This window comes from Mytilus galloprovincialis, chromosome 1, assembly GCF_965363235.1.
Source record: "Mytilus galloprovincialis chromosome 1, xbMytGall1.hap1.1, whole genome shotgun sequence".
NCBI classification, from domain to species: Eukaryota; Metazoa; Mollusca; class Bivalvia; order Mytilida; family Mytilidae; genus Mytilus; species Mytilus galloprovincialis.
Genome location: NC_134838.1, coordinates 106,256,602 through 106,833,317, shown reverse-complemented (window position 1 = coordinate 106,833,317; position 576,716 = coordinate 106,256,602). Strand labels below are relative to the sequence as shown.

The 576,716-nt window shown below is 32.1% G+C and overlaps 19 protein-coding genes and 9 long non-coding RNA genes across 42 annotated transcripts in view; 14 read left to right on the top strand and 14 right to left on the bottom strand.

Moving 5' to 3' along the window:
* The first annotated feature begins 3,730 nt into the window (after positions 1 to 3,730).
* LOC143064517 (uncharacterized) lies at positions 3,731 to 5,318 on the top strand. The gene is made up of 2 exons (XM_076237431.1): positions 3,731 to 3,752; positions 4,181 to 5,318. Exons 1-2 carry the CDS (start codon positions 3,731 to 3,733, stop codon positions 5,224 to 5,226), a joined length of 1,068 nt encoding a protein of 355 aa, XP_076093546.1. The 3' UTR covers positions 5,227 to 5,318.
* Positions 5,230 to 8,592, top strand: LOC143064441 (uncharacterized; the record flags this gene model as incomplete). The annotated part of the gene is made up of 1 exon (XM_076237305.1): positions 5,230 to 8,592. A coding segment is annotated over one exon (1,995 nt), but the record flags the coding sequence as incomplete, so codon positions are not given.
* Positions 8,593 to 23,802: 15,210 nt separating this feature from the next.
* LOC143049472 (uncharacterized) lies at positions 23,803 to 43,145 on the top strand. Its single transcript, XM_076223092.1, has 14 exons — positions 23,803 to 23,963; positions 24,428 to 24,647; positions 25,144 to 25,223; positions 25,720 to 25,824; positions 28,987 to 29,202; positions 29,462 to 29,577; positions 30,453 to 30,573; positions 32,674 to 32,899; positions 34,337 to 34,401; positions 37,085 to 37,213; positions 38,225 to 38,470; positions 39,042 to 39,148; positions 39,453 to 39,591; positions 40,111 to 43,145. The coding sequence occupies exons 1-14, from the start codon at positions 23,897 to 23,899 to the stop codon at positions 40,254 to 40,256; spliced, it is 1,983 nt and encodes a 660-aa protein (XP_076079207.1). The 5' UTR covers positions 23,803 to 23,896; the 3' UTR covers positions 40,257 to 43,145.
* A 5,105-nt stretch (positions 43,146 to 48,250) lies between these two features.
* On the bottom strand, positions 48,251 to 90,195 carry LOC143049430 (CAP-Gly domain-containing linker protein 3-like). Of its 3 annotated transcripts, none has more exons than XM_076223076.1 (13): positions 90,085 to 90,195; positions 71,624 to 71,894; positions 71,083 to 71,338; positions 70,041 to 70,184; positions 69,201 to 69,400; positions 66,778 to 66,913; positions 62,569 to 62,712; positions 55,691 to 55,813; positions 54,857 to 54,980; positions 54,127 to 54,209; positions 53,236 to 53,275; positions 52,411 to 52,505; positions 48,251 to 52,133 (listed from the first exon to the last, which is right to left on the bottom strand). In XM_076223076.1, the coding sequence occupies exons 2-13, from the start codon at positions 71,891 to 71,893 to the stop codon at positions 51,883 to 51,885; spliced, it is 1,866 nt and encodes a 621-aa protein (XP_076079191.1). In that variant the 5' UTR covers position 71,894; positions 90,085 to 90,195; the 3' UTR covers positions 48,251 to 51,882. The 3 variants fall into 3 exon arrangements, with proteins under 3 accessions (XP_076079191.1, XP_076079195.1, XP_076079186.1); XM_076223080.1 differs by lacking the exon at positions 90,085 to 90,195 and adding an exon at positions 76,540 to 76,657; XM_076223071.1 differs by lacking the exon at positions 90,085 to 90,195 and adding an exon at positions 72,534 to 73,075.
* A 244-nt stretch (positions 90,196 to 90,439) lies between these two features.
* Positions 90,440 to 101,349, top strand: LOC143049460 (R3H domain-containing protein 4-like). Its single transcript, XM_076223084.1, has 7 exons — positions 90,440 to 90,597; positions 96,025 to 96,179; positions 97,036 to 97,157; positions 97,768 to 97,921; positions 98,734 to 98,819; positions 99,458 to 99,599; positions 100,037 to 101,349. The coding sequence occupies exons 1-7, from the start codon at positions 90,536 to 90,538 to the stop codon at positions 100,141 to 100,143; spliced, it is 828 nt and encodes a 275-aa protein (XP_076079199.1). The 5' UTR covers positions 90,440 to 90,535; the 3' UTR covers positions 100,144 to 101,349.
* Positions 101,350 to 106,794: 5,445 nt separating this feature from the next.
* On the bottom strand, positions 106,795 to 118,938 carry LOC143049417 (transcription elongation factor A N-terminal and central domain-containing protein 2-like). The gene is made up of 4 exons (XM_076223066.1): positions 118,778 to 118,938; positions 117,350 to 117,491; positions 108,503 to 108,696; positions 106,795 to 107,444 (listed from the first exon to the last, which is right to left on the bottom strand). Exons 1-4 carry the CDS (start codon positions 118,877 to 118,879, stop codon positions 107,253 to 107,255), a joined length of 630 nt encoding a protein of 209 aa, XP_076079181.1. The 5' UTR covers positions 118,880 to 118,938; the 3' UTR covers positions 106,795 to 107,252.
* Positions 118,939 to 120,272: 1,334 nt separating this feature from the next.
* Positions 120,273 to 125,827, top strand: LOC143049402 (uncharacterized). Of its 2 annotated transcripts, none has more exons than XM_076223057.1 (6): positions 120,273 to 120,641; positions 121,608 to 121,740; positions 122,207 to 122,334; positions 123,394 to 123,550; positions 124,277 to 124,413; positions 125,683 to 125,827. In XM_076223057.1, the coding sequence occupies exons 1-6, from the start codon at positions 120,596 to 120,598 to the stop codon at positions 125,811 to 125,813; spliced, it is 732 nt and encodes a 243-aa protein (XP_076079172.1). In that variant the 5' UTR covers positions 120,273 to 120,595; the 3' UTR covers positions 125,814 to 125,827. The 2 variants fall into 2 exon arrangements, 1 of the variants encoding a protein (XP_076079172.1); XR_012970227.1 differs by having other exon boundaries at positions 120,277 to 120,641; positions 125,687 to 125,827.
* Positions 125,828 to 131,791: 5,964 nt separating this feature from the next.
* Positions 131,792 to 146,655, bottom strand: LOC143049282 (ceramide kinase-like). The gene is made up of 12 exons (XM_076222973.1): positions 146,476 to 146,655; positions 143,249 to 143,533; positions 142,473 to 142,601; positions 141,471 to 141,534; positions 141,105 to 141,247; positions 140,493 to 140,567; positions 138,518 to 138,670; positions 137,871 to 137,976; positions 137,394 to 137,455; positions 135,691 to 135,896; positions 134,152 to 134,345; positions 131,792 to 132,041 (listed from the first exon to the last, which is right to left on the bottom strand). Exons 1-12 carry the CDS (start codon positions 146,621 to 146,623, stop codon positions 131,930 to 131,932), a joined length of 1,677 nt encoding a protein of 558 aa, XP_076079088.1. The 5' UTR covers positions 146,624 to 146,655; the 3' UTR covers positions 131,792 to 131,929.
* A 3,002-nt stretch (positions 146,656 to 149,657) lies between these two features.
* LOC143053230 (uncharacterized) lies at positions 149,658 to 156,958 on the top strand. 2 transcript variants are annotated; one of them, XM_076226184.1, is made up of 4 exons: positions 149,658 to 149,774; positions 151,662 to 151,712; positions 155,460 to 155,535; positions 156,005 to 156,958. In XM_076226184.1, the coding sequence occupies exons 2-4, from the start codon at positions 151,664 to 151,666 to the stop codon at positions 156,585 to 156,587; spliced, it is 708 nt and encodes a 235-aa protein (XP_076082299.1). In that variant the 5' UTR covers positions 149,658 to 149,774; positions 151,662 to 151,663; the 3' UTR covers positions 156,588 to 156,958. The 2 variants fall into 2 exon arrangements, with proteins under 2 accessions (XP_076082299.1, XP_076082289.1); XM_076226174.1 differs by lacking the exon at positions 149,658 to 149,774 and adding an exon at positions 150,732 to 150,762.
* A 3,593-nt stretch (positions 156,959 to 160,551) lies between these two features.
* On the top strand, positions 160,552 to 168,856 carry LOC143049385 (uncharacterized). 2 transcript variants are annotated; one of them, XM_076223048.1, is made up of 6 exons: positions 160,552 to 161,541; positions 163,615 to 163,715; positions 164,201 to 164,406; positions 164,721 to 164,879; positions 167,505 to 167,580; positions 168,073 to 168,856. In XM_076223048.1, the coding sequence occupies exons 1-6, from the start codon at positions 160,802 to 160,804 to the stop codon at positions 168,324 to 168,326; spliced, it is 1,536 nt and encodes a 511-aa protein (XP_076079163.1). In that variant the 5' UTR covers positions 160,552 to 160,801; the 3' UTR covers positions 168,327 to 168,856. The 2 variants fall into 2 exon arrangements, with proteins under 2 accessions (XP_076079163.1, XP_076079159.1); XM_076223044.1 differs by having other exon boundaries at positions 160,553 to 161,541; positions 168,070 to 168,856.
* Positions 168,857 to 169,704: 848 nt separating this feature from the next.
* LOC143049373 (uncharacterized) lies at positions 169,705 to 175,848 on the bottom strand. Its single transcript, XM_076223036.1, has 4 exons — positions 175,453 to 175,848; positions 173,718 to 173,779; positions 172,425 to 172,550; positions 169,705 to 170,914 (listed from the first exon to the last, which is right to left on the bottom strand). Exons 1-4 carry the CDS (start codon positions 175,700 to 175,702, stop codon positions 169,805 to 169,807), a joined length of 1,548 nt encoding a protein of 515 aa, XP_076079151.1. The 5' UTR covers positions 175,703 to 175,848; the 3' UTR covers positions 169,705 to 169,804.
* A 2,363-nt stretch (positions 175,849 to 178,211) lies between these two features.
* LOC143049326 (beta-1,4-galactosyltransferase 4-like) lies at positions 178,212 to 440,222 on the top strand. Of its 5 annotated transcripts, none has more exons than XM_076223008.1 (9): positions 178,212 to 178,268; positions 422,512 to 422,553; positions 424,049 to 424,346; positions 425,679 to 425,908; positions 428,740 to 428,927; positions 430,244 to 430,366; positions 430,777 to 430,872; positions 436,604 to 436,742; positions 437,588 to 440,222. In XM_076223008.1, the coding sequence occupies exons 1-9, from the start codon at positions 178,227 to 178,229 to the stop codon at positions 437,621 to 437,623; spliced, it is 1,194 nt and encodes a 397-aa protein (XP_076079123.1). In that variant the 5' UTR covers positions 178,212 to 178,226; the 3' UTR covers positions 437,624 to 440,222. The 5 variants fall into 5 exon arrangements, with proteins under 5 accessions (XP_076079123.1, XP_076079116.1, XP_076079135.1 ...); XM_076223001.1 differs by lacking the exon at positions 178,212 to 178,268 and adding an exon at positions 405,126 to 405,182; XM_076223020.1 differs by lacking the exon at positions 178,212 to 178,268 and adding an exon at positions 411,459 to 411,565.
* On the bottom strand, positions 195,737 to 206,453 carry LOC143049262 (deoxyribonuclease-1-like). 2 transcript variants are annotated; one of them, XM_076222961.1, is made up of 9 exons: positions 206,327 to 206,453; positions 203,467 to 203,657; positions 202,602 to 202,690; positions 202,073 to 202,150; positions 200,228 to 200,346; positions 198,576 to 198,685; positions 197,156 to 197,316; positions 196,618 to 196,714; positions 195,737 to 195,840 (listed from the first exon to the last, which is right to left on the bottom strand). In XM_076222961.1, exons 2-9 carry the CDS (start codon positions 203,647 to 203,649, stop codon positions 195,790 to 195,792), a joined length of 888 nt encoding a protein of 295 aa, XP_076079076.1. In that variant the 5' UTR covers positions 203,650 to 203,657; positions 206,327 to 206,453; the 3' UTR covers positions 195,737 to 195,789. The 2 variants fall into 2 exon arrangements, with proteins under 2 accessions (XP_076079076.1, XP_076079083.1); XM_076222968.1 differs by having other exon boundaries at positions 206,351 to 206,414.
* On the bottom strand, positions 218,340 to 229,867 carry LOC143053070 (deoxyribonuclease-1-like). Its single transcript, XM_076226162.1, has 9 exons — positions 229,759 to 229,867; positions 227,152 to 227,355; positions 225,858 to 225,946; positions 225,189 to 225,266; positions 223,648 to 223,757; positions 223,072 to 223,181; positions 222,079 to 222,239; positions 218,856 to 218,952; positions 218,340 to 218,397 (listed from the first exon to the last, which is right to left on the bottom strand). The coding sequence occupies exons 1-9, from the start codon at positions 229,762 to 229,764 to the stop codon at positions 218,344 to 218,346; spliced, it is 909 nt and encodes a 302-aa protein (XP_076082277.1). The 5' UTR covers positions 229,765 to 229,867; the 3' UTR covers positions 218,340 to 218,343.
* On the bottom strand, positions 231,337 to 255,627 carry LOC143049295 (protein DD3-3-like). Its single transcript, XM_076222981.1, has 14 exons — positions 255,339 to 255,627; positions 250,837 to 250,890; positions 250,281 to 250,367; positions 247,779 to 247,874; positions 246,575 to 246,713; positions 244,516 to 244,638; positions 243,995 to 244,150; positions 243,292 to 243,497; positions 241,962 to 242,189; positions 241,043 to 241,213; positions 239,916 to 240,151; positions 239,174 to 239,390; positions 238,365 to 238,482; positions 231,337 to 234,671 (listed from the first exon to the last, which is right to left on the bottom strand). The coding sequence occupies exons 1-14, from the start codon at positions 255,428 to 255,430 to the stop codon at positions 234,279 to 234,281; spliced, it is 2,316 nt and encodes a 771-aa protein (XP_076079096.1). The 5' UTR covers positions 255,431 to 255,627; the 3' UTR covers positions 231,337 to 234,278.
* On the top strand, positions 255,835 to 275,388 carry LOC143049307 (protein DD3-3-like). 2 transcript variants are annotated; one of them, XM_076222992.1, is made up of 14 exons: positions 255,835 to 256,010; positions 257,618 to 257,643; positions 258,746 to 258,897; positions 259,567 to 259,644; positions 262,918 to 263,095; positions 263,870 to 264,052; positions 264,538 to 264,730; positions 268,080 to 268,246; positions 268,809 to 268,956; positions 269,193 to 269,297; positions 270,014 to 270,076; positions 270,877 to 271,172; positions 272,225 to 272,296; positions 273,911 to 275,388. In XM_076222992.1, the coding sequence occupies exons 3-14, from the start codon at positions 258,751 to 258,753 to the stop codon at positions 274,252 to 274,254; spliced, it is 1,974 nt and encodes a 657-aa protein (XP_076079107.1). In that variant the 5' UTR covers positions 255,835 to 256,010; positions 257,618 to 257,643; positions 258,746 to 258,750; the 3' UTR covers positions 274,255 to 275,388. The 2 variants fall into 2 exon arrangements, with proteins under 2 accessions (XP_076079107.1, XP_076079100.1); XM_076222985.1 differs by lacking the exon at positions 257,618 to 257,643.
* On the bottom strand, positions 277,191 to 303,091 carry LOC143049250 (acylamino-acid-releasing enzyme-like). Its single transcript, XM_076222953.1, has 23 exons — positions 303,043 to 303,091; positions 299,181 to 299,407; positions 298,541 to 298,631; positions 298,138 to 298,216; positions 296,212 to 296,351; positions 295,030 to 295,167; positions 294,130 to 294,221; positions 293,662 to 293,702; positions 292,510 to 292,631; positions 292,139 to 292,196; positions 291,655 to 291,755; positions 289,445 to 289,496; positions 287,318 to 287,403; positions 286,380 to 286,515; positions 285,261 to 285,338; positions 283,987 to 284,067; positions 283,012 to 283,100; positions 282,516 to 282,626; positions 281,765 to 281,813; positions 280,090 to 280,120; positions 279,631 to 279,733; positions 279,015 to 279,121; positions 277,191 to 277,685 (listed from the first exon to the last, which is right to left on the bottom strand). Exons 1-23 carry the CDS (start codon positions 303,052 to 303,054, stop codon positions 277,583 to 277,585), a joined length of 2,127 nt encoding a protein of 708 aa, XP_076079068.1. The 5' UTR covers positions 303,055 to 303,091; the 3' UTR covers positions 277,191 to 277,582.
* On the top strand, positions 307,367 to 314,858 carry LOC143049238 (large ribosomal subunit protein mL42-like). Its single transcript, XM_076222948.1, has 6 exons — positions 307,367 to 307,480; positions 309,922 to 309,976; positions 311,268 to 311,352; positions 311,677 to 311,709; positions 312,621 to 312,742; positions 314,747 to 314,858. Exons 1-6 carry the CDS (start codon positions 307,408 to 307,410, stop codon positions 314,799 to 314,801), a joined length of 423 nt encoding a protein of 140 aa, XP_076079063.1. The 5' UTR covers positions 307,367 to 307,407; the 3' UTR covers positions 314,802 to 314,858.
* Positions 318,534 to 338,842, bottom strand: LOC143049214 (RNA-binding protein 5-like). 3 transcript variants are annotated; one of them, XM_076222928.1, is made up of 20 exons: positions 338,712 to 338,842; positions 337,349 to 337,686; positions 337,047 to 337,193; positions 336,345 to 336,411; positions 334,750 to 334,823; positions 333,235 to 333,339; positions 332,049 to 332,109; positions 331,260 to 331,319; positions 327,822 to 328,117; positions 327,079 to 327,235; positions 326,519 to 326,601; positions 324,781 to 324,859; positions 323,979 to 324,070; positions 323,557 to 323,721; positions 322,979 to 323,131; positions 321,821 to 321,874; positions 321,329 to 321,565; positions 320,786 to 320,946; positions 320,008 to 320,134; positions 318,534 to 319,273 (listed from the first exon to the last, which is right to left on the bottom strand). In XM_076222928.1, the coding sequence occupies exons 2-20, from the start codon at positions 337,682 to 337,684 to the stop codon at positions 319,148 to 319,150; spliced, it is 2,580 nt and encodes an 859-aa protein (XP_076079043.1). In that variant the 5' UTR covers positions 337,685 to 337,686; positions 338,712 to 338,842; the 3' UTR covers positions 318,534 to 319,147. The 3 variants fall into 3 exon arrangements, with proteins under 3 accessions (XP_076079043.1, XP_076079053.1, XP_076079049.1); XM_076222938.1 differs by having other exon boundaries at positions 326,519 to 326,598; XM_076222934.1 differs by having other exon boundaries at positions 327,079 to 327,232.
* Positions 378,406 to 384,985, bottom strand: LOC143049206 (uncharacterized). Its single transcript, XR_012970125.1, has 2 exons — positions 381,968 to 384,985; positions 378,406 to 380,051 (listed from the first exon to the last, which is right to left on the bottom strand). It is a non-coding gene; the product is annotated as an uncharacterized LOC143049206 (long non-coding RNA).
* LOC143049365 (uncharacterized) lies at positions 390,875 to 394,408 on the bottom strand. Its single transcript, XR_012970202.1, has 2 exons — positions 394,277 to 394,408; positions 390,875 to 392,525 (listed from the first exon to the last, which is right to left on the bottom strand). It is a non-coding gene; the product is annotated as an uncharacterized LOC143049365 (long non-coding RNA).
* Positions 440,223 to 458,902: 18,680 nt separating the features above from the next.
* On the bottom strand, positions 458,903 to 481,196 carry LOC143049196 (uncharacterized). The gene is made up of 3 exons (XR_012970119.1): positions 481,088 to 481,196; positions 465,690 to 465,779; positions 458,903 to 459,599 (listed from the first exon to the last, which is right to left on the bottom strand). It is a non-coding gene; the product is annotated as an uncharacterized LOC143049196 (long non-coding RNA).
* Positions 460,330 to 464,999, bottom strand: LOC143049187 (uncharacterized). The gene is made up of 4 exons (XR_012970111.1): positions 464,425 to 464,999; positions 463,612 to 463,690; positions 463,194 to 463,243; positions 460,330 to 460,851 (listed from the first exon to the last, which is right to left on the bottom strand). It is a non-coding gene; the product is annotated as an uncharacterized LOC143049187 (long non-coding RNA).
* A 3,564-nt stretch (positions 481,197 to 484,760) lies between the features above and the next one.
* LOC143049180 (uncharacterized) lies at positions 484,761 to 490,968 on the top strand. The gene is made up of 2 exons (XR_012970107.1): positions 484,761 to 485,935; positions 490,457 to 490,968. It is a non-coding gene; the product is annotated as an uncharacterized LOC143049180 (long non-coding RNA).
* Positions 490,969 to 499,478: 8,510 nt separating this feature from the next.
* On the bottom strand, positions 499,479 to 519,983 carry LOC143049172 (uncharacterized). The gene is made up of 4 exons (XR_012970106.1): positions 519,906 to 519,983; positions 512,954 to 513,066; positions 500,975 to 501,064; positions 499,479 to 499,609 (listed from the first exon to the last, which is right to left on the bottom strand). It is a non-coding gene; the product is annotated as an uncharacterized LOC143049172 (long non-coding RNA).
* Positions 505,993 to 520,405, top strand: LOC143049161 (uncharacterized). Of its 2 annotated transcripts, XR_012970100.1 has the most exons (4): positions 505,993 to 506,107; positions 511,642 to 511,749; positions 513,998 to 514,037; positions 519,873 to 520,405. It is a non-coding gene; the product is annotated as an uncharacterized LOC143049161 (long non-coding RNA). The 2 variants fall into 2 exon arrangements; XR_012970099.1 differs by lacking the exons at positions 513,998 to 514,037; positions 519,873 to 520,405 and having other exon boundaries at positions 511,642 to 512,011.
* Positions 520,406 to 549,866: 29,461 nt separating this feature from the next.
* Positions 549,867 to 568,252, top strand: LOC143049152 (uncharacterized). The gene is made up of 2 exons (XR_012970090.1): positions 549,867 to 550,081; positions 566,781 to 568,252. It is a non-coding gene; the product is annotated as an uncharacterized LOC143049152 (long non-coding RNA).
* Positions 568,253 to 572,008: 3,756 nt separating this feature from the next.
* Positions 572,009 to 576,716, top strand: part of LOC143049144 (uncharacterized) — a 4,811-nt gene continuing 103 nt past the window's right edge. Inside the window, exons 1-4 of the long non-coding RNA XR_012970088.1 lie at positions 572,009 to 572,121; positions 572,826 to 572,947; positions 574,710 to 574,921; positions 575,733 to 576,716. The exon at positions 575,733 to 576,716 is cut by the window's right edge and continues 103 nt beyond it. This is a non-coding gene — a long non-coding RNA (uncharacterized LOC143049144). The remainder of the gene's footprint in view (positions 572,122 to 572,825; positions 572,948 to 574,709; positions 574,922 to 575,732) is intronic.

Here is a 576,716-nt window from a genome sequence, read left to right as displayed (position 1 = left end):
ATTTCTTTCTCTAATTATACGCTTTGAGAAAGATGTTATATTACCTACAAAAATGTTAAATAAACAGAAATTACCTTTCTCTTTCCAATCTTTTACTACCTCAGCCCCCCCAAATGTCTTTTTATCTACTGTATTAATTTTTAAGATACGTCCATCTAAATGAAGTCTGATGGTTCTCAAGCTACACCCCCCCCCCCCCCCCCTGTTTTTGATCCTCATTAAATTCGATCCAAAAATAGTCGCTTTATAGGAATAGATAATCAAAAAGTCGTTAAAAATTCCATTGAGTCTAAAACTAATCCAAATCAGATTTCTTTTATTCGGATATTTGAGATACATTTCTTTTTTGGCAGAAATTACAAAAGAAATGTTTAAACAATCTTTCGGACTTAAAACACTGATTTAAGATTTATGTTGTACACAAAATATAATAAAATATGTCCCAGCTTAGATAAAAAAAAAAAGGAATGAGAAACCTTTTTTTTTTCCTATTTTGAAACTACGATATTTGTACAAAGTTCAACTTTGTTGTTATTTCAAGTCAGACGGCGGATTCGGGGGTAGGGACGACTTGGACCCTGTTCACACTAGCATTTTTTTTTATCGATCTAATTTGAATCGATCTAAATAAAACCAGTTAGCGTTCACATTATCTTTAATCATATCGATCTCTATCGGTCTAATATGAACCACTGCGTTCACACTACAATTAAAAACGCAATCGATCTAACCTTTTTGCCCGTAAAACTGTAAACACTGTGTATAAATAGAACTGATTTATCAAATTCATGTGCTGATACACTGATACACACACTTGGAAAAAAATGGATAAAATTATTGTTTCTCTTGAATCACAATTTAAAATTTTGATACTGGTGTTATTGCAGTTTTCTTTAATTTTGAAAAAAATAACTGTAGCAACGAAGTTACAACACGACGCCGGAAATACTGCGGTTCCTGCAAAGAAAAAAAATCAACATAAGAAAAGAAGACACCGATTTCGCAAATCTATGTTATGGCGAAGACAACATGTTTACAGTTTGTTTTAAAGGTCTTTTAACAGAGAAATATGGGTTAAACAACGAACCTCTGAGATAGTTTTGCCGCTATACATGCGCATACGTTATTTTCGATTCAATCGTACTAGTTTAAACCGATCTCTGCGTTCACATCTAAAGTAAGATCGGTTTACTTTAGATCGATTCAAACAAAACTACCTCTTTTGGTGTTTTAGTTTAGACCGATTGAAGATCGATTCAATGCGTTCACATTAGCCCTTAAAGCGATCTAAAGTGAACCGGTCCAGTTTAAATCGATAAAATGTCCTAGTGTATACACATGGCATGGGTAAAATCCCTTTGTTCTTACTGTGCTATAATCTGGATAATGCACAGCAAAGGTGTGCATTAACTACCTCAGATATACTGCACAGTTCAAATCTATGTTTACCTTTAGGGGCGGTACCTGGATTTTGAGGGGCGTTATTCAATAAAATTAAAATAATATCACCGAGTGTAGCGAGACTAAAAACAATATTGACAATTTTATGCTAAAACACGATATCTTGTCTAATCCTAGGGTGAACAGATTATAGCACAGTAAGAACAAAGGGATTTTACCCATGCCATGTGTTAAAGACATTTAATGTAAATTCTAGTTCAGAATCTGTGAAAAAATTGCCTAATTTTCCAAACGCGGAACAAATCCGAACAAAAAAAATATGTCTGTCAAAATGGTTTAACTTCCTCAACATAACTGTGAAATAAGATTAAGAAAATATGCAGTACTTGGAAAAAAAAAAGGCGCAATGCATGTCTATGAAATTAATTACAAATAACACGCTTGTTGTACCTATAATGGTCATATTTCAGTTTATCATGATATATTTGAAATTTAATCTTTGGTGTATCTGATAGTACAGTGAAGTTAAAGTATGTTCTTCCCTTAAAAGCATTAATTTGTATATGAAAACCTTGAATTTGTTGAATTTTCATCAAACTTGATCGTGAAAGATCAGACAACGCATTATTTTGATCGTGAAAGATAATGCGTGACCAGACTTAATACTAGTAATCAGAAATCAGTAATTCTTTTACCATTTGATCTCTACAAATATCCCGTACACCAAATAAATGTGTTCCGATCCTTACAGTGCCTTAGAAACTGACAAATGTAAAAGTTATGCTTGGCCCATTAATTCGGAACATAAGGTCAAAAGTATATGAACCCTGACCGACAGCCAGACACAGACATCTTATCATTCATATCAAATACAATTGAACTCATAATGGTCATATATGAAACATGCAGACAGACATGTACGCCACACACGAAATACCTTGGCGCTATAGCATACAGGTATATATCCAAAAGGCTAAACATTGCCGAATAATCTGGATAATGAGTTCGATGTTATTTGAAACCTTGCAGAAGTCGAAAATGTACACCTTACAATCATAACAACAGACAGTTATCCTAAAGCTTAACGAATCCGCGATACGGACTTGACCACAAAAATGAACCTTCATCCATGAAACTAGGCAAATTCGGGGTCAGGTGAATCCGGTCTGACGGACATATAGTTTATATGATCCAATATACAAAATGTGGGTATCCTATAACTCCTGATAAGTGAGTACTTCACATGACAATAAAAAGCTTCATCCTACAATTATCCAACTATTTTACATTTCATTTTCTGAAAATAAATACTTTGACATTAAAACCTTTACTAAATTTTCCATAGATATAAAAATTTGGTTTTGAAGTTTGGTGGTACCTGTAGAAAACTTATTTCAAACGGGATAGCACATCCTCATTTTTACGGAAATGTTGTTAACCGTGCCCGGAAATTTAGAAATGATCCATGTAAACTTGTCGCTCCTTTAAATAAACTTATTCTATAAGGTTACCTATTCAACACTGTAATAAGATCTTTGAATATTGTTTTTATTGGTAAAAATATGTACTTCTAAAACTGGATATTCTCACATACTGATCGTAATGTTGAACCATTTTGACAGACAGTTTTATTTTGTCGTAAATTTGTCTGTGTAATTAATTAAATCAGAATATTTATTAACCTTTCATATGTCTTATCGATTAAATGTCTTTCACGATCGTCTCTCAATACTTGGCCGCCGTTAGATATTCCTTCAAGATCATTTCTCTCGTTAAACCGAATGACACCCGTGTACATGGAAACTTCAAAAGATAAAAATAAAAGATCTGACGGGTAATCTGTGTAATTGACTACAACAATGAAATGAATAGTCAGTTCTAATATATTATATATTAATTAACATCTACACAAAAAGTTTAAGAAAATATGGATTTGAAAGAAATTCTCCTTCGAGGTCAAACACACTAATAAGACAACTCATTGTATTTTATTTAAAATTGTGTCTATACATTGTTTTTTACTTATACAGTATTAACGAACATTTTCTTAAATGTAGGTTGTTTCAGTATGCGATTCTTGGAACACTGGAAAAGTGATTTGGATTTTGACATCTATGTCCAAAAACTGAATAATGAAAGCTCTATAGAAAGGCACTGGCTAAAGGATATAGTTCATGAACAATTACTCGAGGCAAACGGAATCTTATTGACAGCAAACATGGGTTATGGGAAATCGTCCATTATATCAAATATAGTGTGTGCAAATAGTTCATCTGCATGGTATGTCTTGCGGAAACAAATGTTAGCTTACCATTTTTGTAGATATGATATGGCCATGTCCGTCAGTGCAGGTACATTCATTCGAAATCTTGCAAGTGCAATCGTTAAACTTGTTCCTGAAATGGGAAATGCCATCCTAGCTGATGTCGTCGCTTCTGACTTTTTATACGGAACTCAATGCAATAAAGATCCAATATCCTGTTTTGAAATGTCTATTTTAAATCCATTGCGAGATCATTGGATCAATCGGAAGTTTATAATCCTTATTGATGCTTTAGATGAATGTGACAATGGCGATGGGAATACTTTATTTCATTTTCTTTTGACACAGATCCAAAAATTTCCCTCTAATTTCAAATTCATTTTCACTTCAAGAAACATTGAAAATGTACATAAAAAAATTCAGTTCCTAGTTGAAAAGATAACGCATATTTACTTAAATACATCTGATTCACTGAATTTAAATGATGTTGAAAATTACGTCCGCAAAACCAATCAGCTTACCGAACCTCAGACTTATTCAACTTATTCAACGATTTCCTGCCTGTATTTGAAGTATTATGCACTATTCAAAATCCTATAGGTATTGATCAGCTTTTAGAAGTATCACAAATTCATGATAACAGAAAAAAGAGAAAATTTGAAACGTTACTTGGGAATGAATTGGGACATTTTCTTAAATTTGAGGATGGGAAAATGTCGTTTTTACACAAATCAATTATTGACTTTTTAACAGACGAAAGGAGAAACAAATTGCAATTTTTTGTTCATAAAGAAAATGGACACAAGTTGTTCGCAGAATATTTGCTTGAAAAATTAAAAATGAACTCGATTTCAAAACATAATTTGATAGAACTAATTCATCATGTTGCAATGAACAAAAATGTCAAATACGAAAATATGCTATCCGGTTATATTAAAGATTTGATGAAAAAGGATAAACGTTTAAAGCTAGAGCTACTTTATCAGGTAGTTTGGAAATATAATCATTACCATACAACGGAACTGTTACTTAAATACATTGGTGTTGCTGCAATCAATACATCAAACGCAATGAATCAGTCTCCAGCGTTTATAGCAGCTAGCCAAGGAAATGAGAAGACTTTAAAATGTTTATTAAACAATGGGGCTTATGCTTCAGTATCCGTCGATTACGCATACTCGTCGATACAAAGTACATTTTATGTAAGAGACAAAAATATGCAGTTCTACTCAAACGTTAGCACTAATCATGATATAATCAAGTTATGCAAATATATTTATTTTTGCGGTTATAATGTCTTTCATATTGCTGCCCAAAACGGACATAAACATGTTACTGAAATGTTGCTACGGCAATTCAAAAATCTTGTCTATTCAGAAAATGATATGCACTTGAATGCTTTCCATCTTGCGGCAGAACATGGCCATTTGGGTATAGTACATATTTTACTAAACTACGACAAGAGTTTTGCAGACATGCATTCTTTATATAAGGCGAGCGAGAAAGGTCATAGACAGATTGTGAAACTATTGATTGATAATGGACTTAAAGATGAATGTTAACCATGTAATGGTACGCTTTACTGGCTACCATTGCTATCCAACAGACAACAACAAACAATTAAATTGGATAAGACTAGAGCAGAATTTTCATTCAATCATTATGTTTATTTGAAAACATTCTTTTATGATGATTGGCGATTAATTGCGTGTGAAACGGCTCTCAATATTGCTATACGGCATGGACATCTTGAAATTGTTAAGTTACTTTTAAACGAAACATTCAGTTCCGTTAACTGTAAAACTTATGATGGAAAAACGCCACTTATGACAGCTGTGAGGTACAACCGCACAGAGTTTTTTTATCATTTGTATCTTAGGGGTGCCAATTTAACAACAAAATGTGTTCATGCCTTTGATATTAATTCACTTAGATCCAAATTAGATTTATTAGAATTAACGTTGCTGACTACTGAACAATGTCCCGCTGGAGCATCTATTGTTCATTTTATAGCAATGTATGGTAATTTTGAGATGATGAAATTCATGTATAAAAATGGATTTGTAGATTGGGAACAACGGGACGCCGATGAAGCTACTCCGTTGCACTTTGCGTTTTGCAATTATAACTATATTTTCATAGTTTTCAATTATTTGAAGAAGTTGAATTTAAATTTTTCTGCTGTCACTGTAAACGGTTCCAGTATTTATCACTCTGCAGCAACATGCCGGTCACTTATATTGTATCTCTTTTATAGACACGACCGATATCAATTTAATATTCCTGATTGTTTGGATTATAAGAATAGAAGTATTTTACATTATAGCATGTTACTTCCAATGAGGCAAACTGATGATGATCTGTATATCGAGGATAAAGAGAGTGGGCTCATATTGGCAATGTTTACGGTTTGTCTCAATGCTAAGCATAACTTTCTCCATATTGATAATAAAGGAAAGAATTTTCTGCACTACGCTGCTAAAAACGGAAATTACTTTGGATTTATTAATGTATTTCGTAGTTTGTCTGACCATGATATTATGAGTCTTTTGACCCAAAAGGACCAATGTGAAAATACGCCTGTTGACGAAATATTTCAGACAATGGAAAAACGTTCGTTCTTTGATCCTATACTCATCCCTTCAGGATGTGAGATCAAAGATGTTTTCTACACAAAATGCCAAACAAAATTTGAATATATATTGACGAATCATGAGATGTGTTTACTGAAAACACTGTGGTATCTTCATCAAAAGGACGGATTTTCAAAATTCAATGCAACTAAGTTGCTATCAATAGCAATCCGGAAATCTAGGATTTATCCGATTTTGATGCTAAAGGTCTACGCTGAAGAACAATTTCAACATATTGTCCAGAACAACCCGCCTTTTCTACACTTCATTACAGAATATGATGGGCCAGATATTGCAGAATTCTTTTTAACGAGGGATAATTCCCTGAAATGTGACGGCAGCTTCAGCCCTCTTCATGAGATTGTTATGAACGAGAGAAATACCCATTCAATGCATTATAATCATAAGTTTCTAACCCAATACTTGAAAGATTATTCTTGCAAAATACTGGACAAGTGTTTTGATAAGGATGGATATAATTTGCTTCATAGAGCCGTCATGGGGGGAAACTTGCTGGGAACACAATTCTTGGTGAAAAAGGGAATGAATGTTATACATGTGTCTCGTCATGAAAAATCGGCTTTAGAGATTTCAATAATCAAAGCTCCCTTTCTAGAGAATGATGCCGTACCTTTGCGATATAGTAAAAGCTTTCCATTTCAAGTACTGCAGTACATATCGGAAAACAGAACTGACAAAACGATAATTGATTTTGATATAACTTTGCAATATGACCAAACAGCGATATTTTTACTAGAAAATGTATATACATCTAGGCCATCGAGACGACAAAAAATCGCAAAACTTTTGTGTAAACCTAATAAAAGTCATCTAAGTCTGGTTCACTTGGCAGCAGCCAAAGGTTTTATTGGTTTTCTGAAAAAAATGCACTCTGCTGTTTGGGGCAGATATTTTGAACTGCTGTGATTTTAACAAAATAACACCTTTTTATTTGGCAAAAATTTACCAACAGGAAAGTGTAATAAAATGGATGACCAGCATTCGAGTTCCCGGAACTAAACCAAAATTAGAAGTTGAAAGTTTGTTGATGTCTAATAGGTTTTTCAATTACAACAGACACTATTTATTTGATTGGACATGCCGCCTTCATTATAGTTATAAACATTATGGTCTCATACAAACGCAAGTCTCGAAATGTAGACATGGAGGTAAAGACCAAGACAACTTTATAATATACAAAAACTTCTATAGGAACGCATATATACAAGGATTTCAGTTAATTTTAAATTTCATGACGAACTTTAAGATTGAACCGGTTATAGGTTTTTGTAAATATGATGACATGATTCATATTTGTTCCGCTGTAGTTGGCATGAACAATTTAATTGTTCGTCACTTAAAATCACTACAAAAACAAGCTTATACTCATTTAAGAAAATTGATGAAATTTGACGATTATGATCATATGTTTTTGTATCAAAGTGCATTACGTCATTTATTCAATGAAACGGAACGGAAATATTTGAAAGGGTTATCATGTAATTCCATTGTCAGTCCTCGTTTCCGATATTTACAGCAACTTCAACAAAAACAGTTCCTTCATGTTCAATGGTTAGCATATTTCTCGAAAGACCTGGAAGACAAACATAAAATAAGTTCAAATGAATACTCAAAGTTTGAGTATAATCTAGTTTCTTGATTTTCAAATATATCTTCGCATGGAATTCAACCTCAATTTGATGAAAAACGTAAACATTATGAATCGATGTTAGAAGTCTATGAAAAACACATAAACGAGGATTGCCTCCAGTGTGAAAATGATCGAAAATTTCCCTGAGATATGTAGTGTTATGAATGTTTTTTTGTTAGAAATGGATTGTTTCGAAGAAATGATATATACGAATAACAATAACATTATGCAAATGTCTACTGCAGAGATTCAAATGAACATATATAATTTTATTGTCTATTTAGAAAAGGAAGCCAAGAAAAATCCGTATTTGAAGCAAAGGTCAAATTTTTCCAAAAAAATATGTCCATGTTATTGTATTTCATGCAGTTTATACCAACTTACAGAAAATCTTCTCTGTGCATGAGATTTATTATATGACAAGCTGAATATACTGAGAAAATGGATTTGTAATCAATGAAATAGTAGGATAAAATACTTTCAAAATTATAAGATACCGAAATATTTAGTTATCATATCATAGCTTTATTTAATTAGTACTAACGCTAATTTAGTATAAATATCTTCATGTTAAAACGGAAAATGTGCTATCTGTTTTATCTAAATAATAGTTGTTATCTAATAGTTCGTTTCTATGTTTGTTGCATTTTCGTTTGGTTTTTGTTGCTTTTCAGTGTTTTTGTTGTTTTGTTGTTTTCCTGTTATAGTTTATGTGTTTCCCTCGGTTTTAGTTTTTTACCCGGATGTTTTTCTCTCAATCGATTAATGCCTTTTGAACAGCGGTATACTACCTTTATTAATAATTATTTTGAAAACTGATGATAGCTTTCTTTTTTATGTCATATAAATCCTTACTATAAATTGAAGAACCGCATTTATTCCAAAAACAAATTCACCATGATATCATCGATTGCTAAAGTCACAGAACCAAAATTGCACCTATTCAACAGAAATAGCTGCGGAAAAGTTTTCTTTGAGACTAACCAATTTGTATTTTCATGATTTTACACAATACACGTCTTTCACAGGTCGGGACCACTACCTTATATGGAAATGCATAAATTAGCATACTTATGTTCTCGCACATGTAATTGTTTATTTACATGTGACGCAATTTATTTTTACCTAGGTTTTTGACCAATCCACTAAATGAGTCACAATGCATGATGGACTACTACGTGTTTACAATCAACCAAGAACACGTGTTATTTACTGAAATACAACACATTTTTTCGTGCAATGCGGGATTCACAATTTCGCTTAGTTTTTCATTTTGTGTATCCTCATTTATAGTTCGTGATATAAAGTATTACTTCCATGCTCAGATTAACGAAGAGTTGTTTCTATGCGAAGAAAAAGGGGTTTGAATTACCCGATGTATAGCCATTAACATGTTTGATGATGGCACAGAGATTTCATGTATTTGTCCACCAGAAGCAACGAAACAACAGCGAAAAAACACAATTACCCATGAGACAAACATGACAAACTTCCTGGTGTAAAGTAAGCCGTCGATAACAGCCGGTGCTGATATTCAAGAGTACAGCAATGTTCGTATAGATAATTAAAGGCAAATGTGGGATCCTTGAATTTTGTGTTCGTAAAAAAGGCGAAGAAATATTTACATACATGGCAGTGTTAACAAAATCTATAAGTATTTTTGTTGGTCACATTTCAGTATATGGGACTTCCAAACTGTTCCCTTTTTTTGAAGGTAGTGAAGTCAGCAACTGTAGTTTCAGTTTGTTCTTTTTTTAACGGGCTCGGACATTTGCCAAACTGAATAAAATCATTACAGCTGATTTCTTAAACCTGCAAAGTAAAACTTTGGTTGGCTTGCTTGCTTTGTTTGTATAGTTGTTTATACAAGCTTTGAAAATAAGATTGACATCTTTAAACAATATATATATATATATATATATATATATATATATATATATATATATATATATATATATATATATATATATATATATATAGGCATAGTTTAACTTGTATATTTTATATTTTGTACAATTATACAAACAAAGCAAGCAAGCTAACCAAAGTTTTACTCCACATGCATTAGGAAATAAGCTGTAATGATTTTATCCATATGTATGTGCGACAAGGTGGAAAACTTGACATGTTTTGTGAAAATTGCAGCGTTGGATCTATAATAAAAAAGAAGATGTGGTATGATTGCCAATGAGACAGCTGTCCACAAGAGACCAAAATGACACAGAAATTAACATTTATAGATCACCGTACGGCCTTCAACAATGAGCAAAGCCCATACCGCATAGTCAGCTATAAAAGTCCCCGATATGACAATGTAAAACAATTCAAACGAGAAAACTAACGGCCTTAATTATATAAAAAAAAATGAACGAAAAACAAATATGTAACACATAAACAAACGACAACCACTGAAATACAGGCTCCTATACAATATATTTTTTTTTTATGGGATAGATTTCTTGTCCTTTTATATATTTAATTGGGCCGTTTTTTTTTGGTTATTTTTGTTTGGATTGTTTTACACAAGTAATTTTTGGGTCATTAATAGCTTACTTTTCAGCATTGGACCTATGACTGCTTACTTTACTAAATTATGTCTTTGTTGGAAAGATGTCTCATTTGGCACTCATACCTCATCTTCTTATTTCTATATACAAAGCACATTTTAGAAAAAAAATAATAGGTAATATGGCACCCACTATGATCCAGAGACTTTGAATATTGGAGATATTTTACATATGTCAACAGGACAGCAGCCGAACGATAAAAAAACCTCTAAGGTATATTTTGTGATAAAATTAGCAACAAACGAATATTATCGATGGATGAAACTATAAAAAATGTATTGAGCTATATACCGTACCCGCTCATTGGCGGATTCAGGGGGCGGGGGTTCCGGGGGATGGACCCCTTTTTTGGACGATCAGTGCATTTGGATGGGGACATGTAGTTGGAACCCTATCCCCTTTTGTCCAGGGTTAGGACCCCCCCCCCTTTTAAAATGGCTGGACCCGGCCCTGCCGCTTTCATAACACTTCTTTTTAGCATACTGAATATTATGATGTTCTTACTATAAGTTCAGGTCCTGATAAAAAAAAATACACATTCAGTACAGAAAGAAGTGTTTCAATGAAAGTTTCGTGTTTTTCTAGGCAGAAATGATTTTGTAATGAGATTATACAGGTTTAAAAGAGCTCAAATGATTTTCTTACTGGACAGTGGTCACTTCATTGGATATTTCACTGTGTCATGTCGTGAAATCAATGCAGGTTCAATTCATAACAATGCACAAAACCGGTTCAACTACTTTTGCAAGGCGAAAAAGAAAGTCGAATCGTGAAGCCAATAAACAATATTTTTTTAATCTGAGCATGCAAATTGAAGATTACGTTATATATTTTACATTAAATATATTTGCAGAATAAAAACTTTGGTAATGAGAGTCCCAGACAATATATTAATTGATTGTTTTCCCACTAATTCCACGTGTTTTAAGTAGTAGTTTACTCGTAGTAGCCCACAATGCATTGTAGTTCATTGAGTCGATTGGTCAGTTTTTCAAGGCCATATTGGCCTTGTGTTTTGGAAATTACTATGCAAATATATTCTGACGTCAAAAAATCTAGAGTTCTCGACCTGTTTCAACATAGCTGAATATATTTAAATATGTAAATATCAACCGATGAAGACTTAACTTTAAACGGTAAATCTAAAAGTCATCTTTTGAAAATGAGAAAATGAAATATGTTACAAGAATCCATTTCTTAAAACATTAATAATAAACATGGACTTGTGTCAAGTTGTTCTACACATTTTAAGAAACGGAACAAATATCCGTTATTCATTTTTAAAGGATGTGAATTTTAGCATGGATGCAATTTTGATACTCCTCATTACGGAATCCTAGATCGTTTGGAGGTCGGTTCAAACCCATTTTTTATGATTCAATATGGATTCAAAATTGAATTGGTGTGACTATATAGTAAATAAGGACACATCTTCAAAGTCAACACATAATGGAAGCTTTTGTCAGAAACAGACGTTGGCGAAAAACTGTCAAATCAGGTACAATTTGGGTACCCTCAAGTTAAACTTCTTGATCGACAATATATATAAGTTAAGTGGGTTGATATTTCAGCAGACAGTCGGTATTCTCCCGGATGTTTAATGTATGCCTACTGGCCGACTTGATTTTATGTCGAGCCTTCGACTTTATCGAAAAAGCGAGACATGGCAATCCTACATTCCGTCAGTGTCATCGTCGGCGGCGTCCACAAGTATTCACTCTGTGGTTAAAGTTTTTGAAATTTAATTACTTTCTTAAACTACACTGCATTTTTACCAAACTTGAACAGAAGCTTGTTTATCATCATAAGATAGTATCCAGCAGTAAATTTTGTAAAAATAAAATTTCATTTTTTCCCGTAGTTTACTTATGAATGGACTGAGTTTTTCTGCGGGGAAACATAACATTCACTCTGTGGTTAAAGTTTTTAAAATTTTAATAACTTTTTTAAACTATCCTGGGTTTGTACCAAACTTTGACAGCAGCTTGTTTATGATCATAAGTTAGTATCCTGAAGTAAATTTTGTAAAAAAATAAATCCATTTTTTCGGTATTTTACTTTTAAATGGACTTAGATTTTCTGCCAGGAAACAAAACATTCATTCTGTGGTTAAAGATTTTAAAATTTTAATAACTTTCTTATACTTTTTTTAGTTTGTACTAAACTTGAAAAGAAGCTTGTTTATGATCAAAAGCTAGTATCTAGAAGGAAATCTTGTTAAAATTTTGTACCTGTGCATCTGTATTTTACTTATAATGGAGTTTTAACATTACATAAGTCTGCAGTTTAAGATTTTAAAACATTTAATAGATTCATAAACTATCCTGCATTATTACCAAACTTGGACAGAAGCTTCTTACAATCAAAAGATGATATCAAGAGGAATATTTTTATTGATTTGGTTCCTCATTTTTGTTGAGCCTGCGATTCACAGCAAATGTAGGCGAGACACTGCTTTCCGCGGAACCCCTACAAATATTGTACTAATATGTCGTGGTCAATAATATCAAAGAGTTGATGGTCAATACTTAATCAGTTTAATGATCTTTTATCTTCATTAATGCGAGTTTATACGGTACATTGGATGCAACTGATCTTTCATCTTGTTTAATGCGACAGTGTATACGGTACATGGGATGCAAAGAAGGGGTGGCAATAACATTGATAAGTTTGAACATATTCACTATAAGATAAAGTAAAAGTAAAAGTTGTATGCACGAATGCTTATTGGAAATTATTATGGTGAACCTTAATGTATATTATACATGTACTGTTATATGGAGATCTATAAACATGAAACATGTTAACTAACATTATATATACTTAGTAAAAGACCGTCGTGAGCTGGTTCCCTATGGTGGAAAAAATATCAAAATTTGCTCTCATAAATTTTACCATCCCCTTTTCATTGCTTTCTTGCATTATTAAGCTTACTAATTGTGTCCTATATGTGCATATGTATGTAATCCCGAATCTTCCATAGATTTTATATCGAGTATATAAAATGGTAAAATATAGTTTCTTTTGGGTGTATCCATGGCAACAATCTGCATTTATTTGCTATAAAATATTGCAAAAAGGGGGAAAAAGATGTCACATATTTCCCCAAAATTTGGCTAAAAGTAAAATTTCAATCGCATGAAGTAATACCTTTTCTGAAGCTGTTTACATATATCTTTCAGTTATTCCAATGAAAATCATATATCTCTCGTCTCATTTTGTTGAAAAATTGCTTCCAAAACTTCATGTAGAAAAAAAGTGTTTGTAAACATTACATTAATTTCTAGAACAATGGCTGGTCTAGCTATGAAAATACGGAGAGTTCAACAGAAAATAGCCGATAAAACATGTGAAATATAATCTTGATGACCTTATAAACCATCTTCGGAGGCTAAATTAGTACTCAGCTGCCTAAAATGAATTTTATTACACAATAACTTTCATATTTGAAAATCCACCGGGGCCGAAATGCGAAACGAAACTCCCAACTGTGTATTGCTACCTATGTTAACGGGCAAATCAAATTTAGAATGGAAATGGGGAATGTGCCAAAGAGACAACAACCCGACCAAAGAGCAGACAACAGCCGAAGGCCACCAATGGGTCTTCAACCAAAGTTATGATGTGCATGAAACGTAGACCAAATGGCATTGCGTGTGATGAAAGTAAAAACAAATTTAGCATCCATTCAAGAAAAACTAGCATAGCAATTGAGCGCAATTGAAGCGAGAGATTGAATTAAGACAACTATGTTTACTGCATAACTTAAGGGCATACGATACAGTTACAGGGGAGGTTATGACGTTGCTAACGTCAAATGTTATTTTCACGGTTATATGGTGCAGAAGTATGGGGTTTTGAAAATTGTAATATTATAGAAAACTTGCATATGCAATTTTGTAAAATAATTTTGAAGGTTAAAAAAAATACTGCTCATTGTATGATTTATGGAGAATTGGGTAGAATACTATTACATATTCTTATTAAAGCTAGAATGGTAGGTTTCTGGCAACGTATCATATGTGGTAAAAGAGAAAAAAATCCATATACACTGTATTCTATATTGTATCAGCTTAGTAAAAGGGGTATCTATCACTCTAAATGGTTGTTAGAAATATAAAATACTTTATATGAATGTGGATTTAATTTGATGTGGGATGATCAAATAATTGCTAAATCTGATAATATTAGTAAGAATGTCAAGAAATGTTTAAGTGATAAATTTATGTTGAACTGGAGTAATAATGTTATGAATTCTGCAAAATGTCTTAATTACAGAATATACAAATCTGATTTTTGTTTTGAGAAATATTTATCGGTGTTACCATCTGATCTAAGAATGTATTTATGTAAATGCCGTTGCCTTAGTAATAAATCGCCCATTGAAACGGGCAGATTTTTTAATATTGATAGAACTGAAAGACATTGTAATCTTTGTAATGCTAATGAACTTGGTGATGAGTTTCATTACTTATTCAAATGTACCTTTTTCAACAATGTAAGAGCTAAATTTTTACCTTTAGATATATGTAATTACCCAAATGTTTTCAAATTTAAAGAATTGATGAATACATCAGATTTATTTACACTTACTGGAATAGCAAAATTTTGCAAAAGTGTTATTAAAACCTTTTAATACATGTGCTTAATCATGTTACTATAATTTGTACATGTACTTCCTGTCAAATATCTGCATTAATTATATATACTATTATTGCACCTTTGTTAACCATGTTGTTCTAATGTAAATATGTTCACACTTTTATTGTTTGTTAAAAATGTTATACTAACATACCCCATGTGAGGGCTTTAGTGAAATAAAATGTCTTATGTCTTATGTCTTTATGTCTTATGCGACTTCAAACTGTGACATATCGGGAAAAGAGGCATTTTTCGACTAATTTTTATCATTTAACTTGAAAACGAGTTCATGGACCCCTCTTTTTTAAAAGGATATTTGGTTTGATTACGTATGAAGATTATTTGTACCAATTTTCATAAAAACGTAAATAGTGCAATTTTTAAAAATTAGATAAATGTACAGGAAAAATTGACGTTTTTTCTAAATTCATGAACATTTGATAAATATGAGTTATTTGTAATAATAAAATGCATAAATTTATAGGCCATTTATACGAAACAGAAATTACAAATAATTTAGAAAAAACCAGCTTCTGTTTATCTTTTAAAAAAAAAAAGTTATGTATTTCTGTCGAAAGGAAAATTACTTCAACAAATCCTAATTTTGAGTAAATACCTCATTTTACTCAAAAATTGCAGTAAACATGAATATTATCTTTTGTGTTGGTGACATTGCATATACACCGTGTAGAACGCCACATGCGGGGTGTCGGCTATGTTTGACATGGGGTGGCAATTTTGAAGCGACGAAAAAGTAAGAAGGTAAGTTCAAACATCAAAATTTCTTATTTCTAGAACTCTCAGTACCATATTATGTATTGCACGGAAGGAACCGCAACATAATCTATTTCCTGAAAGCAGAAGCAGTCGTTTTCAGTGCTCAGTTTTCTCAAACACCTCGCTCTAGTTTTCCGTGTTGCAGATTTTGAGGCTTTATATGCAAATTTCGGTATAAAAAACTACTTTACACAGCCATCCCCCGTATAATTTATATAGAATTGTATTCCTCTCATTGACTTATACCAAATACCAGTTTCTTAGTTAAAATTAATTGGTTTTAAAACTGTTATTCATCAAAATATAAAGTGTCGCTCGGGGTGTCAGATTTTGCGTCGCAATCAACTAGAGCCGTTGGAATTGAATGAATTGAACCGGACCTTGACCCCGACCAAGTTCCCAAAAAATGAACCTGTTGACAATGTTATCAAAAATCACAAAGATGATGACAGTTTTCTCAATAGAAAATAATTAGAAAGAAGAAAGCTAGAAATAATTGGACTCACGTACGGAATCATATGGTTATGATTTGATGCAGCTCAAAATTTTCGAGTTGATTTTAAGGACTTGTCCCCAGAATGCCAGGAAAATGTTAAAGAAACGCATAACAAAATCCTTTTTAAATATCTTTTTCATAGTGCAACAGATTCAATAATTTTGATTTTTGTAAATAATTTCTAAGTAATCATTTTTATTCATTTAGTAATTATTATGCACAGGTTTAATTTTATATTATGTGCTAATTTTTTTGTTGCATTTGTTTGTTTTTTTGTTTTTTTTTTTGTATTACAGCTTTCACATGTTTTATAAAGCTAGTTTAAATCTCGTCATTAAGAGAGTGAGTGTGTTGTGTGTAGTTAAGAACAAGGATTTCTTATACTATTATGAATTTACATGGGAGAGACCTTTAAGATAATTGACAGTGTTGGTTATTCTAATGTGATAAAATCACATCGAAGTAATAATTTCAAGCAATGCAATGCTGATTTACTTGGTAAATTGAGTATTAATTTGATTGCACAGAGAAAGTGATAAGTTGATTATAATTGACGCTTTTATGAATGAGGTTGTTACATTTGATATATGCCTTTTTATGCATCTTTGTTAATTATTTATTGGTATTAAGATACTTGTACTTGCACATTTTTCCATTATTGTTTATGATATTCTCGTATTCTTGTCTTTTATTTTGCTAATGTGCTTTGTCTAAATGCCTTTTGGTGTTACTTCGAAAACTTGTTTGTTGCACGTCTTTTATTTTTGCTATGAGCTTTGTCTATATATGGCTTTTTTGTAATTCTTTGTTACATATATCACGTGGCTCTGTACTTATACATTCCGTCATTGTGTTATTGAACTGTGGTAAATTTGTATATTCTTGTCTTTAATTTTTACTAATATGCTTGGACTGTATGCCATTTTTGTGCTTTTTTGTTACATGTTTGTATGTTTTATGTCAATTACATTAAAGAGTTTATGGTCAATACTTAATCAGTTTAATAATCTTTAATCTTGATTAAAACGATAGTTTATCCGGTACATGGGTTGTTCGGAAGTGTTACAATAACATTGATAAGTTTAAGAAAATATTCTCAGACTATTAAGCAATGTTAAGTCTAAATTAAGAACATATAAATGTGAAAGCGATCTTGTGAGAAACTTTATGTTGTCAGTAAGAGCTACAAGTAACATGTTGTATGCACGAATGTTAAGTGGAAATTATAATTGTGAAACTTTATATTTATTATACATGTACCGTTATATGAAGATCTTTAAACATTAACCATGTGAACAGTAAATGTACTAAGTTATAGACCTTAGTGAGCTTACGTAGAAACATTACCGATTCCCGATACCAATGGGCAACACATGGAGTAACCAAACCCGGATACACAGATTTGAAAGATGAACAGTTACACAAAAGACACAGAATAAAACCCCGTTAAATTCATATGAAGCTGTATTCATACAACACCTTTTCAAAGACAGAAGGAAAAAACATATTGTAAAGCTCTTCAATTTCACTTTCATACATATTGACAATACCCTGTCAATCAATAACCCACATTTCAGTGGTTGCATTCATTTCTATTCTCAATTCTCAATTCAATTATGTTGCATTTTTCTCGATATCGACACAAATTGACGACTTCTAACTAGAATCAATGATAAATTTCCAGTTGTCAAATTCTAGTTTTTCAGTTGTAACATACCCTTTGCTCCATCTTACAACATAGACATATCTCATTTCATACATCACGCTTATGCATGTTTTTGATATACGGTTTCACTAGCAGTGGTATATTTCAAACACAAAAAGTGCTCCAATAGAGTTATTAGACAGAACTACTAAAATCAAAACTACAAAAAAAGGTTAACTGTCGTCGTCACGTATCAAAAAGCAAAAATCACAAAAATGCTGAACTCAGGAGGCAAATCAAGTCGGAAAGTTCCTAATCACATGGCAAAATTAAATGACAAAACACATCAAAAACGAATGGACAAGAACTGTCATATACATGACTTGGTACAGGCATTTTCAAATACCGAAACGATATCTATCAGTGTCTCAACTCGCTTGTCTACATGTTTTAATAGTCTTGCTTCTTATGGTACCAGAATATTCTTCAAACTTATTGTTATAAATTATATCATATTCCAGATAGTGACATTTTGACTGAGTGTGGATTCGTATGGTGGATGGAAAATGTATAGCAGGAGACGCTTTCCAAGTCAGGAATATCACAGTTGTTATCCATTCGTTTGATGTGTTTTAGCTTTAGATTTTTTGCAGTGCATATTAAAAACAAGAATAGGTTAATGGCCTAATTATGTACCAGACACACGTTGTTTTCTTTTTCCTTTTTCGATATTCAAATTTTGAAAAATATTACAAGTCCAAACTGAATTTTTTTTTCTCCTCAAAATTTTTTTTCACAAAATTTTTTTTTCAAATTTTTTTTCACAAAATTTTTTTCCTCAAAATTTTTTTTTTTGCTCAAATTTTTTTTTCCTCAAAAATATTTTCCTCAAATTTTTTTTTCCTCATTTTTTTCGTTTCCTGATTAGTTTTCTATTTCCTTTTCGATTTTCATTTCCTTATTCGGTTTCTATTTCTTTTTTCGATTTTAATTTCCTTATTCGTTTTCTATTTCCTTTTTCGATTTTCATTTCCTTATTCGTTTTCTTTTTCCTTTTTCGATTTTCATTTCCTTATTCGGTTTCTTTTTCCTTATTCGGTTTCTATTTCCTTTTTCGATTTTCATTTCCTTATTTGGTTTCTATTTCCTTTTTCGATTTTCATTTCCTTATTCGGTTTCGGTCTCCTATATTTGGTGTATGGAAAAAGTAAAATCACAAAAATACTGAACACCGAGGTTAATTAAAAACGGAAAGTCCCGAATCAAATGGCGAAAACAAAATCTCAAAGACATTAAACGAATGGATAACAACTGTCAAATCCCTGACTTGGTACAGGCATTTTCGTATGTAGAAAACGGTGGATTGAACCTGGTTTTATAGCTAGCTAAACCTCTCACTTGTGTGACAGTTGCATCAAATTACATTATATTGACAACGATGCGTGAACAAAACAAACATACATAATATGTACAATTGTCAATAATACAGCAGTCAACATTGTGCTATAATCTTAATCACTAAAGAGAACATACAATATAAAAAAGAAGATGTGGTATGATTGCCAATGAGACAACTATCCACAAAAGACCAAAATGACACAGACATTAACAACTATAGGTCATCGTACGGCCTTCAACAATGAGCAAAGCCCATACCACATAGTCAGCTATAATAGGCCCCGATAAGACAATGTAAAACAATTCAAACGAGAAATTATGTGGCGGGGTTAAACATGTTAGCGGGATCCCAACCCTCCCCTAACCTGGGACAGTGGTATAACAGAACAACATAAGAACAAACTATAAAAATCAGTTGAAAAAGGCTTAACTCATCAGATGGACAAAAATACAAGTAGACGTGGCCGGGTACTTATACATCCCGACACTAAAAGTCGCAATGAACAGATCTTAGAGTACTCGCAGTTATCTGACAGCCAGTTCAAAGCCACTAACAACTAATAAAAAAAAATCATGCATCTAAGACTAAACTATCAATCCGTACACATCCAATATCCAATGGATTTAGCAATGTTTAGTGTAAAGACGTCATACCATGCTCGGAATGCATGTAAGGTGTATATGTCTGTCTAAGGTGTATATAACTGTCTGGCAAGTATCATCTGAACATGACCTCATTTTCAGGGTTTATTGGTTAAACTTATGTTTCCTAGTTAATATAAAAAAAGATGTGGTATGATTGCCAATGAGACAACTATCCACAAAGGACCAAAATGACACAGACATTAGCAAATATAGGTCACCGTACGGCCTTCAACAATGAGCAAAGCCCATACCGCATAGTCAGCTAAGTTTATTTCTTAAGCCCCAGTCCCACTAGACCACGATCGCACCACGCTCACCGCGATCTAAAATAAATTCAGATCCTGATGAGGTCGCGGTATGAGCGGCATGAAAATGTAAATTCCCGTTGCTTTCACGATGCTACTACGTCCTCATTACGCTTCTACAACGATCCCGCTACGATTAACCACGTTCTCACCGCGCTTATTCTGCGACCTCACTACGCTTATCAAGATCTTTCTACGCTCATCACGTTCTCACTACGACCATACCATGAGTTATCCGATTCTAACACGATCTTACCACGCTACTACTGCGATTATATCACGTTCTTACCACGATTATACTACGCTCATAGCGCGATCTTACTACGTTCTCAGCAATAACTTCAACATTGTGTTCCATATCAAAACAGTTCTATTCCTTCTATTTCTGATCAATACGTAGATTTAGCGCAAACAATACAGTCATGCCACCAAAATCTACAAAAACACGTAAGCGTGGTGGTAGGGGTTGGTGTAGAGGCAGTGGGAGCTCTGATAGTAACGAATCCTGATCAAGCAGAGATGTCGGACCGACCAATCCAGCCTAAGTTACAACCTATTGCTGGTCCATAAAGCTCAAATGATGATATTTTAGTGAACGATAGTAGAGATGACACAGCTGTGTCCATAGATATAGGAATATGTGGTAGGAGTGCCAATGAGACAACTCTCCATCCAAGTCACAAATTATAAAAGTAAACCATTATAGGTCAAGGTACGGCCTGCAACACGGAAAATGGATAAGAAGTCCTAATTACATACAGACAAACAAATTCTGGAGAGATTTAATATATTTTATGTGAAAATCACAATGAGAATGATGGTCGTAGTATGAACTTAGTCAGGTCGTAAGAAGAGCGTGATGAGGACGGCAAGGGCATGCTAGAATCGGACTATGGTCTTGAACAACGTGGTGTAAACGTGGTATAGTCGTAGTGGAAGCGTAGTTGGGTCGCGGTGAGAACGTGATGGTCGTAGTGAGGTCGTAATAACGTCGCTGTGAGATCGTAGTACACTCTCTCCGAATAGAATCACGCTCTCGCTACGATCATACGGCGCCCTTCGCGATCTTACTACGACCTTAGTGCGCTCTCACTACGCTTCTACTACGACCTGATTTCGCCACGACCGCACCACGATTGTTTTGAACATGTTCAAAGTTGGCCACGCTCATCACGATCTTGAAGACCTCACCACGACCGTGATACGACCTTACTACGATGTACACGATCGTACTACGATCATCAAATTTTTTTCACAGATCGTAGTTAGATCGTGACCTAGTGGGACTGCGGTATTAAATACTATATGTAAAAGGCCAATTATATTTAAAATATGTAATGATTTTAAGGTGTACATCTCTGACTGATAGCGTTTATCTGATTCTATGGTAAATGTGTGTTCTTCCTATTTCATTATAGTATTCCTTTAGGTATGACCAGTATTCAATTTTATGTGTAAAGACCTCATCTACAGTACTGTACCAATGCAGGGTTTTGTGATTTGATTAAATAAAGCTTGTAAGCGCCATAAAAAATTATGCTTTTTACCGCCGCTCACTAGTCTATTTTGCAGGTAAAAAGAAAACCGACTGTGTAATTCTTTTTTCCAGTATAAAGTCTCTGAACTATATGAGTCTTCTGCAATGCCTCCTGGTGATTACACATGGTAACTAGGGTCCAGCATCTTAGGCATATTTGTAGAAGATCTCGGAGCAGTAAGGGACCCAGAGATGCAGTGTGCAGGCCCATTGTCATGTGGACATTCCCATGCACTCATCAACCTTGCCCCAGCTGTTGGTAATGGTTGATCAGTAAGATCACAACTCTCATTAAGCAGTTCATCTAAAAATAAGACAACTGTCTAGAGAATTAATGACTAAATAGGAGTGGTAAGCTTTGGATAGCAGCTCAGCTAGAGGAAGGAAACCTTTATAAGCAAATTCCCCGTGCTCCTGATACGGAGTTCAGCGCCAGACTTATCACATTGCCCAGTAAATAATAGCTGATTTCCAAAGCTAATACAATAGTTTAAAATGTTAGCCCTTCTATGGATGAATAATAAGGCAACAGTGAATCAGAAATTGTTCAAATCTGACTAATGACCACTAAGCGAGGCAGACAATGAGGTGTAGCAAACCGATACCTCTGTTTTCGCCCAAAAAAGTCTCAAAAGTCACAATACAATGTACGCACCATGTATGAATGCGAAAAAATATGCTTAGATAGCAAAGAAGATGAGTAACTATGACGTCAACACACTTGGCCTAAAGGAAGCAAGATGGAACCAAAGGGGTGTTTTAACACTTGTAAACAGGTGAGAAAATTCTACACTCAGGGAAATGCCAATGAAAATGTTTATCACACCAAAAGGAGTGGTAGTAATGCTTTCTAAAATATCAAAGAAAAACCTGCTTGAATGGGAACCAACAAATGACAGAATAATGTGAAGGAGACATTATCTTCCAAACGGAGACACCAAAACAGTAATAGGTCACTTTATGTGATATAAATGTGAAAATTGGAAAAGAAAACAAGGACAGGCAGCGAACGATAGCGGAAAACATGGTCTTGGAAAAATCAAAAAGAATGAAAAACTGGAATTTTGCTAGATGAACGAGCTATAGTGATAGGAGACATTCTGTTTCCACATACGATTGTTATATATTAGATCATATTAAGGTATATAAAGGAAAGAAGTTTTTCGGACAAGTGCCTGTGTTATATAAAGGTATATTGGTATATTGGTTTTTTTTCTGAGTGACAAGTGCCTGTGGTTAAAAGGAATATTCGCAGCAAATCATGCAGATTGAAACATTTGAAACCTTTCAATTATAATCAGAAAATAGGGGGGTCATGCAATTGTTTTTATGTAGTGGAAAGATGGGTATTGTTTTAACACATATTAAAATAATATATAAACATGTATAATAATTCAAGAAAATATAGATATGTTTTTAAAAATAAAAAGTTTTCTCATTCATAGAAAAATAATCCAAAACTGAATTGTGACTTTACTGTGACATCCTGACTATCAGGCCTGTCTGTGACTTTCTGTCTTGTGACTTTCTGTACCGGTTGCCTTCTGATTCATTACCATGCAGCACACAAATCAACTTTGTCGTTGGTTGATATCTCATATTATTATTTTTTTCGTTTATTAAAGCAATAAACGAAAACCAAATATGACGGATATCAAGATATAAATAAGGCAATCTGATTAAAAAAAACTTAGATCTATCGCTACTCGTGCGCTCCTTTGTCATATTATGAGGATCACGAAATCAAAGATATATTTATTTCACGTAGTCTGCCAAGGTATATGTCCGAAAAGGCTCGAAAGCGGCCACTGTCATCATTCGCACCTGGATGACGACTGGTTTACTATTTTCTTATCGTCGGCCTAGCATCTATCTTTTATTGGATAGGAACCAGTTTTCTGATTTACCTGTGCCGCCATAGTTGGAATCAAAACAGAATGGCGATCAAAATGATCCCATTTTCTGTTTGTATCTTGTGCTTATCGTTGAATTTTAGACTTGCAGGTATGAACAAAATATTGACAAACAAAGATAAGACTTATATTATATGTAAATGGAAACATTATGTTTATGACACCATAGTGTTGATTCAACACCTGATTCATTTCCGGATTGGTATAATAATTTGTTTACCTTTAAATATCTTTACACAAAAAACAATCACAGAGAATGATATTCCCTTCTTTTAGATATTTAATGAAACGACATGCTTGTAATGTAGTGTTAAGTGTAGATTAATTATAGGTAATATTACAAAATCATAATATATATAGTTTGTGTTCATAAAAGTGTTGTATAACTATAAACAAGGATTTGTATAGAAGACATAAATACATGTATGTGATGTTTTAGAAGGTAGGCCTATTCAATATCTTTATTTATAGATGGTTCAATGAACTGGGTAACTTTCTAACTCTTTAAAAAGGATATATGCCATATATTTCATATTTCTTAAACTTTATTTCTAGTGGCCGTCTGTAACATACCAAGCATATATCATGGAGATTGGTATTCACAAGAAGCTGGGGTTGATGTAAAGACAAATGTTGCCTTCGACAAATGGAGACGTGATTCTGTGCCACAGGAACAATTAGAATGCATATCAATATATACCCACCCACAACAAAGCTCGATCATTGGCGGGATGAATAGTTCCATGGTTAACACTACAATGCTCATGGGTATATTGTATGTATCTACATTCATCATTGTATATAGGAAAATAAGATATGGTTGCATTGCCAATGAGAAAAATATTCACCTACAAAACTAGGATGTGAACATACAAATGTATACAGGTCATGGTACGCTGCCTTCAATGATGAGCAAAACCCATGATATTTTTAAGACAAGCACAACATAAATGAAACTTTTTAACATATGAAAATATAAATGCTTTGCAAAACTGTTTATGTTAAGTTGTGCAATCTCAAAATTAGTTGATAATTGACCTTTTAGTGTACTCTATTAAAAAAAAACACCACAATAATAATTTTTATGTTTGTTTGTTTTTAACTAATAAAGTAATTTGTGTACCAGTCATACATGTAACTTGTTAAGTGTTCAACCACTTATAGAAACACTTCTCCAGTGTAATTGTATTGACATGCAATCAATGTACACACAAAAAACTTTGAGATACTAATAATAGAAAGCTGACAATAATTTTTATTTAACATTTCAGTGGGGAAACTGATGTAAACAAATGTTATTACTGTATAGATGTACTGTACAGGACCCCAAACATTATACAGTACAAAAGACGTAAGTAAAAAGTCATTTAACCACCATAATGAAAAATAAACAGCTACAGACTGAACATATTAAATATTCAAAAAGGATGGAATAGAAGCATGCATTTTCTTGGGGATGAAGATAAACCCTTTAGTTAAGGTTTAAACTTACAGATTTATTTAAGATATTAGACGAGATAGTTTTGTTGTACACAAAACACCTCTTTTTGGTGCAGGTCTGATTGGAGAAATATTTAAATGGATCAAATTCAGTCAAGTAGATAGTGGGGGTTAGCTGTAGTCATAACTGGAACAAAATATTTAACTTTTATTTATTGTATTAACTTTATGCATGTGATATTATTTTATTAAAAATATTAGAAAAGATATCTAGAGTCAAATATGTTGTCTTTATCATTTAAGATAGGTATCTATAATTTTTTCACATTAATAGAGCCAAGGAAATCATCTGCATTTGTTTTCATTTAAAACATATTGAATTTGTTATTTAATTTTTCAATTTTCAGAGGATTGTATTAGATTAAATTCAGGAAAACCTATAACTATTGATAAATCATGCAGGGGTATAACAGAGGGCTTACCTACTATGGACAATGCTATCACTATGTTTCGTAAGTACTTGTGTATCTTAGACAAACTTCAGATTGATTTATTTCATTTATGTTGTTCACACCACCTTTTAAGTAAATACATGAAATATGGGAGTTTTGTAAAATTATGAGGAAAGAATGCTGTTTTTACAAATACAGTTAATATTTTCATTAATTCAAAAATTTCTTACAGTCATGAAACTTCAAATTGAAAAAAAAAGATGCATGTTTTTTTTATTACTGAATGGCTAGTTTTTATTATAAAGCTTATGTACACATACTTTTTTCTCAAGAAAATTCTATAGTTTGTTCAAAGTTAGAAGAAATTAACTTTTTTTAAATTATTTGCTTCCAGTAAACAATTCGCGGATATGCAGTGAACACGTGCATCAGCGTGACCTTTCTCAGAAAAACTCGGTGATGGCAATATGCGTGGATCTGTCATTAGAATAAACTGTTATCTTATTGTACATGTTGTACACATGCTCAATATCCATGCTTCTTTGTTGATTGTTTACATAAGGTATTCAAATAAAGCATTTATTATTTTTTATTATTATTTTTATAAGGTGACAATTGGTAAACTAAGGCTTCAAAACACAACAATTAATTAGCTACCATATTTTCACATCATAACAGACAGAGAGAATATTTATTTTGACGATTATACAATATGAATGCGTAAAAATTATGAAATCGTGCATAGAAGACTAAGTTAATGATATATACATTTTTACATGCATTGGTTTAAAAATTGTATAAACATTATTTTTCACCAGTCACTCGTTATAAATTTTTGCGGTCGTATATTGGTATCACGTCGTCCGGAGACGGATGGTTTCCGGATAATAACTTTAGTATAATTAAATAGAAATCAATAAAATTTTAACACAATGTTTATAACCACAAAAGGAAGCTTGGGATTGATTTTAGGGGTTTTGGTCCCTAAGATATAGGAGTTAGGGCCCAAAACAAGCATTTATCTAGTGTCAGTACAAAAAGTTGTGTATAAGTATTTCAATTGTTCTGAAATTGTACCACAATGTTTAATACCCTAAGTAGAAGGTTGGGATATATTTTGTGGGTTATGGGGCAAACAGTCAAGGAATAAAGGGCCAAAATGGGGCCAAAAACAAGCATTTTTGTAGTTTCAAGACAGTAAGTTGGAGTTATCTTTCTTTGTCTAGAATGGTTGTTGAATCACCTAAAACCAATGCTTCATGAAATTTTCTTTGAAAATTTGAGTTATCTTTCTTTGTCCAGAATAGTAGTTGAATCAACTTAAATCAATGCTATATACAATATACAATGCAATATTCACTTTACTAACAACTGATAAATTAAAGCAGTCTTTACCATTCAGTGATTACAAGCACTTTGATTACCATTCTAGGGTTATGCCCCTTTACAAATGGAAAAATTGAAGAATTTTTTAGTATCTGTTCTCTTAACTTAAGTTTGTCTCAACTAAATTTAATGAAATGTGTATATAATGATTATAACCTCTAAACTCAGTTTAAGTTCAATTTTTGGCAGCTTCACCTTTACAGTTCTTGAGTAATGTCCCTTTATTACGTTATATGCTAGCGGGGGCATCATCTGTGTCCCTTTGGACACATTCCCCATTTATTTTTTTAGAAGTTAATATTAAAGTCCTATGAAACGAGTGAGTGGTGAAAAATAATGTTTATCAAATTCTTGAACCAATGCATGTATATATTATAAACTTAGTCCTCTGTGCATGAATTTATCATTTTTTACGGCAATACATCGTTTAATCGTCAATTTTTTTTTCTCTCTGTCTTTTATGATTTAACAAATATGGCTGCTCATTAAATGCCATGTTTTGAAGCTGAGTTTACCGATTGTCACCTTATAGTGAACAAATAACAAAAAGCATGGGTATTGAGCACGTGTTTAACATGTACAATCAGATAATTGTTTATTTTAATGACAGATCCATGCGTATTGCGATCACCGGATTTTTATGAGGAGGGTTACGCTCAGGTCACTATGCATACGGAAATTATGTTGGCGAATTGCTTCCTGGAAGGAAGCAATTAAAAATAAGTAAACTTCTTATAAATGTGGACAAATTAAAGAATGTTCCTCAGAAAAAAGTATATGTACATAAGTTGTATAATGAAAACTATCTATTTAGTTATAAAAAACATATGCATATTTTTTTTTAATTTGAGGTTTCTTATGACTTTAATTAATACAAATGTATTAATTTTAACCCTGACTGTATGACATTTTATATTTTAATATTTTTTGATGTATTTAAATGAGTAATTATTGTTGCATTAGAAAATTTGAATTGAGATCATTTTTGGAATAAGGGAAAAGGGGAGGTGACAACAAATTTTTTTGGGGGGGGGGGTAATTTTTCACATTTTCGATTTCAAAAAATAAAAAGAAAATTTCTTCAAATATTTTTTTTTTAAGAGGATTAATATTCAACAGCATAGTGAATTGCTCAAAAACAATTTTTTTTTTTAAATTCACTAGACCACATTTATTCTGTGTCAGAAACATATGCTGTGTCAACTATTTAATCACAATCCAAATTCAGAGCTGTATCCAGCTTGAATGTTGTGTCTATACTAGCCCCAACCATTCAGGGTTTGACTTCTGTGGTCATATAAAGCTGCGCCCTGCGGAGCATCTGGTTTCATATGACTTTAAACTTTCCTTTTTAACAAGAGATAACTCAGATAATTCTTTTTTGAATAGGAATGTACAGTAAAATGTTGTACTTTATATTATATTAATACCAATATAGGGTAGCCCAACCTTTTCTTTTCATTTTCTTGAAGCATTGCATATTTAAAAGAGCCATTGTCTTAAATTTTATTTCCAATTTCATTCATTTAGTTTTCTTTCTAAATATTAACTGCTTTACAAAATGTGTCAATTTTTCATAACCTGTATATATTGAAACATGCTTGGTGACTATATATTTGCATTTGTATGATTTTTTTTTTTACCCAAAAATTCCTTAGATAACAAGATTCGGTACTATAATTTTAGATATGAACTAACCTTTAACCATTTTCATGTTGTATCAAACAACAAAACACACTTTAATAAGGGAAACAACTTAACAAAAAAGTTTTTCAAATTATTGTTATGTGCCAATTGACCTGAAGTGATATGTCATATATATTTCTCCTCTTCCAGGGCGATCTGTAGTCAAATTAAACTGTATTACCACAATAGAAGGTGTATATCAATTTTCCTATGAGGTCGGAGGACCAACTTCACTGGGTGGTATTTGTAATGAGCCACGAAGTAGGATTGAAGCTTGTCAAGATCCTGGTTCTGCTTATGTTGATAACAGAATGTTTCTGATGAATTATGCTAAATGCCGTGATGTATCAACTTCTGTAGATCAGCGTATGTATTTATTTTTAGGAGAAAAACAATTTTAATGGATGCAGATTCTCATATACAGTAGTTAAGTTTGCATGCTAAAAGTTTAAAGTGCAGGTGTTAGGTACAGAATTTTAATGTATTTATTTCCTGTAAATTTAAAAAAAAAAAAATAGAAATGACAAAATTTTGAACCATTAAATGTACTACTTATTGAATTTTTCATTAAATCATTTATTATATATAATGATTACCCTGGTTTGATTTAATAAATATTTGACAGAGATCAGATACCAGTGTATGGGGGCTTGGTATGCTGTAAAGAATAATGTTGGGTATACCTTTGCTGCTGTTGCTGATACTGTAGAGGCAGATGAAAGAGAAAGGTTCAAATGTATGGTAAGTGTCTATAGAAAAAAATAGTAATTAGTCTAGTTACAATCCAGAATCCTGTACTAAAATCCTAGAAAAGATATGTGTAAGTTTTGAATTATCATTCTTATACAAAGATAGACTCTATATTATACAGATATGGCCAATTGATCTTTTTATTATAAAATTGACAGTTTTAGTGCTGACAAATTTCATGATCATCTGACCCAGAAGATACATTAACATAAAACTCTATTAGAAAAGTACTTAAAAATGATTATTTTGAAAAATTGTTATATAGGTAGAAAAAGATATGGTATGAGTGCCAATGAGACAACTCCCAATCATAGTAAAAATTTATAAAAGTAAACCATTATAGGTCAAGGTATGGCCTTCGACACGGGGCCTTGGCTCACACTGAACAGCAAGCTGTAAAGGGCTCCAAAAATTGCTAGTGTAAAATCATTCAAACAGGAAAGCCAACGGTCTAATCTATATGAAAACGAGAAACAAGAAACACTTATGAACCACATAAACAGACCACAACCAATGAACATCTGATTCCTGACTTAGGACGGGTGCAAACAATTGCAGCAGGATTAAACATTTAATGGTATCAATAGTTTAGAATCACAACATAGAAAGACACACTATGAAATATCAATTGGAAGGCTTAACTCAATAAAAAAACATAGTAACACAAATTAACACATAATGAACGAATATATTTGATCTTTGATACAATGCAAGTACATGTACATAGTTAATAAAAATATGGGATGAATAATTAAGGTAAAAAGTAAATAAATAGGTTTAAACTAAGGTAAAAGTATAAAACCCCTGTGAAATGTTAAACAATTATATACATGTACTTCAAATTTATTGTCGATGTTGTTTTTCAGATGACATTAAAAGATCAGAAGGATCCTAATAACCAGGTCCGTTGGGTGATGAGTCGTTTCCCTTCATGTACAAGTCTAAACAGTATTTATGATGGGGATAGAAAACTTGTGTTAACAAGAGGTAAGAACAATTCCCTACATGAACAAGTCTAAACAGTATTGATGATCGGGATAGAAAACTTGTGTTAACAAGAGGTAGGAACAATTTCCTACATGAACAAGTCTAAACAGTATGATCGGGATAGAAAACTAGTGTTACCAAGAGGTAAGAACAATTCCTTACATGTACAATTCTAAACAGTATTGATGGTGGGGATAGAAAACTTGTGTTAACAAGAGGTAAGAACAATTCCCTACATGTACAAGTCTAAACAGTATTTCTGATGGGGATAGAAAACTAGTGTTACCAAGAGGTAAGAACAATTCCTTATATTTACAATTCTAAACAGTATTTATGATGGGGATAGAAAACTTGTGTTAACAAGAGGTAAGAACAATTCCTTACATGTACAAGTCTAAGCAGTATTTATGATAGGGAAAGAAAACTTGTTAACAAGAGGTAAGAACAATTCCCTACATGTACAAGTCTAAAAATTATTTATGATGGGGACAGAAAACTTATGTAACCAAGAGGTAAGAACAATTCCCTTCTTGTACAAGTCTAAACAGTATTTATGATGGGGATAGAAAACTTGTGTTAACAAGAGGTAAGAACAATTCCTTACTTGTACAAGTCTTTACAGTATTTATGATGGGGACAGAAAACATGTGTTACCGAGAGGTAAGAACAATCCCCTACATGTACAAGTCTAAACAGTATTTATGATGGGAACAGAAAACTTGTGTTAACAAGAGGTAAAAACAATTCCCTACATGTACAAGTCTAAATAGTATTTATGATGGGGACAGAAAACTAGTGTTAACAAGAGGTAAGAACAATTCCCTACAGGTACAAGTCTAAACAGTATTTATGATGGGGATAGAAAACTTGTGTTACCAAGAGGTAAGAACAATTCCCTATATGTACAAGTCTAAACAGTATTTATGATGGGGACAGAAAACTTGTGTTAACAAGAGGTAAGAACAATTCCCTACATGTACAAGTCTAAACAGTATTTATGATGGGGAAAGAAAACTTGTGTTACCAAGAGGTAAGAACAATTCCCTATATGTACAAGTCTAAACAGTATTTATGATGGGGACAGAAAACTTGTGTTAACAAGAGGTAAGAACAATTCCCTACATGTACAAGTCTAAACAGTATTTATGATGGGGATAGAAAACTTGTGTTACCAAGAGGTAAGAACAATTCCCTATATGTACAAGTCTAAACAGTATTTATGATGGGGACAGAAAACTTGTGTTAACAAGAGGTAACAACAATTCCCTACATGTACAAGTCTAAACAGTATTTATGATGGGGATAGAAAACTTTTGTTAACAAAGTGTAAAAACAATTCCTTACATGTACAAGTCTAAACAGTATTTATGATGGGGACAGAAAACTTGTGTTAACAAGAGTTAAGAACAATTCCCTACATGTACAAGTCTAAACCGTATATATAGTTTTTTCCTTGTATTTTCACTAACAATTATGTTATATGTTCACAGGAGACATTTGTTTATTTTGTATTTGTTCTCAATTATTTTTTTTCATGTATGTGAAATTCTTTGAATTCGTGCATGCATCTTGTCAGTCTATTCATTCTTTCATCCCTTGGTACATCAAATATTTCTGTCACACTTTTCTCAGGTACTACAGAACAAAATGTCTTCATCTTTGGTGAGCAGCTTGACACTTATGATTTGTAACATGTGAGCACTTTTCAGATGTTCACTAGTCTGACACCTACTTCCTATTTATAAATCTTTTGGAATTGATCTTAAATAATTTGTCACACTTTAATCAAGTGCTACAAAACAGACAGACTTGATCTTTGGTCAGCATTGATGAAATGCAATATGTTATCACTTATTAGATGTGTCAGACACCAACCATCAATCTTTTAAATTAATCAATATGTTGAATGAACTTAAAATTTTTCTTCACTCATTCCTCCAGTACTACAAAACCACAGACTTTGACAGAGATGAGTTGTAAAATGTGAACAATTTTCCGATCTGTCAGACATCTTTGTTTTAAAGATATGGTAAATTACAAATTGAGATTGGCTTAGCATGATATCACATTTTGTAATTGAACTTGATTTTCTCTTTGCAGTTATTCCAACTACAAACTACTTACCACCACAATGTGTACTGCCAAGGAATATGTCTGGCACATGGTTTACACAAGGTCAACAGTTCAAGTCGGATGTTTTTATAAATGAAACACATATTGCATATAAGACAAAGATAAACGAGTTTGAGCTGCTGGAGACATATTATTCTTGTCAACAGACCCAAGGAACGAGATACATGATGACTAGAGTTACAGCCGGAAGATGGTAATAGATCAGATTAATATGTCATAATCATTTATTTGTACAGAGTATTCTTGTTTGAATTTTTTTATAGGACCGCAAAAAATGCTGTCGTATATTGGTATGACGTCGGCGTCGTCGTCATCCAAAGACACATTGGTTTTCGCACTATAACTTTAGTTTAAGTAAATAGAAATCTATGAAATTTAAACACAAGGTTTATGACCACAAAAGGAAGGTTGGAATTGATTTTGGGAGTTTTGGTCCCAACAGTTTAGGAATTAGGGGCCAAAAAAGGGCCCAAATAAGCATTTTTCTTGGTTTTCGCACAATTACTTAAGTATAAGTAAAAAGAAATCTATGAAATTTAAACACAAGTTTTATGACCTTAAAAGGAAGGTTGGGATTGATTTTGGGAGTTTTGGTCCTAACAATTTAGGAAATAGGGGCCCAAAGGGTCCAAAACTAAACTTTGTTTGATTTCATCAAAAATTGACTAATTGGGGTTCTTTGATATGCCGAATCAAACTTTGTAGGTAGATTGTTAATTTTTGGTCCCGTTTACAAATTGGTCTACAATAAAGTTAGTTTGATTTTAACAAAAATTGAAAACTTGGGGTTCTTTGATATGCTGAATCTAAACATGTACTTAGATTTTTGATTATGGGCCCAGTTTTCAAGTTGGTCCAAATCGGGGTCCAAAATTAAACTTTGTATGATTTCAACAAAAATTGAATCCTTGGGGTTCTTTGATATGCTGAATCTAAAAATGTATTTAGATTTTTGATTATAGGCCCAGTTTTCAAGTTGGTCCAAATCAGGGTCCAAAGTTAAACTTTGTTTGATTTCAACAAAAATTGAATATATGGGGTTCTTTGATATATGCTGAATCTAACCATGTATTTAGATTTTGGGTATTGGACCATAATAGGTAAATGTCCAATTAAAATTTTTAAGTTTTTTTAAGTTCTTAGACCACATTCATTCTGTGTCAGAAACCTATGTTGTGTCAACTATTTAATCACAATCCAAATTCAGAGCTGTATCAAGCTTGAATGTTGTGTCCATACTTGGCCCAACTGTTCAGGGTTCGAACTCTGCGGTTGTATAAAGCTGCGCCCTGTGGAGCATCTGGTTTTAAATGTTACAAAAGTTTCTGTATGCATTTTGTCCTTTATTCTTGACCTCATTTTCATGGTTTAGTGATTGCTTAAAAATATTTACCAATTGTGTATATATTTTTTTTCATGTGAATTTCTCACTTATTACCTAATTTACATGGAGCAGTGATAATGTTAATTTTATGTAAATACAATTTTTGTGTATAACCTTTTTCTATAAGATTCACACATAAATTTAACGATGATCAGTAAAGCAGGCATTTCTTCAAATCAAATTAAAGTAAATATATATATTTTTTTAATCGAATTGTATTAAATAGTCATTGTGTTTAATTTTCAGTGAAGTGGATTTTGTATGTTTTGATTTAATGCCAAGACATCACAGTGTTATCAGATACAGAGTTGGTATGTACATGTATAGACATCTAGTTTATCATAAAATATACTTTGAAATACCAGCTGCTCATATTGTATTGAGGGTTGTAATATTGCAAAAATGGTGAAAAGATACCAATGAGACAATCAAAAACCATAAGTGAAATCAGACATCATGCCAAAATAGAACTTGGCAAAATAGCAGTCTACAAAACACTACTACAGTGAGTTGCTTGTAGGTGTTATGGTAAAATTTTACCTATAGCTCAACCTGTTTTTAAAATTGTCAACACAATAGGGACATTTAAATTGACCAGTTGGTATTGTTAGATTTAAATCTACCTTGATGCTACCTGTAAAAAAATTTATTCACATAACCAAAAGTTTCAGCATGCTTTTTTCCTGAACTTTTTTTTACCTAGGATTATTCTATTGAGAAATTTTTATTTTACTGTCATTCAAAATCTTATGAGTGATCAAGCCAAACAAGAATGACTATATCATATATTTTATTTTCTTGCAGTTACATGTAATTTAAAATTGCATGACCTAAAATGCACTACATTTCATCTAAATGTTTGCATAGCCACTACTAGCAGTGTTTAATACCCTAAATAATCCAGTCGTAATATTTCACTCACTTTAATGAAACCTCAAAATCATATTTGAATAAACAATTTCATTAATTTATTTACACTAATATTTGACATCTCATCCAGAATTCCAATGATTTTAAATAATTCCCAATTTTATTCATTTTTCACTACTTCACTAGATTTTTTTCTAAATCCATAGTATAAATTCTGATTAACTTCCAATTATATACATCCTAATTTAACAGGTGCAGAATCTATACATAATTCAGAATCATTTCCATTACTATATTCCAAATAGTTATCCTCACTTATATTTTGTAATATTTTATTTATATTTTTACTATATATCACCTGATTTTAATATATCCACAGTAAACATTTTATTTCATTTCCTATAATAAATTTCCAAATCAAACAATATTAGATTCAGAATTTTATAATGACTATTTCCAATTTCACATTCACTTAAAACATTTCCTCATGTTAGGAATATTTTAGAATACTTTACTTTCATTTTTCACTTTATCACTAGATTAGACTATATCCACTGCATTACTTCAACATTTTATTTCATTTCCTATAATAATTTCCAAATCAAACAATATTTGATTCAGAATTTTATAATGACTATTTCCAATTTCACATTCACTTTTAAAAAACATTTCCTCGCGTTAGGAATATTTTAGAATATTTTACTTTTATTTTTCACTTTATCACTAGATTAGACTATATCCACTGCATTACTTTAACATTTTATTTCATTTCCAAGATCCCATTTAAATAGGGAATCATCTTAAATTTGTAATAGATCCCAAAATTAATAATGAATATTTCAAAAATCACATTTAAAGCCACAGAAACATGTTGGATGAACTCACACTATATCTCCTACTTGAATTCCAGTTTTGAAATCTTTAAATCTTTGACATAACTAAATCCCATCGTATGAAAAATTGAATTCCTTTAGTGAACACAGCATTTTATGCACAAAAGTCCAACTAATATTATAATAGATTTCAAAGAAAAAGCACAGCAAGGTATACTCCAAAATTATTTCGAATTTTATATGTACAACATCATATGTAAGCCCCACAAAACGGTTTGAATGAATTATTTCCTCCTTGATGTCCTTCATGAGAATAAAATCTTGAAAGAAACACATCACATTTTAAGAAGCAAAATTGCTATAAAAAGTCTGAGTAGTGAATTCAAATAAAATAAATCCAATATTGTATGCACAATGACACCAAAAGATTTAAAACATTGCAAATAATAATCCAAAATGAGAATCTTGAAGGGTCATGTGAAGAAAAAAACAACATATCCCTCTGAAAATTTAAACTGTAAACACCCTGAACAGCTATTTCTTGTTTCACTGGCAGCTGGACAATACTATGTATAAGGGTTCGAATTTTAAAGAAGCATTTTGGTGTAAAAACAGTTTAAATTTTCAAACATAGTAATACATATTTATTTTAATCTTTTACTGATTTAGAATTTTAGGTAAAAAATAGATAAATCAAATATATCAGGGATTTAAAACAATGAAAACCAAATTATTTTCTTCCCTATCAATTTTTAATAGAATAATCCTAGGTAAGAAAATCTTCAGGAAAAAAGCATGCTGAAACTTTGGGTTAGGTGAATAAAAATCTGTACAGGTAGAATCAAGGTATATTTAAATCTAACAATACCAACTGGTCAATTTAAATGTCCCTATTGTGTTGACAATTTTAAAAACAGGTTGAGCTATAGGTAAAATTTTACCATATCACCTACAAGCAACTCACTGTAAGAAAGCTAAAGATTAAGCAATATGAATCCCACTAAAAATAAATTTGGTGAACTCAGTTTCTCAGTAAGGAAAGGCAGTTCCTGCTCCACAATTGGCACCTGTAGTGTTGCAAAGATGTCGTTAATCTTCAATTATTTAAACAATGTTTTTTCAATGAAATTACCATATGTAAGAAACTTATAATTTTGAAAAGTTAACCTTATTATTTGAAAAAAGTTGTAAATTACAATTTAATCTCGTTTTCACAAAAACTTTTCCTTTATATGTGTGAAATGTTTGCCTCTGGATTTAGGTGTTTATAATAATTTTACTTTATATTCAGGTAAACCCAGTAGACTGTCTGATGAAGACACAGGAAATTTCATGGTGAAGAAATTCAGAGAAACCTGTAGTTGGATGTCTTTTACCTACAACAGAGATGAAACAGACTGGAAATATGAAGTTCTTATTTGTAAGTTTTCAATTGCATACTGCAAACCAACTTAATTTCAAGAGCAATTTATTTTTAGAGATTTTCGCGAGTAGTAAAATAACGTGAAATTAAATTGTCACAAATATGTAAAACTTAGATCTCTCCTTATCTAACTTCATCAAGTTACTTTTTTATTAGTCTTTTAGGGGTTACTGTCGTGTCATAAACTGACTAGTTTCTTTAATTCTTATTATAATCTGCATTTTATGTCTTTGCTTTTGCAGGTTGAAATTTAAGAATAAGTCTGTTTGGTTTAAAGGACCACTGTATTTAGGGAACAAAGTGACATTTAGAATGTAACTCGTGTATGATTTTTAACCGGTTTTTTTTTTTAGGAAAATGTCATTGATTTGAGGTTGAACTGCAGGCGGGTGTCAGTGCGGGGGGCAGCCAAATGTTGTCTGTGCATTTATTCATCAACTGTTCGACTAAAGCTTTTAAAATTTTAATATGTTGTTACTGACAACAAAATGGAGGTCAAGTTCAATAATGACGATTTTGACTTTTACCCTTGCGGAGTTATGGTTCTTGAAAGTTTGAAAAATGGTGTTTCCAGTCGTGTCCGTGTATTTACTCATGAACCGTTCAGTCTAAGCTTTTCAAATTTAAATATGTTGTTACTGATGACAAAATTGAGGTCAATTTCAATAATCGCAATTTTCACTTTTTCTATTCAGGAGTTATGGTTCTTGAAAGATTGAAAAAAATGTGTTTCCAGTAATATTGTTGCATTTACTCATAAACCATTCAACCAAAGCTTTTCAAATTTTAATAGCTTGTTACTGATGACAAAATGGAGGTCAAATTTGATATTGACGATTTTCACTTTCACCATTCAGCAGTTATGCATGGTTCTTGTGATATTGAAAAATGCCAGGACACAAATAAATGTTAATAAATCCGGTTTGCTGTCACTCTGACAGCTCTTGTATAAAGTATTTTTAACTGTAAAATGTCTTGTTCATGAAAAACAATGTTTGTTTATTTCAGTGAACCCACCTACTCCAGTGCCTTGTCCAATAGCAGGACGATTTAACTTTGAGCAGTGGCCTGTCAGAGATAGTGAGAAGATTGCTACCAGGATCAGAGGTGTTACACCAAGACCACGTATACAGGTTGATTGCAGGATCATTGTTTCTGAAATAAAGTCGTGTCCTGTTGATATGAACAGAATATCTATAGATGCAGAGTACTGTGAAACTGTTGATTACAGGGGACGTCCCATTGGAGAATATGGTGTGTAAAAACTGTTTTACCTATTTATTTTTGTAAAATGTTGTTTTTGAATCCTCAGTATGTACAATGAGGTAAAATGGATAATTTTAGAGGTTGATATTCAAATTTATTACGGATTTCATAGTAACAACAAGACATCCTTTGTGTTAAAATATTATTTTATCATTTTATAATGGATGATGATCAGTCTGTCAATATGTTAATGGAGACGGGTGGTAATCAATTTCTGATTCTAATGCAACATCCTTTGTAACGTTCATTTTGATTGGATAACGTCAACAATTTTTGTTTAGATGTATGATTTAACGTTGTTTCCTGTCGGTTTCATTAGAATGGAGGTAACAATATTGTATTTTAAGCTCCCACAGCACCAATTGGTTATCTCCTAATTTAAGATATGTGTAAATCCCGATTTCCAGCAAAAATAACACCCCAATTCCGATATCTGGAAAATTGTCCTTCTGCTCCTTATGTTTATGTTTTCTAAAATTCTAGCATATCATCTGTTGAATTGATTTAACCTGTGTATTTGTATTTTATAAAATCTGTTAAACTTAACCTTCTATTTCAGATGTATCGGATTATGATTTGACCTGTGTAGGGTTTTGGATGGAAGATTATAAATCTTACCTAATCACATGGGATGAGGAAGATGCCATTTCTAATTTTAGATGTTGGGTAAGTTCTATACTAATCTAATAATAACTATCAGTAGCAATTTTGTTTTAATTTTAGTTATTTTGTCTCTTCAAGGAAAATTCTGAACTGTCATTTTTTTATAGAGAAATTTTAGATTTAAAGCAAATCTAATGGAAATTTTAAGATGATAATAAACCTGTTTTAATTTTTTCTTGGAAATATTGCTACTTGTACCATAGATTATCTTATTTCACTGTTACAACATCTCATTTAAAGTGTCAGCAATGTTAGCTGTATTGAAAATTATTTTTAGTGTCATTTTCATATTAAATATTTTATATAGGTTTATGAACGACTTAGCTGGACTGATGTTATGATGTCAAGGTCTCAGAACGCACGATGTGTGCCAGATCAGAGGGCAGATTCATTTCAAATACCTGGAACAGGACTGGCTTTGAAACTGACAGAAAGTGAAAGACTATGTAAGTTGTAATTTAAAATGGTGTGAACTGTTTGTAAATAGGTTTGGAATTTTGTGGAGCAAAATGACAGTTTGAATACACTTCACAAATCATTTATCATATAAAGAAGAATCCAAGATGATAAATTGTTCTATTATACTGTTTATGTCAATTAAAGATTTGAAGTATAAAAATCTCAAAATCAGATACAAGATTATTTTCAATAAAATTACAACATTTTTCATTTAAAACTTCATACCATAGAACAATTTCAGTATTTATGTACTGATATGAGATACATTTGCTAGAAAGAAATGGACTAAATAATTGACTTTAAATGAAAATAACATGTGATTGCGTTACGAATGTTTGAATGTTAATAAATCAATTTTAGATAACCTCAATAACAAAAAAATGCTGTTACATCTCTTATCAATATTTACTTTAACCAATACAGTTTTTATTATCATTAATTTTATCATACAAGTACCATAGCCAATACTGATGCCAGATTTCTGATTATTTTGTTTTGTTTTGCAGTTGATGATTGCCCACAGAGATTTGATCCTGGGTTAGATCCATACAGAAAGCCAACAATAATTTACATATTAAACAAAAGTGCAGCTGTTACACCGTCCATCATCATCATATCAATACTATCATTATTATTGACATTTATACACTGATCATTGAACCTTGATCACTGAAAGCCTGTGCCATTATACACATTAACCACAGAATGGAAGAGTCAAGCAATGGTTTTGACTTTCTAATGTTAGATATATTGTGATATATAACAGATTCTGAATGCCCCATGCATTTTGTATGGTGTAAAGATGACAATGTTATCATGAAATTATATCTTATGTTTATACATGTTATACTGCATCATGCTGCCAGGTTTACATTACATATAATTCAACATTGATTTTCAATCAAGAATTTACATGATTTGAGTAAGGGCTGTTCCAGAAAATACTATGTCCCCCCCAGGGAAGGCAATTTTTTTAAATATTATGTGGGTGGTTGTATTTGAAATACCAAAATGCAAAGGGAGTGCTGTTCTAATTAAATTTTATTTCTGTGGGTGGTGGGGATTAAAAAAAAGTGCCGTCCCTGGGGGGGACATAGTATTTTCTGGAACAGCCCTAAATTATATATTGTTTATTTTTTATATATAGATCTGATATGTTTGAATATATGAACATTTTCATGTATATCTATTTATATACCATAGACACACCAGCTTGTTTTATGAATGAAAATACTGTCTGATATACACTTTCTCTAATTTTTTTTATTTAGGAAGTCACAGAAGATATTATATCATTATTTGCATAATTACATTAATCTGTTAAAATTATACTCGGCAAACATTTACTCATTCCTCAAAGAATCTCACTTTACATTAACATTGGATTATTATTTGAAGTTAGGATCTGATAGATGAGCTTTTATTGAAAATCTTTACAAAAAATAGTTATAGGTTTATTGATGTGTTTTGGTGAACTGGTCGTTGTCTAGACTAACTGTTTAAAGGGATACGGGTGTAAACGAAAAATCTATCTTATGTTTACTACGTTTATACATAAAAGTGATATTTTGTTATTATAATTTAACCTCTACAATCTGAAAACACATACAAAAATTAGACTGTTTTCAGTTTATCAGTCTTACCAGCATATTTTTGTTCTGCATATTTTGCACTATTTGAGATTTTAAAACTGTCAGATATATGTTGTACTTATATTTTAATTCATGCAATAGTTAATGTGTTGGTGCCTTTTTCAGATTTTTATAAAAATGTTTTGTGACCTTAATTTATGAGATTCTTGCAATTGTAAAGGGCATCTTTTTCAGTGTTGTGTTTTTTTTAAGAGATTATATATTACGGTACATATTGTAGCTAGAATTCACTACATTGTTATCAATACTCCTTTTACTTTGACTCATTTGATTCTTAACTTATTCAGCTTTTGGATTTGGATTTTTGAGATTATGATTAAGCATAATATGATAAATTCCTGTGTTGTAAAAAAATTGATGTTAAAAGTGCTTCCAAAATTTGAGATTTCTATATTATATTTTTCCTCTTATGAGATTACTTATCATATTGCTTAAAGCTTTACAGAGATTATTTTGAGGTGAAGAAAAGAAAGATTTGCTTTCAAATGTGTTTATGAGATTATTTTGGATAATGAAAATCTGCATTTGATTAGAAATTTTTTAATGTAGTTAAAGAAGTGCTAAAGCATCAAATTTGTATTTGAGATTATTTTTGGATAGTTAAAAGAGAGCTAAAACAGTAAAATCTGTATGAGAGATTATTTTAAGTACTGTATGTTTAAAAAGATCTATGTTAAGGATTACTTTTGGATGATGAAAACAAAGAGGCCCAGTAGTGGTAGTTAGCCAGGACTATAGTATATTAAATTTCCAATAATGAGGAAAATGTAATAAAAAATAAATTAAATTACCTTTTTAACTACTTAAAATTTATGTATTTGCGGCTCCTGCAATCACTGATTGAAATGATATTGTAAGTCAACAAATCTTCAGTACCTATATTAAAATAGTACTTTGGTGTTTCAACATAGTTGGCCGTGCTGTGTACCGCTTTAGCTTACAATCATATTAATCATTTTTCTAATGTATTTTTATTAAGAAATACATGTCTATGATGTAGATCTGATAAACCTACTTGAAACATCAAAATGTATTGGCATTTTTTAGGGGGAGGGGGGTGTCATCAATATGCATTTATTGGTGATACTGGTAAGTTTTATATTTTATAATCAAAGTGCTTTTTGTAAATAGTATATTTCTTGATACTTGATTATAAATAAGATTTCTAATGTATGTTTAAAGTGTATATTGTACATATTTATAACAGAAAAAAAAATTGTTATACCATTTACAGCCAAGAGTGAATACACATGTACATTAAACCATATACCTGTATTTCTTTCTAGTATTATTGATTACTAGAAATTATGAACAAATTATCTTGAAATTTGATCGCAGATAAAATATATAGATTTAATGTCGCTTGGCTACAAATATTTTGAGTTTGAGCATACCTGATGAAGGTAAATCAAGAAAAAAAACTTTTGTCACACCAAATTTATAAAATAGTATGTTCATATTTGAATGAAAACAAAAATAAGTAATAGTCAACAAATAAACTAACAAAAAGATTTACCAATAGTTGAAATTTATATATTTTACATATTTACTATTTTGAACTCTGCAGCTAATAGCTGAAATAATAATGCTTGACAAATTTTAATATGGTGTCCAAGTTGTCTAGTGAATTGTGGCTCAGTTATACATTTGGAATCTGAAACTTTACATTTTTCTTTTAAATAATTGCAATAATGTGTTGTTTTAATATAATAGGTCGTCAGTCCACATATCAGATACATATGCATGTCAAGTATCATATGTTAACTTCATACATATCATTTTATTATGTACATTCCACTTTGTATATTTTTTCTTTTATCAAATCATTGTAATTATCTTTTATATGGTTAATTTTTAATGATGTTATTTCCAATAAATATAAATCAAGATTTTGTCTTTTTGTTACATTGCAATCAGACATCTAAGATGTGTTGTTACATTGCCACCAAACATCTAAAATATGTTGTTATATTTGATGTGTTGTTATATTCCAATGAAGACAACTACGATGTGTTGTTACATTGCCACCAGACATATAAGATGTGTTTTTATATTGCCTATAAGACAACTAAGATATGTTGCAATGCAACATTGCCAATAAACACTTAAGATATGTTGCCACATTGCCATAAAACATCGTAGATGTATTGTTACATTCCCTCCAGACAATTTAAATGTTTTGTTGCATTGACACCAGACAACTTAAATGTGTTGTTTCATTATCACTAAGCAGGGTTTTCGCTGGTGGTCGCTATTTTTCGCATTTTGCGAACAAATAATAGTTGTGGCGATTAAAATTCATCATTTGTGAAAGAATTTGTTGCAAGAAATATACTTAACAATTTAATTGCATCCATCTTGTTTAATTTTTTTTCGGATTTATCAGACTTTACCTGATCAGACAATACTCTGGATTTACCTTAAACTCGTTAAGATTTTTTAAACAGAAAATCAATTATCAGCTGATTGCATTTTATAGCTGTCGTTAACAAAGGACTAATTAATAAAGGTGTTGCTTATATTGTTTGACAAAATAATATGGTTAAATGGCATCTGCACATGTCACACAAAGGATTTATTAACCACTGTGTACGTGTTTGAAGCAAACGTTTGTCATCTCTTTCTTTTATCGATAGTCTGGAAAAGAAAACTGTCGTTATGACGAAATATGTTCAAAAGCAAGAAAAATTTCCGACTTAAAACTTTATCCATTGACTATATAGATAATTGATTTATGAGGGTATGTTTGAGTCAAATCAGCGACGCACGTGTTTCAAGCATTGTTTTACGTCTCAACTTTTTCATCTACGTAAATTACTATGGTCCAGAAAAGAAAACTGTCGTTATAAAGAAATATAATCAAAAGGTTGGCAACAACCACTCAAAGGAGGGTAACCGTTCAATGTATGACTACCCCTTAATGAAATAACAATTTCAAACCACTTCTTTTTCCATGTATTATACATCTATCTGGTAATATATGGTCAAAATGTGTCCAAAAATTTTGCTATGTACCTGAACTTATCTCTTCTTTATTATTAAAAGTAAGTGGACCCCTCTTTTAGAAAAGTTGTTCCAAATATAATGAATTTTCCCCCTTGTAAGTTAAAAACAAATTTTGCTTTTAAAAAGAAAATGTTTAGTGTTTATTTATTATACAATGTAGACTATAAGAGAAGTTTGAGAGAATAATCATAGACAACAATTAGAAAATAATCATCTTATATCTTTTTTTTTGGAGGGGGAGAAAGAAGGGGAAAAAAATTAATAAAGTGCGAAAAATATATTCTTTTTGGGAAAGAGGTGGCAAAAAATAATTGACCCAGGGGAAACCCTGACAAAGCATCTAAGAAAGGTTGCAACATTGCCAATAAACATTTAAGATGTGTTGTTTCATTGTCACCAGACAACCAAGATGTGTTGTTTCATTGTCACCAGACAACCAAGATGTGTTGTTTCATTGTCACCAGACAACCAAGATGTGTTGTTTCATTGCCACCAGACTTCTTATATGTGTTGTTACATTACCAACAGACAACTAGGATGTGTTGTGACATTGCCAACGGTTTAAGATGTGTTGTTATATTGCCATTAAGACAACTACATGTGTTGTTAAATGAAGAAATAATTCTATCCTGCCATGCTCTATGCTCATTTTAACATGGGTAGGCATTATATTTGGTTAATATCTTAATACCGAGCGTTAGTGAGGTATTAAATGTTTAAAATATAATGCCTGCCCATGTTAAAATGAGCATAGAGCATGGCAAGATAGAATTATTTCGATTCTAATGGGAATATTTGTCACCATTTTGATTTCATGAACCAAAAAAGTTATAGAAAATCAGCAGTTTATCAATAAAAAAAGAACAGAAACATTTAAACTTACTTTTAGAATGTTTTTATTTAATTTCATAGCGAGTAACACCAACGAAAATGTCCATTTTGATCTCTGGCGTTGTTCAAAATTCACATTTCAATTGCGGCGTCAATCATGTGCAGCCCATGTTCTATTTGAATTAGAACATGGCTTTGTACCCAAAGCTTAAGAAGAACGTCATATTAGAATTGCCATTAGACAACTAATATGTGTTGTAACATTGCCTCCAAAAACTACGATGTGTTGTTACATTGTCATTAAAAATCTAAGATATGTTGCTACATTGCCACACAACACTTAAGATGTGTTGTTACATTGTCACTATACATCAAATGTGTTGTACTTTGCCACAATAAGTCTCAAATGTGTGGGTGCATTGCAAACAGAAAACTTAAATGTGTTGTTACATTGCCACCAGATATCTAAGATGTGTTTTCACATTGCAACCAGACATAAGATGTGTTGTATCTTTGCAGCAATAAATCTAAAATGTGTTGTTTCATTGCAATCATACATCTAAGATATGCTGTGTTATTGCCACTAGTAAATATGATGTGTTGTGGCATTACCACAATAATCTAACACATCTAAGATGTGTTGTCAATTCTTGTTATATTATCTGGGAACAAAGTTCATTCATCTGTCTTTGCAAGTAATATCCAATTCAAACATTTTGAATGCCTTGATATATATAGCCGATATTCATCTTTGTTGTAACAGCAGAGTGAATGTCATCAATAATGTTGGATTATATGTCTGCAAAGTCAATGTCACCATCATAGTTCAACTAATTATTCCCACAAAATACAAAGTTGAGTCTTGTTCTTGTTGCACACAACATAAGAGTGTGATACATATAAAGATGGAATGTCTGTAAGGTCAACCATCATAATTTGTATATTAAGATGAATACAAGGGCTGGGGTACCATTTTATGAGCTTTGTTGTAAGAACATGTAGTTCAACCTTTCAGAATTACTTGTATCTAAATTTTGTTTGCTTCTGAATACAGAAAGCGAGACATAGGTGTTTCTTTCCTGGATGCTTTGACTTCAACATATATTCTGTTTTCTGCTTAGATCAGTTTGATAGGAACTACTTGTGATAGATTAATGATATTATCAATAAAGATGCATAACTATCAGTACATATCAGTTTGAAGACTATTTTAAGGCCTTACCCCTTACATTGTTATCCAGTGACTTTCAATTGATAAGCAATTTTCCATGTTAAGTTTTCATATGAACTAATTGTGATAGATCAATAATATTTTCTATAAAGTTGCATTAGCATCAGTACACAGAACTATTTCTAGGCCCTTCTCCCTCTATCATATAGTGACTAATTAACCATAAAAATGAGGCCAAGGTCAGACGAATCCTGCCAGACTAACGTACGCAGATAACGATTTAGATAAATTAATTAAAACTTAAGAAGATGAAAGTAAAATTTTGATAAACTGGTTCTCAATAAATAAAATGAAAGCAAATCCAGAAAAATTTCAAGCAATAGCTGTAGGTAAAAAAACTAAAGACAAAAACCTAAAATTTAAATTAGAAGGTAATGAAATAGAGTGTGAAGATAACGTTAAACTTCTAGGTGTAACAATAGATCTTAAACTAAATTTCAATGAACATGTCTCTATAATATGTAAAAAAGCATCCAAACAATTAAATGTATTAAAAAGAATAGGTAAACACCTGACTAAACTCGGAAAATTAACAATTTATTATTCTTTCATAATGTCCAACTTTAACTACTGCCCACTAGTTTGGCACTTTTGTGGGGAGGTAAATGCAAAAAAGATAGAGAAAATTCAAGAGAGAGCACTAAGGTTCATCTATGAAGACCATTCAGCAAGTTATGAAGACCTACTCTGCAAATCAAAATTACCATCTTTAAAAATAAGAAGAATGCGATCTTTGGCGATTGAAGTTTTCAAAATTATAAATAAAGATTGTCCCGTATATCTCCATGATATGATTCACTTAAAGGAAAACACTTACTCTTTCAGATACCAGAATACAGCAGATCTACCACATGTAAGAACAACTGCATATGGCCTACAATCCTTCAGGTATGCGGGTGCTAGGCTTTGGAATGAGCTGCCAGATGAGCTTCGAAAGCAATCATCTTTAAATCAATTCAAGAACTTGATAAATTCTTGGTCTGGCAGCTCATGCCAATGCTTTGCCTGCAAAACCACTTAATCTATGTTCATTATTTTTTTGGTTTGTTGCTTTATTTTCAGCATGGCAAATTTATTTTATTTTCTTTACTATAGTGCTTCTGCTGCTTTGTGCTAATTTTAGAAACTTTATGTGCTTTTAATGTGCTTTCTATGTGCAAACCATTTTATTTGTGCTTTTGTTTTTATCTCATAATTGCATGTATCAGTATGTGTTTAACTTATATGATGCTTCAAGAACTTTTGTGCTGCATGGTTATATACTGATATGAACTCTTGCTTTATATGTTTAATGTTGTGTGCATGACTCGATATGTATGTTTTGTTTTACTTGTTGTTATGTCGGTTTTAAAAGCTCTTCAGAGCTTATGTTTGTAATTGCTTGCTTATACCGACTCTAAATAAAGCTTTATGTCTTATGTCTTATGTCTTATGTCAGACAGACATGTACACCTTACACTCATTCCACACAACAAATATAGACAACCTTTTGCTTATTGTGTATGATTAACAGACTTAACCTTGATCACTTATACGTGAAGAGGTCAGGTGAACCCTGTCTGACAAAAATGTACCCTTGCAAGGATCCTTTATATAAAAAATGATTATCCTATTAAACATAATAATAGAATATTTCAAGCAGTTGCAGAACCGAGAAAATGAGGTCAATGACAATTGGCATATGACACACAGAAACTTTGAACCATTTGCATACAAGGTCTAAAGCATCCAGGTTTTCTACCTTCTGAAATATTAAGCTTTATACAAATAGTTCATTCCAGTCAGATAGTAATCCCTATGTCTAGCATTCTGTTGTTTGTCAAAGGAAAGACAAAAACCTATGTGTTCCCCTGTAATAACCTGATAAGTATACTTCTCATTAATTGAAATAAAGAACTAAAGGCTATAAATAAAAACAGATTGTCCTTTTATGATTTTTATAGAATTTCTTTTTTTATTTTTCCTTTCTCATGCATTTAACAAACTGTGTATACAATTTCATACAAATATATCAAGCAAAACAAATCAATTTTATATCAAGTTCTTTTCATTTGTATTTGAATTCTGCTGAATCAATGTATTAAAAGTATAAATCATTGTGTGGTTTGGCAAATATAACTACATTTAAACCATCAGCAATAATTGACATACTGAAAAAGGATTGATGTGTCCTATATTTCTAGTACATGTATGGAAACGTAGGTCAATCATTTTCTTGGTTTCAACTTAAAAGCCACAAGGCCAATCTGAAATAATGTGCCAACTCGGTTAACTGCTTGTTACACACATACCCTTTTAAACCAAATAAACTGGTAAAGTATAAAATGTAGGTCATGATGACACAGTTGAACAAAAACTGTTTAAGCATATAATAAATATATATTGAAATTATTTCTAAAAATCAAGGGAGACAACTAAAGATAAATTTTATCTCAACAAAGTTTGACTATTTTTTCTCACAAATGCATGATATAAGCACCAAAAATTGTAGACGTATAAATAAATGTGGATGGTATGTGAGGCAGTAACAAAGCTACAAAGCTGAGTTTCACAAAAAATGTAAGGTCTTAAATTGATCACAAGTATACTGAATTGTTCATGACTTTTGTTGTAAGAATTTGTTGTGAAATGAAGGCCAGGAAATCCAATGAGAAGGACAAGCAGTTGTATGTATAAATCAGTTATTGTGCCATAAACAATAATTGTGTTACTCATTTTTTTGGGTTCCTTTTCCAGAATATTTTACAACACTGATGATTTAAACAATAATTGCAGCACCAGCTGCTATAAAAGCATTTACAAAAAAGGAATGTATGTGCAAGCTCTTCTGCAAATAAAAAGAAAAAGCTGGTCAAAAGTTGTATAACTAATTAAACATCAATGATGAAGGCACCTTGGTCCCATGTTGGTACTCAAAGAACAAATACGAAACTTGCAAATTCAATTCATTATATTAAACTTATCTCAAAAATATCTTAGAAGCATATATCAATACCAAAGTGTACTATGTGTAAGCTGTTGGAAATAACAATGTTTGCCATTTAATGGAGAAAACAATATTGTCAAATAAGGTTGATGATGATTAATTTATTAAAGTTTATTATTATATTATAAAATAAATATATATGAAATAGGTTTTCCTAATCAACCTGTCCTCTGAAATCTACCAAGTGTATAATTATATCACTATTCTGATAATTTACGATCAACATAAAATGTCAGAATTGTGTCTTTATAGTGAAATTCTAGCTCAGTCTGTATCAGATAATCATTAATTCCTAAAAGAATTAACACAAAGAAACTTGTGCTAGCAGATATTATCCAAAGATTAAACATTTTCTTGTTACTTATTCTACATGAAGAACTTTGTAACATTATGAAGATAGCTGCCATCAAACTCTGTCTAACGGCCAATAGTACAAATGCCTAAGAAGACAAATGATTGGACAAAGCCAAGTTGAATTCATCAAACAGACAATCATTTCCGTTTAACACAGTTGTTGGATAAGGTTGGTACTGATATCAGTATATCAATGATATGTCAAAATTAGGCAACATTAACAGAAATTTCTGATCTCTCTTCAACTCTGGATCAAGAGTTAAAATTACATTATGACTTCCAATAGATTAAACTTATTGAATATTAAATTTGTGTAATAATCAGAAAAGACTAAAATGAATCATGATTTGATATACACTCTGCACTGTGGGAATACACAAAGTGACATACTATAAAGTTGTCATTTGGTACCTTCATCTTTTAACTCTGATCATAAAGTTCAACCAAACAATAATAATATATACAGCCTTTAAATACGCTTGACAACATAGCATTCTGTTATGATTTTGAATAATGATATCTTTTGAAATTTTTCATATGACTGGAATGACTTTATAATGATTGATGAGAAAATAAATAAATTAAGCAAAAAATGAAATAAAAGAAAATATATCAATCATTAAACCACAGAAATTCAGCAACATGTAATTGAGTTATATATTGACATGCAAAGGGCATGATTTATTTCTCTCACAAAGTTGACAGCAGTTTTTTCAGAGAATTCTTGGTAGAAGGATGGCATAACCATTTGTATTATATATATGTACTAAAGTGCTCTTATAGATAACTCATAACAAAAAAGTCAAATTTGTAGAAGTCTTTGGACAACATTATTTAACAAAACAGTAAAGTCCATTCAATTAAAAAAACAACTTTTTTAAATATCATCTTAAAATCATAAGCAAACAATTTGAGTTCTTATTCTATGAATCAAATATCGTAAAAAGATATAACAAGTTGTAAACTTTATAAAACATCTCACCAGATGTATGTATATGTACAGTATAAAAATGTATATAAATCTTAAGTCATTAATAACTGTAATTCCTCTTTGTATCATAAACTTCAAATTAAGTAAATAATTTAGTGAATAGTCCAGTCCTTTAATACATGGTAACTGATTTCCGAAAACGAAAACTGAAATCAAAAGCTACATGTAAATTTTATAAAAACAAAACTTAAAGGGCAAAAAACTTCATAAAAATGGACTTACAAAAAAAATTCATATCAATGAAGACTAACATTAGGGCTGCTCCAGATTTAAATGCATAGGAGAATGTGAGGCACTTTTTTAAGACCCAGACACCCTTAAAATTCATTTTTTTCTAATAATTCTTACAAAATTCTAAAGAAAATGCAACCACCAATATTTAATTAATTTGAATGCTTCCCATCCTCACAACATGATTAATTTAGGAACAGCTCTTAAATAATTACATGACAACATAATTTGTGCAAAAATATAACATTTTCTTAAATTGATTATTTAAAGCAGTATGAAAGCAGATTCTTATGTAAAATTTCCCTATCATTGAAGTAATGTAGAAAATGTTGAGACTTCTTATTCCATCATATCAGAGACTACCACAAGTCACTTCTATTACAGTCTTCTTGAAATACGTACCAGAACATAGGCACTTAAATATCAAATAATGATTCAAGTATGCAAAGGTTTATTTTATTTTAACCCTAAATAACAATGTACTGTAAATTCAGAAATTATTGAGATGTTATTCTTATTGCGAAAAATGCGACAAGGTTATTATCGCAATAATTTAATCTAGCATTTTGAAATATTTGTTATGAATTTAACAGTATTTATTTCATGTCGCAAAAGTTAACATCGCATTATACATGTAGTCCAAAATGACAAAATCGCAATAATAAATGCATACAATTTCTAAACTTACAGTATAATAAACCGAATGTTGTCATTAATAATTATAAATTCAACTGGTAACAAACAATTTTGTACTCCTTAACTCTAAAATTCTCAACAACAACAAAAAATATCTGAACTTTTACCCCAGAACATAAATAATGATACTATATAGATAAAAATAAATATCTAGATTCAAGTGAAACCTAACTCCATTATTCTAAAAAAAAAAAAGAAAAGGAAAATGAAATGAGACATTTTTAATTATACAATTCATAAATATTGAAGGTAGAAATGTATTTGATTGCAATTCGAAGACTTCCAATATCACATGACTAATTATCTTCCATCAGTCCGAACATCTTCAGGCGTTCCTTCCTTGGACCCAAAGTAATCTCCTAGTAATTTGGCACCATTGATTCCACGAACAGTTATTTTATTTGGTCGTACAAGTAGTCCATGATCTGGTTTACATGTAAAGTAACGTCTTTCTTGAACACTTCCATCATTTTTACCTTTAGGAGTTCTTAATTCCACACCAACCCAAAGCCCTTCTCCAAATTCTGCAGGGCCAATGTACCTAACAATACCTGAAATATTTTAAAAGATAATCATAATGTGAATCTGTACTAGCTCAAAAGGAAATTATTGTCTTAATTATAATGCATTGCGAAAACGTAGTGTGTCCTTAATGAAAGCATTGATATTACTGATAGATTTCTTTTTTTTAGTTTTTAAAGTTAACATATTTTACATTTTTCAACAGGAGAAACTATTATAATGTCAATTTTAATGTATATCTGTTGGTGTTAATGTCATTTCATATTAACAAGAAAATACATTTCCTGTCTTTATATTATAACCTACCTAATTCATTATTGCAAAACACACTCATGCCTACTTCTAATTTAAACTCTGAACTAGATCCAGGAGTCCTTGATATGCTGTGGCCACTTTTTGGTCTGTAAAAACAATATTTTCTGTTTTATTGTCATGGTAATGTCCACAATTTTAACTTATACATACATATGCAAAATTTTCATATTCTAATCATACAGCTCATCTACCCGTATTTGACTTGATGAAAATATATTTTGTTCCTTTGTAAGTCTTCTAAGAGAGTGTTTAACAACTGACAAGTAATAAAGCTCCACTCCATGGTCCTTTGAAAATTGAATATTACATCAGTTTTCTGAAGGGAGCAAAGTATCATTATGGGCCAATCAAATCATAAGATTTGTGGAAAAGGGGTCAGTTTGTTAAGGTAATAAAGAATCCATGTCCACCTGAATAAGTAAGCTCTCAGTACACAATGGGCATCCAATTTTAAAAAGATTTAAATCCTATACCCTCAGATTGGGGGCATATAATTATTTTCTGCTGTCTCTTTTTATATGGATGCAGAATGGGCTATCGAAATTTCTATTTTCCATGTACTAAAATGTATATGAGGATGAAACATTCATAAAGACTATAAACTTTTGGACAGCTTTGTATAATGTCGTCTAATATATACTTTAAGGCCATACAGTGACCTATAGTTGTTAATTTCTATGTCATTTTGGTCTCTTGTGGAGAGTGTCTCATTGGCAATCATATCACATCTTCTTTTATATATCAACAAATAACTGTTCTAAATATTTAATTTACTGTTCTATTTAAAAGAAATCTTATCAATCAATTAACATGTACCTTTTAATTGGAGTTCTTGATCTGCCAGTAAATGAACCACCTGAAAAATAATCAAATATTATTTATAAAATGTGGAACTACTAAACTGTGAAGAGGAAATGCTTATAGGCTGTCAAAGAAACTAATATATGGAGGTATACAAACAGCTTTTTCAATTCTTTAGATCTTTTATTCATCTTTTTAATTTATCATATTAATAAAATACCTACCAAGCAAACATACTATCATTTATATAATCATTAAGTTCATCTAAACACATTATCTTTCACTAAACTTTATAGCCAAAATCTGGTCCTTTTTAACATATTATGACTTATCACCAACATGTTGCTTTGCAAGAGCAAACTGACAGGTGCAGCTAGCAGAGCAGAATCTGATTACCCATTCAAGAACACCTGAGTTCACTCTAGTATTTTGATAAAGTTTGTGTTGTTGGTCAGTTTAAAGTTTTCTGTGTAGTTTCTTATGCTATGCTGCTTTGGTTTTTGGGCAAACTTTGTTTGGTTTTTTTCTGTTGGTGTTTAACACCATTCTCAGTAAATATGGCTATCTTGTAGTAACAAGTTTTTATTGGTGAAAGAAGTCAGTGTAACAGGAGTGAGCTCACAACTTTTTTCAGGAAAGCAGACAATCCTTGTCAGTTAAGATGTCATAGTTAGGGTTGTAACTGTCAATCTCAATTGTGACAGACTTTTACTCACTTTAATGGTAAGAACATTTGATGCCCTTTTAAGGCCCCTGGAATTTCTATGACTTTATAAGTTATTTATCCATTTGGTATCTTCTGTGTGTTTTTATCATATAAATTCATTCTTACAAATTTCTTAAACATAGTTGACAATGTTAACTTGACATTCCTTTGATTAAAGGAAAATAATACAAAATACTAACTCCTTCTGTCCACCTTCTCTGATACAGCTCCCCAACTTATTGCATCTAATGATTCACTTGAACTAAATCTTCTGTCCCCTAACCTGAAATAGTAACAATCCTAGGTGAAATTTATCTAATCAACTGGTTTCAGAAATAACTGGCATTAACTGACAAAGTTAACCACTGGACCTATCCAGATGACATAAAATCAGCTCTTTACAAATAGCCAAATCTTTAGATAATCAAATCTAAATTATTTAAAAAAAAAACAACTGGGCTCATGTTTTATTCAGAAAAATTCTGTTGTATTAAAAAGTTAAATGACTTATTTTATTATTTCAGATTAGCAAATTATCATTAAAATAAAAATTTAAGATTCCAGGTTTAAAGCATTCATTGAGAATTTTGTTCATGAAGTTATTTCTACCAACGTAATAGCAATGCAAATAACAAATCAAAATTATTGTGTGGCTCATGATCCCTTTAAGTTGTTTTCACTGTACTCAGTGTACTGTTAATTGCATTAAACATTTAAAAGAAAATCGACCATTGTTCTTTATAATTCAATTTTGTTTTAAGGTAAAAATAAACTCTGCACAAATAAAGATGGCATCATCTTGAAAGAACAAGCTGTTGCTCTCAAATTATTAAGGTTTGTACTTCGTTTGAACTACATCTTAAATGTATCCTTAATAGTTATTTGGGGTACATTAACTTCTGTCAATTACAGAAAGGAGTTACAACCTACTTCTGTATTCTGGAGAGAGGTGCAAATACACCATGTTTAGTTTTACACTGAAAATATCGCTCCCCATTCACAGATCCATCATTTTTCCCAACAGGACGGTCCAATTCAATACCATACCATATACCTGTTAGAAACAAAAAGATATGTGACCAGTCATGCCTAACATGTACAGAATAAGTTGCATGATCTTACACAAACTTCATACAGATAAAATGTAAAAATAAAATACAACCTTAGAATGATTCTGTTCCAATTGCTCTACTTGAAGGATTTATTGGTTATCATATAAACACGATTAATTCAAGTTATATTCTTTATAGATGACTTGACAATAAATTACATAGGTCAGCTGGTCTAAAACAGTGAGGGAGGGTGCAATAAAGATATCTTTAATATATCAAGTTGAAGAATTTTTTTCTTCATATTAGACAATGTCATTCTCAGTCATACTATTTTCTAACTTTTACATCACCAGCTTTGTTGGATTTTACAAAAATTTCGCTTATATGAGAAAGGCAACTTCTAATTCAATGTTTATTGTATGTTTGTTAATTGTTAAGCTCACAAATATCTTCTAGTTCAGTGTTAATTTTATGTTTGTTTATTGTTGATAACACAAATAACTTCATCTTTTGATGTCCCATTTCATTTTTGTGTACAAATGTCTTAATAATAAAATCACTTTAAAGAGATAAAATTCAGAGGGAAATCAAGACTGACTTTTAATATATAGCAACTGTGTGCAAAGACAATACCAACCAGAAAGGTTTTAATTATAATATGTCAGCTAAAATAGAATGTATATCAATATTTCATAACAATTTCTTTACTAACCTGGTGCAAATTTTGATTCACCAACATATTTGACAGTTCCTTTACGTTGTCCAGCAACTATAACTCTGTCACCATATTCTATATCACCAAGATCTGTTATTGATGGTGCTCTACCCTTTAATCCTGCAATATAGGAAGTTTATATGTGTAGTTTTATATATATATAATTCCCCTGCTAGTAGTTTTCCAGTCAATAAAGGGACAGAACTCCAGAACAGGGAAACTGATGCCACCAAAATTCACTTGATCTGGGTTTGCTGGTAATAACTATTGTGTTCAAGTTTATTAACATGAACAGAAGTTAATGCACAGTAAAGTTAGCATGCTGAAAACAGCAAATTCAGCAATTTTTACATTCATAAACTGGTTATAAAATAAGCAGTTAAATACAGAAAAATGCTACAAAGAATGAAAACTTATAGAACTAGAGGCTCTAAAGAGCCTGTGTCGCTCACCTTGGTCTATGTGAATATTAAACAAAGGACGCAGATGGATTCATGACAAAATTGTGTTTTGGTGATGGTGATGTGTTTGTACATCTTACTATCTTACTTTACTGAACATTCTTGCTGCTTACAATTATCTCTATCTATAATGAACTTGGTCCAGTAGTTTCAGAGGAGAAGATTTTTTGTAAAAGATAACTAAGATTTACGAAAATTGGTTAAAAATTGAGTATAAAGGGCAATAACTCCTAAGGGGTCAACTGACCATTTCGGTCATGTTGACTTATTTGTAGATCTTACTTTGCCGACATTTATTGCTTTTTACAGTTTATCTCTATCTATAATAATATTCAAGATAATAACAAAAAAACAGCAAAATTTCCTTAAAACTACCAATTCAGGGGCACCAACCCAACAACAGGTTGTCCGATTCATCTGAAAATTTCAGGGCAGATAGATCTTGACCTGATAAACAATTTTACTTCATGTCAGATTTACTTTAAATGCTTTGGTTTTTGAGTTATAAGCCAAAAACTGAATTTTACCCCTATGTTCTATTTTTAGCCATGGCGGCCATCTTGGTTGGTTGGCCGGGTCACGCCACAAATTTTTTAAACTAGATACCCCAATGATTATTGTGGCCAAGTTTGGTTTAATTTGACCCAGTAGTTTCAGAGAAGATTTTTGTAAAAGATTACTAAGATTTACGAAAAATAATTAAAAATTGACTATAAAGGGCAATAACTCCTAAAGGGGTCAACTGACCATTTCAGTCATGTTGACTTATTTGTAAATCTTACTTTGATGGACATTATTGCTTTTTACAGTTTATCTCTATCTATAATAATATTCAAGATAATAACCAAAAACAGCAAAATTTCCTTAAAATTACCAATTCAGGGGCAGCAACCCAACAACAGATTGTCCGATTCATCTGAAAATTTCAGGGCAGATAGATCTTGACCTGATAATCAATTTTACTTCGTCAGATTTGCTCTAAATGCTTTGGTTTTTGAGTTATAAGCCAAAAACTGAATTTTACCCCTATGTTCTATTTTTAGCTGTGGCGGCCATCTTGGTTGGTTGGCCGAGTCACGCCACACATTTTTTAAACTAGATACCCCAATGATGACTGTGGCCAAGTTTGGTTTAATTTGGCCCAGTAGTTTCAGAGGAGAAGATTTTTGTAAAAGATTACTAAGATTTACGAAAAATGGTTAAAAATTGACTATAAAGGGCAATAACTCCTAAAGGGGTCACCTGACCATTTCGGTCATGTTGACTTATTTGTAAATCTTACTTTGCTGAACATTATTGCTGTTTACAGTATATCTCTATCTATAATAATATTCAAGATAATAACCAAAAACAGCAAAATTTCCTTAAAATTACCAATTCAGGGGCAGCAACCCAACAACGGGTTGTCCGATTCCTCTGAAAATTTCAGGGCAGATAGATCTTGACCTGATAAACAATTTTACCCCATGTCAGATTTGCTCTAAATGCTTTGGTTTTTGAGTTATAACTGGATTTTACCCCTATGTTCTATTTTTAGCCATGGCATCCATCTTGGTTGGTTGGCCGGGTCACCGGACATATTTTTTACACTAGATACCCCAATGATGATTGTGGCCAAGTTTGGTAAAATTTGGCCCAGTAGTTTCAGAGGAGAAGATTTTTGTAAAAGTTAACGACGACAGACGCAGGACGACGACGGACGCTGGACGCCAAGTGATGAGAAAAGCTCACTTGGTCCTTTGGGCCAGGTGAGCTAAAAAGACTGGTCATACGTAGAAGATGAAAAACCATTCTACCAAGCAGGGCTTTGGAATTCCCATTTCCCAAGGAAAGTAAAAAAAATCATTGTGTAAGTGTAGACAGAGGTACCAGTTTCCCATCAGGTAAGTAAATCATCTTTACATGGTACTTTTTCGGTGTTGTATTCATGTTTGACAAAGTCTGTTATTGGACACATTTTAGTTTAGAAACTGGTTCCCTGAAGTAATCACTTGTTTCCTTGCGTTTACAGCGGTAGTTTGTTATCGTTAACAGTAATGGAGGTCATGAAGCAAAGAGTTTGCATAAATATTTTATCCCCGCTGATTCATCAATGAAGTGGAAATTATGAGACTTAAACAGTAATGAAATCAACTGTGGTACAATTTGTATGTTTACATATAAAGTTGTTTATGTTTTTTAACTGTTCAAATATCAAACTTATTTCGGACTTCCAAGTAAAAAAATTATGAATGCAGTGTTCTCCTCAGATATTTCATTTAGCGTCATGGTAAACAGGGGAAATTGAAATACCACCTTGTTTCTAAAAATTATAGCATCACATCCATAACATAATCTATAAAAAAAAACACTTCAGATAGCATCACATTACCATAAAGGCAAAGCAAGAACACTGGTAAAGGGGAAAGTGAAAACTGATGCGGGAAAGTAAAATTGTAAGATAACTTTTCCAAGGATTAGTGCCTTTTCAAGAAAATTCCAAAGCCCTGACAAGTATGAAGGCTTTCTGGCAAATGAGTGTGTAGGCAAACCGACATATATGGAATATTTTTTTTTATAAAAGCCAAGGATTAGTATAGTAGGTAAGTATGTCTTACTATACAAATCCCCGTAAATTGTCATATATATATATACACTCCTCAGCAAGCGGGACTAATTTATGTGCAGACCAAACTGTCACACAACAGCCGAAAGGAACCTGTGACGTACCCATCCATATTACAGATGTGGGAAATACAAATTGATGCAATGTTTTCAAGTGCAGGACTAATTCATAATTTTAACTTTGAAATACTTTTAATGTAAACTTCATTATGTCTATTTCAAACTTCTCTGTTAAGTGGACAAGTTAGCTGTGTGTGCTCAAATTTTGGAAGGAATGATGTAAAGAAGCTTAAAGCTCTAGTGATTATATAGGGACTTATACATGTATATATCTTATTTCAGGCTAAACAATTCTAGACTCTTTTTGAAATATGTGTTTGGCTCTTAAAAGAGCCTTTATAAGTAAGGAGTCTCCAGATGGTCTGTTCAGCTGACTTCCATTTCGTCTATTTCATCTTCATCGTCATTATCCTCAGAATCTTCTTGTGACGAATCTTCATCGTCGTCCAATACGGCTGACCAGGAGTATCCACGAGAGCTGAAATCATCTTCATCGTCCGACATCTCTACGTTGACTTGAAATCGAAGCTCTGAAATCTCATCTGCTTTCTTGGTAGCATATTCGTAAAACATGTTTCGAACACCTTCGACAACTGCAATCTGCAACCTGAGGTTGTAACGGTACGATCGCCTGTTTTCTCGTCTGGCCATGTCGTATCGTTTTGAAAGGTCTTCGATCCTTCTGTTCAGCGATAGGATCTCGTCACACGCTCTCTTAAAACACCTCTCGGCTTCCATCAACTTTGTTGGAGTGTTTGATAATATGCTACTCATCTTTGATCTTGTTCATTTAACTGTTGAACTGCTTAATTTATAAACTTGATTTTACCGCTTTGACAAAGCGGAAGTACTTTAACGTTTGATTGTTGAGTAAAAGCCCGAGAGGTTCCGCAAAATTACACCACGTGACGAACAGGTGGATATAGAGGTTCAAAAAAGGGTTTTACAATAAAAATAGTGTCAGCAATACTAAGTACAAATGAAATAGGTATAAAATAATGACCAATTAGATGATACAACTAAACTATTCATCAATTTTATTTGAGACAAAAATAATGAGCTATCTAAAAAAAAATATATCACAAAAAACTTGAAGTAAAAAATAGGCTTTTCATCACACTTACAAAATTCATTATTTTTAAATAAGTATAATCTGAGGCATTTGATACATGTGAAAGAGGACATATTCCATAAAACATATTTCTCTCAATACTGATTTTTTTTTTTTGGAAAATTAATACTGTAGAAAAAATGTACAACATTTTGATCACCAAAATTATTTTTCATTTTACAATTTACGAAGGGTAGCAAATAATTTAATTACTAATGAAAATATAAAAAAAATCACTATAATTTAAAAACCATCCATAATTTTGGGATAACTGTCATCATTGGCTTAATGACTGAGGAATTGGCAATAAAAACCTCTTTGACATATATTCCCCATTTCCATTATCAATTTTAAGTATCTTAACTGCTGTTTTTACCACAATTTTAGTTTAAACATATTCATTCATAGTGGATTGGGAAACAAGTTTAGCAACTTATATTAATCCCTTTCCACTTTGCGGTGCAAGTACTGCCTTGTAGTGGCATTAGCCTGCTCTTTTTCAAAATCTACAAGGGTGTCTTTTACGTGCAAGAGATTGGCTCTCTCTTAACACTGGTCAGCCATTTATTGTCTCCTTCCGATGGACTATCATCGTTTCCTCAAGACAATACTCGCAAACGGTGTCAAGGGATAGCCGAAAATTTAGTACCACAATTTACTTAGCATAACAGATGTTTAAGTAGTAGATCCAGTCAACATAAACTGTTGTTGGCTCTGCTAAATTTTGCTAGTACAACATAAACTAGACAAATTGTGCAATTGATCCAAAGGCTAATAACTTCTTTTCCAATTCTCAATTACAAAATGTAATGAACAGGGGATTAAAAATGTAACATTTGATTATTTTGGGGCAATTTTTCGATATATCCAATTATCGCTTTTTTGTGCATTTTTCCTTTGATCTTTTTTTGTGATAATTTTTCATATCATGCTACTCGCTTGAGATGGAAAATGATCGCTAGAAACTAAAGAGGTACGTGGCGTTGCTAATGAAATTGGTCACATCGTCATAGGTAAAATAGCGATAAAAAGATTATCATTGGTCATCTCAACTCGATTTCATTTCTCGCTACTGGCTCAAGCGAGAAAATCAACCTCGTTGAGATGATCAACGATAATCTATAATTCTTTTTATATATCCTCCTACAATCCTTGTACTTAAACCTTATATCATAAAATCAGATGTCATAATATTTATAATATAGAGCCAAATTATTAAGTGTTTAAATTACAAAATAATGAGTTGCATGTAAAATCTGTGAGATCATGAGAAAAATATATAATCCTGCAAAATGAGCAGTGAGCTTTATGCTCCCTACATGTCACCATTAAATAGAGTATCTCTGAATAACACAGCTAATTTTCATGTGACCTAATTACATCTCAGATGTCTAAAAGACATGTCTACTAGCACTATTATAATATAATTTCAAAATTGTGTTTTTTGTTACCTGTATCTACTCTTGCTTTCACATTGGACACATCTACTGGTACTGTTTTGTTACCTGTATCTACTCTTGCTTTCACATTGGACACATCTACTGGTACTGTTTTGTTACCTGTATCTACTCTTGCTTTCACATTGGACACAACTACTGGTAATGTTTTGTTACCTGTATCAACTCTTGCTTTCACATTACACACATCTACTGGTACTGTTTTGTTACCTGTATCTACTCTTGCTTTCACATTGGACACATCTACTGGTACTGTTTTGTTACCTGTATCTACTCTTGCTTTCACATTGGACACATCTACTGGTACTGTTTTGTTACCTGTATCTACTCTTGCTTTCACATTACACACATCTACTGGTACTGTTTTGTTACCTGTATCTACTCTTGCTTTCACATTACACACATCTACTGGTACTGTTTTGTTACCTGTATCTATTCTTGCTTACACATTACACACATCTACTGGTACTGTTTTGTTACCTGTATCTACTCTTGCTTTCACATTACACACATCTACTGATACTGTTTTGTTACCTGTATCTACTCTTGCTTTCACATTGGACACATCTACTGGTACTGTTTTGTTACCTGTATCTACTCTTGCTTACACATTACACACATCTACTGGTACTGTTTTGTTACCTGTATCTACTCTTGCTTTCACATTTGACACATCTACTGGTACTGTTTTGTTAACTGTATCTACTCTTGCTTACACATTACACACATCTACTGGTACTGTTTTGTCACCTGTATCTATTCTTGCATTCACATTAGACACATCTACTGGTACTGTTTTGTTACCTGTATCTACTCTTGCTTACACATTACACACATCTACTGGTACTGTTTTGTTACCTGTATCTACTCTTGCTTTCACATTGGACACATCTACTGGTACTGTTTTGTTACCTGTATCTACTCTTGCTTTCACATTGGACACATCTACTGGTACTGTTTTGTTACCTGTATCTATTCTTGCTTACACATTACACACATCTACTGGTACTGTTTTGTTACCTGTATCTTCTCTTGCTTTCATATTGGACACATCTACTGGTACTGTTTTGTTACCTATATCTACTCTTGCTTTCACATTGGACACATCTACTGGTACTGTTTTGTTACCTATATCTACTCTTGCTTTCACATTGGACACATCTACTGGTACTGTTTTGTTACCTGTATCTACTCTTGCTTTCACATTAGACACATCTACTGGTACTGTTTTGCTAGGTGATGACTTAGAAGGTGATGATGCAGACGATGGACGAGGTGCTGGTGTACTTCCTGGCTTAGCTATTTTACTTACTGGAGCAAAGATACCTTAAAATATAAGTTCTCAAATTATTTTTATACTACTGATTTCCAAGATAATTTGAAGCAATTTCATCAATTGATATATTTTCTTACAATTATAGAAGACAAAACATGTGCTTAACAAGAATGTGTCCATAGTACATGGATGCCCCACTCACACTATCATTTTCCATGTTCAGTGGACCATGAACTTGGGATCAAAACTTTAATTTTGCATTAAAATTAGACAGATCATATCATAGGGGACATGTGTACTAATTTTCAAGTTGATTGGACTTCAATTTCATAAAAAACTACCTTGACCAAAAACTTTAACCTGAACTTCGCACTATCATTTTCTAAGTTTAGTGGACTGTAAAATTGGGGTCAAAACTTTAATTTGGCAATAAAATCAGAAAGATAATATCATGGGGAACATTGTACTAAGTTTAAAGTTGATTGGACTTCAACTTTGTCTTCATCAAAAACCATCTTGACCAAAAACTTTAACCTGAAGCGGGACGAACTGAATAACGGACGAACGGACGGACAAACACACATACCAGAAAACATAATGCCCCTCTACTACCATAGGTGGGACATTAAAATACTTATTACCAAAAGTATTGGAAAGTACAAAATAGAACAAGGAAACTGTACTAGAAAGTGCTTCATTTTCAATAAAAGATTAGGGAATATGAACTTTAATTAAAAATCAAAGAGCTGAAGAGCTCTGAGGGAAAAGACGGCCATTGTTTCAATTTTTAGGGGGGTATCTTTTGATAGTCTACATTCAAAGAATGAGCAAAAGAACAGCTAGAACATATAGAAAGGCTAACAATAATGAAACTAATTGTTGTTTATTGTTATTTCATTTCCTTAGTCAAGAATTCATCATAGAGACAATTTGGACCAATGAGATCTGCACCTACTAAATCAAAACATTTGATTAAAGTTGGGAGTTAATTATCTAAAATTCAATTGAATTTAACAACTACTACAACATATTTTAGAATTTTAATTATGTACAACTGAACGGCAAGCTAAGACCATTCTCAATTTTTTTGTGACAGTATTCTCAAGAAAGTGAGGACTGAAAAATCTATTCAGTTTTAATTTTTCATTGATAAAGTTCCCAGTTACAACTCTCATCACAGGGATACATGTACTTATAAAATCAAATATGATTGATATAAGCTGTGTGAAGTTTGTTTCCAGATCCCACATTTTGATATATCTGTAAAATTCATGAATAAATAGCTTTAAACTACAAAAAGCAATATTTAAAAAAAAAATGAAAAAAAAAATGACCACTACAATAATTATGTTGGTACGCAAAATTATTTTTAAATTGATGACTACTTATCATATATATACTTAATGTGACATTTTTAGTGTTCAGATACATTAACTTTCATTTTAGTGGGCCATTACTCATCAATTGAGGTGCTCCTTAATTGGATAAAGATTCTAAAAACATAACTTTACAGAAAGAATGAAAACTGCAGTTGCTCTCCCCAATCTCAATAGGTATAAACTACAAAAAGCAACATTTAATTTCTTATATTTTTTTTTTAACCATTTCAATAATTATGTCTTTATATAGAAGACTACTTATCATATACTAAATGTCACATTTTAAGTGTTCAGAAACATTTACTTTGATTTTAGTGTCTAATTACTCATCAATGGAGGTGCTCCTGAATTGGAGGAAGATTCTAAAAACAGAACTTTACAGAAACAATGAGACAGTATGACATTTTGAGGGGGTTTCCAAACTATCAAAACAAAATGATTGACGTGAGGGAATGATACTCTGGCCAACCCCATTAGGGAATTGACGGCTTGAAGCCGTCTTTCCCCAAAAAACCAGATGCTCCGCAGGGCGTAGCTTTATACGACCGCAGAGGTTGAACCCTGAACGGTTGGGGCAAGTATGGACACAACATTCAAGCTGGATTCAGCTCTAAATTTGGATTGTGATTAAATAGTTGACACAGCATAGGTTTCGGACACAGAATGAATGTGGTCTAATGAACTTAAAATATTTTTTTTGCCTTTGAGCAATTCACTATGCTGTTGAATATTAATCCTCTCAAAATAATGTTTGAAGAAATTTTCATTTTATTCATGAAATCTGAAATGAGAATAATTTACCCCCCCCCCCCCCCCCCCATTTTTTTTTCACATCCCCCTTTCACTTTTTCCAAAACTGATCTCAATTCAAATTTATAAAGGAGTTTGCAACAATAACTACTCATTTAAACACATCATAAAATATTAAAATGTAACAAAAGGTGCTTGTTATCACTGAATGGTAAAGATTGTTTTAATTTATCAGTTGGTAGTAAAAGTGAATATACATTGTATATTGTATAAAACAATGATTTAAGTTGATTCAACTACTATTCCGGACAAAGAAAGATAACTCCAATCAATTGAAAATTTCTTGCTAATGCACAATATTGTGCAATTAGATATTTCTTGCTATTGCGCAATACTGTGCAATTGAAAATATTTGCTATTGCACAATACTGTGCAATTGAAGATTTCTTGCTATTGTGCAATACTGAGCAATTGAAAATTTCTTGCTATTGCACAATACTGTGCAATTGAAGATTTCTTGCTATTGCTGAATACTGTGCAATTGAAAATTTCTTGCTATTGCACAATACTTAATATAATAATTTTGGATCCTGATTTGAACCAACTTGAAAACTGGGCCCATAATCAAAAATCTAAGTACATGTTTAGATTCAGCATATCAAAAAAGCCCAAGAATTCAATTTTTGTTAAAATCAAACTTAGTTTAATTTTGGACCCTTTGGACTTTAATGTAGACCAATTAAAAACGGGACCAAAAATTAAGAATCTACATACACAGTTAGATTTGGCATATCAAAGCACCCCAATTATTCAATTTTTGATGAAATCAAACAAAGTTTAATTTTGGACCCCGATTTGGACCAACTTGAAAACTGGGCCAATAATCAAAAATCTAAGTACATTTTTAGATTCAGCATATCAAAGAACCCCAAGGATTCAATTTTTGTTAAAATCAAACTAAGTTTAATTTTGGACCCTTTGGACCTTAATGTAGACCAATTTGAAAACGGGACCAAAAATTAAGAATCTACATACACAGTTAGATTCGGCATATCAAAGAACCCCAATTATTCAATTTTTGATGAAATCAAACAAAGTTCAATTTTGGACCCTTTGGGCCCCTTATTCCTAAACTGTTGGGACCAAAACTCCCAAAATCAAACCCAACCTTCCTTTAGTGGTCATGAACCTTGTGTTTAAATTTCATAGATTTCTATTTACTTATACTAAAGTTATGGTGCGAAAACCAAGAATAATGTTTACTTAGGCCCCTTTTTGGCCCATAATTCCTAAACTGTTTGAACTAAAACTCCCAAAATAAATCCCAACCTTCCTTTTGTGGTCATAAACCTTGTGTAAAAATTTCATAGATTTCTATTTACTAAAACTAAAGTTATAGTGCGAAAACCAAGAAAATGCTTATTTGGGCCCTTTTTGGCCCCTAATTCCTAAAATGTAAGAACCAAAACTCCCAAAATCAATACCAACCTTCCTTTTGTGCTCCTAAACCTTGTGTTAAAATTTCATAGATTTCTATTCACTTTTACTAAAGTTAGAGTGCGAAAACTAAAAGTATTCGGACGACAACGCAGACGACGACGCCAACGTCATACCAATATACGACCAAAAAATTTTCAATTTTTGCGGTTGTATAAAAATGAGACATATATCCTAGTATGAATACATATGTAAAATAGTTTATTTATTTGATAGTATTTATACATATTGATGTATAGAAAATTTCATTTATTTGATTTACCATGTTTCTGACAGTCTGTGGTCTTTAAATTTGACAAACCGTGATTTTTTAATTCTGTGGTCAAAACTCTAATTTTGACAAAATTCTGTGGTCAGCCGCTATTTTCACATAAATTGCTTATGAGTAAAAATACTTGTAAGTCATTAACATTTAAGTATAAATTACTAACAATTTTAATCATAAGATATTTTTGAGAAAAGAATCACTGGTCTTTATATTTGACTAACCATGATTTTGAGGACACTGGAAGTAAGATATTCCACCAATGCTACCATCATTCTTGCCACCGGGATCATCTAGTTCTATTCCTGCCCAGATACCATTGGCAAACTCTGTTGGTCCACAATATCGTAATGTTCCAGTCTAGGAAATATAATGTAACTGTTAAAGCAAAACCTTAGATTTATTTCTATTTTAAATATCATGGGGTCTGCTCTAAACATTTAAATAGGTTCAGGTAACTAGTCATTTGCAAGATGGAAAAAAATATTGCATTATTTATACTAAAGAACAATGCAATGCACTTCTCCCAACCATTATGGAACTTTAACGCATCTTCAAAAGTTGTAATCATTATGCCAAAATAAAAATAAACCAGATGCTCCGCAGGGCGTAGCTTTATACGACCGCAGAGGTTGAACCCTGAACGGTTGGGGCAAGTATGGACACAACATTCAAGCTGGATTCAGCTCTAAATTTGGATTGTGATTAAATAGTTGACACAGCATAGGTTTCGGACACAGAATGAATGTGTTCTAATGAACTTAAAATTTTTGTTATCTCTTAGAGCAATTCCCTATGCTGTTGAATATTAATCCTCTCAAAAAAATGTTTGAAGATTTTCTTTTTTATTTATGAAATTTCAAATGAGAAAAATTGAACCCAATTTTTTTAATCACATCCCCCTTTCCCTTATTCCAAAACTAATCTCAATTAAAATTTCTAATGGAGTTTGCAACAATAACTACTCATTTAAATACATCATAAAATATTAAGATGTAAAAAAACTGCTTGTTATCACTGAATGGTAAAGATTATTTTAATTAATCAGTTGGTAGTAAAAAGTGAATATACATTGTATATTGTATATAACAAAGATTTAAGTTGATTCTGGACAAAGAAAGATAACTCCAAATAAAAAAAAATCTTGCTATTGCACAATATTTTGCAATTAGATATTTCTTGCTTACTATTCTGGACAAAGAAAGATAACTCTAATTAAAAAAAAAATTGCTATTTCACAATATTGTGCAATTAGATATTTCTTGCCATTGCGCAATACTGTGCAATTGAAAAGACTTGCTATTGCACAATACTTAATATAATAATTTTAGATCCTGATTTGGACCAACTTGAAAACTGGGCCCATAATAAAAAATCTAAGTACATTTTTGGATTCAGCATATCAAAGAACCCCAAGATTTCAATTTTTGTTAAAATCAGACTAAGTTTAATTTTGGACCCTTTGGACTTTAGTGTAGACCAATTTGAAAACAGGACCAAAAATGAAGAATCTACATACACAGTTAGATTTGGTATATCAAAGAACCCCATTTATTCAATTTTTGATGAAATCAAACAAAGTTTAATTTTGGACCCCGATTTGGACCAACTTGAAAACTGGGCCAATAATCAAGAATCTAAGTACATTTTTAGATTCAGCATATCAAAGAACCTAAATGATTCATTTTTTGTCAAAATCAAACTAAGTTTAATTTTGGACCCTTTGGACCTTAATGTAGACCAATTTGAAAACGGGACCAAAAGTTAAGAATCTACATACACAGTCATGACAGTTAGATTCGGCATATCAAAGAGCCCCAATTATTCAATTTTGATGAAATCAAACAAAGTTTAATTTTGGACCCTTTGGGCCCCTTATTCTGTTGGGACCAAAACTCCCAAAATCAATACCAACCTTCCTTTTATGGTCATAAACCTTGTGTTTAAATTTCATTGATTTCTATTTACTTAAACTAAAGTTATTGTGCGAAAACCAAGAATAATGCTTATTTGGGCCCTTTTTTGGCCCCTAATTTCTAAACTGTTGAAACCAAAACTCCCAAAATCAATCCCAACCGTTCTTTTGTGGTCATAAACCTTGTGTCAAAATTTCATAGATTTCTATTAACTTAAACTAAAGTTATAGTGCGAAAACCAAGAAAATGCTTATTTGGGCCCTTTTTGGCCCCTAATTCCTAAAATGTTGGGACCAAAACTCCCAAAATCAATACCAACCTTCCTTTTGTGGTCATAAACCTTGTGTTAAAATTTCATAGATTTCCATTCACTTTTACTAAAGTTAGACTGCAAAAACTAAAAGTATTCGGACGACGACGCAGACGACGACGCCAACGTGATAGCAATATACGACGAAAAATTTTTCAAATTTTGCGGTCGTATAAAAATCTTTGCCCAATTTCCACAAAATCCAGGGGATAACTCAAGAAAAACAATGTGAAATATGTTGACTTAATCTGTGTCTAATATTTTTTTGCTAAATTCCTAAATATAAATTATTTTTTAAATACTTCACCAAGTTATTGAAGCTTTTAACTGAATGACCACCTCATATTTAGATATTTGTGAATAATTATAAAAAGACCAAATTATTCAGAGACATAACTGAAAAAATATGTTGAGGACTTACCTTTAATCCTCCTACCACGACTTTATCACCTAAGTCCAGTCCTAATGACTGGAGAGTTACTTTACTTTGGACTAGATCATAATTCGGTGGAGGTAATTTAGGTGCTGGTTGACTAGCTTCTTGTAAAACTTTCTTTAATTTGATGACTAGTTTTCCCATATCTGGGTCTGAATCTAAATCACTGGGATCTGGAATGCATTCTGTAAAGAAAAACTAATGTTAACATGGTACATATAATATTGGTACACTTCTCCCAGTTTCAAGTTATATAACCATATAAGTGCCCGAGATGCAGGCTTTTGTCTGGTTTGAAAAAGACTTCCTAAATATTGATTGCTTAAGTTGATATTGAGGACTACACTGATTTTTATCAAATGGCACTTCTACACACTAACTTTGAAAGAGCTTCTGATACTTGTACAATTTACCCAATTAATTTCCTATTCACTTATTAGTGAGTACAAATCATCTACATGTACCTAGTATAAAAAATTAAAGTTTGAAACAATCCAGACACCATCTTATGTTTGTTTCTGAGGAATAAATTCCAATTTCTTTTACAAAATCAATGGTCCTTGGTAATATTCTTACAGGTTATTAGTTTAATGCTTTAGTTTTAGTTATTCAAATCTTGTACATATAGTTGTTGGTTAATGTCTTGTACAATACGGGGACTACTGTTTGTCATATTCCAACTTGACCAATACTGTAAAAAACTTGACAAAAAAATCAATTTCACCTCCTCACAACTTTATTTATTAATTCGAAAAACAGTTCATCCATCAGTCTTTCACGGCACCTACCACTTCAGTGGCATAAAAATTTCTTCATAAAACATACCTATTGGTGTTCGTCCTTTATCATCTTTCAATGAAGGATTAGCACCATTCTGTAGTAACACCTTTATAGCTTCATATGCTAAATTAGATGCTGCGATATGTAAGACACCACCATTGTCAAATTCTGAACAGATACTATCTACATCTGTAAACAATAAAGTCACACTGTGAAAATGATATCAAGTGACTTAACATACTGAGTAATCTGCCCACATTCTTTTCATCTAATAAACAATTACGTTAGTAACCAGATAACTGATCCTATGTGAATATCTGATTTGATAATAGCAATTTAGAATTGTAAATAAATAAAAAAAAAATCATTATGAACATGTTTTAAAATAGGCTTGGTTAACATATTTTTTTATAAACTTCTCCAAAGTTGAAGATGGTACGACTATCTCTTAACGACTTTTATTTGTTTTGTTTTTTTATCAGGTTGTAGTCTCATTGATATAAACTTAACATAATCCTTTAATCAATTGTAAAGAAGTTTTGAACTTAAAATCTGTATTGAAGTCTGGTAATTGTCACATAGATGGGAAAATTCTGTACCCTACCTAGGGTATATTGCAATTCTCAATACACTATATAAAATAATAATCTGTTAATAAAGTAAAGGTCAACTTTATCTAAATGTGGACTTTTATTATAAATGATTGATTAATTGATTGGCTCAAAAGCTACTTTTGTAATAATTCGTGGTTGTCAGTTTTTATTGCTGGAGGAATCCGGTGTGCCAAAAGAAAACAACAACCTGTGGTAGGAAAATTAATAATGCTAGTCAACTAAAAATGGTGTTGAAAGCAGGAGTTGATTACAAAAACTGCCAAACTGTCCATCATACTATAAGCAAGTTTTGTGTTTTTTGCAACCTGGCATAAACCCAAAATAGGTTGTCAATGATAATTAAAAAGCCCATCAAAAAAGTTGTTGCATCAATCTAATATGGAATGACTTTTGCCCCATACGGCAAAAAGTTAAAACCTTAAAATTAATATAACAACTACTTAAATCATTATAAAAAACCTAAAATCTCATACCTAAAGCTTTAGTTGCCTTCAAAAGGACTTTTATCACAGGTACCACATCAAAATATGCAGCATAATGTAGGGCAGTCATGTTAGTCCATCTACACCTTATATTTACATCTGCTCCTTTTGATATTAACATGGATGAAACCCTAGCTGCAATGTCTGAATCACCTATCCCAGCAGCTCCTGATTTGCTGGAATAATGTAGTAATGTCATGTCTGTAAGGCCATCTCGATCATTGATATGTGCTCCACGTTTCAAAATCTGAAATATCAATTTAATAAAAGTCGTAAAATAAATGTCTAAGGCATGGTAGTAGCAAAGAATTAATGCATTTGAAAAACAACTGTCATAATTGATGTGGATATGTCTACCAGTACATGATTAATGCAAAATGTAAAGGAATTCACAATACAAATGTATTTTATTCTTGAAAGAAAGAAAGAAAGAAAGAAGGAAAGGGAATCTATGAATTACTTTTGATGGCCTAATTTATTGAAGGAATATTTCAGGAATAGTTGAGGAAGTGAATATTAATTTTCAAAATACCTCATTAACAAGTAATTCTAAATTTTGTTGTGTCTGAGGTGTCCATTGTCGTAATACTGCAAAAATTTCAGGGACGGTGGTGTTTGGATTTTCTAGTATCTCCTTGCATCCTGGACATCCAGGATCAAAGAAAGATAACTCTAGTCTCTGACAACTCTCACAAACAGGAGGATCCACACAAGGATGAATCATTGGTTTTTCTCTGTCTGGATGGTAGTTATTGTTGTCTTCTATTCTACAATGATTTTCATCATCCTCTTCAAGAGTCATTCTAAAAATAAATAAAACTTAGTTATCATTATGGTTTATCAATATACAATAACCAGAGGATATAATATATATTAAAAGTCACTTTAGGTTTCAATAATTGCCACAATGCAAACAAGTAAGATGTAATAAGAACATTCAAAGGCATATGATAAATAAGAAACTACCATATGACACAATTTAATAATAAGAGAAATATTTCGATTAAGAGTTTATTAAGAATTCTAAAAAATGGAAAGGTTTAGACCATGGGATGTAACTCTAGTGTTGTCATTAGTTTTCTTCTAAAAAAAAGGCTTTCTGCTGGCCCCATATTTTTTAGTGACCATGTATGTATGGTTCACCCCTGTGATCATGCATGTATGGTCACAATACTGTTACAATATTTTATCATATTCATGAAGTTAAAAAGAAAGTTGAATTATTTTCATTTTGACCAACCTGACTTAAAGTAAATTAAAAACATGTAACAAAATCTTTCAGGCAGCTCTCTCTTATTCAGCAACTAAAATTCAAATGGCCGCAACAATAATAACAATTAGTTGAAACTTGTATATTATGTATACAATGTTTACAATACAAAAACCAGCTTTAATGAGGAAAACGAATAATAATGTAATCTCTAGTATTCACAATTATATACCTGCACTTTGTACAAAGTAAGTATTTGATGGGTGTCTGACATCCAACTGTTCCACATTGTACAGAGCAATTTAAAGTCTGACAACCAACTGATCCCGATTTAACTTTCATCTTTATTCGTTTGTGTGGCATTCCATTTATACAGTCACTAAAACCTCCTTATTTAATGTTAACTATCAAAATTTGTTAGTGACTCTCTGTAATATCCATTGACAAATTCACTGAAACTCAGACACCTTAAGAGTAGACTCTATCTGCAGCTCTACAATTTTTTAAATTATCTGATCCAGACTTTGCACTTATCTTTTCTGATATCACTTCCTTCCAAATTCATTTAATTATTTTAGCTAGAATAGTTCCAATGTATTTTAAACTAGTATCAGCATATACTACACATTAAATTGTATCAATCGAACTATAGTAGTATTAAATTCCTTATTTGTTAAAGCTTAATCTCATCTGATATCTGTATAATTCTCAATAGATACTCTTTGAAGAAATGCAAATATCTAGCATTTTATAAATGTTTCCACACATTGTATCTTGGCAAACATTGAAGATAATTATATGTACAAAGGTGTCAATAACGCTGCCGTCAATTTAAATATTCACCCGATTTTCAGTGTATAACAATAGTTTAATGACTGTCTTTGTTTAGAGAAATAAATCTGATTTTGACGCATGTTACAAACTGAATTTAACTTTGAGAACCAGATTTAAATGATTCAGTGCCCCTAATCCAGCATTTAATTATTATATGTGTATTTAGACATTTAAATTATGAAGCTTATAGTATTGTTATATTAAATTGTAAGATTGATAATAATAAATGATGATCTAACTATGAGTCATAGAATTTTAGATTTGTTTTTTCAATGCATAAAGGGTTAGGAGTATTTATAGATTTAAAAATTACTAAAATAAATGTCTATAAGAAAGATTTTGCTAAATTCAAAGTTTTCCAAATTGTATTTCTTTTCTCAAAAAATCCTGTAAAAGAAATCATTTCTACTACACAGTATTTACTGTCTGAATATTGTTTTCTGTCACAACAATTCTCCTGACATTAGTAACTGGTTTTGAGAATCCTAATTAAATGATAAAACGCATTAAAATTAAATTACACGTTTTTAATGTGGGTTTTTTTTTTTATAAGTTTTCATAGTTACCTTCATTAACTCCTTATAAAAGTAAAACCAACATTAACTCCTTATAACAGTAAAACCTACATTAACTCCTTAATAATACTGCATACAATTTCATTGTTTTAAAAATAAAGTTGATATTTTTTTTTTGTTCTGATTTTCATCTTTTTAATGAAAAATTAAAACATGTCATTTTGCTACTTATAAGTATCCATACAAATCATTATACTGTACAGAAAATGGTACTAACTGCTTTGGTTCCCTATAACATGAATAGTTTGCATTTAATTGCCAATTACCTGTAACCTATTAAATATTGACTCACTTAAGTTATATGACTTTCTTTCAAGTGGTTTAATTTAATTCTGGCATTTAATTGATTTATATTGGAATCAGTTTTCAAATGATCAATAAAAAGATGAAACAGTTTATTAGAAAGTTCTTTGTCATCTACCATGCTCCAGCAAAAGGGAATCCCAAGCACAGCATTAAGTGTACCATATATAATTAAAAAAACCCTATAGTGTGCATTAAGTGTACCATATATATAATTAAAAACCTTATAAAGTTATTGATTATTTGCTTAACATCCAGTTTAAAGTTATTGAGGCAATAGTTACTATCATGGAATAAAGTTATCTGCTCATTTGTATGTCAGTAATAACACTTTCAAGATAACTTTCCTTACAGACGATTTAAATTAATGTACCTTTAATAAAAGAAACACAATAATTATGATATTATGCACATTTGGTATTAACAAGATTATTTCTCAGTGATCAAAATTCACCAGTAAGTTAGCATAGGGAATTTTTACAGGGATAATACACCAGATATTTTCTTAACAGCATTATGCACTGGACCGTAAAGACAAACCAGCAGCAGGTAGTTTATATTGATCCATATGTTCAATAAACTGTTGGCACATAGATTTGTCTTGCAGAAAATTTAGAAAAAAGACATCTGATGGACAGAAAAATTAATAATTAATTCAAAGGGGCTGGACCATAACATAGAGAGCAGTTCGTCAATGATTGTCAAACTGAGATGTACTATAAATACTAATGTAACTTTATAGAAAATTCAATCATAATTAGTTCCTATCAAACTATAAACCTAACCAGAAAACTTAACATTGAAAATTTGGAATAAATTGAAAGTTACATGACCTATGGGATCAGGGCATTGAAATTAAGGAATAACAGTACTGTAGTTGAAGAGTTGCCACCGTCAATTGTAGATTTGACGGTCGCAAATGCAGTTTTACTGGCGACGCATAGTGGAGATTTGCGACTGTCAAATCAAAATTGACAGGGGCAACTCTTCAACTACAGTGCTGTTATTCCGATTCTAATGCAATACAAAAAGAAAAAATATGATAAAACTTGAAAACATGTCTAAATTTGTCAAATAAAAAAAAATCTGCGAAAACTTAATGAATGATTTTGGCACAAAGACGTCATGGCTAAAGGTAACGTCATACAAATGAAAACTTACAAACTGGAGGTTATTACGTTACCTGTACGCTTCAAATTCGGATAAAATTACATTAAAATGGTGAATTCAAGGTAGGTGTTGTTTTATTTTCGATTATATAGTAGTAATCGAACATTTGTTGATTCATCAATTCAAAATGGCGGGTCCCTCCTTAGTTATGCCTGGTCAACTGTGGATTTGACGGCAACTTTTAGCCAATGAAAAAAATTGTTACATCCAAATTGCATTAGAATAGTAATTAAACTGATATTAACTGATAATACTAATGCAACTTAAGTTTAATGAAAATATCATTGATCTATCACAAGTAGTTCCTATCAAACTTAATTAAGCAGAAAACTTAACATTAAAAATTGCTCATAGTCAAAGGCACTAGACTATGATTTAGGGGTGTGTGGGTCAAAACTCTACTTTAGACTTTACTATTAATTAAAGATAACATAATAATGAACATGTTTAGTAAGATTCAAATTGATGCCACTACAACATCTTGGTGAATTACCTCAAACCAAAACATAAACCTGATACAAAACAGACAAACAAATGGACTATCAGATGGATTTACAGACAAAAAACAAAACACCCCCTTTACTATCATATGCAGACCATAAAAAAGGATTCTTGGACTGGAGTATTGCAGATGTACTCATGATGTTTCAAGTGTTTCCAAGATAATACATATGATACATTATACCCCCTAAAGACTAGGAAAAGGAATACAGTCATTCTAATGTCTTTCCCTTTTTTTATTTATTTTTGGGATTTAACAGAGGCATAAAATATATAACTTTTACAATAGGCACATATGCAGGACATAATCCACTGGCACAAAGCTTTATACCTTACACTTCCCAGTAACAATGTAGTGGTATACATTTTTAAATGGGAAATGAAAATTACCCAATCAATGGGTTTTTGGTTTTTAAATTGTTTCATTAGAAAAATAAAGGAACATTGCCCTCTTCTCTCTATGTTGTACTCAAATGAGACATTTTGTTACACATAAATAATTAAGTAAAGAAATCAAAATGAAACTTCAAAATATTAATGAAATAATGAGAATATACAAAAAGCTCAAATAGAAAGTCAGTCTTGAATAAAAGGAGATGTAAGTACAAATCAATGAGACAGCAGCCAAATCATAGACACAAATAACCAATAGACAAACACGTACATAAATAATAAACATTGTGAGACTTCAAATGTAAATGTACATGATGCACCTTCTTTAAAAAACAAATTAACATGTATGGAGTGCCGGCATATCAAAATACACTTATACACATGTTATATGTACGTTTCTGCTTCTAAATTGTTTTTGTGTGTTCAAAATATGGAAAATAAAATAGTAAAACATTTACAAACCACAACAAATGCCTTCTTCATCTCCAGATATCGTCTTGTGACACAATACAAGTACATGTATAAGATTACAGAGATTAAATTTATCTTGTTTATTTCGAGAGTGAAAGGGAAGTCATCATTGAACCAGACAGGAAATAAAACAATGTTGTCAATATCAAGAACATTTCTTGTCAACAAATGATTCATATTTCTTCCTTAAACTAGAGCAAATTTAATCTTTTTCTCTTTAACTTACAAAAGTTCCCAGTAAAACAATTACAGAACAATGTACATGGCATAATTTTTTAACTATGAGAAGGAAAATAAAAAAGCATTTTATTTTTACCTTAATGTAACTGTTGTTAATTTTTTAACTATTATATTTCAAATATAATCAAATATAATATGAACAATAAATTTGTTTTACTGATACTTATATAAATAAAGAACAAAGACCAAAAGATGCTAAAGTAGTCATGATTGTAACTTTATCAACTAACAACTAGAGGCTCTAAAGAGCCTGTGTCGCTCACCTTGGTCTATGTGCATATTAAACAAAGGACACAAATGGATTCATGACAAAATTGTATTTTGGTGATGGTGATGTGTTTGAAGTTCTTACTTTACTGAACATTCTTGCTTCTTACAATTATATCTATAATGAACTTTGCCCATTAGTAACAGAGAAAAATATTTGGTAAAAATTTACATAAATTTACCAAATTAATGAAAATTGTTAAAAATTGACTATAAAGGGCAATAACTCCTTAAGGGGTCAATTGACCATTTAGGTCATGAGACTTATTTGTAGATCTTACTTTGATGAACATTATCGCTGTTTACAGTTTATCGCTATCTATAATAGTATTCAAGATAATAACCAAAAACAGCAAAATTTCTTTAAAAATTACCAATTGGAGGGCAGCAACCCAACAACCGGTTGTCCAATTCATTTGAATATTTCAGGGCAGATATATATTGACTTGCTTAACAATTTAACTCCTTGTCAGATTTCCTCTAAATGATTTGGTTTCAGAGTTATAAGCAAAAAACTACATTTTACCCCTGTTCTATTTTTAGCCGTGGTGGCCATCTTGGTTGGATGGCCAGGTCACGCCACACATTTTTCAAACAAGGTACCTCAAAGATGATTGTGATTAAGTTTGAATTAATTTGGCCCAGTAGTTTCAGAGGAGAAGATTTTTGTAAAAGATAACTAAGATTTACGAAAAATGGTTAAAAATTGACTATAAAGGGCAATAACTCCTAAAGGGGTCAACTGACCATTTCGGTCATGTTGACTTATTTGTAAATCTTACTTTGATGAACATTATTGCTGTTTACAGTTTATCTCTATCTATAATAATATTCAAGATAATAACCAAAAACAGCAAAATTTCCTCAAAATGACCAATTCAGGGGCAGCAACCCAACAACGGGTTGACCGATTCATCTGAAAATTTCAGGGCAGATAGATCTTGACCTGATAAACATATTTACCCCATGTCAGATTTCCTCTAAATGCTTTGGTTTTTGAGTTATAAGCCAAAAACTGCATTTTACCCCTATGTTCTATTTTTAGCCGTGGCGGCCATCTTGGTTAGTTGACCGGGTCACGCCACACATTTTTTAAACTAGATACCCCAAAGATGATTGTGGCCAACTTTGGATTAATTTGGCCCATTAGTTTCAGAGGAGAAGATTTTTGTAAAAGATTACTTAGATTTATGAAAAATGGTTAAAAATTGACTATAAAGGGCAATAACTCCTTAAGGGGTCAACTGACCATTTCGGTCATGTTGACTTATTTGTAAATCTTACTTTGCTGAACATTATTGCTGTTTACAGTTTATCTCTATCTATAATAATATTCAAGATAATAACCAAAAACAGCAAAATTTCTTTAAAATTACCAATTCAGGGGCAGTAACCCAACAACAGGTTGTCTGATTCATCTGAAAATTTCAGGGCAGATAGATCTTGACCTGATAAACAATATTATCCCATGTCAGATTTGCTCTAAATGCTTTGGTTTTTGAGTTATAAGCCAAAAACTGCATTTGACCCCTATGTTCTATTTTTAGCAATGGCGACATTGTTTGTTGATAGATCATAACTTCGGATAAAATTTACAAACTAGATACCCTAAGGAACATTCAATTAAAGTTTGGAAGTATTTGGCCCAGTAGTTTCAGAGGAGAAGATTTTTGTAAAAGATTACTAAGATTTACGAAAAATGGTTAAAAATTGACTATAAAGGGCAATAACTCCTAAAGGGGTCAACTGACCATTTCCGTCATGTTGACTTATTTGTAAATCTTACTTTGCTGAACATTATTCCTGTTTACAGTTTATCTCTATCTATAATAATATTCAAGATAATAACCAAAAACAGCAAAATTTCCTTAAAATTACCAATTCAGGGGCAGCAACCCAACAACGGGTTGTCTGATTCATCTGAAAATTTCAGGGCAGATAGATCTTGACCTGATAAACAATATTACCCCCATGTCAGATTTGCTCTAAATGCTTTGGTTTTTGAGTTATAAGCCAAAAACTGCATTTGACCCCTATGTTCTATTTTTAGCAATGGCGACCATGTTTGTTGATAGATCAAAACTTCGGATACAATTTATAAATTAGATACCCTAAGGAACATTCAGTTAAAGTTTGAAAGTATTTGGCCCAGTAGTTTCAGAGGAGAAGATTCTTGAAATAGTTTATGACGACGACAGACGACGGACGACAGACGACAGACGACGACGGACGCCAAGTGATGGCATAAGCTCACTTGTCCCTTCGGGACAGGTGAGCTAAAAAAAGACCAAAACTCAAAAACTTATCTTTGACCACTGAACCATGAAAATGAGGTCAAGGTCAGATGACATCTGCCAGCTTGACATGTACACCTTACAATCATTCCATACAACAAATATAGTAGACCTATTGCATACAGTATAAGAAAAACAGACCAAAACACAAAAACTTAACTATAACCACTGAACCATGAAAATCAGGTCAAGGTCAGATGACACCTGCCAGTTGGACATGTACACCTTACAGTCCTTCCATACAGCAAATATACTAGACCTATTGCTTATAGTATATGAGATATGGAGTTTACCACCAAAACTTAACCTTGTTCACTGATCCATGAAATGAGGTCGAGGTCAAGTGAAAATTGTCTAACGGGGCATGAGGACCTTGCAAGGTATGCACATACCAAATATAGTTATCCTATCACTTATATTAAGAGAGAATTTAACATTACAAAATCTTAAATTTTTTTTCAAGTAGTTACTGAACCATGAAAATGAGGTCAAGGACATTGGACATGCGTCAGACAGAAAATTTGTAACATGGGGCATCCATATACAAAGTATGAAGCATCCATGTCTTCCACCTTCTAAAACATAAAGCTTTTAAGAAGTTAGCTAATAACGCGACGCCGCCAGATCACTATCCCTATGTAGAGCTTTTTGCGACAAAAGTTGCAGGCTCGACAAAAATTAAGAATCACTACTCAAGTTAATAGATAGGAACAGAACTAGTTGATTGACACCATTCTATTTGTGGAATGAACAATTTTATCAAATTAAATAAGGTCTGCAGTAACATTCACTTTGTATTATATCATGGAAAATTTGATTATATAATTCCCAAACCTCTCAGTATATGTTTTCCAAAAATACAAAGTACCTGGATAATCCCTTTGATAAAAATAAATAAATCTGGAATGTGTCCATAGGGACACATATGATACCCCTGCTAGCATATAACAGAATAAAGGGACTTTAAAAGTAATGCTTCCGAAAAGATTATAAAGGGACAAAACTAAAGAACAGTAATCAAAGTGCTTGTAAGCCCAATGGGTAAAGATTGTTTTATTTTTTTCAGTGAACATTGCATTGTATGAGCATGGGTTGTAGTTGATGTAATTATTAAAATCCCTCTTAAAAATTGGAGTTATCTTCCTTTGTCCATAATTGTAGTTGCATAAAAAGCATAAAGCATAAAAGATTTATTTAAAGTCGGTTATACATATAACAATACAACATAAGCTCTGTAGAGCTTTTATCCGACATACATAATTGTGTCAATAAGTGTAGTTGAAATTTCTACAATTGTGGAAAAAGGAAGATAACTCCAATTTTTTAAATCAATTTTAACAATTATACCATTGACATTTTTAGAAGAAATTTGATTCCCTTTTTTCTCATTTATGAAGGAGCATAAATCTAGAACGGTTGAAGTGACACCACCAAAATACAAAATTGATCTGTATTTTGTAGTAACAAGTATTGTGTATAAGTTTAATAACATTTGGTTAAAACTCTGGCGGGGGCATAAAAATCTTTGATATTTTAAAGCATTCTGGGTGGACAAATTAGAATTTTACCATATGATTTATGACAAATATTAAGAAACAAATATGTGTCCATAGTACACGGATACCCAACTCGCTCTTTCAATTTTTTTATGTTCATTGAACTGTTAAATTATCTTTGGCATTCAAATTAGAAAGATCATATCATAGGGAACATGTGTACTAAGTTTCAAGTTGATTGGACTTCAACTTCAGCAAAAACTACCATGACAAAAAACTTTAGACAAACAGAGGAAAGTATCATAGGCGGATACAGAAGGCCCAGACCCCCCTTTAGGTGGGCAAAATCTGGTTGATTATAGAATGAATCACTGAAGAAGCAGTACAAGAGCACACCCCCCCCCCTTTTTTTTAGGTCAGTCAGTGGGCCCCCCTTATGCAAGTTGTGAATCTGCCACTGTGGATGCAAAGGAGACATTCAAAGGATAGCCATGGCAAACAAGTGTGGCATAGTGTGCACACAATTAAATATCTCAACTGTTTTACTTAACTTATCATTGAATTCATGTTGAAAGTTTGTCATATGAACATGATGAAGGTTATACTACAACATGTACATCCACACAAACTTAACATTATTATTGTTCAATGAGAATAAAGTCATGGTCAGATGAACCATTCCTGACAGACATGTAAAACCTATGTTTTACATACTGTGACTTTCAATGCAAGTTGAGACAAAAAGGAAAAATGCAAGTACAAATCCTCTGATAAGCCTCATAAAATGATGTCACAAAAGAGGAAACAGGACAGGACTGTGATTACCACAAACTAGTACATATCCGTGGTCATATGTGATGCTGATATCTGATATATAATTGTTGACACATTAAAAATGGCTTCTGTAAAGCTTCCAAAAAGATCATTTTAACTTAAACACTTGTAAATAACATCAACTCTTGGTTGAAAAAATAGTACAAATTTAATTAGATTGCCTCAGTGGAGTCATCAGTGTTAGTTACATCTTTTAAAACTAGATGCAGTATTTTTTTGGTAAACTGATGATGTAGGGTATTTCCACAAATGTACATCTATTACAAGATTTGTTGTATTGTCATAAAAAAAATGTAATCATATTGCTTGATAGCTCTAACGGAAAATTGTTTCCCTTGATATCACCATTTAATACAATTATGTTTTTTATACGTCTCTGGTATCAGTATTCTCTCCAGAAAAGACTTGAACTGGATAACCACTAACCATTATAGAAATAATACATTGCTTTGCTGAGCACAGCCTGACATGACAGCAGAGGTTGAACCCTAAACAGTTGGGGTAAATTTGGACTCAATATTCAAGGTTGGTACTGTCTGAATTTGGACTGTGATCAAATTTCTAACATAATATAGGTTTCTGATGTTGAGTTGTACAAAACAAAGGTGGTCAAAGATCTTACAAATCAATTGTGCAATACTGTGCAATTGAAGGTTTCTTCTTTCTTCTTGAAACTTTTCAAAAATTTGAAAATATGAACCCCTTAAAAAATTGGAACCCCCCAAAAAAAAAATTTTGAATCCCTCCTTGGGGCAATTACCCCCAAACACAATTCAAGCCTTTGTAGTATGGAGCCTTGTAGTACAATTTCAAAGAGAACTATTCTGTTAAACACAAGTTATTGTCTTGAAACTAGAAAACTGCTTGTTTGTGGCCCTTTTTGGCCCCCTATTCCTGCATGTTTGGGGCAATTACCCCAAAATTCAATCCCAGACTTCCCTTTGTTATATGGAACAATGGGGTACAATGGCAGAGAGATTCATACACTCACACACAAGTAATTGTCCAGAAACTACAGAAATGCTTCTTTTTGGCCCCTTTTTGGCCCTAAATTCCTAAACTGAATCAAGACCTTCTATATGTACCTTTGGTATTAAACACTGTGGTATGATTTCAGAGCAATCAAAATACTGATACACAATGTCAAGTTATTATCCTAAAACTAGAAAAATGCTTGTTTTGAGCCCCTTTTGGACCCCTAATTCCTAAACGGTTAGGACCATCATCCCCAAAATCACTACCAACATTCCTTTTGTGGTATTGAACCTTCTTAACAAATTTCATAGAGATGCAGTCACTTAAACTAAAGTTATTATCCGGAAACAAAATGTGTCTTCGGGCAATGCAGACGACGATGCAGACGATGACATCATACCATTATAGGATCTTAAAAAAAATAGTCCACATTTATTTTGTACATTATCCCTGAATATATAGTGTTAAAAAAAAACTGAAAAAAATCTATCTGCAAATAAACAGCTAGACCAACATACTGAGCAGGATTTTTGTAGGGCTAAATCACAGTGAGCCATAATTTATTGGGGACATGGCAATTTATTATTCTTTTGCCCTCCTCCCCCTTTTTTCTTAAATCTGGGGTTAAGGTCAGATAAACCATGAGTCCATGACTGACCAACATGTGAATTTTGCAAGGATCCTATATAATATACCAAATGGAGTTATCTGATTACTAATAAGTGAGAAATTCACCTGACAAAACATCAAACTATGCAGTTTATCCTACAAAGGATGAAACATGAAAATGAGGTTGAGGACAATAGACATATGACAGGAAGAGCAAGCATAAGGTATCTGTATACAAGGTTTGAAGGCGATTGGAGAGGAAAAATTAAACAGACCCCTCCCCCCCTAAAAAAAATAAAAATATATAAAAGTAACATCTTCCTCAAATATGCTTACATTACAGTGTGGATTTTATAATTGATCGTAATAAGCCACATCACAGTTAGTTCAGCAATATCAAATAGGGGGCAAAAAGAGGTGGAAATAGTATGATTAAATGGAACAAAAGTGCACACGCTGAAATTTCTCGCCTTCTTTACTAATCATTGATAGTTTTAATATGTTGATAGTCCTAAATAAAAGCTTTACTACAAATATCACATAAACTTATCATGATCCAGGAAAATGAGGTCAAGGTCATATAAACCAAACAAGAAAAACATGTACATCTTACAATCATTCAATACACTAAATATAGTTGACCATTTGCTTATAGTTTCTAAGAAATAGCTTAACCAAGAAAACTAAACATTGACCTATGAACCATGAAAATTAGGGCAAGGTCACTGTCAGATGAACCATGCCAGGCAGACATGCATAGCCTACAATTCTTCCATACAACAAATATAGTTGACCTATTTCTTATAGTTTAAGAAAAACAGACCAAAACACAAACACTTAACACTGAACCATGAACTGTTAAAATGGGGTCAAGGTCAAATAAAACCTATGGGACTGACTGTGACATGTACATCATAAAATATTTCCATACACCAAATATAGTTGAACTATTGCATATAGTATTAGAAAATAAGACCAAAACTCAAAAACTTAACTTTGACCACTGAACCATGAAAATGAGGTCAAGGTCAGATGACACCTGTCAGCTAAACATGTACACCTTACAATCATTCTATACACCACACACAATGTGTAGTAGAACTATTACATGCAGTACAATGTATAAGAGAAACAGACCAAAAAACAAAAACTTAACTTTGACCACTGAACCTTGAAAATGAGGTCAAGGTCAGATGACACCTGCCAGTTGGACATGTACACCTTACAGTACATTGTACTATCATAGACCCAATATACTAGACTTATTGCTAACAGTATCTGAGATATGGACTTGACCACCAAAACTTAACCTTGTTCACTGATCCATGATGTTGAGGTCAAGTGAAAACTGGCTGACAGACATGAGGACCCTGCAAGGAATTCACATACCAAATATGGTTATCCTATTACACATAGTAAGAGAGAAATTAACATTACAAAAAACATTATCTGTTTTTTCAAGTAGTCACTGAACCATGAAAATGAGGTCAAGGACATTGGACATGTGACAGACGAAAACTTCGTAACATGTGGCATCTATATACAAAGTATGAAGCATCCAGGTCTTCCGGTTCTTAAATATAAAGCTTTTGAAAAGTTAGCTAACGCTGCCAGATCCCTATGTCCAGCTTTCTTCGACTTAAGTCGCACGCTCGACAAAAATCTAATGCATTATTTCCAAGCAACTGCTCTGTGTTAATGATGTTTTCCTGTATTTTTCAGACCATTTTTACCTCATTATGCAAATCTGCCTATTCAATATGGCCAAACTAACCATGATGGGGTCTATTTTTATTTGAAAAGGTATAGTGATAGTGATACAGGAGAATGACATGTCTACTAGAACAGCTTGGGAACATCCCCCAAATGAGGGGTATTCCTTAAATGAGGGACTGTCATTTTACTGTTGTAGAAAAGTTAAATGAAAAATTTAGATTTTTTAACTCAAAAGTGGGAACATCCATGATTCATTATATCTGGAACAATTTTCTAAAAGAGGGGTCCAATTACTTATTATAATAAAGAAGATATAAGTCCAGGAATATTACAAAAATTCTTGGACATGTTTTGACCATATATTATAACATGTAAAATGTAGATTTATACTTCTTTGGGAAAAGTATCTTCAATTAATATGGGGACGAAGTCCCCAATTAAAGTAGAAAAATTATTAAAAAAAAAAACATTCTACTACATGTACATATGAACTTAAAATAGTTAACTATTTATTTTCTAACCTTTTGATTTCCCTTATTTGACCAGAAACATCTTTTTTTCTTCCAGTCTTGTTTGACATGAGACTTTGAGTTATATATATATCAGTCGAGTAAAATATAGGAAGGAGCACATTTACAATTTCGTTTTAATTATTGTCATGATTGTTTGATCATCTTCGCTAGCCAAGGGTTACAATCCCTCCTCTCCACCCTTGGCGGACTGAGATAGAATTTCATAGACACAAGGTAAGGATTTTTATTGGTTGCAGTCGAAACGCACTGCATCCAATCAAAAAGCGCCTATAACATGATCATGTGTAAATGTAGAAAGTGTATGTAAACAATTGCCACCTGCTTATTGTGCAACATTGAATAAGTCTTTAATATTTACATTCCTAAACATACGACTATATTTAGTGACAATTTGAATGTTTTTAATCAATTAATAAAAGTTCCTGTGAATGTTTCTTGCACAAATGCATGAATGTCAATGTATATTTTCGTTTACTGCTTTACCAAGTGTGTAGAATCTAGACGCTACCATGTTTTTACCTCCAAATTGAAGAGTTCAAGTGCTACTATTGGTCAAGAAAAATGTATTCAGAATGGGCATGACTTTAAATTACCGATAGATGGCGCAACATTGTTATCACAAATGTTGGATTAATTTGCCAAGGGTGGAGAGGTAGGAAGTGCATCGTAACCCTTGGCTAGCAAAGATGTTGTTTGATATGCAAAAAAAAAAAAAGTTACTTAATTATAGTGTTTCTTTGTTTAAATTGAAAATGATGTCACAAATTAAATCTGTAATAACAAGACCAATATCGGAAAAATTATGATATTTCCGTTTCTTTTTTAACATTAAACATGTTAAAATATGTTTGAATGAAAAAAATAGTTGATACTTTACAGGTAATGCCTGCCTCATATAATGAATACTTGCTTATTTGTTCTAAAAAGTGGGGTTTTTTTAACAATTTTCTATCACTTGAAATGTACCCCTCATAAAAGGGATAGTCATTACATTAAGGGGTTACCCCTCATTTTGGGGGTTGTTCCCAACCTGTATAATCATGATAATGCCCATTGAAAGCAGTATGGTGGGTACAAGACAACTCCTACTTTCGGCAACTCGTACTCAACCAACTCGTACCCTGTTTTTACCAACTCGTACCCATGCATTATTTGATATTATTTAAATGCATAGATGTTGGAACTTTCTTTAAATATATTGAACATTTATTGGACATGTAAACATTTTGAGATGAACAGTTATCAAATGAAACTTGATTCAGATAAATCAAATGATTTAATGTATGTTATTCTTATCTGTTATTGATTATAGTATCTAATAAAAAATATAAAAATCTTATCTTTATGGTTTCAAAAGGATTAGAAATATATTCATTATATATATAAAATATACGAAATAAGACATATAAAAAAGATGTGGTATGATTGCCATTGAGACAACTCTCCTCAAGAGACCAAAATGACACAGAAATTAATAACTATAGGCAATCATACAGTCTTCAACAATGAGCAAAGCCCATACCGCATAGTCAGCTATAAAAGGTCCCAAAATGACAATGTAAAACAATTCAAACGAGAAAACTAACTGCCATATTTATATAAAAAATGAATGAAAAACAAATATGTAACACATCTACAAACAACGTGTCCATCGCAATATTCAGTAAAAAATATATTTTTCAAATATTCTATGGATCAAGCACACTTTGACACTTGAGGATTTTTTAAGATATAAATCCTATCAGTAAATCAACTAGAACCTTTTTTCAATGTTTGTTACAGTGACTTGACTGTAAGTGTTGCTATCCACCAATTGCAACTTATTCAAAATTATGACCAAATTGCAATTTGTTTTATACATGTTATAAAATCACAGTCAAGTAGTGAAAGTGCAAGGTGATAAAATAAAACATACTTACAATCCTGTAAGACTTTAACTCCACTTTAATGATGTTGTGACACAATCAGTTTATCAGTTTGTATAGATATATTATAGTCATTTCCATGCTGAAGGAACTGTTATTATTTTGAATTGCTATAAAAATGTCAAAACTAAGTTTTCATATAGTTTTTCTTTCTAAAAGTATTCTATATTCATAAGAATCAGACATTATGTGAATTAAAACATTTCATATTCAGTAAAATATGTGTAAAATTGCAATATGTTTGTAGGAAGTGTCCACGGGGAGATAATATTTTTTTCTTTCAAAAAGTCTTTATTCAAAAGAATAATATTTTAGGTTATCTCCCCATGGACACTTATCAAGAGCATATTGTTATTTCACACATATTTTACTGAATAAATGATGTTTTTTTTAAAATGATATCTGATTTTTATGCATATAGAATACTTTTAGAAAGAAAAACTATATGAAAGCTTAGTTCGGACATTTTTATAGCAATTCAAAATAATGACAGTTCCTTCACCATGGAAATGACTATATGAATATACCTATACAAACTGAAAGACTAATTTTTTTTCACCGACCGTGCAAGGGCTGTATAGCCAGTCAAGGTCGTTAAAAACTTCCATTTGTTGTCATTTTTTCACAACATCATTAAAGTGGAGTTAAAGTCTTATAGGATTGTAAGTATGTTTTATTTCATCACCTTGCACTTTCACATTTTGGCTGAACAATTTGATCAATATTTTGACCAGTAAAACCATTTGGTTTAATAAAACAAATTGCAATTTGGTCAAAATTTTGAATGAGTTGCAACTGCTGAATAGCAACACTAACAGTCAAGTCACTGTAATAGCTTTGATATAAATGTGTATTGAAATAGTTAAATAATTTTGTGCTATCTAAAAATTTTAGTCGATGTAATTAATTTGACAGATCAATTGTCCAATATATTGATTGCTAATTATGAATTAAAAAACATAAAGCGAATTAGAACTTAGACAATTTGTCTATCAGCTCGGGGCAAGATCTTAAGGAAACATAAATAGTATACATGTTGTTTTTAAACCGTTAAGATTTAAATCAATAATCCGATTAAACTTTACATTTTACTTTTTTTTTTATCTAATTTTACGTTGACCTATATCTGAATTTGCAACCTCCATCGTGCAAGGCTTTGTTATACTTTAAATGAAATGCCAACTAAAAAAATATGTAAATTGCAAATGAACGTGAATGTAATTAATTTATACTTGATAGTTTGGGTAACAAACGTAATCATTTTGAATTGAAACACTACATTATTTTCTGAGACATCAAGAGAAAATGAAAGAATCATCAGTTTTACACATTTTCAATTTGACAAGACTAAGATTTTTTTTTTTTGATTTTATTAATATGAAGTTAGTTCAAATTAAACGCCATAATTGATACAGTTATTGGATAATCAAAAGTCAAACTTCACCAGGAATCCTCAAAGACAGGCCTTATAACACATAACACAAAGCATTATAATTCATATTGCATGTCATGGATTAATGACTGATTGCTTCAGATCACAAAAGTTCACTCTAAAAAAAGAGTTACGCGCCCTTGAATTTTGCGCCTTAAAAAAATCCTGGGGAGAACACTGAATGCCAAAGGACAAACTTCAATTCATCGTATAATAAAAAAAACGTACATGTGTAGGGTACTATAGATAAGGCCTTCAAACATAAACTTAAACAACCGATTAACCGGTTAATTGGTTGAATGATTATCCGAGTAACCGGTTAGAAAAACTGTATGATTTGACAACACTAATATCTACGGATATGAACGAAGATAACTTATATGGGGACGAAGTCCCCAATGACGGTAGAAAAATCAATAAAAAAAAAAAAAAAAAAAAAAAATCGGGAAAATTTTCCCGAATTTTTCATTCTACTAATGAACTCAAAATCGTTAACTTTTTTTTCAGATCTACTTCCTGTTCCGGTCTTGTTGCTTCCTGTTCCGGTCTTGTTGGCATGAGACTTTGAATAAAATGTATATTTATCAACATATCAACAAATATAGGAAGGAATTCAACACCCAATCATTTTTAATAATTGTTTGATATGAAAAAAACGTTACCTGATAACAGCGTTTCTTTGTTTACATTGAATATGACGTCATAACGTAAATAACGTCACAATTAAATCCCTAACAACAGAACCAATATCGGAAACGTTACGGTATTTCCGTTTATCAACATGTTTGAATAAAAAAAAAATTAATACAGACTTCGTCCCCATTCACAGGTAATGCCTGCCTCATATTATTATAATGTTAAAAAAATATTGGGTACGACTTAGTAGAAGTACGAGTTGGTAGAAGTAAGAGTTGGTAAAAATAGGGTACAAGTTGGTTGAGTACGAGTTGCAGAAAGTACGAGTTGACATGTATCCAGTATGGTAATCAGTAGTTGATAGCATTCTTATCAAGTGGTCGTTTTGGTAGTTGTATCATAAGCAATCATTTAACATCTACTAATTTTTCAAATACTGATAATCTTGTGTTGTGCTTGTACAGGTTATGAAGTGGTAAATCAGCAAGTGTTTTACCTTTTCATTTTCACTATTCACTGTATGCTTTGGATTACATGTTTTGTTTTTATTATATTTCAAAATAATCCAATTATGATTACCTGCTGTTTTCTACTAACGACTCCAGCTGGATTATTTTTCTGGCTAACAAAAGGAATATTTTTCTCCTTTTTATGTTCGATGTATTTTAGAATCATTTTATTGCACTGTGTTTACAGGTACACTCAAACGTTTTATTGATTGTGAGTCATTGAATAGGGTATATTGGGGGATTTAATAATTCAACAATATCATTCATGAATAACATATTCAACAGATTTCTACAGATGATAACCAAAAATATAAATAGCAATGAGTAATTGATGTAAGGTTCTATATTTTGAGTTATCCCTATAAATGGTTAACAAGTCCGTAAAAACCCCTAAGAAACCTTAATTTACATTCGGACAGTCTCTGGACTTTCCCCTACCTTAATGTCAAATTTGACGTTTCATCACCAACGGAAATCCTTCACTTGTGATTGTCAGAAGTAAACCATACAAACTAGCAAATATGGGAGTTACAAGAGATGGAAAAGATGTATTCTTTTATGGATATATTGAAGATGAACTAGAGTAAGTTTATATCGAAATATGCTTGTGTCTCACATGCATTAACATTGTTTGCAAAATACATGTATCATCTCTGTATCAGTCTGGTATAGTGTAGGCTGTAGCCTTGGAAAAGTTTACACTGTCAAGTTCAACTCATCAAATTATGTCCTATATAAATTACCCCATCTGCCTCCTCTTACAGATGATTTGCATTGTTGTCGTGTACACGTATGAGGACCTTAATTGACCTTAATGACAAATCCGGTCTAATTTTTTCAATAACAGAGTATTCCAAACTCAGATTTTTCAGTTATAAATGAGGATGGTAATGGGGGTACCTTCATGACGAATAACGATAAAAATTCTTGCCAAATGACGTGAACAGTAATTTTTGGTGCATGACGATAAAATGTACACTTTCTCTTAGACTAAAAAAAAAAATGGACTGATTTTAACGAGTCATGTTAATTTTTTTTTATTTAAATAGCGTTATTGATAAATATTTGAGACTTCTGACAAATCATGATAAGGATATTTTGACAAATCATGGTAAAATTTCAATTAATTTCATGCTAATGGTAGCCGAAAATAACTGTTTGATGTCTGACAGTAAAGAGCCTTACTACCCTCATGTACATGTATATCCAGCAATATATAATGTAAGGTAAAAACTAATCATTTATTATAATATAATTAGGGTACATTTGCCATTGTACCCAATTATAGTTTTTCCTGCAGGAGGTTTTGGCATGGTATAGTGCCCTGCTCTATTTAGGGAAACAAAATTGGCGCCGTGGCCCTTTTCTGTCTTTTTTTTTGGGAGCTCGGCCAAAATTTTATATCAGTTCTGCAATTCATCTTGAAGCAAGACCATATCAAGTACGTAATTCCCTCTGAACAAAATCCAAATTTTATTAGTCAGCATTAATTGAATTTCATAAATTGTATTAAACGGTTTTAAAGCAACAGATTCCAAATACAATTCATGGTTGAATCTCATTGGGACAACAACAATTACCCTGACATATTTAGAATGTAGACAATTTGAATAGGACCCAGGCTATCTTTTGAGATATAAATATAATTTTACAATGCATGGGATGAACAATACCACTGATTACATAAACATTTAGCTATTCTTTATATTTTCTGTAAATTCCTTAAACAGTTGGTGGGGGTGTCAGATTGGATGTGAATTTACGATGGCTATCAAACTGTTAAATTTAATAGTAAAGAAGATAGTCTTTTAGTTATTTTGTACAGTTATGAGCAAAGGTATCTTTGGTTGTAATAAACATTTAAGAGTCTAAAAGGTACAAATGTGTTTGGCATTAATTTTTTGATACAGCTAAAATGCAATGCAATATTGCATAAATCTTGGTCATGCAAAGTCCATCATTAGACAATCAATTACTACAAATGTAAAGTGTATAAATGCATCATGACAAGTTACAGATCAAGTTCAAATTTTGTTCCAATCTGATGATTTTGACCAGATTTATGGTCCTTGTACGTAGAAAATTAACTTAAGGAGGCTCGCGGGTCTAAATCAAATTTTTTATTTACTATAGGATTTCTCTATATTTTTCTATAAATGAACTTTATCTTATACTTAATAGAAAAATGAATTAAAAAAATGGGGTACCGTTCATTTACGCTCACAATCTGCCTTCAAAAGAAGCACACATTTTTGTTAAAGTCCTTTTTTTTGTTGAATTAATAGGAGAAATAGCGGTAATATCGAAATAAAAAAAGAACTAAATTACAGAAATCGCTTAAAGGAGTAGGTCCAATAAGGACCGATTTTGGCCTCAAATTTCAGGTTTATCTTACGAAAGATTTTGACCACTTTTTAAACACTTAAGTGTCAATTTCATTTGAATCAATTAGTTATGTTAAAGATTGTAAACTAACTGATTTAGTCATTAAAAACAACCCGATTTAAGCTCAAATATGAAAAAAATACCAAATATGCTGAAAAATGTCACTTTTCAGATGTTTTTTGTCAAAAATGAAAGTGGCCGCATCCGTGTTCATCCTCAACCTTTATATATGTTATGTACTATCATAAAATACAACTTACATTTCAATATTAAGGATGAACACGAATGCGGCCACTTTCGTTTCACACGAAAGCTGTCTAAAATTTAACTAAAATGTTAGAATTGTGAAGATTTCAGTAATTTAGCATGACTTAATGGTGCTAATACCCGATCTATGTGCATTGCATTGTCAAAAACAGCCCATATTTATGTAGCAGAAGTATTCTACTGTCCAATAAATAACTAAAAGTTTACATTTTAACAATTTTGTAAAACCTCTATATTTTGGGGCCGAAAAGGGGTCTTACTGGACCTACTCCTTTTACAATTATTTAGTTTATGTACAGCTTATTCGAAAACAACAATAGAAAATATAGGTCGCCTATGAGTTTAAAAAGATATTTCAATTTGAATGCAAAAAAATTGCATTTTTGCACCAAAGGGAGATAATTTGGAGCTTTTTCAGTGATAGCTACATTTTAAAGTCACCTGGGACCAACACATATTGATTTTTTGGAATGATTTTTGTACCATATGATAAAGTAACAACTACTAAAGGTAATAAATAAAATTTGTAATAAAAAAAATAAATGTTAAATTTTTTCTGAAAATCTTATACCCGTCATCTTAGCTAGCCAAGGGTTACAATCCACTCCCGTTCTCTTCACCCTTAGCAGATTAAACCAACATTTGTGATAACTATGTTGTGCCATCTATCGGAAGACTAAAGTCATGCCCATTCCGAATACATTATTCCTGACCAATGGTAGCACTTAAACTCTTCAATTTGGAGGTAAAAACACGGTAGCGTCTAGATTCTACACACATGGTAAAGCCGGAAATGAAAATACACGTCAACATTCATGCATTTGTGCAAGAAACATTCACAGGAACTTTATTTCATTGATTAAAAACATTCCAATTGTCAGTCAGAGCTCAGACATAAATAAGTCTGAATCTGCTTTTGACTCATAGAGGTCTAAATTTGTAAGTTTTGGGATTTGTCTCCCTTTAATGCAAGACAAAATACGACTTTAATAAGTCTAATATTGTTTAGCAAGAAATAATTTACCAGAATCAAAAAGTTGCAAATATTGACTCCTATAGGTCGATAAGTTACCAAAATTGGTTAACTTCAAGACCCAGGCATATTTATAAAAAGGTCATGGATCTAAATCAAATAATGACAACATTGAAAGACAATGCTTTGTCCTCTAAAGAAAAATATGAATGAGAAAAAATCGGCGATAATGTTAATTAACCTTTTAATGCAACCACCTGGTCTGGAACCACACTTAATGAGATAAAACATCTGTGTTAAGTAAGGATGTTCAATAAGATAATTAAATATAGATAGCTCAGGTCCTTGTGAACTCTCAGACAGGTTTTGCTGTCATAGGTGGGGTACTGTCAGGGGTTTCATTATCTTTCATTTTGACTGGTACTTTCCACGTTTCTAGGTGGTACTTTTCAATTTATTCCATGAATATCTTATATAAAAATTCCTACATTTAGGTGGTACTTGTCAGTAGCATAGGAGGGTAAAAGTACCGGGTACCGCCTCCTAATGAATGGCCTGGGTACTTTGGCCCCAAGTAAAATTAAGTTTTTTCCTCAACAAAAATAGACCTTAACAAGTCTGTCATTTTCTGACTTAGATAAGTCTAAAATGAAAACACATTTTTATAATAAATACATGTTTTGACTTCTTTAAGTCAAAAACAGAAATCAGTGGCGGATCCAGGAGGGGGGTTCCGGGGGTGCGCACCCCCCCTTTATTTTTGCCGATCAATGCATTTGTATCGGGACATGTTTTGCACCCCCCCCCCCTTTGCCCTGGGTGCCCTGGGTTAGCACCCCCCCTTTCGAAAATTCCTGCATCCGCCCCTGGAAATCGACTTGTTTATGTCTGAGCTCTGACTGATTGTCACTAAATGTAGTCGTATGTTTAGGAATGTAAAGACTTGTTGCACAATAAACACGTGGCAATTGTTTACAAACACTTTCTACATTTACACGTGATCATGTTATAGGTGTTTTTTGATTGGATGCAGCGAGTTTCGACTGCAACCAATAAAAATCCTTACCTTGTGTCTCTGAAATTTTATCTCAATCTGCCAAGGGTGAAGAGAACGGGAGTGGATCGTAACCCTTGGCTAGCGAAGATGATACCCGTGAGCCTCCTTAAATAATCAGTTTTCAACACTTTTGTTGTCATGCATGTAGATATTGACTGAAATCCCTTTTGTGGGGAAATTTGATTGATTATATAGGGAATCACTGAAGCATGACAGCAGCAGTCCCCTCTTAGGTCAGTCAGTGGGCCCTACTTTATGAAAAGTTCCAGATCCGCCCCTGCTGAACTAATTCTATTCTGAGTCTTTTTAAAAAAAATGAATTTTGGGGTTTTCATTGATATGCTGATTCTTAAGGGGCACTAGCTGTCAAATTCATGGTCACCGATTTGACTCAAATTCTCATCTGTATTTGATTTATAACAATGTAAAACATTAATCCAAACTATCAAAAGTCTTAAATAACAGTTTACAGAGCATGGGGTAGATAATATAGGTTCGTTTCGTGTGTATTTTAGTCCAGACGCCATCTCATTAACTATCGATTTGACCTCAGATGACCATATAAGCGATGTAAACATAAATAAAGATATGAATAGATTAAACCAACACGTGCAATTGGAGTTTTATAGGTCTGTTTGATTTTATTTTATATATTAAAAATAGATGTTTCTCATTGTTTTTAACCGTATAAGAATGATTTTATGTGCATCAAATTAGTAATCAAATGATTTACCGTAGTTTCACTTTCATTGTTGACATTCTTTTTCTTTAAATAACCAGTACACGTATAATGCATGTGTTGTCTATCTCTAGCTAGGGGTTAAATTGAAGTTCACATGAATACGGATTTAAAGAGGTCGACTCATTCACTTGCAAGTGAATAACAAATTATCAATGTTTCTTAGCGTAATTTGACAAAATTGAACCTTTTTGGCTGCAAAAAGCGAATTGTTATTTCATTGTTTCACTTTCATTATTGATTGAACAAAAAAATCAAACTTTAGATTTTTTATATATCTCGTAGCTAGTGCCCCTTTACAATGTACTTAGATTTTTTATATTGGACTAAAATAAGTAATAATATAAATGTCTAATTTCAAATTTTTCAGTTCTTTTGACCACATTCATTTTTTGTCACAAACCTATGATGTGTCAAACATTCGATCATAATCCAAATTCAGAGTTTTTGAAGCTTAACTGTTATATGTCCATACTTGCTCAACTGTTCAGGTTCCTACCTCTACTGGAAAATCTGGTTTGCTGTGACTACGACAGCCTCTTGTTTTTATTTGATTTTTTTATTAATAATAAGGCTATTTTTGTTTCAGGGAATTGCAGCATGATATAAAAGAGGAAGTCGGATCAGAATCTAAGAAAAGACGTGTGAATAGAAACCGCATATTTGCAAATACATATGATAACAACATCAACTATGTATGCAGGAAGAAGACAGGAGCCAAACAGGCTAGGAGAGTTGAAAACAGTAATTATTTGCACTTGTAGTAAAAGATTAATTAATGAAAGCCATGCAGCCATTTTATTTCCCCATTGCAGACAAAAGCTCTTTAAAATATAGTCATCATTATTATTATTTATAAATGCACATGAGAAATTCTGAATTTGCAACTACTCAAAACTTCAAGATATATTTTTAATACCTACAACTTTGACTTTAGTTTTATCTAAAACAAATAGAATTAGACTTACACAAATTGATTGATTCCACCAATCACATTCTAATTATGGTGATGTCACTTTTACCTTTCAAGAGTTATGTTCCTTTATCAATGGAAAAATTGTTGAATTTGCTGGTACATGTGGTAGTCATTTTGCTTTAGAATATTCTTACAAGTATTAAATCAGTTTCCCCCTTTTTTTGTCATGCTGTATGAAGAAATTGTTTTGCTATTTGTTATAAAGTTTAACCATGACAAGTTATAGATCAAGTTATAATTTTGTTGGGTTGTATTTTATCAGGAGATATTGTTTTGGATAGAAAATATTACAAATTACTGATTAAGCTAGATTTTTCTTCTAGTACAATGAATTTTTAGCCAGTAGGGGACTATGTATTGCCATGCAATACTCCAAGAATGCTTGTTAATTGACAGGTAGCTTATATTAAGTGAGGCAATATTTGTACTATGCTGTTTCAACAAAATTTATCAAAAGAATATCCATGGTTAGCTGGTTTCATTAGAATGCAGCTGGTTTTACTGGTTTTATGCTATTTGTCATACTTATTTTGATTTAATGTGATGTATATAAATTAATGCAATAGCATTTACATGCCAAGAGAATCACAAGCTTCAGAATAATCATGTATACTTATATTGCAGTGAAGTACCTGCTTAATTTGAATGAAAAGGATGATGGCACTTCAATTGATATTGAGACTGATTTGTTTGAACCATCAGTATCTCACTTTGCAGAATTGTTCATGGAACAAGAGAAGATGCAGGTTTGTTCTCATTTGTTCTTTATTCAGACAAGAGAAGATGCAGGTTTGTTCTCATTTGTTCTGTATTCAGACAAGAGAAGATGCAGGTTTGTTCTCATGTGTTCTGTATTCAGACAAGAGTACAATGTAGATCAAATTGTACAGCATCAATACACTTAAGTGTGTATAAAAAAACCCAATGAAGTTAGTAAAGTTTGTTAATAGGACTATAAAATAACTATAACTTTAGTTTATTATCTAGTTAAAGGTTATCAATACATTTCTTACTATGCAGTATCCAATCATATCATTGAATTGATTGTTGACTTCATGTTGACTTAAAAACCTCTTCCACCATTTTTTTTTATAATTTTACAAACAATTACTAATGAAATATTCATGATTTACTCGACAAACAAACAAACTACTTTTATGTTATAATTATACACGCTGAGAGTTAGGCTGAAATAAAATCAAACAGTTGGCACTATGCATAGTATAGAATTATATTTGTCATTGTTCAAACATTTGTAGACATTAAATGTCTCATTCAGGTAATAGCTTAGATAGGCAACACATATCTTTTATGATAGACATACATCTAAATGGTTTCTATTATCACTATATATAGATTTGGAATGATTTCATCAACTCATCAGAAGATGAGCAGCAGCAGTTTTTGACAAGAGCGGAAATGAAAGATTCAAGGAAGAAAAATGACGAAGGGAACAACACTGACAGCAGTGATCTTGATGAAACATGGGAAAAGGTGGACATGAGATCATGTACGGGTTATAACTTATCTGTCTGTCCTGTAATGTAGGGTTTGTCTACAGCAATATACAGGTTACCTGAACATGTATGATGAAAATGTCTATGTATGTAGTTCTCTTCTACATATATAACATATATTGTCTACCAGATATAGACAACTTCTTCATTTGTCCCTGAGGTAAAATGTTTTGAACTTTAAAGAGCATGTTGTTACTTTTAATATGTATTTGAATGTTTTACTAAAATAAACCACAATTTTGAGATGTTGAGTCCTGCACCAGTTATATATATTGTTGAGGTTAGTTATCTCAAACAAAGATAAATGAAACATAAAAAAAAATGTTTTGGGATTTTGTACAGTTTTATAACTGGTTTGGAAAAACTTTGAAGTAGGGTAATGGAGTTTATATGGTAATAATCAGTTTTGATGTTATTTTAACTTTTGTCATGATTTTAGACTTTTTTTTCAGAATATGCACATGCTCTGCACATTAATTGTGTTATTTTATACAGTGCCATACTATTCTTCTTCATTTTTAAGGTCACATTTGTATAAATGTAGTTGGCATGTCTAAGCTTTCAGTTTTCAATACAATAAGAAATCAAGTGTTGAAAATAGAGATAAATTATTTATATTGTGTTTAACACAGGCAGTTTAAAATCTTTAAAAACTGAGTATTATTTACTGTGATAAAATGACACTTATCTTTTAATATGTTATCCTTCCATCTGTAATAAAAAAAATGTAATTATTATTCAAAGTTTCTTTTGCTTGAAGTTAGGAATAATTATCTACAATACAATATTATTTTTTACTTTGTAGCTCATCCAAGCTTTAGTGCCAAAGAATGCTTCCAGAAAATTGATAAGAATATCAAATCATTCTTGAAGAGAAGACATGTTCCAATGGTTTGTATACCTTTAGTATAACTTTCAGCTCTCTTCTACTAAATAAAAGTTTGACTTAATCAACCTTCATGTTTGTCATCATCTATAAATGTATCTTTTAAAATGTCTTTGCTAAAGGAACATGCACACTTAAGACTATACATTGTTAGCCATCTATCTTGAAAGCTTTCCAACTTGTAAGAAATCATGAAAGCAATCTGAATTGTGCACTTGGGTAGTACAAAAAAAAACGTATAAAAAGCTATTATGATATTCTCTTAGATCTACTTATTCTAAACTAATCAAACATGGTTGTCAGGGGGAATAACTGATTCTGATTGGTCTATTTTCATATTTCTTTTTCACTTACATCCGAATCTATTCAAACATTATTGGCATTATAAGGTAAGGACACATTTAGAGAGATTCTTCATTTTGTGTTTAAACATCAAAGACTTTTTAAACAGAAATCATATATTTACATGAAGATGTAGAAGAAAATGAGACACATCACCCAGTAACACAAAAACCACTATGAAATGAAGAAAGTCAACATACAGTATTCAATAATAGAAAAGTTGGGGCTATATCAGAGTTATTGTATTGAATCAATGTTATTGTATCTTAAACATGATAACATCTTATGACCTTTCTTTTAGGGTGTATTAGAGAGCTTGGAAAGAGATCTGTTATCCTTCTTCACAGAGTGGCCTTCATCAGTCTATCTATCAGACTATAAAAGCAGTTTTGAGAGAATGATGTTGCATGCATTATGTCAGTATCTGGATCTCATTTCATCAAGTAAGTGTTAAACAATCAAATCCTAAGTCAAGAATGGGTAAAAAGAAGATCTGTTATTCACTGCTTAAAATTTATTTTTTTTAAATATAAAAAAATAATTTGTACAGTATAACTAAGTTTCATACTAATCAGTAAGCTTCCTTACATGTACAACTAGAATATGAGACGATTTGTGAGTGTCCATGGCAGAAGGTTTTTAAGAACAAAATTTTCTATAATTTTCTATAAATGGAACAGTATTTTACTGATAGATAGACCTCCTTTTTGCAGCTCACATTTACAGACAAAGCCATAGAGCTTACCTACATGCATTTATATCACCATCATTTTACTAATGTGCATATATAAACAAGAGACAAATTTATGAACAGAATGATGATACAAATGCTAGATTTTATTGATAATTAATTTAGTAAATTTTATTGTTTTTTTTCCAGGTTATGATGATAATGGAAATCGTCGAACACAGGTAGAAAACAAACATCAGCATTTCTTACCACCATCACCACTGCTTACCCAGTACCTTCTACAGCAGCGGACATAAAATAGGATTTTCTCGTTTCTTTTGTTCTCAATGTTATAATGTTTTTGTCCAATGTTCTTACATGCATGTATTTAAATGATAAGTTAAGTTTTATGTACCAGTAATAATCCATCAAGGGTTTATAAAATTGCTGACTTATATTTACTGATAGGCAGGTTTTTATCCTGTTAAATAAGTTTTTAATTATTTTAATTTTTCTTGCAAAGTAGATCCAACATTTATATATGTTATTAATTTCAGACTCATAAGGAGCAGTATCTGTTATTGGTTGGTGTCTGTACACTTGTTTTAATTATTAACCCCTTTGAAACTGTTTTACTGCTACAAGATTATTTCCTTGCCAGCATTATTAATTCACATTTGTCTCATGCCTCACATTTATCCATGTGCAGATTATTTAAGGGACGAAAAGGAAATGATGCCCAAAATAGTTCCTTTCTAATCAAGTTGAAATGTGGAATGGATTTTTCTAGTTTATTTTTCTTGGATGTTTTTAGTTTATTTTTCTTAAGGGGGGGGGGGGGGGTGGTGGAGGGGCATCAGAAAAACAGTTTTGTTTCTTTGGTGCTGTTCCAACAGATTGGTGTGATCAGCATATGTCTATGTTATTTTTTTTGTTTCACTCTTACCGAAGATTTCACATACTGGTTACACATTCAATTTATACCTAACGTGTTAAAATATTTCATATATAATGTCTTTTATTGATCTCGATATCCCAAACCATTATTGGCAGTTACTGATATACTTTTCAATGTGTAACATCTGGCTCAAAAATTGAAGGTATTGGAATTATTCTCAACTACAGATTGTTACTAACACCTGCAAATATTTGACTTGCCTACTTTTTTCTAGTAAAAAGCAGAGTATATCCAGAAAACATACTGATTATGTTATTAAATTGTTGTTGGATGTTATCTATCTGACAGTCAATCTAGAGTTGTGGGAAAAAATAAAACCATCAATACATTTCTTGTGTTTTAATTTACTGATATGTATTATGTGTACATAGTAATTTTGTAATATTGTTGACCAATACATGACAATTTTTTCATTTTTTTTCTTTCAATATTTGGATTTGATAGGCAGTATGATGTACAATAAAATGGACTATTACTAGCTTAGAAATACATGCTTTATCTTATATGTTATGAATGTATTGTTGTTAATGGCATTGTGTACTAAATAAAGTTATTAACATATTTAGTTAGTGATTTCTTACTTATTTTCAACAACAGCTGTGATGTTATGTCTCTGTTAAAAATAATAAAGTAGTAAAAGAACTTAAGTTTATTACTAAGAAATATGTCAACTGTTATTGGTATGTAATATCATGGTAAATATGTTCATACCAAGGGTCCGGAAACGGTCATATATGCCAGTCTTGACCTAAACTGAAAGTAGTTTGTCCTAAATGAGTAATTGGGATTTAGGACAAATTTTATTTTTTTACAGAAATAATTTCGGTCATTCAATGTCATTTCGTTGAGATCGAGTTTCTAACATTGTCTAAATCGCCATTTTGAACTTATTTTTTGTTGTTATCCTTTTCCTGTAATAAAACTGCCACTCCAGTAAAGTGTTATAATCCTGAGGGCCCTCCTAATAACTATAGTAATGCCTCCGGGAAATATTGGCTAATGATCGCTAATCTCTTTACCTGTGTTTTTAATTAAATTTTTTTATTGATCACGAGCTCAGAACTAATATTTTAAAGAAATAAAAAGTTCATAACAACTGTCTGCATTATTTAATTACTTTTCTCAGCTTAGACAATTGTCAATTCTGATTTAAAATTAAATTAAAATTAAATTAATTTACGTAGAACAAAATATTGTTTCACTACAAACACACGTGCTTTGTTTACTAATACGCATGCTTGAAATTCTCTTCCGCAAATTAGACACTAAATCGTAAATTAAAAATGATTTCATGCTAAATTAAACAAGTCCAACTATTATAATTAATATTCAAACACTATTAAAGGTAAAACAGTTAAAAAGCCGACGATTTCCTGTGAATTTGATAAACAAAACTAATCCCGGAAATGAGTCCGGAATTGGTCGTTTTACTATTGTCGTAAAACATCCGGTTATAATTTTGTCTTGAAAATCGAAAGAAACGTAAGCGAAGTTTGAGAAATTTATCGTTTTGAGTCATTAAAATCATTTCATTTTTAAACTGGTGCCTTCCTTTTATTGCTCAAGATCGATTTTAAGGAACATGGTAGGGAAATTTCTGAAGTAAATGCGATGCAACAGTTAAACAAGTTCGTTGATGCTACGAGTATGACTGTATGAGCATACACACAATCTTTCAACTTCAAATCTTTGTTTAAAAAGGGCACCAACTTTTAAGTTATCCCAAAATGACCGAAATTAGCTGAAAAAATTTCCGGATCCTTGGTTCATACCTGTCATTTTCATGGCTCAATGGTCATTGTAAAGGTTTAGTGCTTTTGTCATTTTCATGGCTCAATGATCATTGTAAAGATTTAGTGCTTTTGTCATTTTCATGGCTCAATGATCATTGTAAAGGTTTAGTGTTTTTGTCATTTTTATGGCTCAATGATCATTGTAAAGGTTTGTCATTTTCATGGCTCAATGATCATTGTAAAGGTTTAGTGCTTTTGTCATTTTCTCAGTCACTTTTTTTTTAATAGATTGTTTATGGGGTATACATATAAACAGTAATATGTATATAGATTAAAGTTTTGTGTGACAGCAACTAGTAGTCAACATATGGTAGTGTTTGTATTGATTAGCACAAAAATCATGATAATATGGGAGAAATAGGACTTACAATCCAATGGCTATGATGGCAAGAACTTTTTATGGCTTTATATTTCAGAAGCTTAGAAGAAGCTAGAACACCTAGATGTTTCATACCTGGTATGCTGAAGCCTTATTTTATGAAATTTCTGTCTGTCATATGTCCATTGTCCTTGACTTCATTTTCATTGTTCAGCAACTGCTTGAAAAAGAATTGTTTTAACTGTCATATGAATTTCTCACTTAATATAAGTACATGCAATAGGACAACAATATTTGGTATATAGGTTCCTTGTTAGGTATCTATGTCCATCAGAAAGTGTTCATCTGACCTCAACCTCAGGATCAGGGATCAAGATTAAGTTTATGTGGTAAAATCTAATATATACTCGGATACTATAACCATTTGGTCAACTATATTTGGTGTATGGAATAATTGTAAGGTATACATATCTGACTGGCATATTTCATATGACCTTGACCTCAATCTCATGGTCAATTGGTCAATGTTAGTTTTTTCTTATTTTGTCTTCGTTAAGATACTATAAGCAATAGGTCAATCAATATGTGGGTTTGGTAAGATTCATCTGACCTCTACCTCATTTTCATGGTTCATAAGTCTCACAAGATTTCATGGTTTTGTTTGTTTTTCAGGTATTATAAGCAATAGATCAAAACGTATTTTGTGTATGGATTAGTTATGATGAACACACTGTCTGGCATGGTTCATCTGAACTTGACCTCATTTTCATGGTTCGTTGGTCAAGGTTCAATTTTCGTACTTAGATCTGTTTCTTGGATACTATAAATATTATGTTAACTATACATGTATGGTGTATGGTTTACACGTTTATCTGACTTGCTTCATCTGACCTTGATCATTGATAATGTTAATGTTATTTGAAACTTAATTTAATTATGTCAAGTAAAGCAGAGGAAACATTTCAGCATGTGCATTCTTGTTAAGTATAGGCAAAAGGTCTATTAATTCTTACACAGTCTAGATAACCCATTAGAAAAGTGGTGAATACATTTAACAGAGAGATTGGCCATTTTGATAAAATTTGATAACATTTCATGTAAGTGTTCAGTTACTGTGCATAACTATCTTGTTTGTAGAAACAACCTGTACATAATGATTAAGAGATCACCTGACATGACCTCATTCCATAAAAAAACCCAAGGGTTTACTAGTTTGAAATATAGCCAACAGGACATTACTCAGTTTGACAGTCCCTTGCTTAAGTTGTACCTCTGTTTGGCTCTGCATCAATGTAGGGTTTCGAATGGAAATGTTAAAAATCTTATCCCTCTTGTAGAAAGTGCCATTTCCTCTGTATAATAATGAAACCTTGCAACAACTCTGAAGGGCCCTTTCTTGCTTTTTCAATGGCGTAATTTCTGTCTTCTATCCATTCGTCTTCATATGTTCAGTTCCAGCCATTGCTCCTGTTCTGCCTAACTTGCAGAACCTTTTTGTATTTTTTTTATATGACTGCAAAAAAAATTTTGGGATCGTATAATGGTAAGATGTCGTCGTCTGCCTTGTCGTCCAAAGACACTTTTGGTTTGCAGACAATAACTTTTAGTTCAAGAGAATGGATCTTTATGCAATTTAAGTTCTAAAGTTCTTACTGCCATACTCACTGCAGTCAAAGAAGGACTTCAGAAATATTCCGAAACGTCATATTCAAGAAGTGGTTTGAATCAGATGTGGATACTGAAAAATTCAAAGAAGTTATTGGTGAATTTACAATCTCAATCATTAAAACATTGTACCAACATTAAAACCTTTGATTTTTCAACTCTTTTTCAAAGCTCGACTGAAAGAACTCGTCAGCTTATGTTTCTTAAACAAAAAGGACACTAGACGTTTTAAATATCTTAGTTTTGGGCAAAAATTCAGCTTACTTTGTAAAAAATCATACAGAGTCAAGGAAAAAATACACTGAAGAAGATATCACTGCCATGCTGGACTTTTTAATTAACAACATATTTGTTGAATTTGGAGGTTTGGTCTTCCTACAGACTATTGGAATCCCAATGGGTACCAATTGCGCTCCTCTACTTGCAGATTTTTTTTTGTATTCCTATGAAGCAGAATTTATCCAAGGGCTTGTACAGAAAGAAGAAAAGAAATTAGACCAGTCTTTTAATTTCACCTTTCTTTATATTGATGATGTACTGTCTCTTTATAATAATAGATTCAGTGATCACTCACATTTAATATATCCAAGTGAACTTGAAATTAAAGATAAAAGCGACACAGATAAATCTGCTTCATATTTAGACCTTTTTCTCGAAATGACTACTGATGGTAGGTTGAATACCAAAATTTATGACAAATGCAATGATTTTAATTCTCCTATAGTCAACTTTCCATTTCTGTGTAGCAACATCCCAGCGGCACCAGCATATGGAGTATATGTGTCTCAATTGATACGTTTCTCTAGAGCTAACTCAAAGTACGTTGATTTAGTTGGACAAGGAATACTGCTTTCTCAAAAGTTGCTAAGACAGGGCTATGAATCAATCAAATTAAGGTCATAACTCAAATTTCTGAAATTGTACCACAATGTTTAATGTTTATGGTGCCAACAGTATAGGAATTACTGGCCAAAAACAAGCATTTTTGTAGTTACTGGACAATAACTTGTGTGTAAGTGCATGGATCTCTCTGATATTGTACCATAAGGTTCCATATCACAAAAGGAAGGCTGGGATTGACTTTGAGGTAATTGCCCCATTCATGCAGGAATTAGGGGTCAAAAACAAGCATTTTTCTAGTTTCCAGACAATAACTTGTGTTTAAGTGTAAGGATCTCTCTGAAATTGTACTACAAGGTTCCATACTACAAAGGAAAGGCTGGGATTGAGTATGGGGGTAATTGCTCCAATAGGGGATTCAAAAAGTTTGAGGGGTTTAAGTATTTTTTAAATTTCAAACTTTTGAAAAGTTTCAAGAAGAAATCTTTAATTGCCCAGTATTGCACAATAGATTTGTAAGATCTAGACATTTTTGTGTCAGAAACCTATACTATGTCAAAAATCTGATCACAATCCAAATTCAGACAGTATCAAGCTTTAATATTGTGTCCAAATTTGCCTCAACTGTTCAGGGTTCAACCTCTGCGGTCGTATCAGGCTGTGCTCAGCAAAGCATTTTATTCAATTTGTTCTTGCCCTGAATGTGTACAAATTAAGCATCCATCACTTTCATTGTTTATTTGTTGATGTTGTGTTTTCTGAACTATGAACTTTACTTAATAGACTACTGTAAAAGCAGAATTTTCGTGGAGGATTTAATTTCGTTTTTTTTTTGTGGAAAGAATATATCCACGTAATTTAAACTCCTACCAATATTTAACCTACACATTATATCACTGCCATTTAATTGAAACCATGAAATTAAATCACCATGAAACCTTATCAAGAGACAAAACCATGAAATTTTAACCCCAGGAAAATTAATGTTTTAACAGTAATTAGGTCGTTAGTTTTCTCGTTTGAATTGCTTTACATTGTCATTTCGGAGCCTTTTATAGTTGACTATGCTGTATTGGCTTTGCTCATTGTTGAACTGATTTTCTTTTCAAAGTGCCCAGATCATACCGTCCTGTCCATTACTGGGTAATCATTAGAAGAACAATGATTATAAAAGACTTCAATAATTCTACTCTTTTTTTCATTCAATTTAGATTTTAGAGGCTCCTATCATACATCCATTACAATCCCCTGATAAAACAATGAAACCACATAGGTCCTCTTGAAATTGTTTCAACCTAAGTCCTTGGACCAACTATCATAGCAAATATTCCAATAAACTAGACCCATCTTGTTTTTTAAATTTCTACCTTCATATTCAGAGACTAAGTCAATATTATGCAAAAATGCCAATTTATTGAGACAACATGAATAAGTAAAAACATAAAAAAAATATCAAAATTAATTACAGATACATAAAACAGTTAACATATTACTGGTTATCAAAATAATGTAAATGTGAAACCAGTGTTCCCAAAGTTAATAAGAATCACACAACAGTAAATTTTTTATATAACTCATGCAATTGTATTAAATCTCAATTAGTTTATTTAAATTGGCATTGAAATTTAAAACGAGTTAGCACTTTACATAAATTCATTTTGCTTAACTTTTAAAGAATATATTCTGTTTGCTTAATTTCTTCATCAAGAAACACATTCATAGCTTGGCATATCTTGATGTGATCAATGATTGCCACCAGACCCCTGAAGACAACATTCTTCTATCCTTAAATGCCATGTACAACAGGTATAGGTGTATTTTTATCACAGATTTTGAGGAACTCAATACTAATTAACATTTTTTGTATGTTTGTACAAATTCTGGTACTTTAAGTTCTCCAGTTATAACTTTCTTTCGAATGTCCTCATTATTTTTCAGTGTAAATACAAGAGTTCTCATAGTTCTACGATAATCATAATTGATTAATCTTTTATGGTGGTAAAATGCTTCTCTCTCTATAGCATCAGGTAGATTGTGACTCTCCTACAAAACAGATCATTTATCACAATTTAAATCATATTTTAAACATGTGTTGATATTAAAGATTATAGCAAGACATTATCCTCATTACCAGTAATTTAAAGTTCATGAAATACAAGTAAGTTGATAACAATATAAATTTACTTCCAATTATCAACTGTCTGGACCTTGAGGTTAAGAGACTTTATGAAAGATATTTTCTCTCAATCTGATTTCATACCAAATCTCTCTGACACCTTTAAAGCAAATCTCAATTGTAATGCACTATCAATATTTTAAATGATTAAATAATATTGTACTTTTGACATATAATATATCATAACTATCTACAATAAGGATTTGATACCTTTGTTAAAAAATCATGTTGCATTGTATCAATATATCAACATTTTCATATATGTCTCCAGCAATGTAATTCATGTGTGCTGACCAGGTACTATCAATCAAGGTCTTTTCAAGATATTTGCCTCTAAATTATGTTAACATTATATCAAGTCTTTGTTTTTCTTAAAGATTTCTTATTATTCATTTTTATGAGCCTGTACACCAGCAGTTCAATCATGAAGGTGATATTTCACATTTCACATTGTACCAGTAAAACCATTCTTGAATAAAATACAAAGTTTGTACTGAATATAAGCAAATCTAAAAAGAATTACATGTACTTTGAATTTTTAGACCACCATTTTTACATTTAATTTCAATTTTCTAATCAATATTATTGTATATGGTTTTACTGTGTTGTTGTGTTCCTGTCTCATTGATGTATATCCCACATCTTCTTTTATTTAATGCTAGATTCATTACAAATTGTTTCTTACATGAGAGAGTACTCAATTGTTGGCATGTCTAAATATATACAGATACACTAAACAAACAAAAAATATTTTGTTTTCATATTTTAATTTTCATGCTATCAAAACTTTATAAATTGTTAGGGTGGTTCACCACAGAATGAAAATCAAGAAGGGGTGGGGGTCATCAAATCAGAGATGGTGTTTGCATTGTCCAATCGTTCCTTCAAAAAATTTATCGGTATCGTAATACACTATAATAATTACCTCTAATTCTAATGATCCAGCCAATAGTTTCTTGCCAGATGTTCTCATTTTATCTGTTTTAGTATCACACATGACTTCAATAACTGGTCGTTCAGCATGACTGACGAAATGTTCCTTCCACTTAACATAGACACGTCTAGCTGCTTTTCTTATGTCACTATCTTCATGTTTTCTTAACTTATTGACCAGTTTGCCTATAAAATGAATACCAAATACATGAACACATTAAAAAATATATGACAATGAACAAAGTATTAAAAAGTTATCCTCCCTGGAACTTATTTACAGGAAAAAAATATTTTAGTCACCCTAATTTTCAGTCTAAAATTCTTTGAACAGACAGCTTATAAGCTGGTGAAAAAAATGATATAAAAGTAGATTTAGATTATGAATATTGACCTTAAAAAAAAACAATGAAAAAATGTATACATTACTTTTTTTATTTATATGAATGATTCATAAATGTACTGTAGCCCTATGAAGCTATGCTTCCAAGCATACCTTTAAAAATGAATTTACATTTCTAGTTAAGTTGTGTTGCTTGTGATTTTGGAGTCCCAATCAGAATAAGGTTTTGTTTTGCATAAATAAGTATAATCTAGAAAATATGGTAGTTCATCAAACTTTGTTTTATTAACCAGATTTTTGTGACAAAAATGTCGGTTATTGATTTTGGAATGTACGGTGGGCGGGCCGTCGGTTGGGTGGCCGGTCGGCAGCCAAATGTTGTCCATGCATTTACTCATATACTGTTCAACCAAAGCTTTTAAAATTTTAATATGTTGTTACTGACAACAAAATGGAGGTCAAATTCAATAATGACGATTTTGACTTAAATCGTTCAGGAGTTATGGTTCTTGAAAGATTGAAAGATGGTGTTTCCAGTCCTGTCCGCGTATTTACTCATGAACTGTTCAACCACAGCTTTTTAAATTTTAATATGTTGTTACTGATGACAAAATGGAGGTCAAGTTCAATAATGACGATTTTGACTTTTACCATTCAAGAGTTATGGTTCTTGAAAGATTGAAAAATGCTGTTTCCAGTCTTGTCCATGTATTTACTCATGAACTGTTCAACCAAAGCTTTTAAAATTTTAATATGTTATTACTGATGACAAAATGGAAGTCAAGTTTAATAATAACGATTTTGACTTTTACCATTCAGGAGTTATGGTTCTTGAAAGATTAAAATTGTGTTTCCAGTCATGTCCGTGTATTTGCTCATAAACCGTTCTACAAAAGCTTTTCAAATTTAAATATGTTGCGGCTGATGACAAAATTGAGGTCAAGTTCAATATTGGCCATATTCTCTTTTTCTGTTCAGGAGTTATGGTTCTTGAGAGATTGAAAAATTGTGTTTCCAGTCATGTTGTTGCATTCACTCATGAACCATTCAACCAAAGCTTTTCAAATTTTTATATTTGTTACTGATAACAAAATGGAGGTCAAATTTGATATTGACGATAGTACATTCACCGTTCATCGGTTATGGATCTTGTGATATTAAAAATGCCAGGACACAAATAAATGTTAATAAATACGGTTTGCTGTCGCTCTGACAGCCTCTTGTTGAAGTAAATGTTTCAGACTGATCTAATTACACCAAGTAAAAACTTCTGGTTTATTTAAATGTGATCTTGTTTATGTTTATATAATAACATTAGATGTATATTTCATTATTATATGTTATTTTGTTTGGCTGACAGCAATCTCGCGTCATTCTTTATTGCAAAATGAATTGTGAATGAATTGAAACATACATCATGACACACGTTTCCAAAATAAAGTGCACTGGTAAATAAAAGAAAAATTTGATAGCCATCATGTTTTCATGATCATAGCGCAAAATGTAATTATAAGTATTGAATGTTTCTGTGAGTAATTCAATAATTTCATAGGGTTGTAAAAATGTTGACCGTGCACACATTTTTAGAATGAAGCTCTTCTGTGCTTCATACAAAATGTATTTCACCAATCAGTCAAGGCTTTACAACCCAATGAATTGACAAATAGAAGTATTCAATTCTTAAATAAAAGATAGACTGTACCTTACAATGAACACCTATTTTCAAATTTAGTTAATTAAAAAAAGTTGCCCAACAAAAACATCCAGATTTTTTTGGCTTTCACCGGAGAACCAAACTCTCCTGGTTAAGTTATACTTATCAGGGAAGCAGCAAATATCAATTTTAAAGTTGATAGTTTGTCTAGAATAGGATGAAAACCTGCTTTTATTTTCTTTGGTTACATCTTCTGACATCAGACTCGGACTTCTCTTGAACTGAATTTTAAAGTGCGTATTGTTATGCGTTTACTTTTCTGCATTGGCTAGAGGTATAGGGGGAGGGTTGAGATCTCACAAACATGTTTAACCCCGCCCCATTTTTGCGCCTGTCCCAAGTCAGGAGCCTCTGGCCTTTGTTAGTCTTGTATTATTTTAACTTTTAGTTTCTTGTGTACAATTTGGAGTTTAGTATGGTGTTCATTATGACTGAACCAGTATATATTTGTTTAGGGGCCAGCTGAAGGACGCCTCCGGGTGCGAGAATTTCTCGTTGCATTGAAGACCTGTTGGTGACCTTCTGCTGTTGTCTGCTCTATGGTGGGGTTGTTGTCTCTTTGGCACATTCCCCATTTCCATTCTCAATTTTATTCTATTTGAACTCCAGGCATACATGCTACCACTACACCAGCAAAGCTGTTTAAGCTATAATATGCATCAATGCATAATGTTGTTGAAATAAGGCATGATCAAATCATGAGCACATACTCGTTTTCTAGAAGTTTTATATGGCTATGCACATTATTATTTTGTGCAAGCAACTTAGTGTATTGTGAAAAAATGGACAACATATTCCTTTCACCCCCTAATGAACAAGGAAATGTTACAAGTGTGCCAAGGGTGAAGGGTCTCCTTTTTGCACTACACTGAACAAATGATTAAAGAGTCTCTAAACTACATTGTAACAGAGACATATGCACATAGCTAATGTGCACTGCAGACATCACAGAAAAGAATAAATCTAACATTCTGAAAACTCAGCAGTGTTCGACTATCTAATCCAGTGTTCTCCCCAGGATTTTTGGATAGCGCTGTGGTAAGCGCGTGATTTTCGACAATTCTCAGTAACTTTGTCGCGGCGTGCGGTTGGTTTGTAATTGATTTGTTATGTGTTTTTCTTATATAATGCTATTGATGTTTTCTCTTGTAATGATGTCCTCATCATGCTCATGGAAGTTACCCCTTTGTTTGCTAATGTTATTGTCTGGATATAGACATGATAGAAGAAAAGTCTTTTTGTCTCCATTGTAAATACATATAATCCTCATATTGTCTGTCTATAAAACCCAAGGAGAAGTCTTTTCCATGGTGGGTCTATACCAGACTGCCTAGATGTGAAGATTTCTTATCACTAACAGGTGATGTTGCAGAACATGTAGGACCAACAATAAAGTCATTGTCAGCTTCTGTGAGAAAGTTTTCAATGACAAGATTGGTATTTTTTACATTTACTTTTATTATCTTATCAAAGACTTACTTAAAAAAAAGGCTAAAATATTCCAATTAGGGAGCTACCATTTGATTTTTATGGGGGGGCTAGGATGAAATTTGAAAAAAATAGGCAGGACAGGAATTTTGAGTAAAAAAAAAGGCAGGATGGGACACTTGCAAAAAAAAAAAGTCAGGATGACAATTAAGGTAAAAAAAAGTCAGGATAAACTAAAAAAAAAAAAAAGGCAGGACCGAATAGAGTGAAAAATAAAAAGGCAGGACAGAGATTACAACTAAAAAAAAATGCAGGACAACATTTTTCATCCTAGCCCCCCCATAAAAATCAAATGGTAGCTCCCTTATGAATATGAAAGAAATCCTTTAAAAATATTTTAAAGAGATTTTTTTATTTCAAAGGTGAATTACCAATCAAATACATTATGTATGCCAATTGAAACAACTACCACCTTTAAAGGTTTTGTTTGATAATTTTATAAACATTTGAATACATGCCACCAGATAAGTTTGTCAAGATTTGACAATACTTCTTTTAGGTCTTCCCTCCCAAATTATCTCCCTTACTGGCTGACATAACTTCCTGTTTACACCTGTGTCTTTTTTTTTTTAGCATTAAATACTATTCCTTATCCAAGCCATCCTCTGTTTACATTAAATTTAAACCAATATTTAATTAAGATATATTGATGATTGGTTGACAAATATCGATATTTTATATATATTTACACAAAATTTTCGTTCTGTTTTATTCCCTTATCCATTTGAAAAAGAGCCATGTATGGTCAAGTAATCGTAAAATACGGGCTTATAATGAATCCCTTGATAACAGGGATGCTTCTTTCAAGCAATACAGGTTCGACAGTTCGGTTGTAAACGCAGAAAAAGTAATGATATAATCGTAGATGGTTCAAAAAATGGTCGAGACAACGTTGTCAGAGAAGGGGGTAAAACTTCCCTTATATAATTTAGAAATGAACTTTTCAGCACCCGAGACATGTATTATATGTCTCTGTTAGCACTGTCCATTCCTTTCATACGTTTCGGCATCTTTATAAAGCGAAAAAATGTAGCAGTGTTCTGTTAACCTTACGACGTTTAACTTGGCTTCACCCAAGCTGGACATCGAGAAAGTGAATTTCTCAAGTCTAGTATCAGCTTGGGGTTTGTTTTTCTAATCATATCCTCTTAATTGTTTTCAAAGGGTAAAATTCATTACTGTAGAATTGCTGATTAAACAGGTATTAGTTCGATTGGGTGATAATTAATACTTCAAAGACTAGCTCATTGAAGCCAATTTGATCGTTGTTAAAATCAGTGTTTGTTCAAAGTTCGTTAAAGGGAAATTCCGCGATTTTTTACTTATCATCTAATTATGTTCATCTTAACATAAAAAACACATTTGCAAAGTTTTAAATTTATATTCCTTCTAATAACGGAGAAAATCAAGTATTTGTAACGTTTTTGGTTGAATTCTCGAGTGGGTCGTGACGTATTAGCCCGATTTATTGAATTCTGGGAAAAAATAAAATCTGTTTAACTCTTATAGCTTATCGACAATATACGTAATTAAAAGCGCACAGCTGACGAATGGTCGTAGTTATTAACCACAATATAATAATGAACGAAAATGAATATGCATATACCGTTTTGTATTCATTGAATTAAACTCCTATAAAATTATATGTCTCTGTCTCTAGTAAATGTTTTTGAATAAATTTAATTAATTATTGTTGAGATTTTATTCATAAAATATTTATTGAACATTTTTACTATTTACTTGTCTATTTACCGTTATTGTTTTGATAATCATTTCAATGCAACTAATGTGTGAGCAGAGTGTGTATCTTATTTTGTAAAGGTCACTGTATATTTCTCGGCTTGAGGTCAATTCGTTTACCTTGTAGCTATTTAGCCGCAGGTGTGAGTTCAAGCGTACACAGGTATAAATGTTGTTATTTGGAAAGGATATCCAGAAAGGATTAGAAAGAGTATGATGTCACGATGTTAATACACTAAGATTTAATACACGATGAGAATAAAGATTCAATAAATAAATTGTGTAAATTAATTGAAAATAAAATTCAGATTCGTAAATCCGAAAATGTATAAAAATAAAAGGAAACAATTTTTGATTACTTTCTTAGCGGCAAATTGGCGTAAAGATTCAAATATGAAGTAAAAAATAGTAGTTTTAATCTTTAATAAAAACTAAATGCAATATTACCCAATTTGATATACCATTGTGCATCTGTTTGATATCATTGACTTTACCGGAATTTCTTAACTTGTATTCAAATCTGGCTGTGTTTAAATGCTAATAAAACTATTGCAATTTTAAAGTTTTTAATTGACAAAAAAATACAACATACATGATTTTTTTTTAGTTTCTTTTTAACATTTTATTCTTACATAATTAAATTCATTTGACAATCATTTACACGAACTTTTTGTGAAAAAATACCAATTATCTAAGCTAAGGCATTAATTTTTTTTAAGGATTTTTGAGGATTTTTTTTTTAATTCTATGATAATAGTTGTGCAATGTTGAACATGATAGCCGTCATTAATCCAAATAAGTAATACAGTAGTTGTAATAAAAGTTATTTTTAGTCATGCATAACAGATATTGACGAATTTAGAATAGTTCGTCCATACATCGTTGTTCTTGAAACAATCATTATTAGTATACATGTAAGTTTCCTGACGTATAAGAGCCATTGAGGATGAGGTCCAGAGAAAGCAGACTAGTAGCGTTTCGTTCGTTTGTTTGTTGGGAAAGGAGATGAAATGCAACCGCTTGTACAGCTAAACAACAGAATTACCATACAAGCATTTATAGTCAACACAATCAGAAACAGTTCCCATCGTTAGACGGGGAATATGAAGGCTTTCAAGAATGAACAAGTGACATGTCTAACTCGAACAGTTAGAAAACGGACTATCGACATTGACCGCTTGTTCTTAATATTTGAAATTGTATGCATATATACGTATACGTTTATGATAGTGATGAGTTCTTGAGTCTGACAAAAACTAAATTCCTTCATGGTTATATCTTGCCATACGTTTATATTGGTTTGAAAGGTGATTACTCAAAATCGTTATTTGAAAATCCTGTTTGTGAGATGTATATTCATTTCAATACAGAAATTTCGTCTATATATTTCACAAGTGTATAACACGGAGAAGCTCTGAAGGTCCATTACTCCCCTTTTGTTTGGGTGTGAACCATCGATGTTGACAGCAATATCAAAGAATAAGATGATGATGGTAGAAAGAACTATGGGCGTCATGTGGCAAATATTACATGCATATCGGACAATGAGTTGTCAATCTGTATGAAAAGATTTCCAATACAACCATATTATTGAGAAGGAATGTTTACATGCTATACTCTCGTACTAGTATTACAGGGTTCTTGTGGCGTTCACCTTAGACACACATCTTTTTAACGATGTTTAAAAAAAAGACAGAACCAATTTAATGTCATATTTCCCTATTTTTTTTTTAAATATAACTAAAAGTCTTTCATCTGACAAGATTACCCCTATTTAGCGGACAAGTTATTTATTCTTTTTTCTGTTATTGAATACCAAGAAAAAAAATAAATCCCGAAATTAATTTGAAACTTTGATACTCAAAAGTTTCCCAGCAAAATATTCACATCTCTTCGGGATAATTAGTGTTCGTCCAGTGGCATATATAACAATTGTGATGACGAATTCCTTCCTTTGTTCGAGAACAATCTTATTGAAATATAAATCTGTGATTTTACTATGTCCACAACTTCAATGAACCAAAGCAAAAGTTATACATCGACCTGTATTTAAATCAAATTGGTTCTCTTCTTCTTCTGGTATACAATAGTCTATCGACATTCGATGATTACATACTGTTGGCATACGTGGACTAGTCTATTTACAACACTTTTACCCCTATTTATTCAAAATATATGTTTTTTTCTTATGTTCAATGTATACATGTATATATTTTAAATTGCGCTATAGTTCCGTAACTTTCTATCCAGTCGTATAAACGAATCGTCGGCAAGTGCGTACATTTTTTTAAATCAATATTTCTGGTATGTTCCAATCTGTCCTTCACTTTTGACAATGAGTATATATTACATTTTCCCAAATTCACCCTTGGAAAAAATATTTAAATAGATTTTAATTTCATCAAATCTTATTTTTTGGGTATTATTTATATTTTTATGAATAATATTCTTTACACCAGAAATGTTATTTATAAACAAGCGTATGAGTTTGGTAATGACAAGTAAGACAGAGTTGTATATTATACATCTGATAGTTCAAAATGGAAAGTTAAATGTTATCAGCCGTGTACACTGATCAATACCTGCAGAAGTGAAACGATGCGTGAACTTGCAAGCCCGACAGGAAATCGCTTGAATACCTGGACGTGTCACCTCACACCCCTCACAATACCTTTGGAAGTAATACCTTTAGCCATGCTGGTGATCAGAAGAGGGAAGATCAAAATTTATTTGAAAACAGTTTATTACTTTAAAGAATTATGAACAAATTAGATTTTCGAAAACAATTTTCACGGAACACTTATTTATGATTTCAACTTTGACTTTTCACCTAATTCCAATATCAAGTTTAAAAACAACAGACCATGGTTAGTTGGATAAAACAACCGTACGATTGACAAGATATCGACACGCAATTACGACTACATCGGTTACTGTAGTTTTGTTTCTTTGTGGTTTATAGACATATCGTTTCATTAATCGGGAAAGAAGGACAAAATGGCGGAACGCAGATAATTAATACTCTAAATTTAAAATCGATGGTGATCTCTTATCTAGCGGAATAAAACTTTAATATCTATGAATTTGAGCATTTTTATACAGAATGAACATAATATCAATTTTTGATTTTTTTGCGAAGTTTCCCTTTAAACAAGTTTGTGAATGTCGTTTGGAAATGCGGTCAATTTATTTCTTCTCATTTCATTCATATATGCCTCTATATATTCATTAAATAGATGTCAATGTTGAAATCTTTGTTTATTTTGATCTCTCAACGACGCCATTTTGTAAAATTTATTAGACTGGTCCCGCGGAGTTACTTTAATACAACGGAAATAATTCTTTCAAAAATCTTAACCAGTCAATCACGTGATCCGAAAAGAAAAATAAGCGGGAAATTTTTAAAAATACGAAAAAAAAATATAGCGACGCGGTTGAACGGGATAGCGACGCGGTCAGTGCAATAGGACAGCGGGAAATTGAAATAGCGCTGAAAATCGCGGCGCTAAAACGGCCTGGGGAGAACACTGTAATCTTCAATGATATAAAGTTGATACCTATTTTTGTATCTAACATGACATGTCTCGGAGGAATCTTTTGTCCAAGTTTGTTCAGGCTGTCAACCATTTCTTCTTTTGAAGTACTTTCTAACTGCAGTTTGGATTTAAGCCTTCTTATTTCTTCGACCACAACAACACCCTTCAAAAATATATAGGTTCATATATAAAACATGTAAAAAATAATGTGCTACAGTGTATATGTACAGTATGTCATAGTGCTTACAATAATTATGCTATCCTTGTACAAATGTATATACGTGCTACAATAACATGTACTGTGGATTCATTTATTTTCATGTGCACCATATTTTACATGGAATGAGGAAATTATTCATGTTCATTGATATTTAATTTTGTGGTTTTGATTAGATTTTTTTTTTTGCATTGTTGTCTAGTTGCAGTATGTTAAAGTTCATGTTTCATTCCCGATCAGATGGCATTTTATTATAAAACTGTTATCACAGAGATACATTGCATTTTTGTATGTCTCGCTTTTTTGTAATTTCGATAATGCAAATGTTGTAATAAAAGTTTTAGTTTTGCAAATATTCAAAGTCAATAAACCATGCATGAAGGTACATGGCTAAACAATCTCCATAGACATGAGATGTGCCTATGCTTATGCAACTGCAAAACAAATACCATTGACTTAAATAAGTTACATTAACATAAGTAGTTCCCTTTAAACAAATCAAAGCACAAACTAATACATGTAAACCATGTAAACTAAGCAAAATCTCAAAGTCAATAAACCATAACTGAGGGAGCAGGTTCAAATAATCTCCATGGTAATGAGAAGTGCAATGCTAATACAACTGCATACCAAATATTATTGACCTTCTACGAGTGGTTCCCCTATGGCCAATCTAATCTCAAACTAATACATGAAGACTAAGCAAAATTTTCAAAGTCAATAGACTCATAATGCCTAAGGGGGCGAGGCCAAATAATCTCCATGGAAATGGATATGCCAATGCTTATACAACTGCATACCAAATATCTTTGACTTACCACTGGTGGTTCACCATAAACTAGACCTAAATCACAAACTAATACATTGTTGACGCCAACAGTGCTGCAGACGCTAGAAACAGCATACTAGTCTTGCTTTTCAACCCTGTCAAGCGAGACAATAAAACCGGATACAGGTATATATGTGTAGCCTACAAATACCAATTTGACTACTCATCCCTGCATACGAGTGTTCGTGTAGACACTGCTTACTGCTCATGTCGACTCTTTGCCTTGGCTATCAGACCATGGCCTAGTTTCACATCTAAAACTTACTCTGGGCACAAACAAGTCTGTATATCGTGAAAATTGTTAAGACATAGATATACCGGTATAAATCAAATCATGACAAATGTGTACATCATGTTTTAAAAAAAACAAGAACCATAACTATATATCTTATATGTGTTAGACCTGAAGAGATTCTATGGTAGACTGTTTCATCTGCTTCCTGCACCCTTTTTTACTTGAATCTTGTTTAGTTTCTTTTGGTTTCTTAATCAAATATTTATCCATTTTTATTCGTTAACTTTTTTTGCTTGTTTTCTTTTTTTTTTACCGGAAGTATCAAAGTAAAACACGGACTCAAATCCAAATAAAGCATGATTTGGATTCGTGTTTGTAGAAATCGTGTACCACAGAATTTATACCAATACGCTTGCAACTCACACTAAGATAGACTGGTCCGCCGTTCTATCTATAGCTTCGCAGTGTAGCGATAAGTGAACACAACAGGGGTCCAGTTTAACACTAGGCGTCAATATTCAATAAACCAAGGATTTGTATAGCAAGATCTTGCTATACAAATCCTGGATAAAACTATACAAATACTATACAAATCCTTGAATAAACTTCATAAACACATGCCGGAGTCTAGTGAGCTTTAATTTTGATTTTACATTTTTTTTTATATAAAAATGACTCGAACAAGGGTGATTACTTTCAGTGCAAAATAGGTCAGTCAGAATTCCCGAAGGCAAATTTCAGTCTAAAGCAATTTTCAAAACGCCTGCCATTCTTGTAAAAAATTTCACACCATTACAGTTCTTTTTGTGTTCTTTGCCGGTTGTTCTTTTAAAATTATGGAATGCCTCATGATAGTTTAAATGTTTTTTAACTGCCGACAAATACAATATTGAATATTTATAAGAAATCGGAATAAGTGAAAAGAACACTATATATATTTATTTTTTTTTTATGTCGGAACTGAAAGGATGTTATTCAGTGAACATTTTACGAAAACATGACTCTACTAGCTTTGCAAAGAGAAAGTAAAAACATTAAATTTTGACTGATGAACTAAACTATTTTCTCGTATCTGTTAAATATGTAATTTTATTTGGACCCTTCAGTCTATTGAAACTCCAATAGTCGGTAGACAGTACTTATCTAAAGAAAATTGTATTACAAAATTATTAATACATAAATTATGTCAATCATACTCTGTGAAAAATGCATGTCTTTATAGTAATGTTTTTTTGTTTTGATAATTTTTGGAATCATTGTACAATCTGAAGATTATTTGAAGGGAATTAAAAAATAAATGTTAAATAATGAAGCCAATTGTCCTTCTCATAAAAATGCGGAAAGAATAACATCTTAATAATGTAGCAGCACGTCAATCCCCGTTAGTTCGATACTCCAATCACGTGACATGGGTTTACCGATTTTTTTTTAACAAAAAAATGTGTTAAAACAGTAAACACCAAAATTGTAAAATGAACAAACAAAGATTTATTCAGGTTGCACTTGTACATGGAAATCCAGCGGGGGAAACACTGCATGGAAACAATTGAAAATTTAACAAGGTGGAAATAATCACCAGAGTGGCCGGGTACTTTGAAGAGACGACAACCCGGTAAACATTCCTAAATTTCACTTAAAAAAAACCGTAAAAAAAACCTTTCAAAGCATACAAAAAAAAAAAGATAATAGCAAAGGCTAGTGTAACCATCTCAGGCGTGTAAGCAAACGACATATGAATTTCCCAAAACATATCATGACTAAACATATCAATACATTAATGTACTACATCTAAATCAATTAATACCAATAAAAATAAGAAACAAAATATGACTTGGACTGTAAAGTTGTGTTAAACATAAAGTTTGTTTTCATGTAAGAAGGAAAAAACATTGAACCACGAACATTAGATTGCACTTAGTGTGTGAATTTTAGAATATATCGTGTAAGAATTGGGTGAGAGAACAAACGATATTTCTGTCAGTCAAAATGCAGTCACTCAGGAAAATTATTGGTTGGATATTTCCGTCTGCAAGTATGTACATTTTCCATAATGATAATAGAAATAACATATAGATTTTCAACTTTGATGATAAAGAAAAATATATAGTCTAAATTGTATATTATTGATAAAGGCATGCCGCATAACAAATACGCGAGTATACAAAACAAATTAGAAAACAAAATAAGTCATCGTAGCCTTTGCCACAAAAAGACAATAAAATACTTTAGAAACGTTTTTAAAGTCAAAAACAATATCCATACACTTTTAATGATATATCCACAGTTTGTTATTGTGTGGAATATTTTACTGAGTTGTGGAGCGAATTCCTCATACAATACGAATCTTCCGACTTTTCCTAATCAAATGATGTAAAGGAAGCCGCATTATTTCCATAGATTTTCCAGCATATTCTGGATATTCAATAGATTAAGAGCAAACACAGAAGTCTCTTGTCAGTTTCCTGTTATATATTAAACAATGAAGTATTAAATAATGAAAACAACACGTTATAAATTTTATTCGTCGAAGTGACTATGACTTTACCTTCATCAGGAGCGCTCAAAACCGAATATTTGAAAGTATAAAGAATGTGTGAGATTCGAAACAGTTTTAATAGGAGCTTCATGACGAAAAAGGCATAAAAAATAGACAAATCCACCTACTGCCCAATTTGCCTGAGGGAGTTGAAACTTTAGTGTCTTAAGACTTTATTGTTTAAAAATTTATAAACGGGCCATCTAAGAAAGGTTTGTTATAAATCATGTCAGTACCGAACTACTGACTATACTGAGTTGCGCATACCCATTGGGACTGGTAGTCAACCAGCAAAGGTATCGACCCAGTGCTGTAACAAAAAATGAAAACAACATGTTATATATATATATATCTTTAATCTCAATAAACCATAACATTTTACATAAGTATAGAGAACAAATAAATGTTGCCGAAAGAGTTCTCGGGTAACACATAACTTTGATTGACAACTTTTCTTTTCAGTTGTCTTGAGTACAGTAAATGGATGCGATTTTGTTGGACTTAATCTGTGTACTTGGAAACTGTCACAGAATGTATCTGAATCGAAAGAATTTACTGTTTTACCTCATAAAAGACAGATAGAAAGTCTTTGTTCGTAAGTATGTATAACCGGATAACCTTGCTTGCCAGGCCATTTACGAGATTTAGGGATACGGCGGGTCATTTCCTCGAGGTCATTTCATGCCGGATTTGGGATAGTTCCACATTAAAAAAAAAAAAGATCAAAAACTCTACGAATAAGACAAACAATATTTTTTTTTTTTCGGTTAAACGGTTTACGTTTACCAGGCAATTTCCTCAGAATATTCTTTGCTACTCTTTTTCATTACTTCAGACAGACAACCTATACATTATAACTATTTCTTTATTTAAAACTCCCTCTTAGGTATATTGAATTTGGATTTGTTTGGACCAGCTTTTCTTATAGATGCTTTCATTCAAGGTGCACCAAACCAAAGTATATAGATATATTAAGAAAGCTATTTTACTATGCATATACTAGCATGTAACAGTATAGCGCAATGCACGTAGAAATCTTATGATATTACTTCAATTTGCAGATACAGAGAAGAATTCAAGAACTGTTACACGCCCAAGTTATCAAAATGTTCAGATGACTTGATGTATGCATCTACTTTTGCGACGACACTGAAAACAGTCAACTTTATATGCACATCTGGGTTTTCAGGTATACAATCAGTATGAAAGTTAAATAAATCAAATAAACAACGACTGATACATTACTTTTTTTTACATGTTATGCTATGAGACAACAATTATAAACTCATACCGTATAGTAGTTGTGAAATATAAAGTCCTCCTGTCGAAAATTTACAAAGACAAGACACAGAAATACATCCAGTTTGAGCAACATATAGTTAGGAGAAACCCGACAATAAAGGCGTAAAGAGGTACGAATTATCATGTGTATTGCCTTCTAGCAATAAACAAGAATAAATTCTATAACAAAACCACAAAAAAGGGTATATAGGAACAAAAATTCTGAGACGAGTGCCTGTGAACAAAACGAAAATAAAAACATAAGCTCCAGTCGTACAGGAAATCATGAATACCTACTACATTTACTAACTATTACAGTCACCTACAAAAGATTGTAGGATACGGTCTTTCTTCGTAAACACGGCCAAGGATCGCAACAAACTACCTCTGGATATTGCCATAGCAAAGTCACTGGATGTATATTTAAGCTTCAAGTGAACAAAACCACTAAATACCCAAATACATACGGTATATTAGATTATTGACATTCGTTATTAACCTAATTCAATAAATTTTAGTCATATGCAAATTAAAAATAATGCCAAATATATAAACTAATGTTATTGTATAACGATATGGATTGCAGCGATAACACATTGAATAAGTGAAAATAAGTTTGAATAGGAATAGCACAATTAAAACACAACAAGATGCATAGAAAGCGGGATCCATTCCCAAAACTCATGCGTATTTTTAGTTTTGTATTTTTATTACAGAAACACAGTTTAAAGCAGAGTTATCAAACCAATGTTAATCAATTTATTTTTCATTTTTGTTTTGTATTTCCTGTCTGTTTGTAATTATTATTAACGTATTTATGACGTTAGCATAGCATATTTTTTCATTGTTTTCTAGCTAAGTGCAGTATACTTTTCATACTCGTAAACTGATGATAGAATTTTTAATCTTCTGACCGAGTCCCTGCGTTTTAAATGACACAAAATGTTCTCAAAAAGTTTGTTTTTAGATATGGTTTTACATGATGATTGTTGGAGAAAACCAGATGTACAAAATAGATCTAATGCTTGTTACAAGGACCATGTACAAAATGTCAAGAGCCAACTGGAACAAATATCTATGTTAGAGGATGCTTATACAGATCAAGTTAAACAAGAATGGTGCAAGTAAGAGTGTATAAATAATTTGCAGAGCTTTAACACGATACTTTGCTGCAAACAATCCTTACCAGACACTTTTACATTTGTAGTTTTGCCCCTTTCTTAGAGAACCTAACGAATGGAAAGAAACAACAGTCCTTTTTGAAAGATATATTTATGATAGTGATTCCATGATTATGTAGCTTAATAGAACTTATTTAAGTTTAGTAAAAATAAAATAAATTGCAGTGTCGGCTAAGTAATTGAACTAACATTTGTCCTTGGATTGGGTAAGATGAAAAGAGAGGACATTCTAAAATATTCTAATATTTGGATTACAGCAAACAACCAATCCAATCCATCAGGAATTCATGCAATATTGAAGAACAGTTAAACAAATGTTGTTTCTTAATTTACACATGGACATTTGTGGTATCATTTATTTGTATTATAAATTTATGATAATTAGGTATAGGAAGATGTGGTGTGAGTGCCAATGAGACAACTCTCCATCCAAATAACACTTTAAAAAAAGTAAACCATTATAGGTCAATGTATGGCCTTCAACACGGAGCCTTGGCTCACACCGAACAACAAGCTATAAAGGACCCCAAAATTACTAGTGTAAAACCATTCAAACGGGAAAACCAACGGTCTTATCTATATAAAATTAAAAAACGAGAAACGAGAAACATGTATAAATTACGTTTGATAGTTATTCAACGATGTAATATTGTGATCTGACTGTTTCAGAATACTTCTTGGTTCTTACCAGTGTATGCAGAAGTCTGTAAGTGACTCGTGTGGACAGTCATCTGTAGATGTTGTGACGGATATGATGAACACGGTCTTTGAACAGATGAACTCCATAATGACATGTCAAGAACACGGTATGGGTTATGTTTGTTTAAAAAAAAATGAAAAAAACGCACACACACCCAAACAAACACTTCTAGTCTAATAGAAAATGTGAAGGAATACTAACCAAATCACAATGGTACCATAAACCGTTTATTTATATCTATAGTCAGAGAACTTAATATTTGAAAAAAATGTATACAGAACCATTTTAAAGTAAATGAACAAGGGAGCATGGGAACAGACTGGAAGGATAAATGCTTATTCAAAAGATAATCGAATACAAGTGGCCTTGTATAAGGTTCTTTTGTATAAACTCGCAAAAGAAACTTAACATTTCTATTAAAGCATACTGTCCAAAATCAAAGAAGTAAGACTGAGAGTTTCACGTTGTAAATGAAACCGTACTGAAAACAATTCTTTTGCAGAGGCATACCAAGTATCAATGGTCTTGCATAAGTCGCTGTTTTTAAACATGCCTAATAGAAAACAAAATAAGTATTCTAAATTCACTACAATATATACAGCTGGATTAGAGTAGTCTCATATTCTCCTTGAGTCTGAGGTACACTAATTCTAATGCATAACCATAGCATGTATCAACTGTATGTAACTGAAACATCTTCCACACAAATTTTCATCCAGAAATATTAGCCACTGGACATTAAAAAAAAACAACAGCCAATCCTCATAAATATATGCAATCAGTAAATTCACCATTTAAAGTCACTGGAACATAACCAAACTACATGCAGTTGAAGTGCACAGATACTGAGAATTTAAAAGGAAAATGTATTGGAGACAACAACCTGAAAGCAGAAAACAAACATTCTCTATATTAAATACAAAAGATGTATCATGGGCATAAATTCTGAATAATTCATAAATGTTTCTGTTGACAAACAAAACAGCACAATGGACAATTAAAGACATCTGGTTGTCAACATATATTCTTAAACAAGACAATAATTTATATCACATTAGTATGGAATTCTTTGGTCATTTAAAATACATGCAAAGATTAAAAAGACTTCAAGTTACCTAGTTCAAACATTAACACCCATTTTTAAACCATGTATAGCAGTTATGAAAAATACTTTAATAAAGTATCTGAATGTGTCTATAATAACATCTAAAAATCATCAGAGTTAACAGGGAGGAAGTGAAAAACCATAAAGTATTTTACCACAAGAGCAAGCTTTTAAAGGCAACACCGGAATATAAATCATGATAAACACTCATACACCTAAAAAATCTTGAACAAAATCATGAAGAACAAACTAATTCTTGTCTCTCTTCAGATAGATCTACATCTCAAAAAGAATTTATCAGTTTCTGGGAATCCCTCATAGAAAATGGAGCAATGAATACTTTTCAGGACTGGTCAATGGTTACGGTCATAATATCATTATTTGTAATATTATATCAATAAAAATAAGAAGCTTACTAGGAATTTGATTTTCCATAGAGTCAACAGTCAAATAGTGAATTATTTATATGTTAAAGTATATTTTTCATTGCCACAAGTTAGTATGGCAAACTTAGACATGCATCTCCTATAAAGCTACAGGCTAGAAAATAGGGTAAGCAAGAACAATTTTCACCAGTCTTTCATCTATCTTGTATTCTTTAACTGTTGTAACTGGTTCAATCTTCAAATATCAGCTTTTCAGACTTCATCTTAACTAACAATGACTGTTCTTATTTAATTCACAAAGAAATCAATCATGAGAAAGAAGGAGTGACTAAATTGAAGCCATCTTAGTTAAAGAATTAAACATAATCTCAAAAGTGTCATTTTAATATGAACCTGCTTTGTTCTAAGACACACTAAATATTACACCACCAAAATTCAAACTTGATCTGTATTTTGTGGCAATAAGCAATTTGTTTAAGTTTCATTACATTTGGATGAGGCAAACTAAAGTTAGAGAACGGAAACCAACTTTGGGATGGACAGACGTACAGACAGACAAGGGTAAAACTGAATGCCCCCTCCACTACAGCAGGGCAGAAAAATACCACCTGATACTACCACTTAGATAATCAGATAGTCAGTCAATATTTGAAATCTTAAATTCTGGGTTAAGTTCAAACCTCTTGAGGTTATACTCAAAAGTACTATGCCTTCAATATGGTATTCTTATGTGAAAATGTATAATTAAGGAGGTAAACAGGTAGTAACAACAGAACTCTGTTCAAAACATAATGAAGGGATTCTTCTGGTCAAATTGAATAGTCATTACAATAACAATATATGGCAGAAGTGATAGCACTAGTATTTTTTGTGAGTGGTTTTTCCAATAAAAACACATCTTAATTTTGTATTTGTTTTATTCAGCTCTTTGCAACTGTAACAACATACACCAACAATAAACATCAAGACACAAAAAAAAAAAAACAACATAAGAAACAAAAGATATGTAAAGCGCACCCAAATCAAGCTTGTAAATGAAGGTTTATGATACTGTGTAAGCAAGAAAAATTCATATAAATGCTTCAGCTTTATGCATTACTACATTTAATTTGTTATTTTCTGTGCATAATCTTAAGTTTTCCAAATGGACTGTTTCTAACAGTATGCAGGCACACTCATGGAATTATCCTAATCATGCTTGTATATAATATAGGCAGGTCTATTGCATTCATTGACATTCCATAAAATATTTAGACCAAAAAAAGGAAAAACCTTAATGTCAATCTGTAACCTGCAACCATATAAACACAAAATTTAATTTCAATACCCAAAGCTGTTGCTTTTTAAAAACAGTTGAAAATTTCCATTGCAGTTTTGTCCAAAAATATATTACTAAAATAATCTTTGTCCACAATCTGCATTCTTGTTACATAATACAGCACACAATTTACAAAGCAATATACTTTGTTAGGCCATTGAAATATCTATAGTAGTTAGTACAAAACATTTGCATTGGTCTTATATTATATGTTATTTTTACATTGGTTGCAATGAATTACATTGATTTCCCAGTTAGATAAAAACCGATAATTTCACATGTGAAATGGACGTGGTTATTTCACTCTCTGACGTCATACAACAATAGGCGTTGTCAAGACGTCGATAACGTCGGATCAAAACAAATTGTCAATGCGTAGGAAAAAGATATAGTTCCTTACATTTTCTACATTAATTTCATAAAAAAAGCCATTTGCCAATGTAATAAAAAGAATAACTAATCGCCGTATTTGAATATCAAAAATAAGACAACGTGTGACCGAACGCCGCTATGGATTAAACTCGTGCTGCGCACTCGTTTAATCCATGGGTCGTTCGGTCACACGTTGTTTTATTTTTGATATTCAAATACGGCGATTAGTTATACTATAATTAACTGTGTCATTACGTGCTATTAGACGACATATTGCATTGATTAGTACATATTTTTTTCTATTCTATGGAGCAAGCTATGTATGGTATTTAAAGTCCTCATTGGATTTTGCATTGTCTGTTAATAACTGCATTAAATAAAATCATGTCTTATTAAAACACTAATAGTATTTGCATTGTCTGTTAATAATTGCATTGAAAAAAATCATGTCTTATTAAAACACTAATAGTATTTGCATTGTCTGTTAATAACTGCATTGAATAAAATCATGTCTTATTTAAACACTAATAGTATTTGCATTGTCTGTTAATAATTGCATTGAAAAAAATCATGTCGTATTAAAACACTAATAGTATTTGCATTGTTTGTTAATAATTGCATTGAAAAATTTGATTCCTAAATCTACATAAAGAATTGATGGCAAAAAATACATGATAAACCAGTACTGTGATGTTATAACTCACAGGAATGTATTACCTAAACATAGCTTAGCAAATAAATTACAAAAATAACCAATTACAAAAATAATTACATAAAATACAATGTAATAAAAAAAGAACAAGGACATACAATGTCACTAAATTGCATTGTTACCTATCAAGAAATAATTCCTTGATTAATATCCTGATAAAAGCAGAATAAATAAGCATCCTATAAAAAATGTCACACATTAAATACATAGATATCTAAATTACTCTCCTTGGTCTATAACTAAAACCTGTAGTTAGGTACACACAGAATGAAAATATTTGACATATTTAAAAAACAATTCATAAATTTACACTTGCAAGATATCGGTCACATCTTAAAAAATATTTTTATTACATAAAAATTCAGGAATTTAAATTAATTTGAATGAAACAACTTATAGTTTTCAACTTTTTCAATTTCCACTCAAAGATCAGTTAATATAATTGAGAATGGAAATGGAGAATATGCCAAAGTGACAACCACCCACCCGAAGATCAGATAACAGCCAACAGCCACCTATGGGACTTCAACCCAGAGAAAATCTGCACCTGCAGCATTTTTCTCAATAACTGTTATCAGTAAAATAGATAACTAATTAAGGGTAATTTCATTATGCGTTGGCTTTCAGTTACTTTCCATGCTATGAAATTACAAATATTTGGACACAAACAACATGATGTCAATAAAGAATACTAAACAGATGGAATTAACTGCAAGTTTGGACGAACAGACGCACAGACTGAAAGACCTACAAGGGGCATTATAAAAATACTTATATTTTCAGCGTTTTAACTTTTTTGGGGGTATTTATATATGAAGCAGTATTAGAGATCCCTCTCAATTTTTCTGGTACACTATACATGATTGAAACTTAGTATTGACTACAAAGGGGGGAAAAGATAGATATGATTAATTGATAATTGTTTGCAGAGCATCCATCAGAAAATATTTTATACTTATTCCGATTAAAAATTTCAAATCATAATAAGAGTTACATTTTTTTAATCTTTTCTGCCTCTTGCTGGAATTAGATTGGACTAAGTTGACATTTTAAAACATTCTTAGGTTGGAAAAGATCAGTTTCTATTATTAGTTCACTTATAATATTAACTTACATTGGTTGACAAGAATAAAACTTACTTCATAAAAATCATTATCATTGCAGACTGCTTATATACTGCCAAAAAATCCTCACTTAAACAATTTTTAAGCTTACTGAGTAAAGTGGTAGAATCTTTAAGTATCCTATTAATGGATTGTAATGAAAGAAAGTTCATAGAGTTAGAAATCTTTTTCAAATTATTGTAAATGTGAAATTTAAGACGTGAACCCCTATTTCTAAATTTTCGGAATCAGCCTGTATCTGACAAACTTCTCAGCTTACAATTTTGGAAACTATTTTTAATCAGCCAGACGGAAAGTAATTTTATCAAACTTTTATCAGAATTGATTGGAAAATACCAAAGGGAAAACAATCATAAGGAAAATCGAAATATAAATATGAAATTGAAGAAGTTAATTTTTTTTTTAACATGTCAACATATATTGACTATTCATTATGGTACAAACAGAATAAATAAATATATGTAGAAATAATAAGCAGTAAATTAAAATTACATGGTCATTTATGAAAATTGATAACTGTGAAAATGAATGAATCCACAGGATATGACAGGAAAAAAACAGCAAAATGAATTTTGACATCAGATAAAATGAAATAAAGTGAAATAAATAGCGTTTTTGAGCACACAAACACCATAAGTAATTACATAGGCAATGTCATAAAGGGGTAACGACATAAGAGCTCTATAAACACATTAGCTTTCGTTAGTAGAAGCCACATTAATTATGTGTATCAGCAGGGGGAAAATGTGAAAGCATAAAAAAATAGTACATGCCAATACATACCATAAGTAATTACAGTACGTAAATTTCAATTAACTTACCCTGGTTAATTCTACAAATTTTTCTCATTCTAACCTTTTTTTTTAAATTTTAATTATGGTGAAAATGAACCCCGCATATGATTTATGATAATCATATAAAAGTGAAAGGGTTTCTTCATAGTTAACTTTTGCTTTCATTTGAAAACGATTTGTTTCAGATAGATGGGGATTGAGGCAGCAGCTTTGTTCTCCAGTAGGCATTTTCATGGGACATCAGCATAAGGTTCAACTCACAGCTTATCACAAAAATTGTAATAATATTAAATACTGAGACATTATTTACATGGATATTAAAAAAAATCTGTATACAGTCTGAACATAAAAAAATATCACAGCCTTTTCTCTATGAGATAACATACTATTTGATACGAGATCCACACATTTCAACGACAACAAATATATATATATATGTCTAATAACAAACTTGTACATCTGTATTCTGATGTAATCAGAATAATAGGAAAACTGTTATTTACAAAATAATTAATGAAAAATATGCAACAGGTTTATCCCTAATAAAGATCTTACTCACATATGGATTTTTGTTGCAACTACCAACAAATAACTGTGCAAGAATTGAATTCATTAATCTTACATTTCAATTAAATTTTCCTATTATTAAATTTCAAACATTCAGTATAACAAAATATAATATATAAACAAGCATACAACATATGCTTTGGCATATCTACGGATTATTTGAAACAACAAATTATGAGTTGGGATCTAAAAATGACATTTACAGGTACAATTCTCACCTGATAATAATACCTGTCCATATTACTGTGATTTTCAACAACTTTTCAAAGTGCAAAGCCCGTTATTTCGGCAAACATTAGTGGAGCGGAACGAAACTTGATCTGTAACTTATGGTTAACTCACATACCAAAAATCAGCCCAATATCTGAAGGCGTTTAGAAAAAAAACTCCATATAATGGTTTGTTGCGGAATGACAGAATGATGGAATTTCGGAATTTCGGACAAGGGTAAAACTATATGGCACCGACAACTTTGTTGCGGGGCCATAAAAAGGGTCAGTACAGAATATGCTACCGGTATTCAAAATTAGTATTTAATGATATGGGAAATTGTAGTTAAAAGGTTGAATGGATTATTAAAACTTTCATGTATTATCTACCTTCTCTACACTTCCAAAAGGCTAACTATGTTCTCACTATAAATGCAAGTATTTGGTTTTTGCAGTTGATTTTGGTGGTTTCTTCATACTTAAATAGAACACAATACAATTTATATTGTGACAAATAGTCCAAAAGAAATTATAAGTCCATTTATTTGTTAGAACTGTTGAAAGTAAATTAATGGTGGCTCTTTTTGAGAAACTTCAAAGTAATTATGTATGCACATTACTGTGGAAATTTTCATCCATTTTAAAGTAAAATCTGTTAAGAATTAATTGAAAGAAAGAACTCATAATGACCTCCAATAATAACATGAAAAGTTTGAAAGCATAAAGTTTAATGAATTTGCTAAAATAAAACCTTTACTCTGAATACATATTTTCATCCTTTTATGAATTGGATTTTGTTATTTATAAACAAAGATAACAGCATTTTCTTTTTTTAAATTAATTTCTGGATTAACATAATTACTACCTAAGAATTAATCAACTTAATTTTTCCCAAAACTATGTCCTAAAAACATCCAAAGTTGTATTTTAAAAGTTTTTTTGGGACTTAATATGTCCTGCATATCACAGAGGATTTTTAACTGTATTTGCATGGTGTAAACCATGTTTATCTTCTTCTGTAAAGGTTGTAATATATCATGGAGTATCTGGTGGTAGTTCTCCTAGTGAACAACAACAATTACACATATGTTTTGATTCTATTTCTTCTATACCTCTTCCAAATAACTTTACAAGCTGGCAATGAACTCTGAAAAAAATGATCAAAATATTATGTCAATTTCTTTTAGGCCCACAACATCTGCAAATATCACTCAACCCGAATTAGACTCAACATAGTGCAGTTACTTCATAAAATATGACTATAACACTAATATTATTTAAAGACCTTGATATAGGCATTATAGAACAAGCATGTATCCATAGGACACCATGGCAGCCAAACTTACACCAGCACATTTGCACATGTTTAGTGAACAGTGAAACAGTGATTTTGCTAGCGCTCGTCACTTTCGTATTTTACGAAAGGGTTTTCTCATTGACGAAAGTATTTCAAATCAATTTCGTCACTTTAATTTTGAAAGTGTAAAAAAAATTTCGCAATAAAAACTATAAGTCTACCCGTCTTCATGTTTTTGACAAGTTTATGACCTCCAGGTAATTAACATTTTCAACAGGTGTTACAAGTTGTGATTACAACTAATCCGCTTATCGCCATCGGATGGGTCACTAATCCGTTAATTATTAATACACCCCATAATTGAATGACCATCATAATTATTTCCCCAGGAAGATCAGTCAGTCGGCATTTCAACAACCAGGAGTATAGTTTCGTCATTAATAAAAAATGTAACAACCCGGACAGTTCACATTTGTCAGAATTTCAATATTTCTCAAACGATCACAATCTGAAGTTCGTTGTCGTAGATTCGTCATTCGAAGGCATTTTCGTCATATTTGATTTAAATTTTCGGCAATTTCCATTCAAAATAAAGAACTTTAATGTGTTTATTCAAAACTTTCACAGTTAAACAGGTGCTTCCTGTATTGTGTTCTACACATGCGTGAAAGTATTCCTTTGACTATTTTTAAATAGACATTAAAAACGTAAAATATGAAATCATTTAGAACCAATTAAACGAGAGACAAACATATATTTCTTACTAAAGGAATTTAAATCTAAAAATGATAATTTTCTAATGAATCCGGACTCGTTTTGAATTTATTATCCACGTGTCACTTCCCGTTCTCGTTTCATTTTAAAACCGAAAGTAGTAAATGTGATCTATTGTTGATTTGTTTACAACCTCCTTTCAGTCATTATAATAGTTCCAAAAAGGATTTTGCACATTTCCAACTATCGATTTAGACCTTTTATTAGGATAATGATTATGGAGTGAAATAATCATTGTATGTTAATTTCAGTTTAAAAAAAATAAAACTTTTCCAACTTTTGTTGATAAGGAATGACCCCTGGAACAAACTGAAGAGAAATTGTGAACTAAATTTCTGGATTCCATGTCAGAATCTTTCATAATAATGGCCAATACAGTCAAATCATACAATAACTGCCAATCATTGTCAATAAATCATGCTGGTGCCTCAATCCCTTAAAATCTGACAAAGTCAAAAGATGAAGCTAGTAATATACATCATTGGTCCCTTGCTTTTACACAAAATAAGGTTGATTTTAATAGCGTGCAAAAGTGACTAAAGCCCTCAAAATCCTAGCTTAAACCCTGAGTGAAAGATGGGTCTGAAATCTAATTTGGCATATATTCTTTAAAAATAACATTGTAGACCACATGATTATTGAGTTTTAAATAGATGAGACCATAATGTCACTTTAAATGTCCTTAAATAAACCATTAATTTTACCAGATACAGGACTGACAAATAAGCATTCTAATGAATGCAGAGATTTGAAAACATAATCCCAGCTACTATTGTAGGGATGGCAAAAAACAAGGTGCAGTAACTGATATTGTCAATGTCCAAGGGCCATATACAGTAAGCTTCCATATAAATCTTCAACCAGAAACATAAGTAAATCTTGATCTGTAAGTTTTAATGACTTGACTATATTCCAAATAGTAATCAACTGATTCAGACACTCAAAAGGAATGTTGGTATAAAACAAATATTTTTCTTGCAATTCTTTGTTCAAGAGCCATAAATTCAGCATAAACCTCTAAATTTGAACAAGAAAATAAATAATGTAACTTACTATGCTGTAACTTATATAATGCCAAAATACTAACCAATTGATTCAGAAATCCCATTAAAAGGTAGAAAATTGATATTTATGTCTACAAATTATGAGAAAATGAATTCTTATAGTTGTTTGATTATAATCTAACCTGACTTGTAATGAAGGGTGTGGTATAACTTCCCCATCACAATTCCATACACTTGTCTTCATTCTAGACGATGGAAGTTTGGAATGTTTTATTCCTCCTGATGCAGTATCCTCCTTTTGTTCTTCCTCATGTTCAGGAAATGGACGAAAACTAAATTCTTTCACTCGGTATATTTTAATGAAGTCAAAATCAAACTGTAATGATAAAACATGATAAAATTTAATAAATGCATAATGTAAAGGGGTTTTAATGCATATACTATTTTAGGAAAGATACACATTTCAGTATGGGACTATAAAGTTGACCTCAACTACAGGATAATATAGTCTATAGATTTATTTCTATAGAAGTACTGAATAGTTATCCACAGAATTATCTCCCTCTGATAAAATAAAACAAGAATGTGTCCATAGTACTCAGATGGCCCACTCATACTATCATTTTCTATGTTCATTTGAATGTGAAATTGGGGTCAAAACTCTAATTTGGTATTAAAATTGGAAAGATCATATCATAGGGAACATGTCTACAAAGTTTCAAATTCATTGGACTTCAACCGCATCAAAAACCCCCTTGACCAAAACTTTAAACTTAAGTTGGACAAATGGACGGACGGACAGACAATATTTGAATACCGTAAATTGGGAAATTTTGGCAGAGGAAATCTTGGCGGTTTTCTCTCAAAAGGCACGTGTTTTATTTTGGTGTTTCGTCCAATTGATATGATTAATTTTGGAACAACAGCCTTGAGCAAGCTCATTCATATTTGCCTTTATTTACCCGATAATTGACAATTCTCAAATGAGAAACACGACAAGGTTAACCTAATGAACGAATCGGATACGGATGGAATTGCAAATAACTCGATCGTATATCGTGCTGAAAGAAGTTATGAAATAAAATCTTCAACGACAAAATCACTTTTTAAATAGATTACTTATTTTTGACACTATCATATGAAATAAATTTGAATCATCTTTATTTCAGTACTTGTAAATCTATTGACAATCAAGGATTTAAATTTTAATCCATGTGCCTCTGGCAGTACATGTTAATCAATTAATTTAAGATAAAGAATTACAAGGAGTTTTGATATTCTTATTACCAATAACGGTGTCTAATTAGCAATAGCCTGGCATATTTATGACATGTGTGAATAAAAATTAATGCTGCGTTTTCTTAACAATTTTCGAAAATTGACAATTAAGTAAAAATTATACAGTGTTGTTGTCAAATTATACCAGGTATTTATTTGCAGATTTGGCTATGTATAGAATGATAGGAAATATATGGAAGATATATTAACATCAAATATTTTCCAACAAAAATGAGTATTACGATCTTGTCCTACACAATTTTGGCGTTTCAATTTGTAGTGTTTGCTTTATCTTCGTATGTTTAATTTCGGCACTTTCATTGGAGGCAACAAAGATACCAAAATAACCCAATTCACGGTAGATGCATAGACCAAAAAAAAAGGTCCCTAGGTGAGGAGGTGGGACATAAAAAGACTGTTTTTATCATTTATCTATTATTTACCTGATCAGCTGTTCTGTCAGCCACCCTCATTAAATGTTTCAAAAATTTAAACCTTGAGCATTCCTGTACCAGCATGAGATCAGTTGTTCCGTCACCTAAATGACAGTAAGGTGAAGCACCTGCAGGAGTCAGTGCACAAACACAAGACATCGTAAAACTACAAATGGCCATAAATTTACCCTTGAACTTGTGTACACCATCAGATTCTGAAACAAATACTTAAAATTGAGAATGGAAATGGGGAATGTGTCAAAGAGACATCAACCCGACCAAATAAAAAACAACAGCAGAGGGTCACCAACAGGTCTTCAATGTAGCGAGAAATTCCCGCACCCGGAGGCGTCCTTCAGCTGGCCCCTAAACAAATATATACTGGTCCAGTGATAATGAACGCCATACTAATTTCCAAATTGTACACAAGAAACTAAAATTAAAATAATACAAGACTAATATTTACAACTTTGTCAACTTTGCACTCAATTCATGTATAAGAATTTCATTAATCTAATCAAGAACCCATAAAGGGCATCATTTTACAACACTAGTATGCACAATTTGTATAAATATACCATACATTTTCATAGTTCTTAAAATATTTCTATATCATTGTATTTTTGAATTTTTAACTTACTTTTATTGGTAATTTTAGAATTTTTTTAGCAAATATTTTTGAAGTTTTAACTTACTTTACAGTTTCAACATCTCCTTAATTTTACCATGCCCATTTTATAGAAATTGGTCCGAGACCACAATTATTTCGTAGTGCATTTCTTTTAGTACATAAATAAAAATCAAAAAAATCTCACCTGCGCTTTCTCAATGAAATTTTTACAGTGTGTTGTACTACTTTTAGGACAAATTATATCAAAATTATAGAAAACTTCATCGGCTCTTACTCAAAATATGGACAATTTTATGTTTAGGGCATCTTGAAATCTTTTGACAGCTTCCAAAGTGCTTATTTTTAACCTTTTTCAGCTGGACCAAATCACTACTTTCCTTTAAAATTCTGGACCCAAATTTTTTTACAGTGTAATTTTACCCCCCTACTTGCAATTTGAGGCATTAAACATGGAGAAATAAATTTGGAAGGGGTATAAAATTTAAAGGCAAGTAACCCACTGTCAAAACTAGGGACTATATTCGTGGACAATGAAAATCATTTTATATGTAATATTTTTAAAATCTGTTTGTCTTAGGATTTTATAATATGGGCTTTCATATTTTGTTGTTAATACTTATATATATGAATCGATATATGTCGTAAGGCGCTTAGGGTAATTTTAATATTATATAATGTGCAATATAAATACAGTATTAAATTATAAAATAAGGAGATTTGGTAGGAGTGCCAATGAGACAACCATAAGTGTTAAAAAAAATCTGGCAGGAATTGTACTAGGTAAAGTTCATACAAAGGAATTTTCAATATATTAATATTTCCATGGGGGATTACTCTTTTACAAAATAATTCATCATCACTTATTTTTGAACTGTTTCAAGACATTGTTGATATAAACTTATGATACAAGTTTTAAAAAATTTGGCAAGAATTGTACAATTAATATTCCTACAAGACTAGACATTCGACACCCAGTATTTCTATGTCCCCATAGTATGTTGAAACTCAAAAATTATCATATAACCAAAAACCCTTATAGTCACTAAATTACAAATGATCTTATTTCTATAAAATAGTTTACCATCATTCATCTTAGAGTGCTTATCAACTGCCCTGGAACCAGCCAGACAACAAGTATTACACCTACAAAAAAAATTTGTATTCATGTAAAAAACAGTCTATAAAATATCAAGACATGTGGCTGAAGGAGTTTTAAGGAGCAAACAGATACTAACAAGAAGAATATCAGAGTACTGGTCAGCAAGCTATATATAGGTTTATCTTTGATCAAGTCCTGAGCATGATCTTTTGTCAAAGGCTTATCACAACTTAAGTTGATGATCACGTCTTTCTTGTCTTAAAATTTATGCATACACTAGATTTCAAAATTATAACGGAAAGAATTGAGTGGAAAAGAGCAAAGAATTTTCAATATGACATGTCTTTTTTCAACTGTTTTGTCTTTCAGTATTGATGAGAGAATAATATAAGGATCTCTATTCATGTACATTTATTTGTAATTTACCCTTTACTCAACAATGTATTTATTATATCTTACTCATTTAAACATTTCTTTTTATCTCTTGGATTACTATCTGAGTCTGAAGACAATCTAAATGTGACTTCTCCATGGTATGCTTTGTTTCCAAGGAATTTTTTGGCACCTGCAACAATCAAAAAGCATTCAATCTATTTTCAAACTGCCATGAAAAAAATGAAGTTTCAAAAATGAATAGGATTTGTCATTGCCATCTTTGGATGATCTTCCAAAGACAGACAGAACTCTTAAATGGATTAAACTACATTTCTTTTTAAACAATAACAGAAAGTTCTAAGGAGTATTTAACCCTCATACTAGTAACAGATTTTTTTTTAAAGAATCTTTAGTTTTCTGTGTGGAATTTAGTTATTGTTGTTTGTCTTCTCCCAAAATTTCTTGATTTTTTTTGCCATGGTGTTTTTATTCGTCTTTATTGATTGCTTGGTATCCCCTCTCTTTTTATATCTATAGAGTGTGTGAAGCTTCCCTAATGGTTGTATATAAGAAGGCTGTGAAGCTGTTTAATCAAGTCAGATGCATGGTCCAGATTCAATCCAAAATTATATAAAAAAAAAGGTCAGATGTAATGCAAGTCAAAATGACAGTAAAACTACTGATAGGTGTCCACAGAGCTTTAAATACAATACAGTTATCTCTTAATTTACCTGCAACATGATATCTCTTTGGTCCCATCCATCGATTTTTTTCACTATCTAACAAAATATCACCATAGTAACCATATGCTAACATTGAGACACTGTAACGTTGAAATTTACCATTTGAGTATATAGAACATACATCTAAACCTACATTGTCACCTGAAAGTATAGTTAACAACACATGTTACTTGTTACACTGATACATTATCACCTGAAAGTTTAGATAACAACATATGTTTTCATTACATTAAGGTGGTACCTAACACTACAGGGAGATAACTCTGTAAAATCAGCTAAACGTTTTAATTTTGTTGTGTTGTTAAGGCAATATTAAGCTTTTCAATGATTAAAATAAGTGTTTGTCAAACTGCTATATAACCAGTGTAATTTTTCTGATAAAACGTTGGTTCAAATTTTTTGAAATTTTTATATTTTTGTAAAAGGATCAAAGTAAATACTTTGTCAAAATTTTAAGAAAATTAAACGAGCCAAATTAATTTTAGTTAACGTGTTGGGTACCACCTTAAAAGCATATTGATCCCCTGAAAAAACTTCACCAATCTATCAATACTAAAACTGTTGACTAATAAGCTAACCACTACTGGTATGAATCATTGACAATACAGACTTTTTAAAATCAGGGTGTAAACATAAATCATTAAACAAGAACAAAATAAAATTGTTTTTGCTATAAATCTTGTCAATTTCTATTTTTTACAGGACTTAACACCAGAAGAAATCAAAGAATAACAAGAGCTGTCAAAATGACAGTAAACCGGATTCTTTAACATTTTTTTGTGTTCTGGCATTTATCAATATTACAAGGACCAAAACTCCTAATAGGTAAAATTTATGATTATCAATATCAAACTTGACTTCCATGTTGTCAACAATAACAACATATAAACTAGATAGAAAATGACCCTCTAGCAGGACAAACTGTGTGCCCTTAATGCATAAAGTAAGAAAAAATTACTAAGTCCACCTACCTAGGATTTTGAAAATATCTAAAAAAAATGAATGAATTTTGAACTTGACCTCCATTTTGTTGTCAGTAACAACATATTAAAATTTTAAAAGGTTTGGTTGAACGGTTCATGAGTAAATGCACGGACACAACATTTTTTAAACTTTCAAGAACCGTAACTCCTGAACGGTAAAAGTCAAAATCATCATTATTGAACTTGACGTCCATTTTGTTGTCAGTAACAACATATTAAAATTTTAAAAGGTTGGGTTGAACGGTTCATGAGTAAATGCACAGACAACATTTGGTTGTTGCCGGCCGCCCACCGTACTTCCCCAAATCAATAACCGACATTTTTGACACAAAAATCCGATTAAAAACAATTCCGCTTTAGGTGTAAATCTGAAATTAGTGTACACTTAGTTTTCCAGATATGACCGTATATTGAGGTACAACAATTGTGTTTTGCTTCACCTGTTTCCAACTGACATCACAAAGATATAACCTGAACTGATTACTGTACACTTAGTTTTCCAGATATGACCGTATATTGAGGTACAACAATTGTGTTTTGCTTCACCTGTTTCCAACTGACATCACAAAGATATAACCTGAACTTATTACTGTACACTTCGTTTTCCAGATATGACCGTATATTGAGGTACAACAATTGTGTTTTGCTTCACCTGTTTCCAACTGACATCACAAAGATATAACCTGAACTAATTACAATGCTTGTATCAAAAAGTCCATGGCTTTCAAGAAGTGAATATTTAGTGAAAGGGTCTCCATAGTCCATAACCATGGGTCACATGGTAATAATTGTAAGAAGGATGACATACAGACATTCAGTACAAATATATGGTACACACACAATATGAATTTGCCAAACACATTAGCTGTGAGATTGACTTCCAAAAAATGTCTTCAGGTCAAGATTATCACAATTACCAGTCATAGTAAAACTGTGAAGATGGATACCTTTACATTCATTTTGTGATGACAATAACTTACCAAGTATAATATGTAATGCTGAAGTAACTGGATCATTTGTTCCTGCGGTGGTATAAACTATACAGTCTGTTGAACCTGTTTAAAGTAAAACATGAAATATTTTAAGACCCAAAACACAACATCAGAAATAATTAACAACTTCTTCAGTCTTCACACTGATTTATATAGTAACATGGATGATCTTCAAACAGTTAAGAGGTTGGCATAGTAATCTGATGAAATCTGTTATGTAAAATCTTGTGTTAGTCTAATGTAGTTTTTAAACTGTAAGAGATATGGGGACTTTTGTTGTATAACTTGTCGAACTCATCAAGAGAAGGATATTTTTTTAATCCAAATTTGAAAAGACATTAAAAGAAGAACTTATCCACTAATTTTGAGACACAGGTAAAGGGGGGTCTAGAATTTAATATATTGAACAGATCTTTTGTTAATTGTCATTTTTGCTTTTGTGTTTCAAGGTTGCTGTCTCAACAATGTTCAGTCACTATCACTCAACATTTCTTTTTATTCATAGAAGTAAAGTCTAAAACATCACTAGAAATTGTAATTTTTATTAATTTCATTCATTTCTTGCTAGTTTTGACAGAAAATTTGTGTCTGCATTCTTACCTGCTGGTATGATTCCTATTCTTATATCAGGTGGTATAGGATTTTGTTCTTGTGTTTGTTCAAGGTCTGCCTCTTTTAATTTTCGTTCACACAGACCATTAAGTAACTCTGAGAACATACCGTCACCTCCTACACATACAACCCTGTAATCAATCATTTCTACTTTATCAACACTTTAATCTTTCCAAAAAATCATCAAATTATTAATTTTTTGTCTGAAATATTACATTTTTAATGAAGCTCAATGCAGATAAAATATTGTAAATCTGATTCTTGAAAACAAATAGATTTTAAGTTAAATTGATGCAGCTTAAATTTTGGTAGTGTTTTTTCTGTATTAAATGATGCTTTTATTGATTTACATACCCATCCACTTTCTGAAGGTCATGTTCCAGTAAAGTGTCCCTGGCATGGTTTGCTCTCTGTGTGGCTGGAAAAAGAATTAGGTTTCAGTATACATATCAAGTTCAGCAAATGGTATAATTAGGTACAGCTCTTTATGAGAATCAAGTGTCAACCAAAGGTCACTAAAACATGTGTTTAATGGTCATTTGAGCTGGTCAGTAAATTTCAACGTCACAAGTTACAATTCTTCACAAAAGTGTCCAAAATTACTGTAAACCAACTTATTTTCGGGAGCAATTTAATTTTTTCACGACTTTCGCGAATAGAAAAATAACGTGAATATTTATCTTTGCGAATATGTTATACATGGATCTTTCCTTATTGAACTTCAGAAAATCGCGAAATTAAATAGCCACGAATTGGTGTAAAAAGGGTAAAACGCGAAATTAAGTATCCGCGAAAATAAGTTGGTTTACAGTATATCCTATTAATTAATCAATCAAATAAGAATACATGAATGAATTGAATGGCCTAAATAATTTTACTATTTTTGGCAGTATAATGGTCTAGACAAGGACTCTTATCATTTCCCTCCCTGTTATGTTAAGATTCTGTTGTAGGAAGATCTACCTAAACACCAAAAAAAAATATATTTATTCTGTTTCTTTTTTTTAAGAAACTAGATCCCAATTAATAGAAAAATTAAATCATGTGTATTTTGGTAAGCATTTGGCACACATTTTTAAACTGTAATTCTCCAAATTAACACCAATTGCTGTTACATGTACTAAAATTGATTTGCTAACTTATCATACTGGGTTCAAGATTTTCTACCTAATATTCAAATTAGGTGGAAATAAATTGTTGTATTATTCTGTCAGGGTAGTTCTTTTAATGATGCTAAACATTTAGATGCGCATATACATATTGCTGTATACAGTGCAAGCTATAATTACATAGATGTATAATATAACTCTTGTTATTAACAGTTGAACTGTCATTTTGGTCAAGTGTTGTACTTACTTATAACTTCAGTTTTGATGCCAGCCATCTCAAACAATGGAGCTACTTTTTCTTTATATAAACTTGGTCCCTGTCGTTTACCTCCATATGGATTTACGAATATCAGTAGATGTTTTGGTCGTTTAAAATCTAAAATACAACAGTTAATATCTTAAATTTATTGAACAGAAATGCTTATAAGTTGTATGTCAAAATGAGCATCCTTCGATAAAATATCCATGACAAAAATCTTTTTTTTTGTTGTTGATCTTGTTTTGCTGAACATTTTTCTGTTTACCTTTTTGACTCTTTCTTCTTTAGGTTTTTCCCAAAGCATAAAAGCGGATCAAAACAACCATCATTTATAAGGACAATCACTCTGTCTACTGACTATGTTGAAAAAATCAAAATCAGTAATTATGCAAAGCCTAGTACATGTAGCATTAACCCACATTCATGATTTAATTTTAACTTTTCTTGTCTGTGAAAATTTCTCTTTTTTTCTTAGCAATTGTCACTTGCCTTCAACAGCAAGATAAGTGTCACAAACATGTACCTTGTAAGTATGTAATACATGTAATTTCTTTACAATACATGATTTTTATAATTTTGTTATGTCCCTTTGATATTTTCTGCTTCAAATATGTAGAATTTTTTGTAGTTGCAAATATTGGTTTAAATATTCTGCCTTAATAATTTAAAAACACAAATAAAAGGAGACATTAAAAGAAAATGTGTAGGTTTCTCAAATACAATTTTATTTCAAAAAATAAAACATTTATTTTAAAGGTTCTGACCTGGATTATCAAGCGCATCATTGATATTTCTGACCCACTGACTGCATAAGTGAGAATCCTGACAGACAAAGGATAACTTTTTGTACTTCCATTTATGTTTTGATCCTCTGCTCAATATATTAACAATGAAAGATGGACATTGTAACTCTATGTATAGATGTGTTGTGTCTTTAGCCTTTACGCCTTGACTTTTGTTCACTGATGGCAGACTTGGATTCTGTTTATCCTTTTCATGTGTAGCAATTATTACTTCTCTCAGTGGCACTGTGTTTGCATTTCTATGACCTGGAAGGAGAAAATGATTGAATAAGGGACGAATCATGTATTTTGATGTAAAATGCAGCAGTGTACAGATGTGAAAAAGATAGATTCTAACCAAGAGGACTTTTTAGGAAATTTTTCACTAAATACGCAAATTTCTCAGATTTCCAGTAGATATTCTGACTTTCATAGATTAAAGCGTCAGGAAGTTAAAAAAATTTGTCAGGTAATGTGGCATGTCCTAATGTAAACTGTGTGAACTAGACTGTTGAAACACCTGCCCAGCATGACAGCACAAAGTTTGATATTAAATTGTTAAAGAGCCATCTAATTATTAGATAGTGCTTTTTTCTTCTAACCCAGACAATAATCTACATATAAATGGCATTGATTGAAAGAAAACCGAACAGAACTACATGTAGTCCTGTCTGCATTTTGATCATGCACACAGAGACCAGATGAGAATTAAACTTGGAAAATATCAATACACCAAATAAAATTACGTTTGCTTTTAGAATCTGAGACTGATAAACAGACAAAACCTTTAACTTTATCATTAACCAATGATGAACCATGAAAATGAGGTCAAGGTCATATGAACTAGACAGACATGACTCAGCTATGAGGACAGTCGGTTGGCGAGGTTTAGATTTTCCACAAGTTGGTGATTTAATTCAATAATTATCCCCTGCATATGTGTTGTTGTTTAACCTTGAAGTATAAATTGAGGGACACGACCTAGCAGTTTAATCCTTTGGTTGACGCTTCACACAAGCTGACAATGAGTCCCAGTTTACCACCTGCCCTGAACGGAAGGTGACATCCCATTAGTCCGACAACCATTATTCCGACAGCCCATTACTCCGACAGTCCATTATTCCGACAGCCCATTACTCCGACAGCCAACTATTCCGAAAACCCATTACTCTGACAGCCCATTATTCCGACAATGCATCTGTCTTGTGTGTATGGGTTATTTTTCTCTAAAAAGACAAACTCGGTTCTCTTTAATATTTGGGGTTGTGCGTTTTGATTCCAATTATTCTTTCCATGCTGGATATTTGTCTCATTATATTGGATTTGATACACATCATGCTAATTGCAACTGCTCAGTCCAAACCTTCGTCCCTCTATCGTTTTACGTGTCTGGGTATTTTATTTGTCTTTATATTTCGTCGTTTGTTTGTCCACTGTCAGTCTGTGATGTTTTATTTCACTTTTTTTTTTTGTGTGTCTTGATCTACATTTGTACCTTCTTTCACTAGATCTTCGGTTTCTACCGTAATTAAATATTCATGAGGAAAAGGGATATCGGGCAGGGGCGGATCCAGTCATTTTAGAAAGGGTTTCCTAACTCAGGACAAAAGGGGGGGGGGTTTCAACTACTGTCCCTATTCAAATGCATTGATCGTCCAAGAAAAAGGGGGGATCCAACGCCCGGACCCCTCCCCCTCCCCTGGATTCACGCCTGTCGGGTCAGACTGTACCCCGGTATATGACATAGAAATATACAGTCAACGCAATTTGACTGCTTAAATAGAACGAGTGCAGTATAAAACCCAACAACAACTTGTAAAAAATCTAAGACAATGTGTGACATTCTTGTCCCACTTGTGTCTTTGTCAAATTATCTAATTGTAAAAACTTAGTACATTATTACTTCACACTTACTTTTCATTCAAATATTGTTTCAAGAAGAAAAATATTTAGATATCATTAATTTTAAGAAAGGAAGTTCATATGTTAATTAAGAAATGGTGCTCACCCATTACATTAGGAATTGAAAATGCCAGACCCTAAAAAAAACGTATTGTACAGTTGATAAAGTTGAGGATGAGCGTCATTTTTCAATTGAATGCTCTCTTCATAATAATTTGAGGGATGAACTCTTTCAGCCCATTTCTAGCACTTGTCAGAACTTTAAAAAAAAAAATAGATAAACATGATTAATATAAAGATAACTATAACATATTAGTATTGTAATGTCTTAATGTTGACCCAATCATTATACCGCCGCTTCGAAAAAGTGGGGAATACTTTTTTACCTCTGTCAGTCCATCCGTCAGTTTGTCCGTCCGTCCCATGAATATATTCGTGGAATCTTTTTCATGAACATCATAACAAGGATTTCTGAAATTTGGTTTCAAGGTTTATATAAGTCAGTTATACTGTGGGATGCTTTTTCAGATTCACAACTCAACAACTTTCTGTTTACCGAAATATTTTGGCGGGGGTATCACCAGTAGCTCGCATCATCACTGGTTGGTCTTGATTTATATGGTCTTTATATAGACCCTGTAATTTGGAAAATGAGATATTTTTTTATGTTCTATTCTATACATACAGATTTCGAATTGAGTATATAGAAAGTATTGGAACTACCTTGGTCTTTAAATGTAATACATGTATATATACAGAGTTATTTCTTAAAATATGTTATTATATAAACGTAATAATACAGACAGACAATTTTTATTTTACCCTTGACTTGAGAAGCGTCAGACTTATGGGTTGTCAGAGTATTGGACTGTTGGAGCAATGGGTTGTCAGACTAATGGGTTGTTGGACCAATGGACTGTCGGAATAATGGGGTGTCGGAAGAATGGGGTGCAACCGGACGGAATACCTCTTTTATATTTCCCTGTCTTTCATGATGTCATAATTATTTAGAGTCATACGAGTACTAGAGACTAGAGTTGTGGAGAGAGGAGGCTACTCATTACTGCTTGAATGAAAATTTTAATTTAATCCCTGTTTATCACTAGCAGACTTTTTTTTTTATCTTTCTAAATCCAGTAGTGAAGGAAACACATATTTTCATTTCTTTTCGAAATTGCAAAAGAGCATTAAACGAGGGCCGAGGATTGGAGGAGGAAAAAAAGTTTTCCAAGAAATTAAAAAAAAAGGGTAAAATTTATGAACAGATGAACGAAGACAAAGGGAAGAACATTTTTAAATCTACATACAAAACAGTGGCTCAGAAGACGGACTGTCAAGTGGTCCACCTTTCGATGCTTGTTCCCAAATAAGATGACTAGAAGTTAATGCCACTTGGTGTGCTATTTTTTGTATGTGTAGAGTGGACTGAAAAATTGGATCTCCATAGTCTGCCATCGTATTGTTTACTTCCGTTTTGAATAACAGACAGACGGCACAATTTTTTTCTATTAGTTGATCAGGCGGGAAATTCAAATTTTGTTTTTTGTTGTAGTTGAGGAGCTATATATCCATTTATAATTTAGTATTAAAAATAAAACAAATGCTATCTGATGATATATGAGTAGTAGTCAGCCGAGATGCAGCTTAATATTACTGAGCACTCTTATAAGTTAAAGCTAAAACCTTTTTCCGGCAATGTTTTTTTTCTGTTATTATATAGTACACAGAAACAAAATGACATTAATTCATAGCTTTAACAAAAAAAAAAATGCTCGTAGATCTATCACATGCGTATAAAAAAACAACAAAAGACTAGGCCTAAAAAAAAAAAAAAAAAAAAAAGAATAATGATGTCACGGTTCATGAGATAACTGAGACTACTCTAACGTACCATAGTTCAGTGTACAACATACACATTTGCAAGCATTTCCATTCAAAACAAACAGACCTTTAAATTTATTATAGTTTATTTCCTTTCTGAAGATTTCGTAAAAATGAGTTCGGAACTTCCATTATATAGGCCGGTACAGCGGTATTTCGGAATGACCCCCTCCCCCAGCATTTATAAGTAAATTATATGTAAATTGTATTTCCCTTGTTGCTGAAAATAAACCTCAGTGATCTCGACTGATTTTGATTACGTAACATATATTATATTTATTACAGAAATGCCATAAAAGTGTCCAAAAATTTCAATTGGAGGTTTAAAGAAGAAAAATAGCCTTAATTTATTTACTTTATAATTACTAATTTAGTTTTGATGACTATTAAATTAATATTTTTCAGTTTTTAATTATTGAGATGCATTCTTGCATAATTTTTGGACAGTAATTTAAGTTGAAGTTTATAAATATTGTTAAAAAAAAATGACATCGTCACATGAAAGTGATACATTCCAGTGAGCATTGAAAACAGGATATAAACTAAAGGTTTTCTCATCTAGCAATGACCTGATCGTTGCCAGGGTTTGCTTGTATTTTATTTACTTTAAGCTAACTTAAACGTATTTGTAAGTGATTGTGACATTCGATTCTTGAAACCAGTTTACTTGTGAATAAATGAAAAAATGGGATATATGCGTCATTGATGATTTATGATCTTGAAAACACAGGTACTACCAAACCACAGGTTTTCTGGAAATCTTATATTAGTGTACTATAGCGCATTACCTGATAGACAACTCATAGACAAGTGAATTTTGACTCAAAATGGTCTAAATATATTTCCTTTCACCAAAAGTTTCATTTCTGCACATTTGTTGGTTAGTTTAAGTAAACAATGACATCAAAAGCACTATTTTGTGTCAGAGTACAGGGGCGAATCCAGGATTTTGGAAAGGGTGGGCGAAGTAAATTGAATTTCGCAAAGCGGAGAGAGGCGAAATTTTTTTTTGGACCTTTTTAGGCCAAAAAACATAAAATAAGTGTACAATGAACTTTTTACACGGTTCCTGAAGTTGGGCATGCATATTTTATAGTTGTTGTAAAGTGTAAGGGTCGGACATTTTTGATGCCGTATTCTCCCATTATAAAACAATTGGATAGATCGAAAGCTATATGTACTAATATAATTGATGTGGGAGTTGGCAGTAAAAAATGGACATGGAAATTTCTCGTTTGTTTATTTAGTAAAACCTCACAATTATGTGTTGTAAACAAGATAGACGCCGGGCTATCGATGAAATTTACAATAGACCGACACGAGATAAGAAACAAACAAACAATTTTATCCAAATGTTTGGTTGAAATGTATTAACCAAAGTCTACGAATGAGTCTGAAAGGACAACGAATTTATGAATGACGGTCGACAAATGGAGACATAATGGCCACACGAAACAGGCAGGTTGCAATCGAGCCTTGAAAAAAGTATTCAATATATCAGTTCGGCGAAACAAATATTCCGGTCAGATATGGGATTTACATGCAAATCCCGGCAACAAAAAAATAACACCCGTTTATTATTCATCATGTTCATTTTATGCTAAATAATTATGTTTGAAATTTTTGTTTCTAATAGAAAATAAGTGGACAAAATTAATGTTTTCAATCCAGATATATACGACCAGAATTTTTGATTTAGACAAAAATCAGGGTAAGATTTTTTCTCTCAAACTTCTCAGATCATTTCCCCCTCAAATGAAATAGTCCATACTTTTAAAAGACATAAAATCTATCTACAGCTTACTGACTGGGGATCATTATTCAGATTTGTTATCTATAGGCTCGGGCCTTTGGGATTAAACATGTTATAGTGCTATAGTTTAAGACATCCAAGCCAATTTCAGCAAAAGAAAGTCAAAACATCCTTTGAAAAAATGCTCTGCACGCGCAAATATATAAACAAATAAAATAACACAACATTCAAACGGGATTGTGATGGTTCTTACCATATTTTGTTTGGGTTCCCTTATGTCACATAATTGGATAAAACCGTGACGATTTTGAAATTTATGAAATTTTTGTGTTAACTTTAAATATATTCGTGCATTATTGAAATTTTGAAAGCTCTAATTAATGTTGCATTTGACTTATTTTTGCATAATTGTGTAGTATATGTCGTTTTGAACGTCATCGCGGATATCATTGATTGTGTTTTAATTGATTATCTGATGTTTAACCTTATTCTATCCAGATATGTATATTTATCTGTTGTATTGACGTTTATGTCTTATCTCATGTTATTCATGAAGTGTCTACAATAACAAAAATTATGGAAACACCATTTGAAATATTGGACATTCATAAGTTAATATTCACCACAGTAACAAATTCAGTGTGTACTTTAAAATTAAGAATACAAGTTCTATATCTCCAAATAATCAAAATAAAACGTAGAAATCATATGTAATATTTAGAAGCCTGCAATCATGTATGCGTAGTTTTAATTCATTGTTGACAAAGTTAAGATTAAACCCTTGGTATGGAAAACAAATATGGTATTTCGGAAGCATTTATCACTTTCTTCTTGACTTAAAAACGACTTTTTGATAACTGTTCAAACGTTGAAATCAATAGTAAATCAAATAAATAACCATAACTTTGCCAATGATATTTGTTACACCATAACAAAGGCTTTCATTATTTGTGGAATATTTTCAACCAAAAGGTACGTTTATATAGTTTGCTTGAATTTTCTTCTTGTTTTTATATTATCTAAACAATGATATTCACAGCTTTGTACACTAAGTGCAGTTAATTTTCCATGAACTGTCCCAATAAATGAATTGCTTTACGACAAAATGACACATATATACCTCCATGTGAAAAAAAAAAAAATAAATATATGGGCAACTGATTAAAACTGTACAATTTGTATTTGTTTAAAACATTTATTTTAAGATTTTTAGATTTTCTGCTTTTTTAAGACATATGTGTTTGATATTTTCTCTATAGAATGCAATATAATCAAGGGATATATACTATTGTCAAATCAATAATGTGCCTATAAACGTATGGCAATATTTCTAGTAGAGAAGGTCTTCGAAGTTCACAACTATTTTCTTCCTATTTTTCACCCATTCTGAGCTGTCCAATTACAAATGCAAATTAACTTCTGAAATGAAAGCCAAAAACTGTTCCACTTTCAAAGCTATGTTTTCGAAGTACTGGAAAATCAGTGACAAGGTAAGATATCTTAAAAAACAAAACAAAAACAAACAAACAAACCTACATGATTACATTCAGAAAAATAGTGTGAAAAACATAAAAGAAAATCAAATATTAGACTTTGAAAACCATACGATTAATATGTCAATCGTATTTATGTTTGGATATAGATGGAATCAAAGTGAATAATTCTTTTCTATCTTCCATTTTTTTTACCTTTCAAATTTGGTTCTATTTTTTTAATCTACCAGACGAGTTTTGTTAGCAACTGAATATTTATATATACTCTTGAACAACCATTGAGATAAGTCTACAGTAATAAATCTATTGGCAATCAAGTGCCATTATTGTGTTGATTTTTAAACGTCAAGTTGTTTTGTGTAATGCAATTTACATCCATATAAACTTATTTTCATGTCGTTAGATTTATGAACTGTAAATTTTAAATTAAAAAACAAAGAAATATGCTATAATGTCTAGAATACGAAGTAAGTAACTTGTAATTACGTTTTGTTTGCCATATTTTTGTTTTGTTTTGAATTACTGCAGAGGGAAATGGTGGGATATATGAATGAGACAACACTTGCATGAAATATCGAACATTCGGAAAATTTGGGAGTAGAAAGGCTTTTATTAATGTATTCCGACTTAACGAGTGTTGAAGTATTTAAGGACGAGCTAACACCTTACAGCAAGATCTAGTGACGCTCTCTGGCTTCGACATAAGAGAAAAAAAGAGACGCTTATAATCATTCGCAACTTTTTTGCTCTCTACAAATGTTTATATTTATGAAAATACAAAGAATATAAGTCAGAATGGTACAAACCCATTTATATATATATATATATATATATATATATATATATATATATATATATATATATATATATATATATATATATGCCACTCTCACAGACAGGGATTACGATCGATATACCTTCTATACCAAAGCTACAAACCTTCACGGAATAGGCGGACATTACTTTTTTTTTTTGATTAAACGAAAAACACACACACTGACTTAAAAGACGATTAATGAACCCAATAAAACTTTACAATACTACATTTTTATTGATACATCTGCTCTACCCTTTTTTGTTTTTGAATGAATTTTGCGTGAGAATAAAAAAAAACCCTTATATAATACATAATAATGTATGTATTCAAGATTTTAAATTCAATGTTCCCTGTGAAGCCTTTCACGGTATGTGTCGCCTTATATTTATTTATCTTTAGATTAGAGGGAAGTCTATAACCGTGCGTCCAGAATAAAATGGATTATAGTTGCAAGCTACCATACTTCGACCTTTTAAACTAGAAATTTAACCTATTTTTTTAGGCTTACAGATAACTGGTTCATGTTTGTCTTTTGTTCTATATTGACAGAAATGGCAGCGTGTAATTCAGATGACGATACAATGAGTAATGGAACTTCTCGTAAGTTGTTTTTATATAAAAAAAATGTTTGCACCTATCTTTCTTAATTTACTATTATTGCAGGTTTTGGGACAATATTTACCGGCACTTTTGAACCTTTCATAAGTAGCTACATGTATATATAAGGTGAGATTCTGACTTTAAATGAAAAACACAAACACACGATCCGAACAGAAATAATGGGTGCTGAATAAATATTTTGAATAGCATAATATCAACCTTAGTGTAAGATTATGTTACTATTAAACACTGCAGTTATAAAAAAAAATGTCAGATATTCTCACGTATTAAACACATTTTTACAAAGAAATATTATATTGCTCTTTATGTAAGTTGAATATCTTCATAACTTGGTTGACTGTTGTGGAATGTGTGCAGTGTTACAATGACAACGGATATGTTGTAAAAGAAGTTACTTCAATACATATGAGCAACACGACGGGTGCCACATGTTAATCAGGAACTGTTTTGTACACCCAACATTCATGTATTTACTTTTGATCTTTCTGTTATGGTTTCAGTTGGATAAATCATTAACGAGTTATTTCTTGTCGTTTGTAGTCCAAATAATTATAAAAGTTGCATATACCATCATTGCCATATTCCCGAATATGACTGTCATACCGAGTGTGAATTGCCATTGCTATACCACGTGGTCGGAATTTTGTACGTCCAACATTTATATAAATTTTTTTATGTTCCTGTTATGGTTTCATTTGGATAATGTTATGTCTTATCTTTTGTAGTCTAAATGATTATAAAATTTCTTTTTCAAAACATCATTGTCATGAACATTGTTTGGACGAGTATTGTGAAAATAATTGTATAAAATTTGAGATTATTTGTTAGTTTTTAAAATACATCAGCGCGTCAATGTTATATCCTGCGGAATCTATCGTTGATGAAATATGTTCGTCGTTGTTCTGCGGTTTGTATGTTGGTTCAACTATTACATTATTTGTTTGTACGTTTCTCTGTGATGAATGTTCTTGCGAGTGTTTTTGCATTATTTCTGTCACGTAGTATTGTTATTTTAGCGATATTTTTAACATTGCCATAAAGCGGGAGGTTTGGGTAGCCATTAAACAAGGTCCAATCCACCATTTTTTTTCTTATATTGTGCTGTGCCAAGTCAGGAACATATCAGTTGTTATCAAATAGTTCGTTTCTATTTTTATATGTTGGCGTTTGTTTTTGTTGCAATTCAGTGTGCATGTTGTTTGTTTGTTTACCTCTTATAGTTGATGTGTTTCCCTCGGTTTTAGTTTGTTACCTGGATTTGTTTTCTCTCAATCGATTTATGACTTTTGAACACCATTATACTACTGTTGCCTTTATTAACCATTCAAGAGAACCTGAGTTTATCCCCTTTTTTTTGGTGGGATTTGTTTTGCTTAGTCATTAGCTTGTCATGTGTTTTGTGGACTTTTTCGTCGTTTTTCTTATCGCCACATAGAAATCTAAACACTGAGGAAAAGGAAGTCCCCTAAGAAATAGGATTATATCAGATGCCGATGGGTAGTACATATTCGGTGACAAGTCTTATTCGGTGATGTCAAAATCGAAAAATTACGACAGTTTGGACATATCCGCGGTCATCTGTGAGATATATATTTAATAATGACCAAACCAACTGGTCATTTTGTAATAAAATATCAAGTTAGAAACAATGACTTCAACTTTATCACTTGGAACTCGGGGTTATCCCTTCCTGTCATTCTCATCAAATCGTATTTTCAACAGTGCATTATATAATATGAACACTAGTCTGAGCGCTTAAGAACAAATCATATCAATTCAGATTAACAAGTATTTTCAATACAATATGACAGCCCATGATAAAAAAAAATAGCGAATGAAAAACGATCACTAATAATTTTTAAAAAGATTAAAAAGGGATATTAATATTCATTTAAATCTTATTTGAAATATCTTGCATATAAAACTGTACTATTAGATTTACTGTAAAAAGACATAATGCTAATACTTGGCATGTTAAAATAAAAAGACAATACAACTGTACAAATAAAAAGAAGTCAGACATTTAAACCTTGATAGCAACAACCCTGTATCAAGAAAATTTTGATAGGAAAATAAAACGTTAGAATAAGACAATTTGTATCATATAAAAATTCTTCATATAAAGACGCAACTGGAATGCTGATACCTAGAAGTACAAAGTTTACAATTGGGAAACTGAATTCATCCCGTTTGTAGTAAAGCTTTGTTGTCGACGTATCTTCATTGTTAATTTCTAGATCGTGTCAAGATATTGAGCAGACTCATATGTATCTGTGGTATTTTTTGTCACGTTTAGTTGAATAGTTGCGCTCAAAATTAGTCAATAAACATTGAATTATTTAGTGATAGTACATCATCTACATAGCGGAACGTGAAGGATAATGCAAGCTTCTTTGAGAAGCTATGTATGAAAGCTTCCTCACACGCTTATGAGAATAACTCCATAAGAAGATGATGTCAGTTTATATAATTTATCCCTTCTTATAAAACCAGAAAAGTGTATATTTACGTTTGCTATATTTTTATTGAACGAAAATTGAACTATTTTATAATCTGTCTTTAAGTTTAGATTGGGAAATATTAGCGTAAATGGTAAAAGAAGTCTTTTATTTAATATTGTAAGAAGAAAGGGTTTTATAACGTTGTATGTAATAACAGTTACACGTATGTAATTATGGTACCCGGTACAGTGAAGGAAATTCCAATTCTTCATTTTGTTGAAATCGAAAAGGAACGTAGAACAGTCATTTTATTGTTCGTGATTTCCTCTTTTGCAAGTATCATGAAAGTATTGGTGAGTTTCCAAGTAAACATTGTCAATAATTAATTCCTTATCCAAGCAGTTAATGTAATGTTATTATGATAATAACATACACAAACATGTTTTTCGGGATTTGTAGATGCTCCAAGTATCTCTCGTTTTGGATTTCCTGTGATTCCCTCAGTTATTGTTAGGTACCTTGATTTGTTTTCTAATCGATTTATGATATAAGAAAATCGTTAAACTACTATTGCTCTAATTTATCGTTTAGAAAACAATATATTTTCATGGAGATATCACAGGTGGTTGATAAGGGACTTCCCGTTTTGAATTTTTCCTTGGAGTTCTGTAATTTTGTTATTTTACTTTTAACTATCTTTTGTTTCCTTGCAAATAGATTAAGCACGAGTGCTCATGGAACCATTCAGAAATATTATCTACGTCTTGTTTTTTTCGCGTTTATTTCATTACCTGGTATAATCCTCGTTTTATTTCATAAGTTGTGAGTCCAATTAATGAATATAGGTATTTCGATTTATAAACACATCCCACAGAGATGCGTTGTTGACTTGTTGACTTGTTGACAATATTCATGTAAGGAGATTTGGACTTGTCAATATTGTCGTCCTGCAGCATGTCTCGTAAAATTTCTCACGAAATCTCTTGCAAAACTAAGGTTGTGTAACCATGTACTCACTTAAGTCTGGTCATTTCTTTTGGTGGGGTGGAAAGGGAAGGACGCAATGATACTCGCTCTTCTTGAATACAAATTGTCTATAGAATTAGAAATAACATGAACATAAACGCATATTTGGTCTCATCGTAATTGATACATAAAAAAATCTAAATCAATGGCACCCTGGGAAAGTTATTTCTTTGAAATGCCCAGGACATTTATACAGCCAGCTCCTATTCACTGCAATCTAAAATTAATATATCAATTGAAATATATTTTTATGTTTTAGATCATGTTACTCATGCTCTTGAATTTATGACAGAAGAAGAAGGCAAAGAGTTTCAGGAATTCAGAAGAAGTATCGGGTATGTCCACTCATTCCGCAATTTGATATTGGTTTGCTTTTATCCGAGTCTCTTATTCCTACCTAACACATTGCATGTTGGTCGACCACATAAGGAAATGTAACCAATTTAAAATAAAGAGATGAGAGATATGTGTCTTTTTTCTGTTTCACTTTTTCCCATTAGAATGTATAATCTCTACTCTTGAATCTCAAAGAGTTTTTGTTGATGTTTCAAAATCGCGTTAAGTCTCGAAGCATTTGGACCTAACACAATTCTTAAAGAAAACTCCTTGATGACGTTAGTAATAAAAGATCATCAACAGTTTTTACTGAATGAACAACATGTCAGACAGGGTTTTAATAGTTAGATACATTTAATAATAATATTCGAGTACGTGATACGTGCTGTTACAAATAATCAAATGTTTTTAATGAAAAAAAAGACCAAAATTTATTTGACCATTTACACATATTGATGTGTTTTACAGAATTGTTGGAACGTTTACAAAACAGATGGTCAAGATGGCGATTGCGCAGTTAAAACCTGAATTCGAAAACATGGCAGTAAAAGCAGCAGAACAAGCATTTGACAACAAAATGACAAAGGTTAGAGAACTGAATGAGGAATTGAACAAGAGAGAACGGGAACTAAAACAACTCCGTCTTGAAAAGAAAATTCTACAAGCCAAACTAGATAAAGAACGAGTTGTCAAAAGTAGACCGGATTCTGTTGAAACAAAAGAAAAAGAACTTAAAAGAATGGAAGCTGATATCAGTAATTTGAAAATGAAATTAAGAAAAACGACAGATGATTTAAAACACGAGCGAGACCGTTTGTCTGAAGAAGAGAAAAAACGACTAGAGCTGGAGAGTACACTACAAGCTGATGTAGAGAGACTTCGAAAAGAACTTGACAGGGTAAAAGGCCAATTGGGTCAACTGAGGTCAGCTAAAAATGTTGGAGATGATGAAACCAGAAAACTAAGAGAAAGAGAGCGACAGCTTTTGGATGAAATGGAGATGATTCGAAAGCAACAACCTCGTCTTCATAAAAGAAAACTGTTTGCTTAAAGTTTAGGAAACACAGAAAGAAATTCGTCCATTTATGATCAAAATTATATGTGACATCATATGTACTATCTAATTGCGCAAAACACGATACATTCACTGAGTAGTAATAATTGTTATAACTATTTACAAGTAATTTGTCATGTGTTATTATCAACATATTTATAATAAAACTCATTTGTTTACACTTTAATATGCTAAATGCAGATTATTTCTGGTACATATTTTAACAGCACTGAATCAATTATTTGTAGATATACTCATAAATCTCAACCAATTTATACATAATAATCTAAGAGAAGTATGCATAGTTTTGACATGTTTCTTTTAAAAAAAAAATATTTTAGAATAGTTCAATAAAGTTTTGTTTGGTAGTATGTATTATTGTTTTTTTTTCTTCATGTTTCTCTTTTAAACTCGTTAGATACGATTTGATTGAAAAGAAAGGATAATTAAAGCAATTTAATTTGATAAACGGTGGGATTTTCTCAGAATATTTATGTCCAAAGGGTACAACTGTTGAAGAAAACTATGCAGCAATGAAGTGAACTGACTTTTCAAAAAGAAGATCTGATCGGTGGTGCATGTTTTTTTTATAACTTTATTTTATAGTCTTTTGTTTTAAAAATGTTATTCCACCCCCAAACACCTACTCCCAACCTTGGGTTGAGTGTTTCTCCTGTCTACAGTTTTCAGTATTATATTTGTAGGACTCTAAAGTGCGATGGTACTCTAAAGTGCGATGGTCACGCTAAAGTGCGATGGTCTACGCTAAAGTACGATGGTGTATCACGCTAAAGTGCGATGGCTGTTTGTTCGCTAAAGTACGTTGGTTTATCACGCTAAAGTGCGATGGACTAAACGGGTAATGTTAAAGGGCTTAAAGTATTAAAGAACACGAATTTAAAAATAGTCTTCTTGCGAAAGCTAGTACAAGGTTTTATGACATATTTGATAGGCTTTATAATTACCGGTAGTCTTAAGTGATCATTGTTTTAAATTAAGAAGAACGACCACGTAATTCTTGCTAAAATGGTAATTAAGGTGTGACAAAATCTATATATCCTGTACATGTTTTTTTCTAATTCAGGCTGGTATCACATATTTGGATAATTGGTGTAGCTTGCCGTTCACACAGTCTATCACTAATGTGAACATCTCTGCTCAAAGTCGTCATTGTAAATTACAAATACAAAATTCGTTCTAATTTTTTAGCAGACAATTTATGATTTACGCATGGAAACATGACGTACCTTTATTTTACCGACTTTACTTTTCATTAAAATCAATATTTGAACGGGAACGGCAAAGTAAACTGCAACATAAACAATGATTTCAATGTATCCGTTTGCTTCAAATAGAAACAGGATAAAGGATATTTATAAATAAATGCGTATACTTTTGTATCTGTATAGTAAGATGGTCGACTGCAGGACAAAAGTCTAGCACCGAAAAAGCCCACATTTGCTTCAGCCGACAAAACAGTTATCATGTTTAAATTGAGTAAGTCATTGACATTCGCTTTAAAGTTGTTAATCAAATATTCTACATTTATCTTTCGGCATGTTCATTTTTTGTTTGTATAAAAGTTTGTTCACGTCATAATCCATAGTATGTTTATTACATCTATACTTTCGCGGACCATCGCACTTTAGCGTGTGTAGGCATCGTACTTTAGCGTAGACCATCGCATTTTAGCGTGACCATCGTACTTTAGCATCCCCATCGCACGTTAGAGTCCTACATATTTTTTTAACTTGTTGCTTTTCTTTTGCCAGCGTATTGTCTGCATGTGTGTCGATGTATAACTCTTGGTTTATTCATATTGCAATAAGATTGTTAGTTTCATACGCATTTATTTACTGAGCTTCTGCAGCTTTGTAAGGTTAAAACTTCTGTTTTTCGTACATTTTGAAGAAAACGTGTTCATTAATTTCATTCCAACAAATCAACCTACGGTCGCCGTACGGCCTTCAACAATTTACAAGCAAAACTACCCTACATATCATGCTAAAATGTGACAAATGTGAAACAATAAAAAAATGATAAAAACTAACTACCTGATTTAAAAATAAAATAAAACATTAAACGAAAATCAAATGTGTTATTCACCAAAAATGACTACCACTAATTTGTAGGCTCCTTGCGGTGTAGTCATTTGCAGAATATGACAGTGTTAAAATGTTTGCGGACTCCAAACCCTCTCTTGTGATGGGATGGGACAGTGGTGTAACAGTATAACATAAAAAAATGAACTGAAAACGGCATGGCTAAAAATTAAAAACGATTTAAAGTCAAACAGAATACAAAACACAACATAGAAAACCAAAGACTAAGCTAAAAGAGGGGCGAAAGACATCAGAGGGACAGTCAAACTCATAGATTGAAAATAAACTGACCACACCATGGCTAAAAAATAAAAAGACAAACAGACAAATAATAGTACAGAAGACACAACATAGAAAACTGAAGACTAATCAACACGAACCAATTGGGACCTAAACGATCCCTACAAAAACGCTGTGATATCAGATGTACAGGTTGGGTAAGAGATCCTGCATCACATATATCAACCCTCGTGTTGCTCATGTATGTACGAACCCTGTGATAAATCTATTACGGTATGTTGCAATCGAAGAAAAAAAGTGTACAGGATTTTCCATCGTCATCTGTGAAGCATATATTCCATATAACGATCAATCAACTCTTGGTGGCGTCTGTTAAATTTTCGAAGGAATTATTTCTACTTCACCACTTGGAACGTTTGGTTTAATTACTTCCTTGTACGTAGCAACCAACTATGAGGTAAATCATGATAGGAAAAGCAAGTACTGGGAAATCACATCAAATGGGAGATATAAACTTCGTTAGATTGTTGCTACATAGAAATGTAAAGGTTACAATTATAGGAAGCTCGAAACATCTTTTTTGTCGTAAAGTTTTGTTCTCAAAAAATACTCATTGTCAATTTCAAGATGTTAGTCAAGACACGATACAGACGTAACTTTATCTATTGTGTCATTTGTTGCAAGTTCGATGGGATAGATGCGTTCAACGTAGCCATCAAACCGTGAATTAATTTTTCAGAGGATACCATTTATGGTGCAGAACACTAAAGGATAATGCTACCTTCTTTTCATTCTTCATAAGATGCTCCTGTATGAAGTTAACATCATATGAATAAAGGAAAAAGTCGACAAGAAGCGGAGCACAATCGGTCCCCATGGGTATGCCAATTTTGTTTTTTAAAAGTACGTACTCTAAACGTAAAAGATATATTGTCAATCAAGAAATCAAGAATCTTGATACTAGTAATGTCAGTTTTAGAGAATTTTATGTTTCGAATCAGTGTGTGTCTGTATTACAAAGTATCATTTGTCCCTCCCCAATACAAGATACCTGTATCTACATTGGACTGTTTTTAAACGAAAGAAAGCAGGACTCTCAAATTCCATTTGTTTTTTGGTTTAATGAAATAATTAATTAAAGGGTTTAAAGCAGACAAAGCGAACGAGCTACAACATTTAAACACTGTAATTATTAGATACGTAAATGAGGGCATTAGAACGACTGGGTGTATCTTATTTACACGAAGATATTATGGTTAATGCAAAACCATTTATTCAATTTTAGCAATTTTGATCTTATTTTATGGTAAAGCAAGATAAATCAGGTTATCCAATTTCATTGGATGACGTCTTGCTTCAAATTATAAAAAAAACCCAACATCATACATTTTTTTTAATATCTTCTTAATCAAGCCAAACATATTGGAAAATGCTTACACATACACATCTGCATCAACTCAATTTAATTATCAAACTGCAAGTAGTGAACATTTTATAGAAACTTTTTAAAAATGATTTTTAAAAATGTTTAACAGCAACATGTTCTCCGATATATTCAAGGAAAGAATTAGTTGTTGCATATCTAATTAATCCGATGTCTTATCTTAGGATCGGTATGGGGTTCCGCTTAGATTGTATCAGGTTTCACATCTTTTATTCCGACCTTGTTGGCACGTGCCTTATGATAGATTCGACTTAAAAAAAAAAGATAAAAAAGATGATTTCTGTAACCACAGGATGCGACTTATATATTTATACAACTAGATAACATCGTATAGAACTAACTTATTCATCAAAGTGTATTTCCGTCTCTTAATTACAAGGAGTTATGTTGAAATGTTTCATTCACCTTGCAATATTTAAAATGGTATGAAAAAGTCAACAATGGATCAAAAACCACCACGGCCGCAAACTTTAAGGATTGGATCTCCAAACAATAAGAGAACACAACGAACATCTAGACATAGACGAACGCCATTAAAGCGAAATCCGTTAGAACTCCAGCTCCTGGCAGAAGATATTAAAGGTATCATTGAAGATATTTCTTTCGAAACTGCAGAAGAAGAACACAATGAAGACGGATTAAGGAGATCTTATGTAGGAATTCACCGACGCTCGACTGTTGATCGATCACAACGACGACCACCTCGAGACGTCATTTCGGCATTTTATCGAGAAAGGCAATCAAAACGAAATGAAATTGCTATTTCAGACCAACCAGGAAGTTTCGAATCAGAAAAGAGACAACCCGAGTATAACAAGCGGGTCTCTTGTCCATGGGATTTACCATATTTTAACCAGAGTCATGAAGGGACACCATTGGAAATTTTAGCTCAGGAATTGAAATATGCTCGGGATGTACGAGAAAAGGAGGTTCGAAGTCTCTTACATTATAACACTAAACTGCAAAATGATTTGTTGGAAAATGATAGAGAAATGTGCAGTTTGGAAGAAAAGAATATCATCTTAGATAAGAAATATGATGAGATGCTTAAAGTTTACGAACGAATACGTGAAAATTTGAAAAGATGTTTGACAAAAGTTAAAGATTTAGAATGTATCGGTCGATTATCGTCTGCAAACAACTCTGACGATGAATCTATACACAGGTAAGACAGTCTTATAGGTTTTTTTTCAACATGAAATGAAATAGTATTTCTGCCATCATATATCATTTTTATGATTCGTTTATAACTGATGTTTCTTTATGTTGTGTCTGCCATATAGTTTACTTCTATTAGCACTACGAATTCAATTAACAAAATTAATTTACAGTTTTAAACATTCTTGCATTTATATTCTCACTCAAGAAAGTGTGAAACATGTTAATGAAATGAAGGATAAATGACCAACTAATAAGATGGGATTCTTGGGTGTATAAATATGGTGGTAAGAGATAGGTAGTTGACATATAGCACGACAGAGTGTTTGCCTCTAAATGGAAGTTGTCTTTTTCCAGTGGTAGTCCAAATTATCGGTCCCTAGCCTCGCCTTTAAACATACTTAACAAAGCCGTAATTGTTGAATTGTTGTTTATCTAACTGTTCTTATTGCAGGAAATATTTGCTACTGATCGTTAAGTACCAAACAATCAATCAATGAAAACAAAAAAATCGTTTAAAACAGGACTGATTATACATTGCATTTGTTTTTTATATTTAACTTAAATCAAATCGTCTTACAGTTTATCTCAAAATGAATAAATCTGAAATGTTATTACGTAGAAGTATACTCTTTGATTGGAATCTATTTTTACATGCAGAACAAATTATTAAGTTGAATCATTACATTAGCGATGATCCCAAGTGATTGAAAGATAAGAATTCCAGAAGATAGATTGTGCTTTTGATCATTCTAAAACATAAATATGATACCATCTCCACGTGTTGCATGCTAAGATACTTCGTGGTGATTCATGTTTTTATCTTGTTTACTAACTGTTAGTATCATTTCATGGGTTAAGTTCTTATGCTATTATACTGTACCTCATTTCATGCATTTTGCAATTCCTTATATTTTTTCACTACTGAATACGATCCTTTCTTTTTATTTTTGATAACAATCAAAAATTGTACACAACTAATCCATTGAATAAGTCTTTATTATTCTAAATTAATGCCAATATTTCGTTGGTCAAAAGGAATTCAGAATCACACTTTCTAAGTTTATTGCATTTCTAGATAAGTTTTCATGCAGAAAGCTTGGAGACCAAAGTTAGAAAATAAAAAGTACAACAATTATAACAACAAGCGCACGCAAAATAATGTAAATTCTATGATGTAGACTTTTTCAGGAGTGAATTTAAACTTGGCTTTTAACAACAAATTATGTTACTGTAGCATAAAAAAATTAATGTTATTCTCACCAAAACGTGCTATCTGTTGGTATAATTGCTAGATAGTTTTATACTTGTCTTTAGCCTGTTACATTAAGAAGCTCTAGTGTCCACGCTATTCCCAAGATTCTTTGGCATACTGGCACCTTTTGTATTAAATAGGGGATGGCAATAACTACAGAGACACATGTCATGTGCACTGAAAATGATTGTTTGTTGTTTGAGTGATGTCCAGTGGCGAATATTTAGTACGAGAACAAAATTACAATGATCCCACAATAGGTTTTAGAAATTGAGTCACCGTTTTGAAGAGCGGAACATTTGGACTGCCAATAGAAAAGAGGATGTGTTGGACAAGGGCAGACATTTTGCCTTGCAATAGAATACCAACGCATTCCTTGTAACAATAAAAAAAAAAAAACGTTATGACTGTTCCCATATGCAGAGTTGTGACACGGGGTCCAAATGGATATTTCTCTTAAAGATCCATATTTCTATACAGCCGAGTCAATGTTTTGTACTGCAATTTGATTCCATACTTTTATCTAACATATATTTCCAGAATGATTCGGTAGAAGTTGTTTTTCTTTTATATAATTCATCTAAGTAGATTTGAAAAAAATAGTATTCAGACACTTTTAAGTTTTAAAAACAAAAAATAAAATATAGTGTATATTATTTTTCAAACCTCAATTTCAAACCTAGTTTTTTTTATGTGAACTTAAAATTACTGCAGAGTACATTTCTATGAGAAACCCATAACTACGGTATCTGTTTTTATTACTATAAAACAATGCATGGTTTCATATTGTCTAAAGATGAATATATCTTTGTCATTTACATTTAGAGTGGAAACCTTCCAAGCTGTTGCTGATAGTCTTTCGTCAGGTATAAACACTTGGATGTCAGATGCCTCATCTATTTCAACTTCAGTCAACGGTTACGATGGCAAGTATTTTTTCAGTATTATATCAATGATTTAATACGTCGATCATTGTTCACCGGCAAAAAGGATTTGCATGTTCATTGCACACTAACTACGAAACGCTGCATCTGATTACCAACGTAGTAGCTCAAAGGCAAACTGTCCGTATACAGACATATTTCAAACACTACAGGGAAACAGTAATTAGACTCAAGGTCGATCATGCTTTTTAGTATTTCATAAATGTGGCGTGCTCATGGATGAAATAAAAAAAAAAGGAACAAAACAAAAGGAAACAACCACAGGCGCTCACTTATACTCTCATTATTTGAGTTCCAATGTTTTGTTTTCTAACATGTCTTTCACTTTCTTTTTAAATGTCAAAGAATTTCAAGATATAGCCATACGTCACCGCAACTGAATAATGATGCATGAATGTTTAAAATTGTACAGCAATATTACTATATATATATATATATATGATCCAACAATCTGATTGATATAATAGGTGACGGGGAAGCATCATTGCATACCTCCACGTACAATAAAAACCAAGAGTCAGAAAACAAGCCAAATGAATACCAAGAATGTGGGCCAGGTCGAGATGATCCAAATGGCACAATGTCACCAACACCAATGGCTGATCGACAGTTACTAATGAGGTTACAGGCAGATGTAAATTCTCTATCATTAGTTAATTCGGAACAATCTCAGGTATGTAGGTTTGCAAAACTTATATTTTTATACCATAATTTTTATAAACTTTGAAAATAACATTGTAAACATTTTCATTCAATGAAGCCACTATATATTTTATTTCGTAGTTTAAATAATACATTGACAGAATCTAAATTTTACTTTAAACACATTTTTATTTTTTCATTAATTTATATTAAAATGCATCTCAATTCGTGTTTGCTGTACAGCACATGCTCTTTTTATTAGAAAAGCCTCCATATGATACAATATATTAAATATATATACCTTATAATCATGTGCTTCAATTTTTTTTTTTTAATCTTTTAAAGGAAATTGAACGACTTCGGAGTGACCTTTCGTCGTGCAGAAAACACATGTCTAGTACCCAGTTCCAGTTAGAGGCTGTTGAAATAGAATGTAGTCGGCTGTTGTCAATGGAAGATCAACTTATTTCGATTGTTAATTTGCTGAAATGGGCGAAGGAAAAGGTAATGACGTAATAATATATGCAAACTAGAACACACCCGTATATCGAGGGTCCGTGACTGAATTAAAGTATATAACTATGTACAAGCCTTATTTTAGTATTAGTATTGTCATCTGATAAAGTCATACTGATTATAAGATACACAGTTTTCTCTGCTTTCAAATCTTTCTGTTTGAACCCGTCGAACTGGAACTTATCAATTATTGATAATATTAATTATTTGGAAAACAAAAGGTCCTGGAATGGAGTATTTTTTAATCAACAGCATTGTCCTATATTTGTTATAAATATTGAATTCTTTGATTCGCTGTTTTACGTCATGCCCGCTAACAAATTGAAAACTGTACCTATACGCCTTATTTTAGTCCAGATTTTTAGTATTCGTATTGTTATCTTAGAAAGTCTAACTGATTAAAATACTACAATAGGTAACAATTTGACAATTAAGTAGTGTCAACCCTGTGATTATGACCCGTGTAATACTATATAGCATATTAATCCTGAATACACCATTTGTTGGTGCGCCTGTCAGATGCGGAACGTACAGATAAGGTAATCGGTAACAGGTGAATATACTATTGGTATCGGTATCGGACTCGACCCGGAACTTCTTAATTATTGGCAATATTAATTACGTGGAAAACAAAAGGGCCTGGAGTGGTGTAATTTTTAATCTACACCTTTGTACTATATTAGTTATATATATAAAGTTGAATTTTTTGATTCGTCGTTTTTACGTGATGACGGCGGACAAATTGGACCTCGTAATTTAAGTATTATAGATATATATGAAACAACAACAATGTTTCATTTCTGTAACTGGATAACCTTTAACAATGATCATGTGTCTGTGTGTAGTGTGATAAAGCGCGGTTTGTGGCTTCTACCTAACATTAAAAGTAAAAAAAAAGAGTATTTTTTTTTAGTGTTTCATAACACATTTCTTAAAATAAGGAGAAGTGGTATCATTGCCAATGAATTAACTTCTCGGTCAGAAAAAATTGGTCAGAAAACTGTCTTCAAGTATTTAGCCAAACCCATACCATAGATAGCTAGGAAAGGTCAATGTTTGACTGACAAAATGTGAAACAATCAGAAAAGTAAAACACACACCGAATTTGAATCCAAACCCATTATTATAGTTCAATAGGGACATCTAAACATTGTGAGGAAATTTTTGTTTAAAAAAATCGGAAATGATAATTTACTATTCTTTTTATTAAACATCTGTCTAGAACACCAGTTTATACACCTGTGACATATTTTAAAGTAATTGTATATGCCTTGGAATAATTTTCAATGTATTAAGTGTCTGGTAGTTCTTTGTAAACATTTGAACTCGATGTAATTTTGTATTTTGATAGAAGATTTTATTATTTTTTTATGTTTTAAAAGTTTTCGTACAGTTTAAGGGCGATATAAAACTCTTGTACCAGACAACTGACGCACATGGATATGTACCAAGTATACAAATGTACACACCGACATCGCCTTGATCAGTCAGTTTAGCTTTTTTTTTATTCAACGAGCTATAGAACATCGCTAAAACATAATTGGCTTGCAAGTCAATTATTCAAAACTCATGCGAATTTCAGTTTGCCTCTTGACCGGAAACAGGTCACGCATGTCAATATGTATGTTCAGCTTTTAAAAAGAAAAGGATGTAAAGTTTGAAAAGCGAAACAATGGAGCCACCTTGGATAATCATTCCGTTTACTGGATTTTGAAAATAAAGATAAATTGTCATTAGCCTAATAGAATCGTATTCAAAACAGTGTGGCTGTGGCCATTGATTGACGATCTAAATTATCCCATTGACTGGGGCAGATTATGTGAACGTTTGTCTGTAACGACCACTGTTCACTATGTACTTGTTAAAGACACTTAAACTGTGGGGTCACCAAAGGTTCTCAACACCTAAATAAAGTAATTCGAAAAATTAATCAGGATTAAAACGATGTTTTGATTTATATCAATAATATAAATCAAAACATAAAGGTTATTCCTGATTAGTTTTTCGATTTATTTTATTATTAAAGGCGTTAAGAACCTTTGGTGACCCCACAGTTTAAATTCTATAATAAGTAAGTAGTGAGCAGTGGTCGTTACAGACAAACGTTCACATAATCTGTCCCAGTCAATGGGATAATTTAGGTCGTCAATCAATGGCCACAGCCACACTGTTTTGAATATGATTCTAATACTGTTATTATTAAATCCAATCGTATTAAAATATAAATCTCTGATTTCGATATGTATTCCCCAAGCGCCTGACTTTCTGAAGTCAGCAAGTCTGCACTGTCTTTAGCGCACTAATCAACTGGACCAACTAGGCATATCCATAATTGCCTCGTAATAATGATGCCCTGTTGACTGTAAATTGCAATGTTTCGATTCTAGTTCAACCCTGTCATTTAAGGAATAATTAACTTAAATGTATTTAAAAATAATATTATACATCCTCGGTCAGTAATAATGGCATTGAATCATAATATGTCATTCTGAAATGCCTTTACGGATACCCTCATTTCGTTATTATCAGAGCGTATGCATATAATAGGACGTCTTTAAAAACGACCATTATCAAAATACTCAAATATAATTCATAATGTTTTCTTCCTTTCAGCACGTTCACAGACAAATACTCGGGGATCATATTTATGCTGCCGTAGATGCTGCAAAGCGTGGAGACTACACATCTGGTAATTCACGTTTAAATATTAAAAAAAAACGGCGGTTAACAAAAATACCTACCCGTTTCTATCCCTATGGAAATGTACAGATAAAATAAATTAAAAAAAAAAAAAAAAAAAAAAAACGTAAAACATTTAATTTCATTAAAGATTCTCTATTACAAACATTTTCAATACGGTACGGTAACCTTAACAACTGCTATTGATTCAAACAAGCTGTTGTAGTATCATTTTCAAATGTACTGATGCGTATACACATTTCTACTGAATAAAAAAAAATAACCGTCACCTATTCACCTATTTAGATATACAACAATCCTGTCATATTTTGTTATTTAATATTAATTTAAACACCAAGTTCATTTTCCAAGAAATAATAAATCAATCAATCAATCAAATCAACAAATCAACAAATCAACAAATCAATCAATCATCAATTAATCAACCAATCAACAAATCAATTAATCAATCAATCAATCAATCAACATTTTATTTTAGCAGGGTTACCGGCTGATCTATTTCTGAGAGAACTACAAGACCAACTATCAGCCAATCCAATACTATCTGTCGATGGAAAGATGGAAGAACAACCTGCACGACCACATTCTAAAAGCAGCGACAAAAGAAAGGGCATGCACTTTGATAATAGAATAATGGATCAAATTAAGTTTGCGGATGACGAGGACGAACCATTCAGCGACACAGATTCTTTTCATAGTCTAGGTAAACATTTGAACGACACAGAAGAACTCTAACAAGTTATTCAAGACACTGAATTTCTTGTCAATGCAAGTTGTCATTTAGAAATTAGCTTTATTGTAAAATCGTAAACGAAACTGCTGTTGCTATGAATTGTTATAAAATAAGTACAGTATAAAAGCGCATTTTTTAACATTCAATTAAACTTTTAAAACATGTAAATGCGCGGTGCGAGTTTTCAAAGAGAGTAAAATGAGCTATTTAGTCAACAAATTATAACATACTTCACAGTTGCGATTAGGGAAAGTCATAGCACACATCCAGCTTTTAGTTTTAGCTTTGATATATACATTTATTTAATAAATAAATTGTAGTTTTATAACTATTTATATTATAATGCATTAAGTGTTCACTATTACCTCACATCAGAAGGAATTTTCTATGAAGGGCACAATTTTTTTTATATTGATGTATATATTTCTTTACTTTAATTATTTTTACCATTATTTACTTAGATTTGATATTTAATGTTTATTATTGTTACTATTTATTTTGTGTATTTAGTGTTTTCTTAGTATAAAAGGTATAATGCATTTTCGTTGTTATTTGTTCTAATGAAAGACAACGTCATGGCCTCTTTTTTTTCAAAAGACGGAACGACACACAACATGATGTGCCCAAAACACTAACTAGAAAACTAAAAATTGGGCAACAGGAATTCGACCAATAGCAGGGATGAATTCTTGTGCTCTGGATTTGGCAACAGTCATGTTTGCTTTGTTTCAGTTCCATTTTACATCATTCCTATTTTAATGTTAATTAGTTCTGGTCATGTTGGTCGAGACCACTACCTAAAGCTACATGGTTTGGTCATCCTAAATGTTAACCAGACAAGTATGTTTTGAGTATGCCTAGCAAACTCCTTTGTTTGTCTTGCACTATCCTTATTGGCTATATTATTAGTAAAATTATCTTGCATTATGGAAAAATAAAAATGGTAAATCATTCAACCAATTTAAGTTAACTAACCAATGTCCTTTTTCGTCAGTTTTACTTTGGATCTAGTCTTAAGGGGGTTAAGAAAAAAGATAGGAACTAAAACAACAAAAACAGCTATCAATTTACATTTTTTATAAGAAAACCCTTATAATTTTTGAAGGTATCATGCCTCAATCCGAATAATGGTTTACGACTATAGCATTTGACTCAGATTTTTAATCAAGAAAAAAGCATTGTTCCTGAGCTTGAATAATGAAGTATTTTGTTTCGTGCTAAAACATTTAAAGAATTCACAATGTCATTTTCTATTTGACGGAAATGGTGTCTAGGGTATATCCATCTCTAACCTATCGACAAATTGTCGTAATTGGTAAAGTGGACGGTTTTAATCTTTCTAATATGTCACTAATCGAGAAAAAAAAACAGTGTAACTTCTTGTTGTTAAATTTCATTTATTTCATTATAACTTCCGTATAACATTTTACGCCGAACATGCAAATTTGTTTCTCGTTAATTTTTCAAGAAAATCTAACATTTATTCAACGTGTTTTTCATGCCTTCCGTGCCAACCCTGTCTCCCTCCTAGTAACCATGGGTCGTAATGAAGTATTTTGTTTCGTTCTAAAACATATAAAGAATTCACAACGTCATTTTCTATTTGACGGAAATGGTGTCTAGGGGTATATCCATCTCTAACTGATCGACAAATTGTCGTTATTGGTAAAGTGGACGGTTTTAATCTTTCTAATATTTCTTTCAAAATTTTGGTCCGATAACTGATTTCAGTTGAATTGGTGGGATGATCAAACACTGCAGAAGAACCAGGAACGTTGCTGCCATGACAAATTCCGAATGTCGATTCCCAAAATGTAGTCTTAGAAGGCATCATTGTATACAAACAAAATCCAATATTTTGCAATATTGATAACTGAGAATTCGTAAAAAGTGAAATCTTACTTATGAGCTTTCTAATTAGAATTAATGATTTGTTTCCGCTGTGGGGACAATCTAGCTTTAACGCTTGGATCTGATCTTTTAAATAGTCCACTGCCGTTTGGCGACGAGCAACGCCTTTACATAAAGAATACTTTGCAAATTGTTTACAAGCTTCCTCAGATTTTAAAATCTCCAAAACATTAAATAACATTTTATCGGCCTTCATATCATGATCTGAAGTTTTAGGACAAACAATGCTAGCTAAAATTTCGTTGAGTTTCTCCGTTTCGGACATTGTGATTCCAACGTCAACCAAAGTTTGAGCAGGAAGGATGCATCCGTAAAAGTCTTCGTCAATGTCAAGCACAATATTTTCATTTCCCAAGTTGTCTGCAAGTGAATTGGCTGCTACTCTTTCTTCTAAAAGAATGACTTCAAATTCTATATGAATATCACATGAAGTAACGGGAAGTTGAACCATATTTGCTCGATCTCCATTCACTGGCGTATAAACACACATGTTCTTTGATGTCGTAAAGTTGGTGAAACACATGCAAAACGTTCTCCCATATTCTTCCAAATCGTCGAACTCAAGAGTTGTTAAACCTACTTTAAAATCTGTAGTAGCTTCATTTGCTTCTTGGTTAGATTCATCCCATTGAGGCCAAACCCATACAATCTTCTTAAAAAGACCGGACATGGCGGCACCCTTTCAATATAAAGAAGAAGACAACATAGATGATATAGATAAATCTAAAACGTTTTCACATCCAAACTTGCACAGAGGTTTCCTTCAAATTCAAATTGAACATAATTAATAGCTAAATAAATATTCATAGTTGGTTATTGTACTGGCCAGTTGAATCACATTTATTCATGCGACGTACACTTTACCAGAAACCGACACAAGAACCAACTGATAATGCTTGCCTTCAATTACGTTTCGTACGTTATTGTGTCAAAATGCTGCGAAAACGTCCACACGAGATCATCTCTATATATTAATTTAGCAAAAAAAATCTAAAAATCTATGTGACTGTATCTCACTTTTAATAAATAGTTCACAAAAAGTAATTAATAAAAAAGTCACGTCTAAAATGTGCGTGTCAGACGTAACAAACTATATTTATGATACTTTTAAAATCGTATTGGTGCTCAGTTTGGGCAAGTGTATAATTTGCGAAAATTTACACGAATGATCTTTGTAAATTATTTTATGTATGATGTCCTTATTGAATTTACGCTAGTTCAACGGGTGAAACTGTTTTGTTGTATAAAGTATGAATAGTTTCACCACGGTCAGATATTAAATTCTATGGATTCTAGCTACAGCTGTTGAGACATAGCTTGACATATTGTTTTGAAGTTTAACATTTTTCCATGAAATCAATACCCTATTAATTTCTACTTGAATTTACTTGTTCCTGTTGATGGCATTTGATACAAAATCAAAAGTTTTTGTCCAATTTTCTTAGCATGACTTCTTTAACCAAAGGAAATACATGTGCATCCTACAAGGAGAATACTTTAGCTTTTCTTCCAACAAAATTTTAATTGTGGTTAACACTATCTTTGTTACGCAATTTTTGGACAAATACTGAATAAAATCAAGGGATATTATCCCCATCACTTTGGTTTAAATATTCCCTACAGTCTCAGATGACTAGCTGTTAGTAACTGCGAGTACTCTCAGATCATTGTTGTTGTTGGGATGTATAAGTTCCCGGCTTCGTCCACTCTATTTTTGTTAGACATTTTTATGATGAGTTGAGCATTTTCAACTGATTTTTATGGTTCTTTTTATGTTTTACTATTACATCATTGTCCCAGGTAAGGGGAGGCTTGGGATCCCGCTTTCATGTTTGACCCCGCCACATTCTCAGTGTATATATGTGCCTGTCCGAAGTCAGGAGTCTGTAATTTAGTGGTTGTCGTTTGTTTCTGTGCAACATATTTGTTTTTCATAAATTTGTTTTCTACATAAATAAGGCCGTTAGTTTTCTCGTTTGAATTGTCTACATATACCATTACAGGTTCTTTTAGAGTTGATTTTGCGGTACAGGCTTTGTTCATTGTTGAAGGCCGTACGGGGACATATAGCTGTTTATTTCTGTGTTATTTTGGTCTCTCGTCAAGAGATGTCTAATTGGCAATCACACCAAATCTTCTTTTTTATATAAACAAAGCTTACGATTTATATACAAATGTATACAACTTACCATTATAAAAACATCGTTACTTTGCATCATAGCCTCTATATCACGCAGTGTCTGTGGTCTACGGAAGGTCGGAAAGAATGCTGTATTGAAAGGCATAGCTAGGTCCGAATGACCGTCAATGTGTACCTAATAAAAACAAATATGATGATAAGAGGCTGTGTTGATTAATTTTGTTTGTACATCGCCATTTTGGGGGAATAAGCTTCAGTGTATCCGAACGACACATTACAAGTGGATCTAATATCAATATATACGAGTTGACAACCGGTTGAATAACGGTCTGCCATAACACATATTTCAGATTAACGAAAGATAAGATTATAGGAAATTTAAAACTCAAAAGTCGAAATACTGACAACGCTATAGCTAGAAAAAGACAAAAACTGAGCAACACGAACCCATCCAAAACTGGTGGTGATATCAGGAGCTCCTGTAAACAGATATTGCTCTGCATGTGACTCAAGGTGTGTTCCTCATGTGAGTACGGCAACTCAGTGATAAGTCAACAATGTCACAAGGAGTATCATTTAGATCTGATTCCGAAGTTATACCTCTTGAGATAAGAAGTTTGACATCATATTTTAATTAACATCGGAATAAGTTCTAGCAAAAATGAATGTCAGAATGTACAAGTGCGCATACAAATTTATTACTTTTTGTTTTGCGCCAGAAAATGACTTGCTGGCATGAAATGTCATTTCTCTCATATTCTGAAAAAGCGTATTAAGGATGTACTAAGGCGAGGTTTTGGAATTTGTGTCAAATGTTCGGACTCCTTAGTGTTTTTCCATACAATACAATGTAAAATAATTTGCCCCATAACACCCATTTATTTTTTCATACAAAAAGGTCATTTGCCAAAATTTTAGAAGATTCTTGATTTTTGTTTCCTTATTTTTGAGACCCAAATAATACCAATGCAAATACATGTATAAGTTAAAAGTCCGAGTCAGCCTTTTCCCGCCATATTTTAAATTTCAAATATCTCGAAAAGGAGGTCCATGACCTATCAATATTTTTAGCTTATCTTTATCCTTAATTGATGCTCTACCAGCTTATAGTATCAATTTTAATTTCTTAATTTCTTAATTTTTACCAAACCTCACCTAAGTACATCCTTAAAGTACCAGGACATACAAAAACTACAAAAAGTGTATGTTTCAACGTTTGTTTGATATTATATTATATTCATTGCAATTCTGGCAATGCACATTATAGATAAATAAATAAAATATAACCTCTGGGATAGTATTTCAAATTTTGTGAATAAAACATCCCTTTGATGGAACTTACCAATATGTTACCCTCTGTAGGCAACATTCCTTTATCGACAGCATCAAACCAGTATTTCAATACTGAAAATAAAAGTAATACAATTATAACCAGTGCAATAGACAAGTGGTTTAAATCAAAATTCGGTCGACTTTGCATAAACGTTTATGTAAGGCAGTTTGTTCTTAAAATCATATGCCGTAAAACGTTGTTGATAATATAAACTTTCCATGTGTTTATATGTGTATTATTTTATTAAAGCAAGCGGAAACATACAAGTGGTAAGCCAGGAAATTAAATGTTCCTTCTTCCGAACTGAGATTTATGATGTAAGAAATATCTTTTTAATTTTTATTTTGAAACAGAGCTATCCTATTGCCTATATTTATATATATAACATGTGAAATACAAACCTAAACATGAAAGCTTAGAGTTAGTCAATGACATAAATAAAAATGAGGTCAAGGTCAGTTTAACCCGGCCTGCAAGACGGACATGCACACAATACGATCACTCCTTACAGAAAACCTGGTTAAATTATTATATTGAGTATAGTATATAAGAAACAGATTGAACCATGAAAACTTAACAATGAACAATGAACCATGAGAATGAAGTTATGATCACATTAACACTACCAGACAGACATATATACATCATAAAACTTTTCCGTACACTAAAAATAGTTTAACCGAATTGCTTATAGTATCTGAGAAACGAACCAAATCACCAGAAATTAGCATGGACCAATGCATCATACAAATAAGGTCAATATAGATGATATCTTACAGACAAACATGTACTCTTTACAATAACTCCATAATCAAACATAGTTGACATGTTGCTTATAGTATATGTGAAACAGACCAGGTCAAATACTAAGTAAACATTGACGAGGGCCCTCATGGGGTTTTTGATTATGTGTTTACTTGGCCGTTTTTTTAATGATTATTTGATTATTAAGCCAAATATTTCATGATTATTTGATTACCTAGGACTGTATTTTTAGTTTATGATTATTTGATTACTAAAGATAAGCAAATATTTAATGATTATGTGATTATATTGGCAAAAAAATGGTGATTATGTGATTACTAGGACCCCCCCATGAGGGGCCTCATTGACCATAAGATCATGCCTTCTTCCTTCTTAAAAAAGAGGACTTTAACAAATAGTAAACGCAGCCGCCGTCGGATAAAATAACTTTTTTTTCTCACATTCTGCAATTTTTGTCGAAGACCAGACGAAAACAACAAAAGCAAAGGAAAAGGAAAGGCGCTTTAATGCTGTTCTTCATTTCAAAGCACAGCTAGGCATTCAACATGAAAGACACACGTTCACCTCGTTGTAAGTTCAAGACGGTCTGGTACCGTTTACAATGGAATCATTCCCTACGTGTCAATCATGCTACATCTGTGCATTAGAGAACATAGCGGCTCGGTAATGTCAACCGCTTAAAAATGATATATGACAATGAAACCTAATGAATTTAATACGGCCATGTATTGCACGACATTCTTACTATAAAAAGCAGAAACAGTAAAAATATTAAGACAACAATGGGTATGAAGATATATATAGACGAGTTGTATATATATATATATATATATATACATATATTATATATATATATTAAATAACGTTGGACATGTATTTCGAGTGGACTGCATATATAACAATATCGTGTTTTACTGATGAAGAAAATTTGAAATGGACCCTACAATGATCAAAGGATAAAACATAAAGATATACATACCAGCGTGATGCTCTTCCACGACATACACATGTAAATCCTTATTTATTTGACTAGCTCCGCTGCTATATACTAACTTTTTTGGATTAACGATATTAGTACCATGTTTACTCCAAGTTTTGTGTTGCCTAAATTGAACACTTGTATTTTCCTTAGTTATCAATATTGAATATTGATAGTTGATAAATATTATAATGGTTACAAAAATTAAACCTATAAGTAAATTGACTACATTTCTACATCCACGTCTCATTCTGTCCGAAAATTGGACTGAACTGTGACAATTGATTTTACATTAAAACGACAAATGATACTGATAACGAGTAACCATCCGTTACCGGGAAAATTCATTTTCATTAACATTACGTTTTTCAGGACGGTTGAATAAATGTAAATAAAATTTTGAAACGTAAAATTATAGCAAAAAGATACAATGTTTTGAACAAACAATTTTCAGACGATTTAACATATACTGACAATAAAAGGATTTTATTTATACGATCTGTCCCTCTATACAATACAAGGTTTTTATTTGTTTGTGACTTAGGCGAACATTGATTGATTGAAATGTGTTTATACAGTCAAGTACTTTAAAATTAGAATAGTTTAGTAGGGAATCTCAAGCCAAGTAATATTCTATAAAAATCTGATTAAAACAGGATCACTCAATCTCTGCCTTTGTGTTTCGGATGTCTCGCCATGTAGGATATAAAGAAAATATAACGGAATAGTGAGATATCAGTCTTACACAAGATTGCAATTTATAAAAATATATATACTTTAACTATACTTCAATTCTCGTCGAGTCTGATGATGATGATAAAAACGTCTCTTAAAAGTTTTGCTCTGACGAGTTATACTGACCCAAAGAGTTAGATGTTATTATTTTCATCACTTTGCGTCCATCGTCGTTTGACACCGATATTATTTAACGAGCAGTTTTCTAAAAATAGGACATACAGTAAAAGTCAAGTTTTGTTTATTATAACTCCCAAAAAATGTAGATACAGATTTGATCTGAAAAGGCAAAAATGTTAAAATGTTCAAAACCTCGTTGTAAGTTCAAGACGGCCCTCTGTTCTTCATCTCAAAGCACAGCTAGGCATTCAACATGAAAGACACACGTTCACCTCGTTGTAAGTTCAAGACGGTCTGGTACCGTTTACAATGGAATCATTCCCTACGTGTCAATCATGCTACATCTGTGCATTGAAGAACATAGCGGCTCGGTAATGTCAACCGATTAAAAATGATATAATGCAATGAAACCTAATGAATTTAATACGGTAATTTATTAACCAACTAAGTGCATTATTGCCAAAAGTGACTGTTTATTAAAAATTACATATTTTCTGTAATGGCCCTGTTTTTCTGTAATGGCCCTGTTTTTTTTCTGTAATGGCCCTGTTTTTCTGTAATGGCCCTGTTTTTTCTGTAATGGCCCTGTTTTTCTGTAATGGCCCTGTATTAATGCCCAGTTTGTCTGTATTAAGCCCTGTTAGGGTTTTTAATGAAGTTAATAAAACTAAGTTGTAAAGAGTATAATACCTTTTTGTATTTTATTTAATTTAGTAACCAGCAACCAACATTAAATAACCATATAAAGGGATCACTGTTCATCCTGTTTTTAACACATATCTCTTTCAACTTAATATCTTGATATTTGGTATATTTAAAGCTTTATAATGGTGAAGTACAAATTATTTTGTTCAAACTAAACTGTCATTAAAAGAGTAAGACAGTACATCAAGTTAGCAGCAACACATACACTTTTGTTCAGTTGGTTAATAAATGTATTAAGAAATGGGTGTTTTTATAATGGCCCTGTTACATGTCCTCGGTCAGTAATAATGGCCTCGGATGTCTGTAATAGCGCTCGGCGTTGCCTCGGGCCATTACAGACTTCCTCGACCAATATTACAGACCTTGGACATATAACAGGGCCATTATAAAAACACCGATTCATTAATACTATAGTATTGCCCGACATTCTTACTATACAATGCAGAAACAGTAAAAATATTAAGACAACCACGGGTATGAAGATATATATATATATTAAATAACTTTGGACATGTATTTCGAGTGGACTGCATATATAACAATATAACGGAAGCCGATAAGGGCCATCCAAAAAAATAAAAAAAAATATGTACGGTAATTACGACATCACTTTGTCGTAATAACGACATTGCTATATATATAAAATAATATGTATTATGATTGCCAAGAGACTAAATGACCAGGGGCGGATCCAGAAATTTGCAAAGGGGGGGGGGGGCGAAGTTTTTTTTAAATTCGTCGAGCGGAGCGAGCCGAAAAATTTTTTGGGACTTTTTTTTGCTAAAAAAACATAAAATAAGTGTAAAATGCACTTTTTAAACGGTTCCTGACGTGGGGCATGTATATTTTATAGTTGCTGTTAAGTATAAGGGTTGGACATTTTTGATGTTGTATTCTCCCCATAAATTGTCTATCATAAAATGATATTATGGGTCAAAAGCTATGAACTGATATATTTGATGTGGGACTTTTCAGTTAAAAATAGAAATGGAAAAATCTCGCTTGTTGTATGTTAAGTTAGCATAAACTCACAGATTTCCTGTTGTAAACACGATACACGCCACTTTTCGATGAATTTTACAATACGAGCTACACGAGTTAAAAAAGACAAACAAACAATTTTTATACAAATGTTTGGTTGATATGTTTTACCCAACACAATTGAAAATTAACCAAAGGCTACGAATGAGTCTGAAATGACAACGAATTTATGAATGACGGTTGACAAATGGAGTCATAAAGGCCACACCCAGCAGGTAGATTGCAGTCTGATCTTGATAAAAAGTATTCAATATAACAGTTCATGCAAACCCACGTCCCCAAAAAAATACGTCCGTTTTTTATTCATTATGTTCATTTAATGCTATATTATTCTGTTGGAAATTTTCGTTTCTATTAGCCAAAAAGTGGACAAGATTATTGTTTTCAATCCAAATACGGCCAGAATTTTTGTTTAAGGCAAAAAGTAAAGTAAGATGTGTTCTCTCAAATATCTCAGACTGCCTCCTCAAACAAATGGTTCCTACCTTGCACTTTAAATCTATCCAGAGCTTATACTGATTGGGGATAGTTATTCAGCTATGTTATTTTAAGATAGGTGCGGGCGTTTGGGGTTAAACATAATTTCGTAGGTAAATAATATTAATGTGGAACTTTTTTTTCATGAGAGTATAATAGAGTATAACTTTCTGTTTGGTTGAATTGTGAAATAGAAGTCAATAAGTTCTTGCTTACTCGTTTGTCGCTTTGAAGGTGTCATGATTTTTCATGCTCAGAATTGCAAATGTGTTCCTGTAATTTGATTTTCAAAATGACTGAGTGACGTTTTTTCGACGAACTGGTCAACTCAACCATACCGAATCACTCTACTGTGATGCGACTGTCATATAAGTGAGAGGTTTAGCGCTATAAAACCAGGTTCAATCCATCATTTTCTACATTTGAAAATGCCTGTACCAAGTCAGGAATATTACAGCTGTTGTAAAATTCTTTTGATGTGTTTCATCATTTGAATTTGCCATTTGATTAGAGACTTTTCGTCATTGAATTTTCATCGGAGTTCAGTATTTTGTCATTTTACTTTTGACATAATCAGTAAATACTGGCGAAAAATAGATCTTTATGTGTAAAGAATTGTCGCATAAAAATTAAATACACGAGAAATGGCAAAGTTCACGAAGTCTAGTCTTATTAACCCTTTTACAAAAAAAAAGTCCAAGCAAAAGGGGGCGTACGCCCTCTACGCCCCCACTGGATCCGCCACTGTACGCAGTTACTGACAGCTTGTTTAAAGCCAATAACAACTAATAAAAAAATCAAGCATCTAAGACTAAATTCTTACCAAGATTTCTGTAAATCAGTGTTGATTGAGACCCACTGGAAAGAAATGCACCACTATTATTCTCTGTAACAGATTGTCATTGTTGCGTCAACCAGATTGATTTCTTGTTTTACTTCATTTGAATTTTAAAAGTGTAAGAAAAATTGATTTCTTGTCCAAAAATACCGTGTGTTTCACTTATAAACATTTTTCCTGTTTTTTAAAACATGATAAATGTTTATAATTACATGATTGTGTAAATATACATTCAACTGAACATTAGATGAATTGCATTTATTACAAACGTGCCAGAAAACATGGACATATTAGAATAAGCTGACAAGAATTCAACTGAAACAGGGATGGGAATATACAAAGTACAGGAAAAGAAAAGTTAGAGTATCTATTCTAATAAACGAGAAGACTTCATTTTGTGTGTCGCTTCTCTTCCTTCTACAATAAATTAATCGCCATGCCTCTGTGTTTTATATAGGTTTAGTCGCATTTTTCATCTTTTCCTATGATTATTCAGTTTGGCTTTTGTATCAACTTTTTGCATGCCAATTTTCAACCGATGTTTAAAGTCTTATATGAAATTTCTGATCTTAAAAACACAGGTACTACCAAACTACCGGTTTTCTGGAAATCTTAAATTAGTGTACTATGTAGCGCATTAATCCTGATTTTTTAACGCAAACTCATAGACAAGTGAATTTTGACTCAAAATGGTCTAAATATATTTCCTGTCACCAAAAGTTTCATTTCTGCATATTTGTTATTTAGTTTAAGTAAACAATGACATCAAAAGCACTATTTTGTGTCAGAGTACAGGGGCGAATCCAGGATTTTGGAAAGGGTGGGCGAAGTAAATTGAATTTCGCAAAGCGGAGCGAGGCGAAATTGTTTTTGGACCTTTTTAGGCTAAAAAACATAAAATAAGTGTAAAATGAACTTTTTACACGGTTCTTGAAGTTGGGCATGCATATTTCATAGTTCAATGCTGTAAAGTGTAAAGGTCGGACATTTTTGATGCCGTATTCTCCCATTATAAAACGATTGGATAGATCGAAAGCTATGTACTAATATAATTGATGTTGGAGTTGGCAGTAAAAAATGGACATGGAAATTTCTCGTTTGTTTATTAAGTAAAACCTCACAATTATTTGTTGTAAACAAGATATAGCAAATTTACCTGACGATATCGGGATATAGGTATTTAGTCGGATCTTAACACGTACTTGTGATTTGTTTAAAACCGGTTTTGTTAAAAATAGACGAAGAAATGTCGAAATTTTCAGAACCTAATCAAATCTGTATTTGGGTAAGCTAGTGTAAGCATACGAGTTTTATTGCGTCTTACACTTTGAGAAGCGAATAATATTTAGCTACTTTATTTAAATATTGTGTAAAAACGTTAATTATGAGCTATGAAAGTCAAGTGGCTTGAGCATTTTTCTAAGGAAGTTTTAAAAAATTGCAAAGAAATATTTTTACAGTGGGTTAGATTTCATTAGTCTTCACTATCTTTAAACTAACAACTTTTGGTTATATTTATAATTTAGAATAATCATTAAAGGAGGAGCACGATTGCACAGTTAATTAATTATATTGATGTGACATTTTTATGCAAGTGACATTCCGTTGTATTATGTGCCAATTCGAAAAAGTTATGCGAGTATTGTCTCCCTTTAACAGGTTCATTTTTTATAATTAAGTTTAGGTTTCTGATATAATTTTGAATAATTACAAAATGTATCAATTCAATATATTTCAGTTTTTGTTATTGGTGTATCAAAAAACATTGATGTACGAATATAATTTCATGCTTGTCACCTTCATCATAAGCAAGTGTTACTGTAATCTGAATTTCAAAATGACTGAATGACGGTTTTTTTTTTTTTTGACGCACTGGTTAACACCGCCGTAGCGAATCACATGACGTTGACATAACCAATAATATATTACAGTATATACGAGCAATAGTTATCGTTATAAGTTATGCCCGCGTCACACTGTCCCGATTTTTACGCCGATGGCAACACGATTATGGAAATTTTCAAAATCGGGACTGATCGTATCCTGATCGGGCTATTTGTAGTGCCATCTTTAACCATCTTTAACCATCGGCCACTTTTTTTAGCCTTCGGGGACAACTTCGGGAAGGGTTCTAAATTTTTTAACATGTTAAAAATCCCCGAAGGTGCGTCCGATGTTTAGGGTTCGTATTGAGTTCGTATCACCAGCCTCACCATCGTAATGTCACCGGGAATGCATCTTTGAACATCGTATTGCATTCGTGTTTCAATCGTTTCCATCGGGCAGTTTTGACATTACGATGTCTACACGAATGAATCACGAAGCTAACCGAAGGTCTTACGATGGCAACACGACTTCGTGAAGACCTCGTAATCCCGTCGTGATGCCATCGAATAAAAGTACGAAGGTGACAAGATGGAACTACGACGGCAATAAATCCAGCTAAATGTAAGTTAATTTTCGCGCTTAAATACATTTAAAGTGCCATGCGCGATATGCACTGGTCAGTCTAATACGACAGTTAAGAAAGACGTTCACAAAACATGGACCTCATATCATATGATTCTATAAGAACAAGAAAGGCGACAGCGTTGTTTCTATTAATTCAAATAGAACAAGAAGAGCAGGTATTACAGGATCAGGATTTACTTTTACAAATAAAATATTATTTTTTGTCAATTTTTCATATCAAATAACATAATAAAAATCATAAACGCGCCTCGTATACCAACACTGCAGGTACACGTATATAGGGAAACCAACTTTTTCTTCATTATTCTGATTTTTTATGTATCGTCTGAGTTGTTGTCACACGAATGTTTACTCCATAACATTTTGTTTTCTATATGTCATATTTTGCCGCATTTGTTGCTTTTCCCACATCCTTCCTTTAGTCTATATTATTATGATATTCCACTGGAAAGAGCTCTTTTTGAATAAAAGGGATCAACGAACCCATTACCTTACCTTTAAGATAGATCAGTAAACATGGGCATAATTATGGGTGATTATTCAGACTAGTGCACACATTTTACAGTTCAAACAAGGCAATGCCGAGCGTGGCATCCCCTCGTATGTAACATATTGGGGACAAATATGGACACTATATTTGTATATGACACATACAGAAAATGGTAGATTGAATACGCATATTTGATACATAAACTATTTTTTTTTACAAATCAACCAAATTATTCAGTAACTGGAAATACCCACGGTCTTCCGTCTTATGATTAAACCAAAAATTAAATGTACAATATGATATATATTCAATATTGATCAAACAATTTAAAACGCGTGATGCCTTCGGCATATAATTTAAATGCATCGTAAGCTGTACACGACGTCTTTTTACACATGGTATGGTCATCGCGCCATCATCGTAATCCATCGTGTAGCCTTCGTGATCCATCTTGTAGGCTTCGGCTGAGATATGAAGCTTAAATACCGTCTTTGGTTAACCTTCGTATGTCCATCATTTGCTATCGTATATACTTTCGGCATCCTCGTATAGACTTCGTTATTCATCGTACTTGCTTCGGTCACTTTTGGGTATTTTAACGAGATCGGACCCAACTTCATACGCCCTCTACATCACCCTCTGGATCCGCCACTGATGACACAGAAATGAACAAGTATAGGTCATCATAATGCCCCCAATAATTAGAAAAAGACCGTGCATAGTCAGCTATAAAAGAGGGACGAAAGATACCAGAGGGAGAGTCCCCGAAATGCTGTGTGGCAGACAGTGTTATCAATTAATTATTAGCTCCCTTGGTAAAACTCCAAATTTCATATTTAATGTATTTCATTGTTAAATAATTTACATGAAGCCTAATAAGTATATATTTGTTCATTGCATAGCTTTTGCTATTTAAATTCATTGGTTAAAGATATTTATTTATATTGTAAAGTTTAATATTTGTATTGTCGCAAAATCTTTGGTTACCTTCTTTAGTTACCCTCTACGAGAAACTTATATATTTTAAAAATCACATCCTAACTTCCATTTGTTTGTATATTTACTAAGTTCCCGGCGATGGAAGATAAAAAAAAAAAGTTCCCGTCGATGGAAGGGCTAAATAGCCTTCCAAGGTCCATATTATGGAAGGACAGTGTTGAATTACATGAGGACTGACATTCAGTCCTACCAAGGCAAGCCAAGCTATCTACCTCCCTTTCAAAAAGCGCAAAGTACATGCCATCTTATAATAAAGGGTGTATTGAAGTATTGATTGCTCTATTTCTACTTTCAAACGTTGGGCACGATGTTCCTACAACCCCAAGGATTTAAACAGAATCTTCGAAATTTCATCCTCAAAACAATATGAAAATGTTAGAAAACACGAACCAATATTAAAACAAATTCAATATATGTTTTAAATTATGTTTTTACAGCTCTTGATCATATACTAAGTAATATCTAGTATATTTGAGGATTAGAATAACAAAGCTATGTGAAAACGTCCAACGTTACATTTATGAAAAACTGTTTTAACTCTTATGTATAGTGATCCTACTACTTCTTATTCTCTGATCTTCTTGATTCTTGGCAGGAACAACGACATGTGTCGGTTCTTTGTGGCATTAAAGCCGTCATTCTGCCAAATTTCATTTGAAAACGCTTCCACACATTACAAAATGGTAGCCAATTTGTCCAAACGTCTGAAAACGTCTAATTAGTTATCAAAGGTACCAGGATCCTAACCTAGTACGCCAGACGCGCGCCTCGTCCACACAAGACCCATCAGCGACGCCCACATCAAAATATTTATAAAGCCAAACAAGCACAAAGTCGAAGAGCACTGAGGATCCAAAATTCCAAAAAGTTGTGCCAAATACAGCTTAGGTTATCTATCTATGCCTGGGATAAGAACATCCTTCGTTTTTCGAAAAATTCAAAGTTTTGTTAACAGGAAATTTTTAAAAATGACCACATTATTGATATTCATGTCAACACCGAAGTGTTGACTACTGGGCTGGTAATACCCTCGGGGACGAAACGTCCACCAGCAGTGGCATCGACCTAGTGGTGTAAATAGTTATCAAAGGTATCAGGATCCTAACCTAGTACGCCAGACGCGCGCCTCGTCCACACAAGACCCATCAGCGACGCCCACATCCGAAAGACGCTAATTTTCGACGTTACATGTGCTAAAGTTTCAATTAAATGTTCCTGATAATTAAAACAAATCGTGTGGTGAAATTTGGAAAAAGAGGTTGATGATTGCTGCCGAAAAAAGAAGAATAACATGATGCTATAGACTCCGCCCGGGGACATAGGTTCGACACAGGTTAAATTTTGCAATTTTTACCAATAGTTTATAGCTTTTAACGATTAATTTAAAAGAATGGTGAAACGTGGAAAAATCTCCTTACATGACCTTCGTCCAACTTTTGCAAAGATAAATTGGAGACACCAAGACAGTCCTCTAAATGTAAAATGCGAATTGAAATTTATGTTGCGGAAGTACTCCGAAATAGATCACTTAAAGTCGTCACTGCAGTAAAATGCTTTCACCAATATTAAAAGACAAACCAGTTCACGGAATGTTTTACTTTGCGATTTATCCTGCTATTCATGTTATAACTGTCGTGATGAAAGTAATTCTTGTACTAGCGAATTCGAAGCCGGAACTTTTCGTCAATATAAACTTGTGCATGAAATTGAGGTAATTGAAAGACGAATCTCAAACAGCGACGAAAACCGTTTCATCGAATTAATTAAAACCCGGGATTATATTAGCCGTTTTCGCGGACGATCCAGGAGTAGATTACTATATTTTGAAATGTATATCAGAAGTAAAGCAATATAGGTGACTTTGGAAATAATTCTCAAGCCAAGGTTCAAGTATTTGAAGGGGTGTATTTCGACAACTTACAATGTATGTGCCAGGGAAAATACTATTCTATTCAAATCTAATCAAGGATAAAAATGTTCGATTTACTTACAGAGTATCAGATATATTTGTATTGGGGTTGAATTAAGATATAGAAATTTTACGATGACAGATGATATGCACCTTGAAAGTTAAACATCCTATGATACAAGTTTTGTTCAATTTTAATGGAAAACCGTATACATGTACTTCCGTCCCATCTTTCCTTCCTACATTACTTGCGACAGTACTGCATTTTTAGTTGAGATAAATTAAAGGGTAAACATTAAATCGATTTCAACAACTTGAGGTTTGTATTTATGATAAAATGACATCACAAAACGAACAGAATCAACCGACATTTAAAAGAACGATTAAAACTTGCCAAAATTAATCCATTTTTTAATTTATAATCATATAATTGTTCCACCAATTTGACGTTTATATATCGACTTTGAATGGCCTTACAGCCCTTCCACGGTCGTGAACTTGTCAAACTTATTTAGGATCTAAATAATATATAAGTTTCTCACAGGAGGTAACCAAAGGAGGTAACCAAAGATTTTGCGACGATGCAAATATTAAACTTTACAATATGAATAAATATCTTTAACTAATGAATTCAAATAGCAAAAGCTATGCAATTAAAAAATATATAATTATTAAGCTTCATGTAAATTATTTAACAATGAAATACATTATTTATTATTATTACTTTAACTGTTAAGTCTGTTTTTGTTACATCTATTTTACGTGACTGTAGTTATGTATCCTGTCATACTTTGAACGACAAAATTATTTCATGTCTACCTGTGTGAATTTCAAACGCGCAATTTTACACCAGTACTTAAAACCCTCCATCTTTTATGGGTGAATTTTACATAGATAAATTAAATCGTATAATATAAACAAAATGAGGATGTTAAATTTGATGTATGCTTTTTTGTGCTTCTTCGTTACATTTGTTGTTTTTATAGTGATTTAGATGATAGCACAATGTTAACTGCTGTACCCCTATTTTTTACCTTTTTACCCTTTGTGTCTGTTTGTTTTGTTCAAGCATCGGTGACAATATAATGGAATTTGATGCGACTGTCATACAAGTGAGAGGTTTAGCTAGCTATAAAACCAGGTTTAATCCACCATTTTCTACATTTGAAAATGCCTGTACCAAGTCAGGAATATACGGAAGCCGATAAGGGCCATTAAAAAAAAATTATGTCGTAATTACATATCATGTCGTAATAACGACATCACTATGTCGTTACAACGACACAGCTATGTCGTAATAACGACATAGCTATGTCGTAATAATGACATCGCTATATATAAAAGAATATGTATTATGATTGCCAAGAGACTAAATGACAGAAATTAACAAGTATAGGTCATCATAATGCCCCCAATAATTAGAAAAGCCATCGCATAGTCAACTATAAAAGAGGGAGGAAAGATACCAGAGGGAGAGTCCCCGAAATGCTGTGTGGCAGACAGTGTTATTAATTAATTATTAGCTCCCTTGGTAAAACACCAAATTTCATATTTAATGTATTTCATTGTTAAATAATTTACATGAAGCTTGATAAGTATATATTTGTTAATTGCATAGCTTTTGCTATTTAAATTCATTGGTTAACGATTTTTATTTATATTGTAAAGTTTAATATTTGCATCGTCACAAAATCTTTGGTTACCTTCTTTGGATACCTTCAGTGAGAAACTTATATATTTTATAGACCCAAACTATGTTTTAAAGTTAACGGCCGTAGAAGAGCTCTACAGCCAGACAATTAGGATTATAAATAAAAGCTGTACAGGCAGACAAGATTGAAATAAACTTCTATATGATATACTGTTGGAAGAACAATATGTGAATTATCTGAGGACTGACAATCAGTTCTACCAAGGCATGCAAGCTTTTCATCTCCCTATAAATAAGCGCAAACTACATGGCTTCTTGTAATAAAGGTGCATTGAAGTATTGATTGCTCTATTTCTACTTTCAAACGTTGGGCACGATGTTCCTACAACATCTAGGATATAAAACAGAATCTTCGAAATTTCATCCGCAAAACAAAATAAAAATGTTAGAAAACACGAACCAATATTAAAACAAATTCAATATATGTTTTAAATTATGTTTTTACAGCTCTTGCTAATATACTAAGTAATATCTAGTATATTTGAGGATTAAAATAAGAAAGCTATGTGAGAAAAAAAAAAACGGATGTCCATCGTTACATTTATGAAAAACTGTTTTAACTCTTATGTATAGTGATCCTATTTCTTATTCTCTGATCTTCTTGATTCTTGGCAGGAACAACTACATGTGTCGGTTCTTTGTGGCGTTAAAGCCGTTATTTTGTCAAATTTCATTTGACTCGGTGGCTGCATATTAAGCTTGAATAAGAAAAATGTCCAACGACGTTTTTCGTTAACTCAACGACTGAAAGTGAATTTTTTAAAGTAGATATAGCAGAAAATGAATAAAAAGAGTAAGACAATAATAATAACTAAACAAAAGTACAAATATTTGCCTCATGTGAGTTCAAATATTGCTAATTCAATAAAATCTTCTCTACACAGTCGTTTTTCAAACGGTAGCCATTTTGTCCAAGTTGAGATTTCATTTTTCAAAGCAGTTAACGCGTATTTTTTATAATTGATCAAAACAAAAGTTAGATACACGAGGAGTAAAAAATGCCAAGATTCTTTTCTTATTAACTACATATTTGGGTCTTAAAGGAATAAAATGCTTCCACACATTACAAAACGGTAGCCAATTTCACGGCCGACACTCGGCTAACCGAGAGATTGGTCGGCCAAGTTAATCTATATTGAGTATGCGGCTATATGGGCGATTGGTCTGTTAATCGGGCTGGTTATACGTCTGTTAAGAGTAAAACGCTTAATTTAATGTTAAACTCTATTAAATATACAGATTTTTGGCATGTTATAAGAACCAAATCAAAAAAAGAAAAGTGTCTGACAAAATGATAACTATCATAGAACATTTTGCACTTGTAAACACATTTCTTAGTCTGCGCAGTTTTAAGTAAAACTAAAAGGCGTCGCGCAAGTATGTAGTATTTATGCTTATACGCATAGCAATTTTTTTAATAAAAGGCGAAACAAACAAATTTAAATATCATTTAAAGGACAAAAAATAGTACTGTGGTTCTAAAAAATAAATTGACATTAGTAAATATTTCATAATTGTAAATTAACGTGAATAATACCTCTTTTTTCGTGAAAGTTATGGGAATAAAGTCTGTTAATGGGTTGGACAATTGAAATTGTGTCAGTTAAGAGTTATTTAGCCACGACAATAATTTTGCTACCTTTATATTTTCCCCTTGAAAAATTTAAGAATGAGATGTTCCTGAGTAAACAAAAATGACAATACGGTGCAACAGTATCCTAGAAAGAGCATTTTCATTTAGACTTTCTTTGCATTTTATTGAAGGGTGTGTCACTTCAATATAGCGTGATATGGATTGGCCTCTGGAATATACATGATTTTTTTATTGACGTTTTCAATCAGCCTTAATTTTTGTGTCTGTTCGAAGTAGCACGTTCTCAATTCCGACTGAAAGTGTCTTTCTAATACAACACAGAGTACATATAACGTGTTCTCTTTCACATATGAACATGATATTTGTCACTGGACGTTAAACCCTAATTCGTCAGCATCATCCAATTGGTTCTTTTTTTCTATTACTTAATCATATGTTGTTTACAAATCCACTCTAAAGAAGTAAACGGAAAAGAGCGAATGCAGCTACATTTGGTTATTTTAAGTTTCAATTCATTTTATTCCGTTTAGTTCCTTTCTACATAAGTGCAGAGGAGAACTACAGTTGTATATGGTGGCCGGTGAAGTCCATTTCGCGTTTTCGCGATTTCGCCTTTCATATTCTATAGGGCGAAAAGGCGAAATCGCAAAGTCGAAAAAGCGAAAACGCGAAGTCGAAAACGAGAAATCGGTTTCGCGTTTTCGCGTTTTCGACTTGGCAATTTCGCGTTTTCACCGTATAGAATATGTAAGGCGAAAACGCTAAAGCGCTAAAACGCAAAATGGCATTAACCTGCCACCATAGTTGTCCGCATGTAAACTTCTAGAATTTGTCACCAATATAAGTACATCGCAATCCGTTACTGTTTCAACAGCCATCAGTGTTTCATGTGTGTATTCTTAAGCAAGTATTATTTTTCTCTCGTTTTTAGCAATGTATCACTCTCTACTGTCCTTATATATTATTCTATATTCTGCGTTTCCATCCAGATTCTCGTGTATACCAAGAGGGTCCGGATTGGGGGTATTGTTTATTTCTGTATTCTTTAAATTGTTATGTCATTTTTTTCTACATTTTATTTGTCTTGCTCATTATTCTTTCTTTATCTTTCATATTTTGTCATCCCAATATATTTTACTTACTGATGTTTAGTTACATTACGACGTTTATCTCTGATTTATATACTGGTTACCAATATAGATAACAAATTTGTGTCATTCATGACAATTAAACAGAATCAACATGATATATGCGATCATTCTTGGATGAAATTAATATTACTTTAATATTACACTTTTATCAATTTTCAATTTCATGTGTTGTTTCCGTATATGTTATGTTTCATTGCTCATGTGTTGTTTTCGTATATTTTAGCCGCTCGTATTGAGCCTATTCATTTGATCCGGTAACACCCCATATAGCAATAAAATTATACTTTTATTGCCATTCATAACTCTTAACAGACCAATTAACAGACCGGGTTTTATACATCCGACCCATTAACAGACCAGGTTTTAAATAAAGATTGATTGATGTCACCAAAATACAGATTTTCGTGTAGATTTTTCACACAATGATATCAATCTGGTTAACACACATAATGCCTTTCTTTTTTCGATGTTCAAAATATTGAATGCAAGTAAATTTTACCAATGTGTCATTTTGTGTACATTTTATGTGTGTAAAATGTGTATAAATTTATTGATGAGTAACCAGCCTTTTCATTTTATAGATCGTACATCGAAGCTAGAAAAATAATAATTACACCACTGAATTCAGTACATTGAATTGTTTTGTTAGATATGAATACTTTTTATGATGAAAATATATTTAGAAAGTTATACAATGAAACATGCTGAACTTTCAATGATTTTCTCGATAACACCTGATTAACAGACTTTAGCCAACCCGATTAACAGACCAACCACCGATATAGCCGCATACTCAATATAGATTAACCGACCAATCTCTCGGTTAGCCGAGTGTCGGCCGTGAATTTAATCAAACGTCTAAAAACGTCTAAAATCCTAAAGACGCTAATTTCCGACGTTGCATGTGCTAAAGATTCAATTAAATGTTCATGATAATTAAAACAAATCGTGTTATAAAATTTTGAAAATGAGGTTGATGATTGCTGCCGAAAAAAAAGAATAGTGCATGTTGCTATAGACTCCGCCCGGTGACATAGGTTCGACACAGGTTAAATTTTGAAATTTTTATTAATCGTTTATAGCTTTTAACGATTTATTTAAAAGAATTGGGAAATGGGGAAAAAAATCCCATTACATGAACTTCGTTTAACTTTTGCAAAGACAAATTGGAGACACCAAGACAGTCCTCTAAATGTAAAATGCGAATTGAAATTTATGTTACGGAAGTACTCCGAAATAAATCATTTAAAGTCGTCACTTCAGTAAGGTGCAATCACCAATATTTAAAGACTTAATACCAGTTCACGGAATGTTTTACCTCGCGATTTTTCCTGGTATTCATGTTATAACTGTCGTGATGAAAGTAATTCCTGTACTAGCGAAGCCGGAACTTTTCGTCAATATAAACTTGTGCATGAAATGGAGGTAATTGAAAGACGAATCCCAAACAGCGACGAAAACCGTTTCACCGAATTAATAAAAACCCGGGATTATATTTCCCGTTTTCGCGGACGATCCAGGAGTAGATTACCATATTTTAAACTGTATATCAGAAGTTAAACACTATAGATGACTTGGGAAATAATTCTCAAGCCAAGGTTCAAGTAATTGAAGGGGTGTATTTCGACAACTTATGTGCCAGGGAAAATACAATTCTATTCAAATTTAACCAAGGGTAAAAATGTTCGATTTACTTGCAGAGTGTCAGATATATTTGTATTGGGGTTGAATTAAGATATAGAAATTTTACAATGACAGATGACATGCCAAGAAATTGCCTCCGTTGAAATTCTGCAAATATCCCATAGAGCAAATTATGTAATGGAATTTGATGCGACTGTCATACAAGTGAGAGGTTTAGCTAGCTATAAAACCAGGTTCAATCCACCATTTTCTACATTAGAAAATGCCTGTACCAAGTCAGGAATATGACAGTTGTTATCCATTCGTTTGATGTGTTTGGACTTTTGATTTTGCCTTTTGATTTTTGATTTTCCTTTTTGAATTTTCCTCGGAGTTCAATATTTTTGTGTTTTTACTTTTTACATGGATGATTAATATTGACCATTTGGTATATGGCCGTGTTCTTAGCGCAGACGTACATAAAGGTCATAAATTAATTTGTTGAATGAAATTAAATCTGTATCTACTAATGGGTGCCGTAGGAGGTCCACCGGAATTTTTAGCTAGGATTTCTTGGCATGTATGCACCTTGAAAGTTAAACATCCTATGATAAAAAAAATTATGGAAAACCGTATACATGTACTTCCGTCCCATCTTTCCTTCCTACATTACTTGCGACAGTACTGCATTTTTAGTTGAAACAACTTAATTGGTAAACATTATCTAATCGATTTCCACAACTCGAGGTATTTTTTGATAAAATGACATCACAAAACGAACAGAACCAGAATCAACCAACAACATAAAAAACCGAATAATACTTGCAAAAATTAATCGAAGTCAAAAACCCTTTTCGACGCCGCATTTTAAGTGTAACGTCGTGTTGTAGGAACATCGTGCCCAACGTTTGAAAGTAGAAATAGAGCAATCAATACTTCAATTCACCCTTATTACAAGAAGCCATGTAGTTTGCGATTATTTAAAGGGAGATGGAATGCTTGGCTTGCAATGTCAGTCGTCATATAATTCCACATTTTATTCTTCCAACACTTAGAAGTTTTAATCAACCTTGTCTAGCTATACAGCCCTTCCACGGCCGTTAACTTATTAACCTGAGATGTGATCTATAAAATATATTAGTTTCTCACTGAAGGTATCCAAAGAAGGTAACCAAAGATTTTGCGACGATGCAAATATTAAACTTTACAATATAAATAAAAATCTTTAACCAATGAATTCAAATAGCAAAAGCTATGCAATTAACACATATATACTTATTAAGCTTCATGTAAATTATTTAACAAAGAAATACATTAAATATGAAATTTGGAGTTTTACCAAGGGAGCTAATAATTAATTAAAAACACTGTCTGCCCCACAGCATTTAGGGGACTCTCCCTCTGGTATCTTTCCTCTCTCTTTTATAGTTGACTATGCGGGGGCTTTTCTAATTATTGGGGGCATTATGATGACCTATAGTTGTTACGTTCTGTGTCATTTAGTCTCTTAGCAATCATAATACATATTCTTTTATATATAGCGATGTCGTTATTACGACATAGCTATGTCGTTATAACGATATAATGATGTCGTTATTACGACATAGCGATGTCGTTATAACGACATGTTATGTCGAAATTACGACATAGCGATGTCGTAATAACGACATAGCGATGTCGTAATAACGACATGTTATGTCGAAATTACGACATGCTATGTCGTAATTACGACATAAAATATTTTTTTTGAATGGCCCTTATCGGCTTCCGTAGTAATATGACAGTTCTTGTCCATTCGTTTTTGGTGCGTTTTGTTATTTGATTTTGCCATATGATTATAGACTTTCCGAATTAATTTTCCTCTGAGTTCAGTATTTTTGTGATTTTACTTCATACATTAAATATCAAATTTGGAGTCTTACCAAGGGAGCTATTAATTAATTAATAATACTGCCTGCCAATCAGCATTTCGGGACTCTCCCTCTGGTATCTTTCGTCCCTCTTTTAAAACTAACTATGCGGGGTTTTTCTAATTATTGGGGACATTATGATGACCTATAGTTGTTCATTTCCGTGTCATTTAGTCTCTTGGCAATCATAATACATATTCTTTTAAATATATAGCGATGTCGTTATTATTGAGACCCAAATAGTACCAATGCAAATATAAGGTAGGAGTCCTTCGAAAAAACGACGATGGACGCAAAGTAATAATACAAAAATAATACATTTGATTATTTTGGTCAGGTGAGCTTAAGATAAATCAACAATATACGATGTCGAAATTACGACATGCTAAGCCTATTACGACATAATTTTTTTTTGAATGGCCCTTATCGGCTTATCGGCTTCCGTACAATATCGTGTTTTACTGATGAAGAAATGGACCCTACAATGATCAGATGATAAAACATAAAGATATACATACCAGCGTGATGCTCTTCCACGACATACACATGTAAATCCTTATTTATTTGACTAGCTCCGCTGTTATATACTAACTTCTTTGGATTAACGATATTAGTACCATGTTTACTCCAAGTTTTGTGTTGCCTAAATTGACCACTTGTATTTTCCTTAGTTATCAATATTGAGTATTGATAGTTGATAAATATTATAATGGTTACAAAAATTAAACCTATAAGTAAATTGACCACATTTCTACATCCACGTCTCATTCTGTCCGAAAATTGGATTGAACTGTGACAATTGATTTTACATTAAAACGACAAATGATACTGATAACGAGTAACCATCCGTTACCGGGAAAATTCCTTTTCATTAACATTACGTTTTTCAGGACGGTTGAATAAATGTAAATAAAATTTTGAAACGTAAAATTATAGTAAAAAGATACAACGTTTTGAACAAATAATCTTCAGACGATTTAACATATTTTCACAATAAAAGGATTTTTTTTTATAAGATCTGTCCTTCTATACAATATCATGTTTTTATTTGTTTGTGACTTAGGCCAACATTGATTGATTGAAATGTGTTTATACAGTCAAGTACTTTAAAATTGTTAAGTATGAAATCTCAAGCCAAGCAATATTCTATAAAAATGTTATTAAAAACGGGATCACTTCTCATCTCTGCTTGGTTTGTTTTGGATGTCTCAATATGTAAGAGACAAAGAATAAAAATTAAAAAAATATAACGGAACAGTGAGAGATCAGGTTTTAGTTTGTTACCCCGATTTTGTTTTTTGTCCATGGATTTATGAGTTTTGAACAGCGGTATACTACTGTTGCCTTTACTTTTCATCAGATTGTAATTTATAAACTTTGTCTACATTTTAATTTTCGTCGTCGCCTGATGATGATGCATATAATCTCTCGAAAGTTTTTACTTTTGTTGATTTATCTTAAGCTCACCTGACCAAAATAATCAAATGTATTATTTTTGTATTATTACTTTGCGTCCATCGTCGTTTTTTCGAAGGACTCCTACCTTATAATTGCATTGGTACTATTTGGGTCTCAAATCAAAAGAAAATGAATCTATAATCTGTTTATATTTTAGTAAATGATCTTAAATCAGGTTCATAACCTTTGATAACACTTCGTGTTGACATGCATATCAATAATGTGGTCATTTTTATAAAAATTTCCCTTTTTACAAAACTTTGAATGTTTTGAAAAACTAAGGATTTTTTTATCCCAGGCATAGTTTATCTTCGACGTATTTGGCACAACTTTTTGGAATTTTGGATCCTCAATGCCCTACAACCTTGTACTCGTTTGGCTTTATGAATATTTTGATATGAGAGTAACTGATGAGTGTAGACGAAACTCGCATCTGACGTACTAAATGATAATCCTGGTACCTTTGATTTATTACTATTTAATCTGTAAGTTGTTTACGGATTCCACATTCACATATGTAGTCATTTTTTTGTAACTGTGGCTCTGTAATATGAGCTTTCTAGTGTTTTGATTGTGTAGTGTATTTTTTGGTAGAGTGAATTAACTTTTATTTGCACTTTTAGCTGTATATTCCAATTGAAGAGCGTTGCGGAATCAATTACACAGAGGGTTAACTTCTGCCATCAAGTGTCTTCGTCCGCATTTAACTTTGTCATTCCATAAATTCTCAACAGAATGCCACTGCACTGAATCCAGATGAAATTATTTACCTGCTAATTTTTTATCTGACTAGAAGCAACACCAAAGCATGGACTTTGACATTTTGGATTTTCCTATTGCACTATATGTGCCACGAGTCTGCTTTAAAGACTTGCACATTTCTTTTGAATAAATACTCATAATTGGCAAAATTGATAAACTAATAGTTTTAGTCATCTTTAAATATAAATGATTATTTAACTTGGCTCATTTTGTTGCAATGTCTGAGGATGGATGTGATATTGTGAATTTAAATATAACACAAAGATGGTAAATAATTTCCCCTCAAGAATTGTTTTGTATTATTTTATTGAAATACGAAGCCTTTTCAATTTCTCGGGTTTCTTACACGATAAGTTGCACTTCAACAGGATAGTGGTCACTAACGTCCAACATCTGAAACATAAAACTGCATATTAAATATATTTATTTATGATACAATTCAAATTAAAGGATATACACAATTTGGCATGAATATTTTCATACAATTTGATAATTATTAGGATCCAGAACAGACTGTTAACCTTTTTAATCAAAATACAAATAAAACATTTTATTGGTGTTATATTCAAGAAGTAGAATGTAACTTAATGGAAATCAACCAACACTGTATTTTAATGGTGTGAACACCAGCAGAAAAAGAGGAAACATCGGATATATCAGAAGGACAATTAACGAAAATAGAGGCATACATAGATAAAATATAATAATGGTGTGAACACTAGAATAAGATTAACGAGAAAACATCGGATATATAAGAAGGACAATGAATGGAAAGCCAGCAGAAAAAATGTTTTAATGGTATGAACACCAGAAGAAGAAGAGAAAACACCGGATATATTAGAGGGACAATAGGGAAATGCATGTTTCTGAAAGAATACGTTCAACATTGTGGCCAAATTTTATTTTCTTTTGTAATGATTCAAATACATGTTTCAGTTATCCAATAGCTATCTACTAATCCATAAATGCAGTACATGTTTATATTTGGAGTACCGTAAATACCTTTTTAACTTACTCTGAGGCTTCTTTTATGCAGATATTCTCGTTATCATAGTACCGAAACAACACTAACATGCAACTGTTACTGTTAGATAACGTTTCTTCAACATGAGGACTTCTAATAATGTCAACACCATATTGTACCATCACAACATATATTTCGAAACCTACCCTTTCGTAATTTAATCCAAGTGTGTTCTCGAACTGATACACGTTAGCTGAACCTGGTTTTACTGCCTGCTGAAGCTTGGTTCCAGAGACTACGATTCTATCGTAGAACAAAAACTGATATTATTACACAGTCACACGCCTATTTAGTATTTTTTTTGTATCTTTTTTTCTATAGGTTTTTATTTAGTTATAATATTAGTTTCTATTAACCTATTTATAAACTAATAGTTTTAAAATAATGAAAAATGCTGTTCTAGTTTCATTCAAATATTTGTAGAACGAGACAAAAAGAAAGAGATAAAACAAGAGAAAAAAAAAGAGAAAGACATACTATATTTTTTTCAACCTCACACCCGTTTAAACCCGAAATTGTACAATATAACTCCGAGATTTCTGTTTTTATTGGTTGAGGGTTCGTAAAAAAGATATGTGCTTGTATTTTGCACTAAAAATAATAATCATATTAAGAGAATGACAGAGCTTTGAATATTTAGAAATCGCTATTATATCTAGATAACTATGTATTCATTCATCATACCTATCATAAGCACAGTTAGTATTTTGAGATGTGGTAGTATCAGCATCCCAATCAAGCAGCCAATGGAAGTCAACATTGTCATAATAAAATTGCTTTGAAGCCAACTCTTCAACCTTGGCATAGGAACAGTCTGCATTGAAATCTCCGAACGTCATTATATTCTTATGGATAAAAAGACAACATTTATCAGTTTTGTTATATCAACGACACAATTAGATTAAATCATTCCATATATGTGTAGGCGACTTATCACTGTGTTGTATTATGTCAAAAGAAAGGCAACTGTGGAAAATTATAATAGTATGAGCAATTTCTTTGAACCCGATTTTTAAATGATCAACATGCTTTTGAATGCATCAAATCAATGTTGAAGAGGTATTAGGAAATCTGTTGATTTATTTCCTTGATTAGGTCTTACGCGAAAGTTGATAAATATTTTTTTATGTGTTTTAATATTTATGAAGGAACAGGTTCTATCAAAATTAATGAAAAGCAGCAGAGTACTAATTCAATATAAATATCTTTTGTAAAAAGTCCAAACCTGGTTGCGGAATGTCTTTAAGTGTTAAAGACCAATTGGTCACGGAGCCTGTTTTCGGCTCTTATTTCGTTTTGTTTTCTCAAGAAAACATTTCACATTTCCATTCGCAATTTTATTAAATGATTTTCAAGATTTTTCAATAAAGGCTTGACTATTTGATGAAATAAATTATTTTTAAATTTCGCGCCCGAAGAGCGAATTTATGTTATCGAGCACGATCAAATCTAAACATAATAAAGCCAGGGATTTATACGTTGCAAGATTAGGCCCTATATGACTTAAACATAATAGCCACATTTACATTGTCTGAGGGAGTTTGAATAACCTTCTTAATAATTTCTTAATTTATAAACGGGGACCTTTAAAGTTCTTTTTGATGACAAAATAAAATGAGTACAACTATGTTTAATGTGCCATTCAAAATAAGATCGATAAAAACAAAATACAATCACTGATTCATTCTACCTTTGTATTTTATTATTCTCTGCACTTATATAAGCTTTTGAAAGACAACTTCCTCATCGGTAGACATATATTGGTTTATGAGTATGTCATTGGTCTAGAGGTCGGGTGACTAACCTTTTTAATATTGTCTTATATTAATATGTTCAACAAGTAATCTGCAAGCAGTATACCAGCTATTGCTATTTGATTTGATTAATTTTGTATTATTTCTTTTTGCTACAAACCTTTTATAGTGTTTAATGGAATCAAAATATTGAATTAGATTAATTACTGAATTATTAGTTTTTTAAAACATTTTTTTTTTACTTTTATTCTCATGAAAAGGCTCAGAATATGAACTGGAAACAGTAAAAAATCAGGAGAGAAAAAAACCCATCGACACATACAAACACAAACATATAAATGTTAGCTCACCGTTATTCCCCACTTGTTCACTGTGTCTTGGTACACATTATACAAATAACCAATTTCTGCGACAGCATCGTCTGGTTTTGCATGTATACCAGTCACAACAAATCTTGTTTCTGAAAATGAACATTGACTTTCTAACTTTAATAACAGCAGGCGAAATTTTGTATGATACAAAAACATCAACTATAAACCAGTATCAGAGATCTTGAGAACACCTTAACTAACTAGCATATCTTCCAGCATGACCATTCTTTAATCTTAAACAAAGATATAGCCTTCTATATTAATCCCGGTATCTATAATGAATTTATATTATATTATATTATATTATATTATACTAGGCACAGTAAGTTTTTAAAATTATATCAACTAACTAACAAAAAACATCACCAAAGATACCAGGATAAAGAATTAGTACGCGAATCAAAAAAGAGAAAAGGCCAACAAAAATACGAAGTTAAAGGGCATTATAAGGACCCTTTATCCCAAAAGGTTTTGCCAAATAAAGCTAAGGTTATCTATTCTTTAAGCACAAATGCATAGTATTTCAAACAGTTCAAAGTTTTGAAGCAGCTACTTTATAAACATGACCTTACAAAGGCATGATATGTCAAAACAGAATAGCTGACTACTGGGGTGGTTTAATACCATCAAGAATGAAACCTCCACGAGCAGTGGGATCGATTCTGTGGTTGTAAAAAAACTCATGAAAAAAATTACAGGTTTTAGCTTGTACGCAAACCGCAAGTTTAGTCTCAAAAGACTCCGTATGGATTCCATAATACAACTATTCAAAAGGCAAAATGAAGTTCGAAGTTAAGGAGCACTTGGTTTCCTAAATTCAGAAAGATGTTGTCAAATACAGCTATGATAATATATTTATAGAATATCCTTATACTATTTCGAACAATCACAAGGTTTGTACACATTTAATTTATAAATTTTACCTTATCAATTAAAAACAGACTTTCTGACTTCTGAGCTAATAACATGTGAGAGGAAACCTAATCCAGCAGTGACATCGACTTAGTGATATTTACTAAGCATAACATATCTTTAACTGAAATATGTTTATATCAGAAAGTGTTGGCCACCGATACCGAACGCGCCAAACACTGTGAAAGGGTAATAAATAAATCGGACTAAAACACCAAAGATATTCTAAAATAAAAGAAGCCATTCACCAGTAACTTATTTTTGTTAACATCAAATCTTGTTAATTTTACAGCAACGGGTTACACATAGAATATAGGATATAGGTTATAGTCGAATTCTAAACGAGAAGCTCAAAATATTGCCGTCAATAGTTAAACTAGATATAAATAGGAAAAATGAAGGTAATATGAACGTTAAACATACACACTGAAAACTCAAAGTCCTGAGGTAATATAGCAAAATGGTCTGAATATTTATATCCGATGACATTACATCAACTGACTAACATTTATACCAGCCAGATAAATTATGTTTCTGAAAGGAAAAAAAACCATCAACATGACTTACATGTGGCAACGACAAATATCGTATCTGCAACTAACAGCAACTGGTTGACTAACATAAGTGATATAATAACTAACACACATTCGACCTCTTAATAGTACCAACTTAAAGTCATTCTTACTCGTGTATTTGAAAAAAGAAATGCGTTAAAATACCTGTTCCCCCATGTACAGGTTGGAAGAGAGCACTGTATGGTTCTCTTTCAAACCAGTCAGTATAATCATCAGGGCCGTCATCATACTGGTGAACATCTATTAATTTCAAAGTACGTACTCTGTAAAACAAACACACTGGCGTTATTAATATTCTACAATGCAGGTTGTTTAATCATGATACAACTTCCGATTGATATCCACTTTTATGAATATTAATTTTTCGTTGTCATTTTCATCATTCCTATGCCTGTAGTACTTTATTTATACTGGATAGGAATCTCAAATCGTACTACTACGAGTGTCTTGTAAAAGAATAAGGAATAAATAGGCACTCAGGTAATCCCACATATAGAAACATATCTTTTAATATTTGCGAATCATAAGTCCTTCATGGCTTCAATTAACATTACATAAAACAGCAAATCGGGGGGCTTACCATGTTTGTATTGGATACCCGAACTTCACAAAATTCCATACAAATAAAGGTACATTGATGTCTCATCTTCCTGTTCGACTACAAAATTTTTCATCTGATTGACAAAGATTCTGTCCGCAGTGAAAGAGAGTATTCAGAAAAATTATGAACATTTTACTCGCGTAGTGGTATTAACCATATGTGGAATCTAAAAAACTCTAAAGAACTTATGGATAATTCTAAATCTCGGGCTTTCTCTGAAATCAGTTCTATCAAAACTTTTAATTTTCAACCCCGATTATAAACTCATCATAGATACCAGGATTGAAGTTTTGTATTTGCGCCGTGTATTTGTATACCCCCATTCCCCATGTGAAATTGAAAAATCGTCTAAAACAAATAATTCACAATGCCTTTCAACATAAAAATGGTATCATACGCTTTAAATTTTATTTCTTTGGGATATCATACGGCATATTTTGTTAATAGTGAACAAAAAGGTAACACATGCTACACAGATGTACATGTGATATTATGCCAGAGTTTCTTATTGACAATATATTTAATTAATTTGGAGGTAGGCTGTTTCATCAAATTGTCGGCATTCCTATGGAACGAACTGTGCACCTCTAATTGACAACCTGTTCTTATTTTCATATGAGTCGTAGTTCCTTCAGACACTTGTAAACAAGAAGATCAAAGAAGACAGATAGTTTACTCTCACATTCAGATAAACTGAGATGTTCTTTGTAGTAACATTTCAAACTTGTATAATTGTGTTACATTATTATATCCTTCAGAACTAGAAATTGAAGACTTATATCTCGAATATGACATAAGTGGTAAACGATTTTAATTTTGAAATTATCAGTTTCATCCACCTTCGTAGCAATAAACCAATGTCAGCTACATATAAGAATAAGATATATAATTCACACAACTCCGTCAGTATTCAAAAGCTGCAGCTTCTCATTACACTTGGTAAAACGTCACCAGTGTCCAAGCAGATAATTGACGAACCGGGGGTATGACAGAAAACGTTTCTAAAAAAGTTCATTGGAATATACCAAAACCTTATTGATAAATATTCCGTATCAACTTCACAAATAATACGTGATGGTGTTGAAGTATAGATTCTTGGTACTGACAATGGTTATCAGCTAAATAACATGTTATAATGTTCCTAAAAAGGTCAGGAATATGACAGCTGTTATCCATTCGTATGATGTGTTCAAGCTTTTGATTTTGTCATTTGCTTAGGGACTTTCCGTTTAGAATTATCCTCGGAGTTTGGTATTAATGTTATTTGACATTTTTTAGCAATCGAACTTAAAATAAATCGTTAGGAAGCAAATCATTGCAACTTCTCTTCCTGGCATCGCTATCCAATAAATTGTTTTACACGTTATAAATACCAGAATAAAACTTACTTGTAGAAGTAAGCATACTGTTCTTTGTATGAAGATCTTCCCAGACGTTCGCTTACTGTCATACCGTAACTATCGGTCCTGTAATAAAGCAGTGTCCATCGGTCAGTTTCTTGAGCAGCTGAAGGTTATCGTTGAAAGAATTATTTCTTTACCCCCAAAAACTCTTCTCAAAGGATTATTAAAACACACAGATTGCATTGTGGTGTTTATATTGTTTATCTTATAATTGAATGTACAAGACATGATTTTGTGAATTTTACAAAGTGATTATAAGGAATTCAGCTCCAAAATGTACTAATTAAATAAAAGACGGTTATAAACTAGGTCTGTTCATACTTCCTACCTTTTGGTATTAGTCCATTTTGTCCGTTTAATGGAGATAAGTTTAAGTCTCTAGTGTTCGTAATATGATTTTATTACTCAGTTTGTATTTCATGTAAACATCTGTTTGAATTTTTAAATGAATGTTTTTCATGTATGTGTTATTTCAATACTTCAAAATATGTGGTTTATCAGCTGTAAAACTTACTTGTTCACTAATGTCCAAAGATCTTGTAATGCCTCGCCGCTTATGTCTCGTATTTCTTGTATCAAAATCAAGTCATACCTAAGTACTATCTGTTTATTGAAAATTTTCTTTAATTCAAGTTAGTGAATTTATAAAAAGAAATGTAATTCAAACACTGTTTAGCAGATTGGTTGAATACAAACCCACATTTACTTCCCTAAATGCATTGCTTAATTTGTATTGTACGTTATTGATTAAGAAATATTGTTTTGAAAAATACAATTGCTTATGGACTGTTAGTCCTCGTTTCTATTATCAGCTGGAAGTTAGCGCTTTTGCACGTTCAAACTAACATTTGTGTCCAAACAATCGGTGTTGATAGATTAAGAAACTGCGAAACAACAACGGGGTAAGTTGACCTTAAATACATTCGGCTATTCTTTTCATGTCCCTTTTGTTCATTTATCTCCAAATATTTCTACGTATTTATGTATCCCCCTTTCTTTCAAATGTGTATGTTTGAGCGGTTTTTTGTGGTAACTCCAGTGAAGCACATCAGATGTATGGCTTTTAATGTCAAAATAGAAAAATGTGTTTATCTTGTAAGTTTTGACAACTTTTTTGAATTTTGGGTCGTCAATGCTCTTCAACTTTATACTTGTTTGGCTTTTTAACTATGTTGATTTGAGCGTTTGGCGTATCAAATTTTTCCAGGTGCAGCTATCAGCAACGATATGGAAAAGCATTAGTGCACAAGAAACGTGGTGGTGTCATTATATTTTTAAGTTAAGAGATCCGCCTAAACAAGTTATCCAAAACTAAAAGCCTTGGTGAAAGGGGTTTATAAAGGGGTTTATAACTTTTCAATACATATAGTTGAACCAACCTCTTTAATATAGTTCGCTACTTCAGGGTCACTCATTTTGGATTTTCCGAACGTCTTGATGTTGAATGCTGATACCAGAAGTGGAGTCCCGTTACGGAGTTTTGGATTTTTACGACCTCTAGGTTTTGCTTGAATCAGTAATACCATAAACAGCACTAAACCGATTATAAGATATCTACACATTGCAGGTTCTAAAAAAAATGTAAATACAAATAAAATAGATATAGAATAAACGTGAATGAGACAGCGATTACCAATCATCAGAGGACATTTGAAGTCAATATACAACCTTCAACAGTAGACAAGTATCCATAGAATATGTCAAGTCTCTAAGTCGTTCGGATACTAGAAATTCTAATAGAGACTATTTAATTGGGCTCGCGGGTATTTATCATTTTTTTTTAATATAGGATTTCGTTTATTTTTCTATAAATGAACTTTATCTTATGCTTAATAGAAAAATAAAATAAAAAAAAAAATGGGGTCACCGTTCATTTAAGCTCTCAATCTGTTGAAAGAAACATACATTTTTGTAAAGGTACTTTTTTTCTGTTGAACTAAGAAAAAAAGGTAATATCGAAAAAAAAATAGTTTAGTTTAAGTACACCTTATTTGAAAATAATAAAAAAAAAATATAGGTCACCGATGAGTTAAAAAAGATATTTCAATTTAAATGCCAAAAAAATGGCATTTTTGCACCAAAGGGAGATAACTTGGAGCTTTTTCAATGGTACATACATTTTTAAAGGCATCTGGGGCCACTACGATTTTTTTCTGAATGATTTTTGTACCATATGATTAGGTAACAACTAATACATAATAAATTAAATTTGTAATGAAAAAAGAAATGTTTATTTTTTTTCGGAAATGTTTAGACTCTCGAGCCTCCTTAAGGTTCTTTATTCAACACCAAATTCAAATAATGACAAAAACACAATAGCATATAACTGAAGACAATCAGTGACGAGCTAGTGATGTGAGACAGGCATATTTTAACCCCGCCACATTATTTATTTATGTGCCTGTCCCAAGTCAGGAGCCTGTAATTCAGTGGTTGTCGTTTGTTTATGTGTTACATATTTGTTTTTCGTTCATTTTTTTACATGAATAACGCCGTTAGTTTTCTCGTTTGAATTGTTTTACATTGCCTTATCGGGGCCTATTATAGCTGACTATGCGGTATGGGCTTTGCTCATTGTTGAAGGCCGTACGGTGACCTATAGTTGTTAATGTCTGTGTCATTTTGGTCTTTTGTGGATAGTTGTCTCATTGGCAATCATACCACATCTTCTTTTTTATATATCCAATGAGATAGGGTAAAATTAGACAAAAATGAGGCAGAAGATTCCAAAAAAGGCATAGAAAACTCATAAGTAGTCCAAAAACTGGCAACGCCCTTGCAAAATAACAAATAACTACGAAAAGACAAACTGCAGTTTACAAAGCACTACATGGAAAAGTAAAGACTGGACATCACGAACCGCACTAAAAACCAGGGATGCTCTACTGTACTGTGCATGCACTGCTTGTTTGTTGATGTATATTCTTTGGAAAGTGAACAATGTGAAAGCTGAAATCATCTCTTTTGTTGTCAAGTTTTGTTCTCAGTCGACCATCATTGTCAGTTTCTAGGTGTCAATCAAAGATTTATCAGACTTAACTATATTTGTGGTATTCGTTATATCTAGTTCGATATGATAAATGCGTTCAACAAAGTCAACAAACTTAAGTTCTGTAATGAGAAAACAACATCTATATATCGAAAGATGAAGATACATGATACTCCTAGCTTCTTTTCATTCTTCCTGAGAATATCCTGTTTGCAGTTTTCCATAAGCATTTGGATCTGAGAATATCCTGTTTGCAGTTTTCCATAAGCATTTGGATAAGGAAAACTGTATAGTTCGTCTTCATAGGAATTCCGATTGTTAGTTGAAAAATAAAAGTTTACTGAAGTTTAAAACTCATATAATCAATCATCCTGTATACTTGCTAAGACATAAAAAATAGATTATGTGTTTCAAAAATATAAGCAATAAGGAAATGCCTGGAGAGGAGCATTACACAAATCTTACATCAATGAAAGACAGACAAAATCATGGCAAAATAAAAAAAGATACTAACAATATAAGTAAACTTAATATCATGCTTTCAAACCCTTGATACTGATCTAATTCATATATCTTGGTTGGAGCTGTACTCAATTTAGAATGCACTACACGAAATATCGATATGTATTATTAGTATTCTTTGAGAACAAGACTGGCAGTTTAAAAAAGTTTTAAAATCCCATAATCTTCCAACTAAAAGATACACAGACAAAAGAAATCAATTACATATATAGTTCCGTGATAGATAAAAATAGAATAGGCCCAACAGTGATAACACATTGCCGTTCTATATAATGCCCACCCCCCCCCCCCCCCCCCCAATTATTAAAAGGCTATAGTTGCGGGTAGAATTCGCACATGAACAAAACATAAAAAGCACAAAAAATAACAATATTGTGCCAAAATAGGGCAAATGTGTGCAGATTTTCAATGTAGAAAAGAGTAAACAAAAGAAATATATTAAGATTTAATCCTAAATTATTGAAAAGAAAAATCACAAAAAGATTGAACTCCGAGGAAAATTCAAAACGGAATGTCCGAAATCAAATGGCAAAACCGAAAGCTCAAAAACATCAAACGAATGGATTCCAACTGATTTGATGCAGACTTGATATAATAGTAATCTTGCTAAATGCCAGTCGTAGTGAATGAAATAGAACGGTATAATTATTATGAACTGATAAAGAAATATGTAAAGCAAATGACGAACTGTTATAAATAAGACGTAGAAATCAAAATATATTATTTACCTAATATAGATCCTATATACTAACAGTGTAGCAAGTTTACAAGACGTGACACAGTTCCGAGATAAAGTGTTCTATGGGTAACTGTTTATATAGCATGGTAATATTTTAAGTAGTTGAAGAGTGAGAAAACGACAGATGTAATAGTAATTATAATACATGAACATGTGAATACACATTTGGAACCGGTCTAAATTTAAATTCTATCATGAGTGATTTATTTATGTTTAAAAGATATAAATAAAGGCAACAGTAGTATACCGCTGTTCAAAACTCATTAATCCATGGACAAAAAACAAAATCGGGATATCAAACTAAAACCGAGGGAAACGCATTAAATATAAGAGGAGAACAACGACATAACACTAAAATGTAACACATATAGACAAAATCCCACGAGAATAACAAATATAACATATATATATAACATCAAAACCAAATACATGAATTTGGGATAGACAAGTACCGTGACACGTCTTATCGCAATGTGAATTTACACTCAAAAATAAGAGAAAACAAACGACACAACGTTATAATGTAATACACACAGAAACGAACTATAATATAACAATGACCATATTCCTGACTTGGTACAGGGCATTTTTAAAGGAAAAAATGGTGGGTTGAACCTGGTTTTGTGGCATGCCAAACCTCGCACTTTTATGGCCATGTGAAATATAACATCAAAATGACAACACAGGACTACAATATAAATAAATTGGAGAACACAATTGACAAAGAATCACACGAACAACAGCCAACAAAAGGCAACAAGTTCAAAATTTTAATACGCCAGAAGTGTATTTTGTCCACACAAGACCTATGTGTGACGCACAGATACAAAAGTTTGAAAGCCGAAAAGAGTACAAAGTTGAACAGCATCGAGGACCAAAAGATCAAAAAGGTTGTGCCAAAAACGGCAAGGGTTTTCCGTTAAGTTACCAGAAAATCCCTATAATTTAGAGTAATTTATACTTTTGCAAACAGTAAATTTAATAAAATGAATATTCAAAAGATGTACATGATAAAGCTGAAGTATTAACTAATTACAGGAAACAACTGAAATACATTTACATAACCAGACATTTGAAACACAAAAGTAGACGCATAATTGTTTAATGAATAAAGTTGTCTTTACGTGGGGGTGCAAGACTTTTGGGCCAAACCATCAGAGTGACCACGGTATCTTGTGAATCAAGTTTACATTTTGGCTATTAGCTTTTATTACTCTTACAGATAACTTGCAGGTATACTTTTAAATTTGTAAAATAATAAATAAAGATTTTTTTTTCAATTCAAACAACAGAAAATTCCATGCTTTGTGAATCATGGCTGGTTGAAAAGAAAAAAACTTGACGCTTTACACCATACAGTTGAAATGGGTTAAAATAGTAGTCACCACTTCTGATTTGACATGAATTATCATTTATAGTGTCATAATTAAAAATCAAGTTTGCATTTTTTTGATCACCCAGGAATACATTGCTATATTTACCAAAAACTTTCTGAATTTGGGGTCCTCAATGCTCTTTAACTACATATTGTATTGATTAAGATTTGAGCATCACTAACGAGTCTTTTGTAGACGAAACTCGTGTCTGGTGTTCAAAATTTTAGACCGAATATCTATGATGAGTTTACTTAAACAGTTAAAGGGAATATCATCATATATTATAGTATCACAATACTACCGTTTTTAATTATATGTAGAACCATCTCCAATCAGTTTGAAAAATCTATTGGTGTATAGTTTTCTCTCTTAAAATAATTATTTTATACCTTCATGTTGTACATAGTTTAAACAATATCTATTGCTATAAAGAACGGATTGTCTTGCTTTGGTCAAATCCCTTTTTGAGCAGGGAATAGACATTGACTTGCAAACTGAATCGGTACATAAAACAAGAACATCTTAAGATAGAATGCCATTTGCTGCATATAGAATAATAATATATACTAGTTGTTAAAAATATATTATATATGGCTTCTGGAAGATTAGTTAAAATTTCGACTTTGAAAATTAACCTAATGTCGACTTTAAAATTAAACCCAAATATCGACATTCGTAAACAATTTCCCCGTATATTGAATAAATTACACTATCATGATTTTGAGAGTTTTGTGTGTAAATTGTACTACAGAAAAAGATGTACTAAGACTGTCTTGTAAAACATTTAGAACTAAATCAGCAGTTAGGAATACCAAATACAAAACCATATACATTGTAGTTCATGATGAATGAGATTTTGGCAAATCATAAGTCCTTCGTCGCTTCCAAAAATATTACATTGGACAGCAAACTTGAGGCCCTACCTGGTTTCTATCATATACCTAATTTTATAAAACCCGTACATACAACAATATATTACTGGCTGATTCTGTATGTTCCACAAATGAATTGTCCATTTTGATCTCTAAATGCCTGTATCATGTCAGGAATATGAAAGCTGTTATTAATTCGTTTGATGTGATTCAGCTTTTGATTTTGCCATTTGATAAGGAACTTTCCTTCGGAGATCAGTATTTTTGTGATTTTACTTTTTAGATTGACAAACATTCTGTCCGCATTGAAAGAGGGTCTTCAGAAATACTGTGAAACTGTTTACTCGCGTGGTGGTATCAACCATATGTGGATTACATAAAAACATTAAAGAAATACTCAATAATTTCAAATTTCGATCTTTCCATGAAATGAATTCTATCAAAACACTTGATTTGTCATCTGTATAACACGATTTCCGATGTCAAATTGAAAAAGAAATAACCAACAATGATTTTCAACATAAAAATTGTAGCAAACGCTATAACTTTATTTCTTTGGGATACCATACTGCATATTTTGTAACTAGTGACCAAAAAGGAAAAAAAAAAACCATGCTACACAAAGAAGCAAGTGATCAGTATGCTGGAGTTATTAACAAGAATTTTGTTGAGTTTTGAGGTAAGACTTTATCAAAAACTGTCGGCCTTCCTATGAGAACGAACTTCTTGCCTATCACTTCTTCTTTTAATATGAGTCGGAGTTCCATCAGTTACATGTCAAAAAATTGTTTGATTATCAATTTAACTTTTGCTGATTGGGTTCCATTGATTTATCCTCCAGCACTAAAACATCAAAGAAACACCAGACATGGCTTACTCTTTCACAATTTTAGACATATACCTCGACTTTGACATAAGTGGTCATCTCAGTAACAGAATCTATGACAAACGAGACGATTTTCGTTTTGGTATTAACAATTTCCCATACCTTAGTAGCAAAATATAACTTCAACTGCATATGGATTATATATTTCCCAACTCATTCGTAGTTCAAGAGCTTGCAACTGCTACTAAGACATTGCAAAACGTCAACAGTGTCCGAGCAAAAAGTTAAAGTACCAGGGTTATGTCAAAGAAAGTCTCGTCCCTTCCCTAAAAATGTTCATCGTAAGATACCAAGGCATTGTTGATAAATAACTTCTAAAAAAATACACGATTGTTTTGAAGTATAAATTCTAGGTATTGACGTTGTTTATCATCGTTATTTCATGTGAAAGTGTTGTTTTGTTTCATTTGTCTTTGTAGATTATTACTTTTGCTGTTCAGTCTTTTGTTTGTGATATCCAATTGACGTAGCTCGGTTCATGTACATCCCGTCATTGTGTTGTTGTGCTGTGGTAAAATTTTATATTCTTGTCTTTCGGTTTTGCTTATGTATTTGTCTAATTACAATTTGTTTTTGTTTATCTTTTTTGACATATTTGGTTTTTGTTTTATAGTGATTAAGATAATAACACAATGTTGACTGCTGTTCCCCATATTTTTGACATTTTTTACGTGTTGACTTAATTGTTTGATTTGCTTACACATTGTTGCCAATATAATGGAATTTCATACAGAGCTTTACCTAGCAACTAAAAAAAAAACTTGTATTACAATGTCTGAACCAAGTCAGGAATATGACAGTTGTTTTCCATTCGTTTGGTGTTTGAGTTTTTTATTTTGCCATTTAATTACGGACTCTCCATTTTGCATTTTCCTCGGAGTTTGGTATTTTTGTTATTTAATTTTTGTTAGAATTAAGAATATAAGTTATCCACAGTTAACCTTTTCTTTTGGAAATGTACTAAAAACCAATTGCAAATGAGACAACCTTCCAACGGAGATCAAAAAGACACGAATGTAGGTAACTGTAGTTAACCGTGTAGACTTAAACAACGAGCAAAATGCATACCGTACAGTCATCTATCAAAAGCCAAGCAAATAAATTTATTTGATAATAATAATCCTGAATAACATTTGCCACGTTTCCTTTTTCTGCGAGAATCTCTAAATAGGTACACTTTTCTTGTTGAATTTTAATCAACTAGGTATCAATAAAATCGAAATTTACACACAGATTTTAGAATAAGAGTTTTTATTATTAGTATTATTTTTTCCATGAAATTTGCGTTAAAACAACTAAAGACACAGTTATGACATAATATACCTCATAAAATTATTTTTCTTTCAACACTTATTCAGTGAACAATCCTACCATAAATGCCTCTGTTTCTGTTGCACTTCCTTTAACACATGCCGATGTCATGTCAAATTTTCATCACAATAAATTTCAAAAATATATATTGACAATAATCACTGGTGGTAAGCGGATGGTCGTAACTTAAAGTTACGACCATCCGAAGATGGGAGACAACTCTAAGGATAAATTTTTCTTTTCCGATTTCCGTGCAGTAAAAAAAAATGTTTCAGTCAAACCGCTTGTCTCATACATACTAATCGTCAGTGCGTTGATATTGAAACAAAATTTGATACATAAAAACATTCCAATTTTTGTAAAATGATCATTCAATAATCCGAGCATGATGGTCGTAACTAAAAAAAAACAAAAATGTTCAGGATGGTCGTAACTTAAAATTGTGATGGTCGTAACTCTTTACTAAATAGGACAGAATAAGACAAGTCAAGAGTTTTAAATGTGTCTTTTGTTATATGAATATATTATATAATATATTTGTGAAGTTGATTTCACTAAATGATATAAACAAAAAGGGATGAAGAGAGGGATACCTGTAAAGTGCGAAAGGAAAGAAAATTGAAATGAATCGAAAAAAAAACCCAATACAAAATGAAATGACCAGTCACTGTTACTTAAAATATAATGTATAAAATCGACCATTCACCAAGAGGCAACTAATTATAAGCGGTTAAGTTTAATAACAAAATAAATTTCTCAAAAGTGGAGAATTCATTTTAAAACACAGCTCTGGTTATGATCCGATGATTCTTAGTTACGAATTAAGAAAAGGCGCTTTTAACAAATTTGACATCACATGAAATAACAGTATCCTGATTTATTTTCTTTATATTTTGTATGTATTGAAAAGATAAACTTTTTAAAAACTAGTATGTACTTACTAGGTGGAATTTAAAAGAAAAATCTACAATTTAAAATTGATACTTTTAGTCGAGATAGCATCAGAAAGGAATCAAAATAATGGTATGTTTATTCACGACCAGTCTATTCTTTACTATATATATGCTGATGATATTGCCATTTTTTCAACTTCAGCAAAAGGACTTCAAAGTAAACTTGATGGATTAAGATCGGTGTTTGAAAATGAATCCCATTAAAACCAAGGTGCTTGTATTTAACAAGACAGGCAGGCATATCAAACATGATTTTTATTTTAATAACAAACTTATTGATTGTGCTCAACATTGTAAATATTAAGGAATAACTTTTAGTGCATCTGGATTTTTTTCCTTCGCTCAGAGAGAATAAGGCGTTAAAAGCCTACTATAAGCTACACAAGAACATTCTGTCACTGAATCCAAGTTTAAAAAACAGCCTTCATGTGTTTGAGCATACAATAAAACCTATTCTCTTATATAGTACTAAAATTTGGGGATATTTCAACCCTTTCAAAAAACAAAAAAAAAATCTATGACTACAAATGTAGATCAGGCTTATCCTAAGATTCTTTCAGAAAGACTACGCATTGAATTTTCTAAACATTTACTTGGTGTTACCAAAAGAGCAACACATTTTGCCAATCTTTCTTAACTCGGTAGATTCACTCTGTATTTTGACATTGCAAAGTCCATGATCAGATACTGGCACAGACTTGGCAATTTGGGATCATCTTTCCACTACTAGAGGAGCCATATTTAGAGTCAAAATTACTACACGAGTAAAAAAATTCCTTCACAGTATGAATCCTTAATCTTCTTTTTAAAGAATATCAAAGGGGTTAGCAATTTACATTGTTTACTATATGCTGATGATAATGTATTTTTTTTTAATTTCAGCAAACAGTATTCATACATAGCTTGTAGCCAGGATAATATTTAAAAGATAGAACTTTATGCTTCAACTCAGCGTGCTGGTCTTTTAAATCTGAGTACATTCATACAATATAAACATATTACATAAACATTATTTTCAACCTGCATATGTATGTGAGAGTTACCGCAGTACATTTAGTTCTACCTTGTAATATTATCCTAGCTACAAGGCTGGCTATAAACTACTAATATTTGATCTTATTCTTAAATTCAAAGCATGCAGCATTGTAAAATATATACCTGCATATGTATGTAATATTTGCCGCAGTACATTTTGTTCTACCTTGTAATATTATCCTGGCTACAAGCCTGTCTACAAACTACTAATATTTGATCTTACTCTTCAATTCAACGCGTGTAGCATTGTAAAATATATACCAACCTTATTCATACTTTCTAGGTTAACACAGTGTTCATTGCGACACCATGGATTAAGTTTTTTGTTATTCTAAACCAATACTTAGAACAAATATAAATGATATATCGCAAGATCGTCATGCAATCGATAAAAAATAAAGACAACACGTTAAAAACACCAGACATTTGTGGATTTTCATTAATCATGATTCACCAAAAGCCGAATATTTGAAAACCAATGGTTTATAAAAACTGCAATAGCTGATTAAAAATTAAAGAAGATTGTTCAAAATTGTTCGTTCAATAATTTCATCTGCCGACATGATTGCAGGTAATAAAAAGTGGTAAATAAAAAGAAAATTTGAAAGCAACAATTTTAAGCCTTAACGTACAGTAAAAAATATATTAATACTCAACCCTAACATACTATTTGGCTTAATGCGAGTTGATTAGTTTTCATTGTTTCTCCTAAATGATGGTCATTTGGAACATATCAAAAATGTATGTTTGATAATTCTTTAACTTAATTTCTGCATACCATTATCAGAGTAACAAATGAAATAATATTTTTTGTAGTAAACTTTATATAACAACTGAGTTTATTAACATGGTTATGCATGTGCACAGTACTTTTAAAATAGTTTGATAAAAGTTCGTCTAAATACTTGAGTTACGGTCATCTTTCAAAGTTACGACCATCTTTTGTCGGTTACGACCATCATCCAAAATACTATAGTTGAAATTACGACCATCACAAGTTAGAGTTACGACCATCATGCTCGAATTTTTGAATGACTATTTTACGAAAATTGGAATGATTTTATGTGTCAAATTTGGTTTCAATAACAACGCACTCACGATATGTGTATATGACACAAGCGGTTTGACTCAAATGAACCTTTTACCTCACGAAAATCGGAAAAGAAAAACTTATCCCTAGAGTTGTCTCCCATATTCAGATGGTCGTAACTTTTAGTTACGACCATCCGCTTACCACCAGTGAATAGTAAGTTTCGAGGTTAAGACCGAAATGACCAACAACACACACGTACGGAAATAAATTAGTCTGCCTTCAAACGGTGTATTTGATTTAAACTATATGACAGGTAAAACATATAAAAATAAGTAAAGACGGAAATTTAAGGAACAAGCTTCACACTCACCTCTTGTTTCTAGATGATAAGTAAATTTAGATTAAAAAAAAAGTATGCAAGACCTTATTTCTAGATAATGATATCTACATCAAAAACGTGGGCAGAGTTCGTTTTCTATTAGCATCTATCAAAGGACATTGACACTTTCTATATGCAAATGTGTTTATTAATTACATCGTTAATAGGACATGTGTTGCAATTTCAACAACTGCTACTGAAAAACAACTAAATATTTCTCAAGGAATGTTGCAATTATACATAATTTCTTAATAATTTTCTTCACATAAACATCAAACATTACATGTTACATGTTTCTTCATTTTAAAAGCACTTTTTCTCTCGAGTGAATGGGAACAGATAAAGAGATAATAAACTTTTGATTTCGGAGTATATAATATTCGACATGTAACCTATCACATTTTGGTAGGACATTCTGGTACTCGGTCAAGTTAGAGCAACTACAATAAATAAAGTCCAGATAACAATCGGTGCAATTTATGGGGAAATTAATGTTTTTCGATTATATGGCCCTTGTTCTACAAGCTGCACCGATGGTAAGGTCGATTTACGTCTTTAAGTTGCTTTTACTTGAATGTGTACCAGAATGTTCTAGGTAACTGTCGAATAAAAAACAGTGGAAGAGAGACATATATTAACGACGTTTTCTTGATTCTCAAAAGGGAACGTAGTTCTTGGATTGGTAGTTCACAACAAACATTTTCCAAAGTAATATGTATGAAAGGAAAATCACAAAACAAGACGAACTCCGAGGAAAATTCAAAACGGAAAATCCGTAATCAAATAGCAAAATCAAATGTTAAATAACAACCATAACGAATTCGAAAGGAGCAGTTTTCAAACTAGTAGACAACATTTGCGTTTTACCCTCTTGTTCTATTTTTAATCATGTCGGCCATCTTGGTTTCTAGAAAATGAGCCAATCTACATACAAAACGAAGGCAGAGTTAGTTTTTGATAACCATATTAAAGGAAATTGCCACTTGACATATGCAAATGTCTATTATTAATTACCTCGTTAATAAAACATGTGTTGCAATAACAACAACTGCTACTGGGAGACAACTAAATATAACTGAATGAATGTTGAATAATGCAGATTTGCAATAACACATATAATATCTTAATAATCAATTTTCTTCACCTAAACATCAAACATTAAATTTTACATGTAAAATCATTTTTTTCTTCGAGTAAATAGGAAAAGATAAATGGGGCAATAAACTTTTGATTCCGGAGTATGTAATTTTCGACAGGTTACCTATCACATTGTGGTAGGACATTCTGGTACTCGGTCAAGTTAGAGCAACTACAATAAATAAAGTCAAGCTAACCATCGGTGCAATTTATGGGGAAAATTAATGTTTTCCGATTATATGGGTTTGCATTGGAAATTCACAACAAAATGTTTCCAAAGTAATACGTATAAAGGAAAATAACAAAAATACCGAACTGCAAGGAAAATTTTAAACGGAAGTCGGTATTAATCAAATGGCAACTCAAAAGTAAAATAGCAAAAATACCGAAATCGTATCTCTTTTCTATATCCTGAATACATAAACCTTATGATAAATAACGCTATGTCACCAAATCGTCAAGACGTTCGACTACAAATCGTTCGAAAATTCTATCTTCTATTTTTTCTATTAAATTATATAATTATGTAATTATGACTTTCAGAACTACTATAATGTGGAATATTTACACAGCAGTGTCAAATTTATATGGATTCTGACAAATTCTAAAGATCTACTGCAAAATCTTCAATGTAAGTGATTTACAGGAGCAACCCCCAGTTTTGTTGTGTTTTGTGTACTGTTGTTTGTCTGTTTGTCTTTTTCTAGTTTAGCCATGGCATTGCTAGTTTATTTTCAACTTATGAATTTGAAAGTCCCATTGATATCTTTCGGCTTTCACAAATTCAGTGTTTACAGTATAATAAAATCTTTATATGTACGACTTGCACTACTATTCCCCATGGCCTATTGAAAGACCGAACACATCGTATAAGTAATATGAATTTTTCTAGAAAGCGGGAATCTATAATTGTTATGTCGTCTTTGAAAGTCGTACTTTGTACAAAAACATAATGATTTCAAAATCACTTACACTGAAGATAATATTATCAAACATACTAAATGAATTTCAAGAGAGTCTGTATTCCTACAGGTATGTATTGCGGACTTCTACTGACCAATTTCTTTGAAATCATATGAAGTAGATATAATACAAAACTTTGCCAAAGAAATACATATCTGGCCATGATTTCTTCTTTTTTTTCAGTTATGTTGATGATATCCTGTTAATCAGTAACCAACATTTTAGTGAGTGTTGGCATGTTATATATACTATTGAAATTGATATTAAAAAACACTGTCTTCATCAAATCGTGATCTTTTCTTCGATATATTCACATATGGACGACTTCAAACTTGAATATATGGAAAACGTGAGAGTTTCAAAATTCCAATTCTTAACTTCCTATTTCTTTTCTTTTTATAAATTTTAAACATAATTTATTAGTTATCACCTGTGACATCAACCTAAGTTGTTCAGGGAAGCAACTAAGGGGACCCGATTTTTTACAGTCAAATTTGTCGCGGGGGGGGGGGGGAATGAGAAAAAAAGTCCCATTGTTACTAATTTAAAACATCTATCTTTATAATTATCATCTATCTATGTACAAATGTACATGTAATTATCCTCCATCTATGTACTTATACATCTCATCATATATAATAATTTGACTAAAGTTTTCATTCTATCTGTATAATTTTTTTTCTGACAAAAGTTACCTGTATTTATTAATCAGTTTCAATATTATGGCCTATTCGTGAGAAAAACAAACCCTCTGATTAAACTATACTTTTCACAAAAAGCTGTATGTACATAATAATAAGAAAGCACAAATTAAATCGACATAACATAAGTTTTACGGTCAATATTACAAATTAGTTGAATAATACGATATGTTTGTATTTGAAATCACTAGTGACATTTTTTCGCAGTCTCATATCTTTAGATATCAGAAAATCCGTTTAATCTTTTTTTTACCGATTATACCCTATCCTAATTTTGACATTTTGACTGAGTCTGGATTTGAATGGTGTTATACATGCATAGGATGCGACTATTAGTTTGTCGAGGCACTGGTCTCGATGCATGTGAAGTTCATTAGATTTCCTCAGTTTTTCATTGGAACATTGTCGTCGTAATCGAGTTTTTTTTTGTTTCTTATTGTCAAGTAAGGAGTATACTCTAAGTATGCAAATGGTATGTCACTTCACAAAATTTAATAAATGGACATTTCTTTTTGTCATAAGTTTAGTTTCATATTATCGATTTCCAGATCCATTCAAAGGCACCGAGAGACTAATATTGCTAATAAACAAAAAACATCGTTAAATCGCATCCATAGAAATGACACGTCTTTTAAAATAAATACATATCACATTGAGAATATATAATATAACAGCAATTAATCAAATGCTATAAAATTTAAAACATTTGATATATGATAAAATGACAGTAGAGAATACCATTATTTACAATCATTCAAAGTACAAACAAAGTTTCATAGTAAGTATCATTAGACAACTTTATTTATAAAGATTATCAGTTGTGTGTCGTCGGATATTTATTTCATGCATTCAACATGATATTCTTTTTTATGAATCATTCAATTTTACTGGTGGAGGTCTACTCATCGAGGGTATCGCGCATCTGGCGTATTTTATTATAAGTCTGGTACCTTTGATAACTAGTATCACCAGTCCATTAGTCAGCACTTCAGTGTTGACATGAATTATCATTGTTTATGATGATTAATAAGCTGTTTAAAAATATTCTTTTTTGAATACTAAGAATTTTCTACCGCAGGAATATATGACCATTGCTTAATTTGGCAAAACCTTTCGGAATTTTGTATCCTCAATGCAGCACTGCACTTCAACTTCATACTTTATTTTACCTTTTTAACTTTGATGATTTTGCGTCACTAATGAGTCTTTTGTAAACTAAACGCGTGTCTGGCGTACTCATTTTTAACCTGATGTCTATGATGAGTTCATTTACATTTAATCATCAGATTCAACCGTTTCGTTTCTGAAATTTTGAATCCTTATACAAAATTTACAAAAAAAACCCCAAACTAATAATCTTTTAAAAGAAATTTAATTGTATTTCTACTGGGTAGTTATCGGTGACATTCATCAACTGAAATGTTAAAGTATGAGTTAATAAATAAATCTATCATTTTTTATTTACGATAAATCAGATTTTTTTACAAAGTACTCAGATGCATTGTAACACTTTTTTGCTTCGCTTTAAAGTGGACAAAGCTATATAACCAGAGTACTCAACCATTTTCCGCAGAAGAACATGCCTGTACCAAATCAGGAATATGGTAGTTGTTATCCATTCGCAATACATTTTTCTCGGGACTTTCCGTTTTGAATTTTCATCGGAGTTCGGTATTTTTGTAATTCTACTTATTAAAAGAATGTTTCCGAAAGTATTTTTTCATAGCTTTTTTCACTTATTTCCAGTGTCAGTTACCAGTTAACTGATGCAAATGAACGTATGCAGAAATTGAAATATAATTATGCTTCTAATGAGAAAAACAATAACTAAAGGAGTTTTATATTTTATAAAACATAAGAACATTTTCTCACCTTTTCATATGGAAGTTGATGGTTGTTTGCGAATTGAAATACATTAGATGTACCAGGTATCACTGCCATTTGTAGTGTTATTCCAGATCCAATGATTCTGTGTCAAAAACAAATATGTGTTCTCACTCATTCGTATTCAAGTAGAAAGGGTCCAGAAAAGTATGATAAACAAAAAGATTTTTTACTGATAAAGTGACAGGTACATCAGAAATACATTTATTTCAATAAAGAGCGGAAACAAAACAAGTGAAAAGCAAAACACCGAAAACAAAACAAGTGAAAATCAAAACACCGAAAACAAGACAAGTGAAAAGCAAAACACCGAAAACAAGACAAGTGAAAAGCAAAACACAATAAATGATTAAAGTTTACATTGCAGTTAAGTAAATGTTGAGTGTACTCACAATGGTAACAGTAGATCTTTGTAGTACTACTTGGCTAAATTGGTTATATGGTATAGGATTGTATACAAGGGACAGAGAGAGCTAAAGGGTTTCTGAATATCATAATGGTAATCGTAGATCAAATTTCTTCTGTATCTTCTCATTTGGAACCCTTTCGTGTGTAAAAAACATTGCAGAAAAAATAGATGATTTCAGTTTCCCGGTTGACATAATATTCCGGAACATGCGTTTTCTATCAAAATTTCATATTGTCGTATCCGCAACTTTCTTTTTTTCTCGAATGTAACATAACCGGACTTGTGCCTAAATGATGAAGAAATCTTGTGGGTGCCATATGAGGAGCAAGATATGCGTACCCTTCTAGCGCACCTGAAATTTTCTCCGGCCTTTGTTGTGGTCGTGTTGCTTGGTCTTACGTTTTCTGTGCTAGAAATGCAAGATTATCAACGACGGTAACCATACTTGGTTAGATTTCATACAGCAACACAACATACAATACTGAAAGCGAAATCAACTGAGCACACACCTCTTTTAACTTGCTTGAGTTCAAATATTTTGAGAATTCCAGAATGTATACACTGCATGTCCCAGGACGGTCAGATGTTATGACGATATTTCACGAGGATATGAACTTAAACATACACTAACAGAATTTTGAAAGTGATTTAATAACACACAAAAGAAAAACCAAAAATATAAGCAAACGAAAAAGGAAAAAAAGACAAATAATAATCAACGTTAACACAAATATAATGAGTCAGCATCAAGATATTTATAACAGAAAAAAAGAAAAGAAAAGTAAAAGAAAGATTGGAGAACGTACTTTAATGAAGTCGTATAACCATAAAAACAGATATACTTTGTTTAGTATTTCATTTATAAACATTTTTTTGTGTGATTACTAGTACCTTTTGAACCAGATTGTAAAAAAATATTGACTGATTTCTACAACGATGTGTAAATTCACATCTATTTAACCTTGTTCGAATCAGAAAGTAATATATTTATGGATTCATTGTCCCTTATAGCATTCAGAATATTTCGTCTGACGAGGTTAATACGTATTTACATGTTAGTCCGTAAATATATTTATAAAGTAAAAACGAATTTTATGTCCATGCATATTTCCGGTTACTCGTTTTTGTCGAGCCTTCGACTTTAGTCGAAAAAGCGAGACATAGCGATCCTACATTCCGTCGGCGTCGGCGTCGTCGTCGTCGTCGGCGGCGTCCACAAATATTCACTCTGTGGTTAAAGTTTTTGAAATTGTAATAACTTTCTTAAACTATCCTTGAATTGTACGAAACTTGGACAGAAGCTTGTTTATGTTCATAAGATAGTATCCAGAAGTAAATTTTGTAAAAATAAAATTCCATTTTTTCCGTATTTTACTTATAAATGGACTTAGTTTTTTCTGCCAGGAAACATAACATTCACTCTGTGGTTAAAGTTTTAAAATTTTAATAACTTTCTTAAACTATCCTGGAAATGTACAAAACTTGGCCAGAAGCTTGTTTATGATCAGGAGACAGTATCCAGAAGTAAATTTTGTAAAAATAAAATTCCATTTTTTCCGTATTTTACTTATAAATGGACTTAGTTTTTGTTCTGCCAGGAAACATTACATTCACTCTGTGGTTAAAGTTTTTAAAATTTTAATAACTTTCTTAAACTATCCTGGAATTGTAAGAAACTTGGCCAGAAGCTTGTTTATGATCAGGAGATAGTACCCAGAAGTAAATTTTGTAAAAATAAAATTCCATTTTTCCCGTATTTTACTTATAAATGGACTTAGTTTTTCTTCCAGTTAAGGTGGTACCCAACACTTTCACTAAAATTTATTTGTCTCGTTTAATGTTCATAAAATTTTGACAAAGTATTTACTTTGACCCTTTAACAAAACTATAAAAATTTCCAAAATTTTGAACCAACCGTTTTGTCAGAAACATTACACTGGTTATATAGAAGTTTGACAAACACAAATTTTGATCATTGAGAAGCTTAATATTTCCTTTACAACACAACGTTATTAAACCGTTTAGCTGACTTTACAGAGTTATCTCCCTGTAGTGTTAGGTACCACCTTAACATTACATACAGTCTGCAGTTAAAGTATTTAAAACATTTTTAAGATTCTTAAACTAGCCTGGATTTTTACCAAACTTGGACAGAAGCTTCTGACAATCAAAAGATAGTATCGAGAGGAATAATTTTATTGATTTTTTTTCATCATTTTTGATGAGTGTGTGATTAACAGCAAAAGTAGGCGAGACACTGGGTTCCGCGGAACCCTTACAATTTTTTTCGAATATTAAGGTATGGTAGTTTCACAACTTTTACAAAGACGAAGATGAAAAATTAACTCATTTCTATATGAAAAGTCATAACATCAAATTTAAAATACAAGCTTCTCGGACATCAAGCCAACATGGTTATTAAAAATGATAAATATGTCTATGCTAGTGGCAACTAAGAGCTAGAAATAATGAAGTAAGTTACGTGTAAATTATTGAAATAACATTGACGGGACAAACTGTTCTGCACACGATGCCCCTTTTTGACAATACATGGCTCTTCAGTGATCCTCGTGTCCTAAAGATTTGAAAATCCTACACCCCCAAAAAATATGAAGTGCGAAAAAACAAAAAAAAGACATAAAAATGAAGCCATTCAAAGAATCAGAGCTTTGCATGAGGAACATATTTTTATGATAATCTTTATAAGTCTTTTCGGTGATTTGTGACAAAACTTTTACCCTGACTACCCTGACCAGAAACCTGCCTTTCAGATTTTACACACTAGGAAGGTATACTACATACCTGTCAAAGGCACAATCTGTAGTGCTATTGGTAGTTGTGTCGACTTCCGATTCTATATACCAATGATAGTCAACTCGATCGTAATAAATTGGTTTTGACATCAGTTCCATTGCATTGGCATATTCACAATCAGCATAGAAGTTACCCATTGTTAATGCGTTCTTGAAGATAGATTGCAAAATAAGATTGACAAGTCTTGTTCTAAGCTTAGGGCTACATACGGGACAATAGTTTCGAAGAACAAAATAATCCGGATATAGTTGGGGTTCGTATTGTTGCTAAAGTTTTAGTTTTCAGTGTTTTGTGGATTGATCCTGGTCTCTATGTACTTTTTTTTTTTTATCTAGCTATAGGTTAAGGTGGTGTCTGTCTTTTATCGTTCTACAGGTTTTATTTTCTTTCCTTTTATTAATTCTAAAAGGTAGTTTAAGAATTTGTTGAAGATACCGGGCTTATAATTTGGAATGTCAGACGCGCGTTTCGGCCCTGTAAAACTCATCAGTGATGATCGAACCAAAACGATAGGAAGACTTAATCAAATACGAAATTGAAGAGCATTGAAAAAAATGGAAATTCAGAAAAATGTTCCAAATACGAATTCGGTAAGACAAAATGTAAAAAAAACTCAATTATAAAAAAAAAAAAAAAATCTGACAAAGCAGACGGCAACCAAATTCTTTATGGATTTATGAAATTTAAACATATGTAAACTTACCTATAACAAAGATTAGTAGATGAAATGTAAGAAATACAGTGGGACTTTCATTTAGTAATTTTTATGTTTGTTTTAATAAATTTGTGCAATGTTGTCATTCGAAGAATTCCATATAATAAAACTCAGATGCGTTCATTTCGTATTTTCGTTGTTTGACGGTTTGTCTTTTTATTGACGTTTTTGCGTGTAACCATGTCTACTTTTTATAATTCTATATTGCCTATACTTAATTCAATACGTTTTTTTTAAATGACAAGATACTAAAAAAAAGTACGTACTACTTCCCCCCAAGTATTCATTGTTTGATAATACACGTCATGGAGATGTCCCATTTCATTTACAGCGTCCCCCGGGTTAGCATGAAATCCTATTGCAGCAAACTTGGTATCTGAAAGAAAACAGTAAGAAGTTGTTGTTTAAACATGAGGGTTTGTGTATTATAGCCAGTCTTTGTCGTAAATGTGCCTTGTAATCAAAGGTACAGATTTAGAAGTAAGTCTCGCTTAATTTCCAATATTAATGAAATTAAAAAATTGTGTATTCAACACCATTATTTTTATCCAATGTAAAAGGATGGTGCAAATGACTGAAATAATAGTTTTGAATCCTTTTTAATTTTCCTCTTAAGCCATATCATACAAGTGTGAACTTAATGTTCTAACATAGAAGATAATGAAACGACATTGTTATCATTATTTACCTTTTTTATATTTTTTAACAAACAGTATTAAGATCAAAAGGAAGTTTTACATAACAGCGTTATATTTATCCATATAAGTATATTTTGTATTTTGTATATTTTATATTTTGTGAATTTATTAGTTTGAACAGACAATATATGTGGTAAAACGTACGTGATGAAGCTAGTCTGACTTCAAATAGTGCGGTGTATGGGTCTCTTTCAAACCAGTCATGTAGACTATCGTCGAATAGATGTTCATTTACAAGTTGAAGAGTCAATAGCCTGTTAACAATAAAAGAGTTGGTGTTGCATGTTAATGTTATCATTATTGGATTCGTGATTATATTATTAATGTTGGATTCATGATTAGGTTATTATCATTGGATTCATGATTGTATTATTATTGTTAAGAAAATCACGATATTCTTGATTATAAAAGGCATATACAAAAGAAAACGAACCATTGATATTTTTTCATTACAATTGGTGGCTTTGCAACACACACAAAAAAGGTACAACAATTTTAAGATGGCAATGTTTCTAAATTATTGACGGTATTTTTATTTGTTCACTACTCAGGAATTTGGCAGTTGTTATCAAATTGTTCGTTTCTACATTAGTTGGCGTGGCTTTTTTTTTTTGCACTTCAGTGTTCTTGTTGTTCCTTTTTTTCTCTTATAACTGCATTCCGTATTTAAAATAGCAAAGTAAGAATAAGCTTTGTAGTTTTTCGTGCATTTGCACTTATATATATATATATATATATATATATATATATATATATATATATATATATATATATATATATATATATATATAGGTTTTAAAGCGTTTGCAATCATCAATGAAACGAAAACATAACATATATAACCTTAGCTGTATTTGGCACCACTCTTTAAAATTTTGGTTCATCATTGCTCTTCAACTTTGTACTTATTTAGCTTTCTTTACTAATTGATCTGAACGTCAGTGATGAGTCTTATGTAGACGAAACGGGCGTATGATGAATCATATTATAAGACTGGTACCTTTGATAACTATTAGCATGTCGAAATGTCCTATTGTAATGTTTATTTGTGTATTTCTCTGTCCTGAATGTACTTGCATTTATTTGTACTGTAGTCCTGTCATGTAATGTTGTCATTTTAGTGTTATATTTAACATTGTCATAAAAGCGTGAGGTTTGACTAGCCGCAAAATCAGATTCAACCCACCATTTTTTCTTAAAATGTCCTGTACGAAGTCAGGAAAATGGCAGTTGTTATGTTATAGTTCGTTTTGTGTGTTTTGCATTTTCGTTTTTTTGGGGTATTTTTTGCACTTCAGTGTTTCTTTTGTTTTCCTCTTTTAGTTGATGTGTTTATCTCGGTTTGAGTTTGTCGATTTATGACTTTCGAACAGCGGTATACTACTATTGTCTTTGTTTGGAACCTGTATCCTTCATTTGGTTTGATATCATAAAATACTCACCAAAGATATACTATACGCTTATTATTAGCTTTGGGCGTTTCCTGATTAAGGTGATCAAGAAACTATATACTGAAATGCAAGTATAAGAATTGAATGTCTTAGTTTATTAGTTCTATTGCCGGGCTGGTTGTTAACTGCTGTCTATATTTTAGTATGAAGCACGAATAGGTCGATCATTTTACACTGCAGTAAAACTACAAAAAGAAGAATTAAGTCCGTTTAAAACAGTTACTGAACACAAACCTGTAGAAATAAGCATATTGTTCTTTAGACGAGGTTCTTCCGACGGGGGCACTAACTATCATGCCATAACTATCGGTTCTACAAAAAAAATTTTTTTTTTAAAACATCACGAATGTTAAATCGTTACTGTGGTGAATTTAGAATGCTATGGCTAGTTTGAAACAACAAATTACCGTGATAATCATGAATCATTTGCCTACCTACAATTATTTGAAACAATGTCACTCACCAATATGAACCTTAACTTTTAAACACGGAGAAAGGCTGAAATAATGAGCACTTCGACGGGGAAAACAGTCAGAACAGAAAACCCTGGTATATCATCTTATTTAAACATAGACTTAAGAAAATATATACTACCAGTATCATTTAATTACTCTACAACAATTTTTTTGTGGAATTTCCTCTTCAAATCCACTGACGTGTCTTTCGTATGTTCAGCAACAATCAATCAAGCTCTTAGTTGAAATTGCAGGATTGAATCATATTTTGACAATTTGGCGTATGAAATATTCATAAGATATTAAGAGTCACAGAAATTTTGTCGTCTTTATACCACACAAATGTAAGAAAACCACTTATTCAACAGTACTTGTATGTATACAATACCAAGAGATTGGTTACTTGAATGTTATGAATCATAGTCAAAAGAGATGAAATAATACTTGCCTATTGACCATCGACCATAGTGCATTAAGAGCATTTCCTGTAAGATCTGTCACCTCTTGTATAAGAATCAAGTCATATCGCGTAACTACCTGTAAAACAAAGCTAATACATGCTTTATATCAATGTTATTTATGAATTTCGAACAGCGGTATACTACTGTTGCCTTTATTTATTGTTTTGTAATTTGGAAATGAACTAGTTCATTGCTTCAGTGGACGTTTTTCCCCGAGGGTATCACCAGCCCAGTAGTCAGCGCCTTGGTGTCGACATGAATATCAAATATATGGTAATTTTTATAAATTTTCTGTTTGCAAAAAAATAAATCATTCGAAATACTGAACATTTTCTTGTCCCAAGCATAATATCCTTAGACGTATTTAGCACAACTTTTTGGAATTTTGGGTGCTCAATGCTCTTCAACTTTATACTTGTTTAGCTTTCTAACTATTTTGATCTGAGCGTCACTGGTGAGTCTTATGTAGACGATACGCGCGTCTGGCGTATCAAATTATAAACCCGGTACCTTTTTTTTAATTTTACCTATTATGTCTTTATTAATAGTTTACGGATGAAAAGTGTCTGGACAATATTTATTTGAGACATTTAATATATGACTAAATATGCGATTGCCTTATGTATTTTACTTGTCATAGTAAGGTATACATTACAAAATATTCTACATATGAATTGTGAAAATGAGAATTTCTCTAGGAACTTAACTGTGATTATAAGTAGACGTGTGTCAATTCTTGAAGAATGTATGTGGTCGTTAAGTCCTTCTTTAACCAGTGTCTGTTAACTAGTGTCGTCGGATTGCAGCTCCATAGACGTTTATTTCATCATCTTGTATCCGCATAACTGTATATTACCAGCCCAGTGCTCAGCACGTTTGTGTTGACATAAATTATCATTGATATGGTCATAATTATAAACTAACTGTTTACAAATTTTGAATTTTTGATATATACTAAGGCTTTACTACCTCAGAAATAAATTACCTTAGCTGTATTTGGCAAACTTTAAGGAATGTTTGGTCCTCAATGCTCTTCAATTTCGTACTTTATTTTATTTGGCCTTTTTAACATTTTTTCATTTGAGCGTCAATGGTGAGCCTTTTGTAGACGAAACGTACGTCTGGCGCAAATATAAAATTTCAATCTTGGTATCTATGATGAATTTATTTATAGCACCAACAATACTCTACAGATACCATCTAAATTATGTTTATTCTTAATATCTCACTTTGTTCAGTGGTTTAAAATAACGAAAATATAGTTAACAATTATATACTAACTTGTGTTATGAAATTAGCGACTTCAGGATCATTCATTTTATCTTGATTAAACTGGTTAAGATTGAATGCTCCTGCCAATATAGGGTGTCCTGAACGTGGACTTCTGAGTTCGTGTTGTTGTGCTGCCACATCAAGAAACCGTGTTGATATTGTCAAAGTCAACAACAATAGCCCTAGATTTAAAGCGCTGAACCCTTGGGTTTTCTGAAATATAATCAGAACAGTAAACATAACAACATGTAAATGGATTCCGATGGACATACACAGCATGAATTCCAGCATAAAAGGATAATATTATTAGATCCTGCTCCCTCATTTTTCACCTTTCGTGTTGATCATGATAAGTGCATATTCGATATTAATTCTCATTCAGGGATATCACAATCAAAGAAAAATGAATGGTGTAATGGTTTCAATAACTGTAACATGTCCGTTGCTTCTGTAACACATATATTCAATAACGGTCAACAAAATCATGATGGCGTCCGTAAAATCTTCGAATTGATAACTTGACAACCAGGAACAATTGTTTCAATAGTTTTAATGTAAGCAGCAATCATCTGTCTAAAAGAGGGACGAAATATACTAAAGGGACAGTCAAACTCATAAATCGAAAATGAACTGACAACGCCATGGCTAAAAATGAAAAAGACAAACAGACAAACAATAGTATACATGACACAACATAGAAAACTAAAGAATAAACAACACGAACCCAATAAAAAAAACTAGGGGTGATCTCAGGTGCTCCCGTCATGTTGATCATGTTATAACAAATCGGTAAATAGTCTAATTCGGTAGGTCACATTCATGAAATGGAAGGGGATTGTAGTTACGACGTAAGGAACATTCCCGATATCATCTGTGAAGCGGGTATTCAATAACGGTCAACCAACTCGTGATGGCGTCCGTAAGATTTACGAAGGGATGATTTCAACTGAACCATTTGGAACTTTTGGTTAAATAGCTTTCTTGTGAGCAGCAACCCTCTATCAAGAAAATCATGATAGGAAATACAAAACAGGTGAATATCGTATCAATTGGGAGATATATACCCCGTATGAGGGTGCCGCTGGAACGTTGCTACTTATAATGGAAAGTTCACATTTGGAAAGCTGAACTCATCTCTTTTGTCGTAAAGTTTTGTTTTCAACCGACCCTCATTGTCGATTTCTAAATGTAAGTCAAGATAAGAGGCCGACTTAATTGTATCTGTTGTATCCTGTCTAACGAGTAACAAGAACGGTTATATCGTATTAACTTTTAACAAAAAATGAATGACTGATTTTATTATTGACAACATATTTGTTACGTTCGGAGGACGTGTTTTTCAACAGACTGTCGGCATTCCAATGGGAACCAATTGTGCACCTCTTCTTGCCGACTTGTTTCTTTATTATTATGAGGCTGAATTCATACAGGAACTTCTTAGGGAGAAAGATAAGAAGTTAGCAATATCCTTTAACTCTACTTTCCGCTATATAAATGACGTTCTTTAACTAAATAATTCAAAATTTGATGACTATGTTGAACGCATCTATCCCATCGAACTAGAGATAAAGGATACAACAGATACAGTTAAGTCGGCCTCATATCTTGACTTACATCTAGGAATTGACAATGAGGGTCGGTTGAAAACAAAACTTTACGACAAAAGAGATGATTTCAGCTTTCCAATTGTGAACTTTCCATTTCAGAGTAGCAACATTCCAGCAGCACCTGCATACGGGGTATATATCTCACAATTGATACGATATTCCCGTGCTTGAATTTCCTATCATGATTTTCTTGATAGAGGGTTGCTGCTAACAAGGAAGCTATTAAACCAAAAGTTCCAAATGGCGCAGTTGAAATCATCCCTTCGTAAATTTTACGTACGCCATCACGAGTTGGTTGACCGTTATGGAATAACCGTTTCACAAATGATATTGGATATGTTCCTTACGTCGTAACTACAATCCCCTTCCCTTTCATGAATGTGATTTACCGAAGTAGACTATTTACCGGATTTGTTATAACATAAGCAACACGACGGGTGCCACATGTGGGGCAGGATCTTCTTATCCTTCCGGAGCTCCTGAGATCCATAGTTTTGGTGGTGTTCGTGTTGATTATTCTTTAGGTTTCTATGTTGTGTCATGTGTTCTATTGTTTGTCTGTTTGTCTTCTTTCATTTTTAGACAGGCGTTGTCTGTTTATTTTCGATTAATGAGTTTGACTCTCCCTCTGGTATCTTTCGTCCCTCTTTTATAATGTATATATACTTCTTATGCAGGTGATGCTGAGATGTTGATACATAGAAATGAAACATTCACACAACTGGAAAGCTGAAATCCTCTTGTTTGTTATCAAGTTTTGTTCTAAACTGACAGCCGTTTACAATTTTAAAACAGTAAATATTCAATTCATTTTCTTCTTCTGATTTTAGATTGTCTCACAGGCAACCAATCCTCATTTCCAATACCTTATAAGTGACAATGTCAACTTCTTCATGTCAAAGTGCAACATTCGTTTGAGAAAATTTGACTACATTTAAATGACATTTGTTAAATTGTAATGTTAAAGTTCAATAAGTATATCAGTTAAAACTGGAATTGAGAACCTTACCCTCATTGTGACTTCAGGTGAATGGTTCCAATTAAAGAGATAATGACACAACCCAATCCTTTCTCTTGATTAAAACTTCAAGGACGATTGGAACCAACTTAGTATATTAATCAGAGATTCTAGACTCACTTTTACCTTTGCTGTTCAATATGATAATATGACATTTTGTATTACATATACATGTGTATAATTGCAGGTCAATTCATATGAGAAACTAAACTTAATATAATTTAAAAAACATTCAGAGGACTTGCTGTGGGAAGTGCGCACAGACATGGGCTTGGAGAGCAGACGTACTCTAATAAATCCCACTGAACCTTGCTTATGCAAACTTATAAATACACAAATAACTTTGCTGTTGTACAAACTGTATCAACTTCCTTAAACATGTAGTTTTTTTTCATTCTTCATCTCTATCATAAGACTATTGATTACATGGCTACTCTAATTTTCACAATATTTTCAACAAATCTTAAAACTTTACTAAAGTCAAGATGATCTAACTATTTGTATAAAACCTTCTCTATCCAAAACAGTCATTAAAAAAAAATGATTTTCAAAAGGTATGTCTCAACAAAACTTATTTGCAATCTCTATGATGTGCAGTGCTCAAGCACTCTTGTCAATAGATATATGGCATAAAATATGCACCCATGTTTGGAATGATCAGTTGCATAAAATTAAAATACTCTTTCTGAGGGGTGTTCAAGATGTTTAAACAAACAGCCATGTTCGTTCAACTATGTGAATTGATGTTTTGGTGTTTTAATGCCACTTTGAGCATTATTGATTTATTACATAACAGCTAGTTTTCATTGGTAAAGAAAAATTCCTGGAAAGAACTAGGCCTTGACAGGCTCAATTAAGATTAGATTCAAACACACCTGCCAAATGCTGGCCTCCAACTTGCAACTCTAGCGTTGACAGGTTAGTGATACTGTAGTTAAAATACATGTACTTAGATCAATCGTCCACAGTCGTCTCCACTGTGTGGATACATTGCCCCACTCCATTGTGAACATTGACTTACAAGTCGGGTTTAGAGGTTGCACTTTGTAAATACAGCTGTTTCACAAATCACGCCTCTTTTTGGGATATATAATATTCATAAATTTTTGTTTTGTTTACATACTAGTCCCAGATATGATTTCTATGTTTCATCTCATAGCGACATAACTTGGGAATGTTCCTAGTATACACATGGATAGCGATGAATTTGAATTATAAGTGAAAAGATTGGTAGTACAGAATATACTAGTAAGCAAAAATTTAAACTCACAGAAGTTTGAGGCATATAAATGTTGAAAAGATCTTGCACAATCTATTTTTGTTTACCTTTGAAAAAATAGTAGTGTGTATGAACTTCCCATTCTAGGATATATATATTTTTTACAAAACTTACTATAATAGTCCATTACCATACCAATTGTTGGCATAGGGATTGTTCAAAGAAATTTTTCCAAAACTAGCCATGTGAAAGGACATATTTTTCTAGAATGTACTTTGTAAATGTTAAGTACATCTGCTATTTTCTACTTATATTAATATATACTAATATTTCAGAATAATAAACAATGATTAAGTAAAAATATTTTATTGCTGACCAGCAGCTATTCATATATAAAACATTAATATATAAACATATCATTACATAATCTGACAAACTGTTATATAATGACTGCGACAAATATCCCTTAATGTAACATTACAGACACAAAATTAACAAATATCCCTTCATGTAACATTACAGATACAAAATTAACAAATACATTCGCAAAAATGAATCGATAATGTTTATCATTTGAGCTGTGTCGGATAGAAATCGACCTTATGCAAACGAAAATCAATACCTCTGTTAACCTATTTTGGGTTAAAAAAAATTCTACCAAAAGTCTGTAATTGTTCCAAAGAAGGTTTTCATAAGAAGACAACACTTTTAAACGGACCAAAATGCAGCTTTTATATCTTAGTTATTCCAAAATCGACCAAAGTCTTAGATATATATATATGTGTACATGCACTTGCACAAGGTCGATTTCTATCTGACGCAGCTATTTATTGTTAAAATTTTTTTTTTTCTATATTGCATAATTACATTTTAAGCCTTAATCAATTTGTAACATTGAATATAATGAGAGATCATTCTATCAAGGATTGGTATACTATATAATTTATATACTATACAACTCCTTGATTCTATGAATTCTCAGTCAGATAAAATAACACACAAAGATCTACTTAAAAATAAACTTGTGTAGTTCTATATCAATTTCATTTATTTTATAAGCGTTTGAATTCAAGAAAACTATTCAATGATAATAATATCATATTTCACGTGTATTTACCAATATCAGATATATAGTCTACAGACCTTTACACATACATTGATGATTATTCATACTAACAGCACTGGAAAATTTTATACATTTTTAATAAACTTGATAATTATTGTTTGTATAATACTTTGCCAATGCATGATTTCTAAGAATCCCTGAGATTACTTGACATTATAAAATACTTATAATTTAGTTTCTGTGAGGAAATAGTTACATTACTAAAATAGAATTATTGTTTAAAAAATATAAAGCTAAAAATTAATTTCATATTATATAAATTATGATGCTGATAGTAGGTGCATTCATTCTTTGCATTTTTAAAATGAGAAATAAAAGAAATGCACCGACTTAGTAAATGAACTTAATTAAGAAACATGACTAATTTATATTTTATTAAAAGTAAAGGGACTTAAAAAACAAACATGCTTATTACTAGTCAAATTCTATTCTCTCTAAAATGTATGTTCATGAGATAATAAACATGATTTAAAATAACAATAATTTAAGAAAGATAACTGATTCAAAAAAATTTAAACTTATTAAGTTTACTAACATTTAGTTTGTTCCAAGTTTTGCATAGATATGTGTTTATTTTTTTACAACAGATTTCTACATTAAATAACATAATACATAGATTTGTTTTCATTAAATAATCTCATTTGGTAAACCCAAGACAACAAGCAATAAATACCTGTGCAGACATATAAAAAAAATATTATAGAAAAACAGTGTAGTTTTTAAATCAAGATGGTTACATGCCAACTCAAAACATTAATTGCCCATTTTCACAATAAATATATGTGTAAATTAACATAAAAGCTTTAAAAAGCTTTTGATATGATAAAGTTTATAAACACAAGTTTATAAAGGAATGCAGAGAGTCGTGTTTTGGTAATGACTGTTCTACTGTCCAATATTTTATATACTGTGAATTCATTAAATTTTGTTGAATACCAATATTTGTGGATTTCATGGTTACAGGTGAACCACGAAATTAAATGTTCCACGAATGACAAATTTGCTATAGGCTTGAATGTAGACTGCATCGAAACCATGAAATTAAATATCTACGAACATGCAAGTTTTCCCTAATCCACGAAAATTGGTACCCTTGAAAATAAATGAATCCACAGTAGTTCTTGGTTCCCATTTTAATATTATTGCACTTAGTGTTTGGTACCTTAATAGGGGGTCTCATTGGGGAAAGGGGGAGGGGGGTCTGATCCCATATCCCGCTTATTGTTTAGTGAGAATCCTGTATCCTGCTTCTTGTTGCCATAATAATGTAATTTCAGAGGCAGATTTAGGGGGGCCCAGGGGGCCCGGCCCCCCTTTTTGGGAAAAAATTTGGTTGCTTATATAGGGAATCACTGAAGCGTGACTGGAGTGGGCCCCCTCTTAGGTCAGTCAGTGGGCCCCCACTTATGAAAATTTCTGGATCCGCCACTGAATTTCCTGTGTCCTGCCTAACTTTGTTTCACGTTTTTAAGCTCAATTATTCGACCTTCAGGTGTCACGCTTAAAAAAATCAGCCAATCCCACGTCAGGCTTAACCTCAATGAAAACCACATCATAGAAAAAAATCTCAAAATGATCATTGATGACAAGTATTTTCTTTAAAATTTCATGTACTTAATGTTGGTCTGTTTTCTGTTTAAACAGAAAAATACACAAAAACCTGTGTAGAAATCACAATATAGCATGTTCACCATAAAAACAGAAAAAAGTCAAATCTGATAGGAGACATGTCAACAATTACATGATATGCTCAAAATCATTTACAAAACATCAGTTAATTGATATAAAACAATCATATTTTATCTTAATACTGAGTATTTGATATTTAAAATAATTATGCCAATTCTTGAAAATACTGAATATAAATCAATCCTTTCTAAAAAAAAAATTCAATGAAATCTTTTACAGGTTACTTTTGAGAACCCTATTAAATTCATTCTAACTGATGAATCAAAGAGTGGTCATTTCCTTAATTTTGTGTTATATCTTTTATTTCATTTTCTTTTGGGTACAATGGAAAATCAAAAAGCAAATGTCTATTCTCCACTTGAGATAATATAACTAACTTTACTCTTATTGTTATAAGATAATTCAAAATACAAAAACATATTACCCCGTTTCTACAATTTAATATAATTTATTAATTAATACAGAAGCATGTTATTTTTATACTTTGTTTGAGAGAGATTTTTCAACATATTTAGCATTTCCTTTCATAGCCATCCATTTTGTTGGATTTTTCTTAAAATAAACCACTGCTGCTATGACAATTAATGCTACAACTAATAATCCTACTACTACCCCAATAATTGGTCCAATGTTAGTATGGGACCTGGCAACAAAAACTCCACCCTGATCAGTTTGGAATTCTGCCATTCTACCGTTGATGTTTGCATCAACCTTTGTCCATCCAGCAAAATTTTCTGTATTTGACCTATAAATACCAATATCACTAGCATCCTCATTAATGGTTATCCCAACAGTAACTTTCTTACCATTATCTGTGAGTTTAGTTTCTGGAGCCAAAACAATAAAATCACTTGCAAAATCATCACCAACCTAATAAAAAGATTCATAAAATGTTTGTAAATGAATAGAATATGATATATAATACAAAAGCCAATGTGTGAAATAAGTGTATAGATGAGACCATGTGCAAAACCAAAAAACATTATCTTTATTTTTGTTAAATCAATCTTCATGAGAGTAACTAGAGGCTCTAAAGAGCCTGTGTCGCTCACCTTGGTCTATGTGAATATTAAACAATGGACACAGATGGATTCATGACAAAATTGTGTTTTGGTGATGGTGATGTGTTTGTAGATTTTACTTTACTAAACATTCTTGCTGCTTACAATTATCTCTATATCACAGTACTTTCTGTGGAAAATGTTATTGAAAATCTTAAAATTTTAAGAAAATTGTTAAAAATTGACTATGAAGGGCAATAACTCCTTAGGGGGTCAATTGACTATTTTGGTCATAGTGACTTATTTTTAGTTCTTACTTTGCTGTACATTATTGCTGTTTACAGTTTATCTCTATCTATAATAATATTCAAGATAACAAAAAAACAGCAAAATTTCCTCAAAATTACCAATTCAGGGGCAGCAACCTAACAACCGATTATCTGATTCATCTGAAAATTCCAGGGCAGATAGATCGTGACCTGATCAACAATTTTACTTCCTGTCAGATTTGCTCTTAATGCTTTGGTTTTTGAGTTATAAGCCAAAAACTGCATTTTACCCCCATGTTCTATTTTTAGCCATGGCGGCCATCTTGGTTTGTTGGCCGAGTAAGCGGACACATTTTTTAAACTAGATACCCCAATGATGATTATGGCTAAGTTTGGTTAAAGGAGAAGGTCCGGTAAGACCCCTTTTTGGCCCCAAAATATAACAGTTTTACAAAATTGTTAAAATTTAAACTTTTAGTTATTTATTGGACAGTTGAATGCTTCTGCTACATAAATATGGGCTGTTTTTGACAATACAATGCACATATATCGGGTTGTAGCACCATTTAGTCGTGCTAAATTACTGAAATCTTCAAAATTCTATCATTTTAGTTAAATTTTAGACGGTTTCCTTGTAAAACGAAAGTGGCCGCATTCGTGTTCATCCTTAATATTGAAATGTAAGTTGTATTTTATGATAATACATAACATATATAAAGGTTGTAGATGAACACGGATGCGGCCACTTTCATTTTTGACAAAAACCATCTGAAAAGTGACGTTTTTTTGCATATTTGAGAGATTTTTCATATTTGAGCTCGAATCGGATCGTTTTTAATGACTAAATCAGTTAAAATCTTTCACTTATACTAATTAAATCAAGTGAAATAGACACTTAAGTCTTTAAAAAGTGGTCAAAATCTTTCGTCAGATGAAACTGAAATTTGAGGCCAAAATGAGTCCTTACCGGACCTACTCCTTTGGCCCAGTAGTTTCAGAGGAGAAGATTTTTCTAAAAGATTACTAAGATTTATGAAAAATGGTTAAAAATTGACTATAAAGGGCAATAACTCCTAAAGTGGTCAACTGACCATTTTGGTCATGATGACTTATTTGTAGATCTTACTTTGCTGAACATTATTGCTGTTTACAGTTTATCTCTATCTATAATAATATTCAAGATAACAACCAAAAACAGCAAAATTTCCTTAAAATTACCATTTCAGGGGCAGCAACCCAACAACGGAATGTCTGATTCATCTGAAAATTTCAGGGCAGATAGATCTTGACCTGATGACCAATTTTACCCCATGTCAGATTTGCTCTAAATGCTTTGGTTTTTGAGTTATAAGCCAAAAACTGCATTTTACCCCTATGTTCTATTTTTAGCCATGGCGGCCATCTTGGTTGGTTGGGCGGGTCACCGGACACCTTTTTTAAACTAAATACCCCAATGATGATTATGGCCAAGTTTCTTTAAATTTGGCCCAGTAGTTTCAGAGGAGAAGATTTTTCTAAAAGATTACTAAGATTTACGAAAAATGGTTAAAAATTGACTATAAAGGGCAATAACTCCTAAAGTGGTCAACTGACCATTTTGGTCATGTTGACTTATTTGTAGATCTTACTTTGCTGAACATTATTGCTGTTTACAGTTTATCTCTATCTATAATAATATTCAAGATAATAACCAAAAACAGCAAAATTTTCTTAAAATTACCATTTCAGGGGCAGCAACCCAACAACGAAATGTCCGATTCATCTGAAAATTTCAGGGCAGATAGATCTTGACCTGATGAACAATATTACCCCCATGTCAGATTTGCTCTAAATGCTTTGGTTTTTGAGTTATAAGCCAAAAACTGCATTTTACCCCTATGTTCTATTTTTAGCCATGGCGGCCATCTTGGTTGGTTGGCCGGGTCACTGGACACATTTTTTAAATTAGATACCCCAATGATGATTGTGGCCAAGTTTCGTTAAATTTGGCCCAGTAGTTTCAGAGGAGAAGATTTTTCTAAAAGATTACTAAGATTTACGAAAAATGGTTAAAAATTGACTATAAAGGGCAATAACTCCTAAAGTGGTCAACTGACCATTTTTGTCATGTTAACTTATTTGTAGATCTTACTTTGCTGAACATTATTGCTGTTTACAGTTTATCTCTATCTATAATAATATTCAAGATAATAACCAAAAACAGCAAAATTTCCTTAAAATTACCATTTCAGGGGCAGCAACCTAACAACAGAATGTCTGATTCATCTGAAAATATCAGGGCAGCTAGATCTTGACCTAATGAACAATTTTACCCCTGTCAGATTTGCTCTAAATGCTTTGGTTTTTGAGTTATAAGCCAAAAACTGCATTTTACCCCTATGTTCTATTTTTAGCCATGGCGGCCATCTTGGTTGATTGGGCGGGGCACCAGACACATTTTTTAAACTAGATACCCCAATGATAATTATGGCCAAGTTTGGTTAAATTTGGCCCAGTAGTTTCAGAGGAGAAGATTTTTCTAAAAGATTACTAAGATTTACGAAAAATGGTTAAAAATTGACTATAAAGGGCAATAACTCCTAAAGTGGTCAACTGACCATTTTGGTCATGTTGACTTATTTGTAGATCTTACTTTGCTGAACATTATTGCTGTTTACAGTTTATCTCTATCTATAATAATATTCAAGATAATAACCAAAAACAGCAAAATTTCCTTAAAATTACCATTTCAGGGGCAGCAACCCAACAACGAAATGTCCGATTCATCTGAAAATTTCAGGGCAGATAGATCTTGACCTGATGAACAATATTACCCCTGTCAGATTTGCTCTAAATGCTTTGGTTTTTGAGTTATAAGCCAAAAACTGCATTTTACCCCTATGTTCTATTTTTAGCCATGGCGGCCATCTTGGTTGGTTGGCCGGGTCACCGGACACATTTTTTAAATTAGATACCCCAATGATGATTGTGGCCAAGTTTCGTTAAATTTGGCCCAGTAGTTTCAGAGGAGAAGATTTTTGTAAAAGTTAATGCAGGACGACGACGACGGATGACGACGGACGACGACGGACGCCGGACGCCAAGTGATGAGAAAAGCTCACTTGGCCTTTCGGCCAGGTGAGCTAAAAAGTAAAACAGTGCTTGTTAAATATTTCATAAATCATAAACTTAGCCATGTTACACCCTTTTCTATATAAATTTTTTTTTTTTTTGCCAGTGCTAAAATTTTTACATTTTTGAAATTTACAATTCTGGGTCAGTGACCTAGATTGAAATCTAATAAAAATACTCACAGTTATAGCTCCTCCTTTAGACTTCATAAGATTCTCTCCGTCCTTTGAATTCCATTCTTTTAGTTTTAGTGTATTCAGCTTACTGAATGTTCCTCGTTCAACTCTTACCCATGCTTTACTATATAAAAAATTAATCAGATGTAAGTAAAATGTTTAATGGACACTGTGTCTAACAAACAGCTATATTTGGCGAAAGAGGATCTGCTAACTTAGCAAGGAATAACCAAAAATATTGTCAATTCAGAAATTATTGGGTCCATTTATTATTGCAATTTTGTCATTTTAGAATAAAATGTGATTTTATTTTTTTTTTGCAATATTGAGAAAAATCCTGTTTAATTCAAATAAAAAATTTCAAAGTTTAAATTATTGCAATTATAACCCTGTCGCATTTTTCTCAATAATAAATACATCGCAATAATTTCTGAATTTTCAGTAAGTCTTTCGATATTGATAAAATATGATTTTTTTTATTTATACCTCAGTAATCATAATTGACCTGAAATGAAAGATACAACATCCAGTGTCAAAATGCTAAAGATAAATTTGATCTGAAATGCTGTGAAACCCTAAGGAATCATGCATCTTGTCTCGCAGAAAAAAAAAAACAAATTGAGGTTTCAGTTATCTGCATCTTTTCAATATAGTTGTAATACTATAAAACAATAAAGAATTTAGTGCAGAATCTTTATAAATAAACCTCCAATTATCTATAAATGAATCAAAATTATATCAAACCAAAGTTATTCAAACTAAAGGAGTATGTTTAAACTAATACTTAAACTATGGGGTATCTTATAATTAAGTACCTATCAGCGACTTTGAGCTGTCCTCCCATCCAACCAATGGACTCATATACAGTTGGACTACTGGATACCATTATACGTCCCTTCTGGTCACGATTGGAGAAGTCATTGTTTCTAGTACACATGTAATGAAAGGTCCCCAGCTGACTGATTTGTCTTATTCCAAGATTAAAGTAAGGGCTAGAATCATCTAACTGTGATAGTTCTCCTCCAAAGGCACCTAACAACAAAAGAGATCAGAATGAGTACAAGTACTGTTAGTATGAAAACTTTTACGATTTTTTAATTTATGGGAAAATTGTGACAGAGTTGTTTTTGCATTGTTATAAAATCTATAAAATCCAGCATTTGTCAATTTGATAGCATGATTCTACGCTGTGTTTCTAAAATCTCAATAAATAATCTTGCGTTTTTGACCATAGTTAAACCATCACAATAACAAAATCATACAAAAAATTCTGAATTTAAAGAAAGTTGTCAGTAATACATTATATATTTTTAAAACTACTTAAATTTGTATACTTAAATACAGATCAAATATCAGTATATCTTTTACTTGTCATGGTTTATTGGAATATAAACAAAATTAATATATTCAAAAGATGTTAGAACATATTTTCAAGCATGATTTCTTATGGACTTGCTGAGGTTGTATAATCATAGAGTTTTGTGACCTGTTGTTATTGGAAAATTCGCATAGTTTATTTCAAAGATTTGATACCTCTTCTTATAAAATGTACAATACCTGGAACATTAAAGGCCAGACTTTCTCTATCTTCTCTAGATAGTCCTAAGAATGTAGAATTATCAAGATGCATGGGATAATTAGTTCCGTAATGTCCATATTTTGCACCAGGACCAAACTGAACACCATTGCCTTCAGGGTAGACCTGCGAGTTGAGCAGGACAATGTTGTTTCTATCTGACCTTTGCTGACCATTCCCATCATTCCCTGCATTATTTGTATTGGACCCTGTCCATCTGTAACATAACAAGAACATTATTTGTATTGGACCCTGTCCATCTGTAACATAACAAAAACATTATTTGTATTGGACCCTGTCCATCTGTAACATAACAAAAACATTATTTGTATTGGACCCTGTCCATTTATTTGTATTGGACCCTGTCCATCTGTAACATAACAAAAACATTATTTGTATTGGACCCTGTCCATCTGTAACATAACAAGAACATTGCTACTTTAAAAGGCTTAATTTTCAATGTTAAGTGGACCATGAAATTTTGGTCAAGACTTTAATTTGGTTTTAACATTAGAAAGATCATATCATAAGTTTCAAGTTGATCAGACTTCAACTTCATCAAAAACTACCTTGACCAAAAACCTGAAGCAGGACAGACAGATGAACAAATGAACACACAGAATGAAAAACATAAAGCCCCTCTATTATCGTAGGTAGGGCATGAAATTTCATTTTCATTTCTATATTTCTACTCATTGTTCTAATGTTGTCATGGAGAGCAAGCCATCAATGTTGCATTTCACTGGAATATAAAAACATCTCTTAAGAACACCACTTGATTCGCCTTTTCAGAAACCAGAGGACTATGGGTAATCTCATTGTTCGTACACCAAAATGAAAATTATGTTACGTCATTGGTTGAATTTCAATTGTTTAGAACGTTTTTTAACCAATCACAACGTTTTGGTGTACACTTTTCAATATATTACCCAGAATGCATTAGATTCTAAAACGGCAAATTGCTGTCTTCCAAACAAAATGATTGAAATCTTTTGATGCATCTATTCAATGGAAATGTATTTATCTAAAGAGAACAATGATTTCTTATAAAATATTCAAGTCAAGTATTTAAAAAATATCCATTGGACAACTTCATTATAATACTTACTGAATGTGGACGTAGTCGCCATTTGCAGCTTCTAAATTATTGGGTACAAAATCATACTCTACTGAAGGAAACACTTCTACAATGTTTCCTCTCTTTCCTCTAACATTTAGATTATGTATGGCTTTTCCACTGGTCTCACTAGGCTGTGGACGCACAGCAAATATGAAAGATCTACAAAATATTATTTATAGACATGAATTACTATGAGCTCATTATTTGAAATATTTCAGGTTTTTGAAAAGTGAAAACAATATGAATCGTAATATAACATGAAAATATATCCCATTAGAAAACACCAAGCCACACATAGTTCATCTTGTAGAATTATTCACAATTAGATGGGCTATCCAAAAAAATCCATTTCACAAACACTTTAATTCCATATCAGGAATCAGAAACTTAAAATACATCCCACATTAAAAACACCATGAAGCAAACATATATCTACTTTCTTTTTATAAACTAAATTTACTGATTGACATTTCCATCTTGACTATTTAGAGACACAAAAAGAAATGGCTTAAAATGTCCCATATCTAAATAGAATAGTCTATTCAGGACATTGGTCATAATACACGAGAAAAGCAAGCTAGTTATCAATCATTTAAATTTTACCTTTAAGGAATAGTGAAGATTTTTTACTGGGTAGTTAAATGACCACCTGTTGATGAGTTCTCACAATACCTATTGTGCAATTGAAATGGACAAATTGTATTGACAATTTTTTATACTGGTCAGGCAATAGGTATTTAAATACCACAAAGGTGATTTGATAATGACAGTAATATAATGATTATTATTTCAGTTTCAGCTATAATAGTTGTTAATTCCAAACAATACTGTTAATCTATAACTAGATCAATTCCATAATTAATTTTAACTGGCTTTTTTTTAAAGTGTAAACAGATTTTAGTATTACCTATCTTGAAATGTCCTTCCAAATTGTGCAGTATTAACAGCTAATTCCAATTCCAAACCTAGATCATTGAAAACTTTTACTTCAGGGTTGTCTTCAAATACATAGCCTCTGTCTGATGCAGCATCTGCTTCACTAAATCCAAGGTTTTTATAAAATATTTCATTGGCTGAGGCGATATTACCTGATGAAGTATTCCAACCATCATAATCACCAGTGGATATATTGTACCTACAGTGTATAATTAATAAGTTGTATTTCTGAGAAAAAAAAAACATGTGGTTTTAGGATAGAGAGTAAAATAAGAGACTGCATGACGGTTAGACAATTTCGCTTATCAAAAATGATGTCATAACCAGGGAATGTCACTAGAACAGAAGGTCTTATCAAAAACAAGAATGTGTCCCAAGTACGGATGAACAAACGAACAGACCCACAGACCAGAAAACATAATGCCCCTCTACTATCGTAAGTGGGGCATAAAAACTTTCGTTAACATTTTTGGCTAGAAGAAGTGAAAACAATTTTTCACAGAATCATAAAACCATGAAGATAATTCCATAAAAAATGTGTCTATGTAATAAATAATTTATAGATTTAAAATGCATTACAAAAAAACTTGCGAGACTGTGGGTTTTAGCTGATCTTTTTTCATACACTATAGTTTGGTAAGCAAAAACAGGAGATGACATAAATAAATATGTGCTAAATATAGAAATGTGAGAATTTTATGACGCTGTTGTTTGCAAGCAAAATTCACAAGTCATATTAGAAATCTTTATTGTACCTTATATCTATATATATCCCTACTCAGTCCCTTCATTATTCTTGTATCATAACTTTGAGATATTAGCAGAACTTAGCAAGGAAAAACATAAATTTTCACCATGTTTGGGGAAAAGTTATCAGTAACACAAAACTTATCTAGTTTACTTTTATAAGAGCAACCTAGCAAAAACCATTTATGGGAAGAGTTAAAAAATAGTGCAATTCACAAATTATTAGGTTTCATCAAATAAATAGTTGAATAGATTTTGGAGCTCAGACTTTAGTTTTCTCTGTTGTGATTTAAATACTGTGGTTTGATTTTTGGTTGTTTATTACCATGTGTTGTTGTTTGTCATCATATGAGTTTGAATATCCCTTTTGATATCCCCCACTTCTCTTTTACAAGCCACTTGACACAATGTATATAGATAGATGTGGTAAACATGTAGTACCAATGAGACAACTCTCCATCCAAGTCCCAATTTGTAAAAGTAAACCATTAAAGGTCAAAATCATATCATCATCTGAGATTGACATTTGAACACTCATCTCTCTTTTTACCCACCTCATTCTCATTACACATTGTTCATGGTTGAGGGTGTTTGGTATGGTCCAGTTGTAAACTAATGGTTGTCCACCTATACCATTACCAAGATGATTGTCTCTTGAAAATTGTGATTCTCTGCAATCAGGGGCTGGTATACCGTGAGATGCAATTTCTGTCCATAAAGCCTTGGCACCATTTGGATCATTCTTAGGATAACGAAAGGCCTGACAAAAAATGTAGGACTCATGTAATATTTCAAAAATTATATATGTAAGTAAACCATAAACCATTTTTAATTTGACATAAACCAGTTCATAAATGCTGTCATTTCTATGATTAATCTACCTAACCACTTAAATCCCTTTTAACTGTACACATATTATACTTATAAGTATAGATTCATATCCAATTCATCTAAACTCTATATTAATTTATTAGGCAATACATGTATTAATGTTCACTAAATTAAAATGAAAATGTTAGTATACCTATACAAATACACACACATTTCAAAAGGTAAGGCTATAACCCTACCTTTAATCCACAATTACACACTAACTTTACTTAGAATGCAGTCAAATCATCTATTGTCTACAACTATACATTATCTAATAACAGCCCTATCAAAGTTCACTACAAATGTACAGTATAACACGTCTATTGCCCTACCCTATTCATCTTAAACATTGAATTTTGTACAAAAAGTATACACCCAACTAACCTTACAATCTGCCTCATTGTTTGGAATGTCAAATTTTCCTGTGTACTTTTCTGTTACATTTTTTGGCACAACACACGTCCAGCGTGATTTTACATTCTGACTTTCTTCTTGATAGAATGGGCATCTTGAAGCATCATTTGTCATCACAACAATATCCTAAAAATAAAATCTACAAGTTTATCATTTTTTAGCAAACTTAATTATATGCAAGTAAAAGCAAGAAATAGTCAATAATTACTTTCAAAATGATGACTATTGTGTTTATTAAAAAAATGTTCAACCCTATTACAAACATATGCTCTGAAGTGCTTTCAAAATTTAAAAAAAACTTTAAAACCAAGAAAGGATTGTATGTTTTCTAGATTAAATGATTTTTTGCTAAAAATAGCCTGTGTCGCCTACCTTATTCTATGTACAAATTCAACAAAGGGGAAAGGTGAGCAAAAAATTTGCAGAGAAATAAGTAACCTTTTATATCATTATATATGTGTTTAATAATTCTATAATAAAACAAAACTAACCTTCCATGGGGATGGCTCCCAGTAAGGATAATAGTCTCTTTCCTCAGGACACTCATACCCATAACGTTTACCAGTAGGGTTCTGTCTCGTATTTCTAGCATATTTACGATTTCCTGCTAAATTCTGAAAAGGAAGAACACAATTTGGTTAACATGCTGTCATTTTAACATATTGTCTTTTAGACTGAAGACTCATTTACCCTTTGATAGGCTGACTGGTGTACTGAAAAATTCCAAATAATTAACATAGGTAAAATGCACAATTTATACGCCACAAAACTACCACTTAAAATAAATGCATGGCTATCAAAGATATCTGTAGAATCTGCTGAGTCATCTATTCCTAACAACAGAAGGGAAAATCTTGATACAGTCATTATATTAACTGGATGAGAGAAACTTTTAAAATAAAGTGCTCTATTGGTAACTGCTTCATATATGATAACCAGGTGCTCCTCAGGGCAAAGCTTTATATCACCGCAGAAGTCAAACCTTGAACAGATTTTAAATACAAGTGAATGTTTGAAAACTACAAAAATGCTTATTTTTGGCCCTCTTTTTGGCCCCTACTTCCTAAACTATTGGGACCATAACCCCCAAAATCAATCCCAACCTTCTTTTAGTGGTATTGAACCTTCTGGTAAAAATTTATAGAGATCCATTCACTAAATCTAAAGTTATTGTCTGGAAAACCTAGTTTTCTCCCTTTTTTGCCCCTAATTTCGCCTTTATTAGCCCCTAATTCCAAAACATTTTGAGCCATAACCCCCAAAGTCATTACTAACCATCCCTTCATGGTATGGAAACTTGTGGTATAATTTCAGAGGGATTCATACACTTAAACACAAGGTATTGTTTGAAAACTACAAAAATGCTTATTTTGGGCCCCCTTTTTGGCCCCTTATTCCTAAACTATTGGGACCATAACCCCAAAAATTAATCCCAACCTTCCTTTAGTGGTATTGAACTTTCTGGTAAAAATTTATAGAGATCCATTCACTAAATCTAAAGTTATTGTCCGGAAAACCTAGTTTTTCCCCTTTTTTTGCCCCTAATTTCGCCTTTTTTAGCCCCTAATTCCAAAACATTTTGAGCCATTACCCCCTAAAGTCATTACTAACCACCCCTTCATGGTATGGAAACTTGTGGTATAATTTCAGAGGGATTCATACACTTAAACACAAGTTAGTGTTTGAAAAGTACAAAAATGCTTATTTTGGGCCCCCTTTTAGGCCCCTTATTCCTAAAGTATTAGGACCATAACCCCCAAAATCAATCCCAACCTTCCTTTAGTGGTGTAAAACCTTCTCGTAAAAATTTATAGAGATCCATAAACCAAATCTAAAGTTATTGTCCCAAAACTAAATGCGTCTTCGGACGACGACAACATAATACCATTATACGATGCAAAAAATTGTTTTGCAGTCGTATAAAAAATGTTACTGTTTTATAATTTTTCTGGGTTATCTATGAAATTAAGGAAATTATTTTATATATGCAATAAAAATATACCTGCTGTGCTTTTATATGACAAAGATCTGTATGGGTGTATGACATTTGTGTTGATTTTATAACTTATCAAATTTTCATTAGAGCTGATTTGGTTGTTTTTTCTTAATCACAACACGTCTCCATTGAAATAATTTTGATGGTGACTTGACTTTGCTACGAAGTCAGTCCGCTGCTGAGTTTTTGAGATTTTCACATTTTTTAGCGACTAAAATCATCATTTTGCCAATTACATTATGTACTATGTTGCCATGAAAAAAGGTGACTATGCCAAATGACATCAAATAGAAAATCAGTTTTTATTGCCTAAATGTTGACTAAAAATCATTAGAGAAACAGATTCAACCATCTTATCCACTGCAATACCAAATTCTCTTCTTTCAGCAGATTAATCTTAAATATTAAAAATAAGCAAGACTGGCATTTAAATTTTGAAAATTAAAAGAAAATCATATCACAATTGATGCAGAGGTGGACACTAATTTTGTTCTTTATGCATATCTTCTACAACTCTCTTCACACTTCTTGAGAGTAATACTTGACTGTCTTACCTGGTCAGCAATAAAAAGACCTTTATTTCTCAACCTGTATCTACAGTTCTGGTAATACTCAAAGTTTTCATTCATTCCATATTCAAAATCTGTGTTGCAATCATTGTTTCTACATTGATTATTTTCTGTTCGTATTGTACTGAAAAATAAAATTGAACTTTAAATCTGTATATATTGTTGGAACAAATAAAAAAATGAACATTTCAGTCAGGGTTACTTACTTATATAACTATGATACAAGTGTTGTTTTTATCTAATGGTACAGGTAAATCATTTTGGAGGCAGAGTTATCTCCCTTTAACATTCAGATTTTTTTACTTCTATAAGGAAAAAAGTCTCTAACTGACTAGACATTATATTTTCCTCATTGAAAAAGGCCTATATCAAATAGCCTATATCAAAAAGCACAGACAAGGTTTTATCTATATGCCTTCGTCATAAATGTCATAAATGTAAAGGGTCATAAAAATAAAGTCTTTCACTAGGTATATTTACCATTAATTTTACTGAAAATCTTTACAACAAATGGGCGTTTTTGTCCATTGAATCAAAGATATTCCATACAATTTCTTGCTATCTGAATAAAACATTCTCTAGTTTTGTACAAAGAGTGGACAACAGGTAACAGTATACCAAAAAAAAACTCCTGTCTATTAAAACACAGTCTCTACAATTTCTTTTAATGTCCCTTACATGTAGTTATCTCTAAAGACAGATGACATTTAAAGCTTTAAAATTTAAAAATTGACTTTATTTTATGAAAAATCTGAAACAATTATTACATTATTTGTTGATCCCTCCATAAGAAAACATTCATTTACTGTAGTGTACCTGAATAAAATTTAAAATGTAAAAGGAAAGACATCCACTGTCACATTAAAATATATTTGGAACAAATTCTTTTCTCTAATAGTTGAAAAATATTGTGTCTGAGGTGCCATGCATAACTCATCTAAAAAAACTGGATAAGCAAGAACATATGGTTGATGCAATTCAGGCAAAAATATAAATCAAAGTAACAGCTATGGATTATGCTGTTTATCTTAATCTTCAAGTTTACTTAAAATACAATATCCTTCTTAAGTCCTTCTATATGTAAAATATTGTACCTGTCTTGCAAACACATTTAACAAATAAATGACCAAATATGGTGCCCAGACAGAAATTTCTGTTCATCATGTATAATGCCTTAAATACAACTAACCCTCTGGATGCTCCATCTCTCACTAAGTCACCACACATATACTGTATTACCAATTCACAATGGGCATTAGGGTTCATACAGGAATGCTGATTTGTCCTGTAATAGAAGTTACCTTCAATCATTGCTAATCACTTACAAATAATGACAGTTACATATGTACTTGTGTTTGGATTATAGATTTTCCAAAAATCTAAGGCAAATTTTAAATATATATTCAGAAGTAAGGCTTCTGAAGACTTTTAAACAGGATTAATATTATTTTTTTTAATATGACAATTGCAGAAATTAGGAAGAAAATGGTGTTGATGTTATATTTATCATATAAGTCTTCTGAATACAATTCATAACATTTGGTTTAAGAAAACTAAAGTTAGAGAACGGAAACCAACTTTGGGACATATGGATGTACAGACAGACAAGGTTAAAACTTAATGCCCTCTTCCCTACGGCTGGAGCATAAAAAAAGAAAATGCAATGAATTATTACTATTATAGCATTGATAATGTCACTTGTTCTACATATGAACCAGTATGATTCAATAGACAGCAGATTGAGTGATATTCTAGTTCAAATTCTAATATGATGTGCTTCTTTCGCTTTATGAATACTAGAACACACCCGCGAAATCGCGGGCAATCAGAGCGCGGTTGAAGGTATGTAAAGTGTTGTAGGAAGAATTTTGCAAAAGATTTAATGACTGGAGAATTTCAGGAAAAGTATCAAAAGTCATAGGTACTTAGGGACAGGATATTTTTTTTTTATCCCTCCTTTATTTCCCAAATTCCCATTTTTTTGTTTTCTATTAATTTCAATATGATCATACATTTAGTATTTTAAGAACATTCAAGTCAGGAGCTTGTGATTCAGTGGTTGTCGTTTGTTTATGTCTAAGCCTTACATATTTTGTTTTCGTTCATTTTTTTTGTACATAATTAAGGCCGTTAGTTTTCTCGTTTAAATTGTTTTACATTGCATTGCGGTATAAGCTTTGCTCATGGTTGAAGGCCGTACGGTGACCTATAGTTGTTAATTTCTGTGTCATTTTGGTCTCTTGTGGAGAGTTGTTTCATTGGCAATCATACCACACCTTCATTTTTTTTTGTTATAATGAATTTTTGTAAAAGATTTAATTGATGGAGAATTTCAGAAAATGTATCAAAAATCAGGTGCTTTGGGACAGGACAATTGTTTTCCTAGCCCTGCTCCTCCTTCACTTTTTTTTAATTGGTATTAACATTAATAACACATGCATACTTTTAACGCTTAACTGTATATAATGAACATTCATTACTATAAATAAGGGAGCTACCATTTGATTGTTATTTGGGGGGGGGGGCTAGGATGAAATTTGAAAAAAATAGGCAGGACAGGAATTTTGAATTAAAAAAAAAGGCAGGATGACAATTTAGGTAAAAAAAAGTCAGGATAAACTAAAAAAAAAAAAAGGCAGGACCGAATAGAGTGAAAAATAAAAAGGCAGGACAGAGATTACAACTAAAAAAAAATGCAGGACAAAATTTTTCATCCTAAGTTACTAATCGATCAACGGCAGTCATTTCTATATTATACAGACTCTATCTCTTTTTAGTTTACTCTGTGACCGCCGTGGATAGTGAACTTGAAAAAGATAGCAGATAGAAAATACACTTTATTCGTAGTATATGTATGTTCAAAGAATACAGAAAAACGCAAACCGGAAGTCTAATACGACTTAAAATTTCGCCCAATGACGGAATCAATATCCGGATGTGGTTTTTCTTGTTTTTATCCCAAAATAACTCAATCTGAATAATCATAAAAATGGATGACAAATGCGACTATGCAGTGTACCTATAGGACATAGAGGCATGATGATTACTTTATTGTGGAAAGAAGAGAAGCGACACACAAAATGAGGTCTTCTCGTTTAATAGTATAGAAACCCATGCTCTAAATCCAATAATTTTTTTTTTTTCACATGCGTATATTGACTACTGCAGAATACTGAATTTTATCAAATTGGCATGCATTTAATATATTTCATTAACTTAAAACACTTCCGAACTCTTAAATGATGCACATGTTGTTACTAATTCATTTATGATGACTGTAATGTGTTGCATTCCGGAATTGACATAGTTGACCCAGATACGACAACCATTCATGCTAGCTGTTCAAAAACTCCTCCCTCCTCAGTGCCAGCTCTTTGCTTCTTTACAAACAAAAATGGGAGGTTCATGGAAAAGCCTACACAATTACTTTATCCTTATACACATCGGACATACATGTAGAAATTACCTTAATTGTCCTAATCAGAATCAAAATAATTGATGCAAGCTATACTTTATTGTAGTTTTAACATGGGTAGGCATTATATTCATGTTATTTTAGCACTCACTATGACTTGGGCAAAAATAATCACGAAAGAATGCTAACCAGGTTAAAACTACAATAAAGTATAGCTGCATCAATCATTTCTTAAACATGAATAATAAGCTATAATAAAAATAATATAAATCTGACCATTCTATTGGTAATGTAGATCCAGCATAATAAAGTAGTCCTCCTACATTATATCCACCTCTGTTATTGTTTTGTGAATCAAACATTCTGTAAAATAAAATAATCTAGCATTGTTGTTCGCTTTTAATTAGCCATATGAATATACAGAAGCCTAATATACATTGTACATGTATATAATATCTTGTCTTATTTCAGATATTTGAATAACTTTTAAATAATTGCAAGTTCATGAGTACTTGTTAGAGCAATAAGACGAATCAGATGGATAAAGATTGTTTGTTTTATTTGAAAACTAAAGATAAGCTAATTAAACAAAATCTATCATTAAGTGTACACACAAAGTTTAATTTTTTTACAGATTCAGATATAATTTGAATACATATCTTTTTTTGCTTAACTCAAAATCTGATATAATTAACAATATTTGAGAAATCATTAATTTTCCTCATATATAACTCAAACAAAACATTGACTTTAACAGTGCTTATTTGTTTGTTTCTCGACCCCTCCTTGCTATGAGTGTGAGACAGAAGTCACCATATCTGACATAATTTACCTGTTTGGATTTTGAACTTCTCTGGCCTCCTCATCTAATCTATTGTTACTTCCCCTGAAATTTAAAAGTAACATTTTTTTCATAAGTTCTTTTTATTATGTTTTCTGGTCTGTGTGTCCATCTGTTCGTCCATGCATCTGTCTGTCCCGATTCAGTTTAAGTTTTTGGTCAAAGTAGTTTTTGATGAAGCTGAAGTCCAATCAACTTGAAACATAGTACAATTATTGCTTATGATATGATCTTTCTAATTTAAAGCCAAATTAGACTTTTGACCCCAATTTCACCGCCCACTGAACATAGAAAATGAAAGTGGGAGTTACAGGTTAAAGTTTTGGTCAAGGTAGTTTTTGATGAAGTTTAAGTCCAATCACTTTGAAACTTAGTACACATGTTCCCTATGGTATGATCTTCCTAATTCTAATGCCAAATTAGCTTTTTTAACCAATTTCACGGTCCATTGAACATAGAAAATGATAGTGTGAGTGGAACATCCATGTACTTTGGACACATTGTGTATTAATTTCTTACTCTGAATTTTTCCTACCAGTCTTTGAGACATCAACCAAAATAATTTATAAAACATTGATTTCCCTGCACACTAGTTAAGACTTGTCGAAATATTTATTGATACAATGTACATGTATGAAAAAGAAGAAAAGCAAATGTTTATTTTTGGGCACTTGACTTTATTCTTTTTTCTATTAGAATTTCTTTTAACTTGGCCTAAATTTTCATATCCTTATTAGTCATATCAATAATGCACTCCTAATTTAATATGCAGTACTTGTGTTTTATGGATGTCACACTTAAAATGTTTATAATCATAATAATTGTGGTTTTCATGTTCATTTGTAATATCTTACTCTAAGTAATTCATCATATACATTTGTAAAGGTAAAGTTAATATCGATCATAAGTAAACTGTCAAGACATATACATTTTGTACCATCAATTCAAAATAACAAAAAATAACAAATGACACAAGACAACAACTAAGGAAGTTCCTAACTTGTGAGGCACAAGGATATGTGGCAGGGTTTAACTTATTATATTTTTCTTTAGTTCTCATGATTCTCTTATTTAAAAATCTTTAACAAAACACCCAAAAAGGGAACAAACAAGAAAAATTGGTAAAGGAAATTGTCTTCACATAAAAGAATGGTACAATCATTTTTCAGGACATGTTACAATATTTTTCTTCAGGATAATGATAAATGTAATACAGTAATATTCTTTATTCAATTAGTGTAACCTCAAGAATCAACAATTAAAGCTGGTGGTTTTAATAATTTAATTTCATTGGATTAAAATAGCATCTCCAACATTTTCCAAAACTGATCATGAATAGAACAAGGTACATGTATTATCATCACAAATAGGGCACAAACTTTATAAAAAAAAAACAAGATAGCAGTTCGTAATTTCTGTCTGTTACTCAAGACAATTGAAAAAAAACTATCAACTTGGCCCCAAAGGGGATATTAATGATAAAAAAGGCTTTAATTCATTTTATTATTCAGGAAGAAAACAATCTGACAACATGCATTATATGGTTCCATCCATTTTTATTACACCACAAATATGTAGTTTTCATACAGAAATTCACTAAATGGGCATATGAAAGTATTATTTCTATTTACACTTTTCACTCAATTTTATAAAACTTTTGATATAATTCTTTGTCTTTACATATTATATGTTTAGAAATGGGATTTGTGATCTATTATACCGAATAAAAAATATTATTTCTTTATTATTATGTCTATTACAAGCAAAACACATATGCAACTAACATTAACAGTGATTAAACAGTATTATCATAAAGGTGGTTTTTACATTGGTACATGCATCACCAAAGTAAAACAGATTAAACAATAAGAAGGTAACAATAACATTTATTTCTTGATTACTAATTTGATTCTTTAACACACTTGTATGTTGTAATAAATTAGAACTACGTACTTGTCTTACTTTTAACATAGGAACATAGGAAAGACAAAAAATCCATCACAATTTTTATTTTGGCAAATGCAACAATTAACATATAGGATATAGGTATGCATTTTACCATCACAGGTAAAACGGTAATTTTTGGCTACCGTGTAAGCATCAAATTGGTTAAAATTTTACTGTATTTCATCAGAAGTCTCAAATAATTTTCATTATCGCTATATTTGGAAAAAAATAACGTGATGCGTCAAAATGATTCGATATTTATTGATCGTCTAAAAAAAAGTGAACATTTTATCAAAATGCACCAAAAGTTACCCTTAACATCATTTGGCAAGAAGTTTAAAATTATTCGTCATGAAAGTACCTGCATTACAACCATCATATGTACATTTAAATTTAAAAATATGATTTTCAGCTGTTTTCAAAAAATAATCAAATTGCTATATATAAGATAAGATAAGATATAAGATATTTTTTATTCCAATTAAAGGGCCCATGAAGAGCAAAGTAATTTATTACAATGATTTTTATAATTGTTACAATAATGTTGATTTAAATCATTAATATGAATTTAACTATTTCAATTCTTAGATGTTAATCCACAGCCAGATCAGAGCCATATACATAAAAAAAGGCATAACAATATTATATCTATTATTAACAGGCAAATATTCTCAACGTCTTAAATAAAACAATATCTATACTATATTGATAGTTTTCTCAGTTCCAAACATTTATTAATATGAATAGCAATATTTTTCAATACCTTTTCTTGAATAAAGAGCCAATTAAATTTGGCACTTGTGCTTATTAAACTTTTCAAAATTTTTACAACCTATTAAAATATTATCATAAAATTCTTGTCTTAAAGAGTTATAAAGGGGACACTGACATATAAAATGTTCTTCGTCTTTAACTGTATCTAAGGTGCATTTTTTACATAATCTTTGTGATTTATCTATAAAGGCTTGAGCATATCTATCTGTCTCTACTTTTAGGGGATGTGCAAGTCTAGCTTATTCTGATCTTGCACAGTGCTTGTCTACATGTATCTTTAAATTTCTTTTAATTGCAGATATTTTTTTGTACCAAAAAAATGTTTAATTGAAAAATAGGTCAAGATTAAACAGTATTTTCTCTTAATTCTTTCCAATGATGATGAAAACTTGTACATAATTTATTCTTAACTATAGTACATAAACAGCCAACACTTACATTTAAGTTTGTTAAATCTAATTAATTTGGTCATAAATAGTCAATACTAGAAAACCATGTAGTCAGGGGCGGATTTAGGCGGGGGCGTGGCAGGCATGCGCCCCCCTCCCCCTAAAATTTGCAAAGCATGGGTTGACTTCAACATATTTAAGTATCAGAAGAGACCATTCAATCTTTTTTAACATTCAACGTGTATAAAACAGTCAGTTTAACAGAATCAACGTGATTACTAATCAACTGACCTACGCTTTATTAAAGTTCTATAAATAATTTCAAAGGAAGGTGTCAAACGCGGAGCTTCATTTGATGACAGATATAATAGGTTTTTAGCAGTTAAAGTAAAATCAAATGTTACATTGTATTTGCGGTTTTTATAATCAATTTGTTTGATAATCGAAGTTCCAAAACATCCCTAAGGCTTACTCACTTTCACAATTTCATCATGACACGGTCAAGAAAACAGTCGGCAGGTGAGATTCTTTTATAATATCCGTAATGAAAGATAGAAATACTGTTTCAAGCGAAAGGTTAGTTTATTAATTTGTATCTCTGTGTCTATATTTATTTCACACTTGCAACCTAAATATTTAGCCAAATTCTGTACCGTATTACTGTATGCTTGGGATCCAAAGAAAATAAATATAACTGCGTAAATGCATCTCATTCTGATTTTAGTTGTTTGTGGCGAACACAGTAAACTCCAAAAATCAAAAAAGTGAAAAATAGATAGTATGAAAGGACAATTAAAAATCGCTGGTAAAAGTAGAACTTTTCGTTTGAAAAACATATTGATCAGGTGAGTAATTGTGATCTGTCTCGTCTAACTTGGCGTCCGTCTTTTCGCCCGTCTATCTGTAGATTGTTGTCAGGTGTGGATTAAGGCGGTTTCAGCTTGAAACTTTAATTCCTCGCTATAATTTTAACACACAATAGTTCGAGATATCTACATTTCACCCCTTTAGAAGAATATTTCAATAATTTTACCTAAAAAAGCCTTCAAAATTTTTTGGCCTCGCTCCGCTCGGCGAACATAACAAATTGCGCCTCCCCTAACTGGAAATCCTGGATCCGCCCCTGGTAGTGATATTGTTTACATGTAACTTTTAATTACAAATATATGCATCATATAATAAACCCAGAATAAACCATCCTTTGTGTTCTCTTACCTATGAGCATATTTTAACATTGCCAATAAAATTGAAAAATATACAGGAAATCATCCTAATTCAGACATAACAAATATTTAATTACTATTTTATGTCTTGACCAACACGACCATAGAATAATAGGAAGGTCAAAATTATACATGAACAGAAAAACCTTTAATATCTTACCGTGGATTATGTAAATAAATATCTGCAGTTGTAAGTTGTAAATATGCTAGAACAGAAATAACAATATTAAAACGAAAGTATGATCTATCCATTTTACTTTTTTCACTGTTCTCAAATCATTCGACGTATCTATTAAATTTTAAGACATGTCAGACGTATAAAGTAATCCCAATGTTGTCAACATTCCAAATATGGACAATAATAGTTAATCTCGTGATCTTTGCGTATGTACATGATGTATCATTGTCGTTTAATTGGGATTAAATTGCACACAACTTCCCTCTCCGCGCACCTGTCAATCTCTCCGCCACATGAAATAGTGCAATAAATCTTTTGACATATACAAGAAAAGATATTTATATAAATTTGGTATTTTTATTTTAACAGAAATTTTTATTTAGATATTATGTAGAAAAATGAAAATCATAATAGGTTGTAAAGCAGTTTCAAATTATTTTGTTATTATTCTACTTCCACTTTCAAGCGCATTAATTTACAAACCGTATTAAGATGAGGTCATGAAGAAGTGAAATAAAAAGATAATAGATCAAACAGACAGAACCACTGGACAGAACAATTGATTAATAATAGAATTTACAACAAGATAAACATATATTCAAAAACAACATTGCGATATCATTGTAGAGAACACCAAGCGGTGTGAACAATCAGGTAAGATCATCTAAGATACCTTGTCTTTAAAGTGAAAGTAGGATATAATTTAGGCCAGAGACATGTATTATATGTCTCTGTTTAGGCCAAGTATTTCTTTTTTTGATAGTATAGTTGTTTCATCGACAGACAAACAATTCAAACATATCTAAAACATAACTTAAGACGACAAATATATGTTAAGGGATGAAGCAATTCCAATTAACAACAGTACTATTAGGATTGATGAATTTTAAACCAGTTAATTTTACCATTTCAGTGTTTATTTAGTCCTTTCACTTATGCATCATAATGCATTACACTGTTTATTTTTAAAAATTGATTCTTATCTGTACATTTAGTAGTACATGTTCTTAATAAAAGAAAATAGCTCGTGCTGGTTTATTCTATGATGTGCTGAGCATTTATTGTTTACGGGCATATTTCCAGACAAACTTAAAGAGGCCCAAGTTACACCCTTACATAAAAAGAGTGACCCACTACTGAAATCAAATTACAGACCAGTCAGTGTGTTACCTATTTTTTCAAAATTTTATAAAAAGATATTTGAAATACAGTTATACGATTTCTTTGATTCCATTTTTAATTCTTATCTATGTGCTTTCCGTAGAGGACATGGATGTCAGACTACGTTGCTCAGATTACTGGAAGACTGGCATAAAGCCTTAGACAAAAACTTATATATAGCTGCAGTTCTTATGGATTTATCAAAAGCTTTTGACTGTTTACCTCATGAAATTTTACTAGATAAATTACTAGCATATGGTGTTTCTCCACATTCAGTATCTTTATTAAAATCATATCTTTCTGATAGAAAACAGCAAATTAAAGTAAACGGTGTTCTGAGTAACTGGGCTGACATCCGAAAAGGGGTACCCCAAGGTTCTATATTGGGGCCCCTTTTATTTAATGTCTTCATAAATGATATTTTTTGTTTTGTTAAACATAGTACATTAAACAATTATGCAGACAACAATACTCTATCTTTTAGTAGTCCGGATTATGACCATCTCATATCCATATTAGAATCTAAGTCTCATTTGCTGATTGATTGGTTTAAAGAAAATAAGATGCAGGCAAATCCTGATAAATTTCAAGTTATTGCTGTAGGGAAAAGAACCTTTGCAAAAAATCCATCTATACAAATTCAGCAAAATATTTTATCATGTGAAGAGACAGTAAAAGTTACTTGGAATTGATATTGATTACCAACTAAAATTTGATGCACATATAAGAAACTTGTGTAGAAAGGCATCACAACAGCTGAATGTTCTCAAGAGAATTGGATCATTTTTAAACAGATTAAATAAACTTACAATTTTTCATACTTTTATTTTGAGTAATTTTAATTTTTGTCCTTTGGCTTGGCATTTTTGTACAGAGAAAAATTCTAAAAAACTTGAAAAAATGCAAGAGAGAGCATTAAGATTTGCATATGACAACTACTTATCATCCTCTGAAACTCTTCTTGAGAACGCAAAGGTTCCAACCCTACAAGTAAGACGCATCAGGACAATGGCACTTGAGACTTATAAAATTTTAAATAATTTGCCTCCTGTATGTTTACAAAATTTACTCTAAATTGAATATACTAAATATTCTTTTAGATACAGTAATATTTGGAATACCACAGGTAAGAACTACAACATATGGAAAAAAATCTTTAAGTTTTTCTGCTGCTTCTTTATGGAATATCTTACCAAATTTTTAAAAATTTAGTGCTTATATAGAATGAAATTCAAAACAGTGTGGCTGTGGCCATTGATTGACACATTAAATTCATCCATTGACTGGGACAATTTAGGTGAACGTTTGTATGTAACGATCACTGTTCACTATGTACTTTTTAAAGACACTTAAACTATGGGGTCACCAAAGGTTCTCAACACCTTAATAAAGTAATTCGAAAAACTAATCAGAAATAACACGATGTTTTGATTTATATCAATTATATAAATCAAAACATAAAGGTTATTCCTGATTAATTTTTTGAATTATTTTATAATTAAAGGCGTTAAGAAACCTTTGGTGACCCCACAGTTTAAATGTCTATCGTAGGTACGTCGTGAACAGTGGTCGTTACAGACAAACGTTCATGTAAATTGTCCCAGTCAATGGATGAATTTAATGTGTCAATCAATGGCCACAGCCACACTGTTTTGAATTTCATTCTATTTTTTGGAGTTTCGCAAAATAATTTTTGGTGCTGCTTTTTATAATTTATTTTGCATGCTGCATGCCTTGTTTTATTTGATATTGCATATGTTTTTAAATTCGGTGAAAAGCTCATTAGAGCTTTTGTTTGTACTGTTTGTCAATATGCCAAATCCAAATAAAGTTTTACTTACTTACTTTTTTTTACCCCTTAGTACAAATGTATATGTTCAATATGGCCATCTTTATTTTTCACTATCTTTGCTGTTTCGTAGTTCACATGGCTACAGAAGGAGTCATAAAGAACATAAGGAACAATCAATATAAAGTCAAAGATGAGTGTTTAGGTAGTTGTATTACATCTTTCATTTCCATGGAGGTTATTAAGGCTAGCCATCTGAGTCATGGTCCATTGGCTTTGAAACATATGGTATTGTTAAACAGTCTAGACATATCTCTGTGTCCACAGTTTATGAATTGGAGGTTGATTTCTTGCTTGATGTGTCACTTTGGTGTTATTGTGTTATAATGCTATATTGTACTTAATAAACTAATATTTTAAAAAGGACTTTTCACTGTAGGTAAAATGATGATACTGCTTACGGTCATAAGTGTCTTGTTATTTGGACAGTGTTTTGCAGACATTTATCTACATATACCTAGAGGATCAAATAACAGATTGAATGAAAAAACTGGTAATAGGAAAAATGCAAACAGGGTGTTTGATTCACAGGTAATTCATTTCACAAATAATATTTTTTAATGTAATAAGCCCTAGGTAAAGGTCCTTTTATTTTGAAAATGACCAGCATTCAATTTTAGCGAAATATATCTAATAAGATTAGCTATCACATGAAAATGAAAAGAATATTGTTTATTATTTTTTACCGTTAAAAGTAAAAAGGGTTTATTTTTGAATGCTTAAAAGGTCTCCTAGCTTTTGGCCTCTATGAGATTGACATCAGAATTAGGAGGCAAGTTAATGTTTGTTTAGTAGTGGAAGAGTTGAAACTGAAGCTTTGTCCACCAGCCTTGGTAAAGCAATTATAAAAATAACAAGCTCTTAACTTGTGGTGTAAAGCAAACACTTGTAAATCAATCAATTTATCACATACATATATAATGTACTTTTCAGATCTAGATTCATTTAGTCTTGTCCTATGTCAAATGAACAGAGAAAACCTGAAACCCATATTGTTGTGATCTATATAGATTTGTATTTAAATTTAATTGTAGATAATAACATACCAGCTATACTTATTCACAGTCCACTTGGACCCTAGCTGTGACTCAAAGTATTAAATTTTCTTTAAGTAGGGTAACCATCTTCTAATAGAATTAATGAGACAGCATTCCCTGTTTTTAACAGTTATATACATGCAAATATATTTCTTTCCATTAGAACAATAACAAAGGAGGTTATAATGTCGGTGATAAAGGAGAAAATCCATCTAACAATGAAGGAGAACAGTACAGGATGGTAAATATTAAATACAAATAACATAAATAAAGCAACTCATACATTTCTTTGTAGACGTACAAATCAAAATTATAAAAAAAATATAAACAATGTGCCTTTGATATCACCAAAAAGAAAAATTTCTTGATCATAAATCAATTGTTCTCTTTTTAGCTCTGTTTTGCTCTACAATTTGGTCATCTTTGATTGCTTTAGCTATTTGACCTTTGTTTTAGTTTCAAGGTCTCAAAGATTTTGCTTTCAGTCACCACTGTAGAAAGTCATTAATTGTCTATATATGTATATAAGCATTATTTAAGCTCATTTATAGAGGTTTAGGTTTTAATCATTGTTGAAGGCTATAGGATTACCTGTAGGTGCATGCTTCTGAATCTACATCATTTGGTCTTGTGTGGAAAGTTGTCTCAATGGCAATCACACCACATCTTATTTTAGTTATGGTGTCATTTTCTGTTTCAATCAAACTATGTCATTTAAAAAAAAGATGATGAGTTATGATTGCCAATGAGACAGACAATTCTCCACAAGAGACCAAATTGACACAAAAATAACAACTATAGGCCACCGTATGGCCTTCAACAATGAGCATGCACAGTTGAAGATTTATATCAAGGAAGTATCAAACTCATTACATATTCCTGCAAGAAATGAGAAATTGTGTGAAGACATAACTATTTTGTCCATCTGGAATTGTCTAATTTGTTGCAAAGTAAAACCCTTTTCTTGACCAGTATTGACCTTTTACGAATCTAAATTATGAAGCGTTTTTAAATATTGTGTTTTGTTACGTAACTAACAATGACTAAGATCTTTTGAAATTTTTTAACTCTTGGGTTAGGATAAATTAAATAAAGCTCCTATTTCAATTGTAATATTTTTCATTTTTATTGGACTGAGAATTAAAGAAATGAAATTTAAGAAAATACAATAACAAATTTTTTAGAAGATTTCTTGAAGGTGTGAAGCTCCTTTTATGGATACATTTTTGTATTTCATGTATATTTGCAGCAATTGCTGTTGTTTTTAAAAAGTAATGGGATTTGACCAGAATTATTTATTTTCTTTAGAGTGGGTGGTGTCATATTTTTTTGATAGATTAAATGCAATTTGGCACTGAAACTTGATGATAGCTTACACAAACAATATTTTAATTCATCAATTTGAAAGTCTTAACAGGCGGGCCTTGTTGACAGGTAACTTATCTTTAAGTATTGAAAGGAGATATTATTCAGTATTACATTATTATTTACATCATTTTCGCATATAATTATTGTATTGACTTCATGCCTTTAATCATTTGTTACATGACATTGTGTGTTTTTAAATCTTTTAAGCCTATTTTCTTTATGTTTTGTCAACTTTCTCACAAATCAAAGTTGTTTATTTCATTTCGTAGATGTGAGTACTGACAGCGAAACATGCATCACATGAACCTATTTGGGGATTAATTATCTTGGTGAAGGATGTTTTCTAAATAGGATTATTTGATAAAAGCTATTATAGTTTCAGGACTTCCTTACCATGCTTACATATAAATAATCACAGGATACTTAACAGATCAAAGTCAAGTTTGTCATGTTTTTTGGGGGCAAAATTCTTACATATGTACTTAGATTGCATTTTTTTCCACAGTTTTAATTAAGACAGTATATCTAAATATAAAAATGTTTTTCTTAATTAAAATATTGTGACTAGGGAGTTACCAGTTTGAATCACTAGTTATTAAATTTTAGTTAAAAATCTACCTAATTTATATAAGATGTGAAATATACTATTACTAAATACAGTTTATATTCCTTGTTTGGAAGAAAGATTTTAAAAAGAGTTAGATGATTCAAACATAGGATTGTATATCTGGTCACTTTAATAATATGGGTTTATATGCTGGTATCTATGATGAGTTTATTGGTATGATGTCATATTTAGTTACGATAATGATAATAAATGAACTCTGGTTTACGTAACTTTAAGTACTTTTGTAAGTGTGTTAACAACAATCGGAAGTTTACCACATTTGGATACTTCATATCAGAGAGCAAAGTGATAAAATTATAGAAGTTAAAACCAAACTTAACAACTTTTTAATGAAATCATTTTTTTTTATATATTGCTGCTAGGAATATTTTTGTATCTCTATTTGTGAACATCATAGTTCAAAATGATAGATTTGAACCTTACTAAATCATTTAACATTTTGTTCTTTACAAAAAATATACCATGGGTCAAACTTAAACGCAAAAATGAATACAACTTTTATGAAATTTCCTGAATTGAAATTTATAAAACTTTACTTTTGATTTAATGATGATTGGTAATTACATTACAAAGAAAAATATTATGAAACCAAATGTTTATATAGGACCCTTAGTTTGACAGCAACAGCATCATTGTAACAAATCTAAAGTTTGATACCATCTTTCTATTAGATAATGTAGAATAATTCTATGTAGAAATCACATGAATAAGTTGAAAAAAGAGCAATTCAAATTATACCTGTCAGATTCCTATATTTGAAGTGTATCTTTTTTGGATAATTTTGAACTATAACTGAAAGATATAAAAACATTAAAATTAGAAAACTGCAGGTGGTATGAAATAGTAATATTATATTTTATTTATTGTTTAAAACTCCAAAAACTGAAATTTTAATAGTTATTTTTACTTTCAATGTCTATTTTTATGGCCCACCTAGGGGCGTAATGTGTTTTGGTCTGTACGTCTCTTTGTCTGTCATTTGTTCGTCTGTCTGTCTTGCTTCATGTTAAAGTTTTTGGTCAAGGTCATTTTTGAATAAGTTAAAGTCCAATCAACTTGAAACTTGATACACATGTTCCCTATGATATGATCTTTCTAATTGTAATGCCAAATTAGAGTTTTGACCCCAATTTAAAGGTCCACTGAAAATATAAAATGAAAGGCTGAGTGGAACATCCATGTACTATCAAATGACTATGGACACATTCTTGTCAGTCTGAACTTTTGTACTTGTAAAGCTTAAGATTGATGCAATATTGCATGTTAGGAACTGATTACTGAACAAAATGAAAGAGCAGTGGTGGATCCAGGGGAGGGTTCTGAGGTTGGAACCCCCCCTTTTTTTTGGTGGGTCAATGCATTTGAATTGGGACTTATGGTTGGAATCCCCCTTTATCCTGGGTTGGGAACCCCCCTTTTTAAAATGGCTGGATCCGCCCCTGATAAGAGTCAAGGAATTTTCATCACTCAGTTGTAATTATCAAGACACATAAGTTCACAGTGTCACTATTTTTTCAGAAATATTTCCAAAGTGGTCCATTTAAAAGTTTAAATAATGATGCAGGGAAGAGTTTCCTTGAGCTTGAATGGACCAATCAGCATGGCTGTGGAGGCAATGAAGATACCAGTCCACAGAAACAAAATTGTCATATGATCCTACAGTACATGTGTCAGGATGATGTGAACACGCCAACAGGTACAAACTAAAATGGTTTACTTTTATGAATTGTGACTTGGATGGAGAGTTGTCTCATTGGCACTCATACCACATATTCTGATATCTAATTATCCTGGACAAGCTAAATTTCCAAGTTTTGTCTGCTAATTTTTTTAACCAGGTTAAATTTGAAAATGACTCTTATTTAAAGTAAAAAATATTTCTGTTTGTAAAATTACAAAATCAAAACACTGATTAACTTTTATGAACAATGAGTTGTTTTAGCAGTTTAGAAGAAAGTGCTACTATGGTACTTGATAATAAAATATGTCCATTAGTTAATCTAGCTTTGTTAGATTTTGGAATGTCCCATTTCAATTTTTTTTTACAAAATCTCTGACAACATTTATTTTGTATCCGAAAACCTATATTATGTCAAAAAAATTAAAACAATCTAAATTCAGACAGTATCAAGCTTGAATATTGTGTCCAAGCTGTTTAGGGTTTGACCTCTGCTGTCATATCAGGCTACTCTCAGTATTTTCAAGATAATTTTTAATGTGCCAAATGATTTTTTTACAAGTTTTTCAGACTTTTTTTATATTCATAAATTACGATTGAAATTTACATGAACCTTTAGAATGATACAACACTTTTCAAATGATTTGAAAAATCAATATGAACAACCATATATATATTCCATTACTATTGGCAGAATCACAACATTTTAATTGCTAACATAATATGTTCATACAATGTTCAGTTTACTTTATGAAATTTTGCTCCTACAAGGTTTCCAATTTTCTTTTATAGGTACTGCTGATACTCTTAGAAATGGGCAGAGAACTGATACACAAGCATATAAAAGACCACAGAGTTTGACAGAAACCCAGGCACAAACAACAGCTCGTAAAAACAATGCTGTCCAACAAGAGGAAGTTCTCCAGGAACCTTGGGAATGGTATGACAAATGCTTTGTCAGGGAACGTAATAGAGGTAGGGAAGATAACTCTCGTAAAATATGTAAATAGTTTGAGAAATTTAAAAGACTTTTTCACATTTGCTTTGTTTGCAAAGGTCCTGAATTTAAAGGGATTAATGAATGATACATGCAAACATGCTAAATATTGACATAGAAGAAGAAGAATTTCTCAATATTAAGCCAAAATAAGGAAGGCTACTTGTTTTAATAGAATGGATCTTGTTTAATGGGTTTTGGAAATGGAATGTTAACATTTTGATATTATTTTGGTATTAAGAATTTGTCTGGTTTTAGGAATATGGACCTGTTTTGAATCTAGCTAGCTGTTATATATTTATATCCATAAATAACTATTTTCTTTTAATTTTAATGCTGAAAATCCATGCAGGTCTGTTTAATGATAAGACATCATGGGGGTAACATGGTTGATACTTTTGACATCAGAACCGTCATTTGAAGTGTATCATAATTATTTAAAGTATAACTCTTATATTTTCAGGGCTCTTTACTGCTGATCAAAAATTAAAAACCAACAATGGCTTGGGCACTAGCAGTGCCATTTACACACGTGAGAATCCAAATGGTAATCGTTATGGGTATGAATGTCCAGAAGAAAGAGATTATTTCCCCTACTGGCACCCTACTCCATGGAAAGATATTGCAGTACTTGCAGAAAATGCTTCCATGTGCAGGTGTGTATATATATAGAGAGTTATCTTTCTTGTTTCTGTTTCTACCTTTGATAATATCAGGCTTGTGTCTCTCTCTTTTGAAAAGTTTGAAGATTTATTTTAATCTAGTAGGTATCATATTTGTTGTTTTGAATTTTTATACGCCCGTCAAAATTTTGACGGGACGTATTATGGTATACAAATGTCCTGTGTCCGTCCGTCCGTCTGTCCGTCTGTCCGTCTGTCCGTCTGTCTGTCCGGCGTAAACATGTCGCACCGTAACTTGAGAACGACTTATCTAAATTTCATGAAACTTAATATAGTTGTTTTTTATGATGGTCAAATGATCTGTATACTTTTTGGTGAAAATAAGATTTAAACTTTTTGAGTTACGGCACTTTGTAACTAAAACAGGGGTGTGTTTTTTTTCACATGTCGCACCGTATCTCAAAAACGATTCTTGATTATTGCTTAAAACTTTACACACTTCCTAGTTATATTAATCTTAATATCTGTATACTTTTTGGTGATGATTCAAAATTTCATTTTTGAGTTATTGAGTATTTTGTAAAAAAGGGGGAGGGTTTTTTACATGTCGCGCCATATCTCAAAAACGATTTATGATTATTGCTTAAAACTTTACACACTTCTTAGTTATATTAATCTAAAGATCTGTATACTTTTTGGTGATGATTCAAAATTTCATTTTTGAGTTATTGAGTATTTTTTAAAAAAAGGGGGGGGGGGTTTACATGTCGTGCCGTATCTCAAAAACGATTTATGATTATTGCTTAAAACTTTATACACTTCTTTGTTATATTAATCTAAAGATCTGTATACTTTTTGGTTTTGATTCAAAATTTTATTTAAGGGATATTTAGTTTTTTGTAAAAAAAAAAAACAGGGTTGTGGGTTTCACATGTCCTGCTGTGTCTCAAAAACAATATATTGTTATTGCTTAAAACTTTCTCAGAAACTATTTATGATTATTGCATAAAACTTCCACACAAGACGTCGGGCGTATCATGCGCTCATGGCGCAGCTGTTTATTAGTTTTTTTAAAACTTGGCATTGTTGTCAGATCTTTGATGTTCTCCCTAACTAAGATTTATTCACAAGTTCTTCTTCTTCCAGTAATCGGCGACTGTCAACTGATTGAATATCCTGCCACAGTTTCTAGACTCTTTAAGTTCTACAGCAATATGTATTAATTAAACAATTATTTGTTAACGAATTTGTTAAATACTGCAGATCTCTATTTTGTGAAGGTTCTGTATGATGCATTACATGTACCTATTAAAAAAATATCTATTGTTATTTATAATACAAAACATAATTTTGAATTTGATTGAAATGAGTTTCTTACATATCTAATGTTATTCCATATTGGTATTATTTTAGTAGGTTTCTCTATATGAATTGGATTTTGAATAAAAAGGCATATTCACCTGAGAAAGTGTTATTCACCGCGCTAAACGTCACACGCTTTTACATGCAACGTTATTGTAAAATGTTTCATGTAAAAAAAAAAATTGGTATATGTTTGTCATTAGATACATTTTCTTCTCTCGGACTATGGAATAAAACAATTACTGTCTTTTGATGAGGTAAATATGCGGTTTTATTGACTTTTGAAAAAATGATATTCACTGAGGCCGACAAATTTATTTTAATTATGAAACAGTATCATAATCAGTTGTACAGATAAAATCACATTTTAAGTAGGTGGTAGATCCTATGAGAAGATTAAGTGATAATTACAGGGATATCAATACAGGATACACAAAGTTCAACTTGTTTGTAATAGGAAGTGTTACAGTTCAAATAACAGTATATAATCTCTTGAACAAATACCAAAAACAAATATTGATGTTATTCAGTACTTCTGTTTACATCAACCTAAATTTTTATCAAAGTTATTCAATTTCAGTAGATTAAACATATTCTGATCAAAGTTTATTTCTTTGATTGTTTAACAGGAATATATTAAGATACAGCCAATTTCAATGCATTCATTACTAGCCCATACAGAAATAACTAACTAAAGCGCATGAGTTGCACATGAGAATTATATGCAAATTAAAATGCTCATTTGTGCAGTTTGGTTTTTTCATATGTGTGTGCAAAATTTGTTCATTATGCTCATATGAACAATTCAGACATCATATGAGCTTTAACCATCTATGTAATAAAAAATTTGATGTCCATTCCAAGCACATTAAATCTGTTGTGACCTAAGTTGCTTTATCGCACCACGGGTAAATTATCAAGTTGTGATTGGTTTAACACCGTCACATGGCGAACCCCAATGAGACCATAGGGGGTTAGTAAATTACATAGGGGGTTCATGACGTGTTAATGGTGACATAGTCTATTAATGTTGTTGTGTTTCATCGTTTATTTTTCAACAAAACGCAGCAGAAAAAGTCCAGTGTGCGATAAATTCGTTATACGGTTAACTACTAACCCCCTACGGATCCATAGAGGTGAATTAAATCTATAGGGGATTCGGAATCCGGCCTCACCACCTATGGAATTTATTAACCCTCTATGGATCCGTAGGGGGTCAGTAGCGAACCATATAACTTATATTAAGAGTAATCAACTTATAAATTAAGAAAAATGAATATAAGGTCTAATATGGTATCCATCCTCAATCCATCTTATCAATGCTTTGTCAAATTTGCTTTATTCAACTCTCATTTAATTTTAGTACAACATACAGAGATAACTTTACATTTTTGTTCTGATAGGTTAAAAGAAAGCTCTCTTATGATTTTAACTTTTAAGTTGTCTTTCCAGTGTTACAGGACTTTAATTGTCAGATTTTTAATTTGCTTCAGTCTAGAATTTTAGTTTATTAAAGGACCTTTTGTTTGATTTTAAAATATGCTTTAAAGTGTAAAATATTTGAATTAGCTCTTGCCGCAATATAGCCTTTTTGTGCCAATGTGGCATAAAGAGACCAACAATCAATCAATAATTGTCAGATTTAGGTAAATTTGTCAATATGTTGTACCCTAATTTGTTTGAATTGTTGAACATAACACATTATTGATTATTTTTTATATTTTTACATCAAAATGCATATTCTTCTACACAGTGATTTTATTTGCTTCTGATTGAATGCCTTATTATCATCCTATTTTATTTTTGCAACCATTTTAATATGCACAATAAGGGTAAGGGGGATAGATTCAGACACCCTTGCATCGATTCATTCTTATTCTTGTTCTTTATTCTATTATCAAATATTTGGAACCATTTGTCACTCTATTGACAGAATCGTATAAACTGCAAAAATAGATTAAAGCTTCTTGAAAATTACAGTCTATGTTTACAATATGTAATTGTTATAAATTAATTTCAGTTATTACAAGTCAAAAAGTTTTAATACACAAATGTACCATGAGTGTGTAGAAACTTACACACCAGGAGGCGCCAGACGTCCTTATTCAAAATGGAATAATCAAGCCCAATGTACACAAAATGGTGGACAATGGATACTATTCAGCAACTTTCTAGAGAAGGCACCTGGTGAGGAACGCATTCATAATCAGAACCAATATTTTTCACATAATCATAAATAACTGTTGAAAAAGTTGTTCTTTAAAAGTGTTTTAAAAGTTTATATGGTGTTTTATGCATTTTAAAATTTCTTAGTTGAATGGAGAATTTTTTTTAAGCACAAAATTTTAAAAAAATGTTCCATTAAGAAATGACTTATTATCATGATTTTGTTTTGAAAAAAATCCACTATTAAAAGTCTTAAAAACAAAACTAAGGTATGAACAAACAAAATATATGTTTTTTTTTTAATGCTAAGAATATATAAAATTGAGATTGGAAATGGGGAATGTGTCAAGAGACAACAACAAGACAGAAAACAGTTGAAGGCCACTAATGGGTCTTCAACACAGGGAGAAAATCCTGCACCAGGAGGCAGACATCAGCTGGTCCTTAACTAAAATATGTACTAGTTCAGTAAAAATGGACATCACACTATATCCATAGATAATATTGATGTAAGGTCAAACATAATCACACAAGTAAAAGCTTATGCTAGTAAATTGTTGCAAAATCCATCTTAAAATTTCAGCATATACTACTGAGGCCGCTTGTAATGCACAGAGTAAAGGTGGACTGACCTATAGATGGGCTGTACCATATGATGCTACTGTTGTCACTAAGAAAGAATGTTTGGTTCAACTAGACCAACCAGATTGTAAAGAAGCACAATATTCTAGGTATTTAGTTTATTTAGATGTAGACTTAACAGACTAAAAAACATTAGTATTTTATGTAAATAGATTGTTGAAATTAGAGTCCTAGTATTCTAGGTACCAGTATATGTTTTTTTTTAATGTTATTCATGATACTTTAAAGGAACCATGGTGTCATAAGGTTTTACATTTCAAAGCATTACCTGTTTATATGTAGAAGAACAAGAACATGATTTCACATGCATTTATATCTATTTCAGGTCTAACCATCTGGGTAATGGAGCAAATGGTAGAGCTAATAGTTATATGTGGACGCTGCCTTATTTTCCTTCAGCAAAAGCAAAAAGATGTGTTTTTAGAATGAGGTAAAACACAATGATTTTTAGTGCATCATAAATTTATTTTTAAAACTATATTTCATGAATATTGATAATTTTAATACTGGCAGTCAAACTTTTTAAACCGAGAATTACATTGTATTTTGTTACAATTTTACGATTTTGGACTGCAGTTGTAATACAATCTTTACCACTATTCCGATACTGAGGATTCATTAATAATCATTGGTACTTATCTTAGTTGTTTGTAAAAAAATATCTAGATTGAGGTGGTCTCCGTCAGTTTTGTAACCATTGCTGTCTTAGATATCAACTGAGTTTTTTTTTGGTATAATGACATTTATAACATAAATGATATTGCATTGATAAATTTTGTTCTACAAATAAATTGTGTCTGGAAAGAACAAATCTTGATCTGTGAACTAAAGCTACTCTGATTATAACGTCATGAAGTTGCTTTAATTTTATTATTGACAACATATGTGTGGTGGAGATATTTATAAACAGACAATTGACATTCTTATGGGAACTAACTGTGCTCCCATCTTCACCAAGTAATCAAGAAGAATGAGAAGACTCTGGCCTTGTCATTTAACTTTACATTCAGCTATTAAGGTGAAATTCATTTACTGTAAACTTTTGTCTGTGTTGATTTCTCTTTGAATTTAAAATATATAACACCACTTTCATTTGTAAATGAATAACAAAAAAATTGTTTACAAATTCTTTGTTCTCTTTTTTAGATACAACATATCAACAGATGATTATGATCCATATTTCACAGATTCTTCTTCAAATCAACAATTGTAAGTTTTTTTTATATTCTAAATGAAAACTTATTTACTTTACTGGGCATCAATTTATGAATAACAAAGGGAGATAATCAGAGTATATTGAATAACCATAATAATAAAGCTAGAAGCATTATATCTGGATTTTCTCTCTCATCTTCCATCATTATAACATTTAGTTACTTCCAGTTAATAATAAAACACTCCTAAACCATTCTTCCTTGCAGCCAATTGATGTGACTTTTTATGACATTATGGTGATTAAAGTGAAATTCTACATTCTGATGGTATGACTAAACATATTTTGACTTTTTGATGATATGTCTGTACATTTTTTGCCATATTTATAATATGTTTATAAATGATGTTAATATTTGATGATATCTATAATATTTTTTTTCTCTTTTTCAATATTTCTATCAAAACAATATTTTTTCATATTTGATGATATATCTATATAACAGATCCCATATTTTATGATAAACCTGTAAATATTTTAACACACATAAGAAAGGACATTGATGTCCTGCAGAAGTATCAGGAATGAATTTAATAATTTTCATTTAAATAAGGTTGTTCTTAGTGATTTCAGTCTAAAAGTAGATTTAAAACAACCTAAAAAAAACACATTGTGTATTTTTCAAGGTTGTATATACTGAAGTGAATAGAGGCAACATAGGTTCGGTTCTATTTTTAACTTAGATACTGTATAAAACCTTTAACACTTTGATATTATCAAAATGCTACAACACAAATTATAATAAACTAACAAGCAACCAATGTTATTTAAAAATGGAACAAATATCTTTTTACAGAAATCCATTCGTACAATCCATTATAGAGCAGGATCCTTATATCGATGTGGGAGGTAGAACTGCATTACGTATGAACATCAACACTGACCAGACTGGCAGACAATTTCAAGACAGAAGTCATGTATTTCTCATGTCTCCGAGAGCTGGTGCTATATCTCAGACAGATAGAATATTTAATTTGAACGTACGAGGAAAACGTGGTAACATAGTACAGACTTACCCTGCTGTAGAGTACGACTTCCATCCAAACACGTTAAATATGAAACCTTCAGATCTCGTTCATATACAATGGACAGGTAATCTTTTCAGTCTCTATATATTGTATGTAAATGATTTAAAAATCAATGTTATACCCAATGATTCTAATCTTCTCAAAGTATTATACAGGAATGCATACTTGTCAGTCAAAAGTGGAGCTAGTTAATATATACTCTATATTCAAACATTTCTGTCATGATTTATTATAGTGAAAGACATAAGGAAATGCCTGTACCAAGTAAGGAATATGACAGTTGTTATCCATTCATTTGATGTGTTTGAGCTTTTGATTTTGCCATTTGATAAGGGACTTTCCGTTTTGAATTTTCCTTGGATTTCTGTACTTTTGTGATTTTACTTTTTTTTTTGTGTCAGTTCAATAGTAGCAATAAATAAAGCACACAATCATTTCTGAATTTACAGGAATATTTCCTAGCTCTACTTAAACTTGAAAAAGGCACAAAAATTAATTTCTACTTCTCTTTGAAAAAGCAGCTTTTTGGTAAATAAGCAAAACTAGTAAAAGGCAAATGTGTCAACTTTTTTTACCTTACAAAAGGGAGATCATCCTTACTTCTGTTAAGGGATACAAGTCACGGGACCTATGAAACCACACGTTAACCAAACAAAAAACATGTAAATGTGGTTACATGTGAGATTTCTTCATACTATGAACGTAATTATGAGCTTTAGCTTCATGACAATAACACTTTTCCTGTTATCAGCCATCTTATAAATCTATGGCAGTTTTATTTATCCAAACTTATTTAGGGTATTTCTATTTAGTTTTTTGTTCTGAGAAATAAATTTTTAATGATCAAAGTTATAAGCTCATACAGTAACAGCTGCTGTAAAAGGTTAAATATGAAGTCTGATAAATGTACAGGTTAATTTTTTTCTTGCAAAGGACAAACCCATAAGTGCCAAATGTGGTGAACTTTTTTCATATAGGAGTATTGAATATATATATATATAATTAATAGTAAGTCATCTAAACAGGAACCCAAAATTACTAACCAGAATATGACACTACAGTTTGCAAGTGAATTATTCCTTATATTCGAATCATATTTTATTAATGTATTTTCAGGCTCTAATACACATAATAACAACAATCCAGCTGGTGATGGACAGGCTGGAGATGAAGGTCAAGGCAAAGATGGTAAGTGTTATGACTAAAACTAGTTATCTCAAAATGGATGAGTAGTGATCAAATTTCTATATAACCAAAGTTTCATGCAAAGGGGGAAAAAATGAAACCAATCAAGGTAATACAATAAGTTTGCATGAGATAAAACCTGAATGCGTACTATTAAATCAAGTGTGCCTCTGGGTGCAGGATTTTCTCACTGTGTTGAAGACCCATTGGTGGATTTCTACTGTTTTCTTCTTTTTGATCTGAGTTGTCTCTTTGACACATTCTCCATTTCGATTCTCATTTTTATTTTTGTATTCTGTACTTTTTGTTAGACACTGTGTTTTTCTAATTCTGTCATTTTTAACCGGATTTTTGTGAAAAAAATGTCGGTTATTGATTTGGGGATGTACGGCGGGCGGGCGGTCGGGCCGGTGGTCGGGCCGGTGGGCGGGCGGGCGGCAATCAAATGTTGTCCGTGCATTAACTCATGAACCGTTCAACCAAAGCTTTTAAAATTTTAATATGTTGTTACTGACAACTAAATGAAGGTCAAGTTCAATAATGGCGATTTTGACTTTTACCGTTCAGGAGTTATGGTTCTTGAAAGATTGAAAAATGGAGTTTCCAGTCGTGTCCGTGCATTTACGCATGAACTGTTCTACCTAAGCTCCCAAATTTTAATATGTTGTTACTGATGACAAAATGGAGGTCAAGTTCAATAATGGCGATTTTGACTTTTACCGTTCAGGAGTTATGGTTCTTGAAAGATTGAAAAATGGTGTTTCCAGTCGTGTCCGTGCATTTACGCATGAACTGTTTTACCAAAGCTTCCCAAATTTTAATATGTTGTCTCTGATGACAAAATAGAGGTCAAGTTCAATAATGACGATTTTGACTTTTACCGTTCAGGAGTTATGGTTCTTGAAAGATTGAAAAATGGTGTTTCCAGTCGTGTCCGTGCATTTTCTCATGAACCATTCAACCAAAGCTTTTGAAATTTTTATATGTTGTTACTGATGGCAAATTAGAGGTCAAGTTCAATAATGTCGACTTTTACCGTTCAGGAGTTATGGTTCTTGAAAGATTGTGAAATGGCGTTTCCATTCACGTTGTTGCATTTACTCATGAACCATTCAATCTAATATTATAAGCTTTTCAAATTTTAAGATGTTGATACTGATGACAAAATGGAGGTCAAATTTGATATTGACGATTTTCACTTTCACCATTCATCAGTAATGGTTCTTGTGATATTGCCAGGACACAAATAAATATTAATAAATCCGGTTTGCTGTCGTTGTGACAGCTCTTGTTAGGTGAGAATTGATGTTGTTATAAATCCCTTTCTAGTTACACTTAATTTGTTATCGTATTTCAGTTACTATTGAGCTTGTATGTCTGCAAAATTGGGTAAAACATTACCTTATCAGCTCATCTGACCTGACACTGTTAGCTATTTGTATCACTTTTCAACCATGTTTTATTTCAGGATGAGAAGTGAAACTTCTAACTAACATGAGGGGAACAAATCAGTAATCAAAAATTTTTCTAAAATTTGGAATGACTTTAAATGATAATGTATTTTTTATTCTTATAAAAGCAATTACACTCAATAACCCATTAATTTATCATTTTCAGGATCTGACAGGAGTAATATTGTGGAAATTAAGGATTTGAATGACAATTTCCCATTACCATATGAGAGTACGACCATGTGGTCTGCTGCAGACGTCAAATGGATCTATTCTGGTTCTACAGCTGTATCTCCTAAGGACCTGGCTGTTATCATGTCATCATCAGGATATTATAAATCAGTCAATGAGGCTAAAACTAAGGCTGCAATGAACCCATTACTAAACAATGCACCCGCCTCATTTGAAGGAGCAGTTCTTAAATTTAATAGAGGAACATATCACTATATGAGCACAAGAAATAATAACTTCAGTAATAGAAGTCAAAAATCAACACTCATTGTGTCATAAAACATTCTTGCCTATTGTTATGGTCATATCGTATTTTAGAATATATTTGTCATTGACATTATTTTAAATTTCAATATTTATTTCAGCGTTTGCAGCATGTCATATGGTCTTTTCTTTTGGAAGGAGTTCAATCAAAAATCATAATTTGTAAAACATATTTTCTTGTAAACATCTTATTAAAAAAAAAATCCTTTGGGATTCATAATTTTAGTTGAGGAATACTTTTTTTCATATATTTTTATATTTGTTTGTTTTATTAAGCAACACTCCTTAACAACTTTTACCTCCACAAGATTCATGAACATTCCTGATTTCATTTTCATAATGTCAGTCTTTCATTATGATCAGTAACACAAAATATGCAAATGCTGGCCATTTAACCATGATTGTTCTGTAAAGTTAATTATTACTATTATATGAAAACCAACATGATCTAATCTTTAAACCCAAAGAAATTGTTCTTTTTTCTATCCCCCTCTCCCTTTCTTAAAATGAGGTTTTTAATTGAAATATTTTTAAATAGTTTCAAATAGATTATCATATTTTGTACAATTTATTCGAGGTATTTGACCAAATGAATACATATCAGATATACCAAATATGAGATTATTTTATATACATGTGTTATATTTTTGTGGGATAAAACATTATTACCAAAGTTAATGATAATATTTTCATTATAAGATGTCTGCTTAACGGTTCACTAGAGACCTTTTTTAAATTTTCAATAGTAAATTCTTACATTGATTAGTGTCAGCACCCAAGCTTAGTGTTGACTAAATTTTTTAACAGTATAGCCAAAGAAAGACAACAAAATTTTTATGTAGATTTTAATTCTGTTTAAATCTTGTACAATATTCACTGCAAAATAATAACTATTTTAATAACAACATCAGCATTTTATTAAAACATTGAATTGACTCTGAAAACTTATTTTTTACTGATTTATTTGATTTAAATGAGATCAAATATAATTTTGTAATACTATTGCATACATTGATATTTTAATCTTACAAGAAAACCTCAATGTTTTTTTAGTTGCAATTTACTGAATGTATTATTGTCTGCTGGTACAGACAATTGTGTCTTATTTGTTATTATTTATTAATAATTAAAATACATATTTATCTAAAATTAGTTTGTTCACTATTGTTCATTTCAAAGTAACAGAAGTCCCATATCAAGTTATGTGAACTTGATGAATTTGATGAACCAAAATACATGGGCCCTTCAAAGCCATTCACTAAATGGCCATTTTCAGTGTGGGCAATATATTTAGTAGAAATAAAATGAAACAAAATAAAAACAACAAAAGGGCTCTCTTCAATTGAAAGTAGTTGTGCCAAGCATTGCTCAGGATCTAGAAAGTCACTGTGTTCTTAAAACCATGAGTGAATGCCCATTTAGAGCTATAGATATATATAATAAAGATCCATGTTGCCAAAACTTTGGTTGACTTGATTGCAATCTTAGTTAGAATACTTCCTCAAGCAATGCAATTAAGGATTGACATATAAGGAACAATAGATAAGGGGAGATTCAGTCTATTTACAACAAACAACTTCTTATATCTCAGAATTCCTTTGGTAAGAGTTTTCCATCAACTAAATGTAAACGTTTTTTTTAATTTTTTTTTTCATTTGTGATGAAACATGTTCTTGAGGCCTCAACCCTCCTTCATCCTGGGCAGTGGTGTAACAGCACAACATAAGAACAAAATATAAATATCGAGTGCAAATGGCTGGACACACCAGGCATGATTGCTATATGAAGTACAAACAAAAAATCAGTTGAATTAACATCAAGACAATCGACACAAAGAACTGATCTAAGAGTACTAAGACCAAAAAAAAAAAAAACCCACCAAAACTCACCAGTCTAGGAGTACTATGACAAAAGAAACTATTAAGAATACTTGTAGTTACTGAAAGCGAATTTAAGGCCAATAATAGCTCTTCATAAATCATGTTCTTCTAGACTTGAGTATCAATCAGTGCACATCCAAGGGATTTGACATAAAGACATCATAAACAGAAACTATTAAGAATACTTGTAGTTACTGAAAGCGAATTCAAGGCCAATAATAGCTCTTCATAAATCATGTTCTTCTAGACTTTAGTATCAATCAGTGCACATCCAAGGGATTTGACATAAAGACATCATAAACAGCCTGAGAATTGTCTGACCTCGTGCAATGCCAAAAGATAAGAAAATAATATTGCTGGACTTGTAGACACTGATTAAGGGAACTATTTTATAGAAATAGATTATTAAGATACAATACGTTTTGGAATGCTGTACACATGTTATGCAGGGGCCTTGACCTGTAAGATTATTATCCAATCAGCAAGGGGGTTTCCCAGTCACTTCTGCATGTGCTTCTCGTTTACTAATTGTTTTGCGAGATCATACTAATTAACCAATGAGATTGCTTATGAAGTTTGAATTAACCAATCAGCGCTTGTTAGCAGAGCTTTTGTTCCAAACAGTCCAAAATAAAATTTTGTTTGATTTCATCAGATATTGAATTCTTCTGTATTAAGTGGCTGTCCCTTCTCAGGAGTCTGTAATTTAGTTGCTGTTGCTTGTTGCTGTATATGATGTTGTTTTTTTTATTTATTGTTTTGCACACAAATCAGCCCATCAGTTTTCTTGCCTGAATTGTTTTACATTTGTCATTACTGGTCCTTTTTAGCTTACTATGCAGTGTGGTTTTTCCTGTGACCTACAGTTGTTAACTTCTACTTCATTAGGTCTCTGGTGGAGAGTGGTCACATTGGCAATCATACCACATCTTCTTATTTTAAAGTTACAGTAAAGTTATATGGACAAAACAAATAGACCTTGGGTGACAGCTAAATGACCTCATTTAAACATCTTTTTTTTTTCTCCTAGAAGATATAACAAACCACACAAATAAATGGAGAACATACTAATACTTAATAAATAAATCATTTTATTTTTAATTCCAGCTTTTAAAGTATTCCTTCATCAATTAACAAACATCATTTACGTTACATCAATTATCAATATGATTTATATAATATCAATCACCATCTATAATTCACATAATATCAACTGATACTGAACTTATTGCAGTAAATTATTATCACTTTTCAATCAGATTGTCTCGATAAATGTGTACATTTAAATTTGTCATCTGATTAAAACATCACATCTGAATAATTATTTCAAGTTGAAATACATATATTTGGTATGATAACAAATTTGATAACTTCTCTTGCTTAAAAACTAGGACTACAAGCACCATTACAATGTAAGGTAAATGCTATAGTCTGGTATCAAGTCCTACACAACACTGTTGACTTTATTGCAGATATTTCTTGAACCATTCTACCATGTTAATGAAGGCATCAGCTTGACTATCTGTCTTTATGATGGGATGACTGTTTCCTTCATATGAAATCAATCTGAAAAGTACATTAAAATCAATTTAAAATTATTAAAGGTGAAAGCAGCCAATGCTTTGAAACTTTATTCTATTATTAGGGCTATTCCATAAAATAAAATATGGGACTGAAGCAAGAAAGTAACAAATCCAGGAGAGCCAATCAGCTGATAGCTTAACGTTCTCAAGATAGGTAAATCCAGAGTTAATTCAGAAACGATAAGCTGATAATTTGTCATTGACTAGGCCTGCAGATGTTAATGTAGTAACTATAGAACAGTGAAATATGACCACTGAATTATTACAGGTTAATCCACAAAACAGTGTGATCACTGAAACATGAAAATTAGATCTGGTATACACCATGAGTATACATATCTTTACATAATGAAAATAAAGTAGAAATATAGCAAACTGACCTTTTGCTCATAGTGACTGAGAAACCCTCTTCATCACAAAAGTGTAACATAATATTTTCGATACAATCAATACATGAGGTCTGCTGTCATGATTACACTGTCATTGATCAGAAAGGAAACATATACATATTGTAGATTTTAGTGTTAATATGTTTTGGAATCTATTCAATCATGAAAACCTAGAGCATATTATATCAGGTAAAAACAGACACAATTAGTCCACAAGAGCATACAATAAAATATGAAATACAAGTTGCAATTTTTCTATTTAAGGAATGACTGTAATATTTTTTTTGTCTATGAAAAAATAACATCAAAAATAAGGTGCACACTTAATAACTTACGTAGCGGGTTACTTTAAAATGTGCACCACATTTTTTATGTTATTTAAAATAGACAGAAAAAATATTACAGTTATTTCTTATAATTTAATTCTAAATTCCATTTTAAACTGGAGTAAATCATGAAAAAATTTTGATGACGTCACATTCACATGACTAAATTATGTCTATGGGCTGATAAACCAAACAATGTCAGCCAATCAGAAGACACGTTACATCCAAAATTTAATTATTCATAAAGGGACATAATAAGCACTGAGTAAAATTTTCAGAACATTAGTGGCAAAGTATTGCTAGAGTTTGGAAATTTAATCTTTCAATTTATTAAAGGGCATAACTCATAAATTGTAAAATTGATGCCTTCCAAATTTGAACTGGATTTTAGTTTGGTAGTACAATGTAATACATCTTGTGGATCAGTTTCAGGAACATTTTGTAGTGGCACAGAAAGTGCTGAAACATCAAATTCATCAATGTGGTTCATTTATAAAGGGACATAACTCCTGAACAGTGAAAGTGACACCACAAACTGGAGCCTCCATCTAAAAGGATTTGAATATTTGTTGAGCTAAATCCTTTTTTTTTTCTCACCTTGTTACTTTATTCCTTGCTTTCAATCCTCTATAGAATTCTCTGCCCTGTTTGACTGGTACCCTTAAATCATCAGCACCTAACATAACTAGACAAGGAGCCTCCACCTGAAATTTATCATAGATTGTTAGAAACACACAAAGCTTTAAACAATATTTATATCTTTCCTTATTATTTTATGAAAAAATATTTATAAATGTCATTAAATGAATGAGATAGCAATTGATGAAATATCTTTTAATTTCTTTTCCCCCCTGAAACACAAAATTTTACACTTGCAAAAAAACACCATTATACGGTATTACCCTAAAAATATCCCAACACTTATTTCATATTCCTACACTTATACTTCAATCCTTTAATTTGATCAGGTTTTTTTGGTCAGAAAACTTGATCAAAGTCATTCTACCATGACATAATGATTATGTAACCTTTACCATAAGTCTTCTAGCCAGTATCTTGAATAAGTACATATAGACTAAATAACATCCTTGTAAATCAATATGTTTCTGAGAATAAGGAACAAATTCTTTAGTCCTGTTTGATTTTATCGGTGCAAATAAAATATCTGAACACTACAGAAGAAATTTCTGCAGAGTCTTAAACCACAGTATACCTGATCAATATATCTAATAGGGGACTTCCTCCACATATCTGTTAATATAGTCTCATTCAATGCTGCCTTGTGGTCAAACGGATGTCCACTTTCAAAGAATGACCTAAAAAAGAAAAAGAATTTTCTTTAACTATACTGTTTAATAATTTTAATAAGCATGTTCTAAATGTGTTTCTACATTAGTGAAGCTGAATGAACTATACTTACATTATGAAATTAATGTTGATAGAAGCCAAATAATAAAACAACATATCATAGATTTTCTATTTTATAGTTCCCACTTTCATATCAGTGCTATTTTGATCCCTATCTTTATTTGGTCAAATGCTGCTTAAAGAACAACAAATATATGGAAACTTTAAAACTTTAAAATCAAATAGATGTGATCAGTTATTTAGAAATCAAATTTCAATGATTCTTGATTTTTTTCCCCTTTTAAATGACTGCATACAAACTTACCAATCTGGGATATCCGTCGATCCTACCATAGCTAAAAGAAAGATCAATAAAGTTGAGAAAGGAAATTGGGGAATGTGTCAAAGCGACAACAACCCGACCAGGGTTTCCCCTGGGTCAATTATTTTTTTCGTCACCTCTTTCGCCAAAACAATATATTTTTCGCCACTTTAATATTTTTTTCGCCAAGTAACATAACTATATTTTTTGTTTAAAATTTACCTTTTTTTCTACCCCCCCCCCCCCCCAACCCCCTTTAAATAAGATGATTTTGCCCCATTGTGTCTATGATTATTCTCTCAAACTTATTTTAGAGTCTACATTTTAATGAATAAACACTAAACATTTACTTTAAAACAACCCATTTTTTTAACTTAAAAGGGAAAAATATTCATTGTATTTTAAACAACTTTTCTAAATGAGGGGGCCACTTAGTCCAAATATTTATGACGTCTGGCAAGGAAGGCATCCCAGAAAAAAAAATAAAATAGCCTTTCCAGAGGTCATAATTATTTAAACTAGGGGCCACTATACTTTTAATAATAAAGAAGATATAAGTCCTGGAATGTAACAAAATTAGTGGATATGTTTTGATTATTTAATACCAGTATAGTTCGTAGGGAAAGTTTCTTTAAAAGAAAAATACTGATGTGCCCTTTTGTACTAAGAAGTGGTTTTTACAACAAAATCTTTTGGATAGATTTCTTCATAACGACAGTTTTCTTTTCTTGACCATCGTAAATGAAACATTTGAGACGTAAAACTATGTTTGAAACACGTGTGTCACTCAAACGACTATAAAGTAGTCTCCCTAATCAATTACCTATATTAAAGTCAAAGGATAATTAAAGTTTTAAATCAGAGACTTTTCTTGCTTTTGAACATTTTTTGTCACAACACCAGCTTTCTTTTCTAAACTATCTTTAAAAGGAGAGGAGACGTCAAAAGTTTGCTTCAAACACGTGCGCAAGTGGTAAATAAATTCCGTAGTTGACATTTAGCGGAAGCCATTTAACCATATCATTTTGTCAAACAATTCAATCAACACCTTTATTAATTAGTACTTGGTTGTCGATAGCTATAAAATGCAATCAGCTGATTATTGATTTTCTGACCAAATCTAATGAGGTCAAGGTGAATTCCGAGTATTGTCTGATCGGGTAAAGTCTGAGAAACTCGAAAAAGTAAATAAACAAGATGGAGGAAAATAAATCGTTATATATATTACTTTCGCCAAATTCTTTCACAAATGATGAATTTTTATCGCCACAATTATTATTTTTTCGCAAATTGCGAAAATGGCGACTGCCAGCGGAAACCCTGAACCCGACCATAAAGCAGACAACAGCCGAAGGCCACCAATGGGTCTTCAATGTAGCGAAAAACTCCCACACTCCGAGGTGTCCTTCAGCTGGCCCCTTAAAAGATATGTATACTAGTTCAGTGATAATGGACGTCATACTAAAATCCGAATTATACACAAAAAACTAAAATAAACAAGAGGCTCTCAAGAGTATCCATCCATATCAAACATGAAGCTATGTTTTCTTTCACTGAAAAATAAGGGTATGCTTTTTCAGTTTGTGTATCTGTGCATCCATTGTTCGTTCATGGGAACTGTCTCTATTATAAGGAAGTTTGAATGAAGTAGATGTGACTTCATCCAACATTGACTTACTTGGCAAATTAATCACTGGATTTCGACAGCAGGCTGCTTTGTAAAATTCCTGTAAAATACAATACAATTCTTTTAATTATCAAAAGATAAAATTAGTATCATTCCTAAGACAAAATGTTTGAAAGGTCACTGTGATCAAATGGTCACTATATATCCACAGGGTAATTCAGACCATGACATTGCTATATTGATACAATTTCATAAAATTTAAAATTAAGCTAGAAAAATGTCAGATTTTAAAAGTTTTTTAGTGTTTGCACTTTTTAATTCTGTATTGTTAGAAATGGTAAGATATACAGTAAATCTAAACAAGAAATTGCCAGAAGCTGTTTTTTTATATTTCTGTATTGTTAAACAATCCTTCATTTTCCATCTAATATTTTTTTGTAGCATGGAAAAAAATATACATTTTATTATTATACCAGCATGCTATTTGATCCTGACAAAATTCAAAACTTACTGGATATTTCAATAAATAAAAATATAAGTCAGACAGATCATGAGGTGTCGAGCCCTTAATAAAAATTACAGTATAATTTTTATAATAAGTGTCACTATGCAATGGCTTGGGCTCCTGACGATGGACATGGCCATGGTCAATTAGTTAATTCTAATTTGTCTAAATAGATGTTTGAAACACCTTATGATCTATGGAGTTGGGGTGCTTGGATAGGCTTTGACAACGATTTATTGAATTATTTTATTATTATACCAGCATGCTATTTTGATCCTGACAATAGTCAAAACTTACTGGATATTGACCAATCAAATGTGCTGTAAGAAATCCTCCATGAGAGCCACCAAACACTACAACCTTGTCACCATTTACTTTACCAGATTTTACAACATCTTCTGCAGCTGCCTATCAATATAAAAGATTCATAATATTCCTTGTCATCCAAACAGATTCCCAAAAAGGGCAATTTCTATGCACAAAAAATATCCTGAATTATTATTTAAGACCCTCTCTCTACTGGTGAAGGAAGCATTGCAATAACACTCAAATGGGTATGTAGGCAGAATTTCTTCATCAAACAAGCCATTTTTTTTGTCGTTCTGAATATACATGAAATATTTGACACTGGATGTTTATCAGCAACAATCAATCAATGTTTTTTTCGAATTATATACTTGAGTTTATCTAAAAATTCAAATGGTTTTATATATGTAGTATAAATGAATTTTACTTTGCAATATTGACAGCTAAATTGTTTCAAGCAAGAGTAAAACAAAAAGTAACCTTTTACCTGACAATCTTTAACATCCTGGTCACCAATATTCCCTGGCAATGATCTTAAACTATTGTCACCATATCCTAAGGAACCTCTGTAGTTTACTGTAAAAATGTATATATAAAACTAGAGTGAACACACTGAAATGTCTCTCCTGCTTTATTAATTACTAAATTTACATGTATATATTTTAAATATTTAATTTGTTATATTTTGGTATAAAAGTTACATTTGTTTTTTTTTTTATTATTATTCATATGCATCTTCAAATTTCATAAATCAAGAGTGCACATGCTGAAATGTCTCCCCTAATTTACTAACCATTGATATAATTAGTGTTGAGCTTTGAAAATCTAGAAAATTACTAATTTTTCAACAAAAAAGTATCTCACCAACAGGATATTAAAATTTGATTCAAATGCATGCTTCCTAAATTTGTATGCGAAATGAAACATTTTTGAAAGTAGCAGTGAAATAAAACTTTGACATTTCTCAATTACACAAAAACTAAACTTATTTTCACAATATTTGATTCCCAAAGCCATGATACAAACAATTTTTAAGTTTACATATAACATTTTGGAAGAAACTTTACAAGCAATTGAGATTGACAAGTATGTCACATGTCTTATTTCAATATATTTGTTTTGATTATTCTATTCTATATGTAAGATATTTTGGAATATCTTCCACCAAGATGATTTGCGTCGAAAAATATGTACAGGTTTCATTTTAAGCTCTATATTGGTCACAATACGTCTATCACTTTGATCCATGGATTATCACATTTATACACTTTATAATCTTTAACATTAGTATTAGATACCCTTGAAGTGTGGTTCCTGAGAAAGATATTCATGGGAGGGACAGACAGACTGACAGACTGATGGATGGACAGACAGAGGTAAAACAGTACACCTAACTTTTTTTTTTAAAGCAGATGTATAACAATAACAAAAAAAATCAAAACTATATGTAGTGTTAACTTACTGTACATAACTGCAAATCCACAGGAAATTAGACAGGAAGTGTATAACATATATCCTTCTGTAAAAACAGAATGAGGTCCTCCTGAAATAACAAGTGTATAACATATATCCTTCTGTAAAAACAGAATGAGGTCCTCCTGAAATAACATGTGTATAACATATATCCTTCTGTACACACAGAATGAGGTCCTCCTGAAATAACAAGTGTATAACATATATCCTTCTGTACACACAGAATGAGGTCCTCCTGAAATAACAAGTGTATAACATATATCCTTCTGTAAAAACAGAATGAGGTCCTCCTGAAATAACAAGGGCATAACATATATCCTTTTGTAAAAACAGAATGAGGTCCTCCTGAAATAACAAGTGTACAACATGAGGTCCTGCTGAAATAATAAGTGTATAACATATATCCTTCTGTACACACAAAATGAGGTCCTCCTGAAATAACATGTGTATAACATATATCCTTCTGTACACACAGAATTAGGTCCTCCTGAAATAACAAGTGTATAACATGAGGTCCTGCTGAAATAATAAGTGTATAACATATATCCTTCTGTAAAAACAGAATGAGGTCCTCCTGAAATAACAAGGGTATAACATATATCCTTCTGTACACACAAAATGAGGTCCTCCTGAAATAACATGTGTATAACATATATCCTTCTGTACACACAGAATTAGGTCCTCCTGAAATAACAAGTGTATAACATGAGGTCCTGCTGAAATAATAAGTGTATAACATATATCCTTCTGTAAAAACAGAATGAGGTCCTCCTGAAATAACAAGGGTATAACATATATCCTTCTGTGAACACAGAATGAGGTCCTCCTGAATTAACAAGTGTATAAATATTTGATAAAAGATAGATTCAAACAACTAATCTGGGCTATACAGTATATTTTTGTAAAAAAGCAAAATGGATTAACATGTTTTACTTATTTTGACCTTAAAATGAGTTATACTGCCATTTCACATATATTCACAGTTGTAAACAGTTCTACAGCTACTCCATATCTCAAAATTAGATGTTTTACATACTTTTTTTTAAAAAAATTCTCTTTCAAATTTTCATGCCACAATTCAAAAGTCCAGTAACATTATCTTCTGAGATTTGAGGACAAATAGAATAACTTACCATGTGGGAAAACAATAAGTGGTGGTTTAACATCAGACACTTCTAGCATCACTAGAAGGACTTACCATGTGGGAAAACAATAAGTGGTGGTTTAACATCAGACACTTCTAGCATCACTAGAAGGACTTACCATGTGGGAAAACAATAAGTGGTGGTTTAGCATCTGAGACCTCTGGCATTACTAGAATTGTTTCATAGTTCAATGCTCCTGAAACGGAAATTCAAAACATTAATTTTAACCTGGGTATCCCTTACTTGTAAAACTTTCATAAAGCTTAATATTTGGCCACAATATTTATTTTTTCCATAACAAATGACAAGGTAAATGTGACAACTTATTGAACAGATAGCAATCCTGCTTATCTTGGTTGGTGACTATTCTGTGCATTTAACTGATACAGGTATAGTTTTAAAAGAGATCACCATGACATAATTCTACTAAATTAAAAAAGGGGGAGAAAAAACCACAGCATGTGAGGTTTTTGTTCCATAATTAGAATCATTGTTTAAACAGTCAAGGGTAATAATTCCAGATTAATGATAGAGAAATCGACAAAACCAATCATAACCTCTATCTTGTCATAAGAAACAATATATCAAAATTTGAAATGATTGGACTAAGTGCTCTAAAGTTATTTGATGGAATTATTATAAAATTCATTACCCAAGGACCATTACTCATGTAAAGCAAAATTTAAATTGAACTTAGACTTCCATTTTGTGGTCACTAAGTGACAATAACAACATTTCTATATAAAATAGATTGATCGAACAGTTCTCAAGCTATTATACAGAAAAATATAGATCTACCACCTGTTATACTAGCCCAAATATTTTTTTTGTTTTGTCCATTGGATTGACTGATTGATTGTAAGTGTACAGTGCCTGATTCAGCACTCTTTACTATGTTGTGGCAGTCAGGATTTGTTGGTAGAGAAAGCTTGAGTACCTGAGAAAACCACAAACCTTTGGTAGGAAAACTAGTCAATTACGATCTGTATCAAATGACCTACAAAGAGTAACTTTCGAACTCATAAATTCAGTGTTGACTGGCAAAAGATCGCTTTAGATGAAATACTCATATCAGATCACTCAACCATGGAGCTCCCTTTCAAATTGAAAAGCCTAGTTAAAAAGCTAAAAATTTAAACTTTTGTTAGTCCTAATTAATCTGTTCTTTTTTATTAGATTTTTCATGTGGAAGGAAATTGAACACAGGTGCAAGTTGATATAAATTTTCATCATTTACCAAATTTAGAATGTGGTCTATCTGTTGGAGAGAATGTTTTAACTTCCCATGATATTCCAGGAATAGGTATAGGTTCATCTAGTGGATTTACAGTAATCTCCCCTTCCTGTCCAACAGCTGGCAAGGAACTTATAGCCTGTATAATGGAAATTATATTTATTTGGTGTACCTTTTTCATAATAATATAATTTTCTGCAGTTATCGTGGTTGATTGCCAAGATAAAAGTGATTCTCTTAACAGATTATTTCAGGCAACAGGAAAGACTGAATTTAAATAATTTTTACAGATACTTAAAAAGGAAAAAAATTTATCTAACTACTATGAATATTATAAAACAGACTTGCACCCATCACTAACACATGTTGTCATTTAAATATACCTAATAAATCAGAGTTTTATCATGTTGTGGTCTAAAGCATATCATTTTTTTTTTTTAAAGAATTAATTATATTATGTATGAACTGTTAAACTTCTTAATGATAACACACAAAAATTTTTGTTAGTTTTTGACATGAATTTCTCCTAGTACAGACACACTTATCCTTCATGAAAGTGACATGTGCGGTAAATACTCTTAAAACAAGCCTTTTTTGTAAATTTTAATGCTACTTTCTATCAAATATTCATCAATTCAGGAAATAAAAAACATTATGTAATGTTTTTTTTTTATTAATTAGTAAATTTATTACCAAGGTTAAATATTTGTTTCTTGTGAATGAGAAGAGAATACATTATGTGTACATACCAAATAAGGTGGTTGATTTAAGACACTACATTTCAGGAGAAGAGCATACATTATGTGTACATACCAAATAAGGTGGTTGATTTAAGGCACTACATTTCAGGAGAAGAGCATACATTATGTGTACATACCAAATAAGGTGGTTGATTTAAGACACTACATTTCAGGAGAAGAGCATACATTATGTGTACATACCAAATAAGGTGGTTGATTTAAGGCACTACATTTTACAAGAAGTTTGTCATTTAAAACATCCATCAATACTGCATCACCTTTTACATCTGAAAGTACAAGTTTAACTGTAGGCTACTTTTCACTAAGCATACCACCCCTCCCCCTTACAAGTATTCTGTAAACAGGAAGTTAAGAAGTCTTGTATGTAAAAACACAGCAAAGCATGCCTTGTTGAAAGTTGTAAAAGGAGTTGATTACACAAATTAGGTACCTGCTTTTTATTGCTAAGTTAGGCTAAAATTTGTAAATACATAACAGTCACTCTATATACAACCTTTAGAACCAGAGAATATTGACCTTATAGGATTGGTGACCTTTGAACTGAGGTTGTATATAAGCATAACGTGACGATACCCAAATTGTACCTATTTTGACAGTTTTTCACCTACGTTTTTTTATGATAAAGACAAAAATTTCCATTCTGTGTTGATTTTGTAGCCGTATCCTTCTTTATTATATAGAATCACCAATTTGTTTTAAATCCCTATTGAGTCATAGAAAATTGGGTTTGCATCGACCTCCAAACTATCCATGATTCCGTAATTAGGAGTACCCAAATTGCATCCATGCTTAAATTTGTATCGTCAAAAGGTCGAATAACAAAGCTTTTGTTTAATTTCTTGGATATTAGTCCATGCTTACTCTTCAATTTTTAGAGAAATGGATGCTTGTAACATAATCTTTTTGCTAATTTTAAAAAGATGACGTTTTTTGTACATTTTACCTTTTCAGTAAACACTTCATCTGTAGATAAATACTCTGAACGTTTTGTGTAAATCTAAATATATTTACCTATGTTGAAATACGTGCATAGTATTAAATCAGAACATTACAAATTGTTTAGTTTCTAGGAAATCTTTCTGGAAATTAGGAAATTTCTGTTGCCAATTTTGCTAAATAGGTGCAATTTGGGTACTCTGCAATTAGGGTACTGTTACGTTAGGTATTACAATTGTACTACAGTGAAACATCAGAGAAATGACCTTACAAGACAGGTATTTGCTCCAATGAAGGGACCTTTATAGCAGGTTTGACTGTATATTATTTGTTTTTAAGCTTATACTAACCAATAGGTCACAAATAAAGAATTTAATTATATATCAATCATTTAACTTTGTAAAATAACTTTTAAAGAAACCAGAAACCAGTAAACGAGTTCAATGTTATTAAGCCTAAATTGTTAAATAAGTCAGTAGATTACATTTTGAAACCAGAATGAACAATTTATTTATCTATTTTTTTCAATTCATTTTCCTGTTTTTCCATGCTTTATTTTCTGAAGTATAATCATCTATTAATATATGTTTTTTAATATCATGTAGTTACTCAATTTAGTATAAGAATTTTATTAATCTAATCAAGAACCCATAAAGGGCATCATTTTACAACAATATTATGCACAATATGATTGGAAAAAAGCAAAACAGAAACCTAATACCATACTAAAGAGTTATGGACAGGATCAGAGCCTAACACAACATGTGTCTTACATAGCTACTACATCAAATCTCATAATAATAAAATATTATTTCATATATTTTGTTTACATATTGATCTTATTTCTATACCTTATATAATGTAATTTCATAGGCACATGAGAATTGGTAAATGCTCATTTGTGAACAGCCAGAAATATTTTTTATCCTTAGGTATAGTTCTTTAAAATTAGTACAAAAAGTGCTCACTTTATCAAATAATAATTTCCTCTGTTCATTATATGAAGGACAATTTACTGTAAAATGGGTCTCATCTTCAATAGAATTTGATCCATGTGATAAGCAGTGATGACATACATGATATAGAAGCTGAGTTCTCTCTATGTATTTTTTAATACATGTATATCTATCTTTCTCAATTCTAAGATCATGAACACTTATTCTCATTTTGCATATAGCTCTTCTTATATTAAAATCTTTAATTGATAAATAAGCCTCCTTTACGAAGTCAGTCTTGAGGTTGAAATAATTTTCTCATTTACTATTATCTTGTGATAAGGTATCAGATCTTTCGACCACCCAAAATGTTTTAAATCTGTTACAAAGTTTACATTTTACAAATTTATATAAAATAGTTTCAATGCTGACTTACTTGTTTTTAACCTTGTGACAGTTTTGTCTTCTACATCAACAACTAATAAAGCCTAAAAGATATAAATTGTATATACAAAATAAACTTGCTTATATATATATATATATCTAAATGTTTGATATAAGGATAGATAGATGTGTCCTTAGTTTTATAACTTTTATCAAGAAAGAGTTGAGACAAGTGAACCAACACCTTCTAAAGGAATATGTAGGTAAAGTAACCAAGATGGATACTGATTTATATATTTATATACAAAATTAAGTCAATATCAGATAAATACTAACTTCTTTTGTATTAGGCTTAGAACTTGGGAAGGGCAAGGTGAACAAGTTTTTTCGTTCATTTTTGTGTACATTAATTCGGCAGTTAGTTTTCTTGTTTGAATTGTTTTAAATTGGAGATTTCAGGGCCTTTTATAGCTGACTATGCTGGTATTTGCTCATTGTTGTAGGATGTATGGTGACCTTTAGCTGTTAATTTCTATGTCATTTGGTCTCTTGTGAAAATTTGTCTGGTTGACAATCATACCACATCTTCTTTTTTATACTTTCAACTTTTTGTTGTAAAATACAACAAGAGTGCACACACTGAAATGTCTCGCCTCCTTTATAGTCCTAAATATGAAGCTTTACTACAAGTCTCACATAAATTAGAATGTGGTCAAGGTCATATACATCAAACAAGACATACATGCACACCTTGTAATCATTCAATACACTAAATATAGTTGACCTATTGCTCAGAGTTTCTTAGAAATAGACTAAACCAAGAAAACTAAAACATTGACTAATGAACCATGAAAATGAGGTCAAGGTCAGATGAACCATGCCAGGCAGACATGTTAAGCTAACAATCCTTCCATACAAAAAATATAGTTCAACCTCTTGTTTAAAGTTTAAGAAAAACACACCCAAAACACAAAAACTAAACACTGAGCAATGAACCATGAAAATGAGGTCAAGGTCAAATAAAACTATGAGACTGACATGTACATCATAAAATATTCCCATACACCAAATATAGTTGAGCTATTGCATATAGTAATAGAAAGAAAGACCAAAACTCAAACTTAATTCAGACCACTGAACCATGAAAATGAGGTCAAGGTCAGATGACACCTGCCAGTTGGACATTTACACCTTATAATCATTCCATACACCAAATACTGTAAACCAACTTATTTAAGCGAGAAATTTATTTTCGCAACTTTCGCGGGTAGAAAAAAACGCGAATTTAAATCGTCGCGAATATGTAAAACTTCTATTATTCCTTATTAAACTTCATCAAGTAAATCAGAAAATCGCGAAATTAAATACCCGCGAAGTGGTCTAGAAAGGGTAAAACGCGAAATAAAGTATCCGCGAAAATAAGTTGGCTTACAGTATAGTTTACCTATTGCTTATATTATCTGAGATATGGACTTGACCACCGAAACTTAACCTTGTTCACTGATACATGAAATGAGGTCAAGGTCAAGTGAAAACTCTCTAACAAGCATAAGGACCATGCAAGGTACGCATATTCCAAATATAGTTATCCTATAACTCTTAATAAGAGAGAAATTAAACATTACAATAGATCTTTTTCAGGTAGTCACTGAACCATGAAAATGAGGTCAAGGACAATGGACATGCGACTAACAGAAACCTGGTCACATAAGGCATCTATGTACAAAGTATGAAGCATCCAGGTCTTGCACCTTCTAAAATGCAAAGCTTTAAAGAAGTAAGTTAACGCCGCCACCACCGCGGGATCACTATTCCTATGTTGTGCTCTCTGCGACAAAAGTCAAAGGCTTGACAAAAAAATGATATTTTTCTGATATCTATCTTATATTGTTTTTATAATGCAGCTAACAATGCCTACAAAAGCCATTTAAATGGATACAAGAATTCAAACTAATTTTCCATCTCTAAATAATCTTCTGATTGTGAAGAAAAGTGATGTGCAATAAAAAATGCTTGATTAAAACCTCCCTATTTAATACATTCAGATAATAAAGACAATAGAAAGGGTTCTAACACCAGTATAAATAAGTATAACAATAATTAGAATAGTACTTACACATGTTATCTAGTCACAACATTTCTTATAGTGTGTAAGTATATTAAAGGATGGATGTACATATGTAAAACAATAGCACAGTTGTGATATACACATTTGTTGGTATAACTGTCTTAACATATTATTTTTTGAACACATATATTTACCACAGAACTTCTCCAGAAACTAGATAAAACAATCCTCCTGTTATCAGCTGACCAACACTTGGTAGGTAGTGATGCTACGTAGAAACCGGGAAAGCTTTCAACTGTAATAAAAAAGCTTACATTTTTTCTTGTGATAACCTTGCTTTTGCATTATTGACGAGACATAAACACAAGAATACTTATCCCACCAGAGGTTTGATATTGACTTCCTATGCAATTACAAAGGGATGGTCAGATTAGCCCTCTTTAAGTTTAAAGTGAGGTACAATGTGAGAGACTAACTTGATCTTTCACCTAATAAAAGTGAAATTATATGAAGAACATGACATTCAAATAAAATAAGCTTGTGTTTTTTTTAATGACATCTGATTTGTAATAGTGATTGTTAATATTGTCTTTTTCTATCAAACATCGTACTTATGGATTCAATTTTGAAAAGGGTCTATTATTTCCACCTTTCTATTTTGAAAATGATGTAACAAACCTTCAGGTTCTTTAATTATATCTACTATCACTGATGTCTGTCTGGATTGCCAATCACACTGAAATATACAATAAGTACAATGTATTACCCTCTCAATTTTACTTTTCAAAATAATTTCCTCTATAAAAGACTCATCAGTGAAACTCAGTTTAAAAGGCCAAGTCAAGTAGGAAGTTGAAAGGCATTGAGGACCCTAAATTCTGACAGTTTTGAAAGCATGGACACTAGTTAGATATCTTACACTGGACCAGTGACAGAAAAAGAAGCTCAAAGCTCCGCAAGAAGTAAGTAACATTTTTTTCTATTGCTATCAAAGCATGAATATTCTCTTGTCTGACTTTTTATTTCTGTTATATACAATCTTTCCTTACCATGAGCAGTCTAGAACACTGGTAATGTGGACCTCCTATATCATTATCAAAATATATTAACTTTGAGCCATCTGGATTAAATCTAGGTAGTGCACTGGATCTGGTCTCATCACTAAGTTTTTCTATGGAATATAAATCAACATTTAAATGTACATTAATTAGGCCTTTCGTTTTCTAGTTTGAATTGTTTTTGCCGGGTACATTTGTCATTTTGGGGCTTTTTATAGCAGACTATGTGGCAAGGGCTTTTCTCACTGTTAAAGGCCGTTAGTTGTTAATGTCTGTGTCATTTGGTCTCATGTGTAGAGATTTCTCATTGGCAATAATACCACATCTTCTTTTCATATCTGAATAACATCTAAAAACAAAATCGTATTGCCTGGCTGACAAAAAAGGCATGCCTTATAACAATTAAGCCAAATATTACAGATACACAAAAAAATCTTTGGCTATGGTAGATCTTGAATTGCTACTTGTAATCATTTTTACTTGAACATTTTCTACCTATCTAATATAACAAAGAAATTTGTAAACAATTGTCATTCAATAGCATTGACCTCTTAGAAAGTCATCTGATAATGACGGTTAACAAAGGAAGTAGGTCACTAAGGTGAGTCGTACATCCTGAGCAATTTTGTCCCTGTCAGTATTTTTCTTTCTTTTTTATTTTTCTTTATACATATGTATCCAAAAATTAATGCATTTTACCCTCTATTTGTAGCCATGGTGGTCTTGCTCATGCTGACACAAACTTTATTCTAGATACTCTAAAGACCATTCATCCCAAGACTTTATAGGTATGACAAGTGTTGGCAGTAGATCACACAGTTTAATGCCAGATGAGCTTATAAATTGGCACTTATTATCCAACTCTTTCAAGACCTTGCTTATATATTATGACAATCCTACAAGAAATGTAGGAATATAAGTACTGAAAAATACAAATTTCCATATAATCTATATTCACAAGTGGCATAACTTGATCAGCACTGTTTTGTGAAATAAATTCCATAAAAAGCGTTCAGAATTGTATGATGAGAGGGCTAACAGATGGATTAACACATGGATGTTAGAATAGACACCAAGTATTTCTATGTTCCCTGCATAGTATTGCACGGTGTACAGAAATAAAGCTAATCTAATATTTCTTACCACATTTGTTGGATGCAGTATCCCAATAGTAGATAGCACTCCTGAAAAAGATCAACATTTTGCAAATATATTTTTTTTTTTTATTTTGGAAGGTTCATATAATTCCTTAATTACTATTCAAATTCCTAGCTATAGAATACATCAAAGGAATATTGTTTTAAATTGGTAAAAATCATCATAAAAAGATATGCTTTCTGTATTTTCTTTTTTAAACAAACTCAAAAATAATCATGTTCAGTTCAATTCTCTCAAAATTTCTTGTATAAAAATATTTCTATGTTATTTTGCGAAATTTTGTGTACTTCTGCAATGAATAAAATTTCTACAAATCTCTAGTATGCAGGTTTTTTTCAAACATGGTCACCTTGAAATCAAAACTTTTTTCTATTTATAAAGATAATTTTCAAACTCAAAATATTTTATTTCACAACTATATCTATAATTATGTCTATAAAAGAACCAACTTACTCTCTGATTGGACAATATATAAGACCTAATCTATATGGACCATTCTTCCATCCAGTGAAAACAACTCCAGAGTCTGATGGTGCCCATACTGCCTTTAATGATGTAAAATAACCATGATTAACACACAGAATGTAAAACTTTTCCAACAGAGTTATGGTTTTATCTTCACATTTAACATTTGAAGTATCTCATATTTAGTTTTTATGGATTTTTTTGCATAAAAAATAATGAGAATAATTTTGTTTGATACCTTTCCTTAAATATCAAAAAGATTTTTTTTTATCGATATATTGATTGAAACAAGCCACTGTTAATGGTTAGATTCCTACTACTTTAAAATCTAAAACAAATGGTCTAAAATTTTGTACTGGTAACTAATTATTAAGTCCATTTAATAAGTAATTAATTTTTTTTGTGGGTACCAATTTTCAGGAAAAAATGTATTGTTGTGAATACATATAGACAATTTGTATTTAATTGAACATTTGAATTTGTGGTTACTTAAACCATGTAAACCCAGGAAATCCTTGAAAATTGTTACCACAAAAATAAAAATCAATCAACAGCATATGATAAAACCAGTAAATGCAAATGATTTTATCAACACCTGTTTATCATGGTTATTACCTCTCCCAGAGAATTATTTTATTAACACCTGTTTATTACCTGTCCCAGAGAATTATTTTATTAACACCTGTTTATTACCTGTCCCAGAGAATTATTTCATTAACACCTGTTTATTACCTGTCCCAGAGAATTATTCTATTAACACCTGTTTATTACCTGTCCCAGAGAATTATTTTATTAACACCTGTTTATTACCTGTCCCAGAGAATTATTTTATTAACACCTGTTTATTACCTGTCCCAGAGAATTATTTTATTAACACCTGTTTATTACCTGTCCCAGAGAATGATTGTCCAGTATGTTATCCAGAACTTTGACATCACCATTATCTATGTCTAAGATACATACAACAGGACATGTTTTACCAACCAATTGTTCACCCCAGTCATCTAGGTAATCATGTTCTTCTCCCTGTATAATATCAATACTTTATTTAAGTTAAACAGACATTTTTTTTTTATTACAATGTGCAAAGTATCTGCAAACAGGATTCTGTCAGATCCTAAAAGAGCTCACAACAATCAACTCACAACTGTTTACTTGCTGACTAAATATGAAGTCAATCCTGATAAAAGTGTGATTAAAAAATATCTGCTGGATGAATAGAGGAACAGACAGAAGTTTAGACACATAAGGTTACTGCAATATAGCAATTGGTAATGCTAAAACGACTGCTTACCTAATATTTGTACTAATGACCTATAGTAATTGGTTCCCTTTAAATTGACCATACACAAACTTTAACATGAAAGTAAAGGGAAAGTTTCAAATACAAAATAAGATGTGCAAATGTTAATACAACTGCATACCAAATATCATTTACCTAACACTAGTGGTGGCCTTTAAACTGACATAATCACAAACTGTTTAATATTTGAGGCAGCCACAGCAGAAAACAATATGCATAAGTCCCTTTTTCTACTTGTCCAGGCAAGACAAAAATGAGGACACAAGCAAATATGACATTTTTTAAATGAAACTTTAAAAATTATTTGTCACTCTTTTAATATCAATCTTCATACAGTAGAAACATTTTTTCGTGGGGTTAAAATTTTGTGGTTTTGTCTCTCTATAAGATTTCATGGGGATTTAATTTCGTGGTTTCCTTAAATGTAAGTGGTATTATATTGAGGTTGAATTTTCGTGGGGTTTTTAATTTCATGACTATATTCTGTCCACGAAATAAACGAAATAAAATCCGCTACAAAAATTTCTGCTTTTACAGTATATATAAATATAATTCATTTACAATCTGAGAACTTTTGGATATAAAGTTTGAACATAAGAGAGAGCCAGTTCATTGTGAAATATGTATTCTGCAACCTTGAATTAAAATTATTATAGATGTATCTCTATATCTAGGGTAAGAAATTATCTATGAGAACGTATACAGAGTTCATGGATACTCTGTTGAGGCAAACATGTAGGTAATTTGACAGTTTACTCAAAGCTTACTTTGATAGGTTTTTCTTCTTCATTCTTATCATCCTTGTTTGGTTTTGAATCAAAATATGAAACAGTTTTCAATTTCTTTTTCTCAGCAACGTACAGTAAATTTTTCTCACTTGCTGACCAACATACAGATCCAAACTGCCCTGTAAAATATTATTACAAAGTTTCAATTTCAGATGGATCTTTCATAATGTTATCATAGTCATATAAATGCACAATTGCTAGTTGATTTTATATGGATTGGATGTTGGAAGAGTGGTCCCTGGTCATTCCTTCTCAGGATCATTCGTGAGTTCAATCTGAACAAAACTTATTTAGACAATTTCTCAGCTCCAGGTAAAAATTTAACTTCATATCAATTTTTTTTTATAGTTTCAAGTGCTATGACATTTTATTTACATAATCAGAATTATTATAAACTATAAAATTAAATGATAGTACCATGCACAGAAAGCGTTTTACTGTAGTATATAATAGATATGGAGATACACGTTACTAGTATAATGAAGAACAAGAAATAATATGCAAGCTTTACACATATGTGTAGCATCCATAATATATAAAATACCACAAGTTATAAATAAGTATATAACAACAATGGTTACTATACTGTAATGGAACACTACTGTCTCAGGTAATGGTGAAGGTTGGCTATTGTTAAATCATTTAAACACACAGCATTTTTATGCACATGTCCTAAGTCAGGAGCATGTTGTTCAGTGGTTGTCGTTTGTTGATGTGGTTCATAGGTGTTTCTCATTTCTTGATTTTTATCTGTCTTAGAGCATTGGTCTTCATGTTTGAATTGTTTTACACTAGTAATTTAAGGGCCCTTTGGCTTTATAGCTTCAATGCTGTTCAGTGTGAGCCAAGGTTCTGTGTTGAAGACAGTACTTTGACCTATAATTGTTAACTTTATATACATTGTGACTTGGATGGAGATTTGTCTCATTAGCACTCATACCACAGCTTCTTATTTATATTACTTTGTGAATTAATAAACTAGAGATAAATTCAACAAACTTTAGATGCAGTATGTAATAAGTTCAATGCAATACAATGTCAGAGTAGCAACAAAATTGATAATAATAAGTTGATACCTGACATTTAGCTATTTGTACGTATGAATATGAGCTGAAATAAGTAAAATAAACTGTTGACACAGAAAAATGTCTTGTCTGTTTGCAGACAATTAAAAAAATGACAATCTGATGGACACTAACATTGTAAAATGAAATTCAAAACAGTGTAGCTGTGGCCATTGATTGACACATTAAATTCATCCATTGACTGGGACAATTTACGTGAACGTTTGTCTGTAACGACCACTGTTCACGAGGTACCTACGATAGACATTTAAACTGTGGGGTCACAAAAGGTTTCTTAACGCCTTTAATTATGAAATAATTCGAAAAATTAATCAGGAATAACCTTTATGTTTTGATTTATATAATTGATATAAATCCAAACATCGTGTTATTTCTGATTAATTTTTCGAAATTACTTTATTTAGGTGTTGAGAACCTTTGGTGACCCCTCAGTTTAAGTGTCTTTAAAACGTACATAGTGAGCAGTGGTCGTTACATACAAACGTTCACATAAATTGTCCCAGTCAATGGATGAATTTAATGTGTCAATCAATGGCCACAGCTACACTGTTTTAAATTTCATTCTAAATTGGTAGTTGATTGAAAGTTACTGGACCATTACCAAGAGGGCAGGGCCTCAAAATAGTCATCAAACTGATATGTACTGATAGTAATGCAACTTTATAGAAAATATGATTGATCTATCACAAGTAGTTCCTATGTATCTATGTTAATTTTATTTTATGAGGTACTTGATATTTGATGGAGTAAGCAAAAATAGTCAAACATACTTCCAATTCAAACAAAAACAACATTTAATTAATGTAAAAATAAATCATACCATCTGGATCACATATTTTCCCATGTTTTTCTAGACTTGTAATGTTGTAATTCTTTATTTTCTGTCTATCATCCCAAATCTAAAAAGAATTATATGATATAAATATCTTGTACTTCATTGTTGTAGCAAGTCTGATTTTCAATATTCAGAAAAAAATCATAATCCAACAGTATTAGTAATATGTTCACATGGTGAAGAACTAACTGAAAATAAGCTTTAATTTTATATTTGCATTGCATAAGCCAATGAAATATTAATGGGACCCTTAGCCTGTTCCTGGATGACTAAGGTATACAGGAAATATTCAGGAATAAAACATTTATATGTCTTAAAAAAACAAAAAAACAGGCACTATAGATTAATAAATTAACTGATACTGGTGAAATAATAGTATATACTATACTTCAATATATTGTTTTTCTTCTTCTTTCTTTGTTGTGATATTTCTAATAATGACATTCAACTTTCCTGATGGGGATTCTTTATTCCAAAGTCTAAAAATATCAAATATTTTAATATAACAGATATGACATAGCAAATCACTTTATAAAAACACATAATATTTTGATAGTTGTGTAGCATTTATTTCAGTTAGATTGTATAAATGTTATTCTTTGATGTATCTAGTATGCTATTAATGAATATGTTTATAATTGATCTTTCCTTAATCAAATATTTTGTATTTTGTAAAAACACTCATCAATTTTATAGTGAGATAGATACACATGATTGAAGGGTCATGGTGGCTGACTGGTCTAACTACTGTATCACTAACATGTCAACACTGAGGTTAAAGGTTTGAAACCCCACAGTTGGGAGTTGTGCTTGATCCAAATCTTAATTCACAATCCAAGATGTCAGTTTTCCTGCTGAAGATAAGTGGTTTTCAACAGTCATTCAGGATTCCTCAACCAATTATTTTTTTTAATCATTATTTACCTTAATATTCCTAAACAATAGAATGTGATTAAAACATTCAGCTGATTTTACAGAGTTATCTCCCTGCAGTGTTATGTACCACATTAAGTTAAAGTAAAACTCACTCATTGTTTTCTGTAACAATATTTGTAGACTGAACTTCAAACTGATTTGGTTGACCATTCCTAACAATATAATTTTTGTTAAATTTGATATTTTCTATTCTTTCTAAATCCGTCTGTTTCCACTGAGTTTTCAAAGTGATATTATCTCCCTTAGATTGATTGGAGATATATCCCTTTAATGGTTCAGCTAAACAGCCATATTTTCTGTATAAACTAATAACTTCTTCCTGGAAAAGAAAAAGAAAAGAGTCAATTTCAGCTTTTACATTTACTTATGTGTATATTTGTATTACTGGTTTTTATTCAATTCTCAAATGAGAAAACATCTTATTAAACATAGTTAAGCTGTAGTTCTACCGAAGCAGCAATTCCATTTTCAAGCTCTCTTGTTACTACAGTTGGAAAGCAAGTCCTTCGATACGGCCGTTGTCGTCAAGCTCTATCAGCAACAATAGCAGGGGGAATTAATTAGGTGGCGCTACAGTCGTCCGTAACGTCAAAAAGTCCGCCAAATCTATCGGCTAAAAGATTGGCGTTTAAAGTATTTTTTGCAACTTGTCATGCTTTTATTATATTAAAATTTAAAATTTGTAGGTTTTGTGACCAATATAATTTATTTACGACATACAAACATTACAAAAAATAGCTTGTTATTGCTATTCCTTTTTCCTGTCCGTTCTAAAAAAAATAGCCATCTTTTTTGTTCGCCAAAAAAAATCGATTTTTCCTAATTTGACGTTTGCGTATCCAAATACAGAAAAGAACGGTTATAATCTTAAATGAAACCGGGAAACCTATTTCAAATTTATACACTTTTTTGAAGCCATCATTTTTTACTTTTATACATCAATTTTAGTGACCACCAGCCATGTCAATTTGTATCTGGTTTTAGCTACGTTTCAACTTCAAAACAGTGAAGTTTAGCTTCTTTTCATTGTACCTGTTTCAAAGTGCTCTAACATACCGATTTTATTAAAGACATGAATGATTTTTTGATTAAAAATTGTGGATTTTCACAATTCCATACGATACTTGTATTTTAAAGTAACTAAAACCCCTTTTGATCCCCTACACAAATTGACGGTGACATTGTTTTCTTTTTTCAACATACGTCATGTAACGTTTATAACAAAATATGTGTCAGGGTCATGTGCATAGTAAAAAATTTACACATTGGAAAAGTGAAACAACAAACAAAGATCTTCTTTATTGCGTTTAAAGCTAAACGTCTGGGAAAATTCTGACAGATCTGACAAACTATTGATAGCCTACTGTATGGATGGACAAAAGCACAAACATAGCAATAGAAAATGCATTGCAAAGAAAATTCTGCAGGAAAAAAAACATATGAAAAAAGAAAATGAAGGTCAGTTAATAAAATCTTGCTTATATTATTATCTCTTTACTTAGTAAGCTATATTTTCATTCTCAATTTTATAGTAATAAGAGCAAAAACTAGCTTATCAGATCTTATCAAGCCAAGTCAGCCAAACAAGAAGTTTATTCAGAGATGTGTTCTTAATTATTCAAATGGCAATTTCTTGTCAAATTTAAGCATCTTTGATCATTATTGAAGTAAAATGCACTAAATTTGTCCCACCAGTTTCATTTCATTTCCTATTACTAGTATTCAGATAAAGTATATATACAATACTTTGTTTATAAATATGTAATTATTTAAAGAAGCTGATACAGCAACCTGTTCAAGAGAAGAAGCCCCATTTTTTCCAAAAAGTTTACTTTCATAATCTATAAAATACCCTGAGAAATAAGACAAAGGGCTACTGTGCAAGCTAATCTAATAGTTTATTTTTACAATAATAATGATTCTGAAATTCAAAATTGTGTCACTTTCACTTATAATTTAAAGCATATATTTTTTTTACAAAGTTTCTTTCAATATTTTTGGTATAAAACTTAAAAATCCCTTTTTTGTATTTTACTGTTCAATTAAGAAACAGGCTTGAGTTTAAAGGCTCTCTTAATTTGAAGAAATTTGTCGAGACTCTTGGTCACACTTTATAGAATATAAAATATATATGATCAGTACTATTTATTTTATAATTATATCAATTTCAGAAAGATTATTGAAATTGTATAAACTATGTTTTATTGCATTAAATATAATCAGAAGTGTTTAAAAAAATTCTGCATGTAGTATATTTCATCCGCCAGATCTAATTTCTTTCAATATAGCTAGGTTATTAATTTTACATGTAGGTGTCATTATCCACATAGAGTCTATCTGAATTGTTTTTTTTTTTACTGCAGTAATATTTTGTCTTTTAATATTTACATTTAGTCCTTCTCTGAAAAATAGGGGGAAGTATCTCTTCTTTATATTATCATAACATAGTTATAAATCGAGTTTCGTTTATTTTCTTTCTAATTTTTGTAAGGTTAGGGCCTAACTCCTTTTTAATTTTTATGCATTTTGCTGGGTTTTTATTTTTGACTGGTGATATTAAGGGGAGATAACCACTTGCACAAATCGGCATAAAAACCACCGCTTCGGTTTGAAATCAATTTGACGTTTGCGTATCCAACATTCTATTGCCGAGATATTCATATCGAGTGTTTGTCTTAATGAGATGCTTTATTAAATTTAAATTCAGCCCATCATTTTTAGTTTCCTCGTAAATATTTAGATTTTTCGTTCAGGAGACTTGACAATTTTCACCCAAACTCCAAGTTTGCAGTTAAAATAAAGAATAAAGGACTTTAATTTGATGTGTGAGCTTTGACGAGAATAGACTATGGATACTCAAGATTAGTTAGGTCAATAAGTTTTTATTACGACAATAGTATTCAGTGAGTTAAAATGAGGTTTGTCTCATCCGTTTTTTTACTGAATTTTCACGGTCACGTGACTCTATTGTTGCTGATAAACTTGGGGTCAAACCGTGACCTGCTTTCCAACTGTATTGAAATAGTCAAATAGATTTCAATAACAGAGGATTTACATCTTTAGAGATGTCGTTTTAGTTTGTATTTGTATTTGTTAAATATAAATAATGGTTTGTTTCACAAATTATACATCTTCTTGAACACTGGTGTTTCCATCTAGTTTATATCTAAATTTATTACTTCTTTATCATTTTGTTCATGTCAGAAGTTTTTACTTATTTTCATATTGTATAAAATTGAGAATGGAAATGGGGAATGTGTCAAAAAGGACAACAACCTCGGCCAAATATCAGACAATATCAAACCTTATTGCTATTTGTCAGCCATTACTGGACATCACAAAGGTTCATGTAAAATTTTGACTTCACAATTAAATATGTATGTTGCCACAATAGATAAGAGACTGTTGTATAACGTCAAAAGTTCAAGCAACGGAAATTCTCAGGTCAACTGTCACAGATTTCCAAAAAGCAATAAGGTGTATATTTTCAGTTGCATGCATTTTCATAATGGTCTTGCCATATTTCAAATACTTTGAGCTTTCACTTTACTAGTTATTAAATACTAGCTGCCAAACTGTAGCTCTTAGGTCCTTATGGCAAGTTATGCTACTTTTTTCTATGGTCTGCAAATAGGAAAAGAATTGCACAAGTACCCGAGAGCTACACTTCTGCAGCTAATTAAACATAATGTATAAAATTTGAAGATGTGTTATTATTGCCAGTTAGATGACTACCCACACACACAAAAAAATGGCAAGATGTAACAACTATACACCTTTAACAATGAGAAAACCCTAATATATATAGTAAAGAGTCAAAAGCTTGGGAAAACAAAATGTGAAAGAGAAAAGTATAATTCTGATTTTTTTTTTCTTATAGCATTATTTATCAACAGCTCCATTTTTCCATTTTTTTATATATGATTTGGTTTTTTCTTGCTAATTTAAACCTACAATCTTCCTCATTTTTGACCTAAGGATTATATATGACACAGTATAAGATTGTGCCTTTACAGAAACATATATTAGGTATCAAAATTACCACAAAATTATTTTAAGCAATAACACACTACAACGAACTAAAATTCCAGGTTGACACATGGTTATGTTTACATTGCTGCTTAGAGCAGATGTACATCTATTGCTATTAGTTTAATCTTTTAATGCATTTACATATTTTCCATTAATGAATCTTCAGAAAGACCAAACAGCAAAATTTCCAAGCAACATAAACTGATTTAAAAAAGAAAACCATTGAGAAGTTCAGATTTTTTTCAAATGGACAAATGAAGGTATACATTAGGACGCAGACGCATTTGGAATCTTTATTGACTTTAATGACCACTACATATATATTAAAAAACGATTGTATGTTAGTTTTTTTATGCAATTGAAAATTTTGGGACATGATTTATATGCATATAAAAAAGTAACGGGATTCCAAGGGGATTATCTACAACTAGTGCATCATTAACAAGTCGAAGAACAAAGACAACAACAACACACACTTATCAGATTCAGTCCACAACACATTACACAAAAACTTAGAATAGAGCACTATTACACTTCTTAAGGAAAAAACCATGACATTCAACTCTCAGTTTTCAATCTTTATCCTGGCAGGTGAAGATATAAACATGTGCGCAATTTTGCGCCTGTCCCAAGTCAGGAGCCTCTGGCCTTTGTTAGTCTTGTATGATTTTAAATTTTAGTTTCTTGTGTATAATTCGGAGTTTAGTATGACGTCCATTATCACTGTATTATTATGCATATTTTAGGGGCCAGCTGAAGGACACCTACGGGTGCGGGAATTCTCGCTACATTGAAGACCCATTGGTTGCCTTCGGCTGTTGTTTGCTCTATGGTCGGGTGGTTGTCGCTTTGACATATTCACCATTTCCTTTCTCAATTTTATGTTTTTTGTATTTCATCCCGCAGCATTTTTTTTTTGGGGGGGGGGGGGTAAAATGTATATTTAGAACCATGGTTGACACTAAAATTACACATCTATGATAAAAATTGAACACTTTATTTTTGCCATGGATGATTATTTTTTTTTCTGTATTGTGCTTTTCAAAAGTGTATCTTTCCGAAATAGTGAATGCAATTTTGGAGAACATTTTTCTTCTCCAAGTCTTAATTCAAGATTGTGACTGAATGGAGTATAAGCGAGCCAAAAAATAATGTGACATATGTATAACTGCAATATGATATTTGGTGGAATAAGAGGTTGAATAAGTTAACAGGCGGACTCTTATAGTTTGATAAAATTTTAGAGACTGATTTGTTTTAATCTAAAAATCAGTTGTATCCAATTTTCATAGACTCTACAGAAATACTTTCATAATGTATATCGGTTTGCCAGACTTGATTATACATGAAGATCTTGCTCTATCAGCTCTATTCTGTCGCCTATTTCAAATCTCCAGGGGCTGTTTCTTGGCACCAAAAGAATCGATGTTCATTATTGAATCGTATATTTTTTTTAATCTGTGGACCAACAAAATAGAAAATCTTCACAATATAAAAATATCTGCCAATTTTTTAAAGATTTTCCCTATATATATCTTTTGTATTTTTGGCGTCTCGTAATGTTAATTTCAAGAGATCCTATCTCAAAAACAAAACACGGTTACTTCCTTTTTTATTTTATTATATGGTGTACTTTTACAAAAAGAATCTGTATGTGAAAAAAAAATCTATGGAGTTATTAAGTACACTTCGCCTGAATAGAAACTGGATCTATTTTTTAATTTTCATGTTACTTCATGTTATTTTTTTGGTTGATAACAGATTCTTCATGTATTTAGTAAGCAAGGAATTTGTTGATATGTCATAATGTGTGTCTATATTATTGTTTGATCGATTTGAATAGCTCATTAGAGCTGGTGTAACTTTGGCCTAGGTCAAAAACCAAGAAGTCATGGCCTGCTCAAGTGTTTCTTGTCAAAATACAGTAACTGTTATTGTCCTCGAGATCAAAGTTCAAGGTCACATAAAGGTCATACTTATTTGGGAACACCACCTCGTGGTGATACATCCACATGCCAAAGATGTAAGTCCTAGGTCAAAAGACGAAGAAGTTATGGCCTGATCATGTTTCTTGTAACAAGAAGGTCATCATGATACAAAACACTTACCTCATGATGATATATCCACATGCCAAATATCTAAGACTAAGGTCTAGATCAAAAGAAAAAAGTGATGGCCATTATGAATGGATCTTTCTCTTATCCACTGAGCCAATTTTAGGATGGGGCATATTTCAAACTTTAATAGAGAAACATCTGGTGGTTAAAAACTTATATGTTTTTGCAAGAACAACAAACTGATATATAGCACTACACAGAATAAGTTTTTTTGAGAAAAAAAAATAAGATACAAAAAAAAAAGTCATTTTTTTCTTCATTTTTTTTCTTCAAAATACTAGATCGATCAATTTACTTATGGGGGCTGAATCTGAGACACATATTCCGGAATTTTCACTGTTCGCCGATATTAGCATGTAAAAGGTGACATATTTGAGTAGCCAAATCTTTTAATTTTGTAAACTAAGAGGACAGGTTATCTATTTTCTGCACTATTGAAGCAAGATTTTCATTTTCATTAAAGCAAGGGACTCACGGATTATTTATTTTCACAACTATATCTAAAATATTCGAGAACATACATCTTTAAAGTTATTTGTTTATTATAAATAATACATGTATAGTCAAGTCATTATGTACCTTTTAATCATAATTGATCATCATCCCCTGCAGAAATGAATCTTCTATATTTCCAACTGCATATACATATTTTCATACATACACAGTGTATCTAGCCTTTTAAAAGTATTGGGCAGAGCGAGGCCAAACATTTTTTTGAAGGGTTTTGGAGCCATTGAAGGCCCAATAAGCTATAGAACAAATGATGCAAAATCATGCTTTCTGGGTGTTCCCCAGACCCTTCCTTAATCTGAAATGCAAGCTCTGTTTTAATAATTTTTTGACAATATTTTGATCAAGTTAATAACAAAATTACTAAATTACAAAAGGCCTGAATGCAACACTAACAGAATACAGAAGGGCAATCAATGAACAATAGACAACTAAATAAAAAACATTGATCCCGAAAAATCATGCAGCGGCTACGTCTGAGGGAGAACATAACTTGCTTCTTGTCGAATTTAATATGGAGACGAGCGTTTGGTTTTGAAACTTCCTACATGAGGCATTTGCCTCAATGTAGTTATGGCCCTGTAATAAAAGTGAGGTCAGTGTTCCTGAGAAAATATACCTCAAGTTAAATGAAACCAATTTTCAGACATTTCAAATATATTTAAATGTTTATAAGATGTTTAGCTAGGACTAATTTATAAATGATAGAAAAGCAAGAAAAAATATACGACCGTATTTTAGAGGGGGAAGTGTTGTGTACCCCTTTTAACTTGTCGACTGACTGACAGTTCTGCAGGTCAAAATTTTGGGTTACAGTTAAGGTTAAATGTTATGGTTTTTGTTATGTTAGTATACAGTAAGTTTTACGGGTCGAAGGGTAGGTTTGAGTTATTGGCTAAGGGGATAAAGTTATGGTATGAGATGGGATTAGGTCACGGTTGGTGTATGGATTTTGGTTAGTTATGGGATAGGGTTATGGTTAACTGTTGGCTAAGCCGATAAGCGTTAAGCCAGTGATGATTTAGCCGGTCAGGGTCAGGACGGGATAAGTTCGAATTTCAGCTAATATAAATATTTATCAATACCACGGCGCAACTGTCAAGATTCCTCTCACTATAAAACAAATCATTGGTTTGATAAATCCATATTAAACGTGACAGTAGTACTTAACAGTAGTTAACAGGTAATTCTATGTATTATAGATTGAAAGGTATAGGTAGAAAAGTCCTTCAGCTGGTCAGAGAAACTGGAAAAATCTATGTATTATTCAATTATACTCAAAGTATCAAGTCCTTTCATGTAAAATGAGAAATGTGAGTAATACTTTTAATATTTTTTGACATATTTTTGTGCTCTGTCGTTTTAAATCATTAAGAAGTATTTAGACTAATCTAAAATATATACTGACATTAATCAATCTGAATAGGACCATGTTACTGAAATGTTTTTAAAAAACTGTCTAAAATAAAGATTTTCACATATCATTGAGGTTTTGTTTTTTTCTGTATCAATTATTGATTTTACTGGTTTATTATTGATTATTTTAGAAAAAGGTATATTATATATATTTTATTGTTATATTATTTGACCCAAAGCCATTTTAAACAATGTCTCGAGTATAACGGGTTTAAATTATTTTACCTAGACCTACCAAAGAAAGATGTCAGCCTCTATGAAAAATTTGACATTCTCTGTTTCTCGATATCTTTTAAAGCAGAATAGCATTACAAAACGTAAATAATTGTTCTTATTTCATTTTTGTCATCATTGAATTTTAGATGAAGGGTGTTATATTATCTGATGATGCTGAAGATGAAATGAATTTTTTGTAACAATTTTATAATTTTCTTCTGTTAGGTTTGGGAACAAATCCTCTTTAATATCAAAATGGTGTTTATACCTGTATACTATACAGGAATTACCCTTCTATGGTTGGATAAAAGTGGGTCTCATTAGGGTTTAAGCGTGATGCAGGATTGCCTATTTTTTGTAAGTGTAACATGAAAGTCAAATAATTGTGCCGTGAAAACGGGGAAATGAAATCAAGCAGGATATGTGAAATAACAAAAAGATAAGAATTGCTTATGTACGCAGTGTAAGCGGATATGGGAATCTGACAAAACAGTCAGCAGGATCCGGGATCAGAACCCCCCAATGAGACCCTCATAAAATTATCTCTTTAGAGGGATATATTTGTTTAGACTGGAGTTATAAAGTGTTTTTAAGCTCGGGATTCCGGGATTGACCCTTTCAGGATCTGGGAATTCTTTTTTGAATTCCATGATGTCAGGATTTAAATTTCTTTAAGTTCAGGAGCTCTGGATTACATGTTTGTAAGCCAAGGATTTCAGGATTAGAACCCCAACCCCATCCCCAGTTTTATGCTGAAGTGACAAATTCAGGGTCTTTTGTGTACCTTACTTAACACCTGATCAACAATAGGGACAGTTGACCTTTAAATTGTATGTTAAAAAGTTAAATCACAATAATATTGAACTCAGAGGAAAATCAAATCAGAAAGTCCATAATCACATGGCAAAATCAAATGACAAAACACATTAAAAATAAATGGACAACAACTGTCATATTCCTGACTTGGTACAGGCATTTTCAAATGTAGAAAATGGTGGATTAAACCTGGTTTTATAGCGCTAAACCTCTCACTTTGTACAACAGTTTCGTCAAATTCCGTTATATTTACAATGATGCGTGAACTAAACAGATACAATGTACATGTATAATAAATGAAATAGTCAAAATATGGGTACAGCAGTCATTATCGTGTTACAATATTAAAAGAAACAATTTAACAGAACACAAAAGCATCTATCAAATTAAAAACACATTCATTGTTTCGCGTGTTTGACGTCAGAAAATTTATAGGTCACATATTTTTGTCGTTCAATGTCTATACAAACAATTTTAAAATTTCACATGGACAATGTTAGCATACAGGGTTAAAAATCAAAAGTATGTACATTTTTTGTAAGAATTAATTTCAGAAATGGACAGAGATTTAAAATAGTCGAAAAGTTCTATAGAATTTATAAGAATCCACAAATAGTTCATTCCACTTTGCGTTTCAATAAATGATTAATCTCATAAAAATCACTAGCTGTTCTTTGATGCACAATTGAGTTGTATTTACTTAATTGTCACAGCTTTTCAATTAGGATGAACAAAAGATTGTATATTCAGTCAGTTTAGCAGTAAACTAGAAATATGCATATTGAATTAAGCACATCAATTGGTACATAAAATGTTGCAGGTTCTGTCATAAGTAGAAAAAACCACATTTTCTAAGTATGCTTCCATTCTCAATTTTATTTAAATCCATTGTAAACAAATATATCCCTCTATACTAGTATAAACCCCATATTGAGTTTGATCAATTTTACAGACTTTATCATTTCTTTTGTGATATAAATCAAAGTGCATCAAACAGCTAAACATTCTATACATCCATGACATCCTATCCATGAAAATTTAAGAAATATTAATGTATTATATACGTTTGTACTCAGATACTCAAGTTACAAAACATGTACATGTATGTGTTTTACCATACATATTACAAAAATTACATACATGTAAGCTGTGAATGGTCATTTTTGGTACACAACTGTAGTATCTGTTCTAAAAACATCAATGATGTCATTGTTAAAAAGAATGATATTAGATTGTTTTAACCTCTGTCTCTAACTGAAGCTGAATCCACTACAATAATGGAAAAAGGAAGATATTCCCAATTCACAACTTGAACTACTTGAAGACTTTTTATAATACCTTAATTTGTATATTTTTTTTTACATCATTACATGTATGTCAGATCTTTTGCTGTCTACCAATTGATATATACACATTTTAACAAGATGGAAAAATTTTATTCATTCCAGGCTTGTGGTTCACCAAACATTTTTTCACTAAGAAGAATCATAATTATACCAAATTACTCATGAAATGCAATCTTTTTTATTTTTTAGGATTTTTTTGTGAAACACAGGCCTTGTACTTGTTGATAAGGTACTGTCCTGTGATTGTGAATTAGAACAGCCAGTTTTTTATTGTGTCATTAGAAATATTGAGAAAATGTTTTTCTGTAATTAGGAATACAAAAAAATGCTTATTTTAGTTAAGCATAAAGAAATTAACCATGTTACCTATATGTTTACAGATGGAAGAATACACAGTAGTATACAGTGTTTGAGGAATAAATCTGGGGATGATAGGTAAGAACTTATTGTATCAATCATAAAATTATATACATTGTATTACAATGTATTTCATTTTTTTCATTTTTTTTTATTTTGTCTTTTTCACCTGTCTAAATTTGATTTAGGATTGTTTTAAATTGCCACCTTCTATATTCTTACATCTATTTCTAGTTAAACAGTATTGTATATATATATATTATTAATATTAACATTTTCATATGATCTTTTGATACTTGCCATATATCAGATATAACTTCTGTTTATTAATTTTGTGGGTTATTTAACAGACATAATCAAAACAGAAGCAGAAGATACCAAAAGAACATTTCAAACTCACGAGTTGAATAGAAACTGACAACACAGGGTTCTCGTTAAGGATTTTTGAAGGCGAGTCCAGGGACTCGTCATTTTTGGCCATGGTTAGTCCAACAGCAAGGAGAAGATATTTTATTGCAATATAATGTAATATTTAAGTTTCCATGGCCTAACAGAGCAATGAAATGACATTAAATTCAGATTACTTTTAAACTTTTGCTATAAAATGATGATATTGTGTTTAACTGTGTTTAGTTTATACAAAATATTTCTATCTTGATGCATCTTTGGACTCACTAGTTTTAAAAATGATGGGTCCAGACAGATTTTGATGAGTCCAGGACTCATGGACTCGCCTTAGTGAGAACACTGCAACACCATAGCAAAAAAAAACAACATTTCTGCAGAATACTACATATGAAACTACTGGTAAAGTCTAAGGAACATGAACCCCATTAAAAACTGGGGGTAATTTCAGGTGCTCCAGAAGGGTATGCAAAACTTGCTCCTCTAGTGACACCTTTACTTCCTATTTAAATACATTGATGTGTCATAACCAGTGATTTATAGATACATGTATAACTAGTTGTGCATTGAATAATTTAATATATCAAATATACATATAATGTCTGCAACTGACTATTAATTGTTTTATCTTACAGTTGTTTTGGTTTTTCAGTTATACTAAATATTGATTAACCCATAGGGCCTTGCATTGGAAATAAACACATTTATTCTAAAACCAGTGAGTTGTTGGCATGTCGGGTTATATTCTTCTCATATTATTTTATATTTTATGATGACACAGTACTAAACTGTGTCTCTTTGACACATTCCAAATTTCTATTCTAAATTTTATACTTGTTGGTGCATTAAGAGGTAGATTGATAAAACAATTAATCAACCTGATGATAATTGATTGTATACATACTTTTTTTCTGAATCAAGATTGGATATACTTTAAAATTGTAAATTAAATGTTTTTTAACAGATCACACTATGTAGCCTTATCTACAGATGAATCTACAGTTATTTGTTGGCATCCAGAACCAGAATTTCCATATGAATGTTCAAAGGTAAATGTTTATACCCTGCATATGATAGTAAAGAGGAGGTGTATGTTTTCTGGTGTGTATCCAGTAACAGGTTACATTTTTTTGTAAGATAGTCTATCATGAGGTTGTTGTATTGTGATCTTGAAACTTTTAATACACATCTCCGTTATAATGTTAACTTTTTGAAAATGTGCCAAATTAGGTGTTTTACCCAGATTTACAGTTTAATTTGTTTAACATTATTCATTTATATTCAGGGGCAAAATTCATTTTGCTTCCCTTGGTTCCTGTATCCTTTTTATGAACTGCTTTAATTAACAAAAGGATGTTTTTTTACCTTTACAGCCAATTCCAAGAAAAGCTGAAGAACTTGCAGAGGTAGGTTTGATCTTTTATTAGTATTAATCTTTATACAGTTTTAAAGCAAGGTTTTTTTTTTATATCTACATTTTTAGTTTTACAAATTAAATGTCAGATCTTCGTATAAATCTATTACATGTGCATAGTGTAGAGCTTGAAATATTAGTTTCATAAAAATACTTACAAGGCAAAATTATATATACAGTGATACGACCATTATTGAATACTGAATACTGAATTGTATACACAAATGACACATCAACAAAACAATAAACAAACCAAAGAAGACCAAGTAATCAAAACTCTTCAACAATGAACCTCAAAACTAAACGTAACTTTTCAGTTAGAATCATATTTGCCATGATTTTGAATTGAGTTATCTCCCTTTGTTCCTAATTGTGTATTATCTTACTTGGTTTTCTCTTGTTTTAACCATTACTAGTCTGAAGTAACTTCTTAAACTACTGGTAGTGTGTGGCATGTTAAAAAATGCATTAAATCTGACAATTTAAGTTGGATTATACTTAAATGACAAATCTGGAAATTTTAAAAATCAAAAGGGAGTTTTAAAACCTTGATCAATCCCAAAAATAAAAAAGTTTGAAAAAGATTTATCAAAGCATATTTTAGTTAATCCACAACATGTTAAAAAATGTCTCAAATCTAAGAGTTTTAGTCCCATAAATTCTAGAACAACAAGTAAAAAACACAAAAAAATAATAGGAAGCAATATTCAATGCAAATTTCATGAAATTTGATCCTAGCATTCCTATACGGTATGTGGAGGGCAGACAAAGGTAAACCATATTTCAATAGGGTTGTATATTATATGTTATTCAGGATCATCACAGGGGATACAGGCTCATATACACTGTCAGTTTTCTATATTTGGGTTAACAATTTTTTATATTTGTATAATAATATTACAGGGTGATTCTGCTCTTAAAGTTCAATATCATTTGGAAGACAAGCTACGTTTTAGAAAAGATGGACCTACAGATAAAGAACTAGCTAATATGTTCCACACAACAAAACATCCATGGTTCCCTAGGTAAGTTAAATATACAACTTTCTTGTCTTTTTTATGCTGTACATATTAACAATTGTATACTTAGTAAAGCTCTGGAGTTGGTTCCACTAAAATTCTTACGACTAAGATTGATTGTAAGTCATGAACAATTCAGTATACATGTACTTGCAAGTTTTTTTGTGAAAGGGACTCCTGATTGTGTGTCTAGTTTAAGTTATACTTTTGTTTATTTTACAAGTTTTTGGTTAAATCAGCTGTTCAACACAAAAATCAACCTACCTGTTCTGATAACATCTTTAATTAACCGGATTTTTGTGACAAAAATGTCGGTTATTGATTTGGGGATGTACAGCGGGCGGGCGGGCGGGCGAGCGGCAATCAAATGTTGTCCGTGCATTTACTCATTAAACGTTCAACCAAAGCTTTTAAAATTTTAATATGTTATTACTGACAACTATACGAAGGTCAAGTTCAATAATGGCGATTTTGACTTTTACCGTTCAGGAGTTATGGTTCTTGAAAGATTGAAGAATGGAGTTTCAGTCGTGTCCGTGCATTTACGCATGAACTGTTCTACCAAAGCTTCACAAATTTTAATATGTTGTTACTAATGACAGAATGGAGGTCAAGTTCAATAATGACGATTTTGAGTTTTACCGTTCAGGAGTTATGGTTCTTGAAAGATTGAAAAATGGTGTTGTCCGTCGTGTCCGTGCATTTTCTCATGAACCATTCAACCAAAGCTTTTGAAATTTTAATATGTTGTTACTGATGACAAAATAGAGGTCAAGTTTAATAATGACGATTTTGACTTTTACCGTTCAGGAGTTATGGGTCTTGAAAGATTGTAAAATGGCGTTTCCATTCACGTTGTTGCATTTACTCATGAACCATTCAATCCAAGCTTTTCAAATTTTAATATGTTGATACTGATGACAAAATGGAGGTCAAATTTGATATTGACGATTTTCACTTTCACCATTCATCAGTAATGGTTCTTGTGATATTGCCAGGACACAAATAAATGTTAATAAATCCGGTTTGCTGTCGTTGTGACAGCCTCTTGTTTTTATTTGAATTAAGAAAAATTGATCATGTCAGATTTAAATCACCATGTTCATTTTTTTGTCGTTTAGTTTATCTAGAATAATACCATTTTTGTCTATAATTTTTATAAATAAAACTCTTACATGGTATATCATATCAACATGACATTTAGTTCATTGTTAGATACTATGTGCAAATGAGTAGGATGTTTCCATCTATTGAGTTATGCCCCTTTTAATGTAAAAAATTAGGCCTGTCTAGCACCAAACTTGTCAACACAACTCTATGCCATGTGTTATTGTATCGAATAAATATACAATATTAGGTAAATGTCAGAAAAATGTAAACTTTTTGTATGAGGATGAGAAACTGGGGAATAGCAAGGTTTTACCGAGCCCTTTCCCAGTTTTGTGCCAAATACAAAAAAGTTTATATTTTTTCTGACATCGACCTAATACTGTTTTTATACTGCAACTCAAATTGATAAATAAATAGCTATTTAAATTGGAACACAAATTTCAAACTTATTTGCATCCCTTACTGAACCCCTGATACTGAACAAATTGTTCCATGATGAAATTGACATTGCACAAAATATAGCTGTGTTACTATGTTTAGGAAATAAACACAACTAGTTGCAGTTTTTAAAACTTGATATTTTGTGAGATCCTAATTTACAAATGAAAGAATGATCCATTTTATTGAGTTTTAACAGAAAATTGTCAGAAATATCTCTGAGCTAATAAAAAGTTATTGGCCCTGTTCAGCATTTACCTAGTTATGGCAACTCCTTTATGATTTATCATACCCAAATAGAAATTTGTATATTGTTAGATCCCAATATGCAGATATTCATGTTGGAAGGATCTTCTTAACTATGATTATCTGATGGGCAAATTTTTAATGGCATAAAAATAGCAGCAAGGGACATTTCATTACATTGTAGAAATCTTACCGGTATTCATTTTTTATTTTCAGACCACAGAAGAAATACAGGAAATCCAAATCTCCTAAAGACAGAGACCACATATAATATTTAGTCTAATCTTATGCAGTTAATCATACATGTGAATAAAATAGATATGCTTAATTCATCCGTTTATATATACTGCACGAGTCTAGCTTATGCCCCTAAGGCAAAATGTTGGGGGGATATCATCTTACCCTTGTCTGTTGGTTCCGCATAAGGTACATATTTTGTCCAGCTGATTCCTCCTTCAGTCTTCAGGATAGATCTATTATATAATGAAGCTGGCAAAATATCCACTGCCTTCAATTTATTGAAATTATTTCCAGCAACTATGATAGAAGGTCTGTTTATATTGTTAGCATGACATTGATTAAAAAGTTCTTTACTTTATGAAAATTTTGTGATTGGTAGCACATTTTTCATGAAGCCATTCATCATTCTACCTTTCTGGAATAGATGTCATCTCTGATTAAACAGTTTGACCAAATATTCCGAATGCACAATCATATATGATGTCCTTGTTCCTTCGAACTGCCAAGTCCATATCCTCAACATTGATATTGCTTACCATGTACATTTTTGTATTATTTTTCTCTTGATAATTTTGCAAAAATGTACAACATAATGGATCTATCAGTGGCAGATCCAGAAATTTCATAAACTGTTATCACAGAGATATGTCTGACCTTTTTTTAATATGCAAATATTCAAAGTCAATGATTAATTACTGAAGGTAGATGGCTAAACAATCTTCATGGAAATGAGATGTGCCAATGTGAATACAAATGCATAACCATTGACTTATCATAAGTCATTCCCTTAAAACAAGCCTAAACACAAACATTAACTTGGAAGTTATGTAAAAGTTTCAAAGTCAATGAACCATGATGAGGGGGTGGGGCTTTATTATCTCCATGGACACCAGACTTGCAAATGCCAATAAATTTACATACCAAATATCATTGAGATAACATAAACAGTTCATCTCAAACTGATCACATCACAAACTAATAGTAAATACATATAAACTAAGCAAATGTTTAAAAGTCAATAGACCATGACTAAGGGGTTGGGTCAAATAATCTCCATGGAAACAAGACATGCTAATGCTTATACAACTGAATACCAATTTAAATTGGCCTACCACTAATGGTTAACCTTGAACTGACCTAATCACAAACTAATACATGTAAACTTTAGCAAAATTTTCAAAGTCAATGGACCATGACTAAGAGGGTAGAGCCAAATAATCTACATGGAAATGAGACCAAGTATAATTGACCTGCCATTAGTGGTTCCCCATAAACTGACCTAATCAAACTAATACATATAAACTAAGCAAAATGTTCAAAGTCAATAGACCATGACTGATGGGGCAGGATAAAATAATCTCAATGGAAATGAGACATGCCAATGCTTATACAACTACATACCAAATATCATTGACCTACCAGTGGGGATTCACCATAAACTAATTCACCTAATTACAAACTAACACATTGTTGAAGCATCCGAAAAACAGCATATACTGTCTCGCTTTTGACTTCTTCAAGGAGAGACTAATAAAGGGAGCCCAGTCCAGTCATACTTCAGTGATTCCCTATATAATCAACTGAATTTTTCCCACATAAGAGGGGGACCGTAATCCACCCCTGACTTTTTCTATTGAACTTTTCCCTTGCCTTTTGTGTTTTTGCTGTGCATGTACTGATGGTGTCTCATGGATAAATACCATGTATACTTTCTTTTTTCTATTTATATTGCAGGGCCAATAAATGTGTATAAGAAACAACCATTGCAATTTGAATTTCAACTTCGATGATTGCTAAATCAGTAAATCTATTAAATGTTTGCAGAACTACATGTTTATCCATTGTTGCGGCTGGGCATCATCTTTGCCTTATTTTTTCATTATTTTGTGTATCTTTAGTGATTAGAGCTGGTATAGTTTGTTCTTTGTAATGTTTAATCTTTATTCATTGAATGATGCATCTTTGATGTGCAGCTATAGTCATCATCACTATGTATCTGTTGTGTACTACCCATTTGAAATGAAGTAGTAATGTCTCTATCTTCTCTGAAACTTCTTGAATGCTAGAATAATAGATTTAACCAGACAAACTTTACATTGACCAATTAACCATGAAAAAGACAGACAGACATGTACACGGTACAATCTCCATATACACAATAATACATATAGTTGACCTACTGCTTTAAACATAGTATATGAGTAGAAAAAAATTAACATTGACTAATGAATCATCTAAATTAGGTCAAGGTCAGATGAAACCTGCCAGACAGCTCAAATTTACAGAAAAATATACTAAATATTTTTTGTGCAGTCACTGAACCATAAAAACAAGATCAAGGACATTGGTCATGATAGATGTTGTAAAGAAAGAATGAAACATCAGTCATAAAACATTCAAGTCAGTTTTTTGTACTCCCTACTCCAAAATCAACCAATCACAAGAGGCTGTCACAACGACAGCAAACCGGATTTATTAACATTTATTTGTGTCCTGGCAATATCACAAGAACCATTACTGATGAATGGTGAAAGTGAAAATCGTCAATATCAAATTTGATCTCCATTTTGTCATCAGTATCAACATATTAAAATTTGAAAAGCTTAGATTGAATGGTTCATGAGTAAATGCAACAACGTGAATGGGAATGCCATTTTACTATCTTTCAAGAACCATAACTCCTGAACGGTAAAAGTCAAAATCGTCATTAATAAACTTGACCTCTATTTTGTCATCAGTAACAACATATTAAAATTTCAAAAGCTTTGTTTGAATGGTTCATGAGGAAATGCACGGACACGACGGGAAACACCATTTTTCAATCTTTCAAGAACCATAACTCCTGAAAGGTAAAAGTCAAAATCGTCATTATTGAACTTGACCTCCATTTTGTCATCAGTAACAGCATATTAAAATTTCGGAAGCTTTGGTAGAACAGTTCATGCATAAATGCATGGACACGACTGGAAACTCCATTTTTCAATCTTTCAAGAACCATAACTCCGGAACGGTAAAAGTCAAAATCGTCATTATTGAACTTGACCTCCATTCTGTCATCAGTAACAACATATTAAAATTTGGGAAGCTTTGGTAGAACAGTTCATGCGTAAATGCACGGACACAACTGGAAACTCCATTTTTCAATCTTTCAAGAACCATAACTCCTGAACGGTAAAAGTCAAAATGGCCATTATTGAACTTGACCTTCGTATAGTTGTCAGTAATAACATATTAAAATTTTAAAAGCTTTGGTTGAACGGTTCATGAGTTAATGCACGGACAACATTTGATTGCCGCTCGCCCGCCCGGCCGCCTGCCGTACATCCCCAAATCAATAACCGACATTTTTGTCACAAAAATCCGGTTAAAAATGCTTGATTTCATGCCTGGAGCACGAATTTTGTGCTCCTAGCACTGGGCAAAGTTTTATGACTTCCACCACAGGTCACCTAACCAAGAAATATAAAGCTTTTTACAAAACTCCAAATCTATAGGAATGATAGTGCAGATTCAACATTTTTGACTAGTAGGAAGGCAGAAGAAAATGGGTATAATTTTAGTTATCAATTTCTTCACACTTTTTAACCCTGATCCCTGACACTACATTTGTTTTCAAGTAGTGTAACCTGCTATCTATACTGTATAGTTTATGAAATTTTTTCTGATAATCCTTCTTGAGAACAATATTTCTATACACATTCTGGCATTTTGATTCTTAGATGCATTTTACTTTCTTTTCAAAAAAGGCAGTTCAAGACAAGACTTCTTGGTTTACAGTATATTTTGTTAGCAGTAGAAAATATCTGTACAAATATATTACCATGATGTAGTGATACTATGTACATTTATACTATGCTTATCTATTTACAATATTCTTTTCACTCAAAATTAATTCTTTGTTAATTCAATACATACATGATTACATTCAATTTGAAAAAACAACAAAAACTTTACTTTGTTCTAAAATATTATAAATGTTTCTGCACTTTCCACCTCTGAATGTACATCACTTTTTACAACCTATTAAATTGTTACAAAACAAAATCAATAAAATACTTATATACAGAAAGCATTACAAAAACTGTACAAAATTATAGGTATCATAGTGCTTTATTGTCTATCCTCCATACAAGCCATCAAACTTGAATAGCACTCTCGTTATTGGTTTTCTATGGTCTCTGCTAGAAATATGAGCAACTATTCTGTTTTCTTTTTTTCTATATTCTTAGCTCGATAAATGTGCAGCTGCTGATTTTGCTGTTATCAATAGTTTTTATTAGTTGTAATAAATTATTATTGAAACTTCACTTTCTGAAAGATTGCTCGTCACATTATGTTAGCGAAGCAAAAAAAGTTATATATTTTTTATATCACAGTTCATTCTGTTTCTTGGTATCGAGCAAAGATATTTTTTCTGGCTGCCTCTTTGTAGGAATCTCCACCACTTGCAACATTGCTTGCCCCTCTCATTCCTAAACCAGCTGTAGCATTCCTTCTCTGAGCCTGAAAAAGTCAATTCTCAAATATTTAAAGATATTGAATAAGGGAAATAAATTTATAATGCCATGAATACTAATAGTGAATAATAGTTTTTCTACTACCAATAGTAAACCTCTTTTTATCAGTTATCCCCACCCAATTAGCAACTTGCTCATCAGAATCCCATACTAAGCTTGGTAACATAAAATATGTATGACCTGGCCTAAAATTCTTTAACACTTACATTATAATAACTCCCATAAGTTGACAAGTTTGACTTAAATACTGTGGATTCATTGTTAATCTTTTGATACAAATTTTTCATGGATTTCGTGGCTAAAGTTGAACAACAAAATTATGTGTTTAAGGAATCTTATTTTTTTATAATGTTATAAGACTTTGGCAAAAGCAGGAATTATCTTTACATCATTTTGTAACTTGAATATATGAGCATTAATGAGTTTCTGGAATTGTTCATAGGATGTTCAGAATGATATGAACAATGCACTATTTTTTGTGTAAAACTCAAAAGAAGTGATCAACCTTTGGAGACTTAGATTTCAAGTTAGTACTCTATGATTTTGATAGCATTTCATAGTGTTTTCTCAAAAACCCTTTGAAGTAACTTTGTTATACATTGTAGTATTCAGTCCACATTTTCTGCTATTTAATACCACTGTGTTATTTGTTTATATATTAAGTGAAACTATGGATATATTATACATATGATATAATACTGGTTCCCTGTAAAGACTTACTGTGATAGGAGCAACAATGCCTTGTCGGTTCTTCCCAAGACCTTGTCCTGCTGACCAACCCATTTTCTGTAACAGTTTGTTTCCAATATTTTCTCCACCTATTCCTGTTTTTGTAGGTTCTTCATAACTATAATGAGAAATTGTACTTTAAATTCAATTCAATCTTTATGATTTCATCACATCTTCTTGTTTTTATTTTAAATAATTCCATTCTGCACATACTCACAAGTAATACAAGACTTAGATTTGTTCTTTCATTAAAATATTTTCTACTTCTCCAAGCAGTATCTAATTTCACTCAAAACTTTACAGCAGGGTCTAGCAAACATTAAACTTACTTGACTTTAATACAGATATCAATTGAAAACAAAGAGGTAATGATCATGTTATATATACCTAGCTTATACAGTCTCTTAAAATTGACTGTTAAGAATCAATTCATTTCAAATGGTTCTTGTCTGTCATATTTGTTTTCCTAAAATATTTTTGGTCATGAATTAGACCATTAGCTTTCTAAATAGATTTTTTTCATATTTTTTCATGTCAGGGCCTTATATAGCATCTATATGGTATGGGTTTTTATCATTGTTATATGTAGTACTGTTGCCTACAATTGCCGACATCCACAACATTTTAACTCTGGTGGATAGTTGTCTCATTGGTAATCAAACTACAGCTCATCGTTTCTATATATTACAAATACAAGACCTTTAGTGTGATTGAGTTGTATAAGTAAATATATCTTTCAAACTAGTTCTAAGTGTAAAAATTAACTTACACAGCTGGTACCTCTGGTCTTTTATTCCTTGGTTCTGGTGGTGGTGGTATTCCATACTTTTCCCTCCTTTCTTTTGCACGGTCTCTGTATTGTAATTTTTCTGCATCAGAATTTCCTCCTTGATTGACACCTTTTGATCGGTATAACTTTTCCAAGTTTTCCTACAAACAACACACCAGTATTGCAATTATTTTATTCACCAATATTTACATATCAATATTGTAGGTTTATAACACTTAACGTTAAGAGTACATTGGAATGAAGGGCAGGGACATTTTAAACACATTTGGAAAATGAGGGTGTTAGGACAGAAATTTCAACATATTAATATACATATGCATCTCTGACAGTAAAATAGACATTCCACTTTGACAAGGGTTAAACTGTCTGACGGAAGACCAAAGTGCCCATTTTTCTATATCCCAGTCATCTTTGAGGTATTTTAATTGTTAAGGACTGTTTAATGGCCTATAAATTATAATTGTCTTTTTATTTTTGTGGTTCAGTTGCTGCTACATTGAGGTGAAGTAAATGTATACTTACTTTGTGTAAACCTGACATCTGTTGATGCTTTACTAAGATTTCTTTTGTCTGAAACTGTCTCTTGCACAACAAACATGCTAATTTGTTCCAGTCTGTTAGTTTGCTTTCATCTACACCACCTCCTTGTGAATCTTCTTCCCCATCAGAATCACTATCTCCACCATAGGAAGCTACTAAACCTGCAGCACTTGCAGCCTGTGTTGTTGGAGATTGAGACTGATTGGCAGGGCCGCCACTCTAAATAAACAAATTTGAATTTCAGAAAAAAGGAAATATATTTGTTGTTTCTATAAAAAAAAGTTTTAAAAAATTTTGGTTAAAAATTGAAGTGATTTGTACTCAATTATTTTGCATAAACTGATATAAGATTTTTTTTCTTATTCTTACTTAACAGAATTCATATAAAGATCATATCAAGCAATTACCCATCTAAAACTTGAAAAAGAGCATGAGATGTACATGTATGCAAAACTTTACAACATTACAACTTACCAGGAATGGTGGTGGTGGCATTAACTTTTTATCTTCAACCAATCCACCTTTAACCTATAATGAATAGTAAATATGTAACAACAAGCAATTTGAGGGTATAAAAGTAATCTGTCTAAGTCAAAAAGTCAAGGCTGGTTGCGCCCATATTATACTAACTGATATTTTACAAGAGGTAAACAAAACCTTTGTGAAAATTGAACTCATACATGACTTTTATATTACAAATACAATATACTGTGTTAAATTTGTACGTTTTATATACTTTGTAGTACATGACAATGCAATTGTTTATAAATGAAGTAGTTTTTCCAGTGACAGGAATGTTTTATAGATGCGATTTTAAAAACAAATATGAGTAAATGCAACAACGTGAATGGAAACGCCATTTCACAATCTTTCAAGAACCATAACTCCTGAACGGTAAAAGTCAAAATCGTCATTATTGAACTTGACCTCTAATTTGCCATCAGTAACAACATATAAAAATTTCAAAAGCTTTGGTTGAATGGTTCATGAGAAAATGCACGGACACGACTGGAAACACCATTTTTCAATCTTTCAAGAACCATAACTCCTGAACGGTAAAAGTCAAAATGGCCATTATTGAACTTGACCTCCATTTTGTCATCAGTAACAGCATATTAAAATTTGGGAAGCTTAGGTAGAACAGTTCATGCGTAAATGCACGGACACGACTGGAAACTCCATTTTTCAATCTTTTAAGAACCATAACTCCTGAACGGTAAAAGTCAAAATCGCCATTATTGAACTTGACCTTCATTTAGTTGTCAGAAACAACATATTAAAATTTTAAAAGCGTTGGTTGCGATTCATGAGTTAATGCACGGACAACATTTGATTACCACCCGCCCGGCCGCCCGCTATATCCCCAAATCAATAACTGACATTTTTGTCACAAAAATCCGGTTAAAAATGCTTTGTACATTATTTTACATGAATACTCCAAGGATTGATGTTGACACCTTAGTGAGTGAAATAAATTGTTTGCAAGTGCCTTTTTATCAATATTTATCCCATTCAAACATTAAATATTTCATTGGTTAATTATTTAGCAATGCCTTTCAATGTAGAACCATTTCACTATAGAATGTATGACTAATATAATTACATGTGTAGATTACTTATAAATATACTCACACTCATTTCCAGGATAGCAAAGCCAGCATCAGCTGTTGCCGATTCTTTTTTATCATCCATAATTCTAACACCAGATATAGTTTGAAATGTCTTATTAAAGTGTTTTATTGTTTCTTTCTGTGCATTTAAAGACTTTGCCCATTTCTCCATATCCTAAAATATGCAGATAGCAATTTTATTTTTCGGTGTCATTTTTAAGGGATTTGACATGACTTTAACACCAAGTCTTCCAGAAAAATTTGAACTTTTATCATAATATAAGCATGTATATCTAGTAACAGGATCCATGGCATGACAAAATCACTTGTTTCCTAATGAAAAGATGGATTGTCTAATGAGGACTGAATATATTACAGTCCATACATTTAAAGTATAATTTTTTTTTATAAGATCACATAATAGTTTTATCAAATCAATAAAAACATGAATATTAATAAATCCACCAGGTTAACAAAAAAGCTGAATCTTTAGTTGAGCATTGGTGTTTTATCTTGAATCTTATGTAGAACTTATATTACATTATGCATTATAATGATTATTCATGTTAAAATAATAATCATATGAAAATTTAACAATACCTTAGCAATTTTCTTTGCTACTTTAACTTTCTCCTTTTTATTGCCGGGTTCTTTCCTCTGATCACCATCTCTACCTGAATTTTCATCCCCATTAGGAGCAGGAAGATAAGTAAACTTATCTGCATCCCAGTACAAAAACTGTCCTGTCTGAGCATTGTAGTAATACTGAAAAATTATAAGGAAACAATTATTCAATCTGTATTCTTTTGACCATACTATAACCTATAAAACGCATATATGATATTTTATATGTCATTTCAAAACTTCTTATTTTAAAACTAAATATCTATCGTAAATTCTTATTTCCAGCAGAAATATATGATTTTTGAGAAAGACATAAATGGGAAAGACCTGATTATAATCAGTGATAATAATTTAGTTACTTTGAAGTTGGTAGATGTAATACTGGTACAACTAATTACCTGCGTGCTTGCATCATAATAAAGTGTAGTTGTGGGATCATAGTAGTATCCTGATGTTTCTTCATATTGATATTGAGATACATCTGGTGGAGCTACAAAAACAAATAAATCAAGATAAAATACAAATGCAACAAGCATTCTGTGAGTATTGCATGGCAATACAAAGTTTCTTACCAGTTAAAATTTCATTGTTTTTGGACAAAATTCTATAAACTTGATCTATAACTTGTCATGATAAAACTATATCCAATAATTAAATTAATATCTTCAAGAATGACCCCAAAAAGTGTGGAAAACTGATTATTTGAATGATTTTTTTTAAGTCAAAGAACCATAACTTTACACAATACAAAATTGTCAAACTGGAACATCTGTAACTAGTCATGATAAAACAATACACCAAATATCAAATCAAAGCATGAAGAGTAAAAGTGTGGAAAACTGATTTGCCAGACTGATGGATGGACAGACAGACAAGAGTGCAAACCTAAAGTCCCCTTTGACTTCATCCAAAAGGGAACTAAAAACAAACAAGGTAGGAATTTTCGAGGAGGTTGTCATAATTTCTATAGAAATTGACTGTGTCTCCTGGTCAACCTTTTCTTATTTCAATGTGTCATCAAGATGTTATAATGAAGCTATTTCGACAGTTGATTTATGACCATTGGAAAGATGATATTTGGTAGATTTATAACACTTTTAGATTTTCAAATTCAAAGGACCCAAAATGTGGTCTTAATATACCCTCTCCTTTGTAATAATTCCATCTATTCTACTTCCTAATTATGTGAAGTGAACTTACGATAAACTTGGTATTCTGGTCCACTTTGTTGAGACTGATCTTGATTTACAACCTGTAACTCTGGTACTTGTCCTTTCACCTAAAGAAAAAGGTTTTCCACAATGTATGTAAAGTCAGATATGAATCCTTCAACAGAGAATATCAAAATAGAACTACAAGAAAACTTGTAACTCATAAAATACACATCATATCTCTTGATGTCAAAAGTATAATAATAGAACAGAGTTCCAATATACAATAATAGACATATCTCCTCTGTCCATGGACAATAACTTCCTATGTATTTTTGGTGTTCTTCAACCTTTTAAAAATATCATAAGAAAAATGAAAGTGCAAATGTTCTTACATTACATCCTTTTTCTATTTCCAATGTGTATCATTTCTACAAATATTGGTAGCAATTGTTTCTATTTTATTAAATTGGAATTACTTTATTGATTTTTTGTTAAACTTTATACTTTTGGCATATCATGTGTCATCAAACAGATTTTAAATCATGTAAAAACAAAATGTCTATCATTGTAGTGTTTGTCAATCATGGACAATAGCTCTGCATTATTTTATTTAATATGTTGGCAGGGCTTTCCATTGAAGCCGGTAGCCGGCGGAAATCCGCCGTTTGCGGTGGCTTCAAGTGCCGGCTACTTCACTGACAAAAATATAAATTCAAAAAGAAAAAAAAAGATCTTTTTCAAATGTTTACAGCCAGCTGAGAGACGTATTGTTGCAAAGTCGCGGTCGCGATAAACAAGGGATGAAAAGTCAGTGTTTACCTTGGGCTAAATATAGTGCACATGAATTCAGGTCACTGATTGGTTGTCTATTTAAAGTCAGAATGCATCGTTTCTTTTCGAAGATAACAAGAGAGACGTTTCGGTGATCATTGAACGATAACAATAGAGAGGTTCCGATGGTCATTAACTTGTTGGCTTTTTTTGGCTTAAAACCATGTTTAAAACGTGAAGACAATCAGATAGGATGACAATCTTATGTTATGGAATAATATCAGTCAAATTAAAGAAAGTGTAGTAGATCATATTGTTCAGAATCTGGAAAACATTATCTTTTGAATTTAATTTTTCAAAGCCCACGTGGTGTTCAGAGAATCAAGGTCAAAACCGAAAGTAGAATATTGTCGACTCGACCTCAAATAAATAACATTTCCAAATGATTTATGTATCCGACTTATTGAACAGTTTACAAAAAAAAAGAGAAAATCAGAGGATATATCAATTTTCTGTCAATGCTTGAGAAAAATTGTATGATTTAAATACGCGTAACAGTTTTTAGAGAGAAAAGGGGGGGGTCATTTGTTTACAAATGCACGTAGTTATGCAAAATAAATCGATCAAGATTTCCAACAAGCCGGATTATTATATAAATAAAACTCCTTCAAAAGTAAATGAATTTTAGGCATAAGGTAATAAAAATAAAAAACCATAACATAAAAAAATGAAATTTCTTCGAGATTTTTTTTTTCTTTCTTTAATTTCACACATAAAAAATGGTCATTTGAAAGATGAAATTAGGTGCCAGGAGATTGCGAGAATGCAGGATTTAGCTCTATTTATGCCAGAGCTTCTGGGGGCCTTGAGCGAACACATGTTACAGCCGCCTATAATTTTAATTGAGCCTTCTACTTCAATTTCAAGGGAAAGCCCTGTGTTGGTTAATACAAGGACTCACTCATTTTTCCTTTTGGGGTTTGAAGTTTTGAAAATTTTGAGAGGAATCTTACTTGTTTATTAACTAGATGCTTAACAGCATTAGCCTGTTGTATAGCTGCTTGGGCTACAGCTGCTGCTGCATTTGTTGAATCTGCTGAAAAATAAAACGTCAGATTTGAATTTCTACTGTTGCCTGTTGGTACCTGACACACCCTAATTGCAAATTTATGGAACCTCCATTTCATCTTTACTCGAAATACTTTTTTAATTTTTAATTTTTTTGATTTCCGTTATCACAGTACTTGTCAGTGACAGTACTTCAGAAATTAACCCAATTCAAACAATGTTTGATTAAGTATTACCTGAATTTACAGGCTTAAAATTTAATACTGTTTTTAGAGTAATCCTATAACTAAATTAATTCGCAACAACCACTCCATTTCATATTGCTTTTGGTCAATAGAAAAGGCAGAATTATCTAACTAAGTTGAAATTGTTTCATACCAATCAGATGAGACCCTAAATGGCAAATACATAGGAGTCCTAAGACACATTTCAAAAATAATTTTGAAAAGTGCAGTTGTGGGACTCTCTCCTCTACAGAAGTGCAAACATAAGTGGAAATACATACTTTGTGTAGGTGTAGCATTCTGATCATAGTACTGAGAGTAGTCATAGTTCTGTCCATCATAGTATTGTCCACTGTACTGTTGCTGATCATACTCTGTTCCTTGCTGATAGTATCCATCATAATAAGTATTCTGTTGGTTGACATCATATGTTCCCTGCTAATACAGTAAACAAAATATTTTTTATTTCATTTCCATTTCCATTTTAATTGTGTTGGGAATATAATATATCTTTTATTGGTCAAATAAAGATTGTCTTGCAAAATCAGTGAAAGTATGCTTATAATAATATTTTTTTCACTTCAGCACAAAATAAACTAAAATAACATAACTCAAGTTTCCAACGTTTCCCGTCGATGCACATATTAAATTAGGGAATCTTCTAACAAAAACTTTTCTGGGGGGATATTTTTCAATGTTTTCATAAAGTATGAGATAGCTAACAATTTTATTTTATTTTAAATTTTTACTTCCAGTGTTTTAAATATAGATTTATAATGGTTTGTATTTAAACTAATTAGTATGATGTTCTTTTAATCAAGGTATATAAAAAAGATGTGGTATGATTGCCAATGAGATAACTGTTCACAAGAGACCAAAATGACACAGACATTAACAACTATAGGTCACGGTATGGCCTTCAACAATGAGCAAAACCAGTACCGCATAATCAGCTATAAAAGGCCCCGATAAGACAATGTAAAACAATTCAAACCAGAAAACTAACGGCCTTATTTATATATACCTGTTCTCCCGCATATTGTGCAGCAAGTGTTGCCATTACAGTAGAATAAGTGTTTTTAGCAAAGTTCACAAGAATCATTTTTCCATCAACTTCAAATGACACTTGTGAAATGCAATTCAGTAACTGTGTGGCTTCCATCACTGAACCTAACTCAAGGAAACCATATCCTCTGGAAATGCTAGTAGATTCATCTCTCATCACTTGTATATTTTTGATGTCAGATATTCTTACTGTTGACAAGGCACGAATCAGATTGTCTTCTGTAGTAAGTGCATCTAAACCACGAAAAATCAATGCTGAAATAATGAAAAGGCAATGATCATCACAAATACTTAGATCAAACAGTCACTTTATTATGTTGACTGTACATTACCATGTACTGTGTCTTTTGCCATAGTAATATAGTCAACTCTTGGCCAAAACCCTTAATTGGCACATATATTTAAACAGTTTACTAAGTTTCAAGTTGATGTGAGCACAAAATACCTTAAACCAAAACTTTAATCTATTAAATTTTGATTTTAATTTTACCAAGAAATCTGTGCTCAACAAATACATTAAATAGTTAACTTCATACTGAATAATACCTATGACTGAACATTAAATAACAAGATTTAAACAATCACAGTGTTCTCCCCAGTCCGTTATAGCACCGCGTTGTTCAGCGTTATCCTAATTTACCGCTGTGGTATTTGGGCAGACCGCAGCGCTATCCAATCAAAAATCAGCGCTATTGTTTTTGAATTTTCAAACTTTCGGTATTATTTTGTACACAATCCGATCACGTGATCGACTGGTTGAAATAACCAAGAGATCGTTAATTCACCCAACGTAGTCAAATATCGGAGGGGCCAGTTCAATAAATGAGCAAAATGGCGCCATTTGCAAAACTTTTACTGCCAAATAACCATTTCCTTCCTTGAGTTTTCGCTTTAAAAAGATGCATGAACTTCATAAAAGTAATGAACAGTGCTAACAGAGATATATAAAACATGTCTCTGGTGCTTAAAAGTTCATTTCTAAATTATATGAGGGAAGCCTTACCCCTTCTCTGACAACGTGGTCTCAACCATTTTTTGTGAACCATATCTACGATTATTTCATTATTTTTACTTATACAACCGCTGTTGAACCTGTATTGCTTCAAGGAAGCATTCATGTTATCAAGGGATTCATTACAAGCCCGTATTTTACGATAAGTTGTCCATCCAAATGGATCAGAGAAAAAACAAAACGAAAAATTTGTGTAAATATGTAGAAAATATCGATAATTGTCAACCAATCATCAAAATATATCAATTAGATAATGCTTTAAATTTAATATAAACATAGGATGGCTTGGATAAGGAATGGCATCTCATGCTACATAAGACACAAATGTAAACAGGAAGTTATGTTAGCCAGTAAGGGAGATAATTTGGGAGGGAAAGTCCTAAAAGAAGTATTTTCAAATCTTGTATACAAAATGCAGGTTTCTGAATATTAAATATAACATAAACAACATGGTAGTTATATATAAATGTAACATTATGTAACTAGAGGCTCTAAAGAGCCTGTGTCGCTCACCTTGGTCTATGTGAATATTAAAGGAAGCAGATGGATTCATGACAAAATTGTGTTTTGGTGATGGTGATGTGTTTGTACATCTTACTTTACTGAACATTCTTGCTGCTTAAAATTATCTCTATCTATAATGAACTTGGCCCATTAGTTTCAGTGGAAAATGTTAGTAAAAATTTACAAATTTTATGAAAATTGTTAAAAATTGACTATAAAGAAGCCTGTAAATTCAGGTAATACTTTATCAAACTCCTAAGGGGGTCAATTGACCATTTCGGTCATGTTGACTTATTTGTAAATCTTACTTTTCTGAACATTATTGTTGTTTACAGTTTATCTCTATCAATAATAATATTCAAGATAATGACCAAAAACAGCAAAATTTCCTTAAAACTAACAATTCAGGGTCAGCAACCCAACAACGGGTTGTCCGATTCATCTAAAAATTTCAGATCAGATAAATGTTGACCTGATAAACAATTTTACCCCATGTCAGATTTGCTCTAAATGCTTTGTGTTTTGAGTTATAAGCCAAAAACTGCATTTTACCCCATGTTTTATTTTTAGCCATGGCGGCCATCTTGGTTGGATGGCCGGGTCACCGGACACATTTTTCAAACTACTAACCCAAAAGATGATTGTGGCCAAGTTTGGATTAATTTGGCCCAGTAGTTTCAGAGGAGAAGATTTTTGTAAAATATTACTAAGATTTACGAAAAATGGTTAAAAATTGACTATAAAGGGCAATAACTCCTAAAGGGGTCAACTGACCATTTCAGTCATGTTGACTTATTTGTAAATCTTACTTTACTGAACATTATTGCTGTTTATAGTTTATCTCTATCTATAATAATATTCAAGATAATAACCAAAAACAGCAAAATTTCCTTAAAATTAATAGATCTTGAACTGATAAACAATTTTATCCCATGTCAGATTTGCTCTAAATGCTTTGGGTTTTGAGTTATAAGCCAAAAACTGCATTTTACCCCATGTTTTATTTTTAGCCATGGCGGCCATCTTGGTTTGATGGCCGGGTCACCCGACACATTTTTCAGACTACTAACCCAAAAGATGATTGTGGCCAAGTTTGGATTAATTTGGCCCAGTAGTTTCAGAGGAGAAGATTTTTGTAAAATATTACTAAGATATACGAAAAATGGTTAAAAATTGACTATAAAGGGCAATAACTCCTAAAGGGGTCAACTGACCATTTCAGTCTTGTTGACTTATTTGTAAATCTTACTTTGCTGAACATTATTGCTGTTTACTGTTGATCTCTATCTATAATAATATTCAAGATAATTACCAAAAACAGCAAAATTTCCTTAAAATTACTAATTCAGGGGCAGCAACCCAACAACGGGTTATCCGATTCATCTGAAAATTTCAGGGCAGATAGATCTTCACCTGTTTTACAATTCTACCCATGTCAGATTTGCTCTAAATGCTTTGGTTTTTGAGTTATAAGCCAAAACCTGCATTTTACCCCTATGTTCTATTTTTAGCCATGGCGGCCAACCAGGTCACCGGACACATTTTTTAAACTAGATACCCCAATGATGATTGTGGCCAAGTTTGGTTTAATTTGGCCCAGTAGTTTCAGAGAAGAAGATTTTTGTAAAAGTTAACGACGCCGACGGACGACGAACGCCAAGTGATGAGAAAAGCTCACTTGGCCTTTTAGGTCAGGCGAGCTAAAAATGGTGAATGAATCGATCATCGCCCACTTACCACAGCGCTATCAAAAAATCCTGGGGAGAACACTGAATCATATTAATGAATAATCTAGCTTAAATATTATCTGAATCATGCCCTTAATCTATGGAAACAACCCAGTTAACTTATTAGAAAGACCATTGATAAATGACAACTTACTGTTACAAGGATTTGTCCCAACTTGATCAAAGCCGTCAGCCTCATTTTTTCTGTCAGATTCTGAAAAAATATTAAATCATTGAGAAAAGGAATAATTTTACATCTTTCATCAACAAACTTCAAATGTGACCTTGTTGTACAAACTAAATGGTATTACATCCAGCATGCGCTTCTTGACATTATCTTCAGACCAAAAAAAACACATCCCACTATTTAAATCCGAATTTTCAGCTGCTATTTTGCAAGAAAAATTGACTCTTTAATGCTCCAACATCAAGAATTCAACCAAATTTGCCTTTTTCAAGGACACATCACCATCTAGCAGCAAGCAGTCAAACCAACCTTAACCAGAATGATTAATTGATAGCATTTAAGTATAAGTTAAAACAAATGCAGATTACTTTTGGACAGAGAAGAAGCACCTTATTCATTCTTGAATATTTGTGCTGCGTATAAAGGGCAATTTTCATGATTTTGATGTAGCATATAAACCTGGGGTGATTTAGGCATGGCCTACAAGTGCTTTGTTGTATTACAGCACCTTGATACAAATTTGTTCAAAATCAATCTGTTTCTATTAAATAAGAAAGCAGGAGTCTTCTCAAAGTTTGTTTCCATTACATTCCAACGAGGCCCAAACACTGAATTTTGGAAAGTGATATAAAAACTTCACGTTCAGTAGAACTGGTGTCATTAAAATCATCTGCTATGGTAAATGTCACACAAAATACATTTGTACTAGTAACAATGTTTTCAATCATCTGATGTGTAAAGGTTATACTACCATACCTTCTCTAGATAAATTGCACTTGAAACAATGGTCCCTTCTCTTGAAATTATGGACTCCACACTAGAAGTTAAAAATTTACATCATATGATAGCAATGCCCTAAACAATTAAATATTGTGATTATTTAGATTAACACTTTATCCTACCAGAACGCTGTTTCTTAATGATTTTTATTAATTTCTGACTATGTACCTAAAATTGATGATTCAACATCATTTACATTCAAAATTAATTAAACTCAAAAATGGTAAAAAGTAAGATGGTAAGTTCATACCAAATAAAAGGTATCAACCATGCTTTCCAAAAAAGTAAAGATTTTAAATAAAGGAGTAGGGGCATTAAGGCCTAGTTTTGGCCCAAGAAAATAAAATGTTTGATAACTATTTCAAATTGGCACATACTGTTTAGAAATTCATAGGGTCAAGAAATATAAAAGAAAAACATAAAGGTTTTTATCTGATGACGTCACAATAACGTCATAATGTGTACTATTTTCACAAAAACGATGAAAAATACAGAATTTATGCAGTTTTCCATCTTTATTTCCGTTGTGGAAACATCCTGCGCAGCCGAGAAACAACAAAATAATTTAACAGAAGCTTTATTATAACTATTGGAATAATCTCAACAAATATAAAGTTGTTTCTTGGGTGCGCACATATTTTTTCCATCTAAAATATACTTAAAATTTGATGAAAAAAACAAGGAAAATCACGACATTTAACAAAATATGCAAATTAAGTCTTGATTTGTTGCCATGGTAACTTGTTCGATGTCAAGTTTGTTTTGTTTTTCTTATTACCTTATACCTTAGTCAAGTTTACAGTAATTTAATAATATGTATGATAACTTTTAAGTTTGCAGTAATTTTTGGGCCAAATAAGGGCCTTATTGCCCCTACTCCTTTGTAGTTTGAAAAAGTGTGCCAAAAAAAAGAGGAGCTCTACACAACATAGAGAAAAGTAAATAAATTTGGTTACTGATCACAAATTAATGATGTCAGACAGATGTCCCCATAACTCACCACAAAGTATCAAAGTTTATAATGGAGTGATAACAAATGTTTTTATAATGAAGATTGTCAAAGGATAAAATGGTTTCATAACACATCTATTAGTAAAATGACTAAATATGTACCCGGAGTATTTCCTTATCTTAATCTATGACTAGAAACTATGTTGCCTACCTTTCCACATGTCCAGTCTGTCTTGTGTAGGTTTTTCTCTGGTCCAGTTTTTGGTGTACTATAATGCATGCTTATATGGAACTGGTTCTGTAGCTTAAGTCTTCCCTGTTAATAAATAAATGGTTATTAGTAAAAGACATAAATACACTAAGCACCCGTACTGTGACAGTGATCCAATTGAGCCAGCAAAATCAAAATGCAACACAAAATCGTAAAAAAAAATAAAATCTTTTTCTATGTTTCATCAGTAGTATTTAGGTATGTCTTTTATATGCTACATCCATTTGTTCTCTTTATTAAATTAAGCATATCTTCGGGCAACTTAAAATTTTGCAGGGGGGAAACAACAAACAAAATGAGTAGCAAATACCCTTTGCAGCAGTTATAAAGATTATACATGAGAAGCATTCCCACGAGTTATGGAGTGCTAAAATATGTATGGTTACTTTTGTTCAAAAATTCATTTGATATTTTATAAAATAGTATGGGATATTTTGGAAGAGAATTACATGTACATAGATATAGGAAGATGTGGTGTGAGTGCCAATGAGACAACTCTCCATCCAAATAACAATTTTAAAAAAGTAAACCATTATAGGTCAATGCTTTTTTATACATTGTTATATATATATATATATGTTTCAGAAATGTTAAACATTCAAAAAGTAAGAAATAATGTCTATCAATTAATACTTTTGATTTCTGACAAGTGCAGTTCTTTTTCATTCAATGTTTATACAAATGAAATTTGTTTTAACAATTTGATAAAGTCAATAAATTTAAAAAATAGTATTGGTTTTGTGTGACACATCTAAAGCAAAAAAAAAAGAAAAGGGAGTGAATTTAAAATAGAATTGTTTTAAGCCCAGTTTAATCTTAGTTACCTGTTGTAACATTAACCTTAATTTTAAATATCATGGTGAAATGTTTTGTTCAAGCTCTTTATATACTATTCTACAAAAATTGATTGAAAACTTTTGCTAAACTCATTTTAACTTGCAATATTATATTGTAACACTCCATAACTCAACCCAGCTGTTAACCTGGGGACCATTTTTTTCACTTAAAATTAGACCTACATAAAATTCCCTGTGTAGCTTTAACACAACAATCCATTATTTTTTGGAAGGTATTTATTATTATATAACCACTTTCTTATGTATATATTCAGTGCCTTTCATGTGAAGTTCTTGTGACCTTTTTACATTCATTTGTAAGCCAACAAAAACTGAGTAGTTTTGCTGTTGATGTGTTTTGTGGCTTATTTTTATTACTGTCATCACACACACAAATTAAAACAAAACCTCCCAAATAAATTTTCACTTTATTTTTTCCAAAATACCCAGACCCTTAAGTCAACATTTCCATAAAAAAAAACATATTTCCAGGGGTTAATTTCCACTGTACTCAAATAAGCCTGTGTCTTCATCAAGACAGTGACACATTATTTTTTTTTTTAGAGTATGATGACACATGTGTATAATTTGTACTTTACGACAGAGCAAGGTTTTCAACCTGATTCTGATCCATCCAGCGCTGTGCATCTGCTATGCTCTGAAACTCCACAAAAGCAAACCCTCGGGAAGCACCTGTACAAAATGATTATTGGCACTCATTAGAATTCAACATCACCATTCACAATGGGGTTGGGCTTAAAATGCTTACAATACAATGCTTCACTGATAAATGACAAGACTGGTTTCTTTCCTATGTTAACAAATCATTCCATTTATTTTATTTTCATTTTTTTATGTGTATCTTAATTCTGTCCTAAAAGCTATACCAATGCATCTACATAAATAAATATCTTTAAATCGTGAACAGAATTACACCGCTTGTTCATCTGTTTCATGATTTACATAATATTATTTTGTTATGTGAACAATTAACATTCTTAAAATTTTCATGTTTTTTTTTTCATTTCCTGTGTTGAAACTTGAATAATTTTTTCTGTTATTGACCTTCGTAAAAATTTTTGAAAATGTCAATCTGGAGCACATGTTAAAAGACTTTTTAAACACAAATGCCAATCTGACATGGTTACCTATATTTTTCATTCTAGCTAGATACTTAAAAAAAATACAGCTGAATCACATTTGAATATTGATAGATTTATTTCCAAATTTGCCAAGTGAACATGTATATTTCTCAATCCAGTGACATCACCAAAGCTTGGATTATTTGTTATTCTTTGAGAAATAAAAAAAAATACAAGATAAGGAAAGCTTAAGAAGCAGCAACCAATCAAGATTAACATATATTCTTATCAATATATTTTTAGAGATTCCTGAATATAAAATTGACTTTCTTTTACTTGCTTTTTTTGTGTGCATACGAAATTGATGTTAAATCATTAATTAAGTAATTGTAGTAATAACACAACACTTACAGCCTCTAGGCTCTAATACTATATTTGTACAACCAAATGTATTGTTTACCACAACATTTAACGTCAGAGTTGTACATATAGATCATGTAATAATTGATTATCTGATTCTCAAATTACACTGTTAATCTTATCAAACCCTTCTAATAAATTAACATAAACAAATAAATCTTCTTATATTGAAAAAAAAATCGCCATATGCCATATTTCATGATAGACAGCTGCTTAAAAATATACTCTCTACTATCTTGTTTTTTTGGGGGAAAAAACGAAATTAAGAAGACCCAAACCTATCAAAATATGATGAAATGAATAAATTATAGGTACATGAGAATCAGATATTAAATTTTACATGGCTATATGATTGTTGTTTTGTATTGTGTATGTGATTTTGTATGCAGCTAAGTATAATATTTTTGTTAGTTCCATAGGTAAATTTGTGTATAGATTTTTTGAGTATTGTCATTTTTTTTCAGAAGATACCTGTACCAAGTTAGGATTTTCTCCAGCAGCTATATATTAAGTTTTTTATCACAAGTCTATCTTTTGATTATTTTTTTTAAGAAGTGTTAAATGCTAACTGTAAAAGACAAACTACGTATATTTAAAATCTTGCCATTTTCAGTGAAGCAGTTCTTAAATAAGTGAAATTGAAGGGCACAGAAAAAATAAGACCAGTTGTATTACAAAAGCCTCTGATGACAATCAGAACAGAATTCCTTACCAGAACTTCTCCTCATTAATCTGACATCTTTAACAGGAGCTCCAAACATCATCAATTCTCCACGTATCTGAAAAATTAATTAAAACAAATTTAACTACAAGCCTACCCACATTGTTTATCAATTCTTTACTATAGAGAATAGAGACTCGTATTGAAGCAGACTTGTACTAAAACAACTTACAAGTGGCAGTAGAAATTAAAACTACAAATAATTAGTATAGTCTATACTACATTGACTTATTTCAAAATTGTAATCTGGCAATATGCAAATTTTGGTAGACAATGTTTCAGAAATACTGCTAGACTACAAGGAAGGATGTATGTTCACAAGAAACCATACCATTCCTGCACTTTCATGTATCCATGTTCATTGTGCCACAAATGTGAGTCAAAATCATAATAGGTGTATACTTTTTCAGTAAAAAAAGCCAAAACAAAAATGCTTTTGTTCATTGTCGAAGGCTGTAATGTCTTATAGCTGTCAAAATCCACTTAGTTTTGAATCGGTTGCCAGGTTGGAAAGTTTTCTCATTGGCAGTCACACCAAATCTTCTTTTTAATGCATAATGAGATCTTAAACAAAGCTAATTACAGCTATCAAGCCAGTGACAATAGAGTTTTGATTACATTTTGTTCAATATTTATCAACAAAAAAAGATTTAATCTTGAACTGACAATGTATAACTTCTTTATAAAACCTACATCTGCCTCTTCTATATTTTGAGGAAGACCCCTCAACAGTATAGTATTAGTTGGTGTGTCAGTCATCCATTTTTCTCCTCCTCTATCTTCATTGCCTCTGTTGTAGTCTCTAAAATTATCACGACTATCTCCATCTGTGGATCCAGCCTAAAAGTATAAATTGACATTTTTCTTCTTATTAATATAATTTCTTCCAACTAGAAATATTTTCTTTTACAGCTAAATATTTATATAAAAAAACAGACCTATAACATGATGTTATTCTAAATAAAAACAACTTAAGCAATATAGATTAGACATACATCTTCATCATATCTGTCCTCTCTATGAGAACTCCTGTCTCTCCCACTGTGGCGTCTTTCTCTATCACGCCTGTCTCTATCGCGATCCCTTCTTCTTTCATGACGGTCTTTATCACCACTTCTTCTATCCCTTCTGTCTCGATGGCGATGTCTCCGCTCTCTATCTCGTTCCTTCTCCTGTGATGTTGGTGAAACTTCTCCTTCCTGTGTTGAGTCAAGTTCTATGAATTCTTCACCTGGATTATATGGTTCTTCATATTCTCCCTCTTCTGCATTGTACTCTCCATTGTTATATGCTCCCATGAAGTTTTCACTATTATAATTTTGAACTTCCATTTCTGAAAATAAAGATTAAATCATTGAGTTACACCTTCAATAATGTACCTGCCTGCTTTTACTTTATAAATTCACAATTCATTTAACCAATTTTACAGTTAATAAAAATTATGTGCGAACATATCGGATGTTAAAGTGTATTTGGGGCAAATTGACCTGATAGTGATACCGTCATACGATACCTACATGTACATGACAAATAATGGTAAAATTCTTTCCAAATGATTTTAACGGTAGTTTTAAATGTATGATGCGAAAATATTCACTTTCTTTTAGACGATAAAAAAAAATTTGATTTTGATGAATCACATTCATTTTTCTTGAACTACTGGTAAACGACTAAATTATTATTTGAGACATAAAAAAAACATGATAAGGATGTTTTGTAGAATCTGGCAGAGTTAAATTTAAACCAATTTTATGCCACAGCAGCTGAGAAAGGGCATTCATACCCTGATGTTAGTCCAGATAATTATGATGTCTGGCAGGGGCGTTTTCATTTTTTTCTAGGAGTAGGACACCTTCCTATGACATCATAACGCTGGATCCATTTTTTACATCTGGACTTTTGAGAGAAATTTTATTAATATTTCTGGAAATGTTTTGCATCAATAAGCACAAAAAGGTGAGACTTTGTAACTACATAATTTTGTTTTTAGCCAGCAATGAAAATTTCTTGTCAAAATTAGGTCTCAAAGTTCCCCTCAAAATTCGCTTTCAAAGTCCAAACTTTAAAAATGGCTTCTGCATAATTTGAGGTCGTAGCCGTAGGAAAGGCGCCCTAGAAAAAAAATAGCCTTGCCAGTCTTCATAATTTTTTGGACTACCATCATGTAAGCTTTTATAAAAGTATTAAAGCAATGCATGGTGAAAATACAGAAATATTATGAGGATCTTCCCCAACACGCTCAACGTTGAACAACGGAAGTAAATGCCCGATTTAGCTTTAGCAAGTCTTTGACTCCTTCTATGTTAAACCAATTTAACAAAATAATCTTTAATAGATAGTTAATTCATAATTACTTACTAATAGAAGAATAATAAAGTCTGCTTTTAACGATATTTAGACATAAATTTGGATTTTTCAGTCGCAAATTCCTTATTTTTCAATATGGCCGTTTTGGATTCGTGACGCAATATAGGTGGATATTGGAAAGATTTTATTTTGAGTGTGAGACAACTCGGCCCGGAGACAAATCGGACCGAGGCCAATCGGACCGACAAATAATTATATCAGGAACTTGATCTTGATAGGAATACGGATATATAATCGTTTGGATATTAACGGGCCGGACCATATGAGTATTTACTTTAAACATATTTTATTTCAAAAATCAGGTACATGACATACACATATTAGTATTTGGACCATCATATGATAGCTATTTTTTCAAATATATTACAAACGTTTCAAAAATACAATAACCTTTATCTAAAAAAAACTATGAAAGTTGCATGAAAATGTAATAATTTTATTATTCAAAGACTAAATTAATCTTTATATTGATACCATAGTTAGTTTTCATCGGTAATTGCATTCCTGCATGAAGGCTAAATTTATATGTCATTTAATACTTCCACGTAGTATTATATTTTTTTTTTTGCATTTGCACGTCTTTGTTGTGCACAGTCCTTTTCAGTTAAACCTCTTGATTGCAAGTAAGCAGTTAACCCCAGTTTCTCAGACAGTCGGGTCACAAACCTGATGACTTTAACCGCATGAAAATTCTAGTAATTGAACAGAACATTCACTGGAGTGATGCCCAGCGACAGGTTTGGGAAAGCTTTTGGATAAAGGAACTTAATGATCAAACGGCATCAATAAGAAATACTAACAGTTTTATTTAAGACGAGTTGTATATACATAATGTACACAGCCATGTATCACCATCACTGCTTGTGATCAGATGGATAAATCTGTTGTAGAGTTGTCACTGGCTCAGTCTAAACATCAATCCAACAATGTTAGATCTGTAAATTTGCTTTCGCAATTTTTGATTCTTCCCTCGCCGGGATTCGAACCCATGCTACTGAGATATTGTGACACCAAATCGCCTGCACTGTAGCCGTCCGGCTAGTCCACACGACCACCTGGGTTTCATAAAAATGAAGCTTTCGGTGACCGGGTGTTACCTTTCCACGTCAGTTTTAATCTAGCGTCGTACTACAGTACATGATATATAAGGCATGAAGATGTTATTCTTACAGATCAGCTAAATTATCTATAGTAAAGGATCCTACAAATTAATGTAAGATACAGTCACAGAAAATAATTATATTTAAATATATTTATATAAGCTATGAGTAATTTAATTTATTATACTGAATGTCCTATCATTATTGTCTTTTACAGATTAATTTTATTTTAAAAATGACGTCACGTACATAACAACGTTCCGGGTATTAGGGAAAAAACGAACGTTAGGCAAGATATTTTATTTTTTTTATTTTGACAGTCAAATAATAAAATTTGAGCCAAAACGTAGAACTTAAGATTTGCATTTCAATACTTGATGTAAATTCACTCCATTGTCCTTTAAATTATCGATTTTTGATTGGAATGGACGAGAGGGTAACATTAAAAAAAATCGTCACCCGCTCAGCCATGTGATAGAGTAAATAAACACCCTCGTATAAGCCAATCAAAATATGGCATTTTAACGTGACGTATAATAGATGGTTTGTTTCCTCGGTTGTCTGTGGCAGTTGCCCAGTCGAGTATAACATTTAGTCGTTGGGTTTCAAAGCTGTGTCTTCTTCTAAATGCATATGCATTTAGCATCGGCTATTTAGGATATTGCGATCTTCAAAGAGCTGCTTATGACATGTTCTAGTAGTTTGCAAGCGATACATGTTAAAGATACTGGTCTGTAATTACTTAGGATGGTTCTGTCGTTCGTCTTAAATAAAATATTGGGCATATTTTAGCACTTTTCCATTCAGCTGTGATGGTTCCTCTGTTGATGGATTGTTGGGAAAACAACTCGGATCATTAGATAATGTTATAAATGTTTTAACACATGACGCCATCAATTTATGTGAACATATAGAAAATATGTAGACAATATTCCTTAACCCACAGCTTATATGAAAGTTTCTTGTAGGACAAAGAAAAGCGGAAATACGCGTTTATGTAGTTAATGGTTGGTAAGTATTTTTAATTATTAACTCTTTTTGATATTTAGGTTTCTTCACTAAATTGTTACGTGGTTGGAGAATTGCGATTTTATGGTAGATTTTTTTCATCGTTTCTGTTAAATTTATTCTCAATTTTTATATAAATAAGTGACGATATTGTGTAGACACCTATCTATTGTTGAAAACTATACTATATATTGCCATCTGGATGTCCTTTATTCATTTTTTGTCGTTTGATTGCTGTCTTATTCAAGTAGAATGTACATCTCCTAAAGTTTTAGTTCCATCTGGTGTACTTTTTAAATGTGTAAGAAAAAATAAAAACTGAAATTGTTATTGCGAATAGATTTATTGTCTTCTTTCCCTCAATATTAGACATATGAAGATAAACCGAGGAGAGATGTACCTTGATTAGAAATATTAAGTCCACCCCTCCAAATTTTTTCTTCTATTGTATTAATTTTTGAAGATGTCGCATCTAAACAAAAAATGATTGATCTTCAGCTTATCTCCATCCCCTTAAATTCGACCCTAAAATAGTCACTTACTAGAGGCTCTCAAGAGCCTGTGTCGCTCACCTTGGTCTATGTGCATATTATCAATGGACATAGATAATTTCATGACAAAATGGTGTTTTAATGATGGTAATGTGTTTGTAGATCTTTCTTTACTGAACATTCTTGTTGCTACAATTATCTCTATCTATAATGAACTTGGCCCAGTAATTACAGTGGAAAATATTTCCTAAAAATTTACAAAAAATAACAAAAATTTATGAAAATTGTTAACAATTGACTATAAAGGGCAATAACTCCTTAAGGGGTCAATTGACAATTTTGGTCATGTTTAACTTATTTGTAGATCTTATTTTGCTGAACATTTAGCTGTTTACAGTTTATCTCTATCTATTATAATATTCAAGATAACCAAAATTTGCAAACTGATGATATCCTTAAAATTACTAATTCGGTCGCAGCAACCCAACAACAGGTTGTCCGATTTGTCTGAAAATTTCAGGGCAGATAGATCTTGACCTGATAGACAATTTAAACCCATGTCAGATTTGCTCTAAATGCTTTGGTTTCAGAGATATAAGCCAAAATCTATATTTCACCGCTATGTTCTATTTTTAGCCATGGCGGCCATCTTGGTTGGTTGACCGGGTCATCGGACACATTTTTAAAACTAGATACCCAAATGATGATTGCGGCCAAGTTTGGTTTAAATTGGCCCAGTAGTTTCAGAGGAGAAGATTTTTGTAAAAGATTACTAAGATTTACGAAAAATGGTTAAAAATTGACTATAAAGGGCAATAACTCCTTAAGAGGTCAACTGATAATTTTGGTCATTTGACTTATTTGTAGATTCTACTTTGCTGAACATTATTGCTGTTTACAGTTTATCTCTATCTATAATAATATTCAAGATAATAAACAAAAACAGTAAAATTTCCTTTAAGTTAACAATTTAGGGACAGCAACCCAACAACGTGTTGTTCAATGCATCTGAAAATTTCAGGGCAGATAGGTCTTTACCTGATAAACAATTTTACATCCGATTAGATTTGCTCTAAATGCTTTGGTTTTTGAGTTATAAGCCAAAAACTGCATTTTACTCCTATGTTCTGTTTTTAGCCATGTCGGCCATCTTGCATTAAATTAACCAGTCCGACTGTTTGTAGACGACGGCTTAAAATATAAAGTCAACAGCAAAACGAAAACATATCAGCCTCCAACAAGACTTTGAAAACTTTGAAGAAAAATGAGGAATGCAATTCAACGCACAACCAAGTGCTCCGCAGGGCGCAGCTTTATACGACCGCAGAGGTCGAACCCTGAACAGTTGGGGGCAAGTATGGACACAACATTCAAGCTTGATACAGCTCTGAATTTGGATTGTGATCAACTTTTTGACATAATATGGGTTTCGTACCCAAAACAAATGTCAATATTGTGCAATAAAAGATTTGTTCTTCAAATTTTTCACAAATTTGAAATTAGTCTAAAACCTGACATTCCTTTATATAATATTCACAAGTACACTGTGTCTAAACCACACCGGCAAAATTTTTTCGGACTCGATGGTATCTAACATCGGGCACAATGACGGAACATCAATAGACAGAAGAAAGATAGATTTCTCCTTATTTTCTTATTTTTTTCATGATATCAAAGAATATATATATACATATACAACTATTTTCTATTGTGATATGCAATATTTTCTACAACTGTTCTATATTAACGGAGAAATAAGTAAAAATGCGTGTCAAAATGACGAATTGAGTGAACCTTGCCTCGAAATTGTTTAATTTCTCGTTAAATTGTTCACTCTGTACGGAACTGAAGAAAGGTACGGGAAGATAGATACTGACCCGAAGATTGCAAATTTAGTTATTATGAGCATCTCAATACTTGTATTTCTGTGTATGGAACGAAAGAAAAGGGTCATGTCAAATTAAAATAAACCGGTTTCGTCAATGTTGTTTACCACACAATCACCCGGCTTCGTCTATATATATCACCCGGTTTTTTTGTTTTTTTTTTAAACAAACAAATTAATAAAAAGCAGCGTTGACACGGATCTGAACATTGTCTTTCGAGAATTTAAATATATATTTATTGTAAAGTAAACTTGGCGTGTTTAAATCTATTTTAAACGGGCACGTTTGGGCATAGGTAATTATGGTAATACACATTTTTTTCCCTAATGAAAGGTGTATCCCTTATTTCACTTAACTTCAAACTAATTTTAAATTTTTCAAAGAGGGGAATTTTGTACCATTATTGGCAATAAACAGCTGCGCCATGACCGCATGATACGCCCGTCGTCTTATGAGTGAAGTTGTATGCAATAATCAGAAATAGTTTCTGAGATAGGGCGCACCATGTGAAAATCTCTATTCTTTTTTTTTTACAAAAAACTCAATAACTCTAAAATAAAAGTTTGAATCATCACCAAAAAGTATAGAGATCTTAAGATTGATATTAATAAGAAGTGAGTTAAATTTAAACAATAATCATAAATAGGTTTTGAGATACAAAAATTTTAAACATCACCAAAAAGTAAACAGAAGTTTAAAAGATTTATATAACTAAGAAGTATGTAAAGTTTGATGTAGTTATAATACTTCGTTTTTGAGATATGGCGCGACATGTTAAAAAACCCACATTCCTGTTTCACTTACATTTCCTGTAACTAAAAAGATTTAATTTGATTTTCACTAAAAGGTTTACAGATCGTTTGACCATTATAAGAAATAACTATGTTAAATTTTAAGAAATAAGATAAGCTGTCCTCAAGTTACGGTGCGACATGTTTATGCTAGACAGACGGATAGACGGATTGATAGACGGACGGACGGACCGAACGACTAATAGATGGAGGAACGGACGGATGAAAGGACAGACGGACGGACAGGTGGCGGACAGACGGACAGACGGATGTACACAATAATACGTCCTGTCAAAATTGTGACGGGAGTGTAAAAACGCAAAGAAATGGAAAAAAAGACTCGTAATTAAAGGTCAATAAGTTTTATTAGGATGTCGGCCAAGTCGACTTATTTGTATATTTTGTCTTCCTTATCATTTTTGCTATATAACTTTTATATATATTTGAAAAAAATGTATAGAAATCGATAGAATCATATAAAAAAAAAACAGTGTAGCTGTGGCCATTGATTGACGACCTTAATTTATCCCATTGACGTTCACATAATCTGCCCCAGTCAATAATAAAGGTTGTCAATCAATGGCCACAGCTACACTGTTTTGAATATGATTCTAAAAAGAACTTGAAATTCGCCACTTATCTCATAAAGTGTATACCGAATTAAAATATTGTAAGAAATAAGAAAACAGGGACATCCGCGAAATCGGATTATGTGAGTTGGATTATGTTTATTATAAACACACGGCCGACACTCGGCTAACCGAGAGATAGGTCGGTTAATCTATATTGAGTATGCGGCTATATCGGCGGTGGGTCTGTTAATCGGGTTGGCTATACGTCTGTTAAGAGTAAAACTCACAATTTAATGTTAAACTCTGTTAAATATACAGATTTTTTGGCACATTATGAGAATCATATCAAAAAAAGAAAAGTGTCTGACAAAATGATATATATCATAGAACATTTTTCACCATTAAAAAAAATGCAAAGCCTGCGCAATTTTAAGTAAAACGAAAAGGCGTCGCGCAAGTATGTGGTTTTTTATGCTTGTACGCATAGCAATATTTTAGAAAAAAAGGTCAAAAACCATTTTTAGATATGATTTAAAGGACACAAAGTAGTACTTTGGTTCTAAAAAATCAATTGTCATTGATAAATATTTCATAATTGTTATGTAAGTTGAGTTATACCACATTTTAATGAATTTTAGTGGAATACAGTCTGTTAATGTGTTGGACAATTTAAATCGTGTCAGTTAAGAGTTATTTAGCCACGACAATAGTCTTACTACCTTGAGTTTATATTTTCACATTAAAAAAAATGAGATGTACTTATGACGAAAAAAATTACAATACGGTGCAATAGTATCCTTATAGAAAGAGCACTTTTATTTTAATTTTTTTTTCTCTGCATTTCATTAAAAGGGTGTGTCACTTCAAATTAGTATTATATGGACTGATTGGCCGCTCGAATTAGCATGAATTTATTATTTACGCCAAATTATCAATCAGCCTTATTCTTTTGTCTGTTCAAAGTCTGTAAAATCTATGAATCTGTCATGTGTTGCAATTCAGCTTGTTAAATTCCTTGCGTTTTCTTTGAAATACTAAGGCTTTTCTACCTCAGGAATAGATTACCTTATGCCGGCGTCACACATTGGCGGATAGACCAGCATGCACCAAACGTACAGAGAAAACTGACAAAGTCGGTATACGTTAGCTCCACGCCATAGGAACGCTTAGCAATCGTTCAAAGCGCGTTGCATAAGTTTGAAGTACACGAAATACAAAGGTAAAATTGAGAAAGGAAATGGGGAATGTGTCAAAGCGACAACAACCAGACCATAGAACAGGCAACAGACAAAGGCCATCATTGGGTCTTCAATGTAGAGAGAAACTCCCGCACCCGTAGGCTTCCTTCAGCTGGCCCCTTACAAAATATGCATACTAGTACAGTGATAATGGACGTCATAATGAACTCTGAATTATACACAAGAAACTAAAATAAAAATCATATAAGACTAACAAAGGCCAGAGGCTCCTGACTTTGGACAGGCGCAAAATTGCGGAGGGGATAAACATGTTTATGAGATATCAACCCTCCCCCTATACCTCTAGCCACTGAAGGAAAGTAAATACGCTCAAGATGAACGCTAGAACCCGATGAAATTTTTATGCAGCATAAAAAAACATACGACATACGCCAACATACGCTTCTTGAACGCCGGATAAACGCTTAGCCTTAGGTACGCTTCTAGTACGCCAAATACACGCTTAACGCATATTGGCAGAGTAAATGATTTTTAACACGCCGGAGCTATACGATGTTGTGTGACGCCGGTATTAGTTGTATTTCCTCAATGCTTTTCAACTTTGTTTTTGGCCTTTTAACATTTTTTTCGAGCGTCACTGATGAGTTTTTCGTAGACGAAACGCGTGTCTGGCGTAAATATTAGGCGCAAATATCAAATTTCAATCCTGGTATCTATGAGGAGTTTATTTCCGGTATGTATTTTCCCTTGTACCGAGTCATTATTCTCATTTTCTGCCGCCTAAGGAAATGTCTGTACCAAGTTCTGAATCGTGGTTTTAAACAAGAAATAGACATTAGTAAGGTTTTTTTTATATTAGTGTTGGGTGCTGATTTAATGTGTAGCAACAAGACAATTTTATATTCCTGTAAATCACAATAAATGCATATATTAATTTTATTTTTCGAGTAATGATGTATTCCTATGATATCGTAAGTCATTTAGCCGACTCGCAGTCCACAAACGTGCTTGTTTTTCTATCGAGTGACCTTCAAGGTGGTGTAGAGAAAGGTTGATGTTGAAAGATTTGTCTATATTTGTTTGCATTATAAACATATTTCAGTTCATTTGATAAAAAAATCTAAACATTACGAAGTTTATCTCTGATTTATGTACTTGCTAACTATGTAAATGACAAATTGGTGCAATTAATATCAATGAAACAGAATCCATATGATATATGCGACCATTCTTTGATGAAATTAATATTACTTTGATTTTACACTTTTTTAAATCATTTCTATCAATGTTCAGATTCCATTGTCTAAACTTATGATTCATTGTTCATGTGTTGTTTCCATTTATTCTAGCCACTATAATCTTGGGCCTATCTCTTTATTCAGATAACACCCCATATAGCAATTAAATTATACTTGTAATGTCATTCATAACTCTTAACAGACCAATTAACAGACCGAGTTTTATACATCCGACCCATTAACAGACCATATTTTTATCAAAAATTGATTTATGTCACCAAAATACAGTTTTTCGTCTAGATTTTTCACATATTGATGTTAATATGGTAAACAAACATAATGCCAGTCTTTTTTCGATGCTCAAAAGATTGCATGCAAGTAAACTCAACCAACTTGTCATTTTTGTGTACATTTTGTGTGTGTAAAATGTGTATAAATTTACTGATGAGTAACTCGCCTTTTCATTTTGTAGATCGTTTATTGAAGCTAGAAAAAATATAATTACACCACTGGATTCAGTACTCCAAATCATTTTGTCAGACATAAATAGTTTTTATGATATAAATATAATTAAAGAGTTATACAATGAAACATGCTGACCTTGCATTGATTTTCACGATAACACCTGATTAACAGACTTTAGCCAACCCGATTAACAGACCCACCGCCGATATAGCCGCATACTCAATATAGATTAACCGACCTATCTCTCGGTTAGCCGAGTGTCGGCCGTGAAACAAGAAAGAAATCGTCAGATCTGTGTACCATACTTGTATATGTTGCAGTCAAACCTTCTAACTTTTGACATATGCAGCTTTATACAAATAGTTCAAAACGCTATGAATTCGAATCACTATGTCTCGCTTGTTTAAAAATATCAAGGAGAATGTTTATAATAAGCATAATCCAACTCACATAATCCGATTTCCCGGGTGTCCCTGTTTTCTCATTTCTTACAATATTTTAATTCGGTATACACTTTATAAGATAAGTGGCGAATCTGGAAGACGTATAGGTTGCACGCCCCCGATCCCACCTTTGGTTGCCAAAACTATATTGATTCATGTATTTAACGATTTTGTAAAGCAAAAAATAATCAACATATTGTTCAACTCGGCGGTATGTAAAAGCTGTTCGAATAACGTCCACTTTGAAATAAACTGAATCCGTCTGTCCGTATATATTGTCAAAATATATTGACCAACGTCAGTGTACGATCATCATAACACAATGGCGACAGTACAGACCCGTTTTTTTTTAGTAATGTTAACAAAATAATTATTATTGAATTTTGTCGATGACCTGAGACTATTATAATAATTTGTACATAGCAGTATAGTTACAATTAGTGATAAATAAATTTTATTTTAATGCATGGTAGTTGTAATCCTACATTCATTTTCTATGTCGATTAGGCATGCATATACATTTATTTGTCTTAATATCAAAGTTTATCCTTTAGAAGATTTATTTTTTAAAGATGATAGAAAAGATTACATACATAGAATGATTAGATTACTTATAAAGGTGCCCATCCTTTTGTGCGAGAAAATTACATATCAATTGTGTGTTTCGATTTTTAAGACCGTAAACTTTAATTTCAGTTTAAACTTGTTCAACATATTTTCCCATAACTCATATAGAAAACGCATATTTAGAGAGCATTAACCTCAATCTCCTGTTAAAAAATTTCGGAATGCAAAGTATTTGTGTTCTATAAGAGTAGGAATTCAAGTGTTTGCTTCTTATTTATTTGAATCTGAGACTCATATAAAAAATAAGCCGTTGTCCGGTGAAAGAAGTTGTTTTCCAACGACCCACAAAACTCCTTTTCAACGCTGAAGTTAAATAATCAATTATAATGTAATGCGATTATGATTTTTTTTATTTGACCAAACCGGGTTATGCAATGTGAAATCTATGACGAAACCGGGTGCTAAACATTGACGAAACCGGCCAGTTCTGTTTTGACATGACCCATTTCTTTCGTTCCATACACAGAAATACAAGTACTGAGATGCTCATAATGACTAGTTTTGCAATCTCCGTGTCAGTATCTATCTTCCCGTACCTTTCTTTTCGTACAATGTGAACAATTTAACGAGAAATTAAACAATTTCGAGGCAAGGTTCACTCAATTCGTCATTTTGACATGCATTTTTACTTATTTCTCCGTTAATATAGAACAGTTGTAGAAAATATTGCACATCACAATAGAAAATAGATCAAAATAGTTGTATGTATATATATTCTTTGATATCATGAAAAAAATAAGAAAATAAGGAGAAATCTATCTTTCTTCTGTCTATTGATGTTCCGTCATTGTGCCCGATGTTAGGGTCCGAACAAATTTTGCCGGTGTGGTTTAGACACAGTGAAGTAGTTTAAGGGAGGTAAATCGGAACATACCCAACATTGTATGTTAAATGTTTTTGAATTACCTCCCTTACACTGCTTTTAAATTGTCTTAATTGTCCATTGACTAGAAAACCCATGTATTTCCCTTTTTTGCCCCTAATTCTCAAATATTTTGAGCCATAACCCCTCAAAACTTACTATCCCTTCATGGTATGGAAACTTGTGGTATAATTTCAGAGAGATTCATACACTTAAACACAAGTTATTGTTTGAAAACTACAAAAATGCTTATTTTGGACCCCCCCCCTTTCTGGACGCTACTTCCTAAATTAATGTGACCATAACCCCTAAAAAGCGATACTAACTATTCCTTTATAGTATGGAAACTTGTGGCATAATTTCAGAGAGATTCATAAACTTAAACACAAGTTATTGTTTGAAAACTACAAAAATGCTTTTTTGGGACCCTTTTTGGTCCCTTATTCCATAACTATTGGGACCATAACCCTAAAAATCAATCTCAAACTTTCTTTAGTGTTTTGAACCTTCTGGTAAAAAAAATATAAAGATCCATTCACTACAACTAAATTTATTGCCCGGAAACTAAATGCGTCTTCGGACGACGCAGACAACGACGACGACGACGACATGACAGCATTAAACGACGCAAATAATGTTTTCATTTTTAAAACACAATCATGTCCATATGAACAAAATATCAAGAAATACAACTAAAAGGGCATATTATACTAGAAGAGGTAATCACCAACCCATACATCAGACGGTCGATTTAAAAGGTGAACCCGGCAAAAAAGCAGGCCGTCTCTGGATTTGCTAAGACCCAATCTACATTATTGCACAATGAAATGTATAGTAAAAACATATATATCCCTATGTAGACCAATCATGGAATAGTAGGTAATAATATGGGAACCATAAAATGGAAACAGAACAATTATAATGAATGCAAAGGACATTACTATTTCAAATCAAGAGACGATGGAGGCATCACACAAATGATGAAAGATCTAGAACTATCACACCAGGCAACTACAAAGTTATTGAGGGTCAGGTATCGGCAATGCCACCCTCACCCTCTGACTACATGTTATTTTATTAACCAAGGAAGACGCCTTAGTAAAACGAAAGGTTTCAAGACCGTATAATAGCAAACATCAGTGGCAAGACAATATCGCATAAATAACAGTCAAAATCTAACATTTACACACCGACCAATATAACATTGCATTTTTCATTACAAATTTCTGCTGTCGACTGGAACAATATTCAAGACATCATAGTGACAGCAAAGTCAACCAAAACTTATAAATTGTTCATCCGCGGATAGCAAGCAGAATCAGATTTAATATTTTATTAGTCTCAACACAGACATATAATAATATTCACAGGGTAACATATACAACAACTAAACATTTGCAATATATCTTAATTTCCAAAACCCAAATTACAAAGGTTTAGAGATATATGTATAATTATACATATTTCAATACAATTGCATAAATGAATAATGGAAGTAGATATAGAGGCATTCACAATTGTTCAACCAGAAAAGTTCAATTTGTTATTGATCTCCTTAATAAGTTTACATAGTTCATTCAATTCTGTTCATCTGTTTTGGAATTCATTAAGTCATAAAACTTCCACGTGTTGGGTCTATTTCTATAATGAAATGCAATACATTGTTTTCTACAGTTATCAAAAGCTGAACAATTAAAAACGTAATGGTATTCATCACCAATGGCATCTGCATTACACAATACACACGTTCTGTTTTCTCTTTCTATTTTTTGCCATCTTCCAGTTTCTATTGGAAATTATTTTATTTCATGTTCAGAGTTTCAGAAATTTCGTAAAGATATCTGCCTGTCATCTCGAAAGTATTTAAATATTATTTTCTCAAACTCCAAAATATCTTTAAGTAAACGGTAATTTAATGTTTTGGTGATTTTTGTAGGCTTGCTAGCCAATTTTGTTTGAATTGATCTATTAAGTTCTGTTTGATGGATACATGTAGCCATGTCTTATTTACAAAAAAAGATAGAATGAAATTCAAAACAGTGTGGCTGTGACCATTGATTGACACATTAAATTCATCCATTGACTGGGACAATTTAGGTGAACGTTTGTATGTAACGACCACTGCTCACTATGTACTTTTTAAAGACACTTAAACTATGGGGTCACCAAAGGTTCTCAACACCTTAATAAAGTAATTCGAAAAATTAATCAGAAATAACACGATGTTTTGATTTATATCAATTATATAAATCAAAACATAAAGGTTATTCCTGATTAATTTTTCGAATTATTTTATAATTAAAGGCGTTAAGAAACCTTTGGTGACCCCACAGTTTAAATGTCTATCGTAGGTACGTCGTGAACAGTGGTCGTTACAGACAAACGTTCACGTAAATTGTCCCAGTCAATGGATGAATTTAATGTGTCAATCAATGGCCACAGCCACACTGTTTTGAATTTCATTCTATTGCCCCGTACATGTGACAAGCCACACTAAAATTGATTTGACTTGTTTTAACTTTAAAATAGTTGCACCATATAAGGCAGTTACTAAAATATACGAAATAAAAGACAATTTGTCAGGTCTTCCAGTTACCAACTTGAAGCAATAATTTATAATTCGTAACTTGATTGGAATATCTAATGGATATGTTCCCAATTAACCTTGGATTATAAAATCAGAGGGTAGACTTTTTTACTCCAAGTTATATTTGACAAAATTTAATATGAACCCTCTCGATTATCGATTAGGCCAAATAAAAATATATGTGTGGTTCCAGTTACCCTACCTTCCCTACTTTTTCGGCTTAAAAATAGCCTACCCTAAAGATTTTATTGTCATTTTTCATTAAGCACGGTTAAAGTCAGAGTGTTGCTCCCATAGACTCAATGTAAAAAAAAACATAAAATAAAAAAAAAAATCCCTACCTACTTACCCTAACTTTTTTTCAGATGTAACAGGAACCACACATACTATTTTATTTGGCCTTATCGAATTATTTCCAAAACCCCAAACTTCACATCCATACAAATTGCACCAATAAAAAGACTTAAGAGAGACTTTCAAGACACAATATAGTCAGACAGACAGAATATTTCATAACAGTTTTGCATACCAATAAATCAATATCATACATCATAAGTATAATAAAAATAAACATATTTTGATCTTTTAAGTTAAAATAATTGACGTGTGAGACACTTTCAACGTATTCTAAACATTGATTAAAAATGAATATACTTATTTAAAATTTTCTGCGATGAAACAAATTATATAAAGATTTCGCAAAAAAAAAAAAGGCTGAATAGAGTCATGAGACATCAGAACAACATGAACAATGAATTTGTTCTCATTATCAAAATCGTTAAAATTTGGATTAATTGCACTTGCTTTCAAAAATAAATTATAGACAAGACACGACAAGACAAGACAATGACGAGACAAGACAATATCTTATTTAAGTCTCACCTCTTCATTTATCTTCATTTTATAAAATATACAAATAGACAATAAAACAACATCACAAAACACACAAGAGCCACTCTAAAAAGAGTTATGAAAGACTATTTAAAATGCATATACATTATTTACACTAAAATCAGCAATATAAAATACATCTTCTTTTCAATAGAATGTCATTGCAGATTTCGGCAGTATAAAAGTACATATTTTCATCTGTGAATAAAATATAATTTATATCACAGATCTGAATAAAATAAAAACTTCTACAAAATCAACTGATACATTTTTACAAATAGACTTTAAAAGTTTATTATATAAATGTTAGTTTTTATCCATGTTTGTAAAACGTTTTGTTTCAACTCGCCCTCCTGTATGAATGGAGCTGATGCATAATTTCGCATGTAGATTTATGAAATATTAATTTTTTATCACAAAATCCAGGTTTTATATATTTTTCAGTAATTTCAAGATGATTAGATCCTGTTTGCACAATTCTGTCATTATCTGATTTGAAGTTTATTTTATCCTTATATACAGACAACCAGTCTCCCATTGAATTACCACCATAATTAGTTTCTATCAAGTCGTCCTTATTTTTGCATTTTCTTTCACCACAGTAAGTCCTATTAGAAATAAGGGAAATAAGATCTTTTCCTAATACTAAAAACATTTCATCAATTCTGTTGTCAATGTCAACATATCTTTCTTTCCCGTGTCTCCAACCATAATAAAGATTACCAGATTTCAAAATATCTAGTCTGTGAAACATTTCAGGTACACATATAAAAGCATCGTCGTCCATTTTTGCTCCCATTAGAGCGTCTGGGTAAACCTTATGTATATATTTCCACCAAACATATATTTTCTCACCAAATTTAACCGCTCGACCATGGTGAGACACATTTAAATACACTATGTCTTTGTGTACATTATTTTCTTTGATTGACTCAGAAGATGGCTCGTCTAATAAAAATGTATACGTTATTTTGAAAGGTAATACCTTGTGTAAACGTAGCATTGTTTTAATCCAAGTACCTCTTTGGGTATCCCGAAAGCGAATATTCTTTCCTACACTTAAAATTCCCAATACAATATGAGGTCGGCTGTCTTGTGAAGTTTGTGTGTTAAGTTGTTCAGCTTGATGCGAGATTTCATCCTTCCCATTCATAGACTTGATAGTCGTTTGGTTGAATTGTAAAAACGTAATGTAGAGTAGAAAAAATCCAGTCACTATATGCGGAAGCCATAATTTGTATAAACGTTTCAGACCTTCGATAAAACTACTACCCAGGTTCATCGTAAACTAGGTAGCCATTTAATACTAAATAAATAAATACAGAATTCCAGGTTGACAATTTACCAATAATCGCCTTGACATTAATGATCCTTCATGCGAGAACAAGTTCGGTCTCGATTTTCTAAGATTGTTTTTAACACATAATGTCATTCTTAAACAGTTATACTATTAAAAGGGGGTACAAGTCAAATCGGCACCTGATCAAATCGGCATTCATAGAAAAAGTCAAATCGGCACCTGGTTAAATCGGCATCTAGTCAAATCGGCATCTATTTAAAGTCAATTCGGCATCCAATAATATTTGATATAATAAATATAAATAATTCTAAAAATGTATAAATTCATGATCTATTTAGATTTAGGGGGTTGGATTTTAGCATGCATTAAACGCATCAAGCAGTTAGAATACAAAAGTTTATTATTTGAAGTTTTCCCAACATTCTATAACTGACGTTTGATAATTTTTCTTTTCAATTAATTAATAACATAGTTACTTCAAAAACTTCATAAGAAACAACGAGGTCCTTACCCAAGCTGTTGTTTAACAATGAGACAATTAGGCTAGTCCTTTATCTCTGTAAATTTCATGGATCTGAAATGCCATTGATTAAACAATTGTTCACAATATCAATGAAACTCAATTCTATATTTGAATTTTTCAATAAGTTATTCTATAAATAATACTTATGCTAATAAAAAAATCCTTGGTTTCAATAGCAATTGACAGTATAGAGGGAAGAACCTTTACGTTAATGTAATTGTTGTAAAGCTAAGGGGCATTGTTAACAACTATTAGAGCAATAGAATATTTGAAGTTGATTAAAAAGAACAAGTGAATTCAAATTCTTTATTAACTTTGATCCGTACAGCTCATCAGTATAATCAAGTACATGTACAGTTTATACATATGGCATATTACAAACAATATAAACAATATTCATAATAAACAATAGATGACGTCAGAAGTTGCTTCATACAAAATATCTTTTATTACAATAAACTGTTTCTTAATTTAAAAGAGAAATGTTTATACTTTCCCAAGTTACAAAGCTGTTTTGTGTTTTCACCTGACAATAATTCTATTAATTTAAAAGTTGAAGGCCTAGACCAGTAATATATTTTTATATATTTTTTCGCAAATCAGTATATCTACTACATTGCAGGATAAAATGAAATTCATCCTCTATTACTCCTAAATCACAAAAAATATTATTTCTTTCATTTCTATTAGTACCAACATAATGTCCAGTTTCAATACAAAGGTTATGTGAAGACAAATGAATCCTTATTATACATTTACGACAAAGTATAGGAATGTATTTCTGTAAATAAAATTGCAAAACTACATTTGTTACAACATACTTATATAATCTACACTTTGAAAAATAATCTAATAAAAATTGTAACTCTTCAGTTGGTTAGCTTGATCAAACAAACGCTGTCTTATCAAAGGTAAATATGAGCTGTCTACATTTAACAACCACTGATTATCCCATAAATTATTCATACCAAGACTATATATTAATCTTTTTACATATGTTGCCCAATTCATACATTTTGAACAATTTAACACAAGTTCTTTATAACAGATTCAGATTCAATAGTTTATTAAAGTCTCACCACATACATACAAGTATAAACACAATATAATATCAAGTACACAATAAAAAATTTAGAATGCATGTGCCATTCTTAAAAGAACTACGAGAGACTGTTATATACAATTATAAAACAACAGAATTAAAACATAAGTTTTGTTATAATTTATACAAAACATAAAAGTGCAATATCACCATGCACATCCAAGGATAAAACCTGATACATGTACATATAATAAAAATAACTGAAACAGTTTGTTTTTAACAGTATAAGATACTGTTTCGTCGTAATAAAATATTATTGCAGGTTTTGGCAACAGAACTACAAACATTTTCATTTTTGAACAAAAATATAAATTTTTCATCATCTGACAAAGTTAAAAACATATCATTTTGTTGATTATATCAATAAATAATGACTGCCTTAAATCTTCATATAATGGACATGTATTGTTTGTTAACAATACATGTTTTTCATCTTCTAAATTATCACAATTGAAACATAATCTTTTATCTAAATCTAATCTTTCGTAACGACCAGTTTCAATTTTTAAAGGTGCTAGTCCACATCTAAATTTCGCATATGCACTGCGATATCGAATAGGTATATTTTGCAACAAATTTTTTTTTTATTGTCCTAATTATTCGAATATAAGAACCAAATTATTTAATAATCTACATTGGTTACCAGATAACTCTCTACTAAATTTGAACACCATAACCTCCGGCGATAAGTCTTTAAGTAATGTTGAAAATGAAAGAATTGTAAAGAATGTATATGAATTTATTAAAGAGTCTAAGAGGTTTCTAATTGTGTAATGTAGAACATAATAAAGTGCAAATACATGCATATTGTGTATTACCACTCACATCATCACACACCATCTTTTCAGAGTTCAAATATGTTATATATATATATATATATATACATAATGTATTGTTTGTATGCATGCTTTGTAAATATTCTACTGTTGTAAATTGTTATGGGAGAAGACTTTATAAGTTTGATTAACTTGTGTCTCATCCCTTTTGCACATTTACGCAAATAAAATATGTTTAAACTAAACTAAACAAATATTGTTCAGTAGAGTATGAAAATTTAAACAATTTATAAGTTCTTAACTTATTTCCTTGACCATAAGAATCAAGCCTTGTACTCCATTCAGTTTTATAATTATCAAAAATATTAACTTCTAACTGATGAATTATATTTTTATCCAGTATATAATCATCTACATTACAAAATCTGTCCATATTGTAAAGTTTCAACATTTCTATCACTTTATAACTCCAATTTTTAATTTTATAACTACTTTTTCTAATTGACCATATAAATACTTTATAATTTATCCTGTCTTTATCTATTTTTGTACATCTTGCCCAGTGTCTAAAAATGTTTGACCACTGTTTAACATTATGGAGGCTTCCAACCCATGTCACCTGAAACAGCATCATTGGGAGTATACTTTCCAACTCCCATATAAAATCTCATGGCTCGGTTCTGAACTGCTGAGATGCAGGAGAACTCACTTGTACCCCAAATAGCTGAGCCGTAATTGATGACTGACCAAACTAAAGTGTCAAACAATTTGGTGAAAATAATGTGTTGGAAGCCACCATGTGCTTTACATTTTACTATAAGAAGGCCTAATGCCCGACTTGCTGACTTTGCAACTGCCTTTGTCATAAATTTATAATCTAAAAATTCATTTAATACTAATCCTAAATATTGATAGCTAGAAACATAATCAATGACTTCATCATTTATATTAAAAACAAAATCTGATCTTAACACAGAGGGATTTCTAAAATGCATGATTTTTGATTTATTTAAATTAACTTTTAAACAATTATCATTACACCATACACCTAATACATTAATCAATTTCTGCATATCTTCTGTATTTTCAGACAATAAAACAAGATCATCTGCATATAATAAAATAGCAACCTTTTCGCCGTCAATGTCTATACCAATATTTAATGCTTTTATATCATCAATTAAGTTATTAATAAAAATATTAAACATGACTGTGGATAAAACACATCCTTGTTTCAAACCAGTATTTACACTGAACCAATCAGTAGTATTTCCGTTCACACGAACACAGCATTCTATATTTGAATAAATGGCTTGCAAAGCACACATAAACTTTGTACTTATACCTAAATCTGTTAATTTATTAAACAATAGTGACCTGTCAATTGTATCATATGCCTTCTTAAAATCTACAAAAGAGACAAAAGTTGACAATTTGCATTTTTTCCTTGTTTCAATTATTGACGTTAAAGGTGAGACATGGTCAATAGTACTCCTGCCTTTGATAAAACCATTTTGTTCATCATTTATTCAAAATAGACCATCACATTTGAGGTCGTTCTTTTGACACTTAATAACATTTGCAGTAGTCCAAATGGACCCTTTCTATCAAAGGAGATTTGTGTACTCTCCTATTTCACACCAATACATTAATATGCTACTAACATAAGTATCAAAAAGACTTCGGCATAGTAAATACATTTAAACATAATGATGATGTAGTTTTCTCATACTGAACATAGCTTTTCTACCTCGTTCGGCACAATGTTTCTGTGTATTAAGAAATTTACAATTATACGGTATTAATACACCTAAATAACAAAATTGTTCCACAATATCCATTGTTTGACCGTTGTAGACCCATGTCTCATTAGGCCTTACAATTCCAACCTTCCTGAAAACAACAATTTTTTTTTGTATTAACAGACATGCAAGCCCTATTTTTCGGCGTTTTGCATTTGCGCCGATCTGCATTTCATTTGCGCCGATTTTTTACAGGTAAATTACAGGTTAATTACAGGTGAATAGATATAAGAAGATGTGGTATGAGTGCAAATGAGACAACTCTCCATCCAAGTCATGTTATTTTTCATTGATCATTATCGACCCCTTCCGTCATCCAGTTGTACACTATATTCACATACTTTAAAATCAAGAAGTAAAAACCTTAGATAAAAGCACTCTGGTTTATACTAAAATGACGAATTGAAAATCTATTTACAGCATTTAAATACATAAAAACGGAATACATTAAAATCATAAATCTGTTATTGCTGAGTATTTATAGGCAACATATCTAATATATTCTTTCTTCTGATTTCGTCTCTTCTATATTTGTTGTAATTGTCAGTAACGAAATCCATCTTTTCTTTGTCTTACTATTAACGTACTTATGTGTATGGCCGATGATGGTTAAAAAAATTGACTCCTAGGATCGTTGCAGTGTGTAATATGTCCATCAATTACAGCAAAGTTCAGATCAATATGAATCAAAATCAACTAAAACCTTTGTTTATAAACAGATTTTACCAATATACCTGCACGGTATAGTATATGTACAAGTATTAACTTACCTGTAAATCCAATAAGAAGCAAATATAAAATCGGCGCAAATGAAAAAATGAAATTGGCGCAAATGAAAGAATCAAAATTTTAAAAATCGGCGCAAATGTCATACGCCCCTATTTTTCTGTGTTTACAAATTGAAAAAGTATTCAACATTTCCTGTAAAACTTCTACTGTTTCAGACATCAAAATCATGTCATCGAGCATACATTAACAAAAATAATGTTATATCTTGAAACTCTAAGGCACAATTGCCATTAGCAATAAATTCATTTTCAAAATCATTCACATAGAAAGAAAATAAAATAGGAGAAAGAACTTCCCCTTGCATCAAACCAAGGTTGTTACAAAAGTAATCAAAGTTTAGCCCATTGAATTTAATACAGGTTCTAACATTATTATGCATAGATTTTAAAACAGTTAATAGTCTTCCCGAATACCTTATCTGGAAATTTTGTACCATAAACATAAGCGATCAATTGAATCAAAAGCTTTCAAGTAGTCTACAAAGCAACAACATAATCTTTTATTTTTACAGAGTTTATTTTGAATAACAGAGTATAAACAAAAAACAGCATCAACTGTACTATAACCGTTTCGAAAACCAAACTGTTCATCAGATAATATATCATTGACAGTTGCCCAATTTAACAATCTTTTATTGAGTATTGTGGTGAAAAGTTTACCTAGATTGCTGACATGGCTCATGCCACGATAGTTTGCTGCATCATTAGCATCACCAGATTTAAAAATTGGTACCAGGATAGCATCTGACGATGATGATGGGAAATATCCACTATTCAATACGGCGTTAAACATAGTACATAAATGTGGTATAATAAAATCCTTGTATTCAATGAAAAATTCATTCAGCAAACAGTCTGGACCACGGCTTTTGTCCGCTTTAAGTTCATAAATTGCCTTTATAATCTCATCAGCAGTAATATCTGAATCTAGTTCATCAAAAACACATTCATTATTAATCACTTCGGGTCTCTTATTGCTATTCGGCGCACTTGATACAAGTTCTTTGAAATATTCAAAAAGTCAGTAATGTTTAAATCACATTTCCTCTGATTTTTTTCCCTAAATAATGAATAAAATTTTCTTGGATTGTCTTTCTTTAGTTTACACATCATATATCCTTCCTGTTGTTTGTAACTACGTTTGAGCTTGCATTCATACTTCTTGTAAACTTTTTTGGCACTGTTCAAACTTTTATGACTATTAAATGTTTTTTTACCATTAAAAGTATGCATTTTTTTACAAAAATTGGCATATAGCTCTTTACACTTCTGGTCAAACCATGGTTTATCAGTATTTGCTCTCTGATATTGGGAATTTCGCTTTTACTTTTGGCATTTGTTTGAAAAAAGGAGCTGTCACATTTGTTAAGCACTGAGTTAAGTTATTTATGCACAAGTCCATACCATCCTGAGACGCTTTGTCCATATTAGCTATCGTTGAACTTAAATGATCAGCATTAACAAGTAGGGCATTATAGCATAAGTCTCTAGATTCTTTATTCCATTTGAAAAATTGAGATTCTTCACCATCCATTAATTTTGAATTTATATCATTGCACTGCATAGTAAAGTCAGTTTTAAACTGAACATGTATGGGAGCATGGTCACTGTATGTTGTAAAATTACTTGCAATAAATTTTAAAACTTTTTCAATGTTAATTGGCTTAGCTAACAAGTAGTCGATCACACTCATACCTCTTGAACCACTCTATGTAAAATCATTTGAAAGGCCATCAGGGTTGCGCCCATTTATAATTAAAGTCCACTGCTCTTACAAATTAAGTAGTTTTGTTCCATAGTCGTTTGTTCCTGCATCTGGGTTATTACAGCAAGACAAAGCCTCATCAGCAACATATGTAAACAGATCACCAACCCTATCTAAAATACTATCATGTAATTTGTCATTTTGTACAAAATCATTCATATTAGCTGTTCTAGCATTTAAATCACCAATAACAAAAATATTTGTACATTCAGCTGAGTAATGTATCATTTGAGACTCAAGCTCATAAAATAAATCACAATTATGAATGCTATAAAAGGATGAGTTTTGTGGTGGTATATACAGATTTGCAATTAAATAGGCACTTTCACATCCAGTCAGTTCTTTAGCTATCCTTATCCAAATCAATGTCTCCTATGAAATGTCAATTATTTTAACATAGGGTGATAATATTATTTCCTTACCATTACATACATACCACACCCTTGTTTATACTTTTTTCTAGATAAAGGGATAGATTTACACACAAAATCATCAATTTCAATATTACATGTATTATTGATCCAACATTCTGATAAAAACACATTATCATAAGTACAAATAAAATTCTTAAATTTCTCATCTTTAATTTTTCTCCAAAACCACTATTTATATTCCAAGATAAACACTTTAAATTTTTAATTAAATCTTCCGACGATTTCTACGATACTTGTATACCATTTTCATTCATGACATCGGTACCATCGTGATTTTGACTTTTATGTAAAACATTTTCTGAATCACTAAATTTCATTTTTTTCCTTTTTTTGCGTTTGCAATAGCAATATCAAGTGGGACACCTGAATATGAAAGGCCTCCAATAAACAATTTATCCTTAATTAGCACTGCTTTCACATCTGCATCACAAGCTTTTTTAAGATAGGGAATTAATGATTTCCTCTTTTCCACAACAGATTTCGGATATTGATCAGTGATAGAAATTGACTAACTTATCAACTTGTAACTCCTTTTACAAACACTGTCACGTTTCTGCCTGTCACTAACTTTCACCAATATAGGCCGTATATACGTTTCTGACCCTCATTTTGACTCAATACTGCTACCTCATTTTTTTTACCGAGACGAAAGGCAGATTTTATGTTTAAATCATCCTCAATTTCTAGGTTGTTTTCACAAATACTTTTAATAATAAGCGCTCAATCTTCCCTTTCACTTTCCTTTATTCCAGGACGTTTGCGCTTTTTTACCTGTAAAACGATAGGACATTTGCGCTTCAAATAGTATGGACATTTGCGCTTTCAATTTTGATTCACCTGTATTAAATTGACCGGACATTTGCGCTTTTTACCTATAGTCGACTACCTGTAATCTAAAGCCCCAGTCACACTGTCACATTTAACTACGTTTTAAAATGCTAAGTTTCAACTACGTTTTGTGTAAAAATGTCCCGTTATTTTGAAAGCTAGGTTTGTGCTACGTTCTTATCACGTTTCGCTACGTATTAGTACGCGAAGACCCACGTTTCCACCTCGCATTGATGCGTTTCGATACGTAGTAAGCACGTTTTGTTACGTTCCGCGAAGCTTTGATACGTATTGACTAGGTTTCTACTTTGTTTTAATTTTCGCTACGTTTGTTGTTATATTTTCAAAACATACGGGGCAGGTCCCGATCACTACGTTTCGATATGCTTCGTTACGCATATTCCCGTTTCGCTACGCTTTCAAAACGAAGTAAAACGTAGCTCTTGAAACGTGACAGTGTGACTGGGGCTTTAAATGAGAAGTAATCATTACGTAAATAAATTTAACTTATATTTGTCATTAGTTAGTTCACATTTACACAGTGAACATGGATTTTAAAGTTATAGTGACTAGTAAAGAAAAAACATGTATATGTCTTGATTGATTTTTATTTCGTTTCGACCAAACCCTAAAAATTGGAGACCTTTCATGGCGATGTACCGTAAAAAACTGTAATGCAAGAATTAAAACGGACAATGGGACTTCTATTATTTTGAGTCAGAAAAATGATCATAATCATGAACAATTCGACGACAGAAAAATTGAGCGCCATCTGCTAAGAGTGTATGCAAAACGAAAGGCTGCTGACGACCTCACACAGAGACCATCAAAAATCATTCGAGCTGGATTGAAAGATGTTGGTGAAGATTCTTTACATCCTTAGGATTTAAAGTCTGTTTCAAAGGCAATGTACAAAGTGAGAAGAAAATCCCAACCGAATTTACCCAAGTCAAGAGAAGAGGTTCACACTCTCTTTGAAGGTTATCCTGTAATTCGAAAATTTTCTTGAAGTCAACGACAGAGAAAATGGATTAATCATCTTTACATGTACAACCAATTTAGAATGCTTGTGTTATGTTGAAGACATTTTTATGGACGGAACATTTAAATTTTGCCCTAAATTTTTTAATTTTATATCATCATTGTTTTACCAAGCTAGTTGAAGTTTGTGATGATAGAAATTTGACTTTGAAACCTAAGATGGTTCATGTTGACTTTGAAGACCGAGTTATGGTTGTTGTAAGACATTTATTTCCATCAGCCCTCTTGAAGTACTGCCGTTTCTATCTGTCCCAAGCCTGGTGGAGAAAAATTCAAGCATTATGACTCTCTAAAGAATACAAGGAATGTACAACTGAAGTGGGAAAATGGTTGCACAAATTTTTCGGACTTTCTTTTCTTCCGGATTCAGATGTTGAAGACTCATTTGTAGAAGATATGATGGCTGAAGCACCTAAAGAACCGAGATGTTCCAAATTTGCAGACTACCTGACAGAAAATTATGTTACAGTTGAATCAAGATTTCCACCAATATTATGGGCTGAACAGCCATCTTACAGTAAGCGTACAACAAATGGTCCAGAATCCTTCCATGCTCACTACAATGCACAGTTTTACATGACTCATCCTGCCATTTTTATATTTCTGAAGAGCATTATTGAACAACAGTCAGTAAATTATATTAAGATTCGGCACATTGATGAACAGGCTCCCCAATCAAGAGTGGAAAAGGAGAAACTCGATCATTTATTTGAGATGTGGGCAATGTACCAATCAGGACACATAACAAGAGCAAAATTTGTTCACTCATTGGGCTTCAAATATCAAGCTAAAACTGACCTGTAATTGTGCTGACAGTACTTGATTTTATTTCTTAAGAATGTTTACTTTTAGCTGTAAATAAACTTTTAACATATATCAACAATGTGCTAAGACATGAAGGTGCTATGAAATAATTTTTAAACTTTTAACCATAAAGAATGACTTTAACTCTGCCAGGTCTAACCTGCCGGTTCCAAGCCCGGATAAAAGAGGAGGGAAGTCATAGATATATATTTTTTTTTTAAAAAGCGCAAATGTCCTATGTAAAAAGCGCAAATGTCCATTTTTAAAAAGCGCAAATGTCCTATGTTTTGAAGCGCAAGTGTCCACAAAAAAAAGCGCAAATGTCCTATGAAAGAGCGCAAACGTCGCACGCATGGATTCACACTTAGGGAGCTACCATTTGATTTCTAGGGGGTGGGGCTAGGATGGAAAATTTTGTCCTGCAATTTTTTAGCTGTAATCTCTGTCCTGTCTTTTTATTTTCACTCTGTTCGATCCTGCCTTTTTTCCAGTTTATCCTGATTTTTTTTACCTAAATTGTCGTCCCGACTTTTTTTTGCAAGTGTCTCATCCTGCCTTTTTTTTTTTACTAAAAACTCCTGTCTTGCCTTATTTTCAAATTTCATCCTTGCCCCCCCCTAAAAATCAAATGGTAGATCCCTTAACACGCCTGGTAAACCATCTAATCTCAACCAAATGTTGAGACGGAAAAAAGTATTCTGGCACTTCCTGTTGAGCTTTTCTGGTTCACAATATTCAAAATAAACACAGGGTAGGTCGACTTTTCGTCAATTTACTGAAAATCAATGCGTTTTTTGTAAAATCGGAGAATGTCATGCCATAGATATTGGAATTACGGGTTATCTCGTGTATAACACAAATGAATATGATTTAAAATGACATCGTAATGACTTTTCTCCAGCAGGTAAATGTGGCCAGCGCAGTCAGCTATTGACAAAATGACAGTGATATCATTGATAAACTAGCATATATATCAGTAAATTAGTATTTTTCTAAAACATTATAAACATAAAATTACTGTTTGTTCTTTTTCTTTACTGATATAATTTCATTAAGCTAAATATGTTATAAAGTATGTCATGTTGAGATTTTCTGGTATCGGTTGAGATATTCTGAAACAATGTTGAGATCTTCTGGTGAATGAAATTTTCAACTATAAAAAAGAAGATGTGGTATGACTGCCAATGGGACAACTGTCCACAAGAGACCAACATGACACAGACATTAACAACTATAGGTCACCGTACGGCCTTCAACAATGAACAAAGCCCATACCGCATAGTCAGCTATAAAAGGCCCCGATATGACAATGTAAAACAATTTAAACGAGAAAACTAAAGGCCTTATTTATATATATATAAAAAAAAATTAACGAAAAACAAATATGATTCAATATGTAACACATAAACAAACGACAACCACTGAATTACAGGCTCCTAACTTGGGACAGGCACATACATAAATAATGTGGAGGGGTTAAACATGTTAGCGGGATCCCAACCCTCCCCCTTACCTGGGACAGTGGTCTATATAACAGTACAACATAAGAACGAACTATAAAAATCAGTTGAAAAAGGCTTAACTCATCAGATAGACAAAAATACAATTGGACGTGGCCGGGTTCTTGAACATCCTGACAACAAAAAGACAATAGGAACAGATCTGAGAGTACTCGCAGTTATCTGACAGCTAGTTCAAAGCCACTAACTACTAATAAAAAAATCATGCATCTTAGACTAAACTATCAATCCGTACACATCCAACATCCAATGAATTTAGTGTTAAGACGTCATAAACAGTCAGTGAAAAACATGACCTTGTGTAGCTTAGTATCAATTAAGAGATAACTGTATTGTATTTGAAGCTTTAGGACGTCCATCGGTAGTTTTACTGTCGCAAATTTAGTTTACCTGGCGACGTGGTTATCGTAAAGCCTTAAAAAAAAACACAAATAATTGACATATTTTCTTGCTAAGTCATTAATATCATAGCAGTTCTATCGGATTTAAAGAATGTAAACATTATAATCCGTAGGAGAAAAGTGATTGTGACTTCAATTTAAAATATTTTAAACCAAGAAGAGACATATTAGTTACAATTATTATTTATCTATGGCATGGCATTCTCCGATTTTACAAACAAGTCATTGATTTTCAGTAAATCGACGAAAATTCGACCTACCCTGTGTTTATTTTGAATATTTTGAACCAGAAAAGCTCAACGGGAAGTGCCAGAATACTTTTTTCCGTCTCAACCATTTGGTTGAGATAAGATGGTTTACCAGGCGTGCTTAATAGATTCAAGATCATTGTTGAGCTTTTCATTTGCTTTGAAAATTTTCTGAAGGTTGACTTTTGAATCTAACAAGTTTTTAGAGTCGCGCTTGATAAATGACATATCATTGCGCAAGGCTTCACACTCTGTTGCAAGTTTTTTAATATCAGATTCTATCTTTTTGTTTGTTTTTTTCATGCATTTTAATGTTTTAATCGAATGATTTGGATATACAATTTTGGCTTGTTTCTACATCAAGTACACGTTTGGATAGTTTATTCATATCACCTTTCATTTCACTCAATTTAAAATCAACACTGCTAAGGGAGCTACCATTTGATTTTTATGGGGGGGCTAGGATGAAATTTGAAAAAAATAGGCAGGACAGGAGTTTTGAGTAAAAAAAAAGGCAGGATGAGACACTTGCAAAAAAAAAAGTCAGGACGACAATTGAGGTAAAAAAAAAGTCGGATATACTAAAAAAAAAAGAAGGCAGGACCGAACAGAGTGAAAAATAAAAAGGCAGGACAGAGATTACAGCTAAAAAAAATGCAGGACAAAATTTTTCATCCTAGCCCCCCCATAAAAATCAAATGGTAGCTCCCTAACTGCACTTTTTATTTCATCAATACTGTTCATTTTAACAGACATAGCTTTGAATTTTGATAACAGTTCGGTTGCCCATTGAGGTGGGCTCGCTTGCGTTGGTGTGGGGCAGGGCATATACGGAGCCCCCATTTGGAATTGCTGCGTAGGCGAAGTTACGAAAGGTGATGACATCATAGGCATGGACATGTTGTGGAAATTTGTGTTATTGTTCATGTAAGGTTGACCATTCATATCATTGCTAATGGAAATGTTTGTTGAGTTTAAAAATTGCGGACAAATCAAACGCACCCGGAATTGGCTTGTCTTTGTTTTTACTTCTTATCCGTTCTTTTTCTTTGGCTGTTCAGGCTTGCTTTGATGCCATTGAAGTTTATTAAACCACTTCACCATAATTTTACCGCTCAAAAACAGTTGAAGACGTTTGCAAATCACATTTTACATTGGCGGATCCTAAGGGGGGGGGGGGCGCTCCAGTCATGCTTCAATGATTCCCTATATAATCAACCAATTTTTTTCCCACGAAAGAGGGGCCCGGGCCCCCCCAGCCCCCCCTTTGGATCCGCCTATGTTTTACTGGAGCCAATGTAAGGCAGCAATCATTTGATTTTCTGGGGGGGGGGGGGGGGGCTATGGTTTTTTTTTCTGGACAAATGTTTTTCGCGACAAGTCGAAAACAATTTTTTTCTTTCAATTTTAGCATTACATATAGTGGCAGCTGAGGGTGAAACAAACAATTTTTTTTCTCAGAATCAAAAACAAATTATTTTTTTCTCCAAAAACTGGAAACAATCTTTTTTTTCCAAAAAAAAACCATAGCCCCCCCTCCCCCCCAGAAAATCAAATGATTGCTGCCCAACATGCTGCCATATACATCAAGGGCAGTTAACTAAAGTAAATAAATGTAATATTTTATTTCGTTAAAATCAAACAACTATGACCGGACAATTTCGACTGTGCAGTGTGAAATTCGTTTTAAACATTTTATTAATCCAATTGTTTAATGTATTTTCATGTTTTGAATCTATTTTATTATTCTTGACTGTCGTAAATTTAGGTCTTAGTGTTATACACGGATTGAGTGTCAATCATAATCTTGGACAAAGGAATTTCATTTAGTCTATTCATTTAATTATGTATGCTCTAGGCCAGTTTGGAAGTTGTAATTTACCAATACGTGTCGGACACTAGTTACTCTTTTAATCTATTGTTATTTCTGTTTGGCATCTGTTAATCTGCTTAATTCTTTAACTGCTTGTGCTTTTATATATAATAATTGTTATTGTTTGTATGTTAAATTATATTTAGTTTGGTGTTTGTTGTTCCGTCTTGTCGGACAGCTAAAATAAAAGCTAAAGGAGCGAAATATTCTTCTTGATTTCCATATAGTCGGGACGCCATTTTACCCGGCTATACAACCATCAAGTTCCGTTTCTATTACATGTATAACAAAATATTGATTGTAAGTTCCAGTCAAAGTGAAGGTTGGAAATAATTGATTAAAATTATAGAGTTGTAACGTCTGAACAATACAAACTCTATAATTGATATATAATATAATCGTAATAACGACATCACTATGTGGTTATAACGACATAGCTATGTCGTAATAACGACATCGCTATATATAAAAGAATATGTATTATGATTGCCAAGAGACTAAATAACAGTTAAACACAGAAATTAACAACTATAGGTCATCATAATGTCCCCAATAATTAGAAAAGCCCCCGCATAGCCAGATATAAAAGAGGGAGGAAAGATACCAGAGGGAGAGTCCCCGAAATGCTGTGTGGCAGACAGTGTTATTAATTAATTATTAGCTCCCTTGGTAAAACTCCAAATTTCATATTTAATGTATTTCATTGTTAAATACTTTACATGAATCTTAATAAGTTTATATTTGTTAATTCCATAGCTTTTGCTCTTTGAATTCATTGGTTAAAGATTTTTTTATTTATATTGTAAAGTTTGATATTTAAAATTGAGAATGGAAATTGGGAATGTGTCAAAGAGACAACAACCCGACCATAGAAAAAACAACAGCAGCAGGTCACCGAGAGATTTTTTAATGTAGCGAGATATTCTCGCCCCCGGAGGCGTCCTTCAGCTGCCCCCTAACCAATTACATACTAGTTCAGTGATAATGAACGCCATACTAATATCCAAATTGAACACAAGAAATTAAAATTAAAATAATACAAGACTAACAAAGGCCAGAGGCTCCTGACTTGGGACCGGCGCAAAAATGCGGCGGGTTTAAACATGTTTATGAGATCTCAACCCTCCCCTACACCTCTAGCCAATGTAGAAAAGTAAACGAATAACAATACGCACATTTAAAATTCAGTTCAAAAGAAGTCCGAGTCTGATGTCAGAAGATGAAACCAAAGAAAAAAGCATCGTTGCAAATTCTTTGGTTACCTTCTTTTGAAACTTACATATTTTATAGCTTTCATCTAAGTTCAATAAGATACCGGCCGAGGAAGGGCCGTACAGCCAGACAAGGTTGATATAAACTTCTATTTGTTGGAAGAATCATACGTGGAATTTTATGAGGACTGACATTACAAGCCAAGCATTCCATCTCCCTTTAAATAAGCGCAAACTACATGGCTTCTTGTAATAAGGGTGAATTGAAGTATTGATTGCTCTAGTTCTACTTTCAAACATTGGGCACGATGTTCCTACAACCCCTAGGATTTAAAACAAAATCTTCGAAATTTCATCCGCAAAACAAAATAAAAATGATAGAAAACACGAACCAATATTAAAACAAATTCAATATATGTTTTAAATTATGTTTTTACAGCTTTTGATCCTATACTAAGTAATATCTAGTATATTTGACGATTAAAATAAGAAAGCTATGTGAAAAAAACAACGGATGTCCAACGTTACATTTATGAAAAACTGTTTTAACTCTTATGTATAGTGATCCTATTTCTTATTCTCTGATCTTCTTGATTCTTGGCAGGAACAACGACATGTGTCGGTTCTTTGTGGCGTTAAAGCCGTTATTTTGCCAAATTACATTTGACTCGGTGGCTGCATATTAAGCTAGAATAAGAAAAATGTCCAACGACGTTTTTCTTTAACTCAACGACTGAAAGGGAATTTTATAAGGCAGCAACCATTTGATTTTCTGGGGGGGGGGGGGGGGGGGGGGGGGGGGGCTATGGTTTTTTTTGGAAAAAAAAGTTTGTTTCCCGGTTTTGGTGAAAAAAATAATTTGTTTTGGACCCTGAGTAAAAAAAATTGTTTGTTTCACCCTCAGCTGCCACTATATGTAATGCTAAAATTGAAAGAAAAAAATTGTCTTCGGTTTGTCGCTAAAAAAATAGATTTTTCTTCGCCGAAGGCGAAAAAAAAAGTTTGCACAGAAAAAAAAACCATACCCCCCCCCCCCCCCCCCAGAAAATCAAATGGTTGCTGCCTAAGTAGATATAGCAGAAAATGAATAAAAAGAGTAAGACAGTAATAATATCAAACAAAAGTACAAATATTTGCCTCATGTGAGTTCAAATATTGCTGATTCAATAATATCTTCTCTACACAGTCGTTTTTCAAACGGTAGCCATTTTGTCCAAGTGTATATTTTATTTTTCAAAGCAGTTGACGCGTAGTTTTTTTGATAATTGATCAAAACAAAAGTTAAATACACGAAGAGTAAAAAATGCCAAGATTCTTTTCTTATTATCTACATATTTGGGTATTAAAGGAATAAAATGATTCCACACATTACAAAACGGTAGCCAATTTGTACAAACGTCTGAAAACGTCTAAAATCATAAAGACGTTAATTTCCAACGTCACATGTTCTAAAGTTTCAATGAAATGTTGATAATAATTAAAACAAATCGTGTTATGAAATTTGGAAAAAGAGGTTGATGATTGCTGCCGAAAAAAAAGAATAGTGCATGTTGCTATAGACTCCGCCCGGGGACATAGATTCGACACAGAATACATTTTGCAATTTTTAATCGTTTATAGCTTTTAACGATTTATTTAAAAGAATTGGAAATGGAGAAAAAATCCCATTACATGAACTTCGTCCAACGTTTGCAAAGACAAATTGGAGACACCAAGACAGTCCTCTAAATGTAAAATGCGAACTGAAATTTATGTAACGGAAGTACTCCAAAATAGATCATTTAAAGTCATCACTTCAGTAAGGTGCAATCCCCAATATTAAAAGACTTATTACCAGTTCGCGGAATGTTTTACTTCGCGATTTGTCCTGCTATTCATGTTATAACTGTCGTGATGAAAGTAATCCCTGTACTAGCGAAGCCGGAACTTTTCGTCAACATAAACTTTTGCATGAAATAGAGGTAATTGAAAGACGAATCCCAAACAGCGACGAAAACAGTTTCATCGAATTGATAAAAACCCGGGATTATATTTGCTGTTTTCGCGGACGATCCAGGAGTACATTACTATATTTTAAAATGTATATCAGAAGTTGAACACTATAGATGACTTGTGAAATAATTCTCAAGCCAAGGTTCAAGTAATTGAAGGGGTGTATTTCGACAACATATGTGCCAGGGAAAATACAATTCTATTCAAATTTAACCAAGGGTAAAAATGTTCGATTTACTTGCTGAGTGTCAGTTATTTTTGTATTGGGGTTGAATTAAGATATAGAAATTTTACAATGACAGATGATATGCACCTTGAAAGTTAAACATCCTATGATAAAAAAATTTATGGAAAACCGTATACATGTCCCATCTTTCCTTTCTACATTACTTGCGACAGTACTGCATTTTTAGTTGAAATAACTTAAAAGGTAAACATTATTAAATCGATTTCCACAACTCGAGGTAGTTTTTGATAAAATGACATCACAAAACAAACAGAACCAGAATCAACCAACATTATAAAAAACCGAAAAAAAACTTTCAAAAGTTAATCGAAGTCAAAAACCCTCTTCGACGCCGCATTTAGAGATGAAATGATTGGCTTGCAAAGTCAGTCCTCATTATATTCCACGTATTATTCTTCCAACAAATAGAAGTTTATGTCAACCTTGTCCGGCTGTACATACCTTCCACGGCTGGTACCTTATAAACATCAGATGGGATCTATAATAGTTATCAAAGGTACCAGGATTATAATTTAGTACGCCAGGCGCGCGTTTCGTCTACATAAGACTCATCAGTGACGCTCATATCTTTTTTTTTATACTGACGCTCATATCTTTTTTTTATCTTTATTAACTGACGCTCATATCAAAGTATTTATAAAGTCAAACAAATACAAAGTTGAAGATATAAAATACTTAAGTTTCTCACTGAAGGTATCCAAAGAAGGTAACGAGAGATTTTGCGACGATGCAAATAATAAACTTTACAATATAAATAGAAATCTTTAACCAATGAATTCAAATAGTAAAAGCTATGCAATTAACAAATATATACTTATTAAGCTTCATAAAAATTATTTAACAATGAAATACATTAAATATGAAATTTGGAGTTTTACCAAGGGAGCTAATAATCAATTAATAACACTGCCACACAACATTTCGGGACTCTCCCTCTGGTATCTTTCCCCCTCTTTTAAAGCTGACTATGCGGGGGCTTTTCTAATTATTGGGGGCATTATGATGACCCATAGTTGTTAATTTCTGTGTCATTAAGTCTCTTGGCAATCATAATACATATTCTTTTATATATAGCGATGTCGTTATTACGACATAGCTATGTCGTTATAACCACATAGTGATGTCGTTACTACGACATGATATGTCGAAATAACGATATAGCGATGTCGTTTAACGACATGTTATGTCGAAATTACGACATAGCGATGTCGTAATAACGACATGTTATGTCGAAATTACGACATGCTATGTCGTAATTACGACATAATTTTTTTTTTGAATGGCCCTTATCGGCTTCCGTAGTAATTGGATCTTTGAATTTGTTTTTATTGGTATACATATTGATTTTGTTATCAGGTAGATAAAAATCGTACTTAATGTTTTTGTTTAACACATATGCACATTCAGGATACAACAATCTGTCGACACTTATATTTTGATTTTACACAATGCTATGTTTTTCTCCGATTGTTAATGACGTCTTTACACTAAATCTGTAGGAAGTTGGATGTGTACTGATTGATATTTTAGTCTTAGATACATGCTTCATGTATTAGTTATTGGCTTTGGACTAGTTGTCAGTAACTGCGGATACTCATATATCTGTACTTTGTGTCCTTTTTTGTTTTTATGGATGTATTATTAGTTCAAGTTATCAAAGGTACCAGGCTTATACTTTAATACACCAAACGTGCATTTCGTCTACATAAAACTCATCAGTGATGCTCAGATCAAAATAGTTATAAAGCAACACAAGAACAAAGTTGAAGAGCATTGGGACCCAAAATTCCAAAAAGTTATGCCAAATGTGGCTGAATATCCTGCCACGGCCAATCTGTTTTTTTTTCTGCTTTGAATGAATCGATCTGATGAGTTAAGTCCATTTCGACTGATTCTTCTAGTTTGTTCTTATGGTGTACTGTTACACCACTGTTCAAAGGTTAGGGGATGATTGGCTATTTAAAAATGTTAAACTCCGCCACATTTTATTTGTCCGAAGTCAGAAACTTGTAACTGAGTGGTTTATTGTTTATTGCTCATGACTTTTTTTTTATCAGTTTGTCTATTTGTTTTGCTGTGGCACCATCGCCTTCAAGCATGTTTAACCCCGCCATATTCTATATGTGCCTATCCCCACTCCTCAAGTGACCGTAGTTCAATGGTTGTTGTTGGCTCATCGATCTGTCATATTTGTTTTTTCTAAAATTATTTTGTATTTAATTATGCCGTATGTTTTCTCAAATAAATTGTTTCATATGTTTCATGATGGAGTCTTATATAGCAGATTCTAACATGACGTCCTTCAAACGCTTTGAGTACACACCCGTGGTAAAATATGAATATATTGCCAGAGCTGTTCCGATTGTTCTCCCACGTCATATATGCTTTTTATGAATAAGGTACCCGACGTCATAGAAAGATGACGTAAGAATATAAGCAGTTTACGGGAAAATACACGCTAGTGAAACCTAAAATCATCACAACAAGAAAACGTAAACAAACGATGATAAAATCTGGTGTAAGCCAATTATTTTTATACATATAATACTTTTAAGTACATTATCATTTAAATTCATCAAAAACTATCTAAATACGTTATCGAAAATAGTTTAAGCATGTCACTAATTCAGTTTACTCCGTTCTTTTACGCCAATTTAATAGTGCGTTTATTTACGGGAACGGCAAATATTGTCCTCCACCTAGAGCGCTTCGATCCAAAAGAATTGCCGTATATGTCCTATTAGAATCGACATAATTCATGGGGGCTTGAATATATCTAGATTTTACCAGGGGTTGTCCCTTTATGCCGATATTTTACCCCTCGCTATCGCTCAGGGTAAAATATTTGTCATAAAGGGCCAACCCGTGGTAAAATCACGATATATTCAAGCCCCCATGAATTATTTCTTAAATATAATTATATATATAGTTCTCAATAAAATGTTGTTGTAGGTTTTGGCGACTGCAGTAGCAATATTTTCATTATCTAATTTACATAAAGGTACATATGATTTTTTCACGGTATACAGTTTGGTTTAAACTGGGTAGACAAGAAGGTATACCCAAATCAAACATAATATGTAATACACAATGTATATTTTATATTTTAAGCACTGTTGAACATGGGGCATATATTCTTTTTGATTGCAAAAAAAATAAAAAATAGAAATGATATGTTGTCTAGCATGGCAAAAGTATTTTACTTTTTAGTATAGTGAATGTTGATTTATTTTGTAAAAATCATATATAGCATCTTTTTTAATATTACTATTATATAAATTGGCTGAATTTATTCATTAGTAGCATTGTCAACTGCATTCAAGTTATACCTACGCTTCTACCTTTATGCTTTTGTAGGATACATAATGTATTAATGTAGCATGTCAGTCCTGAAGTATCAATCCCTGGTGTCAGCTGCATTTGAAATACAATACTGCTATTTTACTGATACGGGATGGATTGTTAACATTTGAACCTTCTGTGCCCAAACAATTTATATATTATCTTTTTAAATATTGTAGATGAATATTTAAGGTCTTTCCTTTCACTATAAGGGAAAACCTTACTGTATTTAAGGTCTTTCCTTTTTCTATAACAATCTACGTAACTAAGAAAATTAAGCTAGGTCAAAGGTCAAGGTCATGACCTAGATTTTGACCTTAGCTTGTTATCGAATTTACTCAATAACCGTAAAAGATGGCTGATAAAATATAACGGAGAAAATGTGTGTCTTGTCCAGATCTACATTTGTTATGTTGTTGTTATGTTGGGTTCAAAATTATTAGACCAACTATTATGGACCTAGTGCACAAAAACTGTTTTTCGGGTCCGAAATGATGATTTTCGCTTATAACCCAAAAGAGGTTAGAGATAGAAAGAAAGTTTGAATTGCAAAAATGTTCAGCATAATCAGATCTACAAAGTTAGGTCAAGGTCAGAGGTCAAAGTCCCTAGCAACAACATGAAACACCTTAGCAACCATATATTTTTGGATTTAGAAGGCTATGAATAATATAAATATGAAATTTTTAATAATGGAAATGACATTTTTGTCCCTAGCAACGACATGTAAGTCCTTAGCAATCACTTATTTTTTTAACTTTAAAAACTATGAATAGTACATATGACATTTTAATACTGAAAGTAATATTTTTATCCTTAGGAATAATTTTTGTCCTTAGCAACCACTTGTTATGAACTACATAAAAGTCCTAAGCAACTATATATGTTTGAACTCAGAAGGCTACCAATAAAAAAAAAGGCCTTGCGGTCATAAAAACTTTCAAGCACGATTTTTGTACTCAGACTCAAGAATCAACCAATCAAAATACTGGATTTCATGTTTCGAGCATGATTTTTGTGCTCCAAGCACTGAGCAAAGTTTTATGACTTCAACCCAAGGAAAGACCTTTCAATTGTTCATGAACAATTGACTTTTTAATCATATCTATAAATGCTCAATATCATTGGTCCCACTTTCCATCGACATTGTGACAATAATATTAACCCTCTTGCTGCCAAAGGGACATTTATGGCTTCTACACACAAATATTGTTGATTGTGTAGAACGTCAAAGGTCTATTGTAACGTCACAATACTCAGGGGCACTGACAACGTCAAAAAAACAGCGTCAAAATGACGATTTTGGCGGGAATGAAGCAAACTGAATAAATATAGAATAACCATACATTGTCTCGAAATATCAATGTTATTTGTACAAGGCTTAGAAACAGGTAGAATGCGAGGCTGTGCCGAGCATTTCTACCTGTTTCGAGCCGAGTACAAATAACCGATTGATATTTCGAGACAATGTATGGTTATTCTTTATATACTGCAACTCTTATAAGTGTTCTAAATGAAGTATTTAGGGTAAAAACCTTCATTTTTTAATTTGGAGCGGACGACGTAAAATTTCCGCGAACCTGTATGTTTTATTGACGTCATAAATAAAACTCTATTGAAACGCATTGTCAACGTCATAAACAAGGTGATATACGGTCAGTGACTGTATATCACATATGAATATACAGTCAATGCAATTTGACTGCTCAAATAGGACAGCTGCAGTATATAATGCGTTAGAAGTATACTTAAGGGCATACGATACAGTTACAGGGGAGGTAATGACGTTGCTAACGTAAAATGTTATTTTCGCGCCGTCAAACTGTGACATATCGGGAAAAGATGCATTTTTCGACTGATTTTTATCATTTAAACTGATTTAATTTGAAAACGAGTTCATGGACCCCTATTTTTCAAAACAGCAATTTGTTTCATTTTGCAGGGAGATTATGTGACCCAAATTTTATAAAACTGTAAATAGAGTTTTTTTTTAATTTTGATAAACATGCAGCAAAAACTGATGTATTTTCCTCAATTCATGAACATTTGATAAATATGAGTTATTTCTGAATTAAAAATGCATAATTTTTTAGGATAGTTATAAAATACAGAAATTACCGATTATTTAACAAAAAACAATTTGTGTTTATCTTTTACAACAAAAAAGTTATGTCTTTCTTTCGAAAAAGAAATTACGACCACAAATCTAAATTTTGAGCAAATATACAAAATTTCGACCTCATTTTACTCAAAAAGTAGCACATGAAGGTATATTTTTTATTACATATTTGAATTAATCAGGTAAAAAATGCAAATTTTCACGAACTTGTAAATACAGGATCAAAACTGTATCGTATGCCCTTAAAACGGATGTCAAGAAATGATACAGGATCATAAGCTTATTAGTACTATAATACCAACTTATTTAACGTGTTTACTAATTATCTAGTTCGTCATTTCATGTAAAATGTTGCATTCTTTCGAGAAATTTGTTTTACGGTTTTTTTTTTCGTACATCTATCAGTCAGAATATGTCATATAAATCAAAAATCTTATCCCTGATAAATAATCATAAAAAAAGTAACTGTTATACTTGATTACGCGAATATCAAGATTCATTGACAATACACCATACACGCTTTATTTAAAGAACTGGATAATTTATTTAGGGCTCAAATACCACGATTGAAATCTTAGGATTTTATTTTTGTTAAAGTACACACATGTTAACCGATGAACTTGTATTGCCATACGATATTTCAATATATTTTAAACCTGTTTCATCATGGAAGAACTGACTTAAATTTTTTTATTCGAAATGGGGATTTCTATTCCTATCATATATAGCATAGATATCCTTTCCCAGTGGCAACCTCTTTTTTCTGGCATTCACCACAGATCTTTTACTTTGTAGGACCCACTGATCAATAGATTTATTGTATATTGAATTTCAGATGTCCTTAATATTGCATGAAATATTTGTCACTGAACGTTAAGAAGAGAACAATTTATCAATTAACAGATTTCAAAGATATTTCGTGTATGTCAATTACAGTGTGTACTCTATCATAGTAAATGAAAATGAATTATTATTGATTCAGGTTCACTTGTAGACAATAGAAATTCATTTTAGAGAATTTCTTCCCTCGTTTTTACTACGTTTTTTTTTATTCATATGTCTTTAAATTTGAGCAATAAGTGGTCAACAAAATAATAATATTAAAACATGATTAAAAAAATAAGCAAAATGAATATGGATAACATTTTTTATATAAAATATTTTCTCGCCTACCGAAACAAGGATTGAAATCATGATAATTTCAATCTGACACGTTTGATACTTTACAACAAGAAGTAGTTCATAGAATCACAGAACAGCTGCTCGCAGATTTTAATTATTTTTTATTAATTTGTACACGTTTTGTTTTTATTTTCATTTTCATTGGGTGCCGTTGTTTTGCCGTTTAATAATGATTTGAGAGATTTTTTTTACAGTAGTTACAATTACCTAATAAAAAAACGAGAATAAATATTTTAGTATTTTATAGGTGGTTAAGAATCATTTATGCATTTCAGTTGACAAAGATAAAACAAAGTCGCCTTTAAGGTGGTACCTAACACTACAGGGAGATAACTCTGTAAAATCAGCAGACTGTTTTAATGACGGTGTGTTCATAAGGGAATATTAAGCTTCTCAATGATCAAAATAAGTGTTTGTCAAACTGCTATATAACCAGTGTAATTTTTTTGATTAAACGGTTGGTTCAAATTTTTTGAAATTTTTATATTTTTGTCAAAGGGTCAAAGTAAATAATTTATCAAAATATAAAGAAAATTAAACGAGCCAAATTAAATTAAGTTTTGTGTTAGGTACCACCTTAAAGCTAGTATAGCAATTGGTATATTATTTTCACTTTATTTTAAGACAAGAAAGATAAAAAAACTGTATTCCAAGGTTAAAAGTTGTATTTTTAAATAATGTTGTATTAAAAACATCGTTAATGACAATGTTAGAGCAATAACTAACGTAAAATTACTTATACATCGCTTTTCATAAGTACGGCTACATTGACGCGGGAAAAACTATGGACGGCTGGAAAGCGTTGTTCTACACAATTTTTGCAACGTCACAAATAAGAAACGTCAAGATGCTTTTGGCGGGACAAAGCAAGAAAAAAACTCGGCAGCAAGAGGGTTTAATGAAGCTACCCACCGTGGTTATTCCATGAATGTAGCTGTTGCATCATTTTACATGTTGATTTATGAAAAACTAATTGTTTGTCACAAAAACCAGGCTTTAAAAATTTCTTATAAATAGCATGAGAATTAGCTCCACATTGCACAATTCTGTCATTATCAGCTTTGAAGTTTATTTTATCACTGTAAACAGACAGCCATTCGGCAAGAGAAGTATCACCAAAATCAATATCAATCAAGTCGTCCTTATTTTTGCATTTTTTTTGTCCACAGTAAGTCCTTTTAGAAATAAGCGAAATGAGATCTTTTCCTAATACTAAAAACATTTCATCAACTCTGTTGTCTCTGTTGATCTGCCTACTTTTCCCGTGTCTCCAACCATAATAAAGATTGTCGGCTTTTAAAGTATTTAATCTGTGAAACATTTGAGGAACACATACAAAAGCATCGTCGTCTATTCTTGCTCCCATTAGAGCGTCTGGGTATACCTTATGTATATATTTCCACCACACGTACATTTTCTCACCAAATTTAACTGCTCGACCATGATGGGACACATTTAAATACACTATGTCTTTGTGTAAATTATTTTCTTTGATTGACTCAGAAGATGGCTCGTCTAATAAAAATTTGTACGTTATTTTGAAAGGTAGTACTTTGTGTAAGCGTAGCATTGTTTTAATCCAAGTGTTTCTTTGCGTATCCCGAAAAAGAATTTTCTTTTCCCCACTTAAAATCCCTAATACTATGTGAGGCCGGGTGTCTTGTGAAATCTGTGTGTTAAAATGTTGTTCGTTTGAGATTTCATTTTCGCCATGAACAGTCGTAGTGTTTAATTGTCGTATATAAAGAACACCAGAAAACGTTATATAGATTAATAATATTCCAGTTATTATATGCGGAATCCATGTATTGAATAAACATTTGAGACCTCTGACACATGTGCTTTTCTCGTTCATTTTAAAACTGCCAGCTATCTAAAACAAAAATATATATCAGTGGCAGATCCAGAAATTTTCATAAGTAGGGGCCCACTGACTGACCTAAGAGGGGGCCCGCTCCAGTCACGCTTCAGTGATTCCCTATATAAGCAACCAAATTTTTTCCCAAAAAGGGGGGGCCCGGGCCCCCTGGGCCCCCTCTAAATCCGCCTCTGTATATACCATAAGTAAATCTTCAGGATAAATAATTTACCAACAAGTTTGGTCTTGATTTTCTGAGATTTTTTTTAACACATTCTAATAGATCTTATTAGGTCTACCCTAAATCTTTTGGAGAATGAGTCTTAAATCAGTAATCAACTAATCAAAAAATCATAAAAAATCAAAATCAAAATACTAACAGTGTGCCCACAGAGGTTTGGTTAAATGGTGTATTGGTTATTAGAAGCTGGAGTAATAGATTGTAACAGCTTTATTACGAAACCATTTATCAAAAATTTCAAACTAAAATCTTCAAAAGCTGTTTGACTAGTACAATTTAAATAGTATAAATCTAAAGCCTCGGTCACACCTTACCGGATAGCACGAACGGACGTCTAACGGATGAAAATAAAAGTTGTCCGTTGACAAAATTGTTATCCGTTGGGAGACCGTTGATGTACTGACCAAATAAAACGGACGTGTAACGAATGCATAACGGACACACACCGGATATTTAACGTACAAGAAACGGAAACGTACCGGACAGAACGGATGTCAAACGTACATCCAACGGACGAGTACCGCATAAAACGGACACCTAACGGAAGCGTACCGGATAAAACAGACACCTAACGGAAGCGTACCGGATAAAACGGATGAACAAGATATACGGAAAAATTAAAGGCGACAATAATAATACATGTAAATATCATAAATATTCAAAATGTTTCTGTGTAACTGGTTTTGGTTTGTTCTTCAAAATGCCGTCAAAGGGCAGTGTCTGGCCTGAAAAAGAGCTGCTTGATTGAAAAGACGTGCCCTTACTCTAAGATCGATTATGAATAATAAGAATTCATGAACCTTAAGAAATCTGACATACAAATAATTGGCATTTCTGACGCGAAACTTCCAATTGGCATTTATCCGTTTCAGATCCGTTCATCATCCGTTTAATTCTTTAAACGTCCGGTAGAAGTCCGTTTCTCATTCGTTTAACATCAGTTTTATCCGTTGAACGTCCGGTAGAATTCCGTTGGTGAATTTATCTTCCACACCTCCAACGGATGTGTAACGGATACGCAACGGATACAAAACAGAAACGAAACGGACGAGTAACGTACAAAACGGACGCCTACCGGACGTTTAACGGACATTTCATCCGTTGGGCGTCCGTTCAAAGTTATGAACATGATCAAAAATTTCCACCGGACAGAACGGACATCGACGGATAAAACGTACGCTATACGGACATGCAACGGATATTGGACGGACGTCTAACGGATAAGAACGGACGTCTAACGGACATGAACGGATTGAAAAAATGGTTATCCGTTAGGCATCCGTTCAAGCTATCCGTTAAGGTGTGACCGAGGCTTAAATCATTCATAGGTTTTATGTATTTTTTAAACACAAAAGAGGTAAAGTGGTACATCAGGGGCAGGATAATTTGATCGCGAAGATATGTTATGATTGCCAATGAGACAATTTTCCATCAGAGAACGAAATGACACATGTTAACAACAGGCTCTACATGTATACAAGTTTTATATAGCTAGGTGCTATCCGGGTACTTTGAAATTAAACAAATAACGATTGCACATGTTTAAATGTCGTGATCACAGCCATTATAAAATATTGTCAAATAGTTATGAAAACATTATCCACCTCGCATTAATTCCTTTTCAAATGTAAATTACTAAGACAAACGTTTTCATAAAAAATTTAAAATACTGTACATTAAGTCAACATACCTTTATATATCAAATTCTATATTTTCACAGAACCATATTTCAATTTAAAATGAATCCAGGTCACTAAGGCGAACGAAAACCAGACAAGCGTGACCTTACATAACAATGAATACCAGTTCTCATTGATTTTGTATACCTAGGACTATTTTTTATAATTTGTTTGTATTTTCTGTCGTCATGGGTTTGGTTTATTTACAGTTTAAACACAGAGTTTATATAAGTGTGATACAACTGCCTGAAGCACATTTATCAACTTGAAAAGATTAAATTGTATGCTTGAAATTGATAAAAAAAAAATAATTGAATGGATCTTTATTGCAATAGCATAATCATGCTACAACAGATATTAAAAATAAAATAAAACATGAATTAACAACATAGAACAATAGTATATATAATACACTGACATATACAATTATGAGACTATGTTTGATCGAATATTCCGTGCATTATTTTTTTTTTTACATATTTACACAAGTTGATAGTAAGAGACTTATAAGACGCTTGTGGTACACACAAAAGTTTGTAATTAATTGGCCAAGGACAATAAAACTTTGACGAAAAAAATGTTGGTACAGGTCCATAAGCTGGACAAACAAGAACAAAATGGTATTCATCTGAAATAACACACATTTACAACATTAACATTAAATATTTTATCTCGGAATATTATCGTAATGACCAACTATATTTAACTTTAATATTTCACTGTGTAAATTTGTTAACAGACAAACATAACTGTTACAAGAAAGATATTTTTCAATACAAAAAGTTAATTCAAATGTACAATAAAAAGACTACATTATTGAACAGTTGTTGACCAATTCTGCAAAGTGTTTTGCTTAATATGGACGAAGAGAGACAATAGTAACTTGAAACCCACCACCAATGCACAATGATTGATCACCTCTGTGGACCCCCCCCCCCCCTTTTCCTGAGAGTGTTCCGAGCTAGGGGCCGAAACATGATGACAGATGGCCTCGGCTGAGGACATTGATGGTGTTTGCAGTAATTTCACCACTACTGTATGTAAGTAATTTGTAACCTGGATCTACCAGTGACTGCTGGAAAAGACTGTCTGACAACCATTAATAGAATGGTGACGTCAGGAGAGACAGATGACATTCAGGGAAGACTGAAACAAGGGTGTGAAGGGTTGGCACCCCTACACACTGTTCCTGCGAAGGAACACCATACCAAGCTACAACACAGAATAATGAGCAATATCCTAAGGGTCTTCCGAGAGAGGGTATGATGAGCGACCAATTGAGCAGGACAACGGATAACTCGCCTAATCCAACTGACTTTGACTGGAACAACGACAGAAACTAAGTGTCATTGTGGGAAGGTTTACAAGAACTTAAAAGTTTTAACGATACACCAGGCAAGAACTAAATGTGGATCTGGGAAGTAGCAGAGGTAACGCACAGTTAACACGGATGAGACGACGGAGGACCACAGCCAGGAAGCACACCACAGTGCTGGTGACCTCTTACCTAATGAAGCTTCTCAGATCAACATTGAGGAGGAGCAATGGAATCAAAACCAGCAGAGAACATCGACAGTACCTTCAACAGACAGCAGGACAGAAAAGGTACAATTAGAGATAGAAAGAAAGTTTGAATTGCAAAAATGTTCAGCATAATCAGATCTACAAAGTTAGGTCAAGGTCAGAGGTCAAAGTCGCTAGCAACAACATGAAACACCTTAGCAACCATATATTTTTGGATTTAGAAGGCTATGAATAATATAAATATGAAATTTTTAATAATGGAAATGACATTTTTGTCCCTAGCAACGACATGTAAGTCCTTAGCAGTCACTTATTTTTTTAACTTTAAAAACTATGAATAGTACATATGACATTTTAATACTGAAAGTAATATTTTTATCCTTAGGAATAATTTTTGTCCTTAGCAACCACTTGTTATGAACATAAAAGTCCTTAGCAACTATATATGTTTGAACTCAGAAGGCTACCAATAATAAAAAAAGGCCTTGCGGTCATAAAAACTTTCAAGCACGATTTTTGTACTCAGACTCAAGAATCAACCAATCAAAATACTGGATTTCATGTTTCGAGCATGATTTTTGTGCTCCAAGCACTGAGCAAAGTTTAATGACTTCAACCCAAGGAAAGACCTTTCAATTGTTCATAAACAATTGACTTTTTAATCATATCTATAAATGCTCAATATCATTGGTCCCACTTTCCATCGACATTGTGACAATAATATTAACCCTCTTGCTGCCAAAGGGACATTTATGGCTTCTACACACAAATATTGTTGATTGTGTAGAACGTCAAAGGTCTATTGTAACGTCACAATACTCAGGGGCACTGACAACGTCAAAAAAACAGCGTCAAAATGACGATTTTGGCGGGAATGAAGCAAACTGAATAAAATGCGTTAGAAGTATACTTAAGGGCATACGATACAGTTACAGGGGAGGTAATGACGTTGCTAACGTAAAATGTTATTTTCGCGCCGTCAAACTGTGACATATCGGGAAAAGATGCATTTTTCGACTGATTTTTATCATTTAAACTGATTTAATTTGAAAACGAGTTCATGGACCCCTATTTTTCAAAACAGCAATTTGTTTCATTTTGCAGGGAGATTATGTGACCCAAATTTTATAAAACTGTAAATAGAGTTTTTTTTTTAATTTTGATAAACATGCAGCAAAAAATGATGTATTTTCCTCAATTCATGAACATTTGATAAATATGAGTTATTTCTGAATTAAAAATGCATAATTTTTTAGGATAGTCATAAAATACAGAAATTACCGATTATTTAACAAAAAACAATTTGTGTTTATCTTTTACAACAAAAAAAGTTATGTCTTTCTTTCGAAAAAGAAATTACGACCACAAATCTAAATTTTGAGCAAATATACAAAATTTCGACCTCATGTTACTCAAAAAGTAGCACATGAAGGTATATTTTTTATTACATATTTGAATTAATCAGGTAAAAAATGCAAATTTTCACGAACTTGTAAATACAGGATCAAAACTGTATCGTATGCCCTTAAAACAGATGTCAAGAAATGATACAGGATCATAAGCTTAATATGAGGAAGGCGCTACCTTAAATGCCAGCTTTGTACTAAGACAATGTCCTAAATATAGATTAGGTTGTTGGTTGTTTAACGTCCAGTGGCAAATATTTCATGCATGTTCAGAACGAATGTCCTAGGCTACATTAATATATTGTTTATGTCTAAAATAAAATTATAAGTTCAGATGGAAAATGTGTAGGGAACGAACATTGAACTTGAAAAGGCATGAGGGGTAATGGTATTTTTCCTGAAAAAAATATTCTGATTCCCAAATTGATGAATAAAAAATCTATTCAAGCATACGACAAAAAAAATATTTTGATATTGACCAAAAATGAATTTATCTTTCAGAAATGCAAAATAAATTGAACTTTTATATATCTAAAAACATAAAACTTCCCACACCGCACATGTAACTCCGTACACAGTAGTTTTTAAGGTGATAATAAGGCTGTATTTGCCAATTTGTTATGATATACCTTTAAACTAGTGTTAAATTTTGACTAAATAAGTTTAATTGATAGCGCTGAAGGGCTTTCGTAAAAAAAAATCAGACTCTAATAAACAAACATTTGTAATTCTGATCATCGTCAGTTTGTGAGTTCTACATCAATTAAGAGTCGGTTTTATGTTATTTTTTGCATATATATTTTTTTTTGTTACATGTACAGGATGTAGCTTACTTTTCAAGTTTTTAAATGGCAGCAAAATAAAATTGAGAATGGAAATGGGAAATACAATTATTTTTGTATGTGCCTGTCCCAAGTCAGGAGCCTGTAATTCAGTGGTTGTCGTTTGTTTATGTGTTACATATTTGTTTTTCTTTCATTTTTTTACATAAATAAGGCTGTTAGTTTTCTTGTTTGAATTGTTTTACATTGTCTTATGGGGACCTTTTATAGCTGACAATGAGGTTTGGGCTTTGCTCATTGTTGAAGGCCGTACGGTTACCTATAGTTGTTAATGTTTGTGTCATTTTTGTCTTTTGTGGATAGTTGTCTCATTGGCAAACATACCACATCTTCTTTTTTTATAATACAAGCATACAAAAGTAATCATGTCATATTTTTGTGTCATAGTTGTTTTCAAGAAGACACATTTGGTTTCTAGACAATAACTTGAGTATAAGTGAATGGATCTCTATGAAACTTTAATACACAAAAGGAAGATTAGAATTGATTTTGGTACAACATTATTGGGGAGGGTTCTTTTCCAAATTTTTGGGTTTTCTTCCAAAAATTACCTTATTTACATTGATTATACTCGTCTAGTATTATATATAGATGCAACAAATAGTGATTTGGCAGGAGATGCACTCATAATAGGGTATTTTTTTTTTAATATTTTATCTGTAATTTGTGCACTTTTCCAATGATATGTACTTCTTGATAATGTCTATGTGAGTATCATGATGAAGAAAATATATTTAGTAAGTATATATTCACAATTGACCTGCTCAAGTGCACTGCAAAAGGATCTTCTTTCCCTTCAATTCCAAAAATTACACATGATTGTTTGTTCTCACAGAAACACATGAGTTATTTGGTAAATAAAACACTTGTCATTGTTTGAAACTTTCAGTAATAAAAATTTAGTTTAGCCTGTTTGAAAGTTTCACTGATTATGAACATTTTTAACAGAAAATGTACAAAACACTTGATAAAATTGCATTATCTGCAGAATTATTGATATCTTTCCTCACAATATATTCACAAGTACATTAGAACTAACATATTGTCCATGCTATTCTGATCTGAGTTTTTATTCATACATATACTGGCATGGCTGGTGCTGTTTTAAGTTCTCTTCTTTTTCTGTTTCTTGAGAAGTATTTGTTTAACCTGTTCAGTCACTATAAAGTGTTACAATTCTTATTTAGACGCAACACATAAATAGTGACCAAAAAGGTACTGCTTTCACATGAGAGAAGCTAGAAAAAAAATTAAATGTACACATTTTCAATATTTTTTTAGGACTTACTATCATATGAAATTAAGGAGATATGTAGTTAGAGACTGCTGCTGAATAGAAATATGTGGGTTCACCTGATACCTGTTTTTAAATTAGTCCATATTGAAGTTTAAAGGATCCAAAATTAAAACATGTTTGATTCTGACATAAATATATTTTATATGCTAAACATACATCTGAGATTGTATCAGGCTGTGCATGGCGAAGCATTTTATTGCCTTTAGGTTTGTACTTTTTTTTGTTTTGGTCATGAAAACAAATTTGTAGTTCTGTTGTGAAGTTGCTAACATGAGAATACCCAAATTGCACCTAAATTGTCAGTTTTTTACCAACTTTTTTTATGTACCAGACAAAAGTTTATTCTATGCTAATTTTGTAGACTATCCTTGTTTACAATATAGATACACCATTTTAATTTTGAGTCCATGTAGAGTCATTGAAAAATGGGTTTGAAATTACATCTAAACAATCCATGATACTGTAATGAGATGAGTACCCAAATTCCATACATCATTACATGTATGGTTACTTTCAAATCCTTAAAACTGGGATATAAACATAAATTTTGTTTTATTTCTTCAAATATTTCAAACAATTTGACATTATTTAATACTTTAAACTATTTTTTTTTAAGAAAAGGATGCTGGTAACAAATTTAATTTGCTCATTTTAAAAAGATGATAATAAGATAACTTCACATGGTGAAAGCAAACTTAGTAAAATTTTTGAAGGGTTTTTTTGCTGAATAGGTGCAATTTGGTTACTGAGTATAATTTTGGTACTGTGAGGTTATATAACCATAAGTGTGTATTGCTAAATAGGTTGAAATGTGAACCTGATAGTGATATAGCGATAAAGTACTTGGTATCTAAGTGAAAATGTTTTGATCAGGTTTAAACTGATGCATAAAATATGCAGGCCACTGTTGCAGCTTGAATTTTAAAGGATGTAGCCCACATACTTCCAAGTAACATGCCCTGTATATACCTATCAAAGTTCTCATTCTCATGGGTTAAAATAAATCCATCTTCCAATAAAATCCAATTTTGGACACTATGGGAGCATACAATATATATGTTCCAGACCGTATGAGTATTTGGACCGTACACGTACGGTCTGGACCGTATGCCTATATTTTCAAAATACGCATACGGTCGGACCGTACGCGTACGGTCTGACTAATATTAAGAAGTTGGTCATGTTTATCAGATACAAATGTATATAACAGATCAACATAGCTTACATCTCAAATTAATGTATAAAGTTCAATAGTAATTGAAATAAAACAATAATGTTATAACTATTTTAAAAAATCACGTTTATTTAATCTGTTAATCTCCTGTATTAAGCATGTCAGTAATTCATATATATTGAAGCCAAGTATGCTAATTAAAATTGAAGTTATCGGAAGTAAACTTAGAGTGGGAGGACAATCGTTTTAGAATATTAAGGAACTTTACAAAAAAAATGCAAAGCAACGTGCATGAACAAATTATGTTACTGTAAAAAAAAATAATACGTTCTTTGTGGAAGTCAGTGTCACCTTGAGTACCAAAATAGGAATCACGGATATAAAAATAAACACATATTTAATTTCAATTGTTCGCTTAATCATTTCATCCATATACATGTAATAAAATCAATTTGTATAACTAAAAATAATGATTTTGATAAATATTTGTTTAAATTTAACCAATATGATCCCAAAACATCAGCTGGACCGTACGCGTATACTCATACGGTCCGACCGTACGCGTATACGTATACGTCCGGACCTTACGCGTACGGTCCAAATACTCATATGGTCTGGAACATATACAGTAGTCAGTTCTAAATGTACTACTCAGACTCAAGTCTCCTTTTATGAATAAACTAAGAGGGAGAAAACAAAACAGTTTCCATCTCCTGGGACTGTACATGCTGTATAAGGTGTGACATAATCATAGAAAAGATTTGTTGAGATTTTGCCAAAGAAGTACAGAATTAGAAGATTGTGAATTATTTGAATATTTGTTTGTGTTCTAAACTTTTGTTAAGTTTTGAATTAGTCTGTGGGCTACCATAGGATCCAGAGGGGGCGGTCCGTGGGGAAAAAATATTGATTATATAGGTAATCACTGAAGCCTGAAGCATGACTGGAGCACCCCGTCAGCGCCCCCCCCCCCCCTTTTATGAAAAATGCTGGATTCGCCATTGACTCCATGAATAACCGTGACAACCAGTCAACAGTATAATTATCACTGTTCCTTGATTTGGGGAATAATGTGGCAGATGAACATAAGTAGTCGTGGTCAACCAGTGTGCACCGTAGTTTACCCCGCATGCCGCATGGCCATTATAAAAAAAAATCCGAAATGTATTACTTGCGGAGTTCTTTTCTGTGTTCCCATGCCTGGACGGAACTTTTACACTAAATATGTTATCGTTAACTGAGATTGTGTGACTTTTAAATGAAGTACCTGTGATTTTTAGGTAATTTGTTTTGACTTCACCGATAATGGAATGTTGAAGCAGACGAAACATGGCGTCAGATGTTGTTGTCCTCACTTCGGTAATTTCCGTGGTACAATTAAATTTAAATAAGCTTCACAAGTTACAAAAATTTCTGAATTCTTGTTTTTGCAAACAAATAGAAATTCATGTCGTATTAAACATTGAAATTTTTCCGATCTGTCCCGTTTTTACAAGATCGCGTTGAAACGTTAAATTTGGCCGCCATTAAAAAAAAAATCGTACGAGATTTAACGAGAGTGACGAAACTTTTCAGATGGGTCGTCTAGAAAGAGTTATCGTTCTTTGTCCCAAAACGATGCTTCTACCATAAGTGCCAGCATAGCTGGCATATTAGTACTATAATACCAACTTATTTAACGTGTTTACTTATTATCTAGTTCGTCATTTCATGTAAAATGTTGCATTCTTTCGAGAAATTTGTTTTACGGTTTTGTTTTTCGTACATCTATCAGTCAGAATATGTCATATAAATCAAAAATCTTATCCCTGATAAATAATGCCCTAAATAATCATAAAAAAAGTAACTGTTATACTTGATTACGCGAATATTAAGATTCATTGACAATACACCATACACGCTTTATTTAAAGAACTGGATAATTTATTTAGGGCTCAAATACCACAATTGAAATCTTAGGATTTTATTTTTGTTAAAGTACACACATGTTAACCGATGTACTTGTATTGCCATACGATATTTCAATATATTTTAAACCTGTTTCATCATGGAAGAACTGACTTAAAATTTTTTATTCGAAATGGGGATTTCTATTCCTATCATATATAGCATAGATATCCTTTCCCAGTGGCAACCTCTTTTTTCTGGCATTCACCACAGATCTTTTACTTTGTAGGACCCACTGATCAATAGATTTATTGTATATTGAATTTCAGATGTCCTTAATATTGCATGAAATATTTGTCACTGAACGTTAAGAAGAGAACAATTTATCAATTAACAGATTTCAAAGATATTTCGTGTATGTCAATTACAGTGTGTACTCTATCATAGTAAATGAAAATGAATTATTATTGATTCAGGTTCACTTGTAGACAATAGAAATTCATTTTAGAGAATTTCTTCCCTCGTTTTTACTACGTTTTTTTTTTATTCATATGTCTTTAAATTTGAGCAATAAGTGGTCAACAAAATAATAATATTAAAACATGATTAAAAAAATAAGCAAAATGAATATGGATAACATTTTTTATATAAAATATTTTCTCGCCTACCGAAACAAGGATTGAAATCATGATAATTTCAATCTGACACGTTTGATACTTTACAACAAGAAGTAGTTCATAAAATCACAGAACAGCTGCTCGCAATTACCTAATAAAAAAACGAGAATAAATATTTTAGTATTTTATAGGTGGTTAAGAATCATTTATGCATTTCAGTTGACAAAGATAAAACAAAGTCGCCTTTAAGGTGGTACCTAACACTACAGGGAGATAACTCTGTAAAATCAGCAGACTGTTTTAATGACGGTGTTCATAAGGGAATATTAAGCTTCTCAATGATCAAAATAAGTGTTTGTCAAACTGCTATATCACCAGTGTAATTTTTTTGATTAAACGTTTGGTTCAAATTTTTTGAAATTTTTATATTTTTGTCAAAGGGTCAAAGTAAATAATTTATCAAAATATTAAGAAAATTAAACGAGCCAAATTAAATTTAGTTTTGTGTTAGGTACCACCTTAAAGCTAGTACAGTATAGCAATTGGTATATTATTTTCACTTTATTTTAAGACAAGAAAGATAAAAAAAAACTATATTCCAAGGTTAAAAGTTGTATTTTTAAATAATGTTGTATTAAAAACATCGTTAATGACAATGTTAGAGCAATAACTAACGTAAAATTACTTATACATCGCTTTTCATAAGTACGGCTACATTGACGCGGGAAAAACTATGGACGGCTGGAAAGCGTTGTTCTACACAATTTTTGCAACGTCACAAATAAGAAACGTCAAGATGCTTTTGGCGGGACAAAGCAAGAAAAAAACTCGGCAGCAAGAGGGTTTAATGAAGCTACCCACCGTGGTTATTCCATGAATGTAGCTGTTGCATCATTTTACATGTTGATTTATGAAAAACTAATTGTTTGTCACAAAAACCAGGCTTTAAAAATTTCTTATAAATAGCATGAGAATTAGCTCCACATTGCACAATTCTGTCATTATCAGCTTTGAAGTTTATTTTATCACTGTAAACAGACAGCCATTCGGCAAGAGAAGTATCACCAAAATCAATATCAATCAAGTCGTCCTTATTTTTGCATTTTTTTTGTCCACAGTAAGTCCTTTTAGAAATAAGCGAAATGAGATCTTTTCCTAATACTAAAAACATTTCATCAACTCTGTTGTCTCTGTTGATCTGCCTACTTTTCCCGTGTCTCCAACCATAATAAAGATTGTCGGCTTTTAAAGTATTTAATCTGTGAAACATTTGAGGAACACATACAAAAGCATCGTCGTCTATTCTTGCTCCCATTAGAGCGTCTGGGTATACCTTATGTATATATTTCCACCACACGTACATTTTCTCACCAAATTTAACTGCTCGACCATGATGGGACACATTTAAATACACTATGTCTTTGTGTAAATTATTTTCTTTGATTGACTCAGAAGATGGCTCGTCTAATAAAAATTTGTACGTTATTTTGAAAGGTAGTACTTTGTGTAAGCGTAGCATTGTTTTAATCCAAGTGTTTCTTTGCGTATCCCGAAAAAGAATTTTCTTTTCCCCACTTAAAATCCCTAATACTATGTGAGGCCGGGTGTCTTGTGAAATCTGTGTGTTAAAATGTTGTTCGTTTGAGATTTCATTTTCGCCATGAACAGTCGTAGTGTTTAATTGTCGTATATAAAGAACACCAGAAAACGTTATATAGATTAATAATATTCCAGTTATTATATGCGGAATCCATGTATTGAATAAACATTTGAGACCTCTGACACATGTGCTTTTCTCGTTCATTTTAAAACTGCCAGCTATCTAAAACAAAAATATATATACCATAAGTAAATCTTCAGGATAAATAATTTACCAACAAGTTTGGTCTTGATTTTCTGAGATTTTTTTTAACACATTCTAATAGATCTTATTAGGTCTACCCTAAATCTTTTGGAGAATGAGTCTTAAATCAGTAATCAACTAATCAAAAAATCATAAAAAATCAAAATCAAAATACTAACAGTGTGCCCACAGAGGTTTGGTTAAATGGTGTATTGGTTATTAGAAGCTGGAGTAATAGATTGTAACAGCTTTATTACGAAACCATTTATCAAAAATTTCAAACTAAAATCTTTAAAAGCTGTTTGACTAGTACAATTTAAATAGTATAAATATAAAGCCTCGGTCACACCTTACCGGATAGCACGAACGGACGTCTAACGGATGAAAATAAAAGTTGTCCGTTGACAAAATTGTTATCCGTTGGGAGACCGTTGATGTACTGACCAAATAAAACGGACGTGTAACGAATGCATAACGGACACACACCGGATATTTAACGTACAAGAAACGAAAACGTACCGGACAGAACGGATGTCAAACGTACATCCAACGGACGAGTACCGCATAAAACGGACACCTAACGGAAGCGTACCGGATAAAACAGACACCTAACGGAAGCGTACCGGATAAAACGGATGAACAAGACATACGGAAAAATTAAAGGCGACAATAATAATACATGTAAATATCATAAATATTCAAAATGTTTCTGTGTAACTGGTTTTGGTTTGTTCTTCAAAATGCCGTCAAAGGGCAGTGTCTGGCCTGAAAAAGAGCTGCTTGATTGGAAAGACGTGCCCTTACTCTAAGATCGATTATGAATAATAAGAATTCATGAACCTTAAGAAATCTGACATACAAATAATTGGCATTTCTGACGCGAAACTTTCAATTGGCATTTATCCGTTTCAGACCCGTTCATCATCCGTTTAATTCTTTAAACGTCCGGTAGAAGTCCGTTTCTCATTCGTTCAACATCAGTTTTATCCGTTGAACGTCCGGTAGAATTCCGTTGGTGAATTTATCTTCCACACCTCCAACGGATGTGTAACGGATACGCAACGGATACAAAACAGAAACGAAACGGACGAGTAACGTACAAAACGGACGCCTACCGGACGTTCAACGGACATTTCATCCGTTGGGCGTCCGTTCAAAGTTATGAACATGATCAAAAATTTCCACCGGACAGAACGGACATCGACGGATAAAACGTACGCTATACGGACATGCAACGGATATTGGACGGACGTCTAACGGATAAGAACGGACGTCTAACGGACATGAACGGATTGAAAAAATGGTTATGCGTTAGGCATTCGTTCAAGCTATCCGTTAAGGTGTGACCGAGGCTTAAATCATTCATAGGTTTTATGTATTTTTTAAACACAAAAGAGGTAAAGTGGTACATCAGGGGCAGGATAATTTGATCGCGAAGATATGTTATGATTGCCAATGAGACAATTTTCCATCAGAGAACGAAATGACACATGTTAACAACAGGCTCTACATGTATACAAGTTTTATATAGCTAGGTGCTATCCGGGTACTTTGAAATTAAACAAATAACGATTGCACATGTTTAAATGTCGTGATCACAGCCATTATAAAATATTGTCAAATAGTTATGAAAACATTATCCACCTCGCATTAATTCCTTTTCAAATGTAAATTACTAAGACAAACGTTTTCATTAAAAATTTAAAATACTGTACATTAAGTCAACATACCTTTATATATCAAATTCTATATTTTCACAGAACCATATTTCAATTTAAAATGAATCCAGGTCACTAAGGCGAACGAAAACCAGACAAGCGTATAACAATGAATACCAGTTCTCATTGATTTTGTATACCTAGGACTATTTTTTATAATTTGTTTGTATTTTCTGTCGTCATGGGTTTGGTTTATTTACAGTTTAAACACAGAGTTTATGTATTAGATAAAATACAAAGGTAACAAAGAAACAGGCCGGTAACAACCGTTGCCGGATAGTTTTTCTGCACGAGTAGTCAGGTCAAGGTCCGAGGCGATAGCCGAGGACCTTGACCTGACTACAAGTGCAGAAAAACTATTCGGCTGGTTGTAACCGGCCTGTTTCTTTTGTTACTTTTGTTTTTTATCTGACTTGTACGACGTTTCAAGAAAGTAATAATACTTTTAGCAAGACTAAACATTTGAGAAACGTAGACAGCCATAAAGCAGTAAATGTAAGTTATAGCATAAACACATTTGTTTTTCATTTCCCTTCAACCGAGATTTTTTTTCATTAAAAAATAAAAAAAAACCAGGAATTTAATAATTTGATAAAAAAAAAAAAAAAAAAAAAAAAAAAAAAAGATCCATTTCAAGTAAAAGATAAATGTTTTACACATATAAGACTTTTTAAAATGCAACTTCGTAAAAAAGTAATATATTAAAGAAATATTTTAGTGGTAAGAAAGATAACGTTTGATTTTTATGAATAAAACGGAAAGCGGGGAAAAAGGGGGGGGGGAGGGGCTAATCCCCCCCCCCCCCCGGATCCGCTAATGAGCACTATTAACGGTATTCGGAAAATCAGGAATCATGCAAAACATTAATTTGTCATCTGCTTGACCATAATAATTTGTTTCTCATAAAATTTGGGATCATAATATCTATTTTAGGAGAAAACCATAACCCCCCCCCCCCCCACTATTGAAGTTTAATGTCTAATCCCTAAGTGTACTGATATGAATAGTATTTAACTGGAAATGTTTAAAACAAAGATATTGATGCTAACGTAAATATTTTGTTCAATAAAAAGACAAGAAATAAGTCGGTGAACCAAAAAGTTCAAATCTAATTAAAAGTTAAAGTGCCCATGAACTCACTGATCATGCACGAGTGATTCTATTCATAAAAAGTGTCCGTGTAACAACTAAAAAGAGTCCGTGTATCGTCTAAAAAGAGTCCGTGTAACACCCGTTAATGTACTGTTTTTCTATAGCTCTGCGGGGGGCAAAGTCGTACAAATAAGTGTGATACAACTGCCTGAAGCACATTTATCAACTTGAAAAGATTAAATTGTATGCTTGAAATTGATAAAAAAAAAATAATTGAATGGATCTTTATTGCAATAGCATAATCATGCTACAACAGATATTAAAAATACAATAAAACATGAATTAACAACATAGAACAATAGTATATATAATACACTGACATATACAATTATGAGACTATGTTTGATCGAATATTCCGTGCATTATTTTTTTTTTTACATATTTACACAAGTTGATAGTAAGAGACTTATAAGACGCTTGTGGTACACACAAAAGTTTGTAATTAATTGGCCAAGGACAATAAAACTTTGACGAAAAAAATGTTGGTACAGGTCCATAAGCTGGACAAACAAGAACAAAATGGTATTCATCTGAAATAACACACATTTACAACATTAACATTAAATATTTTATCTCGGAATATTATCGTAATGACCAACTATATTTAACTTTAATATTTCACTGTGTAAATTTGTTAACAGACAAACATGACTGTTACAAGGAAGATATTTTTCAATACAAAAAGTTAATTCAAATGTACAATAAAAAGACTACATTATTGAACAGTTGTTGACCAATTCTGCAAAGTGTTTTGCTTAATATGGACGAAGAGAGACAATAGTAACTTGAAACCCACCACCAATGCACAATGATTGATCACCTCTGTGGACCCCCCCCCCTTTTCCTGAGAGTGTTCCGAGCTAGGGGCCGAAACATGATGACAGATGGCCTCGGCTGAGGACATTGATGGTGTTTGCAGTAATTTCACCACTACTGTATGTAAGTAATTTGTAACCTGGATCTACCAGTGACTGCTGGAAAAGACTGTCTGACAACCATTAATAGAATGGTGACGTCAGGAGAGACAGATGACATTCAGGGAAGACTGAAACAAGGGTGTGAAGGGTTGGCACCCCTACACACTGTTCCTGCGAAGGAACACCATACCAAGCTACAACACAGAATAATGAGCAATATCCTAAGGGTCTTCCGAGAGAGGGTAGGATGAGCGACCAATTGAGCAGGACAACGGATAACTCGCCTAATCCAACTGACTTTGACTGGAACAACGACAGAAACTAAGTGTCATTGTGGGAAGGTTTACAAGAACTTAAAAGTTTTAAAGATACACCAGGCAAGAACTAAATGTGGATCTGGGAAGTAGCAGAGGTAACGCAGAGTTAACACGGATGAGACGACGGAGGACCACAGCCAGGAAGCACACCACAGTGCTGGTGACCTCTTACCTAATGAAGCTTCTCAGATCAACATTGAGGAGGAGCAATGGAATCAAAACCAGCAGAGAACATCGACAGTACCTTCAACAGACAGCAGGACAGAAAAGGTACAATGGCCACCAACAGATGATAGGAGATGGGGGATCTTTGGTGAAGACCTAGACAAGATTTTAGATAACACACTAACTGGAGATGTACAGAGAAAAATATCATCATTATCAACAATTATATAGCAGTAGGATAAGAACGATATGGATTTAGTAACACCAAAATCAGAGAAAGGACTCAGGGTAACACCAAACATAACAGACATCAACAAGAAATACAAACACTCAGAACCGAAATAAATGTTGTCACAAAGCAGTATCAAAAAGAAAACGAGGAGGAAAAAGAAGGATTGAATGAGCTTAGATCAATACTGAGGAAGAGAAGAAACAATCTACAAAGAGCAGAAAGAATCAGAAAATCAAGGAGAAAAAGAGGGGAGAAGTATGAAAGCTTATAATAGTCACGAGTTGATCAGTTCTCAGCTCAACTTGTTGACATAAATAAGTGGTAAAGTTGCATTATATCCAACCTTGTGAACTGATTGTGTGTACTTGTTTAGTTACTTTCTAAACTTTCCGACTTTCAGAATGTGTACTTGTTAACTTCTTCTGAAAAATATATAAAGAAGAAGATGTGGTATGATTGCCAATGAGACAACTATCCACAAAAGACCAAAATGACACAGACATTAACAACTATAGGTCACCGTACGGCCTTCAACAATGAGCAAAGCCCATACCTCATAGTGAGCTATACAAGGCCCCGATAAGACAATGTAAAACAATTCAAACGAGAAAACTAACGGCCTCATTTATGTAAAAAAACGAACGAAAAACAAATATGTAACACATAAACAAACGACAACCACTGAATTACAGGCTCCTGACTTGGGACAAGCACATACACAAATAATGTGGCGGGGTTAAACATGTTAGCGAGATCCCAACCCTCCCCTAACCTGGGACAGTGGTATAACAGTACAACATAAGAACGAACTATAAAAATCAGTAGAAAAAGGCTTAACTCATCAGATGGACAAATGTACAAGTGGACGTGGGCCGGTACTTACACATCCCGACACAAAAAGACACAATGAATAGATCTGAAGTTGACTTTGACAAAATGAACAAAAAGTATAGACTCGCCTTGTGTACATGGTCTTTGTTCACTTGTAACATACAACTAGTCTGCTAGTAGCATTGCAACACATCTTGTATACTTCATTTTGTGTACTTGTTTAGTTGTTTTCTAAACTTTCCGACTTTCCGAAAGTGCACTTGTTAACTTCTTCTGAACAAGTTTATATCAACAAATTGAACAAAATGTTTATTCTCATCTTGTGGTGTTGTTTTTTGTTCACTTTCTTTGCTAAGAAGGTTTACTTGTCGAGTTTTTTCTCACCTTTCTCATTTACTAAAAGTATACTTGTATTGTTTGTATCTAATTAAGTGTACTTTTCACAGATTCACTTGCTTTAGAAATTTTGCAAGTTTACTTGTTGAAAGTCAACTTGGTCTGAAATCTGTCGGCAGGGCTTGATACTTTAACCACGTGGTCTCAGTGGATATTTTGCGTACAACTCTATCCTGTCTGTAAGCATGGCACATAATTATATTTTAAAGGTAAATATTCAAATTTCTTTATTTTATTACACCTTAGTTAGGTGATGCATGAATGTTACGTCCATCATCTGTCATCTTGTACATTCGATTTTTAAATCAGAGCAATAGCTGAATGAATAGGGACAGAAACCATACCGAGGTGCTTGTCAACGAAAACATGGCGGCCATTGCTAAGACACGTTCTACTTCTACTTCTACCGGATAATGGCCACAATCAACTTACTGAATATTTTGCCATGACTTCGGCGGAGCGCATACAGACCCCTCCACCACCCCCATATTGTTGAATTTAGTTCAACTTTTTATCTATAGTCGTTAAATAAAACTAATTGTACAGCCGCTTTGCAAGCAAGACGGTATATATATGGTTCACTTTCTAAATCCGTCCATATTCTAGTCCGGCTAACTTGTGAGAAAAATACGGCTGTAACATTATTTTAATTTAGTTGTCTGCATATTGCAACGTATATTTTTACATTCTGCTACTTGCAGATGAAAAATAAGAAAATCGTACCCGGATTTTCATGGAAAGTCGAGCTCAAAGCTGTAAAATGATCATAAGTTGCATGGACAACATGTACCAAAAATACTAAACACAGTATCAAACAGACATTTTTTAATCATTACAAACTCAAACAACTTTCTGTTTAAACAAATATGTAGAATGATATTAGGATCCTTTTCATAACAGCGTTGACAAGACCAATTCTTGGCGCGCTCAGATTATCAATTTACTGGGTCGGATTAGGTGCACGTTCTTCTGTAACGCCCACTTGTCATATCGTTCGTATTATAGACATTTATACTGGACTCGTTCTTTTTGAGCAGTCAAAATGCGTTGCCTGTATATTTCTATGTCATATACAGTCACCTACCCGATATCACTTTTCCGCATGAATACTTAAATAGAAGTTGCCGAAATAACATTAAATTATTCATACGACCTCTTCAACCTATTCTTGTTTCAAATGCATACAACGATGCGTGGAACGACTCAACCTTGTTTCTTTAGCAATTATTGGAAAAACATATTTCATTTATTAATAGTTTTTGTTTGCAACCTATAAATCATTAATTTGTTATGCTTATGGTTGACATTTTATTCCATACTCAAATGATTTCGTTCACCATCGAGTGTGGGTTTCAACAGGTAAATGTACATTTCATTGTGTTGAAAATTTCTCCGTGAGCATGATATGAGGCCTTTTTAAAGGGGATTTCCCCAAATATTCAAATCAAATAAATAACCTTAACGCATTAAACAACAATTGAAAATGTTTTTTAGATTGCAGTATAAAGACAATAATAGCCGATATAAGGATTCGGCCCGAAACGGGGGAAATAGTTTGGCACAGCATAGCATTTCCCCGTTTTTAAGCCTCATCCTTATATCGTTGATACGTCAAGTCCATGCACTATTATTGTCTATTTAAACTGAAGGTTCACCAAAGGTTCTAAACGCGTAAATGAAATAATGCGAATAACAAGTAGAGGACTAAACCTTGTGGGTTGATTTAAATGTTAAATACTTAAACTTTCCTTTTTGTCTTCTCGCGCACCTGCATGTACTTTACTTTTTTTATTCTATTCAAATTCCCATTCGAAGTTCCAAACGACTCTGACAGACTGAGTAAGCGTATTAACATCAGTATTATCGATAGCCGATGAAAAACAAGTTAAAGGGTAATGTCATGATTCAGTAGTATTACCAACATACGTATTAGATACACCACGAGGGCGCTAGCACTAGTAAGTGTATCAGATTTACACCCCAAGATATATTTTTTATGTAAAATGATAGGTTTCTATAATTCAGGAGGGGTCTTCAAGCAATTTTATCTCAATTCATAGGAAAGCATGATAAATACAGGGTATCAAACTACATTTAACGACATTCTGGTGTAAGTATTGTTGTTGTCGAGCCACGCTGTTATTGAAATGATTATATAAAGGCATTGCATAATAGTTGGCTATTGTTTCTGATTTATTTTATATGTTCAACTTGATAGTGTCTTTGGTATTTTGTCAACTACATGTAAAATGAATACGTATTAGCTTGCCAAATATACTTCTAACGCCCCTTTTTAACTAGAAAGTGCCTCAGCATTAACTCTACATAACATGATTATAATGAAAGCATTAAAAGATAACTCTTTTAAGTAAGTAAAGAGGTAGCCCCGTATATTTGTTTTTAACTTAGAATAAAGAATGAAAACGGAGAATGTATCAAAGAGACAAATCCTTCAAAAGTACAAAACAACACAAGGCCATCAATGGGCCTTCAACACAGAGAGAAATTCCGCACCCAGAGACGGGATTGAGAAGGCCCTGAAACACTAATAAATACTAGATCGGGAATATGAACGCCAATCTACACTACGAACCATATAGATGAACTGAAATAAAATAAAAAAAAAATGCTATACAAGTCTTGCAAAGAATATAGGGTCCTCGCTTACGACAGGCTAAAAATATCTGGTAGGGTTAATTAAACATGTCCAAAGTCAGGAGCCTCTGGCCTTTGTTACTCTTGTGTTATTTTTGATTTAAGTGTCTAGGGTATAATTTGCAGTTTGGTATGACGTCCATTATCACTGAACTAGTATATAGAATCACATTCAAAACAGTGTGGCTGTGGCCATTGATTGGCGACCTAAATTATCCCATTGACCGGGACAGATTATGTGAACGTTTGTCTGTAATAAGCACTGCTCACTCTGTACTTGTTAAAGACACTTTAAACTGTGGGGTCACCAAAGGTTCTCAACACCTAAATAAAGTAATTCGAAAAATTAATCAGGAATAACACGATGTTTTGATTTATATCAATAATATAAATCAAAACATAAAGTTATTACTTATTAATTTTTCGAATTATTTTAATATTAAAGGCGTTAAGAACCTTTGGTGACCCCACAGTTTAAATTTTATAATAAGTAAGTAGTGAGCAGTGGTCATCACAGACAAACGTTCACATAATCTATCCCAGTCAATGGGATAATTTAGGTCGTCAATCAATGACCACAGCCACACTGTTTTGAATATGATTCTATATTTGTTAATGGGCCAGCTGAAGGACGCCTCCGGCTGCATTGAAGACCTATTGGTGACCTTCTGCTGTTGCCTGTTCTATGGTCGGGTTGTTGTTTCTTTGACACATTCCCCTTTTCCATTTTCAATTTTATTTGTTAGGTCCCACTTGGTTAAGGGAGTCGAAAGATACCAAAAAGACAATTTAACTCAAATGTGGGAACAAACTGACAAAGCCATGGCAAGAAATGGCAAACGACGTAAAGACAAACAGTAATGGAGTGATCGAAGTGATCGTAATATAACGACTGGATTATTCGGGTTTGTATATGAAAGGTGGCTATAGATAGAAAGAACAGATGCATTCCGAATAACATCCGGTGTTCCGAAAGACTACGGACATCGTCCAATATATACTGCATTAACCCCTGAGGTTTACGCAATAATATTTAACTAAATCTTCGGTCGATGCATCATCGCCTGGATAAGGATACCCACTAACGCCTTGTAGGACAATCAATACTGATACAACAACCTGAAAATAAGTATAAATCAATTATTACAGAAAGTCCACAAAGATATTCGTATATTTTTCTAGAAATCCGAAATCTTGCAGTGATAGGACACCACATCATATTATTACTTGTTTTCTATAAAATAGTAATTACGTATCTATTATCATGTGACAACCTTAGATATTTGAGCGGGCAGGTTTGCAAGCTATCCGCCAGCGGTACATCGCCTTTTCGGTAACCGATATCTTTCGCATTAAAATCATGGTAGTTGTACCCGAGTATTGTATGAATGGTAACTGTTAAAACTGAGTTTACCTGTAAAATAAATGCGCGCAAATGTCATCAAAAAGCTGCGCACAAACGTAAAATATTTTAATCCCCAAATGCGCGCAAACGTAGCAAATGTCATCAAAAGCTGCGCGCAAACGTAAAATATTTTAATCCCCAAATGCGCGCAAACGTACCATATTTACATTGCTGGTGATCCGATGGACAAATCTGTTGTAGAGTTGTCACTGACTCAGACGTACTGTATTTGTATCTTGCATTAATTTGTAGGATCCTTTACAATAGATAATTGAGCTGATCTGTAACAATGACATCTCCATGCCTTATATATCATGTACTGTATTACGACGCTAGATTAAAAATCAAGTATTCCCTTATTCCTATGCATATTTATTATCATGATTTGGCCTTGTATGTATGTTCCTTTTTATCTACTAGTAAATCACATTCGAAATGAATGACAGACGGACATGTATACAAAACTTAATGAATAATTGAAATCAATATATTTGTGTTATAATGCAAAGGTTTGCGTTGTAACGCAAAGGTTTGCGTTATATATGTGTGTGTTCAACTCTGTTATTTTATTGTTGTTGTTACCAGGGGTGGATCCAGGATTTTGCAAAGGGGGGGGGGGGCGAAGTTTTTTAATTTTTGGGAAATTTTGGGACCTTTTTTTGGCTAAAAAACATAAAATAAGTGTAAAAAGCACTTTTTAAACGGTTCGTGACGTGGGGCATGTATATTTTATAGTTGCTGTTAAGTGTAAGGGTTGGACAATTTTTATGTTGTATTCTCCCCATAAATTGTCTATCATAAAATGATAGTATGGGTCAAAAGCTATGAACTGATATATTTGATGTGGGACTTTTCAGTAAAAAATAGACATGGAAAATTCTCGCTTGTTAAGTAAGCATAAACTCACAGATTTCTTGTTGTAAACAAGATACACGCCGCGCTATTTGATGAATTTTACAATACAAGCGATGTACTTTATAGGTGAGGTTTTGGAATTTGTGTCAAATGTTCGGACTCAGTGGTGTTTGTCCATACAATACAATGTAAAATATTTTGCCCCATAACACCCATTTATTTTTTCATATAAGACTTAAGGGCATACGATACAGTTTTGATCCTGTATTTACAGTTTGATGAAAATTGCTATATAGGCTAATTTTTGCCTGATTAAATCAAATATGTAATAAAAAATATACCTTCATGTGCTACTTTTTGAGTTAAATGAGGTCGAAATTTTGTATATTTACTAAAAATTCGGATTTCTGGCTGTATTTTCCTTTTCGAAAGAAATCCATAACTTTTTTGTTTTAAAAGATAAACACAAATTGTTTTTTTGTTAAATAATTTGTAATTTCTGTATTTTATAAGTATCCTAAAAATTTATGCATTTTTTATTCAAAAATAAGTCATATTTATCAAATGGTCATGAATTGAGAAAAAAAAACGTAATTTTTTGCTGTATATTTATCAAAATTAAAAAAGTTGCACTATTTACAGTTTGATAAAATTTGGTCCACATAATCTCCCTGCAAAATGAAACAAAATGTCGTTTTAAAAATGGGGGTCCATGTACTCGTTTTCAAATCAAATCAGTTTGAACGATAAAAATCAGTCGAAAAATGCATCTTTTCCCGTTATGTCATAGTTTGACGTCGCGAAAATAACATTTATATAATAGTTCTTGAAAAACTGGTCATTATCGTGATATATTGACTGCCCACAGGACAGTGGTATTGACTAAGATAGTGATAATGACTGAGCCGGAGGCGAGGTCATTATCGCTGTCGCAGTTTATACCACTGTACTACGGGCAGTCCCTGTATCACAATAATGACCAGTTTTTCAAGAACTATCATGTTTATTTCATTGAGAAACCATGTTTTGGTAAATTCTCATAAATTCAAAATGCCTAAAGCAAACTCGAGTAGTTATACAATTTCTATGGCAAGAGTGAATACAAGTCGTAGTAATACTGCCATTCTGTTAGTACTATTTTTCAGTATATAAATACTTAATCAAGTTCTTTATAATTTTATAATTAACGAAAACATATAGTAAACAATTCAACAACTTAAATATAATATTGAAAACAGGAAAATGTTTTATAAAAGGGACATCTCCCTAAACCGAGACGCCACGCCCCACCGGTCATTAACAGAGAAACCACGCCCCAACGGTCATTATCAGACGGAGACCACGCCCCATCGGTCATTATCATGTCAAAAGTTCGTTAACGACCGGTTTTCTGGTCCGTTTTGTTCTGTTAATGACCGATTGAATGTATTACTGAAGAATAATGAATGTCATGTGGCCTCTTTTTATTCAATAGGAGAAGCTTATTCTTAACCGATATGAAATAATTTACGTCAGCAACGTCATTACCTCCCCTGTAACCGTATCGTATGCCCTTAATAGCTCGTGAAAGGTCATTTACCAAAATTTTAGAAGATTTTTGATTTTCTATCTTTTGTTTTGAGACCCAAATAATACCAATGCAAATATAGGTAAAAGTCCGAGTCAGCCTTTTCCCGCCATATTTTAAATCTCAAATATCTCGAAAAGGAGGTCCGTGACCTATCAATATTTTTTGCTTATCTTTATCCTTAATTGATGTTCTACGTAACCAGCTTATAGTATCAATTTTAATTTCTTAATTTCTTAATTTTTAACTTATCGTACCTAAGTACATCCTTAAAAAGACAAACAAGTAATTTTTATACAAATGTTTGGTTGATATGTTTTACCCAACAAAATTGAAAATTAACCAAAGGCTACGAATGATTCTGAAATGACAACGAATTTGTGAATGACGGTCGACAAATGGAGACATAAAGGCCACATCCAGCAGGTAGGTTGCAGTCTGATCTTAATAAAAGTATTCAATATATCAGTTCATGCAAACCCCCGTCCCCAAAAAATACGCCCGTTTTTTATTCATTATGTTCATTTAATGCTATATTATTCTGTTGGAAATTTTCGTTTCTATTAGCCAAAAAGTGGACAAAATTATTGTTTTCAATCCAAATACGGCCAGAATTTTTGTTTAAGGCAAAAAGTAGAGTAAGATTTGTTCTCTCAAATATCTCAGACTGCCTCCTCAAACAAATGGTTCGTACCTTGCACTTTAAAACTATCCAGAGCTTATACTGACTGGGGATAATTATTCAGCTATGCTATTTGAAGACAGACGCGGGCGTTTGGGGTTAAACATAATTTCGTAGGAAAATAATATCAATGTAGAACTTTTTTTCATGAGAGTATAATAGAGTATAACTTTCTGTTTGGTTGAATTGTGAAATAGAAGTCAATACGTTCTTGCTCACTCCTTTGTCGCTTTGAAGGTGTCATGATTTTTCATGCTCAGAATTGCAAATGTGTTCCTGTAATTTAAATTTCAAAATGGCTGAGTGACGTTTTCACGACGAACTGGTCAACTCAACCATACCGAATCACTCTACTGTGATGCGACTGTCATATAAATAAACTCATCATAGATACCAGGACTAAATTTAATATAAATGAGAGGTTTAGCGCTATAAAACCAGGTTCAATCCATCATTGTCTACATTAGAAAATGCCTGTACCAAGTCAGGAATATGACAGTTGTTGTCCATTTGTTTTGTCATTTGAATTTGCCATTTGATTAGGGACTTTCCGTTTTAAATTTTCCTCGGAGTTCAGTATTTTGTAATTTTACTTTTGACATAATCAGTAAATACTGACGAAAAAAAGATTTGGAAAGTTTCCTTATGTTTACCGATTAAAACAAAGGACATGCACTTTATAACCTAATTAAAACACGAGTAACTTTTCCTAAATTTATAATTAAGTACATGGACATTTTTACTAAGGAATATTAACGACATGGACATGATTTCCTAGGAAAATTAGTCTAAGGACATACACTTTATTTAAAAAAAATGATACAAATCTCTTTAATAATATTAAAACATATAACATATATTCACCTCTTAACATAAAGGGCATGGAATTTTATCCTACATGTATTACTATGAATGGCATGTGTAGGATTTAATAATGTCCCCCATGAAAAAATGTCCACTGGACACATTTTCATAGTAAATACTGTCCATGGACAATATTTACTTATTTAAATGTGTCCTGGACACAATTTCCTATGAAAATATGTCTTCAGGTATGAAAAAGTGTCCATGGACATGGACATGATTCACAACCATAATATTTTTTTCACAGGACATTGTGTCCGCCAGGGCATTTTTTGATATGATTAAAGTATTAAATGATATTCATTGCCTTGTTATTACTGAACGCATTTTAACTTTTAATTGCGACCTTTAATTGTTACTTTGACATAGAGTTGTCTCATTGGCACCCATATCATCCTTCATATCTATATCTTTTAATATAATATATACATGTATAATTCAAACTCAAATAAGTAACGAACAGATGCTGTCAGTATTATTTTCCTTGGGAGACACAAGGATTTGTAAAGTGATACAACTCCTTGGGGGACACAATTTATTAACATTCACTACAAAAATGTGTTCTGTAGATGGACCATTTTTCATAAATGTTGCTCTAAAATGCTGTCCACTTAGGAGACAATATTTCATGGCAATGGACATTATTATTTATTTTCAATTGCCTTCTTCTCTGACATAATAAATATATAGTAAAGATCTTCAGATTTAAATTTCCTTCTTGTTGTTATTCTTTCATTGTCATTTAACCATTTTCTGGAAAATTCTTCGAACTTAAATTTCTCTATATTCACTTCCATCAATTATTTGTTTGTTTACATTTGTATATTATTCAATTTCTCATCAGTCCTTCACATTTTAATTGAAATTCAAGTATAATTAAAAACCCAATTGTTCAGAGAAGGTCTTTCCACCAGTAAGAATCTATTAATAAATGAAAATATTAAAATTTGATTTTGAATGTCAGTTTCAGCGTCAAATGACAGCTTATTGTATGCCGATTCCAAAAATATATGGTTTCTATATAAAACCAGATGCTCCGCAGGGCGCAGCTTTATACGACCGCAGAGGTTGAACCCTGAACGGTTGGGGCAAGTATGGACACAACATTCAAGCTGGATTCAGCTCTAAATTTGGATTGTGATTAAATAGTTGACACAGCATAGGTTTCTGACACAGAATGAATGTGGTCTAATGAACTTAAAATATTTTTTTTGCCTTTGAGCAATTCACTATGCAGTTGAATATTAATCCTCTCAAAACAATGTTTGAAGAAATTTTCTTTTTTTTTTTTATGAAATCTGAAATGAGACAAGTTTACCCCCCCCCCCATTTTTTTCACATCCCCCTTTCCCTTTTTCCAAAACTGATATCAATTCAAATTTCTAATGGAGTTTGCAACAATAACTACTCATTTAAATACATCATAAAATATTAAAATGTAAAATAAAGTGCTTGTTATCACTGAAAGGTAAAGATTGTTTTAATTTATCAGTTGGTAGTAAAAGTGAATATACATTGTATATTGTATAAACCAATGATTCAAGTTGATTCAACTACTATTCTGGACAAAGAAAGATAACTCCAATTGAAAATTTCTTGCTATTGCACAATATTGTGCAATTAGATATTTCTTGCTATTGCGCAATACTGTGCAATTGAAAATATTTGCTATTACACAATACTGTGCAATTGAAGATTTCTTGCTATTGCGCAATACTGTGCAATTGAAAATTCCTTGCTATTGCACAATACTGTGCAATTGAAGATTTCTTGCTATTGCTGAATACTGTGCAATTGAAAATTTCTTGCTATTGCACAATACTTAATATAATAATTTTGGATCCTGATTTGAATCAACTTGAAAACTGGGCCCATAATCAAAAATCTAAGTACATGTTTAGATTCAGCATATAAAAAAAGCCCAAGAATTCAATTTTTCTTAAAATCAAATTTAGTTTAATTTTGGACCCTTTGGACTATGTAGACCAATTTGAAAACAGGACCCAAAATTAAGAATCTACATACACAGTTAGATTTGGCATATCAAAGAACCCCAATTATTCAATTCTTAATGAAATCAAATAGTTTAATTTTGAACCCTGATTTGGACCAACTTGAAAACTGGGCCAATAATAAAAAATCTAAGTACATTTTTAGATTCAGCATATCAAAGAACCCTAAGGATTCATTTTTTGTTAAAATCAAACTAAGTTTAATTTTGGACCCTTTGGACCTTAATGTACACCAATTTGAAAACGGGACCAAAAATTAAGAATCTACATACACAGTTAGATTCGGCATATCAAAGAACCCCAATTAATCAATTTTTGATGAAATCAAACAAAGTTTAATTTAGGACCCCGATTTGGACCAACTTAAAAACTGGGCCAATAATCAAAAATCTAAGTACATTTTTAGATTCAGCATATCAAAGAACCCCAAGGATTCATTTTTTGTTAAAATCAAACTAAGTTTAATTTTGGACCCTTTGGACCTTAATGTAGACCAATTTGAAAACGGGACCAAAAATTAAGAATCTACATACACAGTTAGATTCGGCATATCAAAGAACCCCTTTGGGCCCCTTATTCCTAAACTGTTGGGACCAAAACTCCAAAAATCAAACCCAAACCTTCCTTTTATGGTCATAAACCTTGTGTTTGAATTTCATAGATTTCTAGTTACTTATACTAAAGTTATGGTGCGAAAACGAAGAATAATGCTTATTTGGGCCCCTTTTTGGCCCCTAATTCCTAAACTGTTGGGATCTTTACTCCCAAAATCAATCCCAACCTTCCTTTTGTGGTCGTAAACCTTGTGTTTAAATTTCATTGATTTCTATTTACTTATACTAAAGTTATTGTGCGAAAACCAAGAATAATGTTTATTTGGGCCCTTTTTTGGCCCCTAATTCCTTAACTGTTGGAACCAAAACTCCCAAAATCAATCTCAACCTTCCTTTTGTGGTCATAAACCTTGTGTCAAAATTTCATAGATTTCTATTTATTTAAACTAGTTATAGTGCGAAAAACAAGAAAATGCTTATTTGGGCCCTTTTTGGCCCTAATTCCTAAAATGTTTGGACCAAAACTCCCAAAATCAATCCCAACCTTTCTTTTGTGGTCATAAACCTTGTGTTAAAATTTCATAGATTTCTATTCACTTTTACTAAAGTTAGAGTGCGAAAACTAAGAGTATTCGGACGACGACGACGACGCCAACGTACGTGATACCAATATACGACAAAAAAATTTTCAATTTTTGGGGGCGTATAAAAGGGAGATGATCTTTTACTTCCGGTATTGTTTGATAGTTTACTTGACACTGATTCCAAAAATATACGGTTTTATATACATTGATTTAGTACAAAAAATAGCTACTTCCGGTTGTCTTTTTAAAGGTCCCATTGCTTACAACCTAATGCAAAAAGTCCCATGGCTTTATCGTGTGTACATATGAGGTAAAAGTAAAGGTCAAAATCTAGAACGTTAAATAAGCATATGACCTTGAGCTCAATTTCAAGGTCATAAACCAAGGACCCCAAATCAAAAGACTCTAGTCCTCTGCCTTTTATTGTTGATGAGTTTAAATTGCCATACGTATGATATTAGATATAAAAAGAGGGAAAACTCGCGTCCAATGTCTACGTTCCCTTTCGACTAAGAGTTATGTGTTACGGCATGTCGTAACTAACAATTTTGTCAAAATATTTTGTCGATATCTTATATGATTTTTGAAAATAAGAGATAGCAAGCCAAAATCAAAATTTTAATCATGACTTTGACCTTTGACCTTGACCTCATTTTCATTTTTTTTTAACCAAGGACCTCAAATCGAAAGACCCTAGGCCTCTATCACTAGTGGTTTTCCAGTTACAAATTTATTTCACTTATTTCAATACAAAAGGGGAAATTACTCTCAAATGGGGTCTTCGTAAAGCTTCTGTCGAAATAAAAGCTAACATCCTGGGGATATAATGAGCAATTTGGAAAAATAAATTTGTCGGTTTCTTTTACGGTTGCAGAGGAGATCTGATAACAAGAAAACAGTGTTTGGGGAGATAACTCTTATAAAGAAAAGTGTTCAGTTAAACAGGGTTTGTTTCAAAAGCGTATAGACTGTATGATATCATATACAAAAAAACTAAGCGACATCTTTTGAAACATTTTTACACTGCAAGAAAAAAATTAGGCCGAAGAAAAAAAAAATCAGAAGAAGAAATTCAATTATAGGTCTTTCCACACGGAAAGGTGGAAAGACCTAATAAAACTTTTTAATGACCTTTGCATTACTTCCCGTGGAGGACACAATTTAATAGCAACTACTTAGTATTATGAAAATTTGTCCTGTGGGTGGACACTATTTCATATCTTTTGCAGTAAAAATCTGTCCATTTGAGGGACACTATTCCATCGCAATGGACATTATTTTAAAAATACCAAAATTCTATGAAAAACTGTCCTCGTGGACACTTTTTTACAGGACATTATTATGTCTTACACATGGACATTATTTCCTAGGAAAATTAGTCTGGGGACATATATAAATAACATCGGACTAAATATACTAGTAAATTCTGTAACCATGGACTTTTTATACTAGTAATATTTGTCCGCATAGACATATGATCACATATTTTACCAGGACAAATTTATCACTTACAATTATAGTAGTAACTATTGACTTAGACCACTCGGTCACCGAGGCCCTCACAAAATGTAGATATGAGAGTACTCGCAGTAACTGGCAGCTATTTCAAACCCACTAACAACTAATTTAAAAGTCATGTTTTTTCTAAGATGTTTTAGTTTGTTATAAGTCAAATACTAGTACTTTTGAGAATATGTGAACACGAATTTGACGGGTACTGCACCTTTAAACATTTCTGCAATTATCAATTGATATTCTATTGCTTAAAAAAATCAATTACTAGATGATTAGAATAATTACTACCAGATTCAAACCTTCGTGATATTTTGTGTCTTTTTGGAGTCCTTTTTGCAGAGTTTTTAGTTTTCATTCTCCATAACTACAAATTTTTAATATGAAAGGTTTTATGTTCATTTTTTGACATCAAGTTGTACAAACATCCAAGTAATAAATAATACATACTAATTGTTTACATTCATTAAAGCAACTCACCCGTGAAAGCAATTGAACACAATCAATACGGGTATGTTCATGTTTGTCGCAAGTCACGCCTTTGTGAGTTTTGTGTTTGACCTAAATCAAAATTCAATTGAAAAGTAGGAATTCAAAGACGGTAAGGTTAATTTTATTTTCATCGTTTTTTATCATCGAATATTAACATCGAATACAAATGAGATCTGTTGTATTGTTTTTGTTTAATTGAAGATATTCGATGTGAAGTAAATGTACACGAGACAAAATAAAATGTCATGAAAAAACCAGGAACTAATCAATATATCTAGGGATTAATCTATTATATCCGGTTAATTCATATTTCAGTCCCATCTCTTCTCAAATAAGTAAGTTAGTCCATAAAGTTTATTAAGAGACATCACATATGTACAACCAAACATTAGCACAATAAGCTAAGAAAGCTCTTTACAACCGACAACAAAATACATATCAGGTTACACTTCAGTGAGTGTTGAATCGTGAAATTGTAAACAAAAGAATCTTATAGTTCTCACAAAAGCTAGACGTTTATTTGTGGTATAAAAGTAGAATAAAATTGAGTAAAGTATACTGTCAACTCGATGTATTTAAACAGTTATAGTTGATATTTTTAGTCACACTTTTGTATCTTACAGTGGGACTAGCTTTTTAACAATCCGTTAGGATGTAGTAGCCCATATGGAATAAACAAAGTCTATTTTGTTTAATTCTAACAAAAATACTGAACATTACGTTGCAAGATTGGTCCCTGAAAACCACTATCTTCATGACCGGGCTCAATCACATTGACAATCATGTATACAGAAAAGTTGTATGTCTACTAAATATTGCTGCCTTTTACATTGTGTTAATTGGAATGATATGGTGGAATTTTTGTTTTGCCCTCTTTCAAATACTACGTTGTATACACATTACTGATTGTTTTATTGGCTAGGCTTTCCTTATTGATATTATATTATTATATATGATATAATATGATATAAAATGTACATGTATTAACACAAAAATGTGACCTGACGTTTGGCCACAGCCCTTGTTAGTGTGCCAATAATAGTGTTGTTAGCTGACAGTGTTGGTGAAATCTTGTGGATTATTGTTTACTAAACATCCAGTGCAAGTTTTACTAGATTTAAATATCAATCAAAAGTAGAATGAAATTCAAAACAGTGTGGCTGTGGCCATTGATTGACACATTAAATTCATCCATTGACTGGGACAATTTACGTGAACGTTTGTCTGTAACGACCACTGTTCACGACGTACCTACGATAGACATTTAAAATGTGGGGTCACAAAAGGTTTCTTAACGCCTTTAATTATAAAATAATTCGAAAATTAATCAGGAATAACCTTTATGTTTTGATTTATATAATTGGTATAAATCAAAACATCGTGTTATTTCTGATTAATTTTTCGAATTACTTTATTAAGGTGTTGAGAACCTTTGGTGACCCCCTAGTTGAAGTGTCTTTAAAAAGTACATAGTGAGCAGTGGTCGTTACATACAAACGTTCACCTAAATTGTCCCAGTCAATGGATGAATTTAATGTGTCAATCAATGGCCACAGCCACACTGTTTTGAATTTCATTCTAAATATCCAATGAGATTAGTGTAAAGACGTCCTAACTTTTTGCTTATTGTCTTAAAAACAGTATGTAGTGATCAATAAGAATGGAAATGGGGAATGTGTCAAAAGAGTAAAAAACAAGATACATATACAAATAGGTAAACATAAAAAAATATCAGCAATCAAGTTCTATAGAAATGCCAAAAATGACTCAAGCTATGAAACGTCTATTTGTGTACTAGTCTCTTAAAAGGAAAGAGCTTTGTACTTGTGTATAATGTTTGCGGTTTATTATGCTAACAATAATTATAGTATGACCAGCAACGACTATTTCTCGACAGTTATGCTTGACAGTCAGTAAAATGCAGAAATGATAATCAAGATAAGAAGTTCGAAAAAGACAAATGACCACATCGATTGTCAAATATTGACTGTTTATATTATTTATTGCATTAATGGTGACTTTTGGTGGTTAGGGATGGGGATTTTATACTGAAACCAGTCATAGATGATCACCGTTTAAGTCTTATAGAGACTATAAGAAGCAATGTTGATAATTTAATAGAAATCTGAAGTTAAATTATTTATCATTGTAATATTAGTACGGTGACAAATAAGGCAAATTTTAAAATTTAATGGACCGAAATACCTCACGGCTAATTTTTGTCTTATTCTGTAGATACAGATTCAGATTCAGATTCAATAGTTTATTAAAGTCTCACCACATACAACATGATTAAAACAAGATACAGTTATAAAATTAATTATACAGTAAACATAGTTAAAACAATTAAATACATGTATGTGCCATTCTTAAAAGAATTATGAGAGACTATTAAAATACAAATATTCATTTTATAAAATACTACAAAAACAGTAGTTAATGATATAAAATACTGTTTCTCCTTGTTAAAATGTTATTGCAGGTTTTGGCAACAATATTACAAATATTGGTATTTTTAAACATATATATAAATTTTTCTTCATCAGACAAAATTAAAAACATATCATTATGACACAATATATCAATAAAAAGAGCATGTCTTAGATCTTCATACAAGGGACAATTTAAAAGTACATGTTTTTCATCCTCTAAAATATTGCAGTTAAAACAGACTCTTTCGTCTGGATTTTTCCTTTCATATCGACCAGTTTCAATTTTTAATGGTGCTACACCACATCTAAACTTTGAAAAAGCACTACGATGGCGCTGTGGCATTTTCTGTAGCAAATATTGCTCAGTGTTATAAGTATGTTTAAAAAGTTTATATGTTCTCAATTTACAACCGGTACTATATGAAAAAATTCTTGTACACCAGTCTTTTTTATATTTATCAAACATTTTCTCTTCTAACTGAGATATACTATAACTATCAAGAAAATTTTCATTTATTTTACCATATCTTTCAAAATCAAAGGATTTCAACATCTCCATAACTTTGTAGCACCAATTTTTTAATTTACAACTACCTTTCATCACTGACCATTTAAAAACTTTATAATTAATTCTATTATTGTCCATTTTTGTACATTTGGACCAGTGTCTAAAAATATGTATCCACTGTTTAACACATGGTGGTTTCCAGCCAATGTCACCTGACACAGCATCGTTTGGGGTATATTTACCCACACCTATGTAGAAACGCATTGCGCGATTCTGTACTGCAGTGATGCACGAGAAATCTCTCGTGCCCCAAATAGATGAGCCATAATTTATGACTGACCAAACCATCGTATCAAATAGCTTTGTGTAGATATTGCGCTGAAAACCACCATGTGCTTTACATTTAACAATAAGTAAACCTAATGCCCTACTTGCTGACCTGGCTACAGCTTTTGCCATTAATTGGTAGTCTAAAAACTCTGTTAACAATAAACCTAAGTATTGGTAATTTAAAGCATACTCAATATTTTCATCATTTAAACTAAACTGAAAATCTGATCTGGCTACAGAAGGATTTCTAAAATGTATAACATTTGATTTTCTTAAATTTACTTTTAAACTTTTATGATTACACCATACATTTTATTTAAAACATCTAATAATTTTTGTAAATCCTCAGCATTTTCTGCTAATAAAACTATGTCATCGGCATACAGCAAGATAGATAATTTTTCACCATCAATATTAATACCAATGTCTAACAACTTTATATCATCAATTAAATCATTAATAAATATATTAAACATTACTGTTGACAATACATAGCCTTGTTTTAAACCAGTATTTACACTGAACCATTCAGTCATGTTACCATTTAATCTGACACTGCATTCTACATTAGAATAAATAGCCTTTAAGCATACATAAATTTTGTACTAACACCCAGTTTTCCTAATTTATTAAATAACAAAACTCTATCAATAGAATCATAAGCTTTCTTAAAATCATTAAGATACAAAAGTTGACAGCTTACATTTTTTTCTAGTTTCAATAACAGATGTTAATGTACTGATATAATCTATTGTACTTCTACCTTTAATAAACCCATTTTGTTCATCATTTATTATATCCCTTTTGTCTAACCACTCAGTTAACCTTTTATTTAAAACGCCACAATAAAGTTTATATGCACAAGGTGCTAAGGTAATACCTCTATATGATAATGGATCTCTAGGATCCGTAGTTGAACATTTAGGTATAGGAGTAATAATACCTTTATTCCACATATTTGGAACTTTGCCAAATTTAAAACAAATATTAAACAATTTAGTTAAAGTAAAAATAACTGCATAATTTTTGCATAAGTCTGCCTGAATACAATCTACACCTGGGCTTTTCCCATTTTTGGCTGCCATTGCTACCTTATAAACTTCATCAAAAGATATATAATAATCTAAATCATTACAAACAATATCATTCTTTACAATTAAATTTTCAACACCAAAATTCTTGTTGTTATCTGGATCGGAATTCAACAAACCATGAAAACTGTCTTTCCATTTTTGTAACACATCGTCCATGTTATTTGTAACAGATCCATCACTTCGCAACACCTCATTTGGAATTTTCGATTGTCTGTCATTACCAATACCAATATTGCCTATTTTACGCCAAAATTGTCTTGGATCATTTTTGTTTAAATTTACAAGTTCCTCTTGACAACTGTGCCAATATTGTCGTTTACTTTGTTGAGCTAGCTTATCAAATTCTTTTCGCTTACTAACATAAATTTGTCGTAAATGTGTGTTACTGTTAACTTTGGTACAATGTAAATTCTGCCAGGCATACCTGATTCCATTTTACAGTTAGTTCATCGGTCCACCATCGTTTTTAAAGCGGCGCTTTTTGTTATTTACACTGTTTATACATCTAATATCCTTTAATTAAGGCATGTCGTAGAGTGTCAAAGTGATGCAGATTTTTTAAAACTGCGGTCAAAGGTCAAAAGGGGGGATTTTAGACATTTTGGACAATTTCTCGGTAGTCTCTCATGTTAAATGAGATTTTTTTTTCGATGAAAGCATGCGCTAGGAATGCTCCACAAGTGCAGCTAGTCATATTTATGTCTGATTATTAGATATTAGTTATACCTACCCTCGCTTGTAACATGTAAGAAAATGAAACAAACATCTTTATCTACGGAAATTATCGACAAAAAATATTAGATTTAGCTATGCAATAATATTTGGCCACCTATAAAGATATTTTTGGGAAAGTTTTTTTTTAAATGCCATAAAGAACAGAGGATAAATAAGAACTGTAAAGTTAACACCCAGTCCATGATGTTATGAAAAAAAATGATGAAAATTATTGACTTAAAAGGATGTTAGAACTATAAAAATTAGTCTTCATGTTCGTGACACTCTAGTATATCAAGTTTGTTTTTGAATTAATGAATAAAACAGTACTAATACCCCATTGAGAAGATGTGTCCACCCTTTTTTTTATAAAAAAAACGACAGACATGGTTGTTTGTTGATGTGGTTTATAAATGTTTCTCGTTTCTAGATTTTATATTGATTAAACCGTTGCAATTGTTTTACACTAATAATTTTTTGGGACCCTTACTGTTCGATGTGAGCCAAGGCTCCTTTTTGAAGACCGTACTTGGACTATGTTGGTTAACTTTTACAAATTATGACCTGGATGGAGAGTTGTCTCATTAGAACTCATACCACATCTTCTTATATCAATAAACAATGAAATATATAGCAGACTTGAAAGCCCGATATATATGTGAACTACAAACAAAGATTCACAGGGATATTACGCTTCGAAAGTTGCTCTCCATGTATAAGTATATTACACTAACAATAGACACCAATATGCACACCATTTTGAAAAGGTAACGGAATACTTAAAGTTGGATGTCATTGTATGGCGCCGAAATACTCATGAGTTTATTCAGACCACCACTTATTGTCCCTTTGACGCCTTTTATAGATGACTATGTGGTATTAGATTTTCTCATTGTTGAAGGTCGTACGGTAACCTATTGTTATATATACCAATGTCCGATGTAAGGAGAGGGTTGGGCGCCCGCTGACATCTTTAACCTCGTCACATTCAGTATGTGGCTGTCCCAACTCAAGAGCTTGTTATTTAGTTGTTGTCATTTGTTGCTCTTACATTTTTGTTGTTCGTTTATTATTTTGTACATTTATTATGCCGTTGTTTTTTCTCGTTTGCAATTGTTTTACATTTGTTAATTCGGGCCATTTATTGCTGACCATGCGATAAGGGCTTTGCTTATTGTTGAAGGCCGTACGGTGACCTATAGTTGTAAATGTATATGTAATATTTTGACTTTTGTGAAGATTTGTACGGAAGCGTATTAGCGCCACACATTTTTTTAAATTTTTCTTCTTATGTTTGCGTTGTGACGCAAACCTTTGCGATATAACGCAAACCTTTGCGTTATAACGCAAATATCTTGATTTCAATTAGTCATTAAGTTTTGTATATATGACCGTCTGTCATTCATTTCGAATGTGATTTACTAGTAGATAAAAAAGAAACATACATACAAGGCCAAATTATTATAATAAATATGCATAGGAATAGTGGAATACTTGAAGTGCAATTATACATAAATTAAGACTGATTTGTGCATCAGAAAAGTATATAATTTAACAAGAAAATAGAGATAGTTTAGTATATAGTCATATTTAAATTGAAAGATAAAAAATAATGTCATACAATTATGAAACCTCCGAGTCAAATAGACGAAATGATCTTTCTGCTTTAAAATGAATAAGGAAACTTCTTTTTAAAATCTCAGAATATGATCAAGATTCTTTGATAGAAAGTCATTGAATTTTCATTTCAATATAATGAAGTATTTTTAAGATGCTTGCCAATGGGTAGCAATTTGAATAGAATATGGTTTTAAAGCAGTCATTGGCCAAATCTCAATAACTGCTGTACCATTTTACATAAAGACTTTGGACAATACCAATACCATCTATCTGATCAGGGGTGTACTGATTTGTTTATATAGGAATATCACACACTCAGCTAAAATATACATGTACGTTCAGTATTAAATGAGAATGCATTGTAATCATTATCCATTTGAAAATAATTGTCACCTACTAATCAAGCAAAATATTTATCAGAGAGTTTGGAATACATTGTAAAGATAGAAATAATTCGAAATTTCGAACGATCGTAAACACCTTTCCAATTTTTTTTTTTTTTTTCGAAATGCAATATCTGTTAACAAATGTAACTGGCAAACTATACGACAACGTAACGGTGTCTTCTTTCTTTTGCAAACAGATCATCATGTAAACTTTCTATAAGTATTTAAAAAGCAACATCATGTCCCTTTTAATTTGAAGCATCAGAAGCAAATTATTTTTAATTTCATCAAGTTGTTTTATAATGCATACTGAATGTTGAAATCCTTGGAAGTTATTTATGAAGAGTAAACTCACGACTGAATGGCCTGTCTGATAATTTGCGTCAAATTAAAACAATATCGGCAATCTCAAATGACTTGACATGGCTTAGTTGCTTAGCTTGTATGACTTTTGCCTCCAGCACGGCCGACACTCGGCTAACCGAGAGATTGGTCGGTTAATCTATATTGAGTATGCGGCTATATGGGAGATTGGTCTGTTAATCGGGTTGGTTATACGTCTGTTAAGAGTAAAACGATTAATTTAATGTTAAACTCTATTAAATATACAGATTTTTGGCATGTTATAAGAAATTATATTTAAATTGTGTCAGTTAAGAGTTATTTAGCCACGAAAATAATTTTGCTACCTTGATATTTTCCCCTTGAAAATTTTAAAGAATGAGATGTTCCTGAGTAAACAAAAATGACGATACGGTGCCACAGTATCCTAGAAAGAGCATTTTTATTTTGACTTTCTTTGCATTTTATTGAAGGGTGTGTCACTTCAATATAGCGTGATATGGATTGGCCTCTGGAATATGCATGAATTTTTTATTGACGTTTTCAACCAGCCTTAATATATGTGTCTGTTCGAAGTAGCACGTTCTCAATTCTGACTGAAAGTTTCTTTCTAATACAACACAGGGTACATATAACATGTTCTCGTTCACATATGAACATGATATTTGTCACTGGACGTTAAACCCTAATTCGTCAGCATCATCCAATTGGTTCTTTTCTTCTATTACTTAATCATATGCTGTTTTCAAATCACTCTAAGGAAGTAAACGGAAAGGAGCGAAGGCAGCTACATTTGGTTATTTTAAGTTTCAATTCATTTTATTCCGTTTAGTTCCGTTCTACATAAGTACAGAGGAGAACTACAGTTGTCTATGGTGGCCGGTGAAGTCCATTTCGCGTTTTCGCGATTTCACCTTTCATATTCTATAGGGCGAAAACGTGAAATCGCGAAAAGGCGAAATCGCAAAGTCGAAAACAAGAAATCGGTTTCGCGTTTTCGCGTTTTTGACTTCGCAATTTCGCGTTTTCGCCATATAGAATATTTAAGGCGAAAACGCTAAAGCGCTAAAACGCAAAATGGCATTAACCTGCCACCATAGTTGTCCGCATGTAAACTTCTAGAATTTGTCACCAATATAAATACATCGCAATCCGTTACTGTTTCAGCAGCCATCGGTGTTTCATGTGTGAATTCTTAAACAAGTATTATTTTTCTCTCGTTTTTAGCAATGTATCACTCTCTACTGTCCTATGAGGGTCCGGATTGGGGGTATTGTTTATTTCTGTATTCTTTAAATTGTTATGTCATTTTTTCTACATTTTATTTATCTTACTCATTATTCTTTCTTTATTTTTCATATTTTGTCATCCCAATATATTTTACTTACTGATGTTTAGTTACATTACGACGTTTATCTCTGATTTATATACTGGTTACCAATGTAGATGACTAATTTGTGTCATTCATGACAATTAAACAGAATCAACATGATATATGCGATCATTCTTGGATGAAATTAATATTACTTTAATATTACACTTTTTGAAACCATTTTTATCAATTTTCAATTTCATGTGTTGTTTCCGTATTTGTTATGTTTCATTGCTCATGTGTTGTTTTCGTATATGTAAGCCGCTCGTCTTGAGCCTACTCATTTGATCCGATAACACCCCATATAGCAATAAAATTATACTTTTATTGCCATTCATAACTCTTAACAGACCAATTAACAGACCGGGTTTTATACATCCGACCCATTAACAGAGCAGGTTTTAAATAAAGATTGATTTATGTCACCAAAATACAGATTTTCGTATAGATTTTTCACACAATGATATCAATATGGTTAACAAGCATAATGCCTTTCTTTTTTCGATGTTCAAAATATTGAATGCAAGTAAATTTAACCAATGTGTCATTTTGTGTACATTTTATGTGTGTAAAATGTGTATAAATTTACTGATGAGTAACCCGCCTTTTCATTTCTTAGATCGTACATCGAAGCTAGAAAAATAATAATTACACCTCTGAATTCAGTACATTGAATTGTTTTGTTAGACATGAATACTTTTTATGATGAAAATGTATTTAGAAAGTTATACAATGAAACATGCTGAACTTTCAATGATTTTCTCGATAACACCTGATTAACAGACTTTAGCCAACCCGATTAACAGACCAACCGCCGATATAGCCGCATACTCAATATAGATTAACCGACCAATCTCTCGGTTAGCCGAGTGTCGGCCGTGTCCAGAATAGACATTTTTTACCAGTCGTGGTAATCATGGTAAGGTCATGAAGCGCGTTTTAACGAAAGTTGATTCATCGTTACACGCATATTTTTTTCACTAATTTAAAAGTATGAAAATGTTTTCTTCTTTGACATGTAAATGTTTAATAACATGATCTAAATTACTTAACTCGTTCTTATGAAATGGAATAAGCACTGATAATAATTTTCCGGAAACTTTTTGGAGTTGTTCCAATGTGGTTTAAAATTGGTCTTTTCGAAAAACAAAAAATAAAAGCACCTCAAAAGTTATTAAACCTTAGCATCTGTACTTATTCAAGCACATAGTCACAACAAATGATACAAATATATATTATGTTTTTATAAAACTTAAGAAAATGCATAGTAAATTCATTGCATTTTATATGACAGGGGAAAATAGGAAACGGGAATGTTACATGCCTTATTTGGTTGAAAAATGAGTAGTAATACTGCTATGTGATGAATTTTATAAAAATGCTTGTAAAAGTTGATTTGTATGTCCTATACAACTTTCATACATCAAAACCTATTAAGTAATTGGTTGTTCCGCCTTTTGGGATGAAAATTTACTAATTGTGATATATATAAGAAATGTATCATACTTTGACAGACGGTAAGATTGAAAAAAATGTTACATACATTTGAAAATCGTCCAATTCACTCAATTTATATGTTTATATGATATTAAAATTTGATGTCAAATAAAAGCTGATTCATCACTCTTTCATCTGATACCAAGTTTGTGATGATATCGTCATTCTGGATTTTTTTATAAGCGTTCCCGTGTTTGAAAATGAAAAAGAAAAAAATCCGAATATCACACTTTAACGCGATTTTACAATTAACTGCACCGTGGGAAAATTCTACGACAGGGCTAAAACGAAAATATAATGTTTACTTTATCGTCATGCAAATTTGAAGCCGTGAGGTATTTTGGTCCATCAAACTCTTTAAATAAGCGACTTTTTCCGATTTGTCACTCCACTATATTTGGATAACTGCTTAATGGAGGTCCATTTGATTAAAGAATAGAAAGGATATGACTTAGAAAATTTCGAGTAAAACATTTTGATCTTGATTAATTCCATAAAAAGTTAGTCATTCATGAAGGCTATTTGACAAATGAAAAATCAACATTCTAAATTCTTACCATAAACAAGTAACAATATATCAATGGGCCTCTAAACTACGAAATAAAATTTACAAGTTATGAAAATATTGTTGGAACCAGCCTTGTGAATATTATAGACAAACGAGTAAAGTATTTCTAGAAAACAACTCATCAAAAATAGACTAGATTGTTTATTCTGTCTTAAATAATCATAGCTTATTTTTTGTTCTCTTTTCTTGCAGAATTCAAATATGAAGCCACTAAACATCACAAGCCAGGCTAAGGTAAATATTAGTGAGGATAAAACTGCTGCGGTCACTGATTTTTTTTTTGAATTTGAAAAGGACTGATAAAAAACAAATTTAACATTTTAAGGTCAAGTAACAGTTAATCATTAGTATTTAACTGGTCTTGGTAACCATTATGGCAGGGTAGATAAGGTCAGATCGTTTTCTGCAAGTTTCTCTGTGTAAAAGAGTTGTTTTCGAGAATAACTCTCGAGCATATATGATCACTTACAAGATTAACAAGTCAGTCAAAAAGGGTTCACCCGACCTCGACCTCTTTTCATGGATCAGTGATAAGTTTGAGTTACGTGATTGGGTCTGTTCTTATATACTGTAAGCAGTAGGTCAACTGTATTTTGTATATTGCAATGATTGTAAGGTGTACATGTCCGACAGGCACATTTCATCTGGCCTTGACCTGATGTTCATCGCTCATTGGTCAATTTTAAGTCTATGTGTTTGGTCTGTTTCTCAGATACTATTACTATATATAGAAGCAATATGTCAACTATATTCGGTTTATGGAATGTTTGTATAGTCGGCGTAATTTCAACGTTCCGTGGTATTTTCAACAAGTATTAATATAATGGTGACAGCCACAGGTCCCTGATTGTTTTAGAGAGAAAAAAACATTTAGTCCGGATCGAATGTAGCAGGTGCAAGAGTAAAATCAAATGAAATCGACTTAAAAGGTATTTTTCCAAATAATCAAGGACCACAACTCCTACACATGATAAGTGTAAAACTTCAACAATGATTTTTACCTTCATCTTGTTGCCAATTAGACATATAAAATAGTATAAATTAGAGGCAACAGTAGCGTATTGTTATGAACTTCAAAAGGAGCGACTTCTCTTCTCATTGTAAAAAAAGACATGGCATTACATTTTTTTTTAATTTCAAAATATATGTAATATGTAGATCAATATGTCAGAATTACAAACTTTTAAAATATGGACAATGCAAAATATCAAAAGTCGTATAATCATTTTTCACAAAGTTTTATGTGTTTTTCATGTTTAAATGATAGTTCAAAGGTTCACACACTTGTTGGTTTTTAGTATTCTCGTGTCCTGTGCGGGAGTTTGGTTTCTATCTCAGACATTGTCGAGCCAAATGAGACGGTGTTTTGGAGTAAGCGCGAAGACTGTTCGATCCACAGACAGAATAGCCAGTTTGTCCTCGTAGAGTGACATCTATTACTGCCAACTTTGTAAGCTATACATGAACGTGTTTATCTAGTCCAAATCAGTGACCATGATTCTATAGCATTAGTACGTAATTGTTCCGAATATGTATTTGATATGCCCCTGGACGTTTAATCTATCAGGCGATCGGTCAAGCTGTAGTATAGCCAATTTAAGTTTGTTCTGGACAGTGTAATAGTTGTCGTATAAATCAGAAATAATCTATTTTCATTTTGATCGTAGAGATGGACTACTAAGTAATTTAATAAAATGGAAAGATAATTATGGAACGTTTTTCTTTTCAGAGTAAGAGGTCTGACAAAAGCTGGTATATACTGTCTGCAGGACTTATAATTTCAGTGACTGTAATTTTTATTTTGGACCTACAGTTTTTTGCATCTACAAACTTTATACGCAATACATTAAACGGGAAAATGTTAGAAGTTTTATCTGCAGCTGACAATTTTACCAACAGATTCATTGATACAATGAAACATAAATTGATAATAATTGATTCTGATATACCTGATAGTGCTTCAGAACAACACGTGACCGATCGTTTCAGCAACCATGGTAACTGTACATGGCCTCCACTTAATTTACGTAAGTAAACAGAAATTAGTTATGCTTATGATGATTAATGAAGTGAATTCCGTTGTTGAGCCAAATATGCTTTAAGAGTATACTTCAACTTTATGTCAACTACAAATAATTACTTAGCATCCATGTTTCTTTTTAATACGTTATTTTTATTGGCTAACAGTATTCTCTAGTCATTATAAATTACCTTCATTTCAAATTGAAATGTAACACTTCCACAAAAAAAAAATAATTTATAAATAACAAGACTTTTTTTTTTTATATTCATGATCCTAGCCAAAATATATAATTATAAGTATTGAATGCTTCTTTTAGTAGTTTTATAGGTTGTAAAATCGTTGACCGTGTGCACATTTTTACAATGGAGCGCTTCTGCATTCAACTGTCTGTGGTGTATGAAATAATTGTAATGTAAGTGTTCATGTCTGTCTAGAATGTATCATCTGACCTTGACCTTATTCCATGGTTCCTTTCAATCATTTGTCAATGTTAAGAGTCTTAAATGTTTTGTGCATTGGTATGCTTTTAAAATACTAACATTAAAAGGTCAGCTATGGTTGGTGTATACAATAATTATAAGGTGTACATATCTGTCTGACAGGATTTATCTGACCTTGACCTCATTTGCATGGATCCTTAACAATGTTGTGTTTATGTGAAAACTAGCTCTCATTTTAAAGACGTTCATTGTCAAATCAATGGTGTGTAAAACAGGCGAGACATTTCAACGTGTTCACGTGTCTGTGTAAAGCTAAGGAATATGGCATATATTTGTTAACATAAACAAGAGGTATTACTTACTTACTTATCCTCTTTGCTCCGATCTGAGCATAAGGTCAACACAAGTCCTCGCCACTCTGTTATGTTCTTTGCCATTGTTTCTGCCTCTCCCCATGTCATCTTTAGGTCTTTTAATTCATTCTCTATTGTCCTCCGCCATGTTGTTTTGGGACGTCCTCTTGGTCTCTTTCCCTGTGGTGTCCATCTAAGGGCTGTTTTTGTTATGCTTGAGTTTTCCTTTCTCAAAACATGTCCAAGCCACCGGAAGCGCTTCTGTGTTATCTCGTCGATTATACATGACGACTCTGTCATTTTTAGTAGGTTGGTGTTCGAGAGGGTATTAGGCCAAAATATTCTGCAGATTTGTCGGAGGCAGCTGTGGTGAAATGAAGAAAGTGCCCTCATATCTGCTTTCGTAACTCTCCAACAAGAGGTATAGTCTTCAACAATAAACAAATGTCTAAACAATATGTCGTTTGACCTTACACTGTGATATACTTGTTTGTTTTGTACTTCTTCTCAAAATATAATTGAGAAGTGCTTTTTACTTTACAGAAGGACGCACCCCTCTGAATAGAACAGACATTCCTATAGAAAAACTTGATAAAAAATATACATTCATGGCAGACGGACATTATAAACCTAAAAACTGTACAGCGTATCAAAAAATTGCTATTGTTGTTCCATATCGAGACAGACAACTACAGCTTCGTATATTTTTGAATAATGTTATTCCTCGCATACACAGACAGCAATTAGAATTCGGAATCTACATAGTAGAACAGGTAAATATATTCTTATATTTCGTTACTATTTTCGTCCACAACAGGTCTTATATTATGGTAGTCATCTTTTCAGCTTTCACATCAAAGCTTCCTGATATAATATAGTATGAAATTCAAAACAGTGTAGCTGTGGCCATTGATTGACACATTAAAATCATTCATTGACTGGGACAATTTAGGTGAACGTTTGTATGTAACGACCAATGCTGACTATGTACTTTTTAAAGACACTTAAACTATGGGGTCACCAAAGGTTCTCAACACCTAAATAAAGTAATTCGAAAAATTAATCAGAAATAACACGATATTTTGATTTATATCAATTATATAAATCAAAACACAAAGGTTATTCCTGATTAATTTTTCGAATTATTTTATAATTAAAGGCGTTAAGAAACCTTTGTTGACCCCACAGTTTAAATGTCTATCGTAGGTACGTCATGAACAGTGGTTGTTACAGACAAACGTTCACGTAAATTGTCCCAGTCAATGAATGATTTTGATGGGTCAATCAATGGCCACAGCTACACTGTTTTGAATTTCATACTAAAAGGTTTTATGTGATTATTCTATACAGTGTGACGCGTTTTCACATTATATAAAAGGTTTTATGTGATTATTCTATACAGTGTGACGCGTTTTCACATTCATTACTAAAAAACTTCCTGTTTACCGGATACTTATACATATTCATTTACACATTGAAGTATCCGTCGCATTCTTCTCATGGACTACAGTCCTTAGATTTTGAAGAAATTTAGGTTCAAGATTTTATTGAGCATTTTATACCATGTGATGTATTTCCAGATTCATCACTCAACAATTTACTGTTTACCGGGAACTTAAAGATAAAGATGTTCGTTCCTCTTGTTTTTGATTTTTTTGTCAGATGTTAGAAGTCGTTTGATTTTATTAATGTAGTGCCATTACACGCAGGATTTTGCCCGCTAAACCCTATTTGGATTTTCATAATTTTATTACATATAGTTTAAAAAGCCATAATTGAAAATCTTATAAAACCCGTGTTATTGTTTCGTTGTTTTTGAAAGATAAAGATGCCAATGGTAAATGCATGAAGAATCTAGAGAGAGTTATTTCCGGCGGGCCAAATTTGCAATTGCTTATATCTTGACAACAAGCACTCGGATCGTTCAAGTGTATCTGTTTTTTTTTTTATTTATTGATATTCTATCAATTTATAACAGTCTTTTAAAAAGCTTGTTATCTTGAATCAGTAGCAATCATCCTTAAATAATACTAGAACACACCCGCGAAATCGCGGGGAAATAGAGCGTATGTAAACTGTAAAATTAATTATAACGGCAGAATTCCAGGAGAGGTATCAAAAGTCAAAGGTACTTGGGGACTGGGCACATTTGTTTTGCCCTCCCCCTTTTATCCAAATACCGATTTTTATTCTTTCTGTTTTTCTGTATACTATGAACATACATGTATATATATATATACACTATAATTACTATATAAAACGGTCACTGATATATTAAAAGTCACCCCAGCAAACTATTGGAATTTATAGTTAATTATAGCAAATTTATGCAATTTATTCATAGTATATATGTATGTAGTATACAGAAATATTTCAGTGACCGCTGTTGATAGAAAATTCTATTGGAATTGATAATATATATTAATAGCAAATACAATTTATCTATAGTATATGTATGATCATAGTATACAGAAAAAACGCAAAAAATAATTGCTCTGTCCCAAGTACTTATGCAAATTATGTTTAATTTCAAAACAGGCCTAAAGGGCAGTCTTATATTTCTCAAAAAGTCATTTTTTTTGTTTTCTATTTATTGCAATATGACCATACGTTTAGTCTGTTATGAACATACATTACTATAAATAAAGTGTGTTTGCTTTTTACTATCAATTATCAGTTACCTAATCAATACACGGCGGTCATTGATATTATATAGACCCCTCTATTTAGTATACTTAGTGACCCGATGAATTTTTGTAAAAGATTTTATGACTGAAGAATTTCAGAAAAGGTATCAAAAGTTATAGGTACTTTGGGAAATGACAATTGTTTTTCTAGCCCGGCTCCTATTTTTTTTTCCTCCAAAACTCCTATATTTTTTTTCTATTGATTTTAATAATGTTAGCATTTATCTGTATATTATGAACATACATTAATGTAAATAAAGTGTATTCATCGGCGGATCCAAAAGGGGGGGTCCGGGGGTTGGAACCCCCTTTTTTTCACCGATCAATGCATTTCAATGGGGGCATATAGATGGACCCCCCACCCTTTAACCTGTATTGGGATCCCCTCTTTTTAAAATGGCTCGATCCGCCCCCGATCCACGGCGGTCATTGACATATTATATAGACCCTCCCTATATAATAAACTCAGTGACCGCCGTGGATAGTAAACTTGAAAATGATAGCAGATAGCAAATACACGTTATTCATTGTCTTTGGTATGTACAGTCTTTGGTATGTACAAAGTACAGAAAACCCGCAAACTTAAAATTTCGTCCAATGACGGAAAAATATGCGGACGCAGTTTTTTTCGTTTTTCTCCCAAAATAACCCAAACTGAATAATCATAAGAATGGATGACAAATGCGACAATACATGGTACCTATAGGACACAGAGGCATGATGATTAATTTATTGTGGAAGGAAGAGAAGCGACACCCAAAATGAGGTCTTCTCGTTTAATAGTATAGATAATTCTTGAAAAAACAGTTATCTGGTTCAGTGGTACGTACCTCGTAGTGTTATAAACTAAAAAGTATTAAAAAAAGGTTTCGAATTATTTGTTCTATTATAAAATACCATTTTATTTTAAATTTTAGACAGCTGGTTCGTTATTCAACAGAGGTATGTTGTCAAATATAGGATTCGTACAAGCAATGAAAGACATGGCCTATGACTGTGTGGTAATTCACGACCTAGATATCCTCCCAGAAGATGATCGTAATTTTTATATATGTGGAGATAATCCAATACATATGGCAACAAAAGTGGAAAAATTTAAATACAGGTACTAGTATGTGTTTGTTTGAAATTTGTGTGGCAATAATAGATTTATCTCGTGCAAATTCAAAAGTATAAAACTCGATTAGCTCTAAGCAACACTCTGAGAGGTTTATACATCAATAAAAGATACAATATAATTTGATCAGATTATAAAACTGACAAAATGAATTATAGAAAAAAAAAAGACAGTTGCTCTGTATGCATTGTCTCAAGTGTTTCTATTATGGAGACATTACTCAGTCAAATATTTTAAAAATCAACAAATCTAGGTTATAAAATTTGGAAATGGGGAATGTGTCAAAGAGACATAAATATGTCTGCCTGTTAACTTGACATTAGTATAGAAATAAAAAGTAAGGTACTATATTAATAAAGAAAAATAACAGGTGAAGTCTATTCAATGGTTGGGATCCCGATAACATGTTTAACCCCGCCACATTATTTATGTATGTGCCTGTCCCAAGTCAGGAGCAGGTAATTCAGTGGTTGTCGTTTGTTTATGTGTTACATATTTGTTTTTCGTTCATTTTTTTTTACATAAATAAGGCCGTTCGTTTCCTCGTTTAATTGTTTTACATTGTCTTATCGGGGCCTTTTATAACTGACTATGCGGTATGGGCTTTGCTCATTGTTGAAGGCCGTACGGTGACCTATATTTGTTAATGTCTGTGTCATTTTGGTCTTTTGTGGATAGTTGTTTCATTGGCAATCATACCACATCTTCTTTTTTATATCTTCGTTTTTATGTAGTAACATTCCAAACATCTGAAGTATGGAGACCCATTGGTGGCCTTCGGTTTTTGGCCTAATCTTTGGTCGTGCTGGTGTCTCTTTGACATATTCCCTATTTCCTTACTCAATTGTATTCATTTGTGTTCCACACAACAGCTGTGAAAGACCACGTTGAACCAATCGCTACACAATTAAAATCGATTAAATTAACATTCATAATTAAACGAACGAATAGTCCAAATTCTATAGCATCTGATTAATGATAAGCCGTAAGCATTCTATGGAAGCTGATTAATTAATCACGGTACAATCGTGATAGTCCTTGTTGTCAACGACAATTTACTTTAACATTCTATGTAAATCTTCTTAGTTTAAATTGACTTTAATAATCATAATAACATTTAACTGAATACTTTGGAGGTTATTTTGGCGGACGCATATTTAAATTATTTATCTGTCGACTGAGGTTTAACAATAGAAAAACAACTATTTTGATTTTCATTCATTGATGGAATAAGGGCGATACATTGGGTTTAGTATTATATATTGCATTAAATTATAGTCTGACATTGTAATATTTCACTTCAGAGTCCCATACCATTCATTTGCTGGAGGAATTTCTACATTTTCTAGAAAGCAGTACGAGGATATAAATGGTTTTCCAAACCAGTTTTTCGGTTGGGGTGGTGAAGACGACGAATTGTTTGCAAGGTGAGCTTACAGTTATAATATGGACGGATCACAAGGCACTAACTGTGTTAGTTATCCAACGGAATAAAAAATATTGTTGGACGAATTCATGCTAAAATTGCTATATTTTTTCCAATCAAAGATGTGTGTACAACTCCCCCCCCCTCAAAAAAAAAAAAATGCTCAACTGTATATTCTTTTAGACCTTTATATGTTATAAGGTTAAACAGGAACACATTATAAAGATATATGGAAATATAAACTTATCTTGAGGACAACAAAATACGGAATTCTAAATAAAGCTAAATATTTATTGTTTTCCTCAGTACACGTTCTAACAGACAGGTTTTATTATAATGTTTTTTTTTCGGACAAATACATAACTTGAAATGCATAATTCTAAATGTAATATTTGGGTGTTTTTTTTCCAGAATAAAACGTAGCAATTACAAAATGACAAGACCATTCGATGCCCACGGCCATTGTGGAAGTGTTCAACACTCTGGACAAAGAACTGGAAATGACAGGTAACTATTTATATATACATCTCTTATCTGATCGAATTCAGACTTGGCTCTACTTTTGGACTTTGTCGGTTTTATTAGCCCCACAGACGCATGTGGTCAAGGATCCCTCAATGTTTGCTACTCTTTTTCTTTTTAAATTTTTGCCAGATATTCGGAATCCTATAGTTTTATCCATGCATTTGTTAATTTTTTCATAATTTCAAAAACGTGTCAATAATAAATTTCTGAAAAATCTAAGAGGGAATCATTTTCCACCAAAATTTCAATTGCTTATATCTTGAAAAAAAAGCACACGGACCCTTGATTGTTTATTTCCTTTTTCGTTTCTTTATTTATACACTATCAATTTATTAAAGTCTTTTAAAAAGCTTGTTATTTTGAAGCAGAGTAGTGAACATCCTTTATAATTTTCCGTAAATTTCTCCATACATTTTTATTGTTTTCTTAATGCGTTTTTACTTTTATTTATACTATTTTTTCAATCATAGTACTTAGTTTAAAGTGATGTCTCTCCTCTTTATTTACTCAAGACAAGAAAGATATGATTTTCTAAAAGTTCATTTCTGATGACAGAAGAAGTTGGCGAATGGAAATGGCGAAATCATGCGCCGTATACCCATGGACTGTTTATACTAGTTAGTATAGAAAGTCCCTGGTATACCCTTTCGATTTCATGCAATCATTGAACTCCGATTTTTTGCAAAGAATAACTCTTTAAAAAATTGGCCCATATCATACCAGCCGTGATGCTAAGATTTCACAGAAGCATGTGTTTTAATCCCGGCAAGGGATCCACAAATATAAAGAAAACGACATAAACAAACTAAATAGAACGAAATTCATAACAGTGTGGACGACAGTAAAACGTTTATTAGTAATTGTACTGAAAAGTTTACCTTTAACTTGTTTGTCGTGGGCGATGATTTTATGCTCACTCAGTCTGTCTGAGGCCTTCAAGTGGGGATTTAAATAATCATTTGTTACAAATTCTGATACATAAAATGAAACTTTCTTTTCACAAATCATTTAAGGAATTTATTTTAAATAATTGTTATACCATCACTTACAACAGTTTCACTTTTCAGAATATTAATGTCCAGAGCTGATATCAATAAATAATAATAAAAAAAAAGTTTATTCATGGTAAAAAAAACCAAAAAAACTTTTAAGTTAATAGGGACCCGCGTTATTTCAGAAAATATCTTATTGATTAAGAGAACAAAAACTTCTACGTTGTGATCATTTAAGAGTGGCCTTGTATTTATTCAATGCTAACCATGTGGGCTTTTTTTTATATATATACCATAAATCGATTCGTTCATTCAGATATTTGTCAGTTTGCCTTGGCTCTTCAAGTCCAACACACAACTTCTCACGAAATTGGTATTTTTCTTACAAAAATTACATCCATGTGATGTATTCTTTTCATGGAGAATGAATGTTGCACCTTATTTTATTTGTTATCGTGTTTTTTTGTGTGTATCATTGACGTATAAGACAACCTGAATCTTCTTTATTCAAATTTAAAACATACGAGATGGCAATTATGACACAAAATAACTAAATTAAACTTACAGCAGAAGAAAGATAATGAACATCGCTTTTATAGTCTTCTAAATATCGAAGACGCGTGGTCTTTTTAAAAATGATGTAAATTTATAAAGGAAACAACAAACAAAATAGTTCGAATATTTATATTGGAAAAAGTAACGGTGTGAAAATCATAACAATTATTTTATTTCAATGAAAATCAAACTGTTGAATTTTTCCCGCTGCGAGCAAATTTTTAATTTTGGTCGCATTTTGAAAATCAATAAATCTTGTATTCTTGTTGGAAGCTGCACTGTGTAGTTTATACCCGTTTTTTTTCAATGCATGGGTAGGCATTATATTCGTGATTATTTTTGCCCGAGCGATATCGAAAAACTATTATAAAAAGTGTCCTAGTTCAGTGAAAATGTACGTCATACTTATTTCCTAAACAAATAAATAAACAAACATTAATTAACATACAACACTACCAAAGGCCAGAGACTCCTTACTTGTATGATTTTGTAAAAAAATGCATCTTTTTAAAACAGTCGAAAACAAAATTGTCTGTCCAATGGAAAAGTCGAAGCCCAAAAAAGATGAACAGTGCATTATAGAAACATAGAAGCTGGTTGCAAAAGTTGACAAGATCTATTTTATAACTTGAGTATGGCCTAATACTATTAACCTGAAATAAATATATTTATAGCAATTCCCTTGATACGAAAGATCTACATGTTGCCTTGGGCTTTTTTTTTTTTTTTTTTTTGCTCTTTGGTTGGGTTTTTGTCTCAATGACAATTCAATTTTCATTCTTATCATAGATATAACTGCATGTTAAAATAAGAATATGAAGTGTGATAGACAATCAGACACATTCTTTCCAGGGACCAACAGGCGTTATCAAGCTATAGGTCCCCGTATGGCCTTCGACCATTAGCAAAATACACACTTAATAGAATGAAAGCTCCAAGAGGTCTTGGGATGAAAAAAACAAACATAAAAGATGAGCGAGAAAAAAAATAGGGATACTGCATGGAAATTGGAAAATGGTCCGCAACATCAATTTAGTCAACTCACTTAGTTGAAATTAAAGACCTGGCGAATTTTAGCCTTTTGCAATGGATGTGATGTATGTTTAAAAAAAATCATGATTTGTTTGGACATTTTTATAAATCAAGTCTTGTTTTTAAATTATTTGCAAGTAAGTTTTAAGTCATGAACAAATAATCACTCACAGAAAGACGTCAAATCCATCAACAAAAGAAAAAAATTAATAGACGACCGACAACGCACAGAATATCATGTATGTGTTCCGGACCAAATGAGTATTTGGACCATACGCATATATCATGACCATAAGGGTATACTAATATGGTCCAACCATACACGTATGGTCCAAATACTCATAAGGTCCGGAACATATTTTATTTGCGATCACAAATGCACGAAAACGTCCATTTCTATGTAAATTGGGTCGATTTTTTTTATATAGAAAAGATGAATGCGTTTCTGACTGTTGCCAAGTGTTTTTCACAAGTATAGTAGCAGTATAGCAGAACGGTTTAAGTTTCCTATATACACCAAATGATACATTTTGCCAATACAATAACGTAAATGCATGCAAATTTCACAAGGTTTAATCCAAATAGCTTTCTTACTATCCAATAACTTTCAAGTACGAAAAAGACAGGGCAGAAGTATATTTTGTCTTTATGTTTCGTATTTGCACAACTTTTGAAAGTGGATTATGCATTCGTTCTAAAATAAAATTAGACCAGATAAAAGTTAAAATATAACATAACTCGACAATCGAAATTGTTAAATCCGAAAAAGATAATCAATCAATACATGCATTCAGTAAGTCATTCTTTTTTCTGAAAGAACATGGCTTTGCGATATCTTATTATGAAAATTGATTGTCGAAACATAACAAAAACACAAGTAAAGGACGTTTAATTAATCAATATAAATCAAAACACAAATTCCTGAAGTTAGTATTTCGAATTATTTTATATAGGCGTTGAGAACCTTTGGTGACCCCACGGTTTAAATGTTTATATTAAGGACGTCGTGAGCAATGGGCGTTATAGACGATCGTTCACCTAATCTGTCCCAGTCAATGGGATATTAAAGTGTGGCAATCAATGTCCATAGCCACACTGTTATGAATTCGATACTACCATCTTTATATTGTTCTTTTACAGTATTTTGTTTCTATCATTATTTCTGTTTGGCCATTGTGTTGTTTTTTTTATTGTAATTGTGAATGTTGTAGAATGTGAAACCTAGGGACGTCACGATAATACGACGTTGGACAAGCGTTTTACGATCTGACAAAAATAGAATGTGTGAAGTATCGGATACTTTATATCAGTATAAAACAGATGCATTATTGTCTAAAGTTTCCGTCTTACATGATATACAGGGCCGTAACTAGCCTCTTTTAGCAGTGAGGCAAAACATGTTCGCCGAACATAGCGAGGCGAAAAATATTTGTCGAGGAGTCTGGGGGCCGCTCAAGGCCACAGAAGCTATGAGAAAAATAACGCAAAATCGTGCATTCTTTCCTGGACTCTTTCTTACATTGAAAAGCAACTAATTTTGAGCTATTTTTTTCGACAATATGCTGGTCTCAAATCAATATTCTTTGTAATTATAGACTTTTAGGTTTTAGGGGAAACATTAAAAGATCGATATGTAGGAGAAGGCAAAAATTGTAATTTTCATAATCATTAATACCGGATCTATCTGTCTGTTCTTGTCTTGTATTATGCTTAAACTTTGGTGATTTTTTTATGACTAGATTTAAATATAGTGGCAGTGCAGTATTAAATTTCAAGAAAGGTATACTGCTTAAGTCGACACTAGGGACCATCTTGACCTTGTTTTACGGTATTAATTTTTTTTTTGTTCAAGACCCTCCAGCAACTAGAAAGGTGAAGAACAGGAATAAAAACTTTGACCATTGATCATTTGTATTTTTTCTATGCATTGACTTTGTGTGCGATTAGGCCCCGTGCACGTTTACTCCATATTCCTTTATTTTCTATTAAAGTGTCTGAACACGACTAAATGCAAGTTTAACCCTTCAATGTCAAAGGTCATATGGCAATACATTGTTGTTTTTTTTTCAAATTATTTGATACCGGGAAATTGGCGACCTCACTTTAATTTTAACCATGTCAGCTACAAAAAACGAGTTTTGTATTCTTTGATATCAAGTTCAATTCTCCATGCAGAATTTTTTTTCAGTAGCATTGTATGTTCTTAAAATATTTTCTCGCCAGATGTCTGTCGTCGATGGACATGCAACATTGCAAAACCACACGTTTACAAATGAAAATCAGCAGTCAGACTATAGTCATAAAGTAGGACAATAAATGAACAAAAGATAAACCCGGGACACGGAAGTACAAAACATAGACATCAACTCTGAAAACTAAAGGTCAAATAGAAACATTGATCACAAAAAGTGGCATGCAGGGGCGACACCAGAGATTGAAGAGAACTTGCTTCTTGCAAGACACTTTCCGTGAAAATAATTTTATATGAAGACAATCTTTTATTTCATTTTTTTGTTTTTTAGGGGGGAAATTGCTAACATGAGGCATTTGCCTCATTTGCCTCAATGTAGTTACGGCCCTGATATATTCTTTTTCTAGGACCCGAGTCATTTTCATTTCCAACGACTTCTTAAAACAACTGACTTTATTCTATATTTGGTATTCAGATTATAGACAGCAGTTACTTTACCGATGTTCTTTTCGGATATAGAAGACTTGTGGTTTGCTCATTGTCCACTATGTCTGTTTTTTTTCCTGTTCTGATAAATTACCTATGTTATTGTATATCTTTTTAAAACAGTATGAGATGCATTTAAAACAATGATTCTTTAAGGTGAGCTCTATCAAACATCCATGTTACAAAAGTAACCATTGTTTGGGTAATCTGGTCCTACAAACCAAGTCCTTTATCTTTTTCTTAGTATCCTTTTTTTCGAATCACTGCGTGCGGCATTGTCTCAAATCAAAATGCAATAGGTGAATAAAAAACCCACAAAGAACTCAAGATTGAGTGATTCAAACATCTATAGAATGATATCTAGTATATTATTTTATTATACACCGAAAGAGGAATTAAACGCAACAAGATGGTACATGTTGAAAAGGAAATATTAATTTTGATGATTTTATTGTAGAATGAAAATGTTACAAATTTCTCGAAAGATTTGGAAGCAGGATGGCCTCACTGATCTAGAATATAATCTCGTAGAAAAGAGAAGAAAGCAATTATATGTTTGGGTTTATGCGGATATTAATATGGCGAAAGTGAGAGAGGTATGTTGATAAAAGCTTTCTATTAATATAAAAAACTACTGTTATAAATGTTTATAATTTTTGGCATTCTTTATTCTTCATATTTCGCATTGGTTTTTATCATTTTCACAGATTATTAAACCCTGCACCTTCAGTTATCATGGTTTATTTATTATTAATGTTCGTGTAGACGAAATTGCCATTCCAAATTTAACATTTGCGCTATAATACTATAGAAATAACATAAAGGCGAGACATTACTCGATGTCAACAGTTTATGAAATTTATGTTGAGTGTCTAGGGACAAGAGAATCCTTCAAGTCTTCGTAACTGTTCTAAAAAAAATTTCGACTCAATTTAGTCTTGAATTAAAGGAGCTCAGAATAAAATGTGACTTAAATACAACATTCATAAAGTCAGTTTTTGTTATATGCTGCTGAAATGGTACGAATCCAAAGTTTGAAGACACCGTCGTGAGTGTAACTGTTGCTATGAAACATTTGTGTTATTCAAAGCTCTTTTTGGGGGTTTTGGCATTGAAACGTGGGAACAATACAGAAATACTAAGGATTTTCTATCCAAGGAATATATTACCTCACTTGTATTTGGGAAAATCTTTCGGAATTCGGGTTCTTCAATGCTCTTCAACTTCGTATTTCATTTTGCCATTTTAACTTATTTGATTTTAGCGTTACGTTACTGTTAATCTTTTATAGACAAATCTCGCGTCTCGTGTATGGCATCCACAATTCTAATCCTGGTATATATGTCATATATGACGAGTTTATGCTTATGACATTAAATAGTCTGTTATTTTCTTACTAAAATGGTGTTTTACTAAAATGGTGTTTGTTTTTTTTTTTCAGAAACTTAAAAAACTGAACAGTCCTTCAAGAAAATAAAGAAACAGATAGAGTGAGAGAAACAGTAAACATATTAAGACTTTTTGAGTAATACGAAAAGATGTGTTTGCAATGATCTCAACTACAAATTAAAGTGCCAAATTCTATCAAATGTTGATGCACAAATATGTTCGAGAACTGATCTATCGGTGATTTCATATTCATTTAAAAATATATACAGTACTTGTAGTGTCATCAAATAACAATTACATTCAGAAGATAACTACACTGTATGTTAAGCCCCAATGACATCAATTGTTGATTTGATGGTCACAAATTCAATTTACTGAATGAGTATTTGCGACCATCAAATCACCAAATGATGACGTCGGAGATAAAAATACAATATTGTGATCTCCATTCTAATACAACTGACAGAAAACATCGTCAAACCATACATTAAAATCTGTCATGCTTCATCTGCGCTTGCGCGAACATTTTCCTAACATCAATTGTGAATTGATGCCAAGAAAATCAATGAGGTTATACAATCAAAATGACCGTTACAAACGATGTTGCATTAAAATTATATATAGCTTCTATGAAGTTTATAAAGTGTTTTCAAAATATTCAAAACACTAAATTTGGTAGAAAAGAAATAGAATAAAAACATATACCAGGTAATGAATGTATCTTTAAGTTAAAAGGTAACCATGATTATAATAAAACACATTATGAAATCTGGGACTATAGTACCAGATGAAATGTATTAGAATAAATATTAAACAAACGAATCTCAACAAAGATAAAAAAGAACATTATCATTCCGTCATAAAGTTTTTTTTTTATTTACTCTTCATTCATTACATTATCTAGTCTAAACTTTAACTACGCATGCATTGCTGATACATAAAACGAGTCCATGTATTGTTTATTGTTTGCATGAATTGTTTATACATTATAAGGAGTCCATTGTTTACTTGAATTGATGATGCATTTTAACATCATTTAGGAGATAACTGTATTGTATTTTTCAATTGGTGATTTCAGTATACCGGCGACGCGATAAATGAACATCGGAGCTTAGAATATAACATTGTTACCTCCATTAAAATGAAAATGACAGAAAACAACTTGAAATCATAATTTAAGTTAACCTGTCATGAACATAAATTGCTAATGCCAAATTTTAATTTTTTCCGAACTTTTGAATGAAACAAAACTTTTATAAAGATGATTTGGAAATCAAATTCAGTATACAATATAAAAAGTAAAAATATATAAGCTGTCCTGACTAACAATTTTTAAATATTCTGAATGTTCAGATAATATTAAACATTTTGTTAAATTAAATGATGATAAAAATCAAAGAAAAGTATTTTTGTTATATTTTTATGAAACAAAACTTATGTGTTTTTTTTTTAAATTCTTATGTTTATAGTTTAAAGAAACCTTTTGTAATTTTTCTACTTTTGTGTGATATCACTATGGTGAACAGAGGTAAGATAGGAATTACTTGACCTCGACCTCATTTCATGGATCAGTGATAAAGGTTAAAGTTACACGATTATGCCCGTTTCTCAGATGCGACAACAAATGGGAGTTTTTAACGTCCTTGACTGGCTATACAGTCCTTGCACGGTCGGTTGTCAGATGCGATAAAAAGTAAGTCAAATATATGTAGTATTTAGAATCATTGTAAAGTGTGCATTTCAGTCTGGCAGGTTTCATCTGACCTTGACTTCATTTTAATGGTTCATGTGTTAAAGTTTTGTGTTCTTGTCCGTTTTACAAATACTGTTTGCAATAGGTTAACTTTATTTTGTGCATGAAATGACCGTAAGGTGAAGAAGTATGTCTGATTATTTGGTCCTCCTCTCAAATACTATATGTCAATGCTAAGTTTTATTGATTTGGTCTGTTTCTCATACTATAAACAATAGGTTAACTATATTTGGTGCATGGAATGCTGTGTGATTTTTATGGGGGGAGGCTAGGGTGAAAAGTTTTATCCTGCATTTTTTTTAAGTTGTAATCTTTGTCCTGCCTTTAAATATTTTTCACTCTATTCGGTCCTGCATTTCATTTTAGTTTATCTTGACTTTTTTAACTCAAAACTCCTGTCCTGCTTATTTTTTTTCAAATTTCATCCTAGACCCTCCCCCTAAAAATCAAATGGTAGCTTACTAAGATGTACATAATTGTCTACCATGTAACCTTTGCCTGATTTCATCGTTCATTGGGCAACTGTTTTTGATGTATTGATTGACATGTCTGATAAGGTTTAGTTGACCTTGATTCCTTAATCATGGATCATTGATTATGATAAGTGTATGTGAGACTTTATCTTAAAGACTTTCAACACTTAATCAATCCTGCACAGTTAAGAAAGCGAGGCATTGCAGCGTGTGCACTCATTTTGCTTTAACTTTTTTTTAAAGGAATAAGAACTTAAAGTGTTTCAACCTATACCTGCTGTGATAATTCAATATGAGAAATTCTAACCATGTCGGGTGCATTTTCTATAAAGGTGTTTAATGAATGACACGGATGCTTGTTATGCAGCATATATTTATTTTAATGTTGTATTATATGTTTTATTTTTAATATAAAATGTTGATGTAATAAATGAGATTATTCATTAAACATAGAATCTAAATGTCTGTCAATCTCGACCAAGAACTGAATAATATCCCAGAACTGTCTTTAAGTTACATGGTATACCAAACAGGTGTTGTGTCAATAACTCGGTCAATAACAATTATTTTACAATTCTGTTTTGTTGTATTATGAACGTCTATTGGTTATTTCGATAACATTTAAAAAAAAAACTTCTGGTTTGTTTTATTATAAACGTCTATTGGTTGTTTCGATATATCGACAAGTATTTTAAAATTCTGGTTTGTTTTATTATGAACGTCTATTGGTTGTTTCGATATATCGACAATTATTTTAAAATTCTGGTTTGTTGTATTATGAACGTCTATTGGTTATTTCGATACAATTGTTTTAAAAATCTGGTTTGTTGTATTATGAACGTCTATTGGTTGTTTCAATAACAATTATTTTAAAATTCTGGTTTGTTTTATTATGAACGTCTATTGGTTGTTTCGATAACAATTATTTTAAAAATCTGGTTTGTTTTATTATGAACGTCTATTGGTTGTTTCGATAAATCGACAAGTATTTTAAAATTCTGATTTGTTTTATTATGAACGTCTATTGGTTGTTGCGATATATCGACAATTATTTTAAAATTCTGGTTTGTTGTATTATGAACGTCTATTGGTTATTTCGATAACAATTATTTTAAAATCTGGTTTGTTGTATAATGAACGTCTATTGGTTGATTCGATAACAATTATTTTAAGATTCTGGTTTGTTGTATTATGAACGTCTATTCAGGAGATAACTGTATTGTATTTTAAGCTCCCACGGCATCAAATGGGGATTTGATGGTCGCAAATTAATTTTAGTTTTATATGAAGGTATATCATCTGGATGGTCATGTTCCATGGCAACTTTGCCGCGGACCTTCCTTTCTCGTTGTCAATAGTTGTGTTCTTGTGTGAAATGTCGTTTACAAGAACTGTTGCCGGCTTGTTGATGTTTCTATTGATTGGTTCTGATAATGAATATCCTATCTTTGACCGAACAGCGGTGGGTCCTTTTCCTCTGATAACTTTGTCCATAATGTCGCCTATGAGTAAGAAGATTTCAAAACGTTCTGTACTTTGCACAGAATCTGCAAGTTTAAGTCCTTTCAAATGGGACAAGCTCCTTGTAGTCTGGGAAATATTTTTCTTAATTGGGACGGATATTTCCGGAACAAGGTGTGTGTTAATATGCACCTTTTCTCCTGTGTCGGTCTGTAGTGGTTTTGTTTCAGTGTCTAAGTTAAGAACTTTCTGAGATAAATCTCCGAACGCAGACAGTTGAATACTGACTTTTTCTGTTGGTTTAATTTCTAGTGCATCAGCCAATTTCTGAGTTATGAAAAAACGCTGTGCTCCCTCGTCAAACAATATGTTACATTCTACTTTTTGGTTGCTATATATAACTGGTGCAGTTGCTGTTTTCAGGAGAATGTTGTGACTATGTTGTGATGAATACATTAATCTAAACTAGTTTGATGTTTCAATTTCGTTTATCGGTGACTGTTGTGTTGTAGGCCCAGGTTTCGTACCTGGAATGACCTCTTTATCTTTACATATGCTAGTATGATTCATTCCGTTACACTTTTTGCATCGGTTAGTAGACTGACATGCGGCCACTCGGTGTGACCCTAAACAGTTAAAGCATAACTGTTTCTGTTTTACAATTTGATTTCTTGTGTTTGCATCTGTTACTTCAGTGCACTCCGTCGAATAGTGCTCACCTGAACAAATACAAGACTAACAAAGGCCAGAGGCTCCTGACTTGGGACAGGCGCAAAAATGCGGCGGGGTTAAACATGTTTGTGAGATCTCAACCCTCCCTCTATACCTCCAACCAATGTAGAAAAGTAAACGTATAACAATACGCACATTAAAATTCAGTTCAAGAGAAGTCCGAGTCTGATGTCAGAAGATGTAACCAAAGCAAATAAACAAAATGACAATAATACATAAATAACAACAGACTACTAGCAGTTAACTGACATGCCAGCTCCAGACTTCAATTAAACTGACTGAAAGATTATGATTTCATCATATGAACATCAGGCACAATCCTTCCCGTTAGGGGTTTAGTATCATACCATCATAACATATATGAGAAGAACATAACCCGTGTCATGCCAACAACTGTTTTTAGAATAAATGTGTTTAGTTTCGATGCAAAGACCTTATCAGTGACTCAATATTAACGCCAAAATATGCAATATTTAATGACTTGACAACAGTATCGTAATTATATCCCTTCTTAATAAGTCTATTCAAAGGTTTTGTGTTTCTGAGGTGTGTATTTATCTTCCTGCGTCTGTCTGTGGATTTACCCTTGTATGTATGTGATTGCGTACCCATGAAAAATGCAGTGGCGTACGTACACTCTATCTGAATCTGGTCTGAACCGATATCTGAGAAGGTTGACTGCGGATTCGTAGTTACCATTAGTCAAAGCGAACCTCTCTACTGTTTCAGCGGCGCTTCCCTCAAGCTGGGCTTTTAACTTTTGGATTGGCGTAAGGCGTAATACTTCTATTAAAATGTATGGTAGATTCGTAAGAGTCCCACAATGTGCTCCACTGCAAATTAACAGTTAGTAATGATCAACAATCTGATGGATAACTAGATACCATAAGAAGAAGAAGACATCCCCGTCAAAATGTGGCAAATCTAATTTCGGTAATCTATGGTTGTTACTTGATACATTTGGTAGTTGGACTGGTGGTTGTAAATACGAACATTCTTCTTGAGTATTGTATGATTGGGAATTCGGGCCAGTAAGGTTGCGTGATTGATTTACGGTAGGATTTCCTCTGATGGAATTCTTTCTCTAGTGTTAAGCGTGTAAACGGCTGATGTATTTGTATTACTAGCGTTAGATGTAGGTATATAGCATTCAGCGTTAGCGTTCATTGTTGACTTTTCAGAAGTATTGTTAAAAGATTTGCTTGATTGCGAAAGTTTTCGTATTTGCCTAAGTTTCTATACTATTAAACGAGAAGACCTCATTTTGTGTGTCGCTTCTCTTCCTTCTACAATAAATCAATCATCATGCCTCTGTGTCCTATAGGTAACATGCATAGTCTCATTTGTCATCCAATCTTACGATGATTCAGATTGAGTTTTTTGGGGAGAAAAACGACTAAAAAGGAGTCCGGATATGATTCCGTCATCAGACTGACTTTTAATCATAGATAAGACTTCCGGTTTGAAACATGCACAAATACAACCAATCGTATGATAGATAACAAAAATGAAAAATAAATAAGCCAATCAGAGCGTTCTCCATATCATGGTGTTTAGATCGCAAGGCCCACAACTATTATACCTCCTTATAGAGGACAATTATTTTTCACGTTTATCTACATGTAAACTACGATTATACTACTTTAATATATAGTCTAAGAGACTTTGTATTCTGTCTACTGTTTTCTTTGAAATGTTTACTATTTAAGGGGTCATACCAGTTGCATATATATTAGAATAAGCAAAACATGTGACACAAGTACAATCAATCGTATGATAGATAACAAAAATGAAAAATAAATAAGCCATTCAGAGTGTTCTCCATACCATGGTGTTTAGATCGCAAGAATCACAACTATTATACCTCCTTAGAGAGGACAATTATTTTTCGCGTTTATCTACATGTAAACTACGATTATACTACTTTAATATATAGAAACTCTCTGTATTCTGTCAGGGACTTTCTATGTTAGTATGGAAAATCCCTGATTCTGTCTACTGTTTTCTTTGAAATGTTTACTATTTAAGGGGTCATACCACTTGCATAAATAAGTACAACATGCTCAACTTCATCTAAAACTACCTTGACCAAAAACTTTAACCTGAAGCGGGACAGACGGACGAACGAACCAACGCACGAATGCACAGACTAAAAAACATAATGCCCATAACTGGGGCATACAAATTTATTGTTAAAACGGAAAATAGTGATTTGGCAAAAATGAAAGTAAGGTAGAGATTAGAGGAAGGCGGGACCTTTTTGGGGGCGTTGGGATCTGGTGTTTTTAAGCTCCTGATTGTGGGATTGATCCTTACGTGATCCGGGAATATATTTTTCGATTTCGGGATTTCGGGATATGAAGTTTATTTAAATACTGCATCTCAGGATTTCATGGTTTTAAGCCCGGGATTTTGGGATCAGGACCCCTCCGACCACCCTTAAATTAGCCTTTGTCGGTCTTGGTCATTTATACAAGATTCATATCCTACCATTGGCATGTTAATAAGGCTCTCAAAAGAAAAAAAGCACTGATGGATTGTTCTAGAAGCATATTTTATTAGACTAATAATGGTCTATATATAAGCAGTTACATTTATTTCATGTTTGAAACGGTGCAAATTTTTAATTTGATATGACTTTTACCAAAAGAAGCATTGTAGCAATTGGGGTCTGAGTCCAGAAACACGAAATAATTGAATTTAACAGAAAGGAAACAAATATCGGACTTTGGTAAAAGGGAGAGAGCTTTTCATACCTTTTATTAAATTCTCCATACATAATATCTTTGACAAAAAATCATCCTACAATAGTTCACAAGCTGTATATGCCCGCGATTTCGCGGGTGTGTTCTAGTACTATCTAAATTAAACATATACTCACCCGAGTTTGTAATTTCTTGTTCTATGTGATCCTCGTGTAGGACTTCTATCATCTTCTCGTTTAAATCATGAAGAATCTTCTTTTTCTGGTTTACGGCATCCTCTATGGCTTTGAATTTCTCCATTTCCACGTCGTCAGGATTCTCTTTTAGCTCCTCGAATTTGGTCCAAAGTTTCGTCACTGCTGCTCTGTTGCCGGCACATATTGCCTTTAACTTCGTTTCCATATTGAACCAATTTCCCGTCAGTCAAGGCACCATTAATGTTGAAGAATCTGAATAAATGCTTTGTGTTTTCTATACGTTTAATCATCGTGATAGCTAATGAAACAATGTATTAAGGAATGTATCGCCTTCATGCAAAGCTTTGATTCCTTTCACGGATTTGGCTATACTTTTTGGACCTTTTGGATTATAGCTCTTCATCTTTTATATAAGCTTTGGATTTCAAATATTTTGGCCACACGCATCACTGAAGAGACATGTATTGTCGAAATGCGCATCTGGTGCAAGAAAATTGGTACCGTTAATTTTATTATTACCACTGGGTCGATGCCTCTGCTGGTGGACTATTAGTCCCCGAGTGTTTCACCAGCCCAGTAGCCAGTACTTCGGTACTGGCATGAAAATACGGATTTTTTGTGTTATAAAAATTTGCTGTTACAAAATGATAGAAATTATTATAAATTAAGGAATGTATCTCCCTCATGCAAAGCTCTGATTCCTTTCACGGATTTGGCTATACTTTTTGGACCTTTTGGATTATAGCTCTTCATCTTTTATATAAGCTTTAGATTTCGAATATTTTGGCCACGAGCATCACTGAAGAGACATGTATTGTCGAAATGCGCATCTGGTGCAAGAAAATTGGTACCGTTAATAAAAACCTTGCAATTTATTTTTATTTTTCCTATTTATAGTTTTTTATGTTTCTTTAGAAATTCATTTTTAGGAAGCGCATTAGGGCTATCCTTTTTCTCTTCTTCAAAAAGTGTAAAATTAATCTTGGAATTGTCAGTTTTAATCTTGGAATGATCATCTTTTTTTTGCGCTGTTAATTTATTAATGTATACAAATCGATGATAATTGTTAAAAGTGTTAAAACAAAATGGGGAAATGGTAAAAAAAATATCAATTCCATAAAACACGAATACAAATTGTGTTCTATTAAATATACAAAATAAACAATCTTAATTGTATCTGTTTTGTTTTACTTATACATTCTTGAGAACTTGTTGCAGTTTTAGTACAGATATTCACAACTTGTTTAGGAATCGGATCAAATAAGTACTTAGAACATTGCTTATCTCCTGTGTACTATTGATGACTTCTGTTGAACTCTCTTGCAAAGATTGATTTTGTGTTATAGGTTGATGTCTCATTTACGATGCCGGTTGATCAAGTTCCTAACAAACAGCATATTCCAATTTATATGAAACACCTCCATGTTCTGTTAAAAAAAAGTTTTATAATTAATTTTATGGTATAGCCATAATTAAGCTTTTCATTAGTTTTCATATGCTTTGTTGTGACGTGGTCATTGGAAACACGTTATCATGAATGTCGATTTCATTTAGAAATTTATTGCGTCCAGATGGATGTCAGCCATTGAAAAGGAGGGATTCTTATGAAACATACATGTTATCTAATTATTTGTACAAATTACTCTTACTGGTCTAGAAACAATGCACGTTTTACAATTTATTATAAAGTTTACCTGGACTGACTCATATAAAAGGTTAAAGACTCATTAAAAATTATATTTCATTACAGAACCTAGCAACATTTTATTGATGGTTCCTCTTGAACAAACACAATAAATGCCCCTTTCCACAGTTAGGAAAAAAAACTTAAAATTGACACTCAAAATTTTTTAACAACCTCTTTCCCCTCCTGTCTAACAAAGAAGGCTTTATATGTGTGTTATGCATGTATATACTTATAGAAAGAAAATCTTCCATAGATTAGATTTCTAATGGTCATAAGGGTGAAATATAATCCTTTTTGGGTGTAACCATGGCAACAATCTGCATTTCTTAGATACAAAATATAGCAAAAGAGGGGGATGAACATGTCACAAAAGTCTCCAAAATTTGGTCTAAAGGAAAATTTCAATCAATTACAGTGATATCTTTCCTGAATCATTAGGTTTATATCTATCAAGTGGTCCAAAAAAAAATCATATGCATTTCTGCTCGTTTTTCCATAAAATTGAATTGAAAAGATCGAGCGCAAAATCTTTTTTGATAAACACTACAATAATTTATCGACCTATGGACAGTACGGATAGGAAAATACAGACTGTCAATCATATAAATGGCCTATTAAACATGTTAAAAACAATCTAAATGTTCATATAAACCCACTAAAGGCTATATTATTCTTCAATTATATAGAAATCAATTTTAATTGTACAAAACTTTCATATTTAAAAAATTCACAGGGGCCATAATGCGAAACTAAACTTCTAACTGTGTATTGCTACCTATAGTGAGCATGCTGTGCCGTTAGACAACACCAAATTATTAAATACGGACAAACACAACATCCAATGCCATACCGTCTCTGTTATTACCATGTTCATTATCTAATTGAGAATGTTCCACATAACCTCCAATATTTTGAAAAAAAATTCGTAAATTCTGTAGTTTCTGTAATGACTTATTTACTATATTTTTCTTTCCATCCCATGTCCTGTATTCAATAGACCAAATATTTACCACTATTTTTCCGGATATCAGTTTGTTTCTTATTGACTCCAAAATAATCATTTCTGATCCTTCAACGTCCAAAGAAAAGTAATCAATATGTTGTACACCTATTTGATCTAAAACTTCTGCCATGTCAAAACAAGGAACTGAAATTGTTCTTTTAGTTTTAATTATCTGCATATGATCATTATCTAATTCTGACGCCATGGTACCATCAGCTCCGCTCTGAATAAATTCAGTTTTTCTTAATTTATCTGATCTACAAGCACATAGACGCCAAACATGCCGTTTCAACGCATCTATTTGACGACACAGATCTGGGTCTGCTTCTATCAGCAGTCCAGTCCAGTTATGTTTTCTTTCCAACCACAAAGTATTTGAAAATGTTTGACCATCATAGGCTCCCATTTCTACAAAAAAACCCGTTTTTTTGGGGAGAAATTTTATACACAGTTTCATCCTGGTTTGCTTGTGAGTAGTGTTTATTAGTGTTGTTTACAGGAAAATACGGATGTGGTATTGTCAGGTAATAACCAAGCGTTCTTGTAAAATTTACATTAATTTTAGTAAAAACATGCACGCGTTGTTGTCCATGGCCTCGATAATGCTGTTTCCAATTTGTTGCCAGATATGGATACCTTATCTTTCCATACCATGTACCGGCATTAAATTTGATATGATCCCTTTCATAATTGTATTGAACCCCAATGGTTAATGATCCTCCTTCTCTAGTTACACACCATACCCTGGCAATCGCAATTATGTCTCCTCCGTCACCATACCTACCTAAACCGGAATGTTCTATCGAACCATAAGTTACAATAGCATCAAATCTACCTAAAGTTTTGTTTAAGTAACTTTTACGAAATTGATCAGGAATCATTGTTTTTATTTTGGGGTGTTTTGAAAGAACTTTACCGTATTCTAAGGTGATAACCTCGCGTGCTCCTGCTTCTAACGCGCATGCTTCTACCCAGGGAATTTCTGAACCTATAACCAAAACTCGACCATTCGTAATGCCAGGTGCATGCTTTAAACCATCTCGCAAAGCATTTGTTTCTGATATGCCATACGTTCCTTCTAACTTATTATCTTTTGCCAATGAAATATAATCCTCGATCAATTGTTCTGTCCACACTGCCATTTTTGCTGTCTTGCCCAAATATGCTTGATTAAAATACCATGTTGACAGGTTTAGTCTGTGTTTCATCGTAAAATCAGTATGTAAATGTGTAGGTATTGTTTTTGGAGCTTTAGATAAACCATGGCCACGATCGATGTGTTCATTTGTAAAGAGCTTGACGCAATCAACTGGGACATCTAATGATTCATGAAGGGATTGTGCCTCTGGTTTGGTATCATAAGTGAATGATTTCTGCGGGGAATTTCTCCCTGTTTGTATATCTGGTATCTTTGATGAGTTGTTTTTATAGTAAACTTTACATATACACACGAAGAGTATGACAAGAGTAGTTAGTATCAATTGTTTTTTTCGTTGAAATTTTCTGTAGCACATCATTATTGACAGGACTTTTTCTTTAAAAGAAAAGACAACATAATATATCGAATGATCTCGTTTTACAGGAAGAAGCTGTATCAGTTAATCATATCAGTTATCTTTTAGCGCACATGCATGGTTTTGTGAAAAATTATTGCCATCACTTGCCGTCCATCAGTAAAAATATATCTGTTAACGGAATAAACTACTTTCCTGAAGCAAAGGAAACAAAAACTAGACATTCAGCCGACACACAAACAGCACTACTGTAATCTCATAAACCATCAACAAAACACAAATAAAACAATGTTTAATCTCTAAAACAATAAACAAAAACACAAATAAATCATGTTTTATATCCTCAACCCTAAACACCACACTGTTCAAACATGTGTAATCTCCACAACACTAAACAAAAAACAAATTAAACATGTTTAAATTCCACAAGTAGAACACTTTTTGATACACGTATAATCTTTTATACTATACAAAAAAAAAAAAAAAAAAAAAAAAAAAAAAAACCACACACACACACAATCCATACAATTAGAATCTTAACAACCACTAACAAAACTTATAATATCCACATGAACTCACATATTAGTTAAGCTGGTCCAAGGTCATATTTGCTCTTGATTCTTTGAAAACATAACCAGTCAAGTCGCAAAGAGATATTGATAAACTTGAGAAAGGAAATAAGGAATGTGTCAAAGCGACAACAACTCGACCATAGAGCAGACAACAGCCGAAGGCCACCAATGGGTCTTCAATGTAGCGAGAAACTCCCACACCCGTAGGCGTCCTTCAGCTGGCCCCTTAAAAAATATGTATACTAGTACAGTGATAATGAACGTCATACTAAACTCCGAATTATATAAAAGAAACTAAAATTAAAAATCATACAAGACTAACAAAGGCCAGAGGCTCCTGACTTGGGACAGGCGCAAAAATGCGGCGGGGTTAAACTTGTTTATGAGATCTCAACCCTCACCCTATACCTCAAGCCAATGTAGAAAAGTAAACGCATAACAATACGCACATTAAAATTTAGTTCAAGAGAAGTCCGAGTCCGATGTCAGAAGATGTAACAAATAAATAAATAAAATGACAATAATACAAAAATACTACTAGCAGTTAACTGACATACCAGCTCCAGATCTCAATTAAACTGATTGAAATATCAATGTCTATGTAGAATTGCAAGTTTCTTACAGATGGCCAGTCTGTTTATCCAGGGAAAAACTTTATATTTTATATGAGGGGACAAAAGAGTTACTGCGAACCAAATGGAAGTTTACCACAGAGTTGTCTGCTCTTGACCAAGGTATTTAAACTTTTGTAAGTCTACCTGTCCCATTGAATCAATACAATAGCTATTCTAATGCAATTATGTTGTAACAATGGTTCTGATTGGATGATCTCCTTGTCTGTAACTAGAAAGCCGACATTTTGAATTGCTGAATATATTGACATGTAATTTCTACAATAATAAGCCTTATTACATTCTGAAGCGGCACAGAAGCTTGAAAACTCCCGGTGTTTATGTTTGACTCCGGAAGCATACCTATGACGTCACCTAGTGTAGGGACCAAAGAAGACATCATCTCTTCGATGAATTTTCTTTAATGAAGATTTTAAACTGAAATCATGATTGAAATTTAATAATGAAATTGTTTTGTATTAGAATAGAGATAACTGTATTATATTTGAAGCTTTGTGGACGTCCATCGGTAGTTTTACTGTCGCAAATACCCGTTTACCTGTCTCCGCTCCGCGTTGCCAGGTAAACTAAATTTGCGACATCCTTAAAGGGGCTTTAGCTGTCAAATTCATGGTCACCGATTTGACTCAAATTCTCATATTTGATTTATAACAATGAAAAACATTTATCCAAACTATCAAAAGTCTAAAATAAACAGTTTACAGAGCATGGGGTAGATAATATATAGGTTCGTTTCGTGTGTATTTTAGTCCAGACGCCATCTAATTACCTATCGATTTGACCTCAGATCATGACCATATAAGCGATGTAAACATAAATAAAGATATGAATAGATTAAACCAACACGTGCAATTGGATTTTTATAGGTCCATTTGATTTTAATTTTATAGATTAAAAATAGATGTTTCTCATTGGTTTTAACCGTATAAGAATGATTTTATGTGCATCGAATTAGTAATCAAATGATTTACCGTAGTTTCACTTTCATTGTTGACATTTGTTTTCTTTAAATAACCAGTACACGTACAATGCATGCGTTGTCAATCTCTAGCTAGGGGTTAAATTGAAGTGTACGTGAATACGGATTTAAAGAGGTCGACTCATTCACTTGCAAGTGAATTACTAATTATCAATGTTTCTTATCGTAATTTGACAAGATTGAACCTTTTTGGCTGCAAAAAGCGAATTGTTATTTCACTATTTCCTTTTCATTATTGATTGAACAGAAAAAAAATCGAACTTTAGATTTTTTATATATCTCGTAGCTAGTGCCCCTTTAAAGCTTCAAATACAATACAGTTATCTCTTAATTGTTCTCTGTGTAGTTTATTCATTTGGGACTTTAAATTTCTTCTAGGAGAAATCTATCACTCATTGATTAATTTACCTGACCAAAAAAATATCCTCTTTGTTGGTTGAAATACATGTATAAACTGTATATGATACAGTATTTATTCAATATCAATAATATTTTTTCAATCTGTACATTATAAACACTGATTCAATTATAGAAAGTTTATTTCGGAATATTTTTTTTACTACTGTTCCAAAGAATATGCATTTTTTTTTATGGTTGTTCAGGTATAAAGAATACATTTATGAAGATCTTAATTTAAACATTATCATTTTCAAATTTTTATTTGAGAACACATCTAAAAGGCAAATTTTAATAGGTAAAATATTGAAATTTGATCAGATATCAACTTTTAAGTTTTAAATCAGTGTGTATATCAAACAAATTGAAAATGTGTTATTAATATTGAATAAATACAACATCACATGCAGTTTTGTAATTTCTTATTTGTACATGTGTTTTCTTCATTGACACCTCAATTTTTTGTTCAGGTAAATTAATCAATGAGTGATAGATTTCTCTTGGAAGAAATTTAAAGGTCCTGTTGAATAAACTTCACAGAAAACAATAGCTATTATATTTGTTAGATGGGACAATAGAACTTGCACAAGTTTAAATCGACAGGTAACTTGCAGGTGAATCTATGGAAAACTATCATAGGGTTCGCAATAATATAAAACTGTACACGCGACGACATATTAAGAATAGATTGAATTTGTAAAACATATCCTTCAAAATAAAAAGAAAACAAAACATATTATAGACATTTGTTATGAAGGTCCACAGAGGTCGTCACTTAATAATGCTGGCTAAACAGATTTGAAATATGTTGACTCTAATTGGTTGAAGATTGATAAAATAAACACAAATCCAAAGGAACACCAAACACTTACTTGTTTTAAATAGTTTGCATAAGGTAATATCTAAATTAGATTCATTCCTAGGTTACGCATTACGTGTTTTCTCCGTTTCTTCCTATATTTGAAATTTTATGTTAACCTCTTGAATCGATATATAGAATCACTGAGACGACATTCAGATGAATTATTTGCTCTGTTAAGTTTTTGAATTAAAAAATCAACTCACCATATCCAATGGATACGATTGGGTTTATCAAAAGTGTTATGCTGCAAATGATACAAGGGTTATATGACACTACAATCAGTGAAATTCTGAAATAGCTTATATCTGTACTCGTCTGTACTGATTTTTACTCGACCAGTCTGAATTGGTCTTAATTTTAATTGATGTTACTCGAACCCAATCTGAACCATACTCGACTGTACTAATTTGTACTTATCTTTGCAATTGGAAATAGTCTAAAATTATTACTCCACCAGTGTGAAACAGTCTTAACCTATTCGCGTTTGGACCTGTATTATATTTCCCTTCGGGTTTTATATGATTCGTTCATCCTACTTAGAATATTTAAAAATAAAGAGTCTATCCTAATAAGTTACATTATATGACCTTCAAAATACCGTTTCGATTCCTAACATCATTGAAGAGACATTGAAAATTGTAGAAATCCGTATATGGTGTACACATGTTTGCACCTCAAGTATTTCTCCAAAAAAATCTATTCAAGCAGAATGATGATAGATTATATAATGTGGACCAATACGGGATCAAATATTCATCTCATCTGCCTACAAACTTTTAATTATTATACAAAAGATGACTTAAGAATGATAAATACCACTAATGGACCTCTTTGCCTTTAATATAATGCGGTATACCATCTTTTTCGCAAGTTTATTGTTTTCTGTTTAGTATAAGAAAAAAAATTAAGATCCATTTGTTACATCTGGTGATACGTTTATTTTGCAATCGTCAATGGCAGTCAGCAGGGTTTACGAACATCAGTTGCTCGACCTGTTAGTCAAATGCACTCTGTTGAAATATTCCTTTTATTTTTTGGGCTTTATTTGTGCGGTATTTAGACCCCTTTACCAACACATTTGTTTTGCATGCACATGTATAAAATTGCGGTTTTTTATCCAAGCAATCATAGATTTGAACGTTGTTTTTAATTTAGATTTGTATAAATACTTGTATTACGGATTACAAGTTTTGTGATTGGATAACAACACAGAGAAGTCAGTATGACATGTTATTTCCACGTGAGTTTACCTAAGATTATCTTTTTTAAATATTTTATAAAGAACTAGTGATACATGAAAAAGTATTTAAAATGTTTACAAAAAACAAGTATTAAATATTCGAAAGAAACCAACAGAAGTCAATTTAGGAATACGATATACCAGATAAATAAAAGATAACCCAAATTCTTTGAAATTCCTCGTAATATTTCCAACGACTCCAGATTACCTTCGTTATACAAATGTAAACAAATTGTAAGACAAACTAATATATGATCATAATAAAAAAAAAACAACAAATAGTAAGTTTGAATTTTGCCATTTTTTTGTCATGGATTTATTAGGACAGTTCAACTATGTATCAACCTGCCAACGAATTTGCATTCATCGACAATTTCTCATTAATGTCAAAGATAAAAACATTGAAGGGCAACCATCATATGTTTTCTCCAAATGGCAACTGGGCTACCAGACGCCAACTGTGATAAATTCAGCCCTTCAGTAAAACTATGTATTCAGATAACATTCTGTTCAAACCATGACGCTTCTTTTGACAATATCTGAAAATATATAACAAACAGCCGAAAAATATTCTAAAGGGTGGGATAGGGTTGGTTTTTGTGTTCCTTCAGAGTTCAAATCACGCAATGAACAAATCACGAAAAGCATGCAATTCAGGGGCGGATCCAGGATTTTGGAAAGGGAGGCGAAATTTATTTTGGACCCTTTTTTAGGCTAAAAACATAAAATATAGTAATATGCACTTTTTTTAAAAACCGTTCCTGGCGTGGGGCATATTTTGTAGTTGCTGTAAAGGTGTTTATAGGGTTGGACATTTTCGATGCTGTATTCTCCCTATTTTTTGTCTATCATATAAGAACATTCCGGTCAGACATTAAAACTCCTGCCACAAAAAAATATGCCCGTTTTATTCATCATGTTCATTTAATGCCATACAATTCTGTTGGAAATATTCATTTTTAAAAGCAAAAAGGTGGACAAGATTTTTGTTTTCAATCCAGAAACGGCCAGAATTTTTCATAAAGGCCACACCCAGCAGGCAGGTTGCAGTCTGGTCTTGAAAAAAAGTATTCCATATATCAGTTCGGCGAAACAGACATTCCGGTTAGACATTACGGCAAAAATCAGAGTCAATTTTTTCTCTCAAATATCTAAGACTGTCTCCTTAAATCCATTGATTCGTACTTACGGCTTTAAATCTATCTAGAGCTTAAAATGACTGCCCCATGGATCATTATTCAGCTATGTTATTTTAAAATAGGCTTGGGTGTTTGGGGTTTTTCGTAGTTAGATGACTCCTTTGCTGTGGAGTGAGAGTCTATAGAGTATAACTTTCTGTTTGGTGGTATAGTGAAATAGAAGTCAATTCTTTGTTGCTATGAAGGTGTCATGGTTGTCATCCTCACTCAGCCTATACATTGTGTTACTGTAATTTGACAGAGCGACGCACTGGTCAACTCCACCGTAGCGAATCACATGACTTTGATAATCAGTAAATTTCAGCAAAATATATCTTGCTAAGTAAAGAATTGTCGCATAAAAATTAAATACTAGAGTACTAAGGTACACGGGAAATGGCAAAGTCTAATCATTTTACCAAAAAAAAAAAAAAAAAAAAAAAATCCAAGCAAATGGGGGGGGGGGGGGGGGGGGAGCGTACGCCCTCCACGCCCCCCTCTGGATCCGCCACTGCAATTTTATACCAAACAAAAGCGGGAAAACCGCATATGAAAAATGTAGATTAACAAAAGACGCTGAAGTCCGTCAAAACTAAAGAAAAGTTAACTATAGTTTAGCAGACGATACTTTCAATTTATTATATTGATTTAATGCTCAATGATTAAATCTTATTAATCGTGATTTACACTGATGAGCTTGCATGTGTATAAAGTGGGGATTAAGACTTTCTTGTTGGTGATCACCTACAAACTACTCAATCGGCGCCTTTAATCTTTTTTTTATTTAAGAATTGAATGCTTCTTTTTGTAACTTCATTGAGGTGTAAAAGCGTTGACCGAAGTACATTTTGGAAGCGCTTCATACTAAAAATGTGAGCACGGTCAACGCTTTTACAACCCTATGAAGTTACAAAAAGAAGCATTCAATACTTATAATTACATTTTTTTTTTAGCAATGATCATGAAAACACGTATTTTATTATTGTTTTATTTAATTCACCTGTGCACTTTATTGTGGGACCACGTGTTATCATGAATGAACAGTTTTATTGAGCAATGCAATTGCTTACGGAATAACACGTGATGTGCAGTTAGCCAATCAGAATAAAATGTCATAATGAAACATACATCTAATGTAATTATTCTCTCTCGAAAAGAAAAAATGAGTGAGATGAAATGAAAAGAAGAGAAATCAAAATGTTCTAAAATCTCTTGTATCTGAGAATCATAATATACAATTTTGTCAATTTTAAATGACATAAGTAAAAAGAATGTTATTAGAAAATGAAAGACCATGACATACTAATACATCGATGTGATGCCAGAATATCGACCCCCTTCCCATATTTATACATATTTATTTTAGCGTTACCTTTTTTTTTTTTCTAAATTAATCAAAGTGTTGTTGCACTTTTGCTGTTAACAATTTACTCAATCTAGAGCATTTACCTTTATATGATGTGCACTTGTCATCATATGATGTGCACACACCTTTTTATGATGTGCAAATATCTTTATGTGATATGCAAACATCATTATATGATGTACAAACATACTTATATGATGTGCCGCTGCCGTAAATTTTCACTTTGAAAAATTTTAAACACAACTCTCTATCTGTAAGAGAACAATAAATAAATGCAGTGTTGTAAGTTCATTTTGTCACCAATCTGATTAGATTACAGATATTGTGTCTTTAAGTTTTGCTTACGCCGATCTAAAAACGCTCAATTCAAGACCATTGGGATTCTCTAGTTTTGTCGGATTGATACACACCTTCAAAAATTTGAAGGCTGAAATTTCATTGGCTGATGTAATATATACAAGGACAAAAAGTAAAATAAAGTGTTGTCAGATCCTTGTATCAAAGCTTAAACAGATGATCTGTACATTATATATTATTCAAATGTGCTTGACACCGACTCTAGTGTGGAAGGAGCACGTGTATTTCCTTGTTGACATTAATAAATAATAACGTGTTTTTTTTTTTAAATTTCATCATTGTTTTATTTTTCCCTCATTTAAAAAGGAAACCAACTAACGTTTAATCCCGCTGCAAATGTTTGCACCTGTCCTAAGTCAGGAATCTGATGTACAGTAGTTGTCGTTTGTTTATGTAATATATACGTGTTTCTCGTTTCTCGTTTTGTTTATATAGATTAGACCGTTGTTTTTCCCGTTTGAATGGTTTTACACTAGTAATTTTGGGGCCCTTTATAGCTTGTTGTTCGGTGTGAGCCAAGGCTCCGTGTTGAAGGCCGTACTTTAACCTATAATGGTTTACTTTTTAAATTGTTATTTGTATGGAGAGTTGTCTCATTGGCATTCACACCACATCTTCCTATATCTATTTTATATCGCTTCCCTTCTGAAATAGATAAAATCTCCTTCAAGAAATTTAGAATCAAACAATTAAAAAGAAAACTTGCAAAAAAAATCAATGGTCCTGTTTAATTGAGTCTAGAGATGTATACTAGTATACTAGTATACTAGCAGATTCCCACGAAACCTTTTATATTGCGAGTTACTGCATGTCTAGTGGTGGTGCTTTTGTGGTAGCATGTTCGCCTTGAGTGAGGGAGGTCGTGGGTTCAAACCCCGACCGGGTCAAAACCAAAGACTTTGAAATTCATATTTGCATGCTGCTTCCCTGCTAAGCACGCAGTATTACGGATTAAGAGCAAAAGCTGGTCGGCTTGGAATCAGAATGTGTCCGGGTAAGGTGATGTTACCTTTGAACTAGCATGTGAAAAATCCGGCTCAGGGTGTCGGTCTAGTACAAAGCAGGGTTAATATATTCATATCACATTAACATGTACTTGTACGAATATGCATATCAATTTGCCGTTGGACGTCAAGAATCTACCAATAATCATCCATAGTTGAAACTGTGAAATATATGCACAAAAACATAATAAAAAGCTGCACGCAAATGTAATGCACCGAGTTCAGGTTTATTCCATATCTCCTTTAATCCATTTCGGACGAAAGGGATGGGCGCTCGGTGGTCGAGTGGTTACATTGTCATTTCGGGGCCTTTTATAGCCGACTATGCGGTATGGGCTTTGCTCATTGTTGAAGCCCGTACGGTGACCTACAGTTGCTAATTTCTGTGTCCGTTTGGTCTCTTGTGGAGAGTTGTCTCATTGGCAATCATACCACATCTTCTTTTTTATAAGTTATCGAAATACTGTATCACTAGCATGTCAACATGTAGGTGTGCGAGTTTGAATCCCGCACGCGGCAGGTAAGCAATCTTAATTAAATAGAATTGTCTGTTTTTAAACGAAGGTCAGAGGATCTCTCCGGGCACTTAGGCTTTCTCCACCAATACAAACTCACCGCAACGAAATAGCACGATAAAGTGTTGAAAGTGGTGCTAAATAACAGTCGATCAATCATCCATACCATTATACTTATGGCCTCTAAATCTATATATGCATTCTCACAAAGTCAATGTATGACATCAGTATACAGATATAACAATAATAACTATTTACAATATATACAATATATACAAAACAATAGAGAGAGGTTTCAGCTGGAGGACAAACGCACGTGTTTATATTTTTTTTATACATGAACAAAGCTTCTTTAGGACTGGCCTTCGAGTACTCGACATAAGTTCAAATAGAATTGAGAAAGGAAATGGGGAATGTGTCAAAGCTACAACAACCCGACCATAGAGCAGAAAATAGCCGAAGGTCACCAATGGGTCTTCAATGTAGCGAGAAACTCCCGCACCGGAGGCGTCCTTCAGCTGGCCCCTAAACAAATACGTATACTAGTTTAGTGATAATGGACGTCATACTAAACTTCAAATTATACACAAGAAACTTAAATTAAAAATTTTAACTGTAGTGTATCATGTCGTTGTATAAAATTGGAGGATAAATACTCTTTACATTTTTATATTGATATTCGTCTCCAATTTGTCACATTGATGGCAAACATGGTTTTATACATTTTGCCACCTTCCTGTTTCTATTGGCAATTTGTTATTAGTTATTCTAAATCGACGGAAAACAACGTCATGTTTAAAGTTGAAATATTAAAATATAATTCCTCAAATTCCTGGTTTTTTTTTAAAATTGCAATTAATAGCTTTTGACGAGTTTTGGACTAGCGAATTACAGTTCCGAAACTGAAAAACTGGTCTAACAATCTTTGCTTTATACAGGTAACAGTTTTTAGTTCACCATATAATTTGGTGTTGAGGATTTCAGATTTAAAAGTAATTTACAGAATTTTAAATTCATCTTTTCTAATATATAATTATTATTCAAACCCAATACTTTGCACCCATACACCAGCAAGGGCTTGATAATTTTGCCAAAAAGATCAAGTTGACATTTTACAGAAAGCTGATACAGCCTTCCCATTCTCAGGTTTTCGTACATGGCTTTATGGCCTTAACCGATAAATGTTTTTTGTCATAATAAAATTTCCCGTTTTAGTAACAACAATTCCCAAGTAGTTACATTGTTTTATCATGTCAATGTTAGTATCGTTGTATGAAAATTGGAGATTTTTTGGAATCCGTCCAAAAAAAAAAAAACAAACACGAAGACTTTGGTTTTGTCAACTGTACTTTCAAGTTCCAAGCCTTACAATAATCATGGAAAGCATTGAGTTGAGTCTGCAGGTCCTGTGCTGTTTCAGTCAACAAAACCGTGTCATCTGCAAACAATATAACAAAACACTTAAGATACTTTTCTAATTCTCTTTCCAGATATTCTGGTATAGTTCTGTTAAGTCCTGTAATATTTTTACTCACTAAGAAATAATTTTAGTCAATCAAAAGTAAATAAAATAGGAAAGGTGATAAGTTTTCTCCTTGTCGAACACCATTGTCACAAGCAAGCAAAGTATTCCGAATTATAATAACCACCGTGTATCATTGGTACAGCGTATATAGCTTTATAGGTACTTCGAAGCGTGAAAAACTATAAACCGTAGATTCATTAACTATGCACCGTAAAGAAGGATTTATGTGGTCAGTTATACACCATACATAACGCTTCTTGTCGGAATAAAATATCGAAAATAACATATATATAAAAGATTTCAATGCCAATTATTGAAACAGCTATACTTATTACGCACACACAGTGGCCTTTTATCAGAAAAAGAGTTGCAATGAATGTAGAATTATATCGAATGAGACGAGCGCCAACTTCTTTGACAAGTATTTGCACATGTCTTTAATTGGCGTTTTTGTTTTGGGAAAATAATGAGACTTCTCTAATCACCAACCTACGACCAAATCATTTCTTAAAACAACAATTATGTTTAGATTGAAGTACACATTGATATTATGTAAACATAACAAAAAGATTTTCGTACCGTGTCAGAAGAAAAAATCGATCGCGACCGCTTGGTTAGTACCTATATCCGCTGTACCGATGATACACGGAGAGGCCAGCGAGTGGGCAAGTGTGCAAACAAAGAGTGATGACACAGTAATAAGGTGGACACAGTAATGACAAGGTTAATGCTTTTTATTCCTATTTTTTTAAGAGGCGAAAACGAAGAACATAATGTAAAAGACGGGCGTCACCCAATTTATCTCGGTTGGAAAACAAACATTTTAAATACCCTAAATTGGAAAAAGTGTAGCAAAGTGTGATTTTCAGTGGGTTTTTTTTTTTGCCCTTTTAACTCAATAACTGTATCATCTACGTAAAATCCGTTGACATTACCGAAAACATTCAAAATGAGTACCACAATGGGAAAAATACGATCTAATCAGACGAAAAATTAAATCTAAAACACTTCATCAGGAATCAACCCCTTGTATTTCAGAAATTGTTGACGCTACTCCAAATCTGTTGACATACGCAATTTGCAGAGTTTTATTAGCAATTTTATTTATTTCCTGACTACATGTATCTTCTAGGATTAACAATGGAACACCTTTCACTGGTATTGTCTGAAATAAAATAAAAATATAAGGAGAAATTACAATAAAAGTATAATTCTTTACTACATATATTTGTTTTAAAGTGTGTAATAACAATGAATAATTGTATTATTTAAGCTTCATGTTTTTCAATTTAAGTGATATAAATCTAATATATTTTTTTAAATAAATCAATGTTTTTTTTGTATTTCAGTAAATGGCTTAAAATGCTTGTATTTTGGACATGTAAATAAAATAAATAGGGAATGTGTCCATGGGACACTGATGATGGTTCTGCTTACATATCATTTAAAGTTATAGTAACATAACTGAAGTACAGTAAAAGTGACACTACCCAAATTTAGTACTTGATCTGAATTTTGTGGTAAAAGGGATTTAGTACTTGATCTGAATTTTGTGGTAAAAGGGATTTTGTATCACTTTCATAACATTTGGTTATGGCAAACTTGAGTTAGAGAAGGGAAACAAAAAAATCAGCAATTTTTCCATTTTTAAAGGAGTATAACTCTAGATTGGTTAAAATGACATACTTCAATTCAAACTTGATCTGTGTTTTGTGGTAATAAGCATTGTGTATAAGTTTGATAAAATTTGGTTTGAAGGAAACTAAAGTTAGAGAACGGACAACAAAAACCAGTAATTGTTTTCCCATATAGAAAAAGACATAACTCTGAAAAAATCAAAGTGACACAACCAAAATTTAAATTTCATCTTTAATAAGCATTGTGTATAAGTTTGATTACATTTGGTTAAGGTAAACTAAAGTTATAGAGCGGAAACCAAATTTGGGACGTAGGTACAGACGGACAAAGGTTAAACTTAATAAGAATTTAGGAATGAAACTTATAGTTTGGGTTTTATTGATTTAATAGTATAATAGACAGTTAAAAACTGTTTAGTACTTTTCTTTAAAATCATAAAGTGCTTTCATGATTAGGATAATTGTCCCTATATTTAAGTTATTTGTTTTAAGTTTTTTGCTTATTCCAATATTTCCAGTTAAGGATATGTATTGCCATGTTTTATTTATTGGATGTTTATTCCAATTGTTCCTGTTGAGGATTTCTGTTTTCCAATTTCAATTGAATTTCCTATGTTCCATGTTACAGATATTTATTTCTATTTTTCATGTTAAGGATGTTTATTCATATTATTCTTACTTGGGATGTAAAATCCTATGTTTCATGTTAGATATTTATTCCCAGGTTTCATGTTAAGGACATTTATTCTTTGAATCATGTTAAGGATATCTATTTTCAGTTTTTATGTGAAGAATATTTACTCAAATGTTTCTTGCTAAAGGTATTTATTGCAATGTTTCATGGAAAGCATATTTTTTTCTATGATCTATATTCAAGATATTTATTCCTAGATTTCATGTTAGAGATGTTTATTCCAATGTTTGATGTCAGGCATATTTATTCTCATGTTTCATGTTAGGAATATTTATTCCCATATTTTATGTTAAGAATATTTATTCCTTTGTCTCATATTAAGGATAATTATTTCCTTGTTTTATGTAAAGGATTTTTATTCCTATGTTTCATGTTAAGGATATATATTCCCATGTTTTATGTTAATAATAATTAATCCCAGATTTCATGTTAAGGATATCTATTCCTATGATTTAAGTTTAGGCCTAAACAATATTAGAATGTTTATTCACAATTTTCATTATAAATGACAAAGCTGGTTTCAGTCAGTATTTTTCAGCCTCCTTAATTGACATCAATACTGGTATCAGATCTTAGAGAGGTCAGATTTGAATATTCCAGTGAAGCAGTGCGGGAATTTTGGGGTAACCCCTTGTTTTTAAATTGGGAAGTACTGGAACTATTCTTTCATAGTGTACTAGATCTACTCCTGAATCTTAATTACAGCTCTTTTATGAAAGCATGCAAAGCAAACCTTTGATCCACTTGCTTGCTATGTTTGTTTGTATTTATGTATGTATGTTTGCATTTATGTTTGTCAGGGACTAAACTTGGGAATTTCAAGCTAGGAGCCCAGACCAGATATTTCATAATTAGTTTGTATATGTTCAACTAAAATTTAACTGAAAGTTTAGGGGCCCAGCTCAAAATCTAGGAGCCATGGGCGACTGGGCCCCCTTTAAGTTTTGTCCCTGTTTGTTTGTAAACAACAGGTATGTAGTCTGTTTCAGTCTGTCTACTATATACTGGAATTTGATGTTAATTTCTATTGTCCAATCAAGTCACAGCATATAAAACAGACTGAAACTCTGCCTATATATTGTTTGCAAACATTCAAGCAAATATAGCAAGTAAGTCTATGAAAGTTTTGTTTTACATGCTTTTATAGAATAGCTGTAACAGTGTTCTGCTATTTACCTGTCTTGCTCTTTTGATTGGACCTGAATCATCTAAAGCTGTAACTTGATCTATTTGAAAAAGAAAAAAAAAAGAAAATGCATATTTGGACAGTGAAGATCATAATTATTAATAAGTCTGTATTTCTAATTAAAATCCTAAAAAAATAATACTAATACTATAGTATGTGCCTAAAATAAGCATGCACAAACCACATTTAAATCAGAACCTTTTTCTAACTTTAAATATTTAAAAGACAACATACATGGACATGATGTATGCAACTAAAGGAGATACACTGTTGTTCAGTTGTATAGATTTCAACAAAATTAATTCATGTTTATGTCTTCTTCATAATTTTTTTTAAAGAAATAAACATACATGCATCAAATGTAAAATCATTACCATATATACTGTATATAATACAAACCTTACTTACATTAAGAAGTTTAAATGTTGCACTGTTTTGTTTTGGCAATCTAGTAACCTTTGTCTACAGTCTCTGCAAACACATGTACCTGAAATTATAAAAGAATCACTAACTGTTTTACATAAACATTTTTATGGTCATATGTTTTTATAACTATTGTCTAATTAGGATTTATTTAAAAAGTATATACAGTATTTAATTTAGCATGTCACTTTACTGTATGTGGTTACAACTTGACCTGGTCAGCACAGCATCTTAATTCAAATACACAAAATGGAAGCATAACCTATTTGTGTCATTTTGGTCTCTTGTGGACAGTTGTCTCATTGGCAATCATACCACATCTTCTTTTTTTATACAAACATGTACATATAAATGTGCTACATTTTGTACATATGTCATGTATGTAGACAATTTTTCATATTTTCATTCTCAAAGAAAGTCACTTAAAACCCACTCATAAAGGTCCTTATAGAATTTTAAACTTGTGGTTGTAATAGATATTTTATATTTAATGAAGATAAAAATGTACTTCCCTGGCAAGGAACTGTATACAAAGCAAACATACACTTTGAATAAAATTAATTTGGTCATCATGGTCATGGAAATAGATTGAAAAAGTCACTGAAAAAGTTGGTCATCATTTCCACCTGGAAAACAAGCTTTATGCAACTTTCCTAGATCATGAGCAAGGCCTATACAATTTGGACAAAGAAATAACATGCAAAGAAATGGGACAGCCCCTCTTAATGGCTTACACCTAATGGAACACATGTCGTTGCAAAAAATAGAAATTTATAATTTAGTTAAAACTATGCTTACCTGTTTCAAGTTGAAGGACTAGTCCATGAAGTATATTTATAGTCTCCACATTAGACAGTGACAGTTCTGTCACATCATTTTTTTAGCATCAGACGGTTCATGTCATACATGTACATGTAGGAGTTGATCAAAACGGAACTTCACTTAGTTTTCCCCTTTTTCTTTTTTCATTGTTTCCAAGTACATTGAACAATGGCTTGAACATATTTGTAAATTTCATGAAGTGACGGGAGCAAATCACATTCTGTACAAACAGCATCTTGTTCATCATGGTCACCATCACAATTTTCACATGTTCTCTCAAGTTTGTTATGACTTTCATGTCCTCTGAACATACATTGACATAGTAAAGGCTTATCATTGTTATAAAACTGACCAGCCATTATGAAGCATGTATACAGATATATTTTAGAATTAAATGTAAAGTGTAAAATATGTTGATTTAAAGAAGCAAAACATGTTGCAGACGTCTGTCTCCATTTTTTGTGTAGATAAACAAATGACTTTTTCTATTTTTAAACTTTGGTGAGTTCTAAAAAGGGAAATAACTCTTGTAGATTTCAGGCAATTTTTGGCATTTTTATCTAATTTTTATGAAAAAAATTTAATGAGCCCCAAAAATGTTTTTGCAGAAATGAGAAATATCAATCTTTTGGAATAAAAGCTATTTTTTAGTTTATTCAGGAATGGATGCGTTTTTTCATAAATTAGGAAAAAAGTTGGTTCATAATTGCATTAGAATATGCTAAAATTCATACTACTTACCTAGATTAAAAATGTCAATTTGAGTTTAATATCAGAAAAAGTGAAAAAAAATCACTGAACAAGTAGTTAAAAGAAATTGAAATGATATAAACTGCACCAAACATATTATGCTGTATATAAGTCACTGTAAGCCGAGAATAGCAAAAATCAGCTATTTTCAACATTTTAAAGCCTGTTGCCATGGTAACCATACATAATTCAGGGTGACACGTACAGACTTTTTTTCATATTTTATATCAATGTTTGTTGTCAGAAAGTTTAAACAAAATCGGTGACCACCCGTGCCCAACTTTGGTTGACGGTTACAGAGAATGGGTGTTAACAAATCTCCATTAAAATAATTTGAAAATAAACAATCTGTATATATGCAAATATGTCCTCATTGTTGAAGACCGTACGGTGACCTATAGTTGTTAATGTCTGTGCCATTTGGTCTGTTGTAGAGAGTTGTCTCTTTGGCAATCATACCACATCTTCTTCTTTTTTTTTTTTATAATTACCCAACATGGCCATTTCGCATTTCGCGGGCACTACGTCGACTTAGCTTGCGGTCTCCGAAATTGGGCATTTCCTTACATAATTGGCGTGTTCTGTGGAAAAAAAAGATTGGTTCAAAGACAAATTAAAGAAGTAAAAAACACTACATGTATACGTCATATCACAAATATTTCCGACTTTAACGGTATGGTTTTAGAGGAGTTGCGGCTCAATGAAATCGGTCTCTTCCTTTAGTAGTATAGATTATACATGTATGATATACTAGATTTAATATAATTTACCATATATAAAACAAACCATCTCGCCATATTATGCATGAGTAGATAATACTATAGCTATTGTTATGAAATATTTTTAAAACTGACTGTGATTTCAATGGTGTCTTTTGCAATGAATAGAAATAAGAAAATATGGTATGAGAGCCACTTAGACAACTCTCCATCCAAGTCATAATTTGTACGAGGAAACAATTATAGGTCAAAGTACGACCTTCAACACGGAGCTTATGCTTATCAATTTTTTTCCACAGACGGGAATTTTTTCAACTAGCTCTTGTATTATCTGATCTTAATCTTCCTCCGAAATGTTTGAAACGTTGATTTTGTTAAATTGCATTGTCTAATTTCCCCTATAATTTGCACTTTCGCTAGCGATAGACACATATTTGAGCCGGGTAAATAGTTTACAGAAGCAGATCGGAATCAATTATGACGTAGATTACTTAATCATTCTAATCGTAATCATGTTCATTGACCATTAATAACAACGACGAAAGCACATCATATAATGACGTTTTGACATCATATAATGAAGTAAACCTAACCACATCATATAAGCTTATAAGCACATTATATAATGACACAACCACATCATATAAAGATGTTTGCATAATGAAAATGGTCATAACAAGACAGTGTTGGCGTTCCATAGAAGCGCTTGAAAAACATCAATATATCGTAACACAAAATTCGACTTCTGATTGGTCAATTTTGTCATACCCTATGAATATTTACGAAAAACGTAACAACAATACAATATTTTCCGCTTTACTTTACGAACCACGTGAAAATACAATTACACCTTTTCTTCATTTGTGTTCACAATTATGGCACAAAATAAAAATCGACATATTAACTGTTTTCTATTATTAAATATGTATAGCTCTGCACATTTATTGTTATTCAAAGTGAAACTATTGGGTGTGATGATAAAAAAGAATGTTTAAAACAAATTCCGTTGAAATTTTATGTATCGAAATGTTAAACGAGCGATTGTTTAAATCCCAACTGAAAGGCTTCTGACAGACTGAGTGAACGGTAAATTATTCGGTATTAATAGAAACACAATAATGTTGTCCGCGTTGCTATGAGACTACCTTGAAGTATATATATATATATATATATATATAAAAAGAACATGAGAGATTTTGGAAAAGGTCAGTAGTGTGGGTCCTTGTTAACCTTTATCGTCTTTTTTCGAATCGATGGAGCATCCACCATGACAGAAGATACATTGGTTTTTGAAATGCGCATCTGTTGCAGTAAAATTGATACCGTTAATTGTTTTGGATAGTAAAGTTTTGAATTGGCTGTTTTGACAAATTTAATTTCAATGGTTCAATTACCTTCTATCGTTTCTGAATATTGCTAAAGGACGTTAAAAATACTTTTCACTTACACGGATTACAAAAGTGAAAATACTCTTATATGGAACCTCTGAATCGTTAAAACAAAATCGAATAAAAAGTTTAGAGAGTAAAACGAGCAATCTTTTACTGTTTCGAAACAGTGGTGATAACCATTAGGTTGGTAATAACCATTAGGTTGACGATAACCATTAGGTTGGTGATAACCATTAAGTTGGGGTTAACCATTAGGTTGGTGATAACCTTAAGGTTGGTGATAACCATTAGGTTGGGGTTAACCATTAGGTTGGGGTTAACCATTAGGTTGGTGATAACCACTAGGTTGGGGTTAACCATTAGGTTGGTGATAACCATTATGTTGGTGATAACCATTAAGTTTTAGAGGAATTAACCTCCTCAATGTTGAGTTTCAAAAGCGCTATAACTGTTCATTATAAAAATATAAAGATGTGAACAATATAGATCATCGCATGGCCTTCAACGTTGAACAATACTCATACCGTAAGTCCTTAAAATGTTGGTTAAAATTTTTAACAGACACTATAAAACTAACATGACACCCCACAACTGTGGTTGCGTTAAAATATTTCTTTGTTATACAAAGTACCTAAGATCACCCCCAGATTTTGGTGGGATTAATTTAATTTAAAAAAATGAACTTCATATTGAGAGGATGGCGTTTTTCTTTTCTTTATATCTATCTAAAAATACACTGAAATGAAGCAGTAATATAGCCAAAAAAAAAAAAGAAACACATACCTTATTTAATCAAATGAAGTTCAAATATCGACTTATAGTATAAAAACGAAGATGTGGTATGATTGCCAATGAGACAACTGTCCACAAGAGACAAAAATGACACAGACATTAACAACTATAGGTCACCGTACGGCCTTCAACAATGAGCAAAACCCATACCGCATAGTCAGCTATAAAAGGCCCCGATAAGACAATGTAAAACAATTCAAACGAGAAAACTAACGGCCTTATTCATGTAAAAAAAATGAACGAAAAACAAATTTGCAACACATAAAAAAACGACAACCACTGAATTACAGGCTCCTGACTTGAGACAGACACATACCTAAATAATGTGGCGGGGTTAAACATGTTAGCGGGATCCCAACCCTCCCCCTAACCTGGGACAGTGGTATAACAGTACAACATAAGAACGAACTATAAAAATCAGTTGAAAAAGGCTTAACTCATCAGATGGACAAACATACAAGTGGACGTGGCCGGGTACTTGTATGTTTGTTTTCTTTAAAATAATTTAGGATCTGGCTACTATTCTATACTAAATTTTATTATATACTTAGTAGTTAATACAGATAAATTGTATGTGTAATACAATCATTGGCAAGCGTGCTGTATCAGTCACCCGTGATGATATCAATATCAGCACGGTTGCAAAAGCTTTATCACACTTCTAATCTGTATGATGTCACGTCATCGATTGCAGTCACTGTTGCAAAGGCTTTATCAAAACCCTAATATGTATGACGTCATGTCAAACCTATAATCTGTATGACGTCATTTCAAACCTCCTTATCTGTATGACGTCGTGTCACATAAAAACTATATGTATATAATAAAGTGTATATGATATGGCTTTTTCAATATCACACACCAGAGCAGAGCTCTTGGGATTATATTGGTGTCTCGGGTTGATACGGATGCGATATTGAAAACGCCATATGATATTCTCTATTTATCATATACTTAGACTAAATAGCATATATTTTTTACTGTATGATAATAGCATTAAATTTACGTAAATTCCATATTTATCGAATTGGTGCTTAGCGGGCTGATATACATACTTCGATTGTTATCACATGCCTTTCCGTAACGTTATCGCATGGCATTCCGGTGATACTCGGCATATTCCGGAAAATACACCCCAATGCTATGTTTTCAGTGAAAAACATTACAAAGTAGTGTACAAAATAATTATTTGGATACTGAAAAGTATATTGTAAAAAATAAGGATTAATATATGAATCTGTTATGTTTCTCCATTGTTGAAGGATAGGATAAAAAGATCATAACATGTCATTTTTCATATCGCATGTATTATCAGCCCTCGGTCAACATCAGCCCTCGAGCTATGCGGCTCTTGGGCTGATAATACATGCGATATGAAAAATGCCATGTAATAATCTGATAATATCACATGTTATGCGTTTTTAATTTTCTTATTTTATGTTTATTGATGCAAAAACTGTTTAAGATAATAAATTAAAAAAAAAATGATATTATTAACAACAGATTGAAATGTTTTTTTTATTGAACTCTCCATGAATGACGATGACAATGATATTATTTTTTTTATTGAAATCTCCATGAATGTTTCGATAAAACCATGACAAAAGCCTATCTGTAACTTATTTTTTTAAGGAAACAAGTATTATTTCAACTGAAAAAAAGTGTGGCGTGGTATTTTTGTTTTCATTTTAAAAGAGCTTTTGTAGATGTGTGTATTAATGAGTATTCATTATATAGGCTATTATATGCAAACATTACTTACTTTGCAAACAGATAAAAGTAATAACAAATATATCAAAAGTATATACAAATGAGTTTTTAGGAATAAATAATATTATTGTCTTTACTAATAAGAATAATAATGATAAGTATTATAGATATAATTATTAGAAAACCCGTTTATTTTACATCTTGTATAAATGAAACAAAAAAGTGTTTGATTTGCCCATAACACAAAGTTATTGCGATGTTCCGTTTAATTTGTAAACTGGAAATTCTGGAAAAATATTATATTTGATTTAATTTCACATTTTTTAAGCATATCAACACAAAATTGACGAATTTCGCCTATTTTCATCTCATATTATGTTTCACAATCCAGAGCACTAGAGAATGAACACATCATGAATGACATTCTTTTTAACCTAATATATAATTGTTCAAGCGTAACGAACAATAAACATCGCATCTTCAATTGTTTGTCAAAATCCAAAGCATTAGATATTCAATACATCATGTCTGACATTATATTTGATATAACATATAATTGTTTAAGCGTAATGTACAATAAACATCGCATCTCCCATTGTCTGTCAAATTTCAAAGCATTAAATATTCAAAAGATCATACCTGACATCATATTTAATTCAGTATATAATTTTTCAAGCGTAACGTATAGTAAACAGAAAGGAACAACAAATACTGTCGAACACTATATACAAATCTTGTTAAGAATTAAGATACAGGTCAGTATTTATAAGCAAACATATAATATACAATAGCTATGATCAATTGTTAATAATACCAATGGCATATTACTAAAAAGTCATTAACACGGTTTTACAGCTACTTCAGAAGTTGACGAAAAATGGCCGTTGTTTTTCTTAATAATTACTATCATATATCTACTATATCTATAATGAAAATACTGTTTGTGTTTTGTAATGATAGTCAAGGAATTCTTGATTTAATCATGAAATATTAAAATAAATTTTAATTTGCTTATTTCTCATGATACATTTCACATGTTCATGTCTCTTTCTGTCTTTTCCAAAACAAGAGCCATCGATAAAACTCATTATGCATGAAATTTAATCACTTTTTATGTACAATGGTTCAAATGTTAGTACCGTAAACGGTATACTACTGTTGCCTTCATCTAGAACGAATAGTATGTATTAAATCGACCATCAGATCTTATCAAGTAGTTACAACCAGTTGAATATCATATCTACTCGCAACCATAAACTTATTACATTCCTTTTGAATGACATATATCTGGGATGTACCATTTACCAATCATTGTTTGCGGCAAAGTAAGTGGAGACGTTGCTACTCACAATTTTCAAACATTTCGTCATCTGTGGTATACAGATGGTATATAATACTTCACAATATCTTCATTTCTTTTACTCCTTATCCTTTTACTGTTGAACATATAATTCAATTTATGAAGGGTATAGCATTTATTTCTTTATAGATATATAATGAAATGTGACATGATTGCTATTTACAACACTATCCTTTGACCTAATGACAAAGTTATAAACAATTAAGGATCACCGTATGCCATTTATATGATTTAAAGTTTAAAGCAACTATATGCACAGGATTTTTTTGCTTATTCACAGTTTTGATTTAGAGGAAAAAAACAAACATGGTTAGAAAAACAAACAATAAAATTATTATAGACACAATTCCTTTTTAATACTCCTGTCATGGTTAAAACATATAAAAAATAAAAATAACACCATTACAAACTGAAGCACAATTTAGTATTCCTGTTCGTGTCCATAATAAAACAAATATATTTTTCTTTTAGAAATTGACCTTTAAAAATAAAAACGTCACGAAAAATACCTTACTTTTTTATGATGATTCATTCATGTGACGGGCAGTTTATATTTCGTTTTTGTTGTCCGGGTGTGCTATCGTAAATTCATGGAAGTTCTCTGTTGCTATTCTGCGGTTTACTTGTTGTAATGTTCTATTATATTATTTATTTATGTATTTCTCTTGGCTTAGTTTTTTGCGTTTGTTTGTTCTGTATTCCTGTCACACAGTGATATCGTGTTAACGATATTTTCAACATTGCTATATAAACGGGAACTTTGGCTAGCGATAAAACTAGGTTCAACCAACCATATTTTCTTAAAATGTCCTGTAACAAGTGAGGAATATGACAGTTATTATCTATATTCTGTTTTTATGTATATCCACGTTTAATCTTCTTGTTGTTCACTGTTTCTGTTGTTCCGTTACTTTTCTCTTATTTTTTCTCTCGGTTTTACTTTGTGACCCAAATTTGTTTTCATCAAAATCGAATTCTAACTATTGAACAGTGGTACACTATTGCTGCCTTTATTATTCAAATTATATATGTTTTCAAGATAGTGTACACTAACTGCTGATCACATTTATGTTTGGCAGTTCTTGTTAAAGCTAAGTTTCACATCATCAAACTCAATCTATTTCTAACCTTTTCCTTGTTTGGCTTTATAAATATTTTGATATGAGCGTCACTGATCAGTCTTATGTAGACTAAACACACGTCTGGGGTACTAAATTATAATCCTGGTACATTTGATAACTATAAAACTAACTATGAATAATTAGGTATGTAAAATGAGACGGAAGATACAAAGGGATACACAGACTCATAAGTTGAAGACTATCTGACAACGTCATAGGAAAAAACTTACACGTCACGACAACCAAAACTCTGCAAAACACAATATAGAAACTAAAGTCAGGCCAAACCAACACCACTAAAAACGGTGGAGATAATTGGTGCTCCGTTTATGTAACCAATCATATTGCTCATATAGGTACACATTCGGTGATAAGTCTCGTTGTAAAAGAATTTTTAAAAGGTGACTTTTTTTGGATTTTTTGGATTCCAGCATCACTGATGAGTCTTTTGTAGACGAAACGCGCGTCTGACGTATATACAAAATTTAGTCCTGGTATCTATGATGAGTTTTATTTACAACCACTGGGTCGATGCCACTGCTGGTGGAGATTTATTTCCCCGAGGGTATCAACAGACCAGTAGTCAGCACTTTTTGTGCTGACATGAATTATCATTGATATGGTTATACATATAAATTAATTGTTTACAAAATTTAGAATTTTTGAAATACTAAGGCTTTTCTACCTCAGGCATAGATTACCTTAGGTGGATTTGGCAAAACTTTTAGGAATATTGGTCCTCAATGCTCTTCAACTTCGTTCTTTATTTGGCCTTTTTAAATTGTTTGGATTCGAGCGTCACTGATGAGTCTTTTGTAGACGAAACGCGTGTCTGGCGTATATACAAAATTTAGTCCTGGTATCTATGATGAGTTTATTATGAATAACAGATAAGTTAAGTCTAAATAAAATATTTCTAACCTTAGAGTGTCATATAATTGACTGAAAGTTCCTTTTGGGGTTCACTCAAGTAAAAAAAATAAATACCAAAGATATTGAATAAACAGATAAATGGAATAAAAAAAAACAAACGAGAGGAAATAGGCAAAACTGCCTAAAATGCCCAAATCAGCCTCAATTATCAAGTAATATTTAAATGAGAAGTGTATGGTACGTCAATAAGACAGCTTTCAAACCACAATTATAACAATACAATATATTTCAGGGAACATTTAAGAACGCGTCTATAATCATATCATTAAAATTTTCAGAGAACTAAATATAAAAAAAGTAATTGATGATATTGAATCACATAAATACTGAAATCCGAGGAAAATTCAAAACGCAAAGTCCCTAATCATATGCCAGAATCAAATGCCGTAACTCCAAACGAATGGATAACAACTGTTATATATATATTCTTGACTTGGTACAGGCATTTTTTAATGTAGAATAAGGTGGAGGTTTAACCTGGTTTTATAGCTAGCTAAACCTCTCACTTTTATGATTGTCGCATAAAATTCCATTATAATGACAACGATATGTGATCAGGACAAAACAAAAAATGAAAGACAAGAATACAGTATACCATAGCTAAATAAAAGAAATTCATGCGTAACGTATATTGAGCAGAAGCGGCAGAGATCTATAGCAAACAGTTTTTAATGAACCGACCATCTAGTCTAGTTCCAAATTCGTTATAGGTAAGTTTTTCCAAGTCTATTGCTTATCCCTTTTATTTGTTTTACAATTTTCCCCACATGATACAAACGAGATCCTAATCCATTGTTGTGAAACTGTCACCCGACCATCTAGTCTAGTTCCAAATTTGTTATAGGTAAAATTTTCCAAGACCATTGCTTATCTTTTTTACTTGTTTTACATTTCCCCCCACATAATACAAATGAGATCCGAATCCATTGTTTTGAAACTGTCAACACGATTGGTCTTTATTTTCAGGATATTTCTACATAAAGTGTTATAGTCGCGTCAAAAGCTTTCCGTTCTTACCTTTAAAAAGATACAGAAAAAAATGACAAAAAAGTATTGTCTTAGTTTGAGGTTCGTTGTGGTAATTATTTTAATGTGAAGGCGATTTTAATCAATTCAGGAAAGCAAACAAATAACTCCCGACAAAAGGGAACGATTGACGTTTGTTGGGATATTGTTGAACTTGATTCGGTCCCAGTGCTTAAAATTTCTCGATCCTTTATGGGTTGATGCGATTGTCATACAAGTTAGCGCTATAAAACCAGGTTCAATCCACCATTTTCTACATTTGAAAATGCCTGTACCAAGTCAGGAATATGACAGTTCTTGTCCATTCGTTTTTGGTGCGTTTTGTTATTTGATTTTGCCATGTGATTATGGACTTTCCGAATTGATTTTCCTCTGAGTTCAGTATTTTTGTGATTTTACTTTTTAAGACTGATTAACAAAAACCGGAATAATATCAAATTATTTTTTATGGAAAATCCAATACAAATCGTATTTAAAAATAAGTAGGACAACTCTTTCAAAAAGGTTTTTGTTGTTGTCCAGTGTTTTTCTTTTCCCGTTGTTTCCCTCTCATAGTTGATATTTTTCTCACGGTTTCAGTTTGTTACCCGAATTAGTTTTTGCTTTCGACTAGTAAACAGCAGTATACTACTATTGCCTTTATTTATAGAGACATGTGTTTTACTGGCCTTAATATGAGCTTGTCGGTATAGAACCTCTTAGTTGACACGGTTAAAAAAAAACTTAAGAGAAAATGGAATAATATAAACGGTAGCATTTTTTTCTGCACCAGATGCGCATTTTGTAAATCATTGTCTCTTCAGTAATTCTCGAGGCAAAAATATAAGAAAATCCAAAGCTCATTAAATGAAAGAGGGACTATAAACTAAAAAAGGACAGAAAAGAATGGTCAAATACTGGACACATTCTAAATAGATGAGTCTGTACACATAGCTGTAAATCTCGCAATAAATAAAATATGTGGGTAATGTGTGTATCTAATGAAGCTTTTGATCACTGTAAACCCTTGTTGAAATTTTCTTTTGAATAATAAAAAGATGTATGAAATTGCATTCGAGGGTATATTTACCATGTTGCATCCGATGTGTTTGTGTATTACCAAACGTCTTGGGACTAATATTCAATTAAAGGTGTGTTGATTTGTTTAGGAAAATAGTTATCAAAGGTACCAGGATTATAATTTAGTACGCCAGACGCGCGTTTCGTCTACATAAGACTCATCAGTGACGCTCATATGAAAATATTTATTAAGCCAAACAAGTAAAAAGTCGAAGAGCATTGAGGATTCAAAATTCTAAAAAGTTGTGCCAAATACGTCTAAGGTAATCTATGCCTGGGGTAAGAAAATCCTTAGTTTTTCGAAAAATTCAAAGTTTTGTTAACAGTAAATTTGTAAAAATGACCACATTATTGATATTCATGTCAACACCGAAGTGTCAGGATTGGGTATTATCTTCATATAAATGACTGTCACTTTATTTGAACGACATCAAAAGATCAATGTAAGATAAAAAAAAACTTAATTCAAATAGTTTGGGGGTGGGGGTTGAACTGCTGCAAGATTTGGTTATCCGACATTGATTTTTACATATATCCATATGGGTCAATCAATTTTTCCCAAACTAAGTTAATAGGGGGGTAGGGGGGTCAGTGAAAAAACTATTTGAATTAAGTTTTTTATCCTTCATTGAACTGTTGATGTCGTCCCTAAGACAGACTTACTATCAATGCATGAAATTGAAAAAACTTCGCACAAAAAGCAATAGGATTATTTGCGAATTAGCTGTTTTATTCCTTTAATTATCTGTGCTGCTAATAATTTATCTTTTATATACTTATTTGAATTCTGTTGTGTTTTAGGATACTTTTACCTCAATCATAACATAGAATGGAATTTCATGGATGCAGTTATAAATTTCCACAATCATCAAGACTAGAATTTGGCAAACAAACAGAATTAACACATCAGTATAGTACTTCTATTAGTTGAACTATGTTTTTGTTTCATTTTTCCTTAAGCAGTGTATGAACCTTCCCGTTACTGTTTAGAACGAAATTCGTAACAGTGTGGTCGACAGTAAAACGTTTATTAGTAATTGTACTGAAAAATTTACCTTTAACTTGTTTGTCGTGGGCGATGATTTTATGCTCACTCAGTCTATCTGAGGCCTTCAAGTGGGGATTTAAATAATCATTTGTCACAAATTTTGATACATAAAATGAAACTTTCTTTTCACAAATCATTTAAGGAATTTATTTTAAATAATTGTTATACCATCACTAACAACAGTTTCACTTTTAAGAATATTAATGTCCAGAGCTGATATCAATAAATAATAATAATAAAAAAAAAGTTTATTCATGGTAAAAAAAACCAAAAAAACTTTTAAGTTAATAGGGACCCGCGTTATTTCAGAAAATATCTTATTGATTAAGAGAACAAAAACTTCTACGTTGTGATCATTTAATAGTTATCAAAGGTACCAGGATTATAATTTTGTACGCCAGACGCGCGTTTCGTCTACATAAGACTCATCAGTGACGCTCATATCAAAATATTTAAGAGTGGCCTTCTATTTATTCAATGCTAACCATGTGGGCTTTGCTTTTTTATATATACCATAAATCGATTCGTTCATTCAGATATTTGTCAGTTTGCCTTGGCTCTTCAAGTCCAACACACAACTTCTCACGAAATTGGTATTTTTCTTACAAAAGTTACATCCATGTGATGTATTATTTTCATGGAGAATGAATGTTGCACCTTATTTTATTTGTTATCGTTTTTTTTTGTGTGTATCATTGACGTATAAGACAACCTGAATCTTCTTTATTCAAATTTAAAACATACGAGGTGGCAATTATGACACAAAATAACTAAATTAAATTAACTTACAGCAGAAGAAAGATAATGAACATCGCTTTTATAGTCTTCTAAATATCGAAGACGCGTGGTCTTTTTAAAAATGATGTAAATTTATAAAGGAAACAACAAACAAAGTAGTTCGAATATTTATATTGGAAAAAGTAACGGTGTGTAAATCATAACAATTATTTTATTTCAATGAAAATCAAACTGTTGAATTTTTTCCGCTTCGAGCAAATTTTTAATTTTGGTCGCATTTTGAAAATCAATAAATCTTGTATTCTTGTTGGAAGCTGCACTGTGTAGTTTATACCCGTTTTTTTCAATGCCACACAAATCCAACACAGACAAAAAAAATGGTAGGTTCAAGAAATAATTGATGCAAACTATACTTTATTGTAGTTTTACCATGGGTAGGCATTATATTCGTGATTATTTTTGCCCGAGCGATATCGAAAAAAAATTATAAAAAGTGTCCTAGTTCAGTGAAAATGTACGTCATACTTATTTCCTAAACAAATAAATAAACAAACATTAATTAACATACAACACTACCAAAGGCCAGAGACTAGTTACTTGTATGATTTTGTAAAAAAATGCATCTTTTTAAAACAGTCGAAAACAAAATTGTCTGTCCAATGGAAAAGTCGAAGCCCAAAAAAGATTAACAGTGCATTATAGAAACATAGAAGCTGGTTGCAAAAGTTGACGACAAGATATATTTTATAACTTGAGTATGGCCTAATACTATTAACCTGAAATAAATATATTTATAGCAATTCCCTTGATACGAAAGATCTACATGTTGCCTTGGGCTTTTTTTTTTCTTTTTTTTTGTTTTGCTCTTTGGTTGGGTTTTTGTCTCAATGACAATTCAATTTTCATTCTTATCATAGATATAACTGCATGTTAAAATAAGAATATGAAGTGTGATAGACAATCAGACACATTCTTTCCAGGGACCAATAGGCGTTATCAAGCTATAGGTCCCCGTATGGCCTTCGACCATTAGCAAAATACACACTTTATAGAACTAATGAAAGCTCCAAGAGGTCTTGGGATGAAAAAAAAAAACAAACATAAAAGATGAGCGAGAAAAAAAATAGGGATACCGCATGGAAATTGGAAAATGGTCCGCAACATTAATTTAGTCAACTCACTTAGTTGAAATTAAAGACCTGGCGAATTTTAGCCTTTTGCAATGGATGTGATGTATGTTTAAAAAAAAATCATGGTTTGTTTGGACATTTTTATAAATCAAGTCTTGTTTTTAAATTATTTGCAAGTAAGTTTTAAGTCATGAACAAATAATCACTCACAGAAAGACGTCAAATCCATCAACAAAAGAAAAAAATTAATAGACGACCGACAACGTACAGAATATCATGTATGTGTTCCGGACCATATGAGTATTTGGACCATACGCATATATCATGACCATAAGGGTATACTAATATGGTCCAACCATACACGTATGGTCCAAATACTCATAAGGTCCGGAACATATTTTATTTGCGATCACAAATGCACGAAGACGTCCATTTCTATGTAAATTGGGTCGATTTTTTTATATAGATAAGATGAATGCGTTTCTGTTGCCAAGTGTTTTTCACAAGTATAGTAGCAGTATAGCAGAACGGTTTAAGTTTCCTATATACACCAAATGATACATTTTGCAAATACAATAACGTAAATGCATGCAAATTTCACAAGGTTTAATCCAAATAGCTTTCTTACTATCCAATAACTTTCAAGTACGAAAAAGACAGGGCAGAAGTATATTTTGTCTTTATGTTTCGTATTTGCACAACTTTTGAAAGTGGATTATGCATTCGTTCTAAAATAAAATTAGACTAGATAAAAGTTAAAAGATTACATAACTCGACAATCGCAATTGTTAAATCCGAAAAAGATAATCAATCAATACATGCATTCAGTAAGTCATTCTTTTTTCTGAAAGAACATGGCTTTGCGATATCTTATTAGGAAAATTGATTGTCGAAACATAACAAAAACACAAGTAAAGGACGTTTAATTAATCAATATAAATTAAAACACAAATTCCTGATTAGTATTTCGAATTATTTTATATAGGCGTTGAGAACCTTTGGTGACCCCACGGTTTAAATGTTTATATTAAGGACGTCGTGAGCAATAGGCGTTATAGACGAACGTTCACCTAATCTGTCCCAGTCAATGGGATATTAAAGTGCGCCAATCAATGTCCATAGCCACACTGTTATGAATTCGATACTATGTGTTGCGTATATTTAAATTAACACTTTTTAGTACCTGGACAGGTAAAACGAAAATTTGAAAATAAAAAAGACAGGAATACACATACATACAGCACCAGATTTTTTGACAATCACGCTAGTAAAGGTAAATTCAGATAGTGAGAACTCCTGTTCGCGTTATATAAAACCTTCAAGAGACAGTGTAACATATTTCATTCAGAAAAGAAAAGGTAAGGTATCAGTGAATCACGTTCAACGGTTGTGAATTAAAGACAAGCATAATAAATATCGAATCATCGCAAGTTATAAGTCAACTACTGATTTTGGAGAAGGTCGTACCAATTAATGATACGGTAGGGATAACAACGGTAGCAGTAGCAAAACTAAGTGTCCTTATAAATGTGTTTATTTTATAGATCTGCACAACACCGATCATCAAATCACAACCCATTCGGAAGGAATATTTCGTTCTTATGTTGTACTGTTATTACACTGTCCCAGCTTAGAGAGAGGGTTGGGATCACGCTAACATGTTTAACCCCGTCACATTATTTATGTATGTGCCTGTTTCAAGTCAGTAGTCTGTAATTCAGTGGTTGTCGTTTGTTTATGTGTTACATATTTGTTTTTTCGTTCATTTTTTTTTACATAAATCAGGCCGTTAGTTTTCTCGTTTGAATTGTTTTAAATTGTCATATCGGGGCCTTTTAAAGCTGACTATGCGGTATGGGCTTTGCTCATTGTCGAAGGCCGTACAGTGACCTATAGTTGTTAATGTCTGTGTCATTTTGGTCTCTTGTGGACTATAGTCTCATTGGCAATCATACCACATCTTCTTTTTTATATATACAATAGAAGCAAACCAAACAATTCAAATATCTTTTCGAAAAACACAATATACTAGTAAGTCCTAGAGCAACAAAAAATAATAACACCGAACTTAAGGTAGATTCATGGTATACCGCCATCTTGGATTGTACAATCACAGTACAAAATCGGTCTAGTTATTTGCCCAAATCAGCAAATTTGGAAACAGATTTGCAATTTAATGGTCAGACTGTTTATTTATATAAAGCAAACTTGCTAATTTATTTTATTATTCAAAATATTTTAACAAATATCAACCTTTTGGTTTTTTTAAATCATTTTTTGTCAAATGAGCTATTTAAGGGGAGATAACTCTTTTAGCACAAAATTTATACTGGGCTAATAGGGAAATTTTTTTATTTTTTCTTGTGGCAAAAAAACTAGTTCGGTGACACCATGTTTTCTTTTTATTATCTTAAAACATATTATAAAACCTATCTTCTCACAATTTATTTCAAAATTCTGTCTCATAGAATTTTATTTTTGCACTGTTATGTGTTTTTTCATGAACAAACTAACCAAATTTAGGCAATTTTCAGCGACTCATATCTTGAAAAATAGCACGGTGACCCATACTTTTTATTAGATTTTTGGAAAAAGCATAGGAAAATCTTCATTTTGTCAAATTATAAGAAAATTCTGTCTCAAAAAACATTTACTTATGATCTACCTTAACTACGTTTTACAAAAGCTGTTAAAGCAGTAAAGAAAACAAAGGCCGATATAGATACAACAATCTTGCGTTTTGAAAACTCGACAGAAAGCAGATTACCAAATGGACATTTCAAAACTCTTAAGTCGAAGATAAACTTACAAAGCAATAACAAAATACCAACAAAATGCCGACATTCTACAAACAATACATACCAACACTAAAGAACACGAATCCTACAAAAGTTTGAGGGTTGGGTGGTGGTGGATCTCAGGTGCTGTTTAGGGGTCAGCAATTTTTACTCCACATGTGACTACCGTTGTATTACCTATAGAAAATATAGTCAAATAATTTGATTTATGTGATCTGCAATAACGGAATGAAAAAGAAAATGTTGTTTTAATGCAGTAAATAAAGACAACAGTAGTATACCGCTATTCGAAAGTCAATAATCGATATAGAAAAAACAAATCCGAGTTACAAACTAAAACTGAGGGAAATGCATCTAATATAAGAGAACTACGACACAACAGAAACACAACATTAAAATGTAACACACACAGAAACGAACTATTATATAACAATGACCATTTCCCTGACTTGGTACAGGGCAGTTTAAGATAAAAAATGGTGGGTTGAATCTGGTTTTGTGAGATGCCAAACCTCCTGCTTTAATGGCAATGTTAATTATAACATTAAAAATGACAACATTACATGACAGGACTACAATACAAATAAATAGGATCGTTTTTATAAAAGTAAGGATAAGTAATCGTTTTTTTAAAAGTATGGATATGTGATATGATTGTCAATGAGACAACTATCTAACAGAAAACTAAGTAAGTGGAAGTAAATATTAAAATGTAAAACATTCAACAATGATGAATACTATTTAGTATAGTAAATTACAAATAGCCCCGACATAACAAACTCTAAAACAAATAAATTGATTTTTTTGAATATTTGTGGTTACGAAAACCCTGGCTTAATAGTTTACCAGTTATTTCATTTATTACTGTCATTGAAATGTAAAACGCCCCTACGTCACTACCGACACGGCAATAGCAAACGAATCGCTAAGGAAATACAATCTATGAATGTAGGATAGGAACATTACTGTCAAAAAAAGAAGGAAAATAGGGAACGACAAGTTATCGTCCCTTTTGTCGAGAATTTTAGTATTAGGTATTCCGTATAAAACTGAAGGATTATAATCAAGAACAGAACTGTAATTATTGTTTATATTACATTTATTCATAGTGAGTCCTCTTGAATATATAAAGAAAAACATATCATCAAGGTAAGTGTTGGTCAATTTGTGACCTTAATAAAATGTTGACGGACCTGTATTGAGTTAGGTCGTACACTGTGATTCATAACAACACATGCACTGTTAAAGGGACACAAATGGTGCTCATAGGAAAACATACAACTGATAAATTTACCTTGGTGTTGTCAGCTAGAAATACATGGCTTTTATAATCCTAAAACATTTGCAGTAATCATATCTTGCCTTTTTCCACATTTCCGCTATTGAAGAGAGCTTATATGAGTAGTAGCAATTAAATTTGACTTCAGATTTTGTAAAGGACCTTTTAATTAAAAAGGAAAACGTATGTTCGATAGGATTGTGTGGATGTTAAGTGTAGGGATCTTGAATTCGAACAATCGTATCTGTTGACCGAATTTAAAGGTCTACCAGAAGCACGTTATGTATTAGTGATTGAATGATTGATTTTTGGTGTTTTAACGCCACTTTTAGGCACCGCATTTAGGCTATTTCGTGGCGGCCAGTTTGTATTGGTGGAGGAAGCCGGAGTGCCCGGATAAAACCACAGACCTTTTTGTTAATTCTGAAACTGTCATTATCAAGATGCTTGATTTCTTGATTGACAACATATTTGTTACGTTTTGTGTATAGACAAAGCGCATAAGTAAAAATTTAAAAAGACAACAATACACGAATTTACCATAGCACAATAACACAATGACTGGATGCATAGGTACAGAGCCACGTCAAATGCTTCAAGGAATTACCAAAAGTCACATAGACAATGCACATTAACATTAAAATACTAAAAAAATACCATAGCACAATGCCGGGATTTATAAGTTCAGAGCTACGTCAAATGGATATCACAAAAAAACATACTATACAGTAAAAGTAATACTTATTAAGACAAATAAAGAAATATCATATCTCGTTATTAATAAGATAAACTACGTCAATATCAATAATAACATTAACGGTACCAATTTTCCTGCACCAGATACGCATTTCGACAATATATGTCTCTTCAGTGATGCTCGTGGCCAAAATATTTGAAATCCAAAGCTTGTATAAAAAATGAAGAGCTATAATCCAAAAGGTCCAAAAAGTATAGCCAAATCCGTGAAAAGAATCAGATCTTTGCAAGAGGGAGATACATTCCATGATTTATAATAATTTCTAACATTTTGTAACAGCAAATTTTAATAATACAAAAACATCCGTATTTTCATGCCAGTACCGAAGTACTGCCTACTGGTAAATAATCTATACTTCAAGACTATCGTGTATTTTTACATTGGTTGCAATGAATTACATTGATTTCCCAGTTAAATAAAACCGATAATTTCACATGTGAAATAAACGTGGTTATTTCACTCTCTGACTTCATACAACAATAGGCGTTGTCAAGACGTCGATAACGGCAGATCAAAACATATTGTGCATGCGTAGAAAAAAGTTAAAGTTCCTTACGTGTTTTACATTAATTTCAAAAAGTCATTTGCCAATGTTATAAAAGGAATAATTAATTAAAGAATTCAAATATCGAAAAATATTCAACTCGTGACCGAACAACACTGATAATTCGTGAAATAATGTGTTGTTCGGTCACTCGTTGAATCTTTTGCTCTATTTGAATTCTTCAATTCTATGGTTTGTGAAGTTGATACGGAATATTTGTCAACAAGGTCTATGTTCTTCCCTTGAACTTATTTTAGAAAATGGGCGAGACGTTCTTTGACATTCCACTTGTTCATCAACTTTCTACTCATACACTGGTGATGTCTGAGTAGTGTTATCTGAAAGAGTTCGATTTTTCGACATTTTCAATAATTGTAAACCATTAATTTAAATTGATGTTATCAATATAAACATTGACATTTCAGAGTAACTTTAAAAAGTGTTTCTAGTACAACTCTCTATAGTCACAGGAACTTTTACTGAAAACATGAGCAAAACATAGAGTTAAGGGTTGAGATCTCACAAACATGTTTAACCCCGCCGCATTTTTGCGCCTGTCCCAAGTCAGGAGCCTCTGGCCTTTGTTAGTCTTGTATTATTTTAATTTTAGTTTCTTGTGTACAATTTGGAAATTAGTATGGCGTTCATTATCACTGGACTAGTATATATTTGTTTAGGGGCCAGCTGAAGGACGCCTCCGGGAGCGGGAATTTCTCGCTACATTGAAAACCTGTTGGTGACCCTCTGCTGTTGTTTTTTATTTGGTCGGGTTGTTGTCTCTTTGACACATTCTCCATTTCCATTCTCAATTTTATAGAGACAGTGATATATGTCTACAAGAATTTTCAACTGTTTTACGGACAGTGGTTCATATTTAATTTATCATAAACATAAAATGAAACGTTAAAATTGAGAAAGGAAATTGGGAATGTGTCGAAGAGACAACAAACCGACCATAGAAAAGACAACAGAAGAAGGTCACCAACAGGTCCAATACAGCGAGAAATTCCCGCACCCGGAGGCGTCCTTCAGCTGGCCCCTAAACAAATATATATACTAGGACAGTGATAATGAACGTCATACTAACTCCAAATTATACACGATAAACTAAAATTAAAAATAATACAAGACTAACAAAGGTCAGAGGCTCTTGACTTGGGACAGGCGCAAAAATGCGGCGGGGTTAAACATGTTTATGAGATCTCACCCCCACCCCCTAATACCTCTAGCCAATGTAGAAAAGTAAACGCATAACAATACGCACATTAAAATTCAGTACAAGAGTAGTCCGAGTCTGATGTCAGAAGATGTAACAAAAGAAAATAAACAAAATGACAATAATACATAAATAACAACAGGCTACTAGCAGTTAACTGACATGCCAGCTCCAGTTGAATTGCAACACGACCTTTGATAATGATATATAGAATCCTGCTCTTTCAAAATTTAATATATAAGTTAAATTAAACAAGAGAAATATCTGTTATGATTAGAAAGTCCCTCCCCTTTAAAATGTTTATGATTTCAAGTTTGTGCCATAATTTTCTCACTCTTTGTGACTTGTTAACTTAATGTATGATTTAGTAAGACCATTGATAGTTACGTCATGAAAGAAAAACAATCCTTGTTTTGTATTACTCGACGAATAATTATTTTGTATCAAGTATATCATAAACAACTCAGCAAATATAGTTGTTAATTATATTCATTAAAATGTATCTTCTGAAAAAAAGATGTTATAGTATTAAATATATTAAGCACTTTAAACAACAATTAACAAGAGCCTACAATTGATTCAAGAAGTGTTTATTAAATAACTGTTTTTTTTTTGTAGATATTAACTTTCATTTTACACATCTATCAAATATTAACTTCTTTCAATTGAATTTACAAATAAATCTTTTTAAAGCAATCGTTCCAAATTTTGACCTGTGATAATTATAATGGTAAAAATATTTTTTTCTATCTTAACAGAAACAAGATTACAACAAAAAGTGTGTTACCCACTGTTATGACAACGTGTATAGGTGTATATCAAGATTGTGTTATCCTTGCAAAATATTGCATGTATTGCGTTTTCTAGTAAAATATCCATTTTTAACGAGAATGCGTTATTTTTTAAATAAATTTTATCGGAAAAATATATGATTCAACATCTTCTCGTCACCTTTGCTCTCCAGAAAATCCAAGACAGTGAAGAATAAAATTGGTGAAGCGTAATATTAAAGCGATATTTAAACAACTCAAGCGTGACCTACAATAAACTGAAACGAAGCAATAGTATTGCAAAGAATATACCTTATTCAATCGAATGGAGTTCAGAGATTAACTAGTAGGTTTGTTTTCTTTGCAATGATTTATGAGCTGGCTACTCTTCTAGGTCATTATCACAAGATATGTGTTTTTAATGTTCTTATAGTATGTTTGTAATTGCATCACTGTAAACTGTTTTAAGATAATAAATATAATAATTATAGTATTAAGAATAGACTGAAATTTTTTTATATTGAATCAGTTTAAACGCTTCGCGTTTCAACATGTTTTAAAAAAATAGTCATTGCTTTGTTCCTGTGATGATTTATAACATACCATTCATTACATTCTGACAGTAGATCGAAAATAAAATGCATGTCAAACATGTGTATCCTAACACGATTTGTGAACACCGTATATGTATTCTCTAAGGGATAATACTCTCATTGTTTTCCATTTTTTGGACTTGGTTAAAGTGGTATTTTTGCAAACATTATGCAGCATTTGGCGTTGTTTTATACGTGTACTTTGCATACACAAAATCATCATTGTCAGTTTCTACAGGGAACATTCCATACAATGTTTAATTGAACATATGAATGTAAATTTCTTTTGAAGTTAAACGAATCAAAGTTTTTATTTTGCTTCCTGTTAACAAGCATGAGTACCTAAGACAAACGCTTATTTGTTATTTCAAAGTCATATTTACAACCAAAAAAATTCCTAAATCGATATTACCACTTTAAACTTAAACATGGTCTGCTTCAAATTTTGAATGCCTCTGCTGATATTTGAAAACCTAATTCTCATCTTTAAAATTATATGTGTCAAAAATTGTAGTGATAAATAGTATAAAATCTAGGCTTGTTTATGTACTTTGTACATCATTTTTTTTTGTAAACATAAAGAATGCTTAATTGGACAATTTGTTATGGTCTTTTATATATGTTTTATATATATGGTATGGCTATATAAACGTTGTCAGATTTGGATTAAATAATTAGTCATTTATGTCATTTATTTTTTTGTAGCAGTAGTCTTTGGACTTAGTAAGATTGAACATTTTTCCTACGTGTAAAATGTTGTTTTAAGCGTGCGATCCTATATTTCAGTTACGCATGGCATTGACACAAGGACCAGGTTTCCAAATTTGTTTTTTCCTGATTGGCCAGTATTTTGTGTGTTTTGTGTGCACCACGAAACCTCTTTCTAAATTATTAACATCTTTCTTATCAGCAATCACAGCCGGGCCTCAAAGATATTATGAAACTGCCTTTTCTAGAGGTGGCGTGAATCAAATGTGGATACTAAATAAAAAATTCCAAAGACTTTTAGAGTTCATACAATCTAAGACTCTTCATCTTGTAATAGTATTGAAACATTTGACTTTTCTACACTTTACACATTCAAGTATTCCCCATTCCAAACTAAAAGACAAATTGAAAGAGTTGGTCTTGCTTTGTTTCATAAAAAAAGAATGGCCAACGTAGATCTTGTCTTAAGAAGGGATAAATCCTACTTTGTAAAGGATCACTCTGATTCAAACAAAACATTCTCTAAAACTGAAATTATCAAGATGCTTGCTTGATTGATTGACAACATAATTGTTTCGTTTGGAGGATCCGCTTACCCTTCCGGAGCACCTGTGAATACTCCCAGTTTTGGTGGAATTCGTGTTGCTTAGTCTTTAGGTTTGTATGTTGTGTCATGTGTTTATAAAAATAACTATAGCACTGAAACAATTATAATGACACAAGACACATGAAATATAACAACAGTGTAAATGAACCTGTGGGTCCTCCTTGTATAAACTTCATAAAATGTGGATGAAACATAAATATATAAAAGGAAACATTATACAAAGAAACATTCTACTGGATTTAACCAAATACAACTCTTTTAAAAGAATCCCGCTTTGCTGTATAAAAATTTAGCTGAACCGGTAGAAAACTAATTATCATCGGAATAGCACATCCTAATTTTAACGTTGGTGTAATAGATCCTTTAAAAAACGTATTCTAAAGGTTACCAGTTCAACACTGTTATCATATATTTGAATTTTGTTTTATCGGTATAATTATTGATTTTGTTATCAATAAGATAAAACCCAACTAAATACTATTGTTACATTCCTTTTCCTTCAATGTGTCGATTTTTATATTTTGGCTTTGAACAAAGTCCTGTATTTCTATGACTGTTAATGACAACTTTATTCCCAATCCTTTGGCTGTTGGATGTGAAGTAATTGATATTTAAGATCTATTTAATTAAGTGCCAGTCTGCCTAAGAATCAGGCAGTGGTGAAAACATGACCAAAAAAACCCACCCTATCTGACATTGATTTCAGTTCATAATATGTAGCTATGCACAAAAATAACATTCATTTCCATTTTCTGTTCTGGTAATAGAAGATACAATTTGGTTGAAATGCATTACAAATTAACGAATAAGGGGAGATAATCTGTAATTTGCTATCATTCTAACCAATTTTCTAACCAAGTTATTTGATATTAACAGACACACACAAACAAAAGACTAACACTTTTTAACTCAGGATGATGGTTAGTATTAAATAGCATGATAAGCTCGGTGGGTTTTTTCTAATCATGTTTTAATTTTTACCTAAATTGCCTGATTCTTACAAAGACTGGCACTTACCACAGTTGTTATTGGCTTTAAACTCGCTTTCAATGAGAGAGAGACAAAAGATAACAAAGGGAAACTTAAACTCTTTTGTTGAAAATAAACTGAAAACTCAATGATAAAAACCGAAAAGACAAAAAAGTGCAGTGACAAATCAAGAAAAATATGCGTATTTTAAGACTGTAACGGACCGGCATTTTTTTTTGCAAAGCCAACATCTTAATCTTACTTTTTGCCTGACCAAAGCGCTTTTCTGTGGTGCAGTTTATATAAAATGGAAAGAAAAATTACATTTGTATTTGTTTTCAAATTTCAACATGAGAAACAATTTGATTTTTTTTCTTCGTTTTTTTTTTTTTATATGATTTTGCATTTTATAAAGAGTTTAAGTGTTTATTCATATTGTAACACTGTAATTCCTCCTTATTATCCTTAATTTTGTCCATTTTGACTCAGTTTAACGAATGCACACTCCATATTATTTTAACGAAGTTGAAACAACATTTGTAAATTAAGATTACATCGATAATTTTATGATTTTTCGATTTGAAATGTTGAAAACTCAGTATTGTCGATGTAATCAGTGGTCGCAATACAGCACAAAACTCTATAAAAGTATCACTTTACCCCTAAAAGATATACGATTAAGCACAAAAAATTAACACATGATAGATTAAAATAAATAAATATCGGTGGAATAATTTAAAAGAAAGATAAAACATAAATGTAACCAAACATATCGTTTGTTTATGGGTGACATATTTGTTTTTTTTATGGGTTTTTGAAACATAAATTAGGCCGTTAGCTTTCTCGTTTGATTTTTTTAGTGTCATTTCGGGGCCTTTTATAGCTGACTCTGCGGTATGGGCACATGTTTATTGTTGAAGGCCGTACGGTGACCTATAATTGTTGATTTCTGTGTCATTTGGTCTATCGTGGAGAGTTGTCTCATTGGCAAACATTTCACATTTTTTTTATATATTGGTATATATATGCTTTATTAGATATATCTACTGAAATACTTGCAGCAAATATCTATTGCGTAGTTATAACAAGCTTGCAGAAAAGATAAATATTATGTTCAAACATAATTGATGTTTACTGTAAGCTTGCTTCACAAACGCTTTGGATATGCACCCTTGTTAAATATATCTATTGTAGGTCTTCCTTAAAAAATCAGCATTTCAAACAAATATGCGTCAGACCTACAGATCGAAACCTTTTCATGTTATAGTTTCAAAAAAGTTTCTCATCGTTTTTTCATGAACATAAAATTGATTTTTTGTGGATTGAATCAGTCAACAAAATGGTGCACTTTTGTTTGACTTTCAATGTAAGCATTCTTCTTTTTCTTTTAGTGGGAGAACAAGACTCATATATGCTTAACAAATTTTTAACTAATAGGTTAAGCTGAAAGTCACATGAATACAGATTCAATGAGGTGGAATTATTCGCTAGCAAGTGAATAATACATCATCGATGGGTTTTTTTCCATACTAAAGTGGCTGCTTAAAGTAAATTATTATTTCACAATTTAACTTTCACTTATGATTTGACAAAAAAAAAAGAAAGTTACTTTTTTTATAGATCTCATAGCCCATTTAAATGAGTTTTGATAATGAAAAATATTAGAAAAGGCTATATCTATGAATCTAACATGTTGATAAAGTAAAAAAAACAACCCCAAAAATACAAAGACTTTCATCGCAACATAATATCTAATCTAATCTAATTACAAAATACAAAAAGTGTAAAAAGTATTGTAACCAGTATGTTATGAGGCTGTCAAACAGGATTTTTAAAGGTAAACATATTTTAAGAATATTTCATTGTAAGTAGCTCAAAGAAAAAAAAATAATACATTTATTCATCCATAAATAAGCGCAACATTTCACACCAAATCCATCAATTGTATATTATGAGTACTTTATTCCAATGTGGTACTTTTTTCATTCAGGGGTGTGCTAAAAGAGTTATGAGAAGTCGAGACTGGAATTGACACACCACAAGATTTACAGTCACCTTCACAAATTTGTTCATCGATGAACTGTATCGGTGTCTCCATTCACCTTCGATATATTTTCGCGTCCTTAGTCAGCAAATACCAGAAAAGTCTTCCGATATGTACGTTTAGCAATGTGTATTAATGATTTTGACTGGGTTCGGATTTGCATGGCGATTTGTGCATGCATATCAAGAGACGCTTACCTTGTAGATGCACACGATCTCACTGCTTTAAGTGTGTATCTAAACATTCCCGTCCAGGTTTCTTTTTGAACCCAAACGATATGGCAAATGTAAATTGATACAGATCTTCTTTAGGATGTATCGTGTCTTCTGATTTGCTGAGAGTGTTTTGTTTATCATCTCATAGACATAATTCAGTCATGTGACCGTGACGTCATCAACGTTTTTTTATGATTTACGCCGGTTTAAAATTGAATTAAGAATTAAATTATAAGAAATGACTGTAATATGTTTTCTGTCTTTTCAAAATAACATAAAAAACGTGGTGCATACTTAATAATGACACGCTACGCGGGTTATTCAGTGTGCACCACATCTTGTATGCTATTACTCATAGACAGAAAATTGGGGAACAACAGTCAACATTGTGTTATAATCTTATTCCCTATTAAAACAAACAACTATGCCAAAAACCAAAAATGGCAGGAAGACTCCGTAAAGACAAAGTACTTCAGAAAAAAACAAGAATACAAAAAAGTAAATGACGATAACACAATATCTTACCTAACAATGACTTCACGGTTCAGCTAGCAAGCAAGCTAACCAAATATATTACCTTTAGCTACATACTCAATGAAATCGGCTGTAAATGTTTATTGTTCTGTATGTTACTTAGCTCACCCGGTTTTTTTGGGGTTCGTGTTGTTTAGTCTATAGTTTTCCATGTTATGATTTGCATGCTGTATTGTATATTTTGGTCATTTTTTTTTCTTTGTCAGTTTTTTTGACAGATGATTTTGAATATCCTTTTGAAATCTTTCGCCGGGCTTTAACTATAAATGAGTTGATTTCTTAAATAAGATATTTAATTTTTTAGAAACCTCTCGTGTTTATGATTTTATTAGAGTCTAGTAAAATATGCTGTGTTACTTTATAAGAAATATTTTGTTCAACGTTAACCCAAGAATGCATTACATTCAGAAGGTTGAAGTTTGACTAATAAAAGCATCACTAAGCGAATAATGGATTCATAAAGTGTTGAGGACAGTATAATCACTATTGTTGCGCCTGTGTTTTCTCTACGTCACGCATGCATAATCAAAGCTTGAATTTAATATTCTTTACTTATTTTATTTTTTAATTTGGTAGACAATGGTAATTTGTTTATACGAGTCTACGGTTTAGCAATAAATACACATTCGGTGATGTAACCTTCATGTACGCCTTTATTTAGGACCAGACACACTGTCTCAGCAGTTTACATTAAAATGGTCCTTATCGGTCCTTAAAACAATTAAGAACATCTGTTTTAATATAAATTCCACAGATCATTTAATTATGTTATATTTTCTTGTTTCGTCCATTTATTTAAATCCAAAACTAGTCTTACCAATTCTAAAAATAGATTCAAATCAAGGTTTAAAATATATCACGGGATTCGCATGGATTTGTAACACAACGAAACAACCGACAAGGTATGATTTTCTATGCATAAACCAATAGCTATGCGAATCCAAACCCAGTCAAAATTTAGTTAATCTACACATCAAACGATTGTTCTGGTATTGAATATCTAAGTCCGCGAAAACATACGTAAGTGAGACAGCGATACAGAATTGTTCAGCGAATTTGAAAAGGTGGCCGTAAATCTTGTGGTGTGTTGATTATAGTCTTACATTCCTCTTTTGTACAGGTTTTGTATAAAGAGCACATTATTGAATAAAACAAAGAGCGAATCTCATTGAAATAAGTACTAGTACTAAGAATATACAGTTGTGTGATCAGTTTGAAATCTTGAGCGTATTTACGGATTACCGTGAGTCAGGAGCCTCTGGCCTTTGTTAGTATATAGGTTTTTTTTAATTTAATATAGCAATTCAGTCATTGATGTGTTTTAATATATGATATTCAAATCATATGATGACATCTGTGTTGAGAGATATGGAGAAGGATGAACAAAGAAAGAAAAAACAAAATATGGGACAATATGGCCTTATATAATAATATGGAATAAAGGAAAACACACTTTGGACCTCACTGGTTAGCGTTTGTAACTATCAATTTCACAAAACAAACGCCTATTTTTAAGTATTTTTTTTCTGATTGGTTAAAGTCCTACCAACCAACTATACTTGAAAATGATATTTATATAGAAGTTGCAGCAGCCTTTAAATACACAATGTCTCCATTAGTTAGGTATCCAATCCACTAGCCAAATGTTCCTATCGTCATTATTGAGCGATTGCAAGCTACTATCGTTGCCGTATCCAATTCTCTTTTCCCTAAAGACAAATACTCAATTGGTACATGTGAAGGCATGTTACCATTTGGTTTTGTTATATTGAAGCCGTCGTGATTACCGACTTTATCATCTCTCCATATATGAGTGCCGCCTGAAGAAATATTTTGACGAGATTATATATTTTTTCTGTAATGTCTTGTCAATTTCGAGTTCTGTAGTGTCTTTAATATGCTTCCGAAAAGTCAATTGTTTCCGAAATTTTTATAGAAATATTAACATGATTGGAGTCCATATCCATATTGAATTTTATTTGATGAACTAAATTCCAAGAGTGCTATCGTTTGTTGGAGATGTTTTACCCAACACTTTTGGTAATCTTTTATAGAATTGGCATACATTTGTGAATGTCACATTTATTTCGAATACTTGTCTAAAATGGTCATTTGATGGCATAACAACATCCATTTCTATATATACTGCAGCAGCGAAAACTGTAGAAAACTGCAAGAATCTATTCCCTACTCCGCCTTGTAAAATTTGACAAAGTCGTCCTTTTCTTTGTCGCAATATTTTTTTTATGATTTCTATTAATGTTCTATTATCTCTATATGATAGTACAGCTATAATTGTTTTGTTGATTTTGAATTAAGGCAATAGTAGTATACCGTTGTTCAAAATTCATAAATCGATAGAGAAAAAACAAATTCGAGTTACAAACTAAAACTGACGGAAACGTATCAAATAAAAGAGAACTACGACACAACAGAGACACAACACCGAAATGTAACACACACAGAAACGAACTATAATGTAACAATGGCCATTTTCCTGACTTGTTACAAGGCATTTTATGAAAAAATGGTGGGTTGAACCTGGTTTTGTGGCATACCAAACCTCCCGCTTTAATGGCAATGTTAATTATAACATTAAAATGACAGGGTTACAATAAATAAACAGATAAATAGGAGAAAATATAGGAAAGAGAAACAAACGAATAATAGCAATCAAAAGGTAACAGGTTAAAAATATTTTTATACGCCAGACACGCGTCCACACAAAACTATGCTAAGATGTAAAAAGTTTGAAAGCCATTACAACTATAAAGTTGAAGATCGCCGAGGACCAAAAGTTCCAAAAAAGTTGTGATGACGAGTTGTCCGATTAATAAATAACTTTTAGTCCTATTAATATGCCTGAAATAGAAAAAAATGCATATTATCTCATCAGGTCCAAGAATTTTAAAGCTTTTACTTGGTGTTTTTTTATGTACCTATCATTCGGACTTTCGTTAGTTTACTAAATGATTAATGCCACAGTATTTACACTGTTACTAGTGTTTGTTAGGACTTTCTTTGAACTCAACAGCGATAGTAAAAAGTTGCATGTTTACCTTTAGAGACGGAAAACCAGTCTACAAAAGTTTTATTTTATTTTTATTTTTTTTTTATTTAAACACGTTTTAGTTCAGAAGTGCGAATTGGAAAAATATGTCTTAAATAAAAGATACGTAGTGTTCTTATATACAACCCGACTGACAATACTAAAAAAAGCTCAAACATGTTTGCAAGTGATTTAACATTCAAGATGAAGATACCTCAATTCAGAGATTTATATTTGAAAGCAATAAGTATAAACACTCATGAAGCATTGTCTAAAGTAAGCCTTGTCAATAAGGAAATTAGTTTAGACATTTATCATTCGATTTATTTCTTTGACAAATAATAGATTCCTTTCATTTATTAATGATCATTAGTTTTAGATGCTGTCTTTTACATTGTGTAGGTTAATTGTCAAATTAAGGCAACATTTAGTATAAAAAACTCATCATAGATACCAGGATGAAAATTTTATAATAACGCCAGACGCGCGTTTCGTCTAAAAAAGACTCATCAGTGACGCTCGAATCAAAAAATGTTTAAAGGGCCAAATAAAGTACGAAGTTGAAGAGGATTGAGGACCAAAAATTCCTTAAAGTTTTGCCAAATACAGCCATGGTAATCTATTCCTGAGGTAGAAGCCTTAGATTTTCAAAATTCAAAGTTTTGTTAACAGTAAATTTATAATTATGAACATATCAATGATAACTCAAGTCAACACAGAAGTGCTGACTACAGGGCTTGTGATACCTTCGGGGAAATAAATCTCCACCAGCAGTGGCATCGAACCAGTGGTTGCAAATAAGCTCATCATAGATACCAGGATGAAAATTTTATGATAACACCAGACGCGCGTTTCGTCTCAAAAATACTAGTGGTTAAAAGTAATAAATAGGCTAAGAGAAAGCAAATCGGGGTAAAAAATAGATCCGAAAAAAAACACATAAACTATAAGAGGAAAACAAACGAACAACAGGATCACACTGAAATACAACAAAAACAAACGCCAGCAAAGAAAAAAACATGTCTTACATAAAATTATTGTATTTGCGCTTTCGTGTTTAATGACCAATTCATGATTTACTTCAAATTTGAGATTTTCATATCTAAAGTAAATCACGTCTGTAATTATTACGATTTTTTTTAGATAACATTTGTAAACATTTTTTGGCGTCATATCTGTCGTATATATAAAGCAATTCTTTTTTTAAGGCAGTAATTAAGTTCAAACGTAACAATCCTAAAAGTGTTCAATAAGTATGGTTTATATATTGGTTGCGTGTAAGATATAATAATAATTATTTCATGATTTTGCCATTTGACCTTCACATTGTTTAATCCTTACATTTAACTAAACTCTTCAATATCTTTAAAAATGAATTTGTCTGAAATATATAAGTATATAGATTTTAAATATAACCAAAAAGCAATTTTGCAATATGGTTCAATCGGATATTTTTCCCCTTTAAACCTAAAACTTAACTGAACAAAAAAAGTTTGGGGTTCCGAGAAATCGAACTCTATGTAAAACAGGGACGAAAGATATATACCAAAGGAACAGTCAAACTCATAAATCTAAAACAAACTGACAACGCCATGGCTAAAAATGAAAAAGATGGTTATAGGAAAAAGTTATACACAAAACTTTTTGGTGGGTCAGTTTGATTCCCACTGGATAAACATATTTAAAGCAAACTGATTAATTTTTGGGCTACCTAGGATCCTTTAACAAAGAATTAAAATAGAAAATAAAACATAATCATAAAAAACTAATTCATCCACAACTGAGTCCTGGAAATGTCCCCACAAGTATACATCAAACAGTATCTTATTTAAAAATGGATCTTGTAGAGTTTATGTCTTCAGGATAAAAAGTTCGACATTTGTAAAATAATATATAAAAAACGAGAATATTCTTAGTCTGTAAATATAAGCATTCTCTAGCCAATCATGATGACAACAATAGCAAAACAAGCGAATTACAATGATGGATCTGTTGTATACCTGTTTGTAATGGATTGAGGTATTCGCCGTTGGCGATGCAAATAAGAATAATAAAATAAAAAAAATGTTGCACCATCTTACTACCTTCCAAAAAACATGACAATATTTAGATATCATTAGTGACCTAGAAATCTGGTTCTTGTTGATTTCTCTATAATGATTTAATTATCTTAAAATCTTAAGACGACTTAAGCGTAAACACTATTGATACTGGTCCGGGGACCCAGTAATTGCATTTGTTCTACTTATTGAAGGCAATAATTAAGTACAAACTCAACACCTTAAAATTTTTAAATAAGTAAGGTTCATATCTTGGTTGCGTTTAAGAATTAAACATCATTATCTCATGATTTTGTAAGGTTGTCAATTTTTATAATTCTTTACTACATAAAGGTAATCGTATTATACTGCTGTTCAATAGTCATAACTCGAATTGAATGAAACAAATCCGGGTCACAAACCAAAACTGAGGGAAACACATAAAATAAATCCGGGTCACAAACCAAAACTGAGGGAAACACATAAAACAATTCCGGGTCACAAACCAAAACTGAGGGAAACACATAAAACAAATCTGGGTCACAAACCAAAACTGAGGGAAACACATAAAATAAATCCGGGTCACAAACCAAAACTGAGGGAAACACATAAAACAAATCCGGGTCACAAACCAAAACTGAGGGAAACACATAAAATAAATCCGGGTCACAAACCAAAACTGAGGGTAACACATAAAACAAATCCGGGTCACAAACCAAAACTGAGGGAAACACATAAAATAAATCCGGGTCACAAACCAAACTGAGGGAAACACATAAAACAAATCTGGGTCACAAACCAAAACTGAGAGAAACACATAAAATTAAGGAGGAAATAAAACAGAACAACAGAAACACCGAACTGCTATGCCAAGAATAAAATCAGGAGGGCTTATTGATTAATACCTTTTTATGTTAAAATCGCACCACGTTTTGTTAGTGGGCATTTTCGTAAATGATGGAGAACCAAAAATTTTGATTCAAGAAATTTAGAATCAAACAATTAAAAAGAAAACTTGCAAAAAAAAATCAATGGTCCTGTTTAATTGAGTCTAGAGGTGTATACTAGTATACTAGCAGATTCCCACGAAACCTTTTATATTGCGAGTTACTGCATGTCTAGTGGTGGTGCTTTTGTGGTAGCATGTTCGCCTTGAGTGAGGGAGGTTGTGGGTTCGAACCCCGACCGGGTCAAAACCAAAGACTTTGAAATTCATATTTGCATGCTGCTTCCCTGCTAAGCACGCGGTATTACGGAGTAAGAGCAAAAGCTGGTCGGCTTGGAATCAGAATAATGTGTCCGGGTAAGGTGATATTACCTTTGAACTAGCATGTGAAAAATCCGGCTCAGGGTGTCGGTCTAGTACAAAGCAGGGTTAATATATTTATATCACATTAACATGTACTTGTACGAATATGCATATCAATTTGCCGTTGGACGTCAATAATCTACCAATAATCATCTATAGTTGAAACTGTGAAATATATGCACAAAAACATAATAAAAAACTGCACGCAAATGTAATGCACCGAGTTCAGGTTTATTCCATATCTCCTTTAATCCATTTCGGATGAAAGGGATGGGCGCTCGGTGGTCGAGTGGTTACATTGTCATTTCGGGGCCTTTTATAGCCGACTATGCGGTATGGGCTTTGCTCATTGTTGAAGCCCGTACGGTGACCTACAGTTGCTAATTTCTGTGTCCGTTTGGTCTCTTGTGGAGAGTTGTCTCATTGGCAGTCATACCACATCTTCTTTTTTATAAGTTATCGAAATACTGTATCACTAGCATGTCAACATGTAGGTGTGCGAGTTTGAATCCCGCACGTGGCAGGTAAGCTCGACTCCAATCTTAATTAAATAGAATTGTCTGTTTTTAAACGAAGGTCAGAGGATCTCTCCGGGCACTTAGGCTTTCTCCACCAATACAAACTTACCGCAACGAAATAGCACGATAAAGTGTTGAAAGTGGCGCTAAATAACAGTCGATCAATCATCCATACCGTTATACTTATGGCCTCTAAATCTATATATGCATTCTCACAAAGTCAATGTATGACATCAGTATACAGATATAACAATAATAACTATTTACAATATATACAAAACAATAGAGAGAGGTTTCAAAAATACTAAGCCAGCTGGAGGACAAACGCACGTGTTTATATTTTTTTTATACATGAACAATGCTTCTTTAGGACTGGCCTTCGAGTACTCGACATAAGTTCAAATAGAATTGAGAAAGGAAATGGGGAATGTGTCAAAGCGACAACAACCCGACCATAGAGCAGAAAATAGCCGAAGGCCACCAATGAGTCTTCAATGTAGCGAGAAACTCCTGCACCGGAGGCGTCCTTCAGGTGGCCCCTAAACAAATATGTATACTAGTTTAGTGATAATGGACGTCATACTAAACTTCAAATTATACACAAGAAACTTAAATTAAAAATTTTAACTGTAGTGTATCATGTCGTTGTATAAAATTGGAGGATAAATACTCTTTACATTTTTATATTGATATTCGTCTCCAATTTGTCACATTGATGGCAAACATGGTTTCATCTTAATACATTTTGCCACCTTCCTGTTTCTATTGGCAATTTGTTATTAGTTATTCAAGTTGAAATATTAAAATATACTTCCTCAAATTACTGTTTTTTTTTTAAATTGCAATTAATAGCTTTTGACGAGTTTTGGACTAGCGAATTACAGTTCCGAAACTGAAAAACTGGTCTAACAATCTTTGCTTTATACAGGTAACAGTTTTTAGTTCACCATATAATTTGGTGTTGAGGATTTCAGATTTAAAAGTAATTTACAGAATTTTAAATTCATCTTTTCTAATATATAATTATTATTCAAACCCAATACTTTGCACCCATACACCAGCAAGGGCTTGATAATTTTGCCAAAAAGATCAAGTTGACCTTTTACAGAAAGCTGATACAGCCTTTCCATTCTCAGGTTTTCGTACATGGCCTTATGGCCTTATCCGATAAATGTTTTTTGTCATAATAAAATTTCCCGTTTTAGTAACAACAATTCCCAAGTAGTTACATTGTTTTATCATCTCAATGTTAGTATCATTGTAAGAAAATTGAAGTTTTTTTTGAATCCGTCCAAAAAAAAAAAAAACAAAACAAAACACGAAGACTTTGGTTTTGTCAACTGTACTTTCAAGTTCCAAGCCTTACAATAATCATGGAAAGCATTGAGTTGAGTCTGCAGGTCCTGTGCTGTTTCAGTCAACAAAACCGTGTCATCTGCAAACAATATAACAAAACACTTAAGATACATTTCTAATTCTCTTCCAGATATTCTGGTATAGTACTGTTAAGTCCTGTAATATTTTTACTCACTAAGAAATAATTTTAGTCAATCAAAAGTAAATAAAATAGGAAAGGTGATAAGTTTTCTCCTTGTCGAACACCATTGTCACAAGCAAGCAAAGTATTCCGAATTATAATAACCACCGTGTATCATTGGTACAGCGTATATAGCTTTATAGGTACTTCGAAGCGTGAAAAACTATAAACCGTACATTCATTAACTATGCACCGTAAAGAAGGATTTATGTGGTCAGTTATACACCATACATAACGCTTCTTGTCGGAATAAAATATCGAAAATAACATATGTTTAAAAGATTTCAATGCCAATTATTGAAACAGCTATATTTATTACGCACACACAGTGGCCTTTTATCAGAAAAAGAGTTGCAATGAATATAGAATTATATCGAATGAGACGAGCGCCAACTTCTTTGACAAGTATTTGCACATGTCTTTAATTGGCGTTTTTATTTTGGGAAAATAATGAGACTTCTCTAATCACCAACCTACGACCAAATCATTTCTTAAAACAACAATTATGTTTAGATTGAAGTACACATTGATATTATGTAAACATAACAAAAAGATTTTCGTACCGTGTCAGAAGAAAAATCGATCGCGACCGCTTGGTTAGTACCTATATCCGCTGTACCGATGATACACGGAGAGGCCAGCGAGTGGGCAAGTGTGCAAACAAAGAGTGATGACACAGTAATAAGGTGGACACAGTAATGACAAGGTTAATGCTTTTTATTCCTATTTTTTTAAGAGGCGAAAACGAAGAACATAATGTAAAAGACGGGCGTCACCCAATTTATCTCGGTTGGAAAACAAACATTTTAAATACCCTAAATTGGAAAAAGTGTAGCAAAGTGTGATTTTCAGTGGGTTTTTTTTTTTTTGCCCTTTTAACTCAATAACTGTATCATCTACGTAAAATCCGTTGACATTATCGAAAACATTCAAAATGAGTACCACAATGGGAAAAATACGATCTAATCAGACGAAAAATTAAATCTAAAACACTTCATCAGGAATCAACCCCTTGTATTTCAGAAATTGTTGACGCTACTCCAAATCTGTTGACATACGCAATTTGCAGAGTTTTATTAGCAATTAAAAAATCTCCATTAAAATAAGTTGAAAATAAACAATCTGAATATATGCAAATATGTCCTCATTGTTGAAGACCGTACGGTGACCTATAGCTGTTAATGTCTGTGCCATTTCGTCTGTTGTAGAGAGTGGTCTCTTTGGCAATCATACCACACCTTCTTTTTTTTTTTTTATAATTACCCAACATGGCCATTTCGCATTTCGCGGGCACTACGTCGACTTAGCTTGCGGTCTCCGAAATTGGGCATTTCCTTACATAATTGGCGTGTTCTGTGGAAAAAAAAGATTGGTTCAAAGACAAATTAAAGAAGTAAAAAACACTACATGTATACGTCATATCACAAATATTTCCGACTTTCATGGTATGGTTTTAGAGGAGTTGCGGCTCAATGAAATCGGTCTCTTCCTTTAGTAGTATAGATTATACATGTATGATATACTAGATTTAATATAATTTACCATATATAAAACAAACCATCTCGCCATATTATGCATGAGTAGATAATACTATAGCTATTGTTATGAAATATTTTTAAAACTGACTGTGATTTCAATGGTGTCTTTTGCAATGAATAGAAATAAGAAAATATGGTATGAGAAAAAAGTAAAAACACAAAAATACTGAACTCCGAGGAAAATTCAAAAAGGAAAATCAAAAATCAAAAGGCAAAATCAAAAGTCCAAACACATCAAACGAATGGATAACAACTGTCATATTCCTGACTTGGTACAGGCATTTTCGAATGTAGAAAATGGTGGATTGAACCTGGTTTTATAGCTAGCTAAACCTCTCACTTGTATGACAGTCGCTTCAAATTCCATTACATTGTCAACGATGCATGAACAAAACAAACATACTCAAAGAGTAAAAATGTCAAAAATAGGGGTACAACAGTCAATATTGTGTTATCATCTTAATATCACTACATAAACAATAAATGTAACAAAGTAGCACAAAAAGGCATACATCAAATTTAACATTCTCATTTTGCTTTTCTTATACGGCTGAATTTATCTATGTAAGTCTACCCATAAATGAAAGAAGGTTTTCATTACTGGTGTAAAATTGCGCGTTTGAAATTCGCACAGGTAGACATAAAAATAATTTTGTCGTATGACGGCATACATAAATGCAGACTCACGTAAAGTAGATATAACAAAAAACAGACTTACAGTAAAAATAATAAATAAAATAATGAGCCACTTAGACAACTCTCCATCCAAGTCATAATTTGTAAGAGGAAACAATTATAGGTCAAAGTACGACCTTCAACACGGAGCTTATGCTTATCAATTTTTTTCCACAGACGGGAATTTTTTCAACTAGCTCTTGTATTATCTGATCTTAATCTTCCTCCGAAATGTTTGAAACGTTGATTTTGTTAAATTGCATTGTCTAATTTCCCCTATAATTTGCACTTTCGCTAGCGATAGACACATATTTGAGCCGGGTAAATAGTTTACAGAAGCAGATCGGAATCAATTATGACGTAGATTACTTAATCGTTCTAATCGTAATCATGTTCATTGACCATTAATAACAACGATGAAAGCATATCATATAACGACGTTTTGACATCATATAATGAAGTAAACCTAACCACATCATATAAGCTTATAAGCACATAATATAATGACACAACCACATCATATAAAGATGCTTGCATAATGAAAATGGTCATAACAAGACAGTGTTGGCGTTCCATAGAAGGGCTTGAAAAACATCAATATATCGTAACACAAAATTCGACTTCTGATTGGTCAATTTTGTCATACCCTATGAATATTTACGAAAAACGTAACAACAATACAATATTTTTCCGCTTTACTATACGAACCACGTGAAAATACAATTACACCTTTTCTTCATTTGTGTTCACAATTATGGCACAAAATAAAAATCGACATATTAACTGTTATCTATTATTAAATATGTATAGCTCTGCACATTTATTGTTATTCAAAGTGAAACTATTGGGTGTGATGATAAAAAAGAATGTTTAAAACAAATTCCGTTGAAATTTTATGTATCGAAATGTTAAACGAGCGATTGTTTAAATCCCAACTGAAAGGCTTCTGACAGACTGAGTGAACGGTAAATTATTCGGTATTAATAGAAACACAATAATGTTGTCCGCGTTGCTATGAGACTACCTTGAAGTATATATATATATATATATATAAAGAACATGAGAGATTTTGGAAAAGGTCAGTAGTGTGGGTCCTAGTTAACCTTTATCGTCTTTTTTCGAATCGAAGGAGCATCCACCATGACAGAAGATACATTGGTTTTTGAAATGCGCATCTGTTGCAGTAAAATTGATACCGTTAATTGTTTTGGATAGTAAAGTTTTGAATTGGCTGTTTTGACAAATTTAATTTCAATGGTTCAATTACCTTCTATCGTTTCTGAATATTGCTAAAGGACCTTAAAAATACTTTTCACTTACACGGATTACAAAAGTGAAAATACTCTTATATGGAACCTCTGAATCGTTAAAACAAAATCGAATAAAAAGTTTACAGAGTAAAACGAGCAATCTTTTACTGTTTCGAAACAGTGGTGATAACCATTAGGTTGGTAATAACCATTAGGTTGACGATAACCATTAGGTTGTTGATAACCATTAGGTTTGGGTTAACCATTAGGTTGGTGATAACCATTAGGTTGGGGTTAATCATTAGGTTGGTGATAACCTTAAGGTTGGTGATAACCATTAGGTTGGGGTTAACCATTAGGTTGGGGTTAACCATTAGGTTGGTGATAACCATTAGGTTGGGGTTAACCATTAGGTTGGTGATAACCATTATGTTGGTGATAACCATTAAGTTTTAGAGGAATTAACCTCCTCAATGTTGAGTTTCAAAAGCGCTATAACTGTTCAATATAAAAATATAAAGATGTGAACAATATAGATCATCGCATGGCCTTCAACGTTGAGCAATACTCATACCGTAAGTCCTTAAAATTTTGGTTAAAATTTTTAACAGACACTATAAAACTAACATGACACCCCACAACTGTGGTTGCGTTAAAATAATTCTTTGTTATACAAAGTACCTAAGATCACCTCCAGATTTTGGTGGGATTTGCAACACATAAAAAAACGACAACCACTGAATTACAGGCTCCTGACTCGGGACAGGCACATACCTAAATAATGTGGCGGGGTTAAACATGTTAGCGGGATCCCAACCCTCCCCCTAACCTGGGACAGTGGTATAACAGTACAACATAAGAACGAACTATAAAAATCAGTTGAAAAAGGCTTAACTCATCAGATGGACAAACATACAAGTGGACGTGGCCGGGTACTTGTATGTTTGTTTTCTTTAAAATAATTTAGGATCTGGCTACTATTCTATACTACATTTTATTATATACTTAGTAGTTAATACAGATAAATTGTATGTGTAATACAATCATTGGCAAGCGTGCTGTATCAGTCACCCGTGATGATATCAATATCAGCACGGTTGCAAAAGCTTTATCACACCTCTAATCTGTGTGATGTCACGTCATCGATTGCAGTCACTGTTGCAAAGGCTTTATCAAAACCCTAATCTGTATGACGTCATGTCAAACCTATAATCTGTATGACGTCATTTCAAACCTCCTTATCTGTATGACGTCGTGTCACATAAAAAATATATGTATATAATAAAGTGTATATGATATGGCTTTTTCAATATCACACACCAGAGCAGAGCTCTTGGGATTATATTGGTGTCTCGGGTTGATACGGATGCGATATTGAAAACGCCATATGATATTCTCTATTTATCATATACTTAGACTAAATAGCATATATTTTTTACTGTATGATAATAGCATTAAATTTACGTAAATTCCATATTTATCGAATTGGTGCTTAGCGGGCTGATATACATACTTCGATTGTTATCACATGCCTTTCCGTAACGTTATCGCATGGCATTCCGGTGATACTCGGCATATTCCGGAAAATACACCCCAATGCTACGTTTTCAGTGAAAAACATTACAAAGTAGTGTACAAAACAATTATTTGGATACTGAAAAGTATATTGTAAAAAATAATGATTAATATATGAATCTGTTATGTTTCTCCATTGTTGAAGGATAGGATAAAAAGATCATAACATGTCATTTTTCATATCGCATGTATTATCAGCCCTCGGTCAACATCAGCCCTCGAACCATGCGGCTCTTCGGCTGATAATACATGCGATATGAAAAATGCCATGTAATAATCTGATAATATCACATGTTATGCGTTTTTAATTTTCTTATTTTTTATGTTCATTGATGCAAAAACTGTTTAAGATAATAAATTAAAAAAAAAAATGATATTATTAACAACAGATTGAAATGTTTTTTTTTTTATTGAACTCTCCATGAATGACGATGACAATGATATTTTTTTTTTATTGAACTCTCCATGAATGTTTCGATAAAACCATGACAAAAGCCTATCTGTAACTTATTTTTTTAAGGAAACAAGTATTATATCAACTGAAAAAAAGTGTGGCGTGGTATTTTTGTTTTCATTTTAAAAGAGCTTTTGTAGATGTGTGTATTAATGAGTATTCATTATATAGGCTATTATATGCAAACATTACTTACTTTGCAAACAGATAAAAGTAATAACAAATATATCAAAAGTATATACAAATGAGTTTTTAGGAATAAATAATATTATTGTCTTTACTAATAAGAATAATAATGATAAGTATTATAGATATAATTATTAGAAAACCCATTTATTTTACATCTTGTATAAATGAAACAAAAAAGTGTTTGATCTGCCCATAACACAAAGTTATTGCGATGTTCCGTTTAATTTGTAAACTGGAAATTCTGGAAAAATATTATATTTGATTTAATTTCACATTTTTTATGCATATGGTATCAACACAAAATTGACGAATTTCGCCTATTTTCATCTCATATTATGTTTCACAATCCAGAGCACTAGAGAATGAACACATCATGAATGACATTCTTTTTAACCTAATATATAATTGTTCAAGCGTAACGAACAATAAACATCGCATCTTCAATTGTTTGTCAAAATCCAAAACATTAGATATTCAATACATCATGTCTGACATTATATTTGATATAACATATAATTGTTTAAGCGTAATGTACAATAAACATCGCATCTCCCATTGTCTGTCAAATTTCAAAGCATTAAATATTCAAAAGATCATACCTGACATCATATTTAATTCAGTATTTAATTTTTGAAGCGTGACGTATAGTAAACAGAAAGGAACAACAAATACTGTCGAACACTATATACAAATCTTGTTAAGAATTGAGATACAGGTCAGTATTTATAAGCAAACATATATTATACAATAGCTATGATCAATTGTTAATAATACCAATGGCATATTACTAAAAAGTCATTAACACGGTTTTACAGCTACTTCAGAAGTTGACGAAAAATGGCCGTTGTTTTTTTTATAATTACTATCATATATCTACTATATCTTTAATGAAAATACTGTTTGTGTTTTGTAATGATAGTCAAGGAATTCTTGATTTAATCATGAAATATTAAAATAAATTTTAATTTGCTTATTTCTCATGATACATTTCGCATGTTCATGTCTCTTTCTGTCTTTTCCAAAACAAGAGCCATCGATAAAACTCATTATGCATGAAATTTAATCACTTTTTATGTACAATGGTTCAAATGTTAGTACCGTAAACGGTATACTACTGTTGCCTTCATCTAAAACGAATAGTATGTATTAAATCGACCATCAGATCTTATCAAGTAGTTACAACCAGTTGAATATCATATCTACTCGCAACCATAAACTTATTTCATTCCTTTTGAATGACATATATCTGGGATGTACCATTTACCAATCTTTGTTTGCGGCAAAGTAAGTGGAAACGTTGCTACTCACAATTTTCAAACATTTCGTCATCTGTGGTATACAGATGGTATATAATACTTCACAATATCTTCATTTCTTTTACTCCTTATACTTTTACTGTTGAACATATAATTCAATTTATGAAGGGTATAACATTTATTTCTTTATAGATATATAATGAAATGTGACATGATTGCTATTTACAACACTATCCTTTGACCTAATGACAAAGTTATAAACAATTAAGGATCACCGTATGCCATTTATATGATTTAAAGTTTAAAGCAACTATATGCACAGGATTTTTTTGCTTATTCACAGTTTTGATTTAAAGGAAAAAAACAAACATGGTTAGAAAATCAAACAATAAAATTATTATAGACACAATTCCATTTTAATACTCCTGTCATGGTTAGAACATATATAAAAAATAAAAATAACACCATTACAAACTGAAGCACAATTTAGTATTCCTGTTCGTGTCCATAATAAAACAAATATATTTTTTTTTTAGAAATTGACCTTTAAAAATAAAAACGTCACGAAAAATACCTTACTTTTTTATGATGATTCATTCATGTGACGGGCAGTTTATATTTCGTTTTTGTTGTCCGGGTGTGCTATCGTAAATTCATGGAAGTTCTCTGTTGCTATTCTGCGGTTTACTTGTTGTAATGTTCTATTATATTATTTATTTATGTATTTCTCTTGGCTTAGTTTTTTGCGTTTGTTTGTTCTGTATTCCTGTCACACAGTGATATCGTGTTAACGATATTTTCAACATTGCTATATAAACGGGAACTTTGGCTAGCGATAAAACTAGGTTCAACCAACCATATTTTCTTAAAATGTCCTGTAACAAGTGAGGAATATGACAGTTATTATCTATATTCTGTTTTTATGTATATCCACGTTTAATCTTCTTGTTGTTCACTGTTTCTGTTGTTCCGTTACTTTTCTCTTATTGTTTCTCTCGGTTTTACTTTGTGACCCAAATTTGTTTTCATCAAAATCGAATTCTGACTATTGAACAGTGGTACACTATTGCTGCCTTTATTATTCAAATTATATATGTTTTCAAGATAGTGTACACTAACTGTTGATCACATTTATGTTTGGCAGTTCTTGTTAAAGCTAAGTTTCACATCATCAAACTCAATCTATTTCTAACTTTTTCCTTGTTTGGCTTTATAAATATTTTGATATGAGCGTCACTGATCAGTCTTATGTAGACTAAACACACGTCTGGGGTACTAAATTATAATCCTGGTACATTTGATAACTATAAAACTAACTATGAATAATTAGGTATGTAAAATGAGACGGAAGATACAAAGGGATACACAAACTCATAAGTTAAAGACTATCTGACAACGTCATAGGAAAAAACTTACACGTCACGACAACCAAAACTCTGCAAAACACAATATAGAAACTAAAGTCAGGCCAAACCAACACCACTAAAAACGGTGGAGATAATTGGTGCTCCGTTTATGTAACCAATCATATTGCTCATATAGGTACACATTCGGTGATAAGTCTCGTTGTAAAAGAATTTTTAAAAGGTGACTTTTTTTGGATTTTTTGGATTCCGGCGTCACTGATGAGTCTTTTGTAGACGAAACGCGCGTCTGACGTATATACAAAATTTAGTCCTGGTATCTATGATGAGTTTATTTACAACCACTCGGTCGATGCCACTGCTGGTGGAGATTTATTTCCCCGAGGGTATCAACAGACCAGTAGTCAGCACTTTTTGTGCTGACATGAATTATCATTGATATGGTTATACATATAAATTAATTGTTTACAAAATTTAGAATTTTTGAAATACTAAGGCTTTTCTACCTCAGGCATAGATTACCTTAGGTGGATTTGGCAAAACTTTTAGGAATTTGGTCCTCAATGCTATTCAACTTCGTTCTTTATTTGGCCTTTTTAAATTGTTTGGATTCGAGCGTCACTGATTAGTCTTTTGTAGACGAAACGCGTGTCTGGCGTATATTCAAAATTTAGTCCTGGTATCTATGATGAGTTTATTATGAATAACAGATAAGTTAAGTCTAAATCAAATATTTCTAACCTTAGAGTGTCATATAATTGACTGAAAGTTCCTTTTGGGGTTCACTCAAGTGAAAAAAAAATAAATACCAAAGATATTGAATAAACAGATAAATGGAATAAAAAAAAACGAGAGGAAATATGCAAAACTGCCTAAAATGCCCAATCAGCCTCAAGTATCAAGTAATTTTTAAATGAGAAGTGTATGGTACGTCAATAAGACAGCTTTCAAACCACAATTATAACAATACAATATATTTCAGGGAACATTTAAGAACGCGTCTATAATCATATCATTAAAATTTTCAGAGAACTAAATATAACAAAAGTAATTGATGATATTGAATCACATAAATACTGAAATCCGAGGAAAATTCAAAACGCAAAGTCCCTAATCATATGACAGAATCAAATGCCGTAACTCCAAACGAATGGATAACAACTGTTATATATATATTCTTGACTTGGTACAGGCATTTTTTAATGTAGAATAAGGTGGAGGTTTAACCTGGTTTTATAGCTAGCTAAACCTCTCACTTTTATGATTGTCGCATAAAATTCCATTATAATGACAACGATATGTGATCAGGACAAAACAAAAAATGAAAAACAAGAATACAGTATACCATAGCTAAATAAAAGAAATGCACGTAACGTATATTGAGCAGAAGCGGCATAGAATAGCAAACAGTTTTTAATGAACCGACCATCTAGTCTAGTTCCAAATTCCTTATAGGTAAGTTTTTCCAAGTCTATTGCTTATCCCTTTTATTTGTTTTACAATTTTCCCCACATGATACAAACGAGATCCTAATCCATTGTTGTGAAACTGTCACCCGACCATCTAGTCTAGTTCCAAATTCCTTATAGGTAATATTTTCCAAGACCATTGCTTATCTTTTTTACTTGTTTTACATTTTCCCCCACATAATACAAACGAGATCCGAATCACTTGTTGTTAAACTGTCACCCGACCTTCTAGTCTAGTTCCAAATTCATTATAGATTAATTTTTCATAGACTATTGTTTATCCTTTTTACTTGTTTTACATTTTTTACCCACATGATACAAATGAGATCCGAATCCATTGTTTTGAAACTGTCAACACGATTGGTCTTTATTTTCAGGATATTTCTACATTACGTGTTATAGTCGCGTCAAAAGCTTTCCGTTCTTACCTTTAAAAAGATACAGAAAAAAATGACAAAAAAAGTATTGTCTTAGTTTGAGGTTCGTTGTAGTAATTATTTTAATGTGAAGGCGATTTTAATCAATTCAGGAAAGCAAACAAATAACTCCCGACAAAAGGGATTGATTGACGTTTGTTGGGATATTGTTGAACTTGATTTGGTCCCAGTGCTTAAAATTTCTCGATCCTTTATGGGTTGATGCGATTGTCATACAAGTTAGCGCTATAAAACCAGGTTCAATCCACCATTTCCTACATTTGAAAATGCCTGTACCAAGTCAGGAATATGACAGTTCTTGTCCATTCGTTTTTGATGCGTTTTGTTATTTGATTTTGCCATGTGATTATGGACTTTCCGAATTGATTTTCCTCTGAGTTCAGTATTTTTGTGATTTTACTTTTTAAGACTGATTAACAAAAACCGGAATAATATCAAATTATTTTTTATGGAAAATCCAATACAAATCGTATTTAAAAATAAGTAGGACAACTCTTTCAAAAAAACCGGAATAATATCAAATTATTTTTTATGGAAAATCCAATACAAATCGTATTTAAAAATAAGTAGGACAACTCTTTCAAAAAGGTTTTTGTTGTTGTCCAGTGTTTTTCTTTTCCCGTTGTTTCCCGCTCATAGTTGATATTTTTCTCACGGTTTCAGTTTGTTACCCGAATTAGTTTTTGCTTTCGACTAGTAAACAGCAGTATACTACTATTGCCTTTATTTATAGAGACATGTGTTTTACTGGCCTTAATATGAGCTTGTCGGTATAGAACCTCTTAGTTGACACGGTTAAAAAATACTTAAGAGAAAATGGAATAATATAAACGGTAGCATTTTTTTCTGCACCAGATGCGCATTTTGTAAATCATTGTCTCTTCAGTAATTCTCGAGGCAAAAATATAAGAAAATCCAAAGCTCATTAAATGAAAGAGGGACTATAAACTAAAAAAGGACAGAAAAGAATGGTCAAATACTGGAAACATTCTAAATAGATGAGTCTGTACACATAGCTGTAAATCTCGCAATAAATAAAATATGTGGGTAATGTGTGTATGTAATGAAGCTTTTGATCACTGTAAACCCTTGTTGAAATTTTCTTTTGAATAATAAAAAGATGTATGAAATTGTATTCGAGGGTATATTTACCATGTTGCATCCGATGTGTTTGTGTATAACCAAACGTCTTGGGACTAATATTCAACTAAAGGTGTGTTGATTTGTTTAGGAAAATAGTTATCAAAGGTACCAGGATTATAATTTAGTACGCCAGACGCGCGTTTCGTCTACATAAGACTCATCAGTGACGCTCATATCAAATTATTTATTAAGCCAAACAAGTAAAAAGTCGAAGAGCATTGAGGATTCAAAATTCTAAAAAGTTGTGCCAAATACGTCTAAGGTAATCTATGCCTGGGGTAAGAAAATCCTTCGTTTTTCGAAAAATTCAAAGTTTTGTTAACAGTAAATTTGTAAAAATGACCACATTATTGATATTCATGTCAACACCGAAGTGTCAGGATTGGGTATTATCTTCATATAAATGACTGTCACTTTATTTGAACTTAAGACAGACTTACTATCAATGCATGAAATTGAAAAAACTTCGCACAAAAAGCAATAGGATTACTTTGCGAATTAGCTGTTTTATTCCTTTAATTATCTGTGCAGCTAATAATTTAATCTTTCATATACTTATTTGAATTATGTAGTGTTTCAGGATACTTTTAACTCAATCATAACATAGAATGGAATTTCATGGATGCAGTTATAAATTTCCACAATCATCAAGACTAGTAGTTGGCAAACAAACAGAATTAACACATCAGTATAGTACTTCTATTAGTTGAACTATGTTTTTGTTTCATTTTTCCTTAAGCAGTGTATGAACCTTCCCGTTACTGTTTATGTGTTGCGTATATTCAAATTAACACTTTTTAGTACCTGGACAGGTAAAACGAAAATTTGAAAATAAAAAAGACAGGAATACACATACATACAGCACCAGATTTTTTGACAATCAAGCTAGTAAAGGTAAATTCAGATAGTGAGAACTCCTGTTCGCGTTATATAAAACCTTCAAGAGACAGTGTAACATATTTCATTCAGAAAAGAAAAAGTAAGGTATCAGTAATTCACGTTCAACAGTTGTGAATTAAAGACAAGCATAAATATCGAATCATCTCAAGTTATAAGTCAACTACTGATTTTGGAGAAGGTCGTACCAATTAATGATACGGTAGGGATAACACCGGTAGCAGTAGCAAAACTAAGTGTCCTTATAAGTGTGTTTATTTTATAGATCTGCACAATGAATCACAACACCAATCATCAAATCACAACCCATTCGGAAGGAATATTTCGTTCTTATGTTGTACTGTTATTACACTGTCCCAGCTTAGAGAGAGGGTTGGGATCCCGCTAACATGTTTAACCCCGTCACATTATTTATTTATGTGCCTGTTTCAAGTCAGTAGTCTGTAATTCAGTGGTTGTCGTTTGTTTATGTGTTACATATTTGTTTTTTCGTTCATTTTTTTTTACATAAATAAGGCCGTTAGTTTTCTCGTTTGAATTGTTTTACATTGTCATATCGGGGCATTTTAAAGCTGACTATGCGGTATGGGCTTTGCTCATTGTCGAAGGCCGTACAGTGACCTATAGTTGTTAATGTCTGTGTCATTTTGGTCTCTTGTGGACTATAGTCTCATTGGCAATCATACCACATCTTCTTTTATATATATACAATAGAAGCAAACCAAACAATTCAAATATCTTTACGAAAAACACAATATACTAGTAAGTCCTAGAGCAACAAAAAATAATAACACCGAACTTAACTACGTTTTACAAAAGCTGTTAAAGCAGTAAAGAAAACAAAGGCCGATATAGATACAACAATCTTGCGTTTTGAAAACTCGACAGAAAGCAGATTACCAAATGGACATTTCAAAACTCTTAAGTCGAAGATAAACTTACAAAGCAATAACAAAATACCAACAAAATGCCGACATTCTACAAACAATACATACCAACACTAAAGAACACGAATCCTACAAAAGTTTGAGGGTTGGGTGGTGGTGGATCTCAGGTGCTGTTTAGGGGTCAGCAATTTTCACTCCACATGTGACTACCGTTGTATTACCTATAGAAAATATAGTCAAATAATTTGATTTATGTGATCTGCAATAACGGAATGAAAAAGAAAATGTTGTTTTAATGCAGTAAATAAAGACAACAGTAGTATACCGCTGTTCGAAAGTCAATAATCGATAGAGAAAAAACAAATCCGAGTTACAAACTAAAACTGACGGAAATGCATCTAATATAAGAGAACTACGACACAACAGAAACACAACATTAAAATGTAACACACACAGAAACGAACTATTATATAACAATGACCATTTCCCTGACTTGGTACAGGGCAGTTTAAGATAAAAAATGGTGGGTTGAATCTGGTTTTGTGAGATGCAAAACCTCCTCCTTTAATGGCAATGTTAATTATAACATTAAAAATGACAACATTACATGACAGGACTACAATACAAATAAATGGGATCGTTTTTATAAAAGTAAGGATAAGCAATCGTTTTTTTAAAGTATGGATATGTGATATGATTGTCAATGAGACAACTATCCAACAGAAAACTAAGTAAGTGGAAGTAAATATTGAAATGTAAAACATTCAACAATGATGAATACTATTTAGTATAGTAAATTACAAATAGCCCCGACATAACAAACTCTAAAACAAATAAATTGATTTTTTTGAATATTTGTGGTTACGAAAACCCTGGCTTAATAGTTTACCAGTTATTTCATTTATTACTGTCATTGAAATGTAAAACGCCCCTACGTCACTACCGACACGGCAATAGCAAACGAATCGCGAAGGAAATACAATCTATGAATGTAGGATAGGAACATTACTGTCAAAAAAAGAAGAAAAATAGGGAACGACAAGTTATCGTCCCTTTTGTCGAGAATTTTAGTATTAGGTATTCCGTATAAAACTGAAGGATTATAATCAAGAACAGAACTGTAATTATTGTTTATATTACATTTATTCATAGTGAGTCCTCTTGAATATATAAAGAAAAACATATCATCAAGGTAAGTGTTGGTCAATTTGTGACCTTAATAAAATGTTGACGGACCTGTATTGAGTTAGGTCGTACACTGTGATTCATAACAACACATGCACTGTTAAAGGGACACAAATGGTGCTCATAGGAAAACATACAACTGATAAATTTACCTTGGTGTTGTCAGCTAGAAATACATGGCTTTTATAATCCTAAAACATTTGCAGTAATCATATCTTGCCTTTTTCCACATTTCCGCTATTGAAGAAGGCTTATATGAGTAGTAGCAAATAAAGTTGACTTCAGATTTTGTAAAGGACCTTTTAATTAAAAAGGAAAACGTATGTTCGATAGGATTGTGTGGATGTTAAGTGTAGGGATCTTGAATTCGAACAATCGTAACTGTTGACCGAGTTTAAAGGTCTACCAGAAGCACGTTATGTATTTGTGATTGAATGATTGATTTTTGGTGTTTTAACGCCACTTTTAGGCACCGCATTTAGGCTATTTCGTGGCGGCCAGTTTGTATTGGTGGAGGAAGCCGGAGTGCCCGGATAAAACCACAGACCTTTTTGTTAATTCTGAAACTGTCATTATCAAGATGCTTGATTTCTTGATTGACAACATATTTGTTACGTTTCGTGTATAGACAAAGCACATAAGTAAAAATTTAAAAAGACAACAATACACGAATTTACCATAGCACAATAACACAATGACTGGATGCATAGGTACAGAGCCACGTCAAATGCTTCAAGGAATTACCAAAAGTCACATAGACAATGCACATTAACATTAAAATACTAAACAAATACCATAGCACAACGCCGGGATTTATAAGTTCAGAGCTACGTCAAATGGATATCACAAAAAACATACTATACAGTAAAAATAATACTTATTAAGACAAATAAAGAAATATTATATCTCGTTATTAATAACATAAACTACGTCAATATCAATAATAACATTAACGGTACCAATTTTCCTGCACCAGATGCGCATTTCGACAATATATGTCTCTTCAGTGATGCTACTGTCCAAAATATTTGAAATCCAAAGCTTGTATAAAAAATGAAGAGCTATAATCCAAAAGGTCCATAAAGTATAGCCAAATCCGTGAAAAGAATCAGAGCTTTGCATGAGGGAGATACATTCCTTGATTTATAATAATTTCTAACATTTTGTAACAGCAAATTTTAATAACACAGAAACATCCGTATTTTCATGCCAGTACCGAAGTACTGGCTACTGGTAAATAATCTATACTTCAAGACTATCGTGTATTATTACATTGGTTGCAATGAATTACATTGATTTCCCAGTTAAATAAAACCGATAATTTCACATGTGAAATAAACGTGGTTATTTCACTCTCTGACTTCATACAACAATAGGCGTTGTCAAGACGTCGATAACGGCAGATCAAAACATATTGTGCATGCGTAGAAAAAAGTTAAAGTTCCTTACGTGTTTTACATTAATTTCAAAAAGTCATTTGCCAATGTTATAAAAGGAATAATTAATTAAAGAATTCAAATATCGAAAAATATTCAACTCGTGACCGAACAACACTGATAATTCGTGAAATAATGTGTTGTTCGGTCACTCGTTGAATCTTTTGCTCTATTTGAATTCTTCGATTCCTTGATTTGTGAAGTTGATACGGAGTATTTGTCAACAAGGTCTATGTTCTTCCCTTGAACTTGTTTTTAGAAAATGGACGAGACGTTCTTTGACATTCCACTTGTTCATCAACTTTCTACTCATACACTGGTGATGTTTTACAAAGTCTGAGTAGTGTTATCTGAAAGAGTTCGATTTGTCGACATTTTCAATAATTGTAAACCATTAATTTAAAGACCAAACAGCCTATTTTTATGCGCATCAACTAACGCATCTTGGTAGTGACATAAAAGCTCTATGACGTTGTTTCTAGCAATGAAAAAACGTCAAATTATAACGTCCTATTTCGCGTTTTTCACGGATTCCAACATGGTGTACGCTACGTAGGTACGCTACGTCTCCCAAGAAAATAGAAACTATTATGTGTCGCGCTACTTTTAATATCCTGTGGAAATTTAACACAAATGAACGCATAAGATACTACACTATATTTAACCTTCGTTCTAATAAAAATTATAAAATATAAATTTTGATCTCGACTTTTTGCATTTGCGCCGTTCTGCATTTCATTTTTTTTTATTCTTTCACATGCGTAGATTTAGTCTTATATTTGCGTCGATCTGCATTTCATTTTTTTCTTCTTCACTTGCGTAGATTTTGTCTTTCGTTTGCGCCGATTGTGTACAGGTTAGGTAAAAGTTATTTTTATGCCCGATTTATGGGCATTATGTTTTCTGGTCAGTGTGTCCGTTCGTTCGTCTGTCCCGCTTCAGGTTAAAGTTTTTGGTTACAGTTTTTGGTCAAGGTAGTAAGTTTTTGACGAAGTTGAAGTCCTATCAACTTAAAACTTAGTATACATGTTCCTTATACAATGATCCTTCTAATTTTAGTGTCAATTTTTCAAAAAATTCAAAAATTGAGTATTTACAAGGTTAGGCCGATAATGAATTATTCCGCAAAGTTTTGACATACTGGCAACATGTGCATGTAACTAATGTCTGGATGATTCTCGTAAAATAATGTCCGATCTTGCAATGAAGTTAAAATTTATTTATACTGCTTATGTGACAAAATCTTATCGTAAAAATAAAATGATGACAAAGGGTCATTTTTGTTTGTCATTTGTTTCATTTCAAATTGTCCTAAGGAGAAATGATAAACATATCGTCTAATCTCACTGAAACTTACAGCTAATTTCCTAATGTATGTAGATCAACACTTTGGTTTGCCTGCTTGCTTTGTTTGTATATTTTGTATAAGTATATTTTGATAACGTCCAATTCAATTAAATAGCATATATACAGGTTTACATACCTATATATAAAGATGTCAATCTTAATTACAGAGCTTAAGTAAACATTAATACAAACAAAGCAAGGAAGCCCACCAAAGTTTTACCCTACATGCATTAGGAAATTAGCTGTAAGGCAAAAAATATTAATAAAACTAATACTCAGCGAATGTGAATTAAAATCAAAATTTTTGGTGTTTAAAATTAAATTGTTGTAAATTTAACTTAATATGACAAAACAATTGCTCCAAGAATAATATCTTACATAAAATCGCTCCCTTTCATTTAGCTACAACTGTGACCGGAAAGATTGAAAACAAATTTCGATTTTTAATGCCGGCAACAACCTTTTCTTTGTTTTAATTTCCAAAATGAGCAATTTAGATTTATTATATTTTATCCTGATGGAGAAATCTTACTTTGTAGTTTTCAACGGAAAATATTTTCTAAATATTAATTTTTGAATCAAAAACTTTTTGTATTTTATATTTACTGTCTCGTTTATTGAAAACACATGAGGTAGTAATAAAATGATTGTATTTTAAGATAGATGTGTAACGTTTTAGAATCAAAACTTTCATTGATATATTATACCTATCATTTTAATTTCCTTATATCTTAAAAATATTCAAAAATAATGAATTCACAAACTCGATGCAATAATTTCTAAACGTTCGTCTTAGTCGGGAAAAAAAATGGTATAAAGAACTCCGTCCATGCTTTTGTATGTCCGTCTTTCAACAGTACCGAATGAGTTCGTTACGGCAAACTTCTGAAATTGACGCGAAAAAGAAACAAGCACATCTAGTCTGGTATATTCAAATACTCTGTAAGTTAACCAGTGCCATCTTTTATTTCTTTTTAATTTCAATAATTTTGTTTATGTGGGACAGAGGACAAAAACAGACTTTCAATACAAAAGTGGCGTGAAAGGTTATTTCAAACAATTTTCCATTCCGGAGGATGGTGTTTTTGAAGGTTTATATTGTGCGGCAACAAAATCATAAAGATCTGAAACTGATACATGCTTAATCTCTAGTATTACCGGATAATAAAGTAGGTGAATATAGTTGTTATTCTTGGAAATTTAAATGTGGGTTTCAAACGGCGTCCAATTTGCGATTTCTTTTTTTCAAATAGTTCGCCAGCAAGGAAAGTTCGTACTATGACGTCAGATGCAATGTTCTGAAGAAAGACAACTCTTTTCTTCAAACGAACGAGAAAAGAACATAAAAATTACTCATATCTTTTTTGAAAGGTCGGTGACATACACTTTTTCTTGCTTTATTTTGAAGAGTACATATGGCACTTTTCTTCTTTAAATTTTTATGAAGAAATCACTGGTAGATATTTTTTAATACTGGAAACGTTTTTCAGTTTTACGCATAATTTTTGGCGGGAATGAAATAAATCATATTTTTAAAGATCAAATAAATATGAGTCTTAAACTCTTGAACCTGTATTTGAAAGATACAAATCTACTGTTTAACGTGAAACAAGAATTATGCTTGTAGGTTTGATATAAAGCATTTTTTGAGAGTTTAGATAACAAGCAAATATTATGTTAATATTCGGGAAAACACGAAACTGAGGTTGCTATAGTGACAAAACTAAGTCGGTGATCCCCAATTTTTTTCATCATTTTTTGTTCTTCAAATCATGAAATACCTTCACACAAAATTTTAAGGAAAAATCACTGGTAGAAATAAATAGGCTGTTTGGTCTTTAAATTGAGGTTATCAATATAAACATTGACATTTCAGAGTTACTTTAAAAAGTGTTTCTAGTACAACTCTCTATAGTCACAGGAACTTTTACTGAAAACGTGAGCAAAACATAGAGACAGTGATATATGTCTACAACAATTTTCAACTGTTTTACGGACAGTGGTTCATATTTAATTTATCATAAACATAAAATGAAACGTTACAACTGAGAAAGGAAATGGGAAATGTGTCGAAGAGACAACAACCCGACCATAGAAAAGACGACAGAAGAAGGTCACCAACAGGTCCAATGCAGCGAGAAATTCCCGAACCCGGAGGCGTCCTTCAGCTGGTCCCTAAACAAATATATATACTAGGACAGTGATAATGAACGCCATACTAACTCCAAATTATGCACGATAAACTAAAATTAAAAATAATACAAGACTAACAAAGGTCAGAGGCTCTTGACTTGGGTCAGTCCCCCCCCCAATACCTCTAACCAATGTAGAAAAGTAAACGCATAACAATACGCACATTAAAATTCAGTACAAGAGTAGTCCGAGTCTGATGTCAGAAGATGTAACAAAAGAAAATAAACAAAATGACAATAATACATAAATAACAACAGACTACTAGCAGTTAACTGACATGCCAGCTCCAGTTGAATTGCAACACGACCTTTGATAATGATACATAGAACCCTGCTCTTTCAAAATTTAATATATAAGTTAAATTAAACAAGAGAAATATCTGTTATGATTAGAAAGTCCCTCCCCTTTAAAATGTTTATGATTATAAGTTTGTGCCATAATTTTCTCACTCTTTGTGACTTGTTAACTTAACTTTATGTATGATTTAGTAAGACCGTTGATAGTTACGTCATGAAAGAAAAACAATCCCTGCGACGAATAATTATTTTGTATCAAGTATATCATAAACAACTCAGCAAATATAGTTGTTAATTATATTCATTAAAATGTATCTTCTGAAAAAAAGATGTTATAGTATTAAATATATTAAACACTTTAAACAACAATTAACAAGAGCCTACAATTGATTCAAGAAGTGTTTATTAAATAACTGGTTTTTTTTGTAGATATTAACTTTCATTTTACACATCTATCAAATATTAACTTCTTTCAACTGACTTTACAAATAAATCTTTTTAAAGCAATCGTTCCAAATTTTGACCTGTGATAATTATAATGGTAAAAATATTTTTTTTTTATCTTAACAGAAACAAGATTACAACAAAAAGTGTGTTACCCACTGTTATGACAACGTGTACAGGTGTATATCAAGATTGTGTTATCCTTGCAAAATATTGCGGTTTCTAGTAAAATATCCATTTTGAACGAGAATGCATTATTTTTTAAATAAATTTTATCGGAAAAATATATGATTCAACATCTTTTCGTCACCTTTGTTCTCCAGAAAATCCAAGACAGTGAAGAATAAAATTGGTGACGCGTAATATTAAAGCGATATTTAAACAACTCAAGCGTGACCTACAATAAACTGAAACGAAGCAATACCAGTATTGCAAAGAACATACCTTATTCAATCGAATGGAGTTCAGAGATTAACTAGTAGGTTTGTTTTCTTTGCAATGATTTATGAACTGGCTACTCTTCTATGTCATTATCACAAGATGTGCGTTTTTAATGTTCTTATTGTATGTTTGTAATTGCAGCACTGTATACTGTTTTAAGATAATGAATATAATAATTATAGTATTAAGAATAAATTGAAATTTTTTATATTGAATCAGTTTAAACGCTTCGTGTTTCAACATGTTTTAAAAAATAGCCATTGCTTTGTTCTTGTGATGATTTATAACATACCATTCATTACATTCCGACAGTAGATCGAAAATGAGATTCATGTCAAACATGTGTATCCTAACACCCTTTGTGAACACCGTATATGTATTCTCTAAGGGATAATATTCTCATTGTTTTCCATTTTTTTTGGACTTGGTTGAAGTGGTATTTTTGCAAAAATTATGCAGGATTAGGCGTTGTTTTATACGTGTACTTTGCATACATAAAATCATCATTGTCAGTTTCTACAATGTTTAATTGAACGTATGAATGTAAATTTCTTTTGAAGTTAACGAATCAAAGTTTTTATTTTCCTTCCTGTAAACAAGCATGAGTACCTAAGACAAACGCTTATTTGTTATTTCAAAATCGTATTTACAACCAAAAAAAATCCTAAATCGATATTAAAACCTACCACTTTAAAATTAAACATGGTCTGCTTCAAATTTTGAATGCCTCTGCTGATATTTGAAAACCTAATTCTCATCTTTAAAATTATATGTGTCAAAAATTGTAGTGATAAATAGTATAACATCTAGCCTTGTTTTTGTACTTTGTACATCATTTTTTTGTTTGTAAACACAAAGAATGCTTAATTTGACAATTTGTTATGGTCTTTTATATATTTTTTTTATATATATGGTATGGCTATATAAACGTTGTCGGATTTAAATAATTTGTCATTAATGTCATTTAATTTTTTGTAGCAGTAGTCTTTGGACTAAAAATCCCTTCATTTAGTAAGATTAAACATTTTTCGTACATGCAAAATTTTGTTTTAAGCGTGCGATCCTATACTTGAGTTACGCATGGCATTGACACAAGGACCAGGTTTCCAAACTTGTTTTTTTCCTGATTGGCCAGTATTTTGTGTGTTTTGTGTGCACCACGAAACCTCTTTCTAAATTAATAACATCTATCTTATCAGCAATCACAGCCAGGCCTCAAAGATATTATGAAACTGCCTTTTCTAGAGGTGGCGTGAATCAGTTGTGGATACTAAATAAAAAATTCCAAAGACTTTTAGAGATCATACAATCTAAGACTCTTCATCTTGTAATAGTATTAAAACATTTGACTTTTCTACACTTTACACATTCAAGTATTCATCATTCCAAACTAAAAGACAAATTGAAAGAGTTGGTATTGCTTTGTTTCATAAAAAAAGAACGGCTAACATAGATCTTGTCTTAAGAAGGGATAAATCCTACTTTGTAAAGGATCACTCTGATTCAAACAAATTATTCTCTAAAACTGACATTATCAAGATGCTTGCTTGATTGATTGACAACATAATTGTTACGTTTGGAGGACATGTTTTTCAACAGACTGTCGGCCTTCCAATGGGAACCAATTGTGCCCCTCTTCTTGCCGACTTGTTTCTTTATTCATATGATGCTGACTTCTTACAAGAACGTCTTAGGAAGAAAGATATGAAGTTAGCAATATCATTTTTTACTTTACTTTCCGCTATATAGTTGACGTTCTCTCACTAAATAATTCAAAAATAGAGATAAAGGATACATAAGATACAGTTAAGTCGGCCTCATATATTGACTTACATCGAGAAATTGACAATGAGGATCGGTTGAAAACAAACTTTTACAACAAAAGAGATGATTTCAGCTTCCCAATTGTGGACTTTCCTTTTCTAAGTAGCGACATTCCAACAGCGCCTGCATACGGAGTAGATATCTCCAAACTGTATACGATATTCCTGTGCTTGTATTTTCTATAATGATTTCCTTGATAGAGGATTGCTAATCACAAGGAAGCTATCAAACCAATAATACCTCATGGTGAAGTTGAAATCATCCCTTCGTAAGTTTTACGGACGCTATCACGAGTTGGTTGTCCGTTATGGAATAACCGTTTCACAGATGATATCGGATATGTTTCATAACTACAATCTCCTTCCTTTTTCATGAATTCACATTCACCGAATTAGACTATTTACCGAGTTTGTAATAACATGAGTAACACAACGGGTGCCACATGTGGAGCAGGATCTGCTTACCCTTCCGGAGCACCTGTGAATACTCCCAGTTTTGGTGGGATTCGTGTTGCTTAGTCTTTAGGTTTGTATGTTGTGTCATGTGTTTATAAAAAAATTATAGCACTGAAACAATTATAATGACACAAGACACATGAAATATAACAACTGTGTAAATGGTCGACCTTGTATAAAGTTCATAAAATGTGGATGAAACATGAAATTGAGAATGGAAATGGGGAATGTGTCAAAGAGACAACAACCCAACCAAATAAAAAACAACAGCAGAGGGTGACCAACAGGTCTGTGGTGCAGTTTATATAAAATGGAAGAAAAATAACATTTGTATTTGTTTTCAAATTTCAACATGAGAAACAATTTGATTTTTTTGCTCTTTTTTTTTTGGCTTATGATTTTGCATTTTATAAAGAGTTTATAATGAGTATATAAAAGGAAACATTATACAAAGAAACATTCTACTGGATTTAACCAAATACAAGTCTTTTAAAAGAATCCCGCTTTGCTGCATAAAAATTTAGCTGAACCGGTAGAAAACTAATTATCATCGGAATAGCACACCCTAATTTTAACGTTGGTGTAATAGATCCCTTAAAAAACGTATTCTAAAGGTTACCAGTTCAACACTGTTATCATATATTTGAATTTTGTTTTATCGGTATAATTATTAATTTTGTTATCAATAAGATAAAACCCAACTAAATACTATTGTTGCATTCCTTTTCCTTCAATGTGTCGATTTTTATATTTTGGCTTTGAACAAAGTTCTGTATTTCTATGACTGTTAATGACAACTTTATTCCAAATCCATTGGCTGTTAGATGTGAGGCAATTGATATTTAAGATTTATTTTAAAATTAACGCAGTTGTTATTGGCTTTAAACTCGCTTTCAATGCGAGAGAGACAAAAGATAACAAAGGGAAACTTAAACTCTTTTGTTGAAAATAAACTGAAATCTCAATGAGAAAAACCGAAAAGACAAAAAAAGTGCAGTGACAAATCGAGAAAAATATGCGTGTTTTAAGACTGTAACGGACCGGCATAACTGTAGTCTAAAAACATTTTTTTTTTGCAAAGCCAACATCTTAATCTTACTTTTTGCCTGACCAAAGCGCTTTTCTGTGGTGCAGTTGATGCAAATGGAAAGAAAAATGACATTTGTATTTGTTTTCAAATTTCAACATGAGAAACAATTTGATTTTTTTTTCTTCGTTTTTTTTTGGCATATGATTTTGCATTTTATAAAGAGTTTAGGTGTTTATTCATATTGTAACACTGTAATTCCTCCTTATTATCCTTAATTTTGTCCATTTTGACTCAGTTTAACGAATGCACACTCCATATTATTTTAACGAAGTTGAAACAACATTTGTAAATTTAGATTACATCGATAATTTTATGATTTTTCGATTTGAAATGTTGAAAACTCAGTATTGTTGATGTCATCAGTGGTCGCAATACAGCACAAAACTCTATAAAAGTATCACTTTACCCCTAGAAGATATACGATTAAGCACTAAAAAAATTAACACATGATAGATTAAAATAAATAAATATCGGTGGAATAATTTAAAAGAAAGATAAAACATAAATGTAACGAAACATATCGTTTGTTTATGGGTAACATATTTGTTTTTTTTTTTTTTTTTATGGTTTTTTGAAACATAAATTAGGCCGTTAGTTTTCTCGTTTGATTTGTTTAAAGTGTCATTTCGGGGCCTTTTATAGCTGACTCTGCGGTATGGGCACATGCTTATTGTTGAAGGCCGTATGGTGACCTATAATTGTTGATTTCTGTGTCATTTGGTCTATCGTGGAGAGTTGTCTCATTGGCAAACATACCACATTTTTTTTATATATATTGGTATATATATGCTTTATTAGATATATCTACTGAAATACTTGCAGCAAATATCTATTGCGTTGTTATAACAAGCTTGCAGAAAAGACAAATATTATGTTCAAACATAATTGATGTTTACTGTAAGCTTGCTTCACAAACGCTATGGATATGCACCCTTGTTAAATATATATATTGTAGGTCTTCCTAAAAAAAATCAGCATTTCAAACAAATATGCGTCAGACCTACAGATCGAAACCTTTTCATGTTATAGTTTCAAAAAAGTTTCTCATCGTTTTTTCATGAACATAAAATTGCTTTTTTGTGGATTGAATCAGTCAACAAAATGGTGCACGTTTGTTTGACTTTCAATGTAAGCATTCTTCTTTTTCTTTTAGTGGAAGAACAAGACTCATATATGCTTAACAAATCTTTAACTAATAGGTTAAGCTGAAAGTCACATGAATACAGATTCAATGAGGTGGAATTATTCGCTAGCAAGTGAATAATACATCATCGATGGGTTTTTTCCATACTAAAATTATTATTTCACAATTTAACTTTCACTTATGATTGGAAAAAAAAAGAAAGTTACTTTTTTATAGATCTCATAGCCCATTTAAATGCGTTTTGATAATGAAAAATATTAGAAAAGGCTATATCTATGAATCTAATATGTTGATAAAGTAAAACAAAAAAAAAAACAAAAAAAAAAAAAAAAAACACAAAGACTTTCATCGCAACATAATATCTAATCTAATCTAATTACAAAATACAAAAAGTGTAAAAAGTATTGTAACCAGTATGTTATGAGGCTGTCAAACAGGATTTTTAAAGGTAAACATATTTTAGAATATTTCATTGTAATTAGCTCAAAGAAAAAAAATAATACATCTATTCATCCATAAATAAGCGCAACATTTCACACCAAATCCAGCAATTGTATATTATGAGTACTTTATTCCAATGTGGTACTTTTTTCATTCAGGGGTGTGCTAAAAGAGTTATGAGAAGTCGAGACTGGAATTGACACACCACAAGATTTACAGTCACCTTCACAAATTTGTTCATCGATGAACTGTATCGGTGTCTCCATTCACCTTCGATATATTTTCGCGTCCTTAGTCAGCAAATACCAGAAAAGTCTTCCGATATGTACATTTAGCAATATTTATTAATGATTTTGACTGGGTTGGGATTTGCATGGCGATTTGTGCATGCATATCAGGAGACGCTTACCTTGTAGATGCACACGGTCTCACTGCTTTAAGTGTGTATCTAAACATTCCCGTCCAGGTTTCTTTTTGAACCCAAACGATATGGCAAATGTATTGATACAGATCTTCTTTAGGATGTATCGTGTCTTCTGATTGGCTGAGAGTGTTTTGTTTATCATCTCATAGACATAATTCAGTCATGTGACCGTGACGTCATCAACGTTTTTCATGATTAAAATTGAATTAAGAATTAAATTATAAGAAATGACTGTAATATGTTTTCTGTCTTTTCAAAATAACATAAAAAACGTGGTGCACACTCAATAATGACACGCTACGCGGGTTATTCAGTGTGCACCTCATCTTATATGCTATTAATTATAGACAGAAAATTGGGGAACAACAGTCAACATTGTGTTATAATCTTATTCCCTATTTAAACAAACAACTATGTCAAAAACCAAAAATGGCAGGAAGACTCCGTAAAGACAAAGTACTTCAGAAAAAAACAAGAATACAAAAAGTAAATGACGATAACACAATATCTTACCTAACAATGACTTCACGGTTCAGCTATCAAGCAAGCTAACCAAATATATTACCTTTAGCTACATACTCAATGAAATCGGCTGTAAATGTTTATTGTTCTGTATGTTACTTAGCTCACCCGGTTTTTTTGGGGTTCGTGTTGTTTAGTCTATAGTTTTCCATGTTATGATTTGCATGCTGTATTGTATATTTTGGTCATTTTTTTTTCTTTGTCAGTTTTTTTTGACAGATGATTTTGAACATCCTTTAGAAATCTTTCGCCGGGCTTTAACTATAAATTAGTTGATTTCTTAAATAAGATATTTTATTTTTTAGAAACCTCTCGTGTTTATGATTTTATTAGAGTCTAGTAAAATATGCTGTTACTTAATAAGAAATATTTTGTTCAACGTTAACCCAAGAATGCATTACATTCAGAAGGTTGAAGTTTGACTAATAAAAGCATCACTAAGCGAATAATGGATCCATAAAGTGTTGAGGACAGTATAATCACTATTGTTGCGCCTGTGTTTTCTCTACGTCACGCATGTATAATCAAAGCTTGAATTTAATATTCTTTACTTATTTTATTTTTTAATTTGGTAGACAATGGTAATTTGTTTATACGAGTCTACGGTTTAGCAATAAATACACATTCGGTGATGTAACCTTCATGTACGCCTTTATTTAGGACCAGACACACTGTCTCAGCAGTTTACATTAAAATGGTCCTTATCGGTCCTTAAAACAATTAAGAACATCTGTTTTAATATAAATTCCACAGATCATTTAATTATGTTATATTTTCTTGTTTCGTCCATTTATTTAAATCCAAAACTAGTCTCACCAATTCTAAAAATAGATTCAAATCAAGGTTTAAAATATATCACGGGATTCGCATGGATTTGTAACACAACAAAACAACCGACAAGGTATGATTTTCTATGCATAAACCAATAGCTATGCGAATCCAAACCCAGTCAAAATTTAGTTAATCTACACATCAAACGACTGTTCTGGTATTAAATATCTAAGTCCGCGAAAACATATCGTAAGTAAGACAGCGATACAGAATTGTTCAGCGAATTTGAAAAGGTGGCCGTAAATCTTGTGGTGTGTTGATTCTAGTCTAACATTCCTCTTTTGTACAGGTTTTGTATAAAGAGCACACTATTGAATAAAACAAAGAGCGAATCTCATTGAAATAAGTACTAGTACTAAGAAAATACAGTTGTGTGATCAGTTTGAAATCTTGCGCGTATTTACGGATTACCGTGAGTCAGGAGACTCTGGCTTTTGTTAGTATATAGGTTTTTTTTTAATTTAATATAGCAATTCAGTCATTGATGTGTTTTAATATATGATATTCAAATCATATGATGACATCTGTGTTGAGAGATCTGGAGAAAGAAGAACAAAGAAAGAAAAAATAAAATATGGGACAATATGGCCTTATATAATAATATGGAATAAAGGAAAACACACTTTGGACCTCACTGGTTAGCGTTTGTAACTATCAATTTCACAAAACAAACGCCTATTTTTTTCTGATTGGTTAAAGTCCTACCAACCAACTATACTTGAAAATGATAATTATATATAAGTTGCAGAATCCTTTAAATACACAATGTCTCAATTAGTTAGGTATCCAATCCACTAGCCAAATGTTCCTATCGTCATTATTGTGCGATCGCAAGCTACTATCGTTGCCGTGTCCAATTCTCTGTTTCCTAAAGACAAATACTCAATTGGTACATGTGAAGGCATGTTACCATTTGGTTTTGTTATATTGAAGCCGTCGTGATTACCGACTTTATCATCTCTCCATATATGAGTGCCGCCTGAAGAAATATTTTGACGAGATTATATATTTTTTCTGTAATGTCTTGTGAATTTCGAGTTCTGTAGTGTCTTTCATATGCTTCCGAAAAGTTAATTGTTTCCGAAATTTTTATAGAAATATTAACATGATTGGAGTCCATATCCATATTGAATTGTATTTGATGAACTAAATTCCAAGAGTGTGCTATCGTATGTTGGAGATGTTTTACCCAACACTTTTGGTAATCTTTTATAGAATTGGCATACATTTGTGAATGTCACATTTATTTCGGATACTTCTCTAAAATGGTCATTTGATGGCACAACAACATCCATTTCTATATATACTGCAGCAGCGAAACTGTAGAAAACTGCAAGAATCTATTCCCTACTCCGCCTTGTAAAATTTGACAAAGTCGTCCTTTTCTTTGTCGCAATATTTTTTTTATGATTTCTATTAATGTTCTATTATCTCTTTATGATAGTACAGCTATAATTGTTTTGTTGATTTTAAATTAAGGCAATAGTAGTATACCGTTGTTCAAAATTCATAAATCGATAGAGAAAAAACAAATCCGAGTTACAAACTAAAACTGACGGAAACGTATCAAATAAAAGAGAACTACGACACAACAGAGACACAACACCGAAATGTAACACACACAGAAACGAACTATAATGTAACAATGGCCATTTTCCTGACTTGTTACAAGGCATTTTATGAACCTGGTTTTGTGGCATGCCAAACCTCCCGCTTTAATGGCAATGTTAATTATAACATTAAAATGACAGGGTTACAATAAACAAACAGATAAATGGGAGAAAATATAGGACAGAGAAACAAACGAATAATAGCAATCAAAAGGTAACAAGTTAAAAATATTTTTATACGCCAGACACGCGCTACGTCCACACAAAACTATGCTAAGATGTAAAAAGTTTGAAAGCCATTACAACCCTAAAGTTGAAGATCGCCGAGGACCAAAAGTTCCAAAAAAGTTATGATGACGAGTTGTCCGATTAATAAATAACTTTTAGTCCTATTAATATGCCTGAAATAGAAAAAAATGCATAGTATCTCATTAGGTCCAAGAATTTTAAAGATTTTACTTGGTGTTTTTTATTTATGTACCTATCATTCGGACTTTCGTTGGTTTACTAAATGATTAATGCCACAGTATTTACACTGTTATTGGTGTTTATTAGGGCTTTCTTTGGACTCAACAGCGATAGTAAAAAGTTGCATGTTTACCTTTAGTGACGGAAAAACAGTCTACAAATTTTTTTTTATTTAAACACGTTTTAGTTCAGAAGTGCAAATTGGAAAAATATGCCTTAAATAAAAGATACGTAGTGTTCTAATATACAACCCGACTGACAATACTAAAAACAGCTCAAACATGTTTGCAAGAGATTTAACATCCAAGATGAAGATACCTCAATTCAGAGATTTATATTTGAAAGCAATAAGTATAAACACTCATGACGCGTTGTCTAAAGTAAGCCTTGCCAATAAGGAAATTAGTTTAGACATTTATCATTCGATTTATTTTGTTTGACAAATAATAGATTCCTTTCATTTATTTATGATCATTAGTTTTACATGCTGTCTGTTACATTGTGTAGGTTAATTGTCAAATTAAGGCAACATTAGTATAATAAACTCATCATAGATACCAGAATGAAAATTTTATAATAACGCCAGACGCGCGTTTCGTCTAAAAAAGACTCATCAGTGACGCTCGAATCAAAAAATGTTTTTAGGGCCAAATAAAGTACGAAGTTGAAGAGCATTGAGGACCAACAATTCCTTAAAGTTTTGCCAAATACAGCTAAGGTAATTCATTCCTGAGGTAGAAAAGCCTTAGATTTTCAAAAATTCAAAGTTTTGTTAACAGTTAATTTATAATTATGAACATATCAATGATAACTCAAGTCAACACAGAAGTGCTGACTACAGGGCTTGTGATACCCTCGGGGAAATAAATCTCCACCAGCAGTGGCATCGACCCAGTAGTTGCAAATAAACTCATCATAGATACCAGAATGAAAATTTTATAATAACACCAGACGCGCGTTTCGTCTCAAAAATACCAGTGGTTAAAAGTAATAAATAGGCTAAGAGAAAACAAATGCGGGTAAAAAACAAATCCGAAAAAAACACATAAACTATAAGAGGAAAACAAACGAACAACAGGATCACACTGAAATACAACAAAAAACAAACGTCAACAAAGAAAAAACATGCCTTACATAAAATTATTGTAGTTGCGCTTTCGTGTTTAATGACCAATTCGGGATTTACTTCAAATTTGTGATTTGAATATCTAAAGTAAATCACGTCTGTAATAATTACGATTTTTTAGATAACATTTGTAAACATTTTTTGGCGTTATATCTGTCGTATATATAAAGCAATTCTTATTTTAAGGCAATAATTAAGTTCAAACGTAACAATCCTAAAAGTGTTCAGTAAGTATGGTTTATATATTGGTTGCGTTTAAGAAGTAATAATAATTATTTTATGATTTTGCCATTTGACCTTCACATTGTTTAATCCTTACATTTTACTAAACTCTTCAATATCTTTAAAAATGAATTTGTCTGAAATATAGAAGTATATAAATTTTAAATATAACCAAAAAGTAATTTTGCAATATGGTTCAATCGGATATTTTCCCCCTTTAAACCTAAAACTTAACTGAACAAAAAAAGTTTGGGGTTCCGAGAAATCGAACTCTATGTAAGGTAAGAAAAAGTTATGCACAAAACTTTTTGGTGGGTGAGTTTGATTCCCACTGGATAAACATATTTTAAGCAAACTGATTAATTTTTGGGCTACCTAGGATCCTTAACAAAGAATTAAAATGGAAAATAAAACATAATCATAAAAAACTAATTCATCCTCAACTGAGTTCTGGAAATGTACCCACAAATATACATCAAACAGTATCTTATTTAAAAATAGATCTTGTTGAGTTTATAGCTTCAGGATACACATTTCGACATTTTTAAAATAATATATATAAAAACGAGAATATTCTTAGTCTGTAAATATAAGCATTCTCTAGCCAATCATGATGACAACAATAGCAAAACAAGCGAATTACAATGATGGATCTGTTGTATCGCAGTAGGTAATAGATTGAGGTATTCGCCGTTGGCGATGCAAATAAGAATAATAAAATAAAAAAATTGTTGCACCATCTTACTTTCCCCCAAAAAAACATAATAATGTTTAAATATTATGAGTGACCTAGAAATCTGGTTCTTGTTGATTTCTCTATAATGATTTACTTATCTTAAAATCTTAAGACGACTTAAGCGTAAACACTATTGATACTGGTCCAGGGACCCAGTAATTGCATTCGACTGTTCTACTTATTGAAGGCAGTAATTAAGTACAAACTCAGCAACCTTGAAAATTTTAAATAAGTAAGGTTTATATCTTGGTTGCGTTTAAGAATTTTATAAAACATCATTATCTCATGATTTTGTAAGGTTGTCAATTTTTATAATTCTTTACTACATAAAGGTAACAGTAGTATACTGCAGTTCAATAGTCATAACTCGAATTAAATGAAACAAATCCGGGTCACAAACCAAAACTAAGGGAAACACATAAAATTAAGGAGGAAATAAAACAGAAACACCGAACTGCTATGCCAGGAACAAAATCAGGATGGCTTATTGATTAATACCTTTTATATTAAAATCGCACAACGTTTTTTTAGTGGGCATTTTCGTAAATGATGGAGAACCAAAAATTTTGACACAGATAATCATTTCGTTATAGCAATTTTTCTTTTGAATACAAGCAAAAATGTGATTCTCATAATTTATCACAAAAACTAGTTTTTTTATATTTTTTTTGACTGAATGAAACAATTTGGAATGTATATTATGTCCATTTTTTCATTAATAGTTTGATAACATTTTACGACAAAATGCTTTTCAAAATCTTTTTGTTTTTTTAACTAAAAGTAAGTTTTTTAATTAGAATTTTAATTTGTCCATAACGTTAAATTAACTTAGAAAACATATATATATATATATTTATTGTCCTTCTATTATAAGAAAACAGTTCTTTTAAATTGTGAAGTTTTTCGAAGACAAACTTTTCCCAAAATTAATGAGTCGATCTTCACCAACATTGAATATCAAATATCCAGAGAACAACTTAGCAAAATTTCATCGACCTTCAACCTATGACTTGAAGTATTTGTATTTACAAACATACTGCATACTATGTAGATATGCATATGCATATAATTTTTCGGTGAAATTCCCCTCATCAAATTAAGAAAAGTTTTTAGTAAATAATCTCAACTTTTATAGAGAAATGTCGTTAGTAACCGATTTTTTTATAGTTGTTGTGCAAAATATGGAGGTACATGTTCAATGTTATTTGTGAAATTCGGCTCATTAACTTAGGAAACAAAATCGTTTTTTTTTTTTTTTTTTTTTAATATACCACAAATTTTGAGAAATGTTTGTAAATAACATATTTAACGACCATTCTGTTAAAGAACAAATTCCTGGATATTTTGACAATACTGAGCTACCTCTTATTTGTTATATTTACAAGAAATCTACCCGGAAATTTGTGTTTAATTATAGTCAACTGTGTTAATATCAGTGAAAATACACCTACTTCATGTAATTGTAGTACCTCCGAATATATTTATCGACCCATTTCCCATGTTATAACAGGAGATCTTAACATCGTTCAAGACCGAGAGTTAAAATCATTCCTCAGTAAAGGACCTAAATATCGTCCCCCGTCAATTATTAATTGGAATGAGTGTTGTAATATCATCCACGACTCACTCCATACTTACTGTATGAAATGGATAAAACGGGAAAAAGCTGACAAAAAATCTTTGGACTCTTTTTTTAATTCAGTAATGAAGATAGTTGATGTACGTATTCAACATTTTAAAGAACATTTTATTATTAACAATAACCATTAAAAACCTATTTCTCGTATCAAAGATAAACTAAAGAACTAGCCATGAAATTTGTTTTTGTCCCGGCCGATAAAGCTGCTAATAACATTATTATTGTTTGACGTAAATTTTACATTGAGGTTCTGAAAAAAGAAATCACCAATTCACCAACATTCCAACTGACTCCATTTTCAGAAAACGACATCTGTAACAAACAAACTTTCAGCTACCGCTTTACAAGCAGAGCCAAATACAATGAAAGTCCCAACTTTCCACTACTAAATTGTCTATTCTTCTTACCAGCACACTTGGTACAATTAAAAATCTGATAATAAATTGTTCAAATAAGGCCTTCGAAATTAGTGGAATTAATTACTTTTGGAGTGTCAAGAACTCGTTGGAAGTACTTGATAAATTGCATGCTTATATTGGTGATTTTGAATCTGTTCAAAGTTTTGATTTTTCTACCCTATATACCACATTGCCTCACATTCTCATTAAGAAGAAATTCACACACCTAATTAAATGGGCATTTAAAAAGTCAGAATGTGAATATATATGTTCAAACTCTTTTAGGTCATTTTTCAGTAGCAATAAATAAAAAAACTATGTCAATTGGACATGCTTTGATACTATATATGCCCTTGAATTTTTACTAGATAACATTTTTGTTCGCTTTGGGAATTCCGTTTATCGTCAGATTATGGGAATTCCAATGGGGACTAACTGTGCACCACTTATTGCGGACCTGTTTTTGTATTGCTATGAGTTACAATTGATGACAAAAATAAGCAAAGACCCATCGAAACAACATCTGATAAGGCCAATTAAAATTAATTGATAGATTTTCATCCCCGCCCGCCCCGATTTTTTTTATTTTTGAAAAAATTACGATTTCCGGATTTTGTTCATTTCCGTTACCGGTAACCGTCGATATTTCGTTTCGTGTAAAACTTCCTGTTTTAAATTTCGGATTTCGTATGTTAGAGTATTCTAACTGGATGATTAAGTCGATATTCTGCTGATCTATGATCACAACATCATTTACCGAGAATAAATTAAAAGATTGATTATGAGAAGGGCGCGAAATATTCGCTGTGTCCAAGAACGCAAATCGCCGTACACTATGTCACAAATGACAAATGTTTGCGAGTAAAACACCTTGGATTTATTTTATTTATACAATGACTTTCAAGAAATTTGAACTGTGAAGGAAACCCAAAAGCGTCAGAATCGTGGAACACATTTGACTGGAATAAAGAAATTAACACAAGCATGAACTTTTTAGATTAATGACCGTATATTGAGTTCAGAAAATCGACAAACATACGCATTTTTAATTTATTAATTTACAGCAAGCTCTTAGAAATAAATTTATCCATGCCTTTCGTTTTTTTGTGGAAAAAAACCCCAGCAAACATCCTCTGTCCCAATACCCACGATAGAGTCATTAAACAACTCTGTTCTACATGCATTTGTAAAAATATTCGAATTAGCTCTCGCCGCGATATAGCCTTTTTGTGCTAATGCGGCGTAAAGCAACCAACAATCAATCAATGTTCTACATGCATTGTTATTATATTTGCACCTTGCATATTAAGGACCAACACTATTATTTCAACACTGTTTGAGTTTTCATTTTATTCTGTACTTATCGTACTCGTGTTGCATAGCAATGGATTTGCTTCATTTTATTCGGACAACAAAACATAGCTTAGAAAGCAAAATATATTTCATGTAGGTAGTCCAACTGAAGAGAGCATTTCCTCACATTTCTGCTGTTTACTATAAAATAGGTTTCTAAAGCGGCAATTACATGTAGAACAGTGGTGGCCAATCAGAGATATATACTTGAATACGAATTTGAAAAAGCGGCACCAGCATATGGAGTAAATGTGTCTCAATATTGATACGTTACTATAGAGCTAGCTCAAAGTACATATACGCTGATTTTGTTGAACGAGGAATACTGCTTTCTCAAAAGTTGCTAAGACAGGGCTATGAATCATCAAATTAAGGTCATCACTCAATTGTATGGTTGTCATCATGAGCTGATTGGCCATTATGACAAAAGTGTGTCAGAAATCATATCTCAGGGATATTCTTCCTCAGTCATAACAACCTTCCATCCTTACCGAACTGAACAAACAAATAACATGACGGGTGCCGTATACGGTACAGGAAATGCTTACCTTTCCGGAGCACCTGATTTTATTCCTGGTTTTTAGTGGAGTTTGTGTTGTTTCCTACTTATTATTTGTAACTGTTGGTGCAAATGTCTTTTGGTTTTATGAGTCTTTGGTTACTCCTTGGTTTTGATTGTTATTGTCTTATACACGATACCTAATGGATGTATTTACATGATATAAGCTTATTATTACACTTGCAATATATGATCGAATAACACGTGACAAGAAGATTTCATGTGAAATAAAATTTAAAAAATAAAATCCTCCCACCCGCCCCATTTTTTTCAAAAATTTGGATGAAAATCTACTAATTAATTTTAGTTGGCCTAAACAAATTTAATAATACTTTTAGATATTTGGATGATATTTTGGCTCTCAATAATGACGACTTCAGTATGTATATTAAAGAAATTTATCCTGCTGAACTTACTTTAAATAAAGCTAATACTAACAATGACCACTGTCCTTTCCTCGATCTTGATATCTATATCACTAACAGAAAGCTGAACACTAAAATTTATGATAAAAGAGATGATTTTTCATTTCCTATCGGTAATTATCCATTTTTAGATGGTTCCCTTGTCACCATCTTACGGTGTTTATATATCTCAACTTGTACGATTCGCTCGTGTATGTAACAATGTTTTAGATTTTTACGAGAGAAATTTATGTATTACTAAAAAATTATTACACCAGGGTTTTCGATATCACAAACTAATCAAAACATTTACTAAATTGTATCATCGGTATAAGGATATCATTCGTAAATATAGCTCAACATGCAGACTTCTTATACGTTCAGGTATTTCACATCCAATTTTTTATGGAAATATTCTTTATAAAGCACAAAGGTGTCAGTATTCACCTCAAAAACTAACAAAACCTTTGAATAGACTTATTAAGAAGGGATATAGTTACGATACTGTTGTCAGGTCATTAAAGATTGCATATTTTGGCGTTAATATTGATTCACTTATAGGGTCTTTGCATCGGAACTAAACACATTTATTCAAAAAAACAGTTGTTGGCATGACACGGGTTATGTTCTTCTCATATATGTTATGATGGTATGATACTAAACACCTAACGGGAAGGATTGTGCCTGATGTTCATATGATGAAATCATAATCATTCAGTCAGTTTAATTGAAGGCTGGAGCTGGCATGTCAGTTAACTGCTAGTAGTCTGTTGTTATTTATGTATTATTGTCATTTTGTTTATTTTCTTTGGTTACATCTTCTGACATCAGACTCGGACTTCTCTTGGACTGAATTTTAATGTGCGTATTGTTATGCGTTTACTTTTCTACATTGGTTAGAGGTATAGGGGGAGGGTTGAGATCTCACAAACATGTTTAACCCCGCCGCATTTTTGCGCCTGTCCCAAGTCAGGAGCCTCTGGCCTTTGTTAGTCTTGTATTATTTTGATTTTAGTTTCTTGTGTACAATTTGGAAATTAGCATGGCGTTCATTATCACTGAACTAGTATATATTTGTTTAGGGGCCAGCTGAAGGACGCCCCAGTGCGGGAATTTCTCGCTACATTGAAGACCTGTTAGTGACCTTCTGCTGTTGTTTTTTTCTATGGTCGGGTTGTTGTCTCTTTGGCACATTCCCCATTTCCATTCTCAATTTTACAACAATTGCATTAGCCTCCTGCCTTTCCTTATGGAGTAAACCAAAACAAATTACGAAAAGAACATTAAAGGATCTGATTTGTTCCAGAAAAACCGGCAATTCAACATGTCCAAGTAATTTATCCATGTTTTAAACTATTTCGGATGCGGTTTGATCGCTTACAAGGTGTGATTTATAAGGTTTTGTTCTTTTATATAATTTTACTGTGTGAAAAAGAATGTTAGCGGTTATTAATATTTGATCAAGCTAATTAAAAATCAATATAAGTACATATATATGATAATCAGGAACAGTGAAAGCGATATCCAACTGAACACACATATGTATGTTACGTGGATATTCCCTTGATATGTCTAGGTACACAGCTAAGATTTACTGTGTTTTTAGAACTTATTAAGCAAGGTAAGAGTAGCTTACATTATTTCTGGAGAAGGAATAGTGACGAAGTACAATCTATTACTTGTTATGTCGCATGGGTTATGAACCTTTCTTATATTTTGCATTACTACAGGTACAATTATTTAAAGGAATCGTTACGGTTCCACGGGATCCTATGCCTCGCTGGTGAATGCGGATGTCAGTCTAGTTTAAGTGTAATGCTGACTGCCAAAAACTAATTTGATTTACCAAAAGAATACGTTTTTTTTCCTTCTTTATATGCTATTTCTTGATTTTGAAAAAGTTTTGCTTTTTCAATAATCTAATCTTGAAAGACAATGTATATGTTAACATACAAACTAAGTCCTTATATCAATAAAATATGGAAACTGTAAAGAATATTATCAAAACTTTGATTAGACATTATCTCTAAATCATAAAAAAGATTTTGCATTAAATTTTGTGAAGATTGACCAAAGTTAATGATGTCTTAAAAACTGTAACCCAAGAATGTATAGAATGTGGTTGTGTCAAAAACTCTAGATGAACATTTAAACGAATAGCGTTTTCAAACAAAATGATGTCGGCCTTTTCAAGTTGCTAAATAAGTCAAATACGGAAAAGATGAAAAAAATTTTTTTTGAACAGTTTGTTCCGGAAACAGAGACAATTGGTCAAGATTTTTAATGAACTATGCAAATTTTGAGAGAGAAATGTAATTTAATCAAAGAATCAAGTTTCAGGCAAAAACATAACAAACAAATATCTAATGTGGAAATAACGGCCACAGTTCACTTAGAATGACGAGGTCTGACATGATTACAGAATGCCGACATGATTGATTTAACTGACAAATCTGTGCACCATTGGTAGCAATGGATGCTCAAGTTCCTCAAGGTTCAGCCTAAAGAGAACGAGGGTTATGATCCCCAAATACGTCGGGTCTTATTCGCATCAACCCCTGGTTTCAGGGGAGTAAAGATTAACAGTTTCTATAACATAAAACTCTATATGCACACTGAATACATAGGCCATACTATGTATCATAAAACAGTCAAGCTCGAACTGGTACCAATTCAGAACCGGCCACTCAGGGTAGACATGAGATGGTCTCAACAGAACTTCCTGCGGTACCGCAGGAAAGTAAAAACCTAATATGATCCGACGTACAATTACGGGAAACATTCATAACCCCTTAATCTTGCCACTTGAGTGAGTCTATACACACTCATCAGAATCCCCCTCCCCCTTTCCACAACCTAAAGGTCCATTTAAGTGAACTAGCTAAGAAGGCATAAGTCTTTGTTAATACGTTTGAATCTTGGACAATCATAGTTTTCCTTTTGTAATAGCTTTGTATAATGGTGCTGTTATCCTTCCATAATATCCCCTCAGCTGCAGAGAGATTTGTTTTTGAAGATATCACTTTTATTGTATTATCCATGTTATATATATATATATATATTTAAATCATCATAAAAACGCAATATTTTAGCAGTAATACATCCACCGATCAATGGGTTTACTAAAAGAGTTATCTCGCCTCAACCGGCTTAGTTGAACAAATTTATTCTAAAGCACATATGTTTGGTACTTATACTTAAAATATTTTTAATATATATAATGCGATAAATCAGATAGTTTCTTCATAGAGATGAACAGTCTAATAAATAAAATTGAACATCTGTGTACAAATTCAGAGATTTGGGTAATAACTAGACTGATTGGTCACTGCAAAAGTACAATGCAAGATGGTGGTATACCATGAATCTATCCAATTGCTTTGTTAATCTGTAATAGGCACTAATATTAGTTTTCCATTCTCAATTTTATTATCCTCTACAAAGTTTACGAAAATACATTACCTGTATATATAATTTATGCTATTCTAGGCACCCCTTTAAAGTCGTGTACATTTGAATATATATTTAGTTTAAACAAGTAACGTGACCAATATTTTGAAAACCAACGGCAAGGATGTATAACGTACACTTAAAAAATAATAAAATTCATATCAATCAATATATATAGAAAGTACCACACTTCCTGTACTAAATCGGCAATCACATGCATTCCTAGTAGTACTTAAAATTCGGATACAGCTAAGCAGTATGTGCCGCTTTTTGTTAAGTTCAAACTTGAATAGTTTTACGTCGAATATATTTTTTGACCTAAAAGAACTAGGTGCTAGAGTAAAATTCCATGGTATTACTTTAAGTAATGGGTGTATATAGATGCATAGTTGATTAATTCCGACTAGAATTAAAAAGATTCAGCTCTGTATATAGATAAGAATGCTAAATGTTCCTTTTAATAGAAGGAAATAGATCAAGAGTATTTGAAATAAATTTAAGTTTCATTGAGTCTCCCATCTGAATAATATGCGTGTCTGTTTGTAAAAGTCCTTAACAGTAACTTAAATACCGCATATTTGTTTTGTTTCTAAAAATAGACATGGGGAAGCCCATAGTTCGTGCTGACATGTAAAATAAATGTGATAATAAAATACAAAGGTATCCTCAATGTTTACATACCCGTGTTAGATGATGATACAATCAAAATATTAAAAACACTACATGTATATATACAATAACATTATCGCACTTCAAAGTAAAGAGGATATTGTGTACCATGCTCTGTCTGCTGCTTCGTGAGTTTATAAAGTAATTTGATAATTGTGTTAAAAGTGCACATAATTCCCTTATTTGCTCTAAGTTGACTTGTTGGTAAACAAATTGTCCTGTCCACGAGCCTGAAACCTATACAGACTAACAGATCATATGTTAAGGTCTTTTTTTTTAAATATCAACTCAGCTTTGCTTGTATAACTATTATTTGCTTGTATAACTATGATCAACTATATTAACTCTATTTGCGTAAGTCGGAAAATTTACGGTCGGACATGATATGTATGATTCAACAACGTAAACATGAGCTCTGTAGATCTCTCAAGTTCAACTGATTTGATATTTTCTATCAAAATCAACTATCAAATTTTATATAAGCATATTTTACAACAAGAACACATGTATTATGTAGATAGCTAGGCAAACATGCAAAAATTAAAGCAAGCAAGCTAACAAGAAAATAAACGCAAATTGAAAAGTATAAATATATACATGCAACTGAGTAGCTCACTCATGTAAAAAAGAATTGGTATGAGTCAACTCTTCACAGTAGATCAAACGGCAAATAAATCAATAAGAATAAGTCATCGTACTGCCTTCAACAATGAACAGGGCCCATACCGCATTAATAACGATAAGTCAATTTACTGCCTTCAACAATGAGCGGAACCCATGTCGCATAAATAACAGTCACTTTTCTGCCTTCAACAATGAGCAGGGCCTATACTGCTTTAATAACAATAAGTCATTGTACTGCCTTCAACAATGAGCAGAGCCCATGTCGCATTAATAACAATTAGTCACTTTTCTGCCTTCAACAATGAGCAGGGCCCATACTGCATTAATAACAAAAGTCATGTACTGCCTTCAACAATGAACAGAGCCCATACCGCATTAGTGAGTAAATAAAGACCCAAAAGAAAAATGTTAAACAAGTCAAACGAGAAAACAGTAGGCATAATTTATGTACATTTATTTATTTTTTTTATATAGTAATGCCGATTTAAGTGTATCAAACAATTTGGGAAATATTTAAGACTGTTCAAAGAATTTGTACGTGTAAATACTTTAATCGAAGCCATCGACTCTGATTGGATTTATTCTTACTAAAGCTATCGCGTCATCCGCCACAAAATTTGTCATTGTCTTCTAACTCTCATATAGTGTATTTCATTTACCGTACACCACTGTGCCGTACACCTTAGCTGAGCCATCTAACACAAAGTGTATAATTGTGTATAATTAGTGGTAGAATCTAGAAAGATAAGGTTGACGAATTTGCACTTAATGCCCTCGTGTGTATCTTGTGTGTAATAACGCTAGGTGCGTCTTCCAAACGACTGCATGGTTATATAGTACATTAAAGCAGAGACATGTAAAAAAGGTCACAGTGCGATGTGAAATTCAAATTAAATATATGACGTCAAATTATAATAATAAATAATCCTTTCAGTAATTTTATCTCACCACCATCAGATTAATCTTATTCCTTATGAGATAAATATCAATTAGAATAGTTATACACCACAAAACATTCAACTTTTTTATAAAATTTAAATTCAACATACCAAGATTAATGCTTGACGAAATCTGCAAACCGCTGGAACCAGGTAATGAATTCTTGGGATCAGCTAGTGGTTCTCCTTCTTTTGAATCGCGTTTTCCTTGTGCATCTTGTGCTGTGTGGAATTCTAAACGGGGCTAGGAGCCTCCTGATGTGAAGATTTTGTTCTGCCATTAAAATGATCACCGGTCATTGAGCCACTGACAAATTGGAAGCTGTCCCTGTCGTTCGAGCATTGTATAACTTTTATGGCGAAGATACATTAACTAAATTGTTCTAATCTTTTCACATCTAAACATGTCGAAAGAAGCTGGATGTGTTCCTCGTGTTGATGGCATCGGATCGTGTGGTGACAGTTCGATTTACCTTTTAATTTCGTCATTTGCTGACCCTTGCAAATGAAAATCCTTTCTTGGAGAATTACTATGTCTCTTCGATAGTTTCATATCAAAATATTAGAATACATGATATGCGGATGTCAATGATTTTTTACGATTACATTTTTTGAAACTTTTACATATCTACAAGATTGGCAAGTGCAATGTAATGCTGACGAGTCATGTGACGTTGATGTGCAGGAAACGAGAACCGGATCCGAATGAGGCAGTTATCATTTCTCTTTAATTAAATTGGTTTATCTTATAAATGAGATAAACCGTATTATTAGTAAGTTGTTTTCTTGTTAAAACGAGGAACGCTATGTCTGTTATCCATGTATTTTCCGATTTTGTGGTAATTACAATAAAAAGTAAGATCACAAAAATACTGAACTTAGAGGAAAATCAATTCGGAAAGTCCATAATCACATGGCAAAATCAAATAACAAAACGCATCAAAAACGAATGGACAAGAACAGTCATATTCCTGACTTGGTACAGGCATTTTCAGATGTAAAAAATGGTGGATTAAACCTGGTTTTATAGCGCTTACCGTCTCACTTTGATGACAGTCTTATAAAATTCCGTTATATTTACATTGATGCGTAAACTAAACAGACACAATAAATAAAATAGTCAAAATATGGGTACATCAGTCATCATCGTATAACAATTAAACAGAACACAAAAACATCTATCTACAAACACATTCATTGATTTGTGTGTCTGACGTCAGAAAATATTTATACGTCACATGGGTCGTTTTCAAAAAATGTCGAATTTTCAGTACACCCATGCTAACTTTTTAAATTCTAATGGAAATTTCAGTTGTAATGGTTTAAATGAAAGCTTGTCAGATTTGTGATTCAGAACATTAATAATAAACACACCTTACATCTATTTTGATAAGATTAAACTGCATTTAAGACCCATTTTGGGGGTATTTGTCTGCGTACAGTGTCAGAAAAACACATTTCAAATGATTTTTTTGCGATTTTCTGATCGGCTTGATATCTGCAAAAGGGACTTTTTAAGAACGTTAAATATTACTTTAACGAAAAATCGTAGCTTCTATATCATTGTATGTAACATATTATCTACAAAATAAATCGAATCTGCGTACAGGAGGTCCATGTCTTTCCTGTTACCGCTACTTAAATCAGCCGTTAAATTATTCTCCCTATGAATATTGAATCAGTCAGTGTTGATCTCAAAAGTACAAAGTAATCTTTACATTTAAAACGCCTCGTTTCTTGAACGACAGTGTAGAGAAAAGAAATTTCAAGACATTTAGTGAAAAAAATATAGCGTACTTTTTTTCATGTCTATGCTGTTACCACCAATTTTGATTAAATACACCAACAGTATACTTGTAAAAAGTGCAATAACGTGTTGGAAACCAAATTCACAATAGAAAAACATAATCACTTCACCAAAGGGAGTAGTTATTTCACAACAGCAATCAAAAACGAAGAAATTTGTCTATCCTGTTATGTCTATCCTGTTACTATGGTTGCTATGGTTACAGTAACAGGATAGACAATTGTAGACAAAAACGTCGTTAATTTTTTTATCTTAGCATATAGGTGCAAAACGAATGAAATATTTCATTGTTTGAAGTCATCTTAAGGTTATAACGTCTTAATCTTCCCAATTAAGCATTCGCAGGTGCAATACTGATATCGGTAACAGGATAGACAAAAAGGTAACAGGATAGACTTTTATATAGTAATATATCAGAAACGTACGTTCCTGTTACCAATGAAATATAGAGAAAAGTAAACTAACTTATGAGGGATTTACTTGATGTTGGGTTTATTTGAAAGGGTGAAAAAATGCCGAACAATATAAATTGCTATCTTAGACTTGCATTACTGGTGGTAACTTTTACAACCTTTGAAAACCAATTTTTAGAGGCATTTTTCAGTACAACCTGAAAAATTGGCAAATAATCTATCATATTACAGAATGAATATATATAGAAGTTTATTCTCTTGAAAACCATCTAATTGTCTACGTAAAACAAGCTTAACATTTTATCTAAACCTTTTCTTAATAACCCAAAATTTCTTTTGAAAATGGTAACAGGATAGACAAAATAATGTACCACCGATCAAAAAATGTTTCAACATATTCTTGTATGACATCATTAAGATTGCATCTTTTTATATGTTGTTCTTAAAGTACTGTTTGTTTTGATTTGCTTATGAAGAGGGTTGTTTGAATAAGTAACTTTTAATATTTTTTCAATTTCAAAATTCGACATTTTTTGAAAATGACCCACATAAATTTGTCGTTCAATGTGCATGCAAGCAATTTAAAAATTTACATAGGCAATGTTAGCATGTAGGGTTAAAAAATCAAAAGTATGTACGAATAGATATCAGAAATAGACCGAGATTGAAAATAGTCCAAAAGTTGTATATAGAATTTATACGAATCCACAAATAGTTAATTCCACTATCAGTCATCATCGTATAACAATTTTAAAAGGAACAATTTAACGAAAACAAAAACATCTATCTACAAACACATTCATTGATTTGAGTGTCTGAAGTCAGAAAATGTGGCTTACCAAATTAGACCTACAACATAATTTGGACTAGCATAAGCGACACAACGGTTGTTACGTCTTTTGTTTTTTATGTTTCGTTTTGTGAACTATTTTCTTCTGTCTTTTCTTTCTTTAAGCCATGGCGTTTTCAGTTTACTTTCGACTTATGCGTTTGAAATTCCTATTGTTTATGACACAAAAAAAAATATCTTTTGAATGTCCAGTCTTTACAAAGTCTGACAATTTTGGACACCTGTAATTTGAAAACAGAAACCATGACTTTTAAAAATATTTTTGAAATAAGCATAACAATTTGACTAAATATAACACATTCTATCGATTTAAGTAAAGACCCCCCTCTTCAACCCCCAATACCTTTCAATTGTGAAATAACGTGAATAATGATGTGAATTAAATCAGCAATTGAAAAATATTTGATTTACTTAGTTTGTCAAATTCTTTATTACCTTGAACTTTACTGTTCATCGGTGTCAATACAAATTTTGTTTTAAAGTAAACAAGTAAACAGACAGAGATTGTTCATGTAATATTGTCTTTGACTTAAATGCAGAAAAAATAACTTTCCTAAGTTAGTTAACTGTTTGATGTTCTTTAAACTTAAAGGTTCAATAAATTTAAACACGCTTGGTCTAGACCAGTCATATTGCTTTATAAATTTTACTCTTATTCCTTATATATCGGACAAACTACGATGAAAAGGAATTCGTCTTTAATACACTGATGGCAAATTGTACATACACGACGTGACAACTCAATGCTTTGGTAGCGTCCGTTATCAACTGCTAATGAATGCGAAGAAAGTCTTATTTTTGAAGTTCTCTCCGGTGCACAGTAGGGACATACATAATTTGTCAAATACAATTGTAAATCAAAACTGTTTATAATGTATTTATAGATACGGCTATTGCTACTGTTATCAAGTAACGAATATCTAAAGGTCGTTGTTTAATAAGAGGAAAATCTATCTCAAATATAAGCTCTAATTAAATTTAAATTTAAATTTAATTAAAATTTCTAATTTTAAATCTAAATAAACGCATAGGTGTTATTTTATATGCCAAATATTATACAAAAAAAAACATGGTTCTTATGTATACCAAATATATAAGTAACTCACTCTTTCTGTCGCCACTCTTTTCATGGCTGTATTATAAGTGTATATCCGATTCGCCTTTATTTTTTAGAAATACAGACATGTTTTTGTTCCTACAAAGGATAGAAAATCGTTCATTCGAAAAATGGTCTCTTCTCTTTATTCTTTAAAATATAGCAAAGTGTTCTCGACCAATGAAGTTGTAGGATATGGTGTTTCTTAATTTTGAATGTATTGAAAGGTATTATCATATCACTAAAATTTTTGTAAATTTGTTAGAACTGCCTCAAAGAACATATATCATCACACACAGATCGAAAGTAAGTAAAAGTTGCTTTCAATAAAACAATCAAAATAACACGAAGAATACCGGATCAAAAAATATAGCCTGAAGCGGGGCAGATAGACGGACAGATAAACGGATGGGTGAATAAACGGACGCACAGACAAAAAACATGATGCCTCTAAGTGGGGCATAAAATTATGAATTTATTTAAGTTTTGAGTTAAAAGATTTAACTTAAAAAGGCTGACTATGCGGTATTGGATTTGGTCATTGTTGAAGGGCGTTCGGTGACCTATAGTTGTTAATTTCTGTGTTATTTTGGTCTATTTTGGAGAGTTGTCTCATTGACAATCAAACCACATCTTCTTTTTTTATATTTTGATTAACATTCCCCCGACATAATGAATTAGTATTTTTTTTATATTGGTTCAAAATATTGGATGTGAAATACAATTTATTAGTAACTCAAATTTATTTATTAATTCAAATGTAATTTCTATAAAGCTTTTGTTCCAATTTAAAAAAAAAGGTTCATAAAACACTCAAACTTACCATACACAAAATGCAAAAAAGAAGTCATGCATCAATTATAAACATTACACTGACATTGAACTTATCCTAAAATACAACCACTAAATGGATCATTCGAGCCTTGGACACATTACAATACTCTTAGTTTGTAAGATAATGTTAATCGCTTACTTCATGATAACTTCTAGTATAGCTAACACTGGTACTTGATCATGAAGACAAGGATTAGCATTTTCTCACATATATTTGAAGACATTCTACCCTTGAACGACTTTGTGAGATTACCTGGGCAACAATAAAAGCCATAAGAGACTTACAAAACATAACATTAATCCGTATATATTCGTTTTGAAAAAAAAAAGATTTATTGATCCAAGATCACGGGTTAGTCTTATTTTTCATATCTCCCTTGATGGCTTCCGTAAGTAACTCATCAAATACGCATTTTTAACAACATTTTCTAACTAAATTGTAAAATTTCTTGAAATGCAACGAGACGTTCAGATAATATTACACACACAAATACTTGTTAACTGTGTTGTTTTTATTTTATGCAAATATGCAATTGATAGATGATCAATTTATTCTGTTAATCAATATAGAATATACAATGAATGGCCTACTATTGAGAAACACATACAGAAAAAAAAAACACGTTCAGAAAAATAACCCTTATAAATATACTTGCCCCTCGATGCTGATTTTTATCAATTTCAGTTGACATTTTTGTACAAAAAAATCACAATTGGAATTAAATTTCAAATAGAAAAAGAGATAATCAAAATGATATTTAAAAGCAAGTCAACATGGCCGTATTGACACATTTGCCATAAAATAATGAGGTGCTTTTTTCTAAAAAATAAGAGATAGGCATTAACTGTAAATAGAAAATACGATCATCAATAAATACGTACAAAAACACTAGATAATATCTAGAGTATGTTTTACTGAAAACAAGAAAATAAGAAATAGAAGAAGTCCATATTCCATTATGTTTGCAATAAAAATTGTTTGATTCACTAATTATTTCATGTGGTGTCACGATATCTCAGGAGCATGAGTTCGAATCCAGGCGAGAGAAGAACAAAAAATTTGTGAAAGCAAATTTACAGATCTAACATTGTTGGATTGGTGTTTAGACAAGTTGTATATACACAATGTACACAGCCATGTATCATCATCACTGTTGGTCTGGTGATCCGATGGATAAATCTGTTCTAGAGTTGTCACTCGCTCAGACGTACTTATATATATATAGCGGGACGGCTGCAGTGCAGGCGATTTGGTGTCACGATATCACAGTAGCATGGGTTCGAATCCCGGCGAGGGAAGAACCAAAAATTTGCGAAAGCAAATTTACAGATCTAACATTGTTGGGTTGATGTTTAGACGAGTTGTATATACATTATGTACACAGCCATGTATCACCATCATTGATGGGGATCCGATGGATACATCTGTTGTAGGGTTGTCACTGACTCAGACGTACTTATAAATATAATTATTTTCTGTGACTGTATCTTACATTAATTTGTAGGATCCTTTACTATAGATAATTTAGCTGATCTGTAACAATAACATCTTCATGCCTTATATATCATGTACTGCAGTACGCCGCTAGATTAAAACTGACGTGGAAAGGTAACACACGGCCAGCGAAAGCTCATTATTTTAAGAGCCCAGGTGGTCGTGTGGTCTAGCGGGACGGCTGCAGTGCAGGCGATTTGGTGTCACGATATCACAGTAGCATGGGTTCGAATCCCGGCGAGGGAAGAACCAAAAATTTGCGAAAGCAAATTTACAGATCTAACATTGTTGGGTTGATGTTTAGACGAGTTGTATATACATTATGTACACAGCCATGTATCACCATCATTGATGGGGATCCGATGGATACATCTGTTGTAGGGTTGTCACTGACTCAGACGTACTTATAAATATAATTATTTTCTGTGACTGTATCTTACATTAATTTGTAGGATCCTTTACTATAGATAATTTAGCTGATCTGTAACAATAACATCTTCATGCCTTATATATCATGTACTGCAGTACGCCGCTAGATTAAAACTGACGTGGAAAGGTAACACACGGCCAGCGAAAGCTCTTTATTTTAAGAGCCCAGTTGGTCGTGTGGTCTAGCGGGACGGCTGCAGTGCAGGCGATTTGGTGTCACGATATCACAGTAGCATGGGTTCGAATCCCGGCGAGGGAAGAACCAAAAATTTGCGAAAGCAAATTTACAGATCTAACATTGTTGGGTTGATGTTTAGACGAGTTGTATATATATATATGTGTAGAAAACACACACTTGCACTTTTAAAGGAGAGAAAGAAAAAAACACTCCCAACTAAATGATGTTTGGTGAATTGGGACTTTCCAAAATGGAGATTGTAATCAAATTAACAATGGTTTTATTTTTGAACAACTTTTTATCTAGAAGCAACAAAATATGTAGTATTTTGTATATATGTTTTCACTTCACGAGAATAATCAATGACATTTTGAATGGATCTCTTTTGCTAAATGTATTTTTGATGAAACATGTTTAATTTTGAATGAAATGACCAAATCTAAATAGATAAAATTGTTCTACTGTGTACTCTACGACCGAATTTGACTGATTAATTTATTCAAAACTGGTTTTCGCAAATAAATAGGTTATCTAGGGATAATTTTATTGACTTCTTTACAAGCGTAAACTGAGCTGTTCGAATATATAATTTCTCATAGCGACAGAAAGTTGGACAAAAATCACTAAACGGAAAAGAAATGTAATTGATGAAAAATATACCATCCATGGGAAAATCATTATATGTTTACTTGTACATATCAACAAATCGTGGATCTGCACAAACACTTTATTCCAAGTTACTTCATGTACGATACAAAACCATCAGAGAGCAAAATAATCGGAATGATATCAAATTGCAATGTAAAGTTATATCGTAATAATTGCAGAGAAATAATACATATAATCAGGTATTTGAAGTTATAACGACTTAAAAATAAAACTCTAACTTGACACTAACCGGCTTCCGTTTGAATACATTCTACATAATTTTTTAATTATATTCTAATTCGTCACCTCAGACGTATATAAAGTATTTATAAAATAAAAACAAACACTTTTTTCATAGAAATAGCTCGCCAGCATGTGCAGCTTACTGTTATATTTTATAAAATCAAAATATTGAGTTCCGATGTCATGATATCGGCAACACCGCTGCGTAGTACACGACAGCCTACAAAATAGAAAAACAAAATCAGAAATCATATATACACATATATCTTAATAATCAAATAAACAATGTCCTAATGATAGTATAAATATCTATCTATATATGCATGAAAACATTTCAAATATACAAGCATCTAAATCCGGGGGAGGGGGTCTTTACCTAAACTAAGCTGCCTAACTGAACGGTATACGAGCTTCGACTGACAATATATCTTAAATTACTTAAACAAGACAACTATTCGCTCTTTAAAAATCCCGTTCTATTTACATAACAAATATCATACTTAATATATTTACGCAATGCGACAAATATTGACCAATCCGAAATATCATATCTATTTATCTAATATAATATCTAATATAAACACCAATAGATGACCACTATGCGGACACACAATCACGAATAGAAAACAGGTGTATGCTCAACTTCAATAAATACATTTATTAATCCCCAAGATTACATGTGTCCACGTGACATGTCCAAGGGTGGTTTGTTAACCTTGTTGCCAACAAATAAATAGTAATGACCATTTCACGGTTGAACGATTTTGTATTCTCTGTAGGGACAAATACATGTATGTCCACGTGACATGTCCAAGGGTGGTTTGTTGCCAACAAATAAATAGTAATGACCATTTCACGGTTGAACGATTTTGTATTCTCCGTAGGGACAAATACATGTATGTATGTATAAACAATTAAAGGCGAATCGGATATACACTTAGAATACAGCAATGAAAAAAATAACGACAGAAAGGGTAAGTTGTTATTTATTAGGCAGGCTGATATCCGGTTGAAATTAATCAAAAGAAATGGAACTATTTTTAAGGTTCATCATAACCTTTTCGCAAATATATGGCCGTATTTTCACTACAAATTTCACTCTGTGTACAGAAAAGCCTTTGCGTCGGGAAAAGTTTTAAAGCATGGCTGGACCTAGATAAATAAAATTTAAGATACATTTTATGTGAAATTCAGAATATTAAAAACTAACTGGATTTTGCTATTCATTTTTTTCGTTCCTACAAAAGGTGCGAAAATAAACTAAGTTGGGGAAACAGGTTTGATAAGGTGTATAGATAAGCTTCCTTTAAGGCTCATTTATACACTTTAACAAAAATGGCTGTGTTTACACTATGAGATTTTATCTGAGTGCAGACAAAACAGTGTAATTTTAAAAGATTTAAAGCCTGGCAGCACCTAGTAAAATGAAAAAAACTTTTATGGATTTTGCTAAACATTTTTTTTCCTTGCCACATGTGGTGTAAAAATAAACAAAGTCATGTGAAATCTTTGAGATGGTCCTCTCAGGTAATGATTGTATTGTATCATATTAATTGAAATGGACAATATAAATTTACTCACAACAAAGGTGATTTAAATAGTGTAAATGAGTGGATTGTTTCAAAGAAAACTCAGGTGTTTGTTTATTTCACCATCTTCTGTGGCAAGGAAAGAAAATGTTCATCGAAATCTAGAAAGTGTTTTGACTTTTTAAAACATTAATTCGATGTAATATGTATTTCTCTAGGTGCTGCCAGGATTTAAATCTTTTAAAATTTCACAGTTTTGTCTGCACTCAGAGAAATTCTCATGGTGCAAACAAGGCCATTTTTGTTAAAGTTTATAGATAAACCTTAAAGTTCATCATAACCAATGGACAAATATGGCCGTATTCTCACCTCAAAAACTGCTCTGTGTACAGACTTACCTGTGCTGTTTGGACAGTTTTAAGTCCTAGCATCCACTAGATACACAAAAGTTTAATGCATTTTGTGTTTAAGAAAGATAAAATCTTTTTGGTTTTTGATAAGCACAGAAGGTGTAAAAATTAAGAAACACCTGAATTACTTTGATACTGTCCAATCAGATAAACTCTTTAACTCACCTATAGGTGTGAAGATACCTATTGTCCAATGTCAAAGACATGAACAGAACATGGAAACTTACCTGGAATTTGATGTGCATTTGCATGGTGTTTATACCTTTATAGAAGGATCATTCTTCTATAGAAGGATTAAATTACCAGTATTTATTAAATAGAGCTGAGACATCGTTATCACCCCAACCATGATACCAGTAATAGAGCTCAGACATCGTTATCACCCCAACCATGATAACCAGTAATAGAGCTCAGACAGCGTTATCACCCAACCATGAGTACCAGTAATAGAGCTCAGACATCGTTATCACCCCAACCATGGTAACCAGTAATAGAGCTCAGACATCGTTATTACCCCAATCATGATAACCAGTAATAGAGCTCAGACATCGTGATCACCCCAACCATGATAACCATTAATAGAGCTCAGACATCGTTATCACCCCAACCATGATAACCAGTAATAGAGCTCAGACATCGTTATCACCCCAACCATGTTAACCAGTAATAGAGCTCAGACATCGTTATCACCCCAACCATGATAACCAGTAATAGAGATCAGACATCGTTATCACCTGTTTTCCAGAAATATTGTAATTCAGGTAATCTTACCTTCCGTTATTAGTTTTAAGACAACATTAAAGCTTTGCTGTGTACTTCAATACGTCGAGACATAAGAAAAATTTACCACGTAAATAAACATATATACACATATCTACATTTCGATATCACGTTCAGTTTTCCTCAGTATCATATATATTTATATTGATTTTTATTGGCCTGATAAATAATTTAAGAAACGCGAAAATTCTGTTTTATCCAGTAAAATTTTATTAAAAAAAAACCTTATATCAAGCCTTGTAAGCAATCAAACCTCAACTGATATATTGAAAAAATAAATGGAAAGAATATTACTTGGATTTCCTATGTTGCTCTTTGGAACAAATTATGCAAAATCTAAGAACGGTTAGTTGGTTTGTAATTGATTTATTGTGAACCATTTATTTTTTGGAACCATATATTTTGGGGGGAACTTTATCTCATAGATAAATGATTATATAAATTGAAACGATTATTTCGCTCTTTAGCCAGGACAAAAAGATATACTAGTAATAGTATATTTCAATATTATTGTCCAACCAAATCCACCTGTAAATCGTTTTTCGTTGTTGCTGGTGTTTGATGTTGTTGTTTTTTTTTCGGAGGGGGGGGGGGGACGGGATTCACATAATGGTCATGTACGCTTCCTATGATTTTCTATTGAAGTTGATAAATATTGTATGACATTTAAAGTCATAAAATTACATTAGATGTATGTTTCATTATAATACGTTATTCTGATTGGCTAACTGCACATCTCGCGTTATTGATGCAATTGCATTACACAATAAAATTTATCATTCATAATTACACGAGGTTCCACAATAAAGTGTACATGTGAATTAAATAAAAACTTAATAAAAATCGTGTTTTCATGATCCTAGCTAAAAAATGTAATTGTAAGTATTGAATGTTACTTTTAGTAACTTCTTAAGGTGTGTAAAAGCGTTGAACGTGCGCACATTTTTAGACCGAAGCGGAAAGCGCTTCATACAAAATGTACTTCGGTCAACGCTTTTACACCTCAATGAAGTTACAAAAAGAAGCATTCAATTCTTAAATTAAAACGAGTGACTGGTGAAAAATAATGTTAATTCATTTCTTGTTCTAATGCATGTATTTATCATAAACTAAGTCTCCTGTGCACGATTTTTATCATTTTCTACGCAAACATATCGTATAATCGTCATTTTTGTTCTCTCTCTGTCTCTTATAATATGAAAATATGAAAAATATGGCAATTTATTATTTGTCGTGTCTTGAAGCCGAAGATTACCGATTGTCACCTTTTAAGGTATATATAGTAAACAATCAACAAATAAGCATGGGTATTTGGAACGTGTCTAACATGTACAATCAGATAATAGTTTATATGAATGAGAGACCATCCGTATTGTGATCACCGGATTTCTACGAGACGGGTCACGTTATAAGGTCACTTTGCATACGGAAAATATGTCGGCAAATTGCTTCCTGGAAGCAAGCTATTAAAAACAAGTAAACTTTATCTAAATGTGGATTTTTCTTCAGAAAAAAAGTATATGTACATAGGTTTTATAATAAAAAAAATCACAAAAATACTGAACTCAGAGGAAAATCAAATCGGGAAGTCCCTAATCACATGGCAAAATCAAATGACAAAACACATAAAAAACGAATGGACAAAAAAATTCCATTTAGTTATAAAAAACATATGCATCATTATTTTCTTTTTAAATTTGAGGGTTCATATGACTTTAATATGTGGCATAAGATTAATTTCTCAAGTTCCATAGTTTATTATAAGCTGTTATTTTGGTGTCCATTTTCTTTAATGGAGGGGCATTGTCTCTTCATATTTGTCATGATAAATGATAAGGGCCTTCATCGAGGATACAGGAGCCCTACAATTTTCACATTGTCCGTCCGTCCGTTAACAATTTTTGTCAACTCTAAAACTCCATGTCAGTTTTAATCTAGCGTAGTACTACAGTACATCATATATAAGGAATGTAGATGTTATTCTTACAGATCAACTAAATTATCTGGAAAGGTAACATCCGGCCACCGAAAGCTTCATTTTTATGAAGCCCAGGTGGTCGTGTGGTCTAGCGGGACGGCTACAGTGCAGGAAATTTGGTGTCACGATATCTCAGTAGCATGAGTTCGAATCCCGGCGAGGGAAGAACAAAATATTTGTGAAAGCAAATTTACAGATCTAACATTGTTGGGTTGGAGTTTAGACGAGGTGAGTCTTATGAAGACGAAACGCGCGTCTGGCGTACTAAATTATAATCCTGGTACCTTTGATAACTATGTATATACATAATGTACACAGTCATGTTTCATCAACACTGCTGGTCTGGTGATCCGATGGATAAATCTGTTGTAGAGTTGTCACTGACTCAAACGTACTTATATATATATATATATATGTATCCATCGGATCGCCATCAATGATGGTGATACATGGCTGTGTACATAATGTATATACAACTCGTCTAAACATCAACCCAACAATGTTAGATCGGTAAATTTGCTTTCGCAAATTTTTGGTTCTTCCATCGCCGGGATTCGAACCCATGCTACTGTGATATCGTGACACCAAATCGCCTGCACTGCAGCCGTCCCGCTAGACCACACGACCACCTGGGCTCTAAAAAAGAGCTTTCGCTGGCCGTGTGTTACCTTTCCTCGTCAGTTTTAATCTAGCGGCGTACTACAGTACATGATAATTAAGGCATGAAGATGTTATTGTTACAGATCAGCTAAATTATCTATAGTAAAGGATCCTACAAATTAATGTAATATACAGTCACAGAAAATAATTATATTTATAAGTACGTCTGAGTCAGTGACAACCCTACAACAGATGTATCCATCGGATCGCCATCAATGATGGTGATACATGGCTGTGTACATAATGTATATACAACTCGTCTAAACATCAACCCAACAATGTTAGATCTGTAAATTTGCTTTCGCAAATTTTTGGTTCTTCCCTCGCCGGGATTCGAACCCATGCTACTGTGATATCGTCACACCAAATCGCCTGCACTGCAGCCGTCCCGCTAGACCACACGACCACCTGGGCTCTAAAAAAGAGCTTTCGCTGGCCGTGTGTTACCTTTCCTCGTCAGTTTTAATCTAGCGGCGTACTACAGTACATGATAATTAAGGCATGAAGATGTTATTGTTACAGATCAGCTAAATTATCTATAGTAAAGGATCCTACAAATTAATGTAATATACAGTCACAGAAAATAATTATATTTATAAGTACGTCTGAGTCAGTGACAACCCTACAACAGATGTATCCATCGGATCGCCATCAATGATGGTGATACATGGCTGTGTACATAATGTATATACAACTCGTCTAAACATCAACCCAACAATGTTAGATCTGTAAATTTGCTTTCGCAAATTTTTGGTTCTTCCCTCGCCGGGATTCGAACCCATGCTACTGTGATATCGTCACACCAAATCGCCTGCACTGCAGCCGTCCCGCTAGACCACACGACCACCTGGGCTCTAAAAAAGAGCTTTCGCTGGCCGTGTGTTACCTTTCCTCGTCAGTTTTAATCTAGCGGCGTACTACAGTACATGATAAATAAGGCATGAAGATGTTATTGTTACAGATCAGCTAAATTATCTATAGTAAAGGATCCTACAAATTAATGTAATATCATGTACTGTAGTACGCCGCTAGATTAAAACTGACGAGGAAAGGTAACACACGGCCAGCGAAAGCTCTTTTTTAGAGCCCAGGTGGTCGTGTGGTCTAGCGGGACGGCTGCAGTGCAGGCGATTTGGTGTAGCATGGGTTCGAATCTCGGCGAGGGAAGAACCAAAAATTTGCGAAAGCAAATTTACAGATCTAACATTGTTGGGTTGATGTTTAGACGAGTTGTATATATATATATATGTGTAGAAAACACACACTTGCACTTTTAAAACAAAGAAAAAAAACAACACTCCCAGCTAAATGATATTTGGTGAATTGGGACTTTCCAAAATGGAGATTGTAATCAAATTTACAATGGTTTTATTTTTGAACAATTTTTTTATCTAGAAGCAACAAAATATGTAGTATTTTGTATATATGTTTTCACTTCACGAGAATAATCAATGACATTTTGAATGGATCTCTTTTGCTAAATGTATTTTTGATGAAACATGGCTAATTTTGAATGAAATGATCAAATCTAAATAGATAAAATTGTTCTACTGTGTACTCTACGACAGAATTTGACTGATTAATTTATTCAAAACTGGTTTTCGAAAATAAATAGGTCATCTAGGGATAATTTTATTGACTTCTTTACAAGCGTAAACTGAGCTGTTGGAATATATAATTTCTCATAGCGACAGAAAGTTGGACAAAGATTCCGAAACAGAAAAGAAATGTAATAGATGAAAAATATACCATCAATGGGAAAATCATTTTATGTTTACTTGTACATATCAACAAATCGTGGATCTGCACAAACACTTTATTCCAAGTTACTTCATGTACGATACAAAACCATCAGAGAGCAAAATAATCGGAATGATATCAAATTGCAATGTAAAGTTATATCGTAATAATTGCAGAGTTATAATACACATAAACAGGTATTTGTAGTTATTCATTTATTCATTTATTTATCGCAAATGTTCATATTTGATTTATAACAATTCAAATATTCAAATTTTTAAAAGTCTAAAATAAATCTTTACGTTGCATCGGCTCGATAACATGTATAAGCATTTCTCATTTATTTAAGTCTAGACGTCATCGAATTAAGAATCGAGGTGATGTCGGAAGATTGCCGACGATCATATAAATTGATATAAACATTAGTACAGTGATGTATAAATAGATAACGAACTCATGGAATTGGATTTTCTTAGGTCTGCTTGATTTCATATTATAGGTTTAAAATATATGTTAATCATCGTTTTCATCTGTATAAGAATGAATTTTTGTGGATCGCATCTGTCAATCAAAGGGTTTATTTCCTTCCACTTTCAATGTTGGCATTCGTTTCCTTTCAATAACTGAAACACTAATTCAGGTGTAACCCACTTATGGCTAAGGGATTCAATGATGTCACATGAATACAGAGTCAATGAGGTCGAACTACTCACTTCATCAATGATTCATCATTGATGTTTGAAAAGGAGATTCGAACCACGAACATCGATAGCCAGTATATAGTCCTATTCAAAAACTCACGTGATCAAGTTGGGCCAGCCAGCTAGAAAGATGTATCCTAATAACCCAAATAAATTCATAAATAAATACAAAGAAAGGACACAATGACCATATTCATTGACTTAAAATAGAACACACCGAAAGACGACAGACTAAACATTGATATATTCGTAGACAAGAACGTGGTTGGTACAGGTGTATCTGAAGAGTATATTAGCAGATTAAAACTAGAACAATTTCAAAGTGAGCAGACGTATTTACCAGACAAGAGAGAAATCATGTCTCCATGTGATGATTGCGATGGTCACGTGTATACGAAATTGAAGATGGAGAAGATATGGCTTTTATATAACTCGGTAAACTTGTCAGAGAGGCAAATGAAGATAAAAGCGAAGAACAAAATGATAAATACTATGATTGTTACATAAACAAAGACCACGCAAGGAGTAAGGCCAATCGCAAACTACAATACGAGGGTATTGATCAGTTTTTGTCGAGATATAGTAGTTAGGTTTAGTATCTATTATAACTACAAAATGGCAAATTGTACAGCAAAGTCATCAAATGATTAGTTACCGATGGCAAAGACTACGAGAACGCCATTAAAGTAGCCATCAGGAAATATAAACCTTTGTTGTTGGAAAGTTATCTAGATGAATATATTGATGACGAAATAAATGATTATGGTTTTGAATACAAAGTGGTAATGCTTATGATGGTGATGATTGACATAAACTCCAAATATGTATGGCTAGGACCTCTAAAAAATAAAAAGGGTGAATCCGTGGATAATGCTTTGAAATATGTTTAATCACAAAGAAGATCTCCAAACAGAATAAGAACAGATAAAGGACAAACATTCAGATCAAGATAAGTAGAATCTCTCCTAAAACAGAGAAATATTCAACATTTCTTTCCTAAAAAAACGGAAATCAAAGCTTATTACGTTAATTACACTTGTAAACGAAATTCAACTCTTGGATAAAAGGTCGCGATAATCTGATATTTTGGAGAGTTATTTAACTATCCCGGAAAGACTAACACCAAGTCTCGACAATTTACACCCATGCACGAAAGATAGCATAATGTTGACCCTTTCGTGTTGAGTGATATGCAACTCCCTCTTTCTTTTATGTATAAATTGGTTAAAGCGATTGTGTTTTATTGTAAAGACACCATGTGGATGGCTCTCCGACCCATGTCTGTCTAAATGAAGGAGATATTAAAAATTGTACATACTTTTGTTGTTATTCAACTATGTGCCTTGAACAATAACTACTCCTTATATGTTAATAGTACACTTACATAACGTCACTGAAAACCGTTTACCTACATATTTAATGAATATCAATAAAACATAAAAGACATCTGTACATTAATCAATATCAGCATGTATTTGGGCGTAATTAGTAACACTCTTTAATGAACTTATCCTTCAAAGAAATTAATAAATTAGTATTGTTATACCTAATGATGACGTCAAAGGGTATCCTCAATGGATATTCTCAAGGGTATCCTCTCAGTTTATTTACAATCACTGGGTCGATACCACTGCTGGTGGAGATTTATTTCCCCGAGAATATCATCAGCCTAGTGGTCAGCACATTTTGTGCTGACATGAATTATCATTAAGATGGTTTTATTAATAGATTAACTGTTTACAAATTTAGATTTTTTGAAATACTAAGGCTTTTCTACCTCAGGCATAGCTTACCTTAGCTGTATTTGGCAAAACCTTTAGGAATTTAGGTCATCAATGCTCTTCAACTTCGTATTTTATTTGGCCTATTCAACTTGTTTGGATTCGAGCGTCACTAATGAGTGTTTTGTAGATGAAACGCGCGTCTGGCGTATATACAAAATTTACTCCTGGTATCTATGATGAGTTCCCAAAGGTTTAACATTAGCAAAAAGTCGACAGAACCGGTAGTTCACCTACTACTCTCTTTAAATAGATCCAAAACATATAACACTGCTTCACTGTCACATTGAGACAGGTAATTTAAAAAGGTATCATTAATATCCGATTTTACTTCAACAAACATTTCTGTTTTTAATATACCTCAGTCTGGTGCAATTAAACAAAAAAAAAGATTCAAAGTTATGTTTACAAAATTAAGAGTTGTGCGCAGAAGATTAAAAAGTTATGCGCTCAAGTTTAAAAGTTGTACGCACAATATTCAAAGTTGTGCGCACAAAATTTAAAGTCGCACGTAAAAATATTTTGAATGTCATTTTTAAAATTATGTTATTTATCTATCCAAGTCATTTTCAATTGATTCACAGTTTTTTGCATTTTTTTAATCGTGCATCAATATTTTCATGTTTTTTTTTTTTTTAAATTTACTTATATGTATTGTTCATTAATTTATTTGAATTGTAAAGCATGTTACTTTACTTAGTATTGTATCTAAAATCCATAAAATTTGAAACAAATAAACGATAGATACACTAGGAATGTTTTGCTGGAGTGATTTACCTGTACAAAGATTGGGTCTCAACACTGTTTAAACCCAAATAAAGCCAGTTTGAAATAGTTTAACGGGGGCGTGGCCAAAATAACCACATCTTAGTATATGTAAGAGAATAATAATTCCTTTCTTCATGATTACGTACGAGCGTTAGCATTACTTCCCTCTGGTATCCTTCGTCCCTCTTTTCGATATTGTTTTTTATGCCCCACCTACGATAGTAGAGGGGCATTATGTTTTCTGGTCTGTGCCTCCGTCCGTCTGTGCGTTCGTCCGTCTGTGCGTCCGTTCGCTTCAGGTTAAAGTTTTTGATCGAGGTAGTTTTTGATGAAGCTGAAGTCCGATCAACTTGAAACTTGATACACATGTTCCCCATGATATGATCTTTCTAATTTTAATGCCAAATTATAGTTTTGACCCCAATTTCATGGTTCACTGAACATAGAAAATGATAGTGCAAATTTCAGGTTAAAGTTTTTGGTCAAGGTAGTTTTTGATGAAGTTAAAGTTACATCAACTTGAAACTTAGTATACATGTTCCCTATGATATGATCTTTCTAATTTTAATTCCAAATTAAAGTTTTGACCCCAATTTCATGGTCCACTGAACATAGAAAATAATAGTGCGAGTGGGGCATCCGTGTATTATGGACACATTCTTGTTTTTTGTAATTTGAAGGTATTTATATTTTCATAATATCATTAAGGAGGCTCGAGGGTATAAAAATTCAGAAAAAAAATAAACATTTGTTTTTCATTTCAAATTTTATTTGTTACCTTTTCTAGTTGTTACTTATTATATGGTACAAAAATCATTCAAAACAAACAATTCGTGTTGGCCCCAGATGACTTTTAAAATACATCATTGAAAAAGTTCCAAATTATCTCCCTTTGGTGGAAACATGCCATTTTTGGGCTTTAAAATTGAAATATCTTTTTTAACTCATCGGTGACCTATATTTTTTTATATAATTTCCATATAAGCTGTACTTAAACTAAATTATTGTAAAATTTGAGCGATTTCTGTAATAAATTTCTTTCTTTTGTTTCGATATTACCTTTATTTCTCCTATTACTTCAACAGAAAAAAAAACACCTTTACAAAAATGTATGCTTCTTTCGAAGGCAGATTGTGAGCGCAAATGAACGGTGACCCCACTTTTTTATTTTATTTTTCTACTAACTATAAGATAAAGTTGATTTATAGAAAAATATAGAGAAATCCTATATAAATGATTTAGACCCGCGAACCCCCTTAAAGGTACAACGTTTACTGCACCCGTAAACATCAACTTATTTAGATTTTTGGGGTTTGTATCACAGTTAACTTTTATTCCGTTTGTGGTTAATCCTTTCAATCCGATAAATGTGTTTCGAACAGTTGTAACTCATTTGTAGAATTTTCTTTGTTGTGTACCCAGATAATGTGTAATCCATTTTTAAGAACATTATTTACGTTCATTCTTCACACTTAAGAGGCATTACATTCTTCAATTGCATTGGTCGAGAACACTTTGTTATATTCTAAAACTAACTTGAATGACCACAACGGAATGTATTTGACTGGCATTAAAATAACTTGATCTGGATTGGAATGGATTAAAAACAGTTTTTAATATTTTCGAATCTTCACCTATGTCCATTAATTTTTTTTTAAATAACGTAAAAACCTTTTGGCCGATCAAGCCAAAATTCGGTTAGGAAGTGGTAATATAATTAATCGGATCATGTGAAGTTTCGTTGGTTTTGAAAAAGAATTACACATTAAGGTAACGGTAAGTGTTATTTTATTTAATGAAATGATAAAACATAAATGGATAACATAGTTCTATTCTTCAACAAAATTTGACTGATTAATTCATTCAAAAATGTTTTCGCTAAGCTAATGAATATTTCGTCTAGGGGATAAATTTATCGACTTATTTAACAAGTGTAAATCGTCATGTTCAAATATAAAAATTTTATAGCGCCAGAAATTTGGACAAGATCCCTAAACAAAAGATTGATTGATTGATTATTGTTTGCTTTACGCCGTACAAGAACACAAAAGAAAATGCCATTTATGAAAAAATATCACTATCGGAATTTAATTATTTGTTTACTTGAACAAATTAACAAATCATGAATCTGCGCAAACAATTTATTCCAAGTGACTACGATACAAAACCATCAGAGAGCAAAATGATCGGAACGCTGTCAACTTGCAGAGTAAAGTTATATCGTAATATTTTCAGATTGTAAAATCAAGTATTTGTAATTATCTATTTATTAGCATCTATCTTTATATTCACAAATTGTGTTAAAGGGGCATTCGCTGTTTAATTCAGAATCATCTCAAATTTTCATGTTATATTTATAATCTTTTTTTACTGTATCCCAAATCAAGTTTAGAAAGGGGGTGGTTCAATAAAAACAACTATTTTAATAAAGGATGTTTTTTTTATATCCTACATTGAATTTTTGATGTCGTCCCGAGCAAGTATCCGGGTACTCGAGTACTCGTTGCCACCACTAGTAATAATATTTGAATGTTTTACGAAAAATGTCTAAATAACTACAATTTGCCGAAACGTATATAAATATCCTCAAGACGAAAATATACAGCTTCAATCATCTCATCAAACCTCCAAGAAAAGAGAGGCGAAAGGTATCGGAGGGGCATTCATACTCACAAGTCAAATATAAACTGACAATGCCATGGCTTAGAAGGAAAAAAGTCCATAACAAACAATTGTACAGAAAACACAACAGATCCTGTTCCACATGTTGAACCCATCGTGTTGTGCATGTTAGTAAAAACCCGAAAATAAATTTAATTCTGTAGGTCACATTCAAGAAAAGCGGACGGGACTGGAATTGAGTTACGACATCTGGAACCTATCCGCTATCGTCTGTGAAACGGATATTCCATAACGGTCGACCAACTGGTGGTGTTAATAAAACTTAGAAGGGACTCTTTCAACTTCACCACTTGGAACTATCTTCAATGCGAGCAGCAATTCATTATCAAGTAAATCATGATAGGAAATACAAGCCCAGAAATATCGTATTTAACTGGGAGATATATACTCCGTATGCAGGCAATATCTGAATGCTGCTACATAGAAATGTAAAGTTCACAATTGGGAGATTAAAATCATCTTTTTTGTCGTAAAGTTTTGTTTTCAATCGACTATCGTTGTTCACTTATAGGTGCAAACAAGATATGAGACCGACTTAACTGTATTTGTTGTATCTTTTCTCTCAATGTCGATGGGATAATTGCGTTCAATATAGTCACTTAAAATTCTTGAACTTTTTTTAAGGACAAAAATCATCTATATAAAGTATGTTGTAGGTTAAAAAGTACTTAGTCAGCGTGTTTATTTCCAATGTTATTTCATCTGATCGGACGGACCTTACGTTTTGATTTACAAGATGACAGTCTATTTGAAGATGTGTGCAATAAGTATGGTTGCCGTTATAATTATTATTTATTGCTAATCGTCTATCAGTGTCACCAAGCACTTATACAAAAGAACTGAGAGCAAGATATTGGAGTAATGACACTTCATTAATGAATTTATCCCAAAACACCTGTCTATAGATGGACTGATCTATGATGAGCGAAGCGGTTAAACCCCGCCCAATCAAGTGTAATAAATCAAATAATATTTGTTATTAAAATTAGTTTATGTGGATCGAGTCAGTCAGCCAAATAGTTAAACCTGGTAACATTTTTTTTATATAGTTTACAGTCTTTCCTCTAAAGAGCTGCAATCATCTAGTTTATGCGTAACCCATATGTAGCTAATTGTTCACATTGAAGGTCACATGAATACGGATTCAAAGAGTTTTAGTTAATCATTGCAAGAATTTCAGTCATCGGCGTTTATTTATATTTTTTTTAACCAAACTGGATGCTAAAAGAACATATATATTTAGCTATCTCACTTTCTTTAATGAATGAAGAAAACAAATCATTGTTTATTTGTTTTTATAACTCGTAGCCTATGTCCCTTTAAGGAATGACAGGACCTAGATAAAACAATTTTCAAATGCATTCATAACAGATATTTAATATAATACTTCTTTTCAATTCCGAAGGAACGTGTAAAAATACTAAACACCTGAATTGTATTTGATACTGTTCATTTATTTATATTTTCATCAACAGAAGACCTTAAAGGAGTACTTGCTGTGAAATTTATGATCACCAATTTGACTCAAATTCTCATATATGATTTATAACAATGTAAAACATTTATCCAAATTACAAAAAGTCTAAAATAAACAAAATACCGGACATGGGCTCAAAAACATGTAGCTTCGTTTCGATTGTATTTTAGTATAGACTCCATCTAATTAAATTTCGATTTCACCTCAGATACCATCGATTGCCATATTAGAGATATAAACATAAATAAATATATATAAATAGATAAACTCGTGCATTTGAATTTTTCTAGGTCTGTTTAATTTCATATTATAGATTAAGAATATATGTTAATCATCGTTTTTACGTGTGTAAGATTTTTTTTTTGTGAACGAATCAGTCAATCAAATGATTGACCTTTGTTTCACTTTCAATGTTTACATTATTTTCCTTTAAACAATCGAATACATGCGATATCCATCTCTAGCTAAGGGGTTAAATTGAAGTCCACATGAATACGGATTCAATGAGGTCGAATTATTCACTTGCAAGTAAACAATTAAACTCAATGTTCGTTAGCTTATTTTGACAAAAGTAAACCATACTGGCTGCTCAAAGCGATATATTAATACACTTTTTCACTCTCATTAACGATTGAACAAAAAAAAATCATATTTTATATTTTTAATATATCTCGTAGTTAGTGCCCCTTTAATATCGTTTGTGACAGAGAGATGAAATCATTCCTCAGTTAAGGACCTAAATATTGTCCCCATCAATTATTTATTGGAATGCGTGTCGTAACATCATCCACGACTCACTTCGTATTTACTGCTCGAAATGGATAAAAGGAGAAAAAAGCTGACAAGAAGTCCTGAGATTCTTTATTCTATTCAGTAATAAACATAGTTGATAAACGTATACAACTAGTTAAGGAACATTGTAATCCTAACAACAATCATAATATATAGATATAGGTAGATGTGGTATGAGTGCCAAAGAGACAACTCTCTATCCAAGTAACAATTTATAAAAGTAAACCATTAAAGGTCAATGTAGGGCCTTCAGCATGGAGTCTTGGCTCACACCGAACAGCAAGCTATAAAGACCCCCCCCCCCAAAAAAAAACCAAAAAAAAAACCATACTAGTGAAAACCAACGGTGATGAATTGCATGCCTATATTGGTGATTTCGAATCGGTTCAGTTTAATTTGTCTACCCTTTGCCTCATAATCTTATTGAGAAAAAATTCAAACACCTCATTAAATAGACATTTATATATTTTACGCAGGAGGAAAGGGATTAATATAAATTGCAATAACTGATTTCTTAATCCACAAAAAATAAATATGTTTAAACTAAGTAGTAAGAATGCGATTATATATGTTCAAACTCTTCCAGGTCAATTTTTGACAGCAGAAAACTAAGGAACTATATCAATTGGACCTGCTTTGATACTATAACTGCGTTTGAATTTTACGAGATAACATTGTTGTTCGCTATAATGATGCCGTATATCGTCAAGTTATTGGAGTTCTAATCGGGACTAACTGCACACCACTTATTGCGGACCTGTTTCTGTATTGTTATTAGTTATAATTTATGACTAAATTGAGGAGATAATTTTCGATTTCCTATCGTTAATTTTTCATTTTAACATAGTGAAGTTCCCTTGTCACTATATTATGATGTTTATGTATCTCAGCTGTTCAATTTGGCTCGTAAATAAAACAAAATATTTGATTTTGATCAAGGACATCTCTGTAATTCAAAAACATATTACATTTTGGGCCTTTTATAGCTGACTATGCGGTATGAGCTTTGTTTATTGTTGAAGGTCGTATTGTGACCTATATATAGTTGTTAATTTTTATGTCATTTTAGTCTCGTGGGGAGAGTTATAGCAATGGCAATCATACCACATCTTCTTTTTTTTTATATATACACCAGGGTTTTCGATATCACAAAACAGTCAAAACATTTACTAAGTTTTATCATCGGTAAAGAACAAAAATTGTATATACATTCAGGTTTGTCACATCCAATCTTTTACGGTAATTCTTTACAAAGCACAAAAGGCCGGAATTCACCTTAAAAGATAACTAAACATTTCAATAGGCTTATTCAGAAGTCATATAGTTATAATACTGCTGTCAGGTAATTTAGGATAACATATACTTGTATCAATATTGACTCACTCATAGGGTTTTTGCATCGGAAAGAAACATTTGTTCTCTAAAACCTTTTTTTACTTGATATGGGTTACGTTTTTTTTCGTATATTTTATGATGGTACTTATCTTCTTATGGGAGGGATTGTGCTTAATTTTCATTTGATGGAGACATAATATTTCCAGTGTAAGTGAGGACTAGAGCTGGCATGTTGGTAACTGACAGTAGTTTTTTTGTTAAGATATTTATAATTGTCATTTTGCGTAGTTTCTTTTGCAAATTATTCTGATACCAGACTCGAACCTCTTTTAAAGTGAGTTTTACTGTGTGCATTGCTGTGTGTTTCTTTATTCTACATTGGGTAAAAGGGAAAGTGTTGAGATCTTACAAAATATGATTAACCCCGCCGCATATTTGCGCCTGTCTGAAGTCAGGAGCCTCTGGCATTTTTTAATCTTTTATGCTTTTCAATTTAAGTTCATTCGTATGTTATGGAGTTTACTATAACGTACATTTTCACTGAACTAAAACACATATTAGCTACATAACTAGCTGAGGCCCACCTCCGCGTGTGGGATTTTCTCGCTGCTTTGAAAACCCATTTGTGGCCTCCGGCTGTTATTTGATGTTTGGAAGGGTTGTTGTCTCTACGACATACTCCCAATTTGCATTTTCAATTTTGTTTTCAGACAAAACAACTAATTATAACTTTCATCATAGCATATTGGAATTTGAAGTGTGTTTGTCCTCAGTGTTAATTTTAAGTGATCAACACGACAATACGTGCCCACTCCTTCTGATGAAGATTAAATAAGGAGTGGCACTATGTCTATCAATTGGTAAATGTGTGTAATAAAGTTACTAGACCCTCCAGATACATATGCTGCAAAAAAGTAATAAAACAAATACAATTTTTATTTTGAATTATAGAAAAGATTGATAAATGTAAGGTTCCTGAGAAAATGTTAAACACGATGTGATTTATTAATAATTTATATTTGTTTATCTCTTGTTTGCAGGATAGAACTTAGACAGTTGTTCTGGCACAAGGAAAATGGGAAGTTTGATCCAATATTCTAAATTCGTTTTCATCATTATTTTCATTTTTGTACTCATCATTCTGCTTTACACCAGAGTCAGATCTAGTGGAGAAGTGGTAGATCCTATCTCTGTTCATTCTGATCTGACGACTAGCCAACACAATTTGTATTTTTCGACATACTTAGATGAAATAAAAAATACAAGACTAATGTGTGGCGAATTATGTGATACAACACGTAAAGGAACTCCAGGAAGATTTTTTGATAAAATTACAGCAATTATCAATTGTGAAGCTTTATTTAAAAACAAATATGTGGACTCATCTCATGGACTTGTGCATGCTCCAAGAAAAATACCTTCTATCTTATTGAATGATTATACCATGAATGGAAAAATGAAAGTACACACGGCTTATTTTAATCAACAATATCTCGGTAGTACTGCAAGGACACCTATTTGGACAAAATCTTTACTCGAGGAGTATGTAGCGCTAGCAAAAGAAGGAAAATTATTTGGTACTTACGGGATACCAGAAACAAACGCACTAAGGGACGGTCTACAGCATGCACCAGGAGTGAAAGGAGGGCGTGTCCTAGTCATCGGATCTGAAAAACCATGGGTTGAAGCATGCTTGATTGAGATAGGAGCAAAAAGTATTGTTACACTTGAATATGGAAAGATTAAATCCGAACATGAGCAGATTACAACGATGGTTCCCTCGGAATATAGAAGACAATTTTTAGATAATAAATTAGGATTATTTGACGCAGTTGTATCGTTTAGTTCTATAGAACATTCCGGATTAGGAAGGTATGGAGATGCTTTAAATCCATGGGGAGATTTAATAGTAGTTGCAAGGGCTTGGTGTGTAACAAAAACAAATGGCTCCCTAGTACTTGGTGTTCTTTATGACATAAATAACGATTACATTACATTCAATGCACATAGATGTTACGGTAGAAAAAGATACCCATACCTGACAACAAATTGGAATCAATATTATTTGGGGAAGGGGCATCAACGGGTTCATGTGTTCACAAAATAAAAGTATTTGTTTTATATTATCTATATGCAGGTAGTTATCTTTTATATGGTCCCTATATTGCCAGGCTACAATGTGACTTTGTATATTCGTTAAAATTTCATTTGTAGATCGGAAAGTAAAAACAGAAAAATAGAGAAAGATTTCAGACTAGATTGCAGGAATCAATACATTGGTATATTCCAACTGCATTTCAGGGTTTAATGAATAATTATAGTTTTTTTCATGTGGAATACTCGCTTTTGTGATGATAATAGGAAAACGTGTTAAGGTATAATAATTCTTGTGACTTATATCAGTGAAATTATTAAAACAAAATGAAGCAACATTTATTTTGAAGACACATAAAACATGAAATTTAACACTTGTGTAAAAAGCTTGTATTGGGAAATAAATCGTTACGGCCTCCTTGTTGTTTTCAATTTATAAAGTTTACGAAACCTTGCAAAATTCAAATACATAAAAGTAAGCAATATAAACAGTCATCAAAAGTACCAGGATTATAATTTAGTACGCCAGACGCTCGTTTCGTCTACATAAGACTAATCAGTGACGCTCTTATCAAAATATTTATAAAGCCAAACAAGTACAAAGTTGAAGATCATTGCGGATCCAAAATTTTAAAAAGTTGTGCCAAATACGGCTAAGGTTATCTATGCCTGGGATAAGAAAATCCTTAGTTTTACGAAAAATTCCAAGTTTTGTAAACAGGAAATTTATAAAAATGACCACATTATTGATATTCATGTCAACACCGAAGTGTTAACTACTGGACTAGTGATACCCTCGGTGATGAAACGTCCACCAGCAGTGGCATCGACCCAGTGGTGTAAATAGTTATCAAAAGTACCAGGATTATAATTTAGTACGCCAGACGCGCGTTTCATCTACATAAGACTCATCAGTGCCGCTCTTATCAAAATATTCATAAAGCCAAACAAGTACAAAGTTGAACAGCATTGAGGATCCAAAATTCCAAAAAGTTGTGCCAAATACGGCGAAGGTAATCTATGCCTTGGATAAGAAAATCCTTAGTTTTACGAAAAATTCCAAGTTTTGTAAACAGGAAAGGAGTAGGTTCAGTAAGACCCCTTTTTGGCCCCAAAATATAGCAGTTTTAGAAAATTGTGAAAATGTAATCTTTAAGCTATATTTAGGAAAGTAAAATGGTTCTGCTACATAAGTATGCGCTATTTTTGACAATACAATGCACAAATATCGCGTTCTAGCATCATTAAGTCATGCTAAATTACTGAAATCTTCAAAATTTTGGCATTTTGGTTAATTTTTAGACGGTTTCAGTCTAAAATGAAAGTGGCCGCATTCGTGTTCATTCATAATATTGAAATGTAAGTTGTATTTGATGAAAATACAAAACATATATAAAGGTTGAGGATGAACACGGATGCGTCCACTTTCATTTTTGACAAAAACCATCTGAAAAGTGAAGTTTTTTGGCATATTTGATAGATTTTTCATATTTAAGCTTGAATCAGAGCGTTTTTAATTACTAAATCAGTTAAAATCTTTCACATACACTAATCGAATCAATTGAAATAGATACTCAAGTGTTTAAAAAGTGTCTAAAAACTTTCGTTAGATGAACCTGAAATTTGAGGCCAAAATCGGCCCTTACCGGACCTACTCCTTTATAAAAATGACCACATTATTGATATTCCTGTCAACACCGAAGTGTTAATAAAGTGTTGATAAACATTATACATAAAACCATTCTGCAGAATCCAACGAAATGCAACTATTTAGTAGTCCCGCCATGATGAATGAAAGTTTGCCTGTATCTATAAAAATAATTAAAAACGGAATTACACATCCTTATTTTACGGTGATGTTGTTAACCGATCCAGTTAATTTAGCTATGATCCGGGTAAACTTATTGATCCTCTTAACAAACTTATCGTGAAGGTGAATTATTCAATATTGTAATTATATTTTTGAATATTGTTACTATTGGTACAATAATTGATTTTTTTATCAAGTTACCAAAACCAAAAATTAATATTATTGTTATACCCACATATGTAATTCAAGTCGAAAATAAACTGAGGAAGACGAAAAGACAAACAACAGCATACACAACACATTACAGAAAACCAAAGACTGAGCAACAGGAACTTAACCTGAAACTTTGGTTGATCTCATGTGCTCAAGAAATATTAGCAGAACTCTCATATACCGACTTTGGATCTTTTGTGAATTTGTTAGTTGTAGTTGTGCTTTGCATCTATCAGATGAGTTTATGCCTTTTCAACGGATCTTATAGTTTGTTCTTAAGTTGCACTTTTACACAACCGGTGTATTTGAAGAGGAAAGTTTGAGGCCGGTAAACACATCTAAACCAGATTAAACCTGGTTTTAAAGCGCTAAACATCTCATTTTGATGACAGTTTCGTCAAATTCCATTATATTTATAATGATGCGTGAACTAAACAGACATGATAAATAAAATAGTCAAAATATGGGTACATGGAAAAGAAGCAGAATTTTGGTTATAGTTATCCTAAATAGCGTCATGAGACAAAAATTCACCATCGTCATCTACAGTACCGTTGATAAACCTTATGCATTCCATGAACTATGATCTGTAAAAAAAAATCTTGTTCTGTCAACTTTGATGAAAGGATTTAACCAAATATTTTTTTCTCACATGAAATGCGTCTTACAGATTGAAAATCACCTTGGCACGTTTCCAAGCAGATAACACTTTTTAAATGCACATTTGCTCATAGATAAATCCTGTCAATCAAAAGAATAAGAGTTTTATTAGTTTGAAATCCAAACAATAGGATTGTTACTAAATAAACAAACCAATACAAAACCAGAAAAAAACAAACAAACAAACAGACAGAGAGGGATATTAATGACAAAACGATAGACATTAAACAAAACAAACATGAAGTATTGAAAAAAAAATAAAGATGAATCAAAAAGAAGAAAGATTGCTTTGGAAACATGTTTCCATTTGTAGTCATGTTCTGACAGAAATATGTAACCACATAATACGAAAGAATAACAAATGTTACTTAAAATTAAGTGTTTTAAGTCCCACCTCGTTAGGAGACTCTTGAATAACTTCTGATATAAATTTCGGAGTATCATTATTCCACAGAATCTGTTAATATCCCGTTGATTTGAATTTCATAAGATTTTGGAACATGTGTAGATGAAATGACATAAATAAGCTTCGATATTGCAAGTGATTTAAGAATTACAATTTTACCGATCAATGAAAAGTTCTGATCTTCAAAACTTTAATGTTTCTAGTATTTGGTGTCAGCTTATTTAATCAAACCTCACCTTCACATTATTGATGTGTTAAATCATATTTTCATAGGTCTACAAATCTAAAATTATTTCATTGTTTTAACCAAGAAGAAACACATATAACATATTTTATTATCAGTAAAAGCAGTGCAAAATTTCAAACAAAATAACGCAGTTGTCGTATATCATGAATAATGTATTGCAACATGATTTGCTTTTTGTTTTTTTTTTATTACGTGTTGTGCTCCTTACAACAAAACTTAACCAAATGAGTTTTAGAAGGTACGATTGAAATTGACACAACAGTTTTACGACCAACTCCACATATTTGTTGACCAATAAGCTGTATCTGTAACTTCACTCAATTACAATATATTTCCTCGACCTAAGATATCTTATAAAAAAATAAAATTAGCCAATACAAAGATTTACCATCGTGTACTAACCCGATTGTGACATTTTGACTAGGTTTGGATTCGCATGGCGAATGGTGCATGCTTAGCGTGAGAAGCTTGGTTTGTTAACCCATCCGGACTTTCTCTAAGATTGATGAGGTTTAAGCATCGGAAAACTATCATTGCCTTAAATAAATGGACAAAACAAACAAAATTGCTTAATTACACGATGTGACGAAGGTTAATTGAAACAGATGTTCTTAATCATGTAAAAATACTAAAAGGAACATTTGTATGTAAACTGTTAAGACAGTGTCTCTGGTCCTGCGAACGCGAAAGTTACACCACCGTTAAGTTATTCAGTGCTACATCTTAGACATTATACGCATCAATATTTTTATTACATTTTTTTTAAACTTTCATATAAAAAAAAACAAATGTAAAGAATATATAGACTTACCCATGCGTGACGTGGAGTAAACAGAGGCGCAAAGATAGTGTGACACATCTAGAATATCTGTTTTTTTATGACGTCTTCGAATTTATTTGAAATCCAGAAAAGCATAAAAAAATTTCAGATGCAATATTAGGATCTATATAGTAAGTTATCTTTATTAATTCTTTTACATTATTTAAATAAGTGTTATGCTGGTAACTTATTATCACTGGGTTTTGTGGTGGTTTTTTTTTTTTTGTGTTACTCAGTTTCCAGTTTTCTATTTTTTTTTATGCTGTCATTTTACTTTTTGGTTTTTTTTTTAAATGTGTTACCATGTTTGTTTATTTTCGACTTATGACTTCGGTATCTTATGATCCAGTGTAAACTGTAGATGTCTAGTCAAGTTTGATGTGGGATTATAAGCATCATTTAGTTCTACGATATTTATTCCCAATGTATTTTAGAAGGAAGGACTGAATGACGAAAGGAGTCGAGCGGATACTAAGGAGATATGATTGCCAATGAGACAATCATCCCCGGAAGATCAAATAAAGTTGGTGTAAGCAATGAATGCTTTCGCTGTTTGAGATTTAAGTAAAAACTACAGAACATGATATCAATCTATCCCACTTCCGACGAACACGCCTTGGTCATGTTCTGTGGACACAGGTAATCTTTGATTGATAGTTAAGAATATTCTACACAGAAGTTACTTTAAACTATGATAACTGAACTTTTAAGTTTATAAAGACCTAATGTCCTGTAAAATAAAGCGCAAATATCTTGTAGAAAAAGCTCAAATGTTCTTTAAAAAAACCAAAATGTCCATTAAAAAGTGCAAATGTCCCAGGCTATCCATTTTTAGAACAGAATTCAAGTATGCATGCATAATCAAGAAAAAGTGAATCGGATACACTACAGATGCAGCAAGAAAATTGAGTCGGATACACTTCAGATGCAGCAATGAAAAGAGAAACGACAGAAAAGGTAAGTTACTGATTATTTCGAATGAAAAATACTACTACTAAGACCTTTTACCTCAAGAATTGATTAGCTTACCTGTATTTGTCAAAACTTTTAGGAATTTTTGGTCCTCAATGCTCCTTTATTTTGGCCCTTTTTAACTATTTTTTCGAGTGTCACTGATGAGTCTTTTGTAGACGAAACGCGTGTCTGCCGCAAATACAAATCCTGCTATCTATATACGTTTATTTAACGAACAAATATGACAGACATAAACCAACGACAATCACTGAACCATAGGCTATTTGTTGCTTTATATTTTCGTTTTTTAAAGGTGTGTGTGTTTTTTTATCCTTAAATACTATTAAAGGTATTTTATTCAATAACTTTACCAAACATATAATGAATTTGAGAAAAACTTGGACAGATGCTTTTTTTATTATCTAAAAATAATATCTGAAACAAAATGTTGAACTTTCCGTTTCTTCATTTTTGTTTGGATCAACGAAATTTACACTATATATTTGGTTTACAGTTTAATTCAGAATAACACCGACATAGCTTAATAATACAATTAATTAGCTATGTACTACTACAATTTGATATTAATTAGTACTGTAATTTTCACTGTTTATAATAAACGTTAGAGAATCATACAAATCTAATCTTGAACTTCATCTAAATTCTTTCTTAATTTCGGGAACTCGTTTTAGAAATTCAAATGTGACGTCATTTTGAGCGTGACACTGGTTATGGCTAACAAGGCTGTGAAGGTTTGTATTTATCCGTTTTTGTTCTGTAGCTAGTCACTACTTTAGTTTAATCATGTATATTATATAGTCATTTCATACAATTTACTGTGTGCCAAAGTATAATTATTCTTGATAATAAGGATGTTCTTGTCCCAGGTGGATAAACCTGGTCGTATTGGTCTACTTTTTAGAACTTTTAATCCTCAGTACTTTTCAGCTTTGTACTTGTTTTGGTTTTCTAACTTTTTCCATCTGGGCGCCTCTGGTAAGTCTTGTGTGAAGGTGGTGCGCGTCTGGCGTTTTCAATTTTTAACCAGGTACCTGTTGTTGGCTATTTATCATTTGTTTTTCCTGTCCTATATTTTCTCCAATTTATTTGTATTGTAGTCCTGTCATGTAATATTATCATTTTAATGTTATAATTAACATTGCCATTAAAGCGGGAGGTTTGGCATGCCACAAAACCAGGTTCAACCCACCATTTTTTTTTATCTTAAAATGCCCTTTACCAAGTCAGGGAAATGTCCATTGTTATATTATTGTTCGTTTATGTGTGTGTTACATTTTAATGTTTGTTTCTGTTGTGTCTTAGTTCTCTTATATTAGATGCGTTTCCCCCAGTTTTAGTTTGTAACTCGATTTTTTTCTCTCTATAGATTTATGAATTTCGAACAGCGGTATACTACTGTTGCCTTTATTTGTACATGACTGATTAAAACTTACAGTATTTGGCAATTATCAGTTGGATATAATTTTGGGTTGAATTGGTTAAGACATCAATAATTTTGCCAAACATTTTTATAATTTTATGCAAAAGCTTATTTATGACTAAAAGAAATACCTAAATCAAAATTTTGATATTATTTTTTTTTCCATTTTCTAATTTGATTGATAATTTGACTTGATTATTTTAGGTAACATATAAACATATATGGTCGGGTGGTTGTCGCTTTGACATATTCACCATTTCCTTTCTCAATTTTATATAGTTTTAGATTAAATTGTCTACACATCATAAGCTTTTTTTTTTTTAGACCAGATATAATAATTGAAGACAAAAGAGTCGATTGAAGAAACACTTTCCCGTATTTTGTTTTTGCGACCAATATCACACCTTTTATTCACTGACAGAATCAATCACAAATGACAAGCAGGGTTCTGATGCAGTTAAAAAAGTCAGAATTATTGGTGTTTCCGACGTCGACGTCGTCAACAATGTGTAAGTTCGTGTTGATCTCAGTTTAAGGTAAAGTCCTTGTGGTAGGGCAATGAAATTTGGAGTCATGTGAAAAAGAATTGTCACATATCTATTTCATAGATATCATTTTGCTACACTTGTTCGGTGATGAACTATTGATCTTGAAAGTTTTGCATAGTTCACATGCTGAAATTTGTGTTATTAGATCAGTTTAGGAGGAACAACTAATGTTAGGCCAATGTTATTATTAGCATTTCAAATATACAAAAGAAGATGTGGTATGATTGCCAATGAGACAACTGTCTACAAGAGACCAAAATGAAACAGACATTAACAACTATAGGTCACCGTAAAAAGTCTTCTTTTCCACGGAGATATTATAAACCCATCCCAATCAAACTTCATTGACTTTGATGTTTGTATTATGCCAGAGTTAAAGTGTGTGCATATGTTAGTGTTTATGTAACCACTGAGGATGAGGATATTTTGTATTAAGTTTGATAGACATAAACAATTTAAATGTCTTTGGAGGTTATTTGGTTTAAAGTCATGGTTCATTAACTTTGAATGTTTTGCATAGTTCACATGTTTTAAAATATTGTCATTGGGATTAAACATTTACAATTTACTATTAAAATAACCAAAAGCTGTGCCAACAGTTTATTTACTGTTGTCTTTTTATTGTCTCAATGCGAAATATTTGAAAAGTTCATTTAACACAAGTAATATATTCAATAATAGAGCTCATGTATTGTGAACACACCTTATGCTCGTAACATTATAATTCAAGTAATTACGTCTTTCCACCTTTCCATGGAAAGACCTATTCAATTTGTTCTGATTCTTTTTTTTATTGTAGTTTCGATGTAAGGAACATATCCGATATCATTTGTGAAACGGTTATTCCATAACGGTCAACCAACTCGTGGTGGCGTCCGTAAGATTTACGAAGGGATGATTTCAACTTCACCATTTGGAACTCTTGGTTTAATAGCTTCCTTGTGAGCAGCAACCCTCTATCAAGAAAATCATGATAGGAAATGCAAGCACGGGAATATCGTATCAATTGGGAGATGTATACCCCGTATGCAGGTGCTGCTGGAATGTTGCTACTTAGAATGGAAAGTTCACAATTGGAAATCTGAAATCATCTCTTTTGTCGAAAAATTTTGTTTTCATGACCCTCATTGTCAATTTATAGATGTAAGTCAAGATATGAGGCCGACTAAACTGTATCTGTAGTATCCTTTATCTATAGTTCGGTGGAATAGATGCGTTTCACATAGTCACCAAATTTTGAATTATTTAGTGAAAGAACATCATCTATATAGCGGAAAGTACAGTTAAAGGATATCGCTAACTTCTTATCTTTCTTCCTAAGAAGTTCCTGAATGAAGTCAGCCTCGTGATAATAAAGAAACAGGTCGGCAAGAAGAGGGGCAAAATTTGTTCCCATTGGAATGCCGACAGTCTGTTGAAAAACACGTTCGGAGAACGTAACAAATATGTTGTCAATCAAGAAATCAAGCATCTTGATAATGTCAGTTTCAGAGAATTTTTTGTTTGAATCAGTGATCCTTTACAAAGGGGGATTAATCCCTTCCTAAGACAAGATACTTGTATCAAAGTTGGCCATTGTTTGTTATGAAACAAAGCAATACCAACTCTTTCAATTTGTCTTTTAGTTTGGAATATGGAATACTTGTGAAAAGTGTAGAAAAGTCAAATGTTTTAAAACTATTACAAGATGAAAGAGAGTTAGATTGTATGACATGTTTATCCTTAGGGCCTATTATTTGCACTACTCTAAATTCAAAAGTGAAAACATCATAGTTAATTAAAA

Bases quoted from the DNA above. Each gene is read 5' to 3' on its own strand.
- LOC143064517 (XM_076237431.1), top strand. From the start codon at position 3,731: ATGGCCATGTCCGTCAGTGCAG. The intron at 3,753-4,180 runs GTACATTCATTC...AAAACCAATCAG, and splicing joins GGCCATGTCCGTCAGTGCAG to CTTACCGAACCTCAGACTTA.
- LOC143049472 (XM_076223092.1), top strand. From the start codon at position 23,897: ATGGCGATCAAAATGATCCCATTTTCTGTTTGTATCTTGTGCTTATCG. The intron at 24,648-25,143 runs GTATGTATCTAC...TTAACATTTCAG, and splicing joins ACAATGCTCATGGGTATATT to TGGGGAAACTGATGTAAACA. The intron at 34,402-37,084 runs GTATGTACATGT...CTTTATATTCAG, and splicing joins TGTTATCAGATACAGAGTTG to GTAAACCCAGTAGACTGTCT.
- LOC143049430 (XM_076223071.1), bottom strand. From the start codon at position 72,664: ATGCCACACAAACGAATAAAGATGAAAGTTAAATCGGGATCAGTTGGT. The intron at 71,895-72,533 runs GTATATAATTGT...ATTTATTTTTAG, and splicing joins TTACTTTGTACAAAGTGCAG to AATGACTCTTGAAGAGGATG. The intron at 62,713-66,777 runs GTTAGTCAAATA...TTATATTTTAAG, and splicing joins CCAGTGTCCTCAAAATCATG to GTATCTTTGCTCCAGTAAGT.
- LOC143049460 (XM_076223084.1), top strand. From the start codon at position 90,536: ATGGGAGTTACAAGAGATGGAAAAGATGTATTCTTTTATGGATATATT. The intron at 96,180-97,035 runs GTAATTATTTGC...CTTATATTGCAG, and splicing joins GGCTAGGAGAGTTGAAAACA to TGAAGTACCTGCTTAATTTG. The intron at 99,600-100,036 runs GTAAGTGTTAAA...TTTTTTTTCCAG, and splicing joins TCTGGATCTCATTTCATCAA to GTTATGATGATAATGGAAAT.
- LOC143049417 (XM_076223066.1), bottom strand. From the start codon at position 118,879: ATGGATAAATATTTGATTAAGAAACCAAAAGAAACTAAACAAGATTCA. The intron at 117,492-118,777 runs GTCTAACACATA...ATATTTTTGAAG, and splicing joins CTACCATAGAATCTCTTCAG to GGTGTTGTTGTGGTCGAAGA. The intron at 108,697-117,349 runs GTATCAACTTTA...TTCATTTTATAG, and splicing joins CATGTTAGATACAAAAATAG to GCAAACTGGTCAATAAGTTA.
- LOC143049402 (XM_076223057.1), top strand. From the start codon at position 120,596: ATGCAGTCACTCAGGAAAATTATTGGTTGGATATTTCCGTCTGCAA. The intron at 123,551-124,276 runs GTAAGAGTGTAT...TGACTGTTTCAG, and splicing joins GTTAAACAAGAATGGTGCAA to AATACTTCTTGGTTCTTACC. The intron at 124,414-125,682 runs GTATGGGTTATG...GTCTCTCTTCAG, and splicing joins AATGACATGTCAAGAACACG to ATAGATCTACATCTCAAAAA.
- LOC143049282 (XM_076222973.1), bottom strand. From the start codon at position 146,623: ATGGCAGACTATGGAGATCCAATTTTTCAGTCCACTCTACACATACAA. The intron at 140,568-141,104 runs GTAAGAATGCAG...TACTTTAAACAG, and splicing joins AATAGGAATCATACCAGCAG to GTTCAACAGACTGTATAGTT. The intron at 137,456-137,870 runs GTAAGATATAAT...TTTTTTTTGTAG, and splicing joins AAAAAGAAATGTTTAAATGA to GTGTAATACTTGTTGTCTGG.
- LOC143053230 (XM_076226174.1), top strand. The intron at 151,713-155,459 runs GTAAGTTGTTTT...TTTATGTTTTAG, and splicing joins AATGAGTAATGGAACTTCTC to ATCATGTTACTCATGCTCTT. The intron at 155,536-156,004 runs GTATGTCCACTC...TGTGTTTTACAG, and splicing joins GAATTCAGAAGAAGTATCGG to AATTGTTGGAACGTTTACAA.
- LOC143049385 (XM_076223044.1), top strand. From the start codon at position 160,802: ATGAAAAAGTCAACAATGGATCAAAAACCACCACGGCCGCAAACTTTA. The intron at 161,542-163,614 runs GTAAGACAGTCT...ATTTACATTTAG, and splicing joins GACGATGAATCTATACACAG to AGTGGAAACCTTCCAAGCTG. The intron at 163,716-164,200 runs GCAAGTATTTTT...TTGATATAATAG, and splicing joins TTCAGTCAACGGTTACGATG to GTGACGGGGAAGCATCATTG.
- LOC143049373 (XM_076223036.1), bottom strand. From the start codon at position 175,702: ATGAGACGTGGATGTAGAAATGTAGTCAATTTACTTATAGGTTTAATT. The intron at 173,780-175,452 runs GTATGTATATCT...TTTTATTTTCAG, and splicing joins CGTGGAAGAGCATCACGCTG to TATTGAAATACTGGTTTGAT. The intron at 170,915-172,424 runs GTAAGTTGTATA...TTATATTGAAAG, and splicing joins GTAACGATGTTTTTATAATG to GGTGCCGCCATGTCCGGTCT.
- LOC143049326 (XM_076223008.1), top strand. From the start codon at position 178,227: ATGACGGTTGACAAATGGAGTCATAAAGGCCACACCCAGCAG. The intron at 178,269-422,511 runs GTAGATTGCAGT...CTTTTCTTGCAG, and splicing joins ATAAAGGCCACACCCAGCAG to AATTCAAATATGAAGCCACT. The intron at 428,928-430,243 runs GTACTAGTATGT...ATTTCACTTCAG, and splicing joins GTGGAAAAATTTAAATACAG to AGTCCCATACCATTCATTTG.
- LOC143049262 (XM_076222961.1), bottom strand. From the start codon at position 203,649: ATGTGTAGATATCTTATAATCGGTTTAGTGCTGTTTATGGTATTACTG. The intron at 202,151-202,601 runs GTAAGTTTTACA...GCTTTATTACAG, and splicing joins CTTTGGACATTAGTGAACAA to GACCGATAGTTACGGTATGA. The intron at 196,715-197,155 runs GTATGATGAATG...GTTCTACGATAG, and splicing joins ACTAACTGTGCTTATGATAG to AATCGTAGTCTCTGGAACCA.
- LOC143053070 (XM_076226162.1), bottom strand. The intron at 225,267-225,857 runs GCAAGTATTATT...TTTTTTTTGTAG, and splicing joins CTATGGTCGATGGTCAATAG to AACCGATAGTTATGGCATGA. The intron at 222,240-223,071 runs GTACGTACTTTT...TCTATCTTCAAG, and splicing joins TGAATACTTGGGGGGAAGTA to AACGCATTAACAATGGGTAA.
- LOC143049295 (XM_076222981.1), bottom strand. From the start codon at position 255,430: ATGGATAGATCATACTTTCGTTTTAATATTGTTATTTCTGTTCTAGCA. The intron at 247,875-250,280 runs GTCAGATTTATA...CTTCTATTACAG, and splicing joins TCTACATTACCAATAGAATG to GACAAATCAGCATTCCTGTA. The intron at 234,672-238,364 runs GTGAGTATTTTT...TCTTTTTATTAG, and splicing joins CTAAAGGAGGAGCTATAACT to GTTGGTGATGATTTTGCAAG.
- LOC143049307 (XM_076222985.1), top strand. From the start codon at position 258,751: ATGATGATACTGCTTACGGTCATAAGTGTCTTGTTATTTGGACAGTGT. The intron at 259,645-262,917 runs GTAAATATTAAA...CTATTTTTTCAG, and splicing joins AAGGAGAACAGTACAGGATG to AAATATTTCCAAAGTGGTCC. The intron at 268,957-269,192 runs GTATTTAGTTTA...TATCTATTTCAG, and splicing joins AAAGAAGCACAATATTCTAG to GTCTAACCATCTGGGTAATG.
- LOC143049250 (XM_076222953.1), bottom strand. The intron at 281,814-282,515 runs GTAAGTTTTGAC...TGTATTTTACAG, and splicing joins ATTTGATTGGTCAATATCCA to GAATTTTACAAAGCAGCCTG. The intron at 280,121-281,764 runs GTAAGTCAATGT...TCTTTCTTTTAG, and splicing joins TCCAGTGATTAATTTGCCAA to CTATGGTAGGATCGACGGAT.
- LOC143049238 (XM_076222948.1), top strand. From the start codon at position 307,408: ATGTCAGCCTCTATGAAAAATTTGACATTCTCTGTTTCTCGATATCTT. The intron at 309,977-311,267 runs GTAAGAACTTAT...GTTTTTTAACAG, and splicing joins AATAAATCTGGGGATGATAG to ATCACACTATGTAGCCTTAT. The intron at 311,710-312,620 runs GTAGGTTTGATC...ATAATATTACAG, and splicing joins AAGCTGAAGAACTTGCAGAG to GGTGATTCTGCTCTTAAAGT.
- LOC143049214 (XM_076222928.1), bottom strand. From the start codon at position 337,684: ATGGAAGTTCAAAATTATAATAGTGAAAACTTCATGGGAGCATATAAC. The intron at 337,194-337,348 runs GTATGTCTAATC...TTATACTTTTAG, and splicing joins AGGACAGATATGATGAAGAT to GCTGGATCCACAGATGGAGA. The intron at 321,875-322,978 runs GTGAGTATATTT...TATTCATTATAG, and splicing joins TTGCTATCCTGGAAATGAGT to GTTAAAGGTGGATTGGTTGA.